The sequence below is a fragment of the Lissotriton vulgaris genome, chromosome 1_1 (genome assembly GCF_964263255.1).
Source record: "Lissotriton vulgaris chromosome 1_1, aLisVul1.2, whole genome shotgun sequence".
In the NCBI taxonomy this organism is placed as follows: domain Eukaryota; kingdom Metazoa; phylum Chordata; class Amphibia; order Caudata; family Salamandridae; genus Lissotriton; species Lissotriton vulgaris.
Window position 1 is genome coordinate 504,858,821 of NC_141685.1, and position 576,716 is coordinate 505,435,536.

The window sequence follows — 576,716 nt, forward strand, 5'->3', positions numbered from 1 at the left end:
GTTCTAAGGCATAGCAGCTGGGGAGACCCTCTGGGGCCACTACCTCCTGGAGCCAGGTCTCAAAGAAAGCCACAGAAAATCCCCTATGCACGCTTAGGTATTCCCACAATGCAAATTTTATTATGCCGAGCCTCACCCTCCTGGTCATCCAAGTGGGCAGCCAGGCGCGGAGTCTGCGCCTCAAGAGCTGAGATGCGATGATCTGCTGACTAAACTACTGGCGTCAGGTTCTGCATCGTAGCCTGCAGGGTAGCAACCCTCTCTAAAATATTCTGAGAATCCTCACGGATAAGTCCCAGCTCAATAGAAAGGGAGTCAATTTTACCCTCCAACCATTCCCCAGAATCATCAATGGCGGCCAGAAGTTTATCAAACTTGTGGTCCATATATGCTGTGATTCTCTACCTCCACTGCCCTGCTTGATCCCCTGTAGGGGGACCAGCAGCCATGTCATCCTTAGAGCATTGGTTGCACCCCATAACGGCACCAAGATACGATGAAGGCCCTCAGGGAGTGCAGGAAGCAGAGCTGAAGGAAAGGACACCAACTCCCCCCGTATCACAGAAGTGAGACAAATCACCTGAGGGCCAGGGCTCCGAAATGGAGGGGAGGGGACCCCAAACTAGGAAGGATATAAGGCCAGCAGCAGTGAAGTGAGGCAGGCACCCCGCAGATGAACATGCCAGTCCCTCACCTCCAGGCAGACAAACCATGATAGGGAAGAAAAATCGGCAGATACCCAAAGGGCATCCCACTAAAGTCACTAAGGCGTGTGCTGCCCCACCATGAAATAACAGCAAAGGACTGATTGCCCCAAACTCAGATGACCTCTAAAGTCCGATGGGGAGGGGGTCAACAACAAACCCTGAAGGTCAAGCGCACCTTGAGATATCAGAGCGTGGGGTCGACCAGTCCACAGACCTCCATAGCAGAGATGAGAAAGAGGGTGCTAGTTCCGTGAAGCACACCTCCTCATCCTATAGAACACCCAAAACAGCTGTGATGAGCCCGGTGAGGTCGCTAGTCAATGTAAGCCCTGTAGCCAAACCCAAATGGCTCATGTTTGCTAGGCGGAGGGAAGGGGCGAGCGTGAGTCTGCAGACCCCCACAAAGTTTTCACTGAGGGGGTGGCGCCCCCCCCCCCACCCCACAAAGTCTCAGTGACTGCTTTTTGTGCCAAACTACCCAGGGTTAAGCACAGGCCAATTTAGTGACTTTTGTAGTTCACCTTGCAAGCGATTGTGGCTTTTGCTTCACCAGGACTCGCACTCCAGTCAACCAACAACCCAATTTCTCACATTACCTTTAGCTAGAAGGGCAAAGTTCAAGGCACTCTGCATTTTCCACAGAACATCCAGGGAAATGGACCACTATACCTACACATTAAATTCAAGCAATACACACAAACCAGTTGTTAGATCTGGCACTCTTGATGTGGTTTCCTCCACCTTTTTGCCTTCAGACCCCCCGCAAAGTCTCAGTGACTGCTTTTTGTGCCGAGCTACCCACGGTTAAGTACAGGCCAATTTAGTGACTTTTGTAGTTCACCTTGCAAGCGATTGTGTCTTTTGCTTGACCAGGACTCTCTCTCCAGTCAACCAACAACCCAATTTCTCACATTACCTTTAGCTAGAAGGGCAAAGCTCAAGGCAATCTGCATTTCCACAGACCATTCCAGGGAAAAGGACCACTATACCTACACATTAAATTCAAGCAATGCACCCAAACCAGCTGTTAGACCTGGCACCCTTGACGTGGTTTCCCCCTACCTTTTTGCCTTCCGTCCTCCTGTTTTTGCTGAGTTTGTTTTTGTTGGGCTTAGGACTCAGCTCAATCTACCACTGCTAGCTGGTGCTAAAATGCTTGTGCTTTCGGTTTACGACATGGTAGCATTGGCTTATACCCAACTGGCATATTTAATTTGCTACAAAATGGTACTCCATGTGCCCAGGGCCTGTAAATTAAACGCTACTAGTGAGCCTGCAGCGCTGATTGTGTGACCCACTTAAGTAGCCCTTTAAACATCTCTCCATTCTGCCATTAAAGCTTGTGTGTGTTTGTGTGCAGATTTAAATTGTCATTTGACTTAGCAAGATAAACAATATGCCAGGCCCAAACCTTCCTTTTAATACATGCAAGTCACGCTTAGGGTAGGCCCTGGACAGCTTAGAGGGCAGAGTGCAATGTATTTAAAAAGAAGGATATGTCATGTTAAGTTTTACATTTCCTAGTAGTAAAAAACACATATTTGTTTTTCACTACTGTAAGGCCTACCTCTCCCATAGTTTAACATCAGATTTACTGTATTGCATTTTAAAAGTGTACTCTCCAAATGGGACAAGGTATCAAGTTCATGTTTGTCTCTGGAAAAATTTAAAATACTTACTTATGGTGAAGTCCGATTTTAAATTGCAATTCTAAAAATGCCACCTTTAGAAAGTTTGCATTTCTTTCCTAAGCCATTTGGTGCCTGCAGCCTGCCTCTGGGTCCCATGACTGAGTGAGATGACTGGGTGAGGGTGACAGTTGAGCTTTATGTATTCCTCCTAGGGAACCACATATAATGTAGAGCTTAGGCGTGACTGGATGGGCCCTCACTGGCAGGATGGGAGAGAGGAAATGGACACTGCCGCACTTACTTTAGAGGGCCCAGGACCTCTATTTGTTGAGGGTTACCTATTTAGCAGCATACCACTGCAGAGCTATTGCAATTGACTCCCACTAGCCCCAGAGAGTGTTATCACTCTCTGGATGTATCCCAAAAGATATCAGGCTGTGGGAAATGTGGGTTTATGCTTATGGCTCCTAGGAGGTTTCTGCCACCCCTCCCCACCCCCCTATTATGGCAAACTGTTATTCACTTAACTGCCACTCCTTAGTCATGCATCAACTAGTGCTATCGAACTTCTTAACTGACCACCAGCCTGATGTCATTTTCCCATCTGAGACGTGCCTAAGGGATAGCTTGGCACCTGATGTACTTGCCGCCAGTTCCCAAGGCTATGCACTAGTTAGGCTAGACAGACAGGTACAAAAGGGAGGTGGAATAGCGATTATCTTTAAACAGGCTATCCCTTGTACATTTGCAGAGATAAGTCTTGTAGGCTGTGAGGCAGTCTTTTTTATGCTTGCCCTTTCTAATAACTTTACTCTAGCTGGACTCTTGCTCTATCACCCCCCGGACGAAAGGTACCTGGTGATGGCTACATTGGTCACAGATTTGGAAGCTCCTTTTTTTTCCTAGGTGGTACATGCCAAATGAATAGATAGGGACATACACTGGATCCTATTTTCTCTAACTCATCCAGGCTGGTAGTGGGCCATACCCTTCCAGGTGTTAACTTCTCCAATGCAAACATCTAATGTAAGCGAGCAGGTGAAGTCTGGAAATGGGCCATGGTTACTACTGTGACTTTTACAGAGATGTTGGCCAAGAATCATCCTATTTTGAGTGAATGTGCAGACACTGCTAATGGGCAACTGGAGGGATGGATAAGAGGGACATTTAATCAAATTGCACCTGTAATTAACCATACTGTCAGGCGCACTAACCCCTCAGTGGAATAGTTCAATGAGGAGTTAGTTCTGCAAAAAAAGGACCCTCAAAAGTCCTGAATCTGTTTGGTGCAGGAACTTTAATACTAAGGATGAAGGAAATTACCATTGCGCCCTGAAGGTATATCACAAACACAAACACTTACCATGAACTATTCTTTATTGTAAAATCATTATCCTTTTTGGACAGAGTGTCAGCATCCATTACTCCCTCAGGAATCAGCTGTAAGTCATTCACACAATTCTTCACTGACAAAGTCTCTGTTATTTATGCCACCTTTCCAGAGGCAGTCAGAATGTACCGTGTCTTGAAAAAGGTCTGCAGCATCCACTGATGGGGCAGGATAGTCCAGCTTCAAACCTCTCACTATGGTGTAACTTCTTCCTCGGTTGACCAATGTTAAATCGGGATTGCCATCTGATCTTACTTCGCCTGCTGTTTTGGAACAAGGGATGAAGGAAATATTGTCTGTGCTTTGTGACCTTCTTAATAATTCCATGGTGCTAGGTCAGGTTCCCATGAGTTGGAAACACTCTATAATAGGTCCACTCCTTAAAAACATTTGCTGGACCCTAAGAAGCTGGAAAACATTAGGCCCATCTCTCTGCTGCCCTTTTTGAGGTCGAGACCTTTGCTATCTCTTCTGTTGGCTTTTGGCATGTCCATCAATTGCCATTGGTGGTTGCCTGTGGCATTCTGAAAGGATGGCATTTTATTTTGTTTGTCTCTCCATACTGCGTCTGTTCCCGGCCCCATGGTGATTTCACAAATTGTTTCTTTTGGTCATCGGAGCAGGCGTCCATCTCATCCCGTCATGCTCCTTCTGTGTGATGGCCCCTCCTCCCACCTGGGAATGCAGCCTATCCTTTTGGTTGGCCTTCCCATCGCAATGCAATGTTTCCGCATGACAAGGCGTTCTTGAAGGCCTTTTGTTCACCTGTGTCTCTTGGGTTCAACTATTTACAAATACGGCATTGTTTCGTTTCGTTTTTATGGGATATTGTTTATTTTGAATTAGTATTACATTTGTTACATCAAGGAGGGGAGATCCGACACGGAGACTCGGACCCGGGTCTCCAGTTCCAAAGTCGGCAACTCTGTATATTGTGCCACATTCAGCTACAACTATAAAGTTTGCTATAGGGGTGGTCTGAAGGGACTGAAATGTGGCATGTTGATCCAATAAAAACACAGAGCCACCTAGATTGAACGATCGCTGGACAAACAGCAAGTGTTTCAAAAAAGGATGCCCATTTCCTTTACAACACTAGATAAATCCTGTAAAACTTGAGCCTCCATGATCTAATCTCGGGGCCTGGGAATGGGAGACAAGATTAAGAAGGGTGTGCATAATGACTGTCTTCAATTATGTCTATTCATTAAACATGCGCCTGTTGTGTGCGGATGATGATGCTTTATTTCCACTGTATGCACAGTGACGGAGGACATTAGATTCTCAGGTGTCAGAAGGGAACAGTGAAATCATTATTCTGTACAGCTCACAGCTGGTAAAAGATGGCACACACCCTGATGAGCCACACTGGTATCAGTGGGCTTGCCACTTTAGATGCTAACAGCGCTCTTTTAAAAATACGTACGGGAATTGATCAAACACAGCCTTGCTCATAAAATATTTTATTGACAGTTATGTAGTATGCTGGGCCACAGTACAGTTATCCCTTAGGAACTGCCTGATTGTACCAAGATATAGGGTTCGATATTTAAAAATGGGACAGCCATAAAAATAATAAAGTCCACTGGATAAGTCACACAGTAGGCCCCTAAGTCCCAAAGGCTGTGGAAGTCAGATTTGAATTTTCCGACTAAACGTGAAGGGGAATTGTGTTCAAATGTCACACTCAATCAGCTGAGTGTCTGTTAAACTCAACAGAAACGTTACAGGTTGTGCAGTGGTAGCAAGTGTGATGTGTATTAATTATTAAATGCATAGAGTACTACAGTTGTATCTAGTGCAAACTCTAGTACATGAGAATAAGCCCCTCCCTCTTACTACTCACATCTACAAGATAACATTTTCTAAGTAGCTAGCAGGGCATGTCAGTAGAGCTGCAGAGAGAGATGCCCACATCTTCCGGTTTACAGTGCCAGAGGCAGGACCATGCGACATCCATGAGCTGCTCCTGCCAATCCGAAAGTGTTGTCCCCTTCCATGCCAGTATCATGTGCTGTCGCTGGTTACTTGCCAGTGAGTGGCTCTTTTTTATCTGAAAGAAGCAGCAGAGCCTGTGCTAGGTGTACAGCTCTCCTGATTTCCCCCCCTCCTGGCGCACCTGAAGCCCGGAGTGGCACCACCCAGGCCCATCCTGATACTGGTGCTTCACTAGGAGACTTGGCCTCCACCAGTCCCACCCCCATGATGCAGAAATAGTTCATTAAATGGCAGCCCACACGCTGCTTCCTCTCCTGCATGCACAACACCTGTGCCCTCCACTAATGCTCCGACAGCCCACCATCATGACCTAGAAGAAGAAATCCAAGTCTGCGGTCAACAGGGGCAACGGAAAGCCCAAGAATGTAGCACTCATCGCCGATATCACAGGGCAGGTAAGACGGTAGATGCAGAATTATGGCATGTGGGCATCTAATATGGCCTGACTTCGAGTTTTCTCTTAACTTATCTATGGTAGGATAGTGCATCCCTCCCAGTCACGACAGCTTTCTGGGAGCTGCAGTCTTAGTTAACATCAACGGAATTGAACTGAAGTATTGCATGATTAAAGACCGTAAACATGACTTTCTGGATGCTTGAAAGCACATATCCTGCCCTCCTAGCCCATGGAGCTGGGGTTTAAGACAATTGTGATTCGGCGATGTAAAGTTGACGTCCTGTCTATAAAGTCCTAATAAATGGAAATAGGGAACGAGCGGGACATCAGATGACCAGCTGTTTAGGGAGGTTAGTTAACTATATATGGCTTTGTTCTTTAATTCCTGGTCTGTAACAAATCTTTTCACATAACTTCTGGACTTTAAGCATCAGAACGATAGAAAGGAATGCCTGTGAAAGCCACTAACTTGACGTTGGGAACTCTCTGGTTTTCACGTGACAGCTGTGAGTGGCTCATCCATTGCCAGTGTTTGATCTAGGCAGTGGGTGGTGGACATGATTTGTGCAGACTTACATATATGATTAGTCCTTAGTTTTGTAGAATTATTTTTTTATGTTGCCATCCTTAGTTGTTTTGGAATCTAGACCCTATCGTTTGGAGTTCATGTTGCTGCTTAATAGATGGTCTGATTAAATTATTGGTTTACTCATAATTGACTTTTAAAAATTATGAGTGTGCTAAAATTACATTTGGAAGTGTTTGTGTGAAACCAACACCCTTACCTTGGGGGTAAAAAGATGGGCCTTTCATGGAGGTGGAAGCTGACCTGTGATTCACTGGCTTCGGATAAACAGAGGCGTGCTGAGTCGGGAGCATTGAAATTGCTGATTTGGAGTTAGGTAGGGCAGTGATGTAATCTGGAAAGAAAACTCAGAGAAGCCGCTGATAAATCTAGCATTCTTACTGTGCATGCCCACTAATCAATTCCACACCACATAATTCAGCACAAAACCACATTATTTCATTCAACATCACAACTCCACTACATATATTCAATTGCAACACAAAACTCAACATCATAACACAAAATTCTACAGCACACCACATTTACTCCATTATATAACCCTCCACAACACAAAATACCATTCCACATAATTACACTACATTACACACAATCCCACTCCACATAATTCCATAACACCCAAAAACATAATTACTATCCATATAATACAACTGCACACCATTCCACATAATTCAACACCGCAAATCGACTCCACACAACACAATGCCACAACTAACAATTCCAATTCAACCCGCATAACTCCACTACACACCGCATACATCCACTCCAATTCATAACACATAGGTAAAATAAATTTACAACACCAATACCTCAAACTTTTTTTAGAGGCCCAAACACACAGATCTGGAGCATAGTTCCTACCTATTTGTTCTTTTTCATCACCAAAAGCGCAAAGCTATCCATGCACTTCCACGATACACATTTCATCCCACCACACAAGTCCAATCCACACCACATAATTCCACACCAAGCCACATAATACAACAACACAATTACACAACACACCACATACATAAACACCACACAACTCCAAATCGAGCCACTAAATATAACAGCATACCACATATTTATCTCCAATACATACCCATCCACAACACAAAATACAATACCATCACACCCCATAACACACAATCCCACTCCACATAATTCCAGTACACTTAATACCACATAATTACTATCCAAATAATTCCACAGCAAACCATGCCACATAATTCCACTACACAAATCCACCACCCAATTCCACACCACACAATTACACAGCTAACTAATACAATCCAACCAACATAATTCCACTACACACCACATTCATACACTCCATAACACACAGACAAAAGACATTGCCATTTACAGTGCCAATAACTCCAACTCAAACAAATGCAAAACTTATTGCATTTCCAATGCTTGTTTCTAAATTGGCTGAGAAATACACTAATAAACAGCTGTCAAGCTTTATCAAGGCCAGGGAAATGCTCCACAAGACCCATGTTCCCATGAGGCACAGGGTCAGACTGATTTGCATATGGCCATGTCTGTAATGGGGTGGCAGAGTGGGCTAAAGAACGGTGATAATTAAACCCAGATCTGTTGACTGGGTGTGAGTGTTTGATTGGTTCAGCTGCTCCGTCCATCACCACCCCCTTTTGTACCGCTTTGTTCGCCATAAGCTGGCAGGGTATGCTCAGACGCGAGTCCCTTGCTCACTTTGCCACTGGATTCAAGCAAGCCTTGCTGAAGACTGCTGGAATGCCAGAAACAGGTTCTGGAAGCTTGTTTCCGGTCCAGGGAAGGCATTGCTTGGCAGTTCGGGCTGGACTGTTCCCATGAGGCACAGGGTCAGACTGATTTGCATATGGCCATGTCTGAACTGGGGTGGCAGAGTGGGCTAAAGAACGGTGATGGATTAAACCCAGATCTGTTGACTGGGTGTGAGTGTTTGATTGGTTCAGATGCTCCGTCCATCACACCCCCTTTTGTACCGCTTTGTTCGCCATAAGTTGGCAGGGTATGCTCAGACGTGAGTCCCTTGCTCACTTTGCCACTGGATTCAAGCAAGCCTGGCTGAAGACGGCTGGAATGCCAGAAACGGTCCTAGGAAGCTAGTTTCCGGTCCAGGGAAGGCATTGCTTGGCAGTTTGGCTGGACTGTTCCCATGAGGCACAGGGTCAGGCTGATTGGCATTGGCCATGTCTGAACTGGGGTGGCAGAGTGGGCTAAAGAACGGTGATGGATTAAACCCAGATCTGTTGACTGGGTGTGAGTGTTTGATTGGTTCAGATGCTCCGTCCATCACCACCCCCTTTTGTAAAGCTTTGTTCGCCATAAGTTGGCAGGGTATGCTCAAACGTGAGTCCCTTGCTCACTCTGCCACTGGATTCAAGCAAGCCTGGCTGAAGACGGCTGGAATGCTAGAAACCGGTCCTAGGAAGCTTGTTTCCGGTCCAGCTGTGGAAAATTAATACGGTTTGGTGAACATTATCTGCGCCATCTTGCCTTTTTCCCCGATGCCACACTTTGTCGCACACACCCGCCATTTTAGCTGCCTTGATCAGAACCACCCTCTGCACACCCCTGACCCCCAGCACGACTCTTCACCCTCACAAGCACCCCCACGCACTGATCACTCCCGCTCTCACATGCCTTGCGCGTAAGCGGCAGCCATTTTGAGCACCATGGCCCCTCTGCCCCTCGCTGATAGCCAGCGCGTCTCTCACTCTCTCTTAGCCCCGCAGGCAACCCCCGCATGCTGACAACCCCCTCGCTCTCATATGCCTCGGGTCATAAACCCCTCTTCAGCGCAGCTCTGCCTCGGAATCCCATCCTGTTCCCAGCGCGACACCTCCCTTCATCCCTTTCATGGTCCCGGGTCCTTTGATACAAACCCCCTTTTCCTGTGTGCCCGTTTGTCTTCCTTGTTCCCAGGCCGCCACCTGGCCCTGCAGATACTGTTTATTACCCCGTACAGTAGGGAGCTTCCCCTCCCCATTAAAGGACCCTCGACTTGATCAAAGCCCCCACCCTATGAGATCCGATCAAACCCCACACATTCCGTGAATCGGCAGAATGCCCAGCTGTGCGATAATCATCACCTGTTGTGACCGGGGCGGGGACTTCAACTGTAAATGTGTGGGAACGGGCTTGAAGCGGGGATTCCTAGGATACCTTTCCGTACATCAAAGTACTGACAAGTATATGTTTCATGAATAAAGCAATAAACCTGTGTATAAGAGGCCAGGCCTCAGAGATGCGGTTAGAGCACCTCGTGACGATACTTGCTGTCCGAATTGATGTGTTCTCCTCCGGAGAGAATAAACCCTCGTTTCCTGCCTTTCAGTCTCCAGCGCCTGCTTCTTCATTGATTAATATTTTGTGGGTAATAGAGGCGACACCGCCGGGCAACACAAAAGGGTCTTTGGTCACTGGTTGTCTAGCCACCCTTTTACAAATTGGCGTCCCAAGGGTGGGGCCCATCAGCGACTCGTGGATCCAGTGGGAGAGGTCCTGACGACAGAGTGAACGACTACAACGATCGGGAGGTACCCTGTCCGATAGACCCTCGTTTGACAGCCGATCATCCGAACTTCACTGGTTCCGAACAGACCTCTCTCGAGTGATCTACGGTCCTGACTGGGAACCATCAGGAGTGCCGCGAGGGAAACGAAGAAAAGAGGACGATCGGGCGCTGGATTCGGAAGACAAGAAACTGTCCATACGGTCCGGGTAAGGTCGTGTAGACACGACGAATTGCGAAATAATTGTTTGATTGAAAAAAAAATACTAGTATTACCCTTTGTTGATTCATTTGGAGTTTCGCTGTCGGCAAACGGAGAAACAACCGGCTCTCTCTTTGCAAGCAGTGAAGGATAGGTAACGCACCTGTCGTACCTATCTTTCTCCCCCACTGATTAATTGCCCCCCCCCCCATTGATTAACTGTTACGGATTATTTTCTGGAGATTCTCTGTCTGCAAACAGGAAAGAATAGGTTCCCTCTTTGCAGATAGTGAAAGGGTAGGTGACGCAGACCTTTTTGCGGGCCTACTTATTCTCCCCATTGACCATTTTTGATTGATATTGGTTCATGAGGTATTCACTGCCTGCAGAATAGAAATATTCTGTCTAGTCTTTGCACACAGTGATAAGATAGGTAGTGCTGACTATTGTCCCCATTGTGACCCGTCATGCCTGTCTTCTCCCCACTGATTGGTAGCTGGTTCAGCCCGGACCGTTTATTAGAGGTGGACCATCTAGCTCCGCTGGAAGGCACCCCTAATAAAGAAATGTTCACAAAGTATGGATTAATTACCATAGCCTATAGTAAGCTATGGCACAAGTATACCAAAGCAAATCAAGAGAAACAGTGGCCACTGATAGGATCCTTCGATCTTGACAAAATAGAAACGTTAGAAATAGCCCTCCGTAGTAGTAAGACAACGCCTATTATGCTCGACAGTCTCGGTATGTGGCGCAAAGAAGCAATGCAAGGAAAGGAAAGAGACGAAGTCAGAGTAGGTAAAGAAACGCGACAGACAACCTTCCAAGCGTCTGGTAGGCAAAAGGAAGGGGCAGCGACGACACAGTTCCAAGGATTAGACACAAAAAGGGAACAGTGTAAAGGGACGTATCGACAGGACAACCCCGAGACACAACGACCCGAAAGTAATCCCCCGACACTACGCACAGGACGAACAGACATAGGGCAGAACCAATGTGCAATTTGTAAATGTTTCGGGCACTGGAAAGCCCAATGTCCGAAACTACGGAACATAGGTAAGAGCGGAGGGCCGACAGAAATAACAGGCCGGCAGAAAGGGAAAAGGCGTGAGACAAAGACGAATCAGACTAGCACGGACAGGACGGATAGAACCACCACGTTTGATTACGCCCGATGGCACAGATTTCGCCAGGCCAATTTTAGCGACATGTTTGAGTTCTCATAGATCGGACAACACTAAGACGGGAAATCCAGTCAAACTCTGAGTTACCCAGTAACGAACCCCGTACTACCGCTACTGTTCCCGAACACGAAAAGCTACCCTTTTGGATAACATACAGGAACAACGCACAGAGTAGTTTCGGACAGATTAGTATACATTCCATTAATGAACTCAAACTTCGAGTGCAATGGGACTGATTACTGTCTGTTTGCCCCCACTCTGTGAACAAAGCAATTACAGGCCTGCATAGACAACCCCCCATGCAGGAAATCTGTGCTTGTGGATACCCCACCCCCATTACCCAGGCATAAATACCTACCCCCACTGTAATGAGGTTCTCGTAGTAAAAGGATTCAAGGAAGCCAAGTCTCTGTTATATAATTTAAGATTTAATTACAGTAAAGATAACACACAACCAACGATAAATAGAAAACTAGTAAAACATTCTGTAAAGTAAAACCGTACTAATAGGAGCAATACAAAACATATTACGCCAACTCCGGAAGTTCCCAAAATGTAGCAGGTCACCGGTCCCGCCCATCTGGAAGGTGAAACACACAGCACGTGTGGGGCGGGGCCTGCCGACAGCCATAGACCGAAGAGGTCGCCGGTGAGATGTCCAGGAGGCTCCATGGGCCCGGCATGAAATGGTCTTCCCATCCTCTCCTTCCTGGGGCGGCGTCCCCCGGGCCACGAGTAGGGAGGGGGCGGATGCAGATGACCCCCTCCCTCGTATCTCCTGGTCCGGCCATCGCAAATACCTCCGCTGAACTGGTGCAGGGTGGGCTGGGAGGGAGAGGCGGCGCGAACGAGCCCCTCCCACCTCCACAGGTAGGAGGTTTCCCAGCCCCGGCCCGGCGCCGAAATCCTCCAGCCGGGCGACAGATATACCTGCGCAGCACAGAACATACAATGTCCGACGGACCTATTTCCGCAGCACAGAACATACAATGTCCGACGGGCATACTTGCGCAGCACCGGACATACAATGGTCCTCCAGAGTACTCGCAGAGTCAGGGGTGTAGGGTGGTCAACATGTACACCCCTGATTCGAAGGAACGGCGTGGGGTGCACTGGGAGAGGGAGGCGGCGCGAACGAGCCTCCCTCACCTCCCCAGGTAGAGGCGCCACAGCTGCACCCTAACGCCCCGAGCCAAATGTCCTGCTCCAACGGCACGGTGTTCCATTTTTTCGCCCCAAGAATTCTCTTCCACTCTTGAAGACACGACGAAGGGCGGCTGCTGCAGGGTCTCAAAATGGCGTCTGGGCCCCCTGGAAGGCGGGTCTAGGCCGCTGGAGTAACTTTGTCCGGTATTGTAACTCGGGCACTTGCCCGCCTGGGCACGAGCCCCCACCTCCGACAACATCCCCACAGCTTTGAAGATTCTACCAAAGTCCCAGGAGCCCTCGGCATCCACAGGCTTCCGGTGGGGAACAACTGCCTCGATCACTAGCGAAACGACCACGACATAGCCACAAGATGGTGGTGCTCTCGTGTCAGCACCAGCTTCAGTCTGAACCATCCAGAAACATTGTGGGCTAACAAATTCGAGTAAGTTCCGGCTGAACCTCAACGTGACCTGGTAGGGAAGATTCTACCTCCCTCCCCTTTTGATTGACGGTCCACATTACCAGCCCCTCTGTTAGCACAGGTTTTTGAACTGCCGAAAGGGACTCTGGTACCACCGCCGGTCGTTGGAAACATTTTGCCCCTGATGCTACTCCCAGACTAACCCGGCCTCGCCCAAAATGGCGCCGGTGTCAATAGGGACTTACGAACACCTCGTGGTGTTTTTTAGCTAATAAGACTTGATGTTCTGAGATATGTATGTGATCCTTTGTACACTTGACGAAAAAGGGAGGAGGGTTCACTTGGCGAACATTTAAAAGGATCCCGTTAAAATGTTGATTTCAATGTATAATTTATTGTGATATTTATTGTAACCGATACATAACGTCGCTCATGACGCACACCCACGGTATACATCTAGGAAATGTGATTGCAATTAGTCTGACTGTGTTTCCAATTATGAAGTAAATGCCCCTGATCCCTCAATTATTAAATAGACGTTTTTTAGTTTCTTGCAAATAACTAAGTAGACCCTTTTTTTTTAAATGTTTTTTAAATACTGCAAAATAGCCCCCCTACTGAATGTGCTTCAGCCATCGCCATGTCCGGAAAAATACGATTGCACTCTCATATTTACTTACTGAACGATTATGCAAATAAAGGTTTTTCCAAACTATGAACAGGTATCGCATACTTTTGTAAATGTGGGAATTAGCGGGAGGGTTTTTCTGTGTGCAACCGTTTTGCTCTCTTTTTAAGGTTATTAGAAAATGGATGTTCGGCCCCGGATTGATGATCGAATCTAAGGTATGATACGCTGCCTCCAAATATGCGACTAAGTTCAGGAACTAACGCATGAAGAAGGACCTCGACTTCTGAGAATGGGTAAAGTGAAGCGGTGTGAATGATAGAATGTTATAAAGGTATGGTACTCGAAGGTACTAAGGAACAGGGTTGGCCGAAGAACTGATATGCCTTAGAACATCACAGCGTTGGGAATGATTTAAGGATCCCGATAGCTAGATACATCTACAAGCCGGATACCTTGCGCTAGGCGCCCCTGATTTCTTTTTAGCGTTTCCCTACACACGATCTATAATGCCACACTCGCCCCCCTCTCCATGAACAACCTATCGCTCGCCATCCTTACCACAATGCCCGCCCCCCTTGACTTCAGAAACCAAGACCCCAGGGATTATATCCCGAGGGGTTAAGACGAGTATGTGGTAAGTAAAGAACTTTCGTGCCCGTACCTTTGATATGCTCGAATGTTGTTCCCCCTCCCTTTCTTCCTTTTTCTCCCTCTACAGGTTACATTGGAATCACGACTAGGGTATAGTAAAGATCTGGAGCCACGCCATGTCCGATACATGAAGCGGACCTACGCTGCAAGATGGAACCTAAAGACACCCAACTCAATGCATGTCCTTATGTACCCGGCCTAATGCTCTTCTGTCCCAAACTGCATGCTTTCTACATTCTAACACAGACCCAAAATGTCTCATGTTGGGTAAAGCACTGAATAGCCTAAATAGTACACGGCCACTCTCCATATCACACGTGTACTGTTTAGCCTATTGTTGCTCTCTCTCTCTCTCTCTCTCTCTCTCTCTCTTCCACGTTCTCACTCTTCCTAGCGACTGGCACCTAATTGGCGAACCACCACCCCTGGTGCACAACCTGATTGGCTCCAAATACCACAAGTATTTGCACAAATTTGTCTTAAATAAAATTACATCGATACCACGTTACTACCTCTCCTTTTTTGCTAAATACTGATGAAACCTAGATTGGCCGATAAGAAAGGGACAGGTAAGACGACTAAGGTTCCCTAATCTGACCCGTAACGAGGGAACTACTTGTCAGTGGCTTCTATGATAAAAATGCCTCAGGTAACACGACCTTCCCCGTCCCGAAATTATATCAATGCCCAAACAGTAAAAGTGATCGAGACATCCCCGTTTTCCCAGAATGCCCCCAGTTTTGTATCAGCTGCCCCGGACGAGAGTTTTGAAAAACGTCCCTTGCCCCAGTTCGCTATGTTCCTAGTTGTTTTCCATAAGACCCCGCTCACCCCAAGGATGAGTTGAATAGTTATCGCAAGCCCCCGAGTTTTTAAATGAAGTAGCCAGGTTGTAAGAAACTATGTAGAATTTAGAATGACGTTTGCGAAGTTAGAATTAAGTCAAAAATGAAAGAACTTGTTGCAAGTAAACCCTGTTGAAAGTAAAATGTTTAGCCGAAAGATAGGATGCATTGATATAATGGAAAATCGTTTAGCCTATGTTCATTCCTCAGAAAGATACCTATCAGACCATGGTGAATAGCACGTTGCACTTTTTCCGTAAAATACAAAGCCCTGAAGAACGGCATAGCTTCGTAAGACTCGTACTAGGAAAGTGGGTCTCTGCCAGAAGAACTGATGTGACTATAATAAAATGCAATGAATAGGTATCAGACCTCGTACCACGACAATGAATGTAATACCAACAAAAAGCCAAAGAAATAGTCACGAAGGAAAGCTGTAGGGAACCCAGCAAACCTATCATCAATTATTTATACGTTGGCTGCAAACCTCAATGTAACGGATGCTTACCCAGTTGCTTGGTGTTGGGAGAGAAATAGATTTATGTGATTACCTTCCTCTGCAAAATCTCTAAAGACTGTCTTTTCAAACTCATTTTAAGGGAACTACTGTCGGAGGAGAAAGAGACCGGATGTGGGAGCACGCGGCCTGACTGCAGATCCTGGAACATCAGCGACGGTGGCCAAGGCGAGACCGCAACAGTAAGGAGTCACAGGACGAGGCACTGTTTCCGACAAAACTAAAGGAAAGGGCTGACCTGAGGCCCCTGCTTTATGATCGACATGTGCCGAAAAGTCCCCGCTCTCTGAACCCGGTTATGGACCCGCCTGTCTTAAATTTTCCGTCCCCCTGGTCTGTTCCCGATCTGGCCCTGCTCCATCCCCTCTTCCTCCGACCTACCATAAAGACTATTCACACACCCCCCTACTTCCACTTGAACTTTCAAAATCCTACTGTGCCATCCAGAGAAGGGTATTTCCTGCGTCAAAAGGGAGGGAGCTCCGACTAAGTAGACCACGAACTATGTTAAATCTCAGAACGGTGACCTAAACACCACCAAGGGTCGCCCCAAAGAGAAGCTAAACGAAGTCTGTGGTTCTGCCCGCTACCGAGCACCTTGAAGATGATGGAAGCAACAGGAAATACCCACTACAGAGACCCAAGGATAGACAGACTCCACAACTCAAAGACAATTGCACTCTTCATCACAATCCTTTTCTGTCTCCTCCTAATGACCATGCTCTGGATTATGGAAGAAAATGCACCTGCTCCAAAACCGTAACGCATTTCTCCCACGAGGTCTGGCGAAATAAAACAAAGACACACTCCTGCCCGCAGACCTCCAACGGCTCAACCCACATGGACATTCCTACTAAAGAACGAATTGTAATGCAGGTGCTCAACAGTGCCAACAGAAGACGACAAAGAATGCTGAGAACTCACTAATAATGGTCCACGACCATAAGACACTGGAAACCCTGATTATTGTTTTTACTATGTCTCATTTTTCTCCCAGCCACCATTGAATTGACTATGCTCCAACTGAGTACGAAAAGAACTTACTTACGTGATAACCTATCAGTTCCTATTCCGAATGACTATAAGCATCTATGATCTGTACCCAACGCTCTCACTACATAATTTTTGTCTGATATCGCATTACTATGACTTTCCTGCAACGAGCTTAACGATGAGCCCGCCCACTGAGATGAAAAGATTTTAAAGATGTGATGTTTATGTACAGTTCCTTCACCTAGGTTTTCACTTCCTTACTTATGACCACTGCAGTAGACATAGATAGGAAATAGGCCAGCAAGAGGACTGTGGAAAATTAATACGGTTTGGTGAACATTATCTGCGCCATCTTGCCTTTTTCCCCGATGCCACACTTTTTGTCGCACACACCCGCCATTTTAGCTTTCTTGATCAGAACCACCCTCTGCACACCCCTGACCCCCAGCACGACTCTTCACCCTCACAAGCACCCCCACGCATTGATCACTCCCGCTCTCACATGCCTTGCGCGTAAGCGGCAGCCATTTTGAGCACCATGGCCCCTCTGCCCCTCGCTGATAGCCAGCGCGTCTCTCACTCTCTCTTAGCCCCGCAGGCATCCCCCGCATGCTGACAACCCCCTCGCTCTCATATGCCTCGGGTCATAAACCCCTCTTCAGCGCAGCTCTGCCTCGGAATCCCATCCTGTTCCCAGCGCGACACCTCCCTTCAGACCTTTCATGTTCCCGGGTCCTTTGATACAAACCCCCTTTTCCTGTGTGCCCGTTTGTCTTCCTTGTTCCCAGGCCGCCACCTGGCCCTGCAGATACTGTTTATTACCCCGTACAGTAGGGAGCTTCCCCTCCCCATTAAAGGACCCTCGACTTGATCAAAGCCCCCACCCTAGGAGATCCGATCAAACCCCACACATTCCGTGAATCGGCGGAATGCCCAGCTGTGCGATAATCATCACCTGTTGTGACCGGGGCGGGGACTTCAACTGTAAATGTGTGGGAACGGGCTTGAAGCGGGGATTCCTAGGATACCTTTCCGTACATCAAAGTACTGACAAGTATATGTTTCATGTAATAAAGAAATAAACCTGTGTATAAGAGGCCAGGCCTCAGAGATGCGGTTAGAGCACCTCGTGACGATACTTGCTGTCCGAATTGATGTGTTCTCCTCCGGAGAGAATAAACCCACGTTTCCTGCCTTTCAGTCTCCAGCGCCTGCTTCTTCATTGATTAATATTTTGTGGGTAATAGAGGCGACACCGCCGGGCAACACAAAAGGGTCTTTGGTCACTGGTTGTCTAGCCACCCTTTTACACAGCGAAGGCATGGCTTGGCAGTTCGGGCTGGACTGTTCCCATGAGGCACAAGGTCAGACTGATTTGCATATGGCCATGTCTGAACTGGGGTGGCAGAGTGGGCTAAAGAACGGTGATGGATTAAACCCAGATCTGTTGACTGGGTGTGAGTGTTTGATTGGTTCAGATGCTCCGTCCATCACACCCCCTTTTGTACCGCTTTGTTCGCCATAAGTTGGCAGGGTATGCTCAGACGTGAGTCCCTTGCTCACTTTGCCACTGGATTCAAGCAAGCCTGACTGAAGACGGCTGGAATGCCAGAAACCGGTCCTAGGAAGCTTGTTTCCGGTCCAGGGAAGGCATGGCTTGGCAGTTTGGGCTGGACTGTTCCCATGAAACACAGGGTCAGACTGATTTGCATATGGTCATGTCTGAACTGGGGTGGAAGAGTGGGCTAAAGACCAGTGATGGATTAAACCCAGATCTGTTGACTGGGTGTGAGTGTTTGATTGGTTCAGATGCTCCGTCCATCACTACCCCCTTTTGTACCAGTCGGGGTTCAGACCACAGTTTAGTGCAGAATCTGTGTTGCTGTGGGCTTCCCAATTCCTCTGGCAGGCTGTAGCAGGCTGTGGATGGGCAAAATATTGCAGCAGTGATAATGCTGGATCTCATTGCAGCTTTCGATACCTTGTCCTAGAGCCTTTAGCTTGAACGACTGTGGAACAATCGTATCAGAGCAAAGGCCTTGTGGCGGTTGGCCTCTTTCCTGCAGAATTGATCTTTCAGGTGTCTCAAAAACCTTTCTATTCTGAGATCTTTCCATTGCGACAGGCGTTACCACAGGGCTCAGCGTGGAGTCCCACTCTATATGTGCCCCCTTGCTGATATTGTCGAATGCTAAGATTTTAACATCGTTCATATGCCAACGATACCCAGTTTATTATTATCCTGTCCCAGGACGAAAGAGGCACTGCAGCTCTCTTAAGGTCATGTCTGTCAGAACTGGCTGAGTAGATCAACCACAGTTGCCTTACCTGAATGCTTGAAAAACCAAGGCTCTTATTCTAGAGAAGCAACCAATTATTCTGGTCTTCTGCCTGGTGGCCTGGTGCATTTTATTCACACAGTATTGTTAGTTTTCAAGTTAGTGAGGCCCTTACCTGCTGAAGTCCAAAGTGTGGTGTGAGCCTGTCTGTCTCCTGGGAGATTCTGAACAGGAGAAGCAGATGCCCAGCCCCCACCCCCAGGCCAGCAGACTATTGGCTATTCAGCTACCAGGCAAGTCTCCCTCTCACACCTGCACAGGCCCCTTAAGGCCTTTCTGGGTGCACCCCAAATCATTCTCCTCCATCTTCGGAGTTGCAGCCTACCTGTGCCCCAGATTGCAGTGAGCAGGGTCCAGGATTTGGTAAGGAGACAGACTAGTGCTGTCTCTTCCCTAGATAAAAAGTTGTTTAAAAAACGATTTTCACTTTCTGTGTTTACTATCTATGCCTGTGGTTGTTACAGTTAAAAATTGTAGTATTACCATGCCTGTAATTGCATATTTTATCACCTGTGTTGTGTTTTAAATTTGTGGTTTTCCATGCCCATGATTGCCTCTATTTAATGTGTTGAATTGTGGGATTTGCAGTCCAACCTCTGTAGTTTGTCGCTCACATTCCTTGGTGACAATTCGGTTTTCCCTCCAAATTTCTCCTTTGCTCTGTGCTAAGACCTGTATGTTAAAACAGTGCACTCCCAGCCTCCATCTTGTGTTTACAAGCCCGTGCAACCAGCCCTCCTGCCTTTCCCCCCTCCCCCCCCCCCCCCAGCAAGAGGGATTTTTCTACATCTGAGGGGTTTTACTAGGGCCTGTGCAATTCGTTTTTTTGCCAGCAGGGGGAGTAACATTTTATTCAAACAGCATTGTTAGATATCAAGTTAGTGAGGCCCTTACCTGCTGAAGTTCAAAGTGTGGATTGAGCCTGTCTGTCTCCTAAGAGATTCTGAACAGGAGAAGCAGCTTCCAACTCCCTGACCTGCAAACCTTGTCTAAGGTCGCTGGGACCTTATATGGTCTGCTAGTGGTTGGTACATGTCTACACTGATTGGTGGTTGTATCTGGTGTTTCTATTGGATTAGGGTTAATGTTCTCATTGGTTGGGTATTTGAGGGTTCTGATTAGTTTCTGGGTCTGTGATTTAATCATTGTAGGGTTGGGGCTAGGGTTAAGATGTCTATTGGAAGTAGGGACTAGGGCTTCCTATGTAATTGGGTGTTGGGAGTAGGGTGGGACTAGGGCTAGGGTTAGACCTTTAATTGGAAGTAACGATTAGGTCTTCTGGTGTGATTGGTTGCTGGACTAGGTGTGGGACTTAGAGTAGGGTTAGGCTTTCTATTAGAAGTAGGGACTAGGGCTACCTGTGCCATTGGTTGCATGGAATTGTTTTGGGACTACTGGTAGGGCTAGGGCCTTTATTGGACGTAGAGATCAGGGTTTTTTAACTGATTGGGTGCTTGGACTAGGTCTAAGATTGGCTGTAAGGTTCTGGTCTCCTATTGGTTCCTAGATTTTAGGGCTATTGTTGTGGTTGGATAGTGTTAGGGCTAGGATTCCCATTGGCTGAAGGGGTCGCCTGATTACTAGGGCTATAAAAAAGGCCAGGCTTAGGGTGTCTCAGCCCGGGCGTCGAGGCTAAGGGCAGAGAGGACTAGGGCAGTTGCCTGTTTGAGCCTGTTCGAGGCTGGTCAGGACTAGGGCCAGAAATGCTGCCCTTTTTCTCATTTAGCAATACCCAGCCCACACCATCCACAAACAGAGCAAAACACTCACACCAAATGTACACCACGCACAACACTATGCACAGATTAATGTACCAGCCTGCACCACAAACCCAACCAAACCACATCTACACACCCTACTATCCCACCTACCACACATCTCCACCATCACCTACAAACAGTAAACAACTCTATCCTATACCACTAACCAATACACTAATCACTAACACAATACCAATCAACACCGTACATAACTACATCCCATTCAGACACACTCTCCCTGCTGTAATTACACCTAACAAACCTTCCATCAGTTGTCCAACAAACACCCTCCTTTCCCTTCTACCATAATAAGACTATCGCACAACACACACACTGCACACCACCACACTTTGTAACTCTTGCAACACGTATACTTTAAATGTAATTATGGATCTACATATTTATCACTTTCTTCTAATTTAGCATTTCCAATGCACTACCCTATTTCTCAGCCTATACTTCGCACAACATATCTTCTAGCCCAACCTTCTAACTCATCTCAAACTTCTTCTTCTACTACTCCTTCCAATGCACTACTTTATCTCTCATCCTATTCATCTGTCAATATATCCTCTACATCCACTCTCTCATTTATCCCAAACCCCATACCACTATTAAGATTGCCAAAATAACCCTTTCAAGACTCTCTCCTACTCTACCCCTCCGTGTATCATCTGACACCCCTTTTACTATACCGATCCCCTAAAACAGACCTTTCTAAACTCTTTCCTCTGAGTCCACCCCTCCAAAACTCCTTTTTACTCATCCAAAAGCCTCCTGCTATTGCTAAGACCTAAAAAAAAATTAAAAATAAAAATCTTTCTCTTTTATCCATCCACTATCCTTTTCAATCGAAATTAACAGACTAACATGTTCACTTCTCAAATTCCATATTAAACTATACTAATATAGTACCCAAATAACTGAATTACATATCCACTACTCAAATTACTTCATATTTTTTTACTATACTCATTTTCAACAGTAATCCTTCATGGGTTCCGGAGTGGCGTGCTACTCACCAGAAAAGCGATTCAACACCCATCATGGGTAACAAGTGCTATATGAGTGCAAATCTTTCTTCCCCTTTTATCCCTCCGCTATCCTTCTCACTCCAAGTAACTGACTAATATCCACCACTGAAATTACTTCATATTTCACTATATTAATTCACCACTAATCCTTTGTAGGCTTCCTGAATAGCGTGCGTCAATTAGCGCTATATAAATACAAACCGTTGTCCTCCTCTATTCTTCTGCTATCATTCCAAATCCAAATAACTGACTAACCTATCCACCACTTAAAATGTATTTGCATGTTTCACTAAACTAATTCAACACTAATCCTCTATGGGTCCCGGAGTAGAGTGCTTTGATGCCTCGTCAGGGGTAGTAAGCGCTATATAAATGCATTTTAACTTTCTCCGCAAGCACGGCACTTTTGTGGAACACCTTGCCGCCCGAATTACAACAGGCCTCCTCTGAACCCAGTTTTAGGAGATTGCTGAAACCTGGCTTTTCAGGCAATAGATCTTTTTTCCTACTCTGCCCTTTACAGCCCACCGAGCGTCGGGACACTTCCTATGGAGGTAGCCGCTCGCGCTTTACAAAACTCAGTATTATTATTATTATTTACATTACAATACAATACAAAGCTCCATCAGCTTGATTTATCACACTGCAGCATCGACCTCTTGCAGGGACTGCCAATGCGAAGCTCAAGCAATGCCTGTGGCCAGCTCCTCACACTTTGCCGACAGCCTCCTGCAACACTCTGCCTACGCCTTGTGGCAATGTTCAATGCAAACAGGACTCTTGGCACGAACTTGAGAAGGTAAACTTCAGCGGGACTAACCTGGTGAGTGTATCCAACCTGAGCTCCATCGTCTGGCACGTGTATGTGGCCCAAATGGGCACTTTGTGCTTTTTGGGCCATTCTTTTAAATTCTTTTAAAACTTCATATCTCAGGTTCTACGGATTTAATTTTTGATGTTTTGATCTGGTTTTATTTAATAAATTCTGCTCTGTCTACATCAGGATCTTGTTGTGTGGTGTTTTTACTTGTCTTAGTGTTGCACAAACACTTTACACATTACCTGTAAGTTAAGCCTCACTGCTGTGCCAAGTTACCTGGGGGTGGAGCACAGGTTAATTTGGGGTTTGCTTGGGTCTTGCCCTCACACATATTGTGGTTGCTGTGTGACCAGGGGTCACACCCCAGTCAACCAGTAACCCAATTTCTCACACTAGTGCACTGCGTTCCACGCTTTCATCACAAATATTCATGCCATTTTGCAATAATAAATCCAGTACAAGCTACTAAGCTCTGGAACTCATTGCCAGCCAAACTTTAAAGCATGCAGGAATTTGTACACTGCAGACGACAGTTAGAAGTATGGCTATTTCCAAGATAACTAGATCATCCCACAACCTTAGAACCAAAACTGGAAAGATAATCAGACTTTCAACTTCAGTCTACAGTTTTCAACCCCCAGATATAGAACAACTTAAACAAAACACCACTCAGCAAAGAAAGGCTGACCTATGGTTGACTGGGGTATTGTATAGTAATGTCAATTTACATACACTGCTTATGGTCCACACTTATACCAATACACTTAGCCACCAACAATAGGTTAATCATCTAGCACTCATATGTATGCTATGGATATTGTCAATCTCTCAGTTGTGTAGCACATCATAAACCAGCCATCACCAAATGATCAGCGATGGAATAACTGAAGTGATCTGTCACATACTACTGGCCAACCGGAAAACTCTAATCTAGTGCACCACTGCCGGTCAGGGAACAGCCAGAAAAATGCGGGCAGAGCCTAGCGAGTCTGACTACATAAACTTAACCATGCTTGCCTTAACCACGCATATGCATGGTTGGATTTGGGGGGTAATTACAGGGTGGGGGGGGGGGTTGAGGGTTGTTTTCAGGGCTTGGGAGAGAGGCAGGTTTGTTTTCAGGGCTAGGAGATATGAGGGGAGAGGGGAAGTGTTGAGAACGTATATTATGACATGCACACAGTTGTTTTCCATCTGCACAATCCGCTCCACAGAAGGCAGGAAGGATGCAGATTTTAGACCAAGGTAACATTTGGCAATTCTTGTGAATTGTTGCTGCTTAATAGCTGCACGAGTCACTCATTTAAAACAAAAACAAAAACAAATAGACAAATTCACAAAATATGAGAAATCAGCATTTATTAGTCCCAGGAGAAATTTTCGTTATTGCAGGTATAATCTCCAGGATTTTGCATTACCTGAAATTCCTGGAATTACACTATAACGCAACGTTGCGGAGTTTCAAGTCACTAGAAAACTCAATATCCAACACTGCAGGGGTTCAATTCATGCTTCAATTTGTAGAATCAAGCAGAAAAACCCCAGCAAAACAGATATTAATTTAAAGCCTAATAAGAAAGAAAATAAACAGTTGTTGTCCTTAAGCAGAAAATGAGTAAGACAGACTAGTATCGACAGGAGATATTACGAAGAGGGTTAGGGCAATGCAGGCTTTCCACTCTCAAATTGATAGAATTTCTTCTGCATGTCCTTGACCGTTTTGAAAATTAAGGTCTTCAGTTTGGCTTTGGCCACATAACCGCACTCACAGCACTGATAAAAATGACTATATGGACATCAAACAATGCCTGTGTGCATATTGTTAGAAAATCCTGATAATAGACTATTCAAGTAAGAAGCCTAAACTGATACTGACAGGGTGATCTGACCTTGGTGGATGTGTCTGGGACAGAAGAGATTAAGACCAAACCAAGTACCTCATTTATTGCAATAATATTTCAAACCTGAAGTACAATTTACAGACCAGAAGAAATTGTTTCATACCATGAAAGACATGATAAAACTGTTTGCAGAGCAATGCAACAAATGTACATAACATTTCTTTACAAGTGAAATTAACATGAAAAATGCGAAAGATTCAAGCATATGTTAACCAACCGCTATTTCGATAAATGTGTTTTGGATGAAATTTGCCATTACAGACTTCTTATACAAAATAGTACAGTTTCAACCTGCATTACTTTTTCACATGATCAAAACCATCTTTCCTAGGGCCCCCTTGCTATTTATGATATCTTCATGAGCTTGGGATACTTTCTCCAGTGGATACTCTAGGCCAGTTACCGGCTTCAGCCAACCTGATTCCATTCCAGCAAAAAGAGCTGCAGCTGACTCATCTCTCTCTGCCTGGATAAGAAAGACATAGTATTATTACAACATTTAGTACAATATATTTAATACAGGTTCAGAAAATAGAATTCTGTCACTCATAAATGTACTATAATAAAAAATAGGGTCAACATAATCCATCACTTTAAACTTCTTATGATCGCAAGTATTACTTTTTAAAAGGTGTCATTCATAAAGTATTGCCTTTAACAATGGCTTTACTCAAATAGAGAAGTGTATACATTTTGGAACCATGGGGGGAGGGAAAACCTCGAAGCTTAAGACACTCAACTATACCTTTCACAACACTGATGTTTAGCTATCAGCAAAAAGAGGTTTGTCAAAGGCTTTCAAAGTATCCCTTCTCTCTCTTTGGCATACTGACCAAGTAAGAGCCTCGACCTCAAAAACATTGCTGGGGGATTTAAGGCCAAAAAAATAACCATACAAAACAGAAAAAATAAAGTTAACATCCAAACCAAGGTACATATGAAAAGTTTTTATATGTATATATTTATAATATGTAGTAGGTGTGAGCCTGCAAGCTCGATATAAAAGCCCACCTCTAGTTTTATTATTACAGTTTTGTTGTGAAGCCTCTAGTCACCTGTAACAGCCGGCTCAGGTAAGCGTGGTGGGGCGGGATAGGGCGTAGCAGTGGGGTGGGGGGGTGCGAAGGACGGAGGAATAAGTATTATTTATTTACTTAATTATACCTATTCCGACATCTGTCGACTCCCCGCACACCCCACCCCTCCCCTGCCTCACCCTGCTTACCCAAGCTGGCCGCTGCAGTCTAGAATAAAGTGCCAGTGCTTTTAAAAGGTCCCACATACCATGTGAAAGAGACCTATAGTTTTCTGTTAACTTATCCATGCAGCCACACATGGAGAGTATGGGGTCAAAAAAACGCCCATGATGGCTTTGGTTCTTGTCAGTATTAGAGGGTTATACTGATGTTGGGCCCCTATGGAGCGTGATGCTCATCTGACAATTGATTGCTCCCTGCTGTGGCCATTGTGTCTTCCAGAAGGGAACGAGTGTGCTGTACAAATTTACGGAACTTGGCCATGTCTGCCACAGTGTCCCAAGATGGACCGCTGGCGGACGGCTTTGTTTGCTGAACCAAACCCCTGTTGGCGAGAAATTGGCTTGAGAAGGATCCGACGGACTGGTCGCAATGCCCAACAGCATAAAAGTATGTGTGCTAATGAGTCCCTTTTGTATGTGCACAGTCTGCACTCTATGATGCATCCAAGGGACTTCCAGGTTGAGTACAGTGCTCTTAAGGGGAGCTGGGACAGCCTTGCTGCTAAGATTTGATTTAAAGCCATTTCCCCAAGGCCGGGTTGAGGGGATGCTCTGTTGTTAGGATTCTTTGCGGTGATTTCGTGGTTTCGTGAAGGCCCTTGACTGGAGAGTTTCCAAGTCTAAACCACGAGACTGAAGACGCAGTTGTTTCTTATTGTTGTTTTAATGGATGTATTATCAATTATATTTTGGTCAAGGTTCTCCATAGCCAGTTGCAAGGATTCCTTTGCTACAGTAAGGTTTGTGGACCAGGTGTTGTTCTGTCTAGTGAAAATGTTTTTTATGACAGCCTTCATCTGGGGATTAGATTACCAAAAGAAAAAAAGTACTTTGCAAAAAGCAGCCAGTCCTGCTACTTTTTTTTAATCAAATCAGGGTATTCCTTGTACAAGGGGGAAGGTGGAATAATTTCTTGTAGGCTAAACACTGTATTTTTTCCTAGTCTGCTGCTAGCATGCCAGGGAATGCCTGCCCCGCATATTTGACCGACGGAAGCAGTTTGTCCTGTATCACCCTTCGTATAACTGTTGTCATTGAACTATCAAGGGTGGCATTTAGCCTACTAAGGGTACCATCTTCCCTTTCAACCTCATTTTTTGCAGCTGGAGCGAGGGTCGTCCTGATTCGGACAATCAAGCACCCAGGTAGTTGTAGCCTTGTATACACATTCCAGGCTCAATGACCCAAACCACCATTTAGTGAGCCTTTTTTTGGGTAGCTACCACAAATCTATGTCTTGGATTTACATGCATTGGCGACCAGCTCCTTCAGGGAGTTGTATTTTGTCAAAGCATTGAGAGCTTTTTGTAGGCCTACTTTGATGTGGTCCAGGCGGAATAGGTCATCTTCGTATTGCATCAAATGGATTTTCTTTATTCCAATTCTTGGTGTGCCAAGAGAGGCTCCACATAACGCCGGGCCCAAGTCTGTGGTGTATAGGTTAAATAGTAGTGGAGCCAGCACACATCCCTGCTTTAGCCCTCAGTCTGTGGCAATTTTTGCAGTGGCGGAATCCCCAGTGAGTTTGATCCTTACCCAGGTCCTGCAGTAGAGTGACCTAATAACTCAGTAGTTTTGGGCAGATGTTCCACTCCTCCAGATGATGTTTCGGAGTACCCCATCAAAGGCAGCTGAGTAGCCAATAAAACAGGTGAAAACTGGGGGTGGGAGGATTGCGAGATATTGTTTTCTGGGCTAAGTACAAGAGGAATGTGATGTTATCAACTCTGTAGACCCTTGATCGAAACCCCGTCTGATAGAATGGTAGAAGCCCTTCAGTGTGTACCCAATCTGCAAATTCCAGCAGGAGAGTGCTGGCATAAGACTTGACGTCAGTGGGAAACAGGGCTACCATGCAGTAATTTTTGGAGTCAGTATTTGTGCCTTTCTTAAATATGGGCTGCAGAAGGGAGTCCCTCCATGAATTTGGCACTTCCTTCAGGAACCTACATTCTGCGTACAGTGGTGCAAGGGTTGAGGCCCAAAACTGTGTGTCCTCTTTGAATATGAAACCTGGCAGCCCATTTGGACCTGGGCCACTGTCTTTTCTGATCCTTTTTAGGATGATGCGTACTGCTATTTTGCTTGGGCCTGTGTGCCCTTCTGGGGACATAGCACCTCAGTTCCCGTTTCTTTGGATATTCCCTTCGGATCAAATTAGGCCAGTGTTGTCCTGGTCTCTAGTATAGAGTGATTTCACGCGTGCAATCCGTATCTAATCTGGGACCGAGTTTCCTCTATTGGAAGCCCCTTAGGTTCGGTTGTTCAGATATTCTTAAAATCGTTGGGTATTATTGGGGGCCAGCAGCTCAAAGTTATTTTTATCCATTTATCTTCCTGTGCTTTTTTGTATTTCCAAATGAGTGGTTTATGTTGCTTAGCTGCTTTTTTGAAGATGCACTTTTTATTTTCCTGGGCGCGCTTTGTTTTGTTCTTAACAACAGAATACTTTGTTTGATCTCAGGTACTATACCAAATACATGAATTACATTATTTGTTTTTATTCTTGTCCACTTCACTCGGTGCAGCATGCCCAATTCCAATTTGAGATTGCCCTAGGCCTCTATGATGTCAGGTTTGTTCGTCACTAATGGCCAGCCTTCCCAGGTTGATTTACAGCTTTGAAATTCATAGATGGACATTTGTGACCACCTCATTCTCCGCAAGAGTCTGTACTGTTCCTCGCCTTTGGCACATCGGGGGGGGGGGGGGGGGGGGGACGGGTTGTTGGAGGGGGGAGGGTATGGTGGATTTTAGCTGTTACATCCAAGCGTACCAGCCAGGCTGCTTAATCGCTTGCGTCCTGTTGGATGACGTCGTAGCTGAGCTTGGCTTTACTTATGCACTGGCTCTGAAAGATTCAATCTATACTTGTCTGATTTTTCAAGGTGGGTAGATAAGCCGACCCAGGCTTAACCTGTATTGATGCAAATTGTGCGGACTCTAAATTATGGGGCATGGAGAAAGAGGTTAAGTCTGCCCGTATCACTGGCAACCCTGCAATGTGTGTTCAATTCTCCCAGATGGTGCATATAAAAACCTCCAAGTATAATGATTTACAAGGACACATGCTGTGCTATTATGGTCTCAATTTGTTTGATTAATTGGTCCAGCTTATCAAGGGCCTTGGGGATTATAGTATATGTTAACTATTAGTATAGGTAGATGGACTGCCGGACTTTTTAGGCCTTTAAAGTGCTAGGAACATCTCGGAGGTGTGTTTAGTTCAACGAGGCTCAACTTTGTTGCGTGTTAAATATATATGGAAATGCCTCCGGAAGGCATCCCAAAAAGATGGATTTTCCTGGCAGGTTTATGAAATTCTGTATACCCTGGTAGTGGGGTTGGTGTTAACGTCCATGTTTCTTGTATGCAGATATGATATGCCACCTCGAGAAATGTAGTTGTAGCCAAACTTTGAAGAGTCTTGGTGATGCCTAAGACGTTTCATGTCATAATGTTAAAGGGTTGAATTAGGTCTTCCATGCCGTTGGGGCAGGGATGCCTGGGCTAGGAGCATGACTGCATCTTTTTGGCCAGGCTGGTGGAGACCCAACCCCAGTAGGTTGATTTGGGTTACTGGAGTGGGAAAGAGGATTCTCTATGGTAGTAACTACTTGCATACCCCTGCTCTGTTCATTCAGCCTGCACCTGATGTTCATGCTCCCAGAGTCTACTAGGGTCCCAACTTGCCTGGTCCCCTTCAAGATGCACATCATGGAGGTGTTTGTAGGTCGAGTCTAGGCATCGCATGTGCATTTGCTCGACATGGTGTTTCTCTCTCTGGGCTTTCACCATGCCCATCACACGCCCATTCCTTTCATAGGGTAATTGGCCTGGCTTTCTTGTCTGGTATGTAAATCCTTAACTTTGTCCCACCTTCTGCCTGCTAAGTTACCACCCTGCAGGCTGGCCCTGTTACGTGGATCATTTCAGGAGCGACCATACATGGTGTCAGTGCGCTCTCTTTCTTTTGCTTTGGCTAATTTTCTTCGCTGCCTGCTGCTTGTGTTTGGAGCTCTGCTCCAGCCGTTGTTCGTGTTGACTTTGATCCTGCTCCCTCATATTGTCTGAAAGAGCTGCGGCAATATACAGAGGATGGGATTCTTTCTTTGTGTCAGGGGGAAACACGCATAGCAACCAGAAAGTGCCTGACTCGTGCCCCATCCCATCTTACCTTTCATTGCTCAAAACAAGAAGGGAAGCATGCCCGCCTTCAAGTTCGGAGTCAATACCAATCAAGTTCCTAGCCCATCCCTTTATCTTCTATGAGAACTTAGATCCTAGACCACCTGCATTATGGCACGATCCATAGCGCACTCACGAGATTGACTATCTCCAACAAGGTGGAACTAAATGAAGTTGGATGAGTAAACTATTTATTTTTTAAGTGTGTGTTGGTATGTGCTTATTTTACAAGGATGCGTTCTACATTTCCGTGTCACTACCAAATGTTACTTTTTTTAAACTGTTTATTTTATGATATTTTGGGCTCATTTACTAAGCACGTGTAGCTGTTGCTGAAGCGCTCTGTCTGCGGAGGCACCAGTGTTTAAAGGGCCACGCTTCCATGTCTACCGTATTTACCCTTTCGCTCAGGCTTCTTGGTGCCTGAGAATTTTGAGAACGGTGCCTGGCTCAGAGTTGGTTCCCTTTGCTTCAGCTTTCGAAAAGAGATTATTTTAGCTTTCAGTACATTAGGTAGTTTCTGTTGATTAGCTTCTTGTGCAAACCAGCTCAACACTATGCGGTTTTGTACCATATTAGCAGCCCTCGAACAGCCTCAGAAGATAAGACCGGCCCTACTGCTGACGTAAGCTTACTTGTAACAATAAGGAATCAAATATTGTCACCCCCATATCCAGACTCTTCCTGAGAGAAACAAGTCCAGGCTTATGTGTCTGACACTGCACTTCTATCCCCTTTACCTCCTTCATCTTCAACGTGAAAGGAAAGCTGTTTTTTACCAAATCATCCTGGTGTAATTTTACGTTCCGCTGCAGGAAAGTTCACTGCTGTAGTCCTTTCCTCGAAATTCATCTTTCAGCAATATAACTCTAAACTACTTCGGCTACGGCACCAGTAAACAATCTTTCTCTCGAAGATGCGCTCCTAATGCATTGATTCATATGGCCTGTTCTAAAGTATTTTGAATTTCGTTTTAGATTATTATAAAACTAAAGCAAAACTAGAGCTCTCAGATGTTAGGTGTGCTTTTTGGCTGGATAACGTCACTTTTTGATAAAGGAATCAATCAATGAATAAGGTGACAATTAGCAGAAGCACCATCAGGATTCAAGCAAGCCGGGCCGACGACGGCTGAAATGCCAGAAACCGGTCCCCGGAAACTTGTCTCCTTTCTAGTGAAGAATTGGCATGGTAGTTTGGTCTGCCCTGTTCCCATGATGCACTGGGCCAGGGACAGACTAATTTGCATGTAGCCAGGTTCTGAGCTGGGATGGTGCAGTGAGCGAAAAAACGGTGATGGATCAAACCCTGATCTTTGGACTGGGTAAAAGTGGTCTGCTTAATTCAGACACTCTGTTCATCACCACCCCCTTTTCTGAATCGTTTTTGGCCACTATAGGTGTGGCAGGGTATACTCAGACATGAGTCCCTTGCTCACTGCACCATCAGGATTCAAGCAAGCCGGGCCGACAACGGCTGAAATGCCAGAAACCGGTCCCCGGAAGCTTGTCTCCTTTCTAGTGAAGAATTGGCTTGGTAGTTTGGTCTGCCCTGTTCCCATGATGCACTGGGCCAGGGACAGACTAATTTGCATGTAGCCAGGTTCTGAGCTGGGATGGTGCAGTGAGCTAAAAAACGGTGATGGATCAAACCCTGATCTTTGGACTGGGTAAGAGTGGTCTTCTTAATTCAGACACTGTTCATCACCACCCCCTTTTCTGAATCGTAATTAGCAGAAGCAACACTTTTCTTGACGTTGAAGACTATTTCCCAGCTGCTTGTGTAGAAAAACATAGAACTTTATTTGAAACAATTGCCCTTGGGACTATTTTAACCCGGTTATGCCCCTAATTACTGGCATTATTAGAGTATAAAGTGCTATATTATAAGAAGCACTTGCAATACATTAGTTCTCCCATTTACGTGAGTTTGAGCTATTCGGATTGTAAATAAGAAAGCCTTTTATTTATGTGTTTTGAAAACCTGCAAGCAATGCGTAAACTTGCGCTCTGTACTTATAATCCTTGCTTACGAGAAGCAATGGCTAAAGGTACAAAGTGCGTGTTTACGCATCGGTTGCAGGTTTTCAAAACACATCAATAAAAGGAATTGTCATTTACAATGCCAATAGCTCAAACTCTTGCAAACGTGAGACCTATGGCATTGCAAATGCTTGTTAGGAGATGCTTGTAAAATAAATGGATACTTTTCCTTCTCTATCATCAGTATATCAATACCCTAATCAGCAAATTTCCCTTTTTCAATATATATCTTTGCTTATATTCTGGCATCTCGTCATGTTACGATGGTCAGTTCTCTCCCTGTGTCTGAATCAATTGTGGAGAAGTGTGGCTCAGGGGTTTGAGGCGGCAGATCCGGAAGCTGAGATCGGCCCTGGACCAGGGTTCAATTCCCCGCCTCGGCGGGTCTTGGACTAAAAATTCCACGGACTCGATAATTCTCGCTCCGGTGCCTTCTCGACTCACGGGTTCACACTCTGCGACTCTGGGCAATAGCTTGCTTAATCTCCACAACGGCCCCTCGCGGCGGGATGCCTGGCTTTCACCTTGTGGATACCCTGCCGGGGTTATCTCACAGGGGAATACCAGGACGGGTTCCCTAAGCAAGCGACGGGAAACCCACTGCGGGTAGCTGTGCGCTATATAAGCTCAAATACATTTACATTACATTTACAGGGGGTTCAAACTGTACCCTGGTAATATCCCTGATAGTAACATGAGACAGTGATTGAATGTGTTTCAGGAGTTTCAGAATGTTGCTCTATTTAAAATGTCCATTTTACCTTTAGATGCGTACAACAGAGTCATACTTATTTTTAGGTTTCGCCTGAGCCAGAGCGCTTGCGCTACTCTGCAAGACTTTTAGTAAGGGCTTTAAACTCGGCAGACACGCTCATGTGTGAGCTTTTTTTTTTCATTACCCACTATTGGCCTTTGCATGCGTCTTTCTAAGAAAGATAGCACGCAATTAGCTAAAAGCGGGTGCATGTCCCGCCTTCTCTCTCCCCTGGCCAAGGGAGCTGTGGAGCGAGCAGCAGCGCCATCTGTTTACAATTATCGCGCCGCGTCTCGCGGTCGTGATAATTGGAAACAGATGGCTGTCGCGCTGGCCCTGGTGCACATTTGCTCCAAGTGCGGCATTTTCACTTTCGTCGCCGACCTTGTTTTAATTATGTTTCTGACTCTCCTCGGGGTTGGAACCACAGTGCACCGCCGCTGGTGCCATTCGTCAGTTTAGTAGGACCTCACGACCTACAAGTTAGACCTTGCACTGTGCCAAGGACGCCCAAGCGGGACATCATGTGCTGTCTACAGTTTTGTAAAGTGCTACGGTAGGCCTTGAATCATGATCAAATTTAGACTTTTTTTATCATAAACGATCGGGCTGTAATTCATGTACTGTTTTCATTTCCTGTGTTTCTCTACTCTCTCCTACCCCACCACCTTAGCGCTTTCCCCATAACTTTTAACCTTGCTGAATGACTGAAAGTTCTGAGAAAATAGCGCTGTGGTGCATTATAATGCTGTGTAAAATCGCTATTACAATACCTCTCCCATGAAGGTGCTCACGTCGTTTATATACAACTTCATTTTATACTACGAGAGTGCTCACAGTCACAACATATATATGCAACTTCATTTCACAGCATATTTTCATAAGTAATAAGTTTTAGCATGTGAATGTAAAGTTGTTTTATTAAAGGATTGTGCATGCAGTAGCTAACTCCGCGGCGGAGTCAGAGTTTTGCATGAGTTCGGTGTTTTCAATGTAATGCGTAGTTTGTAAATCTCCGCTAGCGGAGCGGAGTTCATTGCCCACGGTTATTTGTCAATGCCCGGCAGCCTGAGCCTTTTAGTGCTCCTGTGTTATGGATTGCTGGGGGAAGGCTGGCAAAGTGGTTATCCAACTCACAGCTGAAATTATAAGCTTTTGTCACACATTAGGAACTTGCTACTGCACTGACATCTACTGGCCACATTGAACTTGATTGCCCACTGTTACTGGCCACCTTAGCCTCTGCCTCCAAATATTAGACATTTTTCGATTGTCAGTGTTCTTTTCGTGTTTAGTCTCACGTTTGTAATCCATTCCTGCATTCCTCACATACTTTACCTACTGACTGATCTGTTTGCACTATTATCTTGACTACACATTTTGGTCTGCCATGGTAGGAATGATGAAAGCAGTGGCAATGTGAGCCACCTTTATGGAACTACCAGGGCCCGTGGAGAGACATAGAGCCAATGGATTTAAAGCTTTGAGATGCACTTTGTAGCAGTTGGCACAATGGAGTACAAAGTACAGTGTAAAAAGCTATAGATTACAATTGCCTGGAGTGCTGAAAGTAGACAACTATTTGAAAATGTGACACACATGGAGAAACATGAAAGAGAAGAAGCCGGAGATCAAAACATAGAAAAAAAATAGAACATTTTTACACTACGCCAGTATTATTATGGAACGTCATAATTTTTATTATAGATATCAGGCACTAGAGGAATCCACTGAGGCGTACTTTGCAACATTACACATGTTGGTGTCCACATGTGCATTTAACAAAAGAGACAAAATGATACGCGACCAAGAGGTCATGCATACCGTGTGCATAATGAGGAGAGTAGCAGGAATGAATGCTGCCATGCATGCTCATGTAGCAACATACAGACTGCGCCCAGCACTTGGGAAAAACTGTCAACAGATTGTACCCAGCACTTGGCAAAGACTGTCAAAATAGTCACTTCTTCTGCATTTTTTTTACAAAGTTTGTTGGGTACTAGTCAAATTCAAATGTGAACACGTTGCGGAGCGGAGTTTTTTTCCTTGCTTGCAATCGGCAACGTCAAGTGTGCGAGAGAGGAAAATCAACCTCCTGGTGAGATTTCTCAACGTGGGGAGTCAGGTTTCTCATTGAGAGTGGTCGCGAATGCTCGCGACCGCTCGCGTTGAGAAACTGCCCGTTCACGTTGAGAAAGCTGCTGCTCAAGTAAAAATCTACTCAAGCGGGAGAAAAGTAAAGCAGGGACCGCTTGCGCTGTGCATGGTGCCATTAGCAGTGCGGACAAGCATCCAGCACTGAGCAGTCACCGAAAACGGCATTTTCCTATTGTGCTCCGCCGCTTGCGGAGCTACGCGTAGTGCAAAGGAGTTTTTTTGCACTTCGCTGAGTTACTCGTAGTGCAACTCTGCAAACTCCGCCCAGGATTAGAAATGACCTCTGAGCATACTGTACCACTCCTCATAGTGTGACAGGCAAACCCCCAAACTAAAATTATTGAGAGACTTGGTAGGCTCGCATCAACCAAGCTACAGCTCCATTGATTCAAAAGAGGGGCAAAGTGGGTTCTTATAATATAGCTTAAGAGAAGGAAGCAATGTGTGGTATTGTTGGAAAAAGAATTCCTCTATAATGAAGCAGTATTATGATCTAAGAGAGGCAGTGATCCAAGGGAGAATATGTGTTGCGGGTATGGTCAGAAGCAGATACCCACATAAAGTCAGTGGAGCAAATTTGGTTGTCCCATTGGAGTAAATAAAACCTCAAGTTCAGCCTTGATGCTACAGAATGAGAATTGGTGGAGTGTTTCCCATACTATGTGGGTACCACACCAAAACGTTCTGCCTAGACTTCCTTTTAATACCAGAGAAGATGGACCTGTGGAGTGTGGCCCTAGCAATACCTCCTCACAATGAAACTCATGTGTGACTGTAACCCACCACCCAGTGTGACTATGCTCAAGATACAAACATCAGAATAAGCCAAGTGTCCAATCTTCATACAAACATCAGAGTAAGCCAAGTGTCCAATCTTCGTATAATGTTGGCATGCCTGTTAGATTCAACCACCAATGGATCGCAAACTGCCCCCTCAAAAAGGCCACTGGCAAACAACACGTCAAAAAAGAGCCGGTTTACCCCCGCACATCAAGAGTACAGAAGCACCTGTAGACAGCTCAAGAAGACATGAAGGAACAACAAAACACCAGGAGCTAACAGCACCTTCAAAGCAGCGACCCCCACACACCACCACCTCATCTAACCACAAGGAACAAGGCCCTCCAAGACAGAATCACCAACAACACACACAATAGCAAAGAACTCTTCAGCATCATCAAGGAGTTCACCAAATCCAACAGCGAGGGCACAGACGTCCCACCCACCCAAGACCTCTGCAACAGACTCAGCACCTTCTTATACCACAAGATCAAGACTATCTAAAACAACTTGGACACCTAGGACCACCCAAACGAGCCAGCAACCAGCGCAACCGACGCCAATCCGCCCTCGACTGACTCTGCACAGATGGTCCCCACTCACCACTGACAACACCATGAAGACCATGAAAAGCATCCACTCCAGAGCACCTTCCGAACCCTGCCTGCACTGCATCTTCCAGAGCCGCGTGCACCATCTCCTTCACACCCGATCTATGGTGAACCATCAACTGCTCCCTTCAGACCGCCACCTCAACCCAGTCCTGAAGAAACCGCCTGCAGACCTGATGGACCTCAAGAATGGTTTGCCAATCTCCCTCATCTCCTTTCCAGCTAAAGTCATTGAAAAAGCCTTCAACGCCCAGCTAACTGACTTTACCAAAACCAACCACATTCTAGACAGCTCCCAATCCGGATTCCAAAGCAATCATAGCACTACGACCGCCCTTCTCGCCACCACCAATGACATCTGCTCCCTCCTTGACCAGGGCAAAACTACAGCCCTCGTCCTACTGGACCTTCGGTGGCCTTCGACACCATCTTCCACCAAACACTAGCCACAAGACTCCACGATGCTGGTACCCGAGACAAGGCTTTCAACAGGGTCCGTTCCTTCCCTACTGATTTGATTTGATTTGATTTTATGTTTTCTTAAGCGCGCAGCTACCCTGGGGCATCCCGGCGCTGAAAAAGACTACGGAACTGAGGGAAGGACGGGTCAGGAGGTGAACTCAAGGGAACAGTAGAGTAGAGTGGGTAAGACTCCCACTGTACCTCTCAAAACCAACAATGATCAGTTGCGAAGTACCCCAGGGCTCCTCCCTCAGGCCCACCCTCTTCAACATCTACATACCCTCATCAGCAGTAGACTCGACTACGGCAACACACTCTACACCAGTGTCACCCAGAAACTCCTCCTAAGACACCAGAATGTCAAGACTATGCAGCAAGACTAATCCAAAACTTCCCCTGTCACAGCCGCATCACTCAACACTTCCGCAACCCCCACTGACTCCCAGTCAACAGAAGAATAACCTTCAAACTCCTCACCCACGCATAAAAGGCCTTTCACAACACCGGACCCACATACTTGAATCACCGCCTCACATTCTATGTACCCAGACACCTCCGCTCCGCTTTCCCTGGCTATCGTCCCACGAATCTGCAAGACCAGAACCGGAGGAATGTCTTTCTCCTACCTCGCCTCCAAGACATGGAACACCCTGCCCATCCACCTCGGGAAATTACCCTTGCTGACACAATTCAGGAAGGACCTCAAGACCTGGCTCTTCCGATGAACTCAGCACTTTACAAACCCTGATTGATTGATGGATTGAGCCAAAGATTATGTAATTAATTTATTGCCTCAAAGAGAGGGAGAAGATGTAATTCATCTTACATAGCTGAGAACTAATACCTCAAGTTTATTATTCATTATTCTCTCCCTGTATTACCATTGTTTGCCTCACCAATTCCCCTCACTCCATCCTTGTGTGTCTGTGCATGCAAACTGTTGCATGCTGTATTTTAGAATGTTGGGAGATTGGGAGTGGTTGGGAGTAGGGCAGTTGAGGCATTCCGTGAAAGATAATGTGACATGGTCATAAATGTTGTGCTCCTAGCAGAGGCTCCCCTGATCATTACAGTCACTTTGAGTAACTTTTAGATTTGGTCCAAAGCAGAGAAACTGCACATAGGGGTAGACAGCATAACACGTCTCCAGTAGCTGCCCCATCCACAATGGATGTCACAACACCAGCCTTCATAAGGTGCAGTCTCTTGCACTGGAATCAGTTCCTGTTTTTGCCAGCACTACCGTGGATCCAAAGCTCTTCTTTGAGTCAACACAAAATTTGTCAGCAATTTCTACAATGACAAGGGTAGATGTAACCATGTAGGATCCCAGGGTTCAAACCCTGTTGACGGTATCCTAATTAGATGTCTGCCTAATCCCCACAACATCTGATTCAGGTTTGTGGGCATCAATTATGTCCACAAAGCCTGTGACTTCTGTGTTGCCATGCACAAAAATGCCATAAGGGAGCATGAGCGCTAAATGTTCTTAGTTCAGTCCCATAAGGACACTTCAAAACAATCTCTTTCCTCTGACAAAGGGACAAAGGTGTCATCTTATTCAAAGACACGTTCAATATCCTTGGAAGATATACTTAAGGTGAGAAATTTGCAGTAAGAAGAAGCGAAGAGAAGCAGCCTCTCTCTGTTACAGGACTTCTCTGTCAGCACTCCAGATTAATGCTTGCACTTCCTCCTTACAAGATAATGAGGCTAAGTCTGTTCAAATCTACTTTAGCACGCCCATCTCCCTAGCCTTCTCTGGCACCCCCACTACCCTCCCCCCCGTTTCTCAGAGGCCCGAAAATAGTTCGCAACCACCATGCTCCTGTTGCGCCCTCTAAGTTTCTAGAGAATAGGGTGACAAGACATCTCAGATTTGCCAGGAACGTCCCAGTTTGTAGTCCTTCTAAGCGGTTTTTAGTTTTCAAAATCTAGTCACCCTCCTAGAGAACTGCCTGCAGGATTCTGCAAAAGTCTCCCCTCAGGCGTGAAAGCAACCCCTCTATCAATGGGATTTTGGGAGGGAGGAGGGCGGATGGGACACACGCACACATACACACAACCATGCACACACACATCCATTCACAACACTCATTACCAAATATTCAAACATACATGCACGCACCAAACATTAATTTGAAAAAATAAATTTTAAAAAAAGTCACACTTACTTGCAGCTCTGCCTCGGAGGTCCCAAGAGACTTGGGACTGCTGCCTTCCCTCACTAGCTGCCCTGGTCAGCCAGTGAGGGAAGGCAGCAGTCCCTACGTCGTCACAGATTGGGATAGGGTCAGTGAGACTGCTGACCCCACCACACTCTGTGAGGAAGTGTCACTGATTGACACTGGACCCTGGGCCCTTGAGGGCTTAAAACTGAAGCACCCAGGTGAGAGGCAATGAGTGACGCTGCCCGTGGTCGCCGAGGGGAAGGGCTTTAAGGGCCTTTGCTGAGATGAGGTCAAGCCCACAGGAGCTGCAACTTCCTCAACCCAGCAAAGTTCAGCTCTGGCAGCCAAGAGCCTGTGCATTTCGTGCATGCCTAGATCCTGGCTGCCTGATCTGCAAATGAACAGTGTGTCAGGCTGACCTTTGCCAGCCTGACAACCCTGCTCATGAGGGCAAAAGGTGAGGGGCGTGGCCCCTCAACCCCAATGGACCGGCTCCTCCTGCCCTATATCCTATAATATAGACGGTTGGCTAAATAGCCACAGGTTGCTGAAAGTGATCACCGTGACATGAGGCCCACGCCGGTTGACAGTTAAGAGTCACGCTTGTCCAGCTGGTCTTAAAAAAAACGGGTATTTAAGAAGACATTTTACCTTCACCTGACTTTAGGTTATGTATGTTGATTTGTATAGTCCACCAATCACCCGTTAAGCATGGGCGTTTGGCATTCAGAGAATCGCCTTGTGATAGAAAAGATTGGAGGCCGTACTCAAGCCTGACAAAAAGACACACAAAAAACGCCCTGAAGGGTTCACTAAAAACTTTATATAGCCACAGAGACTCAATTCAAAAATTGCACTTAACCACTGTCACTCCAATACAAATACAATTAGGAGAACACATTAAAGGATCTTTTAGAAATGGGAACATCAGAATGAGTATAATTAATTACTATGACTAACAGAGACAAGCGACTTACATGAAAAAATAATGTATAATCGAAATAAACAATTTAATTTTCAAGGTTATTTCTCATTTACGCTCCTTTAAAACACTGGATGGCGCTGTCGCCTTATCTATGGTGCACACGGAATTATCACGGTGACACGCTAGAGGGGGCGTCACTTGCAAAGGCAGCAAGTAGGCAACAATGTACAGCACGTGGCAGGAGGAAAAGAGCAAAAAAACGGAATTCGCCGTGTCAACTCTTGTGTACGAGACATTTATTAATTATATAAGGGCCGTTTGAGACAGAGAGTGCTCCAAACCCACCTGGGAAAATATGTATTTTTGAGAGGGATACTTTCACGTTCACGTGACACGTGTCAAACGCAGCAGTACAGCCAGCGCAGCCAGACACGGTTTACGAGATGACGCCGAAAGTGAAAACTGGACACTGCTTTTTGCTAAACTGAAAATCTTAACTCCCGTGACAAGAAGGAACACACCCTCAAAGGACTTAGAGACACTCACAGATGTCTCGCTTTTATAAAGCGCACGTTTAAACCCGTGGTAACCAGGCATTTGAGGATCAGATTCCACAGACAGCGATGTTGTGTTCTCATTAACACACTTGTGCACAAGCACGGGAATGGCTTAACACCCCTCTCAAGGTGGTGATATTTATCTACTGTGCGACGTCAGCAGTTCCCAGTCTCGCGTTGTTATGTTTGACTTGTACAGCCAATCATTTGCCTTTAAACATTTCTTTCTTTTCTAACTAAAGATAGCTGTAATAACCAGAAGAGTTTCGATGTGCAATAGATTAACTCGCACCTGTCGTCTATAACACTCAGAAAACGTAAGGTTTGCCTACAGCCACATTGCCAATATTACTGGTGTATTGGTTCAGCAAAATACATCGACCTCTGAGCCATTCACAAACAAAACAAACGCCAGGCTCCAATAGCCAATTATTCAAGATGACCCCACAGCTCTCTCTATTCTGCCACGGGAGTTTACTTGTCCCTAATTCAGAAACTTTTCCCTGGTCTCAAATCGACAGGCAGTCTTAGAAATGGTACTGGTGCATGAGCCAGACATGCCCAACTTACAAAAACACACAGGCACCAAATGTACCTGTGGGCATTTTCTTTGTGTGGACCGGATTAACACAGCCATTTTCGGGGCAAAATACTCACATGGATTCACAGATTATGAAGTGATGAAATCCTCCCCCCACCTCTGCACACACTCAACGTGCACTTGCACATGTGGCATTCCCACCACTGAACTGGAAGCTACACAAATGCAAATATAGTATTATGGGATGGTTGGTGTGTATGCTTGCGTTATCCTGTCTACATAAGTAGGCGTGTACACTCTCACACATACATTGTGGGCATTCACATACTACAGATAATTTACCCATGTTCGCAAATTCACCAGGGAACCGGAAAGGGGCTCTAACGGCCACAGATGCATTAACTACTGTGGAGTGCACAGACAAGAAACCCACAGTTGTAAATGACCATTCAAAGAGTGGGAGTTCAAAAGTACGCTTGGGAAAACCACAAACCTGAATATTTCTGGGTATTTCTAAACTCCTTTCCACGGTGAGAATATTCAGAGATTTAGTCCAGTCAAGAGCACATTACATGAAGGGAAGGGAAACGTATCACTCCCAGAATTGTGGGGGGGGGGGGGGGAGTAGGGGGAAGAGCTTTCCCCCACGTCGTAAATAATTTCCCCAACAGAGGAAAAAAATGTGCATTTGTACAAGAGGCTCCTTTCCCCTGTACAAAGTTCTCCATGACGGAGAACTACTGACATGAGGTATATGACGAAATTGTCACATGCCATTCCCAGTGAAACCTGTGCTTGGAGCAGTTTTCCCAGGCATACTGCCTGGAATACTTGTCAAAAGCACGCTCAGCTGGAAATGTAAATCTCTGACCAAATTTTTATATTTTTTAGGTAAGCCTGAGCCAGGGCGCAAGCCCTGCTCTGGCAATCTGCTGTAGTACAGTACGGAGAGAAGCCTGAGGTTCCGTGACGATTTGAACCCGTGTTTTCAATATTGTCGGAAATACATAATTTCGGTATCAGTGAACCGCAAATGATCCATTTAGCATACCCTGGTGTTTTCGCTATGCTACGAGCAAGAGTACTCCTGTTACAAACACATTTCCGATCTACCCATGGCATCCATCTTAGATCGTGGCAGCCATTTTTTGTTTCTTGCCCTCACATACGCAAGGACTTCTGATTTCTCCATTTCGATTAAGGACACGTAGGTTTAGCCGGAGATTCACCTCTCTAGTGACACGTGCACCTTAGAACAGAACACGCTGTGGCTGCATGACTCGACAAAGGCTGCCTCCTCTGCCTGAGGCCAGTCCTGCTATACTGGTTCTCGTGTCCGTTGGCCTGATCATGATTAGGCGGCCGAAGCTGGTAGCCTTGCCCATTTACGACCCACAAACATCTCTTATCCTGCTTTTCTATCTTCCGCACCTGGCTCCGCTCCTTTCTTTCTGAATCTTTATTAGGGGGAGGTAACGAAATTTACGATGAGGCGGTCCGGCTCTTGAATGTAATGTTGACAAGGGATTGTGATGGACTAGTGGGAACCCCTCTTCGTAATGTTTGACATCAGATATTATCGACGATTCCTGTGCAACGCCAAATATTTATTGTTTAGGACACAAAGGTTTGGGAATGTACTAGCATTGTGAAGAATTCGCCTGAAGGTTAATATTTTGTATATAAGGAGCAACCCTCTTTGAACAAATCGAACAGGCTCCTAGAATCTGCCAGTGTGTAGTTTCTGTGACTTCTGTGTCCCTGCAGTAATAAACCTTTGGTCTTTGACGCCACCATCGAGAAGCCCGTGTTTCTGTTTATTCGTGCACCGAGATAGGTAGAACTCCGGGGTCTTTGGGTGTTGTCCCCTGACACCTCTGGACGGAACCAAAAAGTCCAGAACTCCAAGCCCCGCCCACTCCCCTGCTAATATTTTTCATTGGCTTGTGTCTTTGTCTTTCGTAAATTCTGGCTTCTGATTACTAAATAGAGTTGTTAGTCTCCTTCGTACGGCCATGTCTTCATTTGTAACCTCAAACACACGAAAACTGGTTCTCTAAGGCAATTTATGTTAAAATGAAGTGTATCAGCCGCTTTGTTTTTCTACTCTGCAAAGTGTAAATATATCACTAAAGTTTTTTTTATATAGAAGTGTATCTACAACAAACCCCCTTATTCTTGTGTGGTAGTATGCAACACTCTTTTGCCTATCATTTAAAAATACCCTTTTTCCATTGACAGACCTCCAGAAGGCAAAAAGTGACTGAAGTGTAGTTTTTACAATTCTCCATATATTCGGTACACCAAAAGACTTTTAACTAAGCCATAAGCACCAGATACTAGTGAAAAAAGTTTGAAAGGACAAAATGACCCCTCACAGGCGAACCACCAATGGGGTAACTGGTAGGTACTCACCAGATAAGCCCACTATTCTCATCATCGGTGGTCATTTTGTCCCAAAGGAAAAGTGTCCAAACAAAGAGAAAAATATTAGAAAACTGTGTAGGTGCAGTAGAGTGACCGATAAATACACTCTACGTTTGTGACAAAAAGTGATTAAATTGGCAGACACAATTTAATTGCAATTACTTTATTATTCACTAAGTGTAATCTGTCAAATTAAAAGTAGGCTGGTTGCTAGCCATGCACACCAATACCACATGCCAACTGTTAGAACTGGGGGTCTCTAGTTGGCAGAGGTAGGTACCACTGTCCAAATAGTGACCCTTGTTTCTAGTCAGGGTAAGGAGGAAACCCTCTGGGATAACCCTTGCTCACCCTCTAGGTAGCTTGGCACGAGCAGTCAAGGCTAATCAGAAGCAATGTGTAAAGTATTTGTACCAACACTCACAGTAATACAGTGAAAACACCACAAACTGACTCCACAACAGTTTAGAAAAGTAAAGATATTTAATCTAAACTACACAAGACCAAAACGTCAAACCTCCAACATACACAGTTCAAGAATATGGTTGCGAAAGAGTTCTTTAGGTTGTGATAAAATAATCCACAGTTGCGTGAAAAGTTCACAGTTGCGACACGTTGAGCCGACAGTACCTTTAGTTGGGACAAAGTTCCAAAAGCAGAAACTGGTGCGGTGGAAAACAAGCAATGTGTTGCTCCCGAGTCCTTGGGGAGGCGATGCGACAACCCCGCTGCAGCAGCGGGCGTGTTGCCACGAATCCGGTCTGTATTGGGAGGAAGGCAACTTGTTTGGATTCCGGTGCGTAGGTTCCGTACGAAGTTTGTTCTCGCAAAGGCACAATCCGACGATCTCGTAGGGGCTGTGGCGATCTCCGGGGCGACGATGCGTGATCCAGAGGCGATCTCTCTCTCACAGCTCCTCGATGCGATGATCTGCGACGATGTTCGCAGCGACGTGATGCAGTCCGCAAGCAAGCGGTGCGGCGATCTCACCCAGCGACGACAGGCTCTTCAACGACACTCGCAGCGATGGTTCTTCCCGCAATCGAAGGATGCATCATCTTAGGCAGCAGCAACAGGCGCTGCGACAATCTCGACCTCTGTAGCGGCGGGAATTTCCTTGCAATGTCGGGGATGCGCTCCGCAGCGATAACTTGTCAGTTGCAAAAGTATCCCAATCTTAGTTTCCAGCTTCCCAGCACAGGTACAACTTCCAGAGGCACCACAACTGGCCCAGGCACTCTAGGAAGGACAGAACTCTCCCAGCAGAGTTCAGGGAAGTTGGGGGTGAAGTCCTTTTGTTCCTGGGACTTCAAAAACAGGGAGCCAGCTCTTCTCAGGCCCTTGGAGATTCCTTCAAGACAGGGGACACAGCACAACAGCAAAGTCCTTCCCCTCTCCTCGGCAGCAAAGCAACAGCAGGTCAGTCCAGCAGAACAACAGCAGGACAGTCTTCTTTCTTCTGATTCAGCTTTCTCCTTGGCAGAGGTTCCTTCTTGATTCCAGGATGATCTAATTTTCTGTTGTCAGGAGTCCTGTACTTATACCCCTAAAAGTCTTTGTTCTCTTTGTGCAAGTGGGCCCTGAGCCCGGTCTGAACCAGTTCTGGGTGTTCCTTGAGCACTTTGTTTTTCTGGCTTCTCCTTTCCTTTCAGATTGAAGGACAGGGTCGTCAGCCGTCCAGCAGGAGGTGGAGCCAGCATTGTGGAAGGCAGGCACAGCCCTATTCAGGCCCAGGTGCTATCTCCTCCTACCACTCAAGTTGCAAATACAGTCATTCAGCCTAGGGCTGACTCAGTCAGCCTCCCGGAGAATCCCCAGCCCCTGTCACTCTCAAACCAGACAGTCAATACACAAACAGGCCAAGGCACACAGAAAGGTCAGACAAGAGAACAGCAACGTTCTAAAAGTGCTATTCTCAAACACAGGATTTAAAAACAACCTTTTCTAAAAGATGTGTTATTAAATTCCGAGTTCAGGGATACCAGACTTTTATGTCCTATCTTGTTCCTATGGAACGATCTGCTGGTAGCCACTGTAGCCAGCATCCCCCATGATAGCCTATGGAGCAAGAGAGCCTTGCAGCAGTGAAATACGAAAATAGCTGTAATTCACTACCAGAGCATGTCACTTGCACAAGTATATGCTCTACCTTTCACATACACTGGACCCTACCCAAGGGGGTACCTTGGGCCTTCCATAGGGGTGACCAATGTGCACAAAAAGGGATGGGTTAGGCCTGGTCAGTGGGGACACTGACCAGGAGGACATTGCAGTTCACCACTGCACACAGGCACTGCGGTGGCAGGCTTGAGACACCATTTTAGGGCTACTCATGTGGGTGGCACAATCAGTGCTGCAGGCCCACTAGTAGCATTTGTCATCACCAGCCCTGGCATACCCAGTGCACTTTACTAGGGACTTCATGGTGATACAAATATGACAATCATGTATATCTAATCATAATAACAATTTACCCAGGGAGCACTTACACTCTGACACTGATAAGCAGTGGCAGAGTGTCCAAAGCATCTAAACCAGCAAAAACGAAATCCAGCACAGCATCAGAAATACAGGAGGTAGAGAGAAAAAGATAGGGGTAACCACGCCAAAGGTTGCAGGTCTAACACTTGTCCCCTCCAGCTGAAAGTGGGGAGAACTACCCACCCTCTTGGGAGTTCTCTTCACTAAGGTGGAAAAATATGGACAGACCATCAGCGTTGGCGTGTTCTGTACCAGGGCGGTGTTCCACTGTAAATTCCATTCCCTACCTCAACAGTTTTGGGTTCTCACCCCTCATTTGCATTAACCATCTGAGGGGCCTGTGGTCTGTCTGAACACGGAAGTGAGTCCCAGACAGGTAGGGCATCAGCTTCTTCAGAGCCCAGACCACAGCAAAAGCTTCCCTTTCAATCGCATTCCACCTCTGTTCCCTGGGGAGTAGCCTCCTACTAATGAAAGCCACAGGCTGATCCCAGCCATCCTCAGTGATCTGTGAGAGTACTGCTCCCACACCATGCTCTGAAGCGTCTGTCTGCACTATGAACTCACTGGAGAAGTCAGGTGCCTTGAGCACCGGTGCTGTGCACACAGCAGTCTTCAGGGCATCAAAAACAGTCTGGCATGCTTCGGTCCAATTCACTTTCTTGGGCTGTCTTTTTGAAGTCAGCTCTGTCAAGGGGGCGACGATGGTGCCATATTCCTTGACAAACCATCTGTAATACGCAGTGAGTCCTAAAAACACTCTCACCTCTGTCTGGGTCTTGGGGGGCTCCCAAGCCAGAATGGTATCAATCTTTGCCAGTAGGGGCGCCACCTGGCCGCTCCCCACCTGTTGTCCCAAATACACCACAAATCCCTGCCCTATCTGGCACTTGCTGGCCTTGATAGTGAGGCCTGCCCTTAGCAGAGCCTTCAACACTTCACAGAGGTGTTGCAAGTGTTCCTCCCACGTGGAGCTGAACACAGCAATGTCATCCAGGTATGCAGTGCTGAATTCCTCCAGCCCGGTCAGTACCTGGTTAACCAGTCTCTGGAAGGTGGCAGGGGCCTTCTTTAACCCAAAGGGCATGACTTGGAACTGGAAGTGCCCCTCTGGCGTTGAGAATGCAGACCTCTCTTTGACCCCATCAGTTAAGGCAATCTGCCAGTACCCAGAAGTCAAATAAAATGTACTGAGGTACTGGGCAGCTCCCAACCGATCCACGAGCTCATCAGCTCTGGGGATGTGGTGTGTCGTCAGTCTTCGTGGCCGCATTGAGCCCACGGTAGTCCACACAAAACCTGAGTACTGGAGTGGCACCGGGGCGCAGCAGCTTTTGGTACCAAGATCAATGGGCTATCCCAGGGGCTGCTGGAGGGCTCAATCACCCCTAGCGCCAACATCTTGGAAACCTCTTCCTTGATGCTGGCCCTCACCTTGTCAGCTACCCTGTAAAATGTCTGTTTCACAGGCAGACTATCTCCAGTGTCCACATCATGGACGCACCAATTGGTGATTCCTGGGGTTAGGGAGAACAGAGAGGAAAACTGACCCAAAACTTGGTGACAGTCCCTTTGCTGTTCTGGGGTCAGGGTGGGCGAGAGGACCACATCTTCCACTGACCCGTCTTGCTCCTTAGCTGCCAGGTGGTCAGGGAGAGGATCACTATCCTCCTCCCCTCCTGCATCTGTAGCCATGAGCATTCTCACTTCAGACCTCTCAAAGTGTGGTTTGAGGCGGTTCACATGCAAGACTCTCAGGGGCTGCCTGGGAGTCTTCCAGTTAACCAAGTAGGTTACTTCGCTCTTGCGCTCCACCACCTCATATGGCCCAGTCCACTTGTCTTGGAGTGCACAAGGCTCCACTGGCTCCATCACCCACACTTTCTGCCCAGGTTGAAATTCGACCAGAGTGGTATTCTGGTTGTACCATCTTTTCATTTTTTTCTGGCTAGCTTCCAGGTTCTCCTGAGCTAGCTTCCTGAAGCGTTGTGTCTGGTTGCGGACGGCCAGTACATAGCTGAACACATCCTGGGGGGTTTTCCCACGGGATTTCTCCCACCCCTCCTTCACCAGTGTGAGAGGTCCTCTAACAGGTTGGCAATACAGGAGTTCAAAGAGACTGAACCCTAAGGACTTCTGAGGCACTTCCCTGTAGGCAAACAACAGGCATGGTAGAAAGACGTCCCACTTCTGTCTCATGGGCTCTGCTAGGCCCATAATCATACCTTTTACGGTGCAGTTGAACCTTTCAACCAACCCATTTCCTTGAGCGTGGTAAGGAGTGGTGAACTTATAAGTTACCCCACACTCCTCCCACAGAGAATTCATGTACCTAGAGATGAAGTTGGTACCCCGGTCGGAGACCACCTCTCTGGGGAACCCCACATGGGGAAAGATCCCCATCAATGCACAGCCCACCAGGGGTGCTGTGATTGTCCTGAGAGGGACTGATTCCGGGTACCAGGTGGCATGGTCCACCAGGACCAGGAAGAACCTGTTGCCTAAGCTGTCTTGGGGCCCAGGGGCCCCACAATGTTGATGCCCACCCGCTCGAAAGGGGTGCTCATCACAGGAAAGGGTTGGAGGGGTGCCTTGCACTTCACTCCCGTCTTGCCACTGGCCTGACATGTTTGGCAAGACCTGCAAAAGGAACGGACGTGTTTCTTCATCTGAGGCCAGCAGAAGTGGGCGACAAGCCCTTTGGTAGGTCTTGTCGTGCCCCAGATGTCCTGCGAGAGGCACGTAATGAGCCAGACCCATTAGGAAGTTCCTGAAGCGCGCGGGTACCACCAGCACACGGGCTGCACCCTCAGCAAACTTAGGCTTGTTATATAACAAGTCATCTTCCCAGTAGATGTAGTGATCTTTGGACCCTAGGCCTGCTGCCTGGTCCACGACCTGTTGCCACATCCCAGCGATAGAAAGGCACTCTTTCTGCTCCTTGGAGAATTACTCCCTGGAGGGCCCAACTTCTTGCTGCCAATGGGTCAGCTCAGGTAGGTCGCCCAGTTCGGCCACCTGTTCCCATGTAGGTTCCAGGGCATCCCCCTCAGGTTCTGCTTCCTCCTGGACCGTGGGAACTGCTGGGCTGGTTTCCTGCACCCTCTGCCTCTTCCTCGGCTGGCAGGTCTCTGGGCCACTGTTTCAGGCTCCAGTTCTGCTGAATCACCCCTACTGCTGCCATAGCACGCGTGGTCACACAGATCCACGCAGGCAACCCCAACCTCTCCAAATGAGTTCTGGGTTCTACATCCTTCCATGGAGAACTCTCCAGGTCGTTACCTAGCAGACAGTCTACAGGCAAGGCATCACTGACAACAACTTCCAAAAGACCAGAGACTTCCCCCCCCCCCCCACACACACAAAGGGAACATGTGCCAACCTGCAGAGGCGCACTGAGCTGTCAGCGGCCACTACAGGGCGGAGTACATCAGGGATGATCTGCTCTTCAGACACCCACTGACACCTCACGGATGTCACGCTGGCTCCTGTGTCTCTCAGAGCCTCTATCTCCTTCCCATTGACGGTCACCTTCTGTCCATATTGCTTAGTGTTCAAGGGCAGTAAGGTCTCCTGGACCATCTCTTGGTCTCCTAGAGAGACAAGGGACATAACTGCTAAACCCTCCTCCCCACTGGAAATCAAATCCCCGCCCAAAGCTTCACTCGCTAAACCTGGGGCTGGAGCACCAATGGGTGCTGGATTCTTTTTGGGACATTTAGGAGCCATGTGGCCCACCTCGTTGCAGTGATAGCAGGTAGGTGGAGCGCTGTTGTCTCTGTTATCTCTATTGTCCCTATGGTCCCTATTGTCCCGCCTGCCCTTCGGGGGCCATGGCTGTCTAGGTCTGGGGGGTTGGGATTCCTTTCCCTGGGAACTATTTTGAGGCCCTTTCGAGAACTCCTTTTGGTTACCCTTGTCCCCCCCACTCTTCTGCTGGGGACCCTGCCCACCTTTGGCTGTGGTACCCACAATTCCTCTGTGGACCCTAGTACTGGTTCAGCGGTACGCCTCCTTAGCAAGCTCAATGGGGTATGTCAGCTTGCTGTCTAAAAGATGCTGGCGCAGCTCTGGAACACAAAGTCTACTCAAGTGCTCCCAACTGATTAAATGCAACAACCCCTTACATCAGTTACTTTACTGCCCTTCATCCAACCTTCCAGTGCACGCGAGTACCCATTCACACACTCCATGCAAGTCTCAGACTCTCTCTTCTTAGAGTTTCCAAACTGCAGTCTATACTGCTCTGGAGTAAGGCCATACCCGAGTCATAAGGCCGCCTTCATATTGGGGTAGGTCATGCCACCTGCCATCTCTAAGGGCTCTAGAGCACTCCTCCCAGAAGACTCAAAATGTTTCCACAGGCCCGCCCCCCAATGCTGTTCAGGCACACCATTCATTCTCAATGCAATCTCATAAGAAGTAAACCAGGCATAAATATCCTCACTCCTATGGTAATTCTGCACCCGGTCCTTGGGAATGTATACTTTACCCACCCGCACTGGCTGTGCGATGCCACCATTTGAACTGGCATCCACCTCCTTGGCTTTAAGATCCAGTTCTCCCATGCTCAACTCATGAGCCAGAAGCAATTTCTTTTCCTCCAAGGCGCGGGCACTTTTGCTCTCCTCCGCCGCCTTTTCTCTCTCTGTATCCATTTCCAATTGCCTCATTTTTATCTTCATGACTTCCAAGAATATATTCTCTCACGGTTTGGTTCTCCTCTAACTTTTCTTGAGTGAAACCTCTACTGAAATGGTTGCTGCCAGGCCTTGAGCCTGGTCTGCTTACAGGCAGATCTGTGATTTGAAAACCATTCCCTGTATCCACATAATTTCCCTCTTGTGCCACTCAATAGGCCTTCAAGATTCTCTGCAGCTCCTCTTTCCTGAGGGTACTCTTTGTGGGGCACTCAAACTCTTGGCAGAATCTCCTAAGATCCTTTGCTCTGTAGGAATATAAGTCCTCAATGACAAACTCCAATTCTACTTCTGCCCCCTCACGGAGTGCCTTTCCTTTCGCAGACGTGATGCTTTGAAGAGTTACTAGAACCAAAAATCAAAAAACAGTAGTATCAGTGGCGTAGTGGTCTGCACTCACTAGTGATGTACACCAATCACTGTGGGTCTAGTACAAATACAAGTTCAAATCCCCACCGCTGACCAACAATGTTAGAACTGGGGGTCTCTAGTTAACAGAGGTAGGTACCACTGTCCAAATAGGGACCCTTGTTTCTAGTCAGGGTAAGGAGGAAACCATCTGGGATAACCCCTGCTCACCCTCTAGGTAGCTTGGCACGAGCTGTCAAGGCTATTCAGAAGCAATGTGTAAAGTATTTGTACCAACACTCACAGTAACACAGTGAAAACACCACAAACTGACTCCACAACAGTTTAGAAAAGTAAAGGTATTTAATCTAAACTACACAAGACCAAAACGACAAAAATCCAGCATACACAGTTCAAGAATATGGTTGTGAAAGAGTTCTTTAGGTTGCGATAAAATAATCCACAGTGGAGTGAAACGTTCACAGTTGCGACACGTTGAGTTGACAGTACCTTTAGTTGCGACAAAGTTCCAAAAGCAGAAGCTGGTGCGGTGGAAAACAAGCGATGCGTTGCTCCTGAGACATTGGGTAGGCAATGTGACAACCCCGCTGCAGCAGCGGGCGTGTTGCGTCGAATCCGGTCTGTATGGGGAGGAAGGCCACTTGTATGGATTCCGGTGCGTAGGTTCCGTAGGCAGTTTGTTCTCGCAAAGGCACGATGCAACGATCTCGTAGGGGCTGCGACGATCTCCGGGGCGACGATGCGCGATCCAGCGGCGATCTCTCTCTCGCAGCTCCTCGATGCGATGATCTGCGATGATGTTCGCAGCGAGGTGATGCGGTCCACAAGCAAACGGTGCTGTGATCTCACCCAGTGACGACAGGCTCTGCGACGACACTCGCAGCGATGGTGATCTTGAGGCAATCGAAGGATGCGTTGTCTTAGGCAGCAGCAACAGGCGCTGCGACGATCTCGACCTCCGTAGCAGCGGGAATTTCCTCGCACTGTTGGGGATGCGCTCCGCAGCGAGCGATGCTATAACTTTTCAGTTGCAAAAGTCTCTCAATCTTAGTTTCCAGCTTCCCAGAACAGGTACAACTTCCAGAGGCACCACAACTGGCCCAGGCACTCTAGAAAGGACAGAACTCTTCCAGCAGAGTTCAGGGAAGCTTGGGGTGAAGTTTTTTTGTTCCTGGGACTTCAGAAACAGGGAGCCAGCTCTAGATTCCTTCAAGACAGGGTACACAGCACAACAGCAAAGTCCTTCTCCTCTCCTTGGCAGCACAGCAACAGCAGGTCAGTCCAGCAGAACAACAGCAGGACAGTCTTTCTTCTTCAGATTCAGCTTTCTCCTTGGCAGAGGTTCCTTCTTGATTCCAGGATGATCTAATGTTCTGTTGTCGGGGTCCTGTACTTACTTATACCCCTAAAAGTCTTTGTTCTCTTTGTGCAAGTGGGCCCTGAGTCCGGTCTGAAACAGTTCTGGGTGTTCCCGGAGCACTTTGTTTTTCTGGCTTCTCCTTACCTTTCAGAGTGAAGGGCAGGGTCGTCATCCGCCCAGCAGGAGGTGGAGCCAGCATTGTGGAAGGCAGGCACAGCCCTATTCAGGCCCAGGTGCTATCTCCTCCCACCATTCAAGTTGCAAATGCAGTCATTCAGCCTAGGGCTGACTCAGCCAGCCTCCTGGGGAATCCCCAGCCCCTGTCGCTCTCAAACCAGACAGTCAATACACAAACAGGCCAAGGCACACAGAAAGGTCAGACAAGAGAACAGCAACTTTCTAAAAGTGCTATTCTCAAACACAGGATTTAAAAACAACCTTTCCTAAAAGATGTGTTATTAAATTCTGAGTTCAGGAATACCAGACTTTTATGTCCTATCTTGTTCCTATGGGAAGATCTACTGGTAGCCACTGTAGCCAGCATCCCCCATGATAGCCTATGGAGCAAGATAGCCTTGCAGCAGTGAAAAACAAAAACGGCTTTAATTCACTACCAGAGCATATCACTTGCACAAGTATATGCTCTACCTTTCACATACACTGCACCCTGCCCAAGGGGGTACCTTGGGCCTTCCATAGGGGTGACCAATGTGCACAAAAAGGGAAGGGTTAGGCCTGGTCAGTGGGGACACTGACCAGGAGGACATGGCAGTTCACAGACTGCACACAGGCACTGCGGTGGCAGGCCTGATACACTATTTTACGACTACTCATGTGGGTGGCACAATCGGGGCTGCAGGCCCACTAGTGCAAAAACAACAGTTGATGGACAGAATGCAGAACAATGTTATGCATTCACCCCAGTACAGAGATCTGGGCCTAAATCCATCATTTTTTTGCACTCCACACCACCCCAGTTCAGGCCCACTAGTAGCCAGTTCAGGCCCACTAGTAGCATTTGTCATCACCAGCCCTGGCACACCCAGTGCACTTTACTAGGGACTTCATGGTGATACAAATATGCCAATTATGTATATCCAATCATAATAACAATTTACCCAGCACTTACACTCCGACACTGATCAGCAGTGTCAGAGTGTCCAAAGCATCTAAACCAGCAAAAACGAAATCCAGCACAGCATCAAAAATACAGGAGGTAGAGGCAAAAAGATAGGAGTAACCACGCCAAAGATGCCAGGTCCAACACCAACATGTTTTTTTTGCCTCAAAATTTATGGAAAATTCTTCAGGGCCAGACACCTCGTCACAGCACCAGTGTTGGACACACCTATCTAGTAGACTGTCAATTATAATGGAGCAAAACACTGCTTTAGAACATGCTTACTCCCAACGGGATCTATATTCTAAAATCAAGATCATAATAGTTACCCTTAATCAGCTTATGTCTTTCATACCAGCATGGGAGATGACACTGTAGTATTACGAACTCCTCGTATGAGTCCTCCTTTTTGATTGGCCCTTCAATCATAGCATCAATCTTAACTCATGCCCCAAACATGGAATAAGAGTATTTAAAAAAAACCACTTATACTGAGCTGTTACAAGCTTTCATATACTACATATCGTTGCACCAAACAGCCTCAGTATATCAATTCTGATCATGCCCATAATTCGAGATTCAAAATCTTGCATTCTTTTACTGTGTTTTAATTTTCACACAAGAATGGAAATCCACCTTTTCCACTACATTACGTATCATTAACCGTTCTCCACACCGCCAAAACATAAAACACTTGTGTACACTGCTTACGCCTCTACCTTCACAGATAAATCTCAATGTCTTAATCTAGATGCCTTTGCGTGTAGCGCGAGACTACAGTCCATATCTCTAGCTCAAACTCAATTGCAACGTACTCAAGAGCATAGGCTCCCCTACTCCTCACCGGATGGGGCCTCACGGAGCGTGTCCTCTCATCCTGCGTCTTCCTGCCGCTTCGGAGAGTGTTTAAATACACTTTGTGTAGCAGTCACGTGTGCACATGGCTAGCGTATTGTATGGCCGACATATTAGAATGGAAAAACATTTACTTTTACGTTCTCGTCCTTTTTCCAACAGTTAAAAATTAATACTTAAAAACTACGGTACATACAAATTGACCACAGCCATGACATTAGATCTCAAGGAAAATCCTACTTATTACAATGAAGTTATACATAGGTTGAGAAATAATTACCTTTCAGATTATATATTCAATTACAGTCCAACTTCATTAAGCAGCAGGGGTGTTATTAGCAGGAGTATTGTTACCAACAGACTCTGCTTACACATTACTTGGCATTCAATTTTATATATGGCCAAAATGCCTCGACAAAAAACGTAAAAAGATAACCATTGCCTCACTCGTACTTATTGCAATAATGTTATGGATAGGTTAAAGAATATTCACCTATCAAATTATATATTCAATTACAGTCCAACTTTATTAGACAGCAAAATTTTATTAACAGGAGTATGGTTGCCAAACGACTCTGCTTACAAATTACTTGGCATACATTTTTACATGGAAAAAATGCCTTGGCAGACAACGTAAAAGTAGATGACCATTGCCTCACTCACTATGGCTGTTTGTGCACCATAGCTTTATCGAGATATATCTTTCAAGTACAATTTTCACTGTGTAAGTCATTTGTATCTGTTCCCCATGTGGAACTCCAAAATAGGAACACACACATTTTTACAGGAGCACTTGGCAGAGAAACCCTCACTGACACCAAAGGCAAAAACAGGGGCAATCATGTGTGGTTGTTACTAATGCGAATTCCTGGGCACAAGACATCTTAGCCAACCCTATTCCTTTCAATAACTTCGTTGAGTCCCTGTTGGTCACTCTTCTTTTTTTTAATCCTTTTTTGTCCTCATACATGCCAATAAACATGAGCGCTCAAGTTGGAATTCCTCTACAACCCTCCTGCAGGCCATTATTGAGTGTTGGTCCATTCATTCCTAGGGACCTGAAGGCCCATAGGAATGAATGTCAATTACTGAATCTGTAAATACCGATTCGGTAAAAGGGGGAAAACATTGAAGGGTGACAGGGTGCACCCCTCAATTGTGTTTGGGTGCACATTTTGCAGACATACATGCCTGTATGTATGTCTGCAACATGGCACTGAAGCAATTTGCATAAAATTGCTTTTTGGGGTGTTTTCGTTATTTAGCACCAACTTGTAGTTGGTGGTAAATAACGAATCCTAACAAGGGATAAGCACTCATTTAAGTGCTCCCTACATTAGAAATTCGGTAATTTACCGAATCGGTATTTAAGAAATTGGTAATTTACTGATTCCTTAAATTACTGATTCGGTTAATTACTGAATCGTTAATTTCGGCCCCTACATCAGAAAAGCCTATTACCGGTCGTTAACGGCCGAAATTCGTTAATTTCGGCCGTTACCGACTGGTAATTGCCTTCCTACATCTGGCCCTTTCTGTCTAATAAAGTTGGACTGTAATTGAATATATAATTTGATAGGTGAATTTTCTTTAACCTATCCATAACATCATTGCAATAAGTACGAGTGAGGCAATGGTAATCTATTTTTACGTTTTTTGTCGAGGCATTTTGGCCATATATACAATTGTTGCTAAGTAATGTGTAAGCAGAGTCTTTTGGTAACAATACTGCTGCTAATAACACCCCTGCTGCTTTATAAAGTTGGACTGTATTTGAATATATAATCTGATAGATAATTATTTCTCAACCGATCTAGAACATCATTGTAATAAGTAGGATTTATCTTGAGATTTAATGTCGTGGCTGCGGTCAATTTGTATGTACCGTAGTTTTTATTTATTAATTTTTAACTGTTGGAAAAAGGACGAGAATGTAAAAGTAAATGTTTTCCCATTCTAAGATGGCAGCCACACAATACGCTAGCCATGTGCACAACTGAACGCTACTCGAAGTGTGTTTAAACACTCGAAGAAGCGGCAGGAAGACGCAGGATGAGACGCGCGCCCCGTGAGACCCCAGCCGGTGAGGAGTAGGGGGGCCGGGAATGGGTGAGAGCCTATGCTCTCGAGTACGTTGCTGTTGCTCTTGAGCTAGAGACATGGACCGTAGTCTCGCGTTACACGCAATAAGCATCTAGATTAAGACCTTGAGATTTATCTGTGAAGGTAGAGGCGTAAGCAGTGTACACAAGTGTTTTATGTTTTGGCGGTGTGGAGAACGCTTAATAATACGTAATGTAGTGGAAAATGTGGATTTCCATTCTTGTGTGAAAATTAGAACACAGTAAAGGAATGCAAGATTTTGAATCTCGAATTATGGGCATGATCAGAATTGATATACAGAGGCTGTTTGGTACAACAATATGTTGTATATGAAAGCTTGTAACAGCTCAGTATACGTTTAAAAAAAATACTCTTATTCCATATTTGGGGCATGAGTTTAGATTGATGCTACGATTGCAGGGTCAATCAAAAAGGAGGACTCATACGAGGAGTTGGCAATACTACAGTGTCACCTCACAAGCTGGCATGAAAGACATAAGCTGATTGAGGGTAACTAATATGATCCTGATTTTAGAATATAGATCCCGTTGGGAGTAAGCAGGTTCTAACACAGTGTTTTGCTCTTTTTCAATTGACAGTCTACTAGAGTGGTGTGTCCAACACTTTTTGCTGTGACCAGGTGTCTGGCCCTGAAATTTCGAGGCAAAGAAACATGTTGGCATGTGGTATCGGTGTGCCTTGCTACCAACCAGCCTACTTTTAATTTGACAGAGTACACTTAGTGAATAATAAAGTAATTGCGATAAAAGTGTGTACCAATTTTAATCACTTTTCGTCACAAACGTGGAGTATATTTATCTGTCACTCTACTGCACCTACACAGTTTACAATTTTTTTTCTTCTTTGTTTGGACACTTTTCCTTTGGAACAAAATGACCACCGATGATGAGAATAGTGGGATTATCTGGTGAGTACCTACCAGTTACCCCGTTGGTGGTTCGCCCGTGAGGGGTCATTTTGTCCTATTGCACTCTTTCACTAGTACCTGGTGTTTATGGCTTAGTTAAAAGTCTTTTGGTGTACTGAATATATTGAGAATTGTAAAAACACTTCAGTCACCTTTTGCCTTCTGGAGGACTGTCAGGGGAAAAAGGGTCTTTTTAAATGATAGGCAAAAGGGTGTTGCAAACTACCACACAAGAAATAAAGAATAAGGGGGTTTGTTGTACATACACTTATATATAATAAAACCTTTAGTGATATATACACTTTGCAGAGCAGAAAACCAAAGCGACTGATACAATTCATTTTAACATAATTTGTCTTAGAGAGCGGGTTTTTGTGTGTTTTATGATTTGTGAGTGGAGGGCAACCCGTGGTCTTTCACCCTCTGTGCTCCTTTTTGTATATATTCATTTGTAACCTTCCATGGCTATTCGCCCCTTTACTTGGTTGTTACATGGTACGTGTACTATTTTCTTTACTGAGTTTCCCCTACAATAGGCATGATGATGTGCTTTGCTTACATTCAGCGGGCCATGCCCACCACTTTCGAAGCAGCAGGACAAATGCGTCCGTTTGTTTGCAATGCCGTATAGCATTGCAAATATTTTTTTAATTTCAAGCTTGATCTCTATCAAAGGTGGCCATGTGTCTTTTCTTTTGTAGCGCACGGCCGCCTAACTTTACACTTGTAGCTGTATGGCATCTAAAGCGAGCTTTGCACAAGCCACAACCCAATACATTTGAAAACTACGGCACAGCAAGGATACCAGCGTCACAGGCAGGAAGCTTGCACCACCTGTGGGGCATGGATAGAAGTGGAGCTGCAACTGACAAAACACCGAACACAAACCCATAGTTCTGTCCTCTTAAAAAAAGCTGCTTATACCAGTTGCAACCGAAGTCTCTCAGTATGCAATAGGTATCCGTTTATATTTTGTTGTATTACTATTATACTACCCCAGCAAAACAACAACATTCCTAAAATACCCGCCAACGTCGTTTTGCCTACATCTATTCATTGCTTTATTCTTTTTGGTGTCCCTTGTATTCTTCCAAAATGACCTCCACATTGTTTAACATGATGCGTGAGACACATCCAGTTACTTGCCTCGTAGTAACTACATCACAGAGGATTCTCCTTCACTCAATTTGTGCGCGCAGCTCTTTGCTCCTGAACGGACTCAACTGCCATATTTATTTAACTACCATTAAATGTACGTTCATTCAATATTGTTTATTTAGTAGAAGCCTGCATCCGAACACGTTTTTTAATTATCCGACTGATTTTCCGTTTGGGACGTTCCTCATTTTCATTTCAAGAGGATTTTATTGAGAGAAATAATGATCCAAATAATATCCAACAAAATACAAAGAGGCGATACATTCCAATATGAGAAAAAACATGAAACCATGGGTAATATCTGATCAAGAACGAAGCTCAATGTAAGTAAAATTGGATAACAGGCACCTAAAATGAAGGTAATGAATTGAGCCAATAGAGGGATACAATTTTCAGAACGTAGAACGTATCAGTCCCTAAGATGAGAATAGGGGCAGGGGAAGGTAATAGGAACCACAGGAAGAAGGAAGAAGAGCAAGGAAAAAAGCAGCAGAAAGAAGGAACGGGATGAGAGGACAGGAAAGAGGAAGAAAGAAAAAAGGACTCCCACAGGAACAACCCAATGTAACGCCACTACCAGACGAAAATTAGGTAGACATAACAGCAGGAAATGGAGGGACTACCCCATTCGCAGAAAGTTCCATATATTCATCCAGAGTTGCCCAAACCCCACTAGAGATGGAAGGTGACAGGTGTGCTAGATCTACTGAGGTGTGAGCACTGCGTAAGAAGGAAACCCATGCCCACCAAGTATGATAGGAGACAGACGAGAAAGACTTCCAATCCATAAGGATAACTTTGATCGCTACAGATAAAAGAAGGTCTAACAGTTGTAATTGTAATGGATCAAGGGGAAGAGGCGTAGGAGCCGCCCAGGGGCCTAAAATAACTAAAGGAAAAGAGAGCTGGAGCTCAACGTCAAAGATAAGAGACAAATGTTGCTGGATAAGGTCCCAGAAAGATTTAAGTAAGGAACAGTTATAGAACATATGTGGAAAATCACCTGCCTCAACGCCACAACTCCAACAGAGGTCATCCTCTTTAAGGTTGAGAGAGTGAAGACGTACCGGAGTCCAGTGGAGTAGATTGATCGAGAAAAACTTGGATTGTATTAAGGAAGGAGCTATTTTGTTACGTAACGCTAGTTTGCCAATGGATTGCCAAGCTTCGGAGGAGATACGATCCGTAATATTGTGATCAAAATGACGCGACCATTTTTGCTGCGCAACCGTCTGATCAGGAAGCGAAGTAGAGGATAAAAACCTATATATGTGGGAAGCAACATGACCCGCTTTGAGCCAGATAGAAAACAGTGAGATGGTGGACGAGGAGGGGTGAAGACGAGTTTTCGAGATCGCAACCTTGATTTTAAGAAAAGTATAGAAGTCTAGATTTGTTAGAGAGTATTTGAGCGCTAAGGTAGAGAAAGGTAAGGGCTCACCAGACTCATTATACAGATGTTGTACAAGAGAGACACCTTTCATCGCCCAATACGACATGAGAGTGGGAGTGATATTGATTTTAATTTTGGAATTACGCCAAATGGAAGACCATCTAGTTTTGTGCAGAGGAAATGCCATCTTCCTGTCCACTTTCTTAATTGCGACAATTGTATCAATAATGATAGATCGGGAGAACAGAATATGTAGAGTGGAAGTAGTACAAAAAGAGGCAAGTGGTAAGGGAGCAGCTAAATCCTGTTCTATGCGTAGCCATAGAGGAATATGACGGGTTGGGGGAGAAAACCATAGGGCACCTTGAGAGGCCAAAAAAGCAGTCTGGTATTTTTCCCAATCCGGGAAGTTGCAACCTCCCATATCACAGGGTCTACGTAAATATTTGTATGCTAACCGAGCCCGTTTTCCGCTCCATAAAAATTTGGAGGTGATACCATCGATTTCCCGAAAAAAAGAGTCAGATAATTTAATCGGAATCATGGAAGAGACAAAATTGATAATCGGCGTGATCATCATTTTAAGGGTTTGTAGGCGCCCCCACCATGAAATATGTTTTGGAGACCATGTGTCCAGAAGACGACGAACTTTAGCCAGCGTTTGAGACTCATTATACGTAACCGTGGTATGTAGTGTCGAACAGAAATAAATGCCTAGATATTTGAGATGGGTAGCTTGCCATTTAAAGCCAGCCAAACCCATATGCGCAGGAAAGCAATAGGCATTTAAAGGGAACATTTCTGTCTTGTCTTTATTTAGGGTATATCCCGAAACTTTAGAAAACAATGAAATGGTGTCAGAAATAGCAGGAATGGCTAACGCGATATCGTCCGAGAAAATGAGAACATCGTCAGCGTAGGCTGCAGTTTTAAGACAATGAGGGCCAAAAGAGAACCCTTTGATATCAGGGTGTAAATCAATCAGCCGAAGGAGAGGATCGATAGATAACAAAAACAAGAGAGGGGATAAGGGACATCCTTGTCTCGTGCCCTGGCAAAGATTAAAAAAAGAGGATGTAGAACCATTAACTCTAATATTAGCTTTAGGTTGGGAATACAAAGACATTACCATGTTAATAAATGATTCCCCAAGGTTATGTGCATGTAAGACAGCTCGAAGAAAAGGCCAAGAAACCTTATCGAAGGCCTTCTCCGCATCGAGGGCCAAGGCCGCGGCAGGTAATTGGGATCGCTTGGCCGCCCCAATAATATGGCAGAAAGTGCGAATATTGTCTCTTGCTAGCCTACCTTTAACAAAACCAGTTTGGGAGGGATGGACTAAGTTGGGAATAAAGGATTCTAGACGTTTAGCCAAGATTTTAGCAAAAATCTTCGCTTCCATATTGAGAAGCGAAATAGGGCGGAAATTCTTAGGGTCCGAATGGTCCTTCCCCTCTTTTGGGATCACCACTATGGTGGCTTCGGCAGCCGTACCAGAGACAGAACCATTACGAACAAAAGCGTCAAAGACAGCCTGCAACTTAGGAACAAGCAACGGGAGAAAGGTTTTATAAAATAAGATCGGATAACCATCAGGGCCCGGAGCTTTCCCCGACCGGGTGGCCTTGATGGCAGAAACTATTTCCTCAGGTGAAATAGGTTCATTTAGAGTGGAGCGATCGTCCTCAGAAACTGATTGAATCGGAATTGATTTTAAAAAATCTTGGCATTTATCAAAAGAGGCTTGGTTAGAGGGGGTATACAATTTGTTATAAAAATCACGAAAAACTTCAAGAATTTCCTCAGTTTGGAATTTTTTAGAGCCATTATGATCTTTAATAGAGGAGATCTGAGAGGATTTAGAGGAAGAGTCTTGGAATTTTAAAGTAGCAGCCAAAAGTTTGCCAGCCCGATTCTTTAAGAGTAATTTTTTGGACTTTTGTGCTTGGAAACCAATATGAGCTCTTTTAGTGACAATTGTATTATATTTGTATTTTAGAAGCTTAATTTGTTGTAGGAAAGTCGGATCTTTAGTATGTCTAAAGGACGCCTCCAGAGTCTTGATTTCAGATGATAAATCAGTAAGTTCTTTTTTAATCGCTAAATTGCGTTTGGACATGCATGCAATAACTTGGCCTCGGAAAGTACATTTAAAAGAGTCCCAAAGAATTATTGGAGAAGATACAGAAGCCTCATTTTCACGGAAAAAAGTGTTTATATCCTTGGAAAATTCTTCCACTTGGGTAGAGTCATATAACACCTCCGTATTAAGTCTCCAGGAACGACCACGTGGTTTCGGAGCAAAGGACGACAGCGTAAAAGTGACCGCAGCATGGTCGGAGATGACAATGGGATGTATAAGTGGGGAAGTAGAAGCTGCGACAAGAGAAGAGTGGACTAGAAGATAATCAATGCGCGAGAATGAGGAATGAGGGGAGGAAAAGAAAGAAAAGTCACTGCCAGTGGGATTATGGAGACGCCAAATATCATGCAATTGAGCAATGGAACACATGTTAAGCATCTGTTTGTGTGCTTTAGGCGGACGAAACTGAAATGCGGAATTTCTGTCCAATAAAGGATCCATAGGTAAGTTAAAATCCCCACCAACAATAAGATTACCCGCATGTGGGGTATCATGCAATTTTTTAGAAATGGATTTCCAAAAAGCAGGGCTATCAATATTCGGAGCATAGATATTCATAACAAACAGATCATGTTGTCCATCTGATAGTTTAGATAAGAGCCATCGACCATCAGAGTCGTGCTCAGAAGAGAGAATCGATAAACCCGAATTTCTCGAAACCAACGTAACCACACCATTGCGTTTACCAGATGCATCCGAACAAGACACATCCGACACCCATTCTTTCTTCAAGAATACCGCTTCTCTACTAGTGATCTTAGATTCTTGAAATAATACTAAGTCCGCTGAGAGAGATTTACAATAGTCTAAGATTTTAGACCGTTTGACCGGATGGTTTAAACCCTTAACATTAAGGGATAATACATTTAAACCTGGCATATAACTGATGGGGATACACACGAAGGCAACAATGATAACAGAGAAAGGACGAAGTACAAAAATATAGTAGACCAACCACAAAACAAAATAGATGTTACGGGAGCAACCATGTGGGAGAACCATGAAAAAAGAAAAGCCAGAAGGAGAGAAGAAAGATTAGAAAAGAGAGAGAAACGAGGCAGAGGGGGAGGTCTAAAATAGACCCATATCATGCAAGGGAGAACGTGGAAAAGGCGAGTCGAAGACCCGTACTAGGAGCAAAAATTGGTAAAGAAGAATAGCCCATTATGAAAAAAAGAACAACTGTCAGTGAGCTAAAAAGCAATAGATAAACCATACACATAGAAACACATTTCATAATGAGATACTATAATGCTAATAGAAGAAAAATACCACTCAGAATATATTAACAGTACCCCAGCAAGCGCAAGAGCATGACTTAAATAACAATACTATAAAACGTAGGAAAAGCTTAATTATGTACGAAACATCTTAAAAAAACAAAAGCATATATCATTTTGTGACTAGAGGAACAAATATGTGTTGAAATCGCATATGAATCATATAAAACACCTAATTATAACTATACTATAAAATGGAGGTACATAAGAGAAAGAAAAAAAAAAAAAAAAGGTGTATGAGAACAGCATGTAGAAAAGAGGAAGAAACCGAGAGGAAAGATGAAAAAAGAGCAGAAAGACAAAGGAGAAGTCTACACACGATACTACAATGCTACATAGTGTAATGCAAATATAATACAAGATGCTATTGAGAGAAGTAATAATACTTGAATTATAGACACTAAATCTGCAACTAATAACTATAAAACGAGCAGGTAAACTAGTAAGTAGAAACAGCAACAATATAGGTGAAATACACCGTAATAAAAATAGATAGGAGCAAGAAAGAGGGAGTTGAAAAAGAGATACAAATACGCACGAAACCAGAGAAGACGGGTAAAAGAAAGAAGAAGAGAAAATTGAAAGGATCTACAAGAAGTTCCTCGAAGGATAATGAAGAGAAAAAAGAAAGAGAGGTCAGAAACTAGTAAGAAGGAGATCCATCAGAGTAGTATAGAAAGAAGAACAGAGATAGGACATACAATAGCGGAGGTGTAGATCAACATGAAAACATGACTGGAGAAAAAAGAGAAGGTAACCATCCAGAAAAAGACATAACCAGAAGTAAAGAGAACAACAAATCAGGTCCCTGAGGCCCCAGGAGTCTGCGTCGTTGCTCTTTGAATCTCCATCTCTATCTCCTCCTGGTTGTCCAAGAACGTTGTCAAGTCTGCCGGTTCATCGAAGATTCTGGAACGCCCTTTATATGTAATGCGAAACTTGGATGGACCAGAAAAGGAAAAGGGAATGCCCAAGTCAGTGAGACGTTTCCGAAGATTCAAGAAACCTTTCCGTCTTATGACCGTGTCTCTGGCAAAGTCTTGGGAAATGGATATGCGATGACCCTCCCAGTTGAGTTGTTTAATCTTGCGCATATGGGACAAAATCAGCTCAGTGTGTTGATGTCGTAAGGGCTTAAAAATGATTGCTCTTGGCTGGGTGGCTGCCTTAGAACGGAACGTTGGAACACGGTGTGCTCTTTCAATCTCAAAGTCTCTGTGGAAAGATAATTGAAGTGTATCAGGAATCCAATGAGATAAGAACTCAATCATGGAGGAGGATGATTTCTCTGAGTCCTCCGGAAGGCCAAAAATACGCAGATTAGATCTCCTATTACGGTCCTCCTGCTCCGTGAGGTCTCTGCGCATCGCCGCCATAGACCGCTCCATTTGAGAGAGGGACCTGGATTGCTTTTGCATACCATCCTCTGCGGAACTTATCCGAGTTTCTGTCGCTGATACACGTAGAGAAAGGGTTTTAAAATCATTTCTGATAGCAGACACTTCCACTTGTAGTAAGTCAGTGTTAGTTTTGGTTGACTGCGCAATATCATGAACCTCATTAAGGCGCGCCAATATGGTGTCCAATGTGGAAGTATTATCCGCCTGAGGTGATTCAGGAGTCGGAGAGACTGACTTAAGTCGCTTCAAAGATGTGCCCGGGTCCTTAGAGTCTTTGGTGTTCAAGGAGCGACTCATAATGACAGTGTTGTAGTAGAAGACTAACAAAAATACCCCTGAAATAGAGTATAGCACCAGAGTTGCGCAAAATAGTCAGAAAACAGTGAAAAAAGAGGCAATTCACGCTCAAAACACGCTACGCTAATCTAGCGGTTGAAATATGAGCATAAATAGGAATACACCTCAATATATCGACATGAGCATCTCAATGAGTCAGTTAAGAGAGAAACAAAAACTGTGAGCAGCTTCGAACTCAGCCAAGCAGCAAGAAGTAACATTAGAAAAAAAGCATAAATGTTACCATTGTATCCGTTGTGTGAAGAAACCCTTAGACAGACACGAAAGACTGTTAAATTGTATCCGCGGCGGCGCCTCAGATGACAGATGACAGGAGCGTCATACGCGGCAAAATGGCGGCCGCTCCTCAGGAATGCGAGCGCCTGCGAGGCATGAAGCAGAACGCATACTTCCGATGATTTAAATCGCGGAAAAACAGCGTCGTGGAGCTCAGCACATGTTCCGCCGTAGGTGTGTGGTTTTTCCGGTCAAGAGGGCACGAAGAGACAAAGAGAAACGCTCGACGGGATCAACTCACCCCGGAGCTCAAGCGCAACACGCCATACCACAGCGGCGCGCAAGCCACGCCCCCCCTGGACGTTCCTCATTTTAAATCCAAACACTATTTTAATTTTCTGACCAATTTTCTGTTTGTCATTTCTAATTTTTTTCTTTATACTTCTGAAAAGTATTCTCTTCAAAACGGCACCTTGCATCTAACACGCTCTTCATAAGTTAAGCTTTGTATCACATGTAAAGCTCCAGCTGAACACAGAGCAGCACACTAGCAACTCTCTCCAGTGCTATAAACACGTACCATGTCCATATTTAACATAACATCATAATACCCTTTGGCAAGTACAATGTGGTACAGTTAAGGAAAAGCACAAGGGACAATAGACCATGAAACCACAAGCCTTGCCTGTGCATCCCCCATTTCCTCTCCCAGCAGCTGCTTAAACTGAGCAGCATTTAAGGACAAGCCGCTAGGTGCACTCCTCCCCATTCTAAACTCTTTAGGTAGCTTGCCCACGGACTAGCATTCACGCATCATTACTAAAATCAGCATGTGGAGCTTTTAATTTTTCAGCATGTTAATTGTTGCATTTTCAAAATCCTGAAAAAAAACAGTACAAGAGCAAGTGAATTAGGTTCAGGTTTTTGACAGTTGAAACTTCTATCATTCAATTCCCATTCCCAATGTAAATACTTGTGTCTTAGTTCTAAACTGTGAAACCTATGGACCTTTTTTTCCTTCGCTGATTCTCTCCCAATATACTCTCAAATAAAAAAAAAAGGATTCCTAGGCATTTCCAGACAGATTTTAGTCTCCTTCATGCATAGGTTAATTGTTTTCTTTGAGCCTGCGCTATAATTGCCTTTTTTTGTTGCAACGTTGGTTTTATTACCTATTGTACACTGCTTATGCGAAGCTGTTTATACATAATGACTTAAATTCCTGAAGAATTATGCAGTTTATTTTATACATGATTTCATGGTCACCATCTCTTATTAGATTCCTGTAAACTATTTTCAGTACTGGCTGTCAATCTTTGCAGACTGAAAATTGATGAGACAATATACGGATGTATGCTATCAAAATGTTCCTTAGATGTCCATCTCCATTGTGAGGCCTTAATTTGCTTGCTTTGTTTTTCTTGCACAATTCCTTCCCACCACTATTCTACCAGCTATTGCACGATTGAAAAACTTGTAGTAAATGGGCTATGACGTAAAGATAGTGGTCTAGACCTGCGTGCCGGTGAAAGATCTTGCACTGGGTCTCTGTCCAGGTTTTAAAATAACAGTATTCTTTTTTTTATGTTTTCTGACCCTGTTCTAGTTGTAACAAGCATTTGCAATGCAATAGGTCTTGCATTAGGAAAGTTTGAGCTATTGGTATTGTAAATGACAAATTTTTTATTTATGTGTTAGTTTTGAAAATAGCGAAATTAATAGCTTTGTCATTTACAATGCCAATAGTTATACCTTTCGCAAATGTGACACCTATAGCATTTGTAATGCAATATGTGTTGTATTTACGTGACTTAGATGTATTGATATCACAAATAATAGTGGCGTGTAATTGTTTTAATAATTAATACTTAAATAAAAGGTAGTGTAATTTATAATGGCAATAGCTTAAACTTTTTTGAAGATTATGTTCGGTGTATTTTATTGTGACGAATAATCCAAAAACAGAAGTGAAATATTAACATCGTTTTGTGACATTTGTAATAAAGCTGAGAACATATTTGAACCAGTTGTTGAATGGTTGCACAGATTGATGCTGTGATAGCGCATAGTGATGCTGTGGAGGCCCTGAGTGATGCTGTGGTGTTCCTGGAGTGGCACTGTGGTGTTCCTGGAGTGGCGCTGTGGTGTTCCTGGAGTGGCGCTGTGGTGATGCTGGGGTGGTGCGTGGTGAAGCTGAGTGATAATGTGGTGGCGCCCAGTGATGCTGGGGTGGCACTGAGTGATGCTGGGGTGGCAGAGGGGGAAGAGTTGAAATGGAAAGGAAGGTGAGAACAGGAGAGGGGTAACGTATGCGAGGGACAGTAAAATATGAGAGGGAAACAAGGAGGTGAAGAGAGAAGAAACTGAGTGGAGGTACCCCAGAGAGAGAAGGGGAGGATGGGGCAGAGAAAGGGGGAGTAAAACGACCTATGGATGCCGCTCCCTTGAGAAGGCCTGGAAAAAAGACCCAACCACCAGCACCAAGGAAGCCTTCAAAAACGCCACTCGCACACACCACCAACTGATCCGAAAAACCAAGAAAACCGCCTTCAAGGACCGACTAGATAGCAACGCCCACAACAGCAAGGAACTTTTCAACATCGTCAAGCAATTCACCAATCCCTCGGCCAACTCCAACGACATCACCCCCTCTCAAGCCCTCTGCGACTCCCTAGCCTCATTCTTCCACAACAAAATTGCAGACATCCACAACAGCTTCGACAACCAACCCGGAGACCAACCCACCCAACCATCTGCTGGACCTTCACCACCCTCGAACATCCTTAATGACTGGAACCCAATCTCCACTGAGGACACTATCCGCCTGATGAACTCCATCCACTCAGGATCCCCCACAGACCCATGCCCTCACCACATCTTCAACAAAGCAGACTCCATCATAGCACCGCACCTCCGAGACGTCATCAACTGCTCCCTCAACTCCGCCACCTTCCCGGAGAGCTGGAAACACGCTGAACTCAGCGCCCTTCTGAAAAAACCCACAGCGGACCCCACCGAACTCAAAAACTACCGTCCCATTTCGCTCCTTCCATTCCCGGCCAAAGTCATCGAGAAAGCTGTCAACAACCAGCTCGCCGCCTTCCTCGAAGCCAACAACTCCCTCGACTCCTCACAGTCCGGTTTCCGAGCCAAACACAGCACTGAAACCGCCCTCATCGCAGCAACAGACGACATTCGAACTCTACTGGACAATGGAGACACAGTCGCCCTCATCCTCCTCGACCTCTCCGCAGCCTTCAACACAGTCTGCCATAGCACCCTTCTACAGCGCCTCAGAAACATTGGAATCCAAGGAAAAGCACTAGAATGGATCACCTCGTTCCTCACCGGAAGAACCCAGAGAGTCCGCCTTCCACCATTCAAGTCAGAGGCCACTGAAGTCATCTGCGGCGTGCCACAAGGATCTTCACTCAGCCCCACCCTTTTCAACGTATACATGAGCCCCCTCGCGTCCATCGCACGCCAACACAACCTCAACATCATCTCCTACGCGGATGACACTCAACTGATCCTATCACTCACCAATGACCCTAGCACCGCCAAAACTAACCTACACGAAGGAATGAAAGAAGTAGCCGAATGGATGAAACATAGCCGTCTGAAACTGAACTCAGATAAAACAGAAGTCCTTATCTTAGGTACCTCCCCCTCTGCATGGGACGATTCTTGGTGGCCAGAAGCCCTTGGAAAAGCACCCATCCCGACAGACCATGCACGGAACCTGGGCGTCATCCTGGATTCCTCACTCTCGATGAACAGACAAGTCAACGCCGTCTCTTCATCCTGCTTCAACATTCTTCGCATGCTCAAAAAAACATTTTGTTGGATCCCCACCGAAACTAGGAAAACGGTCACCCACGCCCTGGTCACGAGCCGACTGGACTATGGAAACACCCTCTACGCCGGTACTACCGCTAAATTCCAGAAAAAACTCCAACGAAACCAAAACACCTCAGCCAGGCTCATATTAGACATCCCGCGTAAAGAACATATCTCTGGTCACCTGAAAAACCTCCACTGGCTTCCCGTCAATAAGAGGATCACTTTCCGGCTCCTAACCCACGCACACAAAGCACTCTACGAAATCGGACCAGAATGTCTCAACACACGACTGTCCTTCTACTCCCCCTCCCGCCAGCTACGATCATCCAACCAAGCCCTTGCCACTGTACCTCGCATCAACAAAACCACCATGGGAGGTAGATCCTTCTCCTACCTGGCAGCTAAAACCTGGAACTCCCTTCCCACTTACCTTCGCCTTACTCAGAATCACCTAGCATTCAGAAAGCAACTTAAAACGTGGATATTTGACAAGTAATTCCCCACCCCTCCTCAAGCGCCTTGAGACCCTCTGGGCATGTAGTGCGCTATATAAATTCTGACTTGACTTGACTTGACTTGACTTGACTTGAATAAGAAGAGGATGGGAATGGGGAGAGAAGGATGGAATACCTGGAGAGGGAACAGGTGGAGAGTGGATCATCTAAGAAGGAGAGAGTGCAGGAAGAGAAGAGAACTGAAACATCAGAAAAGAGGATGTGAGATGTAGGGGAGACAATGATGTAATTATAGAAGGGTAGAATGAAAGCAAGGGCTACTAAGGGAGAGAACTAAATGCAAGGGTGGTAAGAGCGTAAAGATCGCCCATGCCATGTGTGACACTTTCAGACAGTCCTATCTTTTCAGGCGGCAGTGCATTGCTTTTTGGGACTTGTAGTTTCGCTTTTCCCACCACATTATGGACCCACGAATGCAGTAAACGGGAAGCCGGAGTGGGTGGAGGCGTCACATGGTGGAGGGGTGGGAGTGAAGGGGGGGCACTTGCTAGCTCTTCTTGAAATGGGTGGAGGGATGAGCCAGAGAGCTAAGAGAATGAGAGGAACGTGAGGAAGTGAGCGAGGAAGGTCTGGGGATGGGGGAGCACAGACTGTGGGGGCGGGACAGGAGGATGCATCAAGAAACAGGACGCTGTAAGTGAGGAAGATAGAATGGGAGAAAAGAGCGCGTGGGAGTCAAAGAGAGAAATGGGGGGGAGCAGCATTGCAATAGCGCTCATCGGGGAAATGAACACACCGAGGGCGGGCTGAGGCGGTCCCCATGGGGGCGTGGAGAGGTGGGGTAACATCCAGGGGAGGGAGAAAAGGACAGAGGGCACAGGATGCATGAAGGAATCGGTGGGGCAGAAACCGCGGACCCCAGGTGGAGGGAAGCCACAAGGGACAGGCAGAAACAGGGGAGTGCAGAAGAAGCGGGGGCCAGGGAAGGGAAGGGTCCGCTGGACACGGGAGCGGGGCACGAGGAGGGAGGCGGGAGGAGAGGAGGCAAGAAGAGGGCCGGGTACCAGCAGAATAGATGTGATGGTAGTGGGGGTGCAAGAGAGGTGGGCGCATTCTAAAAATTATCTATCAACAGCTATTTTCATGTTTGCATTCAGGATGTTGCAGTTGGCCGTACAGCCCAGGTGCAAAGGAGCTCATATTTGCTGCACTGAGACTGATGGCCATTCATGCTGGTGTCATGTGGAGGTCGCGCCAGCTAGTCTGCTCTATAGCATTCAACAGATCATAGCTCTGTTGAGGGTCCGTGTTGCTGCACAGCGGTGGTGGCAGTAAAGGGACACTTCCTATCACTTTACCACCAATGATAAAGCACAAAAGTAAAGCCGCACAAAGCTGTTGGTCGGGCAGGCAGAAATACTAACACGAAAAAACACAGCAGTTATGAGAGCTGATCTGAAGGGCGAAGAACTGGAAATAAAAACCGGGAACTAAAATGTAAGCCAGCCAAATTAGTCTTCGGCCTCAGACCCATTACGCCACCCTTCCAATCAAAATTTCCGAATCCTGGCCCTTTACGTCCCTTGATAGAGGCGCCATTCTCAAAACGTATCTCTATATGAAGTATATAGAGGAGAGGTGGAAAACCGATATTAACAATTTTCTAACTTATTCAGCACAGACATTTTTGGGAGTTTATGAATACGATGTGGGTACAGCGAACCAGGTGTCTTCAAAGAAAATTAAACAAAATTAATTTTAATGTGTAGGTGAGACAGCTGAAGGGACCGTACTGTGGTAGTCTTAAAATAGTAATTTAATTTGCTCAAAAGACAATATAAATAAAATATAATTCACTAAGAGTAGCCTAGCATGGAGAAAAGTAGTATGGAAACCAATTATTCGTTAATTTGGACTTTGGTGATGAGTGGGTCCATCTTTAACAATGTACGTAGTGAGATGAATAATTCGAACAAGTGATAATCTGCACATGCTTAACTCGTGTGTGCACCAGCATCTATCAAAACACTTCAAATAAGTCTTACACAAAAACAGGCTAATGGTTGTCACGTCTTTTTTTCTTCAAAAAAGCACTACCTCCCTGCTTAAACAAGGCACGGCCTGCAGCCATGAATAAGTGACGGCGGGGGGCGTGGCAGCTGAAGCCTTTGATGTGGCAAATGCTGCTGGCAGGGGGAAGCCTGTGGGGAAATGCAAGCTCGTGCACGAAGGAGCATGTGGTCACGTGATTTCATGTGAACTGTTGAGAATCCTCATCATAAAAAGTCAGCTTTGTGGATGGACAGCTATAGGTCTCTCTGCGAGTCCTAAAAATGGGGGAAAAAAGAAAAGCCTATATGAAGATTCATGAAAGCCATTTCACCTTAGTGAATCCCGATTGTCTCTTTCGGATTTGTTTTACTTTGCATCTCTTCACAGGTTTATACGTATTGATTTATGACAGTATTTGCATCAAAGTGCATTACAGAAATGTTATTGGGATTGCATAGATGGCAAGTATGTTATATGTTTATCACAAAACTAAAGATATCCATTCTTAAACACTCTCTTTCTCAAGTTTACTGAAGGTGTAGAGCCAAGCTGTCCCCAAGCAGACTATTGCCCTGCGTTTCTTTGCTGCTGCACTGGGTAATTTGAAATATGGTTGACAGAATAGGTAGGGCAGTAACTATCTGCCTCTTGAGAATGCAGAGTTTTTCATCTGGAACTGACCCGGTTTCTTGTTGGGTTTGATGCTTTTCCTGCCATTAGACCAAAGCAAAAGAGGTAAATCGGGATGTGAGATACATCTAGTTCCTTCCACATACCAACATTGGAAATACATTGGGAATTGCAATACTGTTTCATTTAAAACTTTCCTGATTGAAGAAAACTTATTAGAGTTGTCCAGATTATGAACGGTTCATGCCATAGTTCCAACTATGACTCTATTGACTACTACCGCTATTACAATTCATCAATGTTTCGCAGATACAGATGTTAAATGTGATCCACCAGTATGCAACACACCATCTTCTAATTTGAACTGCATGTTTGGTCATACTACCTCCTGGTAGGAATATTGAAACTGAGTATTCTGGCCTCCTGTGCTCACCTGGTGAGACGTTTTGACCACCAACCGCATAATCAGCATCAGTACATACATGAAGTTTGTTTTTCCTATGAGTAGTGGGGCAGAACTGAGTGCCAGGCAAAATCAGTCACCACTGAGGGGAATCCACAGTGCGTGCCCACTTACTGGTGGCTCTCCAATACCAAGTTCACCGCACTGCTTGCAGGTTATGTAACCACATAAATTAAAGGCATTATCATTTACAATGGAAATAGCTCAAACTCTTGCTAATGTGAGACCCTTTGCAGTTCAAATGCTTGTTTCATTATTGGGGACCCATTTGTTTTCTTCTTGTCTCCAATACTGTCAAAAATGACATCCATAATTACTATACATGAATAAACTACATGAATAAACTACTATCAGTAACTGTTCTGCTCATGGTACACTCAGGATGTTGACAGTGTGTAACAGTAATGACTACATACATGTCTGACTGAGCTGTTCAATTAGTCGGTAAAAAATATGCTGTTAGACACAAATCTTCAAAAACAGCATACATGCCCAGTATATGAACACATGCTCTTTGTAAACCAATAAACCCAGTTAAACATTCTTTTATAAAGTCGTTCACTACTATTAAAACCTTCCTATTACACAGGTCACATCCAAATACCTCATATTCTTTAAAGATTCTGCAGCTTGTTTTCGATCTTATATCCCATACAAAATGAGTTGGCTTTAAAAATCTTTTTGTACCAGCAGTAACCACATTCAATCTAATAAAATATGTAGCGAATTACATCTTAGATTCAACCCACATGTTCAGTTACTATGGTTATAAAATGTCATTCTTTACTGTTGAGCACAAAACAAATTCATTACAATTCTATACTTCAGCGACTCAATGCTACGTTGGGTAAGATATCAATACATAGAGACAATTCTCAACTTTTAAATCTCTAATGCTCAACATGTCTGACTACTTCAAAACATTTAGGCACAAAGGTATCACTATCTGCCACGTACTCTAGAGACTGCGCCTGGGAATCTGGGGCTAAAGGTGTGCAGAGCAGGCTCTGAAAAGGCATTCAGGCTGCAATTAGGAGACACCAGGGAGATGCCAGGTGCCCTGCACACAGTCCAGCGGGCACTCAGGATGTGCCAGGATCTTTGGCCCCGAAACTCTGGGACTGCAGTGGTCAGGGTAAGAGTGAAGCTGTGATCAACAGAGCTGCTTTCACGGTTACTGGTTACTACAACAGAAGCCCTTACTTGCATGAAGCAAGTTCTTATTTCAATACACAGGAGTAAACCCCTGGACCTTTTCCAACAATGCAGAACTGAACTCCAACAAATTAAAATAAACTGTTTTGGTTTGTAATCTGGAATCAGAGACAAGCTCACGCTATGTCTACCCCCAGCTACTTTGTGCTTGTTGAGCACTATAAAAAGCGTAACCATATAATTTTTGGGGCAGATTGTCAGATTAATTTCACTAATTGGGAGACCTGGCAAAGGCTGCAGGCAAAATACTTATTTTTTGCAAGATTCACAAACATCTCCATAACCATTTTGAACTAATCTGAAACTGCACAGGCTGCAAAATGAAATATCTGTTAATATCATTCTGAAACTAGCCAAATGAGACACTTTAGGAATCACGTTATGCCTATAATATAATTCAACATAAATTAGGCCCAATGTATTCACACATGTTGAAGATGTTCCCTTGAAGGGTCTGGGCCTAAAACCTTCACCCTATCATTTGACCTTTTTCAGGAAACTCTTGATCTCAGCACAATTTTTGCCTTCAATTTATTAATGCACATTGAAGTTCACTATTTATTGCATAGAAATCTAGCACTTGGAGAAAAATTGTCTGAAGTTAAACATTAATGAAAAAATACAATGTGTAGGTGCTGAAGAATAGGGCTGTATGATAAACAGTGAAGGAAGTAAAGGGCGAGAGGTGAGGGCTGCACTATGAGACTAGGATAATGAGGGAAGGGACAGAGGCATGGCATATTGTTGCAGCAAATATATACACCGGAAAAAAACTTGAAAGTGATTATTAAACATTAACCCCGTCCCATAAAAAAAATAACTGATTGAATTAAATCTTTTAGTCACTGTTTATTTAGCAACAAGATGCCACTCTTGGTGATGGTTCACACAAATAAAATGCTGCATAACATCAGATAGAATCACAAAATCTGATGAGATACGTTCAGAAACCTATTACAATATATATCCATTTACAATATTTGCACTGAGCACCACTGACTCACCTTGGTAGGCAACCTAACTGTGGGTGGTCAGGATAAAGAGTGGTGTAAAATCCTCCCGTATTCCCAAGTAGAGGGCTGAGAATGGAAATGAAGTCTTCTCACCTGATAAGCACTCTACATGCTTTATTTGGCCAATGGTTGTAATCTAATACTATTAAATCAGAAACAAACATTCACCTTTTTTGGCATAATCAAGCCTACTTTTTCTTACCTTGGTTTGACTGAACAGAGAAACACCAATAATGCTGGTTTCTTTCGCCATGGTGTCCCTGGGGTTTATTTCGATTGAGCCCCTACAGCCTACGATCTGTTACAGAACACAAAATTGAAACATAAATTTCAATCGAGAGCAAGAAATAAAAAATACACCATTTCAAATCCCATGCACCTACAGTATTTGCAAAGAGCAGCTTGAGTTACAAAGTTCCATCTCAGAAGGCTTAGCAAAGCTCCGGGCTTGGCTGCATGTGTTGGGAAATTTAGTCTAGCCTCTGCGGCTCTGTGACAAAAACACATTTCTTTTGGTCAATTAAATTTCCTCCAAGTATTCTTGATAAAAGAGAACTCCTCCCTCATATCATATTTGCAGTTACACAAGCCCAACACAACTTGCTTAAGGGAGTCACATAATGTATGTCCTACTCAGACTAAAAAGAGCTCGAATCCTACAGTTGAGGTACTTATTCAAAAAGGACACCACAGCTCATATTGATTTGTCTAGACTGTACCATTTTATTCCCATGAAAGAACTCCAGGCCCGGACTGGCCGTTGCGGGCACCGGGCAATACTCCAGTGCGTCGCACGGGTGGGGCCTGGTTTCGGGCCCCTGGGCGCCGTTTTTGTTACAGGGCAAAAACGGCCCGTAACAAAATCGGCTGAAAACCGTCCCTTGCAACGAGCGCGGGGGGGGGGGGGGGGGGGGGGGGGGGGTTTACGTCCGAGCACTTTGCCAGGGCCGGTGTTGGTTCTCTGTCCGGCCCTGAAGAACTCTGTTGAAAAATGTGAGAATGAGGTCAATCATGAAGTGTCCAGACTTTTTTTTGTATTACTGCCCAGTTGCACCAGCCAAATGATGAAGCATGAGGTTCAAAAGAGGTATCACAAAGATGACAGAATTTCTTCACTTCACTCTAGCACAAATTGAAAAGCCCACACAAAACATTTTTTTCAATCTCAGAAGCAATAAATGTGATGTTCGTTTCCAAAGACCAACATTTCAAATATCACTCTGCGATTGTTGTAGCGACACAGTTGTAGTGCGGGTTAGCATGTAATATCTGTTGCATGTCTAAGCCACGCCCTCCATTTCATGCCTAAACCCCGCCCTCCCCTGCATGAATTAGCACGGACTGTTCTTAAACACGAGAAATCAAATTAGTATCACCAATGTAATTGCACAACCCAATTGTCAACTTCAATCACAGCTGCACAACAAAATACTTACAATTACTCTTCCACCATGTGACAGAAGTTTTAGATCATTGCTGAGATTAACGTTGGATAGCATCTCTATTATCACATTAATCCCCTGCTCACCCGTTGACTCCTGAAAGAAAAATGTACAGCATTGTATTATTATGAACTAAATGACTTTTGAAATCCAAACAACCGTGATCTAGCAAACTCTGAAGGCACATCAACTTCATTCACTCTTTCGCTGATATAAGGTCTTAGTTATGGGTTCTATTTTTTTCTCATGGTACCCTTAAAGTAAATAGGAAATAACTTGCTTTTGGCTGCCGAATGGAGAGTTTAAACAAGCAGTGGCAAAGCCAATATGATAGGTAACACACATAGACGAGAGCGCTATTGACCTTGCCAATGCTTTTTTCATTTGCATCAACATGCCAAAAATGGCCACCAGTGCATTACAATGTATGTATCATAATACATGCTCAAACATGAGAGTACATGGCTGGACATTTAGATTGGGTTTTCTGTTTAAAAAAAACCAGCCATTTCAAGATGACTACAGAGACGCACGCATGTATCGTGACTAAACTCATTGGCGGCCACTGTATTATTTGTATAATATTTTGTACCACTCGTGTGGCCCTGAAGAAAAGAATGACACTGCCAGGTAAAAGGCTACCCAGCTTTATATAAATGGTTGGGAAAGTCTATTTTTTGCAATTTATCCCACTTGGGAAGTGTTGGGTGCCCTGTGTGAGGGCTGCAAGGGTGCTTCTGTCTGGCGTTCTGAGTTGTTATTATGCCTCTACATTTTGTTGAGACTATGCAAAGCTAAACTTCATAGATCATGAATATTTGTGTCGCTATCCAAATGCGTCCACCTTTCTGCCTTAGCTTACCAATTATGCTGCACTACAAGTGTCTGTGGCAAATCCTCCAGTTACACTGAAAAAACTACAAAGGTCCCTCATGTTTGTGGTGAATCGAGAATACAAAGAGGAAGGCGGCCCCCAGTGCTGTCAGGTAATCACTGAGCCAGGGGAACACTTGAACGTGCAATACACACACGATTAACACCGTGTGTTATGCGAAAGCATATTGGAAGGGATTTTCTGTGTGCATTTGGCAGGCTGCTGCCTCTCTCCAGCTCATTGAGGATTTATGGAAACAGATGCTGAGCTAAAAAAATAATTTGTGACAAAGTAAAACAAACAAACAATCACCTGTTAGGATCTCGGTCTGCAAACAGTGGAAATACAGCTTTTGAGCACTCTGGTAAAAGGATTATAAGCATACGCACCAATACTATTACCTATATTTGTTTAGCTTGAATATTTTCAACTAAAGATACAATCCTTAAAGTTTACTTTAGAGTTTATGGTAATAAGGCTATCCTTTGTCGCCCCCAAAGAGAACATCAATCATGCTTGTTGTGCTTGGAGGACACACAGGAACAGCGTCCACCAAAAACAATCCTCGAGTCATTATGAAAGCAGACACTGAACTAAAAAAAAAATTATTTGGGAGAGAAAGCAAAATAAACAAGCAATCATTTGTTACGATCTCAGTCGGAAGTCAATGGAACTGCAGCTTACACATTTTATTTAATTGATTTGCTCATGCAGTTTTATATAGCACACATATTATCAAAGGGGTTCGAACACGTTACCAAAGAAATAGATTGCATAAGGCATATAAATGACATTACCCATGGGTGTTGAGACATTCACAATAGACCAAGAGCATTAAAGTAAGATATAAATCGCAGCAGTCAAATATTGAAAACTAGACATGGGCAGGTGGCAGGCATAGGAAGGAGTCCAATGAAGTTGAGATAAAGAGGTAAGAATCAAGGTAACGACCAGTGTGGAAACTAAGCCAACTTCCTGGAGAATGGAGAAAAGACATTAGCTATAATGTCTTCCAAAAGGAAGGGCTTTCAGTTAGGATTTAAAGGTATCCAGCGAGATAGGGGTGCATAACTTCGGAGGTAAGGAGTTCCAGACGTTGGTGGCACTTCTGAAAAAGGACTTACACATAGATTCATCAAGCTAAATTGCAATCGCAATAGCTGCGAATTAGCTATTGCGATCGCAATTAACAGAAAAGCTAATCATCATGTCAAAAACACAGAATTTGCGAAATTGCAAAATAAATCGCAGAATCTAGGAGGAACTCCTATAGCGAATCGGAAATAGCGAGAATCCATGGATTCTGCGATTTATTTAGCGATTTCGCTAAATAATCGCAAACGCCATTCATGAAAACTCGCAATTACCGAAAAAGCAGAAAATCGCTTTTTGCGAGGCGCAATTTAAGGAGAACCAAAAGCAGGTGGTAACCATTATGGAATTTTTTTTTTAGAAAAATCACCAACGAGCCACAGGTGCAGTGCTGAACAAAAACACTTAAGGAAACACAGTAGTAGCATGAGGACTCACACAATGCCAGGACTCTACATGGTGGTCAGGCGGCGTAGGCTCCAGGCTGCAGCATGGAACAGACGCAGGATCCAGGAGCGAATATTTCGCCAGCGGGTCACCCTGCTGGGCCAAACTGCGGAGCAAATTTACTCTAAGTACCGCCTGAATGGGCCAATGATCCAAAAGCTGATCCGGTCCCTAGACCCCCTGATGCTGCACCCAACAAGGAGGACCAATGCCGTGGCCACCCATGTCCAGGTCTTGTGCAGCCTGCACCTACTGGCCTCCGGAAGCTTCCAGGGGATAGTCGCTGTTACAGGGGGGATATTCCAGAGCACCATGTCCTGCTGCCTAAGGAGTTTCCTGGAGGCTATGCTGACCCGGCTACGCCACTACATCTCATTCCCCACCACCCAACAGGACTTGAATGAGACCAAGCTACATTTCTACAACGTTGCGCATTTCCCACATGTAATTGGATGCATTGACTGTACCCACATCCACATCTGCCCACCAGCACAAACGGAATACATGTACCGCAATCGCAAGACCTACCACTCCCTCAATATCCAGATGGTGTGCAACGCTAAGACTTACATCACGGACATAGTGGCACTCCTTCATATTACGGCACAGCGGCATTCACACACGACTGGCCAGGGGAGACTTTGGCGAAGGACACCTACTAGGTAAGTACACATGCCCCCATATAGTACACTGTGATCATGTAGCTGCGCAGAACAGGCACTCACCCTCTGCTCCTTTCATTTAGGTGACAGCGCCTACGGTCTCCGTGAGTACCTCCTCACCCCATACCTCAAACCTGCAACACCACAGCAACGGCGATACAATGCTGCACACATACGCACAAGAAATTGAATTGAGAGGACATTTGGCCTTTTGAAGAGCAGATTCTGCATACTTCACAAGACTGGTGGGCCATCAAATACGAGCCTGAGCTCTGCTGCGGCATCGTGGCCGTGTCTGCAACACTCCACAACATTGCTACCAAGTGCAGGATACCTGTCGAGATCTCTGGCAGTGAGTCGGAAGGGGACAACCGCCCACCTGCACATGTGCGTCATGCACGCGGGGCGAATCCTGCAGAAGGACACAGGCGCCGCAACCACATCACTAATAACTGTTTCTTTATTTATTTTTTATTTTTATTGAGCATGACCAGTAAAGATTAAGAATTTATTACAAAAGAGTGACAGCGTAATATAACAATAATAAATCAGATAATTCAATACAGAAAATATACCAAAAGCAAGTAAAAAAGCATTATTAACCAATACATGTAGACACCAAGAAACAAAGATTCAAAAGAAAAAAGCTACATAAATTAATAAAGTCAGATCAATTCAAATCAAATCAGGAGGGGAGTCTTGTATTGGAGTACCAATCAGAAACTGGGGCCCAAATCTGGGCACCAAGAGCTCTGGATGTTCTACCTTTTGTACTATATATAGCTACCTCCTGCTTGTATGTGGCAAGGAATCGACTAAGCCACATCTGAAAAGTGGGTACAACAGGATCTTTCCATCGGGCAGCCAGTATAATACGAAGGACGGCGGTGCCTAAAAAGACAATCCTACGTTCCTCCGTACTATAACCTAAGGATTCATCATGACCCAGAAGATATAAAGTAGCAGAGGATCTGAGACTCCGACCAAAAACTTGAGCCCAAAATCCTCCAATCATAGTTTGTAAAATATCGAGCTTGGGACAATCAACAAACATGTGGATTAGATTTGCTTGAGCCTGTCCACATCTTGGGCAACAATCATCTGTCCGCAAACCCCACGTGAAAAGCTTAAACGGAGTATAATAAAGATTGTAGATAGTTTTATAATATTGAGCTTTAAGATTGGGGGCTAAAAATAATGTTGCTGAGAGTGTTAGGGAATAATCAATATCCACATCTGGATTTCCGAGTTTTAATGCCCAAGCTCGCTCGACACGATCTAAATCGTCAGCAGAAAATTCAGAAAGTGTGTCATATAGAGTTCCTATCCTGGTAGATCGTCTCCCAATAATAGAAAAAAATGAAAACGATCTAAATAAATGTTGAGTTTAGAATTACGACTACTAGTAAACACTTGAAAGTATTTTAAATAGTCGGTAGATGGAATAGCGAATCTCTGCTGAAGCCCTTCAAAGGATGGGGAGACATCTTGTCCAAAAAAGTCACCTAGTGTATGAATGCCAAGATTCTCCCATTTCCTAGAAATGTTATCCTTTAAACAAGCCGGTAGGATCGTACTATGCCATAGAGAGGTGTATTTAGTGATTTTAGGAACCCCTAGATGTTTAGAGGCAAGTTTCCATATTTTCCATGAATTGCTAATCACCTTGAATTTGATCTTTTTGTAATATGATGCCTCAACTTGTCTCAAGAATAACCCTTGGCACCTATCACCTAATCCAAGTTCAAAAATAGAAGGGATATATGAATCTATATTAGATGGAATGCAAGGTTTAATATCAAAAAGCGGGCCCATTTGCTGAAGTAATGTTGACCAAAGATAGAATGTCAAGTTCGGAATACCAAGGCCACCTCTATGTTGAGGAAGAGTCAGTAATGGTAAAGCTCTCCTAATTTTCCCATAATTCCATAAGAATTTGGATACAGTGGAGTCTAATATTTTAATAGTGCTACCATCAGCCATCAGTGGAACGGCCCGAAACAGATAAAGTATTCTCGGGAATATGTTCATTTTAATATAATTAGCCCTCCCTATTATAGAGGTGTAGGTTGTCTACCCTCCTGAGGTCGGTTTTTACTAATTTGATCAAAGGATCAAAGTTAAGCCGATTGATATCCTTCACCTCAGGAGATATATTTACACCTAGATAAATTGCATTTTTAACCTTATAAGGGCTGTCGTATGAGATATTGTTTGTACAGAGAACCATGGTTTTATCCCTGTTTAGGAAATAGCCGGAGTAGGATCCAAACAGCTGAGTAATTTGCTCTATTTCTACAACTGCGTCAGCCGGATTGGTTGTAAGCACGGCGATGTCGTCAGCATATGCCAGAATTTTAGTTGAGTAGAGGCCCACCTTAACTGGCTGGATTAGAGGGGAAATAAGTAGCTTTAAAATTAAAGGAATAATGACTAGAGCAAATAATATCGGGGAGCATGGGCAACCCTGCCTAGTGCCTCTTTGTATCTCTACAAACTCCGACTCAAAGCCACCAATGGAAAGTTTGACCCTTGGATTGATGTACAAAAGCTTTTATGGCTTTAATAAAGCCTGGTCCAAAATTATTGTATTCCATAATGTCCCATAAGAACTGCCAAGATACTCGGTCAAACGCCTTTTCGGCATCAAGTAGGATCATCGATATTTCCCCCCCCGTGGCGCCCATGATGTCAAATAGGGAAATGGCTCTGCGGGTATGATCAGTCGTACCCCGCCCGGGAATAAAGCCATGCTGCCACGGGGATACAAGATGTTCGATGACCCCACTCAGCTGATTTGCAAGAATCTTAGCATATAGCTTTGAGTCGGAGTTTATGAGGGAAATAGGCCTGTATGAAGATGGAAACTGAGGGGGTTTCCCCTTTTTAGGGAATATCGCTATGTTGGTATTTTTCCAAGAGTCTGGTGATGTTGAGTGATATTGTACCCCCAAAAACAGATCTAATAAATAGGGTAATATCTGCTTGCCTAGCGCCTTATATAAGTCTAAGTGAATTTTGTCAGGACCAGCAGCCTTCCCATTAGCGAGGTCCGAAAGTGCTATCTCTAGCTCCGTAATTGTAATTTTTCTTTCAAGATCTTCCTTAACTGCTTGATCGATTTTCCTAGTTAATTCTGGTTCATGCAGCCAGTCATTGAGAAAGGTTTTCGTATCTCTGGTAGGCTGACGATCATCTTCTCTTTGATAAAGCTTTTGATAGTATTTTTGAAACACACCTACGATGTCCTGGGTGGAAAAGTATTGTTGTCCCTCATATTCAATATACTTTATTTTATTGTATGTTTGCTTTTGTCGGGTTCTAAGGGCTAATTGTCTCCCTACATTTTCTCCTGATTCATAGATTTTATTTTTATTAGCTTGATATGTTTCAGCCGCTTTTTGAGTTAACAAGCTATTAATTTCTGTTTTTAGAATCAATAACTTTTGCAGTGTATCAGAAGTTGAAATTCCTTGCTGAATCTGACTAGCATGTAACGTTTCAAGATTAGAGAGTTCCAAATTAAGCTGGGTATTGATACTATCCTGAGTCTTTTCACGTTTAGCTACGAACGAAATAGTCTCCCCCTCATCGCTGCCTTAAAACAATCCCATACAATGAACCTGGGAGCACTAAATTGATTGCAATCAAAAAAGGCTTGGGCCCATGATGTTATATGATCTATATATTCTGGGCTAACAAGGAGCTTGCGATCAAATGACCATTGGATATTAGATCTTTTAAAACTATCCATATCAAAGACAAGAGTGAGAGCGTTATGGTCCGAAATGGTTTTGGGGGATTTAACTTTATCTATTAGGGCCAATTTCTGCAACGATGTCATGATGTAATTCTAATCGGGCATACTTGTTATGGGGACACATTCCCCTCTCAACACTGCACTCATGCATGACAAGTTCAAGTTTGGCATTTATATAGCGCACTACTCACCCAGAGGGTCTCAAGGCGCTTGAGGGAGGTGGGGGGTTATGTATCAAATATCCAGGTTTTGAGTTGTTTTCTGAAGGAGAGGTGGTTTTGAGTAAGGAAGAGATGTGTGGGGAGGGAGTTCCAGGTTTTGGCCGCAAGGTAGGAGAAAGATCTTCCCCCTATGGTGGACCTGTGGATGCGTGGTATAGCGGCGAGGGCTTGGTTGGAAGAACGGAGTTTGCGGGTGGGGGTGTAGAAGGAAAGGCGTGTATTGAGGGATTCGGGTCCTAGATCGTATAGTGCTTTGTGTGTGTGGGTGAGGAGACGGAACGTTATTCTTTTGTTGACTGGGAGCCAGTGGAGGTCTTTCAGATGACTGGAGATGTGAGCTCTGCGGGGGACGTCTAGAATGAGTCTGGCAGATGCATTTTAGATACGTTGGAGTTTTTTCTGTAGTTTGGCTGTGGTTCCGGCATAAAGGGTGTTTCCTTAGTCTAGTCTGCTAGTGACCAGTGCGTGGGTTACTGTTTTTCTTGTTTCGATGGGGATCCATCGGAAGATTTTTCTGAGCATACGTAGGATGTTGAAGCATGAGGAGGAGACTGCGTTGACTTGTCTGGTCATCGATAGGGAGGAGTCTAGGATGAAGCCCAGATTACGTGCGTGGTCCGTAGGTTTGGGGGCGTTTCCCAGAGCCGGTGGCCACCATGAGTCATCCCAAGCGGAGGGGGATGATCCTAATATGAGGACTTCCGTTTTGTCCGAGTTCAGTTTAAGGCGACTGGTCTCCATCCATTCGGCCACTTCTTTCATCCCTTCGTGTAGATTGATTTTGGCGGTGTTTGAATCTTTGGTGAGGGAGAGGATCAGCTGGGTGTCGTCTGCGTAGGAGATGATGTTGAGGTTATGTTTGCGAACGATGGATGCGAGGGGGCTCATGTATACGTTGAAGAGTGTGGGACTGAGTGAAGATCCTTGTGGTACGCCGCAGATGACTTTGGTGGCTTCTGATCTAAAAGGGGGGAGGCGGACTCTCTGGGTTCTTCCTGCGAGGAATGAGATGATCCAGTCCAGTGCTTTTCCTTGAATTCCGATGTTTCTGAGGCGGTGTATGAGGGTGTTATGACAGACTGTGTCGAAGGCTGCGGAGAGGTCAAGTAGGATGAGGGTAGCTGTTTCACCATTGTCCAATAGTTTACGGATGTCGTCTGTTGCTGCGATGAGGGCGGTCTCGGTGCTGTGTTTGGCTCGGAATCCGGATTGTGATATGTCGAGGGATTTGTTGGATTCGAGGAAGGCGGCGAGTTGACTGTTGACAGCTTTCTCAATGACTTTGGCAGGGAATGGGAGGAGCTAGATAGGGCGGTAGTTTTTAAGTTCATTGGGGTCTGCTGTGGGTTTCTTCAGGAGGGCGCTGAGTTCGGCGTGTTTCCAGCTTTCCGGGAAAGTGGCGGAGTTGAAGGAACTATTGAGGATGTCGCGAAGGTGGGGAGCGATGATGGAGTCTGCTTTGTTGAAGATGTGGTGGGGACAAGGGTCGGTTGGCGATCCTGAGTGGATGGAGTTCATCAGGCGGATGGTGTCTTCAGTGGTGACTGGTTTCCAAGTACAAAGGTTGTTAGGGGGGAGATTAGGTTCTGAGGTGAGTGGGGTGGACTGGTCACCCGGTTGTTTTGTGAAGCTGTTGTGTATGTCGGCGATTTTGTTGTGGAAGAATGAAACTAGTGAGTCGCAGAGGTGCTGGGAGGGAGTGATGTCATTGGTGCCGGCTGATGGGTTGGTGAATTCTTTTACTATGTTGAACAGTTACTTACTGCTGTGGGCATTGTTGTCGAGTCGATCTTTGAATGCTGATTTCTTAGGGGAGGGTATTAGTTGATGGTGTTTACGGGTGGCGTTCTTGAAAGTGGCTAGGTTTTCGGTGGATGGGTTTCTTTTCCAGGCTTTCTCGAGGATGCAGCATGTCTTCTTGGATTTCTTAAGCTCATCATTGAACCAGGGGGCTTTCTTGAGTTTGAACTTGGTAGGGTTGTTTTTCAGAGGTGCTAACTCGTCAGCGCTGCGGGTGATCCATTGTGCAAGGTTGGTAGCTGCTTGGTTTGGGTCTGATGAATAGGTAGGAGGGTTTTGGTGGAGCGATGTGAAAAGTTGCTCAGTGGTGATTTTGTTCCAGTTCCTGCGGGGAATTTGTTGAAGCTGGTTTTGGGGCGTAGTCTTTTTGTAGTTGAAGTGCACGCAGCTGTGGTCTGTCCAATGGAGAGCTGTGGTGTGGTTGAAGGAGACTTATTTGCTGGATGTAAAGATTGGATCGAGTGTGTGTACGGCACAGTGGGTGGGGGTGTTAACAAGTTGTTTGAGTCCAAGATTAGCGAGGTTGTCTAATAGGGTGATGGTGTTTCTGTCGTTGTTCTTATCTAGGTGGAAGTTGAGGTCGCCTAGTAGGATGTAGTCCTCGGAGGGGAGGGCGTGTGGGCTGATGAAGTCAGTGATGTCTTCGCTGAATTGTGTGCGGGGTCCGGGTGGTCTGTAGATGAGGGTACCTCTGAGTGTGGTCTTGGGGTTGATGTGGATCTGGAAGTGGAGGTATTCGGCGGTTGTGAGGATGTCATCGGAACTGGTCGAGATGCGAAGGGTGTTTTTATGAACAATGGCAATGCCTCCTCCTATTTGGTTGGTTCGGTCCTTACAGATAATCTTGTAGCCGTCAGGGATGGCTATGGCGATGTCGGGTGTTGAAGAGGCGTTCATCCAGGTTTCTGTGAGGAAAGCGACATCCGGTGATGTAGAGTCGAGAAGATCCCAAAGTTGGACGGCGTGACTGTGGACTGAGCGGGTGTTGAGTAGGATGCATTTCAGATGGTTGGTGTCGGCATTCTTTTTGATGTTGGTGGGTCTGGTGAGGGTCCTAATGCAGGCAAACTTGCAGGAATTGCAGGGCAGGTGAAAGGTCCATGGGTGAGGCCGGGTGCAGCTTGGTGACAGATTGGTGGTCGGCCGGGGTTAAGGGCTGAGAGGGTAGCGGCGTCGTACGTGATGCAGGAGGAGGGGGGGTTGCGGGAACCAGGGGGTCTGGCGCTAGGCGCGGTCCAGGCACGGACGGGCGTAGACGGGCTTACCTTTGGCGCACATTCGGCACGGCCGCAGCGCGTGGACGCTGCACGTAGGTCCATCTGTCTTAAATGAGTAGTGGAGGGGGGCGGAGCGTGGGAGGGTCAGCAGGGAGGCGGGAGCGAGGTGGAGTGACGGCGTGGGAATGCACAACAAAACAAAATGGCAGCAACAATAACAACAAATGCTGCGAGGCAGGGCGAGATTGGGCAAAAAGGAGCGCTATGGGGGAGAATTAGTGCAGCAAATGCTAGCGGTTCAAAGCGCAATGGTAGCGTTAAAAGCGCTATGAAATTTGGCAGCAGTTTAAATAAAATGCACACAGCAATGAAATTGTACAGACAGGCAGGCGAGGCAAAAATCACTCAACAATCAGCAACCAGCAACCAGCAAAGCAATACAAAGCCCAGCAGTGCGCAAAAGAACTCGAAATGCAAAACGTAAAATGCACTCAGCAGTCAATAATCAGTGAAGTAACACAAAGCCCAGCAGTGCGCAAGCGAACTCGGAATGCAAAACGAAAAATGCTCTCAGCAATCGCTAATCAGTAAAGCAATATCGAGCCTAGCAGTGCGCAAATGAATAGACAGAGGCTAGCGCTTGGAAAGATATTTGGCAGAATCAGAAGCGCTACGCCACAATACCAAATGAGGAGGAGGTGAGGGGAGCGACCGCTTCTGCCGAGGACAGGACGGTCACAGCTCTCCGTGTGGACTCGGACGGCGTGCGAGTTCAGTGGGTGGGAGGGTCAGCTGGGAGGCGGGAGCGAGGTGGAGTGACGGTGTGGGAAGGCACAACAAAACAAAATGGCAGCAACAATAACAACAAATGCTGCGAGGCAATGTAATGATGACATGAGTCGTATTTACGTTAAACCATAAATTCTTATTGTTCATTCACAATAATGTGGTTTTTTTGTCCATGTGTGCACATGGGAACAGTATTGCGTCATACGTCCCCATGCAGGGGTAGAGGGCTTGCTTGCAGATACTGCATGGCCCTGCATGCAGAGTGTAAAGTTTCAGTGGCGCCTCCGTCCAGACGCACCCAGTCGCCTATCGCTGTCCTCAATTGCAGTGTTGGCCCTTGATGCTGCAGTGGGCCTGCTGCTGCGGCGGCGTTCAGGCACCGGCGCCAAGGAAATGCTTCTGTGGCTTGACATGCCCACGCTGGCATCATCACCACCCCCTGGTTCACCATGGCCAGTTGGCTGCATTCTGAGCACTGCTGTCACCTGATCCAGTGAGCTTGCAACGTCCTGGCAACACTGGACCATTTGCACCTGCATTGTGAATGACCGGCGGGCAAGTTGAGATGTTGCATTGCTAATAATATGATTCGACCGGGTGTAGGTGGTCAGGCGGGTCAGCAACTGCCGGTGGCGCCGGCGGGTGATGTCCTGCTGGGACACCAGGATCTGGTTATTCTCCCGCACAGCTGCGGTCAGCTGTCCAACATGCTGCGCGGTATTGGTGAGCTGCAGATGTATGGCAGCCAGATGATGCGCATGCGTAGGATGTACCGCAAGCATGCGGCGTTCAATGGCCATACCAGGATCCCGTGCATGGATAGCCCTGCCCACGCGTGTGGCGGTGTCAAGCAGCTGGCGCCTCGTCTGCCTCCTGGCTGCTGGGGGTGTGGCCTGTACCACTGCCTTGGGTGTCAGTTGGGGTGGTTGCTGGGCACCTGTGGCTGCTGGAGTGGCCCTGCCCACATGGGGGGGGGGGTGGTACTGCTGTAGGAGGCTGAGATGGTCCTGGTTCAGGTTGGCCCTCATTCTCGGTGTCCTCCGGGTACTCATCTATATGTAGGGCCTCGCTGTCGGTGCTGGGCTCCTCTGCTGCACCTGTGATGTAAATGGGTGCATGATTAATGATATGTAGCTTGCACAAGAGATGTTGCTACATGCATGCAGGCCTGCTTTTCCCTGACTGGCTTTAGGAATTACTTTGAATTGACAGGTCTGCCTGTGTTGGGCTATCAGGGATTGTTTGTTACACTACAACTCCCACAATGCAATAGGGCATTTCAGGTGTGCATGGCCTGCATTACTGGGGTTGACAAATTGCTAGCTCAGGGGTCATGGACATTGTTAGGGGACGGGCTCGCAGTCGCATGGCACTTACCTTGGGATTGTTGGGTGGGTCGGGACGAGTCCAGCTGGATGACCCCCACGCAGGCTTCAGGAGTCAGGGTGTCCTCCACGAGGTCCTCAAGTGGGGTGTTGGGTGTGGCAGTGGGGTCTTCTCCACCGGTGGAAAGTCGCTCACCCAGACTCTCCGCAATTCGCTCTTTGGCACGACCCCTGAGGTCGTACCACCTCTTTTTCAAATCGTCAATTGACCGCTGGGTCACCCCGAAAGCATTTACCTTGGCGCGGATGCGCAGCCGATTCTGCGCTTGTCAGCCTCTGGCACGCTCCTGGAGTCCTTGCCAAACAGGCGTGCATGGTCCTTACAGACCCCCCTCAATTAGGAACTCAAGTTCTTGTTCGGAGAACTTAATCTTCCTCTTCCTCCCTGGGGCACTGCTCCCTGCTGCTTTCTGTGACATTTTGGAGGTTGTGGATGTCCTGCTGTGGTGCTGCAAGTTCACTGTTGTGGAGCTCTTCCCAGTCCTGCTTCCGCTTCCAGGCTCAGTGGTCTGAATGAGGGAGGGAACAGCCTACTTCCTGGTTGTGATGTCATCATTGGGTTCGAAATGCGACTTCCCGTTTTTGTGATCTCGCAGTTAGCGAGATCGCAAATTGCGATTTCGGTAATTGCGAAATCGCAATTTCAATCAGGAAATCGGACGATTCTGCGATTTTTATGCGATTGGAGCCAAATTGCAATCGGAAATTGCGACCGATTGTGATTCGCATTTTAAGCGCACATTTCTTCTTGAATGCCATTCTGCGAATTCTAAATTGCGATTCAGTAAATATCGCTATTTGGAATTCGCGGAATGTTGCATTGATGAACCTACCTGATAGTCATTAGTCGTTCCTTTTGAAAAGTCGGGGGTCCTAGCAGTAGAGCTCAGCATTCTGGGATGGTCTAGCACCAGCAGGTAACTTAAGGTTGTTGGTTAGGTAATGTGGGGAGGATGTGTGCAGAATCTTGTGAATGATACATGATGTTTTGTGCATAGCCCTCATTTCAATGCAACGTCAGGAAAGAGTTAGCAGAATCGGTGAAATATAGTACCCAGAGACTAAACATGCTGGCATATGGAGGACTACTTTAAGTGCAGTGAGATAAATCTTGGAAAGAACAGACAGGATAGAAATACAGTAGTTGATTCTAGATAGCACCTGTGATTGAACAAGATATGTTAGATCTTGCTCTAGAATAAAACAGCAAAATCTCCAGAAAAGATGCAATTTAAAGCTTACATTTCCGGCCATGGTATTGATTTAGGATTATAAAATGAGTCTTTGGTCTAGGATGATTCCCAAGGATTTGGCACTGTTGAAAATAGTAGGTTTGCTGCTGGGGATGCAGAATTAGTCAATTTAGGGTTGTACTTCATATTGATGATTGCGATGAGGATAAACTAAATTAAATTTTGGATGGGTTCAGTTTTAACGGATTTTAGTCATCCAATCTCAGTTGTGCAGAAGAATATATAAAAAGAGAGTGGAACCCTTGGTAACCCAAAGGACTGGGGTTCAAACAAGAACTTTTTATAAAAACGTCCTCTGGGAATGTTTAGTATCCACACCTTACCTCCCACTCGTGATCAAAGTCACATGCATTTAGATCCAGTCATACCGACCACATCCACACCTTGAGTCTGCTAAGTTTTGGCACAAAGAACCTATAGTTATTGAATGGATGGTTTACATTTTTTACAACAATATATTTTTCAAGACATTACATAATAAAAACAATTCTGTCAGCTCATGCTAGAGCACCATTGTTAGACCTGTCTGCCCTTGTGAGTTCCCTCACAATTATTATTTATTTTGTCCCCTTTGGCCTTCCAGAGCATCCAGTTATGTTTTTTTGTTTTATTGTCCATCAGAACTTTTCCAGTATTGTCGCAGGGGCTAGGTGTTCCTTGAATCGGTTATTCTTGAAAGGCCTAGTCTCCCTCAGAACAATTACCACTGTTAGAGTCCTAAAATGGTGGCCACCAACTGACAAAACTGTCACCCCCGGGAGGTTGGCCCATTGACTTGCATTAGGAAGGTTCTAGAACCCTCCAGCACCTTCCAGTAGCCAGGACCCAGCCTATATAAGGCCGAGACCAGGGTGGCCATTTTAGGTGTGAAGTTACTGGAAGGAGAGCAAGGTGGACCAGGGCAGGAGGGAGGCAGACTTGTGAGGAGGACAGCGCTTTCACCAGTAAAGATCGTCCTGTGGGTCGGCTGAATACTAGTATTGACGCTGCCCCTCTGAGACTGACCAAACCTTGACCTAGAAGTGGATTTCTACTCCTAGAGCAAGACCCCATACTTTTTACGGAAGTCTGGTGTCTGGGGAAGTAAATCAAGGTCTGCCTGCCATCTCGCAATTACAAGTTCCCCTCATAACCCTGTGGTGGAGATTGCGCAAGGAATAACAGGGTCGCAACGTGTGTGGAGATTCCGCACTTACTGTGAAGAGAAGACGGCGCTTCGCTAGCATACCGGTGGCGTGGGGATTCCCATCTCCTCGGGTCCGTGGTAGACGGCGGTGGATGTGAGGGCGTGGCTGGACGGAGGCGCCTGGGGCGGAAGAAGGAGGTCCGAAGTGACGTCGAGGAGGAAGTCGGGCGGAGACAGAGCCCTGGCCCAAGGTGCCTGCCGTGACGTGAGAAGCGGCTGAGCCCAGAGCGACGGAGGCCGGGAGGAGGCGGAGCCAGCCTTCGAGAGTTCGCCATGAGAAGCACCCGCCATTGTCGCACAGCCGGGAGCGCTCACATGACTCAGAGTGAAGTAAACCCTCTCCGGTGACAGAGCGAGGGAGCGACGCTCGTCAGAGACTTCCGCTGTGAGGGTCCGACACAGCTAAAGGAAGCTCGGGGAGTTGACCGGGAGAGGGAGGCGGAGCACTATTAAGGTGATTACGTCCACCGAGCAGTAGTGACACTACAGGAACAGCCTGACAGTGGAACTCTACCCTTCTAGGACTGGTCCCGATCTAAAAAGAGAGGTAATGAATTTCTGAGGAGTCTGAAAAGGGGAGACGTGGCCCAGAGTTCATTGATCGTGTGGTAGGATATCTCTAGAGGGATATTTCAGAAGTCTTAGGGTAGTAGCTGAATAAACCATCAGTGTGAAGGGGGTTATTGAGGAACCAGGTCACCACTGATAGGAGCCGGGCAGTTGTAATGTGTTGAGAATGTTCCAATAATATATCTGTCTTCTCTCAAAGTTATAGTTGGTGGTGACATTGTTCAGGATAACTGTGGGGCGGTCTGCTGTTCAACTGAAGACTCAGGCTAATGCTGAGACTGCGTACCAAGGGTAATGTACAATACAGATTAAACGTTGAGGTGCATTTACGTAGTTTGTAGCCTGTGTCATCTGCTCATTTACTGCTAGGAAAAGTCACTGCTGTTGCTACAGATGATCTATATATGTTATGTAAAAGAAAAGTATTGAACAACTCTGTAATAAGAATGTAAATGAATGCTGCTTAGTGACACTGCAAAATTCTGCTTGTAATCAAATGTAAGCATTTATCTGATTTACAGAAAAAGAAAAAGATACAAAGAGAAACTTTTATTAAAGGTACTGGTATTTTTCTACATTGGTGTGGTGTCTTTTATTTTTAGTGGTAAGGCATTGAGTTACTGTGAGTGAATTGTAAGCATTTCATGCAAGCCTTCGAGTTCAACCAATCCCGTTCTGTGCCAGGCTACCCTATGTAGTCTAGGTTTCCTAGGTCTAACATAATTGGTGTTTCAGCGGTGGGATCACGGATTTGTGCTTACACTCGCTTAGTAGTAACGCAGTGCTTACCACGGGCCTACACCTGGAGTTTTCTCCAAGTGGTCTCCCAAATTTAAATTTTGATTTTCCAAATTTACTCCTGGTGGTGGGTGGAGGTTGTCCTCAAATTACACTTCGTAAGTTCTCTCCTGAGTGCCCATTTGAAACCATATTTGAAAAATGGAATTGAACCTTGAAGAGATAGAGACCTACACTGTGGCCCAACTTAGAGAGTGGTGTCAACGACAGTGGGTTTTCTTCAAGAAAGGTGCCAAGAAAAGCGAGTTGCAAACAAGCTTGAGGGCATGGGTGGAAGCTCATACAGAGGAGGAACGGGAAACAGAAGAGAGTGAAAGAGACACTGTCCTTGGGGCAGGGCTGTTGTACCAAACTGAAGGGGGGAACCTGCTGACAGGTCCCAGGACACTTTCAAGGGAGGGCAGCAGTGTCTCAGTGAGGAGCTTTACTGAAGCCGAGCTGGAAGACAGGAGAGAAGAGAGGAGACTGAAATTGGAGTTGGCTAGATTAGAAATGGAGAGGGAGGACAGGAGGTTGGCCCACAAACTAACAATAAAGGAGCTAGACCTTAAAGCCTTAACATTAGGGTCCCCCAATCCTAACAATGGTGGCAGCGAAAACAAAGAGATCACCAGAGAACCCAGACCCTACTTACCCAAGGATGTCATTGCTAGCTACACCCCAGGTGATGATATTGCTAAGTGGCTAGCCGCCTATGAGGTCTCCTTAAGGGCCCATGGGATCTTGGAAACCCACTGGGGGGGGGGGGGCTGTATTAGTACATGCCACCTGCTGGCAGGGATACCTTGTTGGCCCTGGAGCGGGATGAGCAAACCCACTACCCTACAATGAAAGTGGCGCTGATAAGAAAGTTTGGACTAACTCCCGAGAAGTATAGGCAGAAATTTAGGAGTAGCCACAAACTAGGCACACAGAATTGGGTGGATTTCCTTGATTACGCAAAAAAGGACTTGGAGGGTTGGGTGAAAGGCAGCGAGGTAGGGGACTATGAAGGTTTATATGACCTCATACTCAAGGAACACCTACTCGAGAAATGTTTTCCCGAGCTGCGTCAACACCTGGTGGACAGCAAGCTGACCAGCCCCAGGAAGCTTGCTGAGGAGGCGGACATCTGGGCTAGTACCCGGGTGTCCTCGAAGGGGACAGGAGGGGATTCCCAGAAGTCTGGACAGGGCGCACCCCAGAAGAAAGAGGGAGGAGATAAGAGGGAGTTCTCAAAAGGTCCACAAAATACTTCAAGGAAGGGGCAGAGGATTCATCCCTAAGGCTAACCCACCCCGAAACCCTAATCCTGGCCAAAGCCAGCAGCCAAGGGTTGTCCATTGCTTCGAGTGTGGTGGTGTGGGACATTATAAAGGAGACGTGAGATGCCCAAAAAGACCACCCCCTCCCACTGGAGGAAAAGCCCCGGGAATAACTAGTGTAGTGCTCGGGGAGGAGATGCCTTTGGGTAAGGGAGGGGAGCAGGCGGGTGTCACTTTAGTGTCCCTGGGAGATAAGGAGATGGTTCCAAAGACCCAATTGCCCTCAAATACTACAAAGTATGAGCAATGGGTCACCATCAATGGCCATAGAGGGGAGGCTCTGAGAGACACAGGAGCCAGTATGACTATGGTGAGAAGTCATCTGGTGTCTCCAGAGCAGGTCATCCCAAATGTACTCCATCCAGCTGTGATGGCTGATAGCAGATTGGGCCACTATCCCGTGGCCGAGGTTCCCTTTGAGTGGGGAGGGGTTGCAGGTTCACTTCGAGTTGCCGTAAGCCCTGCCGTGCCTGTTGATTGCCTGTTAGGAAATGACATGGAGCACAATGCTTGGAGGGAGGTGGAATACCAGACTCATTCCGAGATGCTGGGTACACCTGACTGGGCCTGTGTCAGCACAAGGTCCGCGACTACCTGGAGGGGGAGTTCGCTTACGCTGGAGCCTGGAACAATGGCCCAGCCCGCTGCCAGAGAAGAGAAGGACCGTAGGCAGGAGGAACCTGCCTCAACATCTCTACCTCGTGAGATAGATAGGCCACCTGCGGAGGTGGATCTGGAGTCCACGGAGAAGAATGTTACTTCCTTGGAGAACCTACCCATCCCTGCTGAGTGGCATGTGGAGGGAGGTCCTTCCAGGGAGGAATTCTGCAAAGCACAGAGGGAGTGTCCTACTCTTGTGGGGCTGCGGCAACAGGCCAAAGCCCAGGCAGCAGGGAACATTGTAGGGAACTACCAGATTTACTGGGAGGGTGGACTCCTCTACAGTGAGCCTAAGGCACCCGGACATGGTTCATCCAGGGCCTTGGTGGTCCCTCAATGTTTTAGAGCCTTTCTTCTAGAACTGGCTTACGAGATACCCTTGGCAGGTCACTTGGGTCAGGACAAGACCTTTGCCCGGCTTGTCCCCCACTTTTACTGGCCTCGGATGAGAGTGGCGTCTGATACCTACTGTTGGACGTGTGTGACTTGCCAAGCCAGTGGGAAAACAGGGGTGAAGCTGAAAGCTGCCCTGGAACCACTTCCTGTTGTTAGCACCCCCTTTGAAAGGGTGGGCATCGACATTGTAGGGCCATTGGATCCACTAACTTCAGCTGGTCACAGGTTCATCCTGGTTCTGGTGGATCATGCCACACGGTACCCAGAGGCAATTCCTCTGAGGACCATCACTGCACCTGCAGTGGCAAGGGCCCTGATGGGGATCTTCACCAGAGTGGGTTTCCCCAAGGAGGTTGTGTCCGACAGGGGGACCAACTTCCTATCAGCTTACATGCGGGCTATGTGGAAGGAGTGTGGTGTCACCTACCGGTTTACCACTCCTTACCACCCACAGACCAATGGTCTTGTGGAAAGGTTTAATAAAACCTTGAAAGGCATGATAAGAAGTCTGCCTGAGAGCCTGCGGAGGAAATGGGACGTCCTCCTACCCTGTCTCTTGTTTTCCTACAGGGAAGTGCCACAGAAGGGAGTGGGCTTCAGCCCCTTCGAACTTCTGTATGGGCACCCTGTACGGGGTCCTCTCAGCCTGATGAAGGACGGATGGGAAAAGACTCCCAGGAAGCTTCCCCAGGACGTGGTGAGCTACATGCTGGCCTTCCGGAGCCAAATGGCCAAGTTGTGGAAGCAAGCTTCTGACAACTTGGAAGTCAGCCAGGCAGTAATGAAGGAGTGGTATGACCACAATGCTCACCCAGTGGAACTGGAGCCTGGACAAAAAGTGTGGGTGATGGAACCTGGAGAGCTAAATGCCCTCCAGGATCGCTGGACAGGCCCCTTTGAGGTATTGGAGAAAAAGGGTAAGGCCACTTACTTGGTGGACCTTAAGACCCCGAGACAGCCCCACCGGGTGCTTCATGCCAATCGCCTCAAGCCACACCATGAGAGGCCCGAGGTCGTCTTAATGATGGTGACCGATGGAGCAGAGGAAGAGGAAAGCGAGCCTCTACCTGATCTTTTCTCGTCTCAAGAAAAGGATGGGTCGGTGGAGGGAGTAATTCTCTCACCATCCCTGACTCCTGAACAGCAGATAGATTGCCGCCAGATCCTGAAGCAATTTTCCTCACTGTTCTCCCTTGTCCCGGGAAGAACCCACCTGTGTACCCATGATGTGGACACAGGAGACAGCCCACCTGTGAAGTCTAAGATCTACCGGCTGTCAGACAAAGTGAAGGCCAGCATCCATGGCGAAGTCGCTAAGATGCTGGAGCTAGGAGTGATCGAACCTTCTAGTAGCCCTTGGTCCAGTCCGGTGGTTTTGGTACCAAAAGCTGCTCCGCCGGGCGCCACACCCGAATTGAGATTCTGTGTGGATTACCGAGGACTGAATTCAGTAACAAAGACTGATGCTCATCCGATCCCAAGGGCGGATGAACTCATTGACCGGCTGGGAGCTGCCCAATACTTGAGTACCTTTGACCTTACTTCAGGGTACTGGCAGATTTCCCTTACTGATGGAGCAAAGGAAAGGTCAGCCTTCTCCACGCCTGAGGGTCACTACCAGTTCTGTGTGATGCCCTTTGGGCTCAAGAACGCTCCTGCCACTTTTTAGCGGCTGGTGAAAAAGGTCCTCTCTGGAATGGAGGCTTTTGTCTGCTGCTTATCTGGATGACATTGCTGTATTCAGTAGCAGTTGGGAGGACTATTTGCAACATTTGCAAGCTGTTCTCCAGGCCCTGAAGCAGGCTGGCTTGACAATCAAGGCCAGCAAGTGTCAGATTGGGCAGGGGTCGGTGGTGTACCTAGGCCACTTGGTGGGCAGGGGAACGGTGCAGCCCCTCAAGGCGAAGATCGAGGCTATCATGGCCTGGGAGCCCCCCAAGACTCAAACTGAGGTCCGAGCCTTCCTGGGCCTCACTGGATACTACCGTCGCTTCGTGAAGGGGTATGGCCCCCCTCACTGAACTTACTTCTAAGAAACAACCCCGACGGGTAGTCTGGACGGAGGCTTGTCAGCGAGCCTTTGTGACTTTGAAACAAGCATTGTGCACTGCTCCAATACTTAGGGCTCCTGATTTTTCCAGAGAGTTCATTGCCCAAACAGATGCATCAGAACATGGCATTGGGGCAGTGTTATCGCAACTAAATGATGAAGGCTTGGATCAACCCGTGGTCTTCCTATCCAGGAGACTACTCCCCAGGGAACAGAGGTGGAGTACTATAGAGCGGGAAGCCTTTGCGGTGGTTTGGGCTCTGAAGAAGTTGCGTCCATACCTATTTGGCTCGCACTTCCTGGTTCAGACCGACCACCGGCCCCTTCGTTGGCTGATGCAAATGAAGGGGGAGAATCCCAAGTTGTTGAGATGGTCCATCTCCCTACAGGGAATGGACTTCCGGGTGGAACATCGGCCTGGAGTGAACCACGCCAATGCAGACGGTCTCTCTAGGTATTTCCGCCTTAGTGATGAGAACTCCCAAGGGGTTGGGTAGCTCTCCCCACTTTCAGCTGGGGGGGGGGGGGGGGACGCGTGTTAGACCTGTCTGCCCCTGTGAGTTCCCTCACAATTATTATTTATTTTGTCCCCTTTGGCCTTCCAGAGCATCCAGTTATGTTTTTTTGTTTTAATGTCCATCAGAACTTTTCCAGTATTGTCGCAGGGTCTAGGTGTTCCTTGAATCGGTTATTCTTGAAAGGCCTAGTCTCCCTCAGAACAATTACCACTATTAGAGTCCTAAAATGGTGGCCACCAACTGACAAAACTGTCACCTCCGGGAGGTTGGCCCATTGACTTGCATTAGGAAGGTTCTAGAACCCTCCAGCACCTTTCAGTAGCCAGGACCCAGCCTATATAAGGCCGAGACCAGGGTGGCCATTTTAGGTGTGAAGTGACCGGAAGGAGAGCAAGGTGGGCCAGGGCAGGAGGGAGGCAGACTTGTGAGGAGGACAGCGCTTTCACCAGTAAAGATCGTCCTGTGGGTCGGCTGAATACTTGTATTGACGCTGCCCCTCTGAGACTGACCAAACCTTGACCTAGAAGTGGATTTCTACTCCTAAAGCAAGACCCCGCACTTTTTACGGAAGTCTGGTGTCTGGGGAAGTAAATCAAGGTCTGCCTGCCATCTCGCAATTACAAGTTCCCCTCATAACCCTGTGGTGGAGATTGCCCAAGGAATAACAGGGTCGCAACTTGTGTGGAGATTCCGCACTTACTGTGAAGAGAAGACGCCGCTTCGCTAGCATACCGGTGGCGTGGGGATTCCCATCTCCTCGGGTCCGTGGTCGACGGCGGTGGATGTGGAGGCGTGGCTGGACGGAGGCGCCTGGGGCGGAAGAAGGAGGTCCGAAGTGCCGTCGAGGAGGAAGTCGGGCGGAGACAGAGCCCTGGCCCAAGGTGTCTGCCGTGACGTGGGAAGCGGCTGAGCCCAGAGCGACGGAGGCCGGGCAGAGGCGGAGCCAGCCTTCGAGAGTTCGCCGTGAGAAGCACCCGCCATTGTCGCACAGCCGGGATAACACCACTGGAAAAGATCGGAAGCGCTCACATGACTCAGAGACTTCCGCTGTGAGGGTCCGACACCGCTAAAGTAAGCTGGGGGAGTTGACCGGGAGAGGGAGGCGGAGCACTATTAAGGTGATTACGTACACCGAGCAGTAGTGACACAACAGGAACAGCCTGACAGTGGAACTCTACCCTTCTAGGACTGGTCCCGATCTAAAAAGAGAGCTAATGAATTTCTGAGGAGTGTGAAAAGGGGAGACGGGGCCCAGAGTTCATTGATCGTGTGGTAGGATATCTCTAGAGGGATATCCCAGAAGTCTTAGGGTAGTAGCTGAATAAACCATCAGCGTGAAGGGGGTTATTGAGGAACCAGGTCACCACTGATAGGAGCCGGGCAGTTGTAATGTGTTGAGAATGTTCCAATAATATATCTGTCTTCTCTCAAAGTTATAGTTGGTGGTGACATTGTTCAGAATAACTGTGGGGGCGGTCTGCTGTTTAACTGAAGCCTCAGGCTAATGCTGAGACTGCGTACCAAGGGTAATGTACAATACAGATTAAACGTTGAGGTGCATTTACGTAGTTTGTAGCCTGTGTCATCTGCTCATTTACTGCTAGGAAAAGTCACTGCTGTTGCTACAGATGATCTATATATGATATGTAAAAGAAAAGTATTGAACAACTCTGTAATAAGAATGTAAATGAATGCTGCTTAGTGACACTGCAAAATTCTGCTTGTAATCAAATGTAAGCATTTATCTGATTTAAAGAAAAAGAAAAAGATACAAAGAGAAACTTTTATAAAAGGTACTGGTATTTTTCTACATTGGTGTGGTGTCTTTCTTTTATTTTTAGTGGTAAGGCATTGAGTGACTTTTTTTTTTTTTATCGATTTTTAGAGCGCGCAAATACCAGAGGGTGTCTCGGCGCTATTGTTGCAGAACTCTCTGTCGGAGAAGGGGGGAGTTAGGCTGGAAACAACCAAGTTTTCAGTTTTTTTCTGAAGTTAAGCAGAGTTGGTGCACATTTGATGTGGAGAGGGAGTGTGTTCCACAATTTGGCTGTGGCAACAGTGAAACGTTTGTCTCCCCAGTTGGCCCTTCTTGTGCGGGGGACTCTTAGCAGGTGAGCCGAGGATGAAGGTAATGTCCTTTGCTGTTCGAGCGGGCGGAAGGCTTGTTTTAGGAATAGGGGGCCATGGTTGTGGATAGCTTTGTAAGCTATGCATAAAGCTTTAAATTTGATGCGGCTCCTCACCGGCAGCCAGTGTAGCTGTTGGATGTAGGGGGAGACAGATGCAAATTTGGGAATGGATAGCAGGGTCCTGGCTGCTGCATTCTGTACTGTCTGTAATTTGTTGAGGACCTTTTGTTGTGCGTTTAGAAGCAAGGCATTACAATAGTCGGTTTTGGAAAAAACTAATGTGCTGACTAAAGTTTTGCCTGCAGAAGATGGTAAGTAAGGGATGAGTTTTTTGATCCTTTTTAAGATGTGGAAGGAGGATGAAACCACCGAATTGGCATGCTGCTGGAAGGACAATTTGTTATCAAAGATAACCCCCAGATTTCGTACCTTAGCTACTGGTTCTGGAGGTTGTCCCATCTGTTGGGGCCACCATTGTGGAGACCAGATTGGTTGCAGTCTCCCGAATGTCATCACTTCTGTTTTATCAGAATTTAGCTTGAGGCAGTTTGATGACATCCAGGAGCTTATTGCCTTCATTCCAGTTTGGAAATTCGCAGCTACCGCTTTGCCATCGTCGTATACGGACAACACCAGTTGTGTGTCGTCTGCGTATGTAGCGAGGGAGATTCCGTGGGATTTGATGACCCTCGCTAAGTCGGACACGTATATATTAAACAGTGTCGGGCTTAGCGAGGATCCCTGTGGTACACCGCAAGGCAAGTAGAAGGTCTGGGAAGTGTATTGGCCTAACTTCACCATTTGTGGGTGGTTGGACAGAAATGAGGCGAGAAGCTCCTTGGCTTTATCTTTTATTCCTATAGCCGCGACACGGTCGATCAGGGTGGCATGATCGACCGTGTCGAAGGCTGCGGACAGATCTAAAAGTATCAGGATTGCGGCTCCTCCATTGTGGACCGTATCTCGTCCGCAGCTTTTAGGAGCGCAGTCTCCGTGCCATGTCCCTGACGGAACCCGAACTGGGTATCATCCAATAAGTAGTTATTGTGGATATATGTTGACAACTGCTGATTCATGATTTTTTCAAAAATCTTGGCCGGGAATGGGAGGCATGCAATAGGCCTGTAGCTGGCCGGAAGAGAAGGGTCTAGACTGGGCTTTTTGAGTAAAGGTTTAATAATGGCTTCCTTCCATACCGAAGGGTAGGTGCCGGATGTGAACATTGCGTTGCAGATGGTGGTTAATGACGGAGCAATGGCTTCTGAGATGAGATTGAGAACGCCTGGAGGGCACGGATCAAAAGGTGAGCCGGATCTGGTTCGGGCGATCAGGGATTGGATGATTTATTTTGTGGTATTTTCGAAGGCTGCAAATTTTGGAGTATTATTGGCGATGGATTGCTCAATAGAGGATAAGGAAGGGTCAGGCGAGAAAGTAGAGAAGATGGCTCTGACCTTATCTTCAAAAAATTTGGCCAGTGCATCTGAGAGGGCCTGGGATCCTTCTGAACGGGGTGGCAGAGGATTAGACAGATATGTTACCACCTGGAACAGTTTCCCTGATGAGTTTTTGGCCTGATTAATTTGATTGGAGTAATAGGTGGTTTTTTCGGATGTTATGAGTTTTTTGTAATTAGAGAGGGCGTATTTGTAGTTGATCTTGTCAGAGTTATTAAAGTGTCGGTGCCACTGCCTTTCTAAGTTTCTGCAATATTGACGCTGTAATCTGAGCGATTCAGAGAACCAGGGGGCTGATGGAAGTTTTCTGTTTCCGTGCGATGTTTTTGTGGGTGCTAGCTTGTTACAAACTTCGTTCAAATTCTCCAGGTAAGTAGCCGAAGCTGCTATGGGGTCCTGTTTGTTTAGCAAAGGGCTGTCATGTATCATCTGAGTGAGCTGGTTGAGAATAATGTTCTTCCAGTCTCTGAAATTCGTAGACCCAGAGTTTGTCTGGGGGGGGGGGGGACCGGAATTAATGGGAACTGAGAAGCATATTGCAGAATGGTCTGTCCAAATTAAAGGGATAACCTTAGTGATAGAGATCTCCCTGTTGTTGGTGAAGAGGCCGTCTAAAGTATGTCCTGCTGAATGGGTGGGTAGTTTAACAATTTGTAGAAGGCCAACTGCCTCTAGGTCACCGAGTATAGTTCCTGTGTCGGGGTCTTCAAGAGATTCTAGATGAAAATTGAAGTCACCCAAGATGGTAAAGTGTGGGGATCCAATTGACATCTCAATTATTTTGTCTAAGAGTGAGAGAAATTTCGATCTGGATCCTGGGGGGCGGTAAATTAACATACCTTTAAAAGTAGTTTTACTGGAGAGGCATATGGCAAAAAGGAGAGCCTCGCACTCAGAGAAGGTTGTCTCTGATGTTGTTAGTTTAAGGTGGTCTTTGTGTATAATCGCTATTCCTCCGCCTTTTCTTAATGGTCTGTCTAACTTGCTTACACAGTAGTTATTAGGCATAGCGTCTCTGAAGTCAGGGCCAGAGGATTCGTCTCCCCATGTCTCGGTAATAAATAATATGTCTAATTCATGTGAGTCTATGAAATCAGCGATTTCAAATTTGTGCTTAGGTAAGTGTCATGGCTGGATTTTCTGATTAGATGGGATCAGCCCCTAGGGGCCCCTATAACCCAGCCAAAACGTAACCACCTCCCTCCTCAGGACCATCTATCCAGGCACCTGGGTACCTACCTGAGGATGGGGAACTCGCAATATACAAGCTCATATTATTAGAAACACCACTAAATCTATAGGGCTACTAAGAATACTCACTGATTACTAAGGATATCCATACCCTACACCACACTCATACATCAGTTAGTCTCGCGGCCACTCAGACCCAGACTAATCTACCCCAGGGCAGATATGACACACAATCCGGTGCGTCTACACATGGGCCTGCAGAACCCAATGCTCTCTTTTCCAAACGGTTCGCAATCCGGCAAACCTCCACGCCAGTATCCCCCCTGACGCTCTCACTTACGCAAGCCACAATCCTGTGGGTATACACGCTGGTCATCCTCCCCAACGTTCTCACTAACGCCGCATATCAACGACGACCACATTCCTATGAACACCTTCAGATATATATATTGGGAAGTCTCTTCACTAAGGGTCTGCTACTACAATATTAGGAGTTAGCCAATTAATATAATGTACCTCTTATTCTTGGCATCATAGGTCCACTCACTCCCTATTTATGTGATCCCCACTTACCTGATTGGGATTACTCATCCATTCATATAACTAATAAACACCTAGGAGATACATTTACCTAGATTGAACAAGGATACAAGGCACTTTGCAGTTTGCTACAAACAGGGGGTTTTATTAGAACAATATAAACACTTACACAGATCTGTAACTGACAAAGACTATAGATAGAACACACCGCTGAAAGAGAAAAGATTAGCAATACAATAGCTTAGGGAATAAGGACAAGATTAAGATGCAAGTGTAAAGTAAACTAATGTGATGGAAACAATATCACCTGATTAGTGTGAAGTCTTGTTCTAGCTGTCATCTGGGTTCCTCTCTCGTCTGCGCCTTGGCTCATCTCAGACTCTCTCTCTCTCCTGCACTCTTGGGTACACCTCTGCGCTGATCGCTTTGCACTGGACTCCTCTCCCCCCACGAACTGTCTCCACCTTCCAGCTTCAATCTAATGGTTCCTGCCGCTCTAATGCTTTTCATTCCACTAGCTTGTTCACTCTGTCTCTGCGCCAATGTCCATATAACTCCAGCTGCTCCCACAGATTAGTCCACGATCTCTCCTCCGTCTCTTCTAAAAGGCATTACTTCAGACTCCAGCTATTCACACCTCCTCCTGATAAGTAACTGCTTCTGACTGCTTCCTTCAGTTCCAGCTCACTGACTGTCTGTTTGTCTTCTCTCTGTTCCAAGCATGTCCTGTCTCTTCTCCTCTTGCAATTCCACTCCTCCAACTCTACCAACACTCTCTGCTCCTTCAATTCAAGTCAGCTCTCTCTAGCTTGAACCCTCTCTGCTCTGCCAACTCCACTCGACTGCTTGGTTCCGCCACCTCCACACGACTGACTGGCTCCGCCTCTGCACTTCACTGATATAGAATGCTGTTTCCTCATGGAAAGTTCCAGCCAGCAGCTTCCTCCCACCAATCCCATGCACCAGGCTCCTTGCGCTAGACGCTCCCACAGTGACCAGTCTGCTTGTTTCGTCTAGAGACCTGAGCCCGGGAACAATTCCTGATTAGATTCAGCTCTGGCCGGTTCTCTCCGGTTCGCTTAGGGCGAACAACAGCTATAACTATAAACTTTACCTTTACCCTGAAAAGCCTCTCAGCTTCATCAAGATGGAGTCCCTCTAGCTCTAGGCCTGTAGGCCTGAAAGGGATGAAATGCCCCTTAGCTCTGCCAGAATACCTACATAAACCATACCAATGTGTCAAGTATGTCAAAGCCAATAGGCAATAGACAGGTTAAAGTCAAGAATAAAGGATCTATCATCATATTAAGCAGCTATCCTCTTCTAGGTCTGGAAGGAAGGGCTTAAAAGGGCCAACACAAGCTAAGAATAGATGTGAGCAAGACTAAGATCTATATCACTGCTAAATAGAGCCAAAAACTCTGCCATTACAGTAAGGAACGTACATTTATGAGAGCTGCAGACACTGAAGGGGGGGGTTGTAGGATGTGCAGGCAGAGTCTCAGTACAAGTGGGACATTTGAGCGGCCCTATGCAAGGGTTGTTGTAGTTGAGGTGGGGTAAGGAATGGGCTCTCTCAGCATTAGGTTTAAAACTAAGGAGTTCAGCGAAGGAGTAGGATAGAGGTGAAGAGTTGGTGATGGGCCGGGGGCAAGGTGGTGCAGGGGGGGTGGCCCTAGGCCCGGCCTCGGCGCAGACGAGCTTGCCCTATGCGCGCCTTCGACGCGCAATCGTCGCGCCCGCTTCGCTCGTCCACTGCGCTTCCGGTTCCTGTACATGTAAATAGTAGTGGAATGGGTGGCTGTGGGCGTGCTCAGCTCAGATGGGCGTGTCCTGTGGCCGAAGGGCGGTGTTGCTGTGGCAACCCTCTCCGCAACAGCAATGAATCTGCTGGGCGGTCGGGTGCGAGCAGCGAAGCGAGTGCCTCAGAATCAGGTGACAAAGTAATTACAATTTTAAAAACAGAGTGCAAGTGAGCTAAAATCTCCCGAATTGTAAGAATTGTAAGCATTACATGCAAGCCTTAGAGTTCTAGCAACTCCCGTTCTGTGCCAGGCTACCCTATGTAGTCTAGGTTTCCTAGGTCTGAGTTTCTTGAGTCTGCTAAGTTTTGGCACAAAGAACCTATAGTTATTGAATAGATGGTTTACATTTTTTACAACAATATATTTTTCAAGACATTACATAATAAAAACAATTCTGTCAGCTCATGCTAGAGCACCATTTCATATAAAACCAAGCACTCTGCCTCCAGGATTGTTAAGGCCTGCCATAGGAGTGACTTATAGGTATATATGTGTCTAGACATAAGGTTAGATATAGGAATACTATATCTAAGCAAGGGGTGATTACGCGACCTTGCACCAGCTGAGTGATCAGCCAGTTGTGTCAATGTGAGTGGCCAGCCAGGGGTGGCATAATACATGCTGCAGCCCCTGGTAGGCCTTGGATGCACCTATGCCCTGGGTACCTATAGTACACTGTACGTACAGGGGCTCATAAGTTGACCCAATGTCCAATTGTGCATTGGTGCTGAAGACACAGTAGCAGCATTTGATTTACAGGCCCTGCCACTCAGTGCTCTTTACTAGGGAATAACCAGTAAATCAAATATGCCAATCATGGAAGCACCAATCCCAAATACAATTTACAATTACAATGGACAGCAGTGAGAAAGTGGGGAGACACTAAACCAGCAAAAACAGGGTCAAAACCAGGAGGGCAAAAAGCAAAAAGACAAGGGAAACATGCCAAAAGATGCCAGACCTAACACATGTCCCCTCCAGCTGAAAGTATGGAGAACTACCCTACTTCCTTGGAGTTCTCTTCACTAAAATGGAAGAACCTGAACAGACTATCAGTGTTAGCATGTTCTTTGCCAGGGCGGTGTTCCACCGTAAAGTCCATTCCCTGTAGGGAGATGGATCACCTCAACAGCTTTGGGTGCTCACCCCTTCTTTGCATCAACCATCTAAGGGGCCTTTGGGCTGTCTGAACTCTGAAGTGAGTCCCAAACAGGTAGGGTCATAGCTGTTTCAGTACCCAGACCACAGCAAAAGCTTCTCGCTCTGTGGCACTCCGCCTCTGTTCCCTGGGGAGTAGTCTCCTGCTAAGTAAGATTGTAGGCTGGTCTAGGTCCTCATCGTTCAGTTGTGTGAGAGCACAGCTCCCACACTGTGCTGTGAAGCATCAGTATGCACTACAAATTCCTTGGAGAAGTTGGGTGCCTTGAGCATGGGTGCCATGCATATGGCTGCCTTCAGGGCATCAAAAGCTTTCTGGCAGGCTTCTGTCCAGATCACCTTTCTGAGCAACTTCCTGGAAGTTAGCTCTGTTAAGGGGGAAAATCTAAGGAACCCCCATCCCATCTAAAATGGTTTAACCCCTTCCATGCTGGTGACGAACCCCAGCCGTCACGCTCTGCGGCGCTCGTGTGCTGATGACGGCTGGGGTTCGTCACGGCCCCACCCTGTTCTTTTGTTTACCGCACAGCAGCGGAAACGGCCCAGCATGGAAGGGGTTAACAAAATGAGTAGGTCCCGGAACTACAAAAAAGCTTACGCCTGTAGAATGGGAGCAGTCAGAAGTTTTAAAAGAAAATGGAAGTACTTCAAGAATCTGGAGACGAGAAAAGAGGGGTTAAATTAAAAATTAGATCGAATACTAAAACTAGATCAAAATGATTTTAAAAGCAGTCATGAAATATTGTTGGACTAAATTAAATAAGCAAACTGCTTTGCTCAAGCATTTTATTCCAGGTTGGATTGCACTATTTTTGCACTTGCACTTTACACTTAAGTTTGCGGATATTGCACATTGATTCTATCATGTTGGATTGTACTGTATTGCACTTGCACTTTATGATCAAAGTTTGCGATCGCTGCACATTGATTGTATTTGAAAAATTAATCAATATGCTGTGAAATAAGGAGTACAACAAGGCCTGCTTTTTTGTTTTATGTATTTTAAAACTTCAACCCCCTTTTTTAATATGCTCCTTAATCATGTTTTTTTTTGTTTTTTTAGCGTCTCAATTTGAAGAAGCATTTTTTCTAAACCTGTTTTCAATTCCATTGTTTAAACTCTTCATTCATGAATTGTATTTTAACCTCTTTCTGCTCAATAAAAACTTTATTTAAAAAAAAAATGGGGGGGGGGGGCAACAATGGTGCCTTAGCCCTTAATAACTCTCAGATAGAAGCTGGTGAGACCTAAAAAAGCTCCCACCTTTGTTTGTGTCTTGGGGTCTTCCAAGCCAGAATAGTGTCAATCTTAGGCTGTAGGGGCACCACCTGGCCGCTTCCTACCTGGTGCCCTAAGCACACCACAGATCCCTACCCGATCTGGCACTTACTGGCCTTCAGCATGAGGCCTGCCCTCTGCAGAGCCTCCAACACTTCCCAGAGGTGTTGCAAGTGTTCTTCCCAGCTGGAACTGAACACTGCATTGTCATCCAGCGAGCCAACACCTGATTGACCAACCTCTGTTAGATGGCAGGGGCATTCTTCAACCCAAAGGGCATCACCCGAAACTGGAAATGCTCCTCTGGGGTTGAAAATGCGGACCTTTCCCTGGTACCCTCGGTTAAGGCAATCTCCTAGTACCCAGACATAAAATTGTCCTGAGGAACGTGGAAGCGCCTAAAGGATCAATGAGCTCATCAGCTCTAGGGATTGGGTGCACGCCAGTCCTGGTGATGGCATTGAGCCCAAGGTAGTTCACAAAGAACCGCAGTTCAGGAGTGGCACCGGGTGAATCTGCCTTTGGGGCCAAGACCACTGTGCTCGCCCAAGTACTGTTTGGGCGCTCTATCACCCACTAATGCCAATATCTTTGATATCGCCTCTTTGATGCTGGCTCTGACCCGGTCAGTCAACTTATAAATCTTGTGATTCACAGGAGAGCTGCCACATCATGGGCACATCAGTGAGTAACATCTGGGGTCAGGGAGAACAGCATGGCAAACTGCCCCAGAAAATGGTGATAGTCACTCTGCTGCTCTAGGGTGAGTGCAGCGGAGAGGATCACACCTTCAACTTACCCAAAATTTCTCTTTGGCAAAAGAGGTTCACTCTCCTCTTCCACCCCATCATCGGTCACCAAGAGCATGCTTACTTCAGACCTTTCAGAGTTATGCTTTAGGCGGTTCAGATGGAGGAGTCGCAAAGGATTTCTGGGGGTCTGCAAATTCACCGGGTAGCGGAAATTACCTTTGAGCTCCATCACCTCAAAAGGCCCAGTCCACTTGTCGTGCAAGGCACAAGGTTCGACTGGAGCCATGACCCACACTTTCTGGCCAGGCTGAAACTCTACCAGACTGGCATTCTGGTTGAACCAGTGTTTTATCTCCTCCTGGCTTGCTTCCAGGTTTGCGTGAGCGAGTTTCCTGAAGCGCGAAGCTTGGTTCCTGAAGGTAAGCATGTAGCTAAATACATCCTGGGGATTTTTCCAGGGAGCTGTATCTCAGCCTGCTGTGACCAAACTGAGAGGTCCTCTCACAGGGTACCCATACAGAAGACGAACCCTACTTCTGTGGTACTTCCCTGTATGCAAAGAGAAGGCATGATAAGAAGACATCCCACTTATGACTCTTGGGTTCGGTGAGACCCTTGATCATACCCTTTAAGGTTTGGTTGAATATCTCTCCACCAAACCATTACCTTGTGGGTGGTAAGGAGTGGTGATCTTGTAGGTTACACTGCACTCCCCCCACATGGATGTCATATGCTTGGAAATTAAATTAGTCTCACAGTCAGATACCACCTCTCTGGAGAGACCCACAGGGAAAAAGATCCCCATTAAATCCCGGCCCACCACTGGTGCTGTCGCTGTCCTGAGCGGGATAGCCTCCAAGTACCAGTTGGTATCGTCCACCAAGACCAGGATGTACCTGTTGCCCATGGTTGTCTTGGGATCCAGTGACCCCACAATGTCCATTCCCACCCTTTCAAAAAAGGTTGTAGAGGAGCCTTACACTTCCTCCCACTCTTACCACTTGCCAGGCAAGTATGGCAATATCTGCAATGTGCGTCTGATGGCCTTTGCGTTTGGGGCCAAAAGAAGTGGGTGACAACCCTGTCAAAGGTCTTGTCCTACCCCAAATGTCCAACGAAAGGTACGTCATGAGCCAGGTCCAGTAGGAAGGTCCTGAAAAGCTGGGATACCACCAGCATATGGGCTGACCTAGTCTCTGCGACCTTAGGCTTGCTGTATAACAGACCATTCTCCCAGCAGATCCAGACTGATCACCATTTGTATGGTTTGCAGCCTACCACCGCACCCTTCAGGGAAGGGCATTCCTTCTGCTTCCTTCAGAGTTCTTCCCTGATGGGACCACCTTCTTGCTGCCAATGGGTCAGCTCAGATAAGTCCCCCAGTTCAGCTATCAGCTCCCCTGTAGGTACCGGGGCATCCCACTCAAGATCAGCCTCCTCCCGGGCCGTGGAAACCTCAGGGGTGGGCATCCCCCCGCCCTTTCTCTTGGCGGGAACCTGGGCCACTGTTTCAGGCTCCAGGTCCTTCTGATCACCCTTCCTGGCTGCCCTAGACAAAGTGGTCACACATGGCCACTCTGGCACCCAGGCATCTCCAAGCTAGACCTGAGCTCAACATCCTTCCACAAGGACTGCTCCTAGCAGACAATCTACAGGCATGGCAGGGCTCACAACCACCCCTAAGACCACACCTCCCCCCATTCGAAGGGAACCTGCAGTACCATACACAGGTGCTCAGAGTTGCCCACAGCAACTACTTGGTGGAATGCCCCGGGGACTACTTGTTCCTCCGAGACCAAGTGACACCGGACTGAGGTCACACTGGCTCCAGTATCTCCGAGAGCCTCTACCCTTCTCCCATTGATGGTCACCCAGGCGCTGTATTTCTTAGTGTTATTAGGCACCTGGTTCCCTTGGACAATCTCACAGTCCCCTAGTAAGATGAAGGTCATTTCAGAGGGATCCCTACCCTCCTGCGGGTACCCCTCCTCCCCAAGCGCCACACTAGCCAACACCTTGGACTGCCCACCAGTGGATGGCTGTGCCCTCTTGGGACACTTTGGGTCCCCCTTGAAGTGACCCACCTGCTCACAGGCATAGCACTTGTGGGGGCCGGTCTCTGCAAGCTTACCTGAAGAGACCTCTTGTTTCTTATCTCCTGGGGGATGGGAACCTTTACCCTTGGGGCCCTTTAGAAAACTCATGTGCTAAACCCTTTGTCTCCCCACTCTCCTGCTGGGGAACCGGACCACCTTTGACAGAGTCTCCCCATACACCTTCTTGTGGACCCTCGTACTCACCCAGCGGTCCACCTTGATAGCAAGCTTCTTGGGGTCAGTCAGAGCTGACTATCAGTCAAGTGCTAGTGCAGCTCTTCAGTGCATAGACAAGTGCTCCCATACAATCAAATTATAGAACCCCTGAAAATCTGTCACATTACTACCCTTCACCCAACCATCCAGTGACCTGAAAAAAAGAATCCACCCATCCCAACCAAGAGTTTGCATCAGTTTTCCTACTGGACCTAAACTGATCCCTGAACTGGTCAGGAGTGAGACCATACCAGGTGAAAAGGGCTTCTTGCATGTCAGCATAGATGAGGTTCTGCCCCTTACCCAAAGCTACTAAAGTGTCCCTCCCCCTTCTGGGAAAAGAGGCCACAATCCTGCTCCCCAATTCTTTTCAGGGACTCCATTCATGTGTATTGATGCCTCATAACCCTGACACTACTTTTGTATGTCATCCCCCATCTTGAAATAAATGCCTACATTCTTGGGGGAGAGAGCAATTCTATCTGTCCGCACTGAGGAATTGCTGCCACCATCTGTGCTGTACCTGCTTCTTAGGTCCAGCTCCTTAATGTGACGCTCATGATCCAAGATCATCTTCCTTTCCTACATGGCTATTCTTTTATCTTCCCTCTCATTTTCCAGCAGCAGTTTTTACAGTACAAAATACTTGTCTCCCGCCTGTCCTCCAGTTCCTTTGCGGACAAGCCACTGTTGCCTGGTCTGGAGGGTTCCTCCCTCCCAACAGCACATTCATCCCAGGAATAGGCTCCTTCGCCTCCATAACAGGATTTTTAGACTAATCGCTGGCATGTCTGGCTGCTACCCGGGCCCTCAGCACCTTTTGTAGCTCCTCTTTCTTGGTGAGACCCCTGATTTGGACTTTGAGGTTCTTGCAAATAGCCTTCAAATCCTTCACATTGTAGCATTCCGAACCTCTCCTCCTCAAAGGCCAATTCCAAAGATGCAATAGAGGATGCTCTTGACTCAGGCACGATGCAATGGAAAGTTCAAGTTCCAAAACAATAGGATCACAAAAAATAGACCAAAAAAACCAGTAAGTGGTACGTAGTGGTCTGCGATATGGTAGTAGTGTACACGAATCACGGTAGGTCAAGTGCAAATGTAAGTCCTATCCTCACCGCTGACAACCAATGCTAGAAATTGGGGCCTTGGGTTAGCAATGGTTTGCACCTTTTTGCAAATAGGGACCCTTCGTTCTAGTCAGGATAAGGGGGATACACTACTGAAATAATCCTTGCTCACGCCCTTGGTAGCTTGGCATGAGCAGTCAGGCTGATCTCAGAGGCGATGTGTAAAGCATTTGCAGATAACATACAGTAGTACAGTGAAAACTATACAAAAGGACACCACACAAATTTTAGAAAAAAAAGAATATTTATCTGTGCAAACAAGACCAAAAAGATAAAATACAATAATCAAAAATATCCACTATACAAAGGTGACTTAGAAATACAGTTCCTTAAAGGCCGGTAGCTCCATCCGGGGCTACCACGGTGCTGAAAACAACTGAATCCAAAAGGTCCGGCCGACTGCGTCAGTGCAGACCGGCATTAGTATCAGCAGACTCCGGCCAACCGCGTTGGTGTGGGCCGGGCGTGGCAACCATCGTGGTTGCAATGTGAAGTGTAGCGGTGCAGCGTGCAGTGCCTTCAGGTTAAGATGCAGGCAACTGCTCGGGGATAGTCGTTCGGCTCGTTGGTGACCAGGGCTGCGATGCTGAGGAGGTGCTCATTGCAGTATTGACAGGTCGTGGTGCAAGCGGCAGCGCCGGTTGATGGGAGATGGCGTCTGTCAGCCCACACTGTGGTATGGGACGGGGCGGTGAGTCATGTGACTTACGAGCAGTGCTCCCAAACCACGGTACAGTCACAGGTGTCAAGGTCAGTGGGCAGTGACATCGTCGGTGAGACCAGGGTGGTGGAGTGAAGTGAGGCATTGCGGAGTCCGGTGCCCACAGGTCGTGGTGCAAGCAGCAGCTCGGTTGCAGTCATCGGTAAGACCATTGTTGCAGTGCGAAGTGCAGCAGGGCCTTCTGCTGTGTCTTCAAGACCAGGAGCCAGCAGAGGTGTCTGTGATGGTGTCGGCTGCTTTCCCCCTCTGTGGCAACAGAAACCCACGGTTCCAGAGGCAGTACCCAAAGGTAAGTGAAGTCTTTGCTGTCCCTGAGACTTCATGAGAAGGAGGCAAGCTCTATTTCAAGCCCAAGGAGATACTCCATGACAAGTGAAGACATTTTCAGTCCAGTCCTTTTACTGCCCAAGGCAGAGGCAGTGACTGCAGGCCATCCCAGCAGAGCACAGTAAAGGGGCAGAACTCTTCCTAACTGTTCTTCCAGCTCTTCTTCTTGGCAGGTTCCTTGATCCAAGCAAGTTCTAAAGTTCTGGGCACCAATACTTCTACTTAGTTTCTCTTTGGCAGAGAGTGTCTGTGTTCAGTTCAAACCAGTTTGGTCCTTTCTGGCCCAGCTTCCTGGCAGGAGATGGAGACTGCATTGTACAAGGCAGACCAGGCCAATTCAGGTGCAAGGAAATCTTCTCCCACTACTCTAAATGCAGCCCAGGTCTATTCAGCCTAGCCCCGATACATCCAGGAAAGGCAGGACACACCTCAAACCACCCCGTGGCTCTCTGAAGAGAATGCACATCCCCAGCCCCTGTCGCTCCAATGTCAGACAGTCAATCCGCAGGCCAGTAGAGGCACACAGGATGGCTAAAGCAAGAAAATACCTACTTTCTAAAAGTGGTATTTTCAAACAAAGAACTGAAAAGTCTGGTTTACTAAACAATGCTTTTCTACGTTCTGAGTTCAGGCATACTAAACTCCATTTCTCTATCTTGACCCAATGGGAAGATATACTTGTAAAATGCTTACAAAGTATTCCCCATTCCACCTTATGGGATAGATAGCCTTTCAACAGTGAAAACGAATTGCATTGTATTTCACTATCAGGACATGTTACACACACATGTGCTACCTTTCACATGCACTGCCCCTGCCCATAGCTCCTACCTTAGGGGTGACTTACATGCAATGAAAGGGAAGGTTAGGGCTTGGCAAGTTGGTGCACTTGCCAGGTCGACATGGCAGTAAAAATTGTGCGCACTGAAAGGTTTGAGAACCCTTTCAAAGGCTCTTCGTATGGGTGGTACAATCAGTGCTGCAGGCCTACTAACAGCATTTTATTTACAGGATCTGACACTCTCTGTGCACTTTACTAGGGACTTACCAGTAAATCAAATATGTCAATCATGGAAACACCACTCCATAATACAATATAGAATAGGAGCACTTGCACTTTAACACTGGACAGCAGTGAGAAAGTGCACAGAGATACTAAACCAGCAAAAACGGAGTAAAATACAAGAGGCCAGAAAGCAAAAATCCAGGGGAAACAGGCCAAAAGATGACAGGTGGGTAAGGGTCTAAAAAAAGATAAAAGTATAAAATATAACTTAAGGGTTTCCTGATGCAGGGTGTGCATCTTTTCCAAATTTTGGTTAAGGGATATCCTTATGTATTGCAGTAGTAAGCGGGGACATTGTATCCATTATAATCCTCTCTCTTCCCTTCAAGAGAAGTGATTAGAGAAGAACTTACTTAGACCCTTGTGTTTGGGAATTCGATTGTCGCCATTTCTTCTCCTGCAATCTCAGGGATCTTATTCCCATGTACACAGTCTTGTTGAACCAGGGAGAACGTTGTCCTGAGCAAACAACTTGCATACCAATAAAAGTTTTGGCCTATATTCACACAGCTTGAATCCTTTCTGCTAGAGTTCAAATCTTTAAATATTTTACATATTTATAAGCCTGAGTTTTCCTTTTTTTGTAACATGGTGCATATTTACAGTTTACGGTAAAAATAAATAACTACCTTTTTATTGTCAATCTGAATTTTTCTAGTACTAGGAACACTAATTTAGTAACATACCTCATGTTTCTTTGTTTTTCCAAAGTTTTCAGTATGCATCAGTATTTGTGGTCTGAGGTGGTTTTGCCTCTCATATCTCCACAGGGCGCAATTGTAGAATAGGGGTGGAGAGCTGCTGGGCAATCTATCTACTAAATGACCAACTAGTTCATGATCTGTAAGCAATAGGTACAGGGTTGCCAGAGTTCTAAATAAATAATAGGAATGCTCAGCAGAGTTGTGTGTGTAGTGCGCCCAACGCACAGTGGAAGGACATAACCAGTCCCATAGGAACGCATTGCGGTCTTCAGTTTATATAGACAACCAAGTCATCCAATCTTGAGTAAGTATTGATCCGAAGCCCAATCTACATATAGGATATATATTGGAAACAACAGGTCTGCCTTAACTGAGACCTAAAACCAAAAAGCCTCACAAAAAAGACACACATGCATAGTAGTGCCAAAATGGTTAAATGATGTTTGTGATATAAACCTTTCTGCTGACAGAGTGAATAACATTTCATACTAGAAGGCGCTGCTATTAAGAGGGGCGTAAAAGCCGTCACATGTAGATGTTGGTGTATTAAATGGTATTCCAGAAAAAGGTCCGTGTCGAAATATAAGCACTAAAATTGAGCTATATGCACTACAGAAATAATTCCCTACCCACTCCCACATGCTAAAGTTAAATCAAATTGAAATTGGAAATTAAGCAACTGCATGCACAAAACTGACGGCAACAGAAACAAGAAAACTCACAATTTTAGAGTACAACACATTTGCAACGTGATCTAGAGCATGTTACAATAGAAGATTTTATAATAAATAACACTGCATTAATTAATAGCTATTACAAAGAGCAAAACAATAGGAAAAACCACAGGCATGGATGTGCATCATGCAGCTATCCTGAGGAGTGCCAACAATATTTATAAAATGCAGAATTAACTCATAACTATCAAAATATTATTATTACGACGTAATTTACAAGGCATATGTGCTGCACACATTGGCTGTTACCATTCTGTAGAACTGTATAATTTTTCAGTTCACCAGCAGATCAGGCTAGCTCTCAGTTTGAAATGTTGATACCAAGAAGCTACATTTGGAAACACCTTGTGGTGCAGGTGATCAATTCATAACTTCAGATGTGTAGGATTCTTAGTGATTTTAAAATACTACGTGAAACTTCAACTCAGTCTTATTTTATAAATCCATTTCCTTGCCTGGAGTTTTGCTTTGCAACTAAATATTTATTGGGAGCTATTTACTGGTAGGCAAATTACACAGATCAAGATATGAATCATTAATTCAGATACAAGCATTTTATGGGGGTAAAAGATTTCTAATTTCGTTTTTAATAAAGCATTACATTGGAGTTCCACACCTATGCCAAAGACCCTCCAATTCGTGTTTGATCTGACGCAGGATCCCCAGCAAAATTGCAAGGAAATTGGTGACGTTTTGTCCAAATTAAGGAGTGGATGATCTCAAGTCAGATAAGCCTTGATTAGGCACAAAATTAATTTCTACTGGTCGACAAGGATCACTGGTCGGAAAATCATAGTGTCCTCAATAGTTATTTCAGTGCAGTTAACACAGAACGTTCTGTGAGAGATAAAGACTGAATTTCTGTTTGTCACTAGATGAACAAATTAACAGCATAATGGCAACATACAATTACCATCAGAAGCTCCTTTTTTAGGCCAGGTATATGCACTCACTAGACAACAAGGCTAGAATTGCCGGGGCCCCTGTAAGCACCAGAATGGATTACAGCAAAGCCTTGCTTGGCGGCGGGGGCTCTAAATCTAATCAACAAAAATACAGGTCTTGCAGAATTCTGCATTTGGGAGTATTATCAGCCCAGAATGTGTCACACCTCCTGGCTCTTTGGAGGCTTAACTGGCTCCCAGTGGCTTCATGAATTAGATTTAAGAGCCTGATGTTCATTTATAAATTTGTTTTACAACAAGCCCCTGACAACTGAATGCGGCAGTTTCTACCATATGGTCCAGTTAAATCAATCTAATTGGCAAATACAAACCTGTGGATTCCTCTCATAAGCAGAAGACAAAAGTGAGTGGTTAGGCTTTTCCTAACATTTATTTTCCTAAAATGCCTTTCCTTGAGACTTATGGCACATGAATCAATGCAGGCCTTTTCTGAGTTCTCTGGTGACAACGCTGTTCCATTATGTGTATTAGCCTCAGTGCTTATTTGCTTAGCTGGTATTTAGAGTTTTAGAAATTAGTGATCTGATTTGGACATTCAGTAGATTGGATCAGCTTTAGGAGTATGTCCATATCAATTTAGAGAGCAGACTACTTTTGTAAAAAACTGTTTAGTCTTTCTTTAGGAAACCTAGGGCAACATGCATCAAGAAATTTTGTATTGACAAACTGTGCAAATCAAGTTTGCCCATTTGCGAATGCAAAAAAGTCTCTCGAGATGAATGAAAGGCTTTGTAGTCACAATTTTAGGTAATCGCAAAAATTGTGATTACCTAAACTTTCAACTAAAAATAGGGAATCTATAGTAATAAAGCGTAACACTCAAGTAGATCAGTAAGAGAAGTATTTTATTCGTCAGAGATCAGGTAAATCCCAACAGCCCCAGCCAGGCACAGACAAAGATCTCCAACCGAATAAGGGACCTTGGCCACCCCAGAACATCAGTTGACTTCATGAGAATGTTATAAGGTCACAAAGGTCTTGGCCTAGACAGGGTTACCTAAACCCAATATGTGACATCTCCTTTCTTAACGGCAAATAATAACATTTCCCATTAAAAACAAAGCAATGTTGACTGTAAATAACAGGTTACAGAAAGGAAAAACATTTGAAGCTCAGTATATACGTTTCAAAATGCAAAACAAAGATTACATCCTTAATAATAAATTTGCTAATAAACGATAACCACTATATACCTTCTCCCCTTCTCATTTTCATTAAGCACTTGAGCGTTTCAATTACATACATACTCTGCTAAATAATCAGGCAATTTCCTTGTTCTCACACACCGTTCAGCATGTGTTTCACCATCGCCGTCCTGAACCTCTTTGCCATATTCTTTGTTGTTGCATTTCTCATACCAAACCACATTATCCAACCCTACATTGGGTAACCTTGAAACCTCCTTCCTTGCTCCTCTTTAGTTTCCTTGTGATACAAGGCCACCCTTATTCAAATTCCATGTCTGACCATTGTCAAGTCTAACCAGTTACCACCAACTTGACTCACTTGGTAATGACCTCTGAATTTGAATAAACTCCTATTACCTCCCCCAGGTTTTACTTTGACCTAGTCTCTTGTGTGAATTACCATTTTCTGTACTCTTTCCGTATTCACTCCTCCTTTTTGTTTTCCGATTTTCTCTAGCATCCAATATGTTGCCATCTTGGTACCCGCTCATCTACCCCATATCATTTCAAAGGGACTTTTGCCAGTTCCGCAATGTATGGTAGTGCGATACTACCATCCCATTTCCTTCACTGCCTTCTGTACTGTTGTTTTTGAATTTGTAACCCCGAGTGGGACTGGTATGCTCAGACGTGAGTCCTGTGTTCTCCACGCCACTGGAGTCAAGCTATCCTGGCTGAAGACGGCTGATATCCAGAAGCGGTCCTAGGCTGCTTGATTCCGGTCCAGGGAAGACATGGCTTGGCAGTTCGGGCTGGACTGTTCACATGAGGCACAGGGTCAAGGCTGATTTGCATATGGCCATGTCTGAACTGGGGTGGTGTTGTGAGCAAAAAAACGATGGATTTAGGCCCAGATCTCTGTACTGGGGTGAATGTATGACATTGCTCTGCATTCTGTCCATCAACTGTTGTTTTTGCTTCTGTACTTGGACACCATTAGTGCAAGCAAGTTGCATGATACCTTTGACCATCTTATGTATTCTTTTGCGCTATCCATTGCCTTGTGGATTGTATCAGGAGGTACAGGCATGCCTTATACCCAATCTTGCAAAGACGTTCTCCATCTCTACTGAAGTTAACTGTGTGCCATTGTCAGTAAGGATCACAGCAGGAATTCCATCCCATTGAAACACCTCACTCAACATATTGATGGTCGCCTCAGTGGTAATAGATCTCATGAGCACTACTTCCACCCATCTAGACTTTGCATGACAAACACTGCAGCATATCTCTCATGTTCCTGTAAACAGTTAAAAGGTCCAATAAAGCCCAAGCATACTTTCTCCCAAATATTCTCCGCCTTCCCCAAATGTTGATTCTCATGGATTTACCAACCCCTAGCCACAATCTCTTTTCTGACTCCTTGCAGCTATGACATTTTTCCACCCCCTCTTTTATCTGTTTATCCATGAGCGGCCACAAAAATCTTGCTTCAACCCTCCTGACGGTAAGTGTTTGACCTAGATGTCCCTCAGGTGCCAGCTTTATTACTATGTCCTGGACTGACAAGGGTGGTATAAAATGTTCTCTCCTAAAATTACCCACTCACTCTGAACAGACAACTCATCTTTCACTTGAAAAAATAGCCTTAAACCCACTGGAATGGCACTTTCCCTTCTATCATCATCTAAAATAAGGCACATTACCCTTAAGTGTGTCGCCATTCTCCATACCTGTAACCCATTCTTCCTTGGAAACGGCATCTTCTAACCCTTCAGTGACCTCATCAAAATTGGCAACCACCTCCTCGTATTCAAATTCAAACTCAAACTCATCAACACTGTCATCAGGTAGTCTTGAGAGGCAATCCGCCACAGCATTTTTCCAGCCTGGTACATATTGAACATTACAATTGTACTCTTGCAATCTCACTGCTAAATGAGCTAATCTTCCAGAACAGTTTTTTGTACCATCAGGTCCCAATACTTCAATAAGGTTTTGAGGTCAGTTCTCAAAGTGAATGCTCTTCCTCATAGAAACATTCAGAAGTATTGGGTAGCCCAAGCAGCTGCCAATGCTTTACCCTCTATGACCAAGTACCTTCTTTCGGTGTTAGACAATGAAGGTGAGGCAAACACTACACTTTTTCCATCTGACCATGTTTCAGAGCCAAAACAGCACCATTACCAACTGCACTGGTGTTGGTAGTCACCACCATTTTGTATTCCATTTGGAAAGGTGCAAGTACCCCCACTTGTGTTATATCCTCCTTAATCTTTGTGAACACTTCCTGTTGTGCTATATTCCATTCAAACTTCTTCCCCTTTCATAACAACTCTCTCAAAGGTTCTGTTTTTGATGCAAAATCCCCCACAAATTTCCAGTAGTACTCGACCAGCCCCGTAAAGGATCTCAATTGGTCCTAATCACATGGTGCCTGCACATTGACAATTGCACTTACTAGGTTCTGTTTGGGGTTAATTCCATCCCTAGCAATGTGATACCCAAGATAATCAACCTCTTGCACCCCAAATACACATTTTCCCTTCCTCAAAGTCATTCCAGCATCCCAAATTCTTTTCAACACTTCGCTCAGGATTCTGCTGAATTAGACTTCATTGCAACCAAAAACTAAAATGTCATCCGGTGAGAACACTCTAATGTCACTTAAAAGTGTAGTGATTGGACACTGAAAAGCACTGGCAGTAGAGCACAATACATAGGGTAACCTATTAAACTGGAAAGTTCCCTCTGACGTTATGAATGAAGTAAGGTGTTTACTATTAGGATGCAATCTGACACGGTGATATGCACTCTGTATATCGAGTTTGGAGAAAAACTTTCACCCTGATAGCATCATAACAATCTGATTTTTGTTAGGCAACGGAAAACTGTCTATAATCACACTCTCATTTAAGCTGCAAATGTCAACACAGAAACTAAGAGACTCATCAGTTTTCTTCGTGATCACCACCGGTGCTAGCCATTCCGTGGCCTGCACTGGCTCTATAACCTCCTCGTCCAAAATGTATTGTATTATCTCTTTGGCTTTGGCACGTGCCACCATTGGTACCCTCTTTGCCACATGTTTAACTGGGATAGCATTGCAATGGAGTTTGATTTCATGCAGGAAATCCTTTGCCTCCCCAACTTCTTCTGAAATACCCTTGCATTGTCATTTAGGTAGCTCATTAACTCACCTCCTTCGACCACCATAACTTGATTTTCTGTTCTAGGATCTACCTTTATATGTAACTTGTACTGATGCTCCCAACGCAAAATACAAAACCAACAGTTGATCTCATTAGGGGTGACAAATGCAAAAACAACAGTTGATGGACAGAATGCAGAACAATGTCATACATTCACCCCAGTACAGATATCTGGGCCTACATCCATCGTTTTTTTGAACACCATGCCATTCCAGTTTGAACCCAGCCATATGCAAATCAGTCTTGACCCTGTGCCTCATGGGAACAGTCCAGCCCGAACTGCCAAACCAGGTTCTCCCTGGACTGGAAACAAGCATCCGAGGACCTAGGAATTGTTTAACACTCCATCCATTGTCCCCTTTGGTTTTGCTTTGTTCGCCCTAAGTTGGCAGGGTATGCCCAGACGTGGGTCCGTTGCTCACTTTGCCACTGGATTCAAGCTAGCCTGTCTGATGACGGCTGATCAGCCAGAAACCGGTCCCAGGATGCTTGTTTCCGGTCCAGGGAAGACATGGCTTGGCAGTTCATGCTGGACTGTTCCCATGAGGCCCAGGGTCAGACTGATTTGCATATAGCCATGTCTGGGCTGGGGTGGCGGAGTGAGCTAAAGAATGATGATGGATTAAACCCAGATCAGTTGACTGGGGGTGACTGCTTGCAATGTTCAACACTACGTTCATCATCTCCTTTGGTTTTGCTTTGTTCGCCCTAAGTTGGCAGGGTATGCCCAGACGTGGGTCCCTTGCTCACTTTGCCACTGGATTCAAGCTAGTCTGGCTGATGACCGCTGATAGCCAGAAACCAGTCCCAGGATGCTTGTTTCAGGTCCAGAGAAGACATGGCTTGGCAGTTCGGGCTTGACTGTTCCCATGAGGCACTGGGTGAGCCGGATTTGCATATGGCCATGTCTGAACTGGGGTGGCGGAGTAAGCTAAAGAATGATGATGGATTAAACCCAGATCAGTTGACTGGGGGTGAGTGCTTGCAATGTTCAACACTCTGTCCATCATCCCCTTTGGTTTTGCTTTGTACGCAAAATAGGTGGTCCATCAGGAGCAACATACACCTTACCTTTCATGCACCTTCCTGCAAACCTAATGACCGCCATGATGTACTGCAACCCTCCAATACTCAACCCTTGATAACCCTTCAACACAACAACAGAAGGTACCAGATAACCCCATGCCACGTTACACCATATAACCACTTGGGTATTTTACTTTAGAGAGAACCAGAGTCGACAATCAAAGACACTATCGTTCCATCAATGTTAAAGTCAGCTGGCGGTCATTTTCTATTTTTTCTCCATTTCCTCCTCATCCTATTCTTTGACGATCAATACCCTATGTTCATTCTTTTCCTCCTCTACACAAGCTTTTCTTTTCACTAGCTCTGCACAAGTGTGCATAATGCCCTTTCCTCCCACATTTGTGACAATTCTTAGTCTGTGTAAAACAATTTCCTGAGTATGCCAAAGGGAATTTGCTGCCACACCTGTGACAAATACATGCCCCAGCACTACCAGAAATGTTGACCGTCACTTAAGTGTTTTTATCTTTACCATATCTTGCTCATCCCAACTGTGTTTTAGCTTTTACAATAGTTACCAATTCAGTCTCGCATGAGTGACACTTCTGTTTCTTTTTCTTGAGAAATTATCCTCATTTAATTCATACACTTCTGCGATTGCTCAACCACATTAGCAATATCAAAGCCTTCCTTAAGAGTAAGATTCATCACAGCCCACAGCCGTTCTTGTTTTTTTACTGTTGCTTTGAACTATTTGTTGGTCTCTCACCATCTCATAAGTCATTGACCGACACTGACATTTAATATACAATTCCTATAATCTGGACACAAACTAATTGACCGTTTCTGCAACCCTTTTTTGTGGAGTATAAAACTTGTGTCGGCGCATAAACACATTTTCCTGCTAGTCAAACCTCATTCTTAACCGGACAATTGCATCTTTGTATAGAACATCCATATTTTCTATAGATTGTGGTAGATATTTAAAAACATACTGCCAATCTTTGCCCAAAGCTCCTAGCAATAAAGCTTTCTTATGTATTGCAGGAAATCTGGTACCATCCAATGCCACCAAATAGTTCTCAAAGCAGTCTATCCAATCTTCACATTCAATGGGTGGATCACCGGCAGACATTATGAACGGTGGTGGAGCAGTTATCGCATTATCCAGATTCATATTTTTCCTTTTTATCCCCTGGAATTTGGAGTTTGATCCTTTATTTTTAAATTAAACATTTACACCCAACACTATAGCGTGCAAATCGCTGAAAATCCACCCAAATGCAGATCTGCAGTCCACATTAGATTGCAAATCTCTGAACACTTAACAGCTGATCTGCACTTTATATGGAATGTGCTAATTGTACAGAAGCGTGCAAATCGCTGGAGAAATCTTTTGTACCAACAGTAAGGCAAATGCTTCAAAGAAACCCCGCACCTGTCGTATCATCATAAGATGTCGCCCAAGTGACTCTGAAGAAATATGGGGTGTACCTTGAACATGCACAACATGGAAGGCAAAAGCGATGCAACGGCCTTTTACAACGTAATAGGTCAGTCGGCCTGCCTCATAAGCCTAAATATGCCAAGAATCTTCGTACGTGTCTGAGGAAATTGCTAACCAGCGAAAGCAGGTATTTTAAATCTTCTTTGACTGGCGCAATGTTGAAACAATTCCACAGTGAAGCTCCGCCGCGCACATAAGTCACATACCTCAAGTGTGTGTTATGGCCCTTCACACCAAGTAGTGGATACACCCGCTTTCTCAGTGCCTCCTCATCTTCCGGAAATGCCTGAGCAGTCAATATTGACACAGTGCTTCTTCTAACACGCCCTTCATGCCTTCAACAATGCCTCTCCACGCACACTCTAAGTGGAATAAGTGTGTAAGTTCCTCCATGAATTTCCTGATCACTGGGAACACCCTGCCTGGCCTGCATCATTGCCAAAAATGTAGTAATAAAGCGTAACACTCACGTAGATCAGTAAGATTAGTATTTTATTTGTCAGATATCAGGTAAATCCCAACAGCACAAGCCAGACGTAGCCAACGATCCCCCACAGAATAACGGACCTTGGCCACACCAGAACCTGAGGTGACATCATGAGAATGTTATGAGATCACAAAGGTCTTGGACAGGGCCGGACTGGGAACTGAAAGCAGCCCTGGCAAATTTTGCCAGACCAGCCCCCATCCGGCACGCAGCAAGCCAGCCCCCGTCCGGCGCGTAGTGAGCGAGCCCGAAGGCCACTAGGGAGGTTTGGGGGGGTTCTCCCCCCAAGAATTTTTTGAAAAACGACAGACCAAAATGGTGAATTTTTACAGCAAATTTTCATTACATATTCAAATTGTATCAACCTTCAAAGCACAGTAAACAGTAGATGATGACCTTAAAGAACATCAGGTTACCCATAGGCATTCTTTCAGAGAGCACCAAAAATAGACACAAGTACTGAATCAGAGAGAAGTAAAAGTGAGACCAGCCCCCACATGGTGTGTAGCAAGCAAGCGCCGTGAGCAACCACTAGGGGGAGTTTGGGGGGGTTGAACTTCTCCCCCCAAGAAAATTTGGGAGACAGAAAGGCCAAAACAAAGCATTTTTCAACACATTTTTCATTACATATTAGATTGTATTAACTTTTAACTTGCAGTAGCACCTAGGGCACAGAGGCCAGTAACTATTGAAACATCACACCCATGCAGTGTAACTCTTAATAATGATTACAATTATTCCTCTGAATTTAAGCAGTTTGTGCAATATCAGTTGTTCAGGGTACACATGTTCTGAATAGTGATGAGGCTCCCTGCCCCCTCTACCCCAACCCCCAGGCGGATCCGCCAAGAGGTCTGAACACTCATGAAAAACAAATGAAGACATCTGCATAATACATTCATTGACAAAACATATTGTATAGAAACGCTGGGAGCATTAACAAGCACTGACTCCGGGAATAGGTCTGGCTATGTTTTTATGTGGGGAGGGGAGAGAGGGGAGAAGTTAGGGGGAGAGAAAGGGAGAAGTAGAGGGAGAAAAAGAGGAAGAGAGTGAGAGAGAGGAAGGAGGGGAATGAGAAAGATAGGGAGAAGGATGGAAAGAGAGAGAGGGGCGAGAGAAAGAAAGTGGGAGGGAGGGAAAGGGAGAGAGAGAGAGGAGAGAGAATAGAAATAGAGAGGGGAGAGAGAGGGGGTGAGTAATACAGGGATAGAAACTGAGAGAGGAAGGGATAGAGAGAGGGAGAGGGAGAGGGATCACACGGTCCCTTTTCTGTCCCCATTTGTCTTTTCTTCTACCTTTCATCTCTACACCCCTGACTGGCTCCGCTTCAGCCACCTATGGGGCAACATGCATTCCAGACAGAGCACGACTGTGGTACCTGTACGTCTCAATATTGACAGCAGGCAACACATAAACCAAAAGGTCCATAGTCATACAGACGTTTTAAGGTTATGGACATGAGATAAATGCACATCCACCGAGTCTGAAAGTGAAATGGAACACAATACACAGTCTGTGCTCATCCCAACACCAGCCAAGGAGCCAGCTCTCCTGGACCAAAATTGGACACCTCTGAGTCAGCATTTCAAAACTTGTTGTAAGCTGCAGCAGATCCAAAGGAAGAGATAGCTTTTTTGACATTACGTTTGTCAGCCTCACTTTCCTTTGCTCCTCAAAGTACAAACAAATGCGTGATCACACAATTACCTCCAAGATTTAAACACAACTGGATTTTTTGTCAAACATATGCAGATTTCACTGTTAGGAGTTATCACTAAGGCACATGATATGGCAATTTCAATGGACACCATGGGGTCAGGTTTGCAGGATACACCGCTGTGTACAGTTGTACTACAATGAGGGCCTTTCTGGCTCTGCCAGTGATTTACAACAATAAAGTCTGTCTGCATCTCACTGAATAGTTTCTCAAACTAAGAGCAAAAATAGCTTGGCGCAGCCTACAGATTCCATGCCCAATTCCTCAAAGTTGCTGATCACTAATATTAATCCAACCCATGCCTAGGCCGTGATTAAAGTAGGAGAACGAACAAAGCAGCCAGCCAGCCTGCTGCATTAGCTTAGTTCAGATCTCCTACTTACATCGCGGCCTGCCGCCCTGGCCGCCCGCACCCTGCGCACAGTGCACCAAATCAAAAATTGTAATCATGATGATGATTGATTCATCATCATAATTACACATTTCTGATGTATTGCCTGCACCTACGACGGTCCTGTCATCAGCATGTACACGCAGAGCTGTGCATATACGGAGGGGGCGCCGAGCCCCTCAGCCCGAGTTGTGCGCTCAGCTCAGCCTCCCACAGAGTGCTGGCCTGCAAGACAAGGAGTGCAGTGTGCTACTAAACAGATCATACTGGATGGTGGATCGCCACTAATAAGTGAGATGGCTCCTTATTTGGCAGACAACTAGCCTGGGAGTAGTGCCCTGGGTGGTCAAATTACAAGGGGGAATAGTTGACAGGCACTCCAGAAAAGTAGAGAGTTTCCCTTTGTTCTTGAAGCCAAGGAAAGTGCGATCATACTAGTAATAGGCTGGTATAAATTGAGACCGAAGAAGCTGTGGGATTGTGCATTATCAAATGTTTTTGACAAGGGTATTTGGGAAAGTGGTTGCGAAATTCGGAAAGGCCACAGTGAACAGAGCCTGTATTCCAAATATCTACCGATTTGAACATTCAGGAGGAGAATCAGCAGACAAGCAGAATGGTGATGCAGGCAAATGGTATGCTCGCGGTAGACCCAATGCAATGTGACTAACAATCTGAAAATGTTTGAACGAAGGGCTCTAGCCTACATTCTAGTGCAGGAAAGCGTAAGGTGCATACAAACATAAAGTTCATGAGGTCTTTCTTAGGGGATTGCTCACAATGGGACTACTTTGTATGCACTATTGTTGACATGCTGTTATCCTACTCAATCCAACTAACAGACTCTCATGTCCACCATTCGCCTTCACAAATTATATTTCCCACTGCTAATCCAGCAAATCCTTTTTGGGTTCAGGAGTAGCGTGCTACTCGCTGAAAAGCACTTCAATGCCTTGCCAGAGGCAGTAAGCGCTATATAAATACAATTACAATATCTCTAGACGTATATACGCGTACTATCACAATGCAAATCTGGCAGTCGAAGCTGCATCATTATTTTACCATAACATGGCCGCCATCAACTGGCATGGATGCGAGCCGACGTAGAAGGCGGGTTCAGCTGGGGGGCGGGCGCCCCCTGCCCACAGCCTGGCACTCGGCTCGACGTTATTGGTTTGTTCGACAACAAAGCGCGCACCACCGGCCTAAAAGGTATTAATCTTTGATGCAACTGACTGACCATGCATTAATAATGGAGGGAGCCGCTTTCTCTATGAGCTGTGAGTGAGCGGTGCCCATCAGATGCCCGCACGCTCTCTCTGCTCGCGCAGATTCAGAACACTAAAGCCGGGCATTTATAATTCACATTATGAAAAGATTAAGAGCCCGTTGAAAATTGGCGGCTCGGGGCTGGATGCCACATCCAGGCGCACTCTGACCACTTGAGGGGGAAATGGTGTGGAATTTGGAAAGTGTAGCCGGCGATTGCTTAAGTGTCCAGGCGTCGACCCGAAGCACGAGCCAGGGGCATCTTTTCCTGGCTACTGACCACGCCCCCGTTCTGCAACACCCCCACCCAGGGCGTCCTTGCCTCGCTGCAGCCACCTTGCAAGCGTGCCGTCTGTTCACCAGTCAATCTACAGGAAGTGACCTGGAAATAACCGTGTGAGTAGGGTGACCAACTGGCATGGGTACAAATTCAGGACTCTGAGTGTAAAAATTCAGGACAAGAGGTCAAAATTCAAGACAGAAATTCAGGACGGGAGTTCGAAATTCAGGACAAAAGGTAAGTTTTAAAGACACATCAGAGGAGGTTGCGCAATAGTATACAAGTAAGTAAATAGACAACCACTTAAGTACAAGTGAAAATAAGTTTATATTAGGTTGAGAAAATCGTGCACTTCATGGTTTTTGAGTATGCATGCAGCTTTGAGCAAATGTGCAAGTCTTTTTGTGCTAACAAAACAGACCCCAACCTTCTTTTCCAGCCTCCCAGGAAAACGCCTGATATCCAGTCATGCCAGTTCGGCCTTGCAACCACCCTCCAATGGTGCCCCTCATCTTCACAAAGACCCTCTCTCATGTGTTTTTAATTTCTTTTATAGTGCTACTCATTCCAAGTAAGTAAGACAGGGTGTTGGAGAGCGTTACATCACGCACATCTTATATACATGTGAAAGTCAATATATAGGAAATGTTACTTAAGATAATGGGGGTTACAAGGTGTAATCACCATTCATTCTGTCCTTCTATCTGTGTACCATCCATAACAATATTCAACCATTTGCAAACCTATCCATCATCTATCCTTCCATCCATCCATCTATCATTCCACTCATCTATCCCTCCATCCACCCTTTCACTCATCCATCCCTCCATTCATTCTTTCACCCTACCCATTCATCCACTCATCCATCTACTCTTCCACTCATCCATCCATTCACTCATCCATCCAGCCATTTAACCTTTCACCGATCCAGCCAGCCTTTCACTTACTCATTCATCCACCCAGACACTCATCCTTCCACCCTTTCAGTCATCCATCCTCCCTTTCACTCTCTATCCCCCTTACACTTAGTAATCCATCCTTCCATCCACCCATATACTCATCCACTCATGAATCCATCCATTGACCCTATCACTCATCCATCCTTTCACTTATCCGTCTATCCTTTCTCTCATCCATCCACCCTTTCACTCTGTCACTCAACCCTCCATCCTTTCTCTCATCCATCTACCCTTTTACTCCTTCATTCATCTATTCACTCTTTTGTCCATTTAACCCCCTTTCACTCACTCATCCAGCCTTACATCCACCCTTTCACTTATCCATCCATAAATTCATCCTTTCACTTATCAATTCATCAATCCTCCCATAAGTTCACCCATCCACGCATCCCCCCATTCACTCACGTATCATCCACCTTTTCACTCATCCATCCATACATCCATCCACTCACCCATCCATTTACAACTGACAGCAGCAAAGCTCCGAAGGTCGGCTGGGCCTTATTTTACAGCTAAAGATGGTACAACGACAATCAAAATGAACAGACAAACAAAGAAAACAATGTTTAAAGTGGCCCATGTCCAACTTGCATTCAGCCCCTGCAAAGCCGAGACATGGGGTTAACATCGCCCCCCCCCCCCCTGCCTCCCAGGCAGAAGGACACCCCCCATGACTCCTACAGGCCACCGAAGTCAGTATCTGCATTTTTTACCTACCTTCGCTTCAGAGGAGTTTGAACATCAACCTATTTTCCAGCAATTCTGTATTAATGTTTTAATCAAGAAATCATCACTGATTAAAAAGGACCTGCTTTCGGAGTTGAAAGGAAGACGTGTGTGCATTTCCACAAGGTCGTGTCCTGTCTCGAATGCATTTCTCACACAGGCCTGATTTCTCAGCGGGCAGTGCTTTCGGTTTTTTTATGCTTAATGCCCAGTCAGCTTGTGTGTGATTTTGTCTGCGAGTGCGTGCGTTGGTGCGAAATTATGGAATGATCAGCTAATTGCATTGAAAAAAGCAAGCTGAAGCAGCAGGACGTGAGTGACCAGGTGTACCTCTACCACCTGATAAGTTATAACCTCAGTCACGGGCCGAGACTCATTTATAACTTATCAGGTACATTACATAGTCAGTGTCACGTCCCGGCCTAGTCACGTCGCGCTGCTTGCTTCTTTCGGTGGGGGGGGGGGCACAGAAAAACGGACTCACCTCAATCAGGCCTGTTGTCTGACTACTGTTGGTGGTGGGGTGGCACTCTGACTGTTGCAGACACACTACACAGGGGGTCGGTCCGGCGGCGCTTGCCACTGCCTGGCTATAAAATTATGGCCGCTTCAAGTGCGTACCTGACCTCTGCTTCTCAGTTAGATGCCCAATGCGCATGCGGGGACAGGAGGAGACAGGGCATAATTCTGCGCGCTGCGCACAGGCACCTCCTCCTCCGTTTGTTTATGTTAGGTTGCATATTTAGCCAGCACCACTTGCTGCAGTGCTGTTGTGTCAATCAAGCTTGCTGGCGGCGGCGCTAGACTTATTCGGGGGCCGGGGCAGGGAACTGTAAATGATGTGCAAAGAGTGAACTCTTAGACATGATGTGACGCACGCTGTTGAGGCTGGGGCCGGGGGCCGATTTTCAGTCCGACCGTCACAGGCTGTGACGGGCGGACTGAAAATCGGCCCCCAGCCACAAAACCGGCCCCCTTTTCTAAAACCGGCCCCCACCCCCTCCAGCCTACCGGGGGATTGCCCGGTGCCCAGACTCACCAGTCCGGGCCTGGTCTTGGACTACCCAGGGTTAGCTAAACCCAATAGGACAAAATCACAATTTGCAATTCCCTTGGCACATCTACCAAGCATTTTCTAAATGCAAACCGTGCATTTTGGAAATTATATTACCACCGACTCCAAGTCGATTGTAACCATGTGAAAATGTTGCAAAATTCACAAAAATGCATTTTTCAAACTGCCATGTAGCACACACATGCCGGGTGCTTCAGGGAGCCCTTAGGCCCCCGGGCACCCTTGGTATTGCATTACCTAAGTTGTGATTATCATTTAGGCCCATAGGTACGAATGGAGTCATATTACCTAATAGCAATTACCTAATTGTTATTGCGAATCTTTAGGAGTTGCTATTAGGTAATCACTATTTTCTTACATACCATTTTGCATTCCTTAAATAGCGATTCCCTAACATTTAAGGAATGCCAAATAGAATATTGATACATGTGCCCCTTTATATCTCATGACAACGTTTTGGAAAACTGGGACCTGGCTACAAGATTTGGCAGCATACACAATCAATAATACATTCATTAGGGCTTTCCCTAGACTCTGTTGTGTATCTTGTCTCATCCAGATTAAAGGCTAAAGTTTACCTCCTTACACTAATTTATGCAAGTATTCATAGACATGGATTTCTGAGCACGTTTTTTTAACAACTTAATGTTGCTTATTCTTTTCTTACTTTCACAACGCTATAACTATAGATATTCTATACAAACCTGTCTAGAAATATACCTACAAGAAATTAAATGGGCAAAAAAACATACAGGGGGAGATGGGATAGAAACAGAGTAATTCTATACAACAGATGAAATGAAACAGCTGTGTAAAGTTTCTTGTGATCTATGAATTATACAATTTTATGGACAAGTACCACATAACTTAATAATATATACATTAAAGGCACCTTGCTTGATCACTTTATCCAACCAATATTCTTTTCATATTTGCTTATCTATTCTAACAGGAACCAGGTGACTTTTCTTCACTGGCTATATCAAAGAGTACCTTGGATCAGTAAACAGTCCTCTAAGAGCAAACATGTACAGAGATACAATTCTGAGGAGACAATTCTCTTTCACACCTCCCATGGTTACAGCATGGATTATAGCTATCACTCAGCACCAGTAACCCAGTTACTTTGTAGATCTACCCCTTATATGTCTCACCGCCAAAGGCCTTACTTACCAGATGACAACATTTCCAGAACAGACACCAACTTCATTTAACAACACTTCCTATATACCCGATTGCCAGATGCTGCCACTTTATACAAGTACACAGATCTCCCCAAGGCTCGCATTTGGGGGGTTGGGGGCATGTGTGGCCCTACATCCATCTTTGAGGACACTTGGTGGTGGAGAAAGGCCCAGGCTTGATGGTTTACAAACCATCTGTGAGGTGTTTTGTAGTATACAATTGTCTTGTTTAAGGAATATATGTTGCACAATGATATAATCTGGGTTTCGAGTCACATCAGTCAAATCAAAGCTAGCTAGGACCCAGTGCTGTTGTGAGACAGGAGACGAGCAGGATATCGTTACTTCCCTGTAACAATATTTCCTTATATACATGGGAGGGTCTGATTAATGTTTGTTGCTGTAGGTTGTGAGACAGTAGGGCATCATCTGTTCCACATGATAAAATACTTTACTGTATGGTTTGGTGGGAGTATTACTTAGCACATAGATGCATCAATGACTGACTCACTGTTTGTATGTGTTTTGAAGGATGGGTGTGTATATGTGTGCGTTAGTGAGTGAATGACTGTCTCATTAGTGTCTTTATCAGTAACGACATATGTTTTAATGTAGTATATGTGAGAATTGATGTATATAAGTGAGTATATGTGAGAGTGAGAGATTGTAAGAGTTCCTGTTTAAATAAGTATGTGTTTCTATAAGTGATTGTTTAAGAGAGTAAGTATGTGTAAGTTTCCTTAGAAGTAAGGTGGTAGTGTTGTATAGCTGTATATGCAAATAAATGGATGTTCAATAGTTTACTTGCATGTGTGAGTATGTGTGTGAGTAACTTTTGGATGACTGTCGGTGTGTAACAGGATGTATAGGTGTATCACTACATATGATGAGTGAGTATATGTATGAGTGAATATATAGAATTGTTGGTGAATGAGTGGATGTGTATTTAGATGGTGGAATTACTGAATTGGTTGTAACTGGTATGGGTATCTCCATTTTTTTGAAAATGTTAGTTTCTATTTTTGAATATGTGTTTCAAGGGTTACATTACACTGAAAGGAGGTCTGTCACTCTGTCACAAGGATGGTGTCAGCAGTGATGTCATGAGTGATGTCACTGACCACGTCATGAGTGATGTAATATGTGACTTCATCAGCAGTGCATTGCAGGCGCGCAAGTTATAGTGAGTCCAACTAACTAGAACGTGGGAATTTCAATGGTTTTATGTCAGTAAAATTTCCAGCTAACTATAACTGGTGTCAAACCTATGGTTTTTCAGTGAATTTAATAGGTTTTTTAAATGCTAATTCCCAAATATAACTGGTGTGAAACCTATGGTTTTTTTTCCAGTGAATTTCATAGGTTTTTTAAATGCTAATTCCTAACTATATATAGGGCCTCAAATCTATGTTTTGTTCAGTGAATTTCAAAGGTTTTTTAATAGCAAATTTCTATTGTATTCAAATATAATATTTTTATAATGAATCCTATATTGTATATTTATGTAATACTATTTTTTATATGTATATATTTTTTTTGCCCCGGAGCGCTCCCGGTGCGCGTACCAGTGTGCGCAGCGGAAAGCGCAGTCTTGCGGCGCGCCCCGGTGAGCGTCCCGTTTGCGCTATTGCCGCGAACGAAAACAACATCGTGACGTATCGCGTAGCTGCATCTGCGTGATACGCACGGCGTAAGCGCACCCGGAAGCACCCGAGCGCATACGATCGCGCTACGTAAGCGACCCGGGGCACGTCGGGTCATGTGACCTGAAAATAACACTTTTCATTGGTTCAGGACAGTTTTGTTTTTCAAATGATGAAAGCCCCCACCTTTTTTCCTCATTCTGACTTTGTACTTTGACTGAGAAAGACCTGTTTGCAGACCTATTTGTACTGAGAAATGGCTACAGTAGCAGCAGCAGCAGGAGCATCTCAACCACCACCACCACCACCACCACCACAAGGACCACCACAACACCACAGAGGTGGAGAAGAAGAAGAAGAGGAGGAGGAGAAGAGGCGATTCCTGCCTGAAGATACTACCCTCTATAAGCCAAAGGAGCACATTGTCTGGGAGTTTTTTTAAATCCCAAGGGGCCTCAAGAAAGTTAATGCGCCAAAGGTTACTTGTCTGATCTGTGGCACTGTACTTTGCAGGGGGAACCCTGCCAAAAAGTATTCTTTTGGCAACAACACAATGATTCGCCACATGCAACGCCGGCACCCAAACAACTATGCTCCGGCAGGGGTCAGAGAACTGACCAGAAACCCTCCCCAATCTTCTCCCAGCACCTCCCAAAGTACACAACCCACTCCATCGGGTCCAGAGTCAAGGGAGATGGTCCCAAACATCCAACCCCAGTTTGGAGATTTTAAAATAGTTTGTAAATTTTGCGGGACTACAATTTGCTATGGAGAGCAAAGTATTAAACTCATCAACCGTGCTGGAGACAACCACAACTGTAAAAAAAAAAACCCTTAATTTTTTCCTGTTTTTTTTTGCTCCAGTTGAGCCGTTTACAATTCCCTGTTTTTTGTTTGTCCCCATAAAAATTACAAAAAAATATAAAATTGTTCATAAAAGCACAAAAAAGTTAAAAATGTTCCAAAAAACAAAAAAATATAAAACCACAAAAAGAATTAAAAAAAAACAGTTATTTTTAGAACTACCTCCAATTTATAAAAAAATGATAAATTTTTAAAAAACGTTGTCATTCTTTTTTCCCCATGGAACGCTCCCCGGTACGCTCCGCGGTGCGCGTTCCGGGCGCTCCCCCCGCGCAAATCGGAAAAAAAAAATTTTTTTTTTGCCCCGCGGGGCCCTTTTATGGCCCCCACATTAAACCTAGGGGGTCGGGGGGGGGGTCTACCCTGCTCCCTTTTGGTCATTTCCCCCTTTGTTTTTGCCACCTCTTGTGTCTCGATCCTACCGAGACACAAGATGGCGGCCTCTCCGGACTGTTTGGAATGTTGACAGACACCCGAGAGCCAATCAGGTTTCCGCTCGCGAACTCGCGTAGCGCGCCCTGGTGCGCGTACCGGGGCGCGCTTATAGATACATATATTTTTTGAACATAAATTACTCAAAATCCACTGGAGCACATATCTTGAGACATAGCAAAGGCACATCGGGCTACCAGTCCCTACAATTTTGCCAAGTTTGGTGGAAATCCATTCAGCCGTTCGGGCTAAAAGTGAGTCCAACCGCCCTATGGAAATTAACATGGGGAAAACACGTTTTGGGACCCCCCATTTATCTCGGCCCCGCTTGACAAATCCCCCCAAACTTTCAGGGAAGGAGCGGAGCGCAGCGAGGCAAATTTAAGGAAAATTACAGGCAGATCCCTAAATCGGCGCCAAAGTTATTCCCAATAGAATGTTGCGGATTTCCTATGGAAAACAATCCTAACTATAACTACCTACTGGCGACCGCCAGTAGGTAATATATATATATATATATATATATATCCAAGTCAAGATGCCTCAGCTACTCGCCCCCAAAAAATGCATATTCAAGCGAGTAGCTGAGGCAGAGGGAGCGATGAGATATAAAAGTCCTTGCGTGAAAAAGAAGCAACATGGCAAACAAACAAACTGTACAGGATGTAAGGGGATTGTCAACTGAGGGTCTGTAAAATAAAGAAGATGCCAGATCAGTATTATACACTGATGACCATCCTCTGCATTATTGTGTAGAATCTGGGGACAGCAGACGCACTGAGAGACATTGAGTGTGGCTGAGTGAAGTATCTGAGAAGGGATGAGTGCTCCAGTCAAAAGACTGAAAAAGGACAAACTCAGCAATGAGTCTACTATGGTTGGCATGCATTGCATCTATTTTCAGGCCCCCAGATCTGGGGCTACGCCGCATACATCCTTGGCTTTTTTCAGGGTTCTAAAGTGAAGGAGCATACAACGAAGACACAGAGATCAAGGGTCCATGTATATCCCAGATAGTTACTCTTCTAAAATGCAGCCAGATTTCACTCCACAGGTAACATAGGAAAAATGTGAGGGTGGACAAACTAAAGGGCTCTGCCCCCCTCACCCATACAGTTTTCTGATTTGATCAAATGGCACTAAGGAGGTGCAACAAGACTAGGCAACATGAACTTAAAACGTAATTTCTTTCACAAACTTTGGGTTATAACCCATTATAAAGGGCCCTTGTAGATTCGTTTGCCTTAAAATAATTTTTAAAAGTGATTACGTAAATGTAGTACGAGGGAAAGGAGTAAACTGATAATCTAAAAAGTTAAAACTCCTACAGGGTGGTTTGGGCACATTTGAATGAGCTCATATAATAGTATAAATAAGTATGGTAATCTAAACAATGGGCTGTATTGAAGAACCTCATTTATAGCGGTGCAAATAGTTAAAAGACTAAACAACATGTGTAGAAGTTTTCAGTGCTTGTAAAATGAAAATAATGTAAGTGGATGAAATACTTTATAAAATGCGAAACAACATATGTATGTTTGCATGTTTTGATACAACAAGTGCATCAGAAAACAAGAATATAGTGGTATTGCATTTAACAATTTCAGAAGCTGGTGGAAGAGAAATGCACATTGAACACAATTTCTTTTAAAATATATATGAAATACCTTAATTTTTTTGATGTATCCCTCTTCTTTGTGATTAAAAACTTCATGAGCTCCATTTTCCAAAACTAAATCCAGTCCGTCTTGAGAACCAGCTGTGCCGAGGACCTTCAAACCATAAGCTCTGGCAATCTGGCATGCAGCTATACCAACCTAAATATCAATGTGAACAAGGTTTTTAAAACACTGATTGAAAAATATTCCCTTTCCCTTAAACAACGTAAAGTTTACTTTATTAGCATTCATCATCTATTGTAAACAGCAAATAAATGAGTTCTGTGATTTTCAAAAATAGTTATGTTATCAACTTACACATAAAAAAAAGAATCGAAATTACCGGACCAGGTGAGACAAGTGATTAGCCTAACACATGGCTATTCTCCTGCCCAATGTAATCAGCAGTTAGCCCTAAGAATCTGTTTCTTTTCTTGATGTGCAATCAGCTAGAGGTTCTTTCTGAGGATCATTTGTCTTTTAACCTAGGATTATCCTTCAGTTTTGTGCAGTGAATATCAGCGCCAAGACTCCTCTGGCATTCGTGCTCTCTATAAATCACTCAATATAAATATATATCAATATCAATATTCACCTAATGATTAAAAAAGGTGGGTAGGGCAAAAACTTCTGGGAAATGCCACCAATATTAAGTCTTGGCATTGAAGGGGCAAGACAAATTGCTGATAGCAATTCAATAAAAATATTTTATTCCAGTCAAGTATATGTCCCTGGACTCAGATGTGAAGGCTGAATACAAGGAGGCAGGTGCCCAACACCCATTGGACTCACCGGGCTTCAGCCCCCTCGTCGTGTTGTCAGCCCGGGCTGAAACAGCTTCGCGAGCTGGCGACCGTTTAATTGCAGCCGCACCCGAGTACTTCACTGGACTTTAAAAGACCATTGACCTGTTAATGAGGCTTTTGATGTGTTTTCACCCCTTCTTAGAGCCACTCTACCTATGGCTGAAAGAATTAGCTCCCCGGGCACCCCGAAATCTTTTTCGGCCCCCCCCCCCCCCCGAAATGTGGCTCTAGTTGCCCGCCTGCAAGGAGGTCATGATTGACATCCATGACCGTAAACAGATCTAGTTGGGCTAGGCAATACTATGTCATTAAAAGATATAACCTATAGGCTTGTTCACAACATATGGTTTTATCAGTCAATCAATACAGTAATTTCCCCACCTCCATACACGGAGGGTATTATGGTTTAACTGCTTTTCATTACTGTATTCCACACAGATGTCCAGAAAGGGTGTATGACTCGCCATTACCATCAAATATAAAGTATGTCATGCCCCTCCCTCCCTCCCGTCCCCTCCTCCTCCTCCATACATAGCCAGCAGCAAGAAATGGAGCGGAGGTTCACTTTATGAAGTTTGCTTGGTGGCCACTGCCAGTCATGGAGGATTTTAAAAAAGTATGAACTTTGGCCTAGCTTCTCCGCTACTTTTGTCATGTATATTGCAGTAGCTCTGCACGGTCTTCTGCTGTAGAATCCTTTTACAGGTGGTGCAAGACACCACTTGGTCTTAGGAATGATGCCAGTTGAGTATAGTTCACATACCAAGCTTTCATAGAGTCCATTAATTATATTTCTAAAGCTGCTCCATTTGGTCCAGTAGCTGTGCACTATACAGTCTGAACGATTTTGGGACAACTGTCCCAGTTTTGTGTGAGACAGTCTTTCAGTTGTTAATATCTCCAGTCTGTGGGTAGCTGAGGGAATGCTTGAGATTAGCCATCGCTTAACAATTTCACTATTACTGCAATGCTCTTGGAGGCCCAATTACTACATTGAAAAGGCTGATTATAGATAACCAGTTATGCAGCTTTCCAGATAGGAGTCCGAGATCTATAGACACATATCAATGGATGATAGCGTGTTTGGGTCCCTAGTAGCCTTTTGCCTCCTGTAGAGTATTTGTGGTTCTCAGGAATGGTTTTGTATGTGCTCCTCTATTGGGATACAGTCAGGCACCTCTAGCTCCGAGGTGAAATAATATACCATTCAGGGTAAAGGATGAGCTGTGTATTGAAGTTCTAAGTTCGTTAAAAGCAGGCCCCCTGACGTTATGGGTGCTCAAAGGCTTATTGTCCCAATTCTAGGATGCATGTTACCCCAAACATACGACATGACTGTATAATCGAGACTTAGACGTTATTTTAGGGGTATATTCAGATGAATTATGCCAACAACATATATATCTTTTTTAATTGGTCTTTATTGAAAGTCTTCATGTTAAATACAAAAAAAACAAAGGAAACACTTGAATATCTTTGTAGGTGAGACAACATAACTTTCTCATATCCAGAATGACTGTCCACGAAGATAGGCGCATGAGGGCTTTAGGCACTATCATGTCCACCGGGTAGGTAGGAGGGGTTCACATGCTGCGCAGTCAGTGTCACTGTGGGGTTACCCCACCCATGAGGGGAGGAGTTGAAGTGGATTGTACACTGGCGTATGATGTTGGGTCCCGTTGAGAAGTCACTCCCACTGTGTCAAGCACCCGGTGTGCCTACACTCCCGTCTATGGCGGTCGGAGCCCAGCACCAGCTACAACAGTATGGTATTCCACCCAGTGATCTGCGGGACCTCCCTGGCCATGAATCACAGCTGCCTGGTGACATCATTGCCCATTCCCAGAATATGTGTTTCCAGGACTGGGTGGATGGGGCATTCACAGCCTTCCAGTTATTAAAGATTTCTCAGCACACTAGTGCAAGAGCCACATCAATGATCTTGGACCCCTCCCGGTCTGTCTGGGGCGCGGCATAAGGCCCAAAAAGCGTGACTTCGGGGTGTTGAGGTGGTGGCTGCCTATAATGCGCTGTTGAATGGGCAGATCTCCGCCCAGAAAGATCACAGTGCAGGTCACTGCCGAGTCACTTGGAAGAAGTCAGCATACTTAGAGACACATCTAGGGCAGCTGTCTGAAACTGTAAGGAATAGCCTGTGCAGTGTATATAGTTAAATTTGAGTAGTTTAAGTCATGCATTTCTGGAAACTATGTGAATGTCGTTCTAGTTATGGTACCAATCCTGCTCAGTCAGTTCAAATTGGAGGTCCTGCTTCCAGCAGAGCCAGAGGGCCAGCAGTGGCAGCTTTGTGCCTGCACGCAGTACCTTATACTAACATAGTAATCCTATGTGTGTTGGTGTTCCAGGTCAGGAGTGTATGAAGAGCAAAGGTCAGCCGGAGGCTTTGTGTCTGGGGCACTCCAAGCGTCAGCCAATTCTTTCTTGATGGCAGCGCAAGTTAGGAACTGCCCAGGCAGCACAGCATCCAGTCCACAGAGCTTTTTGGACTGGAGTGGTTTCCCAGCTTCATGCAGGGGTCCGAGAGTGTCCACCCCCAGTCAGTGCCATCTCCCCAAGTGGTTTGGCCTCCCAGTTCAGCACATCTCCGTAGGTACTACATAGAAAATTTGGTGAATGTGTTATTTTACATCATTTGGGACAAAGGTATCTGGACCAACAGTGTTGAGCTACGCGTAACTGCAGAGGAAACAGAACCACTTGCGAAACATGTCCCAGAGCGCCTTTCAGGACCTCCATGAGAGAGACTCTAGGCCAAAGGCAATGAGTCCCCAGCGATGCCTCTGGAGCCAGCCAGGTCATCAGGCACTGCAGATGAGCTGCTAGGTAGTATGCTTAGAATCGTTGCGCTCCCAGTCTGCTCGCCTCTGGGTGGGGAAATAATTTGTTTAAGACTACCCTGCGTTGGCCTTCCACCCATATTAGGCTGGATAGCCAGGAGTTAAGTTCCTGAATAACCGATCCATGAAGGAGCAATAGAAGAATGGCAAACGGACACAGTGGGTGTGAATGAGCTACCACCTTGGACCAGGCTACCCTTCCCATTGGGGACAGCGGCAAGCACTGCCAGAACACTGAGGAGTGCCTTAGGGGTGTCAGCTGCCTACCGAGTATGCCCTCAAGGACAGTAACTAATATTCTATAGACCTGGACACCCAGGTATTTGAATGCATTTTGTGTAATCCGAACCGCCATTGGTGCACCCTTTGACATGAAGAGGATAAAGGCTTCCGTGAGCGGGGAAACCCCTAGATTAGGCCACTCTGACCCGAAGGCAAGAAAATTTCCCCAAAGGAGCATACCAGCTCCATTGCCTGGCCCAGTGTATTGTTTTTCTTGTTGTTGACAGGATTCAAAAAGTGAATGCAAACATTAAAACATGAAGAACTCAAGAAAGTGTAATAAAAACACGAAACCACTCCAATAGTTTAGGTGGTTCCTTTGATAAAGGACTTCAATTTGAAAGCACACCCTGACCCCCCGTTGTTGATAAATCACTGTGTCTGCATCAGTTTATGGCTAGCATCCACCTTTGACATTGCGTAGAGCTCCAGGGAGCTCCCGTTCGGTCTACATCAGGTGGTCTTGCAAAGATGCTTGTACCACCATGGTAGTCTTTATGCAAATCCCAAGGATGTAAACTTTGAATGCATCTCATTCCAGTAGAGGGTTAGAGGCTGTCCCTGTTTTGACATCAAAGTAGTTGCGAGTGCAACTGTAAGCACGGTCTTCGAGTGCCATGCATCCCAGCCACCATGTGGGGACCTTCGCTCAAGATGTCCCCCACTGCAAGGGACAATGGCCTGAATGAGTTTGGCTAAAAGCTCTGCATTTATTTTAATTTTATTTTATACGACTTGTTAAGCGCACAATTACCCGAGGGTGTCTTGGCGCTGGACAGAAGATCGAAAAAAGAACTAGAGTTGTATGTGACTTGGCTTAAACTTATTGATTAAATAACCAGGTTTTTAGCTGTTTCCTAAAATGGGTTAATGTTGGAATGCTCTTAAGTTGATTGGGAAGGGCATTCCATAGTTTGGCCGTGGCAATTGCAAAGGATCTGTCTCCCCATGTAGCTTTTCTTGTTTTGACTATCTCCAAGAGATTTGCTTTTGAGGATCTGAGAGAGCGACATGGTCTATAAGGACAGAGGGCATGTTTTAAGAAAGTTGGCCTTTTTCATGGATGGATTTGAAGGCTATGCACAGAGCCTTAAATTTAATTCTTTGCCTCACAGGTAGCCAGTGAAGTTTTCGGATAACATTTGAAATGGGTTTAAACTTAGGTGTTCCAGTGGCAAGCCTAGCGGCTGCGTTCTGTACCAACTGGAGTTTGCTTAGCACCTGGTCCGGTGCATTAAGCAGGAGAGCATTGCAGTAATCAACTCGAGATATGAGTAGTGTAGTAGTATTTGTAGTATTTAAAGGGAGATAAGGTTGTAATTTTTTGATCATTTTTAATGTAAAAAATGAAGCCAAGACTATGGAAGTTGCTTGATGTGTATAAGAAAGTTTGTTATCAAAGATCACTCCTAGGTTTCTGACCTTGGTGACAGGAACGTGCGATGGTCCAAGTTCTTGAGGCCACCAGGTGGGGGACAACTAGGAGTGAGCTTACCAAATACCATGACTTCAGTTTTGTCTGAATTGAGCTTTAAACAATTTTTGCTCATCCAATTACTAATGGCAAGCATACCCCATTGGAAGTTATTGGCTACTTTCAGTCCATTATTGTTAATGGCCAGGACAAGCTGCGTATCGTCAGCATAAGATGTCACTGCTAGGCGATGAGCTTTAATGATCCTCGCTAAGTCTGCCACATAAATGTTGAAAAGTGTTGGACTCAGCGAGGATCCCTGGGGGACACCACAGGGAAGAGAGAAGGAGCAGGACGAGAATCCGCCCATGGTCACCAATTGTTCCCGGTTAGATCGAAAAGAGGAAAGAAGGGAAATGGCAGTACCAGATACTCCGGATTTTTTGACACGGTCGATCAGGATGGAATGATCGACCGTGTCAACGGCTGCGGAAAGATCGAGCATTATAAGTACCGCTGCATCTCCTTTATCTAAGATCATTCTGATCTCATCAGATGCTTTTATAAGCGCCGTCTCAGTGCCATGACCCTTTCTGAAACCAAACTGCGAATCATCAAGACAGTTGTTATTGTCGATGAATTCTGAGATCTGAGGATTCATAATTTTTTCTATGATTTTGGAAGGAAAGGGGAGACATGCTATTGGCCTGTAGTTTGTTACCTTAGAGGGATCTAGAGTAGATTTTTTAAGTAAAGGTTTTATTACTGTTCTTTTCCATATAGAAGGATAAACACCTGAGGTAAACATGGCGTTGTAAATGTCAGAGAGTGTTTGGGATGGAATAACAGGAGCCAGTTTCAGTATTGATGGGGGGCAGGGATCATTGGGAGAGCCAGAGTTGATAGTCATCATAAGTTTGTGCACCAGTTCTGGTGAGACTTGATCAAACGAGAAAGTGGGTAAAGTAGTAGGAGTAGGGTCCGAGGTGATAAAGGAGATAGTAGTGTCATGGTTAAGATCATTGAATTTTGAATAGATATCAAAGACTTTGTCTTGAAAATATGTTGACAAGGCATCACACATGGATTGAGAGGCCTCTATAGAAGTAGGTTTATCCTGACCTGTGAGATGAGATACAACCCGGTAAAGTTGTTTAACTGAGTCTTGTGCTGACTATTTGGTTGTTAAAAAATAAACTTTTCTGAGTAATGATCATATGTTTGTAATTAGTTAATTTCTCTTTATAACAGAGAGACTCAGTAAACCATGGGGCAGAGTTGGATTTTCTATTGGTAGATCTTTTTTTAATGGGAACCGTGGTGTCTACTAGGCTTTGAAGACAATTAGTATAAATGATGGCTGCGGTTTCTGGATTGGAGGTGTTAATATCCTGCATCGCGTGTAATTTATTCTTGAAGTCGTCAATATTGATGCTTTTCCAAGATTTGAAAGTGTTGGAATTATAGGATTTGGAGGAGGGAGACATGGTAGGGGAAATGTTAAAGCATACAGCTGAGTGATCGTTCCAAGTGAGGGGCAATATTTTCTCTATAGAGAGAGATGTGAGATTGGAAAAAATTCCATCTAATGCATGTCCTGCTTTATGCGTAGGAGAATGGATTAATTGGTTTAATCCAACAGCATCCATTTCAGTACAGAGGGTGATGGTATCAGGATCATCACAGAGATCGAGATGGAAATTAAAATCACCTATAATGGTGAAATTGTTTTCACCTGCTACAGGTTCAAGGAAGTGACTTAAAGAGGAAAGAAATGCTGAGCGAGAACCAGGTGGACGGTAGAGCAGGACACCTCGAAAGGAGCTAGAATGTGGGGGGAAAAATGTGAAGTTTATAGCCTCACATGTGTTAATACTTATTGGCTCTGTTCGTATAACAAAGGTGTTGCGATATATTATTGCTGTCCCGCCACCTTTTCTTAAGGGTCTATTGTGTCTGATATTTGCATAACCCTCCGGCGTAGCAGTGGTAAAATCGGGGTCAGAGGCCTGGTCACCCCAGGTTTCGGTTAGAAATACAATATCTAGGTCCCTGTTATCAATAAAGTCAGCTATTTCATACCTGTGATTGGGGAGTGCATTAGGCACTGCTCCAGACAGGTGAGGAGACGTAAACAGCATATCTATTCTCGTGTGCTGTGTGTGGCTGTGCGGTAGAAATGTGAGTATTCCCTATCTAATGGGTGTGTCCTATGCCATATGTCATATAAGTTTCCGTGGCCCAATTTGTCATGCTATCGGCTTCTCTGTGACTGCCAAGCAGGCAGAGCGAGTGGGATCTGTCCAGCGTACGGTCAAGCACACAGTTGAAGTTACCAGTCACGACCAGGGGTTCAGTCAAGGAGCAGTCCATGATGTATTCCAGGCTCTAGAAATGCGCAATTTAGTGTTAGGGAAGCAGACTCTCAGTATGTGGATGGGGGGCCCGTCCAACTGTCTGCACAGGCACACATACCAACCCTCAGGGTCTACCTGGTGAGTTCCCGGGTGAAAGTGTCTGTTCTGATCCAAACCAGGACTCCATTCACATAGGTAGAGAATGTTGTGTAGTAGAGCTGACCCTCCCACCGGGCCCACAGGCACTGTCCCTCTGCCACGGTGAGATTTGTTTCTTGTAGGATTGCGATGTGGGAATGCGTCTGGTGAGGTATGAGTAAATTAGATGACTTTTACCTGCGGGGACCCATCCCCTGGATATTTCCTGATTTTAACATTGTATGCAGTGGAGTGGGGCTTGATGTGGTTGGAGAAGAGCAAACATCCATCCACGCACACCGTGCCTTGAAGGTCGATATTCACAAAGGTGAAATGCCATGTCTGGATAACCCATGTTAGCTTGCTGTGAGTGCCCTCCACCTCAACATAATAGTACCATCTGTGCTGTTTGTAGGAGCAAAACTAGGGAGAAAAACGTAACATGTCCAACAACAAATCCCCACCAAGGGCTGGGACAAAATCCATAACCCATAAAATCAAGAAACAACTAAGAAGTAGAAAGGGCAGAGAAGAACAACAGCAGTCAGAAACAAGACCGCAGAGGGCGAGGTGAAGACTCAAGGGAATGACAAAGATTGAAGGATATCAATAAGGACGGCTAGGCAGTGGAAATGCAAGGCCAAGAAAGGAGGAAGCAGGACATGGGGAGGGGAGGCAGAGGTGCAGAGTACCAGAGATTTGTAAAAACTGGAGTGATGAAGGACATTGGGGAGGTGTGAGCAGTGGCACCACCCTGTGTAGTCCATATCACCTTGCTGCCAGCCTGTTGAGGACACACAAATAGCAACAGAAGCCATCAGTCAGGCCCCCAGGGACTCTTCCTGCGGAGGGGGGTGCTTTGGTGATCCTGATGCAGAAACTAGTTGGGCTAAACTAAGTCCTCTACCAATTGCGTCATGATTTTGGGGTGTGACATTGCCTTGTTTCCGGACCTGGTCAGTGTGGTATTGTGGTATCAACCTGAGTGATACAATGGTGCAACAGTGTCTGTGTTGTTGGTGTGATTGTTTTTGTGCAGGAAGGGAAAGTGTCCTGCACAAAAACAAGTTGCTTTTCACTTTCTAGCTGGGCTGAAGAATCCAGCATACATGGAAAGAGGTAAAATATAGGAGAAATAATGTTATTTCTCCTTGTTACGCCACTCCTAGAGAGGCACACCTTTTTAATGTATTCCCAGATTTACGCCATGTTGTATATCTGTTAATGTGTAAAAAACGTATGTGCATTGCGTGGGAACATCCACTGCAACGCCAATCGCACGCCTCTGCAAAGCAGTGTGAGGCAAAGAAGTGATTTTCACTGCGTTGCCTCAGGAACGGAATGTTGGGAGGTTGAAGCAGGTGATGCAGGGGAGCTAATGCTGATGGATGCGACATTTGAATCTGGAATAAACTTCTTCTACCGAATAGGAGTCTCCTGGTTCTTGAGTGATACCCATCTTACACTGGCGACGAGCGAGGGATCAAATTGCAGCATTTCAGATAAGGATCAGGGTTTCAACATCGTTCACGATCAATCTCTGGATTTACATGTTACTTGGCTGAGAGATGTCTGCACTGGAAAACATCTCATGTGAGTTTTGAGACTTCCTTCTTTAATTTACAAACAATTATTTTGCGGTGGACGCATTGCGGAAACTTAAAGTCACGTTACCCTTCTGCTTTGGGTCTATTGGCTATATTTTATAAGGCGGTTACTAGGGCAAACTTGCTCAGACATTGACCCCTGCTATTCTGTTATGTTTACGGGATTGGGAGCACTAAACGCGCAAATTCACCCCAACACTTCACATAATAATGGGATTGGGAGTGAACGGCTCGAGCTCATTTCGATATGGTCTACTTGAACAAAAACACACAGAGGAGCGTGTCATTCATCAAACTCACCTCACTAGACAAGTCACTGGAACCCTGCAGCACACAACTCGCAAAGCAGAACTCTGCAATGAACAATCTGTGAAGCTTTTCGTCTGTGCATGCCATGTTCTCCGTTCTTCATAAATCTACACCACGCGTCTCACGTAATTTACGTGATGTGGACGCCCTTTTGGATCAGGAAGTTACTACGCTAAGGACATTCGCATACTCAATACATCTGTATTTTCAATTATTTCCATTGCAGTGATGCAAACACTCACTTGATGATTTCCTGACTTCCTGGTTACCACTCATCCTACATCCAGTCAAACGTCAGTGATGTGCACACTTATCTCCGATGCGCATTCTTGTTTACCGATTTCCTGTTTTCTGCTGATCCTGTAGCTAGTCTAAGCTCAGTGATGCGCACAGTCTCGTCTGATGCGCACACTCAACCCATTTACAGCGGTTGCTAACCATTGAGGTACTTTTTGATCTACAGTGTGGTTTTTTTTATGTCACTATCTACTCACATTTTTACAATGGTGAGATACACCAGTTATTGAATGTTTATTTACATAATGCTTTTGCACATGAGGTGATAATACTTACTTTTTCAACTTGTTATTAATATCTCCAACAACTCAGAGTGGAGCTTTATTGCAGTTGTGGTTACCACGAGTCTTTGTTGAGTTGAACAGTATATGTTATTATCATGTTATTACTCTATTTTTACTCACTATGTAAAATGTAACAGCACCTCCGTTTTTCCTAATGTCACCATGAGATCCTCTCATTACGTGGCAAAAATGGAGAAAAGTCTTTGAAAGATATGCAAAGGTTCGTGGTGCCTCTCTGAGTGCAGAGAGGAAATCCGCTCTTCTCCTACATTGTCTTGGTTCGGAGGGTCAAGAAGTGTTTGACCATCTACCAGAAATTGTGGGTGAAGATCTGAATGAAAATGAAATTTGTATCTTGAAACTTGATAAACATTATCTACCTAAAGTAGGCACCATTTTAGAGCGCTGTCATTTGGGGCGTAGAACTCAAAGTGATGGGAAATCAGTAGAAAAATATGTCACTGCTTTGAGAAAATTAGCATTTTCTTGCAAGTTTGGTGCTTTAATTGAAGAAAGGATAAGGGACCAATTCAGGCCAATGTAATATGGAAAAAGGCAGGGATGATTTGTGGCAAAGAGATGATCCCTCCTTAGATGAGGTGCTAATAACGCAAAACTGATACAGCACTCTTTGAAATGTGTAGAGGTTATCACTAGAGAAGAATCTAGTGGTGATGTAGTCCACTTAGTGAAAAGTTCCTCCAAAGAGAAAAACCAAAAGAAAGAAACAAATCATAAGGTTGAAAGGAACAATACTTATCAACCTAAATACTACAGATGTGTCAAATTTGTTCATCTTGCCAATGACAAGAAGTGTCCTGCACTCAAATCTACCTGCTCAAATTGTAAAAAAAAACGGGGCATTTTGCTGCAGTTTATAAAGCTAAAACGTTCAGGGGAAATGCTAATGGAGTCAGCATTGAATATAACTGACAGTGATGAGTGTACCGATTTGGATTGTGGTCAAATTGTTTCACAAGTGACGCCTAATGAAAAGAAAGGTCCATTGGATGAGGTAATGGTGGAAGGGAGTAAAACAAAGTTGTTGTTTGATTCGGGGGCAAAAATTACCATTGTCGAAATAAAAATGTTAAAACCTGACATTAGGCCGTGTGCTTATGGTGGAGAACCTATAACACTATTCGGCTATTTTGGGTGTTTATTTTAATATGAAGGAAGATATACCTCTGCCAAGATCTATATATCAAAAAAGGGTGATAGCATTGGGAGCTGGTTTCACCAGAGAGATCTTGGTGTGATCCTTGATCCCAATAGTGAACCCCCCCCCCATTATTTTGAAAGAGGAGTTTCAAATAAAAGAGGTGAATATACAAGAAGGATTGGATGACACATTCTCAAATGTTAAAAAATGAGTTTCCAGGGTGTTTAGGAATGAACTTGGGTGTCTTTGTCGCTACATTCACAGTATAGGACTGGTCAATGGGACCAAACAGGTCGCTGGAAAGGTTTGTGGTGTGCCATTTGCTGTAAGGGAGGAGATGAGGTTGGAATTGGAAAAACTTAAAGCTAATGGAATCATTGAGGAAACAGAGGGAACACAGTGGTTGGCTCCAGTAGTGCTGCTAGGAATGGTCTGCGCCTATGTGTGGACTTCAGAGAGTTAAATAAGTTAAGTAGTAGTTGATAAATATTATCTGCCTAAAATCTCTGATATGCTCATGCTGTTGAAGGGTGCCAAGGTCTTCTCTACCATAGCTCTTAAATCAGCCTACCATTAAATTAGTCTTGATGAAAAATCTAGGGACCTTACCTCTTTCATTACACCTTTCTGCACCTACAGATTTGTTAGATTACCACTTGGGCTGGTGTTGGCAAGCCTCTGTGTTTCAAAGAGCCCTTGATAAGGTTTTGAAGGGACAGAAGGGTGTAAAGATTTACCAACACGATGTATTGATTTTTGACAAAGACAGTGAAGAACACGATGTGAGAGTAAGACTGGTATTGCAAAGTTTCAATCAATTTAAGCTTACTGTTAGGCTAGACAATTACAAGTTTAAGAAGACTTCAATAGATTACTTAGGCCACACAATAACTGGTGAATGGGTAACACCCAACAGTGATTTAGTTAATGCCATACAGAAATTTGCATCCCCTACCAATAAGGAGGAACTCATGAAATTTCTTGGAATGGCAGAATACTACAGCAAATATTTTTTTTTATTTTGTTTTTTAGAGATTTATTTTATTTTCACCTGGTATAAAGTTACAAAAACATTCAAATATTATTTCAAATTAAGCAAGTTCATCATGTACATACATAATCATGTTTCATGTTATAAAATAACAATACTAAACAAACGTTAGAGAAAAATTTCAGAAGAAAAAAAAAATCAGATATAAATGTCAATTCAATTCGATTCTAATTTCCCCCAGATTCTCTCATATTTCTGCAGCGATTTGACACCTCTAAGTTCTGCTAACGTGCATTCCATAGTCTTAACTTCATTAACCAAATACCACCATTCCAAGGCGTTGGGTGGGTTAGGATTGATCCAGGCCCTAGCTAAAGTTAGTTTAGCACAGGAAAATAAAATGGATAACAATACGGAGTGTGGTTGATTTGTAGTATGTAGACCTAGTATTACCATAGGGGCTGTTATTGGTGTACTGGAAACATTTTTTATAGCTAAAATTTTCCCCACTTCTTCCCAGAACTTCCCAGGTTTTGGGCATGTAAACAGCATATGTACAAGATCTGCTGCGTATTCATCACATTTTGGGCATCTGGTTTTCTCTCCCAAGGTGTTATTTGGAGTCCATTTAGAAATCTTTTCTGGGGTATAGTATAACATATATATAGTTCTGTATTGCTGTAGTCGTAGGCTAGAAGATCTAACATGATAATGAATATTAGTGTACGATTTGCTTATTTGTTTTCCTGTTATGTTAGTTCCCAGTTTTAAGTTCCATTTATTAGCTAATACTTCATTATCGTCCGTTCTTAAGTCTATAAAGAACTTATATGCCAAACTGATTATTGATTTCTCCTTTTTAGAGTTTAAGATATCCCAAATACCCCCGCTCGACAAGATTTTAATTCTATTCTTCCGCACTAGAAAGTCGTATATTTGCCTATATTTAAACTCATGTGTGTCAAACAGTCCGTATATTTGTTTTAAGGTGCGAAAATCCATTATGCCTTGAGAAGTATATAAGTCCCCTAGTACCGCAATTCCTTTCGATTGCCACCTTCGAGATTCCCCATCACTGAATATGCTAGGTAGTCCAGGATTATCCCATAGGATTAATTGGGTGTGAAATATGGTGCTTTTACAGTGGGTAAGTATATCTTTCCATATTTTTACTATATCCCGTGCGGTCTTAAATTTAACCCTTTTGTAGAAGTTGGGGTTTGTAATGCGAAGTAAAAATTGTTTGGAATCTCCTTTAGTAATAGATGGTGGTATAAAAGCAAATCCTCTGTATCTAATAAGGATCTAATACGCCTTATAAATGAGGCCCAGAAGTAGAGTTTCAGATCGGGAAAATTAAGGCCGCCGGATCTGATTTGATTTTTTAACATCTTTAGCGATCTCCTAGCCTTCTTATATCCCCAGATAAAGTTACAGAAGACGCTATCTAGTTGTTTAAAAAAAAGCCTATTTTGTGCCAAAGGGATTGATCTAAATAAATATAAGTATCTGGGTATAATTTTCATTTTTATTAGATTTATTCTACCGATTAAATTTAATGGAAGTCGGTGCCATTTTTTTAAATTCGAAGTGGTAGTTTTCATTAGTTTATTATAATTAATCTTATTTAACTCTTTAATATTTGAGGTGATTTGTACTCCAAGATAGGTCGCGGTCTTGCAAACTTCAGGCATTGGTTGGGGGGGAACAAAATTAGCTATTATTGGAGTTTTATGAGTGTTTAGTTTGTAGCCAGATACATTGCCAAATTTGGATGCTTCCAGATTGATTGCTCTCAGAGAGTCAGTGACTTCAGTCGAATAAATAGCGATGTCATCCGCATATGCAGTTATTTTTAAGCTCTGCCTGCTGGTTTTAAAGGATATTATTTCTGGTTGATTATCCAATGCCTTTAAAAACGGTTCTAGTGATAAGGCAAATAATAAAGGTGATAAGGGGCACCCTTGACGTGTGCCTCTCCTGATTGAAAAATAATTTGACGTAAGACCACCATAACTAGTGTATGCAGATGGATTGTCATAAAGTGCCCGAATCCCATTTAAAAAGTTTCCGCCGAAACCCATATGTCCCATTATGTGCCATAGATAGTCCCACCCCACCCGATCAAATGCTTTTTCAGCATCAAGCATTATCATTGCTAAGGGAGTGGACTCTACCTCTGCTATGTCGAAAGCTGTTATTGCCGTGTTTACATGGGCTGATGTGTCGCTACCCGTTACAAACCCGTGTTGTTGCGTGCTTACTATTTTAGGCATTAGTGGTGCAAGTCTTCTTGCTAAGCATTTTGCGAATATCTTAGCGTCAGCATTAATTAAGGAGATAGGTCTGTATGAGCCCATCTCCTCTTTAGGTTTACCCTTTTTGTGAAAAAAAAACAATTTTTGCTTTATTCCAAGAGTGTGGAGCGGACCCTGTTCTGCTTATATGAGTGACTACTTCTAGAAGAAGGGGTGTTAGCTCTTCCAGGCATGATTTATATAGTTCCAAAGGAATAGTATCCTCCCCAGCGGCTTTACCTAATGGTAGTGATTTTATGGCTTCTTTTAGTTCTTCTCTAGTTATTTCTAAAGCCAGATTTTCTGCTTCATATGTTGTTATTTTATTCGTTTGATTTTCTTTTAGATAATTATCAATTGTATTGCCATTTGGCGTATTCTCCGGTGTATACAAAATTTCATAATATTTGGCGAATTGTTGTATTATATTATCTGTCTGATTATATCTCTTATTATCGACCCCTATAATTTGTGAAATCGTAGACTCTGCTCTATCCTCTGCTACTTTAAATGCTAAAATTTTCCCAATTCTGTCACCCCCCTCATATTGTGTAAATTTGTATTTGTGAATCTGTGCACTCCTTTTTTTTAAATAAAGTTTCTTTGGTCTTACATTTTAGCTGACTAAGGTTTGTATTAATAGCCAGAGTTGACAGATTTCCTCTTAAAGCCTCTACTAGTTTTGTCTCTTCTGCGGCAATATCCGAAATCAGGGTTAAATTACATTTGCGTCTTTCTTGGTTTTGTTTTAGGACAAAATTCTGTGTAAACCCTCTGATACTGGCTTTACATGTGTCCCATACTGTTAGGCATGAGGCAGTGTTTCTATTAAAGATCAGAAATTCTATAATATGTTGTTTCAGTTGTGTGATGAAAATCATATTTGATATTAAATTCCTTGGAAACGTAAAAGCTCTAGGAGGATTGCGTTTTTGAGAGGTAGTTAGTTCAACCATAATAGGGTTGTGATCAGATGTAATACGTGGGTATATAACCATTGTTGTTGTGGATCTCATCAACGAGTCTGATATTAAAGCCATGTCTAAACGTGAACATAGTTTGTGAGGCGCAGAGTAGTATGTATAGCCTGGGGTGTTTGGATATAATGAACTCCAAACATCTCTAACATTATGTAGCTTACATAAATTTAAGATAGATGTTCTGGTTTTAGGCATTCGAATACAATTACCTGGGCGTGTTGTATCCGTCTGACAATTCATGATGCAATTAAAATCACCCATAATTATAACTTCTCCTTCCCAGTCTAATAGGGCTATATTTAATTGTTCAAATACTCTAGGATCTTCTCTGTTTGGTCCATATACAACACATGCTACAAGCTTCACATTGTTATGACAGAGTTGAGTGATTGCCCACCTCCCCCATTTATCAGATTGCGTCTTAGTTATTTCTACCTTGAATCTTTTGTCTTTTAATATAGCCACCCCTCTAATATGAGAGGCAGCTGCTGAGTTGATAATCATCTCGAAGCCCAGTTGATTCAGCAGCTTCTTATCACTATCTATGATATGAGTTTCTGATAGAAATACTAGATGGGGATTATATAAACTTAGTTCTTCAGCGACTAAATGTCTCTTACGCCTATTGTTTAACCCTGAGACGTTCCATGCCAAACATCTAATACTTTGTATCTTTAAAGTAGTAAGTATAATCAATGATACCTATTATCAGCATAATTTTGTGTTCTCCCAAATATTAAAAAAAGTACTTTGCAAACATAAATCTCTCCTCGAGTCTTTCTACCAGGTTGAAAATATTTTTTTCCCCCTTTTCCCCCAACCCTTCCTCCGCCCGTCCACCCCGCACACTCCCTCCCCAAACTGCAAAGACCTTCCCTCCCCTCCCCCCCCCTTACCTACTGCTGCCATTGATGAGGCAGCACTTGCGGCTAGAAACCCAGGGCCTTCCCCCCCCTCCACCTTTGTGTGCAGTCTTTGTGCCTGCTAATAGTATTGATTCATCTTATATTGATAGGGTAACAGAAATGTATTTATTTATTTCCCTCCTGTTACCGTCAGCTAGATATGGCTGTTTAGTCTGTATTTCCATCATACAGAGATAAATATAAGCCCCCACTCTTGCATTTCAACTCTATGGCTATTTACTCTTATTGACGCTGGTTAAGAATGCCTGTGCTTCCTGTACTTCATTAAAGAAGTTTGTATGTCCTTTCATAATCACTTTAAGTCGAGCAGGTTCCTGCAGATATGCTAAGCCACCCAATTTATTAATTGGGTCAATTAATTTGCGCATTTCCCATCTCTTATCCATCGTAGCTTTGCTTAAATCCGAACGAGCAAAAATAGTAAAGTTATCGATAGTTATAGGAGTGTTGGGTTTAGCTTTTTGCCACACCGCTTGCCGTAGCAAAAAATTGCCAAATGAATCAGAAATGGGCGTGGGAATTTGCTATTCAGGCTTTTTTGGCCAAGTGGAAGTCGATGTGCTCTTTGAACTTGGGAGTCCCAGTCCCAGTCGGTGAGATCCGGGAATGCGCGGGGCATCAGTCTCACCAAAAAGGCCCTAGGGTCAGACCCCTCTGCCCCTTCCGGGATTCCATACAGTTTAAGATTTGATCTTGGTGTATTGGGGGATACCAACCTAATATGGGCGCACTACCTAAATTTCAGGGTACAAGGCGTAGTTATTAGCAATTATCCAGAGGTGCTTCTAGAGGAAAAGATGCGTATCCTACATCTACAGCTTCATATGAAGCAACAATGCATACTGTAGTCTCTGAGCACACCCACATATTACACAGCTCGCCTTTGAACTGCTGCAAACCTATGGTAAGTATTCAAATAAATTGTACACAGGATCGTCGTCGTCTTATGGTACAAAACACGGTTATCACTAGTCAGTGTCTCCAAATATCTTGACTCCCTGTGTTACATTCATTCTCTGCATATCCTAATGTCGTCCGATCTGTCCAAATCTCGGCGTCTAATATATTAATAGGATACTTGAAGTTTCAGAGATTGTTTAACAGGAACACTCACCAGATGATATTTACTGGTGGAAATTGTAGATGAATGGATCGAAAGATAATGGGTATATTGCTGGACGAATTTTGAGGAGAATTGGAAGATTGATTAATTTGTTGAAGTTGTGAGGATTACATTAGAAGGAGAGAATACTGACAGATAAAGAGCCCTGAAGAAGTCGAAGTATTATTTAATGCACGACGAAACACGTGTTGGCTGGTTTGATCAACTTGTGGAATAAAATACATGGACTCCATATTTTGAAAGTGGATTTTTTGCGCATTGACTTTGGAGAATATATACATCACTCCGGCTCCTGGAGATTGGAGTTGCTTGCCATATTTTTGTTTGAATTATATATGTGAATTGTGGGTGTGCTCAGAGACTACAGTAAGATTTGATCTTATTAAGCGGTTTTCCAGGTCCTCTACTTTCCCCTGGAGCTGAGTTAGTACTGTGTCATGGCGCTCCACATTGGCATCAACCCGTTGTGTTCTTTCTTCCACCAAAACTGTACTGTGTTGGAGCTCTGTTATCTCCTGTGTAACCCCCTTTAATATGGAGACTATATCAGTTATTGAGATTTGCAGTCTTATATTGTCGTTTTTTAACTGCTGATAATGTGCCTCCGATTCTACCCTTTGGTTTACAAGGAGCTTTAAGATAGCATCTAGCTGGGGGTGGTCAGCATTGCCCAGCTTGGGCTCTTCCGTTAGTTTTGCCTTCCTGCTATCAGCGTATGACTTATAAAATTCAGAGTCCAAGCCCAAGTCTGCTGAGGTTACTGGATCCAATGAGGAAGCAGCTAATAGGAATTCATTTCCCCCTGTGATTTGTTCACTAGCCTGTTCGTTAGTGATAAGATTAGGAGTTTGCGTCATTGAATAAGACCCAGTTTCCTGAAGTTGCTGTATCTCATTGTCATTGTCTGTAGGACTACCCCCAGAGAGCCTTAGAGTCATATTTTTAACTAATCCCTTAGCCTCCATCCACTTTCTTAGCGGGCTTTTGTCATTAGCAGTTTTTCTTGTGATCAAGGGGATTGCTCCTGCTGCCAGGTTGGACAGAGTTCTACCTCTTTTTTTATGAATCGTCTTGGCTTTACCTCTGCGTTTCCGTGGAGGTAGCTTATTCAAAGTCTTATTCGCAGATTTGTCCAGTTCCTCCTCTGTGTCATAATCACACTCCTCAGAAGAAAGGTGTTCCTCATTAAGTTCCAGAGTTTGTTCTATCCCGTGATTACTCATGGGTCCCATGGCAAGATTGTTAATTTCTTCCATTGCATTTTTACCATTGCCTATGGTAGTTTCCACCCTTGGAGAGATTGCTGTAGTTTTGGAAACACAGTCTGAAGTATCATCCAATAATAATGGTTTAACGGTGTTTAATGGTTGGAATCTCTCATTTACCATCCCATTTGCCACCTCTACCCCTATTGTTGTCTCAGGACTTTCCAATTCTATTATGTCCTGAGTCTTATTGCCTTCAGTCAGGGTAGGAGTATTAGATAGCTGAGCAGAATCATCACCATTATTATTAACTGTCATTCCATCTTCCCCTGTATTTGTCCCGACTTTAGCACTTTCATTAGTGTCTGTATTTTTTTTTACATCGTTTTTTTCAGGACTGTTCCACAATTTAGTAAAGGAGGACGCAGGATCGTCTTACCTGCCATCTTCTTATCGCTCCCCTTGATAATAGCAGTTTTATTGGGGTTGTCTTTCCCTCCGTTGCCATTTCTACTTCTGTTTCCGAGTTCACTGCCACGCTCGCTGCCGGTTTCTCGGCTCCTCCCGGCGTCTTGGTTACGGAGATCCCTGTAGTCTGTTGAACTGGGTCAGGGGCTGCCGTTGAATCTGCCGCCATAGGCATAGATACGGGTATAGCGGTCGCTGCTGCCGCCGCCGCCGCAGCGGTCGTTGAATTTTTGGTATTTCGCGTAGTTCGCGGAGGGTGTTTGGGTGACATGCCTTGTGTAGTTGCAGTTACAGTTGCAGTTGGAAGCCTTGGTTTGGCCAGACCAAACACGACGATCCCAGAGCGAGTGATCCGCCTCTCAAGCCAGACCTTCACCGCTCGCCAAATCCTCGTATGCCACAGCATCCGTCAGACTCCGACTGTAAAAAAGACAGTTGTAACAGTTGCAACAAAGTTTCCAGCGTTCTTCCTGGTCGGTCCAAGCACTGCCGCAGCTCGCCACACAGCACAGGGGCGATCGGTGCGTTGCACTGACACGGTCGGGCCAGTAGCGCCCAGCCCAGCTGATACCGCTGAGAGATCGCTCTCTCCTTACGCTGCAATGGGCGCCAGAAACCAGAGGCGGTAAGCCCAGAAAGCTCTTCACAAAGGACTCTGATCTGAATCCAATGCCTCGCGTCAGGCGGACAGCCACCACGGGTGAGTTGAAATAGAACTTTGTATGTATTTCACCGCTCCGTCTCGCTGAGAACTTATGTTCCGTATGTTTCTCCGCTCCGTCGCCGCCCAGTCTCGTTGAATCAGGCTGTCAGGGTCGGGAGGTTTTAGCGATCTATTAGCGCTGCCGACATTGCTGAGAGGAGGGAGAAAGCTCCTGGTCCGCCGCAAGCAGAGTCCTCACTCCGCCATCTTGGACTCCGCCCCCAAATTTGTTAATGTGTTTGCGGAGAGATGTGTTAATATGAGGGCTTTTTTATGCAAAGGTGTTAAATTTGCACGGACTGAAACATGTGAAACAGAATTTAAAGAAATTAAGGAAATGTTGGGCAAGACTCCCAAATTAAGAAGTTTTGACCCTTCTGGTTATTCAGTCTTGATCACTGATGCAAGCATGAAAGGGTTAGGAGAGGTATTACAACAAGAGTTTAAGGGTTCAGAAAATGTCATTCTGTTTATCTTGCGCAGTCTCCGTGGGGCAGAGCTACGCTACTCCGTCATTGAGCGGGAGGCTCTGGTAGTTCACTGGGCTGTCAAAAAAACCTATTCTGGGGGATGAAGTTTGAGTTTTGCACAGACCACAAACCTATATGTGAAATATTTTTTTTAAAAAGGGCATTGATACAGTGTCTGGAAGAATATCCAAATGGGTGGTTGTGTTGCAGGAGTACAACTTTCAGATAAAATACTTACCTGGTGTAAAGAATAAGGTGGCTGATACACTTTCAAGATTAGTGGAAAGTACTGAAGGAGAAGAGTGTCTTGACAATAGTCAGGAGGATGAATGGGTGTGAAAGATTGAATGTGATGGTCTCAAGTAGGAGAGGTGGATTGATGCATGTGCAGTGGACAAGGAAGTACAAGAAGTTGTCCGTTTACTGAGGGAAGGTTGGCATTCCAAAGTTAAGGGTGATGTGGAAAGTATTGGAATGTTAGAAATTAGCTATCCGAGAGTAATGGACCTTTGTTTAGCGGTACCAGACTACTTCCTCCCGTTTCTCTTCGCCAGGAGCTTTTGGTTTTTGCTCATGCGGGTCACCAGGGCATGTCTAAGACCAAAGAGAGACTCAGGTTGACCTACTGGTGGCCTGGTATGGATGTGCAAGTAGAATGGTTGGTGAGGTTATGCATTCCATGTGTTATGAGTGAGAAAAGTGCGAAATTCAAAGTACAGCCCATGGTGGTCAGGGAATGACCAAAAAAACATGGGAAAAAGTAGCCCTAGATATATTGTGGCCCATACAAGGAAATGGGTGTGTAGTCCATGTCTCGTCCTCATGGGCATGTATTCAAGGTGGCCAGAATTGAAAATATCTAAAGGCATTGAGACTAGACATGTTGTATCCTTTCTTAAGGAGGTGTTTCAGAGAGAGGGCATACAGGGTGTCTTGTTGACAATGGGGTACAACTAGTTTCAAAAGAGATGGAAGAATTTTGGGAGAAATGCTCCATCAAACATAAGAGGTGTTCATTATATCATCCAGAGATGAAGCATGGTAGAACGCTTCAACCGTGTGTTAAAAGAAACCATCACCATGGCCAAACAAAATAGCTTGGATTGGAAGTAAGAAATAATTAAGAAAGTGGAGGTTAAGGATTTCACCCCATACCATCACAGGTAGGACACCATTTGAGCTGTTTAGAGGAAAGTATGGGTGAATGATGTAGAATCACGGGAAGGTATGCTCTTGTTTGATGGACATTGGAAAGCCAGAGAAACTGAGAAAATTAGAGCCCACAAAACTAACTATGATTGTAGGAAATCAGTCAAGGTGACTTCAGTAAAAGCTGGTGATTGGGACATGATTAGGGCTCCCTATGGGAGAAAGGCTGCTTCAAGTATGTTTCGCAAGCCACAGAAGGTGATCTTAACGGGTGGTTGTTCTCAAAAAAGATTTTGTACAAGAAAAAGAGTGTGATTCTTCTCCTACAGACTCGCTCATAAGGAGGCCCAAAAGGAATGTAAAACAACCGCCACATTTTAAGGACTTCATCTTGGAGGAGTTGACCCACTCCTGTCATTTCTTCTGCTCTGTTGCAGGGATTCTGCTCAGACACTGAACTGTGCACAGAGACCCAGGACCTAAATGAATTGTGGTGGACCAAAAAACTCACCACAGTACCTAGAAACCCTAACCGACTAGCATCAGTGTCACATTAGCGCTTCGTCCTATTACAAAAGAACCAATGATTAGACAACCCAGAACATGCAACATACTCAGGAATGGTGGGAAGCAAGAACACTCTTTCATTATACTCTCATATCAGTTCACAACAGGAGTAAAAAAGAGACACGGGAAAGGTTAAAATATTTATTTTAACGACGTGCTCTAAGATGCAGTATCTTTTTTTTGTTTGTTTTTTGGGGGGTTTTTTTGGTCCTCATCTCACCTTTCAAGCCTCTGCGGGTCTTATGAAACCGCCTTCGTGATCTGTGGCCCCTACAGCTTACCCAGCTCACAAAGGGATGCCAGATGTTCATAAGCTTATCTTCTACACCCTCATAGTCTAAACGAGCCATGGAGAATGAAGCTTTAAGCCAGTCTTCTCTTTGTGGGGGTAGAGGGTCTTTCCACATCTTGCAAACTTCCCTTCTGGCCAGCAAAATCAAATAAATTAATAGACCTCTGTCCTTCTGAGAGAGGGTCTGACTAAGGCAACCGTCATCTCCAAAAAACACTAATGATATATTAATCTCTATGATGGTATTAAAGATATCACAAATGGTGTCGCCCACCTCAGTCCAAAATCTTACAAGTGCTGGACACTCAAAGAAGATGTGTAAGTCATTAGCAAGAGGTGTCAAGCATCTGGGGCCTTTAGGAGCTGGTTCTTGGGCAAACTTGGCGATTTTCGCGGGAGTATAATAGAGTCTATTGATGACAAAAAAATGATTTTTTTTAGACAAGCGGGCTTGACAAATTTATACAAGGTCTTTAGAGAGGGCTCATACAAGGATCTATTGATGGCCCAAGAGGAGTTTCCATCCACACTGCAGCTAAGGGGGGTGTCTCGTGGTCCTCAGTTTCCAACAGGTTGTTATACCATATAGAGATTTCCTTATTCATTGAAAGGATAGATTGCCACAAACCTTCAATCTCTCTATTCCCTCTGACCTCCCCCTTTTCTGCCTCGTACCATGATGTTAACTGTAAATATTTGAATCTAGAGAGCCCTGGCCCGATCTTTGCCCTCAGATACTCCCATGGATGTATCCCCCGGAGTCCACCAGTTCGGTCCAGACGGTGATGCCTGCCCTTCTAATAGGCAACACCAAACTGTCCAATAGGCAGTCCGGTGTTCCCGGTGCATCCCAGACGGGGGCACTGTCAGAATAGTATCCAATGCCCCAGCTACGTCTGAGCCTATACCACAACTCCAAGGCCACCCTCAAAACCTTCAAGCGTACCCGCTTGAAGAAACTTGGTGATCCAAACTTATATAGAAAAGCTTAGTTTCTCCTCCTCTCTCCACTCGCGTCATTTCGTCCAACGACCTCCCCCATGCTGACTCCCCTGGTTTCACAAGTAGCATCTGTATGCTTTTAAACTGGAATGCTGCTGCGTATAACCTTACATCAGGAAGGGCAAGCCCGCCTTTCTTTAGTCCGTGTCTACGTTTTTTCCACGCCAGACGAACACCTTTGATACCCCAGACAAAACTCCCAATCTTGCTCTGTACCTTCAATAAGCTTTTATTCGAGAATGTTAATGGTATGGAAGAGAAAAGGTAAGACAGCTTAGGTAGAATGACCATCTTTACCAAGTTGGTTTTTCCATAGATAGTTAAGGGAACTGCTAAAGAGGCCGTCAATTTCCTTTATAACCCTGTTTAGATTAAGATCAGGTTTCTTCTCCAATTCCTTTACTACATAGATCCCCAGATATCTCAGCTCAACACTAACTCTCCCTGGCCACTCCAGATTCCAACACATCACCTCTGTCTTGGTTTTATTGACAAGAAACCCAGATAGGGACCCAAACTCGCACATACGCTTCTCCGCCCTCGGGATCGCGGTCTCTGGGTCACTTGTGTACAGTATTAGGTCTTCGGCATAGAGAGCTATTTTGGAGCTGTATTGTTCTGATCTAAAAGGATAGATTGAATCATCCAGTCTCAACATCTGTGCCAATGGTTCCATATATATATTAAATAAAAGAGGCGAGATTGGACACCCCTGCCTGGTTCCTCTCTGGATGTTAAAGCTCTGCGTAAGGAGCCCATTTAGCAGAATTCGAGCGGAGGCACCCTGGTAACAGTTCTGCAAGGTTCGTAAAAAGATTGGGCCAAACCCCATAGCCCTCAGGACCTCCCAGAGGTACACCCAGCAGACTCTGTCAAAAGCCTTGGCCGCGTCTAAAGCGACAACGGCCAAGGGTTCTGTCCTCTGAATGGCCAGATCTATATTGCCAATCAAGAGCTGCAACTTTTCCTGAATGTACCTCCCTGCGACGAACACTTTCTGATCCGGATGTATTAACCTCGGGATCAGTTTTGTCAATCTCCCTGCCAAAATGCCCATAAAGATCTTGTAATCGGCATTCAGCAGGGAGATTGGAGGATAGGAGTCTGCCTTTTTCGGGTCTTTGCCAGTTTTTAAAATCAGAACTATTATTGCCTCCTTCCAGGTATTGGGAACCACCCCAGTTAGGCTGTAAATTGAGTTAAAGGTGACCCCTAGTGCGTCTAACAACTCCTCTTTGAGGAGTTTATAGATTTTGCTTGGGAGTGAATCCGAGCCTGCAGCTTTTTTGTTCTTTGATTTCTTAATCTGATCTGCTATCTCCTCTAATGTAAAGGGAGCCTCTAACTTGTTCTTACTTTCTCCTGAAAGCACGGGGAGATGTTTATTCCTAAAAAATGACTGAATAGAGCTCGGTAGAGGAGCCAAGTCCTCTCTATACAGTTCTGAGAAAATGGAGAGGATCTCGATCTTATTAGAGATTTCCCAGCTAGCATTAATAGTAAGTTCTTTTATATCATTCCTAGCGCGATCGGTTCTTGCTTTCCACGCCAAAAGGGCACCAGGCTTCTCCCCATATTCATAGTTCTGCATCATTCTGGCGTTCCATTGGGCCCTACACTTGGCTTCTAATTTACCTCTGTACTCTGATCTTACCTCTTCCAGATTCTTCAAGATCTGAGTGAGTTGCTCCGAGTCCCTATTGCTAATGCCGTCTTTCTTTCTCCAGGCTACCTATCCTCCCTTCAACCCCCTTTAGTGCCTCAGCTTCGATCTTATTCTTATAGCAGATAATTCCATGGAGTTTCCCCCTTAGCCAGGCCTTATATGTGTCCCATACTACGCCCGGTGTTATGGAACCTGAATTCAAAGAAAAAAATTCCAGAGAGGGAGCCTGTACTGCTTCACCCACCTCGGGATCTAAAAGCTTCGCCCTATTAAGGGTTCATCTTAATGATTTGCAAAGGTGTATGATCAGAGAGGTGACTCGGAAGAACTCATACCTCCCCTAGGTTGGCCATTGACCTTCTATCCAAAAAAACGTAGTTGATCCTAGAGGAGTGGCCGTGCTTTTTGCTGTAAAAAGTAAAGCCCTGCTGATCTCCTTTTTGTGCCCTCATAGATCGATCAGATCCATATCATGGATCATATTAAGTAATGCCCGACGTACCTTGACTGCCCCTTTATTATGACTCAGATTAGATATATCTTTCAGAGGGTCTACCAGGACATTGAAATCCCCCCCAATCACATAGGGTGGACGTTCCAACATCAGTACTGATTGTAATTTATGAATATAAGTTGGATCGTCCATATTGGGGCCGTTGAAAGAGGCACAAATCATATTAAAATTTTCAAATGCCAATTGGACTGTCAACCACCTACCAGAGGAGTCTGATTGCGTTTTTTTTTTATATTACAGGGCGTACCTTGTTTAATTAATATAGCCACCCCTCTATTTTGAGATGTCTGATGCGAAGCGCTAAAGCTCTTGACCAAAGGGACCTTGGCGAAGATTAAGGTGCTTTCCTCGTGACTCAGGTAGGTCTCTTGCAACATGCATATTTGTGCAGTTGAAAGATCTAGGTATTTAAGGATTAGCCTCCGTCTCCGGGGGCACCTTAACCCGTTAACATTCCAAAATGCAAAGATGGTCCTTCTATCCCTCAGGGCCATACCAGCCATCGCCCCCATATTCTACCTGGGAGATTCAGCGCCCTTCATGGCAAAAAAAGACTATACATAAGGTTGAGATGAGGTCAAATTTTGTTTTCTTTTTTTCCCACTGCTCCCCACCCACGTGCCCCCCTGCCTCCCCCAACCCACCTCCCTGTGACCCCCCAACCCTCGAGGAACCCTCCCTTCTAATAGGCAAAAGCCTATTTAGCCATCTTTCCCCCATGGAGTATCAATAACATTCCCGTTTTTTATTTTTACTGAATTCCTGCTAATTACATGTCATAAGTGTAAAAAAGACCCTCTAGGTCTGCTTCCCCCCTTGCCCCCCTGGTCGGTCTCTGATCTTTGCAATAAGAGCATCGCCTCTTCCCCAGTTTTGATCTGGTGCATGTGATTATTCCACATCACCCTTAACAATGCTGGGAATTTCAGCTGCGCCTTGGCCCCTATGCTGTTTAACTCCAACCTTTTCCCCGACTCCCACTGCCTAGCTGCAGTTATGTGTTATATGTCTGATCTTATTTGAAAGGTACAGGGATTAGAGCTGTTGAAGTATATGGAGCATTCTTTCAGAGCGGAAGACAAAATCTGCTCTTTTACGGAATAGGTTAAAAAGTTCACCAGGATCTTCCTGGGTTTCTGTTTTGCAAGATTTCTTCTGAAAGGATCGCGATGTACCCTCTGTATATCATGCAGCAAATCGACCTCTGGTGTGTCCTTTAACAATGTTCCCTTCAATAAGGATATTACAAACCCCTTAATGTCTCCTCCCTCCAGGGCTTCAGGCACATTCAGGAGTCTCAAGTTGTTCCGGCGTGAGTAATTCTCCAAACGCTCAATATCCTCTTTCAGTTCTTTGTTCTGAACAGACAGCTTAGTAACCTCTGCTTCGGTGGTACGCATAGATTCCTTGATCTTAGGGATTTCTGACTCAATTGCCTCAGTTCTGAGGGTGACCTCATCCAGCCTCTTGGCCAACTCATCACAAGATGCCTTAATTGCTGCTTGATTAGCCTCAGAAATTGAGAATCTGTTGGTCATTTCTACTTGCTTGATTTCCGATACTGTAAACCTACTGGTAATCTCATCCTTCATAGCTAGTAATATGTCGGCCAATGTGCGTGAGGTTGCATCTGATTTATCTGTAGTGATCTCTGTGCCGGCGCTGTCAGATGAGGCGGGATGGTATACTTGTACTAATTGCGCTGTGTTCAATGTATCGGAGCATTTGGCCTTTACTGTGGGATCCAATTGGGTGTCTCCTGATCCGTCACCCCCTAACGCTGAATACCTATTTACCAGGCCAATATCTGAATGCACTACAACCACTGCCTCTACTGGGGCTGTTGGCTTATCTGCACTCCCCTCTTTAACTGAACTCATGGGAGTCACTATTGCGTCTCCTTGTAATGTGTAATGGTACCCCCATAGCATTTACTTCCAAAGTAACCGAGGCGGGCTGGGTAGACTGAATGGGCTGAGTGGGCTGGGTGAGCTGGGCAGGCTGAGCTGGCAAGGGAGAGCAGCTGGTAGCGGAGGTGGTAGTAGTAGTAGTAGTAGTAGACATTACCTTATAGTAAGTTTTAAGTGAGGGAGTAACTTTTATGCTGGCATCAGCTGCTTTAACGCTTTTACTTTTGCCCTTACTTTTAATGTTTTTCACACTCAAATATTCTTCTGAGGTATTCAGCTTAGCTTTACCCCTTCTTACACTTTCCCTCCCTTCAGAAACTGGGGGTGAAATACATAGGGGATATACGAGCTTTCCCTTAGTTTGATTAAAGACTGTCCTGGCTCTTCGTGCGTACCTGTTTGTTTTAGCAGGGTACTGACTCTCCTCTCTGTCACTGGCACCCCTTAAGCTGAACTCACTGCCAGCAGCCTTGCCACATACTCCCCCTACATCCATACAACTAATTGGAGTACTGATTGAATTATTCCCGCTTGATTGTGGGGGGTTTAGTCCTCTAATTAGGTTATGTTATGTTAATTTCGATTTATATAGCGCCAAATCACCGACAGGTCTCTTAGCGCTTGCTTTGGGAACCCGTCCTGGCTTTCCCTGTGAGATAACCCCTACTGGGCATCCCCAAGGTGAAGACCAGGCATCCCATTGCGGTGGGGCCGTAGTGGAGATTAAGCAAGCTATTGCCCAGAGTTGCAGAGTGTGAACCCATGATTCAAGCAGGCACTGAGGCGAGAATTATCAAGTACGTGGACATTTTGAGCTCAAGACCCTGCCATGTCGGGAATTGAACCCTGGTCCCGGGTCTGACCTCTGCATCAGGGTCTGCCTCCTCTAACCAGTGAGCCACACTTCTCCATATGTTGTCGTATGTGCTGTTGTATATCTTATCATACAGAGTCCCTGTCGAATAGTTACCCGCACCAACAGCCTTATCGCCCCCTCAAGGCGGGGAACAGAAACATTGATGGACTCCCTACCTTGAAGTTTACTCCGCTACACTGCCGAATTAAAACTTTACTTGGATTTTCATGCGCCGCTCCTCTTGCCCCCTCCGCTCCACAATAGCTGCCGCTGGCTCTGCCTCCAACGACCCGGAACGCGAGCAAGGCAAAGTCGCGCCTCTTCCGTGTCCGAGCCGCCTTCTCCCACTGCCAGTGCCAGCCCTCAGATACGCCGTCGTCCTGCACTCGCCGGTTCCTCTTCCGATCTCCACAGTCTTCATTCACCCCGCAGCTTGCTCCAGTAGTCCGCAAGTTCAGCCCGCCCTCTGGGGGCATAATCCGCAATTGGCAATAAGCGCTGCAACTACAGTATGTCGAAACCGCACCAAGGGGGGAGGGGGGGGGGGTTACAAATGTAAAAATGGCCAATAAACATACGGGGTCTAAATAATATACATTTAAAATGCAGGAATTAGGAGAAAAGCCGGCAGAGGCCGTTTAGCTAGCAGCCGCTATGTTCCTCCGGTGGATCCTCTAAGGGGACGCATAAGTCTGCAAATGGTTGCGGACCACCATCCGGCTATGCTGGGGTACTTCAACATCACCCATAACGACACAGTCGAGAAAAAGACAAACAAAGTAATGTAGCACAACTGGGTAGTAACTCCATAGAAACCGTTTTGAATTACCAAGCTTGAATAGACCTATTTAACTATAGGTAGGTTTATCCGTCACCACTGTCAACCGGAAACAATAGTGAGGGGGTCATGGACTGATATAAGAACTACTCGAGAGTCTCCAAATAAGACCATTAAGTTGGAGGCGCCATGTTGCAGGGATTCTGCTCAGGCACAGGACTGTGCACAGAGACCCAGGACCTCAGTGAATTGTGGTGGACCAAAAAACTCACGTCAGTACCTAGAAACCCTAACCGACTACCATCAGTGTCACATTAGCTCTTCGTCCTATAGCAAAGGAACCAATGATTAGACAACCCAGAACATGCAACTTAGGTTATACTGGGGAATGGTGGGAAGCAAGAACACTCTTTCAGTATACTCTCATACCAGTCCACAACAGGAGTAAAAAAGAGACATGGGAAAGGTTCAAATATGTATTTTAACAACCTGCTCTAAGATGCAGTATCTTTGCTAACATAAGCAGACATATGATTAGAAATAATATGATCAGCATTGTTACAACTCCATAAAACACAAAAGGAGAAATCATATTACAATGATGGTGAAAACAGGTCTTATGGCGCCTAGTAGATCACCCTCCTTAGCTAGGAACTATGTGTTTATCAAATATAGAAGGTCTCTTAGGCTTGTGAGGGGGACCCCATACCTCTAAGATCAGCAGGAATGAATCACATCAGGATATGCAAAAGCTCTCTGTCTCTCTGGAAAACTGAATTCTTCCAAGTGTCTGAAATCATGCCAACAGTGCTATATTAAAGGCACCAGAATCTCAGTAGACTGCAGCTGCATGTATGTTATGTCTAAAACGTGAGCCGATCAGCCCGAACAACAGCTACCTTGTTATGATAATCTTTGAGGCTTTAGCACTCGCTGTGCAGACTAGGGTTGAGAAGTAAGTCTAGGGATGGCGAAAGCAAGCCCTTCTCATGTGAAAGAATTCACGGATCCTAACTTACAACAGATATTTTTCAGTGTTGTGTGCAAAAAGCAGCAAAAGGTAAAATGGCGTTCAAACTTCTAATAAACCTATGCTAACATAGCAATTTGCGCAACAAGGCCCAGCCCTCACTACACCCTCCCTTGATCGGAGAACGCACAAGAAGTGGGGGCAATTTTTAGAAAGCAGAGTTCAAGTTCGAATGAGGCAGAACCAATTTCAAAATTTCGCCAAACTGAATAATTGGGAGTAAATTCCGAATTAGTAACCACGAAAAATCCAAAACCTAACATGGGTTGTATAGCAGACCCCCCAGGATATTGAGGCATAGATTTGCAAATTTAGCGGCACAAAAATGGAAATTTAGCGTCATTATTGCGGCACTTTATTTTACTCGTAACAATTCCTTTTCAGCCTTAAATCAATGTAAACTGATTTGGCAGAGCATTCCACTGTGAAATAGATGTGTTTAAAGTGTCTAATCTGCACCTCATGAAAGGGGGCCCTTTTTCTATGTATGCACCTCTGCCAGGGCACCGCTGCCTCCTAAACCCATCCAGAAATTCCACCTTCTTCCGGGAGTGAGTTGGGGGGGTGGGTGGGGGAGAGGGGCGTTTTTTGTGGTATGTTTTATCCTGATGCGCGGCAGAAAGAAAAGAAGGTCAATCGCGGGCCTCATGATACCTAATATGCTGCAGTTCTGGGTGCCACCTGATGACATCACACGCGACCCTCCTTTGAGGAGTAACAAACGAGGGACTCCTCCAACCTGGCGCTTGCACAGGAAGCAATTAATGAGGCCCGCTGCTATTTCAGTGGGCACCTGGCCAAGAGGGAGCTATGTAGTACTAAAATACCATTTGTTCATAGCTCTCAAATAACCACCGTTTAATGTGTAACCTCCGTTTGTCTATGAATTCAAAGTGAGCACCTGCTTTCCATTTGTTCACCCAGGCAACTGCTAACCTATTTGCACCTCGCCTAGGAATGATTTCTGGCCGACAATTTTACATCAGTCTTGTACCACATATTTAGCTGACATTCTTACATTGTACTTGCAGAAAAAAAGCATATCTATAACACTGTTATTTTTCTTTGAATTTTTTTTAGGAGTTAACGTTCACACTTTGGTGGATTGCTACAACATTTTAGCAGTCCTTTTGGGTTTCACATTCAACATCACTGAAGTGTGATCTTAAATTTCTCTTCTGTCCTCAATTCAGGAGATAATATATTTTACTCCTTTTCATATTTTTCTTTACTTTTTACGCCAATTTCTCACATAGGTGGGATTAGTTACCATATATCTTAACAGCTTTGACATATTGACATTATGGAAACAGTTACTCTTGGAGTTAGACTCCAACATATGTCAACATGGACTATGTTCATACGTAACTGGTATAATTTATGCGGTCATGTGCATAATTTTCAACAAACTGACTTTACTCATAATGTCATAATTTGTTGGTCTCTGTACTAAATTTAAAGCATCCCCTTGGCCCCGTGAAGTCACATGTTTGTCTTTCTTGAATTGCCACGAGTTGCTTTCTATAAGGGTGAAGCAAATATTTTAAAATTAATCTGTAGTTTTATTGAGTTAGGTTTGTGTTCTTTACCAGCCTGGAGAAGTTGCTGGGTTATATATCCAAAAGAAGAAACGTTTTGGCTGGAAGGGTTTTTTATTTTTATGAAGAGGATTAAACTTTCTATCAATCAAAGGAGAATGGACACTGGTATCTACAAAACCATTAGTTTTTTTGTCGAAAATCCTCATAGACTTCCTGGTATTGTCGATGCGGTATATCTTTTATCCGCCCCTTCAGGAGTCATGGCATAGTCATTGGGTGATCGATTGACGTGCTGGATGCCTGCCTCACCCGAGGCTACCTCTGGTATTTGTAGAAGTGTCCAGAGATCAAAACAGTGAACTAAAAAATAGTGTCTAATCAAAAAAAGTGAAATTTTAATGTGAAAAGCTAGGCACTATTGTTTAAAAGCAAGGCTGTGATATATAGGTAGTCGAGTTATTGAACTACCATATCTTTTTTTATAAAAAGTGTGTCGACATGTTTCAGCTCGCTGGGCCCACAAGGGTCTGAGGAGCTTTCGTCAGGACAGGTGACAAGTAGACAAAACAAACATAAAGATAATGAAAAGTTCTCACTCACACCATTTGTGTGTGGTTCAAAATGTCATTCGGAATTCCCATGCTGTGGAAAGAACCAACATAAATTGTTACATAGGTTGGTGTCATTACCGGATGAGACGGCAAACATGAATCTATGAGCATTATTGTGTGCTACAAAAATTCGAGGGGACCCTCTCTTGTGGGCTCACAACAAAGGGAGAGGGAGGTAGGAGAAACATTTGATGTCTGAGAAAGGAAGATTTCAAAAAAGGAGATTTCAAAAAAGTGAATACGTCCAGATAACCTCTTGGTATTTAAGACCCAAATATTCACTTAGCGCAATGGTCTACTATTGTTTACGAGAGAAGAAGGCAAAACACAGTTATACCCCATGCACAAAGGTCTATTACAGCGCGTTTGTTTAAAGTTTTCTGGGTTGAAGCGGGGAATAGTAAGTGATACGTTACGTATTTGTAGAGTTTTCGGAAGCGCGTGCAACGTAGAGTGCTAATTGCTTAAAAAGGTACCGATTATCGTAACCCATGCAAAATCAAAAATTACCTTTTGGGTGTTAAGTTCGTACTTCAATAGGGGACCCCAGAGTCGCTTCTGGTATTATACTATTAGAAAAAGAGGGGACCGCTGGTTAAAACCGTTACTCTGCTTACCCGTTAAGCTGGAACCTAGGGAACCACCATTCTTACCCATGCGGTCCAATTCTCAACCCTTGTGCTGACTCTGCCCCCGGCTATGGGCGTTACTCTGTTTCCCCATTCTAAGTAAGGGGCAGAAACACAGAAAACGGACAACTAGTTGGAAATAGTTACTTTAAAGATGGAGGATACGCGAGTGTCGTAACTCGATCATTGTAAACAATAACACAAAGTGTAACGAAATCTGTGTTGTGCCTTTGGTTTCTCGCACAGATAACAAGTTCACTACGACTAATCCCTTCTTATCTCGTTTTGGCAGAGAAGGAGTGGAAAGGTGAATACATAGTTCATAGCGAGCAAAACCTCTTTCAAAAAGGTCTCTTTGGATCATAGTGTGAATTTATTTTGAGGCAGGGAAATTCTGGACCGGACAATAGATATTAACTACTAGGGAAGCATATTGCAAAAAATGATATGTGTATCATAGTATGAGTTAAATACTGATACCAGGCAAGGATCAAGTAGAAAAAGTTCATGTTCACAAAATGAATTTACTGTTTTTCATTATAGTGTGGATATCTTTTTTCAGGATATTGCGACATAGCTGGTTATCGCTCAGGAGTCAGTTGATAACAACACTTCTGGTCAGATCAGATCAATAGAGTTGGTGCCATGGGACGTGATCATTCATTCCCACTATGTCTGTCTTAAGCCGGTCCACCCATCTTTGTTCTTTCTCGAACAGAATTTGTTCTGCATTTTGATTTCTGGGTTCCAACATTTCCAGGACTGTCCATCTTAGATCATCACACGTATGACCTGCTTCTACGAAGTGTGTACAAAGTTTTGTAGTATTTCTTTTCAATCTCACATTACTCCGATGTTCTCCTATGCGGAGTTTGATTTTGCGGCAGGTCATGCCAATGTACTGTTTTCGGCATGGGCACGTGATTAGATAAATTACGTGCGTTGAATTACAATTAGTATGGCTCCTTTGGGTCCATACCATGTTGTCATTTAATTGTAAGGTCTTGGTACAAGTGGTAAATTTGCAGACCCCACATGTGCCACAAGGGTAGTGTCCAGTGACTGGCCTCATGTGTGTATCTCTGATGGTAGATTTCAGTAATTGTCTCCTAGGTCTGGTGTGAACGAGGACGTCCTTCAGGTTCTTCGTCCTTCTATTTGCAAATCTGGGTTTTGGCCACTTTAGATGTCCTGAAGTTAGTATCTGCCAGTTCTTTCTTATGATTCTCTGAACGTCATAGGTTGCCGGGCAAAAAGTGGTAACGCAAGTGACAAGGTCCTTTATTGGTTCCCTGTTTGTATTCTGTAGAAGGCATTCTCGTGGCTGATTCTTTGCACGTTTTTTGCATTTCGATATTATTGCTGAAGTGTAATCTCTTTTTTGTAATTTGTTACTTAATTCTTGAGCTTGTTGTTTGTAGTCTTCCTTTTTACTACAGTTGCGTTTATGCCTCAAAAATTGACTGTAGGGAAGATTGTCTCGCAATGGGCGAGGATGATAACTGTAATAGGACAATAAGCAGTTCTTAGCAGTGGGTTTAGTGAAAGTTTTTGTTTCCAGTTTCCCATTTTCAGAAAAGATGGTCAGATCTAGGAAGTCAATTTTCTGGTTGTGTGCAGTGAAAGTGAATCTTAGCCATCTGTCTCTCCCGTTGAGCCATTCCATAAAGGAGATGAGATCAAGTTGTGTGTCCCAGACAAGTAAAACATCATCGATGTAACGTTTCCAGTATTTTATACTGGAAACGTATGGGTTGGTATTATGGAGAATACTTTCTTCCTCCAGGCGGCTCACATACAGGCCCGCTACCGAAGGCGCAAATGCGCTGCCCATGGAGGTACCATGGCATTGCAGGAAGAGTTGGCCATTATACTCAAAATAGTTTTCTTGTAACGCCAATCTGCAGCATTCAAGTATGAAGTGGCGTGGGGTTTTGTACGTCCAATCTTGCATAAAGAGTAGATCCTCCAACATCTGTATGGTGTCTTCTTGTGGTAGACTGGTGTAGAGGGACTCTACATCTAGTCCAACCAATAACATCGTATCTTGGTTAAATTCTACATCCGTAATTTGGTTCAGGAGGTCTCTCGTGTCCTTTAGATAGGTAGGGGTTTTTTGAACCAATGGCTTTAGGTATTCGTCGGCAAACTTCGAGAGGGGTTCCAATAGAGATCCAATACCCGATACTATCGGGCATCCTGGTGGAGGTAACTTGTTTTTATGCATTTTCGGCAATGAATAGAAGAATGGTACCTTTGGCTCCTTAGGTGTTAAAAATTCAGCCTCTTTCTTGGATATCCATCTGTTGGTCTCTGCCTCATGTACCATAATTGCAATTGTGTTAGTAAGTCTCTCTGTCGGGTCAGTGTCCAATTTTTTGTAGAAAGTTTCATTCGACAGTAAAGATAAACACTGTTCATTATATCCTTCTTTTGTCAGGATTACCACACCGCCCCCCTTATCAGCGGGTTTTATTATAATGTCTTTGTTGTCTCTTAGGGTGTCGGTACAAAGCCAAGTCCTTTGTACCGACACCCTCTACAGACCGATTCAAACTCAAATGTGAGGTGTCTGAATTTTGTAGAACCCTTAAATTAAAAGCTTTTTTCAATGACTCTCCCAATCAAGTAAAGGAAGGCGATACTGAATTAAGGAGAAAATCCAAGTTCTGCCCGCCAATCACTGCAGTGCCCGTAGAATTACAAGCTTTCGAACAAGCAGTCATGAAAGGGATCGACGAGATAAACAATAAGAAAAAGACCTATCAAAATCTGAATAACAAAGAAAAACAAGCTTTACTCGAACTAAGAGACAACAAAGACATTATAATAAAACCCGCTGATAAGGGGGGCGGTGTGGTAATCCTGACAAAAGAAGGATATAATGAACAGTGTTTATCTTTACTGTCGAATGAAACTTTCTACAAAAAATTGGACACTGACCCGACAGAGAGACTTACTAACACAATTGCAATTATGGTACATGAGGCAGAGACCAACAGATGGATATCCAAGAAAGATGCTGAATTTTTAACACCTAAAGAGCCAAAGGTACCGTTCTTCTATTCATTGCCGAAAACGCATAAAAACAAGTTACCTCCACCAGGACGCCCGATAGTATCGGGTATTGGATCTCTATTGGAACCCCTCTCGAAGTTTGCCGACGAATACCTAAAGCCATTGGTTCAAAAAAACCCTACCTATCTAAAGGACACGACAGACCTCCTGAACCAAATTACGGATGTAGAATTTAACCAAGATACGATGTTATTGGTTGGACTAGATGTAGAGTCCCTCTACACCAGTCTACCACAAGAAGACACCATACAGATGTTGGAGGATCTACTCTTTATGCAAGATTGGACGTACAAAACCCCACGCCACTTCATACTTGAATGCTGCAGATTGACGTTACAAGAAAACTATTTTGAGTATAATGGCCAACTCTTCCTGCAATGCCATGGTACCTCCATGGGCAGCGCATTTGCGCCTTCGGTAGCAGGCCTGTATGTGAGCCGCCTGGAGGAAGAAAGTATTCTCCATAATACCAACCCATACGTTTTCAGTATAAAATACTGGAAACGTTACATCGATGATGTTTTACTTGTCTGGGACACACAACTTGATCTCATCTCCTTTATGGAATGGCTCAACGGGAGAGACAGATGGCTAAGATTCACTTTCACTGCACACAACCAGAAAATTGACTTCCTAGATATGACCATCTTTTCTGAAAATGGGAAACTGGAAACAAAAACTTTCACTAAACCTACTGCTAAGAACTGCTTATTGTCCTATTACAGTTATCATCCTCGCCCATTGCGAGACAATCTTCCATACAGTCAATTTTTGAGGCATAAACGCAACTGTAGTAAAAAGAAAGACTACAAACAACAAGCTCAAGAATTAAGTAACAAATTACAAAAAAGAGATTACACTTCAGCAATATTATCGAAATGCAAAAAACGTGCAAAGAATCAGCCACGAGAATGCCTTCTACAGAATACAAACAGGGAACCAATAAAGGACCTTGTCACTTGCGTTACCACTTTTTGCCCGGCAACCTATGACGTTCAGAGAATCATAAGAAAGAACTGGCAGATACTAACTTCAGGACATCTAAAGTGGCCAAAACCCAGATTTGCAAATAGAAGGACGAAGAACCTGAAGGACGTCCTCGTTCACACCAGACCTAGGAGACAATTACTGAAATCTACCATCAGAGATACACACATGAGGCCAGTCACTGGACACTACCCTTGTGGCACATGTGGGGTCTGCAAATTTACCACTTGTACCAAGACCTTACAATTAAATGACAACATGGTATGGACCCAAAGGAGCCATACTAATTGTAATTCAACGCACGTAATTTATCTAATCACGTGCCCATGCCGAAAACAGTACATTGGCATGACCTGCCGCAAAATCAAACTCCGCATAGGAGAACATCGGAGTAATGTGAGATTGAAAAGAAATACTACAAAACTTTGTACACACTTCGTAGAAGCAGGTCATACGTGTGATGATCTAAGATGGACAGTCCTGGAAATGTTGGAACCCAGAAATCAAAATGCAGAACAAATTCTGTTCGAGAAAGAACAAAGATGGGTGGACCGGCTTAAGACAGACATAGTGGGAATGAATGATCACGTCCCATGGCACCAACTCTATTGATCTGATCTGACCAGAAGTGTTGTTATCAACTGACTCCTGAGCGATAACCAGCTATGTCGCAATATCCTGAAAAAAGATATCCACACTATAATGAAAAACAGTAAATTCATTTTGTGAACATGAACTTTTTCTGCTTGATCCTTGCCTGGTACCAGTATTTAACTCATACTATGATACACATATCATCTTTGCAATATGCTTCCCTAGTAGTTAATATCTATTGTCCGGTCCAGAATTTCCCTGCCTTAGCGGGATAAGACCCCTCAAAATAAATTCACACTATGCTCCAAAGAGACCTTTTTGAAAGAGGTTTTGCTCGCTATGAACTATGTATTCACCTTTCCACTCCTTCTCTGCCAAAACGAGATAAGAAGGGATTAGTCGTAGTGAACTTGTTATCTGTGCGAGAAACCAAAGGCACAACACAGATTTCGTTACACTTTGTGTTATTGTTTACAATGATCAAGTTACGACACTCGCGTATCCTCCATCTTTAAAGTAACTATTTCCAACTAGTTGTCCGTTTTCTGTGTTTCCGCCCCTTACTTAGAATGGGGAAACAGAGTAACGCCCATAGCCGGGGGCAGAGTCAGTACAAGGGTTGAGAATTGGACCGCATGGGTAAGAATGGTGGTTCCCTAGGTTCCAGCTTAACGGGTAAGCAGAGTAACGGTTTTAACCAGCGGTCCCCTCTTTTTCTAATAGTATAATACCAGAAGCGACTCTGGGGTCCCCTATTGAAGTACGAACTTAACACCCAAAAGGTAATTTTTGATTTTGCATGGGTTACGATAATCGGTACCTTTTTAAGCAATTAGCACTCTACGTTGCACGCGCTTCCGAAAACTCTACAAATACGTAACGTATCACTTACTATTCCCCGCTTCAACCCAGAAAACTTTAAACAAACGCGCTGTAATAGACCTTTGTGCATGGGGTATAACTGTGTTTTGCCTTCTTCTCTCGTAAACAATAGTAGACCATTGCGCTAAGTGAATATTTGGGTCTTAAATACCAAGAGGTTATCTGGACGTATTCACTTTTTTGAAATCTCCTTTTTGAAATCTTCCTTTCTCAGACATCAAATGTTTCTCCTACCTCCCTTTCCCTTTGTTGTGAGCCCACAAGAGAGGGTCCCCTCGAATTTTTGTAGCACACAATAATGCTCATAGATTCATGTTTGCCGTCTCATCCGGTAATGACACCAACCTATGTAACAATTTATGTTGGTTCTTTCCACAGCCTGGGAATTCCGAATGACATTTTGAACCACACACAAATGGTGTGAGTGAAAACTTTTCATTATCTTTATGTTTGTTTTGTCTACTTGTCACCTGTCCTGACGAAAGCTCCTCAGACCCTTGTGGGCCCAGCGAGCTGAAACATGTCGACACACTTTTTATAAAAAAAGATATGGTAGTTCAATAACTCGACTACCTATATATCACAACCTTGCTTTTAAACAATAGTGCCTAGCTTTTCACATTAAAATTTCACTTTTTTTGATTAGACACTATTTTTTAGTTCACTGTTTTGATCGCTGGACACTTCTACAAATACCAGAGGTAGCCTCGGGTGAGGCAGGCATCCAGCACGTCAATCGATCACCCAATGAATATGCCATGACTCCTGAAGGGGCGGATAAAAGATATACTGCATCGACAATACCAGGAAGTCTATGAGGGTTTTCGACAAAAGAACTAATGGTTTTGTAGATACCAGTGTTCATTCTCCTTTGATTGATAGAAATTTGTTTAGGGGATACGAATGGACCCTTAATCCTTTTCCCTCCCCCATTGTTTTTGATATGAGATGATTAAACTTTGACAAACTACAGAATCTATTTTGTGTTTGGAATCAACATTGAAGTACATTTATCCCCTACATATATGGTATGCAAACCTCCTTGTAGAACAAAGTCGAAACGATGGACCTTGAGAGCTATCCAGAATTGTTTACACCCTGCATTCCTCTACTCCCTCCCCTGCACCTCGCCTGCCACGGGCAAGTAGGAACTGCAAAAGGGAAGAGGGGGCTAGAGCGAAGAAACAGCAAGAGAAGTGGGAAGGCGACCATTAAGGGGAGGGCGAGGGGTAAAAGAGGCATGCACCGCTGAGAAAGCAGCCTCTTAAGGTGTACAATCGTGTCAAAGGGCAGGGCCCACTGACAGGACTGTACTTTTCATTTCTGTAATCCCTAATGCCGGACGCAGTGAGAAGCAGGCAGGTATTTACAGCTGTACGGTGCCACGTAGTGACCTGTGCGTGCACAGCCAATAATATGTAATCATTGTTTTTTATGCCTGCCGGAGACCTTTTTCGAGGCTAAAAAGATAAAAATTGCGGTAATGTGCTCCTCTGCCGATTTTTCAATTATTTTGCAAATCGCGAAATCGCGAAAAGCTGGAGGGTCTATATAGTGTCAAACACATGTAAGGGCTAGAAGAGAAAAAAACATGAAGAAAAAAATTCTTAAGTCCAGTACGTGCCTATGAAGCAGAAAAAAATCGTCACTTCAATCCAACAGTGTATAGGCACAGTAAGTTGCAACTGCCTCCAATAGGAAGTTGTTGTTATCGTCAGTAAACATTTCAGCCATCCAATTCAGTAATGGAAAAGAACACACGTGTTCCTCAACAGCTGGAGCCTCTAGGACCATCAGAGGACAACTTGGATGTTCTTCGAGATAACTGCTTGCCAGAAAGTCATGGGCTGCAGTCCATATATTCCAATGCTTAGGACTCCATGAACCACTGCACAGGCCATAATCTCTACACCAGAATAGTCTAGTTCATTAGCAACTAAGGGACTCATTAGTAGATCATAATCTGTGTTAGGAGACACCATGTTGCAGAGACACAGATCCAGAGCCCATTCAAAACCGCAATCCCGGCAGAGGAAAACTGGCTGCACACATGTAAAATACGAAAACTGGAAAGATAAACCATATGCCACACTCAAAGTAGCCAGAGGCAGTGCTCCATAGTATTCAAGCATCCGGTCACGAAGTTGGAGCACCCGGGGTAGGTCGTCGTGGGGCACAGAATGTGCAACCATTTTGGAGTAAGCAAATTAGCAGCAGTACACCGGCAGCCAAGGCGAGAATTAACGGTAAACTGCCAAAGAGGCTGGAAAAAATAGATTGAAAAATGCCGGTATCACACCAAATATGGTTTGGAATGAAGTCACAAGGCCAGAACTTGCTACTTTAAAAAAGTGCGCTAAGTCGGAGGTTGGCGAGGCATTGAATATAGTGTGAATCAACGCTCCAAAATGCAGGGGGAGATCAGTATTTTGTAAGGCATGTACTTCAGTACGAGTATTAGCCACATGAAGGACGAATGTTTCACGCGTAGATGTACTGCCCCAGACCCCTCTGGCCAAAGGTGCAATAAATTAGCAAACTTTTTAACAACAAGGTACAAGCTATCCTTGAATCTCTACCACAGAGGGATGAAGCTCTGGAAATGCAGATCAATCCAGATACACGTACCACCAAACCCATTCTTGAGAACTTTCCCCCTCTGCCTCTGGAAACTCTGTTCACCTTGCTGTCCTCCTTTAAGAGCGGATCACCAAGGGACCCAGCTCCACTCAATATCCTGAAAAAAGCAGTAGCCACCCTAGCCCCTAACATACTGAACCTGATTAACGTGTTATTAGACACAGGAATGGTCCCCCCAGCTAGAAAAAGGCTATGGTCAAGGCTTTACTTAAGAAACCAAACCTAGATCCAGCAGAACAGGGAAACTACCGCCCAATATCTCTTTTTCCAGGAGTAAGTAAAGTGACAGAAGTTTGTTAACCAAATCCTTTCAGGTTTTCTTGAAACACACAATCTGCTTCACTCCACCCAATCAGGGTTCCGTCCTCGTCAGAGTTCTGAAATGGCCCTCCTGGCAGTAGTAGAGGAAAGAAGAAAAATCCTTGACTCAGGAGGTTCCACTGCCATCATTCTCCTCGACCTAAGCGAAGCGTTCGACACGGTGAACCACCTGACCCTAATCAACCGTCTGAGGAATATAGGAGTCACAGGCACCATGCTTCAATGGCTGCACTCCTTGTTAGAAGGAAGAACCTTTGGGGTTTTTGAGGAGAATGTTATATCCGAATGGGCCACCTTAACAAGTGGAGTCCTGCAGGGCTCCTCTCTTAGCCTGACCCTTTTTAACGTGTATATGGCCCCCTTGGCAGCCATCGTAGCCCCCTCAGGAATCCGCATAGTGACCTATGCAGACGACACGCAACTGGTGGTTGCACTCAATCAGGTAGACCATAACACCAACAGTCTCCATACCTGCCTACAAGACATTTCAAAATGGATGGATATATCCCAGCTCAAGCTCAACGGGGGAAAAACTGTCTTGGGTAACCGCTGTAGCTTCCACCCCAACCTAATGTGGCCATCAAGCATAGGTTCTCCCCCTACCCCCAAGACTGAAATCAAGAGTTTGGGCATTTGGCTGGACCAGGACTTGAATTTTATGACACAGGCCAGGAAGACAGCAGCAACCTGTTTCGGCTTGCTTAAAATGGCCCTGAAAATCCTCCCTCTTCTACCCCCACCAGCAAAAAAGGTACTGATACAATCCCTCATACTCTCTTGGCTGGACTACAGGTATACATTATATCTGGGCTCCCCTCCTCAGTAATTTCCAAACTCCAGCTAGTACAGAACAGCGCAGCCAGATTACTAGCGGGCTCATCCAACAGACAAACAGCTAAACCGTCAATACGCTCCCTCCACTGGCTCCCCATGAATGAACATATCAAATTTAAAACGTTGTGCATCACTCCTAAAACACTGTCAGGGACAGGCCCGCCATTAACTCCGCCCTAATCCTTCCATATAAAGCTAACAGAAAACTTAGGTCGAATGACCTGCGTCTGGACGAGGTGCCCAGAGTAAGAAGAGCCAGAAGTGGAGGATGACTGTTTCCTACAATGCCTCCAAGCTCCGGAATTCCTTGCCACTCTATCTACGCTTGATCTCTAATCATCAAACTTTCAGCAAACAACTCAAGACTCAGCTGTTTCCCTAGTCCGTCCTCATCCATGTTGGTCCACAGTGCTGGGACACTTCTGGGTAGCCATGCGCTCTACAAATGCCTTTTCATTCATTCATTCTTTCATTCATTCATTAAGGGTGACTTCTTTTTGAGATAAAAGAGCCCTTATTCGACTCATCTTGTTGAACTCTGCTTTCAAGGTCGGAATGTAAGGCCAGATTGATATATCGAGCTTCCCATGCGGAGAAAGAAACAACACATTCTTACAACAGACTACATGTTGGGAGACAGTCACTATGTACAGTATCCCTGCCAGCATACTACAGCAATCTTCATTATTTAATAACGAATATCTACAGTTTGCTAATAACGTGGAAGTAAGTGTAATAGCCAGGGCGGGTGTACTTTTTAAAATACAGGCCAAATTTGGGGTTTCTGAATTACACAAGCTGTGCAATTGTATATTCCTACAGACCAATAAGTGATCGGGTGTTGAAGTGCAATCTTTACCTTTCAAGTAAACCTCTTTACCCTCCCTCAGACATCTATAGGTGAACGGAAGAGACCAAACTTCATGGAGATATGCGCTACCTAATGGTTCATATCTTCCTATGGCAAAGTGCTTCATGCATGCTTAGAACTTAAACAGCCGAAAAGGTAGCGTTATCAACCCATGAATAAGCCAAACCGCTGAATTTCTTTCGGCCACAGAAAATGGTAAAGGTTCTAACTTATCAATATGCAATAATGAAAATGTAGCATTTCATTGACATAAATTGTTGTTTAACAGTCAAATTAAAGGGCAGAAATAGCGAAGAAGTGTTCATGTAGTCCCAAGGCACTTTCCCAGCCTTCAATGTTTGTAAAGTCCATGCAAACTGCATAATAGAACGCAATTGATTGTGACCATGGTACAAAACTGAAACCTCATCTTGCACAATATCAACGACAGAAGAAACAATATTATCTAATGTGTAAATTCGGGAAGAAAGTGTGTTAATGTTATTATCTACAACTGCAAGCACTTTTTCTAAATTAACTTGATCAATAGCCCTTAACCTAGAAGCAGCTTCAATTTGGGATAGTTTCCAAACTTCGTTGTAAACAGCATTAATCCATCTTTTGGGTCTGACTGCTGCTGGCCCTTTCACAACATCATTCAAATCAACACAGTCAGTCAATTTAGACAAATAAAGCTTAACTGATGCTAAGGCGTACTGTTTGAGCCAGTTCTGACATAGCTTGCCCACAGAATAGGTAGTGACAGAAAGGTCACTCTCAAAACGTGGATCCACCCGAACCAAACCCAGAAACGATGTTGGCATGAATATGCACTTTTTTGCCATACCAACCAACCTTGGGCGTTCAAACTGGCAATGTTAAAGGACGAATTTAATAACCGAGTCCCTAAATCACTAAGGGACCTACTGGTGTAATTATTCCATTTGGGGTATTCTCCCAAAATCAGGAATAGAAGGAGCATTTAATTTTTTAGACGTAGCCAATCCAAAGCAGGTGGTTTGTGAAATAGTCTAATTCAGAAACAACATATGGTTCGGGATGAGACATGCACGATGCAAAGCCTCAGTCCCTTGCACTTGCCAACTTTTAGAACCCCAAACAGATTTAAGATCAATCGTATCTTACCACAGCTCATATCCTCCTATTGCCAATTGGACGATAAAGGACTTCAAATACAATAATTTAGTGTGTGTAAGTCTAACTTTGGAAGAGGACTTCTCAGTCATCTTAAAATAAAATGCATCAGGGTTGGACTGATTAAAATCAGTAAAGTAAGAAAACTTTTTCAAAAGAGTTTTTGAGCTGCGTTCCACAGGAGCGGGACAATCTTCCCATTATGTGTAATTGACCGTATTCCTAAATGTGTTTGCCTTGTGCAGAAAATAATTGCCATAAGGGTTGGTAACAAAACAAGTCAGCATAATTGGCAGAATCTAATTAGAAATCTTCAGCATCAAAGGCAGCATAATATTTCAAATTAGAAAACAGAGCCTCTACGGCTTGGACATCCCAATCATCAGAGTGTATATTTTCTTTAACTACATCCACCATTGAAACACAAAGTACATTAGGGACATTAATAACCTCTGTGGGACCGTGTATCTGAAATTTAACAGCATCCTACACAATCCCATATAAGACAGGCCAAGCAGTGATATTCTCAAAAGTCTGGTCCCTCTTCATGATCTGTGATAAGGATTGGGGTACCAAAGTTCCATCAATCCTTCTAATTGTAGATCTTTCTTTAACATAGTGTCCATTCACAAGCCAGAAAAAATACACCACAAATCCAATGGACATGAATAGAAAAATTGAAAAAAGCATCAGCCAAATGCAAGTCCAAGGGGATTAAAAAAATATTTTTCAAACAATACAGCTAAAATCGAAACTTTTGAGGAGGACTTTGACGTGGTAGAGTCAGTGTCAAATGAAAAACGTGACTGATTAGCCACACAGGTCGGCAAATCGGGCATCAATAAGTCTGTGGGGTAAATGTACTCAGTATCATCAAGAGGATCACTAGCTGGTGGATTCAATAAAGGATTTGTAACTGTATTCATCTCAATTGCAACATCAGGCATGGTGGTAGGTGCCAGAGCCAAAACAGAGTTTCTCAGCATCGCTGGACAAGAGACCGCAGGTGTCATACTAAGAAGAATTGGCCACGCTGTGTAGTTTGACATTGTCAATAGAGATGTACCCGTTTTCCTTTTTACCAGGAAGTGGAGGTAAAATGACTGTTCTTGTACCCTGCACGCCAAGCACAGGAACTGGAGCACGATACGAGGGGCCAAATTCCTTCTTGTTCTCGACCTTCTCTCTGACCAGTTCACCAACTCGGGATAGCCAGCCAACTACCGGAATCTGCAACGCAGCATCAACTGTGTAGGGCAAAGGTTCCTTTGCAAGACTTTTCCAGAATCTACAAAAGACCTGTGAAACAGCACAATGTTCATCTACCTCAAAGGGAGTGGCAGATGCCGCTTGGTCTACACCCTCAAGGCCCGGAACAAACATTTTGATGCCAAAAAGCATTTCAAGAGAGGTCCGCCCACCCAGAGACCTTCTAGGGAGAATATGTATTGAGATGGGCTAGCCAGTTCCGGCCTGTGCCTAAAACCCTAGCTGTCAAGGATTGCTTTAAGTCACGGTTCATCCACTCCACAGCACTATTGCCCTCAGGCCGGTATGGAGACAAAAAATTGACTTGGACCTCCAACGAATGCATGGCATCCCTGTAAGCCTTAGAGGTGAACACTGGACCCTGGTCTGAGTGGAAGGTATCACATGCAAAAATTCCCACAAAGACACGCAAATCCCTTACGACAGTTTGAGAATCAGCACTCCTTTGGGGCAACACCCACACAAAGCGCGTGCAAGAATAAACTGCAACTAAGATGTACTTATACGCAGTATCAAAGGAGAAAGGACCGCAGTGATCTCAATAAACAGAGCCAAGTTGTTTATTAGAGATATATAACCGCGTCTGGGGTGGGTGCGCAGCAGTAGAAGGTGTACGCTGCTGGCAAATGTCACAATGAAGGACATAATCACACGTTTGGTTGTACAATCCGCACCACCAGTAATGCTGTTGTAAAAGTGATACAGTCACAGAGAAGTCGGCACGAGCAGAGGCCATACCCTTGTGAGCGGTTGTAATAAGTGTGGACCTGCGGTCCGCGTTGGGAATCAATCTGTCACCAACGTCGTTAATTCTCACATAAGGAACTTTATCAGGACCTAAATGAAAAGAGTATCTGGAAGGGAAACCTCTGGGTTAATTACTTCCGTTCTCTGTTGTGGCCATAGCTCCCAAGATGTCATCATCAATCTTACTTCTGGAACGTGTAACTGCTGCAACTACATATGTCGCTACTGTGGCCTTTGCTGCTTCATCAGCAAGACTATTGCCAACAGCCTGAACTCCGACGCACTGATGACCAAGAGTATGAATCACAAACATGAGCGGGAGCCTTTCTTTAAGCTCAGCCACTCAAACCCAGATCATTTTATGTTTTATTGTGCTACCCTTGGAATCACAATAGTCCTTTTGAGTCCAAAAGAACAAATTGTAATTGTAAGACTGCACACAGTAGTAAGAGTCACTTACGATAAGAGTAGACACACTAGGATCAGCGTACTCCAATGCAAGCATCAAAGCACGGAGCTCTGCCAATTGGGCTGTACAGTCCTTTAATGTCTGTGCATGCACAACAACGGACTTGAATTCTCCAGCTCTCCATAGTACCAACCACTATTGCGCAGGCAAAAGAATAAGCATGCTTTGAACCAGTACCCTGTTGCGCTGAACCGTCAGTGTAAATGATACAATGGAACTCCTCTAGCGGGCGCATGGTCAGAGGAGCCAGGTGAATGAATTCATACTGCAAATACTCCTGAGTCTGCAAAGAGGAATCAAAAATGAACGTGACATACGGGGATGTCAAGGACGAAGCCTATTGTATCCACCGAAGTGTACAAGTGTGACTTGTAAGCGATAGGGACTGTGTCACCCTCATTAAAAGTCAGGTACGTCAAACCCACCGCTCCTGGTATGATTCTTATCACCAGGTTGGTGTAGTTATCATGAGTCAATAAGAATTTAGATTATAGAAGATCAGCCTGCACAGATTGCAAAATGGCTGAATGAGCCAGGAGTCAGCAAGATTTGGAAAAAGTAGGAGGAAAGGAAACATGGCGGCGGCAGGCTAGAGCGGTACGCTCACTCTTCACAGTTCTCTGACGCACCACAGGACACCCGGCGCTGAATGCCGAGAATACAGCGCGAACACCCACTGGTGAAGACGGAGACGCGAAGGACGACCTAAAATAAGATAAGAGGCTGTTGGTTTTTTCAAACCGGGCTCCACGGTATTTCCTCACCTTTCTCGCGGCTGTGTTTGGCCGCAGAGGCGCGATCCCTCCCCCCGCCTCCTTGTTACAGTGGAGACGAGCAGCCGTGGAGCTTTGGCGCGGCTGCATGGCGGCGGCTCGGGGGCTCCTCAGCTTGAGAGCCAGCAGCAGCAGAAGTCAGGGGCTGCCCCCCAGTTTCTTTGGCGCTAAATCTGACGGAGTTACAGGCAAACAGCCTACAACCCTGGAAGTACTAGAAACTCCTGTAGAATTTATAGAACCGGCAGAGCCGATTGGTAGGTAGCAGGGTTGGGGGGGGGGGGGCAGGGGTGCAAGTACAAGTAAAGCTAGTTCCAAAAAGCAGGCTTCTAAAAACACCCATAAAAAACAGAGAGGAGGTCAGAAATCGGTCAGAAAACTACAGGCCCCAGAAAGCACTGCAGGGGTGGAGGAAGGATCAAGTAATGGAATAGCAGTAGATAGGGGTGAGGCGGAGGAGGTTGCAGATAAGGAAAGCAGAGGTGCTGGTGCTAAAGAGAAAGGTAAAGGTAAAGGTAAAGGTAAAGGAAAAGGAAGAAGATACAGTGGCAGCTCCCAGAGAGGGGTTAATAACATATACTCGAAGAAGAACAGTGTTGTACGAATTACCCCCTCACTGCGCTCCTTTTTTAAAGTGGTACCCCCAGGTACTAGATATTTCTCCAGATACAGAGGTACATACACTAAAAGGCACACTGGCATCAATACGCGCGCCCACATCCACACTTGCTCCTTTACCCACACCTATACCCTTAGAGCTTACTGCAACTATAGATTCAGGGATGGCTGATCCCGCACCCATCCTAAAAGTGGCAGTTGGTGCTGGTGCAAGAATAGTAACAGTACTGAAGGAGGCCCCAATGACATCAACTGTCGATAAAGGCAGGGACGAACTAGGTGGAAAGGGGGTCGTAAATACTCTTGAGGCCCTCGTTGAGTCAATTTCGTCAATGAGGGAGGAGATAAGATGTGACTTCCTGGTCTCTAAAGCAAATCAAACGGAGATAAAGGCTTCCTGTGAGATCCTAGAAAAGAAAGTGGGCGGTCTTTGTGAAAGAACGGAGGTGTTGGCGGGTGCGGTGGGGCTCCTGAAGTCTAATTTACAGAACGCTGAGTCCAAAATACAAAATCTACAGAGAGAGGGGGATGCCATGCGGGAAAGAGTTGAATCATTGGAGAACTACTCTCGGCGCAATATTCTTAGGCTTTCGAAGATACCGGAAGGAAAGGAAGGGGAAAATGTTAAAGCCTTTGTGTCTAAATTATTGAAGGATTCCCTCAATTTGGAAAAGACAGTTGAGGACCTCGAAAAAGATATACAGCGAGTACATCGGGATCCTTTCCGGCTAAACCCCGGTAGAACTAAATCAAGAAAGATCCTGATCAATTTCCTCACATATACCCTTAAGGAGAAGATCTTAAACCTTGCACTGAAAGCGAAAACGTTAAAGGGCCCAGACTTCACTTTTGAGGTACGGTCCGATCTCTCTAAATCCACACTAGATAGGCAGTGGGAGCTCGGTCAGAGAATGGAAAAGTTCAGGTCCCTTGGCGCAACAATGCAGATGCAGTTTCCCGCCTTTCCACGCATAATGTACAACAACAAGATGCACAATATTCGGTCTCCCTCTGATGCTGACCAGTTGTTGGAACTTATTAGAAGCCATTCTCAGGGTGGGAAATAATACAACAACATGAAGCTTTTTCCTATTTTGGACTAACACCAGGCTGTGCGTAATCTGTACGCTATCTTCCCTGAATTCCCCTACAGGGTTAGTTAAAAAAAATAAAAAATAAATAAAGGTTAAAGGTTGTTTAAGAAAACAAAAAAGCAGTCAAGCATCATTAAAAGGTGTCAATAAAAATAAAAATATTAAAAACAAAAAAAAACAGGGGCTTCCACTTTAACATTAGATATGCTTTTCTTGTTGCGTCTTCTTAGGTAGGCAATTTTTAATGGCCCTGGGGGTTTCAAACGGTGCAGGAGGAGGAGGGCTGTGAGAGGGCGTAAATCTGGCTATTCATCAAGTCAGAGTAAGTGGGGGGGGTGTCCCTAGGAGGGGGGGAAATGGCAAAAAATCCTCATAGACCTTGCCTTTTTAACATTTTTGTGTACCCCGGTTGGGGATACTTTCAGCTTCAGTTTCAGGTAGCCAGCTGGATGAGTTTAGAAACTGAAGAATATGGTTGGAGGCTCACAAAGGTAGGGGGGGCGGCACGATTATCATGACCTCTGTGCAATATATGACCTGGAATGTCAATGGTCTGCGTGTGAGAAATAGAAGAGCTCGGATCTTACAATAAACTTGAGCGATTCCCCCGCGCAGATCATTGTCTTACAGGAGACACATCTGCTTATAGCAGAGGTTAATGCATTGCTTAAAAACCAGAGATGGATCGACACATTTGTATCCACGGATCATAATGCAAACATCACAGGGGTCCTCTTTATCTTTAAAACATCAGCAAAAGTTCAGATTTTGGACTATAAGGAGGATCATTCCGGGAGATGGCTTCTACTGAGAATTTCAGTGGATGGCTGGATATGTATATTAGTGGGCAATTATGGCCCCAATTCAGATGATCCGTCCTATCTGAACACTATTAGAGATCATTTAGTAACCTTTCAAGACCCGATAATTTGGGTAGGTTATTTTAATATTGTGCTTAACCCTAAACTGGACATATACACCAATTCCAGAGCTGGCACGTCTTCCAAATCAAGGCAAAACCTTACTGCAATCATGACACAGTTGGGTCTGGCAGATTTGTGGAGGGAAAGGGTGGGCAATAAATTAGGGGTTTCCTTTTGGAATCTTAAATACAATCACAAATCAAGGATTGATTATGCCCTATTTAGCTATTGCCTTAAAGATCCCTTGAATACAATAGAATACCTCCCTTCTCATCTGTCCGACCATTCGGCTCTTGTGTTCACCTTAAGATCTGACAGGCAGATAAAATATCCATCTTGGTCCTTTGATCGGACTATTTTATTGGAAGATGATGAAGTTAGTTTTTCTGGTAGCAGAGACTACATGATTCCTGGAGATCAATCTCGAATCCGCCAGTCTCACTACTGTGTGGGAGACATTGAAAGCTTTCTTGAGAGGTTACATCACCAACAAAGCCTCTCATAGGCGGAAGATATATAGGGAGAAGATAGTCCGCCTTGAAAAAGAAATGAATCTCATCGAGCAGAAGCTTGGTTCCTCTTCAGGTTCACCAGATGACCATAAGAAGATGGACGATTTGAAATCGCAGCTGGAGAGTATTTTGCAAAAAGAGTGGCTAAAAGATGGGAGTCAAGCAAAATCTTCCATTTTGAATTTGGGGAGGCAGCAGGTAGATCTTAGCGTGGAAAGTTAAGGCCGACCAAGCTCTTAAATATATAAGAGAAATAAAAGTAGAAGGGGAGGCTGCGGCCAGGATCTCCAATTCAGAGATAGGGAGTGCCTTTTTGGATTTTTTTGAAGGGATTTACAGGGAGGATATTCCCAATGACCAAATGGCAAGAGATAGATGGTTGGATGGAATCTCGCTGCCGACACTCTCAACAGGGCAGAGCAACTGTTTGGAGATGGAAATAACGGAGGTAGAAGTGAGCAAAGCCATAGGGCAACTCAAACGAGGGAAGGCGGCAGGCCCCGATGGCGTACCTGGAGAATTATATCGAGCATTAGGAGATGTCATAGTTCCAGTATTGACGGCCCTGTTTAATGGGATCCTTAGGAAGGGGGAAATTTCCCCAAAATCATGGCGAGAAGCAACTATTGCTCTGATCCCCAAGCCAGGGAAGGTCCTGACTGAGTGTGGGTCCTATCGTCCAATCTCGCTTTTGAATAGTGACTATAAAGTCTTTACTACCATCATGTCAGCGAGATTGGGAAGTGTAATTGGTGCAATTATACACCAAGACCAGAAAGGTTTTTTCAAAGGGCGTCAGCTATCAGATTTAACATACGTCTTGGAGGGGGCAATAGACATCGCTTCAGCTTTCTCCCTTCCATTGGCCACCCTTACGTTAGATGCGACAAAGGCCTTTGATAGGGTCAATTGGCCCTATCTGGTCGCAGTGCTAAAGAAGTTCAATTGTGGTGAGGCTTTTTGTCGAGCTATTACCTTATTGTATGGAGCTCCATCGGCTAGGTTGTTAATCAATGGTGTCCTGTCAGAATCTTTTAAAATCACGAGGGGCGCGCGGCAGGGCTGCCCGCTCTCTCCCCTCCTCTTCAATTTGTATATAGAACCATTAGCAAAGATCTTGCGTGCTGAGGAAAATATTCCTGTTTTCAAATTTGAGGAGTGGAAGAGGCGTGTTGCACTTTACGCTGACGACATCCTCATTTTTACTTCCGACCCGGAAAAATCATTTCCTGTTGTTATCAAGAGGGCGGAGGAGTTTGGGCGTATTTCGGGGTACGAAATTAATGCCAGCAAAACAGAGATCATGATTTGGAATACTCCCACTTTACAGCTGGGTGTGACTATTTCCACCTCTATGCGATACCTCGGATTACGGATTACCCAAGACATAGGAAAAGTCGTACAAAATAACCTAGATCGAGTATACAATGAATGTAAGAAGCTATTAAAATCCTGGGCTCATTTACCACTCACCATTTTTGGAAGGGTGAGCCGGATAAAGAGGTCCATTCTTCCCCAATTTACGTTTATCTTTAACACCATTCCCTTGGCATTTGACGCAAAAATTTTGGATAAGTGTCAGCGAGAGATCAACTCCTTCATTTGGAATTGTAAATCAACCAGACTGGCATGGAAGAAGTTGAGGAGGAGGAGGGAAAAGGGAGGGCTCGCTCTTCCTGATTTACAGTATTACCCATGGGCTTTTCAGTTGTCCCATGCAAGAATGCTTTTAAAAACACCATCTAGTTTACTGACTGGGACTATGTTTAAGGCCATGCTAGTGGGAGTGGACTTGCCATATGACGGTTTCCTTTTTAAATTTGTGGACCAGAAGTTCTTCAAAAAAATTAAGTTAAAAATTCTCCAATCCTTGGCGAAAGCCTGGGCTCCGATTAGAAAGAGATTAGGGCTGCCCCATTTTTAAAATTTTGCTCCAGTATGGAACTCTCTTGGTCTGGATGGGGGGTTTGCCCTACCCGACGAGCTGTGGGGGGAAGAGCTAGGCCTTCAGTGCAAGGAGTTATAGTTAAAATCCTCTACTCTCCTTTATAAGATCGTCAAACCGGCATGGCTGAGACGTAATCATCTGTTCACGATCCATCGGTCTTACCTCTCGCCCCTGAGACTCTCCAAATTTCTCCCAGACAAGAAATGTAATAAATGTAACCTTATCGAAGCATCAGATATACATGTTTAAGGACTGCCCCAACATCGGCCGGTTTTGGGACGAAGTGAAGTCAACCCTGGACTCCATCCTAAACATATCATTGTCCATCACGTTGTCACTAATAATCTTCGGTTTGGATACTGATGTGACTGGCAAAGCAAGGTCTTTCTTTTTTTACGCAATTCTCTTGGCCAGGAGGCAAATCTGCAAATTCTGAGTAGAAAGAAACGCCCCATCACATGCAGGATGGCTGATGTCCCTATATGAGACCTCTAAGGTGGACTTGGCCAGGTCCGGTAGAAAACGTAACTTGGCATATTGGGATCTTTTGGCCCAGTGGAGATAGAGTTTTTTTTTTTTTTTTTTCCCCCGGGTCCTATGATTATGCCTACAATACTCCATGGACATGGTTCCCCCTGTATGTTATTGGTTATTGGTCCCACAGGTTGAAATATACCTTGATGGAGTCACTGCAAGCCCATACCCCTTCTTTTATCCCTCTAGTTGTTATCAGGACTCTTCTGCCACCAAAAAGGTAAAATCGTGTCTTGACGTTAGAGACAATTAAAATCTTAAGTCTCTCCGGGGCAGACACGCAAGGTGGTTGGCGTTTCTTGAATAGAGGGTAAGGCAAATGAGGACTAAAAATAAATAAAAAAGATTTGGAAAAAGTAGGTTGTACCAAAGGGTAAAGAGACTTGATACGCTGGGCATATTCTGGAATGTTAGTACACCCGAAATTCAAAAAACCCAGTAAAGACTTTAGTTTCTTCAGTGTTGTAGGAGCATGCAGCTGTGCCCATTTCTCCAGGAAGTGATGTGCTAAACCTCAACCTTCATTGTTGAGCTCATAGCCCAGGAACAACACTGTGTACTCTGCAATGTAAGATTTTGCAAAGTTGAATTTGTAATCGAAGTTCGCAAAACAACAAATTATGAGGTCAACGCGACACAGATGCGGCCATAATTAGTCGTTTGTGAGATAAATGTCATCCAGATACGATCATGCATCTGGGTCGAGTATCTCTAAAAGAGAGACTTTGTGGGCGGCAAAGACCCCTGGACTACTCTTATAGCCCATAGCCATTCTTTTGAACTGTCTTTCTTTGCCACCGCAGGTAAAAGCTGTCCATGGACTACTAATAGAGGACCGATTATGGCAGAAAAAGCCATTCAATATGTCAAGCGTGGGCTTAAACCTTTTGTGTACGAGACTACTCACAAGGGCAGAACATGGGGGTTTTGTTCCATGCAGCTCCGACAATGAGAGTTTAAGTGCCAGTAATCCAATACTAAATGGTACAAGCTATCAGGCTTGGTCACAGTAAAAAGAGGGTTATTCATCGAACACACACATGTTTCAATCACACCTTGATATTCCAATTGTTCAAGGCTTTCTGCCACAGGAGCTTTTGCTTCACGCCGCATAGGGTATTGGGGTTGAGGCTGTGGCATAGACCGCAATGGTATCATGTCAGGGGGGAAATTTGTCCCAGCTACGGTGAGTACGGTACAAAGCCGGTGCATGCACCTTAGCCCACTCTTCTGCAAATTATGACGTGTATAGTCGTCCTGCTTGCCTTTACCGTCAGTCTTGCGAGGTTGCTCTTGTTTTGCACTCCGTCCTCTGCCGCCGTCTCCTACACCGGTGGGTGAGACCGATGTTTCCTGCAAAGAGCTAGGAGAACGTTGATCAGGAACCTGAAAACGATCAGGTGACTTAATAGTAGCACGGTCGCACAATTCATATTTGCGCTCAGCAGATGCAGGTATTGGGGAAGCGGGACGGGACCCCTGTTTCAGTTGCTGTTTCCCCTGTTTTTTATTATTATTCCAATTCTGTTTTGGAACAAAAGGCTCGTCATCCTGATCAGATTTTGCCACCTGAGTTTGCTTCTATGCTGTTGTAGCATTTGTATTTGTATTTGTATCTGGGTTTTATATCGCGCCAAATCACCGACAGGTCTCAAGGCGCTTCTGACAGAATACAGCAACAAGAAGTAGAGTGAACAAGAGTACAGATTATCGGCCTATCTTACAGAGATGCAAAAGCGTCCCTGAATAGCAGTGTCTTCAGGGATTTCCTAAAACGGAGGAGATTAGGTTCTTTACGAAGGACCTCCGGTAGCTTATTCCAAATGGTAGGGGCTTGGACTGAAAAGGATCTACCACCTTTGGTCGCCATTTTAAAGCGCGGACATGACAGCAGTAGGCAGTTGGAGGATCGTAGAGCTCGCTTGGGATTATACACTTCAAGCCTCTCTTTTTTATAGGCAGGCGCCTACCCATAAATTGCCTTATGGGCAATGCACAGGCTTTTAAATTCCACCCTTTGCTTTATAGGGAGCTAGTGTAACCTATAGAGTAGAGGGGAAGCATGGGTCTGTCTAGGTGATCTAAAGATTAACCGTGCTGCGTCGTTCAGGGTAACCTGTAAACGATTGATTACATTTTTTGGTAGACCTAGATATAGTGCATTCCCATAGTCAATCCTGGAGACTATTGTAGCTGAAACAATGGTTCGAAGCATGTTTGTAGAAAGCAAAGGGGCTAGCTTTCGCAACTGCCTAATCAAGTTGGTACATGATCCAACCACAGCGGATACTTGGCTGGTCATTGAGAGCTCCTGGTCGATCTTAATACCAAGGCTCTTTACGCTGGGGCATGGCTTTGGGGTAGGTCCAAGTTCTTGGGGCCAGAACAGATCATTCCAGGGTGAGGTGATAGTTGAAACTACTAAGACCTCCGTTTTATCTGGATTGATTTTTAGCAGGTTCGACGTCATCCAGCTCACTGTAAACCGCAATATCTTTTGGGCCATGGACTGAGCCGATGTTGCATTACGGCCGATGGTCTTATAAGCCGCCGTAATAATTTTCGGTAACTGACGGGGTTTTTCAGCATCGGGGAAATCGCGCAAAGCATTAGACACCTGGAAGCTCACCGCATCCCCCTTGACATTTGCAAGGACGAGATCGGAAACTAGCGTCAAACACTCCTACGAGTCTCCTTCCCAACTCAACAGCCGCCTCCGGTCCATGTTCATCTTGAACACGCTTAATGACCGACAGCCATGGACGGAGTGCCGAAGCACTTGACATAGACTGCCGCAAAAATCATACCCCATGTAGCACAATCAGTCACTTCCGGCACTAAGTCTTTATGTAAACCTCCACTTCCGCTTGGTTCAGAATCGGGGGCACCGACGGACAGAGCGGGACCTCATACTCCCGAGCGGTTGCCGGGTGAGGTGAGGTCTTCACCCACACAAAGCTGGGAAGACATGCTTCTCTCCCTCCAGTGGACATTTAAGCGTTAAAGTTCCTGGTAGATATGTAACTTTTTCTTAGTACATTTTTTGTTATTTCTCACCCAACACATCACTTGTAGTTGCAGTAGCTATTCCATGTCTAAGGTCCTGAAGAAAGCCGGAGTAATTCCCCAAGAGGCTGAAACATGTTGACCGTCCTGCCCAACGCCAGAGGGTAGTCTAACTACTTGGCGTGTTTTTAACTCTTGACAAATAGACTTCTGTCTGAACTTTTTTTTGAGTCGGAGTAGTCAATTTTATTTATCACTATCAATTGAGCACTGCACTTTATCAACCCCACTCTATGATGAATATCATGGCTAGAGTACTGACAACCATTCCCGCACCGGCACTATATGGTCGGACGTGGTATTGAATGACCAGCAACTCCCACATGACGTAAACTCCACCATAAGGGTGGGCTGATGGGATTGGTTCTAGCTTTTGTGATTCAATAGCATTCGCTCACACATGCATTCAACTGTTTTACAGTCACTAGTATAGTTACACACCATTTCTAGACCTGGTCTGCTCTGTTGTGTGTTTTGCATCTTGACAGTAGGGGAGCGAGCAGACAGGTCGTAAAATATTCCCCTTGACCCTCCACACATATGTCTTTTTTATTAGTCATTATGTTATTGACCAGGAAGTAGTAGATCCTTGTTTTTGTTCTGTGGACACAAGAAAGGAAAGTGCATTTCTTGTCCTTTGGATGGAACAGGCACCAGGGGTCCAAAAGAGTTTGGTATGCCATCAAATATTTCAGTAGACTTTTACCACTTGAGTTTCTACGGTCTGGGTGTACTGACTTGCCTAAAGCAGGGTCAATTGCCAGATTCCAATGCTTTCCTATTATGAATCAAGCATGTTTAAATTCAGAAGGGAGTCTTTTTAGTGTTGAGAAGTCCTGCTTCTGGGTATTGGGGGCAAAACCTTCTGTTGGGGTCAGGCCATTTTTTTCAAGACCTTGACAGGTAAATGTCTATTGGTAAGAATTGCCAACCCACTTATCCTATATGGGAAAGTGTTTATCTGTTGGTCGTTTGGGAGGGCACTCCCAGACCCACCCATTTTCTCTTTAGTTTCTACGATTCTTTCTCGGATAGGTGAGCATCCATCATTAGTATGATGTCTTCTCTCTTGTTGACTATGTCAGTTAACAGCTTTTTACATTTAATGTAGTTTGATACACCATTTATCTGCAGGGTCAAAGAGAAAGAGCCCTGGTTCCAGTCATAGTGAATGAGAGGTCTTCTGTGAAGAGATAAGTGTAGGAAGTTGAGTTGCTGGTTGAGGGCAGATGAAACACTACTCAAGCAGCAACCAAAGTTTTTGTCAGGATGAAACACAAGCATACCCCAAATTAACCTATGCTTAACCCTCTGGTAGCTTGGCACAAAAGCAGTCAGGCTTAACAAAGGCAATGTGTAAAGTGATTATGCAGCACTTCAAACAGAAATAAAGTGACAACACAACATAAGAAAAATCACACCAATTTAGAAAACTACAGTAAAACCTAATAAACTATTTGAGATTAAAACAACACAAATCCAATCAATAGAACCAGAGATATGCAATTTTAAAGAGTTAGGTGAAAATAGTGCTTAAAGCAGAAAGTATCAAATTGTGGTTACCTGGTCACGCTGGACTGAGACAAAGCCACACGTTCAGGCCGACTTCGATGGATCGCCGAACAAGGTGTCTTAAATCCTGGTTGCAGACCATTGAAAGATCCTGCATCAAGGATGCGTTGCGCAGTGGTGGTATCAAGGAAGCTACAGGGCTGCAATGCGAGGTCCTGCGCATTGTTGAGGATGCTGTCGAGGGAGGGCTTGTGATGCAAAACCCGGTGTCGAAGATGCGTCATGTAGCACCAGTACCAAAAAGTTGGAGGCTGCCAGGCAAAGTCCTGCGTCATCATCGGGTATGCATTCGACAAGAGGCTTGCGACCCAGAATCCTGCATTGAGGATGCATCACACATTGGCAGTTCCAAGGAGCTGTGTGCTGAGATGTGAGGTCCTATGCCTGCAATGCATCACACTGCGGCGGTTCCAAAGTGGAGCTGTGAGATGTGTCACGCTGCATCAGCTCTGCCCACAGTACCACAGATGGGTTGACAGAGCACCTTCAAGTCCACTTCCAAGAGTCCAGGTCTGGGTGGCACCACTTGGAGAAAAAGACTCACAGCAATCAGAGTCCAAGTGCTGGGTTCAAGGTGGCTGGAGCCTTTTCTGTTTTGGAGGCTCTGATCAGGAGGCCAGCCAATTAGCCCTTGGAGTCACACTGGTGTCCTGGGTTCAAGATGCAGTCCTTTTCACTCAGGCAGCAGGGTAACAGGGCAACAGAGCAGCAGTCCTTCTTGCAGAGCAGATCAATAGTCCTTTTGAGTCCTCCACAGGTCCAGAGGTGTACTGAAGTGTGGGCTCTCAGAGTCCAATATTTATACCTGGTGCCAGCTTTGAAGTAGGAGAAGGTTCTGGTTTTTCCACTCCAGAGGTGTTTGGAATTTCCTGCCTCCCTGCCCTGTACACAGCTTGTCTGGAGCACAAAGGACTAGTGTCAAAGCCTTTGTGAGAGTGCTCAGGCAGAAGCTTTGCGATGTGCATGTATAGCTGGTGATAGCTTGCCTCCTATCAAGTCGGAGAGGGCCCATCCTGCCAAAATATATTCCCCTTTTGCCTCACTGTCTGGGATCACCACACAAAGGACAACAACCAGCCACATCAAGTCATATTTATTCAGCCTTTGTAAACCAACAGTCAATAGAGGAGGACCACTTTTAGGACACCAGTCCTCATCCCGTAGCTTTGTCCAATTGAGTTAGTTTTTCTGAATGAACAAATGAGATGGCATAAAACACTATGTTAAAGATGAAATCAGGCTACCATTAGATCCATGCCATTCAGGATCCTATTTTAAGCTGGCACCCAATAGTACTTTTAAACAAATCATGGAACAAACAGAGTATCCCTAAGCCTGGAAGTACGCCCTGGTCCTGTAGTTGGTGAAGAAAGCTGGGGCAGATCATATCTAGAACTTGTCCAGTTATTCTCTAAATTCTCTCATGTCATATGATGTGAAGGTATTGGAAAGATTACTAACAATCAACTTCCCCACTATTTGGAGAGTAAAAGCCTGCAGGACTCTTCCCAAACTGGTTTCAGGACCAAAAGCAGTACTGAATCCACTGTGTTGGCAGTGCTGGATAGCATCAGGTTCCTGGTCGATGAGCATAAATCTGCCGCCCTAGATTTCATTAGATCAAAGGTCAGTGCTTATGTTCCTGGCAGATGCCTCCGCCCCTCCAACCAGCTCCTCCTTAGTGTTCCCAGTTACCGGAGGAAAAAACTTGGTGGTGCCAGGTTCTCTGCCCTTGCTCCCTCTTTTTGGAACGCCCTTCCTTTTGCCATTAGGTCCTTCTCTATTTACATGGACTTCCGCTAAGCTCTTAAAACTCATCTTTTCTCTTTAGCCTATCCATCGTAGTATCCCCTCTGCTTCCCCTCAGGTCTGTCTTTCCCAGTGCCAAGAAACCGCTTGCTAGTAGAGCGCTCTATAAATCCCTTCAACTTCAACTTCCTCACACCTCCTGGACCAGTCTGCTGCTTTCTACACCATGTCCCACCACCTATTCTTACATAGGCTGCATGGAATCAGCAGGCCTTCCACTACTTTACAAAGGTTTTGAGCAATAGACCTAAAACGGTACAGCTGCCCCCTTTCAAATCCAGCCCAAGGTTGACATATTATGGTGTTCCCATGGGTCTTCTCTGAGTCCCACTTTGCTTAATGTTTATGCGTCACTTATGGCAGGTATTGTTAAAGCTTGGGGGTTTGAGAGCACTATTATGCAAATAATACCCAGCTCATTATTTCTGTCAATAGTAGTAATGCGGAGACGTCAGGAAATATAGTGGGCTGCCTTACAGATGTGGCAAGGTGGATTCAGTCACATTGTCTGGAACTCAACGCAGAAAAGACTGAAATTCAGCTTTTTGGTGGGGCACTTAGTGTTTGGACTGACTCTTGGTGGCCCTCTTTGTTAGGTTCTGACCACAGGCCTAAACGTGTAGCTAAGAATCTGGGTTTCCTGATCGACTAATCTCTCTTCATGCAGGACCAAGTGAATGCAGTAATTGGGAGCTGCTTTGGGCTCCTACAGAATTTTCACAGACTATTTCAGTGGATCGCAGTGGCGTGGCATAAGACAACTGAAAGGTTTTGATTGTGAGCAGATTAGACTACAGAAATGCTCTGAATGTTGGAATGGCTGATCGTTTGTTTTCTCGCCTCCAATTGATTCAAAACGCGGCAGGAAGAACGATTTGCAATATTCCCATCGAAAACTCAGTGACAGCTTGTTAAAATTCTCTTCACTGGCTTGCCGTTCATAAGAGAGACATCTTTAAGTTACTTTGCAATGCACACAGAGTGCTTTACGACACCGGTCCAGCAACCTTGCATTGTAGAGTTGCATTTTACAAGCCAGCGAGTGCTCTTCGTTCCAATAAACAGACTTTCATACAATGTAGACAAATAAAGAGATCTAGAATGGGTGGCCACTCCTTCAGTTACTTGGTAGCTTCACACACGAATGCCCCCCCTCTCAAGTTACGATTGAAGTCTGATGTTTTATCTTTCCGGAGGATGTTGAAGGCTTCTTTTTTTTTTGCTCGAATGGCTTTTTTGATGTATGGAGTCTATTTGTTTTGAGGGCCTGGGCCAGGATATTCCTTAGGATATGCAAAAGGGGATGATGAAGCTAAAGAATGGTGATGGATTAAACCCAGATCAGTTGACTGGGGGTGAGGGTTTGATTTGCTCAAGCGCTCCATCCCTCATCCCCTTTTGTATCGCTTTGTTCGCCCTAAGTTGGCAGGGTATGCTCAGACGTGAGTCCCTTGCTCACATTGCCACTGGATTAAAGCTAGCCTTGCTGATGATGGCTGAAATGCTAGAAACCAGTCCCAGGGTGCTTGTTTCCGGTCCAGGGAAGACATGACTTTGGCAGTTTGGGCTAGACTGTTCCCATGAGGCACAGGGTCAGACTGATATGCATATGGCCATGTCTGAACTGGGGTGGTGGAGTGAGCTAAGGAATGGTGATGGATTAAACCCAGATCAGTTGACTGGGGGTGAGTGTTTGATTTGCTCAAGTGCTACGTCCATCATCCCCTTTTGTGTAACTTTCTAAAAGTGGCATATTCAAAATCATAACTTAAAATCCAACTTTATTATTAAAAAGGGTTGTAAATTACAATTAGTTAGACACCGAACTCGATATTACCATCTGCTCCCAATTTGAAGTTAGCACTTATTAAATGTAATAAGGTACCCCAATGTTATCCTATGGGAGAGGTAGGTCTTGTAGTAGTGAAAAATGAAAAGTATATGCTGTAGTGACAGGGTCCTAAGCTCTTTACAAGACAAGAAGATATCACAATCTTCCTGTTCCATAAAAGGAGGGGGTGGGAGCTACGCAGTTATCAGATGTGCAAAGAGATGGAGCAGACGTTACCTTCTTTGTGCTCTATATTGTGTGGCAATTCCAATCCTTGTCGTCAATTGTAGAACAATCAAAACTTGTCAAAACTGAAGGCTGTACAAATCTGTGCTTTTTTCTGTTCATCACCACCGCCTTTTCTGAATCATTTTTGGCCACTATAGGTGTGGCAGGGTATACTCAGACATGAGTCCCTTTCTCACTGCACCATCAGGATTCAAGCAAGCCGGACCGAAAACGGCTGAAATGCCAGAAACCGGTCCCCAGTAGCTTGTCTCCTTTCTGGTGAAGAATTGGCTTGGTACTTTAGTCTGTCCTGTTCCCATGATGCACTGGGCCAAGGACAGACTGATTTGCATATAGCCAGGTTCTGAGCTGGGATGGTGCAGTGAGATAAATAACGGTGATGGATCAAGCCCTGATCTTTGGACTGGGTAAGAGTGGTCTGCTTAATTCAGACACTCTGTTCATCACCACCCTTTTTTCTGAATCGTTTTTCTATAAAGGCATCAAGACTTTAAACAGGCATGCTGAGTTGAACACACCATTGCTGCCACTTTTTGGTACAGGAGGGCTAAAAGTAGTAGGTTCCTTTTGTATGAATCTGCGAGGGATGGGGAGGCAGACAAAAATGCATTACAAATTAAAAGTGTGAGGGAAGTTGTCATCACGCCTTTGGGGTATCAGGATTCATACCAGTCTCTGGAAGGCGATGTATCAGGAGCATGATTTTTAGCATGGTCTCTGTGGCGGCCATGCAGTGTATGAGAAACTACTGTGAAGAAAACCATGTCCTCAAGGAAATTGCTGGTGTGTAGCAGTCTGTTGTCTTCCAGAGATGATCTCACATCCATTGTGCTTTAGGTGCGGTCCTTCAAAATCTGTTGTAATTCATCTTGGTCATTCAGTTCTCTGATTTTGCCACCAATCTTTATTAACAAGGTTGCTGGATCTTGGAGACATTGGGCGCATATCTTCATCTACGAGCAGGATGCAGAGAGCCATCAATTTCTTTCAGATGACATTTGATTCAAATGAGAAGTCAGTGGCATCCAAACTTTTGTGATCTCTATAGATATTGGTTTTGTGCTTCCTAAACACTTGCTGTATTTGCAGAGTATGCAGAAGGTAGGCTATGAAAGGTTAGGTGTAGATACAGTTGAGCTGATGTCTCTGTCACAGTCTTATGCCTTTTGGAATTCCCAGGATTAACCGAAGACTATGGAAAGTAGCTTCTTTATGAAGGAGGTCAGGATTTAGGTCATCTCTACTCCTTCTTCGGCTTCCGGAATACCAAATATTTATTAATTGTCTCTCCTAGACCAGTTCTCAAATTCTATCACTTTTTTCTTTTTGAGATTACAAAGTTTTTCAACCCAATCTGGACTTTTAAGTAACTTAGTCTCGATCTTAACATGACATTCAGTCTTGTTGAGTTGTGCTATTGATGTCTCCAGTTCATTAGGAATGGTTTTGAGTGCTTTGTTCATGTCTGCAGTGGCAAGCTCCACTGTTGTAATTGAGTTTTTATACTTTTAAGTTAATCAGAGAACACAACGTGACCATTGGAATGCCTGTGGAATTCAAGTATTGCTCTCTTTTCTTGCCTCTACTTTTCAGGGGCTCCAAGAAAGTTAGTTATCTAGCAGCTTTTGTGATTGGACAATCATGGTAGTCGAAGGAGTGTAAATTGCTGAACCATGGGTATTCACGTATATTTACAGTTCCTGAAGAGTGATATTTGCAGGCGACATCAGGAAACAGCAGTTTGTAGCACTGGATATAGGAGGAAATAATCAGTGTGATCTTCTGAGCAAACAACCGCAATTAGCAAAGACCTCCACCAGATGGCACCCTTTCTCTGCTATTAAGCAAATTCACTCTCATTAGGGACCCTTGTCGTCATCAGGCATACCCCAGCCCATTCCTATATAGTGGATTTTAAACCATAAAAAAGTGGGGGCCTCTAGGTGCCCTACACTGACCGACCTGCAGAACATTGCAGGGGCTAGACCAGACTGCCCTTCATGTAGGAAGCCTCATTGCTCCAATGCTACAAGCGCCATCTCCTGGGGTCATCATCACTATCAATAGTCTCACCTCTCCTTGCCCCCCTAACATCACCCAGGGTTGAAATTGCACACATCAGGATTCCAGCAGCAATGGTCCTCTCATGTAAAACAACAGTTGAGCAGCGGCTTCAGTAGCCTCAAGTAGAGAAGCAGTGAGTGTGGGTATGAGTGCCTCCTTCTCTGCCATGGGTATGATGTAATGCAGGGCCTGCTGATTAAGAGCATATGAGGTCACACTAGCAGTAGTAGTCACCATTTTACTACCCAATTCTATATCAGGACCAGAGTCTTCATATTATTCATTATCCTCTTTACTTAATGTTTAACAATGGTCAACTAAACACATAAACCATAGGGATGCTATCAAAAACGACAAATCCTTGAGTTCCAGCACAAACACCTACGCCATAACAGAATGTCCAGTAACCAATAAGCAGACACATCAAGGTATATACTGGTTGACCCATCTTAACTCCTCCTCTTCTTTGCTGCTCATGGCCATGTTCAGTATTTCTTCTGCTTCCTTCATTTCTAAAGATCAAAATTTTCGTTGCATGAAACTACTCTTTATTCGTTTTACAGTATATGCATCGAGCCTGGCAGCGTCGCGAGCTCGATTTCCTTACATCACGGACTGTTGTTGGTGGTAATCTGGCTTTGTCCCCACTGGGGAGCACCACACCGTCTGAGCTGCCACTGCCATTTTAGAACTTGTCTCTGGTGGCGGATGCAAGCGGTGCACAGTGAGAGCTTCTCCCTCCTCATATGTGAGGCACAGGCGTCCTCCGTCTTCTCTGAATTTTATCTTGCACCCCTTACTGCGAGATTCCCCCAACTCTGAGGGGATGTGCACAGCATTTTGGAGAGGTGGTGTCCCAAGTCACACAAAACTATGTCCACGGGACCATTACAAAATTGTTAGGTCCTATGGCTGAGAAACTTCAGATGCTTTTTGAAGGCATGCCATGTTCGATGCTTCAAGATGCCTCGGTTCCTCCAAGGCAGCAGCCACTTCCCTCAAAGTCACATCCAAGACAGGTGCCTTGGAACAACTTAAAGTGGCCTACTTGACTTCTTTGGCCTCCTTCTTAGAGGAGGATTTGGAAGAAGACATCCCAGATAATATAGTGTCTATCCAAGATGTTGGACCCCCAGAAGGTGATACTGATGTCTGTGATTAGGATGCTAGAACTTGGTTGCTTGTCCTCTAAAAAGAGGCACTTGGATCCTTCTGCAGAACAAGGCCCTTTAGGTTCCTCTCAAAGCCGGTTATTGAGGGATACTTTTAACCTGGAGGTCATAATACACCTGCACTCCACAGACTGGACGCCTTCCCTCAAGAACGCCGCCTACTTACAAAGTAGATTTCGCAAGTCATTCTCGAAGGAGGATAGGAGTCTGCTTCACTAAGAATGATCCAGACCTTCCTTAGAGGGTAAAGTAGCTTTGACCCTCAACATTGATCCTAAGTTGTCCTCTTTTATGAGTACATTTGTTAGAGACCCTAAAAAAGGATCTATTGATCCTGGAAAGCTTGCCAGGATAAACTATTCAATATTTCTGGTCAATGGCAAAAAAACTGAATATGGCTTTCCTAGCGAAAGACCAAGACACCCCTATTGATCCTAATGTGCTGGCTTATTGGGCAATGGTAACTGTGACCTGTCATCTGAGCCTCGCAATTTTTCCCTACTTTGCATTGCCCCCAAGCTTTGCGAGCTGACTGCTTACGAGGCTGGGCCCTCAGCTGATGGGCTTCTCTTCGGTGATCCATTTGTTAAAGAAGTGGTGAAATTTGTAAACACATTTACTTCTCTTGACAAAGCTCAGAGGGCATTAAAAAAGGTTTTCCAGCCCGACCTTTTTTCCCTAGCTGGTCGAGGTCTGGTCGGGCCTCTCCACGAGCCATTTGCAGTACACAAGCCGATCTTTTCAAGGCCAGAGAAGGTGCTCGGGTTTGGAACAAGTGAGAGAGAACAACCCCTTTCTATCCGACCTGAGGTTTCAGAGGAAGATTCCACCGAGCGAATACCTATGGATAAAATTCCAAGTTAAATTTGGGGGGGCAGAGTGTGCTTTGTTTCCAAAACTGGATATCCATTACTCATGTTCAGTCCAAGGTTTTCAAGTGGAGTTCTACGAGACTCCAGTTCAGATGAGTACTACTCGCCAACTCCACTTTCCAATTCACAAGAATACTTTAGTAAATAAAGAGTTGTCTGCTCTCTGACAAAAGCAAGCCATAGCGCCATGTAAACTTCATTCTACGGGTTTTCTCAGCAACATTTTCCTTGTGCTCAAAAAAGTCGGAGGCTTCCGCCTAGTCATCAACCTCAGAGTTCTACTACTGTCCTTCACATTCATTGCAAAATGGAAGGGATTCATCTGTTAGGGGACCTGCGGAGAGAAGGCGACTACATGGTCTGCTTCAACCCGAAGGATGCCTATTTGACAGTCCCCCACTTGCCCCATCACCATCGTTTCTTACAGTTCCAATTGCGGGAAACTGCCTACGAATTTTTGGCACTGTCCTTTTGGCTCTCAGGCTTGAGTTACTCAAGTCGGTGGTTTAGTTTTTGAGGGAGAGAGGGATCCGATTGCTGACTCCCTCTTGATGTTACATGATCCCAGTTTACTCACAAACCAATTGAATCTCACACCAACGCTGTTAGAGTCTCTAGATTTTGGCCATCAATCTCAGCAAGTTCGACCTTCCTGCACAGAGTGATAAAGAAGAAACATTGTAAATCTCTCTCTACTTCGTTGGTTGCAATCATCCATCCAGGGTATCTTCATGGGACCCCTCTATTATGAGGCCTTCAGTGTTTGAAGGTTGCTCACCTGCACAAGCGTTTGCCCTATTCATACCAGGTTGCTCTCACTGCAGAGGTACGTCACATGCTACTGTGGTGGCTGGAACACATGGAAGCTTGGAATGGAACAGCCATTTTTGGTCTCATTCCAGACATGATGGTAGAGTCCAATGCCAGCCGTTGGGGTTGGGGTGCTCGCTGCACCAACATCTCAACAGGGGGATGTTGGTCCAAATCAGAGTTATCCTTACACATGCATAAGCTTTAAACTTGCATAGTCTGAAACCTCAAGTCCTGACATAGAATCAAATATTTTCTAGCATTCGTGAACAAGGATTTTTAATTCTTCAATTCTTTTAAGAACACAGCAGCAAAGATTATCCTTCCTGTTGATTGTATACTTGTTTAATTATTTTTCGGTGAACTGTAGTGATGGTGCTTGTTCATTTGTTTTCAGCGACGACGAGAAAGTTGGCCTACCCAGTTATTGTGTAACTTTAAACTCTCTCAATTTTAGTTGCAGATCAAAAGCAAGAAAGAGGTCGAGAATGTTATTACCCAAGAACGTTTCAGCTTGCAGCAGAAGGGGCAGAGTTAAGATGGTTCCGCAGGTTTATACATTGAAAGGTCTGCTAATTGGTTACTGGACATTGTGTTATGACATGGGTAGTTGTGCTGGAGTTCTAGGATTTGTAGTTTTTCATGTTATCCCTATGGCTTATGTGTGTTTACATGGCTGCTGTAAAAAATAAATCAAAGAGTAGAATGCATAATATTCACCTCCGTGTCATTAATAGAATTGAAAATTCTTGTTCATGAATGCTAGAACATGCCTGATTCTTGCAGCTGGGGGCCTCGTCCCCATCGTGCTCCTATACAGTTTTGTTCACAGCTGGGAAAAAAAAAAACTATCCAGCTTTCAATGCCAGTTTACAGTGGCCAATGGGCAGGGCTCATTTATAGTTTGATATCTTCCTCATGGCCAGGACTTGCCTCCACCAATACATTTCTAAGACTAAAATGTTTTGCTTAACTGAGATTACTTGGCGACACCTTCTTTTCTTGATAAAACAAAAAAGAAAAATTCTGCTCAATAGCAGCCCGATAAAGAGGCAAATACCAGCAAACGTGTCACCTATATTTGCCATGTTAAGAATAATAAATGTAACCGACAAACGGAGGAGGCTTTGTAAGACTTCGGTGTCAATGTGAGCCAAAGTGGTAAAAAAGAGAACCTATAGCCACTATTTTCCAATATTCATCTCCTCCAAGTAAGAGAAATAGTAATTCTTGGCATCCTATCCAATTTTTTGTTCCATAGAGCTGTTCATGTCACCCTCACAAAAGCTTCTTCTGAAACTTTAAATTGAGGCTCACTTAATGGATTCATGGTTACTGTTATACTTGTCAACAATCCAGCTTGAACTGTATAAGCATAATGCATGTGAGTTACATATACACCCTAAACAAGAACTCATCAATTCCAGATTCTCATGCAAAACCTTATGTGCTGTTGTTGAACTACCTTTGAACTATGAAACTATGCAGTTACTTTGTTAGGTACCTACAAAAAGAATTTAGAGACTTGTTTTCTTGGGCAACAATTTTGTTAGCCTTTGGACAAGCAAAGTGACAAAAAAGTGTGCATGTCGATAGAAGCAAACTGAATACTAATGTTTAGGGTATATCTTTGAAGCTAGTCATGGGGGTGGGATATGAGAATCCCTGTGGCTCTAATTTATAAAGAGAAGTTGCTAATATTTTGGCATGGTAAGCTTCCATAGAGTCCCCGGAATATACCATGCCAGCCTTGAATTATTTAAGTCAGGTTAGTTCAAGGATACTCACACTTTGATTTAATTGGGGATTTTGGGATATAGGCTGAAACAAACTAATGCACATCTTATTAAAAAGGCAAGATCCAGAATTAATTTTTTATTGGTTCAGCTGGGAGGAGGAATTACTTTTTTGCAGCAATTCTTGGGGTATTTAGAATTATTTGCTGGTCTTTTAATATCCCCGTTCATTAGTAAAGAAGTTAACTAATGACGGTGAAAGTGCATACCTTTAAGGGGCTACATTTGTAATTGGGAAAGGACTATTAGGTGTTCCCAAAAGTAAAGCAAACCAGTGTGGTCCAAGTATTGATTTTTCTAATGATGACATCATTACTGCAGAGAAGAGAGTTTTCCTCGGCGTATGCATTTCTAAACCATCAAAATATGTATGTTAACCAATAAACTCTACAAAAGTGTGACACCTTTTAAGAAGAATCAACTTGATTAGTATAAGCAAGAAATTAAAACCTTGTCCAGGCCAGACACTCTGTTGGAACTTTGAAGTTGCAATCATAGTATTTTATTTGATTCATTTTTGACTGAGAACCAACAATACACTTTATAGTCCACGAACATCCAATTGTTTATATGTGACAGTTCTAAACGTTGGTAGTTAACCACATTCCCAATGGTTTTCCTGAAAACATGGTTTGATCTGATCTCTTGTCATTGGGTACGGGACACTTATGTCTCGAACATAGCCTGGAAGGTGGAGCTTAAACCTTTCTGGTATGGAAGCTGCTTCAAAAACAGCATTGGCTTAGTACTTTGAAAGCTGACAGGGTGTTTCTAAGCATGAAATATTCATATATGAAATATGCATACTAACGCTCCACTGTGTATTTTGGACGAAGGATAGAATTAACAGAGCTTTAGCCATTAAATCATTTTTATAATTGTACTGAATCAATCTTAGCTAAAGTGGCCATTTCTTATCTTTCAAATTGGCAAGTTTCAACTTTCAAATCAAATTCCTTTATTTTGGCATAAATGCCATAAAAGAGTCAACACAATTCGTTACAATAAAATAAATATTTTGTCTAGAAAATTTAAATACATCAATAAAAATACATTTCTTAATACAAATACATCGAAGCACAACCGTTTGTAAAGTACCAAAGATCTTCCTGTAGTTACTAGGGCATATTCTGATTCTTTTCTTAAGTATATGCTTCATTTCCTTAGTGTAAGAATCGACTAACACTAAATATTATTGTTTGGGATGTGTTTGTTTTAAGTAATCTCAGGGCCTGAATACATGATCTCAGTCCTAACAGTAAGCATAATGGTTTAATCCATCTTCTTCTGGCCAATGTATAGGTGGGGCAGAAAAAGAAGATGTGAAACTCATTTTCAATCTGGCTACAATCACACATAGAGCAAATTTCATCTGCCACTAAGGCTGGAACATTAGGCCTCCTTGACCAACGTGCCAAAGTTGTTTTAATCAGAAGATTCCCATATCTTAATTTTAAAAATAGGGTTTTGGCAAGTGGGGGCTCTATCTCATCAAGAAACGTCTTAAATAGTGGCTCGTCCTTGAAACTGAGAAAGTTTGTTACTAAAGTTCCAGCATCCGAAGCATTTGCTGCCATATTGACCATAAAACACCAGAAGGACCTTTTTAGAATTAGTTTGGAGTTAGACGGTAGATGTTCTGGGTTCTCCCAAAAATGCTTGAAACCTATTTTAGTAAGCCAAATTTTAACATGTTTTAGCCATGGGATGGTTTTTGAATTATCCAACCCCATGATTTCTTTTAGGCCATCTCTATAGTCATGAAATTCAGGCACCCGCCACAGTCTAACCCATAACATCAGTGGGCGAATTATAGTGTAATGGTCGGTTCTTTTGACATTTAAATCAAATTGAAGGGGCACTAAAGGAGTGCCTCTTGGGACCCTTACCAGGCTTCTCATAAAATTATTGTCTAAAACGCAAAAGGTATCCTTTGACCCTGGTCCCCAAATTTCTGCACCATATAAAGCTGCTGGTTGAACCTTAATTTTAAAGAGCTCAACTACCGGGGACACAGCTTTACTAGTACTCAAACTTTGTTTCCTGAGAATTGGCTTTACATTCTGAGTGAATGCCAGCTTACTTTTTTCCATGTGGGCTTTCCAGGAAAAGTTGGAGTCTAAAGTAACCCCTAAGTATAAGAAATGTGAGACCGATTCTAATTTAACACCATTCAGTGTTAGACAGCCTTTATTTATTTTTGGTGGATTTAGGGCCATACATTTAGTCTTTTTCCCATTTATTTCCAGTCCTTTCTTGCTACAGTATTCGCTAAAAGAATTAAGTAGAGCTTGAAGGCCTTTCTTAGTTTGTGAAATCAAAATAGTGTCATCTGCAAATAATAATGATGTTACCCTTTCTCCATTCAGTTTTGGTGAATCATTTATACATCCCTCTAGATGTGCAGGGATGTCATTCACGAAAAGGGAAAAAAGTGTAGGGGCCAATACGCAGCCTTGGCGAACGCCACGCTCGATGGGAATTTTTTGGGTTAATTCCCCACTTGTGCCTCATCGGACTTTTGCAAAGTTCCCTTCGTGCAGCTCTTTTATCTGAACCAATAGACTACTTGGCAGCCCTACTACACTCAATGTTTTCCATAGAAGATTGCGTGGCACTAAATCAAACGCTGCTCTCAAATCGACGAAAGCAACGTATAAATGTCCCTTTTGATATGTACATATTTCTAATAAAGGCAACAGAATCTAAATATCTGGTCTATTGTGCTTACTTTACATCGGAAACCAGCCTGGAATTGTTAAAATTGCATTCTCCTCCATCCAATCACTGACACGAGTCAAGATATGTTGTGAGTAGATTTTCTGGAGAATGTCCATCAGGCTGATTGGCCGGTAATTAGAAGGGTCCATCAGATCCCCTTTTTTGAAGATTAAAACGATTTCAGCTCCCCTCCAACTTTCGGGGAAATCTAAGCTAAGGGATAACCTGTTACACAGGTAGTTTATATATGGTGCCCATACTTTTAAATCGTGTTTGTATAAGTCCCCAGGAATCTTATTTAAGCCTGTTGCTTTACCAGACTTTACTAGGTTAATTGCCAACTCAGTTTCGCCTAGTGTAAAGTCCAGGCAATCAGTGGGGTGTTCGCCTGGACTTTACACTAGGCGAAACGGAGTTGGCAAGTTTCAACTTGAAACACTTGCTCATTTCAATTGAGTCCACTTCCTAAGAACATAATTCTGGTAACATGGACAGAGAAACAGATTCTGAAGACAAGGGAGGACTCTAGTCGAGAACTATTATCCTATTGGTAAAGGGCTCCCATCAACATTAAAGGCATATACACTGCTTTTAGCGGCTGCTGCCTCGCCTTAAATGAGGCACTGGGAAAAGAATCATCACGTAAAGGGATAGAACAACGCAAGGTTCTTGACACCATCATTGTATTACAGCTATAAAAGAAGTACAATAAGGAAATGCTACTTTGGAGTTTTCATGTTGTAACAATCAGTTTTGTTAACATGTGACCTCAGAAAACAGAGAGAGGGCAGTAATGTGATATTTTCATCTAAGATTTTGAGTCTTTGAACAAAAAGATATTCTTCTAAACTATTGTAATACATGCAGACGTTAAAACTTCATGAAACACTCAAAAGGTGACAGTAGGAATCTAGCAATAAGTATTAAATCTGGCAAGTCTAACACAGTATAACCCGTTCTCTTGCCCACCATGCCACCTCAGTTTGGACCCAGCCATATGCAAAACAGTCTTGACCCTGCTCCAATAGCGATCGTATCCTGAATGACTGTCACTGGTTAGAAATATCGCAAGCATTCCTCCTACCACTTTTTGTGAGTTTGATGTAGCACCCTTTGTGGGAAGGGTATGCCCAGATGTGGGTTGCGTGCTCACTGTGCCACTGGAACAAATAAACTCCTGACTGAAGAGCTCCTATCAGGGCAGCCTGTGTTCCGGTCCAGGAAGACCTGGCATGGCAGTTCAGCCTGGCCTGTTCCAATTGAAGTGGGGTCAAGACTGGGCAAAAGAACAGTGGACTGGAATGCTACCCCATGCATCCCTCCCATCACGTGTTGTAGGAGTGATTAAAACTTCTCCAAAGTGGTGCCTGGGAGCATCAAGTAGTTCGACCAAGCTGACAGTCCAGTGATGGAGTAGGCCAGGTTTACAAAACAAATTGTCTTGCATGTTTGATACTGTTAAAAAGGGAACTGGTTATGTGCATTGGGGTAGAATATGAAATGGAGAGAAACCACTGAGCAAATACACACAGCTTAGTGGTGAAAACAACTTTCTACTTTTAGTCACTTCCAGCTTCTCTATTATTTTCAGATTACTATAATTGTTTTTCCAAGTAGTATGAATAGTTTGAAAATACTTACTCCTCCACTGGCACCATGCACTAGTACGCTGTCTCCGGGTCTAGCACCTGCCCTGAAATGTGAGAAGAAGGTGTGCAAATTAAAATACAAGCTTAGTTCTTACATTATGCATTTCAAAGTTTAGAATGACACAGCAGAGTAACTGAATGCAAACAGCTAACATGCAGGATACCTCTTCCATACAAAAAACCTTAACAAGCACCTCTTCCGGTCTTTGATTAGGGAATATTATCTTCATACACTGTTGACTGAGTTCATAAAGCTGAGAGCAACCTTTTCTCTACTCTGCCCGGTAAAAAAAAACTATGGGTGAGATTGTGGATTAGCCATGTTTAATCTCCTACAGAAATGATGATTTTTTTTTCATGTTTTTAAAAAAAGGACCGTTAAACTCCTGAGGGTGACAGGTGCTTTGCAGTCAAGATTGGAAGCGAGGATAGAAGAGGTCTGTGCAATATCTGAGCTGTGGCTAGGCATGGCTTCCTCTATAAATTGAAGCACAGGCTGGGGGTATACATATTGACGGTCATTCATGAGAAAGATGATCGATCATATATGATAATTAAACAGTCTGCAGTAGTTAGCAGGTGAATAATCAAGCGTGCAGAGTACGAAATAGGTGGTCTTAGCCTATGTAATCAACAGCAATCAAAGAGTAGGATGATAGTGTCCTTAAAATATACCAATAACTAATACCAACTTCGGTGTCCTTTGAGGTGCTTTTGAAACTCAGGAATATTTTTTAATAAATAAAAAACAAAAGATTAACATTTTTCGACAACCCAGTAGAGAAGGGCTGACTTAGATAAGTCACGCTAGGAGATGATTGGTGGTTATATTAAATTAGATGATTCTTTACTTTAAATTTAAAGAGTTCAAAAGCCGGAGAAAAGGCTATGGGGCAAGAATGCTGCAGTTTGTGAAAACTCCTCATTCCACATTAACATAATTCCCAAGAATAGTTTTAAAACACTTCGTATCGGATTTTTATCTCAGGAAAAACTATAGGGACCATTTGAGTGAGCATCTAACAGGCTAAATCTTGGCTGTCGAGACCCACAAAGAGATATATTGCAGCTGAGTAGAGGATTTTCATCCCCTGTTTACTACATCGTCCTGATCACTTGTAATTGTTGGGCCAAGTGTGTAGGGGCACCTGCTGACTTGAGAAGCAGCAGGCCACTCTCTGGTCTAAAGAGCAGGACATCCTGATAAGAGAGGCTGGGTTCACTGCCTCTTTTTACATGCCCGCCATGTAAAAGCCCGCCAAGCTGCTCTTGTGGACAGGTACCCAGCGGAAGAATACTAAGTAATCACAAATCCTGGAGTTTTGGGAGGCTAAGTCTATGCAACAACCAGGCCAAAGGCTGTATAAATAATCAGTAAAATTGGAGAGGCAGTAGTGAAAAAAACAGCATAATCCCGTGGGGCTATCACAAAAGGACACTTACATAAAAAAGGCACATAAATTCTATTGCTAGAGTAAGAATTCAAGAAAACGAAACTTGCTCGGAGCAATCTCTCATTAACAGTACTAATCGGTAAAAATAGTATATGGACAACATTTACATATGGAGAAAGGAGCTTTATGCATGCTTAATTAATGAAGAATAAAATGCAACGCAACTGAAACCCGCATTTAACTGGAAAACGCTTTTGCGAATGTGCAAACCAGAATGACGTAGATAACAATGTGACTAACACGTTGTGAGAGGGAAAACTCTCACGCATTCGCATAAGTTACTAACATTAGGTCTTGAGGCATGGCATGTCTGGCATAAGCTAGCCTAAATTTAAAGAGAGCTGTTGCTGCTAATGCTTTTGCTTAAAGAAAGAGAAAATAGCATTTGATAGAGTAGAAGTGGATGGTGAACAGTGATAATCACATATTTGAGAAATTCAAATCCGTTTATGATTCCTTTACTAATAGTGTACGTTTGGGCCAAATGTGGCATACAAAAGAAAAAGATGGCAGTGAAAATGGAGGTGAGCTAGACATGCGCAGTGTAATAGTGATGTGAACTTCTGACCGTGTCACGGACAGGCTGGCAAGGACACCCACCGTGTGAAAACTCTTTGACTGTGGAACTGTATTTTGTTTTGTAACATTAAATACATGAGAAGTGAAAGAAGACAGAATATTAAATGAGCTAAAGGGGATGGGTTTGCTAGACAAAACATTTTTTACAGAAATTAATATGTCAGAATGAGGTGATGACAACTCCCCTGTCCCTGCCCAAACCCAGTGCGTAATCCATCGATATTAGAAACTTTTGAGGGTGGGACATGTAGTATTGAAGATTATAACTAGAGTGACTTCAATTATTAGTGGTAGTCATTGAGCGTTGAGAGAGAGAGAGCGAGAGAGAGAGCGAGAGCGAGAGAGCGAGAGAGGTGGGAGCTGCTGCTGAGAAGAAAAAGAGAACAGACTGGGAAGATTCATACCTGAATGACAACCTGATTAGATTGAAGACTCCAGAAGAAAATCGAGGAGGGAGAGAATGTAAGAGAGAAACGCCCCGGTGCATCGGGTCTGTAGAGAAGTTTTAGTAAGTATTGCCCTGTCCTGATCCTGCCTTATATAGTCTTTGTCTCCTGAATCCTAATCAGGGGACCTCCACCAGTCCTTTGGCCAAAAGGCCGATTTTCCCGTTATCACCCTTAGGTAATTATTATTCTGCCTTTAAATTTGCATATCTTTTGCAAATGAATGATGTATTATGCCTTTTGTCTCTTCATCTATCCACTCCTAATGCATTGAATTGTTGAATGATTCTGTGAATTGAATGTATTGCTAAATGAATTTTCTATCCCTTGAAAGTTAATGGAGTTTGCACTGTGAATCTGTACTAAGCGAGTTTTCATTTATGACTGAAATTTAGATAAAAAGCAATTAATCTTACCTAGAGCCTGTGGTAATTTCACTAAATTTTGTGAATTAGTTAGTTAATTGAGAATATTACCGTCAACTACTCAACTGATGGTCCATCGACCAAAGGAAGAGTATTGATCTGTGAAGATTAGTTAGATATTAAATGAAATTTCTCACTAATGAATTTGAGTCTACAGTGAGTTAACTAATCAAGATCAAAGTGAATTACAAAACTTGACCCCCAGCAGAACACCCAGGAAACTTGAATGTGTATTTTATTTATTTATTTTATTTAAATTCTTCTAAAGCGCAAGAATCAATCCCGTAAGGGTATCTCCGCGCTGTGCCAGCAGTAGGAAACTCAGTCGGTGAATAAGGAACATTAATTAGATGGGCAGAAATGCCTCTTGATAAAGGATAGTTTTTAGTGTTTTCCTAAAGGATAGATGATTGATGGTTGTTCTAACTTCAAGGGGCAGTCTGTTCCATAGGGCAGGTCCGACTGAGGAGAAGGCCCGGTCTCCTTGTCTGGACTTCTTTGTGGACGGGGGTTTTAGCAAGGCTTGACTGCTTGAGCGAAGGGACCTACTGGGCTGATATGGCACCAAAGATTGAGACAGGTATTTAGGACCTGTGCCATAGATGCATCTATGGACCGTGCAGCAGATCTTAAAATCGACGCGCTGTCTTATTGGGAGCCAGTGCAGCTCCCTGAGCAGGGGTTTGGAGGGGGTCCTAGCTGGTGCCCCCATAACCAGTCTTGCTGCCGTGTTCTGGACCACCTGCAAACGACATACTGCGTCAGCATTTGCTAACGTCAGCAGGCCGTTGCAGTAGTCCAGACGACTGGTCACTAATGCCTGCACAAGTGTCTTCCTGTAAGAAGCAGGAAGATACGGAAAGACACGTCTAAGCAGGCCAATAGTGTAGAAGCATAATCCTGCGATGTAATTGGTGTGCTCCTTCAAGGTCAGCTTTTGGTCCAGTTTCACCCCAAGATTCTTCACATGATGTTTAGGTGACGGTACTGGGCCAAGATCTATTGGCCACCAGTCAGGGGACCAAAGAATGCTTGCTTTCCCAAAAAGCATGACCTCAGTTTTTGTGACATTACATTGGAGGCAGTTCTTCGCCATCCAATGTGACACCGCCCTCATACCCTCAGCAAAATTCTCTTTGACTTTAGAGTCAAGAGAGCTGAAAGGGTAGAGGAGTTGGGTGTCGTCAGCATAGGAGATCGGTGTGAACCCATACTTCCGCACAATCTCAGCAAGGGGGGCCACATATACATTGAACAATGTAGGGCTAAGGCAGGAGCCTTGTGGCACCCCCTTCGTGAGCCCCCTGGAGATAGAACAGAAGGGGCCCAGGCTGACAGATTGTGATCTCCCGGAAAGGAAACTCTCCAACCATGATAGTGCTAGGCCTCCGATTCCTACTCCTTGCAACCGGCCGAGAAGGATGTTATGATCCACGGTATCGAAGGCTGCAGACAGGTCCAACAGCACTAGAATCATGGAGCCTCCTCTATCCTGTGACATTTTGATCTGATCCGTCACGGAGAGAAGGGCTGATTCAGTGCTGTGGTTGGGCCTGAACCCAGATTGTGATTGGTCCAGGCCCCCTGTCGCCTCGATAAAATCGGAAAGGATGGTGTTTACGTGCTTCTCAGCCAGTTTGCTAATGTAAGGGAGGAGAGAAATCGGGCGAAGGTTGGAGAGTTCAGACCAGGGCAAGGTGGAATTTTTTCGTATAGGGTTCACTACCGCTTTCTTCCAGGCTGATGGGAGCATACCCTCAGCGTATGAGAGATTAAGCAGTCTCTGGATGGAGGGTCCTACTATATCGATTAGCGGGGAGAAGTATTTAGCAGGTAGCAGGTCATTAGGGGAACCAGTCTTTATTTGATTAATCAGTATGATCAGGTCCTCAGCAGTTATTTCTGGGATAGCCTGGAGAGTTCTTTCAGAGGTCAGCATAGAAGATATTTCAGGAGCTTCATTTCCCCGAGAGTCTGAGACAGCAGTGATTTTTTTATATATCCCTTCTATTTTGTCTTCAAAATATTGGGATATATCATCACACAGAACCTGAGTAAAGGTGTTAGGGCTCTCGCATACCTCAGGGTATATTGGCCCATTTGAAATTTTGGCGACTATAATGTGTTTATCCTGGCCTTTCCGCTCGATCACTATCACTTCCTTCTACACGAAGAGAGGCTGCAAAATAGAGTATATAGCTTATAGTGGTTTGGGGATCACCGTGATACCTTCAGATTGGACCACAGTGCTGCGACGCAGGGACAAAGCCAAGTTGACAGGCCAACGCACAACAAGGCAACATGAATAGGTCAGTTGTCAAAGTGGGTGCTGATTGAATACAGTCGCTCAGAAAGTGACAACCACTGGCTTCAAGGTTGTTGATGGTGATTCCCTAGCACTTGAGTAAAAGTTAAAGCTTGACTTTAACCTAATAGTCAATTCAAAGTTTACTGTCTCCCATAACTAAACACATTACAGAACTGAGTTTGAGAGCTTGAAATAATACAGTTGATAAACCTGATGGTGAGATTTACACATGGGAGCAAAATTGAGGTAGCCCTGTCAAAGATCAACATATTTTGGGAAAACAAGTTTAAACAGATGGGACATAAAAGAGGAGCCAGATTAACGCAACAACTTAAACTGGAAAAATATGCATTCCTATGTCATAGGACAAAGGAGGGAGCTGGTGACCCTCCTCCAGCAGAGAACAGAATGCAGACTTGCCCTCAATTTCTTGAACCTCCAATGAGAGAATAGCTGTCCAGAGAAAAAGGTGTCAGAAATAATGCTAGGGACCAAAACAAAAGTCAAGATTTTAATTTTGTTGGGGGCAAAGGATACTCACGGACAAAGGTGGACCAATGAGGATGGACAGAACATGCCCCTTTAAGGATAGGAGGAGTCTGGCCATGAAGACACAAACAAAACCATGGTCTACTGAGCATAAAGTCCCAAGCTTTCATGCAGAATCAGAAATTACACTGTTCATTGGTTTAGCAAGGGGCATGGTCCAATGCTCCAAGCTGATGAACAATAGTGTGTGACAAGGACAATAATGATGGCATGCATTTTACTGAGGAATCTATGTTGACTAGACAGCAGAAATTCTTCTGGACTGACTCAGCTAAAGATTTCAGGTTTTATTTTGCAGGGTTAATTTGCATTATTCATGAACACAAAAAGGCAGCAGTGGTGTGAGCGACACACATCCCTACCTTTAAAGCCTAGTAATCACAATATTTTTGGTGCTCACACCCTATTGTCAAATCTGTTGCCAAGACGTTGACCCTAACAAAACTAAATAAAAAATAAATAGTGGCACACTCAAAGTACAAATGAGCAAATCAATTGATCAAACTGGCAGCCTATTAGATGTGAACATAGCAAGTACACCAAACAGTTACAATCCTTATACATAGCTTCAACAACGGGTCCAGACTTGTTGAGCGTGGTAGAGGTTTTTGGATTTCTTCATGATACAGTCAAACAGTCAATACAGTGGTAACAATAATAAAAAATGGGACATAGTACAGTTAGAAAAAGATCATGTCGTAGTCAGGAGAAAGTCTGCAGAGGAGATTGCAATTTAAGGGAAAGGAATATATAGCACTGAAAAATGACTGGTCTCAGGCCATGCACCAGATCACAGAGATGATTATAGATGAATATATTATATAGGCAACAAGGCACGAGAATACGGCTGTATAGCTAAGTAAATGAGAGGTTGGTACCAGACATATACTTGTCCTGCAAGCATAAGATAAAGGAAGAAGGAGTGGTGGGGACAATCACATGTTAATTCTAAGCCTTACAAAATCCAATAGAAACATATAGTTGGGGCTCACAAGGTTATACATAAAAATAGAATAGCAATCATAGTGCAAACAAAAACGCACATGATGGCAGAGGAAAAGAATACACGTCATCGTCTGTTTAACGAAACACCGTCAAAGGTCTCCTTTGGCAAACCAAGAGGAGGCATATGTCGCACAATTGATCCGATTATAAAACAGACAAAGACTTAAATTATTGTCCTCTGCCAATGTGTATTTTATGATAACACTATGATTTATATTATCATATGTTGGTTACATGTAACCTTGTGAGTACCAACTGCATGTTTTTATTGGATTTTGTATTATTAATGTTCTACAAACAATATTTTCAATAACAAAAAGTTTTCACACCAATTTATTGTGGTTACCTTTTTATTTTAACAATTTACACAATTTCTGTTTTCTGTTCTTTTATTTGCACTGAATAAAACAATTCTATGACTCAGTCACCGCATGATGGTTATATATATTCTTTTCTTAAACACAAGTTCTTTCCCTGAACCACTGTAGCTACCATAATGTTTGTCCAACATGAGGCATCAACATGGTGCAGAAGGCCAGGAGGCCACGCAGACACAAGATCAGCAGAACTGGGATTAGAGATCGATTCAGAAAGCTCAGAATCATCTCCCAAATATCCACCATCCTCTAAGAAGGAATAAAAGCCTTCATGTGGGTTGATTCCAGTACAGCCCATATGAAGATAGGACTCTGTGATGGGTGTGGGAATTTTGGTTATTAATGGTGAGGCACAAGTAATAAAAGAAAGTCCTTGTCTGCTAAAGCTGACCCCTCACCATCACGGGGGATTCTGCTTTCAACAGTCAGTAGTCCAAGTAAGGAAACACCTAGACTCCTGATCGTTCCAGTGTGGGTGGCACAAGGCTAGAGGAGAGGTCATCAGACCAAACGGTAGAACTGTGAACTGACAGTGCTGGGATCCAGTTGTGAATAGCAGGTCATGTTTCTGGGTAGGAAGAATTGGAAGATGTACACAGGTGTCCTGAAGAACATTGGACGCCATTCAGTCTCCTGCATTCATGGCCAGTAGTCTGGGCTAAGGGATAGCACCTTGAGCTTGTCATGCCATACAAAGGCAAAAAGGTGCATAACAGGACAGCTTGTGGCTCAGAGAAAATTCTGGTGGAAGAAGGTTGGTCCAGTGCAAATTAGCTGGATGATCCATGACAAACCGTGATTGCCTACCAATTGGTGGGATAAAAGAGACCCCATCAACACCAGCAAATGATGGTTTAAACGGTGGAAGTCAATGGGGGCTTAACACAACAGATTTGGAACTGCATCTGCATCTGCTGCTGTTGCTTTTGTCTCCTAGATCCACCATGGCCACAAAAGGAGGGGTCCAGTTGTTGGTTTTTTCCAGACAAGCTGGAAGGCTATACTGCCTTAAAGTAACCACAAAACCCATTATTGTTGGTAGAATTGGTGCAGTAGGCTAAGCCCATTGTGTTAGCTGTTTTTGTAGCATTTCAGGCAAAAGTCACATATCTCTTCAAACAGCGGCTTAACATCCAAGGCATTGTCCATGAGTGTGGTTTGAATATAACCAGAGAAGCCAGTAGAACCCATCCAAGAGTCCCAGTTTAACGAGACAGCCATGCCCATGGACAGAACAATGGTGCCCGCAGAATCCATGCCTGTCTTCAAGATCTGCTTGAATACATCCAAACAGTCATCAACCTATTCAAAAACAGCTTTTCCATGTGGTCCTGTACACGGACTACCCAAACTGCCAGAGGGATAGACGATTTAGAGCAGTCCTTTTGCCTTCTCCTTGAGTGGCTCATACAGGACATCTGATGACCGCTTAATAAGAATTGTGCTCATGATATGGGTATCATTACTACCTGCTGAAAAATGCCATAACCTTACACACATTGATAAAGAAGAAAAGGTGCCAGGGCTCGATTTTTAGACCACCAAACTTATTTATTCAGCTGGTGTAAACCTTCATTTTTAACCTTACGCACAGCCTATGACTGCACTGCAGCTAGAAAATTAAATGTGAAAGGGAGCACCATCAACCTGGTTCCTGGACTTTAGAAAGCGGCTAAATCCCCGGTCTGAAAAGGTGCAAAAAATGTAGGACCCAAAGCTTCCCACTTGGTTCCTGTTCCAAGTGTCTTCACTGACTTAGAGATGTTCTGTGAACTAGGGCTGGTACTGCTAACAGCCAGTCTCATATAGGTGAGGTGACATCAACTCAAGTCAGTGCATCATACTGGAGAGCTGTGGTCTAACTATGTACCCATGATAAACCACCACAGAGGAAGATCAGAGAACCTGTGCAAACTCAGCCCTGGCTGCACCCTTTGACTGCCCTGGGAGGACCACTTTATGACATATGTATGTCCTGAGCTGAAATGGGCATACTATATGTACATTTAGAGTGGGAGAGGCTAGCATAGTTATGCTATGATTCCATGGAAAGAGGGATGACTGCATGCCAGCCTGGCTTAGTATGTTTACAGATCAGTTCTGGATCCCAGTGCTTCAGGCCACAGAAGATGGAACTGGATAAGAAACTCAGGAAGGAATGTAGGGTCTACTGAAAACTAGTATCTGAATACATGCTACTGAGAATCAGGAAACATACCTGTAATACCAGACAGCTATTGGTGTGGTCTCTCCAAAAACATTTTGCCCCTCTCCCCTCCCATTTGCTGAATTATTTTTTTTTGCCATAGGACTCTGTGCACTTTACCACAGCTAATCATTGGTAAAGTGCTTGTGCTTACTCCTAAAAGCATTGTAAAAATGAATTATTTGCCATTGGCACAATTAATTTACTTATACATCCCAAGTAAAGTGGTACTACTTCCACACATGACCTGCAAATTGAATGGTACCAGTGGGCCTGCAGCACTTATTGTGCCATCCACTGAAGTAGTCCTTTAAACAGGTCTCGGTTCTGCCATTGCAACCTGTGTGCAGTTTTAAACTGCCAATTCTATCTAGTAAAAGAAACCTTTCACCAGGCCTAATCAGCCCATTTTAATACATATGTGTTAGGCCATAAACAGGCCATAGAGCAGGGCACATTGTATTTAACTGGTAGCACATGTGTTTAAGGTTTTACATGTGCTGATAGTGAATACCTCCTAAATTCATTCTTCACTTCTGTGAGGCCTTCCTCTCCCTCTCCCATAGGCCTTCCTCTCCCATAGGATAACATTGGGTTACATTATTATTGCTTATTTATGATGGCGTACAGGTAGAAATATCAGGTTTGGTCTCAAAAGAAATGTAATTTTAAATTTATTTTAAAGGTGAACTTGGATTTCAAGTGACAATTCTGAAAATTCTACTTTTAAAAAGTTATTTCCTTGTCCTAAACATTTCAAAGGGCTGCCTACAGCACTCTCACAAAGAACTTGACACCAGCCCTTGTCACCCCAGACTTCTTGGAACCTGGGTAGGAAAGGAAGGACATTTATAGAGCCAGATAGGGGAGAACCTAGTAGTTTCTCCTACTTTAAAGGATGGCACCAGGTATAAATATGGACCCTCGGTTTAACTTATCAGTTTATTCCTGGATGTGTGGAGGACCCCCAGAAGGACTTGCCTTGTACTTCAGAGTAGTGCACTGCTGCTTGAAACCTGTTTTTTACCTCAAAGGACTGCCATTCTGCTACCAAATAACTGCCCTGCTGCTTGAAGCTTGCCTTGTGCTCTCAGAGGACTGCCTTGCTGCTTGATCCCAGGACCACCAGAGTGACTCCAAGGGCTAGTTGGCTCGGCTCCTGTTCTGAACTACAAGAGAACAAACTCCAACAAACTTGAAGCCACACCTGGACCCTTTCTGAAGTGAATCCTGCCCTCCAAGTGATACCCCACCAGGCTTGTACCATTGGAAGAGGTGTAAAAGGTGCTCAAACTGCCAAAAACTGAAACCTTGGACTTGGAAAATTCCCCACCAAAAAGTGGGCTGAGAACTGACAGAAGACTGGTACCTACCTGCTCACTGATTCACCCATGGAGCATCGCGGGTGGCTTCACTTCGCGGTAGCTCTTGCTATTTTCTTCTCTGCAGCAGCAAATCCTGTTCTGCTGTTCTTCTTGGAAGGGGAAACCAACCTTATGAAGTCCTTGGTGGCTACAGCCTCCAGTTTTATACCGCTGGAAAGTTTCAATTCCCAAAAAAGCAACAAAGTCCGAACATAGAAATCTTCACTGCAACTTCATCCTGTTGATCCCTTAATGACTACCTGCTTTGCCCCATTGAACTTTACCTTATCAGCAATCTTTTCTTCAAATGTATTCTATATCTGAGGATAACCTGAGACCGAACCCAATCCACCTCTTGTGTCCAAACTGCACTCCATCGGGGTCGGCTATAACTTTTGACTTTGTCCCAGTCACGCACAACTCGATGCCTGTGGGTGGCGCTTTGATCTTTTAGATGCCATTATACTCTAAACTTTACAAATTCATAACTCCAGTCCTACTGATTGGATTCAATTAATTTTGGTGTCAAATTATTTATCAAAATTGCATCTATGTTTCTAAATTGGCGTTGGCTTTTTCTTGTGTTATTTTGTCACTTTATTACTGTTTGAGTGCTGCATATATACTTAACAATTTGCCTCAAAGGTAAGCCTGACTGCTTTTGTGTCCACACAATTCACACAAAGGTTGGAGTGCTCCCCAACTTAGCAGATCCTGTTGCGCTGGGAACAAATGTATGCAGGGTTGACATATTACAAGGCCCAAATAGTTGGGTCTTGTAATGAGAAGGAGCCAGTTGGGCGCCTGTTGAGAAAGGTCCCTTTTCCACAATGGAAATACAGGAATAGGAACAGGATAAATGCATAACAAGGAAAGAGGAAGAGATGGAACTAGACGACTACCAGTAGGTGACCACAGGGGAAGAAAGGTAAGTGCTAATTGTGATACAAGAGAGGATATGTCCCTGCACAAGTGAAGGACCAGAGCCTTTGTAACATGTCCAGCAACACACAGCAATGGAACTACACTTCAATTGCCATGTTTTAGGATCCTAAAAGGACAGCGCTACTGGTTTGTATAAAGACTAGTAAAGACCACATTGAAACTATCAATATTATTAGTTCACTGTTCCTTCAGGAGTGAAGTATTCCTGATAAAAATAATCTGACTGAATGAGTCATGGTAACAAAATTAAAAATAAAATTAAAATAAATACTACAATTCTTTTGGACAGGAGTACATGCAACCTGAAAAAGTTACTGAGCCCAAGTGCCAGATTCTTCACTTAAAGAAGAAGAACAAATAATTGGACACACTTTCAAAGCCCTTTTGCTTGATCTGCCTACACTGCATTGTTCTATTTCTGTGTATAAGAATGGATATAGATTGATGACTAAAGCTAATCGACAGAGCACAACAAGCTTGTACATTATGGCTTTGGGTAGATGAGAGGATGACTTTAGCTTAGCCTGGGCAGAATGGAGAACCAATGTATTTAAGAAGTAAAGGCAAGAGTGAACATTATGTTGCCCTCTTATTGGTGGAAAATGAAGGTTACAAGAACTACAGTCAGTAAAGCTTTGGCATAGCTAATAGCTGCACCCAAAACACTCCTGTATTTTACATTTTTGATGAAATTTAAGGACAACGGTGCTGTAATATTAACTCACACCGTTGCTGTAAAATTAACCATGTGGCAATAACTAATTTACTTAATTGGATATCGGGGCTATGAAAGAAGAGTGGAATGTGAGACGTGTTTGAGGCAGCTGCAGGACTGCGTGTGGTATCAGATGCCAGAAGGGCGGGGGAGGGATGGCGCAGGCCTCCTTTCCGAGGGACTTGTTGTCCCACGGCTTTGTGCACATCCTGTGAGCACCGTAGAACCTCTTGTGTCTTACGTGTTGCCCGTGTGAGTTGGTTTCGATCAAATATTCATTTTACACCTGCGAAAAATGCAGGTATTTGAAGGGCCCTGATGGGGGCAGCGGGCGGGCAGTAGCTGGCTGGATGTGGGAGTGGTGTGTGAGGTGGGGGCAACAAGGACAGCAGAGGAGGGGCGACGGCCTGCCAGAACATGCACTCTCATGGAGTGCAACAACAGTGTCACAACATGGGAATGCATTTTCACAAAGCTTTTTCATTTGTACTAAAAAAGCAAATAGCAATCCCTCCTGTTAGTTTATTCTTAAAATGCTCCAGTCGGGTGACCGCTTTGAGTTTTGATAGGGCGTTGAATGATGCTTTAACTAGATTATATGTAAAGTGTGCGTTTTGGACACAAAGTGTCTTTAATGCATTGTTAAGCTGTCTCTGCATACATAAGAGGAGGACGGGTAGTTTATAAATAACCTTATTAAAGCTGCATTCCTGACAACACGTTCACCTGATGGAATTCAATTTTTAACATAAACTAACAGGAACAATTGCGGTTTTGCTTTTTAAGTACAAATGAAAATGCTTTGAAACAACGCATTTCATGGAATGGAATGCATTTTTAGGAAGCTTTTTCATTGGTACTTAAAAAGCAAAACAGCAATTCATTGTTGTTACAACATAAATGCAGAATGCCTGCAAACGAACTTCTGAGCTGAGGTAGGAAACAAAAAGCGAAAGGTAACTCGATACGGAGAGGTCCTGAAAGCACTCTAGCGTGAAGGTGGCTGCAGGACAGGACTGGACAGGACAGGGAAAGTCTCAGGACACATATTAGCGCTTACCGTCTTTAGCTACCGAGTCAGCTATGGGAGACACAGCTTCGTACAGAGGAAGCGCCCAGGAAAGTTGAGGCAGTGAAAGCGGAAAGTGTGGCCATACATTAGATCTATTTGTAAAGGTTTGAGTAGTGCAGAATACACCACTGTTGTCGTCAGAGCTCTTTAATACCCCGTGTAAACAGTGCTGGTTACAGGCTGCAGAAAGAGTAAAGAAGTGTACAAGTCTGTATTCTCAATGCGCCCATATTCGCACATCAGGTGACGGTCATTCCCCACTCTCGGCAGCTCAATGGGCAAAGCTGTGACAAGAATCTCTTTCCAAATGGCGATGCTGAGCTAGATGAATGAAGAGAACAAGCAAAGCAGTAAGGAGTTCGGATGGCAAATGGGGAGCATCTGGCGGCCGCTGTGATGGTCTGAGTGGCCCGACATCAAAGCGGCCGCCAATGCTCCAGCGCACATGAGACCTAACAAGCTCTCTGCATTGCTGTGGTTGGGCGGGGGAGGCATACTTTTCAAGTCGGATGGGGGGGGGGGGGGGGGGGGGGGGGGGAAGCAAATGGGCACACGAGCACATGCACTGTCGATAATCTGCATTGAAAAGCTCCTTGGTAAGCTTTCCTGGAGCCGCTCTCTATATCTCTCGCATAGCGATTGCTTACGCAATATGCTAGGCCTAACCTAAAAACACAACTGTAGTGATAGATTATGAGATCATAGGGCCAAAATTAACAAGCAGGATGTTGCTAATGTGGGTTAACTACTCCAGAAGTGGAATCAAACTGATGATCATGATTTAATATATAATTTCCCTTCCAACATGAACTAGTGTGAGAAATTGATTTGCGGGTTGAGCGGGTGTGAGCCCTTCTTAAGCAATATCCAAGATCCTGGTTGAGGTGAACCACAAAAAGTAACTAAATGAAACTGTTCCTAACCCTTCTGGTAGGCACAAAAGAAGAAAGGTTTAACTGAGAATCAATGTGTAAAGTATTTATGCAGCACACAAACAGTAATAGAGTGACAATACAACACAAGAAAAATCCCACACCAATTTAAACAAATAGACTATATGATAATAAATAATTTGACATGAAATTGACAAAAATCTAATCAATTGTACCAGAGTTATGTATTTTTAAAGTATAAGGTGAAAAACGGCACCTAAAAGATAAAAGCGCTGTGGACATCTAATTGCAGGAGACCAGGGAAGAGTCGAAAGTTATGATCCACTGCCATGGAGCGTGGTTCAGCTTCACGCAGTGGATTGGGCTCAATCTCCACTTACTGTCTCAGAAAACATTCAGTGGGGCAAGCCAGCCAGAGGTGTCCGAGGAGGAGTTATCATTGTCAGGAAACCCCTGAACAGAATCATGGTGAACATTTCTACTTTTGAACTTAGTCTCTATTATGGAAGTTGGAAATCTCTAGCGGAATGAAGCTGCAGGCTGTAGCCGATGAAGGATCCACAAGGTTGGATACCCCTTCTGCAAGGAACTGCTGATCAGGATTAGCTGAAGTGGAGACAAACGTAGCAGGAGCTACCGCTTAGTGAAGCCAACCGGGGAGTTAGTAGGTCCTGGTCTCCTCTCGGTTTTCAAAGCACTTTTTGCTGAATATTTTCTAAGTACCATGTTTTGGATTTGGGATATCTGGGCACCTTCAGCAGCATTTCCAAGGATCCATCACTGGAGGGGCTCCCCACGGAGTGTCAGAACCTACTCAGGGGGAGTCCAGAAGTGGGATCAAGATGATTGGAGCCTTTTCTGTCTCTGAGGCTCTGATCAGTAGGCTAGTCAAATAGCCCTAGGAGTAAAACTGATAGTCCTGGGTTCAAGCAGAAAAGCAGGTCTCAAGCTGCAGGGCAGTACATGGAGGGCACAGGGAAGGTTTCAGGCACCAGGGCAGTCCTTGTGGTGCAGCTAGACAGTCCTTTGTAGTACACAGCAAGCCACAGTCAGAAGGCCAGTCCTCAGAGTCATCAGCAGCTTCACAAGTTAGCTGAAGAGTGGGTTTGAGGGTACTAAGTTTATACCTTGTGCCAGCTTCATTGCTGAAGACGCTTCCAGAGTCCCCTCCTCCCTCACAACAGAAGTGTGTTGAATGTCCTGCGTTCCAGCCCTGGTTCCAGTAGAGTCACAAAAGGCTAATGTGAAGTTTGTTGTGTGCATGCTGAGGCAGCTGCTTTGACCTGCAGTAGGGCAGTGCACAGTTCAGTGCCCTCACCACCACACACACTGCCAAGATAGCCCATCTTGCCAACAAGCAGTGTGGCTGTCCGTGTGGCATATACAAAGGCCAACTACACAGTCATATGACACAGGAAACAGGCTGTAGGCACCAAATGGTTAGGAGAAGAAAATGCAAATTTCTAAAAGTGGCATTTTCAGTTTATGACTTAAAATCTGACTTTATCATTAAAGAATATTTTAAATTACAATTCCTTAGGCAGTGAAGTTGATATTCCTACCTGCTCCCAAACAAAAGTTATCACTTAATAAACTTAATAAGATAACTCAATGTTACCCTATAGGAGAGAGAGACCTCGTCCTGGTGAAAAACAAATTTGCAAGTTTTTCACTACCACGGCATGTAAAGCTTAAAAGTACATTTCCAACTTTTTTAATACACTACATCTTGCTCCATGGGCTGTTTACGGCTAACCTTAGGGGTGACTTACATGTATTAACAAGCATTTAGAAAGAAATAGGCCTCGCATTTGCGAGAGTTAGACCTCTTGGCGTTGTAAATGACAACGTCTTTTACCCATATGTTTGGAGTGGACGTATAAACAAAAATGTTCAAATCAATCGGTTTCACATTTGTGAAAGTTAGAGCTCTTGGCATTGAAAATGACAAGGTTTTTTACTTTTTTTTGCATGAAGTGGAATTATGGTATTTGTAGATCGCTATTCCCATTCGTATGACCTCGCTGCGCTGAAGAACCAATGAACAGGAAATAGGTTATGAGGGAGGGCAGACAAGAGTAATATGCTGGCTGAAAATGTTTTTTACAACATCCTGGAAATAGTAAACACACACCGGGAATGCAAGATTAAGTAAAGCATGTGAAGTGAAGTGTAAGCTACTTGGTTACCTTAATGATTTCCACGTATTATCCAGAGATTGAGTGTTTTTTCCTGAAAGGTTAACAACATGACTAAAAGGCTGGAAGGGACCTGTTTCAATGTCCATTGCTTATATCCTTACAAAACAGGCTGCAGACCTTTTACCCCTCCTGCCTAAACCTGAGGCGGAAGCCGGGTGCGGGCGAGTGGATACTAATTTGCTGACTCTCAGCTGTTTTTTTAAATTTGTGTGTGATAGATCTCCGAGCTGCTGACTACTAGCGGTTTTTAAACTTTGTTTCATGTTTTCGTGTATTGTGTTTTATTCACTCTTTGCGCTCTGTCCTGTTACCTGAGGCGGAAAGCCGGATAACATTTAGGCTTTCTGTCTGCCTCTACTTTGACTGGATTTACTACTCACCCCTCTGCCTCCGATCTAGTGCGCTGCGCTGCACAGTCACCAGTGCCCTCATCCCATTCAGCCGATCTGGTGCTGAAGGGAATTCTGGCACCTGTAGGCCTCGCATTCTTCTAGCGGCCATTTTGGGGGAAGGCTGGCCCACTGGCCGACTGACTAGTGGTGTGGCCCTCGCCGGCGAAGCTTTAAATTTTGACGCCCTCGTCTCCGTGCAGCGGACGCGAGCAGCGGGCGCGCCGCCTACGCGCCTAAGGAGCACCAAAGGAAAGCCCGTCTGCGCCCGTCAGCGTCCCGGAGGCGGACGGGTGCGGGTGGGGCTGGGACAGGGTGAACTTGTTGGTAGGTAAGGATGCTAAAATACTCCCCGGATGAGCTTTTAGCTCTCAGGGAGAAGGTGACCAACTGTTGCATTGTATTTCCCAAACGCCCCAAAGGTAAGAGACGTTGCCCCAGCTGCAGATGGCTATCAGGCAATGGCTCGATTTCCGCTCCCAAATCCCTGCCCAACAAGACCAACAGTCTACTCCTAAATACTAGGTCCCTGGGGAAGCATGCGCTGGATCTTTACAATCTGCTGTCTGACACCAAGCCCACCTGTCTCTTTCTGACCGAGACATGGTTGGGGGACTGTTCGGGCCCGGACATAGCCACGGCGCTTCCCCCAACTATGTTATTTTCAGGAAGGACAGAGCTAACAGCAGAGGTGGTGGGGTTGCGATGGTGGTGGATAAGCGTTACGCATGTTCCACTATACACACTGATGACATTCAGGGCTGCGAGACCCTAGGATTTTCTTTGTCCCTATCCCCATATCAATCTTGTTCGGGACTTTTGGTCTACAGGCCTCCCGGTCCCATTGGCTCATTCCACGAGGAGCTCCACTCTACGCTATGCGTAAGAGTACATCATTGTCTGCTTTTAGGCGACTTTAATATCCATATGGATATCGAGGACGCGGCAGACACTATTAAGATCAGTGACATCACTACTTAACTGGGACTTATTCCGTATCTTTCTGCCCCTACTCATATTAAGGGTCACACACTGGACCAAGTATTCTCAACGGTCCCGATTGACACTTCCATTCCCGTGCCAGTCTTGTGGACAGATCACTATCTAGTGAACTTTTAGATAATTCATGCTGATAAAGTCCCTTTGAGTGGGCATGTCCGCCAAGGGCAGAATGCTAGAGCTTTCCATCGTGTCTCTTCGGACATGCTGGCTCAGGCTTTACTTACCCACCCCTGCCAGTGGACAGGTGATCTAGAGACTGACCTGGATCACCTGCAGGCTTGGCTTGTTCAGCAATTAGACAAACTTGCTCCTTCCCGAGCTGACCGAAAAAACTCTCCCAGGGACTCTGCTCCTTGGTTTTCTTCTGCTTTGGCGGAGAAGCGGCGGCAATGTAAAAAGGCAGAAAGAGCTTGGCGCCGCCACTATGATTCTGCATCTAAGGAGGCATATAGAGAATCCATCAAGGAATACCATCATGATATTACCTCTGAAAAAAAAAATCTTACTTTACAAGAAGAATTGAGGCAGCCACAAACTCTTGTAAAGAAATATTCTTGATAGTGAAAGAATTCACCTCTCCTTCCTGGTGTATCCCCAAAAGCTCGTATTCCGAGCTTTGGGTGACTGAGTTAGCTGACTTCTTTGCCAGCAAGATTAAATCCATCCAGGCCTCTTTCTCATCTGTGGGTGTGGTCACAGCCCAGGACGTGCCTCTACCCACAGTGTTTTCAGCGGTTGAGGGTCCTTCCCTCTCGAATTTCCCTCCCCTTTCTTTTCAGGCTCCCTGGATCGCCTAACGAAATTAAAATCAGGCTCCCCACTTGACTCTTGCCCTGCCAAATTTTTTGCAAAAGTTGCACATGTGATCAACCCTCTAGTCAATCTCTTTCCCTCAGCACAGGGGTGGTGCCACACACCTGGAAACAGGCCCTTATTCTGACACTCGTGAAAAAACTCAATCTAGATCCCACGGCCCATGTTAATTAATGGCCCATTTCTCTTTTGCCAGCATTTGCGTAGATTGCGGAGAAACACGCCCATTTGACCCTTGCCAACTTTCTGGAGACTCCTGACATCTTGCACCACTCGCAGTCGGGCTTCCGGTCTAATATGAGCACAGAGACGGCTTTGCTAGAAGTCACGGAGGCCATCAAGGAAATCTTGGACTACGTGGTCAAGGCGTTGCTGGTGATGCTAGATCTCTCGGCGGCCTTTGACACCGTCCCCCATGGCCGTCTCCTTTTAAGACTCTGGGAGATTGGTCTGAGGGGGACGGTGTGCAGGTGGTTTGAGTCTTTTTTAGCTGACCGCCAACAAACGATCTGGGCCCCTCCGTTCTCTGCTACGGTGCCGCCATTGGAGGTAGGAGTTCCCCAGGGCTCAATTTTGAGCCCCACTCTCTTTAACATCTATATGGCCCCTCTGACGGCACTGGCGGAGGCCTACGGAGCCCAGATCGTGTCGTACGCTGATGACACCCAGCTCCTCTTTGCATGTGACAGGAACTCAAACTTTGACGGCGAGAGCATCCGAGGCGGTCTTGAGGCTGTATGTAACAGCCGCAAGTGCAACCCTGACAAATCTGAGGTGCTTTTCTTCGGTTGCCCCTCGGACCTGAGGTGGAAGTCCTGGTGGCCGACGGCCATGTTTGCCCCCGCCGCCGCCTCGTCGGTCGCCAAGAATCTCGGAGTGCAGGTCGATAATGGCCTCACCCTGAAACCTCAAGTACTGGGCCTAGTGGGCAAATGTTTTGGTCTCCTAAAAATGATCAGGAAATTCCTGCCCATACTGTCACTGGACCACAGAAGAATCACAGTACAGGCATTGATAGGCTCCCGCCTGGATTACGCCAATGTGCTCTACCTTGGCCTCCCGGAATACCTCCTATCACGTCTGCAAACTGCTCAAAACTCTGCAGCGCGAGCCATCTTTGGCCTCCATCGGAGATCCAGTGCCAATGACCTTCTTTAAACCCTTCACTGGCTTCCAATCAGAAAGCGCAGTGCCTTTAAAGCACTTACTTTGGCCTTTAAGGCACTTCACGGCACTGGTGCCAAGTACATCAGCAAACGGATGGAGTTCTATCAGCCATCCAGGTCACTCAGGTCATCCACCTTGGCCTTGGCCTCTGTTCCAGCGTTTAGGCGGGCCCCGCTGTGGCTGCCGCTCCTTCAAACGTTTGGCACCACAGTTGTGGAACGCACTGCCTTGGTCTCTTAGGACGAATGGCAATCTCCTAGCATTTAGGAAGGATCTTAAATCGTGGCTCTTTATTCAGTAGGTTTTCAGACTGTTCGCCTTTGCTCTGCACCGCAGTGGGTTTCAAGCGCCGGGACACTCCTCGGAGTAGCTGAGCGCTATATAAAACTCCTTATAACATAACATAAAAAAAACATAAGGAGTATAGTTTAAAAAGACCACATCCACAAACACAGAGCCACAGTACACATTTATAAACTAAAATAAGGAAAACCGCTGATGAGGATCGTATTAAATATTTTCCACTTTACGCATCAATCAGGTATTGCAGTACCTTTAAGAATGCTCCACTTCCCCAACCAGAGAAAACAATGTTGTTTAAAGTAAGAGGAGAAAACAAAAGTAGTGCTTTAATGGCAAACTCAGTAAAGTGTTGCTAATGTGTGTGGGTGCAAATAAAACCAGTCTGGCCATTTTGCGACCACTCTGTATTGATTTAATTTGGGTGGGGGGGTGGTTGTTTCATACTTTGAACCTTTTTCTTATCTCCGTTCTGAGGCTGCTTTTTTGGAATGGAAAAATGTCAGACAAAGGTGGCATTTGCAGCTAAAACATTTCTTTCTTTTATGGATCAATTTCAAAGGGAAACCAATACAGGACAGGAGAGGAAATAGAGGGTAAGAGCCGTTTGTTGAAGTCATGATTATGAGCAAGTGAATAGGAGTGAGACAGGAGTGGGGGAGCATCTGGCCACTTTGCACCCACTCTGTCTTGCTTTATTTAGTCTTTATTTATTATTTTTTGTATCATGAACGACTCTGTTCTCTGCATCCCGAGGCTGCACTTTGTAATAGAAAAATGTCTGAAAAAAACGACATTTGCAACCTAAATGGGTTTTTTGTATCCGTTTCACAGGGTACCAAAACTAGGAAAGGAGTGGAAAGAGAGGGTAAAAGCCGTTTGTTGAAGTCATGGTTTTCAGCGCGTGAACCGAGGAGCAAACCTAATGCAGTCAGATGTCCTCGTTGGAAAATGTTAACGCGTGAGCTACCACTTTGGAACTGGACAACTAGTGCTCACATAACGTGCTCCAATACCTTCTAGTCTGGTGCGCGCTACAACGGTCACAAAAATAACAGGAAAGCGGTGCCTCCATTAGTGTACATAGACACAGAATCGCTCACAACTGTGCAGGCCTAATTGCAAAGTGAAATTAAGTACTGCTTCATATTAGTGCACAGAGCAGTTGCGCTCATTATAATACAAAGGTCCTCGTTGAAAAATGTTACTCCGGCGAGCTGCCACTTTGGAACTGGAAAACTGATGCTACGGAAAGAGCTCCAATACCTTCTGGTCAGGTTCTTGTTGCTACAACTGCAAAACATGAGGAAACCAGGGGAGCCCGAGAATGGGGAGGACAGCGAGCAGGCCAGAAAACAGCAGAGGAAGTGTGGCTGCATTGAATCCGGCCCATGCTATATGAAGAGCTGTTCCTAGTTCCAAAGTAAAAAGGAAAATAGAAACAAAAGTTTGCACATATGAAGAGCAGCTGTTAAAAAGAAAATATAAGTCCCTAAGAAAGAAAGTAAAAAAAAGTGGAAGCAGACAAGTACTGCGGCAGTACTCGAGAGACCAAAAAGTACATACAACAGTTCATCCTGCAGTGCAAGGTCTGCTGGTTCGACCAAAAAGGCGACATTACACCCTGGCAATTGGTTTATTTTGCCAGGACGAATTGGCAGTTTAAAACTGCACACAAGGTGTAATAGCAGGCCTGACAAATGTTTTAAAGAACTACTTAAGTGGGTGGTACAATAAATGCTGCAGGCCCACTAGTAGCATTTGATTTACCAGCCCTGGGTATATGGTACACCACTTTACTAGAGACTTTTAAGTAAATTCAATATGCCATTTAAGTGCACACCAATTTTACCATGTTTTAGGTAGTGAACACAAGCACTTTAGCATTCGCTAGCAGTGGTAAAGTGCACACCATTTTGCACTTATTATTGTTAAGCACCATAGAAAAAAAAACTATTAGCGAGTGGTACACATCGGGTCGGCGGTGTAGGGCGCGCATCAGGCGTATGGGGACCCGCGCTGCCTGAGGACTGCTTCCTGCGCCCACTCCCAGCCCTGCCCGATCGGAGCTCTTCTTCCCCCGCACATCGCCGCCGCCCACGGGTGCCCGCAGTCCCCGTCTCATGCTGCTCCAGCGCCTGCCGTTGCACAGTCCCCCCGCCGCCATGCACACGCTGCAGAAGGACACCACCATGACCAAGATCTTTGTTGGCGGCCTCCCCTACCACACGACCGACGCCTCGCTCAGGAAGTACTTCGAGGTGTTCGGGGACATCGAGGAGGCCGTGGTCATCACCGACCGCCAGACCGGCAAGTCCCGGGGCTACGGCTTTGTGACCATGGTGGACAGGGCCGCGGCGGACCGGGCGTGCAAAGACCCGAACCCAATCATTGACGGGAGGAAAGCCAATGTCAACCTGGCCTACTTGGGAGCGAAACCAAGGAATATTCAGAGTGGGTTTACCATAGGAGTTCAACAAATACATCCCGCCTTTCTACAAAGACCATATGGGCTGACACCTCAATACATCTACCCACAAGCCATTGTGCAGCCCAGCATGGTCATCCCCAGCCCAGTCCAGTCATTGACTTCACCGTACATCGATTACACCACTGCTGCGGCCCAAGCCTATGCACAGTACACCACCGCGGCCTACGAGCAGTACCCCTATGCTGCCTCTCCTGTGGCGGGATTCATGGGTTACGGCTACCCCAGTGCGGCCCAGCAGCCCATCTCCGCCACCACCCCTGCAGCAGCCACCACCGCGGCCTTCCTCCATTATCCCCCTCAGCAGCTGCAGCCTGACCGGATGCAGTGACATGGGGCGGACCAGGGGAGGTCCCCTACATCACCCTAGCAGGCACAAAAAAAGCAAAGAAAAAAAACTTCGAAAAAATATAAACTTTAGGTGCATATTTATACCTAAGCTATTTATAGTGTTAAGGGTGTTTAAACCCTTAAATCTGACTACACTTTAAATGCGAACACTTCCTGTGCAACTTTTCAACTGGGAGACATTTCTTGAAGGCGGCCTGGACTGAACTACAAGTTCTGCGCACAAGTCAACCTGCTTTCCCAATTCTTTTTTTTATTCTTTATCTCCTATTAATCTACAAACCTGCGTATTTTAACAAAAAAAAAAAAAAAAAAAAAAAAGAAGAAGATGAACAAAAAACAAAAAAAAAAAGAAAAAAAAACTATTAGCACAGTGGCATAGACAGTGTCCTTTGTTGGAACCAGTGGCTCTAGTGGCTAACCATGTTTTCCAGACATCATGCAAATCTCGTTAAAAATTGTTGTAACTAACAATTTTCTCCAGTCTGATAATCCACAAAAAAAAGGAAGCATATGACAAGAGTTCAGAGACCCAAAATAACAAGAGTCCTGACCCATCTCACCTCACTACGACACAGCAAACAAATCTGCAGCACCTTATAAATACTACTCAACATGCGAGTCTATCAGTGACCCTACCAAATGCCATAAACACGAACAGCAATGCAAATACAAGTAGAACGTATCATCCTTGTTCAAATCATCAATGATTACTGAATCCAATGGAGTTCAAGCACCATGAACATTTTGAAGCCAGACAGATTGAGATGATTCTGTATTAATGTTGAACAGTCAGTTGTGTTTCTGCCTTACTCCTATTCCAATCCAAGCCTTGATAAAACGATCAAGAATTAGGCATATCACTTTCAATCTGTCGAAAAGGTTCAGGCACATCTTATAATGATAAACAGAGAGCACAGAGCTATCTTTGTGTAACCCTACGGATAGCCAGATCGCTATCCAACTCAAAAATACATTAATATTAATCAGATCTAAAGATCACTTTCGTAGTAGCGGTGTACACATATTGTTAATGATTTCGGGTGAAAACTGAATAATCTGAACTCTCGGGATGTGTCATCAATTGCGTAAAGTCAGGGAAAAGCACCAAGTATCTGTTCAGTGAAATGAGGCCTGTGAGGGACTCTTGAGCTACAAAGGTCCGCATGGGAGTATGATATTACGTTATTGCTATGTCGAAAGTTGAGCGACCACGGGGTCCTAGAGAAAGAACTTTCTCTTTGTGGCTTAGCAGCAAACATTGACAACAAGTAGGAGAAATACATCATTTTAAGGTTATTGCACCAGTGAGGTTCCTTCACAGGATTTGAAGGTTACTATAATCTTTAAAATGTTAATGTAACTCCTTACAAATAAATACAGATCAAACATCTGGCAACATCTGGCAGCGGAGAAGGGATCTAATCAAATAATCCCCTTTACTTGCTAGTAACCAGTGGATTTTATTGGCATTCAGGAAAATTTTACAGTGACATGTACTTATGCAGGGCGGCTATTAAGTATATCATTATCATAATATCCTTATTTCTTTGAGTCTAGGCATGCTAAACTGCCGAAACTATCTTCAAGCCCAATTTCATTGCTATCACAGTGATCCTGGACATTACAAGTACATAGAGAAATGTTTCTGCTGTTACAAAGCTTGCTGAATCCATGGGCCTTTCTGGTAATTTGATTGATCTAACACCACAGCTTTTTCTGGTGCCCCAACAAACCAGGCAACTGCTAGCTTACAGGCTCGTATTGACTTGAAGAGACTTACAGAGCGTTTTGGTCTCATACTCATTAGTACCAGGGTCAGCTTACAGAATGAGACCTCATGGCATTACAACCATCCCAAAGTCAATGGTTTTCATGCTGCCTTAAGGTGGCACATTCCTCTCTGGCATTTGGGATAAGTTGATGACTTTGTCTTTTGGTGGCGTACTACTATGGAGGCATAGCTCTGTGGCAGCACAGCTGGATGCTGGTGCAGCCCTCTCATGGGGGCTTCCTCTGGCACATTGTTTGTCATTCCGTACATGTGAATCCTTGGGAGCATTTTCTTGATCTTAGTAAAGTACTAGGGCTGAAAAAAGCCCAGCAAACTACAGAAGCATGACTCGACTGCACACGTGAGGTGATGCCTTCACAATGAAGCAGCAGACAAGACACTTCAGGTGGGTAGGATGATAGTCACTCTATTGTACATCCATACATAAGAGACCTCAGTCACAAGACTGTCAGAACCAACGGCCAAAGATTAAACAACAACATTCTTTCCCCTGGGAAGACATTCTAAATGACATCATAGCCTGGCAACTGAAACCAAGGCAAGGTGCTAACTATACAGCAGAACACCACAACACACTTTTCTCAAATTTCAGTGAGAAATGATTCATGCGTGAGCGGCCGGGTCAATTCAGAATGAAGGTGTGGTCCGGCAGAAGCTTCCCTCCCCATTAAGGCACCTACCCTTAACTGTCCAGCACCTTGGGTCGCAATCACAGCCAAAGTTCCTTTCAGGAGTACTACCGTAACATGGACTACTGGAACCTCCTAGAGAAGCTCGTGTCCATATGGCTAGAGGATGTTCGAGCGTGTTGGGAGCAAGGCTAGAAAATAACCTCTTGCTTAGATTTAATAATAACAACTACTGGTCTGGGGACGCATACAAAAAGCAGTAAATACTGTAATTAGGAAGCCCTTTCAGGAGGTGACTGTACAACCCTAGCAATGAACATGGCATACTTAACATATTCAAAAGCCCATGAATAAGAGCGTTGAATAGATGAAATCATACTTGCACTGAAAACAGAGAAACATAAACGTATAGATAATTGTGTATGATGATATTGTCACTCTTTATTTTAATGCATCCCACATCCATCGCGCAAGATAAGAGCTCCATCCAGGGTTGCCAGCTTTTAGTGTAATTAATCGTCATCTTTTATTAAGAGTTACAGTATATATGACACCATATTCCATTCTAGTTTTCCATTTGGCTTTCAATCTTCATAGAATCTATAACTCTTACTTGTACAAGAGTGCCCGGTATGCAGTAAAATATGGCACTGAAATCGCTGCTCCTTGCTTAAAGCTTAGTTTTTCAGGGAGGTGGAAGACTTCATCTGCAGATGCAATGGTGTATTCTGCATAGCCACCCGTTATCGTTTTACAAGTAAAGACTCTGTCCCCCGTCTGCAAAATCAAAGTCAAAATAGATTTTATGCTGCACACAATGGGAAATAAAACTTAGTTCACATCCTGAATGCGGTTACTTCAACTTTATGTTACAGCTTTTAGATTATGGAGAATTTGTTCTAGTGAATTGACCCTTCTTTGTGGTCTCCAGTGACTTTCTGATTTTAGAGCAATTAATTATCTGGCACACTTTGCCTCTGGGCTCTCAGATGCTGCTAAACAGTCTGCCTCCTTAACACGGTAACCTATTTGCCTAATTTCTAGGTATGGCATGGGTCCATGATGTAAAACATTAACAATGACACAAATATTAGCTGCCACATGAGCCACTTTAAAAATAAGACTTTAGGTCTTCACCTGCAGGCAAACAATGATGTGAGCATTCTGCAGAACACACGTCAAAGGAAAACATTTTGATATATATGAAACACTTCCTTTTGACAATAACTAAATCACCTAAATGTGATACCTTTAAGCCCACAAGGTCTAGGTGGTAAATGGCCAAAAGTAGCACAGACCTAATGTGAGTTACTGCACTGAATAGGTACAAAGATCACCTTGTCAGTCTTCCTACAGTAAAAGCCTCTAGTCTAGTCAAGTCAAGTCTAATATAGTCTCATTTTCTACTGGCCCGGTTAAGAAAAAGCTTCAGACTACTTCTGTGCACTGTTACAAGGTGTATCAATTATCCATTTCATTGGTGAGCATAGCTCTTTGTCTATTTTACTGAAAAGATTATTTATATAACACACATGCATACCTCTAGCTGATAAACCTAGTTAGTAATCAATTCAGTTTTGTTGGGCTCTATCTTCCCTCCACTGGTAGTACTAAGACTTTTGATAAGGTGAGAAAAATTGTTCCTTGGAGAATACTTCTTGTATCTCTTTCTGGCCCTTTTGCACGCGAGCCTGTAATACGCTCAGATGAACAGACAAAAATGCCCCTGCGTTTTCATGAAGCACACCTCCATGCAAAAGTGAGAATGCTGGGCTTCTATTGGCTGGGTACTAACTTTGAAGCCATTCATAGGATACTTTAGAAGGGAATGCTCAAAGTCTGTAGAACCTTTTGTATTAAAGGGGTGGTGTAGGAGCAGGCACACACAATTTCTGCTGAAAAGTGTGATGTATGTTTCAGGAGGAGAGTGGTGTATACATTTGCAGATACATTGTATTGACATATTATTATGTGGGATTTGCAGTGGATAGTAAGTTTCTTAATGACATTATAAGCATTGGACATTGTGTTAAAAAAATAATATCAATATCAATTTAATGGTGATAAAAAGTAAATATCCTGATCTGTCCAACTTGGCCGTATACACCATCCTAGGTCCCCTTACACCTCTGCCTACCTTCTAACTTCCTTTAGTGTGGTGTTAGTGGCGTCAATGAACGGACTTTGAGTTTCTATATAAATGGCCAACGAGAAACAAGATTACCTGTCTGAGGACACTACAGCATACCTTATGTGCATTACTAATAAGAGGATGAGAAGCCAAAATACAGTTTATTCTTCAGGTACATTCAGCCCACAATGTCCGAAAATACACTGTTGCTTGGACTCTAAGGTAGTGTGTCTTGGTCTACAGGTTTAATTACGAGAGTTCACCCGAGCTCTGTATAGAGCTTTGATACGCAGAAAGTAAGTAGATCAAAGCATACACCTTGCTGTTTTCAAACCCAGCCCAAATGGAAGTTAATTGGGCCCCAGGCCCGACGCTATCTAGAGCTTTGGTGAGGGTGAAATTAGTAATGTGGGAATTTGAGTCATATGTGGATTCTCTCCTTGTCTGAAGGTTTGTGCCCCCTCCCAACTGCAGAAGCAGCACACTTGATCACTAAATACATCAACAGTACCATACATACACCATACCTTGAATTTAGTCACACCTTTTCCTGTAGCTTCAATGACTCCAGCGACATCAGAGCCAGGTGTGTAAGGTAAAGTTGGCTTTCTGGCATAGACACCTGCACGTATATATGTGTCAACCGGGTTCACGCCACACGCATGAACTTTAATCAGAACCTAAGAGAGATTGGATTTTGTCAGATCTGGCACACTGGTATATTGTATTATTTGTTGACATGTTTTAAAATCTTCTATCTTACGACCACCTTAGCCGAAAACAAACTACTTTGATGCCTTGATTCACTCCCCAACCATCTAAACAGTAGACGTGCTGGAGGGTGGGGGTGATCTGTGCTGGGTAGGACCGAGTTTTAAGCATGTGAGAAACATGTCAAACGTGTATATGGCCAGAAAACTGGATCCCCTTTTGAATCAGTTTCCCCTTTCTCGATTATTGCTAAACTATGAGTTTACCCAATTAAAAAACATATTGACAAACTAGCCTTGCAAATGACCCATCCTCGCTGCTACTCCGTTTTCCGTGTAACTCCATTAAAGAAGTGAAGCCCCTGGCGACCTCAGAGGCTAGAACCTCAGATGTTCACCTAATGGTATGTCTACTGAAATTAACGCCTCAGGGGAGCAACAAATAAAATATAAAGCAATATCACTAACACAGCGGGTGGCGTTACGGTTTTAAGAGTGATATTTTTTTATAAAATAACTACCAAGAACATAAAGAAGCATGTGTGCATTTTGAACTACACGACATGGAGTTTAAATACATATACAAGTCAGCACAGTGTCTGCAGGTAATTTATTCCATCCCAGATGGAGTGGTGGGCAAATCTCGTCATATTAGGCTGCAGTGGCTGTAATGAACCCTGACAGCTGCAGGACTGGGGCCGCCTGCCTCCTAAGGATTCAGGGGTCTGCTTTCGATTCACAATCGACTCATCTGTTATAAATCAACATTCAGAGCAATTATATGTATTTGTAAGTAAGCATTTCCACCTGATAGTCTTCTGGATTAGGTACTGCAACATTTGACTGGAGTTTAAGCACATCAGGGCCACCGAATTCAAGAACTCTGACAGCACGCATCAGCATTCTGGAAGTTGCCATGGAGCTCTTAACAGGGGAAAAACAAAAACATTTTAAAACTTCATCATAACTGGATTCCCAAAATGTCAGACAAAACAGCTCAAATTAACTTAAGTTTCAGAAATGGAAATAAACGTAGGACAAAGGAGTGTGATCTAGAAAGTTAGAACTTTTGGATCAAACGAAAACAATGTGAAGCTAGAGTGTAAAGACTAGAAACAAATTTGGCACAAACAAAAAGCAATCAAGACAGTGTGAGATGGCATAGACATAAAGGGTGCCTCAACGAGAAGAGTTGGTTTTATTATCTTTATAATGTACAACCAATTACCAGGTCTTAACTTACCTTTGAGGGGTCAAACATCACAGATTATTCCCCCCAGAGAACAAAGGTTACAGGGCCATTCTAGTTAGGTTCAGAATTTACAGACATAAAACCAAAAAATTCAGCAGTTATACTTACGTCCAGTAACTACAACTCATGACCCAAGGTTAGTATTACTAGTGCCTGCAATGACCAGTTTTCGCATCAATAATTTCACTGCAAATGTTGCAGTGATATTATCAAAGACGTCTTAAAATATGATACGAGTGATGTAATATGTGGGGTAATTTGCAGTGCATGGTGAGGGCGCAAGTTTTTTTTAAATTTAAATTTGGTTTTATTGTTGCATCAAAGTATATCAGTACAGTGTAAATAATCCGCTGACGTGGCCTCAACATTCAGCCACGAACAGCTAGGCGTGCAACGTTTTCTTGTTTTATATAACTGGTACAAATATACACTTCCTCAGTTAATCAGTACAGATCGTGCAAATATGTCTGCAGGCTGGGAAACAATGGACCTGCGTCGCCAAGAGGACGATGAATAATGACAGGCATGCAAGTTCCCGCCACAATAGCGTAGGATCAGGGTCTGTACTGTCCATATGTCGGTGCTACCAGTGAACAGGGGGGGAAAAAACTGTGGGAAGGAAGCATGTGGGCGCTAGCAGGGTCTAAGCAGGGGGATACTGGCGATGGGTGTCGGGGCTTAGAGACATGGAAGATGCCCAGTGCGCTGGACTCCCAGGTGGCCAGTGTAGTGAGACCTGTGAGTTCCGACAGTGTGTCGTGTACCGCCCGCCAAAAGGGATGAAGGTTGGGACAACTCCAAAACATGTGACGGAAATCTGCGGCAGGGGAGCAGCATCTGGGGCATAGGAATGGTGTGGAGGGATAGAACTTCTGCAATCGCGCTGGAGTGAGGTATGCCCTGTGTAGTATATAGTATTGGATATTTTTGAAGCGGGCGTTCCTAGAGACGCGTTTTGGGGCCTCAAGTGCTTTAGTCCACTCTGAGTCGTGTAGAGCGCGACCTATGTCCTCCTCCCATGTAGCACGTAAGGTCGTCAGGGGAGCGTGTGAGAGTTCCCGGATGGATTTATATAGCCAGGTGACTAGGTGGCGTCCCACCCCCATATGCAGGATAGCATGTATTACTGGATGCGTGTCTGGCTCGGCAGTTTGGAGATTAAAATGGGGCCGGTATCCATCGAGCAGCTGCCTATATCTGAGGAATTGGCCCGGGGGGAGCCCGTATTCAGCGACCAGGCGGTCGAGTGGTTTCAACTGACCCTCCTCGAAGAGCGATTCCAGATCCGTGATGCCACATTGGGACCATTCGGTGAACAGTGGAGCCGTGAAGTAGGAGTCCTGCCTGGGGCTGCCTATCAATGGTAGCAGCGGGGAGTACGGGGGTCTACTGGGGGACAACCGGTGGATCCGCATCATGCACCGGTGCGCTATCGCCACTTGAAGGGGGTATGTGCGCCGTGGCTTGGTGCCCGGGAGGAGAAGACGGGTGAGCTCCGGGGCCGCGATCCTGCCGGTCGAGGTAACAGTCTCCTGAGGGTAACGGTCCGCCGTCCAGTAGGATAGCCATTGGAGCTGTGCCGCGAGGAAATATGACTCGAAGGATGGAGCCCTGAGCCCCCCCTGCGTCGTGGGGAGCTGGAGGGTCTTCAGGGCGACCCTGTGTCGGCCTGCGCCCCAAATAAGGGTCCCTAAGAGGGAGTCAACGTTGCGGAAGAAGGACCTGGGTGGTATCACCGGTAGATTTGTGAAGTGGTAAAGGAGTCGGGGGAGCATCACCATTTTAGCTAGGGCTATCCGCCCTATTGGGGCCAGCGGGAGTTTATTCCAGAAGGCGACAGTCGGGCGCAGACTAGCGAGTACCCTGCAGTGATTACCCTAAAAAATGTCTGCTGGAGAATGGTACAAGCGGACACCGAGGTACCGGGGAGCCTCCGCGGACCATGAGAGTTTATGCGGTCCGAGCTAGACTTCCCGGGGGGGGGCAGGCCCGGGAGTAAGGGGTAGACTGTGGACTTGTCCCAGTTCACCTGTAGTCCCGAGGCATCTGCAAACTGCGCCAGCGTTGCCCCAATGGGGGCTAGGTTTGTTTCAATGTCTCGGACATATATGAGAAGATCGTCTGCGTACATGGATACGCAATGGGTGCCGTCTGCAAGCGGTATGCCCCAGTCCACACCCTCCAGGCACAGCCGAACCGCCAGCGGCTCGACCGCCAGCGCGAATAAGAGAGGCGACAGGGGGCACCCTTGTCTTGTGCCTCGCCGAACTCCAAACGCCGGTGAGATACGTCTCCCGATACGAACTCGGGTGGTTAGATCGGTGTACAGGAGGCGTGTGTACGCCATGAGCGTCGGGCTGATATTGAGGCGCCGCAGGACTGAGAACAGGTAGGGCCAGGTGAGGATGTCAAACGCCTTCTCCAGGTCCATAATGAGGCAGGCGGCACGGGGAAATCTGTCACGCACTTGATCTTGAATATGGAAGACTCGGCGGAGGTTCTGGGAGGTGTTCCTCCCTGGAACAAAGCCGCATTGGTCGGGGTGGACTAGTGGGCGTATGACCTGTGCATATCGATCAGCCAGAATCTTCCCTAGGATCTTACAGTCAGCCGACAGGAGCGTGATGGGCCGATATGACCCCATGTGGAGTGGATCTCTGTGGGGTTTGGGAAAGGTGACAATCACGGATTCCCGCAGTGACTGGGGTAACCTCCCTAGATGAAGAGACGCCCCGAACATCCGTGACAGACGGGGGACCACTAGGGGAGAGAATGTCGAGTAGTATTCTAGTGGGAAGCCGTCCAGTCCTGGTGCTTTATTCCGAGACATGGCACGTATCGCCTGGGTGATGTCAGAGGGAATTATCTTGGCGTCAAGTGTGTGCTTGTCATCATTCGATATTGTGGGCAACGTCAGCGGGTCTAAAAAGTGATCCACAGAAAACGGGGAGTATTGGGCCGGGGTCCCGTATACTTGTGCATAGTGGCGCTGGAATGCCAGGAGGATCTCGGCCTGTGAGCGCACCAGTACACCCTCCGGGTTGATAATATCCGTGATAGGCTTGATTTCGGTGTCCTGCCTCGCCATCCAGGCCAGTAGCGCCCCAGTTTTGTCCCGGTCCTTGTGTACCCTAGAGGCGTAAGCCCTAAAATTGTATTTTCGGAGGTCAGCGCAGGCAGCCTGATACTCCGTCTTAGCCTCGGCCGTGAGCACGGCGTGTTCCTCCGAGTCGTCAGGCCGTTTAGTGAGTGCGGCCAGAGCTTGCTCTGAGGTTAAGAGCGTCCGCTCCAAGGTGCGGCGGACCCCTACTACCTGTTTGATGCATTCTCCCCTTGCCACCACTTTAAACGCGTCCCACTCTACCAGTACCGATGATGCCGTGTTCGCGTTGTGTGTGAAGTAATCTTGTATGCTGGTTTTGTGTGCGTCTCTGAAAACTGGATCTGATAGGCAGTCCCTAGGGAGGCGCCAGGTGGGGACCGGTGGGTGCGGGGGGCGCCAGGCCAGACGAATGATATGTGCGTCATGGTCTGAGAGGATCCGACCTAGGTAGTCTGTAGATGTTATCCTAGGGAGGATTGGTGCAGAGCAGAGGAAACAGTCTAGGCGGACCCGGAGGTTGTGCGGAATCGAGTGGAAGGAGTAAATGCGAGCCAGTGGGTGTAGGTGTCGCCAAGCGTCAGTGAGCGCCCAATGCGTGGTCCATGCCCTGAAGAGTTCTGCCGGTCGGGGGGCCGGGGAGTGTGTGGGGGGAGGATGCGAGCGGTCCAGGGTGGGGTCCAGTGTGCAGTTAAAGTCGCCTCCCAGCACCCACGGAACCGTAGTGAACTGGGCCAAAACGCCCGTGAGGTGATCCCAGAATTTATCCTGATCCGTGTTAGGGGCGTAAATGCTGCCAAGGAGTACTCCCTGTCCATCAAGTATTCCCTCCAGAAGCGCATACCTGCCCTCTCTATCCACCACCCGCCGGAGCACCCGGAAGGGAGTACCTGGTCTTACCCAGATTAACGCGCCACGCGCAAACGCTGAATATTGTGTGGCACAGAAGATCCCTCGCCATTTGGCCTGCAAACGAGTGAGTTCAGTAGCATTAATGTGTGTCTCCTGCAGAAATGCTATACTGGCTGACATACGCTTAATGTAGGAGTATACAGAGTAGCGCTTACTGGGCGTGTGTAGCCCCCGTACGTTTAGTGTAAGGATATTAATGTCTGAGCGTGGGACTGCCATTCCTAGGGTGACGTGGTTGGGAGAGGGGCCCCCCTACAGCTCCCGTGAGCCGCCCGTGTGTGTGTGTCACATGTGCTCCTGCGCGCCAAGCTTCCATAATCGTGGGGGGGGGGGGAACTAGGGGGATGAACAACAACTAGAACCTTGGGTGGGTAACAGTCCCAATACTGAGGATACGTCACCGGGGGTGTCATATCCAAACTAGTGTCCCACTAGGGGAGAAATACAACAGATATCTGCGGGGGTGGCAGCGTGTGTCGCTGCTGGGCCTGTACGCGGGTCAGGCTCTAGCAGGAGAAATGTCTATCGCTCGCTAGCGCATACATTCATCTGGCAAAGCAGTCTAGGCTCCTAGACGTCGCGCAATACAGTAGGCAACCATGAGAAGGATATAGCAGTTGACAGTTCAACCTTCACGAAGAGGTGGTAGGCTGGCTGGCCAGGGCAGCGTCCAGTGTGAGTGCCACAACGAGGGGGGAGGAAATTGGGCCAAATCCCGACATTGTCCCATCACTGTCTCGATCTTTCTCAGGGGTGAACAGGTGCGGCTGGCCCTCCAGGTCCGAAGCCGGGGGTGACGTGTGCAGCTCGGTCACCGCCCGTAAGGCATCTCGTCGCTCCTGCATGATTTGCGTGAGGTCGGGTGAGCCCGTGGGGGGAGGATGCCTGGCTCTTGGGGCGGCCTGATCGGGCGCGGCTCGCGCCCCGTCTTCTGGATCGTCTGGAGTTGTTGTTGCGTGTCCTCTGGGGTCCGGGTTTAGGGATCAGCGGGCAATGAAATTCAGTCCAATCCTGCGCGTCCGCCGCCGTATTGAAGAAGAGGGCTTTCCCTTTGTGGATCACTTTAAGGCGGGCCGGGAACAGCAGGGAATATTGAAGATCGTTTGCGCGGAGGCGCCTCTTGACTTCCAGAAATGTGGATCGTTGCTGTTGGACCTCTCGGGCGTAGTCCGGGAACACCATGACGTGTTGGTCTTCCACCTGCAGGGGACCCGCCGTCCGGGCCGCACGGAGCACCGCGTCCCGGTCTCGGAAGTGCAGGAATTTAGCTAGCATGGGTCGTGGAAGAAGGCCGGGCTTGGGTGCCCGGGCCGGGACCCTGTGGGCCCTCTCGATGGAGAAGTATGGTGACCGTTCGCAGTCCGGGGTGAACGATTTAGTCCAGGATTCCATGTAGGTCAGAGGGTCCGAGTTTTCAATCCCCTCCGGTAGGCCCAGGATGCGGATGTTACATCGTCTCGAGCGCCCCTCCAAATCCACTGTGCGCTCCTCTAGGGCCGCCACGCGGCGCAAGACCTCCTGCATGTCCGCCTCCTGCGACTTCACCGCGGGTTGTAACTCGGTCACGATCCGCTCTCCCTCCTTCACCCTGTCTGCCAGCTTACGGTGTTCATCACGGATTAAGCTAATGTCCGTTGTCAGGGTGCCCAATCTCTCTTCCATCGAAAGGCGAGAAATTTCGATTGCCGCCAACACCTGATCCAACTTCGCCGATAGCGTAGGGTCGGTTTGCGACGCATTGGCTTGCGTCCACGTCCTTGTGTGTGGCATCTTCTCGATGGCCGTTTCAGGGACAGCCGTCACCTGAGAGGCCTTCGGTTTCCCCATGGGTGCTGCCGATAGGGCCCCCGGATCGTCGTGTGCCTCGGGTGCGGCAGGCCGTCGTCTCACAGCGTCACCGGGTAGGTGGCAGCTCAGTGCCGATCGGCTCCCTTAGTCCCCCCCCGGCTCCAAGGCGGGGTCCGTTTCACTCCGGGGAACCCCCACCAGGGGTGTCAGAGGTGGTGTGCGGCCGCCGGGGCTGGCAGGGCCGATTGCAGGGGGGTCCTGTGGGCGTCCTCTCCCCCCCATGGTGAGGGCGCAAGTTATTGTTACCTTAGGGCACGTGTTCTAGTTACTAGAGATAACTATGACTGCTGAATTTCTATGGTTCTGTGTGTTTGAACTCTGAACCTCACTATAATGTCCCTGTAAACTTTGTAATGGTTTTTACATTGTATTTCCTAACTATAACATCCCAGTAATCTTTTGGTTTTTTTCAGTGAAATTCTGTTTTTATAATGTTATTTCCTAACTACAACGTTCCTGTAACATGGGTGTGTTTGTGGGGGTCGGAGTGGTTGTGTGGGTGTTTGGGTATGTGGTGAGTGAGAGTGCGTGTGACTGGGTGTGTGCGTTTGGGGAGGGGTTGTGTGGGTGTGTGAGTAGGTGTGTGACTGGGTGTGCGAGTAGTTTCGTTGGTCTGTGAGTGGGCGTGCAAGTAGCTGTATGGGTGTTTGTTATTGCGTGGGTCTGCAAGTGGTTTTGTGGGTCTGTGAGTGGATGTGTGAGTGGCTGTATGGGTGTGTGAGTGAGGTGGGGTTCTGTGAGTGGTTATGTTTTTTTTAATAGCGGTCTGGATCCACAGATCCATCCAAATTATTGAGAAAGTGTGAGGGTCCAGGAAGATCCATGAATCCGCACGTAAAAAAATTAAATGGACAATTTCTTGCCCAGGAGGGGTCCCTCACAGACCGCACCCCCTAATCAGTCCCTATGGATCTGGAAACCTCTACCTTGACATCCTATTACAATTGTCCCTGGTGGCTTTTCTATAACATTACATGATCACCAGGACAGACTGGAAATCAAAATCATCCCAGGCAAAAATGTTCAGTCCACTCACACACAGCAGGAGACCACGTTTAGGAGCTTTCATGGTTGGGTCCACCTCCAAAACATCACCCTGAACTATAGTCTCCCGGGAAAATACCAGAAGTGAAGAATGATCATTCTGGCCCTGAACAGGTAAATGGTATTGAAAGAGATGAAGTGGCCTTCATACGCACCAGTCACAATCTTAAAACCTGGGATGCCAGGTCAGCCTTCATTCTTCAAACAGATAGTAAAGTGCCACTATGTTTAGTTAGGATAGAGCCCAAATTAACAGACTATTTACACATGATGGAGCATGTACCCATATCCAAGAATTCGTCTGAGGATTGGTTTACAAAATGGTCATTGAAAGAGGAGTCTGGGTGAAAAATTAAGTTATCAAAGCAGGTATGGAAGATGTGCTGCCTCTGTCAGGGACAGTAGCGGAAGAGAAAGTGGAAAATGAGTAAAGATCAATGAATTAATAAAGCAGTTTGTAATACAGTTTGGAGTGAAGTAGAGCACAGAGGATAAATATATTTCAAAGAAAGCAAAACATTATTACTAAATGGGAGGGGAGTGTATGAGGTGAATTGCTCTTATGTTCAGAGAAAATTGTATCATTTGACTCTACAAAAAAAGGCATTGCTGAAGCCTTATATTCTTATTCTTGGTATTCCATAAAAGAGAAGCAAAAGGAAAATCGGAGTGAAATACTGGTGGTGAGTATGTTATTGTATGCTGGAAACGTGCTTCTTTTAGTGATAGTGAATAAAGACTTAAAACGCGTAAAGTAATAGAAAGTGGGTGGTAAATTCAGGCAGCTCATGGAAAGGACAATTTTATTGGCCCTGTGTACTATATACACACCACACAACTTAAAGTATGCCATTTTCATGGTAGATATTTGCAGTAAGTACACAGCAGTGAAATATCTAGTAGGATCTAATACCAAAATTGATGGGTTGATTATTAAAAGGAGCCAGAGTTTACAGTGCATGAAATTGGTGTGCAATGTCTAAACAAAAAGGATTTTAAAAAAATGTAAAGTTCATGCGCATAAAAGGACAATTAGTCATGTATCATTGAAAAAGCAATGGATTAGCAGAACCAGAATCATTAGGAATGAATGCATCCAGAGAAAAACTATAGTGAAAAGGTATATGGTGGAAGCACTTAACACTCAAAATCCCATATCTGGGTTATCTTGTTTATGACAAATTAAGAGCTGTGTCAAGACAAAATATCTGTGTATGTATCCTACATGATTGCAGAAATGTAGGAATGGGCGGTAAGAAGAAGAGCATGAAAAGGAAGGCTGTGAAGAATCCATAGTGCAGGAAAAGTTGAAACATTGCTGTTGAGACAAAAGCCACTATTCAGCTCGAAAAAAAGCATGAAGTCCATTTGAGATGAGAGTTTTCTTTCCTGCTAAACATTAGAGGTCTCCTCTGAGGACTGTGACACTCAACAGGGGCACATGCCTTTAAAATTCTATCCTGTGTGAGACTGCCTACAGGCTCTTCCCAGATAATGGTCTAACTTATCTAAGTAACCAGGGCCTGTTGAATTCATTCAACAGAAAGGGAATTGAATGGTGGAGTGTAGCTGGATCAGCGTTCTAGCTGGTTCACCTCAGTGTAAGAGATGAAGGGGTGGTTGAGGGTTCGTGAATGGGAGATACCATTGGCCAATTACTTTGTTTAGTAAAGTTTTCTGTCATGATGAATGGCAACAATTTATTGAGCCTCTTCCTGTTGTGTTACTGGTCTCTAAGGCAATGGCACTAGATGCAGAGCTGTGTCCGAGAGTGAATTCAAAAGCCACATTGACCAGTCCAAACTGATCTGACAAGTGATCCTTGCCTTTATAGCTTGTGAAAATGTTTTGTACACAGACACGGCCATCAAACCACATACAACGTTTGAATTGCTCCTTTTCATCTAGAATGCGTTTACACTTGGGAATGCTTTGTGATGCATTTCTGTTGAACCTTGAGATGAAATGGACTACTCAACCACCTGCATGTAGGTTCAAAATGCTCCTGTCAGATGGAGCTAACCAGACACAAGGTAGACCTGCACTGACTACATCATCTATGTAAAGGATTAATCAACACACCAAAGTCGCCCAATAGAAAGGATATCTACACTGTCAAGCTGGCCATGAATAAGGGTGATCCAAGTACACCATCATCTGTGTTGTATATCTGCAATGTCCCCTGTATTTCATGAGCAGGCACCAATGCAGATCAACCTAGTTCCTGGGTGCCTCTAGTGCAAGAGTGAGAAGCAGCCTAATTTGACACTAATTGCATGTCTGATTGGTTTGGCTGAAGATGGTCATATTTATTCTAAAACACTATGATCAATTTTTATTGCCCATACAGTTTTAGAGAAACCAATTTTGAAGTTGCAGTCAGAATCCTAACCCAAATTCCAATTTCCAGTAGGAACCAGTAAAGCTGTTGGTATCGGTGGATGCAACCGGTTCTGCGTGTACCACCGGAATATCTCAATGCAAACCGTATGTTTCAAAATACAGGCCCTTGATTTTAGGTTACACTGGGAATACACTTAGTGAGGGCTGGTCTACCATTTCATTTGTCACCACTGAATTACCTGGATGGAGTGTCATAACTGGACACCACTGACTACACAACATTAACATTATTGCAGATCGTGGAACTACTCATGTGATGGATGGCATCCTAGAAGCTGGGCATTGACCCACCATAACCCTTGAATTCTCAAGGTCCCGAGTCCAGCATCTGTTTCTGTCTGGATACGGACAATATTAAGGGCTACTGGCTGTTTTACACTATTGAGTATATAATCTGAAATAATCTGAGCTTATGGAACATTGCATTTTATGGAATACTACCTTAGTGTTCCATAGAATGCCGCATGACCTAGAGTGGAATGTTAACATTCAATGGTAGACATTTGAGACGTTTTACAGAGGATGAGAGGATGTGATGGATGCAGCTCTGTTTATTGGAATAAAATATAATAAAGACGCCACCCCAAATTTAAGGAAGGTTACTACAAGTTTATGATAGGGATGAGCGGAGTGAGGCTGTAGAGGAACCCACTACGAGTCAAGAAGTACAGAGCTACAGAGTTCTTAATCCTCATATCAGATAAGTAAAATTACAATCTATTATCACCTGGACCTGGATACACTTGAAGTGTTGTTACTAGGTACAAAGCTAGTTCTGTGAATTGTGAGGTGCTCAATTTAACAGGCGTTTCATCGCTTGTTTTCTTGGCCTCATGTGTTCCAGGATTATAATTTACATGCAGCGTGTATTCCACAAACATAAGTGCACAGCATCTGACGCATAGACGCTCTGGTGTGGGTTTCGTTGGAGGCCATTTTAGATTCTGAAGTCTTGCTCAGAATAACACTCCGCTGCGACGGCGTACATTTTTAAGCACGTACGGAGCCGTTTTTAAATAGGTTTTTTTTTCTTCACAAGATAGCGCTTGTGCCGCACTTGCCCTGTTTAACTTTTCCAGGTGTCACGAGGCGAGGGAGATCCGGGAAGATGGTGATCAAACTGTGGACTGGTGGGACGTGACATCCACCAATTCCCCTATTCTTTTCCAGCAGCAAGATGATTGGAATTGGCCCGGTAAAGGCACACAGGAAGAAGACGACGAACACTGGTACGGCTCCTTTAACTGGGAGGCAGATCCTGTGGAGCACACCACCAGAGATGACGTCACAGAGTTGCTTCCAACAAGAGAGTGGAGAATCCGGAAGAAGGCGTGTGGTATCACTGAAGCAGGGGAGGAAGGCCAGTTAGAGAAGGACATACGAGGAGAGGAGTGGAGGCGATAGACTGAAGGAGATGAAGCGAAGCAGCATCGAGGAGCAAGAGAGCCAGGAGACCAACAGCACCACGAGTCCCCCACCCGCGCTCCAGTAGGACAAGGCTCTGGCAGGTACGAGTGGTTTACGGGTTGGGTGGGGAGGAGGCAGAGACCCGACACTTAGGGCATAAGCACCCTGCTGGTCCCACCCCAGGTTACCCATTCACGAGCACCTCACTCACTAAGTTAGACGCGCTGCACTGGATGTGTGGTCCTTCACCCCCTTTCATGATTCTATATTCTAATTCTATTACAGGACCGGAGGCTTCAGATTATGCTTCTCTTTCTTTACTGTAAATTTCACAGCAGCCAATAAACATACAGTTTCATGAAAATAAACTACAAAGACCATGATGCTCAGCCTAAGCCACGCCTCCTTAGCCATCATAAGAGCCCTGGTAACAGTCCCAGCCTCCTCGTTCTTTGCTGCTCACATAGCAAGAGATAAGTGCTATGCTCCTTTACTCTATGTATAATTGATTGACTGATTTATGCGCTTGATATAGTGTTTGCGATTGTTTGCTCTTGATTTACCTGATTAAGGTGAAGTGTGCTGTACCTTTTGGTCGCGTTGTTTTTATTGTATTGACATTGTATTTTTCTTGTTTGCGGGTGCTCCCGCGCTCTGGAGACTCGGTTGGGTGCCGCTGCAGCGGCAGTGTGAGGAGTGCTTCGGCGCTCAGATTAGGAGCTCTGCTCCTTGGCTTGTGTTCCCTCGCGCCTCAGTGCGCTAAGTACCCGCCCGCGCTGCGGTGCTTATCGCTCCCCAGACGGCGCTTCTGCCGGGCTGCGGACGGCGCAGGGCTTCCCTAAATCGCCCGGACGCTTTGGGCTACACACGTTTTCAGCCGTTTTTCCACCGTTTTACACCGCGTTTTTTGTATTAGCTGGTGGAAAGAGACGCCTAACAGGCTGTAATCAATAGTTTGCCTCCTGGGAGTGAGCACACTCTCCTTATAACTACTCTTCTTGGCTCCTACGCCCTTTGGGCTGTAACAATCCGACTACAGCACTGCTGAGGGGGTCTGGTACTGACTTCTTGATAATTGACTGTGTGCAGTGGGGCTGACCCCCCCCCCCCTGTACTTCTCTTCCTGGTTTAATATATATTACCCCACTGTGTGTGTTGATTATGGAGGAGTGGGTGTACTTTGACGAGGAGGCGGGGGAAGAAACTTATGAGGAGCAGCCTGCTGCTGCTGTGGAGGACAAGATTGTTGAGGCCTTAGACGCTTCGGTGCAAGCCTCAGTCAACAAGGCAGTAGAGAGCACAGTGCGTACAACTGTGCAACAAGCATTGGCGGCTGCACTGAAGTCAATTACTAAGCAGCTGGAAAATTTTGCAAAACGCCATGGGTTTACAAAAGATAAGACCATTAAAAAGGCTCCACCAGCTACTGAGGCAGGCGTCAAGGACCAATGGCCACATTCCGGTGCGTTAAGTTCCCTTCCATCAGCATCTGGGAAAGATCATGCATACACTGGTAGTGGCAAAGCTAAGAGTAAGCAGAAGTATGTAGACACAGACACTACTACTACCACAGGCACTGATACTACGGATACGGACGAAGAACCTCCCCAAAGAAGAGGGCAAAGAAATCCAACTCTTCAGCTTCAGATCTCCTCCTAATACTCCCTTTACATTTAACCCCAACGAGATTGTTAATCCTAGATCCTCAGATTGGGTTCCGGCTCCCGCCGTGGCGGAATACCTTCACGAAAATATTAGAAAGGGGTTTGATAAAGAAGTTCATAATCGCCTCTGGTCTAAATGCCCTCGTCCCGACCTTGCCCATAGGGTGGCGGAGACTCCAGAGATTGACGTAAGTCTACTTACCTTTCTGAAAAAGTTCGCAAAGGACCCTAAGAAAGGGATCGACCGAGCCTGGCGCGGTTGCCAGGATAAAATGCTTGATGTGGGAAGACCTTTGGCGAAGATCCTGGAGATGGCCTTGCAGGCCAAGGAATCCAACGTGCCCGTAGATCCCAACATCTTAGCAGGCTGGACCCAGCGTGAGATTTGTTTGTTAGGGAACACTAATTGTGCCTTATCCACGGAGCGACGTGAATCACTCCTAATGCGAATGGACTCTAATCTGACTGAGCTTGCGACAGCAGAACCTGGACCCTTGGCTGAGGGCAATCTATTTGACGATCGTTTTATGAAAGAGGTCTCCCAAGTATGTGGGCACCTTCACTACGTTGGATAAAGCCCAATCCGGGATTAAGCGTGTGCTTCAACAATACCTTTTTAACAGGGCCGGACGAGGTAGGGGATGCTCGCCAGGCCGTTTCGCCAATCAAGGTCCCCCCAGAGGTGATTTCGGACGTGGTCGAGGAGACTGTGACTCGACCAGGGGTGGCACATTTTACCCCACACGACGTCGGTTCTCCAAAGGCAGATACCCGGGAGGAGGCAACAGGGCAGGTTTCCACGCCCAGAATTCCACAGGTGAGCGCACTAGACTGTTTCCACATTCCATTGGTGGGTCACACAACACACTTCATTCACAATTGGAGTCTCCTGACCCAGGACGCGTGGGTCTTGCAAACCGTGCAGGGGTTTCAGCTAGAGTTTTACGAAACACCAAGACAGGTTACCATTTTTCCCAACAAGAGAGAGTTTGTATAGACAACGAGATAGAAGAATTGCTGCACAAACCCGCCATCGCGGTGTGCAATTACAGTCCACACGGGTTTTGCAGCAATATCTTTCTGGTCCAGAAAAGGGGTGGAGGTCACAGACTAGTTTTGAATTTGAGGGAATTCAATTACTTCCTGGTCTACAATCATTTCAAGATGGAGGGAATCCATCTGTTGACAGATCTGCTGCGTCAAGGCGATTGGATGGTCCGCTTGGACCTCAAGGACGCCTACCTATCTATTCCCATTTATCCTCCTCATCGCCGATTCCTTCAGTTTCAGTGGAACAGACGATGGCTCGAATTCTCGGCCCTTCCTTTCGGGCTTTCCTCGGCGCCCTGGTGCTTCACCAAGGTGATGAAGCCGATGGTGGCGCATCATCGAGAACATGGAGTTCGGTTAATAATATATCTGGACGACATCCTGATCATGGCCCAGAGTCCAGATCTGGTGACGCAAAACTTGCAAGCCCTGATCCCGTCTCAGTCGATGGATTTTCTAGGGTTTGTGATCGAGTCTCAGAGGGCGCAGTTAAGTCTCCCGAAGTCCAAATTGAAGGACCTGAAGAAGGAGAGTGTAGCTCTTCTCAGCAAGCAAATGATCTCGCTCAGGATGGTCGCCAGAGTAGTGGGCTTATTGGCGTCGTCAGTTCAAGCGATATTTCCAGGCCCCCTTCACTACAGGGCGTTACAGAGATTCAAAATTCAACACCTTCAAAGAGGTCTGGCTTATTCGGACCTGGTCCCTCTGTCGCAGGAGGTGAGAGACGAGATGCGTTGGTGGTTGAGCACGTGGAAGCGTGGAACGGCAGAGCCATCTTCGGCTCGCTGCCCGAAGTAGTCATCGAGTTCGACGCCAGCCGTTGGGGCTGGGGAGCGCGCTTTGGCGAGGTTTCCACAGGAGGAAGGTGGTCTCCGCAAGAGCTGGAGTTACACATAAATTGTCTAGAGCTCCTCGCAGGCTCCTTCGCAATCAAAACCCTCTCCCCGCAGAAGACCTCGTGTTGCATCCTCCTTCGGATGGACGTCATCTTTGCGGTGCGTTACATAAACAAGCTAGGAGGGACGAGATCGTCCATGCTGGTGGAGATAGCCAAGGATTTTTGGCATTATTGTCTCAGTCAGCAGATCACAGTTATAGCAGAGTATATTCCGGCACAGTCCAACGTGTTAGCGGACTGGAACTCGAGACATCTTCGGGATTACAGCGATTGGCAGCTGATTCCCAGCATGTTCAAATGGCTTCAGGACCTATGGGGTCCCTGCCAGATCGACTTATTCACATCCAGACTGAACCGCCAGTTGCCCAGGTTTTTCAGCTGGAGGCCAGACCCAGCGGCGGAAGCAACTGATGCCTTTCTGCAGGATTGGTTGGGGGTAGTGAACTATGCTTCCCCCTCCCTTTCTTCTCATCCCACAAGTGACCTCTCACATTCCCAAACAGAAGGCAGAGGTGGTCCTAGTGACGCCTCTGTGGAGATCGCAGCCTTGGTTCCCAATGCTGTTGGGGATGTGCTGCGACCTCTCCAGGATGCTCCCCTGGTCGGCGTCTCTCCTCCTAGGACCCCTAGGGGAACAGCATCCATTGATTCGGTCTCAGCGAATCTCGCTGATGGCATGGAGGCTTTCAGGCAACAATGGAATTTGCCTGGAGTTTCAGGAACGGCTAGCGACTTTATCAAACAGGCCTGGGCCCCTTCCACGAGAAAAAGGTATTCTTCAGCCTGGAAGGGCTGGTTATGTTGGTGCGTGGAACGGGATTTGGATCCCTTGGGGACAGGACTTTCCCATGTCGTGAATTTTTTGTCTGACAAGGCGGCCAGCGGTTTGTCCTATAGATCAGTGAATAATTTCCGGTCGGCCATTTCCGCGGGGCACACCCTCATTGACGGGAAACCAGTGGGTACGCACCCTTTGGTATGCAAACTCCTCAAGGGCATACGTGTCGCAAACCCTCCCAAACCCAAGTAATCTGGGCTATGGGATGTTTCTTTAGTGATCAAACTTCTTGATAGTTGGCCTTCTAATGACTCACTTTCCAGGAAGCAGTTGTCGGCAAAATTGGCTATGATATTATGCTTGTCAGCTTGCAGGAGATTGTCGGATGTACGTGCATTGGATGTTACAGGTAGAGTATTTACTCCGGAGGGAGTTTCTTTTACCATTACAGGTCGTACAAAAACACTTTCTAGACAAGTTGATTATAATGCTTTTCCTAGTAATGCCAAGTTATGTGTCGTCCAATGCTTGAAAGCCTACGAGGAGTGTACCCGTTCTTTGAGAACGACTGGGGTCACGCAGCTTTTGATTGCTGTACAAAAGCCATTTAAACCTGTGTCCTCCTCCACTATTGCGAGGTGGCTGAGATTTATCATGAAAGAGTCTGGAGTTGATGTTCAACTGTTTGGGGCGCACTCTGTGCGGGGTGCTATGGCTTTAAAGTCATATTTGTTAGGAGCTAATATTCAGGATATTATGCATTGTGCTGATTGGTCGTCTGAATCGACATTCAAACAGTTTTATTATAAGCCGGTGGGAGATATTGCATCTGTTGTCTTTGATAAAGCGTTAAACTAGCATAATCTGAAGCCTCCGGTCCTGTAATAGAATCAAAAATTAGCTAGCATTCGCGCCAAGAATTTTCAATTCTATTAAGGACACGGAGGCGAGGATTATCCCACCCGGCTATGTTCAATGTATGATCACGCTTACCCACCCGTTATTATATGTTTGATGCTGGTTTTATACAGGAGTTACAGGTTGTTTATATTTCTTTCTAGGTAATGACAAGAAAAATGACTGAAGATTCTTTCGTTGAAGACTGAAGTTGGAAAGCTTTTCCCGGTTATTCCATGTTGGAGACTATACTGAAGTTGGAACGTTGTTCCCTGTTATTCCATGTTGGAGACTAATATAGACTTTTCATTATTGGACTTATTCTGCATGTTTGTGCAAAGAAAGAGGAGACTGGGACTGTTACCAGGGCTCTTATGAAAGCTAAGGAGGCGTGGCTTAGGCTGAGCATCATGGTCTTTGTAGTTTATTTTCATGAAACTGTATGTTTATTGGCTGCTGTGAAATTTACAGTAAAGAAAGAGAAGCATAATCCTTGCCTTCGTGTCCTTAATAGAATTGAAAATTCTTGATGCGAATGCTAGCTAATTTTTGATTCCCGACACTTACAACACACTTTCTTTTTGTCTCACGGACACTGCTTCACCGGAACCACTGACCCCCGTAGGAGCGGATGCTGAGGTGGAGATTGCCAGAAGACGCGGACGGCGGGGATAAGAAGTCATTATCCCCACCATTGTTAAAAGGACTGGCCACCAGGCGAAGGCATGTGTTATACCAAATAAAACCTTCCTTATCAAGACCTAGTCTCCTGCCCTATCATTCCAACCCGCAAGAACTGGTGGAGAATGTGGGCATAGCCACGTCTGTCTGTAACCCCGAGATGGATCCATTGATACAACACCTGGTGAAGGGCCAGGACAAGCTAGAATGTGCCGTGGAGCAGCAAACTACATCTGCCCAGGCAGATAGGGATGTCTTTAAGGATACCATAGACGCACAGATGGAGGGAATGCAAAAGATGCTCACCGAACACCCAAAAAGATACCCCATGGACCCTCAGGAATCTCGTTGCAAAGATTTGTGTTGGGTGAAGACCCCAATGTCTTTTTGCTCAATTTCGAAAGGGCAGCCCAGGCCTGTGGCTGGCCCATAGAAAAATGGCTTTCCTTCTTAGCGCCGCTCTTGACAGGCGAAGCCCAAGCCACCTACCAGGTGGCGAACACCACTGGTGGTACACCATATGCCACCATCAAAGAGATTATACTGGATCATCTGGGCCTTGACGCCAAAGCCTATAGGGTGCGCTTCCGTAGGGAAAAAGGCACCCCAGAAGAAAACCCCAAGACATTGTTTTTTCGCTTGAAGATGGCGGCTGATAAATGGTTAACTCCTACCGAGAGCACGGAAGATGAGATAATGGATAAAATATACCTGGAGCAGTACTTAGACGCTCTCCCTTTCAACACACAGAAATGGATTCGCCAACATACTAACTTAACCACGGGGCAAGCCATCAAAATGGCTACCACCTACTCCCGTGCCCAGCCTAGACCCTCAGGGTGGGAAATGGAGAAAATGTCCCGGCACGAACCTGTGAAGTTCAAGAAGAGAACCCAAGGCATCCCAGAAACTGTTAAACCAAGATCTGGTAAACCAGAGATACCAGCTTTCAAGGGGCCCCAATGTTTTGAGTGCAGGACTGGGGTCACATCGCCCGCTTGTGTCCCAGACAGAAACCTATGGAAGAACCTATAGAAGTGGGATACATACCCAAGTACATCCTCTCCACCGCTGAGATGGGGAGCGCCTTCCATGTGAGATTTAAGGTGAATGGGAAGACAGTAAATGCCCTATTAGATTCCGGTTGCAGACAGTCCGTAATACAGGGTGTTCTTCTACACCCCTCCCAGATTGTACCCGACACCATAGTCCATATTAGGTGTATGCATGGGGACGTCAAGACCTACCCAGTAGCTTCCGTGTATCTTGCCCTCTCAGACGACAGGTCCTATCACATCAGGGTAGTTGTTTTAGAGAGCTTACCTGAGGAGCTAATAATAGGGAAGGACAACCCCAAATGTCTGGAATTGTTCTTTCAAACTATACAAACCCAGAAAATAGAGGTGGGGTCAGGGGGGGTCGTGGACAACTCCATGCCAGCCCTGGTAACACCTGATCCCTGGTTGCTGAATAGAAGTTTCAAGTTTGCACAGGCAAAAGATGAGACTCTTCTCAACGCTTGGGAGCAGGCACGCAGGACCCTGGCCAACCCCAGCCCTACCTTTCCCTGGTCCTTATTAGCGAGGGTCTACTGTATCGTCAGGGTTCCTCCAATGACCCCCAACAACTACTGGTACCCCTTTACTTTAGAGACCAAATACTTTTTTGTTTTGGCCTGGGGCGTATAAAGACATAAAAACACACTGCCAAACATGTGAGATATACCAGAAAAAGAACACACACACCGCCCCTCAGCCATACCTTTTCAACCCCTCCCGATAATCGGTATACCTTTTGAGAGAGTGGGGATGGATTTGATAAGGCATTGCCAAAAACCCAAAAAGGAAACCAGTATGCTCTAGTAATAGTCGACTATGCCACCCGATACCCGGAAGCATTTCCCCAAAGAACACCCACCACTCATGGTATCACGGAAAAACTCTTAGAACTATTCTCTAGAGTGGGTTTTCCCAAGGAGATCCTGACCAATCAGTTACCCCATTTCTGTCTCTGGTCATGAGGGAGGTATGCCGAACGTTGAATCTGCGTCACGTCAGAACTTCGTTATATCCTAGAAGACCACACTGAAAAAGAGGATCACAGTAAACGGCAAGAAATGGGATCAACTGTTGCCCCTTGCGTTATATGTCATATGAGGCCAAGTGCAAAGGGCTGCTCGTCCTTTAAAATATTATATGGGCGACAACCCAGAACATTACTAGAAATGACAAAAGAGGCCTGGGAAAAGGAGGAAGTGGAAGAAGCATGAGGAATGTTGGAATATACACAAGCACTGAAATCCAAGATCGAAAACTAAGGGATCTGACGTATTCAAACCTAGAGCAAAGGCAGGAGAAACAGAAAGTATTTTACGCCAAGGGTAAGAAGTGGAGGAGATGGGAGTTCCACGATTGGGTGCTGGGATTGCTTCCCTCTTCCACAAAGAAATTCCAGTCGGAATGGATGGGCCCATACAAGATTGTCGGGACCATCGGGAAGACTACCTACCTGGTGCAGATAACACCTCGGAGAAGCCAGACGCATCATATTAATCCTTATAAAAAATGGCTGGGTCCCCCACCTAGAACAGCACACCTCACTGTACCAACCGATTCTCCCACCACCAGTACACTGGACCAATTGGGGGTCAACTAAGGTCCGAGTACATAAGAAAGCGCTTCCCTCAGAGCGACCCTCACCCCTTTTTTCTTCCTGTTTTCAGACAGCCCCGAAAGAACGACCTTAGCAGAACATTGCATTGAGACGACGCCCGGAAAAACCATAAAACAGCATCCATACAGAATACCAGCTGCTAAAAGAGCAGCCGTCCAAAAAGAAGTCTGCGACATGCTACGGATGAGGGTCATATGACCCTCAAAAAGTGAATGGTACTCACCAATTGTTATGGTCCCCAAACCTGACGGTACCACAAGATTCTGTATGGATTTTAGGGCCCTCAATGCGATTTCCTTTTTTGACGCCTACCCCATTCCCCGCATTGATGAATTGATCGAGAAGTTGGGGGGAAGCCAGATACATCACCACATTAGACCTCACCAAAGGCTACTGGCAAGTGCCCCTAAGGGAAGAAGACAGCCTTCGCAACACCTAATGGCCTGTATGAAATTACGGTGCTTCCCTTTTGGGCTGCATGGAGCACCAGCAATGTTCCAACGCCTTATGAACACAGTGCTCTGATACTGCCAGTCCTTTTCCTCAGCCTATATCGATGATATAGTGGTCTTTAGCCCCGACTGGGAAACCCACTCCATACCATTCTACAAGCCTTACACAACGCAGGTCTACACATCAACTCCGGGAAATCTCGGGTTGGCTATCAGAAAGTGAAATATTTAGGCTATGCGTTAGGGCATGGGATGATAGCGCCACAGGGGGGAAAAGTCAGGGCTATTGTCGAACCCCCTTTTCCCAGTACCAAGAGAGACATGATGGCTGTCTTAGGGTTAATAAGTTACTACAGGCACTTCATACCCCAGTTTTCCGAAGTAGCTGCCCCCCTATCTGATAACCTCCGGAAGGAAGTAAAACCTCAGTGCCTCTTACAGCCCACCAAACAGATGATGAATGAGTTCCTTTCCCTGTAGAAAAACATCACCACTAGTCCTGTGTTGCCCTCCCCTGATTTCACATGTCCCTTTGTTCTCCACACTGATGCCTCTGATTATGGACTGGGGCTGTCCTGTCACAGCTATCGCCTCAGGGGGTAGAACATCCCATCCTGTACAGTAGCCTGAAGCTGTTTCCTAGAGAACTAAAATACCCTACTGTCGAGAAGGAGTGTCTAGCAATAAAATGGGCGGTCGATAAACTTAGATATTACCTAGAGGGCCGCCCCTTCCCCTTATACACAGACCACGCTCCCCTCCATTGGGTGAGCCGGAATATCACTCATAACCCCAGGGTTCTCCGCTGGTTTGTCGCTGCAACCCTTCTCCTTCTCAGTTAAACATCACAAATGGTAGTGCCAACTTCCTCTCCAGGGTATTCTCTCTCCCCGATCGGGAGAATCCGGTTGGAGGGAGACGTGTCACGGGGTGAGGGAGACCAGGGAAGATGGTGATCAAACTGTGAACTGGTGGGACGTGTCATCCACCAATTCCCCTCTTCTTTTCCAGCAGCAGGGTGATTGGAATCGGCCTGGTAAAGGCACACAGGAAGAAGACGATGAACAGTGGTACGACTCCTTTAACTAGGAGGCAGAGCCAGAGGAGCACACCCCCAGAGATGACGTCACAGAGTTTCTTCCAACAAGAGAGTGGAGAATCCAGAAGAAGGCGTGTGGTATCACTGAAGCAGGAGAGGAAAGAGAGTTGGAGAAGGATGTACGAAGAGAGGAGTGGAGCCGATCAAGTGAAGGAGGTGAAGTGGAGCGGCAACAATGAGCAAGAGAACCAGGAGGCCAACGGCACCACAAGTCGCCCAGCCACTCTCCAGGAGGAGCGTGGCACTCGCAGGTACGCGAGCTGTTTACGGGTTGGGTGGGGAGGAGGCCGAGACCCTACTCTTAGGGCATAAGCACACTGCTGGTCCCACCCCAGGTTACCCTTTCCCCGAGCACCTCTCACTTAGTTTGACAAACTGCACTGGAGGTGTGGTCCTTCAACCCCCCAACCAGATTCTATATTCTAATTCCCCACACTAACAATGCACTTCCTTTTTATTTCACAGACACTGCTTCACTGAATCACCGACCCCACGAGTCCCCGGAGGAGCGGATGCGAAGTTGGAGATCGCCAGAAGACGCGGAGGGCAGGGATAAGAAGTCATTATCCCCACCATTGTTAAAAGGACTGGCCACCAGGCGAAAGCGTGTGTTACACCAAATAAAACGTACCTTATCAAGACCTAGTATCCTGCCCTATCATTCCAACCAGCAACAACACAGTACAACATCTAAGAACACGCTCACTAGTAGGGTCACAAGGTAAAGTATATGAAAGTTAACCAACAGTGATACGCACACTTATTTTAGAAGCGTGTCAACAATCAGTGAATCTTTTTCCTTTCCCTTGTACAGAAATTCTGACTCACCTTGTATATACTGCACTATTGTTTTTATCACTAAGCACATATGTCACATGATCACTTTGTATACTTCACCCATTGTGAACATCCTTTTACCTACTGTAGAAGTGAACATAGATGAATGATTTAATTCTGATAAAAATGTACAGTGAATACGTACATATTGCATTATTGTGATTATTTTGAACCGTACGTCTGTGTTGAGGCGTGTGTGGTATACTATCTCTTGGGGCATGCAGCACTTGCTGATAAGTAACCTATGAGAACCCGACAGAACCAGTTTTTGTCTATAACAATCAGTGACATGCACTCATTTCAAGTGTGTCAACAGTTGTGATACGAACACTTGATAAAGCGCTATACTCACAGGTATCTAAACCAAGTGATACACTAACTCAGTACTTATTTGAGAGCGTGTCAGTCAGTGACACGCGCACTCAGTTACAAGCGTGTTCACAGATAGCACACTTATTTATGTGTGTCAGCAATCAGTGACACATACACTCATTTCAAGGTTGTTAATAGTCAGTGAAATGCACACTTTAAAAAAAAGCTGCACTCACAGGCATCTACAAGTGACATGCTCACTCAGGTACAAGCCTGTCCACAGATAGCACACTTATTTATGATGGTCAGCAATCACTGATACGCACACTCATTTCATGCGAGTCAACAGTCCACGATCCACATTTTTTTAAATGAAACTAGACTTACAGGTGTGTCCATAATAAGTGGTGCGCACACTCAGGGTAAGTGTGTCCACAGTCAGTGATATGCACACTTGATTAAAAGCGACACTAGCAAGTGTCTACAGCAAGTGATACGCTTACTCATTTACAAGCACCTCAGTACTCGAATCATACTCATAGCTTCCTGCTTTTGTTGTTCCCTCAATTGCGTCTAAGACATCAGTCAGTGATTGGTACACATTTAGAGAAGTTCTAATGTGAAAGAACATGCAATCAGTGAATTCAATTCACCACCTCCTTTCTTGGAATTACCTGATGATCCCTCTGTTAAGCGGAGTAACTGGTTGGATGCATTCCATACTTATTTGGGTGCCATTGCTGCTTCAAGATGTCACCCAGAAAGAAGATAACTTCTCTTACATTCTATTGCCTTTAAAGGCCGTTCTATATTTAAACACTTACTTGATGAGGCAAGAGCAGAAGGTGAGGTGATCGATGAATATATGGAGGCCATAAATAAATTGGAGACTAGGTTTGATGTACAACAGAGCATTGTAGTATTGCACCACACATTTCTTTATGAGAAAACAACTTTCTGGTGAAAGTGTCGATACCTATGTCTCAGCACTTAGGTGATTAGTGGATGAATGCAACTTTTCCAATTTTACAGAACAGTTGGTCTGCGATCATTTTATTAGTCATTGTACTAATGAAACAATCCCCAAAAATTTGTTGTCTTTAGGCAATCAGACGTTGGATGAGACATTACGCATTGCTAAAAGTATAGAAACATCTCAGATCTCTGTAAAGGAATTGGAGGGAAAAATTGACACTGTGAATGTTGTAAAACTCAGAGACAGCAGTGTTGCAAAGATATTAGAGCTAAAGAAAGTAGAGAACTGGGGAGATTGAGTAAAAGTAATGGTTTCAATTATTTTTCTTTTTTACCTTCAGGTGTGGAATCCCAGCTCATTTCAAAGGAGGGAGAGTCGGCCCTGCAAAAGTGTTCACATGCAAAAATTTAAACATACTGGGATAATTTGCCAAGGTGTGTCAGGGGACAAAGAGAAATCCAGGCGAAGAAATAAGTGTGGTCATGGAAGGTTTAGGGGAAGGGTCCAACTGCAGTTTCGACCAAATTCAGAACAGTATTGGTATGATGTATTGGTATGTGTTAAACTAAACAAATTACTGGTTGATTCAGGAGCCAGGATCACAATGATTACTGAGGAACTATTCCAGGAGAAATGGCCTGGCAAAGTTTTAAAGCCCCGGGATGGTTACCCTGTCTCATACAAGGGTAGAAGAATTGAGTTCTCTGGATTTTCAGGAAACCTTGGCTTTCACGAGGAGCAAAGTTTTTGGGAAAATATATGTGGTAATCAAAGATTTGCGCATTGTGGGTTGGTTCCTCCGAAAACTTCTCAAAATAGTTTTGAGGCCCGAGCACAAGACCAAGTCTCGGTCATTTGTCTATAGATCACATCAAAGAAGGAAGATCCGAAGATACCCTTTGAAATTTTCAGAGAAACTAGGCGCCATCAAAGGTTTTTGCCATAACATAAAGGCCAAAGAAGAGTCCATTCCCATTAAGCACGAATTTCGCAGTGTCTCAATTTACGTCAGAGATGATCTAGAGAAAGAGTTGAGAAGAATGTGTGACAAAGATATAATAGAACCCATTGAATCATCTCTTTGGTTGGCTCTGTTGGTGGTTGCACACAAACGGAATGGAGAATTGAGGGTTTGCATTGATTTGTTCAGTCTCAACTAAGCAATATGGGTGGATTCTCATCCACTTCCAAACCTTTTGGCACTTATTGTCGGAGCGAAGTAGTTCAGCAAGTTGGACTTAGACTCAGTATACCATCAGGTGGTATTAGAACCCTAATCTAGACACTATATGATTTTGTTTCACAATTTTGGCACGTTCCAGTACAGCAGGATGCCGTTTGGGTTGGCTTCAGCCATGGCAGTATTGTAGAGAATAATGTACCAACTTTTGAAGGGATTTCAGAATGTCATATTGATCTTTGCACTATCCATAAGAACATGACAGTATTCTTGACCAAGTGCTGTTCATTCTACAGGGAAAAGGGGTGGTGCTTAAAATGGAAAAGTGTGAATTGCTCAAAGACACAGTGGAGTATTTAGGCTATGTTGTATCAGCAGATTGCTTCGAACCAAGGCCAGGATTAGTTGATGCCATTATCAATGCAGTGACACCCATAGATAAAACAACTTTAAAGTAATTTATGGGTTTATATGAATGTTATGCCATATTTATTCCTGATTATGCCTCTCACGTTAAAGCTTTGACTGATTTTTTAAAGAAAGGATTTATTTGATTGGGATATCAACTGCCAAGAGGAATTTGAATGGATTAAAAGACAGTTAGCAAATTCCAAAGTTTTTAAACTGTTGATGCCAGCAACCTTGGTCTGGAGGCTGTACTTACTCAGAGCGAGGAAAGTGTTGAAAATACTAATGGATATGCATCCAGGACACCCAGGAGCCCGAGACACAGTTCTCCACCATTGAGAAATAACTTTTGGTTTGTTGGTGGGGTATTCTAAAATGTGAGCCCTATGAATGGGGAACTAAGTTTACTGTAAAAGGTTGACTTTGTAGCATGTGCCCTGGGACAGGAATGTCACCAGAGTCTCCTCGCACCATTGTGGTAAGACAAGCAATACTGTTCAGCAGCCGAGTAAGTAGATGCCGTTTGCTATGCTTTCTGCGAGATCTACTATTTAATGATTAGCGGCAGAGTATCTAGACACTGCGGTATATGCCTTTCGGCTTTGCCGCAACGCGAGTTACATGTGCAACTATTTTCTGTTAGTTACCGTTTACCTAGATTGACTGTAGTGGGCACCCAGCATCAATGAGTGCATTAACATTCCTTGGTTTTGCAATGCATCTCCATTATGAGTAGCACCACTTTTAAGCTTTCCGGCCTAGTTATAGTACGAGGTCATTATTGTAATCTCCACCACTGAACGTTTGATACATCACCTCGATTCATAACATGAGCGCAATATCCTTAGCTTGCCACAAACTACTGCAACCTCACAATACGTTTGCTATGGTTTACTTGGGTCAGGATTATTATATGCAATTAAGCCTACAGTTTTATATTTTTTTTAAACATTTTTAAAAAATATTTGTAAAATCTTTTATTTAAATATTGCATGAAGACAATATCACCATGCACAGAGAGCAAGGCTGCAAAGTCAAAAGAATTTTGTAGGGTTGTTTCCCATTCTGACTACGACCAGAACACATGTTATTGTTATTTATATACTCAACCCATGTTTCCCTATGCTTCATACCACGTGGTCCCCTGACTGCCAGAATCATAACACATCAGCGATAACTTTTACATTTCGTCTTCTTTGAATGTGGAATCTTTACACATCGGTTTTTAAATCTCTACCTGACACTGAGTTGAATTGAATTGATCTCTGCTTCTTTTTCTATACTGGTCGCTATCATTACAATTTGAGAATTGTTTCTAATGCCACAACCTTTACCTAACAGGTTGGAGCCGCGTTTGCACCTTAGGCAATTTGCCAAGGACAGATGGGTCACTTTACCAGACTACTGCAGGTGAGTAAACAATACCCTCTGAGCACTCTAATATCAATTTACACTATGTTTAAGCACAAATTCTCTGGCAAGTGTCACTTAAATTTGTCCTCAGAAAAAAAAAGTCCAAATATTCTCCAATCAAGGTTTCACAATTCTTCCATATTTATTAAATCTTCTGATATTCAATGTTGATGGTACATCAGCCAACACGTGTTTCGTTGTGCATCAATACCACACATTGACTTCCTCAGGGCTAAATATCCAAAGATTTCTCAAAGTCAATAACATCCACGATGTTGGCGCCTGGTGTGTGTAGTTCAGTGCATGATGTAAAGTAAAGAAATAGCACATTACTAACGTTGCAAGCCAAAGAAACTAACTGCATGAATGCTGCTTGCCATTGAATTTGAAAGTAGTGATTGTGAGGGAAGGGCTAACAGCGGTTACGGGAGCCTTATGAGCTTGTATATACAAGGTGAGGTAGGCATGAAGGTGCTCAATGCACGAATATACAGTGAGTGTAATAGATGTGCTGCCTACCTCACAAGCATTACAGCAGATCATGAATGCCCAGTGGGTTAACTAAAACAAAAGAAATAGCCACCTAATTATGAGCCGTCTACCCATACTAACAAAAGTATTGCCGGTGAGCCACTCTGATGCCACACTAAACAAGTGCATTGAGGCTCTGTGTGGACCACATAAAGCACAAGATGCACGATGCCTGAAAGGAATACGAAGATACGTATGTCCTATCACAATATTCACAAATGTGCTAGTAGTGAGTAGGCTAGCAGTCCACAAATGTCAAAAAAATAACGGTATAAATACTCAGTGGCGACTCAAAGCTCTGGCCTAATTCAAATGACGCAAACCATAATGCAAATCCATGTGGATACAATGCAGTGAGGAAACTAAGTACAAACATAGGTTTCGACAGTTACAGTAGAAAATATATATATACAATATGTACAATACTGATGCAAATAGAAACCAGCAGGAGAAAGCAACAATGAATGGTAGTGTCATGTGTACGTGTAATCTCAGTTGTGTGGTGCGCGATGTTCGTGTCAGCCACCTGCGCTGGGTTATAGGAAGTGATGTAAATCCTCCGTGGTGTTGGGACCTGCAGGTGCCTTGGTGTTGAATTGTAAAATAGATCTACTCTCCAACTGTCTCAAGAGCCTTTCCCTATTGCCACCCCGCTTAAGTGGCTGAACACAATCAATGACAGAATATTGCAGGTGCTCTAGGTTATTGTTGGGCACCTCCTTAAAGTGCCTCTCTACAGGGTAAGCTGGGTCATTATTCACTATAGCCCTTAGGTGTTTCGAGTATGCGGAGGTGGACCTGGAGCTTAGTGCTCCCAATGTAGCATAGACCACATGTTTAATAGTAAGTGGAGTGTGCCTGAAGGTCGACTCAACCCTGGTCAAATTCTTGCCAAACTTACACTTGACAAAACCCTTTAATTCAGCTGCCAGTTTTGCGTGGTGATGCCCTCCGGACTGTTTCTGACCAGAGCATCTCTCATGGAGAACCCTCTCCTGTATGTGATGTCTGGTTTTGTGCTAACAAACTTGTGGGGTCAGATTTTATAATTCCCCAATGTTTATTGATCTGATGGTTCTCTCCTCTGTGTTGTGTGATGGTCAATCTGTGGGTAACCATGCCACTGGGCTCTAAGAGAATAGTGGTAGAACTGGGAACCTCAACTGCTGTTGGACCCACTAACAGCTTGTCTCTAGGTATGTATTAGCTCTGTCTATGGCTTTGCGTATGACTGCTGTGGAATAACCCTGTGCCTTAAATCTTTTGGTTGCTTCTGCCTGGCAAACTAGGAGATCATCCCATTTGCTCTACACTACTCAACAAAGCACAAGAAAGAGTCTTGAGTGTAGAGCGAAATTCACTATTGAATTCCAAAGATGATACTAACTCGAACACAACCAGGATTCTGAAGGCAATATTTACCTTCAACAGCAATTCAAATGAAATCTCTAATGAAATCTCTAAAATACTAGCTGACAAATGGGATGAACTGACTAGTGACCCTATCATCGGTCCCAGTATACCACGCAGACCTATAGAAAAGGCAGAAGCATAAGAGATATCATTGTTTGCAATAATATCACATCCAAAAAAACAATAAATGACCATCAACTTAAAGGCTTCTACCCCTGTGGGCATTGTAAAGCCTGTCACATCAACAGTATGGTAAAAAGTGTTTCCATCCCTGGTTTTGATACCCCCAAAAATATTGAGCAATTTCTGACCTGTAGTTTCACCTTCTGTGTATACGTACTGGTGTGCCCATGTAAAATGAAATATGTGGGTAGTACCACACTTATGACCAAAAAAAGAGTTCTTGAACATATGCGGGCGAAACCAACAACGACCCCCATTACCCCATAGCGAGACATTTTGAACTTTGTCATGGCTCCAACAGCAATTTGTTAAGTTTCTTTGCTTTGGAACAAGTCCATTTGGGTCCAAGGGGTGGGAATAGAACTCTTGCCCTTCGTAAACGTGAATCGAAGTGAATAATTAATCTTGAGACCAAACATCCAAAAGGGCACAATCTGGATGAAGAACTTGACTACCATCTTAAAGATTAATGTTTGGTCATGGTCACCTACATCTCATTGATCTGTTAATTGCCAGTGTACTGTATTTAATCTGCAACGTGTTTGTGTTTCTCTGAATTCCAATGTATATTATTTTTTCACTTATAGGAAGAAAGGACAGGTTACTTGAATAGTGGATTGTTGTATCCATCCCTGACAATATATCCCTTTCTTTCAGTGGGCCCTGTTTAACAGATAAGAACTTGCACTTTTTGTGGTTATCTAATTTCTGCACGTATTATAATTTTTCTTCACTTCTCTTTGATGCGTTTTTAGGTATTGTCTATGTAACGTGGCAGCTTTATGTTGAATATATACTATATAATTTGTGGGACACATCTAATTTACTGGTCTAGACCACAAGGATATTTTTAGTTGAACTACGTCACTATGCCGAATATAGTTAACAAATATTTACGATCATTTTGGCAGCTATGTGAATAGACGTGATATCAGCAGCCTTATTGATGTAATTAGTGTATACATGTATATTGTGTATCCTTGTACATATACATATAAATAAGCAGCTAATATGCTTCATAATAATACTTAGGCACTATGTCGAAGGAATTCCTTATTTGTAAATATGTGTATATATGTATGTATATATGTGAAATGGTTTTTATACACAAAGACTATGTACATATTATACTTTATAGTTGGTGTTACCACGTATATGTATATACCATTCCAAGATGGCTGCCACATTAGGACTTCTGTTGCAAACGGTGGATCGCGTATGCAGGGGCCCCATTATAGACTATGTTGCCATAGTCTATACGGGACAGTACCATGGCCAACATGATTATTTTTAAAGCAGAGGGAGAAAAAAAGCAGGAAACTTTCCTAATTATTCTGAGGGAAAAGAAGCAGGAGGAAACCACGGAACTAACTTGTGAGTGGACAGTGAGTTGAGGGTTAAGAAGGATCCCCAGGGTTTTTACTTTGGGCACAGGAAGTGGAGGGACACCAAGGGAAGGGGGCCAGAAGGAGGGGGACCATGGACTGCAACCACCTCTGGTCAGGACCAGCTTGGTCTTGTCCGGGTTAAGTTTGAGGTGGCTGAAGTTCATCCAATCTTGAATGAACGTCATTACTGTCTGGACGTTCAGGGCAGTTGAGGGTGAGTGAGACAGGTTGAAGATTAGCTGGAGGTCATCCGCGTAATTAAACATGGTGTTTTCCAGCTGCTGTAACATAAAAATGAGGGGAAAAATGTAAAGGTTGAACAAAAGGGGGGAAAGTGATGAGCCCTGGGGGACCCCGCACTCTACCTTACGAGAGGCCGCAGCGAAGCCAGTCAAACGGACCGCTTGAGTTCTCCCAGCGAGAAAGGACTCCAGCCATGAGAAGGCTAAGCCTTCTATGCCCGCCGCCCTGACACGGTTAAGGAGGATGGAGTGGTCCACCGTGTCAAAATCGGCGGATAGGTCTAGGAGAATCAAGGCTTGCGGAAGGTTGATGTCAATACCTTCACGCAGTTTGTCCATTACTGAGATGACCACTTTCTCTGTAGAGTGCAGGGTGCGGAAGCCGGCTTGACAGGGGGAGAGGCAGTGATTTACCTCAATGTGGGTGCTCAAGGTGGAGGTGATCTGGTTTTCAAGGACTTTTGCAAGGTAAGGAAGGAGTGAAATGGGGCGGTAATTGAAGGGGGAGGAAGAATCGGCGTCCAGTTTTTTTTAAATTGGGATGACAACCGCCGATTTGTGTGGACTGGGGACAAAACCGTGTGCAAGTGAATCATTGAGGAGGGTCAGAGGGGGAGTGGGACAGGCTGAGTAAACTTCCCTGAGGATACAAGCAGGGGCAAAGTCCAGGGGAGAGCCTGATTTGACCCGATGAAGCAGGGGAAGGAGGGCGTCATAGGTTAGTAATGGAAAGTTGGTCAGTTTAACGGTAGTGGGGGGTGGGGAAGGGTTAACAAAAGTGGAGGAGGGCGGAGGAATGTTGTGTTTGATTTTGACGACTTGGTCTATAAAAAACCCGTTAAGCGAGTCACAGAGGGACTGGGAAGGGGGGATGGTAACCGTGGCTCTACTGGATGAGGCTAGTTCGTGGACAGTGGAAAAAATTTCCTTCGATTGGGACTCCGCTATCATTATCCTGTTGGTGTAGTATTCGGTTTTTGCTTCCAGAATGCCCTTTTTGTAGGTTTGCAAAACAGACAGATAGATTGTATTTTGAGCGGGGTCGTAAGTTCTTCTCCAAACTTGCTTTCCCGCGGTTTGTTTAATTAAGGCCTGGCAGTCTTGGAAGATAGGGGGAGGTTGAAAACATTAGCATAGTTATGTTCGTCGGTAAAATGCTTGTTACAATATGTGGTAGGCAGAAGCGAAGAGAATGCTTTTCCTGGGTAGCATTATCTGGATAACTAGTAAAGATTTTAACCACTCTGATTAAAGAAGAAAAGTTTAAGCCACTCTTGGGGTAGTTTTATAGATTTCTTTGTGGTGGCAACACTCACTTGAAGTTTGCATAATGTAAAGCAATTGGCAGGTAATTGCAACACATTTGGTGGGCCTCCTAGGAGTATTTTAGTTTTTGATTCTGTAGTGTGAAGTGGTCTTTATTCATTTACTCTTGACTAAATTTCTAGGCTTCTTAGCTGGTGGCACTCTTTCCAAGCATCAATATAACCCATCAACATGTTTGGAACAACAACATTTTCAGGTTTGCATGGTACTTCGCGACAATGTAAAGTACTCAGGAGCACACTAACTTGCCACTTCATCAATTTAGCAGTTTTCAGCAGTAACAAAATCCCATTCGCTCTTCTCTGCTTCACATTTTCCAATAGCTACTTCTCTAGACAATTGCAGGCATTAAGCAAGTCTACAATATAATTTCTATTTCGAATGGGGGAATCAGAGGAAGTCATGAAACCCCTCTAATACCACAACTGACTGAAAGGCTGGACCACGTCAAAACCGTACAATCATTATAAATGGTGACACTCAGCCACCTATGCGGAAATTGCATAGCACAAATAGGATGCTTCCATGAGATCTACCGAGGTGTGCACAGCATTAGCTGCTTTGAGAAGAGCTGTCCACAAACAAGGAAATCGAGCTCTTCTAAGAGGAAATGTCAAAATGTCACATCTAGACTTGGGTGTGCTTCGATGCCTGACTACAGTGAAGCGGGTTTTGTTTTGTGAATGTGCTGTGTTGGTGAAAAGAGTGTCGTTTTAAGAAACTGTCCTAAGAGTTCCAGATATCCACAAGACTATTTTAATAGTGGGCCCTTGGCAGTATTTAAAAACAGGGCGGCGGATAGGAGTGGAGGTGATTAAGGACTCTCATATCCTGTGCGGTCAACATGTTTCAGCCAGGCCTCATGGTAAACTGGCTTTCATCAGGACCATATGTGAGTGAAAGTTAAAGTGGTGGTCTAAAAGAATGCAAAGACCAGCTATGTGGCGCACTCGCTAAGATGCGGTATGTGTAAGAGGATGGTTTTCTCTAGCGGCTTGGTTCCTTTGGAGGAAAAAAAACAACAAAACATACAAACAAACACAAAATAGAGTAAGCATCAAAATGGCACATAAGGTATATGTAACTCAACACCGTCGTGTCTGTGTTCTAAGTCAGTAAAGAGCGGTAGTGAAAACGGAACGCGATGGTGGGTGAAACTTAAAAATGCTTTAGAGTATGCGCTACTGTGCAGAGAAATCAATAGCATAAATGTGATATCCTGTCTAGAAACAGTATTGCTGAAAACAAAGAAAAGACAGTCTCTTACTCCAGTAATTACAGAGAAAAGCCCCATGAGCACCAGCAGGGGGCCCGACCTTTAGTCACACACTGTGTGTTCCTGTTGTGGTTTGAATAGTGGGTTGCAGACTTTGACAAAGTAAGTGGGGTGTGCCGGGGGAGTTTCTTCCCTAACAGTTTCCAACAGCGGAGACCTTCTCACGCAGTCAGACTACCGCATCATTGATGTTTGACATGTCTCTTTCTTTCTCCATCGTGTGTGTTCCGCGAAAGAAAGTTTTATACCCAGGTTTACTGTCGTATACAGTAGAATGTGATTTGTTCAGAGTCAAGGTCTTTTGGTTGAAATTTTGCACCACACAAAATATTGCATTGATTATTTAGAGACATAGCAGAAGAAGATTAAGGAGAAATTGGAATGGAATGGAATGGAATGGAATGAGGATTTGTAGAGCGCGTTGGCTACACAGGGGCGTCCCTGCGCTGTAGAGAGCTTGAACTGGTTCAGAGAGGTGGCAAGGGAGAGGCGGAGTGAGGTTTTAAGCCGAAGTTTTGCTGAATAGCCAGGTTTTGAGAGTTTTCCGGAAAGTGAGGAGGTTAGGTTCGGATCTGATGTGGAGAGGGAGGGAGTTCCAGATCCTGGCTAGATTGTAGGAGAGCGCTCGACCACCACATCTGGGCTTCCTGATGCGTGGTACTGAGGCGAGGTGGGAGGTCGCAGATCTGAGAGAACGGGTGGGCTGATCGGCTTTCACCAGGGGGCAATTGATGAGGGGGCCTGTTCCCCAGTAAGAGCGATGTGCAATGCACATGCTCTTAAATTAGATTCTGGATCTCACCGGGAGCCAGTGAAGGTCTCTCAGTCTGGCTCTTACTGAGGTTCGGCGAGGAATGTTCAGGAGGATTCTTGCCGCACAGTTTTGAATAACCTGGAGTCGGTTGAGTGTGGATTGGGGTGCTCCGAGGTATAGGGCATTTCCACAATCGAGGCGGGAGAGGATCAGTCCTTGAACCATAATTCGTCTCGAATGGAATGGAAGGAGAGGGAGAATTTTGCAAAGCAGTCTCATCAATCAAAAGCAAGTGGCAGCTAGCTTGGTAGCCTGATGGTTGAAAGAGAGGGTGTTGTCCAGCCAGATGCCCAGGCTCTTGATTTACTCCTTGGGTTGCGGGGGATTACCTAAACAGAGAGGCCAGATGGAATCAATGGTTTTTGCGATGTTATTTCCAAGGAGCATTATCTCTGTTTGTCATATTTGTGACAGGTTGGGCCACTGGAAACAAGAATTTAGTTTGAACCCAATCGAATGTTCAAATGCCAAACATGAGTGTGATGCAAAGGTGATATAATGCCAATATTCTCCAAGCCCCAATGGTGCAACAAAACATGGCTAACTAAAGGTAGAATCTTAACTCAAAGCAGAGGTTCAACAGAACCCTTTCATGAGTGCTGATAATCTCCCAACAGTTCCTAGTTTTCAACATTCCCATTGGGCTGGATTCTCCTCAATAACAATGATGGTGTGCGTAAGGGGAGGAGAATTGTGAAAGACTTGGATAAAAAAAATAACTTTCAAACCTACATTACAATTTTAACTTCGGAACTGCACAGTATCAAAAGGATCTCCGTGACAAAAGCAGTAACTCACTGAGCTATGCATATAAAATATTGTTCTGTGATCTGCATAGTAAACACTCTTTGCAACAGGCATAATAACCCTCGGTGCTACCTCAGACGAGTTAAAACTGCCACTAGATAAAACTCTGATCTCTTTCCAGCAGGTACATTAATAACTAGTGTTATCGTGGCACTCTTATTGTTGTTTCCTGAAAACCTTTGAATAGAGAAGGTAATCTGCAGTGTTATTAATGCTATTAAAACTGCTGCACTGCTACAAAACTGGCCCCCAGTAACACTCTCCCCATACCCCCCCCCACCCTCCCGGGCAAACACCTGATTCTCTGTGCAGCCAGTCTAGGCTCGACTCAATGAAATAAAGTATTTGCCTAGGATCACACAATTTGGACCAGTTTATGGGTCAAGGGCATTACAGTTAGGTTGAGTAGATTATTCATGTTACCAGACCTGCAGGTCTATCAACATTTGTATGATTTTTCGAGGCCTCCTGTGATACTTTTCCACATTACATGGAATGCAAAATAGTTCAATGTCATTGATTTGTGATAAGCATTCCTTTCCATTCTAGTACATGAGGATAGTTTCTTTTTGCCTTCAGATGGTTAGAAAAGACCCTTATGTGGCGCCGAGCTCCACAGGGTATACATACAGTCCCTTAATCTTTAATTTGATACTGAAGAAGAATCTAGAGACCCTATAGCTACCATGCTCCTCAGTTCTCGTCCACTATATTGATGACCCATTGGTTGTATCAATAACGCTAGATGCATGCAAGCAAAACACAATTGCTTTACTGAACCATTTGGCAGAAAGAGATACAAGGTGACCCCTACAAAATTACTTATCAAAACAACAAGTGGTCCTGAGCATACAGGAATAAGGGAAAACAAAGATATTATATATAGACCACAATGGGCTTCTATATAGTTCAAAATTCCTTGTCCAGCCGGGCAAGTAATGTTTATTGGTTTAATAGATTATTTGATCTCAAAATACATCACATAACCCGAAGCAGTGGGGTTATAGTAGGGCACAATCCTGTGCAGTATGTAGGGAAGAAGTGAAAGTAAGTGAAAGAAAATATCAGGCAAACAGAGTGAGCTTGCAGGTCACTGATATGGATTTACATTGACAGTGTATCCTGGAATTACTCATACAAACAGTAATGCAGTAGAATCACATGTATGAATTACTCTAAAAGGAGTCGACGTTTCGATCCCAAGCTCGGTTATAAAGGGATCATCTTCAGGACATGAGAATAATTTTGCCTGAATAAAGCTTTTTTTTAAAACACCTGTTTTGGAAGAAAGCAAGGGGGAAGAAAACGGAGACATACATACAATCAGTTTTTGTATAAAGTAGGTAATACCTCTCTAATAAAAGAGAGAGGGACCCCAAAGCCAAAGGGATAGGGTTCCACAATTGACACAAGTCAAAAAATAATTCCCTTTGGGCGAATTAACATTAATACATAGGTACTAACAAACAAACAGTGATCTGACAAATACCAACCATATAACAAGGAAGCAATGAAAATAGGTAAACACTTCAAAACATGTGAAAACACTCTAAAGAAATAAAGTATTTAAAACAATTTATTAGCATACATTACATAAATGAAAAACTGAAAATCGGGAAACACATACAGGATGAAACAATCAATAAAATCAACATTCCAATAAAAAAGGAGCTTCAGGGAAAAAGGACTAAACTCAAACACTAAACAGTTATTTTGAATTTCCCTCAGTTTATCATCCCGGATTAACTCCTTGCATCGACGCGTTTCGGCGGTATGTTCAGTTAGAACCCGCCTTCATCAGGACAATGTGTATAAATGTTTCCCAATACTTCTCGAGCAAGCAAAGGGTATAGCAGTGTACCTGAAGCTCCTTTTTTATTGGAATGTTGATTTTATTGATTATTGTTTCATCCTGTATGTGTTTCCCGATTTTCAGTTTTTAATTTATGTAATGTATGCTAATAAATTGTTTTAAATACTTTATTTCAGAGTGTTACGTGGTAACTCTATGATCAATGGCGACTTTCACTCTTCAATGGGAGCGTTTACGACTTTCCGGGGGTTCAGGGTTCCAATAGAATAGGGTATTCTATTGGAACCCTGAACCCCCGGAAAGTCGTAAACGCTCCCATTGAAGAGTGAAAGTCGCCATTGATCATAGAGTTACCGCGTGCATTGGACGCAGCGTTTTTTAATTCTTTCTCCCAGCCATTACGCTGGATGTGCCATTAATACTGAATCGATGATAAAGGTTTTCGCCATTTGTTTCAATCGGAATTCTGTGTATTTAAAGAAGATATTTCGCTGGACGAATATCTCTACCACACGATAAGGAGGCAGCATACCCCCTTTGGGCGAATTAACATTAATACATAGGTACTAACAAACAAACAGTGATCTGACAAATACCAACCATATAACAAGGAAGCAATGAAAATAGGTAAAAACTTCAAAACATGTGAAAACACTCTAAAGAAATAAAGTATTTAAAACAATTTATTAGCATACATTACATAAATTAAAAACTGAAAATCGGGAAACACATACAGGATGAAACAATAATCAATAAAATCAACATTCTAATAAAAAAGGAGCTTCAGGGGGTTCAGGGTTCCAATAGAATAGGGTATTCTATTGGAACCCTGAACCCCCGGAAAGTCGTAAAACGCTCCCATTGAAGAGTGAAAGTCGCCATTGATCATAGTTACCGCGTGCATTGGACGCAGCGTTTTTTAATTCTTTCTCCCAGCCATTACGCTGGATGTGCCATTAATACTGAATCGATGATAAAGGTTTTCGCCATTTGTTTCAATCAGAATTCTGTGTATTTAAAGAAGATATTTCGCTGGACGAATATCTCTACCACACGATAAGGAGGCAGCATACCCCTTATGATACACTGCTATACCCTTTGCTTGCTCGAGAAGTATTGGGAAACATTTATACACATTGTCCTGATGAAGGCGGGTTTTAAAAGAACATACCGCCGAAACGCGTCGATGCAAGGAGTTAATCCGGGATGATAAACTGAGGGAAATTCAAAATAACTGTTTAGTGTTTGAGTTTAGTCCTTTTTCCCTGAAGCTCCTTTTTTATTGGAATGTTGATTTTATTGATTATTGTTTCATCCTGTATGTGTTTCCCGATTTTCAGTTTTTAATTTATGTAATGTATGCTAATAAATTGTTTTAAATACTTTATTTCTTTAGAGTGTTTTCACATGTTTTGAAGTTTTTACCTATTTTCATTGCTTCCTTGTTATATGGTTGGTATTTGTCAGATCACTGTTTGTTTGTTAGTACCTATGTATTAATGTTAATTCGCCCAAAGGGAATTATTTTTTGACTTGTGTAAAGTAGGCAATAGTCAGCACTAGCTTAGCAGTTACGGTATTCGGAATCGCAGTGTCAGGTATGGCCATAAGGCGTGAACATTCTGTGCAAAACCTCTCAGATTCATGCTGCTGTAGAGAAAACTTTTTGTGAACAATCAATGTTTTAACAGCTTTTGGTGGTGGTAATCTCTAGGGTAAGAAAGGTGCGTGAAAGTGATCTAAGATCTCATATCATCCGTAGAGGTAGTGAGGCATGATGCCGTGATAGAGATGTGATGTGGTGTGAAGGTAGAAAAGACAGTAGCAGAATTCCATCGCATCGAACATAACAAGAAATCCAATAAAATAAAAAAAGATATCAAAAACTATAATGTTGAGAACACCTACCCCTACCTTCACAAAGATTTTTACACCAATAGGCCCCAATTCAACCCTAACAGCAGACCCTGGGGCAGATCTAATAGACGTCAGAGCATAGTTGGTTTCTCCGACACTTCAGAGGAATCTTCCGACAGCTCTGATCCAGGTGAAGGAGCCAGCAACCAAAGACGAGGGGGAGGAGCCCAACCCAATTTTTTATCCAGGGGCCAACCAGGCACTCCCCAAAGGGGACGCGTAAAGAAACCACAACGATGGTTCAACGCCCCGGGAGAGCGCAAGACCAGGAACACTTTTTATCAGTGGTAAGCTACACTGATACAATTAATTCCTCACTGGCCTCCACCACCCCTAACATGCCACCTGAACTAATACCAATTTTCAATTTATCCCAACATTTACAACAGGACCCTGAAATAGCTTTATTAAAGAAAGGCCTTTCTTTTGTACCCACCATCCGTCCTAACTTTATGGAGTTACAAACCGAACTACTCAGATTTTTCAGATTAATCCGTCTGAAAGCTTTCTTTCAACTGCATCCTCCTTCCATAACTAATGCTAACACCCCATTCCGACCACCCTCCACATTACTTCCATCTGCTAGCATGATCCCTTCGGAGGTCAGAACCTTTGAAAAACTGGTACATAAAGACCTCTGTGCCATCGAAAAGAAAAAACTTTGTTCCTTACAATATCCCACGGGTAGAAAAAGACGCCATTGACTCGCTAAAGAATAACCCCCTTCTTGTCATAAAAAGTGCCGACAAGGGTGGAGGAATTGTCCACCAGGATATGGATTCTTATAAACAAGAGATCCTACGTCAGCTAGGGAACACAAATCATTACCAGAGACTACCAGGGAATCCCACCAAAAATATACAAGAGACTATATTAAAACTAACAACAGATGCAGTCTCTCAAGGCTTTTTGAGCAAAAAAAGAACATCTATTCCTTAATGTAAAATGCCCACGCCAGCCAGTTATCTATACCCTTCCAAAGGTTCATAAGAACATCAACACTCCCCCAGGCAGACCCATAGTTTCTGCATGTGGTTCCATTCTGGAGCCCCTGGGAGCGTATGTTGATTTTTTCATTAAAGAATTCGTACCATCCACAACCTGTTATGTGAGGGACAGTATGGAGATGGTCAATCTAGTGGAACACTACCCCTTTGACCCAACAATCCACACCCTATGCACTATGGACGTAGAGTCGCTCTATACGAACATCCCCCAGACAGCGGCTCTACTGGTCATTCAGAGAATTCTAGACTCATGACCTCGTCCCCAAAGAGTCCCCACCATCTTCATTCTACAGCTCCTTGAACTATGTCTCACCAGGAATTATTTCGTGTTTGACAACACCTATTACCAACAAATAAAGGGCACATCCATGGGGGCTATTTTTGCCCCCAACCTGGCAATCCTGTTCATGGATGCCCTTGAAACTGGCAACATCTTAACAGAAAGCAATCCTTTCCATGCAGGAATTTCCTTATGGCGTCGTTATATAGACGACATTTTCCTTATTTGGAATCTGGATATCCCCGCACTGCATTCTTTCAATCATTGGTTGAATAACTGTGCCGACCTGAACTTCACTCTGTCCTTTGACAAAAACCAAATAGCTTTCCTAGATCTGACCATTTTCCATCATGACAATAAATTACTAACACGTCTTTACAGGAAGCCCACGGAACGCAACACCCTTTTGAGCTACGATAGTAATCATCCCAGGGCACTAAAAGACTCCTTACCATATTCCCAGTTCCTGAGAATCAGGAGGAATTGCTCAGTCAAAGCAGATTACTTCAGGGAAGCAGATGTGCTCTCAAACAAATTGAAAGCACGGGGCTACCCGAGAAGATTAATCAAAACGGCCTCCAAAAGGGCCTGGTATTGCCCCCGTGAAGCCCTTCTGACACCTAAGTTAAGGGATAAAACTGAGAGGATAGCGTGCGTAACCACCTTCTCCCCCGTTTCCAACAAAATCCGGAAGTCCATTCTCAAACATTGGCCCACACTAAATGCAGGCCCAATACATCTAGAAAGGCCACTATTAGCTTTTAAGAAAAGCAAGAACCTAAGGGACCATCTAGTAAGAGCCGCATTACCTGCCCCATCTCCCTTGACAACAATTGAATCCAACTGGGGCCTTCCACCTATCCTGGGGCACGTTAAGTGTGGATGCTGCACAGTGTGTGAATTCACGATTGAGGCACGGAATTTCAGCCACAACGGCGTGACAGTGACAATGAGAAGCTTCACTAACTGTAATAGCCATAATGTCATTTATGCTATCCTTTGTCCCTGTTCAAAAATGTACGTTGGTCAGACCACCCAGAAAGTAAAGACCCGCATCTGTCAGCACCGAAGCCGCATCAGATGTGGAACTCCCAACGCACCTCTCGTTGAACATTTTGCGGAACTGAAACACACTGTGGATGATATCAAATGGACGGTTCTAAAGACAGTGAAACTTCCACAAAGAGGAGGTAACTTGGCCCAACTACTCAATCGAGAGGAACTTAAGACAATCATTCAATTCAACACTATCCACACAGGGCTGAACAGAAGTGAGGACTGGACAACCCTGCTGTAAGCACCTACACTGAAAAACTTCTCTACGACAGGCTGTCCAAAGATGTTTTAAATCATAAACTTTGGTCCAAATAATCTGCGGAATTTTGAAAGTTCTTTTAATCTTCTGCAAAAAACATCTTAAGAACTTTTTTGTATTTCTGCGATGAAAGGTTACGAATTTTACAGTATTTTTGAATTAATGTCACCTAAATCTATGCACAAGATCACTAGTTGGTCACAATTCGAGCACCTCTGATGGCACTTATTTTGGTGTATTACAGTTATGACCCGGCTCTGAAACCCACCCTCCCCCTTGGTGCACATGAGGCTCTTCCCCATAACCAAGATTCTTAATAATTCCCATCAATCAGAACGTTTTTTTATAATCATGATTCCCTACAACCAGAATGTCGTTTTTTCCCCAACTTAAAATGGCTGCCCCCAAAAAAGTGAAGCCAACATGTACTGCGTTAGTCACTTGTCACGTGACCCGTGTTTAACCAATAACAAACCCCTTGGTTAACAACACGGAAGTGATCCAGCCAGAGACAGCTCGTTTGACCGGAGATTGCAGAGCATCGTCCAACCTCCCGGTAAGCTCGCCGAACCGCTGCCCTCTGATCTAGCACTATTCCAACTTGACAACTAACCCCCCCATTTCTTGTCAATTATGCCCCGTAGCGGACCAGTCATCACTCTGGCTGCCCTGCCAGCACGGCGCCATTTATCACGCCGGACGACGGATTCCCGTCCGATATGAAACTATTCTGGTAAAGTAACGCTCACCGCCAGCTGTCTCGTTATTTTCTAATCCCAGACTAAACTCATGCCTCTTACCCTCACAGAGATTGCTCACATCCCAGCTCGCTATTTATGCGGTGCGTCTACCACGGCTGCAAACGGAAACCATAACCTCACGGTAACGTGGTTTTTGCCTTAATGTACCCCCGTTCATCACCCCCCTAAACCCCTTTTTTATAACCCTGTTTTCTATATTACCCTAACAGCGGCCCCAGCAGCATCCTGGAACCTAGGAGCCCATAACCGTACAATACCAGCCATCCCTTCCACTGTTGCTTTTCTTTTGAGGACGCATACCTACCACACATTGGCATGGTAATGCTGCATTATGAGCTCACAGAATTATCAATCACCCCTTATGGCCCATGTCTTAAAATGTCTATCTTTTTCGACAGCAACGCAATTAACGCGTGCAGCAAACCGTGGCCTCAGCTTAGTGTACGTAAAGCTACGACTCCGATGTACCAGACACCAATTCTAAAGGAATTCATATGGTAATGTGAAACTTCCGACTGATGCATTACACTAAAAGCCTCTCCATACCTATGATTGTCCCAGTCAGTTCTACATTATTTCTATACCAACAGTGGCGCCGTGACTGAACAAGAAACCCTGGCACTTGCACAGAACTCACAAGCATCTTTGCCCCAAAGGAGAAGAAACCTCAGAGATGGTAAATTGATATACCCCCACCTTTCTTTAACCCTTCCTCTGTCCAAGATGATTACTAAAATAATTCCTTATTCCCAACAGGGCAATACGTGTTGGTCCTATTAATCTGGCCACTCCACCTGAAGAAATCCCTACTCCATGACACCAACTTGGTGGGTCCCCTGTCACTGACCATTAATTATCAATTGTGATAGATGCACCCAAAGTACGGCAACGGCCTCACTATGCCCCCTCTAAAAAACCTTCACCTTCACTCCGCATCACATCCCTATCACAGCATCATGCCTCACTACCTCTACGGATGATATGAGCTCTTAGATCACTTTCACGCACCTTTCTTACCCTAGAGATTACCACCACCAAAAGCTGTTAAAACATTGATTGTTCACAAAAAGTTCTCTCTACAGCAGCATGAATCTGAGAGGTTTTGCACAGAATGTCCACGCCTTATGGCCACACCTGACACTGCGATTCTGAATACCGTAACTGCTAAGCTAGTGCTGACTATTACCTACTTTATACAAAAACTGATTGTATGTATGTCTCCGTTTTCTTCCCCCTTGCTTTCTTCCAAAACAGGTGTTTTAAAAAAAAGCTTTATTCAGGCAAAATTATTCTCATGTCCTGAAGATGATCCCTTTATAACCGAGCTTGGGATCGAAACGTCGACTCCTTTTAGAGTAATTCATACATGTGATTCTACTGCATTACTGTTTGTATGAGTAACTCCAGGATACACTGTCAATGTAAATCCATATCAGTGACCTGCAAGCTCACTGTTTGCCTGATATTTCTTTCCCTTACTTTCACTTCTTCCCTACGTACGGCACAGGATTGTGCCCTACTATAACCCCACTGCTTCGGGTTATGTGATGTATTTTGAGATCAAATAATCTATTAAACCAATAAACATTCCTTGCCCGGCTGGACAAGGAATTTTGAACTATATAGAAGCCCATTGTAGTCTATATATAATATCTTTGTTTTCCCTTATTCCTGTATGCTCAGGACCACTTGTTTTGATAAATACTGGATACCCATGGTCCCGAGCCATTTACTGTGTTCCCCTTGTCCCTCTTCAATGCCCTACAAAATTACAGTACTGTCAGAGGAAGTATCTGAATCTGGGACATCACATCAAGAAATTAGTTAGGAAAGTGTCTCAGGAATGTATCTTTACAATCCTGAGAGTGACGCTCCCCACCACAACAGCACAGAGAAGTCAGGATGTAGTCAGTGGATTTCTAACTTTTCCCTAGTGGTAAAGCCTCTGCAGAGACTTAAACGCAATGATGTGTCTGATCCATTTCTCTTGGACAATTAATGCAGGAATGACTTCCTAGAGCTAAGAGAGAATCACACCAGCCCTAGGAATATCGGATTATGAGAAGGATTTTGTGTTGTACTGTCAGAAGTCTGACTCGTGTGCGTTGCCTGTGTTGCCACAGACCCATGGTGATGCCAAACAACGAATGACTTATTTCTCTGCCACACTTGATCCAGCAGCAGCAGTGCTGTCTCGAAGCCTAAAAGTAGTGGCTGCAATGGGTGCCAGTATTCAGCAGTGTGAGGGCATTATTATGGGCTGTTGGCTTATTGTAATGGTTCCACAACGAGTCAAAATCTTGTCGACTCATTTTCGAACACTGCACATGACACACAAGACTTACTGCATAGGTTTTTAGCTGCACAGAATGTTTGTTTAAAATGCTTTAATGTTATGAATGAATGAATGAAAAAGATATTTAATAAAGCGCACTGCGGCCAAGCGGCTTCCTGGCGCTGGGGACCTGGTCAGGGCTCACAGAGGGAATCTGGGGAATCTAAGAAGGAAAAGCCTGGGTAAAAAGAAAGGTTTTAAGGGCCTTTCGGAAGTGGGTGTAGATGGGGATGGAGCGAATGTGAAGTGGAAGGCTGTTCCAGAACTGGGGGGCCAAAACAGAGAGGCGAGTGCCACCAGTGCTGGATTTGCGGAAGCGGGGGATGTGCAGAAGAGAGAGAAGAAGAGCGAAGGATACGACTGGGGGCGTGGGAGGAGATTAGGGAGGAGATGTAGACAGGGGCAAAGCGGGAATGAGCTCGAAAGGCAAAGCAGGCTAACTTGAAGAGAGATCTGAAGCGGATAGGGAGCCAGTGCAGAGATTTAAGAACAGGAGTAATGTGATAGGATTTGGGAAGGGAGAGAATGAGGCGAGTAGCTAGATTTTGAATGGCCTGTAGACGTCGGGACTCGTAGGCTGGGATGCCCACGTACAGGCCATTCCCATAGTCAAGTCGAGAGATGACTAAGGCCAGGACTATGGTTTTGAGTGCATCAGTGGTGAAAAAACGCAAGATTTTCCGGATGAGACGGAGGGATAAGAAGCAGGAAGACACAACAGAGCTAATCTGACTGTGCATTGTTAAGTCAGAACTAACTTTGATGCCGAGGGTGCGAACAGAGGAGGAAGGTGTGGGAGGGGGACCAAAAGAAAGGGGCCAGTGTGCTGGGGACCAAGGGTTAGATGGACCACCCGTGAGGACAAGTTCCGTCTTATCGGGGTTGAGCTTAAGGTGGTTAGCGCTCATCCACTCGGAAAGGAAAATTAAAGTGGAACTGAACTTGGGGAGAGAATCAGGAGAGGAAGAAAGATCAAAGACGAGCTGGAGGTCATCTGCGTAGTAATACACCGAGACCCCCAGATCAAGAAGAGAAGTGACAAGGGGACGGATGTAAAGATTAAAGAGAAGAGGAGAGAGAGAGACGAACCCTGGGGAACACCACAGGTGACCGGACGGGGGGGGGGGCAGAGAAGCCGGAGAGATGAACCGCCTGGTACCTATCGCGAAGAAAGGACGCTAGCCAGGAGAAGGCCGCGCCCCGAATGCCCGCTGCGCTGACACGGTCGAGGAGAATGGAATGGTCAACCGTGTCAAACGCAGCGGACAGATCGAGAAGGACCAGGGCTTGGGGGAGGTTGGAATCTGCCTTCCCCTTGAGTTCATCCAGAACCGCGAGAACCACTGCCTCCGTTGAATGGCCTGGGCGAAAGCCCGCTTGGTGGGAGGCTAGAAGGCCGTTGTCCTCGATATACGAGGAGAGGCAAGAAGTGACATGGGTCTCGAGGATCTTAGCTAAATAGGGGAGCAGGGAGATGGGACGGAAATGAGCAGGGAGGGAAGGATCCAGACCAGGTTTTTTGAGAATAGGGAGAACAACGGCGGATTTAAATGATGAGGGAACGGAACCAGAGGCCAAAGAGGAATTAAGCAAAGTAAGCGGGGGAGCAGAAGAGTTAGTGAAAAGAGTTTTGAGAATGCGCGCCGGTGCACAGTCCATAGGGGAGCCAGATTTAACCTTGAGCAGGTAGTTGTGAAATAGGTCAGGAGAAATGGGGGGAAAAGTGACGAAGGAGGAAAGAGAGGGAGTAACAGGGCAGGTGGGAATGGGTTGGGGCACCGTCGGAATGTTAGCTTTAATCTTCACAATCTTGTCTATAAAAAAAGTCATTAAGTGACAAGCAGAGGGACAGAGGGGACCAGACAGGGGGAAGAGCGATCGGAAGTGGCAAGATTGTGAACTAGGGAAAAGATTTCACGAGATTTGTTTGCAGAGAGAGCTACTCTCTCAGTGAAATAGGAGGTTGTGGCCGCAAGGATAGCTTTTTTGTAAGCGGTGAGGAGTAGTTTGTATTTAGCGCGCAGAGAGGGAGAGTACTGCCGTCTCCAGAGACGTTCCGACCGCCTGAGGTCGAGTTTTAAAGCTTTGAGCTCTGGAGAAAACCATCTGTGCGCATCGTAAGGGCTTAGCGGGGCCACTCGATCACACGAAGAGGAGAGCCATGTACTGATAGCATTGACCTGAGACTCAAGAGGGAGGTTGGTAAGATCAGGAGCGGAAGAAGCCAGAGAAAGTGAAAGAGAGTCCAGGTCGGTCTGATTCCAATTGCGGACCGGGAGATTTTTGGAAAAAGAGGGCTTGTCGACCACACCCAAGTGAAGAGAAAAGGAATTGATATGGTGATCCGACCAAACACAAGGGGACATAGAGGGAAGTGAGGCGAGGGGGCAAGAAGACCAGATTTGATCAAGGATATGACCTTGAGCGTGGGTAGGGGCTGTGACATAGGGAGTGAGATTCAAGCAGTGAAGAGTGGCAAAGAAATCTTTGGAAGGGAGATCTTCCTTGGGATCTCCCGGCCAGAAATTGAAATCTTAGAGAAGTAGAGCGGAGGAATTGTTAACCACCAAGGTGGCCAAGAGGTCCTGGATGGAGGCTACGAAAGAAGGCATCGATTGGGGGGGACGGTAGACAAGAACAACAGTAAGAGGAGAGGGAAGATTAAGGGAACGGGCCACGAGGTAGTCCACGTTGGGTATGGGGGAGTGAGGGAGAAGTTGAAATCTGAGTGCCGACCGGATGATCATCGCCACCCCTCCACCGGCCCTACCATCCGAGCGATCAGCTCGGAGGGCGTAGTAGGTGTCGGGGAGGATGGCTAAAAGATCAGGGAGAGAGTCAGCAGAAAACCAAGTTTCGGTCAGAAATAAAAAGTCAGGGGAATCAGTGGTCAAGAGATTAAAAAGTGCTGTCTGATGTTGAACTGCAGACCGGGTGTTAAGTAAGCAGGCAGAGGCCACAGTAAGAACAGGGGGGGGGGGGGGGACGAGAAACCGGAGATGATTTAATAGGAGAAAGAAGAATTGAGAGAGATCGGCATCTGGTGATGCGAGGGAGAGGAAAGAATACCAAGTGTGTGTAGCTGATGTAGGGGAGGAGGGGAGGGGGAGGAAAAAGCAGAGAGTGCTATGAGTTGGGAGGAGGTATAGACCAAGGGAGCCCTGACACTATTTTGTTACTTCCCAAAAAGAAATTCAGGTGATGATGGGGTAGATTGTGAATGTTCAGATGTCACTGAATTGTGTACCAAGTCTAGACCTAATCAGTATCAAGCGGGAGAGAGGAAAAGGGGCAAGTTCACTTTCCCTTGTTAATATGCAGGAATCAATGGGAACTAGCTAGTAGGTAGAAGCTCCTAGTGTTTGTTAAGGAGTAAGAAAAACATTCGTTTTTTATGAAAACCCTCACCCACCAACCTAGTTGGTGGCATGCTTCATCATCGGGTCCCACCCAAGGCAACGAGTGCACCTTGGGTGTGCTACGAAGCCTGACTACAGCGGAGCGGGTTTTGTTTCGTGACTGTGCTGTGATGGTGAAAAGAGTATAGGTTTAGAAAACTGTCCTAAGGGTCTCAGATATCCACAAGACTATTTTAATAGTGGGCCCTTGGCAGTATTTAAAAACAAGATGGCAGATATGAGTGGATGTGATTAAGGACTCCCATATCCTGTGCGGTCAACATGTTTCAGCCAGGCCTCATGTTAAACTGGCTTTCATTAGGATCCTATGTGAGTGAAAGTTAAAGTGGTGGTCTAAAAGAATGTAAAGACCAGCTATGTGGTGCACTCGCTAAAGTACGGTATGTGTAAGAGGATGGTTTCCTCTAGCGGCCTGGTTCCTGTTAAGGAAAAAAACAGCAAGACATACAAACACAAAATAGATTGAGCTTCAAAATGGCACATAAGGTTAATGTGACCTAACTCAGGCATAAAACTTCGCTCCGCTCACTGTTTTTTTTCACAACAGATTTTATTGTTGACAGACACTGCAGGCCTAGGTTGCAACAGGGTCGCAATTGTATACATATCATAGCGATGATAAAGATGTCAATTTTAACAGTATATAGTTGTTGCCGGGTGAAATATGCAGAAAACTGAAATAAAAGCAAATAAACATTATTAACTAGAAAAAACAATGTCACAGAGTCCATATGCATATTGTCGTACAAAGTCTCCATTCGCAACATACGAGTACAGATACAATTATTCTTAACATATATACCCAACATTTGATCTTTATGGCAAATATTCATTACGTATCGCAGGGGGTATAGGCTCAAGATACAGACATCGGTAATCAGCCCACCACTTCCAGATCTTCGGTTGTTTCGGAGGACATCCACATGCCGAGAAGATCAGTATTTCTAACCCCATGGAAAAGTAGAGGCCCTGTTTCCAGGCCACTGCTTACAGAGTTTGTGGAATTCTGCAACTCTGCGGAGAATGAGGAGCTACCAATAAACTTTTGCTACCTGCCCACAAGATCCTGTGAGATTTTGTGGCCGCAAACATGGCTTTAGGCCATGCCAGCACATTCTGGCAGATGTTTTGTGATGTACGCGGCTGCAACTTGGGAAAGATTCTCTCCTTAAGGAGCATCTAAATCTTTCCAAAATATTAATTTGGAGTAAAAAATATCCTCAAATGGAAGTCTTTTTTCAAAAAACTTTTTTTACCAACAGGAATAAAGTGTCCCAGAGTCTCCACCTTCCTGTTCCTGTCGAGCAGGCTCCTCCCAGTGCTTTGTACCTCTCCGGGTCACTTCTCATTTGGATTTGGAGCTGGAAGGATCACGCTTGGTGTCTGCTGCATATACCATTGGGTTTAAGGACTTTGTATTTGAGATTTCACAAGTAAGTTGAAAAACTGTTGTATAAGGGCTTATTTTATTCAATAGAGGGCATGCACCAGGATTTATTTATATGTTTATTCAATTTTTTAAATGTATTGTGGTGGGTGTAGTCTGCAGTTTCAGTAAGGGCCTAGAATTTTTTCCATGCACTTTTTTCTTATTTTGTAAAGGAAAAATATAGTCCAGTTTAGTACATTTTCTCCATGTTTTCTACTAAGTTTGCAATATTTGTTTAATTCACTATGTGGCCTAGTCTGCCATTGGGCCTTTTTTCTGAGTTATTTTTGTTATATATAGTGTGAACTTGACCCAAAGTTATCAGAGCGCTTTACATGAGCACCCAACAGAGGTCTATCTTGATCAAAACCCATCGGTGTATTGGTATGGGGAGACTCGCCTATGGCCAGTGCTCAGCAGGCTGGCAATAAACTATCTGGCTTGCCTGGTGACCAGTGTATCAGCTAAGCGTATGTCCAGTGCAGCTGGTGCAGTTGTTACAGTGAGAAGGACCAGTCTTTCGCCCCAAAATGGGGAGAGATTAATCATGATCAAAATTATTCAGCACTTTATACCACCAAATTCTGGGCAAACCACATGAGTTTGAGGATTAACTTTACTTTCCTGACTACTCGGCCTCGCCAACCAACCATACAACTTCCCATTTCTATCACTGAACTGCTTTGACGACAAATATGTACACATGCATGTTAGATACGGGCTCCCCGGCTGGCCAAGGCTCGCGCCAAAGTCAGTCAGATATCACCATGTCTTAGGTCAGGGCAAGGGAGTTACACACCAAGATAATCCCTGCTCACCCTCTAGGTAACGTGACGCGAGCAGCAAGGCTAATCTCGGAGGCGATGTGTAAAGCGTTTGCGCGCGCACCCAGCAACAACACCCAAGGCCCACCACAAAGGAAACTCCACACAAGGTTATATAAAAAAATAGCCTTTGTATTATAGCAAAAACACATTAGATAACACACACACTTTACAATGTGCCAACAGGCACGGGCAGAATTTACAGGGGATTATGTACAGGACAGGGCCACCTGGACCACTGTCAGGGGTAGGCACTTTTTAGAAATAATACTTGCAGGTATAACACTTAGCACATAAACATATAATGACTGTAGCACAAAAAAAAGTAGATGTAGCACACAACCAGTAATTACTGGTAAAGGGTAAATACCTCCTACGCAACCCTAAACACTGTAGGAAAATCACGCAGGGAACTAGGACCTTAATATCAGGACCTAATGGGACATAAACAATCACCTAAGCACGTCACTTTTAGCAAAGAGGATAAAACATAAACAATCACCTACGCAGGTCACTCTTAGCAAAGGTAATAAAACAAGCAATCCTCTAAGCAGGTCACTTTTAGCAAAGGGGATAAAAACATAAAACACATTGCACATGAGGCATTAAAACACATTCAGAGGTGCATGTAGAACATTTGCGCAGGAATCACATAAGCAAGTAAATCACAATGGCCTCACAAGGGCTGAAAATGCCCTGAGTCCAAATGTCAGGGAGGCTGCGCAGGCAGCCAAGAACACAAGCCTAAACGTAGCAACTGTCCACTAAGTGCTGGACAGTTGTAAATAATGATGGGCAAACGTTGGAGCCTCGTGGGCTCAAGAACAAGGGTGAGGGCAACACAGCGTGGGAGCCACGGGGCTCTAACCAACTAACTTTGCCCCCCAAGAGCCTCGCTGGGCTCGAAAACAAATATGGCGTCGTTGCAGTCCCTCCTGGACTCGAGAACAATGCAGTGCCCCTCGGAGCCTCGCAGGCTCGTAAATACAAAGGGGCGGTGAGCCTATCTGGGCTCTAGAAACAAGGAATGGCCTCAGAGCCTCTCGGGGCTCTACACAAATGTGGCACTGAAGGTCGGAGTCCTTCCTCGGGGGACTCGGTATCTCGCAATGCCCACGAGCCTCGTGGGCTCTTCAGAAATGCCCCTGAGCTCTAGCACCAAATGCCCCACTGGTCGGGGTCCCGCTCGGGGGACTCTGGGACCAACCCTTGCCCTCCTAGGAACCCGCACTCACCAGGCCCGTGCGGTGGAGGCGCCTCGTCGGGACTGCTTCTTGGCGGCTCTTTCCACACTCCTCCCTCTCTCTCCGGGGCTTCCCTCGCTCTTGGGAGCCCCGGGGGGGGGGGGGGGGTGTAGCCCAAGCGCCGGCTATCTCCTTCCACCGGAGCGCGGGGTGGGCTCCCGTCCGCTTCCGGTTACAGGCGGCAACACTTCGGGGTCGCGCTGCAGCCAATAGCAGTGCGGCCCCTCGAGAAATGGAGGCGGGACTTCCGAGTCGCCGTAAGCAGCGCGGCGGCCCGGCAGGGTCTCCGGGGCTGCGGCGGTGATTTTAACACGGGGTGGGCTCCCATGTTAATTAAATATAAAGCGAGGTAGGCACTCGCAAGGCTCCGCAATCAGGGGTAGATGCCGGGTGGGCACCGGCTTGGCACACAGAGCGCTTCCCAGCACTAGGACGAAAATAACGCGCTCAAGCGCTAATCAGTGAAAATAAAGCGCTCCCAGTGCTAAAGGAAAGGTAAAGCGCTCCTCCGCGCCAGCAGGGCATCTCAGCGCTCCCCAGCTCTGAAAAGCAAGAGAGAGCGCCCTCAAGCCCAAAGACCAGCAAAGTCCTTAGGCAGGCAGGGGGTAAGGCTCGGCCCAGAGTCAGCTCACTGGGTCTCCAGGCAGGGAGACAATCCAAGTGGTGGTCCTCCTGGCAACAGCAGCAGCCCCCTCAGCTAGGATCCAAAAGCAGAACAAATTGTATGGGGACACATCCCTTCTTATACTGTAAATTCCTTTGTCTGTAGGTGCAGGGTGGGGGAGAAACCACTCCAGCTGGTTTTGCAGCACCCTTGATGGCTCAACCACCCATTTCATTCACTAGCAGGGCTAGGGTCATCAGTCGCACCACAGGGGGCGGAGCCAGCATTGTTTGGAGAAAACCCAGCCCCATCAGGAACCAGGTGCAGCCCTCCCCAGCCATCAACATGCTAATCTCACACTCACCACCGGGCAGACCCATCCAGACTTCCTGGAGCCAGGCTCACCAGCCAGCTCCAGCCAATCACACGCCAGGCATATTTTATACTAATATGCCAACTCCTAGAAGTGGCACTTCCGCACAAGACACACTCATGCCACATACATCATTGCGAAGCATTCATTCTCACGAGTTCGCACATACCAAATTCGAGCCTGCACTCCCCACGAATCAGGAACTACCAGGGACACACACATTCCCCATGCATTCCTATGGGAGAGCAGGCCAGCCTAACTACATGCATGCACTTTTCTCTGGGACACAGGGAAAAAGTGCGCAGGGACCCAAAAATCATCAACACAGATCACAGATTAAAAGCAAAAAGATTAGGGGTGAACCTGCCAGAAGGGCCAAGTCCAACAATGCATATACCCATATATAGCAAGGGGAACATTATTTTCTTTGTTTTCTTGTGTCGGACTGACTAACGCTGCCCCACCATTGTTGTAGATGATTCTAGGACTCTAGTAAATATTCCCGATTTCATGCCCTTATATGGTCATATCAAATAATACCCTTATATAGGCATAGAGAATACTACCTATATTAAGACATAGCCAATGCAGTCCAAATACGGCAAGGCTACTCCCATAGACTCCTAGATGACGCAACGCGTTCTTAAACAAACCAAGCCTCCGGCAGCCCGGGAATTCCCCCTGTGTCATGAATCACGTTCCTCACAAGCCTTACACTCATCTACACACGCATTCACATGCAGGCGTAGTTTTTCCCACTCAGGAAACCCACCCCTGTCCCGTGCAGCCAGCACACCAGTAGTATGTTAGTGTGTGTTAATATAATGCTTCTGTGTATGCTGATACTATACTGCCTTTGAGAATTGTGCTTCTGATGTTATACTTATTTTCACGATGATATTTGCATTGACCAAGTGTTGTTTTTAGAGCTGTTGCCAAGTTTATTAGAATGATTGCCGAGTAGAGCTAAGCCCAGAATAGATCGGTTATTGTAGAACAGGACGGGAGAGAGAACAGCTCTCAGCAAGGTTGAAGGTGCTGGGTCAGCGCGCTCGCTGAAAAAAGACACGCAGGTGTTTGGCGCATGATGCGTCGACGTTCCCTGGGTGTGGCTGGGTGTGGCTCTTCTATAAATAGCCACACCCAACGTAGAACGACGCTTTGCCTTCTTCATCGCCCTTCGAAGGTTCCCCGGAGTCTCCTGAGATCTGAAGACAACGCCCAGCGCTCGGAGTCTTGAAGGTCATCATTCTTCCACGCACGACCTGAAACGAAGGAGAAAGACCTTGAAAGCTAAGTTACTGGTTTCCTTCTTATTTACATTATCTGGCGCCCATCGCAAGCAAGCTACAGCCAATTGTTGAAGTAAAGACTTACCTGGACAGATTTCAAGAAATTAAGACTGTAGAGAATCTTTGAGAAAAGGAGCATATTTACAAGAACTTTTTGAAAAGAATTGAAAGACTTTGAGAAGTATCAAAGTAAAACAAATGTTATTGTTGTTTGCAATATTTTGTCTTTGTTTAAATATTGTTCATATTAGGGAAGTGAAGGAGAAGAACAGCATGGTGAGAATTCTGAGTAAGTGAAAGGTGATTTTAGTAAAAGGCACTGTGTAATGCAAATAATATAGAAAGACAGTAACTCATAATCCCTATCTACATATTGCCTTTCAGAGGACTATCACTGATTAAAACAACCTTCTGCACCGTCATAAAACCTCGCCCAGACTTCTTCCTTCACGACGACAACACGGACGCGACGCTACGTTATTACCAGTCGCAGGTAGGCTTATGCTTGAGAACAGGGGCAAATCTTTAGAGACATGTTAGGAGAATATCATTAGAAATACAAGAAACAGTCTTTACAAAGATTTTCCTTATTGCTTCGCAGGTCGACAATCAAGGAAGCAGGTAGCGTCCACGATCCGGCCTACCTCCCTGTTTTCTATTTAATTGCCTCAGTGTAATTTAACAATCACTAGGTGTTGCCTAGAATTTGGGGAAGTTGGCCCATAACGTCTCTGCAAAAACCCACATCAAGCAACCTACAGGTAAGGGTGCTTGTAACCTTGTCACCCTGCTTCTGTATTGATTTGCCCTAGAACTCCTGGAGTCCTGAAAGAACTGCGAGTTCTTAGTGACATCTTATGTCCAACCTTACGTCAAACTCAGCACCTTCCAGGTATAAATATACCAGCATCTGCCTTAAGCAACACACAGTGGTATGGAGCAGATCGGCTATCTACTTGCCCGACGCCCTGCTGGATGCGAGAGCCGAAGGAAGCCGACCCTCCCATTGTTGCACTGAGAAAGACGCGGTATTTTCTCCTGCCGAGAAATCCAGCTCCAGTGTTTTCCGGTCACCCTTGCGGGTTGCTGGGAGATCTAGTCCTGAGAGAGAGTGATACAAGACCTCCTTCATTCTATAACCAAGGTACGGAGCGGATTAGACTCACAGAGAATTGCGATTCTCCTATTAACATACCTAGAGAATCTAGATTTCATTAAAGACACGGAGGCTCACATTATGCAATGACTTTTAATTGCAGATCCAAGCCAGTCGCATCACAATACAAAGGTTCTAATAAGAACACTGAGACATAAGACATAGCAACCATCAGCCTCTTTTAAATCAGGTGAAAGAAGATCTAGTAGATTCCAGAAGATTCGAAGCAAAAGACAAATAAAATTGAATGCAACCAGTCAGCTTCCCGGTGATGAAACATCCAAAGTAGCTTAAGTAGAAGGGTTACCTGAAAGAAACAAGCCAATGAATATTGTATCCTAAGGAAAAAGGTAGTCATAAAACATATCCAGAAAAAAACGAATTGAACAACTTAAAATAACATTTCAATAAATATATAAAATACATTATATCATGTTAAGTGACACCCAGAACCAAACGGGGAACGGGATGGGCGGGATAATGTGAGCCTCCGTGTCTTTAATGAAATCTAGATTCTCTAGGCATGTTAATAGGAGAATCGCAATTTCATTACAAGAACGGAGGCTACATTATGCATGTTGGTAGCCCTGTAAAACTACATTAGACATGTGTTCAATTGGTTTACAATAATGTCTTGCAAAGGTACTAGCGTTAGACCAGTCAGCAGCTTTAAGGATATCATCCAACTTACCTCATGACCAAAGAGACTTACTTGCCATGGCACCTCTAAGAGAATGAGCTTGAAATTTGGATATATCAATACCAGCTAGAGACATAGCAGATTTAACCCATCTGGCAATCGAGGTGGAGGAAATAGCCATATGAGGTTTAAGAAAGGAAATGAGAAGCTGATTCTCATTAGGCGCTCGAAGGTTAGACATGGTCACATCATAAGCTTTCATACATTCAACTACACAAAGTTTCGGACAAGGGTCGAAACGAGGATAGAAGATGGAGTCAGATATGGTCTTGGTTCTTCTATAGACCTCAAATTTTACTTCAAACAAATTATAGGACCTATTAGAGATCTCCAGAGCTTTAACATCAGAAACTCTACGACAGGAGATAAGGCAAAGAAGAGTTGCGAGTTTCATAGATAGAAATTTTCTGTTCAAAAACAAATTATCGGGCCATGAAGTGAAGAGATCTAGAATCGGATTCACATCCCAGAGTGTATCATATTTCGGCTTCGGGGGTCTTTTAATAGGAAAACTCTACATAACAATTACGTTTTACAGATCGTTTTGCCGTTAACGAGAATATGATCTGCAGAGATTGCGGATCTATAACAATTGATCGATCTATAATTCAATCCTCTGTCAAAGAGTTCTTTAAGGCTGATTATAATTAAGTATTCTCCAAGAAAGGCTAATGTATACAATGTACAGTATATCAAGTGCCAAAAGCCAGCAGATTAGAGAATAAGAGTTGCTAGGAGCCCTTTTGCGTGTTGTCAAACCAAAATGTTGAATTGCTTAGGTATTGTTAATAATCCGATGGGTACAGCGCTGAAATGATGATCCTCGGTAAAAAAAACTCTCAAACAGCTGATTCTCAACTGCCGGTGAATGAGGAAAGTCCCTAGGCGAGACACTCACGAAGCGTGAGTCTTGCTAGGGTACTTTCCTCTAAAGCGCATAATAGGTCTCCTCTCATTTCCTTATGTGACCTGAGATTGCGGGGTGCAGCCAAGGCAAGGAAATGCGCTTAGACTGTCGGTAAGGGCATCCGATAAGCGGCGCTTCCCTCGGGAGTATGTTTTTTCACATAAGCGTCAAGCTAAGAGTGCAATGTCTTCGCCATGCGATTATTAATACGAGCGCGAGGTACACAATATTCAATGGTCAGAACTGGTCATAAGGGATATGGGAGACGGCGAGATGACAGAAACGAGGATGATGATAGAGAGGAAAGATATAACAGTAATAAATAAGCACAGTAATAAATAAGCACATAAAAACAACCTGAAGGCAGGGGTTATGAAAAAAGGAGGGGAGAGGATGATCTCCATAAATTGCAGATCATGGGAAGGGGGGAGGGAGGGGGTCGGGATAAGGGCACCCTTCACTCAAACCCCCCAATATAAATCTATTGGTCAAAATGCCATAATAATGAAAGTTAGATAAGATTGAAAGCTACTTATTTGGCTGGAGCCGCATTTAAAAGAGGCTGATGGTTGCTATGTCTTACGTCTTACTTTATCTCAGTGCTCTTATTGGAACCTTTGTATTGTGATGCGACTGGCTTGGATCTGCAATTAAAAGTCATTGCATAATGTAGCCTCCGTTCTTGTAATGAAATTCATGATTCAGATTCTTGGCAAAAACTATAACTCATCTACTCCTTCCCTGTACTAGGCTTAGGTTAGGTACACTGGGGTAGGTGTATCTTAGAAACACCAGTTGAGTACGTTTAGACATTATTTTATCGTTGTATGTATTTTTATCCATTTTAAGTATCTTATGGCTTAGAAACCATATAAAAGCTTTTACACTATTATTTCATAATACTCATTTTACTGTACGCACTTTACTTTATTACAAGTATTGCAATTGTGGCAATTCACTTCTCTTGCATGAGAAAGTAGACTGCTCAATAAATACCCTTTTTAATGAAAATGCCCGTCTCTCTATTTCTCTGCACTCCTGGTGAAACTAAGCATGTACGATTGACTGAGTGAAATCGCTATCTATTGTTTCCGCGACTCTGGAGATATACTCCTTATTCTGGGGGAGCAAAGTTGTCATGTTTATGCGGTTGTCAGAAACTAATCCCTTCTTGTCTATTCAGGAGAGTTAATACCTTCCTGTTCACTCAAGAAAGTTTCTAGTGACCTCTGAGCTAGCTGGCACACATAATTAAGTCTAACATATTCAATAGAGACCTAGTCGACCTCAGTCCTACGACTACACTGTTGTTTATGTTATTCCAATGCGCAGAGCCTATTAGGAATATAGGAACACCACTACATGGCGCCCAACGTTTGGTAAGGCGATAATTTAATGCTAGATACTAGAGTAACTCAGTCGTGCTTTTCACACAGCCCCTTTTTTCCTGCAAATACTCCGATAGACGTCTGGAGTGGGTAAAAAGGTTAATTTCAAAGATTCCTATGTAAAAGTTTTTGGTTTAATCAACGTTGAAGGATACAGTGTTCCAAAATATTGTGCACCTAATCTTTGTTTCCTTGAAACTTGCTCTGAAAACTTTCATTAAACAAATGTCAACTAACGGCGACAACAACGAAACCGGTGGAGCTGCAGTAGATTCAAATCTACCGGGTTTTGATGTTACAGGGTTTAATGAATGTGACCTGGATGCGAAAAACATCCCGATAAATGTAAGGAAGAGTGTAAATATAAAACATATAGAAAATGGTGTATCATCGAGAGGTGGTACAGTAATATTTCTGGTAGAGGCACATGAATGTCGGTAGACAGAGATATTCTATTCTTGGATAAATTTTCCAGCAGCAAATGCTGTAGCACACGAGTTCCACGATTACAAAGCAGGGGAACCTCCAGCAGAATACGTTCCTTTTGAGGACGTTGGAATTCCACTAACTTACCAAGAGCATGAGCTCTGGTTCAATGTTGCCCTAAAACATCAAAATCACATTACCAGGCTCAGTCCACTAGGTAGACCAGGAGCCACATGGCCGGTTCTAGCGAGCTATACACCACATCCGGACATTGAAGAAATGTCAGACAGAGAACGGTTAGTTCAACTAAAACAACTAATTAAAATACATAGACAATTGGTACAATATGTCATGCGGACTTTAACAGTCCGACCAGCAATAAAAATTCCAAAGCACACCCCTCACCAGAGGAACACAAATAAAATCACACCATAGACTATACAATCAGTCATTGGTAAATTACCCTCAAAACGGGAACAAATTCCGTTCTGGTTATCTCAAAAAATTACTCAAATAGAGGCAGTATTTCCCGATACCACCCCTCATGAAAAACACAGAATTCTTACTATCTGCCTACCAATGGTTATTGCACCACATGTGGAGGATTGTGACACTTGGGGTACAGTCTTTGCTTCAATCTACACAAAAACCATTGGTGTTCAGTCTATGGCGGTTATACCAGACGTACTAAGACAGATTCAAAATCAATACGGTCCAGTACCTACTTTAAATCTAGGTATGAAATTACTGAAAGACTTTAAACAAGTCTCGGCTATACTACTAGCCAACATAAAAGGAGAAGCAGCATCTGTGGCAATCCGCCAAAAATTAAAAGAAACCGATATAACAGAACAACCTTTTGAACTTGCCAAAATAATTGAAAAATCCTATGAAGAATTAGGTAGAGACAGTTTGGATGGTAAACCACTAAAACCACAACTAACAGAAAATCCTGAAAAGACTTTCATTAAAAATAACTTAATAACTCCTAAAAAGAAGTGGGAGGGTAATAAGCAAACCACTTCCAGAGAAAAACAGTTTCAGAACAGAGGAAGGTCTCCCCAACGGAGAGATAGATCTCCAGACCGGGGGGACAAGTCTCCACAATGGGAGCCCTCTGAAAAAAAGATATAACCTTAGGAATAGGGAAAATTTGAGAAAACCGGACAGATAAAGATATTGATACATGTCTCTCTTGATCTTTTCAGACTTCCTCACAAAAATCGGAAAGAAGAGGACGGTCAGAACATAAAGAAGAGCGCGTCAAGTCCAAAGACAAAGAACCTGCTCATCAAAGTAAAAAATTACAGTTTGCCAAAAAGAAGGTAGCCAGTATTAAAGTAAAACATGCTGAGGATTTTGAGGACACAACTTAAGAACGGAGAATGGGCCAAGACAATGCTGGACAGCGCAGCAGAAGTGACCATAGCTCACAAGATCCTGATGAATCTTCTGGAGACAGTGGGCACGAATTAATACATTCAAGTGGAAACTGCAGACACCAGAGTCAGTGTGCCCCATAAATTATATGAAATAACACTACGTATAGAGGGGAACAAAACTAGGAAAATAAGAGGTCTCTTCTGGGAGAACCTATCTAAAGGTTATGATATCCTTCTAGCAGAAAAGGACTGGCCACCAGAGTTTGTCAGGGAGTGCCCACATGGCGAAGAAATGATTATGGCTGCCTTCTCAAATCACATTCCAATTCATAAAAAATACACATATGCTAGAAAATGGGCAGTAGCCCAAGTCCCTGCATTATATACAAATCATGTAGGATGGGATGAGGATTCTCCTCACCATAAAATCCAGTTAAAAAAAATCAACCTACTGTACAAAGGCAGTATCCTGTTAAGCAAGAAGCTAAAAAACAAGTCAGGGAGATCTTAGATCAACTTGAGTACCAGGGGGTGATTGAAACATGCACCTCACAAATGAACAATCCTTTGTTTCCTGTATCCAAACCAGACAATTCATATCGTCTAGTACTGGACTACAGACACTTAAACTCCTTTTGCAAAACATTTGCAGTAAAAAATTCACACAGTGCAGGACTGATGAATAAGATCGTGCGCAAAAAATATAAAACAACATTAGATATTTCAAATTGTTTCTTCTGTCAAAACATAGCACCAGAAAGCAGGTATTTGACCGCTTTCTCCAGTATGGGGGCTCAAAAACAATTTTGTCGTCTCCCACAGGGATTCAAGAATAGCCCAGGATTATTTTCAGCCAGAGTAACAGAGTTACTACAAATGTATGATGATGAGGCATTACCCTATGTCGACGATATCTATTTAACAGACGATGACCTGGATACACACTTGAAAAGAGTGAACACCATAATACTTGGGTTCGCATCTGAAGGGTACAAATTTAACTTTAAAAAGTTACGAATTGCCCACCTCACTGTCCTATTTTTAGGATATGAGTTATCAAGTGAAGGCAAAAGCCTAGCAGACAACTTCTTAGAGAAGTGAGCAGTACTCCAAGCTCCAAAAACGCTGAAAAATTTACAATCAATTCTAGGTTTCCTGAATTTCAGAAGAACTTACATTCTAAATTATGCAGAGAGGGTTAAACCGCTTTACGAACTAATAAAACCCGATTTCAAAGCAATTAATTGGACTCAGAAACACACAGAAATATTACGATCATTACAAACAGACATGTTAACTAAAACAAAACTGCAAACACACGCGAACGAATGCAACCTTGTAATCAGAGTCATCCCAGGAAGATGCGGATTTACATACCTGACCTCTATTGAGGGGGAACGGTACCAATAGCTTACAAATCACACTTGTACACACAAGCTGAAATAAAATCCAGTTCCACTGAAAAAATTCTAACTGCGGTACAAACTGCTGTAGCAAAAGAAAGAGCCCTGGCACAAGGTAAACGCATAATAATCGTTACACCGATACCTGCACTAGAAGCAGTAACAAGAGCAAGCATTCCGAATGCTAAAGCATTACATCTGAGATGGATACAATGGGTTAATTCTCTTTCTGCATCAGACGTAGTTTACAAATTTGATCCTAACTTGAAAACACAAGAATTCCTCCAATACGAATATGAATGTCCTCCTCGAGCAGAAATTCTACCTCTGGAACAATACACCTGTGTAATCTACACAGACAGATTTGCACAACACTACGTTGTGGATAAAAAAAGTTTACAATGCTGCGTGCGCGATTGTAAAAGGTCAATGGTGCATAGGTAAATTTAGACCGTTAATCACTAAAACTCGCTCAGAAACTGTACAGCCCAGCGAGCTGAACTACATGCTTTTAAGATGGCGCTTGAAAATGCAGATCGCGAATTCCCAACACTAATAGTGTGCGATTCACATTACTGCGTCGAATCTTACAATAATTACATGCAGACCTGGATTGAAAATGGTTACAAAGATGAAAGGTTGCAGAATAAAGCATAAAAAGCTTTGGGAACAAGTAGCTCTTTTTCAGAAAGAACTACGAAAGACTCACGTGATACATACGCAGAGTCTTCAACGTGATGGCGTTCACGTTACAGGGAATTCATTGGCTAATAAAGCCACAGAGGAAACTGGTCAACCGGCTTCCGTAGCTACAAAAAAGCGTTCTAAAAAACAAATAGATGGTGAAACGCTACTAGCAGTAAAAGCCTCTATAGAAGGCAATTATGCAGCGTTACCTCTAAATCATCCACTCGAAAATACATACATAATTGAGGCGAACTCCGTTCCTTTTGCTCAAATCCCTGCAGTGGGGGATAGAGTAATTCCAAACACGAACCGGAGAGTCTTCTTGATACAAGAAGCACACATGAGAATGGGTCTGAGGCACCAAGAGATCCTGAAATCTCCAATAGAATTGCAATCGAGATACTGGTGGCCGGGAATGAGCGTGCAAGTTTATAACTTTGCAATGGATTGTCAGGCTCCCAATAGAGATTGCAGTTATGAACCGGACCAGATATCTGACTCTAGCACAGTAAGACCAGCCCAGACACCACTATTAGACAGCATTAGACTATCTACACGCAGGCGTCCGATCGGACAAATGCGATCCCATAAATATTAAGACGAGATTCATTTGGATGTGGCCCCAGCACTCGGCTGACGCCAGAACTGTTATAAACGATTTGCGAGTCTTTATCCGCACATACGCAATTGGCATGCTACATTCTGACCAGGGTCCTGCGTTTAGCTCTCGAGCGTACAAGGAGGCCATGACCAGTTTGGGCATTGCATTGCGGTACATAGTCCATTCCATCCTGAGGGAAATGCGGTAGTGGAAAGAAAAAAACATGACATAAAGCAATCTCTAACAGCGAGGGTATTCGGTTCGGGTGATGGGTGGGTCAAACATCTAATAAGTGTCCAACGTAGTCTTAATAATCTGCCAAGAAATTCTTTGGGTGGAATCACTCCGTATAAACTTTTGTTTGGTACAAGAATGATAATCGAAGATCTCGATTGTCAAACTTCAGTGGTGGAATAAAAAACGTTCGATATCAAAGATTGTTTGGCTGTTTTACAGGACTTGAATGAAACGAGAAGAAGTCTAAGTAACACAAAGCTAAAGCCAACAGCCACTGAAGAGAAACCACCTGTCTCAGCAAGACCTGTCTGGATTCCAAAGATTGGGGATCTGGTCAGAGAAAAGATTGCGGTAAAGAAGGAATTTGGGCTTTCTTACAGAAAAGATGCACCTGTCTTAGCTATCAGCGGAACAAGATTAGTAGTACTACCGCCCCTTGCTGGTAAAAAGGAGAACCGAGTTGTATCAATCGACCTGGTAAAACCACAACCACGTGGCCAATAATAAGTAGTAGGCCCAGTGGACTCCCAAGAAGAAGCAGAAGACCAAACCTTGCTACAATCCAAGAGGTTCAAACTGAGAGACTAATCACATTTGATAAACCTGCAGTGAATAAAAAAGGGACTATGCAATAAAGCCATGGAACTTGTGCCTCTTGAAACCCAAATTGCAGCAGTTCGTCAAGAAACACCGGTCTACAATGATGTAGCCTCGGACTATACCAATATGAAAAAGGAAGAAGCAACTACAAAGATTAATAACAATCCTGATGCCATTCAAACAATTGACAGAACTGCATCTGGCTACTTCATCAATTTCGATGACTTTTCTGATGATCCAAGTGAACACGAAGACAAGCCAGCAAACAAAACTTTCAAAGACAAAATTACAGAACTCTTTCATCAACTTGGGGAAACATATCTGATTTCACCGTGGATTGAATTGTGGATTGAATTGCGGATTGTGTTAGGTGTATTTTTCCTCCTGCTCTGGCTCATTTTGTTTCTAAGCTTGGGAAGAATGATTGATGGAAAATATAGTACAATGGACACAGCAAGTCAGAACATCAACCTGGTTCTAAAACCTCACAGATCATCTCACATTGAAAAAAAGAACTATCATCAGTAAACATCACAGCCATTCCTATACCTGGTGGTGTAGCGTGGGACACTACTGATAAGATATCTATGGTCCGGTTGAACTCTTGTTATCTACATCAATTCAAGATTTCTTTAAGTGACTTTGTATCACCTAGTACTTTCTCTGATGATTGGGACTTTGAAAATATTAACAATATGATGTCAGATTTAGAAATGTCAGCTAAATATACAGAACATGATTATTTACAAGGTTCATAAAATTATGAAGAAATGTATTGCTATAATCATTATGGGCATCACTATTTGCACAAATCAGCAAATCCTAGAAATGTTTTTATGTATAATCAATGGGAACATTGTCCAACTCCGCCAAAAGGCAGCTCAAAAACATTTTATGAAAAATTTCCCATACTTTTCAGGATTTAGTATCACTGATCCAGAAACGTTTTATTTTAAAATTATGAATAAGACAGGAATGAAAAACATGTTGACAAATACTAAACTGATTTATTCTGAAAAAATGTCTACGTTTGGTACAAAAGAAATGCAGGTACAAGGTTTAGAATCATTATTCAGAGCCTGCATGATCCCAGAACAAGTAATGTTCCTGAATGACACCATTCAACAAACGACCGGTCTTGGCCTAGCCAGGATAAAAGACTTAAACAAACCGTCTATACCAAAACCCATACCTGTAATAGCACTACAGAAGTGGAGATAGACGTATCCCATATTTTAAAACAAAACAGAACACTTCCTAATTGGAACAAATTGTTGATCTGGCCCACAGACACTAATAACTGTCCAGATAGATTCCTGAACAAAGTACAGGGGTTCAAACAGAATAGGCCAGACCCAAGATATTCCCAGAGACAACATCTAGGGATAATTACAACATATAGTGTAGGAAAACTATGCCCCGATTGGCTACAGAAATCCACACTACCTGAAATTAAGCAACACTTGACTTTACTTAAAGAAGGTGCTGACTTGCGAGATTTCATACTAGGACCTCGCAAACAGCGTCAAAGTCTTTTCAAATACGCTGGTATGTACGCAGCTTACAATGAAGCTTGGAAAGTAATGCAAATTGAAACTGCAGAAAAAAATACGAGAAATTGATGGTATTAATTTGGAAACATCACTGTCTGTAGTGGACAATGGGTTAACGACTCTGTCCTCCAGAATGTGGACAGCATTGTATCATCTGCTATTGATATAATAGAACAGGATATGCTAATGTTACAACATGGCCAGTCCCAATTACGTTCTATTGTACAGTTAGGCTGGACGTTACAAAATCTGCATTCAGGCTACGTTGCATGGCGTCTGATAAACAAAACGTCATTATTTTCTATCTATAACCTTAATGATAAACAAATATCTTTGGCACAAATAGGGGCAGACTATACGGTGCTGAGCATTGAAAAACTAGAAAGATTACAATTGACAGTCTCCGAAAGACCGGTCATTGAATGGATAACACATGGCACCATAACAATTCCGATAACGACTTTTCAGTTTCAATATTGCCAAAATTATATACCAGCAGGCCTGTATGAAAGGTTCGGTAAAGGGTACATCAAGTCAACCTGGAATTTACCTTACACACATAGATGTTGGAGTGGGGGCAAGAAAGAGGTATTCCTTAGTGGTAACAACTGTAAAAATTCACTAAGCGGTACACTTCTGTGTCAAGGAATTAACTTACACAGAGCCTGCGAAGGTTCATCAAATAACCTTTCATGCCACCTGCACAGCATCCCTGCTACACAAATAGAGCCTTTTTTCAGACAGCTGTCCAACGGCAGCTACGTTCTAATAAGTGACCACAGCTATTGTGGCATGGTGCCAGGAACGGCCTATCTCGTGAGTGTTACTTCCAGGGTCACTTGCTGTATGCAAGTATTGTATCCAAACAAGCTAGACATGGAGGCAGCAATATGGCCTTCTTTGAATATCTCTTCTATTCGAATTGATACTTTAAGCAGAATAAATCTATTCTTTTACAAACAACTGTGCCTTTAACCTAGTCTAGAGAAACGTATGAACTGCAAGTTGCAAGGACAGCAGCAGAGATATATACATTATTATCGACAAATTGCCCCGTACATTTCGTAGAAATGTTAAGCCAAATCTTAAACATGTCTGATACCAGTGGCATCGCACATGTATTTAAGACAATTTTTTCGGGACTATTAGCACCCTTTGAACCAGTCCTGAGCATCTTCCCGAATTTCGTGCACTCTGTGTTTGGCGGCCTGCCTCTCATCTTGGGACTCGTAGCAGGAATCTTATTTTTGTTCCTTCTACTCCGATATGGCAAGACAAGTCACAGACAAAACTCAGGCTACAATGGAAGACACGATCCTAGCAATACAATACCAAGAGCGGATTACTAAAGTCCTCGGCTTGGCTAAGAGATCTGAATACTACTTGGTTTCTTTCATTCAGACCAATCTGGAAAGATTGCATCTTACCTGTTCTACGATGCCTGCTATTCGGAGAAGAATGCGTGTTAGAAGTCTGTCTCACACTTCCATCAGCACTACCTATGGATGTCAATACTTTGCTTGGTTCGGTAACGGCTCATGCAACGTGTTGTCCCCAGCGGCTACCCATTCTGATGACGGCATTAGTTGAGACCTCACCATTACGATTAGGTGGCGGTGAGGTACGATATGAAAGCGGCACACATGTACAACCTTCTGTGAACATTGCTGATCCAGATAACGCTGACGGTAATGCATCTCACATATGCACTATTTCCACTTTTTCGGATTTGGTCCAACTTTCACCTACTGTTGTAAACAAATTTTTTACCAGCCTATCTGAATTAATGTTCTCTCCTAACAACGAGAATAACTTTTGAAAATACGAGCACACAGCGTTCCCTGAACTCTGAATTCGGCCTTCGGTTTTGGTAAACAGAACCTAAAAGCTTTGGAACTAATTTTTCCCCAGAGAGCGAAATTGATTTTTTCCAGTTCCCAAAAATCTGCTTTAAGTAGAACTATTCTTAGAGAACAAGATTTCTATTTTAGAAACTCTAGAGACAATATTTGTACTTAGTCTCTAGCACATGTACAGTCTTGTATAACTATGTGATGAAATGGTCTCGACCTTCTCTTCTGTATTAAGAGCCATTTCATAAATGTAAATTTCGTGATTCATTCAGTCAACATTCTAAAATGTACAATATATGCATTATTTGAATGATGCCACTGCTTGAAAACGTACAGTATAATACTCATTTTTCATGTATATACCATTTCAAATGCATTTTATGTATTTTGGGATGGGATGGTAAACGCATGCTTAGATATGCTTATACATTGCTTAGTATTTAGTAATGATGGACATTATACGTGGAGTGGGTGTTGTAGATGATTCTATCACTCGTAAATATTCCCGATTTCATGCCCTTATGTGGTTATATCAAATCATATCTTTATATAGGCATAAGAATCCTACCCATATTAAGACATAGCCAATGCTGTCCAAATACGGCAAGGCTACTCCCATAGACTCCTAGAAAGCACAACGCGTTCTTAAACAAACCAAGCCTCCAGCAGCCCGGGAATTCCCCCTGCTTCTGTATTGATTTGTCCTAGAACTCCTGGAGTCCTGAAAGAACTGAGAGTTCTTAGTGACATCTTATGTCCAACCTTACGTCAAACTCGGCACCTTCCAGGTATAAATATACCAGCATCTGCCTTAAGCAACACACGGTGGTATGGAGCAGATCGGCTATCTACATGCTCGACGCCCTGCTGATTCAAGTGCCATAGTAAGCCGACCCTCCCATTGACTCACTGAGAGAGACGCTGTCTTTTCTCCTGCAGAGAAATCCAGCTCCAGTGTTTTCCGGTCACCCTTGCCGGTTGCTGGGAGATCGAGTCCTGAGAGAGAGATACAAGACCTCGTTCATTCTATAACCAAGTTACGGAGCCGATTAGACCCACAGAGAATTCTTGATTCAGATTCTTCGCAAAAACTATAACTCATCTACTCCTTCCCTGTAGTAGGCTTAGGTTAGGTACACTGGGGTAGGTGTATCTTTGAAACACCAGTTGAGTACGTTTAGTCATTATTTTATCGTTGCATGTATTTTATCGATTTTAAGTATCTTATGGCTTAGAAACCATATAAATGCTTTTACAGTATTATTTCATAATACTCATTTTACTGTACGCACTTTACGACAAGTATTGCAATAGTGGCAATTCACTTCTCTTGCATGAGAAAGTAGACTGCTCAATAAATACCCTTTTTAATGAAAACGCCCGTCTCTCTATTTCTTTGCACTCCTGGTGAAACTAAGCATGCACGATTGACTGAGTGAAATAGCTATCTATTGTTTCTGCGACTCTGGAGATATACTCCTTATTCTGGGGGAGCAAAGTTTTCATGTTTATGCGGTTGTCAGAAACTAATCCCTTCTTGTCTATTCAGGAAAGTTAATACCTTCCTGTTCACGCGAGAAAGTTTCTAGTGACCTCCGAGCTAGCTGGCACACATAATTAAGTCTAGCATATTCAATAGAGACCTAGTAGACCTCAGTCCTACGTCTACACAGTTGTTTATGTTATTCCAATGCGCAGAGCCTATTGGGAATATAGGAACTACACTAAACCATTTTAGATACATTTTATTGCCCGATTGGAGTTGGACCAGTGTGAAGTGAAGAAGCCTCCTACCCCCGCATTCCCCTCAAGGACACTGGAGAGGCATGTTTAGGTCTGCCTCCAAACCATGCCTTTCTATCCTTTCAGTATTCCCCTAGCTGGACTGCCCCACATTATTTAATTTACAAGACTGACCTTTGTGCGTTTCGTTAAGCAATGTTTTCGCAATGTACCAGCATCACTGTTCTTGAATTAGAACAGGTAAATGACCTGCAAGCACCAAAGAGGGATATATATTAAGAGTGATTATGGTTTAGGAGTATATCAAGATGATTCATGTGGTAGCAGGGAGCGGGTTTAGTGCTTAACTATAACTATTATGCTGGATTGTGTTCGTGATGATTGATTTACAATGTTGGTGGCAAAACAACAGGCGATAATTTTTTTTCTGAAAGTGATTTTTTTTCCTTCCCCTTTACACTTAGCAAAATTTGTTTGCCGGGTCCATCACACAACTTTGTGTTTTGCTTCACACTCCTCAACGACTCTACCAAAACTAGTCCCTTTAGCTAAGAAATACAAATCTAGTGTACACAAAAATTACTCAATGTTTCTCTAGTTGCTCTCCAACAGCATTGCACTACAGGTTGATCTTTCGCATTTGAGTTGGGACTCAGTCAGTATGGAGTTGGACATGTTAGTTGCTCAAAGTTAGGAGGATGATGGAAGGACTCAGGGCAGGACTACTTCAACAACTGCCACCAGACGAAGGAAGTTATAGACTTCTTGGAAACCAACATTTTGTGAAGACTGGAAGAGGCCTACTCCACTCTGGAGTGGTGGTGAGGGAGGTGTGTCGATTTTTCTTGATTTAGGAAATGCAGAGTGTGTGTGCTGGCTGGTTCAAATGTGAAACTATGTTGTGGTTGGCCTCGATGATGACGACGATGATGGCGACAGTGGAGACTCGAGTTTGATCAGCCAGATAGTACATGCGGCCACTTGTCTGCGATTGTTGGTTGTTGTTATTGCTCTCACCTAATTTATCACCCATCAGTCATGAAATGAATGATTGCAAAAAGGACAATTCTTCTCTCTTGCGCTGCCTTGGAGTCTTCTTAGTGCACTCCTTAGAAAGTTTAACTTCTGACCTTCTCCTTGATTCTACAATATCATTTTTGTTTTACAATCCGCAGGCCTTCTCTTCTCCTGCACAAAAAGGCAAAAGCACCATAATCACTGCTGCTTACTTTATTGAGCCACATCAGCCAGGCCGGCATCAAAGATTGATGGACAATCCAAGAAGAATGAATATGCACGTCCCAATTTGGCAATGCAGTATCATTTTTCTTGTAATAATATTTTTTTAAACTATGTGTGTGGTTCGCCTAACTCCTACATAATTTGTATTTTCTATTTTATTTTCCAGACCTAGGTGACAGAACATTTACGATATCTAATAAATATAACTTGGGTCTCTCCGAGGTGGCGGATGACTGTTTTGGTTGCACTACATTTAAGTTAACCATGTCATAATTGGTCCTTCATTTCCTTTTCCTCCCACAACAGATGATGGTTGGATGCTCATTAACCAGATGAATACTGTCTTTGTGTAGTGTTGGTCTTTGCCACACCTTTTGCCAAATCCCTTTTCCCATTCATTTATCAAACCCATAACCCTCTTCCCCGGGCAATGTGATTTATTGAGATGTGACTTTATAATTTACACTATTAATTGTTCACACTTGGTGGGGCGATGTGGCCAGGGCCGGACTGGGAACCAAAACCAGCCCTGGCAAAGTGCTCGGAAGCTAAGTTGGAAAAACGGCCCTGTAACAAAATCGGCCCCCAGGGGCCCAAGACCGGCCCCCACCCGTGCGGCGCACCGGGGGATTGCCTGGTGCCCACTACTGCCAGTCCGGGCCTAGATGTGGCGATAGCAACACCAACTCAGTGCAGGATCTTCAGTTCTACTTTTATTACCGAAACAATAGTCTACACTGGCCCCATTCCCACCCACGCGTAAGTGATCGATATTTGAGATACATAAGAACACCATTCCCCAGCATAGTCATTCAGGCAAAGTGTTGCGTAAACGCTTAAACTTGTCCCTTTCCCAATTAGATTATTTACTACTTTCGTTTTAATAAAAATACTAGCTCACCATTGCTTTGAATAATTTAGTACTCCAAATTATACTTTCACTATTGGGTATTCTTTGTTGCATATTAGTCTAGTCTCAATTGTTTGTAAAGCTAGGATACTATAATATACACAACCCACTAGCTAGGTTTTTATTTAACTTTAGTTGCAGATGATGAATAATTTTTCCGGTTAATAGTACAGTTGGAGTTCACCTAGGTGGGAGTGGAACCTCGCTTCTGCTTCACTATTAGTGCACTTGCCACAATAATCACCATGGCACCTCAGGAACCCACGCAGCCCTTGCTTCATCTATTCAGGTAAGAGTACTATGGAGCGTTGTTAGGCAATATAGGCAATGGAAAGTGGAAAGTTGGAAACACCTCCCCACATTGGTCAATATTGTAGACTACAGAGACTGGAAGAGTAGTAGTAGGACAAGGGTAGCACACAGCAAATTTTTATAAGCTATCCGCTGATTTTAAAAACAGACTGCTGCTGACCTTAAAGGCAGCAGTGCAAAGTAAAACACCCGAAAAAGATCTGAAGCATAAATAATGATATTTATATTTAATACCCTAACAATATTATATAAACCCACCCCTTCAACTCTAAACTGGCCTACCCTTTCCCTGAACAATTCTCCCAGTTTCCAAACAATGTCCAAAAAAAGTAAAACTAAAGTCCAACTGTCATAGTGCCAACTCCCATACCACCCACAACAAGACCCACCCACGAAAACAAATATTAAAAAAGGGGCAGAAGAGGACACTACCGGTGGCCTAGGCGCCTTTTAAGTTGCACCTCCATCCTAATTTTCCTAGCGTATATCCGGTCCAGGCTGAGCATAATGCGGCGGAATTTGCTTTCAGAAATTGATGGGGCGTGGGGGCAGCAGTCATGGAACCCAAATAGGCATCCGCCAGTGGACTGCGGCACGGTTGTTGAGAGGCTGGAGACTGGATGGGGCCCTGAGCAGCGGTCTCCTCTTTTTCCTCCTCCACCTGGGCCACGAGTCGTTGGTGTGCATCTCGTATCGGCTCCAGCTTCTGCTGCTGCAGCCGGGCTGCTACATCCTGCCGAGCTGGGTGACCAATGACAGCAGGAGTAGCTAGAAAGAAAAAGAGAAATTATAACCAATGCTCAGTGCAAAACACTTGTTTCAAATTATGTAGTGTGTCACATAGTAGCAGTACATTGCTGGTCCCCGAGGGCCATTTGATTAGATGTGATTAGAGTCACAGCCAATACCCACACATACCGGACATAAAACTAAAGGCAAAAAGCAAATGCACGAACTGCCTGAAAGGAATTAAGGCAGAATATAAACACAGCACCCCAGTTTTTTTGTAAATATTTTTTTTTCAAGGATTTCCTAGTAAAAAAAAAAAAAACTAACCAGACACTTTAGGGCTGATTATGATGTTGGTCGGAAAGCCGCTGATTGCTATTCGGAAGCTTTTTAAACGTGGTAGGAGGCTTTTTGACCAGCACGTTTGGTTTGTGGTCTGTCCCTTCGATTAAGATGTCGGTGATCAGAACCTAAACCGGCCAGTCATTCCAACTCGGTTCCAACTGGCTCTCGGAGTCTTCCTGCCAGTTGGTACCGCACCATAATCCCCTATGGATAGCATTTCTGCCATTGGGATTACGATGTCAGTTTTCCACAGCCTTTCTGTGCCGAAGGCTGTCGGAAAATAACTTTGTGGGCCCGTAGCAGGGCCTCCTTGCCTCCGCAGCCAACTGTGTGGAAGGCACCATGGGGTGCCTGCCACAGGGTGCAGGGTTTTACCCGCTCCCCCTACCCCCATTTCCCTAGGAGAGCCTGTATTATGGCGGGTGTACAGCTGTAGCAAGCTCCCATAGAGAAAAGTGAGTATGTTACTGATGCTTAGAAGTTGGTCGGTCCCGAGACCAAGATGGTGTCGCTCCGAGGCAATTCTGACTAACATCGTAATAAGATCCTTTGTGTGGAAAAATAAAAATCTATTACCTCTCGTTAATAATGAGTAAGGCATTATGCACTATGGAGTAAAAGTACTCTCTCTGGTTGTGCTAAATTAATGGAGGCATGCTAGCTCAGCTGGCGCCCTAGTTATAATCATTACTAGTCATTCTTTGCTACTCTCTGCAGTCTGCAGTTGGGGTAGCTGTAATAGACAATAATCTTATTACAATGGCCCTGCTCTTCTCCAAAATGCCTTTCACATCAATCTTAATCTGACTACAAAGCAGATGAAAATTGTTACACATCACGTATCAATCGTGCAGACATCCTGTCTACGGTAAGTAGATGGTGGGAAAAACGATGCACGGCAGTACAGAAAAAAAAAGGATTAAAGAATGGAATATAGATTGTATTTGACACGGCCACAGACTATCCCATTTGCGCAAGTCAAGGCATTACTTGGTCCAACTTTACTCTTTGGCCTCACCCCCCACCACACTTTATAATGTATTTTTCCCAACAAATACATTTGCTTAGCAGTAAGAAAAGGAAACATAAATTACGTTATTGCAGGGTAAATTAGAGGGATTAGGCCGGGGAAGTAGCCGTTTTACTGATCATGTGCCTAAGCTTTGGCTTCTGAGTCACTGTAGTTGACAATGTTGAAAGGGAAGAATCTGAACATGTGTAATTCCTCTATACAAACCAAGATGAAATAGATCACTTGGCTAGAAAAATGTGGCACATGCACAGAATGGACTTTCCTAATTTTTTGGGTAGGCTGGAGAGACAGAACTTGGGAAAGAATAAAAGAGTGAAGTACTGTTAAGAAGTGAATGAGAGGTCACTGGAAGGGAAAGCACCTTCTTAGTTCTTCTCGCATCACCAAGCATTGAAACCTTTGTAAATGCCACATTTATTCTAGCAGAAGCACAAATTGAGCCTTGCAGCAGCTAGGTCATCATGGGTAGAACTGTCAAAAGCCATGGGTAGGGAGGGAGGTGATTGGTGGGATAAAACTATTGCTTAAAAAAAAATTACTGTGAGTCAATGGAGTGGAAAGATACCACGCCAACCCTTTGAATCAAAGGTTTGCTAAAACCATTCTAAGTAAGTGAAGTAGGTGAGCATGCCCCTATCCAGAAGGGCTACCTCGTTTCTTCATCCAAGCAATTATCCATTCATCTTTTAGTTGGTCTCGTATTTCTGACCCTTGGTTAGGATACACACCATTTATTCTTTACATACATTCCCTTATTCAGACTTTCACCACTGAAAACCATCCACCCACCCACATAAATCCATCCATCCATCCATCCATCCATCCATCCATCCAAGCATTGCTCTCAATCCACCTTTCCCCAACTTCCATTTGTCCACCCACACATCCTCTCACACCATCCTCCTTTAAACCACCTGAGCATTCTTTTCACCCATTCAGGCAGGCATCCTTTCACAGTGCATATCCTTTCATCCATCCTTTCTCATTCCCATGCATCGTTTCACCTACCTTATGCATCATTTCGCCAACCTTATGCATCCTTTCACCCATTCATTCACCCAAGCATCCTTTCACTAATATTACATTCCACCCATCCTTTCTCCTTCTATCCTTTTTAGAGCTCACCTATGCAACACGCATGCGTTTAGCATCGTGCGCGCAAACCCTTTAGCAGCAGCAGCGGCGGTGACATCAGCCCTGAGAATGGCGCTCAAGGGGACTCTGACCCCGCCGCTGCTTGCTATTGCATGGGAAACCTTGGTGTGTGCTTGTAACCGCTCGATACAGTTATTGTTTAACCCGAGGGAGGGTTGAGGGTCCAGGGGCGGCGCAGCCCCATGTTGCAAGGGCCTGGCTCTATCAGTGGTCTGGATACAGTGCATGGGCATCCTGTGCCCCTGCTCTCATGCCCAAGACCAGAATGACTCTTCAGCCTCCACCGTTGCAGCTGGTGGCGTGGACGGGCGGAGCCGCTGCTGTCTCTGTGCCTCAGCCATGTATTGGCATGCAGTTTTATTGATTGTTCCGGGAACACGCAGAGCCTCAGGGTCCGAGCGTCAGGCGCCCTCCGCCTCTCGGGGCTGGTTCGCTTCTGACAGCTCAATCTCAGCAGGCAGCACCGGTGCAGAGCAATTGCAATTTGGGGTGTTAGATTTTAGATAGTCGCCCTGGCTGCTCAGTGCAACAGGGCTCTGAAAGGTCCTTGTGCGTGCAACAGTCTTCTGCTTGTGACACTCTTGTTTAGGATTGGGAGCAGCAACTGTCTCTAAATTGTAAAAGTAAAAAGTGTGCAACACTGGCTATCCAGAAGGAAAAGAGGCTTAAGTGCTTCTCTTGTTAGAAGTAATGACAATGATGATAGGCGGCGGCAGGTTTTTCCACGAGGAGTTTCATGGCTGAGCTCACCATGCAGCGCTGTGCATAGAGCCATGCCACCGCAAGCGAAAGGAAAAAGGGACTCTTCATTCCGAACGTTCCTTTTTAGGTCTCGTTCGAGACCTATTGCTGCCACTTTGCTGGTCAACGGACACAGATAGGGTCACGAGCGGCGATTCTGGTCCGTGAATGCGCAGATTCTGGTCCGACCTATTGCATTTTTAATGCTTGTTTCTTGGTTTCTCGTGCAGACATCTTTGTTCTTACTGGGGAAAAAAGACCAGCAGGCTCATTTATCAAAGTCTTGCCGATGAAGTTAAGTTAAAGGATCTAAATATTCTCCTTGACGGCAGTAAAGCTTGTCCAAAGGGACAAGTGTGTTGTGCCTCACTTATTAAATGGGAATGCGCCCTCATTGTCGCCAGGCGCGGAAAAAAAAGTGTGAAAGGTTTGTGAAGACACATTTAGTCAGTGTCTTTTCTGAACCTCCCTCTCGCTCCCAGCCAGCTGTTCCCTCAATCCACTTCACTTTATTTGTTCGTTTTTAAAAATCAAAGTTGATCAATCCAAATATTCCTATATTACATAAAAATAGCACTTCAATAGTTGTCAAATAATGATGTAAATCAGTTAGTCAGAATAAACTTTATTCGATTTCAATAAAAACATTAACGTACATATATAAAATTGAACAATACATCATAATAAATCATACAAATTGTTCTGAAACTTATAAAAAAACTCAGACAGTAATAAAATAGGCTCTAAATTTCTAAATGTTAAGCCGCCTTTACAGTACATAAAATCACTATCGTAAAAACATTTAAAAAATCATCAGAAATAGAAATCCACAAATGCAAATGTCAAGGATAAAGTTGGTTCACAGATGGTTTTATATAATGCTAGTAATACATCCCCTGTACTCTTCAAAATGTGGATTACTTGCCAAATAAAGGTTCATACTGAAAGACAAACCCCTAGTAAGCCTAATTGCTGTAGGTATCTCGTCGTTGGCTTAAAGTGCCTAAAATTACTCTTCAGAATAATTAATTTAACAGTGGTGTTTCTAACCACATCATAAAATTTACAGAAATATAAAAAGTGGAATGTGTTTTTTGGGGAAAATCCATCACAAGGACAACAAGTTGAATTTGCAGCATCTTACAATCAGACCAGTGGTTGTGGCTCTCTTCTGTCAATGAAGGTGCTGTTGCAGCTCTTCAAGGATAATCCGTCCAAACTTTCACAAGGAATCTACTTGTTGTGGTTCAGAAGGGGAAGGTTTTCTCTGACATTGTGGTGAGAAGAGGATTACTGTACTTCAAAATGCGAGCTAGGGCAAGTCTCTGCACTTTAAAAAGTGTATTGAAACACAGGCCTGTCACCATCTACAGTGTAGAAGGGACCTATGCACCTGAATGCACAACTTTTCAGACGTTCGACCCCTAGGCCCTCGAGAAAACCCTCATTGATCCCACCTTCCCCTGTTGCAAAGCCAGTGCTTAATTTGAGCTGGTGATGCTTTGCATGAGCACCAGTTGAGGACACATTCATGGTAGGCACTGGGAGATTAAGTGATTTGCCCAGAATCACAGCTGACACCCAGACTCAAACTTGGTTCTCCAGCTCTAAAATCGGTAGCTCTGGCCAATACACCACATCCTCTCCTAGCTTTCATGGTTAGTAGTTGGTTCGGTTTTTGGAGGAACTAACAGGAGAAATGGGCTGGTGCAAGCTGCCTCGTGACTAGAGCCCTGCGCTTATTTTTTTTTTTTTAACAAATGAACTACTGCTATGGCCAAGCTGCACATACACATGGACAAGCCACGGATAATTACAATTTAGCAGTGCAGAGTTGGCAGGCGTCCTGTTGCCTTCGTACAGTGAATAATAGGCTCTCCTCCTGTCCCAAGTGGATCCCCAGTGTGCTGGGTGTGTGATATCAACTCTGCTCTTGGATTACCGGATAGGACTGACATTGATACTACAGTACTGTGTGCGGAGCGCTAGGAAAGGATACTGTAAGACATCTTCTTGGCTTGGCAGGAAGAGACTGATAGGTCCACAGGAACACATGGGGACTCCTGCTAAGCACGTGCCTTGAGAAGTCTCAGTTGGCCCGCAACAGAATCACTTCAAAAGATTGGGGCAATCATTGAGGAGACGTTTGGGGTGAGTAACACTTAGGATGACCAGTGTTAGCTAAAAAAAATTGTTGCGGGGAAATAAATAGTTTGGTGCTCCCTTTTCAGAATACCTTTGAATTTTAGTACCCATTTTCTGCTCATTCAAGCCAGCAAGGTTACAAAATATATTTAATGCTGTCAATATCAATTTTGGATGGGGTAACAAAATCCTTAGGATGATACTCGGTAGAGAGAGAGAGAGAGACAGAATCTGAGGTAGAAGTTACAACCAGGGTGAAAGGTCCAGGAGTCCCAGGTCTAAATCTTTTTTCATAAAAGGTTCAATCAGTGAGGGAACACTGCTCAAAGCCCTGGACCATAGGAGCTTCAGAAAAGGGAATCGAAATTGGGTTTGAGGATATGTTCCTTTGTATTTTGAAAAACTGGTGTTTAATAAAGCACGGATAAATCCATCCTTTTGTATGTAGTATAATAACAAACTCAGTTGTACATATTTTGTTCATTCATCTCCATTAAGAATTCCCTTCTCGATATAAATTTTCATAACTTTATTGAACACAGAATAGAGTCCAGCCGACACATGTTTAACCCTATATGGCGAGTAGCGCCAGAGCTTTCTCAAGGCTAAGAGGTTATATCACAACATTTCCAGGTATATCACCATTCGAAGTCACAGTGTAATACAGAAGTATAAAGATCAGTAAGGCAAGTTATGGTCACATTAAATACAAGTACATACATCAATGCATCATACTGTATTTCTCACATTGCTTGCAATACTTGTTTTTACAAACATTGGCCATCACTATTTTGTATTCTTAGTCTGGGTAAAGGAATGTGAAGTCAGTTAAGAATATTTCGTTAGTTAAGGATGTTTACACCAGTTTATATTGTGTATCATGTTAATGTGTTTTCTATTGACACAAATGCGCCACAACTCTGATATATTTTTAGAACTCTGGTTTCTAAGAATTGGATGTACCTTATCTGAGTCGGTTTAGCAGTCAGGAAAATAGTGGCTATACAGCTCACGTAATAGCGAGGTGGTTCGCGAAAAGTCAAAAACTACCGCTATTCCAGTGTGGTCTAATCTTGCCCACCAGCGTTCTTTTAACAAAATGGCATATCTATAGTAATACGTGTATCCCGGTAGCGCAATACACGGTTGTTTATCATTCATTACCAAGATACCGTATTTTCCGGCGTATAAGACAACTTTTTAACCCCTTAAAATGTTCTGGAAAGTCAGGGGTCGTCTTATACGCCGGATACTAAATTTGAAGGAATGTTTTCATGCGTTTTTACATAGCGCGGACTACACCCCAAGGTGTCAGACTGCTTCTGCATTATATAAAAATGGGCTGATGTGAGCAACAATAACAATGGACAAATTACAAAAGCAAACATTAAGTTACATGGATCAAAAGTGACAATAGCGAGCAACCAAAATACATGAGGTAGCAATCGGTACATTCCTGGAGAAAAAGTGATAAGTGTGCAGGTTACAAAAGCATACAAAGCATACAAAGTACGAGCCAAAATAAAATACATTCTCAAAATGGCTATGCAGGGCTGCGTTGGACTGCACTGGAAGTGGGGGTAGTCTTATACGGCGAGTATAGCATGAAACCTACATTTTATTAAGCAAAGTAGGGGGTCGTCTTATACGCCGGGTCGTCTTATACGCCGGAAAATACGGTAAGTCAAACGAAGAAAGGAAGTAGCTAATGCTAATTATCACGGTACCAAAGCATGCCACGAGTTAGAGTTACAATCATTAGTAAACCTACAGCATTTAGCGCGCTAGACTTACTATCTTAGAAGTGAAGGTCTTTAAGCAGCAAAAATTCTCCAGGTAATCTGCTATTTAGGCAAAGGTCCCGCGTATTGACTTCAGGAACGCCGCCATATTTAAATTGTCTTACGTGAAGGTTTGACCCGGAAGTGATAATTAATAGTTCCCGTGAACTTTATTTGATAATGGTTTTCATATGGGAACTTCTATTTACCTTTTATGAGTTGAGCACGAACAGAAATAATTTGTTAGGTCTTAATGACACATCCCCCTAACTTATTATAGTACGACGAATTTGACAGCATACGTTCGTTCGGTCTGTGACGTATGTTATAGATATAGAGGAGGGACTGATATGTCTGAAATAACGTGGCGGCCATATTGAAGTTGCCATTTTTACGAAAGAGGATATACATGATATATGCATTAAAAGAAATTTTTGTTTTTATCTATTTCAGAGGGCATTAGCAAACTGCTATTTACTATTGCCATTAAGGTAGTGGTTAGGAACCAATGTCAACGTAGGGTTGCTACGGCGGCTTTTAAAGGTTATATTCACAATCATCGTTAGTCAGAGAGTCGCTAATCACTAAATAGTCACTGACTTAATTTCTTTATATGTGTAGGGCCTTTATTATATGGTAAAGAGAAAATATATGAAACGAGTTTATTTTGATTTGTTTATCTAATTGTATGATTGGCTCTAACTATGTGAGTTTGAGGTGTAAGTATAAGTTCTTAATACCAACAAAGTTTGTTTTGGCCTTATTCAGTAATTGTGTAAACCAGATGTCGGCTTTTGTTGTTATAGATGACATTAAGAGTTAGTACATAGATAGTTATATCACAAATGGAGTCTCTTTCCAAAATCTTAAGTTATTACAACCAATGGTGCCACTCATTACTTATTAAGGCCCTTGTCTACAGTCTCCATACCAATAATCAAGGCACTCTCCTCTTTTCGTAGACATTGTTCCAAGTTCCGACCTCGTTTGTGCTGCTTAAGTTTTTTTAAGCCATCAAATGAGACCAGTAGTGGATGGCAGTGGTTTTGCAGAAAGTGTTCTACCAAATGTTGTCTTATATCAGTTTTGTGTATGTTTCGATAATGTTCTTGGATGCGGATTTTTAATGGCAGAGTGGTACTCCCAATGTAACTTTGTCCACACGGGCATGTGATAAGGTAAATCACGTTGGTGCTTTCACAGTTGATAAAATCATTGATTTTGAAACTGTGGCCATTGACTGCAACTTCTTTCATTTTTGATTTGCCCATTTACAGATAGAACAATTTTAGCAAATAAAAAAGCCACTTGGTTGCTGCAAGAAAGTAGTTTGTTTGTGCGTGATATCCAGGAAGGATGGGCACACGATGTCTCTCAAATTTTTACTTCTAGACAAACTAAATTGTGGATTTCCTTTTAGAGTATTGGATATGGTGGGATTGTCCTTTAAAAAGGTACCAATGTTTGTTCAAGGCTTTACGGATATGATGATGTCCAGAATTATATTGGGTATTGAAGCGGATCACTGCTTGATGTTCTCGGACTTGGTTATTGTGCAGTAATGAATGTCTTTCAGTGTCAACAAGCTGTTTTTGGGCTTTGTTCAGGGTTAGTTCTTTGTACCCCCGTTGTTTGAGTCTTTGAGTGATTGAATCAGAGTTAGCTTGAAACTCCTCAGTTGAGCTACAGTTCATTCTAGCACGTCGATATTCACCAGCTGGAATATTTGTAATAGTATGGCATGGGGTGACTGCTGGTGGCATGAAGAATAGAGTTAGCCGATGTAGGTTTTCTGTGTATTTTCATGTGAAGTTGATTGTTCTCAATGCAGATGGGTAAATCCAAGTATTCAATTTCTGTTTTTGAGATGGTGTATGTGATGTCAATTCCCCATTGATTGGGTGTCAGAGATTTGATGAAGGATTTGAGATGTCTCTTTGTCCTTGCCATACTAGCAGATTATCGTCAATGTACCTGTCCCACATAATTATATGGTTTGTAACATCCTCGGGTCTAGCTCCCCATAGCCATTGTCGTTGTCGTTCGACCTCTCTCATTAGGAGGCATGCATAAGGAGGAGCAAATTTTGCCCCCATTGCTGTACCTTTAAGTTGCAGATAGTAGTTACCGTTAAAGAGGAAATAGTTATTAAGGAGGCAAAATTCGAGCATGTCTAGAATCATTATGTTTCGTGCAGTGAGGTTGACGGATCTGGTCTGTAAGGCTTTTCTTATAGCAGCTATACAATCAGAGTGTTTGATCGAGGTGTTCGAATGGTGATATAGCTGGAAATGTTGTGATATAACCTCTTAGCCTTGAGAAAGCCCTGGCGCTACTCGCCGTATAGGGTGAAACATGTGTCGGCTGGACTCTATTCTGTGTTCAATAAAGTTATGAAAATTTATATCGAGAAGGGAATTCTTAAAAGAGATGAATGAACAAAATATGTAACAACTGAGTTTGTTATTATACTACATACAAAAGGATGGATTTAACCGTGCTATATTAAACACCAGTTTTTCAAAATACAAAGGAACATACGTTCAAACCCAATTTCAAGAATCTGAGGTAGAGGTTGGTCTACAAAGGAGGATGAAGTTGCTCATCCACTACACACCAGTACCTCAACCGGACAAGGATTCAAGTGTTGAGAGTTGGCAGTCTTGGGGATCTGCTCAGACACGAGGGGAGGGGAGGGGAGGGAGCCATATGCAAGGAGTACCAGTAATTGGAGCTGAATGAGCTATAAGATGAGAAAAAGAGTTTGAGTGGGATGTAAGGCAGAACAGAGGTTTAAAAACATGGTGAACTATTTAAGATATTTATACAAGAACGTTATGCCAGGTGGCAGAATGTGTCCACCTCCACAATGTCTTCAGTATATTTCATATTTGTCCACAACCCACATTCTACACCAGCAAGCAAAGGGGCATTTCACAGTGCCTATTAATTATTGTTGCAGCTGCATGATTTTTTTTAAAGATGAATGTATTTTTTCTTATTGGAATTCTCTTTGAAAAGGGTCGTGTTACCTGAATAACTTGATAACCATGATCTTTTTCATCAAAAATCTGATCTAGACTTACTTCGGTTGCAATCCAAACTACCACATATAACACTTTTAGGTACAATTTTTTTTACAGAAAAACACATCAGCTACAATACTCTACAACATAGTACAAACTTCTAAATAAACCAAAAGCGAGACATATTGGCTATGCCAATGGGTATTTCCCTTTCCCATCAACCCATTGTTGTTAAACGTTCTTTATCATCAACATTTGTTTGCTGAGGTCCAGATAGAAGAGGCCATTAACTATTCAACTTCTGCTGAATCTGCTAAAGCGGGATGTTGAGGAGTCAACATCCTTGCAGTGAGGATATATTACTAATTCTATGTCAGGAGCGGAGGCTTCTGATTAGGCTGGTCTTTATCCGTTTATTGTACTCCAGCAGCCTTTAAAAGTGTAAACATTATAAACAAACTCCATTTCCCATGAACACCTGGGAAAATGGAAACAAAAAACGTCCCATCAGTAACTGTCCAATCCCATGCCAGGACTCCTCATATCTTCCGGTGTTGGCACTCTATCCTCCTCTTTCTTCGCTGCTCCAGCAGCAGACAGATGAGTGCCTTTATTTTCTATGCATTTTCTAACTGAATTTTGACGATGTAATGTTATTGGGGTAAATGCGCAGTATACCGCGTTACAGTTTTATTGAGGTGACTGCATGTGTTTGCCGCGGGGACGATAGCCGTCCCTTACGCAGTAGTGTTTCCTTTGGGCTCTGTGCGCGGGCGGCCTCCCGCCGCTAGGGGACCGCGCGTACAGTGCTGCCGCTCTGAGGAGCTTGACCACCCCCGTGTGGTGCGAGTCGTTGAGGACGCTTCGTTGTACGTCGGAGAAGCGGCTTGGCGGTTTCGCGTACCACGGGGGAAGACCGCCGGGTATAATTGGCAGCGCTACGGATAAAAATACATTAATCAGAACCCCTGCCTGGAGCCTGAACACCCGCGAGCCAAGTATCGCTGAGTACCACAGAACCCAAAAGGAAGCGTTCCTTGGACGCGGGGGAGGACTCTGATGCATTTTCGCATTTAAAAAAGGCCTTTTTAGAAGCTAAAACCACTGATACCCCTTCGACCTCAAAGGAGGTTCAGACTGCGGATTTGAGGTGAGATCAAGACGATGTTGCCACAACCGACCCAGACGAGTCTCCCCAAACCTCAGATGGAGATGGGGATCCAGACCATTCGTGGCCCCCCCTCCCAACCCGCCCAATTGTCTAGTTCCGACCCCAGTTCAGACATGCTCAACCCGGACGAGCTGCTCCACCCACGCTCTTCGCACTGGGTCCTTGCTCCCAAAGTAGCAGCTTACATGGCGGCACGGCTGCGTAAGCCCCTAGACCAGGAGGTGCGTAGCTGTCTTCGAGCCGAGTGCCCGCGCCCCTCCTTGGAGGGTAAAGTTACGGTTACCCCGGAGATTGACCCTAAGACGTCCACCTTCCTCACCAAATTTGTGAAAGACCCCAAAACGGGCGGGTCATCTTCGGCTCGAAACCGGACCTGGTCATAGAATCAGACGCCAGCGGCCTGGGATGGGGGCACGCTGCGGCGATGTCTCTACAGGCGGAGTCTGGTCATCAGCAGAAAAAGGCCTTCATATCAACTGCCTGGAGTTGATGGCAGGTTCTTTTGCAGTGCGATGTTGGACGAAGGACAAGATTCAGTGCTGTGTCCTCTTGAAGATGGACAATGTGGCGGCAGTGCGCAACATCAATCATCTGGGGGGTACCAGGTCCAGGGCTCTGTCCGACCTGGCCCGGACCCTATGGGAGTACTGCCTATCCAACAAGATTTCCCTATTGGCGGAACACCTTCCCGGTTCCGACAACCGAGTGGCGGATTGGTGGTCTCGACACTGGAGGGACAGCAGCCTATGGCAACTTCGCCCAGACGTGTTCGAGGCGATAAGGGACATGTGGGGTCCGTTTTCAGTGGACCTTTTTGCCTCACGACTGGACAACCAGCTTGAACGCTACTTCAGTTGGCGTCCGGACCCGGAAGCAGCGGCGACGGATGCATTTCTGCAGGACTGGGGCAAGGAGAGGGGTTATGCGTTTCCCCCCTTTGCAATGATCATGAGAGTGTCAACCCAGATGAGGAGACAGCGGGCGGATCTGGTGGTTATCACCCCGATCTGGAAATCGCAAGCCTGGTTTCCAGCTCTGATGGAACTTTCCTGGGATTTTCCAATCCTTCTACCCCGCGTTACAGATCTCCTCAAGAATCCCCAAGGGGATCCTCACCACCTCCTCTCCACAGGCAGCATGTGTCGGATGGCCTGGCGGGTTACAGGCAACGCTGGCAAGTCCCGGGACTTTCGGAGGACGCTGCCGCATTGTTGGCCAAATCCTGGGCAGATCGCACCAACAAGAGATACCGATCCGCATGGTCTACGTGGAGTGGTTGGTGTCTGCGATTACAGATTGATCCAGTGGGGGCGGACATTGTCCACGTCCTTAACTTCTTAGCCTCCCTAATGAAGGAAGGCCTGGCTTACAGGGCAATCAATACTTTTAGATCGGCCATTTCAGCAGGTCATGTCCCGCTGGACAATCACCCGATTGGGGAACATCCTCTGGTATGCAAATTGCTGCGGGGGATTAGATTATCCGTTCCTCCGGAACCTCGCTACACAGTCTTGTGGGATGTCAATAAAGTTCTTAACCTGTTTCGGAGTTGGCCGTCCAATAAGTACCTGTCGAGAAAGCAGATTTCGGCTAAATTGGCAATGTTGCTAGGTCTGATCTCATGTCGCAGGGTCTCGGATGTGAGAGCCTGGGACCTTACAGGTCGCATTTTGTCCCCGGATGGGGTGACCTTCCATGTTTCCAGGCGTACTAAGAGTGATTCTCGATCAATCTCGTATCCTGCATTTCCAGATGTCCCTAAGTTATGTGTGGTTAGAACGCTAAAGGCCTATGAAGTGGCAACGATTGATATACGCCCACAGGGTGTCAAACAGCTCTTCATTGCTCTTACTAAACCACACGGGGCAGTTTCATCACCTACCATCGCGCGATGGGTGCGCTGGGTTATGCAGGAAGCCGGCATAGATACTTCCCGGTTTGGAGCCCATTCAGTGAGGGGGGCAATGGCATCTAAGGCCTTTCCCTGGGGGCTCGTCTGGAAGACATTCTAAAAGCAGCAGACTGGTCTTCCGACTCCACCTTCAAAAGATTCTACTTTAAGCCAGTTGTGTCTCTGGCCTCAGTGGTGGTGGACAAGCTTTGAACTAGCCTAATCAGAAGCCTCTGCTCCTGAAATAGAATGAAAAATTTCCTAGCTCACGTACAGGAAAGTTTCAATTCTATTAAGGAGACGGAGGCGAGGATTAGCCCACCCGTTTCTTCATTCGAACCCTCCCAGAATTCGGCGTTGGGATAGTAAGTAAATCTTTTACGATGACATGTTCACGTATCTGTTGTTGCAAGCTATGACCTTTGTGGTAATTACCTTGTCTGGTGCTGTTGATTGCCTTGGACAAAGTTTTCTTTTCGGTGGCTTAATGGGTTTCCTTGTACCGTAGGTTCCGATGCTGGCAAGCAGGAATAACGGGCAAAGGACTGTGGCAGTGTCGCAGGAAGAAAGAGGAGGATAGAGTGCCAACACAGGAAGATATGAGGAGTCCTGGCACGGGATTGGACAGTTACTGATGGGACGTTTTTTGTTTCCATTTTCTCAGGTGTTCATGGGAAATAGTTTGTTTATAATGTTTACACTTTTAAAGGCTGCTGGAGTACAATAAACGGAGAAAGAGTCAGCCTAATCCTCGCCTCCGCCTCCTTAATAGAATTGAAACTTTCCTGTACGTTAGCTAGGAAATTTTTCATTGTCATTCAGCAAGCAATGTGACTTCGTCTGCCACAGCTGCATCCACTCCACTGGCAGTGGCGCCCTTGCTGCCGGCTCCAGCACTGGTGTTCTGTGCGGCTAGGAAAAAACTAGCTTTGCTATACTTTGCTGTGGTTGCTCTGAGAGGACGCTGGGCTACGAGGCTTTGTGTTTTACTACGCCACTTCTCGCGGAACCCGCTGCGCGGGTCCCGCTTCGCTGCGAGCTCCACTACCTGGATTCCTGTGTGATTGCTCCTGGGGTTTGCCGAGGGTAAGGCAGGGCTGCGAGCGGAGTGCTAGCGCCGGCCAGGGACTACCTGTCCCAGAAGCGCCGCCGGACGGATCAACTGCACCTGGGCTGCTCTCCCCGCCTACCCCTCCCCATCTGGTTTATAATCTGTGCGCTTAATGCATCGTTGGGACGCTTTGCTGTGGTTGCTCTGAGAGGACGCTGGGCTACGAGGCTTTGTGTTTTACTACGCCACTTCTCGCGAAACCCGCTGCGCGGGTCCCGCTTCGCTGCCAGCTCCACTACCTGGATTCCTGTGTGATTGCTCCTGGGGTTTGCCGAGGGTAAGGCAGGGCTGCGAGCGGAGTGCTAGCGCCGGCCAGGGACTACCTGTCCCAGAAGCGCCACCGGCCGGATTAACTGCACCTGGGCTGCTCTCCCCGCCTGCCCCTCCCCTTTTACCCATAGTCCTACAAATTGCTTTGAGTAGCCCCGCTACACGGGAGCAACCGGGAGAAGCCCGGGACAAGGGCGGGACAGTCTGCGACAGTCCGCGACTAGCAGAGACTGGACTGGGCCAGGAACGCTGTCAAAAATACTTGTGAGTTAATCCGTTATCAACGGAAGTTTGTGATATCTCTGTAATCACTGTAGGTTATAAGGGGAGGTTTCATACTCTTTTGACAGCAGCGGCTCCTGGAACATAGGCTTGTTGTACATCTTGGGTCACTGTGTGTATCTATAGTTGTTACCAGTATGTCTAAACAAAAACAAGGTACAGTACCTGCAAACACAATAGATAATTATTTATTTCAAGTGGTCACCAAGATTAATAACGATAGAAGGTCCTCCCTGGGATTGAGCCCAACTTCTAGCACCAATCCAATTGAACTACCCCGAGCTAACCTAATTGAACCAGAAAACACTAGTGAAACAGTGGTGCTCTCCCAAAACAGTACTGAGAGCCCCGCTGATAATGTGTCCCCACCTACCACATCTAGTAATACTGATGAGGTTGTTCAAGCTGGCGTTGACCCGGACCTAGAAATTGTGGAGGACAACACCTTAATTCCTGTACCTGTCCCTGCGCCCAGGGTGACCAAAGGGCCCACCAAGGGCCAACCCAGGCGCGGTGGACTTCGTTCTAGTAAGAATAGACCCGCAACTCCACCTCGGAAAAATAGTGCAGAGGACACAGGGGGTGAGGACGAAGGCACTATGCTATGGGATGAAGCCAATATTAAGAAATTATTGGGAATGTTTGATCAAAAAATGAGGGGAATAATAAAGCCACTCTTATCCAAGATTGACCATCTTACAGATAAGGTTAACAAGCTTGAGGGCCTCTTGTTGAATACAAATGAATGCTTGGGGGAACTGCCAAACAAGGTAATAGATAAAATAGAGCAAATAAATCATAGGGAAGATGGAACTAGAGGAAATGGGGATACTCTGGTCCTGACTCAACCACTCATCCCTACCCCATGCTTAGCAACAAACAGCAACCTCCCCGCAGATCCATTGATTAGTACCGAGACAAATGAAGATCCTCTTGTGGAATCTGGACCAATGGAACTAGTTGTTGAAGCTTCCCCACTGATCCTGGTCCTAGCTAATGTACCAACTCTGAAGCACGACCAGATAGAGTCATCCCCAATCACTCTTAAGTAAAGCCCTATACTGGCTGACTAACAACATGCATATCTCCAACTGGGGCAAACAAAAACTGTCAGAGGAACTACTAACTGCCAGAAGGGTAAAATGGATGGGTAATAGCCCAAAGAGATTTCCAGGTGACTGTGTTGTACTTAATTTTAGAGGACCGGAAGTGTTGCCTGAAATCTTACCCAATCTTCTGCCCCCACAACGTAGAACATAGTAGGAGAGGTTTTATTGCAAGACCCAGTGTGCTGAGGACCAAATGGACCACAGTGACACATAGAAGGGGTGGGGGTGGGAGCGGGGGTGGGGTTGGAGGTGCCCGAAGATGTGACTGGGGTATAAACCTCGAAAACAGATTCACCGCCCTATCAAACTTAAACGAGTGCGATTGACTCACACATCAACATAATATGTTAGGACACTCCAACCCTGTGAGTTATATTAATAAGGAGGGTCCTTTAGCACTGGTACAGTCAGACAATAGTAAGCTAACATCTGATAGTAGGAAAAGTGTGGGGAGATTATTTAATCTGGAAGGGCATAGTAATTCAGACCGGGGTAACGGCAGTGACCCAACACTTGAATCGCATCTGGATGAAGCACGGGTTGGCCCCTTAAAATCGCCAACCACAAATATCTCATCACTGAACACAACCGTAAGCGATTGCCTAAGATCTGTCCAAACAGGGTCCACAGGAGATAATCCATCACTGTCCTTCATTTCCTGGAATCTTGCGGGGATAGCGAGCAAAGTAACATCACCTGATTGGTGTGCCTTCATTGACCTGCATGATATTATATTATTCCAAGAAACATGGTCACCAAGCCCTGTGCACCGGGTGGGGTACCTCAATTTTTTCATTCCTGCAGTGGCAAATGGTAAAGGTAGACCTTCAGGAGGCATGCTGATTTGGATTTGCCAATCATTGAATTGCATGATTAAACAAAAAATGCTTCATACCGGGGATATTCTGTCAGTCATCATTAGATGGAACAATGGTGAAGCCCTAGCCCTTTTTAATATATACGCTAGGGGGGTTAAATGGGAAAGTCCTCAGAAGTAATAAAGGTCCTTGAACAGGAGCTAGAATCCTTGCCCATAGAACAGTTTATTATTATTGGGGGGGGGGATTTAAACACTACTTTCGAAACCCTGGGACAGGAGGATAAATTTCTCGCAAAGGAAGAGGACAGTAAATGGGGTATCCCCCAGCTTGAGACTGTTGCAGTTAAAAGATGGAGTACGGTGGCTATTCAAGTGAAGAGCCTCTGTTTAGCTAGAGGGCTCAGAGCCGCAAATGGTCGCACATTCTCTGATCGTGCTGGAAACAACACGTTTGATAATGGGCGGGCACGCAGTAGAATTGATTATTTCCTGATAGATATCAGGGCTTGGAGTAAACTGGTAGATATGTCCGTAGTGAAAAGAATGGAAAGCGATCATAATCCGCTGTGCATGGTCTTTAAGCCCTACACAGAGGAAAGGGGGGGGAGCCCAGATGATGAGAGTGTGACCCTGGCTCTAGTAAGTTCAAATAATCAGCGCCATCTAAAATGGGGGAAGCTAGTAGAGGATGAGGGGAAGTTAGACAAACTCAAGAAAGTAGTAGGTGAGGAAGTAAACCGCCTAAATTCACTCTCACGTAACACCAACTTTCGAGATATTGTGATGGAGGCCCACAACAAACTCTCTTAGACTACAAACATTCTTTTTAAAACCAGCAAGTAGTAACAAGGGTAAAAAACATCAAAGCTGTCAGGGGTGGTATGACAAATGCTGTAGACAGGCACGTCACAAACTTAGTAGAGCACTCAAACTGGGGAATGCTGCTGCTGTAAGAGAAGCTAGGGACATCTACAGATGTACACAAAAGCAAGCAAAGAAGCGGTGGGACGAGGAATTATGGTGCGAGCTTAAACTTGCATGTGCGGCCAAAGATTCGAAGGTATTTTGGTCCAAGGTAAAGTGGGGTAGGGGAGGGTCGGCTGCCCCTCCTCAAAACCATGTTGCCGTCGATGATTGGTTAGAATTTTTTAAACCACAATATGCTCGTAACCAGTCGCTAGCTTGTGAAGCCCTGCCACCAACTGTTTATTTCAAGCACAATGTATTTAATGAAGATGATGTAAGTCTTGCCCTGGACTGTGTAACGGGGGGGGAAGAGCGCCTGGCATGGATGGTATACCGGCAGATGTTTACTTAAATGACAGAAATGCATGGTGTAAATACTTTTCTTGGCTTGCCAATGCACTGGCAATGGGTGGTGAAGTTCCCCTGTCCTGGAAAGGAGCGGAAATTATACCTGTGTTTAAAAAAGGGGATAAATCCCTTCCCTGTAACTATAGACCTATCAGTCTTATAGATTCTGCCCAGAAACTGATGGGTCGTATGGTTCAGAACAAGCTTCAAGTATGGATTGATGAAAATAATATCCTGTCTCCATACCAAGCAGGGTTCCACCCTTTGACAAGTTCTATAGACCAGGTTTTTTATTTTATTGCTTTGTACTGGAGGAATGTCACTCTAAAAAATGGTCCTCTGGGGGGCGTGGCCGAGACAGCAATGTGAGAAGACGTGTCTCGCCTGAGCTCCGTCGCCCCGCTGCTTGCTTCGGCCTGTTTCAGCGTAATTTCGGGGGACAGTCCGCCTCTGGGGGTCCCCCCCTGAACCACCGATCCCGCTGGTGCCTTCTCTGGGTGGCGAACGGCGGCTGTGGGGCTCCCAGCGGCAACAGCTCCGGCACCCGGGACCCTGGTAGTCGGCTGGCCGCCATCTTCCCTTGGACTCCCGGAGGCATATCCCGGCTGACTCCCGGGGTGAGGCCCGACACAGCGCCCCGGGCGAGGCACCGGATCTCCCCTGAGCCCAGCTGCTGACTCCCAGCCCCAGCAGAATCGCCCTATCGCCGGCGGAGCCGCGCCGGAGCTGACGGAGCTGGGCTGCCCCGAGCGGAGCGCGCTGGCCCTGGCCTGGGGCACTGAACCTACGCGAGCTCCCGGCTCCCACGAGGGACGCAGGCCCGGCCGCGAGGGCCCGCCGATACCCCTTGCAAGCGAGCCTCTGCAAAGCCACTCGTCGCTGGACACACACGGTGAGCCACAGAGCGCGCTGACCTCTCTCCCCCCCCCCTGGCTGCGCCGCTCCACCGACTGCCCTGAGCTTTCTGGCGGCGACTTGGGGTCCAGCCTGATCGCTGCGTGCGGGCGCAGCCCTGGTGGACCACGCTGACTCACCTTCTGCCTGCCTGGGCGCCGGGCCTTGTGGAGCTGCGACGCCTGGGGGGTCATCCTGGACACACTCTGGGCACCGCACAGGGGCAGCATATCGCCGGCGGATTCGCGCCGGAGCTGCTGAAACTGCGGCGGCCTTGGCGCTGAATCTACGCAAGCTCCCGGCCCTGCAAAACCAGTAGGCCCTGCCACGAGGACAACCCGGTGGCCTTTGCCCACGAGCTCCTGCACCGTCATCCAGCGCTGGAACCACCCGGTGAGCTACAGCGCGCTGCCATCCTCCCTTCCCCGGCTGCCTACCCGGGGGTCCAGCGGTTGCGGGGCCTGCCAGTTGATCTTCCCGCCTACTTCTCCTCCCGGCGGAGGGCCGCCCCACACATAGAGGAACCCTGCTGGGAGGCCCTCGACTGCCCTGCGCTTGCCGCCGGCGACCTGGGGAGAAGTCCGGTCGCTGCTTGCAGGCGGGCCCTGCTTCCTGGTGGGCTCCGCATTGTGTAGCTGTGCCCTCTGGCCGCCCCCTTGCTGAGGCACGGTCCCGCCAAGCCTGGTGGGCCGCGGACCGGGCGCACCTGCCGCACCTGCACGGGGACCCCGAGGACCTCGGCCTCCTGCTTCCCCCGCCGCATTTGGGGAGCTGTGACACCCGGGGGGCCCCCTGGACACCTCCTGGCTGCAACTCAGGGGCTGACCGGACGCTGCGCTGAGACCTGACCCTGACCCGGGTGGGGCATAGGGGCTGCGCCTTGCCAGGGGTATCCGGCAGCCTCCACCTGTGGGCCTCAGACCTGATCCACCGTGGGCCAACTGCGCCCTCCCACGCCACACGCCACCCCTGCCTTGTCTCTGCCTGAACCCACCGGTTGCGCTGCCTGCTCCCCCTCCGGCGGCCCTGAAACGTTCAGGTCCCCCCATCTCGAGTGAGCCCCGAGCCCTGCCAGCAGACGGACCACGCCACGGACTTGCCCTGCGACGCCTCGAGTGGACCATGACTCGCGGCAAGGGGAACAAACCGGACCCTCCGTCCGCGACGACCAGGGGGGCGTCAGTAGCTTCTATGTGGGGCAAAGCGGGCTCCTCCTCGCCTTCCGGGGGCCCCCCAGCAGCCTCGGGGGGTAAGCCCCTGCCACCAGCCGACTCACCACCGGTAACGCAGGCCTTCATGACCTCCTTCATGGCAGATCTGAAGACGGAAATCGGATCCCTCAGAACGGAGGTCCACACCTGCGTTAAGGAACTGCGCAGGGAAGTCACTGACCTCGGCGACTCTGGAGGAACAACACATCCAGCTCCAGATCAAGCAGGAGGATTTGGAAAACAGGGGGCGACGCAACAACCTCCGCATACGGGGTGTGCCACTTGGTGAAGAAGGGACTAACACCATGGCCTACGTGGCCCTACTCTTGCAGGCGGTTTGGGGCGAGGAAGACGCCCCCCCACCACGCCTCGACCGTGCTCACCGGGTCTTTGGAGCGGGAGGGAAAGCGGGCCTTCTGCCCGACATCGTCACTAGACTCCACTATTTTACCGAGAAGGAGGCCATCCTGAAGGCAGCCAGGGACAATCCGGACTTACAGTATGAGGGCCACAGGATCCAGATCTTCCAAGACTTGGCCCCCACGACGCTCCATAGAAGGAAGGTCTTCCGCCCAATCACCGAGAAACTACGGACCCTCAATGTCTCCTACCAGTGGGGCCATCCTTTTGCTCTCATCTTCAAGTGGGAGGGCAAGCGTAGGGCTCTCCGATCCTATCGTGAGGCCGCCCACCTGCTAGGCATGCCGGAGTCCCCGGACCACAGCCCGGCTCGCCCCTCCCGCCCGGAGAGGGCCCCCCCACGCCCGGATTGGTCCACGGTGCGCCCCCGCAGGAGGTCCCCCCCGGTGGACGCACTCTCTACTTCCCAGACCAAACAGGACATCATAGCACACATTCGCTCCCTCGAGGGCGATCGCGAGGAGCGGGCCTCCCAGCCCTTGGCTTCCGGCTCGGAGGGTGGGGATCGCCCCTCAACGCCGGACGAACTCTGATCGCTGCTGGTATACCTTGAGCTACCCCGAACACGCGCTCAATTCCTGGGCGCCTGGACTCGTCCTCACCTGCCACGGCGACCTGACCCCATTGTTCCGCGCATGGCTGGCACCCTTGGCCTCTCCCCGATCAAGCGCCATGTTGCTGCATCCTAGCACCCGGAGGGCGCCTGCTCGGGTTGACTGTCCCCCATGGACTCAGTGCACCCCCCGAACTACTTTGAGGCAGCGGGGTGGACGGGCTCTGAGACGACCTGTCTACATACTACACTTCCAGATCTCCGCTTCCCCCCCCCCTTTGTCCCGTAGGAAGTGACATTCCTGAGTTCGTCCAAACCCTTGGGTAGAGGATGTCTGGTACCTGGGACACTGTACTTTGGGCCCGTTGGCCTGTTATGGTTCTGTTTTTACTCTGTGTCCTTTTCTCTTTCTTCCTCCTTTCTCTTCCTACTTCTCCCTTGCGCGTCCCTCTCTTCCTGTTCCTTCCCCGTGCCTGCGAAGGGGTGGTATGGTGGGTCCTGCGGGGGATGCTGTGCGGGCGCTGTGCTGACGCTTCTGCTGCCCCGCCTGCGAGAGTGCTCACTGGGCCAGACCTTGCGCGACCTCCACCTGACTTAGCGCTATGACAGCGAACCTCCCCACTCCCCTGAAGGTCCTCTCCCTCAACGTCAAGGGGCTCAACTCTCCCAATAAGCGTAGGCAGTTATGGCGATACCTCCTGCACCACTCCCCTGACATAGTACTCCTCCAGGAGACGCACCTCCTCAGAGGGGACTCCGCGCGCATGGCACACCCTAGGTACCCCACACAGTTCTGGGCATCCTCTGGCGCCAAGACAGCGGGGGTGGCAATCCTCTGTAGGGCTGGCATTAGGCGGGGACCCGGGAAGCCCTTCAAAAGCGCTGACGGTCGCTTCCTCCGAACCACAGTACTGGTAGGCTGTGCACGGCTCACTCTGGGATGTGTGTATGCTCCCAACCAGTCGCAGGACAAATATCTCCAGGCATTACTGCGGGAACATTTCCCAACGGGCGACGCCGCTACAATCCTGGGCGGCGACTTCAACCTTGTCTGGGACCCCGAGCTGGACCGCGCGGGCGGCCCCCTTAACGGCGCAGGGGCGATGTCCGCTACCCTTAAGACGCGGCTCACGGACCTGGGTCTTGTGGACGTGTGGCGCTATCACAATCCAGGGACCCGAGATTACTCCTTCTACTCACATTCCCATCGGACATACTCCCGTATCGACTATCTGTTCACCTCCCTTGAATTAGCCCGAGACTCCCTGGCAGCCGCTATTTCTGACATCTCTCTGTCAGACCACGCCCACGTGGAGCTGTTGCTGCAGGACCCCCGGACCCGTGCCCCTCGCGAACGCCGGTGGATGCTTCCGCCATCTGTTCTTCGCGACCCGGACGACGTAGATAGCATCCGTGACGCCATAGACTCGTACTTTACCATTAATGACACCCCTGACGTGCCCTTCCGCACGGTGTGGGATGCCTTCAAAGCCACCATTCGGGGACATATCACCTCCTTGGCGGCGGCGCGGAAGAAGGAGGCGTACAAGTTGGAAACCGACCTGGCCAGTGAGATCAAGCTGGCTGAGGCCCGAGACCGGAACGCTCCCAATCGGGCGACGAAAAGAACCCTTGCTAATCTTAGGGGGCAACTCCGCGCACTACGCACTAACAAGGCGGAACTCTCCCTGCTGGCGCTCAAGCAACGGTACTATGAGGGGGGGGACAAGGTAGGTCGCCTGCTGGCAGGCAGGCTGCGGGCGCGCGCCGCTAGGGCCCACATTGCTAATGTCAAACGATCGGATGGCACCCGAGTCACCTCTGAAAGGGCCAAACAGGCTGCGTTTGTCGATTACTACTCCTCTCTCTATGCTGCGGAACCCACCTCTGCGGAGGCACGGGAGGCCGTGCTTGCGAACCTTGGGGACTCCCCGCTGTCCCCGGCATGCGCAGCCTCGTTGGAGGAGCCCTTGCGGGAGGAGGAAGTAACAGAGGCGGTGGGGGACCTCCCCGTGGGGAAAACCCCGGGACCGGACGGCCTGCCACTGGCCTTCTATCGCCTGTTCCTGACACAGCTCCGTCCGCATCTGTTGCGCCTCTACGGCTCCTTTTCTGACGCCACTGGCCCATCCCCTGACATGGGCATGGCAGAAATAGCCTTGATCCCCAAACCTGGGAAGGACCCTGATCTGTGTGCCTCCTACCGCCCCATCGCCCTCCTTAACACCGACCTCAAAATTTATACCAAGATCCTGGCCAAACGGCTGGATCCGCATATGCCGGGTTTGGTGAACCCGGACCAAGTGGGCTTCATTCGGGACCGCCAGGGAGCTGACAATGTTCGCAGGTTGGCGCACCTAGTGGGAAAGGTACACCATTGGAAGATCCCGGCCTGCCTCCTCTCGCTAGACGCGGAAAAGGCCTTTGACCGGGTCGACTGGACCTTTCTGAAGGCGGTCCTTGAGAAGCTGGGTCTAGGCCCCACCATGATCTCCAGGTGCATGGCTCCCTATATCGGGCCACAGGCTAGGATCCGGGTCAACGGCCACCTGACACCGCCGCTCTCGATCCACAGGGGCACGAGGCAGGGTTGCCCGCTCTCGCCGCTCCTGTTCGCCCTAGCGGTCGAGCCGCTGGCGGAGTTAATTAGGCGTGCTCCTGACATTCATGGCATCCCCCACGGGGGACGTGCTAACAAGGTGGCGCTCTTTGCGGACGACCTGATCCTTACTCTCACGAACCCTCGAGTCTCCCTCCCTGCGGTGCATGACGCCCTCACGCTGTTCGAGCGGGCATCCGGCCTTAAAATTAACCACACCAAATCTTGGGCGCTTAATCTCACTATCCCTGAGGAGGAAGTCTCCTCCCTGAAGGGGACTACGCCTTACCGCTGGGCGGACGACCACATTAAATACTTGGGTCTAGTCCTCACCCCCCAACTCGACTCGTGGTCAGCGAGGAATTGGGCTCTCTGCCGTAAGGAAGTACTGGCGGATCTGCGGAGATGGAAGCCCTTGATGGTCTCCTGGCTGGGGCGGCTCAACGCAGTCAAGATGTCAATCCTCCCCCGCATCCTGTATGTCTTCCAGTGTCTCCCCACCCCGATACCGGTCCATTGCATCAAACACCTCCAACGCGACCTCACATCTTTCATATGGGGGGGCAAACGGCCCAGATTCTCACAAAAAGTCCTCATGGAGCCACGTGACCGGGGCGGACTCGCCTGCCCGAATCTTCTTCACTACTACTGGGCGGCGCACCTCCGGTTCGTGATCGAGTGGGGTGCACGCGAAAGCGACAAACACTGGTTCCACATGGACCGTGTGGTTACGGGACGCACCATCTGGGACCTGCCCTGGCTGCCGCGGGCGGCGCGTTCCAGAAGTGCGTACATGGCGGTCCCCACGAGGACGGTTCTTGAGGTATGGGACAAAGTGGCAGTGTCCAAAGGTCTGACCACGTTCCCCTCCCCACATACCCCCATTGCAGGTAACCCGCACTTTCCGCCTGCTGCTCAGACCCGGGCGTACGAGAACTGGACCCAGGGTGACTGTAGAGTTGCAGGGGACTTTTTTCTTGGTGGGTCGCCTAAATCGTGGCTGGACTGCAAGGAAGAATTCAACCTCCCTCGCACCGCCAGCTTGCAGTACGCGCAGCTGCGCCACTGGACCACGGGAGACGATATGTACCAGGCTGCTTCCAGGGAGCACACTCCATTTGAGAAGCTGGCTCGCACTCTTGGGGGACTGAAGCGGCTCATCTCCCAAATCTACAATATCTTGCAGCACCCCACCGCTCCACCTACACATCCTTACCAGAGACAGTGGCAGGCCGCCACTGGTTCTGACATCACTCCGTCCCAATGGTCTAGACTCTGGAACGACATACCCAAATCCTACCGCAGCATCCCGCAGAGGGAGAACGCATACAAGATGTTAACACAATGGTACTACACCCCCCTGCGACTCAGCAAAATGTTCCCTGCCTCCTCGCCGTTATGCTGGAGGTGTGGCGCTGCGACTGGCGACTTCATACACATCTGGTGGTCGTGCACTGCCCTGGCTGTCTTTTGGAAAGAGGTCCTCAGTCACATTAAGGAGGTGTTGGGCTTCCCTCTCCCGGAGGAGGTTTGCACACTACTGCTAGGCGTACGACCCCCTGTACTTAAAGCACTCACGCGCAGCGACTGGATCCTCACCCTCCACATGCTAGGCGCTGCCAAACAACTTATTGCCCTGTACTGGAAGAGGGTCAAGCCACCACCAATAGCCTCCTGGTTTGTGCGTCTCTGGCAGGTCCTGACCATGGAACTCCTTACGGCTCGGATACAGTCAAGGGGGGTGCGCTTTAAGGCGGTGTGGGAACCTCTTGTGCGTCACCTGTGCTCCATTAGCTATGCCCGCCACATGCCTCCCAGACTCCGCGCCCTGCAACTGTTTGAGGACGCCCTTGCCCCCGCCGACCCAAGCAGGCTTGGCCCATAGTCGTCTCCCCCCCCAGTGCTGGTTAGCGTCTTAGGCCCATGGTAGACGAACGCAGGCACGCCTCTCTGGCCCCTCTTCGCCCCACTCCTGCTCTCCCGTTTCCGACTTTCACTTTCCTCCTGCCTTGCCACTTTGGCTTCCGCCCCCCTTCGGGGCAGTTTGGTCCCTGTTGGGCCGTTGAAAATGTGACACCATTGCTCTCCTCTCCACAAGCGCCTCCACCGCCCTGTGGCACACTGCTGGCACACGGCTACTCCTTGCTTTCTGCTCCCTTAAGCCACGCGGCCGGCCCTCCCAGGGGTTGTAGGCAGGGCGCTGTGTTAAAAACTTCATCTCCCCTGGTTACCTGCTCCTAATGCCGATTTTCCCTCTAAACGCGGCCGGCCCTGATGAGGGGTTGTAGGCTTATCGCAGTGTTCACAATAAAAACAGATTTGAAAAAAAAAAAAAAAAAAAAAAAAAAAAAAATGGTCCTCTGTATGCTGTCTTTGTGGACCTAAAGTCAGCTTTTGACTTGGTCCCCAGGGACAAGCTTTGGAAAGTCTTAGCCGACGCAGGGATTAGCCAGGAACTTCTCACACTCATTGTACGATTGCATGAAAACAACTATGCCAAAATTAGATGGGGGTCACAGGGAGAAGTAACTGAGCCCTTCCCGGTAGAGCGCGGGGTGAGGCAAGGTTGCGTCCTAGCGCCTACACTGTTCTCGATATACATAAATGGCATAGTAGACTTTCTGAGAATGTCCCCCTCTGATGCCCCAACAATAGCTGGCTCGCGTGTTCCCGTCCTTATGTTTGCGGATGACACGCTTATATTATCACGCACACCAAGCGGTCTCCAAAAGGCGGTAAATGCATTCGGGGAGTTCTGTGACTTGAGAGGTTTAGAATTAAATACTAGCAAGACAAAGTTTATGTGCATGAACTGCCGGACATTATTTAAAGGTACAATCACCTATAAAGGCACTCCCCTTGAGCAAGTAGATGCTTTTACCTACCTTGGAATAACTCTTCAGGGGAACATGAAATGGAAGACACACACAGATACTGCAGTACTAAAGTTCAGTCAAATAGTAGGAGCAATACTATCAAAACACAGAGCTTCTCCAACTAAACCGGTAAATTGTGTACTTGAGATCTACCAAATGAAAGCAATAAGTGCCAGTTTATATGGTTCAGAGTTATGGGGATTTAGTAACCTAGCAAACCTGACCACAGCAGAAAATAAGTTCCTTAAGGGTCTGGTAGGGGTGCCGCAAAGTACGCCTACAGTTCCCTTAAAACTGGATCTTGGTAGGAAAAATATTGCGGACCTAGCGAGGTTGCGTCCACTGTTATATTGGAGGCGGCTAATGGTGACCCCGGAGTTAGCCCACTATGCCACAGCGTTGACAGATGTGGATTCATTTGACCAGTTTCATAAAATAGCCTGGTTGAAAGAACTACGAGGGTTATTGACAGAGCTAAGACTAGACCACCTGTGGGGTAACCCAGATGTGTCTTGTTTTCCCTCAAAGACCGAGCTAAAACTGATGTATTGGGAGATGGTGAATTTTAGAACTTTTGCCAAAAGTACTAGCTGTTCGATGTCGAGACGTTTTGTGGACTTAAAAATGTGTCCTCTGTGTGAAGCATATTGGGACCTGATTGAGAAGCCCCACGACAGAAAACTGTACTTTCAGTTTAGAGTTGGATCTCTCCCAGTTAACGTGTTTAAAAAGAAATGGTCTACATCTTGGGATGAGCATTGTTACCACTGCAAAGATAAAGCTGAGCATGTCTCCCATATATTGTTTTGTTGCCCTTTATATGCAAACCCACAGCATAAATGGATAAGACCTGTCTGCCTCAACATGGGGACACGTAACCAAGCGGCGGCACTTAGAATTCTGGAGACTGATTGTTCTCCATTATTCGTAATTGCTGTTGCAAAGTTCTTGTCCTGAGTTCGGGCGATCCGAACACGCACTTTACTAGGAAAAGCGCTGTGATGTATTGATGACTATATTTTTTTATAAAGTTTTTATATGTGAGTAAAGATCAATGTCGATCTTAATAATGTATAAAAGCTTGCTGTATTCGACTTATAAATGTTTAATTCTTGTTTTAATTTTGTGTATGTAGATCAGTATTTATTGTATTGTATAGTGGTAGGGTGGAAATGCTTTTATGACTGATGTCGAATAAAGCTTTGAAATTTGAATTTGACATTACATATTTCATTTTAGATGCCAGATACGCTTCCCCCATAATTTTTTATGTCAATATACAACCACAATACATCACTAGGGTTTGGTTATCACTATGGCCATATTGTTGGTTGGCAATGTTTGAAAAGCAAGGTGGCCAAGCCAACCAAAAACATTTTGTAATGGAGGGGCAGAAGCTACTATGATGAATCTCAGTCAATGAAGCACAATGAAGGGGTGGAATAATTGATCAACGAAGGACATATGGTCTTGGTTGGGAAATGAAATGGGGCGGTCCTCATACTTAGAGCCATGCTGCACTGTCATCAAATGCTGGTACACTCTAAAAAGAAAAATACATACACAGCATTGGGGGGGGGGGGGTCAACCATGACAATGGTCACTCTTGTTTTACTACATCCTATCTTGGGCATGCAATTGTCAAAGTAGAGTAGTAGTACCTGACCTGAAATGGGTTCCCCGAGTCTTACTGTACTACCAGTCCACAAGATATGTAAGGCGAGAGGGAAATCTTACTGACAAACAGAAGAAAGGAAGTTACAGAACAAACAGGCTAGTACAGACAGTTAGCTTTCAAGTACAGAAGCTTGAACTATAGAAAATAAGTAAATAGGATAATGCAGGGATAAGAAGAATTTAGGCAACAAACACATAAAATGAAGGAGTTGGGAACCAATTAAGAGACAGGCACGGCAAAAAGGGAAATAATAATATTAACAACAGGAGGACTTACTCAGGCCAGCAGATACATCTGCTAAGGCACTTGTGGAGACAGTGGCACCTCGAGCTCCTTTGCCCACCTCGCTGAATACTCCAGGCCCATCCCTCTTCTTGCTCCTGGATGCTGATGTAAGAAACACATAAAATAAGATTAGTGGTACAATTAATAATAATCTACCCAAAAATATTTTGACACGGAAAGGCAAACACACTAACACTGAACTTTTCTAAATCAGATTGTGTATAGTACTACTAGCATCGTGAACCTATTCCTAATTTCCAAAACCAAGCCCTTTTCCAAATTTCTTAAACACAATTTGGAACTATTAATAAATTGCATCGAATGATGTATGCTTCTCAATCTCTGAGACTCAAGTTACCCTTTTTGACAGGCCAACTCGGTCTGCAATTTGCTTTAAATTATTAGATGCATGCATACTACATATCACCTGGAAGCTGCTTGGGGACCGTACGAACTACAAAAAATATATAAAAGGCACAGAGAAGTAAGAGAAAGCACTAACTCATTAATACTAATAACTACCACTATCTTAGAGACAGGACAAAGGAGTCTCTGCATGACTTCTTAAATAAACAGCCCAAGAGAGCGCCAACGAGTATGATTAGTTAGCACCGCCAAGCATCTGTCTACTTTATGATCACATAATGTGTAACATAAACTTAGCTTACCTGAGTGTGAGCAGCATGCTTGCTATTTGGGAAAAAAATATTGGTATAGGTAGATCACAACAAATAAATAATTATTACTCACCGAGCACTGCAGCCTCCACACCCAGCAGGTCCTAGTCCCTATCCAGGATGTCAGCCCACAAGAGCGTAAGCTGTTGTTGGGTGCGCTGGACCCCAGTGCAGAAATGCACAGCCAGGCGACACCCTCTCCCACAGCTGCCTACGCTCTTGTGCCCATTGCCAGGCTTGTCACTGGGGTGGAGAGGCGATGGCGCTGCATACAAAAACCATTTCTAAGAAGATCGAACTGTGCAGCACCCTTTCTTGCCGCAGTCGACCACAAGGTAGGTGGCTGCAGCTGGAGCTGCTGGTTCGGCAGGCCTGGGGCTGCCACTTCCCAGCTCTGCCATGGCACTGGGTGGGAGGGGGAGTGAAGAAAGTAGAAACTGGAAAGGAAAAGAAGGTATTAAGAAAAAAATGATGAAAGGAAAATGAAAAATAAAAAAAAAGAGTACAACAGTCACACAAAAAAAAACAATTTGAAAAAACATAAAAATACAAAAAGCACAAAGACCTGGGCTAAAGTGATAAATAAAATTGAGGGGCAGATAAGTTTCAGAATGGTAGGATTATATATTGATTCAAAAAGTAGGCCCCAGCACCATAAACAGAGCAAAAACTAAATTGTTGAGCCAGTGTGAACAGCATGGTGCTGTTCGCACACCATTTCCGGTGTGAGAACGCACTTCACGTTGCATTTATATCCTGCAAACGGGCGTGGCGAGCAGCTCCGCCTGCTCGCGGGACTTCGCATAGAGACTACGCCAACTCCACCTAGACCTATATTAAAGCTATTTTCTGGGCCAAACCCAGCACGAACTGCAACAGGAAACCACTGGTATTTTCCCTTTCTGGATTTTTTACACGGCTGTGCTGCCTGGAACCTTGCAACAACCCCTCATAATAAGCACGCAAAGACTCTTTAGACTCCTGTGTAGTTCTGGTTATCTTTAGCCCATTTTTTCTTCAAGTGCGTAATTGCCTGATTGTACTTGTCAATAACAATGGGGAAAGGCACATTCATCCAAGCATTACTCAGCAGCTCAGCATTTGGCTACTTGATGGTCACCTGGCAACACTCTGCACACAAATCCTAGGAGACTGCAATATCAAAGAAAGTATTCAAGTCCTCTCAAAGTACTTTCAAAATCTTCACAACTCTAGCCACTTGAGTATACCATTGGTCAGGATTCTTCATCAACTCTGGAAACTGATTTGTGATTGTAAAAAGATCACCAGGACTCTAAGGCATGTGCACATATTCTCATCCATGAACTTCTCTCAACAGATACTCTGGCCTCCATATCACTCATCCTCCCTCCCCCTTTGGCTACACATGTGGTCTTTCTTTTCCACTTTCTCAATTTTTGCTATAGATTCTTGTATTTTTGGGTATACCGACGCAGTCTGATGCATTCCACTAAATCCGAAACTGTAATTTTAAACCTGGTGTTCTCATATTCTTTAGTAGATCCTCAAACATGAACATTCTGAAACTTCTCTCTCACATTCTGACTAACTCAAATCAACCACAACCTCAGTAGCCAAACCCTCTAATTTTCCAAAAGCTTTTTACGCACACCTTGCAACTTCCAAATCAAGAACATAAGATCTGCCTCACTGTACACATCCAGGAAAACCAGCTCAAGATTTCCCTTAACACATTTCTCGAACCTACAATTCATTTTAAAACATCCAATTACCTAGTTGAGGTCTCTGTGTTTTGATGTTGTGATTGTATCTACTTCGGCACCAAGAGGCACATTGGAGGGGAGGGCGGTGGATGGAGGTCGGGGTTGTGTGTCTAAATCGAGTGGAGTACCAGTATCAGATGCACTAGGGCAGTGGTGACAACAGACACACCTGGGGCAGCAATGACCACAGTAGTAATAGTAACTCTCAATGATGGATCTTGAGCAGTAAGTTGTAAACGTCCTTCTGAGGGACCCTGATCAACAGTTACACTTGCACTTGCACTTACTTGTTCCTCCACCCACAGCTCCCGTTCATGATTTTTTTACTTCGCTATCATAGGATACATCCCTGTACCCTCAATCACATTCTCTCACCGTCCCTGCTTCTCTGCATTCCACCTTGTTTCCATCTAAATATGGACCTTATTTCTCAGATGGACTTTATATTTCTCCTTCTCTTTGGCATGTGCAGCACATTCCCTTGCATTTAATGCTTCATACTGAGCAGGTCTTGATGGGGGCTTCATTTCATACAACAGTCGCTTCAAGATCTCAATTATTCTCAAATTGATGTGCCAAGTATGTGAAATTGCAAGCATTCTTTATTCACTGCGATTTTATACCATTGTTGATTTCAGATACAACTGTACACACCAACCTTGGTAGCTATATAGTGGGCAGGTTTGCCATCCGGAGGAGCCTCCTCACCATTATGGACAGGTATTCTCACATAATTTCTCAACACAGCTCTTATTTTCTTAAATAACTTCATCCTTGCTCCTTACACAAAGCAGTACATGATTTATAAACTCCAAATTGAAACAACCGACAGTTCCCAGCAAATCACATTGCAATACTGGACCACATAAGCATCCAGTCCTAGTGTGACATCACTGAACTGACCACTCGTAGAGCGACACTCTATGTAATGACCAATCCCAATGTGGCACACACACACACTAAACAACCAATCCCAGCGTGATACCTAATGAAGGTACTCATGGCACAACATAACAGCTCTCACTTTGCTCCAATCAGCTTTGGATAAGCCAAAAATATCAAATCACAACTATAACTCCCACCTGTTTACCTAAAGAAATATAGAACCATCCTCCGCACTAGGACCATAGGCAATAGCATCCTATCAAACACACAAAGGAAGTTTTCAACCAGCCAGAGCTCACTCAGACTAATGTATTCTGATCAACCAGATACTTTCTCAATTACTATAATCTCACAATAGAAATTTAATATGTCCTATCTTGAAGTGGCCAATGGTGCCTCATGATCTGGCACCCCAACCATAACAGACAAGTCAAATACCTCATATTATATCTCTGTAACTATCCCAGGATCTTGGATTGTGACAAATCTGAAAAACAAACTTCAGCTCCGCAGCAAACACATTGCTAGTCATAGTCGCAAAAACAAAAAGGCAAAAAGCATTTCAATTTCATTTCAGAGCCCTCAAGGACCGATATTCGACCAACCACTCTCAAAACATGATAAATAAAAAAACAGCAAACACTGCATCTTGACATCTCATACGCCAAACTGCATAACCCTACTGATACTCACTCCTCTAGGATAGTGCCGGCTGGTCGCTTTAGAAAGTTATGGGGCGTAAAGGTTGCTATAAAACCGCATCAGCAGTAGAGTTAAGCAAGCCACTGAAGTTTGAAGCCAGATGCCTGGCTCGAGCTCAGCTTGAACCCCAAATGAGCTAAATCTTCAGGTGGCTTCTGCCTGGCATCCTGCCCCTATAACTTCATACGCCAATAATTGAACACACTGTAGTGACATCTGAGGTGGGATAGAAAGAAATATCCATCTAGTAGCTGAATTGTACAATGTGAAATAGAAAACCCCACCATTTTTCATTTCCTTCAGTATTCCATACTAAAACACATTGACACACGAGTTCTAATTGTGTACTGTACAAACACCTCTTGTGTTTGATTTAATGGACTGCAGTGTTGCTTGATGTATATTTACCTAGGCCACATAGAGGGAACAAATAACTAACATGCGTCTTGTTTTACTTATGGCATCTGCATGCGGTTGCAGTAGGAGGGGAGAGCATGACTGATTGTAAGTTAATTTTTTTAAACTACCTGGTCTAAAATAAAAAAAAGATAATTTCATAGACGGTTTCTGTAAATTAAAGGAACATGCTACTGAACTTTGAGGAGCCTGTTTGTTGCATGGTTTATAAGTCAACCGTTTCATACTTTGGATAATGTTGGGGCTGTTAGAACCATGCAAGACAGTTGCTACAGCTATTCTTGTTAATTTGCTCACCGCTAGCAAACACACAGACAATCCTAGCCCTCTTCTCTTGGCATCTGCCCCACTCCCTCCCTATCTGCCAGAAATCTGGGAGTGATATTTGACACCTCACTCTCTATGTCCCTGCAAGTCAACAGGACCGTTGCTACCTGCTGTGGTGTGATCCGGGTACTCAACAAAATCCGTGGGTACCTTTCCCCCCAGGCGCGTAAACAGGTTGCAGTCGCCCTGGTGGGCTCGAGACTGGATTACTGCAACTCCCTCTATATGGAAGTCAACAAAGGGTTGATCCACCGTTTGCAGACTCTTCAGAACTCTGCAGCACGCTTTGTTTTGAATCTCCCCAAAGCCTCCTCTGCCACCTTAGCCAGGAAGGAGCTTCATTGGCTTCCGGTACAGCACAGAATCGCCTTCAAAATCCTCTGTCTCACCCACAGAGCATTGATGGATGGTCCTGCTAGTGCCATTGGCTCTCTTCTCTCGCGCTATGTCCCCACAAGAAACCTGCGCTCTGCGGGACTCTGTCAACTAGCTGTCCCTCGCATCAAATTTGTCAGATGGGGAGCCAGAGCCTTTTCCGTCGTCGCTCCGCAATTGTGGAACTCCCTCCCCATGGAGATAAAAACTCTCCCTTCCATCGACTCTTTCAAAAAGGCTCTAAAAACGTATTTCTTTAAGAAGGCCTACTCATGATTAAATAGGACTAGGTAGGGTCTTAAGTTGCTGTATTTAATCTAGGCGCCTTGACGCCCACTGGGCTAAGTACGCGCGATACAAGAAACTCCTCATTCATTCATTCATCCTCTGAGCACACTCTCAGTCTCATGATACAGATACACACACATGGAAACTCACATTCAGTTTTACATAAATACACACACACAGAAAGACACAAACACAAGACAAATGTACAGAGGCACACAAACATATCAGCGCTGGTCTACCCTGTTACTTTGGTGAAATTAGGATCTCTGATCCGAAAAGACTGCAATATGGAGCGCAAAGTCAAGGGGTGCACTGCTCAGTGACCATGGCAGCTCAATCACCCTGGCACTGCATCCAAGCTGTAGTAATTTAAAAGCAAAGATCCTGGTTCAGGATCTGGATTGTTGACTGGTGCACACAAATGGCAAATGTAATTTTCACTGAAGTAGAAAAGACACTGAGAATGAGCACTCACCACCGGATGAGTGACTCCAGCCAGGAACCGCTACATCAATCTGTACTGCCTCAAGTGTGATGATCAAAATGAACACTCTTGGACCAAATCAAAGGTTATGTTCTTCACTCTCATTCAAAACTATTCAAACTTTCACCAAACGGTCATACAAATACCGCAAAAAAAGACATCAACTTGAACCTAGAAAACAATTGCATAGACACATATCTATAACCACAATCAATTTTTAAAAAAAATATGTTTGTTATTATTATTGACAATTCATCATAGTATAACATTTTCCTTGATCAAAAATAAAAACACTTGTATCACATTTTACGCAGCAGATACATATACAGAATCAAAAAATACGAGAGATAACTGGCATGTGAAACATTAAGAAAAATCATCAAATGGTTATTCCAACCAGAATCATTCAGATTACTAACAGGCCCACTATTCAATAGTTAGGTAGGACCATACAAATTCTTTGGACATAACCTCAACGTCCACGCGAAAACCTGATTATACAACCACCTTCATCAGGACACGATTAATAAGTAGTCTCCCTTAGCACCTTCCGTGGTGTGGCTCTAATTGCTAAACGAAAATGGTACAACAGAATTAAAACTGGAAATTTATCATCCCTTTATGGTATTTGTTGATTCTAAGACTGCGTTTTCATCAAGTCTTAATCACTCGAGTATAATGGTGGGACATCAGTGGCAAAATAACCATATTCCCCCGAAACCGTAGGCGAAATCCTTAAATACTTAAATAGGACCTCTAAACGAAAATAAAGGGACCTCACCACCGAAATAATCTTTTTGGTAATCTTCGGTATTAAGAATGAGCACCAGGAAGCATTATTATTTTAAGTGGTCACTGTTGTAAGTCTAGTCTTCATACTCAATCTCCGTTCTCTTCTTCATTCCTGCTACGGTGATTGGCCAATGCTATGACGCGCATTGGAATGTTGGTTACATATTTATATGACGTGCTCCCCTGACCCTGTCTACTTCCTACAGCTGTTCCGCTCCCGCAAGCTCGTTATCTCTTAATAAATGTGCTCAAGTTCTTAAAATTCAATTCGTTTTTATAAGAGAAATGTTTGTTTTTCATATTAACCTGTGAATTTTAATTATTCTAAAATTGATTTGTTTATCAAAAAAGAGGCTTCGGTATCCAATCTGGATAATACGACCAGTGAAGTGAACTTCAATGCCCCAGCATTTTTCTTAAATGAACCTGGAAAACCAGTCATGAAATGGCGCAGTTGGTACAGGTCGTTTGAAAACTGCTTGATTGCCATCAATGGTAAGAAGTTTGATGCTGAAAGAAAGACAGCTATTCTTGTTGGACTGTTGGAGGTGGCAGGGCAAGAATTTTTTTATAGTTTGCCTGAGTACGAACCTCCACCAGGGCAATTTATTCCGTTGGATGAATTCCAGGAAGCTGTTAAGCGGTTAGAGAGACAATTTGATGAGGAGGAAAATATAATGGTGGGCAGACACCGTTTCACTATGAGAAAACAAACTGAAAGTGAAAATGTAGAAGAATACATAGCAACTTTGAGAGTGTTGGCTACCAAGTGTGACTATCAAGATAGGGTTGATGAGTATATAAGGGACCAGTTAGTCTTCCACTGTTATGAGAGAAAAATTCAAGAACGGCTTCTAGCATGCAAGAGACCATCACTATCAGAAGCTATAGACATTGCAAAGGGCATTGAAAGGTCATTGGAAGGTTCAAGGGAGATAACTGGATCAACAAATAAGAACTCTAATGTGTATTTGATAAATGATAAAAAGAAGAGAGATAATGTTTCTTTCAACAAATTTAAAACACATGCAAACGTTAATACATCTCAATTTGTATGTTATAGATGTGGCTCACACAATCACAAGGCTGACTCCTTGAATTGCCCGGCATTGGGAAAGAAGTGCACAAGATGTTTAAAGGTAGGGCACTTTGCGGGGGTATGTGGCACTTTTGGCCAGAAACGGTTTTCTCCAACAAAGGTAAACTGCGTAGAAGAGTTTGATGAGAATATGTGTTCCAATATTGTTCTAACAATTGAAGGGGAATACAAAAATGTTAAGGGACCATTAGGGGTGGCCACTGTGGGAGAAGTTTAACTAAATATTATGGCTGATTCTGGTTTGCCTATTACAATAGTTTCCGACAAGAAATGTTTCCAGTATTGGCCACAAATGGATTTAATTGAATCCGATGTCAACCCCAAGGCCTTCGGGGAATCAGAAATCAATATATTTGGGTATTTTGAAGATATCCTCACTATCAAAAGGCAGAAGTGTGAGTACAAAAATCTATGTTGCAGAGCGCGGCAGAGACATTGTGGGGTGGAGAGACTTAGCAAAATTAAAAATAATTTTGAAACCAGGGGCTGAAGATCCCATAGTACTTGACGAAGGGTTTATACCTAGTATAAATTTGTCTACAGTAATGTGCAAAGAAGAAAGCATAGCAACCATTCTCAAAAAATATGACTCACTTTTTAAAGTAGATTGTGTGAGAGGCTTTGTACATAAGATAATTTAAAAAAAAGATGCGGTACCTGTAAGACATAAGGTCAGGTCTCTTCCTCTAACTGTCAAAGATGAATTAAAAGGTGATCTAGATCGACTGATCAACAAAGAAATTATTGAACCAGCAGATTCTGCTGAATGGATTTCGGGGATCGTTTTGGTAAAAAAAAGGGAATGGCGAGTTCCGCCTGTGTGCAGACCTCAGGTCACTCAATAAGAATATTCTAGTTGATTGTTTTCCCCTTCCAAAAATTCAAGAAATTTTAGCGGCAACTGCAGGTTCTAAATACTTTTCCCTTATCGACCTCAGGTCAGCCTACCATCAAGTTAAGCTTGATGAGGAATCCAAAGAGTTGACCACATTTATCACACCCCTGTGAGCTTACAGATATGTACGATTGCCTTTCGGGTTGGCGTCCTCAGCAAGTGTCTTCCAAAAACTGATGGAGAACATGTTTGGGCAGATGAAAGGCTTGCAGAAATATCAGAATGACATTCTCATCCACGCTGAAGCCGTAAGTGATCATTCTCGAGGAGGTACTTGGTAAGTTGAAGGATAAGGGCATGACGGTTTCAAAGAACAAATGTGAATTCCTTAAGACTGAGGTAGAATATCTAGGCCATGTCATTAGCCAAGATGGTTTTAACCCCAAAGTGAATTTGGTCAGAGCAATTTCAGAAGCCCCCAGGCCAGAAGACAGATTCGCTGAGATCCTTTTTGGGGTTCAGCGAATACTATTCGAGATTTATAGAAAACTACGCTGAAGTGGTTGAACCTCTTAGAGCCCTGTTGCGCAAAGGTGAACATTTTAAATGGGGAACACTACATGAGGAATCTTTTGTAGAAATAAAAAAGTCTATTGTAAATGCCCCCACTCTAAAACGTTTTGATACGAAAGGTGCAAACATTATTACGGTAGATGCTAGCTCGGTAGGTATTGGTGCAGTCTTTACTCAGAAGGTCAATAAACGAATTCATTCCGTAGCGTTCATTTCAAGTAGGTTAACAGAAGCAGAAAAGAATTACAGTACCATCGAGCAAGAAGCGCTCGCATGTGTTTGGGCTGTGGACAAACTTAAAATGTATCTATGGGGAAAGGATTTCGAACTAGTTACCGACCACAAGCCACTCACGTACATGTTTGATGTTTACGGCAGAGGTAACGGTAAGGCTTAGCTAGGCTGGTAAGATTGTTAGCAAAACTGCAAGAGTATAACTTCACTATCAAACACATTTCAGGCAGGGACAATATTCGAGCTGACCGTCTGTCTAGACTACCTACGGAAAATATTGAAGTGCAGAATGAAGATGACACGGAGTGTGTAGTCTCATTCATAGCCAACATAAATGGAAATGCATTATCAGAAAAAGAATGGTTGGAAGCCATGAATGCGGATTCTGTTTAGATGAAAGTCAGAGATTTCATGTCCCACAGGTGGCCCCCAGTTAGGAATTTATCTTCTGAATTCAAGTTTTTTTTCCAAGTATCAGAAGAATTAAGCTGTGTTGATGGGTTTTTAATGAGGGGTGATTTACTAGTACCCCCATTTAAAATTAGGAACAAATTGATATCTACTGCCCACAGCACTCATTTGGGTGCCACTATGACCAAAAAGAGGCTTAAAGAACTATATTGGTGGCCTCATATGGACAATGATGTTAACTTATTCATTGAGAAATGTGTTGTATGTATTAGGTCTGACAAGCACTGGACACCAAGGGTTCAAGAGATGCAGTTGGTGTCCTTTCCAAATTCTGCATGGTACAAGATTGCCATTGACATGGCAGGACCATTCCAAGTGTTGGACCGGGAGTCCAGATTTCTTATTGTTGCGAGTGACTACTACAGCAAATGGATTTACCATAAATTTGTACCAACTATTGACTCTGACTCAGACTCAGTTATTGACTTTCTGGACACATGTTTCTCCATTGAAGGAAACCCACGCATACTAGTGTCTGATAACGGGAAGCAACTTACTTCCAACAAAATGACTGAATTCCTTAATTCAAATGGCATCAGACAGGAGAAAACCCCCTTGTACTCTTCAAAATCTAATGAACAAATTGAAAGAGTAAACCGATTCATCAAGGACGTCATTCAATTAGCCAAAGCTTCGAATACTCCTGTAAAGAAATTTATCCAAGAAAGACTATTTGCTTACAATTCTACTCCTAACAATGTAACAAGTTTTTCCCTATTTTTCCTTATGAGGGGAAGGAGGTGTGATAATGACATTGTGCCCAAAATTGAAGTTTTTGAATCACTTTTACCCTATCCTGTGGTCATAAGAGATGAACATATGCAGGTTAAGCAGAAGATTGTTGGCAACCAGGTCAAAGCCAAACGCTATCATGACATGGTCCACAAAGCAGTTCATAAAGAGTTTAACAAGGGTGATTGGGCACTTGTCAAAAGACATGAGGGACAACTAAAAGGGGAATCTAAGTACTATAAACCCGAGGAGGTGGTTGAAGTCACAGAAAGTGCCATTTATCTTAGATTTCTAGGTTGGTGCAACAAAAGTGACGCCATATTGCTGAGCAGAAAACAGACTGAACTATGGTTTGAGGGTCACAAGGATGTAGAACAAGGTGACAGGGAATTTTCATGGTTGAATACTTACCCAGGTGAAAGTGATGAACCAGTTTATGTTCCACAGAGAGAAGCAAATGAGGAACCAGACAACTATGACATAGAGGAAATGTTTAGAAATGATGTAAGCAATGCCAGTAATGTTATGGTAGAAGGTCATGACAAGAGAAATGTGACTTAAGAACAATACATTGCTGAATGTGTTCCTGAATCCAAACCCAGTAACCCCAGTGTATCTGATAAAGAAGATGCTAAATGTCATGGTGGCTGGGAGGGAACCTGTACCAGGTTTGGGAGAATATCTAAGTTGCCAGCAGGCTTAAAGGACTATGAGTTGTTGTAAATATTCTCTTTGTGTTGATAAAAGGGAGATGTTGTAAGTGTAGTCTTCATACTCAATCTCCGTTCTCTTCCTCATTCCTGCTACGGTGATTGGCCAATGCTATGACGCGCATTGGAATGTTGGTTACATATTTATATGACGTGCTCCCCTGACCCCTGACTGTCTACTTCCTACAGCTGTTCCTCCCCTCCCGCAAGCTTGTTATCTCTTAATAAATACTTAAGTGAATATAATCCATTTTGTCCTCCTTTTAATGGAAGCTCTTTCCACAACAGTCACCCTTAAGTTTTGCCTTTTCTTTCAATTTGTAAACAGAAGCTTGGTCGTCAAGTAGTCCTCATGTAGTGATTCCCGAATGTGCGATCACATGCCTCAAGTGTGAACCTTATCATGCCAGAAGGCTACACAGGCAGCAGTTCCTCCCTACTCCATTTACTTTCAAACAAAAAGGATGGACAAGTGGGGATGGGTTGAGCACACTTCCTAAGCCCAGTCTGCAAGAGCCAACCTCTCATACCTTGAGACTGCCAACTCGCCCTGCCCCACCCATAGCTCTTCAAAGTAGAGTGAGCTCTTGAGACCGAAAAATATTCATAAGGGAACCTCAGTGCAACCAGTTTCAGCATAATTATGGGAAACGTGAAAACAAACAACCATTGGCAAATTCATACCCGACTGAATGCTCCTGAACACTGCCCCCCCCCCCTTCTAACCCCCACCCCGCCCCCTAAGCTAGGTCCCTGTGCCTACATGCTCAGCTTCAAATGTTTAAAGGCTTCAAAAAAAGAGTTATTTTGTTGAATCTGTTTTGCCTCAATGTGCGCCAGTGTCAGGACACGTATTTTGGGATAGATGTGTATTATAAAAACATTATCAAGCAAAACATCAATTCAACTGGGTTACCTTCTGTAACTGAAGAGTGCCGCTTTCAATCGCTGGCTGAAAAACGTCATCAAACCCAAACTACTGCCTTTAGCTGGTAATCACTAAAGCTCCCATTTCCCCTATACCCCACTTACCTCAGTACGCTTCTATACTCTTAAAGCACCGTATCCCTCCTGCTACACCACAGATGCTTGGTAGATAGATACACGCGATGCAAGCCCATAGACACAGACATTCCGCTGTCTCACTGCTGGTAGGTTTAACCTTTAAACCCCTCACGTTTTATTTTTATTTTATTTACTCACTAGTTGCTGACAGTGCAGACAGATCTCATTGGTTCAGTGAACACTGTATCAGCCAATGCAAATAACTTGTGCTGATCTCTAACTTGGTTTAATGTGTAAGAGAGTGCAAAGCCCCTGTGCTTCTATTCTCCTGCAAACTAAAACCACTGAGTAAACAGTACCTATCACCTACATCGATCCCACCATGTTTCGGGTCTTGCACTTTTATTTAGAAAACAATGTGGTTTTCTAGGGGCTACAGTTCTGAGCTGCCTCCACCTACCCAATCGGATTTGCACATCTAATGACAGCGAAGCACAGAAATTGAAAGTAGTTTCCCTACAACATATAGCAAATTAGCAAACCAGTTGGTAAATACAGCATGTATTTTACAAGCGTCTGCATGAAACCGAAAAAAGACCCACCCATTGGTTGTTTTTGCGTGAAACCGAGCCAGAAGTATCGGAAAGCTTTACATGGGCACCAGTTACATTATATAAGGTCACGTTCACTTGATAATATAGATCTGCGCGTTAAGCACGTGCAGCTAGTCTTGCCGAAGGCCAAGGGTCAAGGGACGGAATCTCGGTAGGGTTTGTACTTCATAATTCCAAGGCCAATACCATTAGTACCATCACGTTGCGCAACAACAGCAGCTGTATTAAGAGCCAAGCGTCATTTTACTTTACGCTCTACATCATTTAATCAGTACCACTTTTGATTATTGTGTCGGATGCTTTAATTACGTGGCTTATACCTGAACGAATTGTAGGCCGAATACAAAAGGTTGGTAAGTGACAGAGGTACTAGGGCCCTTACGTTTTCACCCACGGCTACATTTCGTATTACAAATACAGGTAGACCATAAGCTGATGTTGCACATTTCCATCATCTGGCAAAAGCAATTGTTTAGCTATGTAGAACTACAATGCAGATCAAAACCGACAGGTTTATATTTAGCCAACTAGACTAACATTCACGCCACAGCTGTGCTGTGAAGCGTTGACAGCTGAACAGGACAGGTACACGTGCAGATAGGGTCAGAGAGAAGCAGGGGGTGGCGCACTCAGTGTGAAAGGTAAAGCCCCGTTTGCTCCCAGCAGCGGGTTACGCCACAGACGCTGCAACTTCGTTACACCAGAGACGTGTGGGCTGGGCCACCATTTGTGATGAGACAACTTACCAGCAGTCCTACAATTCGGGAGACTTACTGCTCTCTTCCTCCAGCAAGACTCTTCAGAGCACCTCAGTCAGTAAAGGAATTAACAAACTCTTTGCACTTTGATCAAAGGCGTGCAGCCAATGAAAAACTGGCAAACTGCACCAGCCAATCCCCTGTTAATATTTCTTACAGCCAATTGCAGTAAAGAGCACATTCCCAGACGCTTAGAGAATGTTTCTGCATGCCTGATTGACGGAGCGTTTGGGTGGAAGACCTGTTTGCAGTGTCTCCAATTGTGTTTTTGTGAATTATTGAACAAAATACATTAGAGAGCTACAGATTTCGTTTTGACGTAAAACAGCAGTTGCGGAAATTGTATCTTGGTTGCAGTCATCTGTACTTGTCCACACGTGCGTCGGCAATGCACTGAGAAAGAGCATGGCACTTTCGGAAGAGTTTAGGAAATGGAAACAACAATGCTTGAATAAAACCGACTTCAGTAAGAAGGGTAGCGTGGATGCAGACATCGCGGACCTAGTGCAATACTTGAATGCCCACGATCACTTCTTTACCACCAGCTCTTGCTCAGGGCGGATACTACTTATTGATACGCAGGTAAGCAGGGGCAAGCCCTAACATGGAGTTGAGCCTTTTACCTTTTGCAGTCTGGAGGTTAGCCGATTAGTTTAGCTAGTCGGGAGTAAAACCTGCATCCCATTCATGTCGCCCCAGGCACCATTGCCCCTTTTCCCCTCTTCTAGAGAGATTAGTGGTATATCTTGCAATTGGTTTTGATGCCATCGCGAGCTGGTGGGAAGACGTTTAGCCAGGGCCGGTCCTAGGAATTGTGGGGCCCCAGGCGAAATGGAATATGCGAGGCCCCTCTGATTTGCATGTGACATCACAAGAAGTGACATCATAGAAAACCGACATCCAGTAGCGGAGGAGGGTCACCCCACTGCTTTTAAACAGTGTCACTTAGGGGAAAATAAAATTATAATAGCTAAGTTATAATTAAATTTTTTCATTATTGCTGCAGCTTTGCGGGAGGGACGGGCATGGCTGCTCTGCTGACAGAGCAGGGGACTGGAAGAGTGGTTTGCATTCCCTAACGTACATATGAACGTTTGGTTGGCCATTGGGACTGGTCTAACATTAATGCGCACTTTGCATGTTCTCCTTGCAGGCTGCATTACAGCCTGCATGGAGAACATGCCTAGCCTCCCATTCTCTGGCTGAGCGCCGATCCAAGGTGCTCAGACCAATCACAACGCTGCATTGTAGCTTTGTGATTGGCCATCAGGAGGCTGGAAGCGGGATGCATCCTGCTTCCTGCCCTGGAAGCGGGGAAGAAGACCGAGAGGAGGCTGAGGTGATGGCGAGCGGCAGACAGGTAAGTGTGTATTAAAAAAAAATGTCATTCCCTTTCCCCCGCTCCGTAAAGTGTGTCTGTGCTCTGTACATGCAACAAACAAGGCTAAATAAGTGCAAGGCCTGAATCCTTGTTTGTGGTCGCTAATAATTGAGTAATTGTTTTAGATAGTAAATCTGTTGACCAACAAAGCCTGAAGAGGAGGCAAGCAAAGGCCTCTGTTTCTTCACAGATGATAGCAGAATAGTTTGGTGAGTTGCACTCTGGCTGTATAACTGCAGATCAGTAGTTTAAATCTAAGTGATGCACAATCATCCTTCCAGGGTCCATAATCTGAGCGTCATTAAATAGTATAATAGCAACTCCTTAGAAAAAGTGGAATTAAACACTTTGATATGGTAGTGGTAATTCAAATGGCAGCTAAAAAAATACCTTTGGCACACCACCTGTAGTGTACAAGTAAGTGTATTTTTTAAATGTTACATGGCACGCTCACACGCGCTCTATGCCTTCAGAAGTACTATGATGTTGTGTTCTGTGGCGCGCACTTTTGAAGAGAATGTTTCCCTTCAAAAGTGCATCACTCGTGTTAACAAACCACTGTTGAACATAAACTGTACTGTAGTCATTATACTGTTGGACTTTGCCCTGATTAGTCGTGCTCCTGTACTTTGCTGCTTTTACTTTAATAAACTATTTCTTAATAGTTTAAAGTCTCTTTTGCCACTTACTTCGTATTTTACATATTGGCGACAAGGATTTGGCAGCATTTTACTATTTTTGCACTTTTTACTTTTTAATACCTTTATTGAGCAATGCGCTTCGCTGGAACCTCGACGCACCTCACTTCATCTTGAAGCTGGAAACCTTGCTGGAAGCTGGAATCCTCTCTTCGCTGAGCCTTTGCCGCTGAATCCTTATTTCTGGCATTTCTCTTCTGCTTTGTTTTAAACGGAGCTGCTGATTCGTCGAGTCAGTCATGACGCGCGTGACATCAATCTTGTGACTCATCATAACGTCAACACGCTCTTTCACGCTCCGGTGGCCATTTTAACACAAGCTGTTTCCATGGTGATGCTTGAGTGAGTGTTTCTGACTGTATTTCCTTTGTTTATTCACGGTGAGCGCATCCACACTTCAAAAGGTATTTCTTTCAACTTGGCTTTATTATAAGACAATTGACTTATTTATTTAATACAAATAAACGCTTTCTGGCAGAATTTTATTTCTTTTTTAAAAACTTTTCAAAGCTTCCCAAGCCTTTTATTTATTGATTTAGTATGGCCACTAATCAACAGATCGTTTATTTGAATAATTTCCTACCTAATCCTGGTAAACCTAAAGAGGCATGAAAATAATGGTTCAAAAGTTTTGAAAATTATTTAGTGGCAATTGGAGCAGATGAGTATTCTGCAAAAAGGAAGCTGGCTATTTTATATAGTAATTTGGGAACTGCTGGAAAGGAGATTTTCAACAATCTTTCAATTTCTGAACCTCCACCGGGTAATGGAGATGGATGGAATGTTTTTACAGACGCTATTTTAGGATTAAATAAAAAATTCATAGAACAGTCCAGCGTCATGATGGAGCGTTTCAATTTCACGAAAAGGAAACAACAACAAGATGAGTCTGTTGAGGATTTCATCTCTGTTTTACGAAATTTGGCTGCAGAGTGTAATTTTGGGGCATATCTAGACACTGTTCTCAGAGATCAATTTGTCTACAACTGTTTTCACAAAAAAATACAGCAAAGAATTCTGAGTTGTCGTGACCCCACTTTAAATGAAGTTTTAGAAATGGCAAAGAGCGTTGAAAGGTCAATTGTCTCATCAAGATGCATCACTGATGGAAGCATACTTCAACATGAAAAAGATGTTCAGATTAACGCTGTTCTTCAAAAGAATTCTTCATTTAAGCCTTTTCAAAAAAAGATTAACTCATACTGTTTTAGATGTGGCTCAAAAAGTCATCTTAGTAACAATCCTACCTGTCCTGCATTGGGGAAAAAGCGTACTTTTTGTAGAAAAACTGGCCACTTTAATATTGTTTGTAGGAACAGGAAAACAGTTAGAATTAATAATCTGTCTTCTCTTGAAGATCCTCATGTAAATGTTTCTAATGTTGACATGTCTTCCTTCCAATCTTCCTTTGATGATGTTCACATTAATTCTGTTCAAGATGTGAATTGTTGCCAACTTCCTTCTGAAAGGAAAATTTTATCTATTGATTTAGTTGAAGTAGATCATCACACTGCACGTGTTAAAGACCCTACTTGCTATGTAATTGTTGATAATGTAAAATTGGATATGATGGCAGATTCGGGAGCACCGGTTACCATCATCTCTGATATTTTATTTGATGAATATTGGAGTAAGAATGTAACTTTATTGCCTCTAGATATTATTCCTAAAGCTTACAATGGGAATAATGTTGATATGTTAGGGTATTTTGTTACCAAGATTGAATGTTTGGGTAGGTCCACTACAACGAAAGTTTATGTTGCAATTAATGGCAAACTCATTGTTGGGTGGCAAGACCTAGCAGGAATGGGATTGAAATTGGTCCCTGGTTCTGATTCACCTGTTCAGGTCAATGAGACATCAATTTTTAATGTAGCTAATGAGGAAAACCTGGAGGTTCATAGTTTAATATCTGAATTTCCAGAAGTATTCAAAGATTCTGTTGGCTACATTAAAGATTTTGAGCATTTAATCAGATTTAAACCTAATGCCATTCCTGTTTGTCATAAACTAAGGAATATTCCTTTGAATGTGAGGGATGAACTTAAAAAAGTTTTGGATAAATTGGTTTCAGAAGGCATTATTGTCCCTACTAACTCTTCTTTATGGGTTAGCCCTATTGTCGTCATTAAGAAAAAAGATTCCTCTATTCGTTTATGTGCAGACCTGCGTTCTCTTAACCAAAACATTATTGTGGATTGCCATCCATTGCCCAAAATTCAGGAGTTGTTGGCGGGTATTACAGAATCTAAAATTTTTACACTTTTGGACCTCAAGAGTGCGTATCATCAGATCCCTCTCTCCAGGTCCTCTTCTAAATTAACCACGTTTATAACTCCTTTTGGAGCATTCAAATACCTTTGACTTCCTTTTGGTCTGGCGTCTGCCGCCAGTGTTTTCCAAAAATGTATGGACACAATTTTACATGATATCCCAAATGTACAAGCTTATCAGGATGATGTTTTGATACATTCAAAAGGTAAATCAGAACATATCAAAGTCTTAAGGAAAGTTGTATCTCGCTTTCAGGAAGTTGGGATAACTGGGTGTTAAAAAATTTATATTTATGGTTAAAGAACTAGACTACCTTGGTCACAGTATTTCTGCTCATGGTATCAAACCGAAAGTTTGTTTGACTAAAGCAATTTCTAGTGTTGCCATTCCAAAAGACAAGGACGCCCTGAGGTCATTCCTTGGTCTCGCTGAGTACTATTCACGCTTTATCCAAAATTATTCTCAGTTTGTTCAACCTCTTCGCTCCTTGCTTAAAAAATATGTGAAATTCACCTGGCCTGAGGAAGCTAACAATGCTTTTAACGTTGTGAAAAAGGTTATTGTAGAGGCACCTGCTTTATCCTCTTTTAATCCTAGTTTACAATGCACCATTGCTGTTGACGCTAGTCAAAGAGGTTTAGGTGCGGTGCTTACTCAAAGAAGCACCTATAAGGAGAATACTGTAGGTTTTGCCTCAAGAGCTCTAAATGTGGCTGAGTCACATTATAGTACCATTGAACGAGAAGCCCTTGCCTGTTCCTGGGCAATTGAGAAGTTTAAAACGTTTATCTGGGGATCACATTTCACGCTTCTCAGTGATCACAAGCCTTTGCTTGTGATCACTGAGAAGCGTGCACCTGCACTGACAGGTGTCGCAGGAATTGTTCCCTTCCTGCTCGTTTTAAAGATTATTTTCTTTCTTAGTTTTGTCTTTTTATTTATCATTTTTATTTATGTAAATAGGGAGAAGATGTAGTGTACAAGTAAGTGTATTTTTTAAATGTTACATGGCACGCTCACACGTGCTCTATGCCTTCAGAAGTACTATGATGTTGTGTTCTGTGGCGCGCACTTTTGAAGAGAATGTTTCTCTTCAAAAGTGCATCGCTTGTGTTAACAAACCACTGTTGAACATAAACTGTACTGTAGTCATTATACTGTTGGACTTTGCCCTGATTAGTCGTGCTCCTGTACTTTGCTGCCTTTTACTTTAATAAACTATTTCTTAATAGTTTAAAGTCTCTTTTGCCACTTACTTCGTATTTTACACCACCACATAGGTATTGTGCTTTACACCACTGTGTTCATACCCAATGTGTTGTGTGAATCTTTTCTTGGTAAATATTCTAGGCAAAGGCTCAGAATAACATCACCATTAACAAGCATTGGCAAAGCCAATAGGTCTCGCCTATAAGAGCAATTGGCTTTGGCAATGTGTATTTGGCATGTTGTACACTAGCGTGGCTGCTGTTCAGCATGGTTAAAAGTTAGTGGCACAGAGTGCCCTTGAGTGGAATGGTGTGAGTAGAGTGTCATAGTCTGGATTTGTTGGAGTGAGTGTTGCAGTGTGGAGTAGGGGGAGTACAGTGTCATACAGTTGAGTAGAGGGGAGTAGAGGTCAGTGGCAAAGTGCAGTGTCGTATAGTGTAGTACGATAGAGTGGAGTGCCGTAGAGTGGAGTGGGTTGGAATCGGGTAGAGTGAGGAAGATAGATGTGGATTGGACTGTAGAGTGAGTGTGATTGAGTGGAGTGAGGTTGATTGGAGTGGATGGACTTGATTGGATTGTACAGGGGTAGATTGAAATGGGGTGAGTTGGATTGGATTGAGGTGGATTGGAGTAGGGTGTATTAGATTAGTTTGTGGTAGGGTGGATTGACATCGCAATTGCCCTAGGGAAATTCATAAAGGTAGTACAGAGTTTTATAATAAGTCAGAAATAGATTTTAGACTTTTAACTTGCATCTTGTCTAGAGATAGACGGTTTTATAATTTTAATAGGACAAGAATTAAATGGAGGAATCAATTGGATGAGCACCTAACGTTAAATGTCATATGTCTAGGGGAAGATCATTTTATAATTATTTTATAATCAAAGGAATAAGATTTTAATTTACAAATCTGCATGAGTGATTGTTGGAAAATATTTTAACTCAATTAATTTTTTATGTATTTTTGTTTAAAGACTACGGTCTAAATAACCATACTTTTTGACTTGACTTGACTGATTGGATTAGAGTAGGGTGGTTTGGAGTGGGGTGAATTTGAGTGGACTGTAGGGAGTGGATTGGACTGTACTGGAGGAGTTGATTGGATTAGAGTAGGGTGGTTTGGAGTTGGGTGAATTTGAGTGGACTGTAGGGAGTGGATTGGACTGTACTGGAGGAGGTGGATTGGACTGGTGTAGTGGGGTGGATTGTACTGGATTGGGGGGAATTGGAATGTGGGGGGCTGGAGGTATTGGATTTTTTGGGGTGGATTGAACTGGGGCGGTGTGGATTAGATTGGGGTAGAGAGAGGTGGATTGGAGCAGATTGGGGTGGATTGGACTGCAGTGGGGTGGACTGATTGGGGTGGATTGGAGTGGGGTGGATTAAAATTGGGTGGGGTGGAATGGAGTGGAGTGAACAGGAGTGCTGTGAACCAGGGTGGGGTGGACTGGATTGGAGAGGGGTGGATTTAAATGGGGTGAGGTGGTTGGAGTGGAGTCTTGTGCACAGGAGTGGGGTAGACTGGAGTGGAGTGGGGTGGAATGTAGTGAGGTGGGGCGGATTGGAGTGTGGCGGATTGGAGTGTGGCGGATTGGAGTGGGGCAGATTGTTGTGGATTGGAGTGGGGTAGATTGGAGAGGGGCAGATTGATGTGGATTGGAGTGGGCTAAATTGGAGAGGGGCAGATTGTTTTGTATTGGAGTGGGGCAGATTGTTGCGGATTGGAGCGGGCTAAATTGGAGAGGGGCAGATTGTTGTGGATTGGAGTGGGGCAGATTGTTTTGGATTGGAGTGGGGTAAATTGGAGTGGGGCAGATTGTTCTGGATTGGAGTGGGGTAAATTGAAGTGGGGCAGATTGTTTTGGATTGGAGTGGGACAGATTGTTTTGGATTGGAGTGGGGCAGATTCTTTTGGATTGGAGTGGGGCAGATTGTTTTGGATTGGAGTGGGGTAAATTGAAGTGGGGCAGATTGTTTTGGATTGGAGTGGGACAGATTGTTTTGGATTGGAGTGGGGTAAATTGGAGTGGGGCAGATTGTTTTGGATTGGGGCAGATTGTTTTGGATTGGAGTCGGGCAGATTGTTTTGGATGGAATGGGACAGATTGTTTTGGATTGCAGTGAGGCAGATTGTTGCGGATTGGAGCGGGGTAAATTGGAGAGGGGCAGATTGTTTTGGGTTGTAGCGGGATACATTGGAGTGGGGCAGATTGTTTAGGATTTGAGTTGGGTAAATTGGAGTGGAGCAGATTGTTTTGGATTGGAGTGTGGTAAATTGGAGTGGGGCAGATTGTGTTGGATTGGAGTGGGGCAGATTGTTTTGGATTGGAGTGGGGTACATTGGAGTGGGGCAGATTGTTTTGGATTGGAGTGGGGTACATTGGAGTGGGGCAGAGTGTTTTGGATTGGAGTGGGGTAAATTGGAGTGGGGCAGAATGTTTTGGATTGGAGTGGGGCAGAGTGTTTTGGATTGGAGTGGGGCAGAGTGTTTTGGATTGGAGTGGGGCAGATTGTTTTGGATTGGAGTGGGGCAGATTGTTTTGAATTGGAGTTGGGCAGATTGTTTTGGATTGGAGTGTGGCGGATTGTTTTGGATTGAGTGTGGCGGATTGTTTTGGATTGAGTGTGGCGGATTGTTTTGGATTGAGTGTGGCAGATTGTTTTGGATTGGAGTGGGGCAGATTGTTTTGGATTGCAGTTGGGTAAATTGAATTGGGGCAGATTGTTCTGGATTGGAGTGGGGCAAATTAGGGTGGGAGGATTGGAATGTGGTGGAGTGGGATGGATTGGTTTGGTGTGATTGTATTAAGTGGAGTGGATTGGTGTGGGTTGAGGTGAGGTGAGGTGAAGTGGGGTGAGGTGGATTGAAGCGGATTGGGGTGTACTGCACAATTACGTGTCAAAGCATAATTTCAGAAAATACCCATAAGAAAGAAACAACGCTGTGCTTTTCAATAAAAGAATCCTCATCTTTTGAGAACAGTGTCCACAAGCAAAAACAAAAGAAAGCATGAGTGCAAATTAAGAAAAGAAGACTTGGCAAAATAAAAGCAACTTGACTATAGAAAATAAAATGTTGCAATTATTTGTCCTGCTGGGCATGTTCATTCCAGTCGCATGCCTTCTACTTGCACGGCACTAAAAGTTAAACAGAACAGAATAGTACCTCGATGACGTCCAGAGCAATGGACGGGCACTGATTAAGTTGACTCAATCAGTGCTTGGTCACTCATAATATCAAGGACGTTGCTTGCTATTTCTACATTTGAAAAGGCAGGTAGCGAGGTATCGTGGCTGCTGGCTGACAGCGTGTCGCACTCTTCCACAACAAGAAACCTTGTCTAGCTACAGTAGATCCTTCCTGTCTGTCCCTACACTGCACCCTCACTGCCCTGTTAAACGAGACCCAGGAGCAGCACTCGCCAGGGGCTGTCAAAACTGTATCTATGAAATCTCCCACAAGTAAATATATGGACAAGAAATTACTAATTCATAACCCGTGGGACATAAGTGGGCCGGGGGACTCAAAGTGTGTCATAGAGCAGTTAATCTGCTACAATCATGAGAAGAGGGGCCACAGAGCTCCCTGCTGGGGAATTGGGTGGTTATCAGGTTTTTTGCACTTAGCTGCATTTACCTCTCTAGCCCTCTAAGTTTGGCACTGGTGGCCTGTTCATGGAAGCTAACATGCTAGTCCCTCTGTGGAATAAAATGTAGTGATCTCACAGTATAGTGCTGCGAGGCCAAGACAGGGCCCTTCTGCCCTGGGCCTCCCAGCACTACATAATGGATACAAGGCCCTGCAAAGGGGGCCCCACACCAGGACCTTGCAGCCTAATTGAATGCTGTGAGGCCTACCTGCCCTGGGCTTCGCAAGTCCCAGTGAAAGGGGCCCCACAGATGACAGATTACTTTGTAGCCTGATCCAGTGCTTTGAGGCCCATGGTATGGAAAAAACCTCCCTGTGCCTTCAAAGCAGTAGCAAGACACTTTGCTAAACACTGCACTAGTGTGCCCTGCCAGTCTGATCTGGATGCTCCCTCTTCCCCTCAGCTACCTCTCCTTACTTGTTAATGTCCGGCTAGTCCGTGAAACAAAAGAGCCTTCTGTTGCCGGGTAAATGGAATACACAAAGGGCAGACAGGTTTTTAACAGAGGTGCTGCCCCGCCCTTGAGCCTGTGAGGCGGCATAATTGCTGGCCTTGCTGCTGTCACCTCCTATACCTAGTCTTTCCCCACCCCCCACCACTGCACCTCTATGAATGACCCCACGCCGTGAGCAGGGAAGTCGAGACACCTCACTTGAAAACACATTAACTGTGTGATTGCTTTGGGGAGGGGGCCCTGAAGGAGCAGGAGGGCTGACTGGGAAAGTGTGACCTTTCACAGTCACACAGAAAGGGCCCCCCATGTTTCTGAGCTGAGCGCGAGGCCCTGGGCAGATGCCCACACTGCCCATGCCTAGCGCCGGCCCTGCTTATAGCCTCATGGTTTTGAAAAGTTATGTTTTGGTACCACTTCTGTTTGAAAATGAGATGTAAGACAAAATGCTTTGATATTAAGGTATGCGTGATACTTATCGGTATCAATAAAGAAATATGTTGAAAAAAATGGTGCCTGTGATGAAAACATCAACTGGCATGGCTAGGGTAACAAAATATTTTCATGACAAGAAGGAGTCATTCTGTTATATATAAACATGTAAGGTTTTTGGTTTCTGCTGTGGACAAACTCATTTCTCCCTTAGAACCCATCAGCTGTGTGTGTTTACATCGCTGAGCATACATGTCCCCTTTTTAAATAGCTGAGTACAGTAATCAGCAGCTGAAACATATCTAGTTCATCTATTTTACACAGTCTTTGGTAAAGCGTTTGTACACATGCACTTGCTTTTTGTCCATTTTGAATTATTTTATGTAGAAACTTGTACTTGTTTGAAGGTGCAAATTAAGCTGCAAGTAGAGGGGTAAGTAGCAGGTTTGGCAAATGTGAATTCAAGGAAAAACACTGCAGAATTGGAGTGACCATGATCAAACGTATATCTTTAAAAATTCCAGCATACCACGTCCTTTTGATTAAAAAGCAGGGACTGACTGAAGAGTAATTCCTGACATGGAGCCACTTTGGCAGCTTTTAATTTGTCTTACGTAAGGACATGCATAGCCAAGTTGGAAAAGAAGGTCTCACCCTTGAGCTGCATGGACCAGAAGCAGTGGGTCAGGAGGGCCCTTTACCTCCCTCTACTTTTGAGAGACATGTAGGAGGCTGCATGTCTTCTCTGCTGCTACCCACCAGTCCAGAGGCACCAGATGTGTAAAGCAAAGCTTACACCACGTGGGCACGAATAGGGTTAGGTGACGGTTTACTTGCGATGCCTCGGTGGTGTTAGCAGATATGTGTTGGTATAGCTCACTGTGTCAAAAGGAGAGGCTCGCGTTGGCGGCAGCGTCCAGTAGGAACTGCCATAGCCATGTCTGATGCGTGTAGTGATCTTGTGCGTGCGGTGCCCTTCAATAGTGGTGGTGTAAGCGCGATGGCCGGGATCATGAAACACAACCCGGACCTATCTGCCCGTCTTCGGGCGGTACGCGCTGCGGCCATTCCCCTCAGGTCATGTGCATAGGGCGCCGTAGTATGTTGGTACAAAAAAGGGGGGGGGGGGGCTCGATATGTCGGCTGGAATACGGTGTCTGAAGTCACATTCGCAACATGTACAATGTCTTTGACAATGAAAATAAAAAGCCTGGTCAGAAAACAGGACCAGCATATGAGTAAATACGTGAACCATAACAATGAGGTGTGTGAAGAGGAGGAAAATGAATGGGTAGACGCACCTACGTGCGTGAGAAGGAGGAAGGAGGTGTTGCAGCTTTAGTGAAGGTCCGGTAGCTGGGAATTGGGATAGAGCATGGTAGTAGCCTGAACGCGCAGGGGGCTATAGCAGGGGTGCTTAGATAATGTCTTCAGAGTGTGGCCAGTTCAGTGGCCACGTTCAGGACCCATGGCTAGAACATGACGTGTGGAAGAGGAGAAAGGGCAAAGGGCACTCCACTGTAGACAGCGGGCCAAGTGTCGTAGTCAACCCGGAGTGAGGGAGGTTCGCAGGCGCGACGTGGTGTATGTGCTCATGGTGTGGCGGAGATGCAGGGGCGCAGGTCCCGGCCTGAGTGGCTCCACCAAGGGGGGGGGGGGGGAAGGGAGGAGGCAGTGGGCGCAGGCGCACTCCGCAGGGTCTTGTGCGTATGTGCAGGGTTTGGACGCAGACCCCTTCAATTGATTCCCTGTTCCAGACATTTCTGCTGAAAGGACTGTAGGATGTCATCCCAGAGCTGTGCTATGGGGAATTTTCTAAGTCCCGCAGTTTCCTCCCGTAGTAAGACCGCACTTTCCGCCCGTGCCCAGTTGGTGAGGGACATGTACCAATGCCGAATATGCGGGGGTGTATTGGCCTTCCACAGCTTAGTAAGCAGGCGTCTGGCCGTGATTAGCCCTAGGTCCCAGAACCGGACCGGTACTTTGTTCAGTTTCGTGCGTTTATAAAGTCTTAGGATGCAAGCCTCCCATGTTTTCGGCACGTTTTCGCCAGTGCAGTGCGTGAGCAGTGCCGTTACCTGATTCCAATATTGCTGGACATTGGGACACAGCCAAAGCATATGTAAGAGGTCCGCACCTACCAGGGAGCAGCGTTGGCAGGCAGTGTCGGTGACTGAAAAATATCTATTTATCTTATCGGGCGTGAGGTAGGCTCGGTGTAATATATAGAATTGTATGACCTTGTAGCGGGGGTTGCGTGGGACGTTAATCGGCCCAACTAGCACCATCGCCCATTCCTTGTCAGTCCAGTCTCTCCCCCTGTCCGCCGCCCATTTCTCCCTCAACTGCGAGGTGGAAGGTTACATATTAATCAGGAGGGCCTGCGCTAGCCAAAGCACTATGTGGGAACCATTGCCCATGACATGTAGGTACTGCATAAAGTGGTGCATTGGTAACTCCTCAGACATGTCGCCCCAGGCGACAGTCAGCGTGCGTATGAGGTACGCATGCAACAGGAATTGTCCAGCTGGGAGGGTCGTGCTCTCCGCGAGGTCCTCTAAAGAAAGGAGGGCACGCCTGCATGGGACCAGCTCTCCATCATAACGTCCGTCATCACTCCAGTTGCTCTGGGAGTACCCAGCAGGGGGAGTATCGGGGCATACGGTGCGGTCGCTCGGGTGAGCCGCAGGCATCGCAGAAAACACCTGCGTGCCACTGCCAGGTACAGCTGAGGAGGACGGGGAGCTTGGGTCAATGGATGGAACAGAGTGCACACTTGCATCTGTGACCAGGTGGTGACGTCCGTAGTGGTGTCACCCAGGTTTTTTCCACACAGCCATCCCGACACCCACTGCATCTGCACCGCTAGATAGTAGAGCTCCATGTTAGGGACCGCTAGGCCCCCCGATTTCAGTGGGCATATACAACTTCGTCAACGCCACACGGGGTCGGCCTGCGTTCCAGATTAGGCCCCGGAGCAGGACTTTGAGGTCCCGAAATACCTTGTTAGGGACATAGGACGGAATGTTGGCAAAGTAATACAGCAGTCTCGGTAGGACTATCATTTTGGCCAGCGCTACACGGCTGGGCACGTTCAGGGGTAGAGTCCTCCAAAATCCGATTTGTGCTCGAATGGAGGCAAGCCCTCGCATCAATTTCCCCTCCAGGATATCCGCAGGACTGCGGTAAATGTGGATTCCTAAGTATCGGAACATCGTGGGGTACCACTGCAGCCTCTCACTGCCGAGATAAACGTCGCTGTTTGGCGTGTCTGGGTTAAAGGAATAGGCCCCCGACTTAGACCAGTTGACTCTCAAGCCCGACATCTCCTCGAAGGTGCGGAAAATGCCAGTGAGAGATCTCGGGACATTTGTCAAATCCCTGACATAGAGGAGGAGATCATCCGCGTAAAGCGAGATCACGTGGAGTCCATCCGCCATCGGGATTCCCCCGGAGGATCGTAGCCAAGGGTTCCATGGCCAAGGAAAACAGCATGGGTGACAGGGGACAGCCCTGCCTGTTGCCCCTCCGTACACGGATAGCCTCAGAAAGCAATGCGCCAGTGCGGACCCGAACTGTGGGCCTGTGGTACAATAAGTCCACCATGTTCTCATAGCCACCTCTCAGGTATGGCCATTCCACCGATTCAAATGCTTTCTCGAGGTCCAACACTAGGCACCCCGCTTGTGGCCAGTGGTGTGTGGCGTACTCCTGTATACGGAACAGGCGGCGGATGTTATAGGAGGTGTGGCGTGTTGGAACAAAGCCGTTTTGGTTGTGATGCACCAGGGTGGGGACCAGGGGGGCTAGCCTCCGGGCCAGGGTGGAAGCAAGGATTTTATAATCCGTGTTTAGGAGGGCCAGGGGGCGGTAAGATCCCATTTGTGTGCCATCCCTGCCCAGTTTGAGTATGGAAATGAGGTTAGCCTCATTGAGCGTGGGAGGGAGGGAGGAGTCCTCTGCGTCTGCAGCATACATCTTTAAGAGCTCGGGGATGAGTATGTCCGAGCCAGCCTTGTAAAATTCGGCTGGTAAGCCGCCCGGACCAAGGGACTTGCCGTTGGACAGGTTGAAGATGGCTTCACGGAGTTCCTCAGGAGCGAGTGACGCCCCGAGGTGGTCCTGCTGTGCAGTTGTCAAATGAGGCATCGGCAAGGGTGAGAGATATTCTGCTATGTCAGGATGCGGGTCGCAGAGCCGGGAGCGATATAAGTCTTCGTAGTGGGTTGTGAATGCCTTGTGTATGTGGTGTTGTGTGTAGAGTAGCCCCCTCCCATTTACACATATCGCCGAGATCGGGGCCGCGCGGTCTTTCCGTGCAATCAGCCAGGCCAACAGTCTGCCAGGTCTATCACCCAGGTGGTGCGTGCAGGCGGAATGCGCTGCAAAATTGAAACTGCGCAGACGTTCCAAGAGGCGCACATGCTCTGTTTTTGCTTCCGCCAGGGGGTCGCCTGTGCCACCCACCGCGTCCTGTTCGTGGTCAAGCAGTTCGGTCTTTAGTCGCGTCAGGTCACCCTCCAGCTGTCTTCGCATGTGACCATGTGTGCCTAAGCAGTGCCCTCGAATCACTACCTTGAAGGCGTCCCACTCGATCTGGGGGAGGGCGCCGTGTCAGAGTTGTCCTCAAAATATTGGGTAGTTTGCGTGAGTAGGGAGTCGCTGAAAGCCGCATCCAGCAAGAGAGCCGGTTGGAGTCGCCAGGTAGGGATGGGCGGGTGTGGGCGTTCCCATGCAATGACCAGAATGTGCGAGTTATGGTCCGAGGGAGTGCGGCCCATTTATTGTGCGTCTACAACCAATGGGAGGAGGTCAGCAGACACCATAAATCTGTCTAGGCGTATATGCAGGTCATGCGCACCTGAATAGTAGGAACAGGTCCGTGTCGCAGGATTGTGTGCCCGCCATGCGTCGTGCAGGTCCCACTGTGTGGCCCAGCTGATCAGTGCTCTCATGACGCCATGTGTCGGTGTACCAGTCGGGGGTAGGGAGGAGCAGTCCAGGGTCGCATCTAAGATGCAATTATAGTCACCCCCAAGGATCCACGGGACCCCATGCCAGGCCGCCAGCGCCGCCGAGAGGCGAGTAAAGAAACTGTCCTGGTCGGTGTTTGGTGAGTATAGAGAGGTCATTACTATTGGTTGTCAATCTAGTCTACCCCGGGCTATCACATACCTGCCATCAGGGTCTATATGTGTGTCCGTGACCGCCCAAGGGGTCCCAGGACGGACCCACAGGAGCGCACCACAGGCAAAGGAGGAGTACTCAGTGGCGTAGAGTTGCCCACGCCATCTGCGGTGCAGAGCACACACCTCCGCCTTGTTCAAGTGCGTTTCCTGTAACAGTGCTATATGAAACTTATGGCGCTTCAGAAAGGAGTAGATCTGGTACTGTCTCGCCGGTGTGGGCATGCCCCTGACATTCCAGGTACATATCCGAATTTCAGCCATTGTCATCACTTGGGAAAGTCCCACTCATGGCATCCAGCCCGACCCTTCAAGTGGGGCCCCCCACAGACCTCCCAGTGCCTTCCTCACCTCTAGACCAAACACAGCTGCAATCACATTAAAGAACGACCCAAACAGGTCCCAAAGGGTGAGGTGAAAGGGAAAACATGGAGCCTAGAAGAGGCAATACAATAAAAAATGCCAAAAGTTCGGCTGCGGAACATGCCGCCGTCCAAACACTCAAGTGAGCTGAATTAAACTGTTAACTATACAGTTCTAGGGGTTGGTGAGCAATTGGCACAATAGCGATACGCAGTATTTTTCTCAGAGGGGTTGATGTCCCACCCCGGGCCGGAATAAGGTAGGCCATATCTAACAGGTTTCACCGGGTATCAGCAGACTCAGCGCAGAGGGGGGGCGTCCGCCCGCCGCAGCAGTTGGAGGGAAAGTTTGTGAGAGGGCGAACACCTCCAGCAGGGTCGGATTGAGGATCGTCAGGCCATCAGCACCCACAGTAAGGGGGAAGGTGCCATGCCGACATAGTACAAGTGCGTGCAATGTCTGTAAAATGTTACTCACTGCGTCTCGCCGATTCCATCTCACGTGAAGCAATGGGGGCCCCCCTCGTCCGTTGTCGCCGAGTATCATTCACCCCTTGACAAGCCGGGAATGCGTAGGTACAATAGTCACCGCTGTATGAGCGGTTGGAAAACCCCAAGGGGCCCTCCTCAGCCGAGTAAATCCACCGTCTGCGGTGTGACTTCAGGTGGGTCTGTGGACTGTTGAGAGCCCGGCAGTCTGTAGATTGCTTCGTCGTCACTGGGGAAAGTGTGCAGACTGGTATGCGGGGCAGAGGATGGCGCCGGAGAGCTGCTGATTTCCGTTACCCTGCGCAGTGCGTCTTATTGTTCCTGCAAGACTAGATCCGCTGGTGGGAAGTGGGTCGTCGTCTCCTGCGAGCGGTGAGGCGTGGGCGATTTGTGCCTACGGCGCCGTTTCAACCCTCGGGAGCGAGCCATCGTAACAGTTCCCTGTGCTCTTCGAGGTGCCTCCTCCATCTATCCAAGCTTCAACCTCCTCGGGGCTGGTGAAGAAGTGTGTTTTGTCCTGCGCCACCACTCGTAGACGAGCCGGGAAGAGGAGTGAGTATTTGAGACCTGCCTGCCGTAGCCTCCGCTTCACCGCCAGGAAGGAGTGCCTCTGTCGTTGCACCTTAACGGTGTAGTCGGGGAAAATCATCACTGTGGCGTTGTCTATTTGCACGTCCCCGAGTTTCCTGGACTCTCGCAGAATGGTGTCGCGGTCCCTGTAGTTGAGAACTCGATGGATCAGTGGCCTGGGGTTAGATCCCAGGGGGAGGGGTCTCGCGGGTACTGGGTGGGCTCGCTCCACCACAAAATACGGTGACAGAGCGCCCTCCGGCAGGAGGTTCCACAGCCAGTCTTACACACGGTTCGTGGGGTCCGTCCCTTCCCATTTTTCTGGTATGCCAACCAGTCTGATGTTGTTCCTTCGTACCCGCCCTTCTGCGTCCTCAGCACGCTACTCCAGAAATTCAACCCTGTTGAGGAGGTCACGCACAATTTTGTCCGTTTTGACTCACCCGGGGCCCCAGATCAGTCATCGTAGCTTCCAATGTTGCAGTACGGTCCTGTAGTTTCTTGTGGTCAGCCTTGAGATGGGTCAGGTCGATTGCCACACTGTCAATTTTAGTTTCTAGGGAGGTGCGAGTTTGCTGGAGAGACTCTTCCAGACGTTTCATAATGGCCAGCACACTATCCAATTTGGACGTCACATCAGCATCCATTTCAGGTGGCGATTTAACTTGTTTCCCTTTCGTTGTTGTGCCGCCGGTCCCAGTGCGCGTCTTCCACCCCCCAGACATGGGCAAGGCGGTGCGTGCGGGTGATCACTGTTCACAGAGAAGGGCAGGTCCCAAGGGGAGGCCGTTGCGGTAGCACAGGAGCAGGCAGGTCACCAGGTCCTCAACTCTCAAGCGACAGATGGGCCTGTCTCAGTCTCAAAAGGAGCATCGGTAGGGTGTCCACTCATTCCTGCCCTGATGAGATCCTAGTCAGTGGCAGTGCCCGCTTGGTCAAAGTCAATAGGATAGGGCAGGCAGGTAGAGTGCCCAATGGATGTGGCGGTGTCACTGGCCGGCAGCACGGTGCGGGTGTGGGATGCCCGTCGCTATACTCTCTGCAGTCTCATGGGAGCATGCCCCTCGAGGACGATGCGCCGCTCCCAACAGTTATATGGGCAATTGCGTCCCTCCACCCCACTACGTGACTCGCTGCTGTGGTCAATGGGTGTGGAATGTGGCGGAGCGGCAACAACCCGGGTTGGTTCAGCGAGTTTGTTGCGGTTAGGAAGCCCTCATGGGTGTTTATTACAGAGACATGGGCCTCTGCCTCCTCGGGCCCTGAACTGGCCAACGCTGTCCCAGAAGACTATGCGTTGGCCAGATCGGATAGAGTAGGTCGGAGAGGGGGAGGCTTGGGGATCCTATATAAGAAGTCTGTCACCTGCCGTATTGAAACCCTTTCCTTACCCGCGGACCCTTGTCAGGTCATTTTCTACTCCCTACACTCCCTTCCATCGGTCTCCTTTTCAGGCCTCCTGATCTATAGGCCCCCGGGCCCTAGATCTGGTTTTTGCCTCAAGCTACTCAATATCTTAGAGCCTTATTTTGGGAGGTCAAATTTGACAATCATGGGTGATCTGAACTTCCATCTAGATGATATAAGCTCTAGCGATACTGGTTGCTTAGTGGACTCTCTAGAAGCTTATGGCTTTCAACAATTGGTGGACAGCCCTACCCATCAGGCGGGCCACATACTGAATGGGGTTTTTTCTAACGATCCCAGGCTCAAAACGGGTCCTCCCATCCCCCTGGTGTGGTCAGATCACTTGGCTGTTCCTTAGGAACTAAAATCTCCCTCTTCCTCTAGGATATTATGTCCTCCTAGGAGAAAGGAACCCAAGCGGAATTATAGGAACATTACTAATGACACCTTGGCCCCTCTTATGACATACAACGGGATGACCCCTGGGATAGAGGCCCATGAGGCCGCGGTAGGCCTTTCTGATGCTGTTGCTAGAGCGGTGGATCTTATAGCCCCTGCCTTGTATGGTTACTCTGCCAGAAGACGACCCTCGGCTCCATGGTTCTCAGAGACACTCAGGCTTCTAAGGCAGGACTGTAGGAGGCAGGAGAGACTCTGGCGAGCCAGTTGGGATTACAGAGAAAGGGATAAGCACAAGACTCTGTTAAAGAGATTATAAAAGGAAAATAATTGAGGAAAAAGAGGCCTATTTTTCCAATCTAACGGCCTCCCTCACTTCCTCAAGGGAACTGTTCAAGATCGTTGATTCCCTTTGCTCCTTACAGACTCCTAACCCGGTTAAAGGGTCTCCAGAACTGTGCAATAAGATCTCACTATTTTTCCATACAAAAATAGTGGATATTTATGCTTCCCTGGAATCTCAAAGGGACCTATTGTGTCCTTCTCCTCCTGTAACTCCATTGCCCCCGGACTGCCGGCCCAATGACTCAGGAAGCATTCTGGCCAATGTCCCCCCCCCCCCTCCCCTCACGCTCCAGCAGCTAGATCTACTCCTGAATAGGACTAAATCAGGCTCGCCTCTGGACCCCTGCCCCCTTAGGATTCTTAAGTATTGTAGGAAAGTTTTATTGCCCTTCTATCTTGTAGTGATGAACCTTGCCATTACAGAAGGCATTTTTCCAGGGCCCTGGAAAAAAGCTGTGGTCAAGCCCATGCTGAAAAAGCCATCACTAGATCCAGGAATAATGAAAAATTTCCGCCCAATATCACTGTTGCCGGCCCCAGCAAAGATGTTAGAGTCCCACCTTAACTTACATCTGACTGCCTTTCTTGACTCCTCCGGCTTTCTGGACTCATCTCAGCATGGGTTCCGGAAGCACCACAGTATGGAGTCGGCTCTTACTCTGGTTGTAAACCATATCCGTACAAAGGTTGATGCTGGGCAGACTACTTTTCTGGTGCTGCTAGATCTGACAGCAGCTTTCGATACCCTATCTCCCGCCATCTTAACATCGCGTCTTAGGGAGATGGGGGTAGAGGGCGCGGCACTCAGCTTACTATCCTCTTTCCTTAATCAGAGAGAGCAGAGGGTCAAGCTAGGAGATTTTGTATCCCCTCCCAAACCTGTGCATTGTGGGGTACCGCAGGGGTCGGCTCTAAGCCCCACTCTTTTTAACATTTATGTGGCCCCACTCGCCAGGCTGGTAAGATCTTTTGGGATGGAGGTGGTGTCATACGCCGATGACACCCAAATCCTGGTCTCCCTCTCCCACTCGGCGAGTACCTCCGTTCTCAGTTTTAGGAACTGCATGGAGGCAGTTTCACAGTGGATGATCTGTATTTCAATAAAACTGAACGGAGAGAAAACCGAAGTATTGATCTTTGAAGGTGACCAGGATGCCTGGTCAACTGACTGGTGGCCCCCTTCCCTTGGAGAGTGTCCGCGTCCTACTAAATCCGCTCGGAATTTGGGCGTGTTGATCGACACCTCTCTTGCTATGGACCAGCAGGTAAATAAAACAGTCTCTACCTGCTGTGGGGTCATCAAGACCCTGAGGAAAATCACTCACTACCTCTCTCTGAAAGCCCGGAAACAGACTGTAGTGGCCCTTGTCACGTCCCGCCTAGATTACTGTAATGATTCAGAAAAGGGTGTGGTGATGAACAGAGTGTCTGAATTAAGCAGACCACTCTTACCCAGTCCAAAGATCAGGGCTTGATCCATCACCGTTATTTAACTCACTGCACCATCCCAGCTCAGAACCTGGCTATATGCAAATTAGTCTGTCCCTGGCCCAGTGCATCATGGGAACAGGGCAGACCAAACTACCAAGCCAATTCTTCACCAGAAAGGAGACAAGCTTCCGGGGACCGGTTTCTGGCATTTCAGCCGTCGTCGGCCCGGCTTGCTTGAATCCTGATGGTGCAGTGAGCACGGGACTCATGTCTGAGTATACCCTGCCACACCTATAGTGGCCCAAAACGATTCAGAAAAGGGGGTGGTGATGAACAGAGTATCTGAATTAAGCAGACCACTCTTACCCAGTCCAAAGATCAGGGCTTGATCCATCACCGTTATTTAGCTCACTGCACCATCCCAGCTCAGAACCTGGCTATATGCAAATTAGTCTGTCCCTGGCCCAGTGCATCATGGGAACAGGGCAGACCAAACTACCAAGCCAATTCTTCACCAGAAAGGAGACAAGCTTCCGGGGACCGGTTTCTGGCATTTCAGCCGTCGTCGGCCCGGCTTGCTTGAATCCTGATGGTGCAGTGAGCAAGGGACTCATGTCTGAGTATACCCTGCCACACCTATAGTGGCCCAAAACGATTCAGAAAAGGGGGTGGTGATGAACAGAGTATCTGAATTAAGCAGACCACTCTTACCCAGTCCAAAGATCAGGGCTTGATCCATCACCGTTATTTAGCTCACTGCACCATCCCAGCTCAGAACCTGGCTATATGCAAATTAGTCTGTCCCTGGCCCAGTGCATCATGGGAACAGGGCAGACCAAACTCTCTACTTCGGTCAAAACCCTTGGTATTAAACTCAACTCTCACCTTACCCTTCACTCCCAGGTTAGTTCTGTGGTTTCTTCCTCTTTTCTTTCTCTTCGTACCATCCGCAAGGTCTCTCGATTTTTCACCTTTGAGGCCTTGAAACTGATCGTCCTTGCGATGGTCATCTCCCGCCTGGATTATGGCAACGCGCTATATGCAGGTATACCTGCATATAGTCTCAGGCGGTTGCAGATGATCTAAAACCAGGCGGCTCGGCTGGTCTTTAACCTTCCTAAATCCTCACATGTCACCCCCCTTCTGAAACTTTTACATTGGCTTCCGGTTCGGGAACGTATCCAATTCAAGCTTGCATCTATCACTTACCAGGCTCGATTGGGCACGGCCCCTGCATTCATTTCTTCGGAGGTTATCCCCTACTTGCCAACTAGGGAGCTCCGATCTTCTTCCCAATCCCTCCTGACAGTTCCCCGGTTTCGCCGGAAAAAGTGGGGGGGCTCAAAATTTGCGACCCTTGCCCCAACCCTCTGGAACTCATTACCCCTTGATCTCAGATCCCTAACCCCATATTCCCAGTTCCGAAAGAAACTTAAAGCTTACTTCTTCAGCAAAACTTTCATTTAGTCCTTTGTTACCCGACCTCCTTTCCTTGTCTATTGTGGAGATCTGCCAGTTACAGCGCCATGAAACCGCTGGTGTAAGAGCGCTATATAAGAATTTTTAAACTCAAACTCAAACTCAAACTCAAACTACCAAGCCAATTCTTCACCAGAAAGGAGACAAGCTTCCGGGGACCGGTTTCTGGCATTTCAGCCGTCGTCGGCCCGGCTTGCTTGAATCCTGATGGTGCAGTGAGCAAGGGACTCATGTCTGAGTATACCCTGCCACACCTATAGTGGCCAAAAACGATTCAGAAAAGGGGGTGGTGATAAACAGAGTGTCTGAATTAGATTACTGTAATGCACTCTACTCGGGTATCAACCTAGGCCTCATACAACGCCTGCAGACTGTACAGAATAATGCGGCAGCTAGGTTTGTTCTTGACGTCTTTGACCGCTCATCTGCCACCTCAGCCAGGAAGAGTCTGCACTGGCTCCCAATTCAGGCTAGGAACTCCTTTAAGATCCTATGCTTTGTCTATGGGGCGCTATCTGGTGACGGCTCGGAAGACATACGGTCTCTCCTAGTCCCCTACGCTCCTCGAGTAAAAATCTTCTAACTATACCCCGAGCGCGGAAAGTCAGGTGGGGCGGAAGGGCCTTTCGTGTTTTGGCCCCGAGGCTGTGGAACACTCTTCCTCTGGAATTAAAATCACAACCCTCTATCGGTTCTTTCAGGAAGGCATTAAAAACATGGCGTAAGTTGGTTTCCGGTACGCATGTTTTGCTTTATTTCTGTTAGACGTATGCCCGGGTGCGTGTTTGTTGCCTGTGGTGGGGAGAGATCCCAGTGAAGTCTGTTTGTTGTCGCCACAGCCTCCGCACCCCTGCAGAGCAGCGCTATGCTGCCAAAATCCGCCGGGTGCCTCCGCTCCACCGCCCCAGTAGCGCTACAACGTCCCACCATGTAGATGGCAGGTGAGGGCGTTTCAGAGCGGGACGGGGGTCGTCACAGTAGTCCAGCATCCAGGGCTATGGGGGTCGGTCTGCCCACGGTCGCACCTGCCGGGTGATGTCGCAGGGCACTGCACAGGCCGCAACACAGGGCCCAGCGGCTCCACCAGGGCCTCGGCTTCCTGTTGCGGGACTCACCGGGCCTGGCTCATCTATGACCGCAGTGGTCGACGGGGTCGTTCCTCCCCGCATTAGTGTCGCAAATGCCCCCAAGTGTTGCGGCGGGCGTGTGATCCCGCCGGTGCCTGGTGTTAGTTCAGCTATGAGGGCAACGTCCCCCCCGCGGGCCCCTCACAGCATGGCAGTCACCTCCTCACAGTAGCGGCCGGGGCCTCCTCCTCTCCTCCGGTAACTCTCCCGGCTCTCTGAGGATCCCGTGCCGATGGACTCCCGGCACCACAGGGCATTAGCAGTAGAGTGCCCCGTGATCGCAAGGCCACCGGTCCGGGCCCCACCTCCAAGCACCAGGCGACTCCTCAGCGTCTCTTGTAGGCTGCACTGGCGGGCCCAGCAGTCAGGTGCAAACCACGGCCTTGCGTGTCTGCTCACGCCGGGCGGGTAGCCGCCTGTACGGTTACAGTCAACCAGGCGGTGCCGGAGCGGACTCAGGGCATCAGCGCGTCCCAAAATTGCTGGATGATGAAAGCACGGTCAGTGGCCGCTCTGCCTTAAGTTTCGGCCGATTCAGAGGTAGTATGACGGATAATTGTCCCAGGGAAGGGGAGGTCAGGACGGAGCTCTACTCAGTTGCTGCCCCCGCCATTGCGTGCCAAGCCACGCCCCCCCAACCCCGTCTCTCATGGTAGAAACTTGAGACTTGTGGTTGACAATTCCCTGTCTCTTAATCTGCAGGTCTGTAGGACCTGCTTAGGGCTTATTAGGCTCATAAGGAAAATTTCACAGTTCCTTTCATTTGCTGCACGCAAAAAAGTGGTTGTTGCACGAATATTGTCCAGATTGGACTATTGCAACACCCTTTATCTAGGCATCAACAAAGGACAGCTGTGTCTCCTCCATCTGGTGCAGAATGCCGCTGCAAGGTTGGTGTTGGACCTACCAAAACATCATTCAGTCTCGTCTTCCCTTCTTTCATTACACTGGCTCCCGGTGGATCGCAGAATTCTGTTTAATACCCTCTGCCTCACCCATAATGCATATAATGGCCTGGGCCCTGCTGGCATCAAGGCCTTATTCCAACACTATGCTCCCTCGAGGAATCTCAGGTCAGCAAGCAAAAATCTCCTCACGATTCCTAGGTTCAAAAGGATGAGATGGGGCGGGAGAGCTTTTTCAATTGCTGCTGCTAAACTGTGGAACTCTCTCCCTGATTATCTTCTGGGGCAACAATCTCACCCAATCTTTCGAAAAATGCTAAAGACCTGGTTGTTCCCCGAGAAGCTGGATTGAGTGTGATCTTGTCTAACTGCACATGTTTCTGCAATTATCGCCTTAATGCCCATGGACTAAGTCTGGGCTATAAAAGTCGCTTATTCATTCATTCATTCATGTAGAATTAGTACCTGAAACAAAATCAGCAGTGAATAGGGAGCAGAGGGACACTAATCAAAGCAAATTAGTCCGTACTTTGTCCCTGTGCCACAGAACGAAAAGGAAGTGACGCATGGCAAGCGCTGCCTAATGAGAATGCGATACAAAAGGGGATGATGGACGGAGAGTTTGAGCAAATCAAACACTCAACCCAGTCAACGGATCTGGGTTTAATCCTTTACCATTCTTTAGCTCACTCTGCCACCCCAGTTCAGACATGGCCATATGCAAATCAGTCTGAACCTGTGCCTCATGGGAACAGTCCAGACTGAACTGCCAAGCCATGTCTTCCCTGGACTAGAAACAAGCATCCTGGGACCGGTTTCGGATTCATAATCCTCATCAGCCAGGCTATCTTGAATCCAGTAGCAAAGTGAGCAAGGGACTCACGTCTGAGCATACCCTACCAACTTCGGGCGAACAAAGCAATACAAAGGGGATGATGGACGGAGCGTTTGAGCAAATCAAACACCTACCCCCAGTCAACTGATCTGGTTTTAATCTGTCACAATTCTTTAGTTCAATCTGACAAACTGGTTTAGACATGGCCATATGCAAATCAGTCTGACACTGTGCCTCATGGGAACAGTCCATCCCGAACTGCCAAGCCATGTCTTCCCTGGACCGGAAACAAGCATCCTGGGACCGGTTTCGGATTCATAATCCTCATCAGCCAGGCTAGCTTGAATCCAGTGGCAAAGTGAGCTAGGGACTCACGTCTTAGCATACCCTGCCAATTTGGGGCAAACAAAGCGATACAAAAGGGGATGATGGACGGAGCGTTTGAGCAAATCAAACACTCACCCCCAGTCAACTGATCTGGGTTGAATCCGTCACCATTCTTTAGCTCACTCTGCCACCCCAGTTCAGACATGGCCATATGCAAATCAGTCTGACCCTGTGCCTCATGGGAACAGTCCAGCCCGAACTGCCAAGCCATGTCTTCCCTGGACCAGAAACAAGCATCCTGGGACCGGTTTCGGATTCATAATCCTCATCAGCCAGGCTATCTTGAATCCAGTGGCAAAGTGAGCAAGGCACTCACGTCTGAGCATACCCTGCCAACTTAGTGCGAACAAAGCGATACAAAAGGGGATGATGGACGGAGCGTTTGAGCAAATCAAACACACCCCCAGTCAACTGATCTGGGTTTAATCTGTCACCATTCTTTAGCTCACTCTGCCACCCCAGTTCAGACATGGCCATATGCAAATCAGTCTGACCATGTACCTCATGGGAACAGTCCAGCCCGAACTGCCAAGCCATGTCTTCCCTGTACCGGAAACAAGCATCCTGGGACCGGTTTCGGATTCATAATCCTCATCAGCCAGGCTATCTTGAATCAAGTGGCAAAGTGAGCAAGGGACTCACTTCTGAGCATACCCTGCCAACTTAGGGCGAACAAAGCGATACAAAAGGGGATGATGGACAGAGCGTTTGAGCAAATCAAACACTCGCCCCCAGTGAACTGATCTGGGTTTAATCCGAATGAGAATGCAGCAAAAATAACAATAATGATGCCAAAAAATGGTAAGGTATGGATAGATTCCAAGCCCATTATCGGATACAAGAGCCTCACAAGCGAGGGTGCATGCACTATTGCATTCTTTCGCAGGCTCTACCACAACACTATGTTAAAAGAAAGACTCTGACATGTTTTTTGCATTGAAACTTTATTATATATTTTTTATAATATTCACTATTAAACATTGTGTGATTTACTGAAATATGCAGTAGATTGAAAATATTGGTGATTTTTGGATAAAGATGATAGTAGGCTCAATTTTTATGTTTTTATGTTGTGACTCTTTGGCAAAGTCAGTAAATCTACCTCATTGCTGCCAGGACCTTCGAGACCAAATGCAAGCTGTGCATGGCAGAAGGCTGTGTGTGGCATGGGGTTGGATGCATGGCCAACCCCCCGCCGCCATGCAATGCCTTCAGCGTGGGGTTGGCTGTCCATGGTGTGTTGGATGCAAGGCCTGTTGGGGCTCTGTGGCCAACCCCACATCCGGACACCGCCTTTGGCTGGGTGCAGCATAGGTTGGCTTTATGTATGGGTATCTAACTCTTGCCCTTGACATGCACAGCTAATTTTCACCTCAATTAAACCTTGTATGAGCCAGGTGTTGTTAACGTTTATAAAACATACATTTACAAAAATTAAGGACTCAAAAAGTAATTATTCACAAAATGAAATAATGGCATTTGAAATCATGGTACATCCCCATCTCAGTCCAGAATTACGGAAAATGAAATAATGGTATTTGAAGTTAGGGAATGGGAACTAGAGTCACACAATCTTTTAATGGCCCTGTGCCAAATTATTGAGTAGTCCATTCCATGGTCCATCCAATATCTGAAAACTGCAGAACTCAATCAAGTCAATCAATTTGTTAAAACGTATTGTCGGCAGTTACTTGACAGCATTTGCTTTGTTTTTATCTCTAGTGCTCAGAAATTTTAGAAGTACAAAAGCAGAACTGTTCCTGGCTTTTCGTTACACATGAAAAATGTAAAAAGGATGAAGTGGTAAGAAATTGAATTTAGATTTTTGGAGTGATAATTCACTTGATGGAAATGTCTCAACCAAAATGCATTCTGAATGAATTTCAAAGTTGCAGCGTAAAGTTATTTGCTTTGCTGTAACTGCAAGTGATAACTTCCTTTTGTAGGGGCTTCAAATGTTGCACAGTGGTTGCCGGTGCCGCTGAGCTGGTGGGCGTTTCATAATTTAGAATGCCCCACCCAATGCCACAATCCAAACAAAGGGGTAATCTGGAATATAATTTTTGGAACAATAAAAGACTAAATTCAGAAATGTCCATATGATGAAATCAGTTCATTTATATGAGTTGGTTAACATGGCTAAATTAAGTAAGTGTGTGTATGTAATGTATATATGTATATGTGTGTGTATATATATATATATATATATATATATATATATATATATATATATATATATATACATATATATATATATATATATATATATATATATATATATATATATGCGACAATCCCTGCTTACTCTCGCCTGGAGCCCAATCCTGGATACCGCAGCGCAGAAGAAGAGAGGAGACCCAAGTGCAGGTGAGCAGTGTATTTTATTTCGTCGGGGAGACGGCACACCTCAGCATGACGTTTCGGCCTTCACAGAGGCCTTGATCACATGACGCATGCTAGGGAGGAGGCAACTTTTAAAGTGCTAATGCTGGTTTTGGTGTAAACTCATTGGTGGGACATGGTCACATGTAAAATGATTTGTATCATAGACATAGACAACATTTCTATGCAAAGCTCATCACGGGATAATCCCTGATTGCAGCCTATATCGCAATGTGCAAACAACAGTAAATAAAGTGCAAATGCCATATTATCGTTGTTAATAATACACTTAAAAAAATCACTGGATAATCCAAATTTAAGATTTCAAAAATGCAGTGCAAAATAGGCAAAGTGCAACACATCAATAAAATGCAAATAGTGTCTTGTAAACAAGTGTAATCGCTATAAATAACAGAAATATACTTGATTTACAATATCATGTTAAAATCAGGTGTAGAAAAATAGACTATAAATTATTCATATATTAATATTAATATAAAAACATGAATGTACAAGCATATTCCAAATAAATATATATAGCCCAGACACACACTATTTACACAGGATGAGACCTCAGGTATACTTGAAACATAGCTGCATAAATGCATTTTAAACCTTTACACCGAGATCGCAGCATCCTGATTGTGTTACGCACTATTCAATCATGTGTCTATGCACTACTAGAGGGTTGGGGGGAGAGGAGATGTTAACCAACCACTAGGTTTGGAGAACATCGCAGCCCCACCTCCCATGCCTCCATACTAGGACAAGTGACCATAAATTGAACACCACCATACCAGTAATAAACATAAGAGTGAAAAGTGAAGAAAAAAGTTTTTTGTGCATTTTTTAAGGTTTTTATAAAGTTTTTTTATGTATGAATCTTCTTGTTTATATGCAATTATGCTTTATCATTAGCGATGTTGTGCTTAGCATTTGATACATCCTCATGCAGCCTAAGCCTAGGCTGCACTGCACACTGAAACCATCCGCAGAACTAGACATGTACTGGTTAATGGATAAAAATGATCAACTAACCACTTCCAGTTGGATAACTTGACAGAAAATCTAGGTGGTTAAAGCAATACTGGATAAGACAGAACCTCAGGTTACACTTCAGTTGGTAATTCAGAGACAAGTGTAAAAATCTTCTGTGGAATTTAATCCCCCCGGGGCTCGACTGTCCATTTCCAGTATATACCTGGTCTCCAATTTTCTAAGGGCACCATCCCTGTCACCTCCTCTTCTTAAAGGGCCCACGCAGTCTACAGCATAGTATCGTAGAAGGGTGCTATCATTATTGTGGTGCTCTTTGAAATGGCGGGCCACCGGATATGCCGGGTCGTTGGTGTTAATGGCCCTTATGTGCTGGAGTATCCTCTTGTGCACCTGCAGCTTGGTACTCCCCACATACCGCAGGGCACACGGACACTCCAGCACATAAACCACATATTCACTCTTGCAAGTCAGTTGTTTTTTGATCTTGCGCGCACTGGGGGTGAATGGTACTGCATATTCAGTTTTGTTTAACCCATGCTGGCATGCCTTACAGGAAGAGCACTTCCTGAAGCCTTTGCTCTTATCCAGCCAATTCTTTCGTGACAAAACTTCTGGGCTGGATTTAACTAAGGCATTCTGCATAGAGTATGCTCTCCCATAGGTGATTGAAGGCGTGGTTGGAATTTTGTCACCTATAACGGGATCACATTTAATCAAGCCCCAGTGTTTAGAGATGATTTTGCCAAGCGCCCCATGCTGCCTATTGTAAGCCCAGATCAATCTCACTTTTTGATCCTGGGAAGTAGTAGGCGCAACCGTTACCTTGCGTTGCAAGGCTTCACTGCATGACAGGGCATTTGCCTTAGTTATGGCCTTATCTACCACTGCAGCCTTGTACCCTCTTGCCAAAAATCTAGACCTACTGGCTTGCTGAGCTAGATGGCATTGAGCTTCAGTACTGCTCAGTCGTCTAATACGCAGCATCTCGCCATACGGGATACTGCGTATGAGATGAGCAGGGTGATGACTACTGGCATGGAGTATTGTATTTCCAGCCGTTGGCTTTCGGTACAACCTGGTTTCAAGTTTGTCTCCTCCTGGTGAGACTGTCATGTCTAAAAAATGTACCTGGTCTCTACTAATTGTCGAGGTAAACTTCAAGTTGTAGTCATTACAGTTTAACATATCAACAAATTGCTCAGCTTCAAGACGAGTGCCCTTCCAGACTAGGAACACATCGTCTATATAACGATACCAACGTGTAATAGACCGCCTAGCAATGTCGGAGTGTTCGCCAAAGAGGACCTGTCTCTCCCAGTAGCCCATATGGAGACAGGCATAACTGGGAGAGAAGCAGGCCCCCATGGCTACACCTCTGACTTGCTGGTAGTATCTGTTGTTAAACATAAAGAAATTATGGTGTAAACAGAATGAAATCATAGAAAGTAACATACGGTTATGGTCAGCCATGATGATTGGCCTCAAACCTAAATAGAATTCTATGGCTCGTAGTCCGTCTTGATGATTGATGCTCGTATATAAAGACGTGACGTCTAATGTAATGAGCCACGAATCTGAATCCCATTTGATGTCCTCAATTTTCCTCACAAAGTCATTGGAGTCCTGAACAAAGGATGGTAAGCTCTGTACGAACTCCTGCAGGAATGAGTCCACATAGACAGTTGTCTTTTCAAGTAAACCCCGCATGCTGCTATTATTGGCCTGCCAGGGGGTTTCTCTAGATTCTTGTGGACCTTCGGGATTAGGTATAGCACTGGCATGACCGGATTGTTGTTTTTAAGGTACTTGAGCTCATCCATACTCAACAATCCAAAAGATCTCCACCCCATTAACAATGAGTAAAAATCTTCTTGAGCTTTCTTGATTAGGGAGATGTCGCTGTGTCTGTAGCAGTCTGAATCATTCAACTGAGAGAGGGCTTCCTCCAAATACAGTTTTCGCGGCCATAAAACTATATTCCCTCCCTTATCAGACTGCCTGACAATGACATTCTCATTTGATTGAATCTTATGGATGAGTCGCAAGTACTGATCATTCTGTGTGTATTTCTTATGTTTAGAATTGAGCACTTTTGAATGCAACAACTTGATGTCTTTTACAACAGCATCATGAAAGATGTCAAGGTTATCGTATAGCATCACAGGAGTATAGGTGGAGCGTGGTTTGAATGATGTTAACCCCCCTACCCTATTTGGCTCACATCCTGATGCTTCTTGGGATGTTGATTGCTCCATTCTTAGGGATTCCAAAGCCTCCAGACCAGGAGCATCACGAACTTGCAGCCCTTCATTGGTTGATTCAGTCCTCATCGGGGTGCTGCGTGTTTTGCCACCCATAAAATATTTCTGCAACTTTATCTTGCGGACGAATTTGTATAGATCAATTCTAGTGTCCACATAATTAAAGTCGCATATATATATATATAATTTTCACCTAACTATAATGTCACTTTACCCTTTTTTGTTCTCAGTGAATTTCTCGGGTTCTTTTTTTTTTTAGATCAATATATTTTATTACGTTTTGCAAACCGATATACAGTGGTGAAAGAAGAAAATGTACAGAGAGAGAGGCGGGTTACATTGAGGGGGAGAGAGAAAGGCTGTGCATAAGTTGATTCATTATAGAATTATGCAGATGATAAAGATCACTTCTTTGTATGTGAATAAATACAGATACAATTAGGCATAAATTTAACTGCGAATGGTTAATATCTGAACAGCAAGGGTGCATTCATAATCGTAAAAAGACATTACATTTTCAACAGAGTCGTACATCAGTAGGGCATATCCATATGAAACATTTTATGGTACGACTGATCAAAAGATGCAACCTGATTAATACACCTTGAGGTTCATGAAACGCAGAGGATCTTATCCTTATTTAGATATTTATGCTGGTTGAAGCCGATTACACACAGTATGATTATACAGTGTTATAATTCAAGAAGGATCCCAGTAAATATATAGGATGCGCACAGATGTGAATAACAAGTGTCTGTCTCACAGGAATGAGGGAAAATGGCGGAAAGGATGACCTTGGGGATTAGTGAAAAGCTGGCGGAAGCGTGTTTTGTCAGTCGTGAAGGGAGACTGCCTAAGGAGAGGTGCCTTTCTTTGTAGAAAATTCATGGAGGCTTGTGGATTAAGGTTCGTGAATCTAGCGAGTTCCATATTGAACAACGGGAGGCGCACCTCGGGGATAGCTGTAGTGCAATGTTATCGGCTCCTCTAAGAAAAGTTAACCACTCTTGCCACATAGAGAAGGAGATCAATTTCAAGTTTTTCCAGTTGTTTAGTATTAGCTTGCACGCCAAAGTCAGCATAAGATCTAGTAAAAAATGTCAGTTGTCCTTCTTGAGTTGGGGCCCAGAATAATGTAGGAGAACTCTTTTGTGGAAAGAATGTTTAGGGATTGATGCATTCCAAAAATTTTATTCCAGAAGTCTTGTAGGAGGGGGCAATCGTATAGCATGTGTGCTAGGGATCCCTCTTGCTTATAACAGCACCAGCAGTTGGGATCTTGTTTGAGTGAAACCTTAAAGAGCCTGGAAGGAGTCCAGTATGCCCTACTTATCAACATATATTTAGTTTGTGATAAAATAGGTGAAATTCTGTGAGAGAAGGGAGATTTATTGATGGCGATCCAGTCAAAGGCTATGTTTTTTGTATTCAATTCAGCTTCCCATTTTCGCTGATTACTTGTTGGAGTTTTATTTTGGTTCGGAAGAAGAATTTTGTGTATGCTAGAGACCATGGGCCGGATGTAGGTCGGTCGGTAACGGCCGAAAATCGGTATTTTCGGCCGTTACCGACCGAGATTCACAAAATGGTATGTAGGGCCACATATTTTACAGATTCGGTAAATTTACTGATCGGCAAATTTACCGAATCTGTAAAATACCGAATTGGTATTTTTACCGATTCGGTAACAATGAGATGTAGGTGGGACTCTTCTGAGTCCCACAAGCCTTACAGAATCGGTATTTTACCATGAAATCCAACTTCATGGTAAAATACCGATTCCGGTGTGCATGCACATGTGTGCATGCACACCTGTGCCATATGACAGGCAGACCTGCCCTTAGGGCAGGTATGCCTGCCACATGGCCCCCGAATCTTTTTTGGGGGTGCTAGAGGGTGTCAAAGTGACACCCCCTGCACCCTTGTCAAAATCGGTATTTACCGATTCGGTAAATACCGACCGGTAATGCCCCATTCATTCCTATGGGCTTCAAAGCCCATAGGAATGAATGGGGCATTACCGGTCGGTGTTTACCGAATCGGTAAATACAGATATTTACCGATTCGGTAAAAGGAACATCTGGATGTTCCTACATATCCACCCCTTAGATTTACCGATTTTTAATTACCGAATCGGTAGAATTCGGTAATTAAAAATCGGTAAATCTATTTTACCTACATCCTTAAGTGACCTACTTTGAGCAGGTGACCCAGAAGGGCAGTGAGAGGAGTGGTACCCGAAAGATTCGTATTAGCAAGCCTTACTTTAAGCTGTAAGAAATTATACAAATCTAAATTTTCGAGATTGAACGGATTTTGCAAAGATGAGAATGGTAGAGAAGTACCTTCGAAGATGGCTTGCACTAGGTTAATGCCTTTATGCGACCAGTCAGTACAGAAAATTGGGGAACCGTTGATTTTGAGTGTGGGATTGTACTATAAAGTGGAAAGGTAGCAATGTTGTACCTTAACCTCCAGCCGTGAATCAAGGCTCAGGAGGGCTCTTTTGGTGTTCTGTATAATATTTCTAGAATGTGGTTGGTAGGTTGTGACCATCGTAGCTAATGCAACAAGAGGGGTATTCTGTATAAGGGACTTTTCTATTGTTACACAAGGAGGTTCATAAGATGGGTTATCAACGAACCAATTGGCACCCTGCTTGCATAAAAAGGTTGTTTGGTAGTTTCTGAAGATGGGTAGGCAAAGGCCCCCTTTGTCCTTGGATAGCTTGAGTTTTTTCATAGAGATTTTGGGCTTTTTGCCCTGTCATAGGAATTTACCAAAAGTTGTATCCGTCTTGTTTAAAAATTCTTCGGTTAGGGTCATGGGCAGCATGCTGATAAGACAATTGATAAGAGGGGTGATCATCATCTTTAGTGTCTCAGCTCTGCCCCACCTTAATAAAAACTTAGGAGAACAGTTATCTAAAAGGGAGTCTATGTTTTTGGACAGTATTTTTTCTTTAGTATGTAAAGTGGTGATTAGTTTGTGTGTGAACTCTAGTCCTAAATATTTGATAGAGGCCTGATGAACCTAGATACTTTTGTCACCACAACGGCTGATGAGTTTTACCTCAGTGTATCCTCCCGGAGTATCCTGATACTTCTGGAAATTTATATATGGTATTCATTAGGACTGGGAAGGCAGAGGAGGCATCTTCAGTGACAATTAACGTATTGTCCACGTATGCAGCAAGCTTGACAGCTGTGTTACAAAAGGAGACACCAACAATATCTTTATTGTCTCTGATATATTGGAGAAAGGGCTCTAGTGCTAGAAGAAAAAGGTGAGGGGGAGAGGACAGACCTGCCATGTCCCTTGTTTCAGGCTAAAGACAGAGGAAATTATGCCTCCAGCTCTGACTTTGGCGGATGGTTTATAGTAGAGGGCCATTATCATTTTTTTTTTTTTTAAAGATTTTTATTGTTATTGCAAGAAGAGCATCATCGTTAAAGTTACATAATAAAACATAGAAAAACAAAAATATAGATTTTGTACATAAAACAGAGGTCGACAATACATAGTTTCAGAATATATTTTGACAAATTCAAGTTTAGGCTGGTCTTATCACATATCTACATCCCATATTTCATAAGTTAAATGAACGTTCCCCAGATTCTTTCCCTCCCTTTCAGAGCCCTGGGACCTCTTAGTTTTGCTAATGCTAGTTCCATTGTGTAGATTTCATTAATCAAGTTCCACCACTCCATTATGTTTGGAGATTCCTTAGAGATCCAGGATCTAGCTATAACTAGCCTTGCACAAGCATATACTATAGAAATCAGGTCTTTATAATGACAATGAACGTCTTGGATGTCTAATAGGATCAAATGCGCAGAAAGCGTCGGATTTATAATTTGTTTATAGCTTAAAGCATCCGTCATTCCCTTCCAAAAAAGGGTTAGCTCAGGACATGAAAAAAGCATATGCTCAATACCTGCTGCTTCAAGATTACATTTCGGACATTTGGTTCGATCATTTGATTGGTTTCCTGATAGCCAACTAGCAATTCTTTGTGGTGTATAATAAAGTTGACTAATAGTTCTATATAGCTGAAGTCTTAAGTTGGATGATTGGACTACCCGATTAATTTGGCAAAGTGAAGATGAAATTTGATTAGGGCTAATGTTTATTCCTAATCTGTTCGACCATTTAACGGCTATTTTCCCACAGTCGCCTATCTTAAACAAAATTAGATAGCTGTAACTCTTACTTATGAGCGACTTTGTTCTGTCCGAGTACAAACATTTTAAAGTATCTGAATGAACCACTTCTTCAATTTTCATTTTTCGAACAAGAAAATCTCGGATCTGAATATATTTAAAATACATACCATCGTTTAATTTAAATAAGAGTTTTAGTGTAGCAAAGCTTAAGAAGCCACTTGAACCATAGAAATCCCCCAATGTATTAATACCGTGCCCTGCACATAAGGTCCCTACTCCATCCGAGAAGATACCGGGTAATCCTGGGTTCCCACAAGGTTGAAGTTCAGCATTATAAAAAGAAATCTAATCTAGAGTCATAAACTGATCCCAAATTTTCTTGATATGTCTGACAGTCTTGAATTTCACTCTTTTGAAGTAATTTGGATTGGGAACTCGAAATAAAAATTGATTACAATCGGGTCCCAACATAAATTGATGAAAAAATAACGAACTTTCGTTTTTCAGGAGACTACGTATACGGCGAAAGAAGGTAGCATAAAAGTATAACCTAAAATCAGGAAAAGTTAAACCTCCCTTTTCAATTGGCAACTTCAAAAGCTTAATTGATCTACGCGCTTTTGTATAACCCCCCACAAAACTGCTACAGATACCATCCAATTTAAAAAAAAAAAAGATTATTAAGTTGAAGTGGAATGGATCTAATTAATATAGAAATTTGGGCAAAATTTTCATTTTTATTAGATTCATGCACCCCACTAGGCTAAGTGGTATCTTATGCCAGTTTTTTAAAATAAGGGTAACTTCCTTCAGCATCGAATCGTAGTTCAATGTTATTACCTTATCCAGATCAGCCGATATCCTTATTCCTAGATAAATTGCTTTTTGACAGAACCCCAAAATCGGTTCTGTCGGTTTGTAATTGGCAATAACCTGAGTTTTAGTCACATTCAATTTGTAACCTGACACTTCTCCAAAGGTTGCCGCTTCTTTAATTATCTCTGGAATGGCTATTACAAGATCGGTAGTAAAAATCACTATATCGTCTGCAAAAGCGGTTATTTTTAGACTCTTCCCACCATGTTGCGCAGGGATAATATTGTCTTGAGCCACCAATGAATTTAAAAATGGCTCCAGAGAGAGGGCGAAAAGCAAGGGTGACAAAGGGCAACCCTGCCTAGTTCCCCTCTCTATCAAGAAGTTCGCCGAATCTGTTCCTGCATAGCTGATCTTAGCCGTTGGATGGTCGTGTAACGAGCGGACCCATCCGAGATATTGTCCATGGATACCATACGTCCTTAATGCTGCCCACAAGTACTCCCACCCCACTCGGTCAAATGCTTTTTCCGCATCCAACATAACCATTCCGAGTGGGGTGAGTTTAGTCGAAGCGACATCGAACGCTGTGATGGCCATATTAATATGGGCAGTGGTGTCTCTCCCCATCACAAACCCATGTTGTTGGATGTTAACTAATTCAGGCATAATAGGAGCCAGACGATTCGCTAAAATTTTTGCGAAAGCTTTAGCGTCCGCGTTGATCAAAGAGATCGGCCGGTATGAGCCACATTCTTCTGGCAGTTTATTTTTTTAAAGAAAAAAAACTATTTTAGCAGTTTTCCATGATGTGGGGGCGGTAAACATCGTTTACCACAAAGTTTTTACAACGCTGTACCTTTAGCACGCATCCCTTACAACGGAAGTCGTTACCACGACTTGCGCTGGAGGGCGCTAAAGGATTAAAAATAGTACATTTACTATCCCAACACCTTCCCTAGGGTCCACGGGGACTGGTGTTAGAATAGTAAATTATACTATTCGAAATCCGCACCCCCAACGCAAGTCGTGGTAACGACTTGCGTTGTAAGGGATGCGTGGTAAAGGGATGCGTTGTGACGGTACGCGTTGTACCGTCATACATCCTGTGGGGGCCTTTCCTGATTCACCAATAGAATCTATTACTAACTCTAGGACCGGGAGTAGTTCCTGAGAGCATATTTTATAGAGCTCTATGGGTAAACAATCCTCTCCTTCTGCCTTTCCGGAGGGTAGGGCTAAGATCGCCGTTTTTATTTCAGTTTTTGTAATTTTAGAGCTAAGATTCTTAACAGCTTCATTATCTTGTTGAGTAGGCATATGTTTGTTGAGTTATTGAGAGATATTATCTATAGTAGGAGGTATTTCTGGGGTATATAAATTCCGATAATATTTTGCAAATTGATCTAGAATCTGATCTGGTTGATTATAGCTACAAGAGTCAGAACCTTTAATTATTTTAATCATTGTTCTAGCTTTCTTGTCTGCTACTTTGTATGCTAGGACTTTACCAATTCTATCCCCTCATTCATATTGTGCCAGCTGGTATTTATGAATTTTTGAACTATATCTCTCCCTTAGCGTCTTTTTTACTGATGATTGTAATTTCGATAATTCAATTCTTAGCTCCTCCACATTAGCCTTCCCTTGAATAAGAGGCTCGACTAGTTGTTGTTCCATGTATGTTAGAGGTAGTTAATTTTACATCTCTCTGATTTTTAGCATTCTTTTTTAAGATATATTGTTGGACGAAGCCCCTTATGCTACATTTACAAGCATCCCACACTATATAAAATGTGTTTGCTTTAAAATAGCCACCCCCGGATAGATGCCCCTAAAGTTGAACAGACTGAGAGCTCGTAACCCATTTGAGCCAGAAGCTTTCTATCTTGGTACTCAATATGAGTTTCTGAGATTAACGCTAATTGAGGTTTATACATGTTTAATTCTTCCTGTACATGACACCTCTTCTGTTTACTATTGATACCAGCGACATTCCAGACTATACATCTAATCAAAAACATATCTTATCATCATATATTTAGCTTTCCTCTGTATGAAAAAAATATTTTAAAAAAATTGACTTGCTGTTGTCAGAGTTAACTATCGTTCCTTCTTGCAATAACATTTTCCCCCTTTTTAACCCACCCCTGACCACAGCCCCTCCCACCCTAAAGTCCCTGAAGGGAGAGCACCCCTCTATACCCTGCTGCCGCTGGAATAGCAGCATAGCAAAGTAGCAGGCAGAGAGGCTGCCACCAACCACCTCCATAACGAAACATAACCAACGTTTTTCTTTATGAGGAAAAGATGATTAAGCAAATAACCATAACAAAAACCCGTTCACACAGCTTAAGATTCTTTTGCTATTCACACTTTACTAATTATTATATACTAAAGCCAACATATGAGCGAAGAAGTCACAATTTATAACCAAAATTACTGCCTCATTTTCTCTTTTTCAGGTGCTAAGTTTAACTAAAGCCGGCTCCGTCTCATTTACATCCGTAAAGAAATATACTTGACCATTTTTAATAACCTTAAGACGGGCTGGTTCTTGGAAGTATACCGTACATCCAATAGCTTTGAAAGAGTCAATCGTCTTGCGAAGCTCCCAGCGTCTGTCCGTAGTGCATTTGCTCAGATCTGCACATACAAAAAATGTAAGATTGTCAACAGTTACAGGTTTGTTAGGCTTAGCTTTTAGAGACACTGCTTGTCTCAGCAAAAAGTTTCCAAAATTGATCAGAAGAGGTCTTGGATATCTATTATCTTTATTCTTTTGGAAGAGAGGCAGTCAATGGACTTGTTGTAGTTGGGAGTCCCACTCCCAATCCGACAGATCTACAAATGCTTTCTGGAATAGTTTCACTACATAGGACCTAGGTTCTGCCCCCTTGGGGATCCCAAAAAGTCTGAGATTATGTCTTTGCGCCCTATTCTCCATATCCTCCACTTTTGCTTCTAATTTGGAGATTCGTGCAGTATGAGAGTTAGTTAGCGATTCGGATCTATTGACACCTTCTTCAACCTGCACTACTCTCTGTTTTAACTCTTCTATCTCCTGTGTTACCCCTCCTAATTTGCTGGACACTTCCACCATAAATGTCTGCAGTTTAGTGTTGTCCTCTCGCAACTACAGAAAATGTTGTTGCCCTTCTTGTCTTTGGGCCATTAAAGTCTGCATGATCAAATCAAAAGAAGAGGCCATTGGGTGGTCTTCCCCATCTGTTTCTACCAACACCGGTTGCTCTTTAAACGAACAAGATGGTGCGTTGAGATCAGAGACTAAAGTCGAAGAGTTGGCAAGAGGAAAATTGCTATCAGTATTGGCAGTAGCAACAGTAACTGTTGCCGGGATATCCAACAGTCTAATGTCTATGGATGTGTCCATCGCCACTGAACTAAAGCTTGAGGTACCTGGTTGCAAACTGGTGGAAATGTTAGTAGCGAGTGCAGTAGTTATAGAAGTACAACTAATGGGGTCCAAGATGTTGGTATTCGTAGTGGTAGCTATATCTGTAGCTATAGGCCCAGCAGCCACCACCAATTTTGTTACATCCCGGCAGATTGTGGCAGGCTCTAAGGTAGGTGAACTAGAATTCCCAGATATCAAAGATGCAGTCACTTTACCTCTGGAGTTAGTCTTCCTCAGTGCTTGTTCCTGATAGTCTCTTAGCCATGTTCTTGACACCACCCTTTGCTTGCATCCATTTTCTTAAAGGACTCTCGTACCTATACACTTTTCTCCCCACATTAATTGTAGAAGGGTCTTTAATCACGGAATTGCTAACAACTTTCTTCAGTTTAGCTTTGGCTTTCATTTTCCCCTTTTTTAAACCTGGTGGTTTGATATTATTTGTCTTATTAAGTATAGTTTCCGTTTCCTCTCCCATCTAGTATCTCTTCATATTCAGCATTTAAACATTCTTCTGCATCCTCTAAATCTTCTGTGTGGGCACAAACTGCATCTAAAGCTTCAGGCGTTGTGCAAGCATGTTTCTCTGACCCAGACCCTGATTGAACTGAATTTGATATTGTCAGAATTTATTTTGATGTATCTAGAAAAGCAACATCATTACCAATAGTGGGAGTAGGATCGTGAATATCTAGTGTTGGAGCCATAGTAAAGTCTTCATCACTTCTAGCTTCACCTTCATTGTTTATAGTACTTTCCCCATCTTCTCTATAGATGCCTTTTCCATTTGAAATCTCCATAATGGCAGCTGCTTCAGTTTCATCAAAATTCTCAGTCACATTAGATACCTCTGTCCCTTCTTCGAGGGGCACCTGAGAGATATGTATGCTTTGATCAATGTCTTTGCTATAGAAATTCTCTGTCAATAATATGACTTCTTTAGGTTGTATAATTGCTTGCTCCTTTATCTGTGCCTCAGTTAGCCCTGATTGGAGTTCGCCAGCACTATCTTCCTCCTCAGTGCAAGACCCAGATGATATTCTATTATTGCCATGAATATCCCTGCTTTTTAACTCCGTTGAAAATGCAGCGGGACGTATCAGCTGTTTAGATACTGTCTGAACATTTGCCCCCTTTACCGCGGGTGCCCCAGCCACTTTAACCCCATTGTCTATGCCAAAGGTATCCCCAATCGTTACCTTTGAGATTATAGTTGTGGCTGTCGTGGGGGAATCTATTTTTGCCGTCTTGCCGGCCCGAGTCGACCGGGTGTTCAATTTCGGGGCCATCGTCTCGTTGTCCTGTCTGTACTCCGATTTCCCGTTCAGCAGTCGCTCCTCCGTTGGACAAACACAGAATTGTGCCGAGAGTAAGGCGAGGCCCGCCCAGCTGGTCCCACGAGCACCAAGCAGGCGAATCCGCAAGAATCTCCACACCGGCAGCGTTTGCCACCCCCAGCGGCAGTAAATCTGGAACGTCGGCGTTTTCAGGACGCGTAGTCGTCTTCGAAAACTGGCTGCTCCTCCACAAGACGGCACTCCCAAGCGAGGTACGCAATTTTCTACCTACTTGACTTCGTGTTGTGTCGTGTCGTTTAATTGCCTTTCGCATCAGGGTTTCATCGGGTTTCCCTTGTAAAAAAACACATTTCCTTTCACAACGCCGGAGGAGTCAGGAGCCTCTCTGCACTGCTACCTTCGCACGGCGGCATCAACCCGCCATCTTGGCTCCTCACCCAAGGGCCATTATAATTTTGATCAGATTATCACGTAGATTAAATTTCTGCAGAAAAGCCTCAAGATATCTCCAATCAACCTTTTCAAAGGCTTTTTCTGCATCCAATGTGATGGCTGCAGTGGGAGAATCTAGGAGGCTAGCCTTTTCTATGGTATGACATAGCAGACGTGTGTTGTCACTGGAGAGCCAGTGTTTTTTTTATAAAATCCCACCTGTGATGGGTGTATTAGTTTAGAAATGTGTTGTTAAACCCTATTGGAGAAGATTGCGGCATAAATCTTGCAATTCAGATTTATCAACTAAATCGGCCTGTAGCTTTTAGGCAAGAGGGGATCTTTACCTTCTTTGGGCAGGATAGTTATGATTGCTTCCGCTGGAGTGCCAGTAACCTGACCAGTTTCTGAGAAGTGATTAAAGAGTTTCAGTAGTGGTGGCAATAGGGACGTGGAGAAGGTTTTAAAGAATTTAGCATTAAACCCGTCGGAACCTAGGGTTTTACCAGATTTCAATTTATTGATCGCCATCATGATTTTATTCTCTGTGATCGGACCATTAATTGAGGTTTTTTCTAGTTCCGTAAGGCGAGACTTTGAGTGATTTACACTAGCATTTTCCTCGTATAAGTCTTTGTAAAAATCTTTGAAGATATCGGCTATCTTATTAGCATTAGTGCTAATGTTCCCTTCCTTGTCCTTCATAGAATTGATGGTGTATTTCTGTAGTTTAAATTTTAGGTTGGTTCTTTTTAATGGGTACAGCAGTAATTTATCTTAGTTAATGGGATAACCCGAGTAATCCCCGCAGATACACAAGATCTGCAATATTCTGTCCACATTATGTCTCATTCTTCTTACATACAGTAGGATATCATCCACACACCAAGAGATGCGTTCTTCCCATTTCGCTCCCACTGGGAGTACCCATATTAGGGGGTCTTGCCTCACCCAAGCCACCAGCGGCTTCAGGGCAAGGGCGATTAAGATCAGGGACAAGGGGCATGCCGGTCGCGTTCTTTCTGAAGAGAGAACACCCCAGACACTACGGCATTGACCCTCACTCTGGTCACCGTCGCTGGTAAAGAAGCTTCACCCATCCGATGAAACTTGGCCCAATGTCCAAATGGCTCAACATCGCAAAGAGGTTGTCCCACTCAACGCTATCGAAGGCCGTCCTAGTGTCCAGGGACAACGGAGCAGCTGGGCCAGCCAAATTTGATTCCTTGATGTGAAGGACCCCAAACAACCTCCGCAAATGTAACCTGGTTCCCCATTGTGGCATAAAACCTGACTGATCTAGATGGATAAGGGAGGTAATTTCCCTGCCAAACCAAAACAGTTCAAAGCAGGAGGGTCTCAGGGAAATTTTTAAGACCAGACAGGATTTGCTCCCAATAATCAACAAACAGTACAAAATCCTTGGGTCTATGAAAAAAACTGTGTAAGTGTGTGGCAAACCACTACTAGATTAACAGAGCTATCAACACAGAACAGAAGTAGTGGTTTGCCACACACTTACACTGTTTTTTTTTAATAGACTCAAGGATTTCCTACTGTTTGTTAGGTAATTTCCCTGCCCAGACGCATGACCAGGGCCTTAGCTATGACCTTGACTTTGTAGTTGTGCAGGGAGATAGGTCTGTATGGGGAAACATCGCAACCATTGCATCGCACTACACTTACAACGCAGTCATTACATCGCAACATCCTTTACAACGCATGTCACTACAACGCAGGCATTACAACGCATACCATTACAACGCATAGTACCCCTACACTATCCAAAACTTACCCTACTGTTGCACCCCCGGAGTGAGAATAATAATTTTTACCCATACACTATCCAACACTCACCCTACTGTTGCACCCCCTGGAGTTAGAATAGTAATTTTTACCCCTATACTATCCAATACTTACCTTAAATGCAATGCGTTGTAATGGTATGCATTGTAAAGGGATAATGCAATGTAATGGAATGCGTTGTAAAGATAGATTCTAAAAATGCTATGTAGTGTCATGCGATGTAATGGAGTGCGTTGTAAAGGATGTTGCGATGTAAAAACTGTGTTGTAAAGGCATGCGTTGTAATTGTATGCATTCATACATTTGTCTGTATGACTCATGTTGTATGTTATTTACATGCCCTTCTTCTTTTACTCTTCTCTCTTGTTCAGCCTATGATGCCTTTAGAATGTAGTGACTGCATGGAATGTGGTGTGCAGTAACTTAGGCAGTTGATAACAGCAGGCTGAGCAGGAGGGTTCTCCTGCTCCTGGTGGGGCATGCTTTACAACTTATTCCATCTTGCTTATATCTAAGATACTTGTAACTTACCAACAAATAAAGTTACTACTTGGAACCAACTACTTGACTTCATGAAGATTCATACTTTATTACAACTCACAATCTGATGGGGGTTTACCCTCTTTGGGAATTAAAACTATCACTGCTGTCCTCTGCTGGAAGGGCACCTTTCACCTTGGCCCCTCCAAGCATACCTAAGAGATAGTCCGCCGTTTTACTCAGCATACACTTAAATAACTCATCGGGTAAACCATTGGGTCCCATCGTTTTACCAGACTGCAGACTGTGCGCGGTACTGGTAATTTCCTCAACCATCAGTTCCCCCTCTAGCATATCCCTATCCTCAGTGCACAGTCGTGGTAGACTATATCATGTAAGAAGTCTCCGCACTCCAGTTCATTCTTTCCGGAGGAGGATGAGTACAGTTTTTCGCAATACGTGGCAAACACTTCTGCTACTTCTTTCCCAGTTTCATATCAGTGGCCTAAGCTGTCCACTATCTCAGGAACCCCACTACTACTCGCTCTTTTCTTATCCAGCCACGCTAGCAGTTTGTTGGCCTTGTCCCCAATGACGTATAGTCTGTGTTTGGTGGGAAACGTCTGTGCCCTGGTACTTTCCTGCAATATCTCATGTAATTCCGGTTGCCTCAGACCTAGTTGGTGTCTCACGACCTTTGCCCGGTTCCCCTCTCCGCCGCCCGGGTCTGCAGATCAACTATACACTTCTCTAGGGTGTGGCATTTGAGCTGTTTTTCTTTTTTATTGACTCCCACCTGTGCCTGAGCTTGACCCTTAATTACTGCCGTAAACGTCTCCCAGAGCATTAGTTTTGAATCTATGGATCCCAAGTTTTAGGTGCAGAATTGCTCAGCTCCCTTTCCCATGGCCGATTCAAATTTGTTATCTCTAAGATACCCTGGGCCTATCTTCTGGTGTAGGGTGTAGTCCCTTGTTGGGCCGTCCAGTGTGATCTTCACCTGGGAGTGATCAGACACCCCACGTGCTATGTGTGTGGCATTTGTAAAGTCCCCTAAACACTGTGTAGCTAGATAGTCTGGATAAGCCCCCATAGGCCGCCGACATGTGGTGTACTGATTGGTGTTGGGGTGTTGATGCCACCTTATGTCGCCCAGACCCATGGTCCGGAGGGAATCTCCAAGTGGGTCAGCCCTCCTCCCCAGCACTGCCCCTCCCGAAACATCCATCTCCTCCGATATGAGATCATCCATATCTCCCCCAGTATCATTCGGCCATCTGGGAATTCAATGATCATCAGGCCTAATGTATCCAAAAGGAGGGCTTGTAGCCCAGGTGGAGCATACACTGAACATAAATTAAGAGTCCCCCCCCCCCATTTGCCAGTCACTGCCACATACCTCCCAGATGGAACAGTCCATGACTTCCCCGGGATAAAGGGGAGTGCCCTTGTACAGAGCACAACCACCCCTCTAGATCCAGTCGTGTAACCCACGTGCTCTATCAAGGTATAAAAAAACAGTCTTGAGCTTTACAGTAAAAAACCTGGATATTTGTTTCTTGTAGCAGGATAATATCTGTAGCATGTCTCTATATACGTTGTGTGAGTACTGTATGCTTTATCTTATCATTGAGGCCATTAACATTGCAGGACCATACTTTCACTGGGTCATTATGGCTTCAGGTCTGGCCATGGGGAAGATTTCCTTCTACTCTCGAACCCTTCTGATCACTGTGTTCTCTTCCACAATTAGTACACTCCTTTTGATAACTGTTCCCCTTCCTCCCACCCTGAGCACTACGCATTATAATAATCATGCCTGCCGAATAAAACAACTTGACTCAACTTCCTCTCTCCTCCCCCCACCCTGATACTTAGGTTGTGCTGTCCCCAACTTCCCAACCTGCCTGTCACCCAAATAATAACATACAACAACTACAGTAGGGGGTGCCTTGCCCATGGCACTGTGATCAAAGAAATAGTAGAGAGAAGGTCACTTGCATCAAACCCCTTTTGAAACAATCAAAGTTTGATGTCTCCGTTTGAACAGATGATCTATTGAACTGGGCCCGGCAATGTATTTCGAGTCTCTGCTTACAGTTCAGTGCCCAACTCCGTGTCGATCCATATCACCCGGGCTGCAACTCTACCTCCTCACCAGCTCCAGGTCTCGTTTTCTCTTACCATCAGGAACTTTCAGTTAATTATTGCGTTCCGCCGACGTTTGCTCCTTGCTCGGCCCCTAGGGTCTCCTCAACCACCTTTTGTGCAGACTGCTCCCCAGGCTTCTTATGTTGTTCCGGTTCTCTGTGCCCACATCCTGGACGTTTGCCTCTGTTCCGCTTGGTTGAACACCAACCTTCCAACCACCCTCAAGCCTCCTGCGGGGACGCAAAGTGCCATATCTTGCCCTCTGCAATAATTTGTAGCTTTGCTAGGAAAAGCTTCATATACTTGATTTCTCGCTCCCCAAGTTCCCTCTTCACTGCTTCAAAGCTCCTCCCCTGGCGCTGCACCAGTAGCGTAAAATTGGGGGGAAAAACGTATCGGGGTGTTCTCAAAATGTGTATCCTGTTTTGCTTTGGCTGCCTGAAGGATTGCATCCCGGTAGTTGAGGACTCTCACAATGATTGTCCTTGGGGGTGCATGGTCTGGAGAGGAAGGGGGGCCAGTGGACGATGCACCCTCTTGATTGAAAAAAAATGTGGACAGTCTCTTCATACTCAATTTATCCAGTATGAAGGCTGCCAGGAAGAGGTCAACACCGGGCCCCTATGCCTCCACTGACCTACCCACACCCCCGACTCCAGAAGCCTGGGCATTCTTGTCAATCCCTCCGGACGTGTTACGGTGCCATCCCGCCTCAGGTCATTCTCACGACCTACCTAGTGGAGGGTTTTCAACCGCCCATGCAGCAAGGTCAAGAGCCGCTCATTGCACTGGTCCCTCGCTCTTGAGCAAGCCGCAATCCCGCCGCTACCATTTACAATCCCATGTGTGGGTAGTGATTTTGGGGATCAGCCATTCCCACACGCTGAGGCCCGCTCCTCCACTGTGAGTCCCCCAGGCCTGTCAATCATCCGGATCGTTGCCTCGTAGACCGGTCCTCAGTCCTCACCTGCTGGCAGACAACCCCTACCAATGTCTTCTCCTGGTCTCGTTGCGACCGGGTCCGGGCTCCGATGCCACCGCTGCTCACTCCACTATGGGAGCCTCCGCAGCCCGCACTGTGTTCTGTAGCATGTCGCCGTAATCGTCGGCCTATTTCTCCTTCGTCAGAGCTGATGCCTTATCAATCACCCAAGGGGAGAGCCAGGCACAACACCTCTCCACGATCCAACCTGCCCCAGTCGACTCAGGAACGCTAATACAGTACATGGGCCTTGCCAAGGTGCAGCCCAGCTCCAACGACCGTAAACCAGGGATCTACCTGACTGCTCAGCATGTCGTTCATTTCTTGGGGGCTTATGTGGGGTCCATAGCCAAAACATACCAGACCCTTTTCAGTCCTTGTACATGCTCCTGTTTGGGAAGTGCAAACGGGCGTCGATATGGTGACAGATTATGGGGTTTAATTCCTAACAGAGAGGAGCTCTGTTAATGTACGGCCAAAGTCCTTCGCGGCCAAGCCACACTCCCCCTTCTACTGCTATATTGAACTAACAAGTCCTACCTCTTTCACTGCACATTTGTTATGTTTGTTGGGTCCCCCCCAGCAGCTGGATGTTCATTCATATCCCTGTTGGGTTTCAGATTGCCAGCATACTCTTTATTGTTATGCCCCTTATGGTAACCCCTGTATCAGGTAGTTCTATTCATGTCCATAGCTGCTCTTGTCTTGGTAAACCTTCTACAGGCCATATTTCTCACAGGGAGTTCCCACTGCTTTATCTATTGATGTTGCTTTCTTTTCAGCACCTTAACAGGCCTGTCCGCTTCATCCTTGGTAGTCTAAACTGCACCCTTAATGACCGTTCTCTCCTATTCAGGCCACTTACACCAATTCATATCTATTTATTGGGATATATGCCTTCCCCCAAAGATCAAGTAAAAAGCCTTGGAGTCTGGCTGGACCATAACCTGAGCTTTAAGGCGCAGGCGGCCAGAGTAACAGGCTCCTGCTATGGCATTCTTAAAATGATCAGAAGGATCTTGCCCCTCCTACCTTATAATGCTCGAAAATTATTGGTGGAATCACTGATTTTATCTAGGCTTGAATATGCCAATGTGCTCTATTTGGGTGCCCCCTGTTCGACGATAAAAAAACTTCAAATGGTCCAAAACTGTGTGGTGCGACTTCTTATGCAGGCTCATAATAGAGAATCTGCTAAACCGCACATTAAGACACTGCACTGGCTGCCAGTTGATAAACAATTCAAATTAAGGCATTGTATATTGCCCATAAATCAATGTCGGCCAGTACTCCTCTGATTCTCCAGTCTATCATTTCCCCGTATGTCCCTTGAAGACCTCTTCGTTCTGAGTTGAAACATCTTGCCATTGTTCCTAAATTCAATCGAGCCCGGAGCCGATGCTGATAAAGGTTGGAATCAGCAGCCTGATGTTATTCGTCTTGAGATCAATCACCTTCTAGTCTGCAAGCATCTTAAAACCCTCTTGTTTTCTTGATCTCTACTTTACCTGCGGTTTTAGGTGTGTCTTTTAGCGCTGGGAGGCCTTTGGTAGCCATGGACTTTATAAGTGTTTTATTCAATTTAATTCAATTATTCAGGAACAAATTATTTTGGGATTGCATAGAGAGTGTTATACGCTTAATAGCAATTGCAGGTCTTCCCTACTGCCATGTCTTTTGTATTCCGCTTGCTTCTACCTGGCCTGCTACAATGCCTTCATCCCCCATGGTTGCCAATGACACCTACTTGACTCCTGTGGCTCTTTCAGCGCCTGTAGCTCCATCTGCTCACTGCGCACTTTCAGCGGTGGGAGGAGGGCCTCTGTCAGTGACATTTTGTTTTGCCATCAGGTGATAGTATAGTTACGGCGCCATGTATATTTTATCTGGTGGCTGTTCTCTTCAGTTGTCACTTCTGCAGCTGCTCCAGTTCTTCCTCGTTCCATGTCTGTTCTATTTACTTATTTTTAACACTAGGGCATTTTGGTGGGAGCCCCGGATCATTGCGCCCATTCACAGTGACTGCACAGTCTACTCTTATATTAAACAACTCTAACTTGGCCAAACAATTTTTTCCTACCATCCCTTTTTAGGTCTCGCCTGTCGATGCGCATGCGCATCGAGCTTGCGAGACTATGGGGGCTTAAACAGTCTTTAACCAACTTGCAAGGAATCGTGGCGATTCCTTGCAGTGCCCGTGACATTCAAGCTCAATGCGCATGCGCATTGAGCTTAAAAGCGCGTGCACATGCCCCCAGCCGCCTGCCTTGCATGTATTTTCCCTCAGGCGCACTCCTCCCACACCCCCGCTCCGCCCTCTCCCCTGCCTGCCGTGTCGCATTTCTTCAGTTCCCTCAGCCGCACTCCATGCCCCTGCTTCTTTCACACCCTCTCCCCGCTCCGCCCCCTCCCCTGCCCGCCGTGTCGCATTTCTCCTCCCCCCTCCCCTTCTCTGCCTTCCCTCCGTCTTGTTTTTTTTTTTTTTACCCGCTCCGCCCCCTCCCCTGCCCGCCGTGTCGCATTTCTCCCCCCCCTTCTCAGAATGTGAACACGCTGTTTTATGTTTTGAAAACCGTGCAAAAAAACCTCACAAAGACATGGTTCCGTACACCACCGAATAGAGTGTGTTCCCAAGAAGTGTGTGTAATAGGAAGCGTTAAAAATGGATCTTCTGTTCGTCGTTACTTCCGTTCTATTGCTTTGCAGTAACGCGAAGCATCTTCCGTGATACACGCTTCTCGTACAGCCAGTGCTGCTTTGGCTCAACCCACCAGCAATGCTCTTTGGAGTAGTTTCCGCCCCCTCCCAATGCTCTTTGCATGGGAGAGGTGACGTAATTCCCAATGTGTCATCAGTGGAAGAAAATACCAAAGGTTTCGTGCTGTCGTACACATTAAGCCAATGCTATAACTTAACGTACACATTCAAACCTACGTAAGTACATTTTACCAGAGCCCAAGGGAGATTCTCGTGATAAATGCCGATTGATTACTGTTAGCTTACATTCGAAGTAGGTCTGCTCTTCAAAGTGAATCTGTCCAGAGGCTATGTACAGTGCGAGCTGTGGGCTAAGTATTCTTAGCTGGACACCAAAGGAAACATACTTTGGATTGCATCTGGTCGCCAGAACACTAAAATCAGATTTCCTTCTAAATGTACCAACCCAAAACGCGCTCTGTAAAATATTTAAGTAATCGTTGGGTGGTTTATACCTATATAGATATTAAAAGATCAAAACGATGCTGCGGTACAGGCGTCATAGTTATTGGTTTTTAGGATGGGGAGTAGGCTATATAATTCCAGGATTTGTTTTTCTACGGAAGAAAGACGTAAACTACTGAAAAGGGTTTGTGAAATAGCTCGGCGGATTGTTCAAAAACAACCATGTTTGCGGCCCGTTTTATTTTGTGATTCATCATGCCTATGCTGCAAGAACAGAGCGTTACCCGACTATGGGTCCTTGGAGCAATCGTGTTACAGTAACATTTCCGATTCCGTGTCCTTGAATCTGTTTGCATTTTTATGCTGCAGACAAAAGACTGATTCCTCGTTCCCTCCCTTTCCTCCCATTCATTTGCAACCGGGATAGGAACCTCTGCAAATCCTAGCTAACGAAGCGGTACAACAGCTAGCTCCAATTTATTTTTAGGGCATCTCTGAATTCCTTCTTGTACTGGATTGAACCCTGATCTTTTGCTTTGGTAGGAGATTTAGTTTGTTCTTTAAAGTTTCCTGAATTCTGAGTTGCATATCTCACTTCCCTACTCGTTTTTTTTCATACAAGAAGGTAGAGGGGACGATTGTGAGCGGCCACTAAGCCGAAAGATTGCTATGCACACCTGCTAATGATCCAGTCTTTTTTTTTATCGAGAAAAAAATGCACTCGCCGTCTGTTCCCTCAGCCGCACTCCAGGCCCCTGCTGCTTTCACACCCTCTCCCCGCTCCGCCCCCTCCCCTGCCCGCCGTGTCGCATTTCTCCTCCCCCTCCCCTTCTCTGCCTTCCCTCCGTCTTGTTTTTGTTTTTTTTTACCCGCTCCGCCCCCTGCCCTGCCCGCCGTGTCGCATTTCTCCTCCCCCCCCCCCCCCCCCCCCCCTTCTCAGACTGTGATCTTGGCCCGATGCCGGCTACGGCTCATTTTTTTTTTGACTGAGTTGCTGGCTTCACCTCTTTACATCTGACAAACTAGCAAAGGCCATTGAACCACTGCGCCTCACTCCCTTCTCACTTTACTTCCATTTAGCAACCTCCAATCTCTACTATCGATTGATGACTACCAAAAGTTTCTGTGGAGATATGCTGGTTAAATCTGATTTTGTAAGAGGACTTGTATACCCTGTGTGCTGCCTAGGAACAAACCATATTTGAAACCTTTTCAGCTCAAATTATCTGTTATTTCTCGGAGGAAGTAGCCCCGTCTTCTATTTTCTCTTACTGTGCAGTAAAAGTCCTTGATCTGTATGACTCGTACCGCCGGCCATTTCCTCAGCTGATGTAGAAGGCACGTGTTAATTTCCTACTATCTCACTTCTGACACTTCTATTTATTAGGCAATCTTAAGGTCTGGAAATTTGCTTTTTCGACATCCTATGTCTGTCTGAGTTTGAATGGGGGAGGTTTTTTCTCTCCACCAGCTCCTGTGAAACCTCTTTCCTAATCTCTAGTTTTCCATTTGCATCGTGGACCGGTCTGTTGAAACTGGCGTGTGCCGAAGCTGTTTCTTCCAATGTTACATTTAAGTTGTTAATCACACCGATATCAATTTCTGTCTCGTGATGATGCAATGATTTTATAATGTCAGTAACGCACCATGGGTCTAGAAAAGAGGTAGTACCCTGCTACTGTAGTGTCTGCTGACTCTGCATAATATTGAGTCCTCTTCAGAATGCTGTGCCCGCCTAACAAGCACTTGCAAACTCAATAGGTTTTGGTTTGATCTGCAGCACTAACACACGAGAGTGAAATATAGTTGGGGAAACCTGCCGGTGCAGATAGAGGGACCGCAGTTGTAAATGGGCTTTGATTAAATAAATGCATCCGTTTATTGTGATTTTTCAAATATTACATCCATTCTCTACTGGTGTGCAACCTTTATCTGTAGTACCCTTGCAAGGTGCAAGCCAGCTGTTGACTGTAAGGCAGAAAAACCCCAGGGCTATCAGAAAATGGAGGCTCTGTGGCTGCCTTGAGAGAATGTACGTTCATCGACCATTGTGGGTTATTTTAGCCGTTTATTGGGATGTCCTTTTATGGGGACATTACTAATAGGTTTGTAGTTTTATTTTGCGGAAAGTAAGCATCAGTGTGTGTGAGATCTGTCAGATAGCAAAATGCTGTCATCCACTGTTAATACAACCGTTTTTTTTAAAATGTTTCGTTATCTAAGACCGATGTTACTAAAATAATATGTATAACATATATTGCATAATACACCTTTTATCTCTATGCACTACTGCGCAGTAGTGCATGGGGCAGTGGGTCAGCTCACTCCAGATATTGGCTAACTGTGAGTGACTGCACTCTGCTTTTTCACAAAGAACACACCCGCACATAAAGTAGCACTCGTCAGTTCCAGAGATTACTGTGGCAAAGTCTGCTTTTTTGCCCCCCCCCCCCCCCCCCCTACACAAAAAAAAAATACTTTTTAGGTCTCGCCTCTCAATGCGCATTAAGTGGAGCGAGACTATAGGGGCTTAAACAGAGGTTTAACTAAACTGGCGATTTGATGCTGTGCCCGTGCGCTTTTAGGTCAATGCGCAAGCGCATTGACCTAAAATGCACGTGCACAGCATCAAATCGCCAGCCATCTGTTCCCCAGCAGCTCTTCCCTCTCCGCCCCACAAGCTTCCCCCAGCGTGCACTCTGCCTCAGCCGCACTCCTCCCACACCTTTGAAGTGAAGCTTAGCTTCACTTCAAAGGCCCCTGCTGCTTCACACTATTCACGGCCGCCAGGCCGTGTCTCTCCCTCATCGCCGCTCTCCCTGCTCCTCCCCCTGCTGTGGCCGTGCCTCATTTCTCCTCCCCCCCCCTCCCCACAGCAATGCCCTCCGTCTTGTTGTGATAAACTACCCAAACTCTAAAACCCATTCAAGTGAATTGCATTTAACTGGGCGAATACACCTTGGTCGTAGCAGCGGGAAATAGATCGTTTTCACTAAAATAAGTGCCGCCAGAGATCTTAGCTGCCCTCGCTCTTCTATTTCCCACAGTGTGCCTCTCCTCTCTTTCTACTTCTCATCCCTGATATATCCCCCACCCTCACCCCCTCACTCACCCTCACTCACCCTCAGTGCTACAACACATAGGTGTCACATTTGCGAAAGATAAAACTATTGGCATTGTAAAGAACAAAGCTATTAATTTTGCTATTTTAAAAAAAAACACATAAATAAAAAATGTGTCCTTTACAATACCAATAGCTCAAACTTTCCTAATGCAAGACCTATTGCATTGCTGTGCTTCTCTCCCCTGCTGCGCTTCTCTCCCCTGCTGCACTCTCCTGCTCTCTAGAGATGTGGCCTAACGACCAGAGCTGCCATTTAAGTCACGTAAATACAAAACATGTTGCATTCCAAATGCTATAGGTGTCACATTCGCTAAAGTTATAACTATTGGCATTGTAAATGACAAAGCTATCAATTTAGCTATTTTAAAAAACAAAATATAAATAAAATATTTGTCATTTACAAGACCAATAACTCCAACTTTTCTAATGCGAGACCTATTGCATTTCCAATGCTTGTTTGTAACAGTACGTTATTCATAGGGATTCCTCAGTTTCCCACAAGACCTAAGCATTCTGGTAATTATACAAATCAGGTAAGCCAAAACTCCATTCAGCTTACCACTAGAGTACCAGTAACCAACAAAGTTAAGATCCCTTCGTATCACACTCAGAAATGAAGTAAATATGTGTTAAATGTCTTTGCATTTCTTTGGAAGATTGTTCTTCTGATTTGAGAACAGTGTTTGTTAATATATAATAAAATAAGTTCAATCAAAAAAGCTCACTTTGAATCCAATGAAGTTTTCACAAAACTCTTGGAAGATTTTGTAGCTATTTTGCACAAGGTTTATTTGTGTGCTTTTTCTCCATGTGCTCTTGTCTCACTCCTCATCCCATGTCCATTCGCTCTTGCTTTTCTCATCTCTGCCTCGCCTTAACCTCATTTTCTCCTCCTCCTTTCTCTTTTGCATTTCTCATTTCTTTATTATTCACTTCCTATTTCTCTTATCATGCCTCTTGTCTCATTATTGTGGCACTGTTTTCTTCCGCTTTTTATTTCCCATTTTTCCTCACTCTGCTCCTGCAATATATCTGCATCTATAGGTCTGGCCTATCAGCCTCATTTAGCTGCTCACCAGGCTATTGCTTTTCAGAAAAAAGTCCATACTTACATTATATAGTTAGAGGGGCTTTTGATCAGAGGACTTCATCTATTGATCTGTTAAATTGTCCTTCAAATATTGCTTCCTCCCAACACAGTATACAGCAATGGGTAAGCCATTTTGCCCATTGACTCCCTTCTATCTGAGTGACTGCACAAAATGTGCACATTGTTCACATCCTGATAAAAGTGGTTCCTTTCTCTTCACTGACAAAGCTGTTTGAAAGTGTTTTTTTATTTTATGTATCTTGTATATTAACTTTAAATACTAACTATTTTACCTGCACTTTGGGTGCCAAGTTAAGGAGCGATTTTTTTTCTGTCTCCTTTTTAAAGCTGTGAAATTTTTAAGCAACATTGTAGCTGCCTATGATTTGAGTGCTTGCTAACGTAGTGATTTATTCTCGTCTCCTTGAAAAATCATAATAATGATAAAGCTGTGCACAGCTTTCTAAAGCCGGACGTCTTAGCTTTGGCAGTGGTTGTTGATCTATTTCTCCTTAACGTTTTCCTTTTCCTACTTCATCATCCTCTTTCTGTCCTGATCCCCTCCTGCCCTAATTTCCTCCCTGGGCCCTGTTCCCACTTTGCACTAACGGGATTCGAAATCAAATTAACTTAGGTGAATACTAACCCTTCCTTGTATTGCCTGAGCACCTCAACATGCCCGAGCTGATACTCCCTCAACCCAGACATAAAGACTATCCTATTTATTCAAATATTCTAGCATTGGTAGTTGGATAATGTCTCTCTCAGAGAGTTAAAGGTTCTGAATTTTTTTCATAAATGTGGACGAGTTACATTTTTGCCAGCTCTGAGCTTACCACTGTGAAATTGATGTGGGCTCGTTCCGCAACATGCTTAGTGTGTATTTATGTTACGAAATAAATCTGTTTATTTCACGTGAAGCATTTGACCATCCTATCCCCAAGACTAATCAAGCATAGGATTGTAATCTTTCCAACTATGCGTTTTTTTGGTCACACCTGGATTCATAAGTAGTTTAAATTTACGTTTACACAAATATGCATACATTCTTGAAAACACACATTTATATACGTATTTATTATAGCACGTTGCCTGCATTCCACAATGATAACTAGATTTAGGTTTGCTGTCCTGCCAAAGAAACCCTTTTGGTCAGACGCTTTGATTGCTATAAATGCATGTTTTCTACCAGCAGAACCATTTCCTGGTATCTGTTTAGTCTGGCGCGCAAATGTTTTTGGCAAAGTGTCTTATAAAAATGTGATTCTGTTATGAAGGTCTGCATAGAAATCTCTTGTCAAAATCAGTATCACCATTCATTGTACCCGATTTCTCAAATAGAATATTTATTCCACATACACTCAGGTGTACCCATGCCAAACATATACTGGCTCGATTTTTAAATTGTTGCTGATAATTTGAAGCTGGTGCAAACGAAACCATACAATGATGGTACTGTGTGTCTGTAGGTCTTGCTTTTCTTGATGTTTTTCTGCTGTTGTTTTTTCTCGCTGTTTAAATTGAATTAGGTTGGCAGTTCTGGTTAACTTTTATGATGATTGTTACCCTTGATTTTCTTTTAGTGTTTGCATAGTCTAATGTGCATGTGTATATCTGTGCTTACCTGCCATGACATACAATTTCAGGTTCTGCTAGCCAGTTGTGAGGGAGAGACCTGATTTCATTAAAGACAAGGGAGGTGAGTATTATGCAGCCTCTTTTCTCACTGTTTATTCCCACATCGCTTAAACACAGTTGCAATTCCCACCATACTGTTCATCAAGACAACAAGTATAAACACAAAATAAATACAGCATTACATTATTAATAGGGCAGTCTCTCAAGTCACTTCCTCTTTAGATGATGTAGTCCATGTTGAAACCTAACTAATAAAAATAACAACAAAAACCCAACAGCAACCACATTTGATCCTCTTGCTTCTTGCGTTCCTCCAAATGGACTACAGTCTTCCCCATCAGGGAACAAGTATCTTTGACCCAAAGAGATCCTGCCATCTCTACTCGTTGTTTTGATTGATTGTGGCTTATACTAAATTGAATAAAAACACTCACTCCAACAATCCCATGGCGTGCAAATTAACTACCAGTGGTGGGACAATACTCACCACCCTTGTCTTTATTAAAATCAGTACTCTACGTTATAACTGGCTACGATAATCCACAATTTTATTACAAGATGGGAGGCTCATGTTGGGCCAGATGTTCGACCATTCACTTTTGCGAGTCGCAAATTGCGTCGAATTTTGACTTACAAAAGTGAATGTACACAATGTCTCAGACACTGTTTGCCATTCCCAAAGGGGTCGCATATTGCATGCCTCATTAATATTCATTAGGCACTTGCAATTTGGGAACCTATTGGGAATGGCCAGCACTCCCAGGAATGGTGGCCTGCTGGGATCAGCAGACCACCATGTCTGTGACTACTTTTTAAATAAAGCATTTTTTTTAAATGCAGCCTGTTTTCCTCTGCCTTTAAAAAACAAAAATGAAACTTTTCAGTTTAATTTTTTAAGGGCAGGTAGTGGTCCCTGGGATCACTGCCTGCTCTTAAAAAATATTTTTTCACACACTCACAAAGGTTACTAGAGGTTTACTACCTACTTGAAGTAGGTGGTAAACTGCAAGTGTTTTGTGGCCGCAAAACAATCATTCATTGCAGTGAGACTCTCTGTTAGAAAGGGACGCCTTTGGCATGCCCCTTCCTAATAGCGAGTCGAAACCATATTTTGCGAGTCGGTAATAAGTTACTGAATCGCAAAATATGGTTTGTGCATGGGCCAGAACCAATTTTGCGGTCACAAGCGGACCAAATTCATTGCTACCGTAAGAAGACAGTTGTACATCTGCCCCATTATGCATTTTTAAAACATATTCACAACTCTTTCTGAAACATGTTTTTTTGGTTTACTGTAAATTGTTTTAAATGTTGACACCATAGAGCTGTGTGCTGCCTTTATGATCAGGGCCGGACTGGGAACCAGAACCGGCCCTGGCAAAGTGCTCGGCCGGCCCCCCTCCCCCCCCCTTCGGGAGGAGAGGGGAGGGGGGAGAGGTGCGACCGCGCTCTGTGACAGGGCCGGTTTTCGGCCGTTTTTGTTACCGGGCCGTTTTTGCAGCATAACGACCCTGTAACAAAAACGGCCCCAGGGGCCCAAAACCGGCCCCCAACCATGCGGCCCACCAGGGGATTGCCCGGTGCCCTCAACGGCCAGTCCGGGCCTGTTTATGATGTCCTCCAACTTCGCACCAGCCCGCAAAGCTTTAGATGCCATAGCACCACTACTTGTGTGCCCCACTCCTGCCATAGCCATCACATCCATAACCCACCTTCTCAAAATAGTTGAAGATACGGACATCGTTGGCTTCCACAAGGCTATTAATTACTATCCAATGCTCTAGCATCTGAAACCCTCTTAAAGGGCACCAGACATAATGGCAATACACCTTTGACTGACAGTAGTTTCAAAGACAACTTGTCATTATCATTCCCATGATTGAAACAGCTGCAAATCTAGATTACCATCCCATATAGTGGTATACCTAGGTTTAGGAGGGACAGTGTGGCTCCTCCGTAATGACAGAGGAGCGTCGCCCCACTGCAGATGGAAAATAAAATGATATTCCTTTTTTATTATTTTATTTTTCACTGACAGCCGATGCTGCTGAGTCTAGAATGGGGCTATCCTCCATGGACAGACAGCAGCACTGTAAGAGTGCATGTCAGTTTGGCTGGCTGGCCTAGGATGGGCAAACCCACATGCGCTCTTAGATTTCTCCAGTCCTGCTGTATTATACCTACGGGTGGAGAAAAGGCACAGGCTCTCACTCCTTTAGTTAGCTCTTAACCAGACCGCTCAGACCAATCCTGGGGCTGCTCTCATGTTGGTTAATGGCTTGAGAGCAGCACCCAGATTGGGTGGGGAGTCTGGGAGCCTGTGCTGGCCCATGGACTTCGGGAAAAAGAGGAGCACCGAGGCTGCTGGGAGCGGCAGTTTAGTGTTCTTTTAATTATTATTTCACCTCCCTGACATTTTATTTGGGCAGCAGCCGCTCCTGAGGAGGGACCATGTACTTTATACCCTCTACTGATCTACACATAAAATGGGTGTTCCCCCGCTGTCTTCCCATCAACCTTTTCATTACCAGCCAATACACCTGCTTTATTCCCATTTATTGTCCTCTATAACTTTGTGCTGTTCCTAGGGGTGCCAAGAAGATCAATACCGGCTGAACTTAGATCTAAGCCTAGCTCCGCACACCAGCCATTCCATGTCTCCCATGCTAATTTATACATTTTGACTGTGCCCCTAGCCCAGACAGCTAGTTGGAAACTGACTCCGAAAGTCCTAGCATTTTGTGCATACCAACACCAATTTGGCTGTAACTGGACCGAAAGGGCTTTTCAACAGTTGAGGGAAAACTTGAAGATGAATTGGGCAGTGTTTGAACAGTACCAACAAAATCGGGCACCAAGGCTGACTATTCCACAAAAGAGGTACTACCCCTACTGATCCGAATTGCTGGTGAATCTGGGCCAAATATCTGCAGATCATGGCAAATGGAGGAAAGACATAATGATTCCCTCCCGGACCAATCCTGGAGAAAGGCATCCATCACCAAGATTTCTGGATCTGGTCTCCACTTAAAAAACGGCCTAGCTGAGTTATTAGTCTGAAAGTGAGCAAATCTGTCTAATGGCCCCATGCTTCATTCAGAGCTTTGAACACCTGCCCATCTAATTCTCACTTTCTGCTGTCATCCAGATTTCCTGAACACCAGTCACCACCCTGTTATCCCACACAGGGTGATACTCTGCTAAAAGGATACATCCTTGTTGGAGGGCAAAACTCCTACAAGGCTTTGGCCAACTCCGCTAAAGGTTTTGACCTTGTTCCTACCATTGTTTATATCTTACTGCAGTGAATTTGTCCATACGAAGGATCACCACATACCTTGCCTGGTGTTTTATAAAACTCTGGATTTCAAATGTGCCTGCAAGCTCCAACAATTTATGTGCATTGATCACTCCTCTGACCTTCCTCCTCCAGTCAAGAAGATGACTCAGCCTCCCCACCCCCCCCCCCCATACGCACAGACTTGCATCTGACAACTCTAAAGCAAGATCCAGGAAAATGGAGAATATGGCTCATCCATTCCCAGCTTCTAAATGGTCTAACCACCATACCACCTGTGCTGTTCCTTCCTGGTCTAATGCAACCATCTCTGAATGACTGAACCATTGTAATGCTCTGTAGTAATAGTGACTTGAAAAGACCACCTGAATACATGCAGACAGGAGACCCACCAGCCTCGACAGTTCCTTGAGTGAGATCTGAATCTGAGATAACACCCCTCTCAGCTCGCTTTCTGGTGATGTATAGCTTTAAATCCTAAAGGAGAAAGGTGCCTTTCTCTAAGTCCACTAGGAAACCCTAGAAATGGATGTATGACGTTACCACGCATACTTTTACAACGCATACCATTACAACGCAATTTTTACAACGCAGGATCCTTTACAACGAATGCCTTTACAACGCATGACATTACATCGCAGATGCTATTACAACGCATGCCATTACAACGTAAGTATAGGTAAGTATATACTTTTAAATAAAAATGTAATTTGTAATTATTAATTTTATTTATTAATTTAAAAATTATTTAAAATGTATTTGTAAATATATATATATATATTTCTTTTAAATAGTGTAGGTGTTTTAAAATAATATTCTAACTCCAGGGGGGAGTAATAGTAGGGTAAGTTCTGGCTAATGTAGGGGTCAAAATTACTATTCTAACTCCAGGGGGGGTGTAATAGTTGGGTAAGTGCTGGATAGTGTAGGGGTAAAAATTACTATTCTAACTCCAGGGGGGTGTAATAGTTGGGTAAGTGCTGGATAGTGTAGGGGTAAAAATTACTATTCTAACTCCAGGGGGGTGTAATAGTAGGGTAAGTGCTGGATAGTGTAGGGGTAAAAATTACTATTCTAACTCCAGGAGGGTGTAATAGTAGGGTAAGCCATTCCCAAAGGGGTCGCATATTGCATGCCTCATTAATATTCATTAGGCACTTGCAATTTGGGAACCTATTGGGAATGGCCAGCACTCCCAGGAATGGTGGCCTGCTGGGATCAGCAGACCACCATGTCTGTGACTACTTTTTAAATAAAGCATTTTTTTTAAATGCAGCCTGTTTTCCTCTGCCTTTAAAAAACAAAAATGAAACTTTTCAGTTTAATTTTTTAAGGGCAGGTAGTGGTCCCTGGGATCACTGCCTGCTCTTAAAAAATATTTTTGCACACACTGGTTAAAATTACTTATATTATTTTTTTTAAGAACTTTTTTTAATAAATATTAAAATTACTTAAATTAATTTATTCAATTTATTTAAAGTACTTTTTTTATAAATAATTATATTTATTTTTTAATATTTATTTAATAATATTTAATTCATTAATTTTTTTTTTTTAATTAAGTAAATGTTTTAATAAAATGATATACTTACCTATACTTACGTTGTAATGGCATGCGTTGTAATAGCATCTGCGATGTAATGTCATGCGTTGTAAAGGCATTCGTTGTAAAGGATCCTGCGTTATAGAGGTTGTGTTGTAAAAGTAGTCTGTTGTAATAGTTGTGTTGTAACGGTTGTTTCCCCCTAGAAATACATCCTGCTCAGGTGTATTGCTTCTGATTTCTCCAAATTAATTGTAAATGCCAGAGCTTGAATCAAGTCCACCACTTACTGTTTCTGGCTCACTACTACATCCTTCTGTTAGCCCAAAAATTTACCATCCAGATAGATTACCATTCTCACCCCTTGAGAACTGAGGGTTGTTGCAACTGGCTTTAGAAGCTTGGTGAAACACGACGGGGCAGTAGACAGACCAGATGGAAGGGATTTGAACCTTAAAACATGACTTTGCCATTAAAGTTGAAGACATTTCCTGTGTTCCAGTTATATTGGTACTGTGAGATAGGCATCCTTAGGTCTAGTCTTCTGGAAGTATGATGCCCCGAAGACTGATGATTGTTTCCACTTTGAAATGCCTGTACTTTTTTTGGTTCTGAACTAGAAAAATATTGCTGAAATTCCCTGGGATGTCTGTAACACTTTTCTGTTGCCTTTTTTGCCAACAAATCCTGGACCTCTACAGAAATCACCACTCTGTACCTTTGCACTGTCCGCAAAACCCATAGATTTTTTGATATCAACTCCCAATTGTGTGTAAACCAGGCTACTCCATCCACTACTTTTTGCAGAGAGATGGGATAGAACTTTTAACCTCGTGTTCCTCCTATTTAGGGTCTATTCTCAAGAGCAATCATTTGCTCTTCTCGTAAGACAATCCCAGGTGTGCATTGCCCAGAAAGCTAACTGCCCCCTGGGCCTACTTGGATCCCACCTCTGCATCAAAATGCTAATTATAATCCATAGCCTGTTCATCCAAGCATATTATAATTAAAGGACCTGAAATGCTCAAAAGCTTGCCCTGAGAGAATTAACAGCTCCTATCAACTCCTCTTCTGGGATCCCTGCCTCCTGTTTCTATTGCCGTTTCTTTGCTTTCAACCTTTTTGCTGTTTAAGCATTAACATTCTGATCAGAATAATATTAATCATAGTATAAATAATAGTATTATCCAAATATATATTGGAAATGTCACTGAATTGTCCATTATGACCACCATTCATACTCTAATCCCAATCATACCAAGCTGTATTTAAATCCATATCAGTATCTGGAATTTAACCAAAGCCAAAATTCTTGTGAACCTGGTCATGATTCTGCCCAAATACGTGCTTATTTTTAATGTATTTTTTTTACCCCACTCCTAGGGTGCCAATGAGCTTGTTGTCACTGTAGCCACGGAGTTTCTTATACCAGTGGCTACAGTTTTAAAAGAGGAATACATTGGTTTTCCTATAGAAGTGGATACTGAAGTGTCAAAATGTATTATCTTTTTATTTTCTTCCTCATTTTCAGTGAGTAGGAGGGGCGTGACAGAGACCCTTGCAGGCCCTCATTGCGGAAGGAGGGGGGGCAGTCTTTCACACATAGAGATAGGCCCCTCAACTTGTCAGCGTGCGGTTTGGGTAGTGCGAGGGCCCCTTCACCATTCCTTACAGGGGTTTCCTTACACCACTGGATATTAGCAATATTTTCAGTATTGTTTTTGTTACACAGCAAAACGCAAGTTAGAGTATGGTATAGAAACATCTTTTAAAACAGTACACTTTTAGTCACAACTTTCTTTTACATAAAATGCATACATAAACATTTGAAAAATAAAAATATAGAAAATAAAATAAAATTCAGATTTCCCGGAAATCTTACAATTTCAAAGGAGTCCTAACCCAAAACTTCACTCCTAGGCCACACACTTTGTTTTTAAACAGGCCTATTTCAACAGAAATACAATGTAACGGAGGTGAAATGGTAGGGGAACAGTGTCTCTGCAAATGCGTTCAGATACAGAGGAAGACTCCCAAGCCAGACTAACACTGACAATATTCCCTGATATAAAGTAACACTCTTTAAGTCAAATTGAAACTGACAATGCCCTTCAAGCTTGTCTCCTGCCATACAAAGTAACACTCATTCCATGTCCGATTGAAACTGGTAATGCATTTGAAACTGGTCTCCTACTGATGCTAGTAAAACTGAATCTGGCTATGGTCTCAAAGCAAACTGAAACTGACAATGGCCTCCAAGCTGCAGAAAACATTAATAATAAACCAGCTCTTCTCTCAGAACACACGAGTCCCACAATCTACAAGCAGTAATCAACAAACAGCTACAAAGTAGAAATCCCCAAACAAGTTCTCTTCAAGCCCCAGCATTGAACACATATAACCGCTGTCCACTCAGAAAAAACTGATCTCAGCAGCAAGGAAAGAGGCAGTGACTCATGGGACTGCCCTATTTATAGTGAGATGTTGTTATCTTCTGTTTACATTTCTTGTTTTGCTGAACAGGACTGTGGAATTGTAGTTGTGTTTAAGTGCTGAGTGAAAAAATGAAACTGCATAATGTGATCCTCCCATCTTACAATATAATTACTAAATGCCTTAATAGTGAGGATCTCATTTAGTATTATGGTCTGCAGTTATTTAAGGTGTAAAGGGTGAGAGTTTTGTAAAGGGCAAGAGTGTATAAAATAGATGTTTATTCTGACCTGTGGCACAACAGATAGATGTAATGAAATGAAGCACACTTAAAATAAGTTTTGTAAAGCGCAACATCTGCCCGAGGGCGTCTTGGTGCTATCCAGTTCGGCAGAAGGGAAAGAAAGGATGACAAAGGACTAATCTAAAGATTACTAAGCCTGGGTTTAAGATTTTTCCTGGGAGAGAACCGGGAAGTACGTCTTCAAATGTTTAGGCAGAGCGTTCCAGCACATAGCTTTTACCACCCTAATAGTCTCTCCTAAACAGGGACAACCAGATTGTGCATAGATGCAGACTGCAGCACTCTGGGTGGAACGTACTGGACACATTTTTAAAAAAAAATATTTGCCATGCACGGCCTTAAAAGCAATGCATAATGCCTTATGTACAGGTAGCCAGTAGAGTTGGATTAGGGCACATTGATGCTTAGGAATTCCTGCCAGCAAGTGTGCTGCAGCAATCTGCAGAATCTGTAACTAATCAAGTAACCTCTTCTGCAAATTAAAGTACAGAGTGACACTTACATTTTATAGCATAATCTGAAGATGGGTTCTGGAAAAAATACACACACAGAGTGAAGGCCCTGAGATGAAAGTGCTGCATCAGCTGAGATGTAGAACATCCACCTAAGGTATGGAATCTGCCACTAAACCTAGAGATCTATATTATATAACCTCTTAGCTTCAGTAGTATGGGAGAGGTTAGGCCGATCTGTCAGATAACATGACAGAGCTTTTAGTCGCATATGGTTCATTAACCATGCTGATGATATTGTTGACATTTTTAATTTGCTAATTGTGGCATCTTTGTTGTATAATAGAGCATGATAGTTTAAATAAACATTGTAAACTTTCTTTGTGTCTCTTTTTTTATCTTATTGTGGACAAGTATGAATGAGAGAGCGAAACGGTGTGCCCTGTTACCATGATCCCTTAGAAAGTTGCTAGTGTTGTGTTTTGGTGTGCCATTGCTATACTTCTCAGTCCAAGTGACTGTGCTTCTTATCCTTATGGAAGGTGAGAGATGCCTTTGGTGTACCAGGGTTATGGAGACCGGTACATGGAGTGCTTTTGTCCCCGTAGCGAAACGGCTTTCAACTTATTTGGGGCAAAAAATGCCCGAGCAGGAGTAAAAATGTACAGACTTTGGTTTACCTCATAATGTGTGGTACATGGGGTTCAGGGGCACATCAAATTGGTTTAAAGTTAGCCCCAGACAAAAGCATCTGAATATATGGATTCTACAGAAGAGAGGGTTTTATTTTCTACAGCATCAATATTTGAGTTGTCTTTGTCAGCCCTCTGTCCCCTGTGCTACTGTGCCACTCGCCGACTGATTATAAACACGGTCAGCATCTTGGAATGGTACTTACATACTGTGATATAGTTTCCGCTCCAAGATGGCTGCCATACTTTTGATAAATGGGCGAGCGGCCAGAAAATCCTGTAGAGTGAGTGCTGATAAAAGCATCTGAAAAATGGTTGTTGTAGCAAAGAACGCAATCTTTTTTCTGTAGCAGCCATTTTTCAGATATTTAGGTTTGTGCTTATTAACTAGTACGCAAACTGCAAAACTAAAATGTTTCATGTTTGTAGTGGATGCATTTGTGCAGTCCACATACCGCATAAAGGTCAAACCTGTTAGTGCTTGGCGCTGGGTGTCTCTGCTTGCCCTATCACCAGGTGGATTTTCATTGTAAGTGCTTTTTAAAGCATTATGTTCTTGCTTTGGTGTGTTGTACTGGCTGTTATAAAACCTCCAAGATGAAGCCCACCTTACTACTTATATTTATTGAACAAAACATGTGCTTCTTGGCTAAGAAATATCACTTTACATACTTGTGGTCTATGTAACTGCCCGGTATTCTCCTGAATGCTGTACTCTAGGTTGAAGCAAGGCAACAACATAAAGTTAGGAAGCCCAAATTTATATTAAATATATGTATTTATTACCTTGTTACAAAGCTCGTCTCTGTAATTAATTAAAAAAATGAATCTCTGAATATGTAAATTATTTTATAATCAAAGGAACCTCTACTTTCTCTTGGTGTGGCTAAACCTTAGTGGACACGTTTTGCAACTTCCTCCTTAAGGTAAATTTGGCAGTTTGATTTCTTAATCTAAATTTTTTAACGTGCTCTTTATAAACCACCCAGGTTTTATGCTGTTAAAGAACACTGTTCATGCTGCTTAGTGTTTTGCACTTGATTAACATGAGGAGTCAAGAGGTGAATATAAGATTTCAGAAAATGAGTTTGTTGCCAAGTCCTAGACAAGACATCCTCTTTCAATCCTTACCTGTCAAGGGCAGATATCAACCTCACTGTACCTACATAGGTGGTGCACTCAGGAAGTGTGGAAACCCACTCTTGCACTAGTAGCATGCACTATGGACCTTTGTGTCTGAGGAACTGCTCCCATGGCAACAAGCTCTCAATCTGGACCTCTAATCCTGAAGGTAGTTTTCCCTCCTTCATTGAGGCCAGCTGCAAGAGTGACATTATTCTAATGATTGCTCTCTCTTTTACCAGGTTTTTAGTTTGTGAGCCACTGCGCTGTTGTCAGCCGTTTCTTTCTCAGTACGCTGCTAACTGACTAATGAATAGTGGTGATGGCAGTGTTGCCCTCGGTGCCTCACTGTTGGATAGAGCGAAACCAGGAGGATAAGGGGTTGATCGGATTAGTGGCAAGGTTATTCAGACGGGCATTCACTGAAATGGAGGAGACCAGCACGCCTGCCACCATTAAAGTCCACAAGGCATTTCGTATAAGAAGAAGAGGTTTCAGGAACTCAGGTCACCTGGTTATTACTCTAGCTTTAGAAAAGTTGAAGCTGGGTATAACATCACAGACCCAGCCAAGATGAGAAGGTGATAGGGAACAGAAGACCGAATTAGGGGAGAACGACTCTGCAGCACAAACCTCATTGGGCAGGGTATTTTATACCAGGGAGGGGGGGAAAAGGTTTGAAAGCCGGAAGCTGACTAGTCTGAACAAGTTTATTGTGCCCTCTTAGGAACAGTGGTGTTCACTAGTTGGGAGGCGGAGAATCTGCTACCCTCTTTTGAAGAAAACAAGTCTTATGAAGGAAGTTCATGGATAGCAGCATTTCTGGATGCAACAGCATAGCTTAGTCTGTCTACGTGATACTGTGCACTAAATTAGTGAATGAAACTGCTAATGTCTGTTTTGGGCACCGCTTGCATCATTTATGCATCCACCACTGGCCTTCAATAAACACATGAAACCTACTAGGTGTCTCTTAGAAATAGATTATGCTATCATCCATCAAGGATGTGAATAAAATATGTTTATCGAGATTAGGCCAACTGTAGGTTTTAAGAATTTTCAAAAGTTCCTCCATCTTTGAGACCTGATGAAAAGCATCTAGGAAAAAGTAGGCTTCCACTATTTTCTTCTCTTTTGGGATATGACAAAGTAGTATTTCTTCCTGAGTTTGCTACACATGAAATTGGCGTTTGGGTGTATTCAATGCAGAATATTTACTTGTAAAAGCTGGGACTTCTACAGGAACAATAAGTTATGTGTTTGTGATATGATGGAAGCTGAGAATAAATTCCCAAGAGGGGTTTGTGGGGGGTGGAACATCTATGCATTTTAGCATTGGGCTTGAAGACTGTTAAGAGTGGGAAGCCTACAGGGTGAAAGTGGGCAATCTCCTCAAGATTTTTGTAAGGAGGGGAAAGACAGAGAAGGTATCTTAGAAGTCAGGTTACAACATCCATGTGGAATGTTATCACTCAATACCCGACCAATTTTGTTTGGGGTCAACGACAAGAATGCATTTTTATTGTGTACACTGGAGATGGGGGCTCAATGCCCTGCAGCACCAACACTGTCAATTACAGTTTAAAGTGCCACAAGTATTGTTGTAGAAACAATGATTGACTTCTGCTAAGGCATGATATTCAGCAATATCTATAAGATGTTTTGAAGGTGCACAGTGAGATATAAGTTTAGCCTGCATTAATGTCAGTGGTTCCAATAAAAGAATGTGTGCACATTTGCAAATTGTAAGATTGTGGCTAGTTATAATGTTTAGAGGGTTCTCCTTTAATTTATGAAAAACATGTGCAAAAGAATGGAAGCAAGATTGGTGATTTACTTTTGAGAGCAAACCATATATTAAAAATATTAACTTGATAAAAATGGATGATGGTTGCAGACCCTTTTTTCTAAACTTGTGTGCAGTTTGCTTGCTTTCAAACCACAATGTACCCCAAATATTTTCATCTTGGACAAAAAAAACAAATATTACAAAGAGTGTTACTGAATTATACTGCACTTTTGAGGATAACCTTCAATGCCATTTCTCTGAAACATTATATTATCATGTTCAGTGCACACCAGTATTAAAAACAAATGTGCAGAGCAAGTGCTACTTCACTTGTTAAATTAGGAGTAAGCTCCCTAATCTTCAAGTGTCAACGAAGCTACTTGGTCGCCAAAATAATCTGAGTTTATTTATAATGACATTTCTAGAAAACATGTGAATGATTAAAAGTAAGTTTTGCCTGTTTACCTTCACTTTTGCTGAATTCTTTTTTATTTGGCCGTAGGCCTCTGTGAACTTTACCACTGCTAACCAGTGCTAAAGTGCTTGTGCTCACATCCATAAACATGGTTTGTTTGACATATACCCAATTGGCATATTTAATTTACTTCTTAGTCCATGGTAAAGTGGTATACCATGTACACAGGACCTCTAAATCAATTGCCTGCAGCATCTATAGTGCCATCCACTTAAGTAGCTCCCTAAAACATGTCCCAGGCCTGCCATTGCAGCCTGAATGCAGTAATCCCCTGCCATGTTGATTTGGGATTTAAAATCCCTTGCCAAACCTTAATCTCCCCTTTTCTTATTCATAAGTCACCCAAGGTATGTCCTAGGTAGCACACAGGGCAGGGTGCTGTGTAAATAAAAGGAAGGACATGCACTTTTAAGTATTACATGTCCTGGTAGTTAGAAAAGTCCCAAACTCGTTGTTGTGCTACTGCGAGGCCTACCTCTCTCATAGGATAACAATGGGGTGTCCCTAATACATTTAATAAGCTGTCATACCTAGTTGAGAGGAGGTGGATCTGTCATGTTTGGTACCTTTGCAATTGTAATGATAAATCCTATTTACTGGCAAAGTTGAATGTATCATTTCAATTTTGAAAATGCCACTTTTGGAAAGTTTTTTCCACTCCACAGATTAATTTACAGGATTGACTGGGACAGCATTTTTGAAGCTCTTGTTCCCCTGATTTCAGAAAGTGGCCGTCACAACCATGTAAGTCCAGGTATGAATATGGCCACTCACCCATGTGTCGTAACCATGGTCTACTCTGATTGATTTACAGTTGAGTTGTTTATTTCATTTTTTGTGATTATTTATTTTTAGATGCGCTGCAAGAGTAGCTGCATAGTGGGGTGCGTTCTCACTTTGGTTACACAATTCATGGTTCTGAGCAGTAAGAGAATGTTTGTTCTTTTTGTGTTTTATAGATTTTGATGGTCCTGAGGAGAGCGCAAACAATTACAGGGTTCAAAATGCGTCAACCTTGCTCCCCCTTAAGTCAAGCAAAAACATTCCAATTTAAGTGGTTGTCAATAATGCACATATAGTTTGGTGTTTAACAGTGTTGATTATAGTGTGGTGCATTACAATTGATTCAAAGATTTCTATTGTGGGTTTACGGGGTGCGCTTTAGCCTTCCTTCGGGGGGAGCGCTATCTTACAACTGTAAATTGAATTGGGTTTCTCACGTGGGCTTCTGGATGAATGTGTGCAGTGGGTTATGAATCAGCTGTTAATGTGAAACGGATGTGAGAAAGGATTGAATGTGTGGGGTGTCTTACATGAAGTAACAATTGATATAACAATAGGTCTTGTATGGTTGTATTTTGTCTATATGTGAGTTATGTTTTTTGTGACTGTATTTAATGTATATGAAAAATAAGGTTTGAAAATAAAAACAATTTGGAGAAATTCACCTTTTGTTGAGACCATTGATAAATTTACATTGGCCTCTAATTCAAAGTTAACACCAGATCGGCTGTTAAGCACTACCACGAACTATTTGTTTTACTGGACACTCACAAACCAGACCTCTTGTTTCTTACAGAGACCTGATTCTCTGCCTCTTATTTTAGCTGCCCTCCCCTCATCCTACTATGCTCTCCGCGTTGACCGACCCACGGGGAAAGCTGGTGGTGGCGTTGCTCTGATTGTTCGATCTGAACTTCATTTTCAGTTGCTATCGTCCCCCTCCATCACATCGGTCGACTATTTAGTCGTCCGCTCTGCCTCCTTCCAAACGCCCCTGACCTGTTTGCTTATGTATCGTCCCCCCCAACCTATGCCTCATTTTATTCCCGCTGTACAGGAACTATTGGCTACCCTAGCTGTGAACCATTCCTCCGTTCTAGTGCTAGGGGACTTTAATTTTTGGCCTTCAGATCCTGCCGAGGACCATAATATCTAGAGAATTCTCGGAATCTCTTCATAGCCTCAACTTTCTATCCCATGTCCATACCCCTACCCAGATTCACGGCCACATCTTGGACCAGGTTTGGTCACTTAATTGCCCGTCACTTCCCCTGTAGTTACCCCTTGTTCCTGGTCCGATCACTTTTTAGTTTCCTTCCTCTTACACCCCACTTTTGTTAAAAGACCCCCTCTTCCTAGGAACACCTGGGCGCGCAATTGGAACCATGTCGATATGGTTTCCCTCTGCTCTTCTCTCTCTGCCTCAACTCCCTGCATTGAAGATCTTTCCTCCTCTGCTCAAGCAGACACTATCAATAAGTAGCTTGCTAGTGTATGTGACCAAGTAGCCCCTCTGAGACGCGTTACGACCAGGCGCGCCAATGACGCGAATAGGGGGGTTCAACGCTGATCTCAAAGAGAGGAAACTTGCGGTTCGGCAGGCTGAGCGCGCCTGGAGGAGCGCCTACTGCCCTACACTCAAACTAAAATATACCTCACTGCTCAATCAATACAAGAAAGCCATTCTCTCTGCCAAGACCAATTATTTCTCTTTGAAAGTCTTTTCCGACTAAAACCAACCAAGAGAAATTTTTTCTATTGTACAGGACCTAGCTTTCTCTGATAGAGCCACTCTCAAACCTTCCCCTTCCTAGGCCCTCTGCGACTCGCTCAATAATTTTTTTATTGAGAAAATTACTACTATCAAGTCCAACATCTCACTCCCTTCCCCCTCCTTTTCCGACCCTCAGCCTCCGCCTAACCAGTTATTTCTTGATTGCATTCCCCCTTTGAACAGGGAGCTGTTCTTGTACCTACTTCTAAGGGTCAAGTCCGGGTCTCCCTTGGACATCTGCCCTGCACGATTCCTTAGACAAATCTACCTGGCCTGTCCTTTGCCCTCTCTTACCTTTCTCAACACCTCCCTTGCTCAGGGCATCGTCCCTCTATCTCACAAATTTGCTACTATAATTCCCATCTTAAAGAAACCCGGTGCAGACCCCACCTCTATGGCCAATTATTGCCCCATCTCCCTCCTTCCCTTTTTAGGTAAAATACTGAAGCAACATGTCACCAAAGTGCTCAGTGCCTTTGCTGAGGAAACTGGCAGGTTAGCCCTGTGTCAGGCAGGCTTCCGCCCTAGGCACTCTACGGAGTCGGTAGTCCTCTCTGTTATGGACAAACTCCGAGAGGGAATGGATACCAATCTGCCCCAGGCCTTGGTCCTTCTTGACTTATCCGCCGCCTTTGACACGGTTGACCATTCCATCCTGCTCACCCGTGTCAGGGCGGCTGGTGTCAGGGGATCGGCCCTGGTTTGGCTCTCTTCCTTCCTGAGGGACCGTACTCAGGCCGTTCACCTGGCCGACTTCTCTGCACCCTCCCGCAAGGTTCAATGCGGGGTACCACAAGGCTCCTCCTTGTCTCCCCTGTTGTTTAATTTGTATATTTTCCCTCTTGTTTATGCATTACAGCAAATGGAGGTCACAGTGTATAACTACGCCGATGACCTCCAGCTTATTTTTAATTTTTCCTCTTCCCCAGACTCCACTTATAATTTTCAATCCATTATGATTTTCATCAGGGACTGGATGAATCACACCACCTGAAGTTAAATCCAGACAAAACCGAACTGGTCCTTACAGGTGGGGGCTCCAGTCCCTGGAACCCTTTATTCTTCCCTGGGTTCTCCTCCTGTCCCCTCTTCTTCAGTAAAGACTTTAGGCATAAAATTGAATGATCCTCTCACCTTGCACTCCCAGATTAGCTCTGTTGTCTCTTCCTGCTTCTTGATTCTCCGCACTATCCGAAAGATTTCACGCTTTTTCTCCACTTCCGCCCTTAAACTTATTCTTTTAGCCAAAGTCATATCCCGCATCGACTACTGCAACGCCTTATACTCTGGTATCCCTGCTTATGATTTACGGAGACTTCAGCTGGTTCAAAATCAGGCCGCCCGACTTGTCTATAACCTTCCCAAATCCCATCACGTCACCCCGCTGCTCAAAGCCTTACATTGGCTTCCCATTCGGGAACGTTCCCTCTTTAAGATGGGCTGTATCACCTTTCAGGCCCGAGCTGGAACGGCCCCTGCATTTATTAATTCAGAAATCAAGGCCTATCTCCGTTGTAGAGAGCTGCGCTCCTCCTCCCAATTCCTCCTCTCGGTTCCTCGATTCAGGAGGAAGAAATTGGGAGGTATGAAATTCTCCACCCTCGCCCCCTTATTTTGGAATACCCTTACCTTTTCCCTCAGGTTCTCCTCTCATAAGTTAGATTCGAAAAGCTCTTAAACCCTTCCTTTTTTCCCAAGCCTTCCCAAACTAGCGGCCCACCTCCTGCCCCCTGGGTCTGCATCCCTAGCGCCAAGAAACCGCTTGGTAATCGTGCGCTCTACAAATATTTTAAAATTCATAAAACTCAGTACTGGCATCTGTTATGGTTTGTGTATCATTGGCCCAGCCTTTCTGAGTGGAGTCAAGGCCCTTGGTTGTTCCTTGACTTTTGGAAAGTTGACATTCTCCTTCTGTTAGCCTTATGTGCCTGCAGCCTGTCTTTGATCACATGTCTGGAGTGGGTGACAGCTGGCCTTTATGTATTACCTCTAGACAGCCACACACAATGGGAGCTTAGATGTGGCTTGATGGCCATCCTGGGAGCAAGAGAGGGAGCAGCTGGGCACAGACTCACACTTACACCTGAATAGGCTGTGTCCTGTTTAAACAGAAAGGACTGCTTAATCCCTGTAGTGAGACTGGAGGCAAGGCAGTAAGGGAGGACATTTGTGCACTTCAAAGACCTTTCTTTGAAGTCTCCCCAACTTCACAAGCACCACTGGGTATAAGAACTGGACCTCTGACCCTACCTTTTTAGTTCAGTTCTCAACCTGTGGAAACTCTGCCAGGTAGAAGGACTGCTGTGCTGCGGAAGGACTGTCACTCTGCTGGAAAGCTGCTGTGAAAGAACTGGTTTCTTGCTGTGCTAACCTGCTTCCCTCCTTGCCTAGGTGAGAAGGACTGAACCTACATCACTTGAACCCATAGTGACTCCAAGGGCTAACGGACTGGTCTCCTGATTTCAAGTCTCAGGAACATAAAAGACTTCCAACCATCCTGCTTCAGCACCTGGACCATCTGTGAGTCTGCCCTGCCAAGTGGTGCCACCCCAGTCCTGGACCCTTGGAAGTGGGCCTATGGTGCTTGTCCATCAGAACCAACACATCACAACAACTGCGAAGTACAGAACTGGTGCATCGTTACCACTGCATGGGTCAGCTTCAATGCATTGTTGATATTGTGTTGATCGTAATTAGTGCATTGCCCTGGTTGCGTGGACCAGCACCAAGGCATTGCCCCTGTTGTGTGGACCAGAACCTGCACATCGATCCTGTTGCGTGGCTCGGAGACTCAGCTCTGCCTTTGGAACCAACACTATGCAACACGCTACTGAACAATCATCCTTGTATTTCCGCCGATCACAGCCTCAACAATGATGTTCAATATCCGCATCGGAGCAACACGCTCATCTGAATCGACACCTTGTTGCTGTTGCATGCCCAGGACCAGCACAACGCCACGTGGATCAACGTCAACTCATCGCCTCTCAGCACTCTTCATATTTGTCATCAACAGGATCCTCAACATCAACACAACCCGGAGTAAGGTACTTTTACTCAGCTGGCCCAATTTGGTCCCTGTAGCCGCCCGCGCTCCATCGCGGTTAGCCTGAACTTTTGACTTTGTCCAGGTCCAGCGTGACCAGATATCCCTTTATTGTTGGTTAGGGCTTTTTGATGCAATTTTCACTTAATTGTTTAAACATTCATAACTCTGGTTCTACTTATTGGATTTTGGTCATTTTAGTGTCAAATAATGTATTAAAATATAATGTCTGTTTCTAACCAGGTTTGGAATTTTTATTGTGTTGTGTTTTCGCTTTATTACTGTTTGTGTTGCATAAATACTTTACACACTGCCTCTAAGTTAAGCCTGACTTCTTGTGTTCTAAGCTAACCAACGTTAAACCCAGGTTAATATAGTGGTTGAGGTTCACTTGGCAAGGGATTATGGCTGTTGCTTGACCAGGGCTCACACCCCAGTCAACCAACAAAATAACAAAATCAAAGATTTTATTATTAAAGCTCTAATCAAGGGAATATGCTGCTACAATTTGTCACATGGGAGAGGTGTTTTATTTTACAGGATAAAATTTCTGAAGCATCTAGTCTGTTGAGCAAGTAGATATTTTATAATATGCAACACCGCCTGCACATCTAACAAAAATGTTTTTTCCCCTCTTGTGTCTAAAGGTATGTGGGACTTGCAGGTTTAATATATTCAGGACATCTCTTCTCCATGTGCAAATGTATGATCAACAGAGTACCACAAAAGTTTTAGAGCAGCATGAAGCCACAGAATTGCTGAGAGAACCTGCCATGTTTCAACACATGCCCACTCGAACAAGTTGGAAAGGCACAAAGCTGCTGATATGCAAAGTTGCCTTCATTTTTCTTTTTTTAATTATGTGGAATTTTGGGAAATTTTGCAAAATAATGCGCACATTTTGCTAAATACACTTCTAGGTATCAAGAGTGAAAATTGAATGTGAGGGTATCCATCACATTCAAAAGGCACTCAAGGTACCAGCAAGCAGACTTGAGGAGAAAATGTCTCCTGTGACACATTTTCTATCAAAACCAGTGTTTCGCAAGACCTTTTGTACTTGATCCAGTCCCCGCAGCAAAAGTAGAGTCCAACACTATACGCTTGCATAATTTTGTATAATTTGCTTTCTGCGAAATTGCATGAATTATGCATGTTTTGCACATATAATGAACATTATTATTATTATTATTATGTTTCTTATATAGCGCCTGAATCGACCCCCGAAGGGGTATCTCTGTGCTTGCCTTGGGAATCCGTCCTGGCTTTTCCCTGTGAGATAGCCCCTACAGGGCATCCCCAAGGTGAAAGCCAGGCATCCCGCCGCGGGGGGCCGTTGTGGAGATTAAGCAAGCTTAATGCCCAGAGTTGCAGAGTGTGAACTCATGATTAGGTCAGGCACCGAAGCGAGAATTATCGAGTCCATGGACATTTGAGCTCAAGACCCTGCCGCGTCGGGAATTGAACCCTGGTCCCGGGTCTGACCTCTGCTTCAGGGTCTGCCTGCTCTAACCAGTGAGCCACACTTCTCCACATTTGCCTGGGACTGTGCAGAGCCTGACAGCCTACATGCAAGGGGAAAGCATGGGACAGCAGCTAATTAAAGATCTCTTAGACCTTAATTGCAATTAATTGTTGTCTGAAAAATATAAAAACTTCCGCAAAAACTGCCTTCTTCATTGCGGTCCTGGAATCATTTGATACTCAGTTAACTTTTTTGTATATATTACTCACATGGTTTGATTCTCAGCTTTTTTCCATACTATATATATAAGTAAGCTGTAAAAGAGCAGTGCTGTTTTCACCATGCTGCATTTTACCGCTTATTTTCCTCTAGTATAATATTGTGGTTCTTCTATTTTACATATAAATACTCTTGTATTTTTAGGTAGCAGCTCTTCAGAACTCCTGTGGTGATGCTGTATTGAAATTTGAAGCTTTTGTGCTCCATGTACAATGTCAGCTTTTAGAAGATGCACAGATACTGGTAAGGACATCAATTATGCAAATCGGTGTTAAATTATTATTATATACACAGTACATTTTTAAACTCTGTTTTATTGAAATTTGAAACGGATGGAAGGTATTTGATTATACATTGCATGTAATAGAGACCGACCAGCTGCATATTTTTACCATGCCCTCTTACAATACACATATAACCAGTACACATTTCTGCTAGTACAACTTCAGCAGAAAAAAATGCCTCGATCAAAGAGCCTTTAATGCTTTAGAGTAATAGGTCCATAAATTGACATAAGCTTTTATGGAATGATGGAAAAAGTGTTTTTTAAATTGTTCTTATGCAATCAATTGCAATGAGTTTAAGTAATTGTGTATTCAAAATCTATCTATCTATCTATCTATCTATCTATCTATCTATCTATCCTCAGTGTTTGGTTGCAGTGTCTTAGGGAGGCATATGTTCAGAATTCTAATTATTTACTTGCCTAATTATGCAGTGATACGTTCCATTACCATTGTATCAAATACTTTAAAGAACAAATTACTAATGAAGTCTACTGCTATAACCATTTTGACATACAGAAGCATTTTGAATATTAAGGTGGAGTCCTTTCTACCCATTGACCTCCGTGCTGAGCCTCAAACCTAGGACTTCCAGAGCCGTCGGTATAGAATATCACCTTATGTATTTGTTGTTGTACAAGCTTTATTCGAGATTGTTTCTCATAAAAGCACAGCGTAAAATTGACATTACAGAATAAAAACATAACATTTACAAGTATAAATTCATATAGGCATTCTGTGCAGCTCATACAATGTTATCATAAAAAAATTTACATTTGACAAAATAGTTTTAAATTTTTAGACAATAAAAGGAAAACCTGGTTAACTGATCCCCCCCAGAAATCGTCGCCTGATTGCCCAGGCCCACCCCAAGTATTTAGCAACCCCAATAACTATCGATTCCTGAGTTGTTGTACACAAAATTCTTAAAGCCACTGCACTGTCACGTGTCCCCAGGTTTTTGCATACAGGTGTAAGCCATACTCTCCTGGGTGATGAGTAGGCTTTACATACAAATAGAAAATGGCCTACACTCTCCACAGCTGTTTCACATACTGGGCAAAACCTATTGGTCGACCTCTGCCAACCTGCCGTTAGGTTTTTTAAGGGAATAGAACCGGATCTTAGCTGGAAGACTAGCTTCCTATCCATTGGTACCATAATAGTATCCCAATAATTTTCTAGGATAGGACAAATTTTTGTCTCCAGGAAGCGACCCGCCATAGAGTCAGACCTAACGTCTTTCAACAGATTACCGCCCACCCAATCCCAATATTGTGATTTGAGGTCCTCTTTGCTTGGGAAGACTTCTTCCACTGGGTTATTCCATAGATTGGAAAACCCCAGGTTAATTATCATGGCCCTTAAATTTTTAAGCCATTTTATCTTGTGGAAGATGTCTTCCTTAATTATCCAAAGGAAACCCTCTGCATATTGTCTGATCTCTGGAGTTGTCCAAAGACGTCTCCAGTAGAGAACAGGGCGCAATCGCGCTCTGTCGCTAATTGGGCGTCTACCCAACTCCAGGAACAGCGGTATTAGGGGGGTGCTCTGTGGAAGGCCTGTAATCCCTCTGAGGAACTTGTTCTCAGATGTCTGTAGGGCCGCAAGATTGTCCCAAGCCCATAACTCCGCACCATATAAGGTGGCACCTAAGACCTTTGCATCATACACTATAAGTGCGGGTTTAATCGGTTTTGTCTTGGATTTGCGGTGTTCTCCCCTCAAAGCACCTGAAAGCTGTTGATGTTTTATGGCCACTTTTTCCAAATGATGCGACCAACCAGCGCCCTCTGCTATCTGTGCCCCTAAGTATGTGAACTCCTTAACAGTATCTAACTTGCTATTATTTAGGGTTACCTTGGGATAGATTCTACGGCGTGGGGTAAAGGCCATTAGTTTCGTTTTCCCCACGTTTACTTCTAGACCATGCTCTGTGCAAAAAATATCAAAAATATTTAATGCACGTTGCAGCCCTGCAGGGGTTTTTGACAAGATCAGGGTATCGTCAGCGAACATCAGGATCGGGACCCTGTCGTCCGCTAACGAAGGAGCTTCTACGCTTGCTTCCAACATACGCTTGACAATCCCATTAATAAATAATGAGAAGAGTAAGGGAGCCATGGAACAGCCTTGTCGGACACCCCTTTCCACGGGGAAGTCCGAAGTTGACTCGCCATTCCCACCCCACTGGACTCTTGCGAAATTGGATTCATGTAGACGCATAATTAGTGTGAGCAGATTAACAGGAATTCCCAGCTTTTGCAAGACCAACCATAGCTTAAACCTGGGGACTAGATCAAAAGCCGCCCGCAGGTCGACAAACGCGACATACAGGCAGCCTCTTCCTAGTAAAACCGTCTTCCACGGCAGTATGGTGAAGCGGAAAACCTGGTCGATGGTGCTGGTTGCTCGCCTAAATCCAGCTTGGTATGGAGAAAGGGCGTTGTTGTCGTCGACCCAGTCCATAAGCTGGTTTGCAACCATTCTCCCCACTACTTTTTGCATAGTTGCTATTAGGCTTATGGGCCTATACTTGGCAGGGAGTGAACGATCTCCCTTCTTGTGAATGGGAATAATGATTGCACCTTTCCAAAGGTCGGGGACCACCCCCCCCTTGGCTAGGGCGTTTGCTACTAAAAAGATATACCTCACCCATCTCGTCATATCGTGCTTGAAGATATCCGGGGGTATCCCATCTAACCCTGGTGCTCTCCCACATTTCACGGAGCTAATCGCGATTTCTACTTCTTTGGGGGAGAACAAATTGTCAATAGCATAGACTGGCGTTATGCCCTCACCTACCCCACCTTATGTATTTGATTAAGAGCAGAATTTACATCAAGAAATCTAATTTTGGTCATAAACCCACCAGGCATGTAGTTTTAAATCCCTTCCACAGCAGTTTTTTTGGGATCTAGCTGTTAATCGAGTAATATTTATATAAAAGCAAAAACCAACCTCATTGTGCTGGTCAGTGAGAGGACAGAGATCTCATATATTGTTTTGGTTTGTCTGTGTGCTTGCTCCTATAGAGTATTTGATTGTACCTCCCTCTCTTTCTTTCTTCTAGATTAGCACTTGCATGTCTTCCTCCCCTCAACCATACACCTATTTCCCTCAGAACATTGCCTAGAGCCCTCTTCCTCCTATTTGGATTATTTTAAATTATGTACTTTATTCAGTAGACCATTTGACACTTTTGGTAAGTACCTTGTCATTGGGTCCCTGGGCTCTCGCCCACATTTATGTGGCATACTTCTTTATTGAGTCCATTTTACCTTAGGACTCTTGCTCCTAGGCAACCTCCGGTATACATTTTGGAGCTACAGTGAAGTGTGGGAATGTTCCACACTGTCTGACCTGTTAAAATGATGTAATGAAAGAAGGCATATTCATTTTATTCTTTGTTGTCTTCTATCACAAGGTTAAAACAGAAGATTTAAGGTGGGCCATTAAGCCCTTATATGGTCTATGTAAAGAAGTTAACATGTTTCTGCCTTCTGCCTTCTAACCACTATGGGTCTGGGCCATTCATCAGCAAAAGGAATTTTAATACTGTGTTTTATAGAGCGCGAACAGCTACCTCGCGAGGAGGTGTCCCGGCGCTAAAAGTACCACAGAGGTCATGGGGCAGAAGTGGGAGACCTAGCGAGGCTGGGAAAAGAGCCAAGTCTTTAGCAACTTCTTAAAGCACGATTCAGATGGAGCCTGCTGGATTGCTTGAGGTAGGGAGTTCCACAGGGCAGAAACGTTTGCTGAAAAGGTACGACCACCAAGGCGTGCCTTTTTAGCTCGTGGGACAACCAGTAGAATACGGTCGTTTGACCGTAATGCACGGCTTTGGGAATACCTTGGAAGGCGTTTTTTAAGGTAGAGTGGGCAGGAGCCATGCAAAGATCTAAACGCAAGCGTCAGGGCTTTGAATTTTATCCGGTTGGCCACAGGGAGCCAATGCAGGGTTCGAAGATGCGGAGAGACTGACTGTTTGAAAGGAATTCGCAGTAGCAGCCTCGCAGCCGCATTTTGAACTACCTGCAGTTTATGGGTTAGGAATTTTGGGAGGCCCAGGTATAGACCATTGGCGTAGTCCAGCCGTGAGGTGACAGTTGCATGGACTACCGTTTTCCTGCAGCTCTCGGGTAGAAGTTTAAGAAATTTTCGGAGGTTTCTTAATTTACTTAGGCAGCAGCCGGCCACTTGTTGGACATGGGAAGAGAAAGACATCTTATCATCCCATCTCACTCCAAGGTTTTTTGCCGAATGACTGGGCAGGGGTGAGGGGCCCATTTCCACCGGCCACCATAGCTCTGGGGCGGGGACAGGACCTTTACCGAAGAAGATGACTTCGGTTTTATTGGCGTTTAGTTTTAGTTTGTTGGTATTCATCCAGTGTGCGATGTCCTGGAGACAGCCTTTAAAGTTTGCGAAGGATTCCTGTGTCATTTCAGAGTAAGGAAATACCAACTGGGTGTCGTCGGCATAAGAAATTGCCTTAACACCCCAGTTGGCAATTAGCGTAAAGAGGGGGGCCAGGTAGATATTGAATAAGAGAGGGCTGAGGGCCGAGCCCTGCGGGACTCCACAGTTAAGGGTTTTAGGTGTGGAAGAGATCGTCCCGAGTGCCACCTTCTGCGTTCTCTGAGATAGATAGGAGTTAATCCACCTCAGCGCGTGATCTTGAATGCCTATCTCTGCCAGTCGGCTGAGTAATCTGGCGTGGTCCACCGTGTCAAAGGCGGCCGACAGATCCAGGAGTACCAGCATAGCTGAACTTCCTGCATCCATCAACCACCTAACTGACTCGGCTACCTCTAGGAGCGCTGTTTCTGTACTGAAACCGGGCCGAAAACCAGACTGAGTTTCATGGAGAATGTTGCTATTTTCCACAAATTTACTCAATTGGCGTTGTATCACTTTTTCCAGCATTTTTCCCGGTGCGGCTAGAAGGGATATTGGGCGGAGGTTCGTCAGATCATCTGGGTCCCCATTTGGTTTTTTCTTTAGGGGGAGGAGCGTGGCATGCTTCCAGACGTTAGGGAAAATTCCTGATGTAATGGAAGAGTTCCAGATACTTTGGAGTGTGGGCGCTACAGAGTCTGCTATGGTGCTCCATAGTTTAGCCGGACAGGGGTCATCAGGGGAACCGGATTTACAGCGGTTGAGCTCTTGCCTCACCTCGTTCAGAGGGATATGCGCGAACTGGGTGAGGGTTTCTTCTGTCTCGCCATTGTACGCTGTGTCCTGTTTCACAGTATTTATTACTGGACCAAAGGAGTCATATACTTTCTTGATTTTATGAGCGAAGTATTCTGAAATTTGCTCGCAAAGTAGTGGAGTGGGGGTAACCTCTCTTTCAATGCATTGAGGTTTGAGGAAGGACTGTACTACTTTGAAAACTTGTTTGCTGGATTGTTCTGCCTGCCTAATCGAGTCCGCATAGAAGCGCTTTATATTATTCCTAATGGCTTTACGGAATTTTTTTGATGCATCCTTATATCTAGTTTTTTCTTCTAGACCGTAGTTTTCTCTCCAGAGTCTTTCCAGTTTTTTACAGGCCGCTTTCTCCTCTCTAAGTTCCTGCGTGAACCAGGGAGCTGAGGGGGATTCTCATCCCCCTCAGCTCAGAGCCCCATCGTTGTTAAATCCGCAGTACAAAATCTTGTCACTGTCCGAAGTAAGATGTCAGTTGTTTTGGACATATTTGGTCTATCGCTATGCTGCATATGTCATGGGTGCGGAAGGAGGAAGTTCTTCAAATGTATCTTTAACTTAATGGGGATTGCTCCTTGTAATTGTACCTAACACTTCTTTGCTACCTCATCTCCATTGCCAACTTGAATCATAAAATGATTTTTAAAGAAACATGGTGTCCTGTTAATATGAAGTGATACATGATGTCATAGATAAACACTGCATTTGACATATACAAACAAGTTCAGACTCAAGAAACCTAGAGGCAGAACTCTGCAAGCCCATGGCTCTAGTCTTTCGAACCTTAAATTCAAACCTTAGGCCTAAATCAAACTTTATGTGGTTCAGGAGAAGCCTGAAAACGTTGTGTTCTGGGTTGCTTACAACTAAATAGCCCTCCCGTCTGCTATTGAACTTTAACCTCCACCGTCTCAAAACGGATTTGCATATTTTCAGCGCTTTGAAGTAGCCAAAAGATCTATACAGCTCTCGAAAGTTTCTAATAAATAAATTCAGGCCATAGGGATTGCCAAGGGAGTTGAAAGGCAGTGTTACAGTTTTACTTCCTCTAGTCACTTCTGTGTAATATTTTGTATCACAACTTTACCAACACAGATTCAGTATCTATTGGGCTATACGTTTTCAGATTATCAACTTTGATTATCTCCCTCGCTGCCCTGCCCTGCTGATATTCCCACCACATTATATATTCTGTTGTTTGTGGAAACGGAGTCTGTAAATATGCAAATTTATCAATTTTCAATATACAACGAATGTAATTTTCTTTTTTAAAGCACTCGGTGGCTATAAATGCTGGGTTCAGGAACTCCGGGATTACTGTCGGCAGAAAAGGGAAAATTGTGATGGTGAGTGGAATTTACGTTTATTTTGATCTTTCAGTGGATTTTGTTGAAATTATTAATGCATTTCACAAAGGTCAAACTATTAATTTAGTCCATAATCACCATAAAATTGCATTTCCTGTGTTATGTTTATCATTTCCAGTCGGGAGTTGAGAAGGTATGATCACTTATAAGTAGTAAAATACTCTTTATTCGGTTAAAAATAAACCATAAATGTGGCACATATATACAATTTATACTGATTATAAAACAATAATGACATTCATCTCCCTCACTAGGGATGCCGTGGCTAACAATGCTCCATCTCTACTCATATAGTCATAGTAAGCATTCGCTCATTAAATGCAACATAAGGGCGGTAAGATCAAAATGGTCTGTGCTTTACAGTACCGTATAAAATAGCAGCATATTTTTAGCATCTTTGGCACAATTCTAATACAATACTTTTCAACTCGGGTAAGTGCCTGTACATTGTAATGACCTTCTAGTCATGCTTAAAAATTACAGCATAATTACATGGTAACAGCCCCAAGGTCCAGTCATAACAATAAAGTGGTCCTACTGTAAAACAGCTCATTGTTGCCTAGTTTAATATATATGTTATATGAAAGACCTTTAATCGGTTACAGAACCTTAAAAATGTTATACATGCAATAAAATAACTATTAAAATTTCCCTGAGACAGCTTAGATAGGATGCAAAAAATAACAATTTATTTCCCCACAATCTAACAAAAGCTGTGGTGTACCCGTAAACTGTGTGACACACCAGTTCGGTTTGCAACAATTGGAGGTAAAACAGAGCAGGTCTGCACTGCCTAATATTTAGAATTCTGAGCAGAGGGTGAAGAATGGGTTCGGTGTACAGGCTGCAAAAGAATAAAAAAATTAATTGCGACTGTGCCGAGTTCGATTCACACAGACAGATTGCGAGATCATTATCACACTGAGCTGTTGATGGGTAAGAGACCAGCAGATGGGACATATTAAGGCGGAATAGCTCCAGAAAAAAATGCTGCATACTAGGAATAGTGGGCAGGTAGGGTTCTATACATTTGGTCATCATCAACATGCTCTTCCCCATCCACTTGCCACTCTCCCCCTCCTCTCTTTCGCCCATCATGTGACCCAGGAGTTCCTTTTTAACAACTAATTTTAGATGCCTCAATATATTTTGTGGGTCGTCAAAGAGCTTTTTCACAACCTATCAAGTGGAACTGGGCCTTGACATACTGCAGCTACTGAATATCACAAGCCTTCTCAAGTTACAGACAATCATTTATGACCGCTTTTGTGAGTGCTTCTTCAGGTCGACACAAGGTGGAGACCCATAAAGCTATCTTAACCATATCGCTCAAGTGAGTCAACCCTAATTCCTCATGGCATATAGACGCAGGGTTGCACTCAGGTATCAAAGTAATTTGCTTAGGAAACCGTTTTCCTCAGTCTGTAGTTGTGCCAGGTCTTGGAATCCCCAAATACCTGCCCCATATGTGGCTGCTGAAATGCATCTAGCCTTGTATATATATTACGTAATACCCCCAAAGGGAGAGATCCTAAATTTTTTTGGCAGACTTAAAGATGGAAGTCTCGTTTTGTTCAAACTGTGTGGGTCTAACCTTGCAAAAATGTTTCCAATCACTTTTATTTTCATAAGGATAACCCAGGGCACGTGAAGGTGTTAAATGTCTGTAAATTAGTGCCTTGTATCTGGAATGTTCTCACCTTCCCCCTGGGTCGGCCACAAATCATAGTAAAAAGACTTTGATTTATTCATTTGTAGCCCCAAGGAGTTCATAAACTCCACAAACCCCTCCAGCAATCTCTGCAGGCCCACACCTGTTCTGTACATGAGCAGTCAGTCATCCGCGCACATTAGTACTGGAATACCCCTTGTCCACGCCCTCAAGGGATCAGCCACTTTCTCCACTAGATGCTTCTCCAAATCATTTGTGTCGATGCTGAATAAGAATGGAGCGAGTACGCAGCCTTGGTGTACTACGTTCTTGATGTTAAACGAGGGAGTACATTCCCCACTAGGTCCATACCTGACGCAACCTACAACGTCATCATGCAGTTGACTTAAGATATGTACTATCCTTGCCTCCACTCCCAAAGCCAGAAATTTTGACTACATTCTACCTCTGTCAACATTGTCAAATGCTTAGCTGAGGTCCATGAAGGCAAGGTAGAGATTCCCCCTCTTAACCCGTACATACTTTGTGTGCATGAGAAAAAATTTCAGACACTGGTTGATCATTCCCAGGCCCCACCTGAAACCATATTGCACAGGAGATAAAATGTCTTCCTTTGTCGCCCAGACGTTCCAATGGAATCCTGCTCATCACTTTTGCTGTGCAATCTATAAGCAAAATCAGGTGATGGCATTTGGGGTGGCCTCTGTAACCCTTTCTGAAGATTGGCACTATGATGGCATTTGACCATGACCTGGGAGGACCAAAAACCATTGCACTATTTAGGACACTGACTAGTATGGGGGCCCACAGCTCAGTGTTGTTCTTAAAAAGATCGATTTGCACCTATCCGGGCCCGGTGCTTTATTATTGGGGCATCTGCTCACTGCTAGTATGACTTTGTCTACAGTAAATATCAACATTATGTCTGTCTCTGAAGTGCGGGTAAGATCTTCAGTTTGCATGCTATGGCTTCTGGTGTTTGCATCTTGTAAATATGTCACCCATGTAGATGGCTAAATGGGAATGATCATACTGGAATTATGTCCAATATCAAAATACAAGGAGTTCACCACTTTCCAAAACATAATTGTGTCTTTTTTCTCACTGGCCCTGTCTAGCTATTGATTTGAAATATGGATCCTGTGTCACAAGATACATTCCAACCTTGCACTCCTTTATATTTTTTCATCAATGATTCAAAAAATCTTTTTTCATGATTTTGTATTCCATTTATTGGTAACGAAGATTTTTTTGTATTGTCTAATTTTTCATGAATATTTTACTTCATATTCAACAGTTTTTCTTTTGCCCAATGCATTTCAAGCATATAGCCCTTCATCAGGGGACTTCTTTTATATCTGAAAACAGTATCATATGTCATTATTGGTACCATCATTTATACAACTGAAACATAGGTATTTTTGATATTACACTCTTCCTTATTGCATACATGTGAACCTGTATATCTTGTATCGCATACATATTGTTAGTGCATGTATATTTATCATATGTTGTGTGCCTGCCTATTAGACTCAGTACGTGATATTCTACTTGAGTAAGCGGATACACCTTATATCCCAAGTGTAGCTCAATATCTATGCTTGAAATGCATTGGGCAAAAGAAAAACTGTTGAATATGAAGTAAAATATTCATGAAAAATGAGATAATACAAATTAATCTTCGTTACCAATAAATGGAATACAAAATCATGAAAAAAGATTTTTGAATCATTGATGAAAAAAATATAAAGGAGTGCAAGGTTGGAATGTATCTTGTGACACAGGATCCATTTTTCAAATCAATGTTGTATCAATCCTAACAGCACAGTAGGATTACCACCCTATGCACCACCGAAACAAAAGAAAAACGTTACATAACCAATTAACCAGGTATACACTAAGAGTGCGGAACCAAATCCAATTGGTTTGTATCCTGTCTAACTATTCCCAGGCTTCCTATCGTATTAAAGTTTTCCTTTTCTCAAACATGGCCTTGTACAGGCATCTACAGGACCTTACTTCATCTATATCCCTAGGATAAATCTTCAGGGCATTTTCTACTGTCTGTGTGCTTTGGAGCATGGTCAATTAAACTATTTGATGACTTTTGCAGGGAGGTGAGCCCCAGGTGCTGTTAAGAGTTCAAAGTTTCGCCTGTATGACCCTTTATATGCCTCCAAAATATCTGAAGGATTGGCATCATTGCCAAGGCATGTCACAATTTTGCGCTTCTACTCCCCACTAGACTTCTCAGCAGTGCCCCCAAATCTACCTCTGCCCACTTATGTCTAATTGGCTGTTTCTTTCAATACTCTATTGATGGAGTAGTATAAGTGGATGAGGATGCCACAAGGCCTAGAAATAAGGGCTAGTGGATTGTCGTCACTCGTCGCATGGGATGATTAAGTATTTAGAAGTTTTCTCTCTCAACTCCACTGAAACTGCTATAAAATCAATTAGGCTGCTGTCACGTTTCCCTGTGAATGAAACTTGTCTACTATTTTCATCCTGCGGCAAGTCGAAATTGAGCATGAGATTGTGGTTTACCGAAAGAGTGTTTAATTCGTCACCCACAAATTGTGGATAAAATGTGATAAGTCCACTGAATCAATCTCCTACAATCCACAAACGGAGTTACAGGAAAATGGACAAAATCTATGATTAAAGTCTACTCCCCACAATATATGAGAATCCCCCTGTAGTCTGCCTATGGCTCTGTTTAGAGCACAGTCCAGTGAGTCTATAATTGCAGTATTACTACAGACAAAATTATTATGATACAAATTGATCAAAATTGGAGTAGAAGTTGTATCAAGAGATAGACGCATAATCTGAAAATGGGTGGAGTCTAAAAACACTTCCCCCTATTTTACAGGACAGTTTTTTGCTGGCGTAGCAGGGGTTGATATTGCATGATACCCATTTCACCAGGCATCTTGTTGACAAATGATATGGTATTCACTGGTCATATGTATCCAATCTGAGGCTTGCATTGTCTGGGCAATCCCTGCAGTATTCCAAAATAAGACCCTAATATCCCACACAAGTATAGGGGCACTTTTACCAGAACTCTGAGTGAGATGTAATATCTGTGGATTGGCAGATATTTGGTTCACTGTGCAGCTCATGAATTTGAATGTCATTTCAGGGGGAACTTAAAATAAGAATATAAGTGTGCCTCGGACCACACCCTGCAAAGGCTTTGAGGTCTGTTTTATCCCGTCATTCATTATTGGCAAGGACCGAAAAACTATTAAAAGTACGAATTGTAAAAGGCACAACCTGGTATCTTTCCACTGTTGGTCTCATGGAAACAGTAACCAGTAACACCAAAGGATTGGGCCTATAAAGGTAACTCGGTGATACTGCTTTGGTGTGAAATTAACAATGATGCAGTCACCTCGCTCCCTTTTTGGCATGTTGCCTAAACATGATACTCTCCACACTGCGATATTATTTGATACAAATGTTTTGCTCAAATCGCCTAGCGATGAGCATAGGCAGTGTATGTTCTTGTTTTTTAACTGTCTGTCTCTTTCTGCCTGGCCGTGCAACTGTACAGGTACATTCTTTAGGATAATCACCAATGGAGAAGCCTCAAATGGTAGTTGCGAAGTAGGACTTGTACTAGAAGATGATGCACTTTGGTTACCAAAAGGAGGAAGGTCTAATGGCACTGGCATTATGTCTGTTCGATAAAACAGTGCAGTGTTAGTAAACGGGGTACAATATAGAGTCTGCTTGGGGATTATCCCAGTATCTGTCCAATACTTGAACGAGTGTTTGCTCCATTGGCTGCCCTGTGTCGATCTCTTTGCTTGGTTGTCTGCTCCGCCTTGTTGCCAGAGTGAGGCTCCCCTCCCAAGGACATGGAACTGTACTTGTCAGATAATTCCTCCAGTTGCCCGTTGATGTCTTTCCATGGTAATTTAATACCATTCAGACCTGTGACTACTGGGCTGAGCAGTTATGTAAGAACAGACTCCATACTTTTTATGGATGGAGTAGCGATATCAATCTTATCTTGTAGGGTAATGATTACTTTTGGCCGGGTTGTATGAGTTATCAATCCAGTAGCATGGGACCCTTTTTCCAGTGTCGCCGCTGTTGCAGTCGTGTTAGTATACTTTGCGGCAACAGCAGGTTCCCAATGCCAGATTTAGTGTTTCCATTACTCTTCTGCTTCTTAGTAGGCGGTAACCCTATTGAGACTTTCCCAGTCCATAGTTTACTCTCATTCTCCTGCACGATCCCCAGTACACCCTTATGTACACATGAATTGTTCATCCCCTACTGCTACTGATGTTCTGACAGCCATCCACCTCCTTCAGCAAATCCCTGTGTGGATGTCCCTGTGGATTCTCGGCACTTGCACTTTTGGGCAATATGTCCATTGTGGGGGAGTTTCTTGCGGAGGCCAAAGTTAAATCTTCCTTTGTAACTGGCAGCCTCTCTTCTGCATTCTCAATTTCATATATCAATGATGCCCATTGGGTTACTCAGAAAGCTGGTAATTGAACCAGCTGAGTGCCGTTTCTTACTAGCCATACCAGACGCAATAGGGTCATCGAATTTGTTCTTACCCACGATGGAACTTTAAGTGTCTTCACCATGAACTCTGTACTGTGGCCTTGCGTCTCATGGCCAAGAGGGGGTGCCACCCAGGCCTGGATCGGCAGTGGACATGCGCAGACGGGCCGCCCTTGGCCCGGCCCAAACGCTCCAGCACCGCGGTGCGACTTCAGGCGCTTTATAGCGCACTACAATCATTGGAGGCAGCTGGAACCTGGCCCTCCTTCTCAGGCGTAGGGAATGTGGGCTTTGCAGTCCCTCTGTTTAGCAAAGCAAAATAGCCAGCCATAAAGCGTCCCTGACTCATAAAATCAACATGGTTGTAGACCGATCTGCCTGTAGCTGTTTAGCAGGGATAATACACCAAACTGCAACAGTTTGAAACAATGTCTGTCGGCATCGAACCACAATGGCTTCATTTTATGACTCATCAGTTTAAAATCCCTGGAATCGCAATTTGATAGCACCCACCAGCTTCATAACCCACTGTCGGAACCCCATGTCCCAACACCCACTTTTATTGGAAGAAACCCTCTTATCAACAACGGTGTATACTTCACAGAGTGAATCCTTTTCTTCCTGACTCGGACTTCAGAACTGCCCTGCCCGTCCTAATCTTGTAACACTTCTGCAAAGGCAACACTTGTTGGGTTCATTGAGTCTCATTCAATCCCCTTGTAGTATATCTTCAATGCTGCTGTCTGTCTCATCACAGACTGGAAGATGTTTGACAGGATCACCTGCGCTCTCGAAATTCCCCTGGGTCTCTCTTGCTACACACATCACTGTTTGGTTCTGCTGCGTGATATTCAAAAAGATAAACTCAAGTTCTCCACCTTACATGGCAAAAAAGTTCACGATGCCCAGTAGGCTATGCTACATCAGCTGTGGTAACATTGCCAGGCTTGAGAAAAAAGAAAATGACATGACTTCAGACCTTCTTCTAATATGGATCAAGGATTTGGATTTCAGTCAGTATATGTATTCTACTACCCCCTTCCCTCATTGCCCACAAAATCATTTGTGAAGAGAAGCCAGTCCCTGTAAGTCATTACATTTTGCAAAGCCCTCTGTAACCTCCGTCATTTTCAGGTGTCTTCACTATCCTACCTACTAATTCCTTTTTCTCTTCTGTGTCCTTCATTTAAGCCCTATACCACACCCTTAAATACCTTTCTATTATCATTCTATTACAGCAGAAGACTACACTGATTTTATTCTCTTTATAATTACTCTCCTATGCACAAAATGGGCAAGAGTTATTATTGTACAATCATAGTAAAAATATTGGGGGTTTTTAATATACATCATTTCATGTAAACTGATAAATACATAATTACTCTGAAACATGTAAAAGTGCAAATAAAACACATTATACAATTCTCTATTAGTTGTTGTCTCCAAAACTTCGGCCAAGTAGCTTCCTGTTTGTTTATTTTGGTGTATTAGAACAGAAGTACAGTTATGTGAAGCTCTGTCTAGTACTACAGTCATAAGTGCAGTTGCTGTTCATTCCTATCATATAGTTTACTCCCTCTCAGTGAAACATGAGGAGTTTCTGGGCAGCGCCAAGGCTGACAGCTAAAATGAAAAGCTTACACATTCACGAAAAGATGTATTGGTACTGTTGATGGTATATTTGCTAATTTTATAAGATAAAGCATCTTCGCTGAATCGAGGATACTGTCAATTTCAAGAATATGAGGTAATGTGCCCCTAACAAATGCAAAATTATCAAATAATCAAGCAACATAATCAATTAAATTAGCCCATGGACACTAGTATACAGTAGAAACAAAGAAAGTTTATTTAAAATGTGAAATTCATTACAGAAGGCAAAAATACTCAACAGTCAATATAAATAATAAATCAATTATAGAGAAGCTTAATGCTCAAACAAATGCAGCAGGTTGTATGATATAAAGTCAAGTCTCAGAGAAAATATTCCAAGACCTAAGCAAGAGACACACCGACAAGGGTCTTTTCTCCAAGAGTCAGGGCAAACCAGACTAGCTTACGTCCAATTTGAAATCCTTTTGTATAATGAAGTACAAACTAAAAGTTGCGCGCTCGAAACAAAATGAACAAAATGTAGCAAGACTCAACCAATCACAATACAGACGAGCATCATTCCAACCCCATCCCTAAAAGAAAATCAATTAGACTATTCTTGAGCAAATGTTATCGGATATCACAGTACAAATCTAGTTGCACACAAAGCAATGGCAGTCTTTGAGTGAATAGACCCACAGAGAATAGACAAGAAAGGGCTTAAAAAGATACATTTGATTAGAAAAGCTTGCTCTGGAGTTCTTTGAGAACAGCATGTCAACACAGAGCATTTCATTAGTCCACATGTTGTTACATTCGATAGCAGGAGAAATGAAAACACAACATGCAGATGTGTTGTATTCCAGATGGAGTTCTGCCTAGTTTGAGCCTAGTGTGGCCAAGCACAGGAAAAGACGATTTTGTAAAGTGCAATGAAATGATTTGAAATGCAAAATGTTCAGGACACTAGACACATATTATTTGTTAATCCAAAACAATTAAAATATCTTTATCAATATCCACAAGACAGTTTTTTTTTTACGTTCAATTATATCTGCCAGTTAGTAGTTGTGAACGGAATCACCATCATTCATGTTACATAGTGTGGGTTCATAGACTTCTCGTCAAATTTCAACACTTCCTTTTATAAGGAGCCAGTCTCTGTTGGAGTGTTCATTTAGGCTCCAGTAGCCAACACGTTGGACTTCTTAAGTTACCTTGCATAACACCTTGGGCATATGGTACCATTCATCAATGAGTATCTCTTCACAGTAAAGTAAGAGCTATATGGTTGTTGGAGAACAAGGCATATGTAAGTAATAGCTCATTTTATATTCATGATGATAAGCCCCTGACTCACAGTTCCCTTTATAATTTCTTTGCTGTTGAAAGATTATATGCCCGCTTAGCCAACCAGTAAGGTGGAATGAATTTTGAAAACAACTTTGGAGTCTCCTGCCAATACATAATCTGATGCAAAAGTGATAATATTTGCCAAAGTATTATTGCTACCTCTGAGGCACAGACCTATTTGGGAAATCGCGTCCAGAAACTCCAAATTGTTAGCCATCATGAAGTCAACTTTGGGCATTCAACATCTAATATATATAGGATTCCCATCAGCATCGTATTTGTGTGAATTTGCATGAATCACATGATTCATAGACACCCTACAGCTATTGTTTGGAAATGAATAAGGATGTGTAGTTTCTAGCCTGCTGAAAATGGTAGTTTACAATCTGCAAAATTATTATGTGACTGAAGTCCTGCTGAGCACCAAGCATGCTACCACGACAGTCTCTCACAGAATGTCATTCCAAATCTCTGCTGTAATGTTTGATTTTTTTGTTGTCCCTGTTTGTTTACTGGGCCAATCAGATTGTTTTGTTTTCCTCTTGGAAAACTAGAATGCAGGAATCGATATCATGTCGCAATCATTAATGTATTTTCTCCCTCTTTTAAAAGGCAGTACGGAGTACCCACTGTTTAGAGGTCCCTCTAAGCAAAAAAGGGAGACTGATGGTGAATGACGAATATATTGACTACATTGTACATATTGCCAACCAAAAGATGGAAGAAAACAAACATAGAATTGACAGGTACTGTGTGATCATTACTATGTTCCGTTTGAACACAATTGACAGAACAGAGTCTTGGTGATTGTGAAAATTAGAATAAAACCCATGTACTACTGATTTGCATATAAAAACTGATTTGATAGCGTACATATGAAAGTGCTATAGCTCAAGACCAGGGATTTATTTAGTAAGTAATAACTTTATTTTGTTACATAAAATATAACCATAAAAAGACTTTTAAAAGACACAAATAATACAAAAGCGCATTAAATCAGTTAGTTAAAACCTCAGCACCACAATGATTATATTCAAGACTAGGGGCTTTCAATGGATGTCAGGCTCTTAATACATATCCTGGTTAACCTGGGAAAGTAAAAAAAATTGTATAGACAAAATCAACGTTAGGTCATTTAAAAACCAAGTCAAGTCAAGGCATTAAGTCTTTATTTCGAATAAACATCATAAAAGACAAAAACATTTGAAACCAACTAAATAAAAATACATCTGAATTGAACGTTCCCTGAACAATATATTTCATAATCATGTTTAGCAGAAGAAGAACATTTAAAGTATGCTAACAAGATAATAGCGGGACCACAGTAGAAACTTGCTAAAACTAATAAATAGTATAAAATGATAAAACATCATAAAAAACCCCGTCCACAGTTGGCATGACGCCCGAGGAATAATATAAACAAATGAATAATTCATTTACTCTACAGTAGGTGCGATGTGATACATTTGGTTAATAGTTTGCCCCCCACAAATACACAGAAGGGATCAAATATTTAATATTGCCTCCTCGCCTTGGCACGTATAACCCACATCCAACTTAAAAATTTTGCAACAGCAATCACAATTGGTTCATTCGGGGCTGTTTTTAAAATTTCTATAGGCTTCACTACTTAACTTAGTCCCTAGGAGTAGGCAGATAGGTTTTAACCATTTATACCTTGGGATTTTATAGGCTGGACATGCAAATAAAATATTCGCCAATGATTCTTTCATTGTTGGGCAGAATGGACATGTACTGGGGTTTGAGGCATTCCATTTACTCACAAATGAATTGGTGGGAAGTGATCCCACCCTAAATTGATGATACAGTTTCCTATCTGTTTTTAGGGTGATAAAATTCCAGTACTTTTCATACTCCACTTTATGTTTGTAATCTAGGAAATCTCTAGAAAACGATGATTTAGTTAAGGCAGAGAAGCGCTTAGTTTTAATCATGTTCCAATTCGCTACCTTAAACTTGTGCTTTGAGGGAAAAGAGTTTCCCATGGGATTGACCCAAAGTTTACTCAACCCCATTTCTGACAGCTTAATTTTCACTTGTCTCAACCATAGAATTTTTTTTTTCATGCTGTCTGCCTCCCTTACTTCCAGAAGTGCTTGAGCTTACTGGCAGAGCTCCGGAGTGACCGAGAGTCTTCCCCAGTAAGCTACTGGTCTAAACTGTGCTGTATCTTCAATAGGATAACAGCCGAGATCCAAGAATAGGGACAATAAAGGAGTTGAATGGGGTAGCCCAGTCAATGCCCTCACAAATTTCTTTTGGGCTGTTATGAGGGGGGCGAGATTGTCATAGCCCCACAATTTAGCCCCATACAGGACCGAAGCACTGATTTTTGTAATATAAATTTTTAGAACTGGAGCAACAGGTTTGATGTATGAAAGTCGCTGTTTCCTCAACAGGGCACCTGACAGCTGAGCATGCCTAAGGTACAATTGATTAATCTGAAACTTCCAACTAAGTTTACTGCCAATCGTTACCCCCAAATAAGTGAAGTCCTGCGTCTGTTCCAGAATACCTTCCCTCATTTCTACTCTACCGTTTATCAACTTGTGCTTATGTAGGACCATAAATTTAGTTTTCTCCACATTCACTAGGAGATCATGGTCCTTACAGAACTCCTTGAATATCCCCAAAGCGGACTGTAAACCCTTCTGGGTCTTGGAGAGTATGAGGGTGTCATCTGCAAACATAAGCAGGGGGATCTTCAAGCCAGTTAATGTGGGAGCATCTGTGGGGAAGTTCTGTAAGTACTGGACTACCCTATTAATATACAGTGAAAAAAGGGTTGGTGCTAGAACGCACCCCTGACAAACCCTGTTAGTAATGGGAAACCTATCAGTAACACTTCCTTGTCTGTCCCAACACACCTGAGCGTAGTCATGTAAGAAACTAGAAAAGCTAAGATTTCTAATGGCATGCCTAGTTCCAAAAAGGTCCTCCACATTTTGGCACGGGGAACAAGATCAAAAGCCGACTTAAGATCGACAAATGCGACATATGTTGTACCCCCACCTATAAGTACCATGCGCCAATGAATTAAAATAAATCTAAAAACCTGGTCAATGGTACTGGTACATGAGCGGAAGCCCGCCTGTAATGGTGATAACGTTTCAAGTTCCTCCATTCAGGCCTGGATTCGGCACAGTACCAGTCTGGCTGAAACTTTCTGAATACAGTCGATAAGGCTTATCGGCCTACAATTACCCGGGTTAGAACAGTCACCTTTCTTAAATATCGGGAGGATCACTGCTCCTCGCCACGTATCAGGCATAGCTGCTCCACTAGCGATAGCATTCACCAGAAGCTGAATGTAAGGTGCCCAGATATCTAAATCGTGAAGGAGCAGATCTGCCGGTATACAATCTAACCCGGGTGCCCTACCTTGTGGAACTGATTTCAGTGCTGTTTGACGTTGCAAACTGGGTCTTAAAGTGGGATACCCAGCGCTCGGGGGAAACATGGTTCTCTGGCACCCGACACGAGTCTCCCCTGGCCCATTCACAAGATGCCAAAAAGCAGCCATGCTTCTTCCTGTACAAACCCTGAGCAGCTCTACCCAATATTGTTCGTCCCAATCCCTTTTCGCTTTCAATTGGGCCGACTTGTACCCCTCCCTAGCCTTTCCTATTTCTTCCCTGTTTTTAAATCTTATATTCCTTGGTAAGAGTCTATATGCTTGTCTACATGATTCACCATACCAAGTGGCACCCTTGAAGCCAGATCGGCTCTTGGGTTGTTTACCCCTTGTGATAAAAAAACCTTTGAGGTTACTAAATAGTTCACTGTGGACCCGTACTACCTCTTTGTTCACCTCCTCTTGATTTGTGCAATTTTGAAGAAGAGCTAATGCGCTCATCACTAGCTCCCTCATCAGCTGTAGTTGCTCAACATTATTAATAACTTTACTCCATTTGAGTCTCCTTGTGTCATTTGTTAAGTGGGTTTCCACCTGATCTGTTCCCAGCACCTGCTTATCGATAATAGTAATACCTTTGGGCTGCATGGAAAGTACTAACGGGTTGTGGTCGCTTTCGGCCCGCTCCTGAACTACCATATCTATCAAGAAGGGCCAGAATTCCTTATTGAGGAAGATAAAGTCAATGCGACTACTACACAGCCCGTTATTAAAAGTTGCCGAACCCTGCCTATATGACAGCGGCCTGCCATTTACAGCCCTTACTCCCTGTTCTTAACAAAACACTTTAAGCTGCAGGGCTGCCTCTGTCCATTTTTTAATGGGGGGGGGGGAGAACCAGCTGCCGAATATTCCACTGGACGTCTTCTTCAATACTGAGATTGACATCATTGGTGTCAAGGGGCTCAAAAGAGCAAACATATCTAAAAGAGCAATGGGGGGGGATGCTTTCCCACCTATAATTCCCCTGGCATAAACATTAATTAGCAAGATGTTAGGAACTTCATCCATCTGAATTCTGATTATTAGAATATCCCTGCTATCGATAGACAATTCATCTACCTTATAGGAATCTGATTGCCTTACCCAAGTTCTTAGGCCCCCCGTAGGTCTTCCCCTCTGTCCTCCTTGCGCCAGTTTGGAAAAATGTATAAATCCCTGGCGGTATACATGGTCAAGTGCCCATGTTTCCTGGAATGTCATTATACCGGGACCTTCGATGAAGGTAGCCCAGTCCACTGAAGTTATCTTGGAGCTTAGCCCAGCCACATTCCAATAGACTAGTTTCAGGTCATGAGCAAAATGGGGCTTATTTGCCGTGCTTATCATAGTACCTGGATAATCTACCTGAATCTTACAGGAAGAACCCTCACCTGGCGAAATATTAAATTGTCGAGAACCACAATGCCCTTCATGACCCACCGAATAATTACCCGGGGATGTGACCAACCTATTAACATTTAACGGTATTATGGGTGCACCATTGGTGGGGGTAGCTAAAATGCCAATCACTTCAGCACTAGGAGCACTATGTTTACCTTCGAGTCAATCAATATCTTCTAAGGTGGAGAGTACTTCAAACCTATTGCATGTTGGGACCCCATTGTTAGACATGCCTTGCACATGAAAGGCATCCCTCTGTACACCCCTAACTGTAACATGGTCACCCCACGGTTGATAAAAGAAACCCAAGGGAAGGATACCAATTGCATCCTTGGTTGAATAGCCAGTCCCAGCCCTGTCCAATATTTCCCTAACCAATGACGGGGACCTGAAACTTAAGACCACACAATTCTAATAAGAGTTTTTGGGGATTTACCAACCCAGGGAATCCTCCACACCATTTTGAATTCACGAAATAGTGCATTCCCTACCCCTAATCTAGTATTTAACAGATGTAGGGCCTTATTCTTTAGTGATAACCAATGTTCTTGTGTACTTGGGGGTAGCAGTGGTACGTTTGCTAATACGATAGTGTAGGGGGTTGCCTCTGGTAGGAGATGCAAGGATGTACAGGCGACCGCTTCCCCCCTCTGTAGATGCAAGAATACCCGAGAACCCCCTGTACACCCTTTATGGGTTATGTTCATATTTGACAAAAGAGATACTGGGGGGTTGTCCATTGGCAACCTCTCCTCAGCATGGGGAATTGGGATAGCTGAACTGATAGATGGTCTAATATCAGCAATCCTCTCCTGACTCGCCTCAGCCGTACCGTCCAATCCTTGGCTTACTCGTGGGGTGGGGAGTACTAAGTAAATACCGCTTAATTGTGGCCAATCTTTCATCTATTCCAGTCAATCTTGCTATTATTGGATCTAACAGAGCCATCAGTTTTTTCTTTAAACAACTTATAAACTCAGTCTCTATAATAACACTGGAATTGCTGGGTCTACAAATTCCCTGAGCGTGTAGATTTGTCACATTTTCCATGCTTCCCTCCCGCCTGCAAGTCACCGACTTCTTTTTTGCTATCTTAGAAGCTTGTTGCGTTGTTTTTGGGAGGGCACGGGCTTTCCTTTTTTTCTGATTATAATCCCCACCTGCCACTGATGAACTCCTTAGCTGATGCTTTGGTGTCTTAACAATAGAATTGTGTAAAATTGGAGACGTACTAACTGTGCAGTCTAATACAGGGAGCCCACTTTGTTGACACTCCAGGGAGGTTTGACTTTGTTGAAGGGGACAGTCAAGAGCTTCAATGAGTTCATCTGTTGTGGGTATTCCAGTTGGTAAAGTACCTATAACGGCTCCCTGAGTGATGTCTCCTTTCTGTCATCTGAATCTCGTGCATAAGAACAGATTCTGCCCGTGTCAAGAACGCGTCTAGTGTACCTACTACGCCAGGACCCCCTCCTCTAAGCTTATTTCTGCTCATATCCCCAACTACAGTAGAACAATAATGCAAGCATTTGCAATGCAATAGGTCTCGCATTTACACAAGTTTAAGCTATTAGCATTGTAAATGACAATGGCTTTTATTTCGTTTTAAAAAACCCAACCATAGGGGGGCGTGGCCAGCAGCCGATGATGGCGGTGGCTTAGTGGGAGAGCTCCGCGGCTGAAGCGGCCTCCGATGAAATCCGACCAGTGATCCGCTACATTTCTGTCCCACGCGGGAAGGTACTGATGCCCAGGACCAGGCGGCAGAGGTACGGCAAAACGGGAGGAAAATCTGACACAGGGGAGACGAGTTCTCGTAGACCCCGAGTGGGCCCCTGAAGGGATCCAAAGCCGGGGACTTGCATGGGCTGGTGAGCCGACGGGAAGTGAGCCAACCTGGGCGGAGAGCCGCCGGAAGCGCCCGCTCGCGACGACGAAGAAGAGAGGACCCTCCGACGTCCCACTGCACTGCACAGGCATCAAGAGCCCCGAGCGGGACCCCGGGCCCCCCCGCGCTGAGTGGCGGGGAGCGGCCCAAACAACCAGAGGAGACGGGCGAGGGTGCTCGGAGGGGCAGATTTCGAATCAGGATCCGCCATCTTGTGGAACTGGCTGAGACCCCGTAGAAGCCGGACTGGAGCAGGTACCGACATCCAGCTGCGAAGCGCCGCCTGACACAGCGAGGCACAGCACGCAAACCTCTCCCCCCCTCCCCCCCCCCCCCCGCCGAGTGAAGGCGCATTGAGGACGAGGCGGGCGCAGGTGTGCACAAGGGCCTTTGGGGCATACCGAGCAGCCCACGTGACTCCTTATCCCTGGACACAGGCAGAGCTACCGAGGGGAGTCGAGCACCCTGCAGTGGAGGTGGGGATGTGAGGCAGAGAACTAACGCAACGGACATTGGTGGGGCGCAGCAGTCAGAGACTCATTATCACTCACCATCCATTGGCCTCACGTATAGCTAACCAGGGAAATCACGCACCAACACACAATAAGGCCGGAGGAGAGCCTGGAGGTACCAAGCCGGGGCGCCAAGAGGCACAACAGAGGGTGGACTGTGACCCGGATACATCCGGGAGGCTGGTGGCCCCAGGGGAGTGTATAGGACCGAGTATCAGCAAACAGGGATAGAAGCAATCGGCTCCACGACCAGGATGGCCGGCAAGGGGCCGAAAAACAACGCGGCGCAGTCCCGCCTTGACCGCTACGCATACGAGAAACCAGTCACCCCCCCACCGGACGCCAGATCACAGACGGGCAAGACAGTGGAGGCGACGGGAGGCAAGAAGGCTACTCTAGATGATGTCATGAGGGCCCTCACCCAGGTGCAGGCGACGGTGGGGTCCATCTCAGCCGAAATCACACTGATTCGGGCAGATTTCCACAAGATGACGGAGAAAGTGAACACGATGGAAATTGTGACGAAAGCCTTGGTGGAGGATGTATCGGAACTGCAGATTAATATGGAACGTATCTCGAAGGAAAATAAGGAATTGAGAGATAAGCTCGATGACCAGGAAGGACGCTCGAGGCGGAACAACATCCGCATAATAGGTGTGCCAGAATCGGAAGATACAAGAGCAATGGATTTGTATGTGGAGAACTTAATCAAGCAGCACCTACAACCTAAGGGAATCTCAAACTTTTTCACTGTGGAGAGAGCACACAGGGTCCCTGGTGGACGCCGACAAACGGGAGCTAACCCCAGGCCAATTATAGCACGGCTCTTTAACTTCAGGGATCGAGATGTCATTCTGCAGGCGGCAAGAACCTCACCCCCCATTAAGATTCAAAACGCCACGCTAGCCTTCTTTCCAGATTATACAGCGGAAGTCGCGAGAAGGAGGAGAACTTTTTTCGAGGTTAAAAAAGAACTACGGGCCAGGGAGATCCCTTATTCTATGCTCTTCCCAGCCAAACTTCGGATTGTGGATGACAACAAGACCTGGTTTTTCGAAACCCCGGAGGCGGCACGGGAATGGCTGGAGGGCTGGCGGACGACGGGCCAGCCTCGGCGCTCCAGCAGGCAAACCAAACCTCGCACTGGAGGATCCCAGCGGGGCCTGCAATCAACCGGAGAAGAAGAAGAGCCGCAATCGCCTCGGAGTAGTATGCAGGAGGGGGGCGACGACGGAGAGCAGTAATCCCCGGATGCTGATTATTTGAATGATGAACACTGCGGGCTGAGAATGCCGCCTTGGACACTGGGCTGAGGGCCTCCGCGACCAAGGAGGAGGCCGCCGACTTCGGAGAGTGCTTCACCCCAGCGAGCAAGTACTATGTTTTGGGTTGGGATCAGGCACTCTGCTGAGTTTGGGGGGGCGGGCAGTTCATAGTCCGTTGAGCAAGAGGGCAGGGAGGGGGGGAGTTGGGGGAAGGGTAGATGTTGGGGTTTTAGTTTGGTTTCAGGGTCAGGACAAACAACGCTGGGCACAAGCGCGTAGAGTAGAGGTACCATGGCACGGCATAAATGCTCACTACTTGTCCAAACATGGTGGGAGGAGGTGATATTGTGGGGCAGGCAATCCCGTTGAATATTATGTCCTGGAATGTGAGGGGCCTGGGAGACAAAATAAAGAGAGGGCTGGTGTTACAAGGCATAAAGAGACTGAATCCCGCTCTGATACTACTGCAGGAAACACATCTAACAGGCACAGCTACACGGGCCCTGGATAGGAAGGGATACAGCATGGTCGTACACTCTGAATTTACGAAGGGTTCCCGTGGCACAGGGATCTTAATGCACCGGACATCAAAATTCATAACCCTATCCACTAAAGTCGACACACAGGGACGCTTTGCAGCGATACATGGGCAGTGGGAGGGGAGACCGCTTAACGTGGTGTCAGTATATATCCCACCGGCACTGCATGCCACTGCTCTTCCAGAGTTGGGGAACTTCTTACTGGAACTTCCCGAAGGGGACCTCGTTATGGGGGGCGACTTCAATGCCGTGGCACATACCACGATGGACCGCTTCCCTGTACGCTCACAAACACCGGGACCCTCCCGATTGCACGACTTCATGGAAGCACAGGGGTTGGTAGATGTATGGAGGCAGTCCCACCCAGACGACCGTCAGTACACATATTATTCCGCAGTTCATGACAGCCTATCAAGAATTGACTACCTCCTCACACTGGGAGGGGGCCTCCTCACTGTAGCCGAAGTCCAAATTCGTCCACGAGGGGTCTCGGATCACTCCCCACTGACACTATCCCTTTCCAGTCATGAAAATACGCGCAGACGCATTTACCCTATCTACCCAGGCTACCTTCGTGAACCGTCAGTGGCCAAAGCATTAAAAAAGGGCACCAGGTCTTACTTTGCCGAGAATACGGGATCAGTGCGCTCCCGTACAACTTTGTGGGAAGCCTACAAGACAGTTCTGCGCGGGCAGGCCGTCTCCGCTATATCACACCATAAGCGCACAAAGCGTCAGGCACTGGTAGACTTGGAGGAACAACTGGACAGGGCCACACAAGATCATGAGAGAGACCCAACCGAGCATACACAACACGTGCTCCGGCTGTGTCAGCAGCGTCATACAGACCATGAGCGCCGCAGGGCGATAGACAATATGGCAGCGACAACACACAGGATATACGACGTGGGCGACAAGGCGGGAAAACTGCTGGCCTGGCTAGAAAAAAAAAGGGGAGGGCAGAGGGCCATTCTGCGGTTGAGAGACCCGGACGGAGTGGTACAGACCAGCCCGGCACGAATAGTAGAAGTGCTGGCGGATTATTTTCAATCCGTATACTCCCCTGACTTCGAGGTCACCCAGGAAATGGCGGAGAGGTCACTAGCAGATGTACCTACCAATACTCTGCCACAGGACAAACGGGACGAGCTTGACTCGGACCTGACAACCGAGGAGATACAGGCAGCTATTGCAGCTTTACACCCGGGGAAGGCGCTCGGCCCCAACGGGGTGCCGATTGAGTGGTACAAGACCATGGCGGAGACGCTGTCCACGCCCCTACTCCAAATGTACAAAGAGTGTTTGGGGAAAGGGCAACTACCGCCCGATCAGCGTACGGCCACAGTAATAGCTATACCAAAGCCCGGTAAACCCCCGGAAGACTGCGGGTCATACCGTCCGATTTCCCTCCTTAATGCAGAGAGTAAAATTCTGGCGAAACTGTTGGCCACTAGATTGCTACCACACCTGGCGCACCTGATACACCCAGACCAGTCGGGGTTTATGCCGCACCGGAGTACGGCGCTGAACCTTCGACGGCTTCACGGAGTGATGGCACGCGCTCCGCTACTGGAAGAACCAGCGGCAGTGCTCTCCTTAGATGCCAGGATGGCGTTCGACATGGTAGAGTGGAGCTATCTTTTTGCGGTCCTGGCACACATGGGTATCGGCACAAAATTCATAGCGTGGGTCAGGCTACTGTACACTAAACCCGTGGCACGAGTGGTGGCCAATGGCCACATCTCGAGGGAGTTTCCGCTAGCGAGAGGCACGAGGCAGGGGTGCCCACTCTCACCGTTGTTATTCGCCTTAGTATTGGAACCCTTGGCGACAGTCATCAGAACCACACGGCTGCTGAAGGGCATTCAATGGGGAGGTGACTGGGAAGACAGAGTCTCCCTATACGCCGACGACATGCTAGTCTACATCACGGACCTCGAGCATGGAGTACCGGTCCTGTTGGCTTTATGCGAGAGACATGGCACGGCATCAGGGTATAAAATTAACTGGTCAAAATCAGTACTCTACATGCTTAACGGCACCCCACCGCCCCTGACGGCAGACTGCCCGTTGCTGATAGAATCCCTCTCCTTCAAGTACTTGGGGATCCAAATCACCCGTGACCATGCGACCTTTCTAGACCGGAACCTTAAGCCACTACTGGATAGGTTCAAGGCGGACGTACGACACTGGAAGACCCTACCATTGACTTTGCTAGGCAAGGCGGCGCTGTTCAAGATGATGGCACTGCCGCGCTTCTTGTATGTCCTAGAAAACACGCCAGCAGTGGTTCCACCGTCGTTTTTCAAGCAGGTATCGGCGCAAGTGTCAGGCCTACTATGGGGAGAGAAACCGGCCAGGGTCGCACAGGTGAAAATGGTGAGGGATTGGTATAGCGGGGGGATAGCGCTCCCACACCTTGAATTGTACTACTGGGCAGCACACCTTAAGGTGATTAACCAATGGATACACGTAGCACAAGATGACCCCGCGTACATAGCTGACAGGAGGCAACTAGGCATGAACACCCTGCTGGCCCCGCTATATAACAAAAGTCTGTTAACAAAATTGAGAGGCCCGACCAAACACACAGTGGCTATATGGCACAAAGCACAAAGGCGTCTGGCATGGGAGGGAGTGATCACCAAGCTCACACCGCTATGGGACACCAAGAGCCTGGGTACCCTACGAAGTAGTAAGGGATTTAACCAATGAGACGACATTGGGATCTCTACTGTGGGGGACATGTGGACAGGGGATGGGGTAATCTCGTTTGCGGCCCTGAGGGAGCAGTACGAGATGGAGGTTACTGAAACATATAGATATATACAAATCAGACATGCACTCCTATCTGTGCTGGAGCCGGGCACTGCGGTCCCAGAATCGGCTCCGTTAGAGGACCGGCTGCTGACAGATTACATGGAAGCAAGTGCTACCTCACTTACCTACCGTAAACTATTGAATAACCTACCGGACCCACTAGTAAAACTGAAGGAACGCTGGGAGGATGAGGTTGGGGATATGGACGAGGCAGACTGGAACGCAGCATTAGCGTCACCCAAGGAGGCGGGTATATCTACACGTTTTAGACTGGTACAATTTAAAATTCTACATAGGGTCTATTACACCCGCACGACACTACATAGAATCCAGAGGGCTGATCACCCATACTGTCTGAGAAATTGTGGGGGGGAGGGTACGCTGTTCCATACATTGTGGGCCTGTCCAAATATTCAAGATTACTGGAGGAGGGTTACACGCACAATGGGCCAGACCTTGCACACCTCACTTACACCTGATCCCAGAGTCAGCCTACTGAATGTTTGGGACCCGACAGACCTGACACAGCACGGAAAGAGATGGGTAATTATTGGGATGATGTTGGCAAAACGTGACATAGCACTGAACTGGGGGGCGAGCAATACCCCGACCCTGACTCAATGGAGTAGAAACATGGACATGTTAATGATTACTGAAAGAGCAGTTTACCAACAGAGACTTAACCCACGAAAATGGAATAAAATATGGTCACCATGGAATGTCTATAGGGGTGAGATCTGTGAGCCACTACCCGAGGATGACGATTCTGATAGCGAAGGGGAGGATGAGGGGTTAGTGTGAGAGGGAGGAATGGGGGTTGGGGTAGGGACGTCGGATAAGGCGGGTAGCTTGAGCCTCGCGAAGAGTAATGAAATTGATTTCAGTTTGGAGATGTAACCGATGAAATGTCCAGGGTAACCTATACTCTCGCAAAGTAGTACGTAATTCTATTCGAACAAGAAACTGTCAAGACCCTGTTTGGTTGTTAAGTTGTAAAAAAGAAAAATGCTAATTTGAAAAGTTGCTTAAGTAGCTGCGGACGGCTGAATGTTGATGCCACGCAGTCGAAAGGAATACCAATGCATATTTACACTGTCTTTGCAACAATAAAAACAAATTTAAAAAAAAAAAAAAAAAAACCCCAACAATAAATAAAAGGCATTGTCATTTACAATGCCAATAGCTCAAACTCGCATACATGCGAGACCTATTGCATTGCAAATGCTTTTTTTTTGGTAGGCACAGGGAGATTAAAATGATTTGCCCAGAATCACAGGATGTTGAGCCGACGCAGAGACCCGGACCTCGTTCTCCAGCTTCCAAGTCGGCAGGGCAGCTCTGACTGTTAGGCCAATTCCACTCCTCTAATACACTTCCACCGCACTCATTCCTCATTGCCTCGCACGCACAGAAATATTATTTTAGCACACACAGCTGTATTCACAGTATACACACTTACATATTAGCAGACACGCACGAATAACTCAGCACACAGATGTACAAGTACACACCTCTATCAGCCAACACAAATACGTCTGTTCTCTAGTCTCCAATACACATATATGAATTGGAGAGAACATACATGACGCGAAGATCATTTTACTTTTCACGAAAAGATAACAGATTAACCAAATTAGCCCGATATCACCTGCCCCAGTGCCTGGAGACCCTTACTGGGGAGTAGTGCACTTCACAAATCCCTGATTGACTGATCCTGCACATGCATGTTAGAGCATGTATATTCTTGGAAATAAACATGGCAGTATTTCCCCTATGTGCTTTCTACTTTTACCCAATACAAGCTTACAAGTATTAACGTGCGAGCGCATAAATTAACAATTACAAGTGCACGTTCTCCACAATTACATGTTGGCCATTAACCCGTCCGTCGAACTAACTTTACTGCTGAATATTTTGTTCCAGCACACACTCCTATATTACCCTCTACACGCGTGTTCATTATCGCGACACACGTGGTACAAGGAAGTATAACTATTGCTTCCGATCGGAGCCGTGATTCGAGAAACATGCAAGAGCACCAGGAGAGTGGTGCGTGCCCCGTGCCCGCCTTCTCAAGCATTTCGCTAAGGCAAAAGCATCAGCATGAAGAGACAAGTCGGGCCGATAGTACGCTTTCCCCTCATCTGGTAACGTTCCACCATATCCTCGACGCCTCGGAAAGGGTCGGCTTTGGCTGCCGAACTGAATGACGTCATTCTCAGCAGTGCCCCGAACCCGGGGACAATGGCGCAGATGTTGTGCATGCGGCGCTGTCTTTCCAAATAAGGGCCTTGCAGGCAGGAAGGCAGGACCACTGCCTGCTACAATTGTACTTTGTCATAACACCACACAAGGGAGATACTTACTGCGCGGACTCGCAGGAGGTGTGAAATGACAGACTGCATTTCATCGCTGTAATGTTTTAGTTCAGAAAATCTCCTGGGGACACAGAACAGATAGTACCTCATTAACCATCATGAAACAAGGGATGCCCACCGCGTCGGACCAGAGCGCGACCTCACAGGAACACACACGCAGTTCTTACGCACTGCGCATGCGTGCGGCCAATTTTGCCTGGGGCATGGAGCGCGCTGCAGTGTCCGGGGCTACCGTGAGCTGAGGGAACCCTGCGTGTTGTAGCCCTTGTGATGGAGGCATGGAGCCCTCTCACAGAGAGCGTGTGCCAGGTGATGTGACGGAGCCTGTAGCGGAAAGAGCCCGGTGAGTGGGTGGGGGAAGGGATTTGTGCGCGTGTGTCTGCGTGTGTGTGTGCGCGCGTGTGTCTGTCTGTGTGTGTGTGCGTGCCTGTGTCTGTGTGTGCGTGCGTCTGTCTGTGTGTGTGTGCATGTCCCCATTGTGAGTGTCAACAGCATGCCTGAATCGGAGCGCGTGTTCACGCGCGCGACCTGATCCGATTCCGGCATGCTGCGCGTGCACATCTCTTGTCTCCCTTTTGGCTCCTTGTAAGCAGAGCCGACAGCTATAGGTCTCGCGCTGCGACAGGGCTTTCGCCCTGTATCGCAGGTGCGAGACCTAAAAAACAACAATAGTTGAAGCTTAAGCCATCAAACAAATAGTAACTGACTTACGCAAAGCAAATTGTCAATAAGGTGGCCCAGCACGGTCTCCTTCGGTCTCGGACAGGCCTGCCCTTGGCCCGGGCTTTGCCCGGCACGTCCAGCGAACGTCTCGCGCTGCGGGGGTAGTGGTGGCACTTTATCCTTTGCAGTGTATCAGTTAGTTCAACAGCTTTGAAAAGCCCCGGCTTTTCCACTCTGCATTACCTTGTGAAATATGGACATGATATATTTCTACATATCTTCCGTCTAGAGCAGTTAATAAAAAGCGGTCTTGGGTGGCAAAACAATATGAATTAAGCCGGACAAAATTTCACAGGTCCGATTCAGCTGTGGCATGTAGATTAAAAAATTCAACAAAGGTTTGGTAAATTCTGCCCAATAATAAGTCTTGGTTAATTATATTGCCCCACTTTACATTCCTAGAACAGTTAGTGAGAGTCAATGGCCATAATCAGTTTCACATTTGTGGGATATAAAGCAAATACCAACCGAGAAATCTAAAGCCTAGGATTTATCGTCACAGTCAGGGCATAATGTAACCTTTATATCACCCAGGAAGGGCCACAATCTTCGGCCCAAAAAATATAATCTATCTGGCTTTAGAATCTGCCCCTTTTAAAGGTTGGTTTGGCATGGTAATCTGATTTGGTCACCCGTTGCTTGCTCTCAGTTTGTGTTCTAAGGTTAGGCCACCTTAGTCCATTTTATCACCAAATTGGCCAATACCTCTATGATTCCCCACTCCTCATCTTCATGTATATGCACGTATAAAAACGGCTCGAAAGCGATTTATATATTTTTCTAAAGATATTTCATGTCTTCATTTATTTCCCTTTACTTTCAGTGGAAAGTATAAACACTGCAATTTCCTCTTTTCCCTCACCACTGTTGAGCATCAATTAGTAAGTGAATAAAGGACAGGAGCTGATACCTGTCTATCTGGAGAGGGAATCTGTGTTATCACCTTGGTCCCACGTACCAGCATTTTATATTGGTGTGGAATATTTTCCCACTAAGACTTCAGATCTAAACCTGGCTTTGAATAACTGCCAGTTCCTACTCCAGTCAAAGATTGGAAGTTTCATAACCTCTGATCCGACTCTTTGCTTGAATGTATTTAATTCTGTCTTAACTAACATTATTGTTTTAGTATTACCCAAGCCTCTTGAACAGTTGAGCTACGTCTTTAGCTTGAACTTGGAGAATTAGGAAGCGAGAATGGGCAGTCTACAATTGCAGTACAGGGAAAGAAGGAAGACACAGTATAAATGCAACTGAAGAGCATGTCGCCTTTGAATGTGGACTTTGAAGAAGCAAGCTTTTTTATATTGTCTGAAGGATGGTAGGTTGGGGTTAGTGCTGATATTTTTACAAATGCTATTAAGTTTTGAAGTTAGGCCGAAGAATGGCTTGTTGAGTAAATTAGTCATTCTTATGTTTAATTTCCAGATGTTGACAATTTGCTTATTGTTGTTGTCGGCTTTTTTCCTACCTCTTGTGACTTGCAGTTAACCTTTGCGGTATGTAGATAAGCATTGTCTGGTGGCTTGTTGGTGACTGAGTCTACTGTAAAGATGATTCTGGCTTAATGATCTAGACAGAGCAGTTCTCTTTGAAGTTGAGGATACGATCTGATTTTGCAGGAGCATTAATTGAGTCTCTCCTCAACAAGTAAAATAGCTTTGATAGAGGCAACAACAGTCTTGAGAGTCTAGCCAAAAGTGCATTGCTAGTTGAGATGTGTGAGCACTAGTTTGTACAACAGTCTTAAATTCCACAGTAGTCATTAAAAATGTAAGTTTTTTTAGCAGGTTTAACTGGAAGGACACGGTCCTTGTCAGTCTGGCCATATGTGCTATTGAGCAACAGTGAAAACTACTGATTTAGTGATGAGGACCAGTGGTGTGGGATCCCAAGTTGGGCCAGGATTCGCAACATTTTTGGTGACAAGGTCGAGTCAGTTGACTATATGTGGATTAATTCTGTTTCAGTCTTAATTTCAGAATAAATTCAATGTATTCATTTTTATAGGACGTGTTTTAAGCATCAGATGTTGGAGGAGTGGCAAACACTGGTTTTGTGTTCTTTACTTACAGATGAGTGGTGATGTTGCCTTAAATCATAGTACTGTACAAAATGTGGAGAATTTCATCCAAGAATTTGAATAATTGTCATGTTGTCCTGCATTTGGGGCTGAATCCAGATTGAAAACTGATTTCGTGGGTTGTCGTTGAAAGTATGACCAAAGCACATACATGCCAACATTTCAGAAGAGCAAAGTTGGAGATTTTTTTTTAAAAATCGGGAGAATGGGGCCTTGAATCGGGTTACTGTCATGTGTGGGCTTTGGAAGTGTGCTGCTGAAGGATCAGACATTTCAAACGCAAATGCACGTTCTTTTTCTTACCATTCCGAAGCATGGAGCAGAGAAAGGGTGTTGCAAGTGTTGACCACTGCCTGGCCTGGCACGTTGCTGGCAGTGCATTCGGCATCCCCCTCCCCCCGCCCCTGAAACAGGGCACACACACAGCCGCCCCGAGTACTACACAGGTTTTGAAAGGACCATGCGCTTGTTAATGAGGCTTAATTGGTTTTTCACCCCCTCCTATTCCCTGCATCGCCCCTCTGACGTTTTCTGGAAGAATTAGCATGTTACACAATACCAAGCCCTGTCAGCTGAAACCCCCGAGGAATCGGGTTTTTGCTTGCAGGAATCGGGAGGCGGGAGACTAGCCCTGAAATCGGTAGTCTCACGCCTGAATCGGGAGGGTTGGCATGTCTGAAAGCATTGGGTTTAGAAAGCTTTCTCAATCATCAAAGATCGTCATAGGTTCTAGAATTCTTCATGATCTAGCCTTGATTTCCCAGAAAATGTGTAATATCACCTAATTTAACGAGACCGGGCATAAATCTTTTATTGAGAAGTTAAAGATTCTTAGACTCACAATGCTAATTTGCTGATAAGTTATTTTATTACATTTACAGAGTTTGAATAAATAACATAAGATGATGGGAACGGGGAATTCCCTTGAATTGGAAAAAATCAAAATTCCTTGGTGTTGTGATGATTTTCAGAAATTGGCCGACAAACTGGATCATGTTCTGACAAGGCATATAAGGAACATAAGAAGAGATGATGAGTTCATCAGTAGACTGTTTGTCTATCTAATTTAATATGCTACTGCTGTTTATGCCACCGCAAACGATGCTGCACAGATCACAAACAGTTGGCATCACCCAATGACACCAATCAGATACAGAGTCAAGGATTACATGCTTCAAGAATAAAGCCTACACAATGGTCAAATAACAAGGTGGGGAAATAAAAGTTGTGGAGAGTGAGGTTAGAAATGTTTGAACAGAGGAGCATACAGTACGGATAAAAAGCAATTTATGAAGAAGTGAGATCGAGGTTGTTGTTAGACGACCAGGATCGATTCCTGGGGAACCTCACAATGTATTTGATAGCGAGCTTTGGAAGCACTTGTCTTGACATAGTGAATTAGAACAGATATGAAAATGTACCACAGATTGATATGACGTAAAGAAGGTGTGCAAAGTGAGGTGTTGTGGCAGCAACGAGTCTACATATTTTTCAGTTCACTTTCCTGTATATGATAATCCGGTGATGGGCTGAACAGTGCTGTTTTATAAATCGATGGTACACTTTATCAATTCCGATTTTTTATAATATTTTGTTCTCTTACAAAGAGACAAACCAAAAGATTTTGAAAGATGGTTAAAGGATACTTTTGACTATTTCACTTGTCATAAATAAGAAAGTAAAACAGATATGAACGATGCGATCATAAATTATAAATATATTGTAAAGACAAATACATTTTTGACTAAAATAATGTTATGTCTCCACAGGTTTTAATACGATTTAAGTTGGTGTTGTTATGGTGTAAATAGTTTAGTCTACTGGCAGATCGACATTTAATTTTGAAAAAAAATGTAATTCCACTTGGCTATAGATCACCCGTCCACTAGTAGAGACATTAGCAGGTTGGCAGTTTATATAACCTTCAGTGAGTGGCAGATTGAAACCTGCAGATTTCACATTTTTGATTCTTGAATAGATTGGACCATTGATGTGTAAGATATTTTTTTGGTACTTTCACTAATCTGAGGATAATACTCATCCAATTTGTTAGTTAGCAGAGGCACTACATAGTGCAATATTTTTAAAGTTTATCCTGTTTATAGATGCGGAGCTTCTCAAAGCTTGCATTCCATTATCTGTCCCATTGAATGCTTGTTGCGGCGCAGAAATTCTTGTGCCAGGTATCAGGCAGTTCGCCAAGGGCCTTTTCTGGCACCACCGTGGAAAATCACTTATGGAGTCCTACAGGGATAGGCACTCTCTCCGCATTTGTTTAATATTTACATTTCTCCCTTGATTAAATCTCCTATAGATAGGAATGTGACAGTTTTTAACTATGCGGATGACCTACAGTTGGTCTTTAAGATAGATGGCTCCCATAGCTCGGTGTTGGACTTTCAGGCCACCATGCTGTATATACATTAGTGGATGGACCATAGCCATCTTAAATTAAACCCAGGGAAAACGGAGATCGTTTTGACAGGGGACAGTTATACATTTTGGAGCCCTTCTTACTGGCCTCCAGCGCTGGGTCCTTGACCTTCCCCTTCCTCTTCGGCTAAAACCTTGGGAGTCTCCCTCAATAACGAGCTTACATTAAAATCACAGATTAGTAATGTGATCTCTAAATGCTTTTTCCAGTTGCGAAAGATTAGGAAGATACATCGGTTCTTCACTCACGATGCCCTTATCCAGATCATAATTGCCACTGTTATGTCGGATTTGGATTATGCCAACTCTGTATATTTAGGGATGCAGCTCTATCTCTTTAAACGGATGCAACTGGTTCAGAACCAGGCAGCACGGCTGATATCCCGCCAGCCAAGATGGCAACCAGTTACGCCTCTGCTTAGAAAATTACATTGGCTCCCTATCCTGCAGCGCTGTGCATTAAAAACGGGCTGTCTTGTGTTTAAAGTCCTGCAGCGGAAAAGCCCTGCCTTTGTCAACAGACTCATTCATAGACATATTCCTATTCGAAACCTTCGCTCTGCCCACCTCTCGTTACTCACTATCCCTACTTTCAAACGAGTTAGACAGGGAGGCCGCAGATTTGCGGTCCTTGCCCCCAAACTCTGAAATTCATTCCCCTTGGAAATCCAGTTCTGCTCTGACATCTTGCAGTTCAGAGGCCTTCTTAAGACCTGGCTGTTTGTGCAAGCATAAAATTAAACTCTTTTTTGGTTGTTACTCGGGCTATTCAGCGCCATGAAGCCACCCGGTGAAAGTGAGCTCTACAAATGCCCATTAACATTAACAGTAGAGTGAGTTTAATGACTAGCTTCAAACTATTCCTTGTTCCAGATTACATCCTCCATCCATATTTTTCTAAAACTGTGCTGGGTTTTTTTCTCCCCTCATCCATTATTCTTCGTTGTATTTATTATTTAACAATCTTGTATACCACGGAGCACCGGAAGGTACATGAGAGTGCTTTACAGAGAACAGAAGAGCTGCAAAGGTCATACAGATAACACAAATGTGATGGTCAATGCAACAATCATAGAAATTGGTAATAGTTGCAGCACAGCAAACGATTGTAGAATGGAAGCCAGTGTAGTGTAGGTTAAGGAGAGGGGAGTGAGGACTAATAAGTAGGAGAAAGGGTTACAGAGAGGGAATGAACGGGTAGTAGGAGGAGGGAGAGGTCGAAGGTGGTAAGTCAGACCAGAACAAGAGTGATAGGGTGAGATTGGGGAGGGCAGGGAAGAGTAGTGAGTGACAAATGAGACTGAGTGCGAGTGTAGAAAAGGGGAGAGGAATATAGAAGGGTGAGTCAAAGAAATGGGAGGAAGGACGAGCCAAGTGGGAGAGGAAAGTTAAGAGCAAGATCGATTGCAGAAGCAGGATATTTAAATAGCAATACTTTTTAACAAGACATATACAGGCTAAATAAAATGCTTTTCGGTTCTTGTGGGGATGCATTGTGTGTGCTGTCCCTAATTCCGCCTGGTGAGATGTCCAAAGAGGGGAAGCTGCTCTTGTGAAGGACTGATGTTGAGAGTGGGAAATTAGAAAACGTGATGGCTCGAGAAGGAGGCTGTGTTTTTTGCTTCTTGAAGGTCCAGGGCTGCCCAACTATGATGAGGCTGGAGAGGTAGGACAGAGAGTGGAAATCTACCACTTTGTAGACCAAACAGCCCGGCTTCGACTTTATCTGCACTTAAGATTCAGTTCTTGTGATAGTGAAAAGATTCTCATGATTCATTCTGTACTCTTAATTTATTCTGTTCTAATGATCTTGCTCAGGGTTAAACGCCCTTCTCCATTCAGTTTTCCTATTCTGTACACACAATACAGCATACATTTGTCACTCTCGTAGAATACAAAAGATATATATACATATACATCTGTTCTCTTTCTTGCATTGCGTGAGTGAGCAGAATGAATGGATACATTTATGTGACTACAAACTAAATTCAAAACCCTTCAATGTCATTGTGTTCACTGGTCTAGTTCATCGCCAATATATATTGAATTTGTGTCAAATATAGCACACACATGATGTGTATGGTATTATGAAACACACCTGCGCTTGGTAAAATTCACAAGCCACAAACTACCACAGACCAATATGGATGACAACTGTTTCTGTCTTTTCAGGTTTTACAGCTGTTTACAGTCTGCACTGAGTGTTACTGATTGTGTTTCCGGTACAGCAGTAGAGTTTCAGAAAACAGGACCTGTGTACACTCGCCGTCGAAAAAAGAACAAGGAGACCAGGAGCTGCAAACCCCTCTCATCAGATGATTCAGAAAGTGATGTGGAGCTACAGACTGGACTAATGTTTTTCAGTGAAACACATTGATGTAAATATATATTATTTTAATAGCAATAAAGTATACATTTTTAGATCTATGCCCATCTTAATTTATTATGCTTAGTAGACAATCCCCAAGTTAATTTGGCTTTTCTTTATAACATATTAAAATGGATTATTCTCAATGTCACATAATTCTCACTGTTTCAGTTAAAATTCGAAGTGTAACAAAAAATAAAGGTATTTAAATGATGTTAAAGGTACAGACTCTTAAACGCCTTAGCTGCGGCCGTTATTTCGGCGCAGTGCTGGGCGTTCCAAAGAATAGGCGGGGCCGCGTCGGCCGTTGAACGTTCGAAGCACCAGCCAGGTAGTGCTCCGAACATTCAGCGGCCGACGGCAGCAGCAATGGGGATAAACTGTGACATAATAAACAAAACTTTTTCATGTCAGTTACATTTGGAAAGAAGGTCAAGACAGTCTATTTCCAACTCCCAAGAAGGTATGGGCCAAGATTAGACTAACATGAACATCAGGTGAGAGTCCTCTAACCATTATCACTTTCTTTCAGGACGCTTTTCCCGGGTTTGGAGATTCCCCGAGTATCTAGTGAGTGAAGTGAGATGCAAAGGTGTCTTCATATACATACACGCTTTTGATCCATGGCTAAGACAGTTCAGGCATTAATATCGTAATTAGATAAGATGTGAAGTTGGCAGTGAAAACCGATAGTGGCCCAACGCTAGTAATTGGCTTGAGGCCTTTCCCATTTTTTCTTCAATCATCATGGAAAGTGCCCAAAAGGGAAGACAAGTAGCCCATGCTCCGCAGATGTAATCTTATTGTAAAGTAGAGTACTGGCCTAAGGGCTAGATGTAGAAAGACACCGTTTTGAGATTCCCTAATTGCGAATCCTTGCGATTCGCAATTAGGAAATCGCAAAACGGCATGTATGAAAGTGATTCCCAGCGAGTCGCAACTCGCAAATGACCTACCTCATGAATATTAACGAGGTAGTTCCCAATTTGCTACCCATAAGGAATTGCAAAAAATTACAGGGATGGTGGCCTGCTGAGGTCATCAGACCACCATGTCTGTGATTGCTTTCAAATAAAGCAATTATTTTTGAATAGCAGCCCATTTTCCTTAAAGGAAAACAGGATGCTTTACAAAAAGAAAAATGTAAAGTTTTCCTTTCATTTTTTTAAGAGCACTGCCGACTCCTAAAAACTGCTTTTACAAACATTCACAAAGGAGAAGGGGTCCTTTGGGGATCCCTTGCCATTTGCAAATGGGTTACACCTACTTGAAATGGGTGGTAAAATGTGAATGTTTTGCGACCGCATTTTGGTTGCAAAACATTTGTACATACCGATGAGATTCGGTATTAGGAAGGGACGCCCTAAACACAAAGTCTTCTTAATACCGAATCGCAAACCCAAATTGCCATTCGGTAACAGGTTATCGAATCGCAATTTGGGTTTGATAAATGTGAAAAGACTGTTATGCGTTCGCAAATGGGCCGATTCTGGGAATCTCTCTGTTTTCAATCTCAAAAAAGCTTCATACATGTGGCCCTGTGTGTGCAATTCATTCTATGCAATAAAAATGGGCATTCCATAAAAAGAAAATCTAAATCTCTTGTGAAATTTGGGATCAGAAGGAAGTAAGATTTTTGAATGATATACATAAGCTCAAAGAATGCTCCTATTTACACTGTTTGCAGAGGAGTTCCAAGACTGTATTGCATACCACCGCTGGGCTAAGAGGTCCCATTTCTTCTGAACCCAACATACGCAGCCCTGATGATAAAACATAAAGAGGAGCCTTCACGTGAAGTCGGTGATGGCACTGTTCACTAGTGAATGTTGTTCATGAGACCAAGAGTACAATGTATTGAGAGACAGCCCACAAATATGCTTATAGATCACATAGCATAAACTCCAGTCACAAGGGAATTTCCTGCCTAGTGAAAATTATGGAGGTCAGTATGTGCGCTACAAACAGGGATGGTGCCCTCCAAGGTACAACCGACCACCATGCTGATGTTTGCATAGCTGAACAAAAAATCTTTTTGTTCCTTAAAACAACTGGTGCTGCTATTAAAGAAATTGATAGGTTTTCCTGTTTGAGAATACATAAGGAGAATAAGGTAGAAGTCCACACACTGGAACACAGCATGGTTCCCCCTCAGGCCACGTATCAGGATTCGCAAAGGGGATGGTATCCCAGAGTTGCAAATCAGTTACCTTCTTCTTTTGAGGGGTCTTTAACTGACCTGTAGTTTGTGACTGCACTTGTATTTTGTAAGCCATTGATTATTACCATAATGATTTACAGTTAGGAGGGTAACGCCCCTTTCATACCTGCAATTTTGAGATTTGGAAAGGCTTTCCCCATTCACAAAGCGGATTTAATGACTAGAAAAGGCAATTTATTTAGTTGAAACCCTGTTGTTTTGCAAATTGAGGGTTTGTAATTGCAAAATGGCGTTTCATATCAGGTTACACATTTGTAAATGTAACCATGTTTGTGCAAAATGTCTAGCCAGACATCTGATCACAGTATACCACAACGGCGGTAGCAAAAGCAGACCTTGGACTGTGTATAAGCAAGCCTGCCTCAAGTATTATCTTTTATCTCTGTACTTTGACAATAGGATATGAGGTAATGTTCCTAGCTTTCTGGCACATTTGGGTAAGCTTGTTTGAATATCCTTAGAGGTCCCAGAGCACAAAAAAGTTACATGGTCTCAAACGTAGGAGTTGAATCATTTTACCGCTCTGTCATTTGGCATGACCTACTGTGGCCGCTATCATATGAGCACAATGTACCTCACTTAATCTCCTGGATCTGAAAGTAGCAAGGGGAGCTGTCCAAGGCTTACCCTGGGAGATCATGTGGGATTAAAGACTCGGGCCAGATTTATCAAAAAGTCATGCAGTGCAACTCAGCAAGACAACTTCCTGTGTTCCATGACAGGGAAGGGGCAGGAAATCACCATACCTACTAAGATATGATGCATGCCTGCACTGGCACACCCTTGTACCATGGTGCAAACGTGCCTGTGTTACACCCAGGATTGGTTTATGCCAGCACAAAAACAATCCTTTGAGGCTTTTTCCTCTTACTAAGTGTAGTGCACACTTAGAAAGAGGACAACATGAGGATAAATACATATATTTCTCCTTGTTATGCTTCCCCTGGGAAGGTGTGCGATTTGGCAGCATTCTCAAGTTTACTAGTATTAGTAAATCTGGGACTGCGTCAAAAAATAATGGATGGATGCATTCAAACACCCACTCTACATCCATGTAACACCTTCCTGCCACAGAGTACGGTATGGCAGCAACTTGAGAAATTATCATTATTAGATCTCAGCTTCAGACAGAAAAATGTGATGGCTAGCTTTGTTGTCTATCTCAGGTGTCTGCTTTTCATTCATCAGCTTTCTCCCTTATTATTGGAGCATTTCCGACTCAGTGTTCTGAGGGTACGAGTTGTATTGTTTCACTGCTGAATTTATGAGAGGATTTGTTTTTCATTAAACACTCCATGAAAGTATATGTGTTTCCTTGCTTTTTCACCTGCTTGGTAAATTGATGATAATAAAATGGCCCACCATTGTACCACTCCCCTCACAAATTAGAAAAGTGTGATATTAGATGGGGGATCTTTTTAAAAATGGCCGTGTGGTATCATGGAATGAGGCAGTGTCTGGTAGGACGATGCCTTCTGTGCTAATACAATTTCAATTCTTTCGTACTCGCCATGCTCTGAGGGCGGAGCTGGGTGATGAGCCTACTGAGCCCATGGAGATCCCACCACTATCCATACTATTGCGTTCGCAATAGTATGGTAAGTTAGTATTGCGGCTTTATGCCTCGGCTTTACAGAATAGGATGATCCTTTTCACGAAAGCTCGGCTGGTCTAGCAGGCGAACATTGGGATTCTACTCACGAGCGATATCTGTTATTTCTCCTGTGAGGTTACCCCTAAGGTCTCTCTGAATGGTCGCCACAGATTAGCACAATTTAAGTTTTTAAACAGGGTTCATTACTCCCCAGAGCGCCTAAACAGATATGGCTTGCGAGATACAGATAACTGTGAACATTGTGACATGCCGGGTGCTGGTTTTCTCCACCTCGCTTGGCAATGCCCCCCTGTAGAGGAATTTTGGAACCATATTTTCAAGTTGTTAAATGATATTGTGGGTCTTTCACTTGCACCAGATCCCCTGCTGGCATTGCTGGGGTATACAAAACCACTACCGAAAAATGTTCGCAAATTTATTGTCATTGGTCTTCTTCTAGCTAAACGTAGACTAGCAATGAGATGGATGCGTGGGCCTGCACCTACAGTGGCTGAGTGGGAGAAAGATATGGTGTATTGTAACACCCAATCGGACATTTATAATGAACTGCTCCCACCACGTAGCCGCCCGTTGCATTTTTGGAGTCTATTTACACAATACCAATTGTCAAGCCAATGTAAAAACGAAGAACAGGATTGATGTTGTGTGTATGGCCACAGCGGTTTACTGAGTATTCACATTTGGGTCGTTGTGGCTCTGTTGACACAATCTTCTGGGTGTGGGCATATGCCTTTCTACAAGGTCATTTTGTCTATGCATATGGTAAGCTGAATTGCTGTATAATAGGTCCGCAATCCTGTTGTGTTCTCTAAATCACTGTGACTCTGCAATATTGTAATGAGGTTGCTCCTACATAATGTGATCTGCTCTTTCCTTTGAATGTTTTTTATTTTGTTCTGATTTGAAATCCAATAAATATAGTAAAATTAGAGAAGTGTGAGTTGATCCTGTTGACAAGGTCAGCAGAACTAGGCCGCAGCTCCTCCCACCTCCAGTATTGAAATATTGGGGAAGGAGGAGGAATGCCTGCCTTGGTCTCAGATCACGTATGCCCTTTGAAAGATTACCATATCCATGGCATATACTAAACAACAACAGGTTGGTGGAATTGTGTGGGGCATATTCATTCAAGTGCTTTGGAATACAATACCTTTATACATACAGAACAAATGTCAGTGCTTTGCCAAGGTAAACAAAACGCAATGGTGAAGTTCACTATTAAAGTACTTGGTAATGAAGGTATAAGCAAATCAGTTAACACTTGGTAATGAAAATATATGTAAACTAATTAAACAGCATATTTTGATTACAATTTAGTATTGACAAGTTCTTTTGAGAAAAAAAATTGAAACTTGTAACTGGTATCGATATTGCTCAGTTCAGCAAGGCTACTGAAAGTTGTGTCAGAGTAGCATCACTTGACCATTCATCCTCTTTGGTAACATTGAAGTTTGATGATTGTAGTAACTTTACTGGGCGTAACATCAAACAAGTGCTGATAGGAGAAAGGCCTGCAGTAACCCTAACCACTGTCACTCAAGTAGCATTCCAACCATTCGCCTTTTGTGTGTTTGACGTCATCCCCTAAATAGCTAATGATGTGCCCAGACATGGGTTTTTTGCTTACTGTGACCATGGAACCAAGCTGCACCCAACTGACAAGCACCTAGCAGGATGAAACGAGTTGTGGGTTATTTTTGTTACGGTTGAAAAAGGAACTGGCCTAGCAGTTCAGGTTTGACTGTTCTTATTGGAGCAGGGTCAAGACTGATTTGCATATGGCTGGATCCAACTGAGTTGGCACATCGGGCAAAATATAGATGGTTTGGAATGCTACCCGAGTGATTGCTAGTGCTCAACTTATTGCAAGCATTCTCACATCACTTTTTGTGTGTTTGATGTAAAACCCTAAGTGACCAAGGGTATGCCCAGATGTGGGTCCCTTGCTCACTGTGTCAATAGACCAAGATGCACCTGGCTGATGAGCCCTGATCAGGGTAAGACCTATCTGGGGTTGCTTGTGTTTAGGTTCTGGGAAGACCCGGCCTTAGTGCAAGCAGCCTCCAATCTTTTGTGTTTAATGTAACTTTCCTGGGAACCTGGTCTGCAAAATAAATCAATATTATATTCAATAGCTCCTTAAAGGGCATATGCACTGCATTAAACTCCTGTAATTCAAAAGCGACACCTAAGCTTTTTTTCTGAACAACCTATACGTCCAGGACAAAGTCCATCACATTAGATGCAGTTCTTAAAACGAGGCTTTTAATAACTTCATTGCATGTTTTTATGTAGAGCTGCATACCATAATTCTATTGTTTCTAAATGCGGTGAATAACAGATATTACTAGTACCTAATTCATGATGGTTAATTTACCAACCACAGAAAGATGTAAGACTTACAGAATTGAAACTTATAACCTCCAGAACACAGTATTTTGCGAGGAAAGCGGTTTCAGCACACTGAGCTATCCTTATAGCAGCAGGTACGTCAGTCACAGTCTATCATTTGACTGACTGACTTTTCCCCAGACCTACTGGCCATTTTTAGAGACCTGAACCTAAAAACAAACCAGTAGACTCTCTACCTGAATCCTCTTTCTCAGTTCTCTCCTTGCTTTCAGCTTATAATCTCATACACCTTCTTTTGTCCATCCTCACCTTGTATCTGGTCCCTTAGACTCTCATTCCTATCCACATGTCATTGTTTTTCCTATCTGTTTTTCTCTTTCCTGTTCTTATTGCTCTCCACTAGTTTCCTCTGCCAGTTCCTTATGCCTCCTTTTTCATTTTTCTTTGATTTTTCTTTCCACCCCCTCTACTTCCCATTTATGTTTAAATGTAAGCATTCATTCTTATCTCCATTATTGCTCCTGCCTCTGCTCTTTAATCCTCTTTCCTTCTTATCTTTTTCTTGTGATCCTCTACCTCTGCCTAGGGGTGGGCAGAAAAATCGCTGCATTTCACTGCGGAATTCCACAGAGTTACAGAAAACAACACTGGTTCTGTGGAATTCTACCACAGGGTGGAAAATATGCAACTAATGCTGCTCGCATTGCAATTTAGCATTAGTAGTTCGAGCAGCGCTGAAAATCAGCATGAATGACACCATCCGTTGCGCAAGAGCGTGCAGCCATTCGAGTTGATTTTGCTGGTGTTCGAGTAGAAAATCTACTAGGGCGGCAGCATATCTGCTTGAATGGCAACGCTCCGACCACGACCGCTTGCAAACACTGGCAACCAAATCTCACTCGCTCAACAGCTCACATATTTTAGAGCATTGCTGTAGAAACATTCTGTAATGCGGCGGAATCTGGCCAAAACTCTGCATTTCGTGGAGTGGACAAAATGTGGCCGCAGAAGGAAAGGGATATTTCACCCACTACTACTCATCCCGCCTCCTTTTTCTCTCATACTGACATCATACATTTTCTCTTGTTTTATTTTCTCTCCTTCCTATCCTCAACTTTCACCATCTGGATCTACCTATACGCAGCACCTTTCTTTTCAGTATTGTCAATCCTTTTCTTTTCTAGTCTTTCCACCTCACCATCTTTCCTTTCCTCATCTAACTTCTCTCGTCATCCCATTTTTACTCTCGCTCTGAAAGGCCCACGAGGATGTGAAACATTCAGTTACATAGTATTTAGAGCCTTATGCAATGCTTGACTTGTGAATGATTCTCCCCTGCACAGCCTGACTTTCAGCAAGAGGCTGGAGAGGAGCACCTGCAGTGGGTGAGAGGGAGGAGATGGTATATGTGTGCATGCAAGTATGTACTGGGCCTGCTGCTGCACAGTAACCCCACTGAAGGCTCATCATTTCGTTTTGGCCAAGACACGTCAGTCGACCTCTGGCATTGCTGCACTGCAGAGCAGAACACTGTGGCAGATTGTGAGCAAGTCTGTCAATTAAAAGAACAGAATCGCTTATCTGGCCGAGATGATCAATGTGGAATAGTCCTCCCATACACAGGGTCCCTGGAAAGAAAGAAAGAACAATGTCAACGGCATCGAAGTGTGGAAAGGGAAAGAGAACAAGCCAAGAGGGGGCAGAAGAGGAAAAGGTGGTCATGGATAGGAAAAGCAAAAGAGTAGAAGCGTTGTCAAAAAGCCATTTTCTACACCCCAGCTTAATTCAACGATGGTGAAGGAAGGCAGAAGTACTGAATAGGAAGAGGAGGTCCCGAATCACAATACTTGGTGTGAGGAGAGGTGGATGCCATCGTCGGAGGCTCTGAAGTGCATCACAGTCCTGGAGGGCTATTGCACCATATGCATCAACAATGGATGTCCTATCCGGAAGACCTGGAAGAGAAAAATAATGAAAGATTTAGTGAAGAATTACGAAGACTTCAAGTCCCTAACTATCCACTCTCATCATTACCAAGGAGCTACAAAGACCTTCTTTTTCTACTTATCGCTAATAAATCATCATTACAAATCAAATACGTGGAAAGTCCCCTAGACCTTAATTCCGACTCTGTCTCCCACACAGAGCCAGAGTGAGGATGCAGTGACTGTGTCACAGCCGACTCTGAACATGACTAGAAATGGCCCTGATTCCAGTTCCCGTATTTGAGCCTTCTTGGATAAAACTTGTTTTGATGTTGCATTTTTTTAACCAAACTCGTATAGATGGACGGCTGCATCTTCCATTAAAATCACTGCAGGTGTCCGAGTCTTCCATTAGCTCTTCGTGCCATCTTACTAGCTAATAACATTATTTTACGTTGCGAGAGACAGTTCAGTAACTTGACTCATCTACATAAGTGGTCAATATTGTTTGTTCTAAATAAAAAGAAAATGTTTGAAATGAACAGGTGGGTCTGCACATGAGTGCTGACTGAGTCCACCTTCCATAGAGTGTGACTGTCACATGAATGTGTTGAGATGAAAGGTGGACCTAGAGCGTCACCAGTCTCCAAGCACCCGCCTAGTGTTAGTATATCAAATAAACGTCATATATTTAAAAACAAGAAGAACAGTGACGCCTAGTACATGGTCAATGTGTGGTCATGTGCTCAGAGTTGAAAGAACAGCCCTACTCCTGATATTTTGTGTGACCCTAAAATTAAATCTATTTCATTTTTTTGCTTATGAATGATTTATTCAAATAAAAATTGAATAAGAGAAAGATCGTCATCAACACATGTCCAATAGTAATTACAGGAAATGTATGGAATATACATAAATATTGTATCCAGTATTAAGGAACTATTGAATAAATGAACATTTCAAGTGCATCTTAGGCTACATGTAGTTGAAGAATAGAAGATCAGCATTTTATATTTGTTGGAAGGTTTAAATGTATTGAAGCTGAAGGAGAGGAATATAAGAAAAAGAAGGAAGGAAAGGAAAAAAAGAGGAGCCTTGCCAGTACTATGAATCAATGTGATATACTTTTGATAATGAATTATAGTATTAACCAAGCATAACATATAACAATACTGTTAGACCTGTCTGACTTTTTGCGTAGTCCCTCCAATTTATTATTTATTTTGTCCTCTTTTTGCCCCTCATGCCTTTATTTATTTTTGTGTCCACTAGCTTTTTCAAGGTGTTGGTCTAGGGGATAGGTGCTTTTTCACCCTCATGGTTTTTCACCTCAGGCCTAGAGGCCTTTCCTGACAGGAATATAGTTGGAGTCACAAAATGGTGGCTACCAACTGTCCCAACTGACAAACCTAGAATCTGTCCCATAGGATAGAGTAGGGCATTCCAGAACCTTCTGGTCCCTTCTGGACCTCTGAGGGTCAGCCTATAAAAGGCGGAATGCTGATCAGCCATTTTGTCTTACCAGAGAGAGTCAGCTGGAGGACAGGCTGTAGCAGAAGGTGGGGGTAGGATAGTCAAAGGGTTGACCTATTTATTCACCACCCTTCCTCCCTTGGGTTACCTGAGTTGTCCCCGCTACATGGGATTCCTGGAGACCCTGGGCGCCTGACCAACCTCTAGTCTGGAAGATAGGGGTGTGAGTAGGAGAAGGAGACTGCGGCGCTGTGGAGCGCAGTCCTCTGCCCAGTTGAAGAGACTTTGGAAGAGTGTCCCTCATCCCCTATCACCAGCCTCCGTCCAGTACTGAGAGATAATAGGTCCTTGATACGGATAGGAAATGGGAGCTTATGTGTGAGGAGATCTAGCGCTATTTCCCATCTCCTTGGGTGTTAGAGAAGGCTAATGCCCTTGTGACCCTGAGGGCCCTTACCGGACGTGCAGTCGGCAAAACCCCTGTTTCCCTCGTGAATTGGAGAAAGGAGAGGGGTGCCGGTTTTCTTGTGGCAACGCCGTTTCAGCCGTGTGCAGGACCCCAGGGGCTCCGGTCGCGTTGTTGTGGTGGCGCCACTGTTGTGAGGAAAGGTGGGGGCTAGACACTGAAGAAAGGCGCCATCGCGCATGCCCCAAGTAAATGCAGCTGTCCCTGGAAGGAGGGGCCTGGAAGTGAGCAGGCCCGTGGAAGAGCCACTGCTAGCGTCAGGCGGTCGGGGCAGACTACCGTCTTGTGCCGCTAGTCTCCCGCACATGCGCGGTTGCACCGCTGTGGGAGAGACGTCCCGGACCGGCGAAAGGAAGAACGTCGAGGAAGCGGGCGGGAAGCAGGTACTGGCGCTTCACCGCTCCTGGAACCCCTTTCCGTGCTTAAGCTCCAACACGGAGGAGCGGTATTGAGCAGGGGAGAAGGGGCGGGGGCCCGTCACGAGTGCCTGTAAAGTTTGGTGCTTTTCCCCACGCCAGGCAGAATCACTGGCCCATGAGAAGGGGGCCCAACACCAAAGAAGTAAGGAGGTTGAGAGGGGGACGTGGGAGGCCATAGAGTCTCCTTCAAAGGAACTCAGACTACCAATTGGCTACATGAGGATTGGGCTGGTCCTGGGGAAGGCGATCCAGCTGCATAAAGGAAACTATTAAGTCATAATCTTTAAAGCAGGATGTTCCTCTTTGGTGACTGAATTACTTGATACCAATTTCCCCTCCCCCCTTACTTTTGTCAACTCTGGTGAGGAGCTTATTTGGAGCCACTAAAGTGAGGAAGGCTCACCAATTCTCCTGGTGGAAAGGGGGTAAAAGAGTAAATCTTTTCTAGCGAAGTGCAGACACTGCCTCTTTTGAACTATTGTATTGTGATGAAAAGTAAAGAGCACTTCACAGAAGTCGAGTCTAAACAACTTTGAAGTCTAATGTAATGTACTGTTGATGTTGGGTAACGATATAATTTAGCAACTGGAAAAGTATTATTATTATTTTCATGTCAAACTGTAAAGTGCTAAGCTGTGATTTCTAAGGATAAAAAGAGCAAAGAATATTTTCATAAACAAGCACGTATTTTTCCAAACATTGGTGTAGCGTCATTTTTGAGTGTTATTGCGTTGGTTTACTGCTGGGTGGTCTGCAACTTTTACACATATGCCTTTAGTGACTGTGTCTTACCCTAGGCCAGGCTACCCTAGGTGACCTGACATACTTAGGTTCCAACAAGTTGGTGTCTAGCGGTGGGATCCTGACTGTGGTTGCAGCTACTCAGTAGTAATTGAACGTAATTCACTAGCCTACACCAGGAGTTTTCTCCTAGCGGCCCTCCTAATTTTACTTTTGTTTTTCCAAATTTGTTCCTGGTGGTGGGGTGGAGGTGGATTTAGGTTGCCCCTGCAACTCTAATTTCATTGTGTGTATAACTTGATATTGCCTATTTCAAAATGGAGTTTGCACTAGAAAAACTAGACACCTATTCTGTGGCTCAGCTGAAAGATTTCTGCCATTAAATGGGGGTATTTTTTAAGCATGGTGCCAGGAAGGGGGAACTCCAAACCAGTCTAAGGGCTTGGGTGGAGGCACACAAAGAAGGGAAGGAGGAGGATGAAGGGACAGACCGGGACACGGTTGTGGAGATAGAAGGCATATTCCACTCAGAGGGGGAAAACCTACTCCCAGGACCAGTGTCCTACTCCCGGAGGGGCAGTAGTGTCTCCGGGGGAAGCCTGACTGAAGCCGAGCTCACTGACAGGGGGGAAATGAGACAGTTGAAATGGGAATTGGCTAAGCTGGAGCAGGAGAAGGAGGAGCGGAGGATGGCCCATGAGTTCAAGTTGAAAGAATTAGAACTCCAGAACCTGCGACGGGGGTCCTCTCCTGTAATGAATGGTGGCAGCGAATCTAAAGAGACAGCCAGGGAGTCCAGACCCTATTTGCCAAAGGACCTTATTGCTAGCTTTAGTCAGGGAGATGACATAGCCAAGTGGTTGGCTGCCTATGAGGTCTCCTTAAGAGCCCATGGGGTGCAGGAGAAGCACTGGGGGGGTGGTTTGTATAAGTACATGCCTCCTACTGGTCGGGACACCTTGTTGGCCCTGGAACCAGAGGAGCAAACCAACTACCCCACCATGAAGCTAGCATTGGTAAGGAAGTTTGGGCTTACCCCAGAAAGGTACCATCAGAAGTTCAGGGGGAGCCACAAGTTAGGCACCCAGAACTGGGTGGACCTCCTTGATTACGCACGTAAGGCACTGGAGGGCTGGGTCAAGGGCAGTGAGGTGAAGGATTATGAGGGGTTGTATGATCAATTTTTGAAAGAGCACCTCCTCGAGAAATGTTTTCCCGAGCTGCGCCAACACCTGGTGGACAGCAAGCTGACCAATCCCCGGAAGCTTGCAGAGGAGGCGGACATCTGGGCAAGTACCCGGGTGTCCTCAAAGGGGACTGGAGGGGATTCCCAAAAGGCCGGACAGGGCGCCCCCCAGAAGAAGGAGGGGGAGATAAAAAGAGGGAGTTCTCTAAAGGTCCCCAAAACAATTTCCAAGGAAAGGGAACAGGTTTCACCCCTAAGGCGAACCCGCCCAGAAACCCTAATCCTGGCCAAAGCCAGCAGCCAAGGGTTCTCCACTGCTTTGAGTGTGGTGGTGTTGGACATTTTAAGGGAGATGTCAGATGCCCAAAGAGACCACCCCCTCCCACCGGAGGAAAACCACCGGGAGTAGCTAGTGTAGCGCTCGGGAGGAGTTGCCCTTAGATAAGGGGGGTGAGTGGGCGGGTGTCACCTTAGTGTCCCTGGGAGAACGGGAGATGGTTCCTAAGATCCAGGTGCCCCCAAATACTGCAAAGTATGGGCAATGGGTCACCATCAATGGCCAGAGAGGGGAGGTTCTGAGAGATACAGGAGCCAGTATGACTATGGTGAGAAGTCAACTGGTGTCTCCAGAGCAGGTGGTTCCCCATGTACTCCACCCCGCCGCGATGGCTGACGGCAGAATGGGCCACTATCCAGTGGCTGAGGTTCCCTTTGAGTGGGAAGGGGTTGCAGGTTCACTTCGAGTTGCCGTAAGCCCTGCCGTGCCAGTTGATTGTCTGCTGGGGAATGACATGGAGCACAACACTTGGAGAGAGGTGGAATACCGGACGCACTCTGCGATGCTGGGTACACCTGACTGGGCCTGTGTGAGCACACGGTCTGCGACTGCCCGGAGAGGGAGTTCGCCTGGGTTGGAGCCTGGAACAATGGCCCAACCCGCTGCCAAAAAGGGACAGACCCAAAGGCAGGAAGAGCCTGCTTCGGCTTCCACACCCCATGTGACAGATCGGCCACCTGCGGTGGTGGACCAGGAGTCCGTGGAGGGGGAAGTAGACTCTCTGGAGGATTTACCCATCCCTGCTGAGTGGCATGTGGAGGGAGGTCCTACCAGAGAGGAATTCTGTAAGGGGCAGAGGGAGTGCCCTACCCTTGAGGGACTGAGGCGACAGGCTGAAGCCCAGGCAGCAGGTGATGTTACGGGACACTACCATATTTACTGGGAGGATGGACTCCTCTACAGTGAACCCAAGGTACCCTTACCTGGTTCATCAAGGGCCTTGGTAGTCCCGCAACAATACCGAGCCTTTCTGCTGGAATTGGCTCATGCTATACCCTTGGCAGGACACTTAGGTCAGGACAAGACCTTTGCTCGGCTTGTCCTCCACTTTTACTGGCCTCAGATGAAAGTGGCGTCCAACACTTACTGTTGGACATGTGTATCCTGCCAGGCCAGTGGGAAAACAGGGGTGAAGCTGAAGGCTCCCCTGGAACCACTTCCAGTCGTTAGCACCCCCTTTGAAAGGGTGGGCATCGACATTGTAGGGCCTTTAGATCCACCAACAACAGCTGGTCACAGGTTCATCCTGGTTCTGGTGGATCATGCCACACGGTACCCAGAGGCAATTCCTCTGAGGACAGTCACTGCACCTGTGGTGGCTAGAGCCCTAATGGGGATCTTTACCCGAGTGGGATTCCCCAAAGAAGTTGTGTCTGACAGGGGGACCAACTTTATGTCAGCTTACATGCGGGCAATGTGGAAGGAGTGTGGAGTGACCTACCGGTTCACCACTCCTTATCACCCCCAGTCAAATGGACTGGTTGAGAGGTTCAACAAGACCTTGAAGGGCATGATCAGAAGTCTGCCCGAGAGCCTGCGGAGGAAATGGGACGTCCTCCTACCCTGTTTGCTATTCTCCTACAGGGAAGTGCCACAGAAGGGAGTGGGCTTCAGCCCCTTTGAACTTCTGTATGGGCACCCTGTACGCGGTCCTCTCAGCCTGATGAAGGATAGCTGGGAAAAGTCTCCCAGGAAACCCCCCCAGGATGTGGTGAGCTACATGCTGGCCTTCCGGAGCCAAATGGCGAAGTTGTGGAAGCAAGCTTCTGACAACTTGGAGGCCAGCCAGGCAGTCATGAAAGAGTGGTATGACCACAATGCTCACCAGGTGGAACTGAAGCCTGGACAGAAAGTGTGGGTGATGGAACCTGGAGAGCTTTGTGCCCTCCAGGATCGCTGGACAGGCCCATTTGAAGTGTTGGAAAAGAAGGGTAAGGCCACATACCTGGTGGACCTTAAGACCCCTCGACAGCCCCTACGGGTGCTGCATGCCAACCGACTCAAACCCCACCATGAGAGGCCCGAGGTCATTTTAATGATAATGACTGATGGGGAAGAGGAAGCGGAAAGCGAACCTCTCCCAGACTTGTTCTCGTCTCAAGAGAAGGATGGGTCAGTGGAGGGAGTGATTCTCTCTCCCACTCTAACTCCTGAACAGCGGGGGGACTGCCGCCAGATACTGGAGCAGTACTCTACGTTGTTCTCCTTTGTCCCGGGAAGGACTCACCTGTGTACCCATGATGTGGACACAGGGGACAGCCCACCAGTGAAGTCAAAGACCTACCGTCTGTCCGACAAGGTGAAGGCTAGCATCCATGGAGAGGTTGCCAAGATGCTAGAGCTGGGAGTTATCGAACCTTCCAACAGTCCTTGGTCCAGTCCGGTGGTGCTAGTGCCAAAAGCCGCTCCACCGGGCACCACACCAGAACTGAGGTTCTGTGTGGATTATCGGGGACTGAACTCAGTTACAAAGACTGATGCTCATCCGATCCCTAGGGCGGATGAATTAATTGACCGGCTAGGAGCTGCCCAATATCTAAGTACCTTTGACCTCACTTCAGGGTACTGACAGATCTCCTTGACAGATGGAGCAAAGGAAAGGTCAGCCTTCTCCACGCCTGAGGGACACTTCCAATTTTGCGTGATGCCCTTTGGGCTCAAAAATGCCCCCGCCACATTTCAGCGGCTGGTGAATCAGGTCCTCTCTGGAATGGAGAGCTTCTCTGCTGCTTACCTGGATGACATTGCTGTCTTCAGTAGCAGTTGGGAGGACCATTTGCAACATTTGCAAGCAGTTCTCCAGGCCCTGAAACAAGCTGGATTGACAATCAAGGCCAGCAAATGCCAGATTGGGCAGGGGTCGGTTGTGTACCTTGGACACTTGGTGGGTAGGGGGACAGTGCAGCCCCTGCAGGCAAAGATTGAGGCAATCATGGCCTGGAAACCCCCCAAGACACAGACTGGGGTCCGAGCTTTCCTGGGCCTCACAGGCTACTACCGTCGCTTTGTGAAGGGGTATGGCACTATAGTAGCGCCCCTCGCAGAGCTCACCTCTAAGAAACAACCTCGACGGGTAGTTTGGATGAACGCTTGTCAGCAAGCTTTTGAGAAACTGAAGCAGGCAATGTGTGCAGCACCGGTCCTGAGGGCCCCAGACTTCTCCAAGGAGTTCATTGTCCAGACAGATGCATCAGAACATGGCATTGGGGCAGTGTTATCGCAACTGAATGAAGAGGGCCTGGATCAGCCTGTGGTCTTCTTGTCCAGGAGACTGCTTCCCCGGGAATAGAAGTGGAGTGCAATTGAGAGGGAAGCTTTTGCGGTGGTGTGGGCTCTGAAGAAGCTGCGGCCATACCTGTTTGGCTCGCACTTCCTGGTTCAGACTGACCACCGACCCCTTCGTTGGCTAATGCAGATGAAGGGGGAGAATCCCAAGCTGTTGAGGTGGTCCATCTCCCTACAGGGAATGGACTTCCGGGTAGAACATCGACCTGGAGTTGACCACGCCAATGCAGACGGTCTCTCTAGGTATTTCCGCCTTAGTGATGAGGACTCCCAAGGGGTTGGGTAGTTCTCCCCACTTTCAGCTGGGGGGGACGCGTGTTAGACCTGTCTGACTTTTTGCATAGTCCCTCCAATTTATTATTTATTTATCCCCTTTTTGCCCCTCATGCCTTTATTTATTTTTGTGTCCACTAGCTTTTTCAAGGTGTTGGTCTAGGGGATAGGTGCTTTTTCACCCTCATGGTTTTTCACCTCAGGCCTAGAGGCCTTTCCTGACAGGAATATAGTTGGAGTCACAAAATGGTGGCTACCAACTGTCCCAACTGACAAACCTAGAATCTGTCCCATAGGATAGAGTAGAACCTCCTGGTCCCTTCTGGACCTCTGAGGGTCAGCCTATAAAAGGCGGAATGCTGGTCAGCCATTTTGTCTTACCAGAGAGAGTCAGCTGGAGGACAGGCTGTAGCAGAAGGTGGGGGTAGGATAGTCAAAGGGTTGACCTATTGATTCACCACCCTTCCTCCCTTGGGTTAGTTGACTTGTCCCCGCTACATGGGATTCCTGGAGACCCTGGGCGCCTGACCAACCTCTAGTCTGGAAGATAGGGGTGTGAGTAGGAGAAGGAGACTGCGGCGCTGTGGAGCGCAGTCCTCTGCCCAGTTGAAGAGACTTTGGAAGAGTGTACCTCATCCCCTATCACCAGCCTCCGTCCAGTACTGAGAGATAATAGGTCCTTGATAGGGATAGGAAATGGGAGCTTATGTGTGAGGAGATCTAGCGCTATTTCCCATCTCCTTGGGTGTTAGAGAAGGCTAATGCCCTTGTGACCCTGAGGGCCCTTACCGGACGTGCAGTCGGCAAAACCCCTGTTTCCCTCGTGAATTGGAGAAAGGAGAGGGGTGCCGGTTTTCTTGTGGCAACGCCTTTTCAGCCGTGTGCAGGACCCCGGGGGCTCCGGTCGCGTTGTTGTGGTGGCGCCACTGTTGTGAGGAAAGGTGGGGGCTAGACACTGAAGAAAGGCGCCATCGCGCATGCCCCAAGTAAATGCAGCTGTCCCTGGAAGGAGGGGCCTGGAAGTGAGCAGGCCCGTGGAAGAGCCACTGCTAGCGTCAGGCGGTCCCGTCTTGTGCCGCTAGTCTCCCGCACATGCGCGGTTGCACCGCTGTGGGAGAGACGTCCCGGACCGGCGGAAGGAAGAACGTCGAGGAAGCGGGCGGGAAGCAGGTACTGGCGCTTCACCGCTCCTGGAACTCCTTTCCCTGCTTAAGCTCCAACACGGAGGAGCGGTTTTGAGCAGGGGAGAAGGGGCGGGGGCCCGTCACGAGTGCCTGTAAAGTTTGGTGCTTTTCCCCACGCCAGGCAGAATCACCGGCCCATGAGAAGGGGGCCCAACACCAAAGAAGTAAGGAGGTTGAGCGGGTGACGTTGGAGGCCATAGAGTCTCCTTCAAAGGAACTCAGACTACCAATTGGCTACATGAGGATTGGGCTGGTCCTGGGGAAGGCGATCCAGCTGCATAAAGGAAACTATTAAGTCATAATCTTTAAAGCAGGATGTTCCTCTTTGGTGACTGAATTACTTGATACCAATTTTCCCCCCCTTACTTTTGTCAACTCTGGTGAGGAGCTTATTTGGAGCCACTAAAGTGAGGAAGGCTCACCAATTCTCCTGGTGGAAAGGGGGTAAAAGAGTAAATCTTTTCTAGCGAAGTGCAGACACTGCCTTTTTTTTTTTTTTTTTTTTTAATTTTTGGAAGACCTTTATTGACAAAAATCGCACATACAATCCAGCAACGAGCCCGAGGGCTAGCAAGTACAGTACATTGCAACAGAAAAGGTGCTAAGGATATGTAACAGGAATAATGAGGTCTAATTTTAAAGACTATTTCTGTAGGATAGACAAGAGCAGGATATCGAAGAACAGCTAGTTAGATCTGGCGTCGTAGGAACAGGATAGACAAATAGGAACCGTAATAAAATGCCAGATTCGCTGCCTACCACACATGCAAAACGTCTAAACCCAGAAAAGAAGAAAAAGAAAAAGAATAGAGGGCCCATAGAACCAAAAAGAAAAAACAAGACACTGCCTCTTTTGAACTATTGTATTGTGATGAAAAGTAAAGAGCACTTCACAGAAGTCGAGTCTAAACAACTTTGAAGTCTAATGCAATGTACTGTTGATGTTGGGTAACGATATAATTTAGCAACTGGAAAAGTATTATTATTATTTTCATGTCAAACTGTAAAGTGCTAAGCTGTGATTTCTAAGGATAAAAAGAGCAAAGAATATTTTCATAAACAAGCACGTATTTTCCAAACATTGGTGTAGCGTCATTTTTGAGTGTTATTGCGTTAGTTTACTGCTGGGTGGTCTGCAACTTTTACACATATGCCTTTAGTGACTGTGTCTTACCCTAGGCCAGGCTACTCTAGGTGACCTGACATACTTAGGTTCCAACAAATACTATATGAGGCAAATGTATAAATAGGGAAACATATTTCCAAAGTACAGGTAGGATCAAATACTACAACTTCCATAAACATATTTGTGTTATGTCTGTCTAGAGAAGAAGACAGTGGTAACCACCTTCTCTCTTAATCATCATTTGTGTACAGGACAGATTTGCTCTCTCCATACAGTCTGTGTGTGTGGCACAGCATACTTCAGAATTTAGCAAAGTAATATTTTCAGTATCTTTCCAATGTGATGTAACAACTTGAAATCCAATTGCAATAAGGAAACCCACGAACCTCCCAGTTACAGGATCGGTTTAGTAAACATTTAAAGATACTCCGAGAAAAATCAGCACTTTGTCAACAGTAATTATATGTGAGTAATCTTTTTCCAGACCTGTATCCAAAACATTTTTACATTCAAGCATTCAAAAACATACGTAAGACGTCACTGTCTTCTTTATTACAAGACTAAAAATTGTCATCTATAAAAAATGTCATTTTATGAACAGAAGTGGAAGTTAGGAGTCATCTAGTATAGAATACAAACTGTATTTTAGAGTACTTGCTGAGCGAGAAGTTGAGTGTATCATAGATCATGTTTTACTCTGTATGGAGCAGTGGCGGTTTCTCTATTAGGGCGCTGGGGCTCTGCCCCCGTTACATTGCTGGATGTCATTTATGAAAAATACCCATGAATTACGAGCTGCCAAAATCAATGCCTTGAACGCGAGGCACTGTATGCCCCACACTCACTCACCGATATCACCACTGCAGTGTTAAGTGTCATGACCTCTCAAGCAAACCAACTACCAAGGATAATGCCAATACTGCTCTAGACTTTAAATCTTTTAATCAAAGGATGCGCAAACCAACAATCAATCAATCAATACTTTCTTAAGCTCATCAGTAGCTTTTATTTAAATAGCACATATTCTTTTCGATTTTAGCTCCAGAAAAACACTTTAATACATGTGATGGACCAACATTTCATGTGAAAATACATAAAACTCAACTAAAGAAAAAATGAATTACACTTCCATTCAAAAACTTTCAAAGACCCTTTCACTCTACACAAACAAGATACACACTATTCATACTGGGAGCAAAAAACGGTATTATAACTTAAACAGTCTCACTTGCAACCCAAGTACCAAACAACATTGCTAATAATAGTTTTATGAATGTATCCTATGCAATATTTACAATAATTTACATTAGATACAACAGTCTCCTTAATTGGGCACAAAAAAGACCAAATTTAATCAATCAAAGCAATTGTTTGGTAACTCCATGGTCTACGTGTTTCGAACCCCCTTGTTCTTGGGGTTGTCATCAGGACCCAAACCTCACTGCAAAAAACAATAAAAGACAAAAGTATGACTGTTGCCTTGCTTGAAAACACTAGCGAGTTCTCCCACCACTATTCGCCTCTGCAGTATCTTACCTAATTTAAACACGCCCCAAGGTCGAGCAATCCAAAAGCCTGGGTAGTGAAAAGTGAATCTAGTACAAACAAAAGAAGGAAAGAGAAAAATCACATACCCATCATTCGATCTGTCTGTCATTTGTCCATGAGCTAAAGCCACAACGGGCCCTCTCCTGGTTCTTGAGACTTACTTGGGGAATTCTGAGTTGAGCTGCTCTTTGGTGGTGTAGTGTAGTTCCTATATTCCCAATAGGCTCTGCGCATTGGAATAACATAAACAGCAGTGTAGACGTAGGACTGAGGTCCTCTAGGTCTCTACTGACTATGTTAAACTTAATTAGGTTTTGCCAGCTAGCTCAGAGGTCACTAGAAACTTTCTCGGATGAATAGGGAGGGGTTAACCTCCCTGATTTAGGCAAGAAGGGATTAGCTTCTGACAACCATATGACATGACAACTTTGCTCCCCCAGAATAAGGAGTGTATCTCCAGAGTCGTGTGAAAACAGTAGACAGCTATTTCACTAAGTCAATCGTGCATGCTTAGTTCCACCAGAGTACAGAGAAATAGAAAGACGGGCGTTTTCAATAAAAGGTGTTATTTTATTGAGCAGTCTTCTTTCTCATGCAAGCGAAATGTATTGCCACAATTGCAATACTTATCATGAAGTAAAGTGCGTACAGTAAAAGGAGTATTATGAAATAACACTGTAAAAGCATTCATATGGTTTCTTAGCCATATGATACTTTAAAACGGATAAAATATTTACATACATAAAAACATTGACTAACGAACTCAACTGGTGCTTCTAAGATACGCCTACCCCGGTGTACCTGACCTAAGCCTAATACGTGGGAAGGAGTAAGTAAGTTGCAGTTTTAAGTTAAGTTGGTTTTTTTTTGCCAACAATCTGAATCAAGAATTCTCTCTAAGGTTTGAATCAGCTCCGTACCTTGGTTATAGAATGAAGGAGGTCTTGTATCTCGTTTCTCAGGACCCGATCTCCCTGTAACCCGCAAGGGTGACTGGAAAACACAGGAGCTGGATATCTCGGCGTGAGAAAGGGCAGCTTCTCCAGTGTGTCAAAGGGGAGGGGCGGCTTCCTTCGGCTCTCGCATCAGCTGGGCTTCGGATAAGTAGATAGCCGCTCTGCTCCACACCACCGTGTGTTGCTTAAGGCAAGTGTTGGTATATTTATACCTGGAAGGTGCAGTGTTTGACTTAAGGTTGGACATAAGACGTCAATAAAAGATGTCACTAAGAACTGACTGTTCCTTTAGTGCTCGCAGGAGTTCAATGACAAATCAAAACAAAGACATGGGGAATTCCCAGGTTGCTGAAGGTTTGGTGTGTCGAAAGAATTCGTGCTCTCTAGGAATCTAAGGAAGTAGCCTTGCCGTATTTGGGCTGCGTGGGCTATGATTGAATATGGGTAAGATTCTAATGCCCTCATAAGGACATAGTTTATCATAACCGCATAAGGGCATGAATCAGGAATATTTAATGAGGGTCCTAGATACATTCACAACAGTGGATGTCATCTAATAATGACAGAATACAGGTCAACTGCGTCCTATTTAGAAAACCGAAACGGGTTTTGGAGCTAACTGTCTGCCACTCGTGGTATAGGGTATATAAACCAGTCTCCTACCTTCGGCGCCCTCCGGCGTATGTCACAAACGGCTTTGTTCGGCTTCGATGTCCGCGTCTGATATTAATCAGCCGTAATTACTTTTAAATCAAAGCAATAAATATAAATAGCCCTTTAGTTTGAAGTCTTTCTTCTCCACGTAGTTTAAACTATGTATACGACTAGCAGAGCCCCATGTTGCTCACCTTTCGCCATACGGAGATCTCTCTTCCGGGTCCCGTCACACTGGATTGACGAACGTCAAACGCGTGTTGACGTTCATGCACCTAAAACATAACCGGCGTTCCGTGCGTGTCTGAGACGTGTAGTCCCTACCTCTTTTAAACGCATACTGCGTTGCCACAATTACCATATTACTGGAATCCCCCAAAGTGCTAGAATTTTACCAATGTGTCCCGAACTACTTTTGGATGATCTCATGCTTTAAAAGAAAGAAAAGGGGGAATTTTTTTGAAGGGATAGTTTCCAGTTACTAATGGCCAACCCATTCATAGGGTTTTCGATGCCGGTGGCAATGCGGACTCACAGACCACATTTCTCATGCTTAGTGGTAGTGGTGCATGGGGCTATGTACTACCGTATTCATAATGATAGGTGTTGTGGAATTTCATACATTTGCAGGCCACACATGATGGATGTACAATTACACAGAATGCACATATCTTGAAGTATTAAAAATCCATACAGGGGTAGTCCATGCACAAGGCCTCTGAGGCTGTAGTTAAGGGGCTAGGTTTTTACCAAGGCCATGGCTCATTGTTAAGGCTTTCAGCACTGCAGGCCTTCATAAACCAGAAGAAAGAGGGAACCCGTATTCATAATTTATATAATTCTGAAATTTCATTCAGGCCTGACACCGCCGTGTCAAATATTACGATCAGCAGGGCTTCTCTTTTTGACAATATTAGTTCCAAATCCCCCCCTCGGGGATCTCGTTCTACTTTAGAGATTATTGTCCATCATAGATCTCTTTCAGTGTGTGATTCTTTATTCCAGTGGTTTACAAGAGGCGCTGATTCAACATTTTTTCTAATCCGAGACTTATGTTGGCAAATCCTCTGTCGTGTCTCCTGATTAGTTTTTCCAATGTATAACAGCCAACATGGGCATGTTATTCCATAAACCACATATTTGGTCTTACAATTGGAAAGCGTCTCATGCTTCCAATGTATGCCCTTATGCGAAAAAAGGGAACCTTCCACTGTTGAGTCACAACACACACATATGCCGCATTTGTGATGTCTCAAGACCGGTAACAGGCCCATTAATTGTCTCAATGTCGGTTTGGGTTCTTTTTTGTCAGATGCTCTCACAATGTAATTCGATATGCTGCTTTCTTTTTTTAACGTGAAAAGAAGAATCACTGCAAACTCCAGGTCCAAATTTTTTTTTTTTTTTTTTAGCAGGTGCCAATTCTGGTTATTCACTTTTTTAAGATTGTTGGAATTGGGACAAATTGTGGTCACACAAACTTGATGCTGCATCAGTGATTTTGTTCGTCTCTCCAAGAGGGTCTCTCTCGGAGTCCACCAAGTTCGTTTAATAGCTGCTTTGACCAATTTCTTGGGATAGCCCCGGTCCTGCAGTTTATCTAGCAAGTTGTTGGCATGTAATATATATTCGTCCTTGTGGAAACAGTTTCGGCGGATCCTTAAAAACTGCCCATATAGCAGGTTTTCTCTCAGGCTTCTTGGGTGGTTTCTGGAGAATAGGAGTGCTTTGTTTCTATCTGTTGATTTTTTGTACAGAGTTGTAACCAAGCCCCCTGCATCCGGGTATACTTCCACATCCAGGAAGGCTATTCTGTGGGCCGAATGGGAAATACTAAATTGTATGTCTGATGTTCTGGAATGGAGCCATTTGTAAAAACACACAAGTTGCTCTTGTCCCCCGGCCTACACCATAAAAATATCGTCAATAAAGCGAAGCCAGGTAGTAATGTGCTGTAAAAATGGATTGTTATTATGCACAAAAGTATCTTCGTACATTGACATAAATAACACGGCCAGCTCTGGGGCGAAAGGGCACCCCATCGCCACACCTTTTGTCTGGAAAAAGAATTCATTCCCAAAAGCAAAATAGTTCTTCTTTAAGGTGAAGGAGGCCAGATCAACGATAAATTGTGTCGGTACTCTGGTGGGTTTTTGTCTTTTCTCCAAAAAATGAGTAAGCGCTGCCACTGCTTCATCTTGGGGAATTTGTGTGTATAATGAGGTCAGGTCAGTGGTCACCAAAAGATCTTTTTCAATTTCGAAGGATACCTTCTCTAACTTATTAATAAAGTACGTAGTATCTTGAAGATATGAGATTACTTCAGACAAAAACTCTTTCAAAAAACAGTCAGGTATTTTGAGATTGGCTCAAGTAGGGATTCGCACCTCGAGACAATTCGCCTCCCTGGTGGATGTGTCTCATTCTTATGAATCTTTGGTAGTATATAAAATACCGGGACCCTTGGATTTTTGCTCTGTAGGAAATTGTATTCCTTAGGACCCAAAAAATCTTGTTAAAAACCTTTTAGAATGGCAAACAGATGTCCTTGAATTTCTATAGTTGGATCCTTCAAGATTTTTCTATAACAGTTTGGATCATTCATTTGTTTCAAGACTTCTTTTGTGTATTCTTTTGTATCCCACACCACGATTGAGTCCCCTTTGTCCGCCTGTTTAATGGTCACCTTCGGATCATTTTTTAGGGCGACTAAAGCTTCTCTTTGATCCTTTGAGATGTTATGTTTCACATAGTTTGATCTTTTTTCCATTTCTGAGACAGCAGATAACACAGTTTTTTCAAATAAAATCACTTCCTTCTGTATTTTCCTTCTGTATTTTATTGCCAGGTGGGCAGAAGGTGGATTTTTTGCATAACCCTGTTACTTCAATTGCTGTTGATGTTTCATTTCCAGCAAAAAACATTCTTAAACGGATTTTGCGACAGAATTCAATAAATTCAGTTTTCAATTTAACAAAGTCCGTTTTCTTTGTAGGGACAAATGAAAGGCCCTTGGTAAGGATACTTTCCTTTGCGCTATTCAAAACCTTGTCTGACAAATTGAAAATGGGAGATGCTCCTAATTTTTGTAGTGATGTCTCCTTGTGGTCATCTCCCAGGGCTGGTTGTTGTACCTTACTCGTCCTCTTGGTCTGGACTGGCCTCTCCCTAAAAAAGACCCTTGTTGTTGTTCCATTCCATTTCCTATTTCTATTAGGGCGGCCTTCATCACTATCTGTCTCTCCTCCAGATGAGGACGAAGTATCTGAAAAGAAAATGAACTGTTTTTTTGATCTGCCTTGATTTTCTGATAGATATCTCAGCAAATCCGCTTTTGTATAAAAATCTGCTTGTAGATACGGGTAAACTGTGTCCAGCAAGAAGTTCCATTTGTCTTTTTCGAACTGATTGCTTTTTTGATTAATCATGTAATTTTTAAATTCCAAGATTTCCTTCTCCACTTTTTTTAATAAGGTTTTAGAGTCCGTAATGGCTTGATTGTTCTTTAATTCTATTTCAAGTGCTTCAATTTCTTCCAATTCTTTTTTTGATATCCTAAGTGCTGTTTCTACAGTGAGGACCATCAGGTCCCTACTGCATTTAGTCTTGATGAAACTGAAACCTTTTTTTAAAATTGGGTCCTAAAAATCACGGGAATATTCAAATTTGAAGACCTCCAGGTATTGTCCCTTCTCTTAGATGTTGTAATAAGAAATGGCCGTGTAGGTCTGTCCTGATCTGTTTTTTCTTTAGACGTAATAGCTTGTCAGATTCGTTTTGTACTTTCGTTGATGCACTTAACGAGGCTGAGGCAAATATCGGTGGAGCGCTCAAAAGTTTTTTGATGTGATCTTCGCTGTAGGCAAAGGTATCATTTTCAGTCATTGTCAACACAAAAAGTCAAACAGAATAACATAAAACATAAAGTGAAAAAAGATGAATAGCACAGTGCACCCATTCACTACAGTCAACAGCAGTCTGAGACTCAGACCTGTTGTCACAATAGATTTTTATTTTAATCTCTGATGTCCCCAACTGTACCTCGCTGTAAAAATCTCCAGCTCCAGTAGAACATGGCTCTATAGGTAGTAGCCATATTCACTTTTTTAATGTACGCAATCAGCATAAAAGAACAAGAATAAAGTTATCTGTTCGTGCTGTATGCGTTGGTTCGTGTATGTATGTTTTATGTTTTGTGACATCACTGTATTTGTACGTTTTTCCACTGCACTTATCACTGGTAACACAGTTGTTTTCATTTGGACACTTTTCTTTAAGCTCGATGGCACAAATGATGCTAACAGGGCCGTCCTGGTGAGTACCTACCAGGGGTCCCATTGGTGGTGCGCCCGTGAGGTGCTATCGTGCTATCGCACATTTTTTTCAATCACATATGGGTGTGGGTTTCGCCTCTGTCTGGATAGGGAGCTGGCTTTTTAAAGATGGGCTACTGACTGGCGTATTCCCTACCCTATACTGACAAGGAGTGGGAGGTTGTTTGTAAAAGATTCCGATAAGTAATACACCAGCTCTGTTGAAATTGAATGCCCTAGACCTAGGTCATTACTGTAGTGGTGGCACAATTATCCAGCAACTGACTCTGATTTAAAACAGTATCTCCAAACGTAATAGTATCTCACTGTCAAAGGGTGCAGAGACCAACCCATCAATGGCTGCCTTAACATTGGATGGTTTAAACCCAGGAGTCCCGCATACGAACATTAAGGAACACATACCCCTCCCCCGTCAAGGTCATCGAGTGATAAAGTATATCCCCGATCGGCCTTGCCTTCATCTACATTCCTTACTGTTATGGAATAAGGCACAATTTCAGGCTTAAAGGAAAGTGTGGCCGCTCGCTGGCTACTAGCCCAGGAGAGTAACACACATGGGGAGCAATATCTGGAAGGAGGCAATTACCCTTTAAAAAATATTATGTACAATATGCCTTACATTCACCTACCATCATATCAACCCCACATGTTGTGGTATTAGGGAACGTGCCAACTCTCCCTCAGGGCACGAAGGAAGATTATACCCAATTGAAGAACAAAGTATTACATTGGTTATCGTGCAACACGGCAGTTGGAATAAGGGCAGAGAAATACATTAACATGGTGCGAAGGGTCAACTGGGTTGGTAATTCCCGCAAGTCGTTTAACGGTGACTGTGTTCTTATCAATTTTAACCATCCTCACTTTGCAGAAAGGATTCTATTCTCTACTGCTAACAACTCCTCTTATGGCCCTAAGACATCAATTACGGCTCTACCTCTTGGTTTCTTTTATAAACCCAAACCCATGGGGCGTAACCACCTGCCAAACATCCTCAATGGTCCAAACAATAGTCACATGTCATTATACCAATCATCAAGGAACCCGATTTCAAACCGGGCACCAGATATAAATCATGGGAACAGCTCTGGACATGGTTGGCAGGAACTGCCCCCTCTTCCTACTCTAGAGTTAACTAATCATTTTGCACCTCTAATCACTCTAGACACGTGTGATTGACTTAGTGGACCTGATCCATCGAATCAAGCAACACCATCTAATTCGCAGGAAACTCCACGAGCAAGTATCAGGACTGCAGGCCTTTCTGACTCCTAATGGATTACATATTCTATTTTCTTTTCACGTAAGAAGATCAAGAGAAGGACTTGTAATTTATATCGCCCTGGCAGTTTAATGTGGATTGAGGGTCTTGCCAACAGAAAGCCCATGTATACAGTCCTGGTACTTCATAGGGGATCCCATAAGTTGGGGCTCATACATTTTTACAACTCAACCTTGTATCAAGGAAGTATGTAACAAATGTGACATTGAAGATCTTTATGAACCCTCCGTGAAGCGGCTGTATAAGTATGTTAACCGGCAAATCTTAAGAACCACTTTTTTGCTATCCCTGCCAGGATAGCAAAGTTCGCTCCTCTCTCAAACCCCAAATGCTAAAGATGTGACGATCTACAACTTTTTTATGAGTGTCCCAGACTCTTCCCCTTCTAGAGGGGAGTTGAGGAAGCCTCATGTGGTATATTCGGAGAGAAAATCATCCTAAATGTGACTATAGTATAGTACTATTTGGAGATGATGGCACACTGAGCAAGAAGTTGAGACATACACATAGAAGCTTATTGTTGGACCTGGTTGTACTAGTTCGAAGGGAAATATGCTTGAAGTGGAGAGACCCTTTACCCCCCAAACTCCAGGATTGGGTTAAAGCTGACGCCATAATGGCTAGATTGGACCAGGGAAGTGATAATGATAACTGTCTGAATATCTGGCAGGCCTTTATATAGTATTGGGTAGAGGCCTGGGCTTTGTGTGACACCTCCTGATCCTATGATTGCACCAAGCCAACAACAAAGTGGCAGGTCTGGTTCTGGGTACTAGACCAAAACGAATGCAGTAGCGGCGGGGCGAGCAGGCTGGAAGGGCGGCTATACAAGAATTGCAGATGCTTACTTGGTGAGATGAGGACAAAAAAAGAAAGTAACATAACTCTGTTAGACTCTTTTGTAAGGCAGAACCTTAACATGACTTTCGAAACCTTGTGATTGCCGGGGATTTCAATATCCACACCTGTGGCGACCCCAGCGCAGTTCTTGTGGCTGACTTGGGGTGCCCACGTGTGCTGGGAATCCACTTTGACCACTCCCCACAGGGGGAGATATTGAATGGTTTCCTCCAATAATTCAACTTGTTGTCCCTCATGTCTTTATCTGACCCATGTAGCAAGTCGGCCATTCCATCTTTAAAGGTAGGGGTGATGGATCATTTATAGATTTTATTTTGGTATGCTCGCCTACATTAGATCTATTCTCAGAATTTGCCATACAAGCGAGTGTCTATAGTGACCATAATCCCCTATATGTATGTTTTCAAGGGCCCTTAATGCTACACAGAGGGGGGGGGCTGGCCAGTGTGGGGCGGTGAGGCCAACAGATGGCGGGAGGCGGTTAAAATTGTCCCAGATATCTCCTGGTGTGTTTTATGAGTACATGTCGGCCTCGTGCCCAATGCGTAGGCTAGGTTCTGTTCTGTAACCTCTGCGCCCGAGGGTGTTATTGATGCCTTTAACACCATCTTAGGTAAAATAAGTGACTTATCAAGTACCCAGGCCAGGCGACCTATTACACAGTCCCCCAGATGGTTCAACTCCTTCTGTTCCAATGAGGCCAGGAAGTTGCGGGAGGCACTTAGTAAAGCCCCAGGGATCCTGTACAGGTGAGATCTTGCGGTAGGGAATACAAATTGGAACTCGCAAGACCGTGCTCTACTTCAAAACACGAAGCATTGAGGTATCTAATAGATGCAAGTACGTTTGAGGGATAGTTCAAGATTTTGGAACAGAATTAATAGTCCTTTTTTAAGCTATGAGGAGGGGAGAGTGGTAGCTGCCCATATACCAGAGGAGGAGTAAGTTCGCCATTATGAAGATATGTTTGAGTGTCACCCTGAGTTAACCTGCTCACTGCCAAGAGTGGTTACTGTATCTGACTTGGATTTTAGTTGCTCTGAGGTCAAGGTTGGCATTATGGGATTGACTAGTAACAAAGCCCTAGGACCTGATGGCATCCCAGCCAACCTTTTCAAATCAAACCCAGTCCTCTGGGCTCCGGTCCATGCCTTAGTTTTGAACGCAGCTACTTAATCCAGCTGCCCTGATTCTTGGGCAACCTCAACTAAAGTGCCAGTTTAAAAAAAAAAAGGCAACCGTGACAGCACCTACTGTTATAGACCAATTTCCCTGTTGGACTCGGTGGTCAAGGTGGTGGGTCGCGTCCTTTTGGAAAAATGTTGACAACCTGGACAGAGGAACACGCTATTTTATCAGGTATGCAGTATGGGTTTCGTCCTGGTAGGTCCACCATGGCTCAATGTCTTAATTTGTCCATCATTCTGAATAAAAACACGGTTGCCCTCCCCGGCACAATCTTTCTAGCATTCATGGATCAGTCTTTCGTGTTTGACTGCATGAACAGAGGCAAACTTTGGAAACCCATGCTCGCTATCGGGGTAGATGACAATATTGTCTCTTTCTTAGAAAGTCTCCACCAAGCAACCAGGGCGCAGTTCAGATTTTCTCAGGACCGAACAGTTTCCTGCACTGTGGCCAATAAGCGAGGTGTAAGACAGAGCTGTATCCTGGCCCCTTTTTTGTTTAATTTATATATCAACGATCTAGATAATGTACTACAAGCTACAAGGGTCGATTTTCCGCAGGTAGGCCTTCGTGGTCTCTCGGTTTCATTATATGCGGATGACGCGGTCCTTATATCCAGGACCGCTAGGGAGCTACAAATCCTGCTTGATTTATTTTCCACCTTCATTAGGGACCAGGATCTATCCATAAATGATTCAAAATCTTTCTTGATGAAATTGGGCAGCCGCACAAAAAAGACCTTTCAGTTTAGGGTAGGTACCGCAAAGGTTCCCTGCACTGAGGTTTTTTCACACCTGGGAGTTACTTTGGATGAACATCAGAACTGGGGCCCATTAAAACAGAGAAAGAGGGGAGACCTAGTGCAAGCAAATGCGGCCATTTTTATCTTTACCACCAAACTAAGCAAAAGACCCATAGCAGCACTTTTAAAGATCTATCAGGCAAAATGTGTCACAATGGCCTCTTATGGCAGTGAAATATGGGGGCATGTAGTCATGGAAGATTTGCAAGTCGGCGAGAACAAGTTCTTGAAGCATTTATTGGGTGTCCCAACTGGAACTTCAAATATGGTTGGGCACGAAGAACTGGGGGTCCCTTACCTGAGTGACACCTTGGCTCTACGACCACCAACCTTTTGGCTGAAAATATGGCGGAAAGATGAATTGTTATTGACCCAGTCAATACTGAAAGAGTGTATGTCTCTGGATCGATCGCATCGTATACCTTGGCTCAGATATATAAAGACTAGCTTTGATAGATTGGGCAGAGCAGAATTATACTTCAATCCTGAAATGGCTTTAAAAAAGTATTTGGCTTGGGTCAGGTAGTCTTTCTGCAGTTTATTGAAATTGGAAAGGGAAGAGCTTGAACTGCAGAAACTCAGTGTGTGAAAAATTATAATTTTGAAAACAACATCAACCACAGAGCCTTATCTATTGGGTTCTTTTAGCACATATGATCGTTTCCTGTTGACTAAGTTCCACCTGGGTCTTTTTCATTTCCTGTTAGCTTTTCCCAGAGGATGCACTAGAGGACAGCTCTTAGCATGCTGTGGCTGTGACGGTGCGTCTCCACAGGATTTGCTTCATTTTCAATTTTTTTGCAGGTTCTATCATGTGATCCCCGGAAAAATTTCCTTGTTTCGGTTTTAAGGAGATTGAAATTCAGGCAGACTCACCCAGCTCTCACTTACCTACAGTTGTTGTTTGAAGATTCTGTCCTATTTGTTCTTAACTTTCTTAAGTCCGCAGTAAAATGTAAGGCATCCTCTGAATAGATAGCAGCATTTTTGAGGGCCATTTATCAATTTAGCTCGTTGCACGAGAAACAATCACCACCAGGATCCTGGGTCCTATCTAATCACCGGTTTATTTGAACCCCTGATCCAAAGGGTCTAGGCATCTTGCTGGGTATTTTATCTAAGAAATGTTTTTTGTATGTAATGAATTGTGTAATGGTTTTATGAAATGTTATCATTGAAATGTTATCATTGTTTTTATACGTGTGAACTTTTATGGTTTTACATCCGTAAACCGAATAAAGTTTTCTGTCTGATACATTTAATAAATCCGGGACCAAAGCACATCCTGTCCAGCACTGAGAACATGTATGGCCACTCGACACTGGCAAACGCAAGTCGTGCATCAAGAGAGAGCAACACAGCCTCTTCTCCAAGCCTTTCCTGAACTGTGTGCCGTACCCCATAGAATAGTCGCAGGCTCAGTCTTGTACTCCTTTGAGGCATAAAGCCTGCCTGATCTGGGTGTATCACTGAGGCTATTACTGCACCTAGTCAGGAAGCCAGGACCTTAATCTCCAGGTTAAGCAGTGTAATGGGCTAGTAGGAGCTACGCTCCTCTGGGGGCTTACCCTATGTAGGTATGACAAAAATGGTAGCCATATGTTGATCCTCAGGGAGGCACCACACTTCCCTAGCTGCCAGGAACATAATTAAAATGTTTAGCTACTATGCTTGCCACCACTTAAAAATGTTCATCTGGAAAGCCCCTAGGGCCTGCTGCCTTGCCCGACTGCAGGTCTTGTATAGCCAGCACTATCTCTTCTTCTGTTAAGTCTTGGTCTAGAGCATTTTTATTGTCCCCTTATGGTCGCTTGACAATAAGGGGAGAGACATGTCCCCTAGGAGTTCCACAGAGTCCTCAGCGGTATGCATTGATATTGGTGTATATAGCTGCTCATAATATTTGCCAAAGGCTCCCTCTTTTGCCACCCCAGTCCTTTGCATGGTCCTATCTAGCTCCCACAGCTCTTGGACCAAGTTCCTGCCCTCATCCCTCTGCCTGAGCCATGGTATGATTTTATTATCTTATCCACCGCGTCATAAAGCCTCCTATGTGTCACCAATGCTTGCGCCTGGACCCTGCCTTCTGCCAGGTCCCTGAATTCACACTGTTTCAAACTAATCTGGTGGGGAATAGATGATGTCGAGGAACCATCAGCTAGTGTAGCGGCCTCGAGCCAACCAATTTCTCTATCAAGTTCATCATATTCCAGTCACAGCTCCTTTCGCCTACCCCCATCATAGCTTTAGACTGCCCTCAAATGACTAATTAATATGCCTCCCACAGTAAACAAGCAGAGGAGACCATCCCTTCATTCTCAAAGTACAGTTCTGTCTTTTGCTTAAAGGTATTATCCTTGAAAACCTGGATTTTATTCTCAGGGGAAGAGTAGTATCTCGTCGGGGCCCCGCAGCTGTACCTCCACTTAAGAGTGGTCTGAGATTCCTCACGCACTATGGGTCACAGGACAGAAGGAATCCACATGAAGCGTGCTGATCTAGTCAAGTCTCGAGCAGCTACAGTGGGAGACAAAGTAATAAGTGTATTGGTGCTGCATAGTGTTAACGTCTTGCCACAGGTCATGCAGTCCCATCGCTTGCAAAAAACCTTTTAGGGGCTCCGCACCCATGCCCTCCCTGGAGCTCAAGGTTCTACCTCTCTCTGGGTCCCTGACCGCATTCATGTCACCCCCCTCCCCCCGTGACCGGTACGCCCATAGGGACGTCCAGCAATAGAGTGCTCAATGCCAGTAGTCTATCGCCATGAAGCCTAGGGGGAACATAAAATGAACAGAAATTCACTATCATCCCCTCCCACGGTCCCGTCACTGCAACATATCTGCCCAAGTTTTCATGCCAATATCTGACCTGCTATTAATGAAGTGGTGGCTCAGGCTAGTACACCCACTCCTCTAGATCATGTTGTATAGCCGTGTGGGCAAGTAGGACATAACCATAGTGGTCTAGCAGTTTGTAGTGGTTCCTTTTCATTGTGCGTTTTATTTTGTGTCCCAGCCTGTTAAGGTTCCAGGACATAATCTTCAGTGCCGCCCTCCCATGTGGTCCCAGTGGAACAGTCTCACGTTGCTACATTTTGTTTTAATCTTTGCCTCTAACTCTTTAGTCTTTTTTGACGGCACGCTGCTCAAACTTTATGAACACACGTGAGTTTGTATTTACCACTCTATTTTTTTACACAACACCAACGGGCACAACAATGCACTGAATCACTCGGTTAAGCACACACGTCACAGTACACTGTTAAACATTGGTTATGTAATGATATGAACATATGTACAGAGTATCAAGATGCTATGTCCTTTACGTTTACAGATAAGCTCCCGGAAGAAGGGCATACTGCCCGGAATGCATTGGAGCAGATATGAAAAGAGTCATATATGTACTAATTGGAAATCTACTTGAAATAAACTGAGGAGTCTTTATTCAAAGAACCAAAGGTGTGCCTAAACAAGGGATGCTTCCAACGTTTGGAAACACAAACTAGTCCCAGTGAAGGTGCCACATGTGATTCCTCAGTCGTATATATAATGTCTGTAGATACCTATGGGGTTGTGCCCCTTGTCCTTAAGGTTGGTTAGGCAGCTGGAAAAGGGAGTGCCCCCCCTTGTGTTAAGTATTCCAGTCCCAGTGTCACAATTGTTCCCGAACAAAGGTAGGGCCTATAAGGTAAAATAAACAACTTGATTGTCACAGCCCCCAATACGTAACTCCCCCCTCCCTGCTACCCTACAAAATGGGTCGAAAATGACCCACCTCCCCAACTCGCCCAGTGCCCGTACCCCTTTTATTAACACGTTGAGCCAGTTTCGACCCCTCAGCCCTCAGAACAACTTAGATCGCCAAAGTTCGCAGCACAGTCTTTGTTCCCTGCTTGGGCAATTCTCTTAACTTACTTTAACAAGTTAACTTCTTCCCTTGACCTTTGGCCCGCTCCTGCTTCCGCTTATCCAGTGACATAAAAGGATATATTCAGTACTCTGCATCCATGTCTGGCACAAGGTTCACAGTCCTGGACCCTGGCCCAACTGTTCGCTCTCCGCTGGTGGCTTTCATCCTGCATACTGGATATGGTGGCCTCCCGTTGGTCCTCGCCTGGCAAGCTTGCTCCCGTTGTTCGACCTGGCTACCTCCATTCCTTGCACAGTTAGGTGAGTGATACCTCACCACTTGCCAGTCATATAGCCACTCCCATGTTTTCTCCGGCATATTAAAGTCCCAAGTTTTCCCATTGGCTACAACCCGCAGCCATGCTGGTAATACCATCATGTACTTGAGTTCCCTTGTCCGTAGTTCTCTCTTCACAACTTCAAAACTCCGTGGCTGGAGTTGGACCTTCAGCATGAAGTCTGGAAAAAAGCAGATCACTGTGTTTTCATACTGCAGGCCCCCATGCAGGCGTGCCGCCTGCAGAATAGTGTCCCTGCCCAGTAGTTTATGATCTGGGCGATAATCATGGGGGGAGGCGCCTTAGGTTTTGGCTTTGGGACTGGTGCCCTGTGTGCCTGCTCCACGGTAAAGAAATTCGACAGGCGCCTAGGGCGGAAGTGATTAAGAATGAGATCCTCCAAGAAGAAGTACACACTGGGTCCTTCCACTCCCTCTGGGACCCCCACAGGGACCCCCACCGCACAGATGTTATTTTGGTCTCGCTTGTCCTTCTTGATCTTCCAGTTTCACAGCCAGAGTCACTTGCTGATTAATCAAATGATCCACTCGTTCCTCCAGTCATTTGGATGATTGTTGTAGCTGCGCAATATTGACTTCTTCCGTGGAGACTTTGGCTGAGATTTTATGGAAGTCAGCCCTGAGCACGATCACATCTGCTATGACGGCATCTAGTTTATGCTCAAGTGTGCCCTTCTAATCTGCGATGGCAGCCATGAGAGCCCTGAGGGTAGGCTCAGCAGGCTCCACCTGATCCGATTGGCTCTCCATTCCCACCACCTAAGCCTTAGTCACTGCATATGTGTCCATTTTGTGTGATTGGGCCACCATCTGGCACTCGGGCTTAACCATGGGCACCTCCGTGTTTTGGAGTGGGACTATCTCTGTCACTATCAGCTTTTCACCCCTCGCGCCTCTTCAGGATGTTGTTACCTCGGGTCCCTGTCTCTTGCCCCTTGGATGGTAATGTGGCATAATTGTATTTCTCAGGGTCACCTGGACGTCTCTGGAGCTATGGCCTCATGTCTCACTCGTTTCAGGAGGTCAGAGATGCAGGGCTGTTGTGGCACTGTGCGCCCTCTCACTCCTACTTCCGCTGCCACAATACACACCAAAGAATTTCAATTGGTCTGGTCCCTACAGATGCTTGCCCCTTCTGTTGCATGCATGGTCTTGGGCCCTGCTATAGCCTCCAAAGCGCCTCTCCTCCTTCTTTCAGGGGCCCCAGCTGTGCTTGGTCACCACCGGCCTCCGCCCGGGCCGCTGCCGCCAGTTACCACAAGCTCGGCCCAGTCGCTCTCGCCGCAGCAAGTTCCCATGGGGCCACGCCTCTCACCTCCAGGGCGGGCCGTGAAATCTGGCCTCGGGCTTCCCTCTCGTCGTGTCTTCAGTCCGGGCCAGGCAGATCTCCAGGCCTCCCTCTCAGGCCACGGTCCACTACCCCCCTCAGCTGCACCCTCAACTCTCTCGGCTACAGACCTCTGTCTTTACTCTGGCTTCTCTTAGGCAATACGGGACCCACCAGGTTGGGCGCTCCTCCATCCGGGTCCCGACTGTTCTCCTCTTTGTCTCCGATCGCAGACTCAGGCCATCAGGCTTTGCACTCATGCAACTCTGTGCAGCTGTCTGCCACAACTCTCCAGCCTATGATCCCAATGCCCAGCGTAGTGTTCTGTTTGATAGGTGTGGTGGGGAGGGGGTGGCGGTTGAGCCACCAAAGTCCCCCCCCCCCCCGGTCTGCTCTCTTAACTACGGTATAGTCCCGAGCAGGGACGGATCAGTGAACGGATGTGTGCGCCAGCATTCTGATCTAGGCTCGGAGATCCTACAGTGAGCGGCCATCGCGGTCTGCATCTTAGCCATGCCCCCTTAATTTCATATTCTTATGCCTATTATAACCAACAAAATCCCTTGATCTACAAAGTTTCTCCAAAAATAATTTCAGGGACAAAATTAAGGGCAATTGACATAAAGGGAAACCTTGCCTTGTATCTCTTTATAGGTCTCGTGTTTGGCAGAGCATGCGCTGCATGCGCTATCTCAGCGAGACTTAAAGTAATCTCTATATGGCTTCACCTCCATGTAATTTCTCCTGACCCTCCTGATTGGTTTAAGTTTGGCATTGCTGTTGTTTTCTTGATTTCTGTTGGCTCCTGGCCCTATGGCCACTTCCGTGTAGTCCTGAGGCAGCGGCGTCTAACTACAGTTTCGCTCTGCTCGCACTTAATTACGTGCAGTGTGCCGTCTGGTTGGGGGCGTTGTCCCCCCTCCTCTCCCTCGTTCTGCATGGCTGCTTGTTTTTAACACCCATCTCTTCTGTTTCCATGTAGTTTAATGTGTTTTTCACAAAGTGCATGGCATGCTTTCACTTTCATAGCAGATCCTAACTGGCAGCTTTGCAAGACACGCAGGTCATGAGTAGCAAAAGGAAGCACGTGTGCCAGCTCTGCAAATCGGGGGGGCACTCGCAGGAGTTGCTGTGCCCTCATTACGGTTCGTACCTCTGGCTCCTCTCAGCTCTGTGCTTTTACTGTCAGGAGAAAGGAACGCGGCCCCCGCCTCATTCATGAGTCTGGAGGTCTCCTCTTTTTGCCCAACCCCCATCCACTCTCTTGTTTGCCCAGAGCGGAAGAAGTGCTCTGTGGCGCTGACTGACCCGACCCCCGCAGGATCTCGGCTCCTCTCTCCCTCAGCAGGTCGGAGGTGCTGGCAGTAGATGAGTGCTCGGGGTTCTGATAAGGTAGGGTCACATTCGTCACATGTTATTGTCTTTACCGGGAACTGGAGGCAAGATAAATATGCGAATATGCTTAGCGAAATGCGGTTATATATTAATCATGCCGAGATCACGTTACTCCAGTTGTGAATTTAAAAGCCTAGTGCATTCTGGCCCTTGTTTCAACACCAGCTTTACAGGGCTCTTCCTTCTCCTCCCCCTCTTAAGGTTCAGCTGCGTCCTTTCCGGGCTCTAACTCAAGCTGTGCAGAAACATTAACACTTTCAGGCGGCTATGTTTGCAAAAACAACTTGGACTGTGCTTAATTAGAAACCGCTTCCTTTATCTGCGGTAATCTCATGCAGTAAGAAGACTCTCACATTTTAATTTGCGTGGATGCTTCCTTAAAAGTAATTGTTTTCATTTAAGGTACCTTAAAGACAGTGTGAATGTTCATGCACGTCTTGTTATTTGTAGGTATATTTAGTGAAACTGCATTTGAACTTAATTAAACCACGTCTCACAGGCAACTCGCACAAAAAAAAGCAAACTCACAACCCCCAATTATCACTACGGTAAATTCCTCCTCCAACCAGTCCCCAAACAGCAACAGCCAGACATCCTTAACTTTTCTCTCATTCCGGGGTCTGTTTTTTCAACACCAGCCCTCCCAGGCTCTTCCTTCTCCTCCCCCTCTTAAGGTTCAGCTGTGTCCTTTCCGGACTCTAACTCAAGCTGTGCAGAAACATTAACACTTTCAGGCGGCTACGTTTGCAAAAACAACTCGGACTGTGCTTAATTGGAAACCGCTTCCTTTATCTGCAGTAATCTCATGCAGTAAGTACACTCTGACATTTTAATTTGTGGAGATGCTTCCTTAAATTTAGTCATTTTACTTTAGAGGTAACTCCACCTTCCGACAACAGTTTTGCTGTTGCAACAAACTAAAAGGTGATTGATGGAGGGCTTGAATTAATTTCAGCCATTTGGATCGCTCAGGGCTGCTCTCCAAACTATAATTTTTCACCCGCTATACAGGCGCGGTTCGTCCATTGGGGCGTGGGGGCGTAGCCCCCCCTGCCCGAAGCCGCCAGCATCTCCCTCAGCGTCAATCATTTCAATGAATCAACATGACGTCAGACCTCCCTGCCCCTTCAGAGTCTGAAGGGGTGGGCGGTCTGGCGTCATGTTGATTGATTGACATGATTGTACAGGCGGCAACACAAGTGCGCATACGTGGGGACGGAGGGTGAATTTTTACCCATGCCCACGCATGCGCACTTGTGTTTTTGCGACGTTGCGCATGCCCATTTGGAGCCCTAATGGGCGTGCTGCAGGCGAGAAGGTACCTGTGCCCCTGGCGCCAGGATTGGCTAGGGGCGCTGTGAGCCTGTGACGTGTGGGGAGCAGAGCCCAGAGGTGGCGCGGACTGGGACCGGCAGCAAGGTAAGAGTGTGTGTTTTTCTTTTATTTTAAAGTGTTTGGTGTGAGCGTGCGTGTATGCATGAATGTTTGGTGGAGAGTGTTGCGAATGGATGTGTTTGTGTGTATGCATGTGTGAATACATTTCTTTGAGTGTTGTGTATGGGGGGAAGGGGTGGGAGGTCGCCGCCGGCCTGAGTGGCCTGGGGCCCGCACTCGCAAATCAGTTTGCGCCCCACCACTTGAAAATTTCACCAGCCGCCCCTGCCGCTATACCACTATGGATGGTACCTGTATTTAAATCAGACTTGGTCCTGTTTCACTAGAAACATCCAGTGCGAACTTCTGAGGCCCAAAAAGGCATGGGTAGTTATTTTTTGCATCCATTAACGCTGTGTGGTATATTTTGTGTTGCTCTGTGGTTGTTTTTATTTCTCTCTAGTTTTGCTTTTGTTGCTCCTTGTGTGGGTCTGTTCTTGTTACTTAGTGAAGTCTGGTAGTTTTTATATTTCTCTAAGAGCGTCTTTACTTTTACGTTGCTCTTTATTTATTTTTGTTGCTTTCTATTGAGAGTGATTTTTGTGTTGAATGTTATGTTGGTGTAGCTGTCTTTTGGCAATAGGCCATGCATTACTAAAAATTAGAGCTATTGGTGTTGCATTATAATTTGCTAAGCCAAAAGCTCAAACTAATGCGAGACCTATTGCATTGCAAATGCTTGTTAAATAAGCAGATTGTCATCCATTTACATAAACTGAGGTCTTGGTGCTGTATAAATCAAACCAATATATTTTGATATTCTTGGACTAATTCCATGCCATTTTAATTCCTTCTACACAAAAATTCAAGCAACGCGATCAAATACGTCACTGCCTTCTACAGAAAATTCCAATTATTGGGATCACATGCGTCAACTGTTATTGCCGCAAAAGTTACGGTTCCCTTTGAAGCTCTATGTATATTGTCTATAAGGGTTCTAGAGTTACCAGTAATATATATACCTTCTACAAAGCTGCACTGATACAATTCAAACCAGGAACATGTTGATTAATTTGTATAGCTAAAATCTTCATAAACTTTTTACAGGACATATTAGTTAGAGAAATAGGTCTGTGACTCTTATAAAAAGATAAATCTTGATCTTTCCTGGAAATTAGACATAGCATTGCCTCAAGGAAAAACCTTGGGCACTGTCCGAAAGACTGACATTCATCTCAGCCCCAACATCCCAGAGAAGTGAGAAAGAATTCTGCGGAAAAGCCATTTGGATGTAGTGATTTATCTTTTGGTAGTCTGGACATCGCTACACAATTTTTATTAATATTAATATTTCCTTCCAAAAAACAAAGGTCATCTGTTTGTTCTGGAGATTTGGGTATATAATTTAAAGATGTCTTCCAATGCATTCTTTGTTTGAATAATCTGCAATGCATTACAATACATTCTGAATCTTTATAGAGTTTATTGCCATATTTTTCATTCATTACACTTATGTTTGCTTTTTGAGTAGTAAAATTACTTTTTTTAGACAATCAAGTCCATTAAAGTGCAAGCAAAATGAGTTAAAAGAACATGTACAAATCTGCCACAGGTTTCTTGGTTAAAATATGCTAAAACAGATGGGCCTCGTAGGGATCAACATTATAAAGGACAGACGTGTGTTTATATAGTCATAATTGTGCCCTTGATTGAAGTGTGCTGAAATTGGACGAACCTCAATATAATTAAGAGTGAAAAGTGCAAATGACTGTTTAAAGAATCAATAATCAGCAAAACATTAAGTGGTTCCGGAGTTTTAGTGTAATATTTGAAATACTGAGAGATAACATTTGTCAACATCTACCATAAAAAGGAGCTTGTATGAATTAGCCCTAACTTTTTAAACTACTGCAAAGGTATGTAAAGTGCTGTGCTCTGTTAAGATAAAGTACTAAATCTAGTGAAGATAGATAGTATAGATATGTGTTTCTCAGGTCAAGTGACTGTTCTACCCAAATAAAAGTGGGAGAATTTAAGAAATTACATAACATAGCTGCACTGTGCGATTCATATCTGTCTTGTCCACCCCTGATGTGTGTGAATGAGATTAATACGTGCTTTCCACTTCGAGTTTTCTACAGTCACAACAAAGCTAGAAGGGCTATTGATAAAGAACAAGCACGGAAACCTTGGAAACTTGCCTCTCTAAAACAGTCTGACTCATGAACAGTAGACAGTCTGCAATGAACAGTTACTAGTCATTGTGTTCCTAATGGTGGCAGGATAGTTAAGGTTTTCCAATTAAACTGATCATGTGATAATGATTGCAGATCTGTGGTGGGCCAGTGTCCAGCCCTGCAGGGTGTTGATGCGGCACAAAGGGAGGGGCCAATGTCCAGCCCGGCAGGGAGTTGATGCTGTGCAAACGGAGGGGGCAATATCCAGCCCTGCAGGGTGTCGATGCTGCAAAAAAAGAGCGAGGCAATGGGCAGTCTTGCAGGTGTTGATGCTGCACAAAGGGAGCGAAGTGCTATTGAGCTCTGCTGGGTGATGATGCTGCACAAAGGGAGGGAGGTACTTTCCAGCCCTGCAGGGTGTTGATACTGCACAAAGGATGGAGGTAATGTCCAGCCTTGCAGATGTTAATGCTTCACAAAGGAAGGGAGGCAATGTCCAGCCCTGCAGGGTGTTAATGCTGCACAAAGGGAAGAAGGCAATGGCCAGGCCTGCAGGTGTTGATGATACACAAAGGAAGGGAGGTACTATCCAGCCCTGCAGGGTGTTGATGCTGCACAAAGGAGAGAAACATTCAAAACAGCAGTAGATAGACAGAATGCAGCACAATGTCATACATTCCATCGTTTTTTTGCACTCCACACCACCCCAGTTCAGACATGGCCATATGCAAATCAGCCTTGACCCTGTGCCTCATGGGAACAGTCGAGCCCGAACTGCCAAGCCATGTCTTTCCTGGACCGGAATCAAGCATCCTAGGACCAGTTTCTGGCTATCAGCCGTCTTCAGCCAGGATAGCTTGACTCCAGTGGTGTGCAGAGCATGGGACTCACGTCAGAGCACACCCATCCCACTCGGGGTGAGAAAATTCAAAACAACAGTAGATGGACAGAATGCAGCATAATGTCATACATTCACCCCAGTACAGAGATCTGGGCCTAAATCCATCGGTTTTTTTTTTGCACTCCACACCACCCCAGTTCAGACATGGCCATATGCAAATCAGCCTTGTCCCTGGCCTCATGGGAACAGTCCAGCCCGAACTGCCAAGCCATGTCTTTCCTGGACCGGAATCAAGCATCATAGGACCGGTTTCTGGCTATCAGCCGTCTTAAGCCAGGATAGCTTGACTCCAGTGGTGTGGAGAGCATGGGACTCACGTCTGAGCATACCCATCCCACTCGGGGTGACAAAATTGAAAACAACAGTAGATGGACAGAATGCAGCACAATGTCATACATTCACCCCAGTACAGAGAACTGGGCCTAAATCCATCGTTTTTTTGCACTCCACACCACCCCAATTCAGACATGGCCATATGCATATCAGCCTTGACTCTGTGCCTCATGGGAACAGTCCAGCCCGAACTGCCAAGCCATGTCTTTCCTGGACCCTAATCAAGCATCCTAGGACCCGTTTCTGGCTATCAGCCATCTTCAGCCAGGATAGCTTGACTCCAGTGGTGTGGAGACCATGGGACTCACGTCTGAGCATACCCATCCCACTCGGGGTGACAAAATTGAAAACAACAGTAGATGGACAGAATGCAGCACAATGTCATACATTCACCCCAGTACAGAGATCTGGGCCTAAAACCATCGTTTTTTTGCACTCCACACCACCCCAGTTCAGACATGGCCATATGCAAATCAGCCTTGACCCTGTGCCTCATGGGAACAGTCCAGCCCGAACTGCCAAGCCATGTCTTTCCTGGACCGGAATCAAGCATCCTAGGACCTGTTTCTGGCTATCAGCCGTCTTCAGCCAGGATAGCTTGACTCCAGTGGTGTGGAGAGCATGGGACTCACGTTTGAGCATACCCATCCCACTTGGGGTAACAAAATTCAAAACAACAGTAGATGGACAGAATGCAGCACAATGTCATACATTCACCCCAGTACAGAGATCTGGGCCTAAATCCATCGAGAGGGAGGCATGCAATGTCTGGCCCTGCAGGGTGCTGGTGCTGCATGAAGGGAGGGGGCAAAGTCCAGTCCTGCAGGGTGCTGATGCTGCAGCAGGGGGCAGCTGACAGTTACTGCAGAGGCTCCTGTTCCACTGGATTGTGCCAGTGGATTCGGACAACAGTGATGAAACTTTGGAGTTGAATGGTGCTACAGCTCCTGTTTGCAGGAGCTTCCAACACTCCGTTGTCTGTATGGTTTTGCCACGATGTGCTACTTTTATGCCTTCATGAGATTACCTTACAAGCAGGTGGTAACGCTTTAGATTTTATAATTTATGCAGTGCAGACGTATGTGTAGTAATGCAAACACTGAATCATGGAAGCTTCCTCAAACAAGCATTTGCAATGCAATAGGTCTCGCAATTACACGAGTTCGGGCTATTGGCCACTGAGTATATCTACAGGATCAGAAAGTCCACCCACTCCATAAATGTGCAGGTAATCTGCAATGCTGGCAACATAATCACTGACATTGTTGCCAAATTTCCTGGGAGCACCAACGATTTATACATCTTCCAGAACAGTGGGATCTACACACCCCTGGTAGCTGGAGAATTTGGAGAAGGATACCTGCTAGGTAAATCACTGTGACACTCACTTATACTAACTGCAGATGAATGTGTATTGTATATGTGACTAATGGCACTCTCTTTCTCACCTAGGAGATAGTGCATATGCCGTGCGGTCATTTATCCTCACCCCCTACCTAAACCCATCAATCCCGAGTGAGAGACGATACAATGTGGCACACAAATCAACTCGCATCGTTGTGGAGCGCACTTTTGGACTATTGAAAAGCAGGTTCCGCTGCCTCTACAAAAGCGGAGGTTCTCGTCAGTACACACCCATCAGCTGCTGCAAAATCATTGCAACTTGTGCAATGCTGCACAACCTTGCCACAAAGAAAGGTACAGAAGTGGAATTAACTGATTATGAGGACCATGATGATGAATTTGCAAAGCCAGAGCCCGATGCAGCAGGAGTGCCACCAGCAACAGATGGGAGACAGAAACGAGCAGAGATCACATGCAACTATTTTTAAGTAAGTAAGGAGACACAGCCAGTTGTTGAATGTAATGACGTAGTTTTATTTCTGGGCACTACGCCACAACAAAATCCTCCAATTTCTCACATCCATAGTAGGAAGTAATGGGTTTCTCCATTCAATACTGTCCTGAAAGTGTGGGCTGCATCACCGTCTGCACCCACGCACAATAGTGCTGGATGGCATTGACTGTCTTTCCTCACTGGCTGTGGTACCAGTGGCGGTCCCATGCCGTCTGCTGCTCCTCCGGGTGTCTATTACAGGGAGGGGGGGGTAATGCTGCTCCGACTGGTTGTGTCTTCGCTGTCTTCAACTTCGACAACACCAGTGGTGGCAGAGTAACTCGTAAGCAGCACTTCCAGAGCAGTGGCAACCTTTTCCAGTCCCCTAGACACATCAGTGCTGCAGGGCGCCAGCTTTTCCTGCATGGCGATGGAGCGCCTGCATAGTAGAGAAGTGGCAGTTGCCAGCTGGTTCACTTCCCTTCATATGTTACCCCATTCTCTGCCTCTCCCTGCGCCTTTTAACTCTGTCCTCATCCATTTTGCTGCACAGCAGCATCACAGACTGGGACATGCCCTGCATGCCCGCTGCCATCCCCTTCATTCCCTCTGCCATTGAGTTGATGCCCTTGTCAATGTTAGTCATGTTATCATTTAAACGCCTCATTTGTTGTTAAACTGACAGTATTGCCTTTCCTTGTAGGCGCTGCACCTTGACCATGGTTGCCTCCAGCCCGCCAAAGACACCATGGCTCACATCCTGTGTAGGTGGACATGTCACACGAGCCCTGCGGCTGCGTCTGGCACCTGTGTGTGCTCCTTCAGTCGTTGCCACCAAACCAGCATTGCTGGCATCGAATGGCACAGTAGGAGTTTCCCCCCCATTGAGTCTTCAGAGGAGGACTTAATATCCAGCAGTCTAGCAACAGCACACCTTCTAGGTCTCACCACTGCAGGTTGTGTTAATGTTGGTGAGGCTGACTGTGGTGGTGAGGCTGGCTGTGGTGGTGTTGTGTGGCCTGCACTTGTAGTGGCCTTCTCTGTGGTGTACTTCTGGGGTGCCCTCTCTTCCTTGTCCTGCGCAGTCCTGCGTGAGGTCTCGCATGTGGACAGAAATTGTACAATAGCTCAGTGTACCTGCAGCCCTGCATTGCAACAATTAAAATACATTTCTGCAACACTACCTCATTGTCCTCTGCCTGCTTATCCCTGATGTGTGTCACATGCCTTGTTGTCCAGTGCCATCCCTGTCATGATAGGGGTTTCACTGACTAAATCTCCCACAATCCATTGCTGATCTGAAGTAAAACCTGTAATTGAGTGGGATTCCCATAGCACAATTGGGGATTTGGGATAGGGGAAGGGGGCACAATGCTGTGCATGCTTCTTACCTTGTTTTGAAGCAGCTCCGGCAGAGCTGTCTGCATCCCCAATTCCACAGACGCTCTCTGGCTCGATCGTGGACTCCACAAGCCTTTCGAGTTCAGTCAGGGCAGGTGCCCTGTTCCTTCCTCCTCCCGTCAGGCTGGCTTGTTTTTTGTGTTCAGCCATCTTCCTCTTGGTGATGATCCGGAGGTCATACCACTGCTTCTTCAGCACATCAATGTCCTGGGGGGTCACTCCAATGGCATTCACCTGGGACTGGATTCCAAGCCAGATTTTGCCTTTTTCCGATTCTGCTACTTGCAGGGACTTTTTTCCAAAAAGCTTGGTGTGCTGCTTAACTACCTCCTCCACAAGGACCTGCTGTTCCTCCTGGCTGAATTTGAGTTTCCTCTTCCTTTCCTCTCCTTCTGTGTCCTGGCTGGCCATTGTGCAAGATTTTCAGAGAAAGTTCAGGCAGTGGCTCTGTTGCTCTCCTCTGCAGTCCCAGCCTCACCAGAAGGTTCTGATTGTGTGCACATGCCTGGGTGTGGCCACTTCCTGGTTGGGAGGGGTGGTGGTTGCACAGGATTGGCTGATTCCTCAATTGCTGTGTATTTGAAATTCCGATTCGGTATTTACCGATTCAATATTTATCGATTCGAAACACCGATCGGTATTGCGGATTCTGTAAATTCTGTTAGATTTGGTAATATTTACGGAATTATTACGTACATTGGAAATACCGATTTCTAAATACCGATTCGGTAAAATTCGGTAATTAGGAATCTGTATTTCCAACTTACCTACATATGGCCCAATGTCTTTTATTTATGTTTTGGTTTTTAAAACCTAAATAAAAGGCATTTTCATTTACAAATTTAATAGCTTAAACTCTCACCCTAAATGATTACTACCTTTGTTGATAATCACTGGCAAGATGGCTCATTTATTTAAGTGTAGAACAGACAACTGGGCTTTTATCAATTCGAGATCAATCAATTGGGTAATTATGATCCCTGTTAGAGACAATGCTCAGTCCTTCAAAAATATCAAGCATTAAATAATAAAATTAACTATCATTTGTTAAACCTGAGAACAATTTTTGCTGGTCTTAACACAAACATCTAGACCTAGGATTTTTTTGTTTTTTCATTTATGTTGACGGTTTTGTATAGCTCGAACAAGAACCTTGAGGGTATCAGAGCGCTTTACAGGGCAAATTTAGATGAATTATATATACATATAAATACACAGAATTACGTGAATACAGTACTGGTAGCTAGTAGAGATTAGCACATATCTGCAAGAGTGTATAAGAACATGTTCACATGTATTTGGACATGAGAATCGATTTCACTTCTTTTTTAAAAAAATAAGCGGATGGCTAAAGTCTTGTTTCTGGGGGTAAGGCATTCCAAATCCTGGGAGCCATTCCTGAGAAGGTACGATTGTATGTTTTCTTCTAGGAGAAACTTGTGGTTTAAGTGGAAGATTAACAGAACTCCTGGTAGATCTGTTACCACCCAATAGCACTAGTTTCTCCACTAGGTACCTCGGGGTTTTGTGATGCAATGCCTTAAGTGTCATACAGGCGATTTTTAAAAGAATTCTGGCCTCAAAAGGGTAACCAGTTGAGGGCATGAAGGTCAGGGGAAATGTGGCAGTTTCTTTTGGTACGAGTGATGAGTTTAGAAGCTGTATTGATTGAGGCTCTTAGTGGAGCTGTCGTTGATTTGGGAAGGTCACAAAGAGCGACACTCTCATACTCAACTCCGGGAATTACTAGAGTTTGAACTGCCTCTTTAAAGTCATTTGCGGGTATGAAGGGTTTCAGTTCTCTCAGGGTATTTATCTGAAAATGTGCTCCTTTAGTTGCAGCGCTGATGTGCTTCTTCATATTTAGCTTATTATCCAGGTATTATTCCTAGAGATTTGACAGAATCGATGATGAGAGGTTGGCCATCGAGTGCAGTTAGGTGCTTCATCCACTCGCGAATGATGGTTGTTTGGTTGCGGGGAGTGATTAAGAGGAATTCTGTCTTTAGTGTGTTCAGTTTTAAATGGATCCTTGTCAGCCAGGTCTGTGTTTTTTGGAGTGTTGAGTTAAGAGACTTGATGTCTTCAAGAGAGTGGACCTTAATGTAGAGTTGTGTGTCATCGGCGTGCATGTGATATTGGATATTTGCGGAGTGGAGAAGCTCAATGAGTGGTTTCATAAACAAATTGAAGAGTGTTGGGGAGAGGGAAGATCCCTGGGGTACTCCCAAAGTGACTGGGGTGGGGTTAGATAAGGATTGGTTGATCTTGAATCTTTGTGTTCTATTTTGGAGGAAGGAGGTGAACCAGTTTAACACCATTCCAGATAGTCCTATTCTATGTTTCAAGAGGTCAAGTAGGTTGTCATGCTTGACTGTATCGAAGGCTGAGATTAAGTATAGTAAAATTAGAAAACAGGCTTTGTCTTGGTCCAGTATTTGTAATGTGTCATCTAATATGTGGGTCATGGCTGATTCGGTACTGTGCCCTGAGTGAAAGCCTGATTGAATTGGTCGAGCAGAGCAGGTTGAAGTGGTCTGTGTGGTTACATAGCTGCATGTGGACACATTTTTCGAGTAGTTTGGCCAGGGTCGAGATGTTGGATATTGGGCGATAGTTATTCACATCTGATGGGTCTGCTGTATGGGATATACCTGACCAGTTTTGAGGAAGTCTGGGATGGGTCCTTGCAGAAGAGATGCAATTATAACCCTAGTTCAATTTCAATTCAATTTCAATTTCAAAATGCTTTATTTGGTATGTATAAATACAACCATATAGCAACAATCAAAGTAAAATTACAATACATCATACATTTATATCAATTCTGGTTATCCAAATGCCATCCTTACTTAAGTGCAATATACATTTAGCAGCGCATGTCCAACAGTCTTAAAGTGCTTATTAGTGCATTCGCCTAATAGTACATGTGCAAATTGGCAATATAAAGTGCTATAAGTGCTAAAGGTACTCAATTTCTGACACATGTGCAAATTTAGCTATATTAAAAGATTTATATTGATACATATAAACAGTTAATCGTGTGCAAAACCAGCAATAATAAAGTGCATATAAGTCGCAGTCATGTATTGAAGTCATACAATGATTGATTTCCGTACTGAGATACATTTTAAAATATAAGTGGCCACATGAAAACATACATCTGGGGTCTCTAAATTAAACATCAGTTCCATTGCTTTCTTTGTACTGCGCATGTTATATTTTAAAAAGATGGGTTTCAGATAAAATTTTCTAAAAGAAGTATAAAAATTACGAAACAGCAAAAAATGACAGCCACTCTGTTTCGATGTACCATCACATGGGCATAAACAAGTCCAGGGTTTCTTAATTGTTGGGAATGCCACTAGATGGTGCACAATCCCCAACCGTAAACGGGTTAATACAAATCGGTGGGAACTAGTACTAACAACGGTAAGGTAGGTTTGAAAGCCTTCATTAATATTATATTGTAAATAAAAATTAAACGTGCTTTGTTTTACGTATTTGTTCATTCTGGTACTACCTGTATATTTCAGGAATGTGACTTTAAGCTCCTGCTTTGACAACCCTGTCCCCATTGTTGGGTCTTTAAAAATGTCACGGCCATAAAGTGTCTTATACTAGAGTTGTATGTGACATAGCCAGGGAATGTTTGAGCAGCGGTCGAGCTTTAGACAATCATTAATCGGATGTATGGCGTTACAACGCATAATTTTACATCGCATACCATTACAACGCGATTTTTACAACGCAGGATCCATTACAATGCAAGCCTTTACAACGCATGTCATTACATAGCAGATGCTATTACAACGCATGCCATTACAACGTAAGTATAGGTAAGTATATCTTTTTAAAAAAAATATAATTAAGTTAATTTAATTAATTTAATTAATTTAGTTTAAATAATTTTTAAATTGAAATTAATTCAATTTAATTATTTTAATTCTATTAATTTAATTTAATTAATTTTATTTATTAAATTTAAAAATCGTAATTAATATAATTTAATTAATTTAATTTAATTTAATTAATTTAAATAAATTAATTTATTTAAAGTCGTTTTTTTAAAAAAAACTGAACCCTAAAAATACCCCTGTACCCCAAACCCCAAACCCAGCCCTGAAACCTAAAAATACCCCTGTACCACAAAACCCAAACCCAGCCCTGAAACCTAAAAATACCCCTGTACCCCAAAACCCAAACCCAGCCCTAAAACCTAAAAATACCCCTGTACCCCAAAACCCAAACCCAGCCCTGAAACCTAAAAATACCCCTGTACCCCAAAACCCAAACCCAGCCCTAAAACCTAAAAATACCCCTGTACTCCAAAACCCAAACCCAGCCCTGAAACCTAAAAATACCCCTGTACCCCCAAACACAAACCCAGCCCTGAAACCTAAAAATACCCCTGTACCCCAAAACCCAAACCTAAAACCTAAAAATACCCCTGTACCCCAAAACCCAAACCCAGCCCTGAAACCTAAAAATACCCCTGTACCCCCAAACCCAAACCCAGCCCTGAAACCTAAAAATACCCCTGTACCCCAAAACCCAAACCCAGCCCTTAAACCTAAAAATACCCCTGTACCCCAAAACCCAAACCCAGCCCTGAAACCTAAAAATACCCCTGTACCCCAAAACCCAAACTCAGCCCTAAAACCTAAAAATACCCCTGTACCCCAAAACCCAAACCCAGCCCTGAAACCTAAAAATACCCAAACACCCCAAAACATATACCTCAGTACCCCAAAACAAATACTCCTATACTCATACTTATTTTATAAAATTACTTAAATTAATATATTTAATTTATAATATTACAAAACATAAATTAATATATTTATTTATTATTAATATTAATTAAATTAATAAAAGAATATTAAATAAAATTTAAAAAGAATTATATACTTACCTATACTTACATTGTAATGGCATGCGTTGTAATAGCATCTGCTATGTAATGTCATGCGTTGTAAAGGCATGCGATGTAATGGATCCAGCGTTGTAAAAGTTGCGTTGTAATAGAAGTGCGTTGTAAAAGTTGCGATGTAACGGTTGTTTCCCTCATTAATCACATCCTGAGTAAATTTTGTCTCTTCTTTTGACCAGATTGAACACCATAGGGACAGGAGGCGTAGGGCAATTAAGTCATTAACATGGTTTAAGCCGACTTCCCTATGTACTTGCTCATTTGAGGCCGTGGCCGGAGCACAAAGTAATCGTTTCAAGAAGGCATTCTCCTCACGCTGAATTAAGTTGGCACTCTGAGAATGATATCCCCATATCCCGGCCCCATAAAGGGCTGATGTTATGCATCTTCAATTATATATTGACAGCCTCTCGTGGATTCTACGACCCCCTAATTTCGCTGCAAATCTGAAAACACAACTTGTGTTCCTTGCCAATTTGAAGTGGACACTATCTTGTTCGTTGGCCCATCTCCTGAAAAAGTGATGCCTAGGTAACAAAAACTCCTTACGGATTCTAATTTCTCCCCTACTAAATAAAATGACCTGCTTTTTCTTGGCTTCTTACCACATATCATTGTGAATGTCTTTCCTTTGTTAATTTTCAACTTTCTACTCTCAGTGAAAGTATAAACCTTGTTAATCGGTCGTTGCAGGCCATTTTGGGTCCTGGAGAGAAGAACCGCGTTGTCCGCGTATAAAAGAATTGGAATTGGGTTACCATTAATAGTAGGTGCATCTGCATTAATTCGTCTTAAAATTTGGTCTACCTGATTTATAAAAAGGGAAAATAGAAGTGGGGCAAGCACACATCCTTGTCGAATACCTCTATTAATTCTAAAAAAGGGTGTGCACTCTCCATCTGATCCAAATCTGACTTTACTGGACAGGTTTTCATACAGTCTGGCCAGAAGATGTATGATTTCGATTAGGGCACCCATTTCCAGCAGAACTGGCCAGAGCAGCGGGTGCTCCACCAGATCAAATGCTGAACTCAAGTCAGCAAAGCACAAAAATAGGTTACCCTCTTTAGCTTTAGTGTACTTGCTGACTATGAGTTCCAGGTTCACACACTGCTCCATTGTTCCCATCCCCTTTCTGAACCCGTACTGCACTGGGGATAAGATGTTATTTTCCTCGACCCAGGCTTCCAGTCTCACTAATAGGACTCGACTGAGGATTTTAATTGACGAGTCCAGAAGTGAGATGGGACGGTAATTTCGTGCCTCTGACCTGGAGCCTTTCTTGTAAAGCGGCACAATAATAGACCTTCCCCATGTTACTGGAAGCCTATCTTCTATGGCAGCGTTAAAATATCGTGTCAATATTGGGGCCCATAAAATCATTTCATGTTTATAAAAATCCATGGGCACCCCATCAGGCCCAGGGGCTTTACCACCTTTACTATTTCTAATTGCCTCCGTAACCTCAATTAGAGTCACATGTAACTGCATTTTTTGCCATTTAGAACAAGGTGCTGTATCTACAAGTAAAATTGGCCCATCTGGATTAAAATCAGAGTTAAAAATCCCAGTTAAATGAGCGATCCATGCGCGGCAAGTAACATAGGAGGTAATTTCAGGAGTGTTATCATTCTTTAAAAAAGGGCTATTTACAGTTTCCCAGAATAATTTATGATTTTTTGTTTCTGCAGCCATATCCAAATTCTTCCACGCTTCATTTTGCAGATCTTTTTTTCTGGTTGCTAGGGCAGTCTTATAATTTAGGTGCTCCTCTCTAATTTTATCTGTGTCTCTGGGCTTGGTATCAAGTGCTTTTTTATGCTTTTTTAGTGACTGGGCACAGTGCTTGTCAAACCACGCCACTTGGGCTCTCCTCAGCTTTCGGCTTCTTACTATAAGCAAATTTTCAATTGTTTTAGTTATTTTTAAAAAGTTGGTAAGTAAGATGGTCGGGGTCACATTAGATGCTAAGCAATAGCCTACTTCACTACTGCATTTAAGAATTATATCTTCCATAAATTATGTTGGGTCAATTTTGATCCACTTAATCCTCATACCGTTGGGTCTTTCAGCCGTGATCCCTTGGATGGGTCTTCCATACACATTGGTTTTTGGCCCCCAGCCCGTTAATTCCAGCGATATGCTGTTATGATCGCTCACTGGCTGTTCTATTACCCAGACATTAGAATAGACAGATCCATTAGATACCAAAATGTGGTCGATGTTAGAATGGGCATCTCTCCCTCTAAATGTTGGGCATTCCTCATTATTTTTATTCTTTGTACATTCTAGTAATTCCAGATCTAATTTGGCTACTAGATTGTTCAGCACACTCCCATAATTAGTGTGTGGAAAGTGGTTAAAAACGGTGCTACCTCCACTAAAGTATTCCTCACGATGTCCACAGATCCCCTTCTGAGCGTGACTGCATGCTTGAATGTTAAAATCTCCTACCCAGAGTATTACTGGGCGGTTACTTGATAACACAAGTATTTCCTCTATTGCCCGCTCTATATCCAATACAATCATGCCCCGGTTGGGTCCAACAATATTGTTATAGAAATTGACTATAACTAAATCCCTACCTTTACTATGCACCAGACGTAAAATTGATGCATACTGACCCACCTCCATATAACCACCAGGGCTAAACTCTGTTAGAGTAGTGGATACCAGGGTCAATAAGCCACCTTTTGCTCTACCTGCCAAAGATGCTATTGCATTCACACTGTATGTAGTGCATCCTTCGACTTGAATTTGTGCTCTATGCCACGTCTCTTGGAGACATAGTATGTCGTGGCCTTGCACAATAAAATTATCCCAGAATGGAGTCGTTATTTTAGCAGCAATTCCCGCTATGTTCCAGGTAATAACCTTTAAGCAGTCAACAGGGTTATCTTGTAATACATCAAAATGATCAATCACTTCCGGTATCTCTGGACTCACATTCAAATTTATGTCTGCAATAGTGGTTACATTGGGCTTGATTATAATATAATTTTTACACTGATCACTATTTGTCATTTTTAACACAGTGTCACCTTCTACCCCATTCGTACCCGCAACCCCTGTTCAATTATGGCTATTCCACCAGGTACAGTGGCTTCAGAATGTAATACTGTAGTTGGTTCTCTCAGTCAGTCATTCTCATCTAATGAGCTAAACACCTGGAATCTGTTGGAGGTCGGGATTGTGATATTATCCAATAGACTATACAATGGTGCTGGTTCATAGGCTACATTGAAATGATTAGGATGAGCAACTCTAGGGCAGTCAAAAGTCCGCATTGTGACTTGTCTTCCTGACTGTTTCCTATAGAAATAGTCTAGGGGGAGCAGGGTTGTATTATATTCGTGATTAGAGGGTATAGGTGCGTTTAGAATGGAGTCTCTGGCCCAATCGGGAACCCTGAAATTTATAACTATACAATCCCAGTTTATCTCCTTTTTGCTCGGTCCCACCCATCCTACTCTCTGCATGGAAATAATCTGATTAGCCCCACGCATTGGAAATCCACAGTTTTGGGCAAGCCAGTACAGAGTTTTATTCTTCAAGGTTTGCTGATTTTCAAATTGGGTGGGCTTAAGTTTTGGGACATTAGCAAGAATAGCTACATACGGTCTACATTCTGGTGGAAGGTTAATCGTTGCAGGGATTATATTATTGATATGCCGCGTTGGTGCTGGCATATTCTTATTGTTATGCATGAAACCCCCTTTCTCCCTTTGTCCCACATCAGGTTTCTGTCCCATTGTTGTATTAGAAATATTAGTGGGTAGTTTTTTCGGTGCAGTTGCTGCTACTACCGGGACCGGGGGGCTAGGTGCTCTTGTTTCACTGCCAGAAATGTTATTACTGGGTTTACCCTTTGGTACATTAGTTGTAGATAACTTAACTTGTGTGCCAAGATGTTCTAGTAGATCTAAATTGGCTATACCCAGTTTTTCCAGATTCTCCACGTTGCCACTTAGGGCCTTCAGTCTTTCAGCCACTGGTGTAATGTGGGATTTTACCATACACTCTAGTTGTTGAACCAATCCCTCCATGTTTGTTATGGTTAGATTTTGCTGAGTAGTTACGTGATTTTCATTCGAATGCTTATTTCTGCTCTGCTGCAGTATCTCTCCCCCCTCCCTTTTTCTAATGATGGTTGAATTAATTTCTTTCTTTTACTTCTATATCTCTTCCCCAGCCTATTTACAACCAACAGTTTCCTACTATGAACAATTTTATGTTTAAGCCGGTTAGATGCATGATTTCTCACACTACTTAACAGACTGGTGTTAGATGAATCGACTATTGGGATAATATCATTAGTGCCACAGCCATCTGACTCCACTGTAACACTAGGCACATCACTCAATATTGGTGGTTGGGGAATCTCGCAAGTTTTCAGATTCGGGGTTAGTGACAGCCTACTCTCCCTGGCAGCAAACACAGTGGATGGTGACTGTTGTGGTGCTTCATCTTGATTCAACCCATTCCCTGGCAAACCTGCATAGGACTGTAATAAAATTGAATCCTGTGACAAAGCTGTTATAATTGAGGTATTTGCAAGTAAATTTGCTTCTTGTGAGGGGGGGTTATCAGGCACATGCTAGGTGGTAATGATAGGCGTCTTTCAGTATTTTCAATAGCATTGACGACAACCCCAATTGTTTGTTGTAACATTCTGTCAATTGCAGTTAAAGTAGGGAGTGGGGTTGGTGCCAGCGTTAATTTCCTAGTTGTTGATCGTGTATGCATGGATGTCTTTTTGACCGTGGTTCTACTTTTAGCCTCCATCAGTTCTATAATTGGCCGATATAAGTTCATTCTAAATCGACAAGAGTGGTTACCTTAACCGATGTTTTTGGTGAAGCCAAGGGGGGTGGCCCAGCCCGGTCTCTTTCGGCCTCTGAGGGCCTTAGAGGGCCCGCCCTTTGCCCGGGCTTCGCCCGGCGTCACGCGAGGCGGGGCTCACAGCACTTTTATGCGCCTCCTGGCGCTGTTGGAAGATGCAGGGGCCGCAAAGGTGCCCGTGAGATGTAGTCCCCGGCCCGGCCTCCGCTCGGCGGTCGCGCCGGCCAGATGGCAACACCAGCATGACAGCGGGAGGCAGACAGGGGGACCGGGACTCAGAGCACGTAAGGGATGCAACAGCCAACGCTCTCGCGCCAAACAGCAGGTCCACAGCGTTACCCCGCTCATCAGGGGCTCACAGCACTTTTATGCACCTCCTGGCGCTGTTGGAAGATGCAGGGATGCAAAGGTTGCCGGGAGATATAGTCCCCGGCCCGGCCTCCGCTCAGCGGTCGCGGCGGCCAGATGGCAACACCAGCGTGACAGCGGGAGGCAGGCAGGGGGACCGTACTCAGAGCACGTAAGGGATGCAACAGCCAACGCTCACGCACCAAACAACAGGTCAACAGCGTATAATCCTAGTTCATAGGGGCACTAGCAGTGGAATGAAGGTCTTTAAGTGGGATCCTGGGAGAGGGTCTGTGAAATGATTGGAGGGATTCAAAGTAGTGAGCGTGTTTAGCAGAGTTTCTTTGCTGTAGAAGTTGAAGGTGGTCTAGGAGGCTTTGTTCTTGAGCTCAAGCTTTGCAGAGCAGTTAAGCAGGGTCCTTGGTGTGGTCAGTGAGGAGATTGTGTGTGGGTCGGTAAGGGATAATAGATCATTACGTTTTTAGTCTTTGTTGTGAAAAAGGAGGCCAGATCCTCGCAATAGGGGAGTGAATCCGGATTGGCATGGGGAGAGTGGGAGACACCCTTAGATTGAGCTTTGATTATTTCGAACAGTTTTTTGGGGCGATTCTAAGCTTGGTCTAATTGTTTGTATATGAAATCAGCTTTTGAGCGCCTAATCCTTCTGTGATAGGTATTTCTGGTGCTTCTTAGTAATTTGAGGTGTGTAGCGGATGGGGCGGGTCTCCATTGTCTTTCAATTGCTCTCAATGATCTTCCATCTTCATTTAGTCTACCATCATACCAGGGGTTTGGCATTTTTGTGGTAACTCTTTTTAATTCTAGGGGAGCTAAAGTGTCAAGTACCCTGTTCATAGAGTGGAAGTAGTGATTGATCATATCCTGTACATCCTTTAATCCATCCGGTGGGGACGTGAGGATGTGACTAGCGGATGCAATATCGGCAGGATTGATGTTTTCTAGGTTCCTTTTCCAGATTTTCATTCTCGATGGTTGGATAGAGAGTAGTTAACTGCTTCCTTGATATGGAAAGTGATTATGTATTGAATGGACCAATCGCAAGGAGAATCGATTTCAGCTGAGTATAGTCTGGTTTGGAAATTACTAGATCAAGGATTGAGCCTTTTTCGTGAGTGTGGCTGTCACAGATTTGGGACAGGTTAAAGTTGGACTGGAATGCTTTGAGTATATTGACCTCTGGGTCGTCAGGATCGTTCCAGTGGAGGTTGAAATCCCTGAGGAAGATATGTGTATTCTGTTGTCCGACATTTGTGGCTAGAAAATCCATCATGTGTTCGATGAAGGTAAGGTTATTACCAGGAGGATGGTAGAAAGAGTGTAGTGGGCATATTGGCTTGCTATTGCTAGGGATGTATAGGCAAAGGTATTCACAGGAGGAGAACACCGGGGTGTTGGAGCAGTTCACGGAGAGGTTGTTCCTATGGATGCAGGCAATACCACCACCTAGCCTATTGGGTCTATCTAGTCTTGTGATGTGATAGTTTGGGGGAACTCATATGTCTAAGATGGGCGAGGAGGATTCGTTTAGTCAGGTTTCCGTTAAAATTATAAGGTCGAGTTCATTGGTTATAATGAGGTCAGCTATATTGGCGGCATGACATGCTGCCGATCTACAGTTTAGTAGGATACATTTTATCTGGACCTTGATCAGGGTGGTGTTCTGGTCGTGGGAGATGGTTACTTTTTTTATGTTGTTTTCAACAATACATCTGGGAGTGTGTCTTGTAATTCTGGAGGCAATGGAATGGATGGGTTGGATTAAGGACTGTTTCTTTGTATTCTCCCTGTGCCCAGGTCTTGAGAGTAGGGAAGGGGGTTCGTAGGAATGAAGTAGGGAAGTAAGATCATTCAGTGATAGGGTTTTCTTTTCCCTGATCCCTGGGATGAGGCATTGGAGTAAGGTACTGTTTTCCATCTGGGGAGCAACTGAGGCGAGGGGCTAGTGCATGGCCGCTGAATGGGTTTCGCTTGTGGTTGGGGTTGTTTACGGATCAGGACATGAAGAGTTTGGATGTTTTCTTTTATTTGTTGTAAGGATAGTAGTATCTCATCTAGTCTGGGGTCAGATGTAGGAGCTGTCATATTGATAGCCTGGCCTGTGGTTAAGTGAGGAGGGGTTATAGCTTGTGTGGTGTCCAGGGGCGTGACGTGAACTGGTTTGAAGAGTGGTGGTTTTTCAGTGTGGTAGTCCGTGGGGACGGGAGGGATGGAGAGGGGACGTGAAAGGGCATTGATGTGTGCCTTAGGAGTATTGGATTTGTTAAGTGGCATTATTGCGGAGTTGAAGTCACTGGAAAGGGGGGAGTAGAGAAGGGACGTGAGGGGGTATTGGTGTGGGCTGTAAGAGGAGGGGCTGTGAGATTTGTAGTACAGGAAGGGGGAGAGGGTGGGACTGAATACTTATTGGGAATAGATGTGTAAGGAGAGATTGGAGTAGAATCTGGAATGGAGTTAATGGGGAAGGTGGGGAAGGGTTAGCTATCTAGAGGGGTGACGAAGATGTGGTTGTGGAGATGGGGAGTGGTAGTGGGGGGCAAGGGGATGTGTGGGAAGGCTGGGGGCAAGGTGATGCGAGTGTGAGGCAAGGTGGGTGTAGTAGAAATTGTGGTGGTGCTGGGGGGGAGTAGGGATAATGGAGATGTATCTCATTTAGTGGGGTGTTGGTTAGGCCTGGGGTGGGTCTATTTGTGTTATGGGATACCGAGGGAGAATGTCTAGATGGGGAGTCAGGTAGAGAGTCAGTCAGAGGGTTAGGAGAGTGGTTTGTACCATGGAATAGCTATGTTTGACATACGAAGCCTGGATCTGTACAATCTTTGCATCTTCGGGGGCAGTCAAGTGGCTCTATTGATCCTATGGGATCTCTATAGCTTTTTAGCATGAAGTTCGAACGGCTTAATTTAAGGTTGTATCGTCTTCATTGTGGGCCACAGGGGATACGGATGTGGGGTTGTTACAGATATCACCAGTTTCAATAAAGGTCAAAGATAAGGTTGTACTTCTGCATATTCTCAAATATAAAATATCACAGGCTGGGGAACAGGCTTTGGTGCAGACTATACAGGACCTTATCAAATTGGGGGTAGTAGAGGAGATAGTAGTGAATGTGTGCGATAGCCCTATTCTCCCTATTCTCAAAAAGACACCTATGGATTTCCATGATGCACATCCTGATGTCTATCGTTTGTGATTGATCTACGAGAAATTAATAAAATTGTTATTCCTAAGTTTCCAGTAGTCCCTGATATTACTGTCCTTTTGACAATGATTCCTTCCACAGCATAATTATTTTTTGTTATTGATTTGAAAAATGCTTTCTTTAGCATCTCCGTTCACCCAGATAGCTGCTATTTGTTCGGCGTCTCTATTTAGCTGACAGAAGTTTACAATTTTGCAGGGTTCCTCAGGGGTATACTGAAAATCCTAGTATTTTTATCCAACCTTTGAAAAGTCAATTGGATTCTCTCTCTTCCCGCAGGTAATGTATTGTTACAATATGTAGATGACCTTCTGATAGCCTCCGATACCGAAGAGGGTTGTGGGGATGCCACAGTACAATTATTAATGCATTTGGCAAAAAATGGAGATAAAGTGTCCCTTTCTAAATTTCAATATTGTCAACAGCAGGTCACCTATTTAGGTCACCTCCTGTCGAAGGTGGGTCGGAGGCTAAAACCTGAGCGAGTTGATGCCATTGTGAAGAGGCCTGTCCATGTGACCCAGAGGATGTCCGTGCTTTTATAGGCATCACCTCGTATTACCGACACTGGATTCCCACATACTCTTTATTAATACACCCTTTGCTTCGCTTGAGAACTAAGGATGTGCATGAACTCTTGCCTTGGGCGCATGAATGTCAGCATTCTTTAGACCAATTAAAAGTTGTGCTCTGCACCTGTGCTTGCTACTCCTGATAATAAGAAGCCCTTCATGTTGTACGTACCCGAAGCGGTTGGATGTGCGCTTTCTGTGTTAACACAAGACTTTGGTGGTAAGCAGAGGCTATGTGCTTATTTTTCTGCCACTCTTGAACCTGTTACCAGGGCCCTCCCAGGTTGTTTAAGAGCTGCTGCAGCTGCAGCAGCCTCTATTCAACAATCGGCAGGGCTCGTTTTTAATCATGATCTCATTGTAATGGTACCCCATGCTGTAGATATTCTTTTGAATAAGACAAAGATGCAGCACCTTACCAGTGCTCGTCTGACTGGCTATGAATTGACTCTATTTGTTCCTCATATTACTATCAAAAGATGTACCACACTGAACTCAGTGTTATCAAAAGAGGGTCACTGTTCCGGCGGTGGGGTACAGTATGTCACCCACTCCCTATGAGGAAAAAATGAGGGAGTAAAGAAGAAGGGAGAGAAGAAAAGTGTAGAGACTCCTTGGTGTTCGCCCCCACTTAAGAGAGGGGAGAAGTAGTCTTGCCTCTTGTTGCCCCTACACACTCTGAAGGATGTCATGCTTCATCATCGGGCATTTGCTCCTCATGGGGGCCGGCGCTGCAATGCCCTACGGGTCCCCCAAAGGGTCACTTTGGCGTAGATCTTTTGATGCATGCGGGTGTGTGGGGTGGGTCTTCTTGGAGGGTGGTGTAATGCGTGCAACGTGAGTTAAAACTGTCTAAGAGTTACCCAAAACGTTTTAATGTGGCGGTACACTTAGCAGAGTAAAAAACCCGTAGGTTGTATGTTGTCACAATAGGCTTAATGTGCCCAGGTAACTAGAATTGTAAGAAGGTCAACATGTTTCGTGCCTGTATGGTCTCAAGGATCCATGGCGCTTCTTCAGGACCCAAAAAAAACCAAGGTGAGGTGATGTGCACGTTAAAAGGTGAAGGGGTAAATACCCTCTAATGGTGCCAGCGCAGGCCAAATAACTGTGTTCCCTACAGTGTGGCTACAGACTGAATAGTCTCTGTAGCATCATATTGTGTCCCAACACTAGATGGTCGCATTGTGCACATCCCATAGTAAAACATGAAGGAAACATGGAGAGGAACATGAAGAAAACACGAGACAAGGGGCTCAGAATGATGCCAATGATTTACAAACCGTGACGTGGTGTCTCAACCTCGACAGCCTGACTGGCCGGGCGGCCACAGCGCCAGAAGGCATGTCCGTTCTGTGTGTGGCCCCGCCAGTGTCCAAGGAGTCACCTGCGCTGAATGTTTCACCAAAGGAGGAGGGAAGGAAGAGGGGCCCAGCGATATGGGCTATTACTTGCATGTAGCATCTCGAGTTTAAGGACAAAAGAGGTAAACCTCTGAGCCATGTGGGCAGGCAGCAGGAGATTTTCTGACCTTTTGTGGCCGTGAATGACTGCCACACAGGTATAATCACAATTGTCTGAGTCAAATGAGCCAAAGTAGGAAAAAGACACAGCCCCGTGGAGGAGTTTAGCGATATTCTGTATCCCTTACCTATAATCCAAAGGAGAATTGCTCCATAGGCTAGATATGTAGGACGCCCGCACCTTACAGGGATGAAGAAACAAAAAAACATGGGACACAGACATCAAATAGTATCCATTTTTCAAACACAACAATGCGATACACAGAACTTACTCTGTGGTCGCTGTGGTCCCCATCGTAGCATTTCTACTTGCAAATATGCTCGGGTTTCGGCTCAGTCTGCCTGAAATGAGTGGCCCCGGTGGAGCCTGCTTCAAAAACTGTGGCTTATAGGTAACTAGGGAGGGTCTTTCTTCCGGTATGCCCAGTCATGCTGATAGCTACTGCGCCTGTGTGGAGGGAGCAGCTGTCATGCCCATGTGCATTAGATGGATCCAACTCCCGATGGACTGCGCACAGCATACCACGCAGAGCCTGGTCATCATGGTGATTGATGACACCTGGCGTGCGGAGCACGAGTCTATACCTGAGTGCTTTCCCACATGCGGCAGAAAGAGACAGCTGAAAAGGGGCAAACTGTGTGTGTAGTCTAATTAAAGTGCAGGATTATTCTTACACACACCTTACACCCCAGAGTGAGGTGGTTTACAGCTAATAACCCTCAGGGGTCATGATGTTGTCAAAGCATGGCGGGCCTGCCTCTAGTAAGAGAGATTTACACTGCAGTGTTAATGGCAGGGTGAGCAAGGGGACAGAGAAGAAGTGGTTAGCTCGTGTCCTAGACAATCATTATATGCCCATGTCTGTTGTAGATCAGAATGTACCATGCATCTAGGTGGGGGATGTTAATGTTGTGGTGATGTTCTCAAAAGGTGGTATAGTCCCACCCTTAGTGTGCTGAGTGAGTTAGAGATCCACCCAGGGAATCTCATCATTGAGACCCTGTTAATCTGTGTGAAGACGGTGCAAATATCGTTGTTCGCGGCATAAAGGAGAAGCACTGCTCCACATCTGATTTGACTCTAATTTCGTCCGTTGTATGTCATCACAGGTGTGGCCTTTCTCAATGTAGTGGTTTGTCATTTTGGTAGCCGTGCGGCCACATCTGATAGTGCTCTTAAGTTCGCTCATCCTTATTTTGACTGGTTGTGTCATCATTCCCACATACCTCAGTGAACATAGGCAAGTGATCAGGTAGACACAGTTCTTAAAGTTACAATTGGTTTGTCTACGCTGTTCCCATATGAAGTTGTCTACATTCAAGGAATTTGGAGTGTCGGGCGGAGGGACATGCATTGCATGTAGCACAGGGAAAGTGGCCTGACACCGGTGGAAGGTTCCATAAGGTAAGGTCCTGAGGTTTGCTTTTTGTTAGTGGTCTGGTATTGACCAGATGGTCCCGCAAGTTTCTAGTCCGTTGGAACGCGAACCGTGGTTGGTCTAAATTGAGGGAACCGGTGTTCAGGATCCTCCAGTTGTGTTTGATGATATTCTTGATCTTGTTTGACACTGGAGTAAAGGTTGTGACGCACATAATCACGTCACTTGGTTGTTTCTCTCTTGCCTCAAGTAGTGCCTGTTGGTTGTTGTTCCTGGCGCATTTCCTGGCATTGCTGATGACCCCCTGTGGGTAGTCCCGGTCATGTAGTTTCCTGGCAAGTGCCCTCGCTTGGGCGTCATATTCCTGGATGTTAATACAGTTACGTCGTATCCTCGGAAACTGGCCGTACGGGAGGTTTTCCCTAAGGGCTTTCAGGTGGTGACTCTTGAAGCTGAGGAGGCTGTTACAATCAGTCTACAATCAGTCGTATTCTTATAGGTTGCCATGTGGAGGTGTCCATTTTCCAGGGTGATAAGTAGGTCCAGGAATGGAATCGCCTTATCTCGCTGGCTGACTTGGTAAAGCAAAGATGAGGGTTAAGTATGTTAATCCACTTAATGGAACCTGGTGCTGGTCTCCAAATCGCCTCTCCAGAGGATCAGAACATCATTAATGTATCTCTTCCCGGTAATGAGGTTGTCTTTGTAAGGGTTACTTTCCGTGAATATGTTGGTGGTCTCAAAGCATGCCATGCACAGACCCGCCAGACTTGGCGCAAAGGTGCTGCCCATGCTGGTGCCCTGTACCTGCTGATAGATTGTGTTTTTGTACATGAAAAAGATTTTTTTTGTGCGATGGTGATGATATCAGTGATTAAATTAGCCGGTGTGTTGGTAGGGAGATCAGTTTTGTGCAGTAGTTGCCCCACCACCTCAATGGTGGCGTCCTGAGGAATGCTTATAAACAGTGCCTCCACGTCGAGGGTGAGGAGAAGGTTGCGTGCCTCAGTGCTGCCATTGTTGATATACTCAATCAAATTAAGAACATCACGTGTGTCCTTCAGGTATGCCGGTGTCGCTTGGACCAAAGGGCGCAAGAAGTGGTCACTACACTGGCTGAGTGGTTCAAGTAAGGAACCTATGCCGGTAACAATCGGGCAGCCATGTGGAGGGACGATGCCTTTGTGAATCTTTGGCAGGAGATAGAAATACAGCATCCTTGGATTCTCATTCACCAGGAATGCTGCCTCCAGGGGGGAAATCCATCCCTCGGTTGCTTTCTCATTCACCATGATCCATATGCAGGAGAGTAGTCGGTCCGTTGGGTCTATCTCCAGTTTTTTACAGTATTGGGTGCTGTTAAGTTTCCGAGTGCATTCCTTTTCGTAGTTCTCAATGTTGAGGATAACGGTGGCACCCCCTTTGTCCGCGGGTTTGATGATGATTGATTCATCATCTTTCAGTGACTTGACTGTGTGGCGTAGCTTCATGGGCATATTGTCATATGTGGGTTTGCCTCTCAGGCAGTTGGCCTCCTTCAGTACAGCTTTTTCGCACATAAGCACCTTGCTGGGTACCATTTCTTCTATGGGTGTGAATCTGGAGGGCGGTCTTAGGCCTGTGTCCTGACGCTCCGGTGTCGAGTTGTTATTGAAGAAAGACCTCAGTCTTATCTTTCAGACCAATTGGTGAAACTTTTCATTCATCAGAAAATTATCGTCTTTTGGGGTGGGTGCAAACCCTAAGCCCTTCTCCTCCAGGACTGTGACCTCATTGGTGCTCAGTTGTCTCTCCGATAGGCTGGCAATCAGGGTCTTGGGTGCGTCATGCTCCTCATCGTTCTCTGTTGTGCCTCGTGTCCTGCCATTGCACCTGTTTGTGCCCTCTTCTTTTTCTCTGCCTAGCCCCCTGCCTCTGTTCTGAAAAGGAGATGGTGGGCTTTGGAAAAAAGGTAGCTGGAATCCCTGTTGGGCCCCAGGACACGCCAGGTACCACATGGGTTCTTGCAAAGGGTAGGGTTGGTGGGGGTACCCATACATCGGTGGAATAGGGGGAGGTGAGAGAAGTCCTTGTTTATTTAGGTTTCTTTCCCAGCTGCTGTTGCTTGAGTTGCTGTATGATGAACGCCCTGCATTGGCTGAGGTTGATGAGTCCTCATCAGATGAGAACTCGGTGTCAGATGGTCAAAAATCCTCCTTTGTGTAGGGGTACATCTTCTCCCTCTCTAATTTCTTTATGTCCTTCTGCAACTTGGTGACCATTTGCTGCAGAGGTAATCCCGGTGGTCTGACATTTCTGCATTAATCTCGGCCAGCCGGGTTTTAAAGGCAGAGATGCTAATGCCCGTCTTGAGGACATTCTCCGCAATGTTGATTTTTACAATCAAGGCCTTCGAGAGACGTTTGGCCATGCCAATGATCAGAATGAGCCAGTCGCGGGTGCATTTCCATGTGATCTGGCTCCATTCCTGTTAGACCTGGCATCTTTGGCGTGGTTTCCCCTGTCCTTTTGCCTCTGCCTCCTGTATTTTTGACGCTGTGCTGGATTTAGTTTTTGCTGTTTTAGATGATTTGGGCACTTTGTCACTGCTGATCAGTGTCAAAGTGCAAGTGCTCCCTGTGTAAATTGTTATTGTAATTGATTATCCATGATTGGCATGTTTGTATCACCAAGAAATCCCTAGTAAAGTGCACTGAGTGTGCCAGGGCTGGTGATACAAATGCTACTAGTGGGCCTGCAGCACTGATTGTGCCACCCACATCAGTAGCCCTAGAATGGTGTCTCAGGCCTGCCACCGCAGTGCCTGTGTGCAGTCTGTGAACTGCCATGTCCTCCTGGTCGGTGTCCCCACTGACCAGGCCTAACCCTTCCCTTTCTGTGCACATTGGTCACCCCTATGGAAGGCCCAAGTTACCCCCTTGGGCAGGGTGCAGTGTATGTGAAAGGTAGGGCATGTACTAGTGCATGTGACATGCTCTGGTAGTGAATGACAAACATTTTCGTTTTTCACTATTGTAAGGCTACCTTGCCCTTAGGCTATCATGGAGAATGCTGGCTACAGTGGCTACCAGCATATCTTCCCATAGGAGCAAGGTGGGACATAAAGGTTTGGTATAGGAGCAAGGTGGGACATAAAGGTTTGGTATCCCTGAACTCATAATATTATAACACATCTTTTAGAAAAGGTGTTTTTTAAATCCTGTGTTTGAGAACAGCACTTTTAGAAAGTGGCTGGTTCTCTTGTCTGACCTTTCTGTGTGCCTTGGCCTGTTTGTGAATTGACTGTCTGGTTTGAGAGTGACAGGGGCTGGGGATCCCCCAGGAGGCTGGATGAGTCAGCCCTAGGCTGAATTACTGCATCTACATCTTGAGTGGTGGGAGGGGGTAGCACCTGGGCCTGAATAGGGCTGTGCCTGCTTTCCACAATGCTGGCTCCACCTCCTGCTGGGCGGCTGATGACCCTTCCCCTCTCTCTGAAAGGAAAGGAGAAGCCAGGAAAACAAATTGCTCAAGGAACACCCAGAACTGGTTCAGGCTGGGCGCTGAGCCCTCCTGCACAAAGGGAACAAAGACTTTTAGGGGTATAAGTACAGGACCCCTGACTACTGAAAATTAGATCATCCTGGAATCAAGAAGGAACCTCTGCCAAGGAGAAATCTGTGAGACTGAAGAAGGAAGACTGTCCTGCTGTTGCTTTGCTGGACTGACCTGCAGTTGCTTTGCTGTCAAGGAGAGGGGAAGGGCTTTGCTTTGTGCTGTGTCTCCTTGCTTGAAGGAATCTCCAAGGGCCTGAAGAAGAGCTGGCTCCCTGTTAAGAAGTCACAGGAACAAAAGGACTTCACCCCCAGCTTCCTGAACTCTGCTGAGAGAGTTCTGTCCTTCCTAGAGTGCTTGGGCAAGTTGTGGTTCCTCTGGAAGTTGTACCTGTGTTGGGAAGCTGGAAATCAATATTTTAAAGACTTTCTGCAAGTTTTAACGTATCGCTCGCTTGCGGAGCGCATCCCCGTCAGTGCGAGGAACCGCCGCTACGAAGTCCGAGATCGTTGCAGCACCTGTTGCCGTTGCCAAAGTCATTGCATCCTTCGTTTGTGGGACCCACCAGTCTAGTGCGGGAAGATTACCATTGCTGCGAGTATTGTCACAGAGCCTGTCGTCACTGGGTGAGTTTGTCGCACCGCTCATTTGTGGACCGCATCACGTCGCTGCGCTAGTCGTCGCAGAGCCATCCCATCGAGGGGCAACGAGAGGAGAATATCGCCGCTGAGCCATGCATCTTCGCCGCACCTGAGGTCATCGTCGCCCCGAAGATCGTCGCATCGTACCTTTTGTGAGCCGCTTACACCGAAACCTGGACACTGGAATCCACGCAAGGTACCGCATCCCTCCCAATACAGACCGGAGTCACTGCTACGCGCCCGCTGCATCCAACGGAGTTGTTGCATCGCCTCCCTAGGGTCTCCGGAGTGACGCATTGCTTTCTTTTCACCGCTACAGCTTTCACTTGGAACTTTTGTCGCATCTGAAGGTACTTTTGGCTAAAACGTGACGCAACTGTGGATTATTTTAACGCAACCTGAAGAACTCATTTGAAACCGTATTCTTGAACTGTGTATGTTGGATTTTTGTCGTTTTGATCTTGTGTAGTTTAGATTAAATACCTTTATTTTTCTAAACTGTTGTGGAGTCAATTTGTGGTGTTTTCACTGTGTTACTGTGAATGTTGGTACAAATACTTAGCACATTACCTTTGATAAGCCTGACTGCTCGTTCCAAGCTACCAAGGGGGTGAGCAGGGATTATCTAAAGATTGCATCCTTCTTACCCTGACTAGAAGCAAGGGTCCCTATTTGGACAGTGGTACCTACCTCTGCCAACTGGAGACCCCCAGATCTAACAATTCCCGTCTGAAGACAAAATTGTCTAGGAAGATCCTTGGTGCCGTTCGTATTATTAGGCCATTGGGTGCTGCGATAGCTCTCAGGTATTATGTCATAATAGACCCATGTAGTGCTATTTTGACCTGTAGTTTTTTTAAAGAGGCTAGTGAATTTCCAGTCGCCTTGTAGGCTTGCGCTTGCCATATTGCCCTCGCTGTCCAGTAGTGAGGGGATTTTAAGGATCTCAGCCATGATGAAGCCAAAGCCGAGTCCTAAGTTCTCGCCCATTGTAGAGGTTGTAATGTCTTGTGTAACAGAGAGGGGAGAGGAAGCAAAAGGATAGAGGTAGGGTCCCTCGGCTGGGCCGCCGTGCTTAAATTGTATCCATACAAAGAAGGGGGGACCAGAAGCCAGTTATGGTCCAGTGCCTGTGCTCCTAACATGAAATGTGTAATCAAAAGAGGGGCACTGTTCCGGCAGATGGGTACAGTATGTCATTCAAAAACACAAAAAATATCCCGAAGTCTGGTCAAAAGGATCACAAAAGTTCTTAAACCAAGACTCTAGTGAAGTGTACAACAAATATACAAGGATGGGTTCCTCTATCATTAGGGTGGAGTTGAAGCCCTGTAAAAGGAGACCCAGATGATGAAGCATGTCACCTGGAATGGTGAGTGATGGGAATCCATACAATTTTTGTATATTTGTTGTACACTTCACTAGAGTCTTGGTTTAAGAATATTTGTGATCCTTTTGACCAGACTTCGGGATATTTTTTGTGTTTTTGAATGTCTTACATGGGGCTGTATATCCCGTTAAGTCTTTAAACTTTGGCCTCTGTCCCTACCCTAAATTTATTGTGTTATGGGTACAGTATGTCACCCACTCACTACGAGGAAAAAATAAGGGAGTAAGGAAGAGGGGGAGAGAAGAAAAGTGCAGAGACTCCTAGGTGTTAGCACCCACTTATGAGAGGGGAGAACTAGTCGTGCCTCTTGTTGCCCTCACGCACCCTGAAGGATGTCATGCTTCATCATCTGGCATTTGCTCCTCATTGGACTGGAGCTGCAATGCCCTACAGGCCCCCCAAGGGTCACTTCGGTGGAGATCTTTTTAGAGAACAGGCATTTGATGGCTGCGGGTGTGTGGGGTGGGTCCTCTTGGAGGGTGGTGTGATGTGTGCAACATGAGTTAAAACTGTGAAAGGGTTACCAAAAAATGTTGAATATGGCAGTACCCTTGACAGACCTGTAGGTTGTGTGTTACCACAATATGGTTAATGTGCCCAGGTAACTAGAATGGTAAGAAGGTTAACATGTTTCGTGCCTGTATGGTCTCAAGGATCCATGGCGCTTCTTCAGGACTGAAACAAAAGAAGGTGAGGTGATGTGCACGTTAAAAGGTGAAGGGGTAAATACCCTCTAATGGTGCCAGGGCGGGCCAAGGAACTGTGTTTCCTACACTGTGGCTACAGACTAAATAGTCATGACCGCTCCTGAACAAACCCTAGGAGAAGCAACAACAAAAAACAAACATGACATGCGTCCGAACAGCCTCTGTGACACCATATTGTGTCCCAACACTGGATGGCCACATTGTGCACATCCCACAGTAAAACATGAAGGAAACATGTAGAGGGACATGAAGAAAACACAAGACAAGGGGCTCAGAATAATTCCAATGACGTACAAACCATGACGCAGTATCTCAACCCAGACAGCTTCGTGGACCGGGCACATAGTGCCAGAAACCATGGCCGTTGTGTGTGTGGTTCAAGAAAAATTAGGAGGCCCCCTATATAGGTGTGTCTGGGACAAGGGGGAATCAAACAAAAACAGGTGGAGTCCCAAAGTCCCCCCATCCCGCACTACATACGACGCAGCAACCCTCTTATCCCTTAACCCCGGCCGACCTCCAAACTGCTACCAAGCCGCACCTGGACTCACCAATGGACCTTTCACCTGCAATTCCTGCAAGTTTGCCTGCATTAGGACCCTCACCAAATCCACCAGCATCAAAGAGAATCCGAACACCAACCATCTGAAATGTATCCTTCTCAACACCCGCTCAGTCCACAGTCACGCCGTTCAACTTTGGGATCTACTCGACACTACATCACCGGACGTCGCCTTCCTCACAGAAACCTGGATGAACGCCTCTTCAACACCCGATATCGCCATAGCCATCCCAGACGACTGCAAGATTATCCGTAAGGACCGCACCAACCAAATAGGAGGAGGCATTGCCATTGTTCATAAGAACACCATCCGCATCTCGACCAGTTCCGATGACAACCTCGCATCCGCCGAACACCTCCACTTCCAGATCCACATCGACCCCAAGACCACACTCAGAGGAACCCTCATCTACAGACCACCTGGACCCCGCACACAATTCTGCGAAGACATCGCTGACTTCATCAGCCCACACGCCCTCCCCTCTGAGGACTACATTCTACTTGGCGACCTCAATTTCCACCTGGAAAAGAACAACGACAACAACAGTACCACCCTTTTGGACAACCTCGCAAATCTTGGACTCAAACAACATGTGAACACCCCCACCCACTGTGCCGGACACACGCTCGACCCAATCTTTACATCCAGCAAATACATCTCCTTCAACCACACCACAGCTCTCCATTGGACAGACCACAGCTGCGTGCACTTCAACTACAAAAAGACTACGACCCACAACCACCCACAACAAATCCCCCACAGAAACTGGAACAAAATCACCACCGACCAGCTTTTCACATCGCTCCACCAATACCCCCCTGCCTATTCTTCTGACCCAAACCAAGCAGCTACCAACCTTGCACAATGGATCACCTGCAGCGCTGACGAATTAGCACCACTGAAAAACAACCCCACCAAGTTAAACATCAAGAAAGCCCCCTGGTTCAACGATGAACTTAAAAAATCCCAAAAGACCTGCCGTACCCTAGAGAAAGCCTGGAAAAGAAACCCATCCACCGAAAACCTAGCCACTTTTCAAGAACGCCACCCGTAAACACCATCAACTTATACGCTCCACTAAAAAAACAGCACTCAACGATCGACTCGACAACAACGCCCACAGCAGTAAGGAACTGTTCAACATAGTAAAAGAATTCACCAATCCCTCAGCCGGCACCAATGACATCACTCCCTCCCAGTACCTCTGCGACTCCCTAGCCTCATTCTTCCACAACAAAATCGCCGACATACACAACAGCTTCATAAACCAGTCGGATGACCAGTCCACCCCACCCATCTTAGAACCTAATCCCCCTCCTAACAACCTTTGCACCTGGAAACCAGTCACCACTGAAGACACCATCTGCCTGATGAACTCCATCCACTCAGGATCGCCAACCAACCCATGTCCCCGTCACATCTTCAACAAAGCAGACTCCATCTTCGCTCCCCACCTTCACGACATCATCAATAGTTCCTTCAACTCTGCTACCTTCCCGGAAAGCTGGAAACACGCCGAACTCAGCGCCCTCTTGAAGAAACCCACAGCAGACCCCACTGAACTTAAAAACTACCAACCTATCTCGCTCCTCCCATTCCCTGCCAAAGTCATTGAGAAAGCTGTCAACATTCAACTCGCCACCTTCCTCGAATCCAACAAATCCCTTGACATATCACAATCTGGATTCCGAGCCAAACACAGCACCGAGACCGCCCTCATCGCAGCAACAGACGACATCCGAAAACTATTGGACAATGGAGAAACAGTTGCCCTCATCCTACTCGACCTCTCCGTAGCTTTCGACACAGTCTGTCACAGCACCCTCATACACCGTCTCAACAGCATCGGAATTCAAGGAAAAGCACTGAACTGGATCATCTCATTCCTCGCCGGAAGAACCCAAAGAGTCCGCCTCCCCCCTTTCAGATCAGAGGCCACCGAAGTCATCTGCGGCGTACCACAAGGCTCATCACTCAGTCCCACACTCTTCAACGTATATATGAGCCCCCTCGCATCCATCGTTCGCAAACACAACCTCAACATCACCTCCTACGCTGACGACACCCAGCTGATCCTCTCCCTCACCAAAGACTCAAACACCACCAAAACCAATCTTCACGAAGGGATGAAAGAAGTTGCCGAATGGATGAGGAACAGTCGCCTTAAACTGAACTCGGACAAAATGGAAGTCCCCATATTAGGATCATCCCCCTCCGCTTGGGATGACTCATGGTGGCCACGGGCTCTGGGAAACGCCCCCAAACCTACGGACCACGCACGTAATCTAGGCTTCATCCTAGACTCCTCCCTATTGATGACAAGACAAGTCAATGCCGTCTCCTCCTCATGCTTCAACATTCTACGTATGCTCAGAAAAATCTTCCGATGGATCCCCACAGAAACTAGAAAGACAGTCACCCACGCACTGGTCACTAGCAGACTAGATTACGGAAACTCCCTTTATGCCGGAACCACAACCAAATTACAGAAAAAGCTCCAACGTATCCAAAATGCTTCAGCCAGACTCATTCTTGATGTCCCCCGCAGAGCACACATCTCCAGTCACCTAAAAGACATCCACTGGCTCCCAGTCAGCAAAAGAATAACGATCCGTCTCCCCACCCACGCACACAAAGCACTATACGATCTAGGACCCGAATGCCTAAACACACGCCTTTCCTTTTACACCCCCACCCGCAAACTCCGATCGTCCAACCAAGCCCTCGCCGCCATACCACGCATACACAGGTCCACCATGGGGGGAAGATCCTTCTCCTAACTGGCGGCCATAACCTGGAACTCACTCCCCACCCATCTCCGCCTTACTCAAAACCACCTCTCCTTCAGAAAACAACTCAAAACCTGGATATTTGATAAGTAATTCCCCACCTCCCTCAAGCGCCTTGAGACCCTATGGGTGAGTAGTGCGCTATATAAATGCCAAACTTGAACTTGAACTTGAAAGTAACAAGTCTATAGATTGGACTTAAAGGTCAATATATAATTATTATTGGGGATCTCCTAATAGAGATCACTGGAATTATCTAAATTGATGTTGTTGGAGGACAAAGAAACAGAGGTAAGAGCTTCCAAAGTTACAAATTTATGTGCCAATATTTTAGACACCAGTTTTTTTAGTCATAGACTTTACCCATTAAATACACAATTCTTGCATGCACGTTGTAAATAAAGTTGTTCTCAAAAAGGTTGAAAGTAAAAACCATATACAAATTTTATTAGTGGTTTGTCATAAAAGCTTGTCGTGACTACAATTGATTAAAAACATTGAAAAAATACATTTAAATTTACTACTTCAGTCATAAAATGCAAAACATAATCTTTAAAAAAGAATCAAACATTGTCAAGGCGGCGTTTCGTTTTTTTCTTATAACAACACCTTCTTCAGGACAGATTCTAGGTTTTAAGAGAACAACATAATTACTAGCCATTCATTTTTACAGTATAAAATATCAGCACATGGTTTATTAAAACATTTCAAAGTTATAAAGAAGGTTGCTAATCTTGAGGACTTAAACTCTCGACACATTTTTGTTTAGTCTGCATTTAATAAAAAATTTTATCCTTGGATATTCTGTTACCTCTCCCTTTGTCCCAAAAAACAAGTCAATTGTGTGATCCACGGTCAAGTTATTATCTAGTTATACTACAAAGCCAAGGTCCTACATACCTTAGAGATAAAAAAGTTTTGATTTCTATTAAACCCAACAATGGAATTTTGTTGCCTTAGTGCCCTTTTCACTTATATGGGGCTGCAGGGTCTCAGTGCAACTGTTTGAGGAAAATGTCAGCTGTCTCTGGGGGTAAGAAAGAAAATACGGTATACTTTAAGTTGCCTACTTTTATACATAGCTTGGTGAAGATATCAAGATGTTTGATTACCTTCAGCAGTATTTAATTCTGCTTTACACACTGTTTGGGGGAGCCACCGTTCTTTGTGGGAGCTTTGTTTAAAACCGTATTTCTGTAATGAGACGATAATTCTCATTATTATCATCTGGCATTTGCTCCTCGTTGGACTGGAGCTGCAATGCCCTACAGGCCCCCCGAGGGTCACTTTGGTGGAGATCTTTTTAGAGAACAGCCATTTGATGTATGCAGGTGTGTGGGGTGGGTCCTCTTGGAGGGTGTTGTAATGCGTGCAACGTGAGTTAAAACTGTGAAAGGGTTACCAAAAAATGTTTAATATGGTAGTACCCTTGACAGAGTAAAAAACCTGTAGGTTGTGTGTTAACACAATATGGTTAATGTGCCCAGGTAACTAGAATGGTAAAAAGGTCAACATGTTTCGTGCCTGTATGGTCTCAAGGATCCATGGCGCTTCTTCAGGACTGAAACAAAAGAAGGTGAGGTGATGTGCACGTTAAAAAATGAAGGGGTAAATACCCTCTAATGGTGTCAGAGCGTGTCAAAGAACTGTGTTCCCTACACTGTGGCTACAGACTAAATAGTCATGACCGCTCCTGAACAAACCCTAGGAGAAGCATCAACAAAAAACAAACAGGACATGCGTCCGAACAGCCTCTGTGACACCATATTGTGTCCCAACATTGGATGGCCATATTGTGCACATCCCACAGTAAAACATGAAGGAAACATGTAGAGGGACATGAAGAAAACACAAGACAAGTGGCTCAGAATGATGCCAATAACGTGCAAACCATGACGCAGTATCTCAACCCAGACAGCTTCGTGGACCGGGCACATAGTGCCAGAAAGCATGGCCGTTGTGTGTCTGGCCCCGCCGGTGTCCAAGGAGCCACCTGCACTGAACATTATGCCAAAGGAAGAGGGATTCCATCATTATGGGCTATTACTTGCATGTAGCATCTCGAGTTTAAGGACAAAAGAGGTAAACTCCGAGCCATGTGGGCAGGCAGCGGGAGGTTTTCTGAATTTATGTGGCCGTGAATGACTGCAACACATGTATAATCACATTTGTCTGAGTCAAATGAGTCAATGTAGGAATAAGACAGAGCCCCAGTAGAGGAGTTTAGCGATATTCTGTATCCCTTACCTTTAATACAAAGGAGAGTTGCTCCATAGGCTAGATATGCAAGACGCCCTGCACCTCACCTGGCTGAAGAAACAAGAAAACATGGGACACAGACATCAAATAGTACCCATGGATCAAACACAACAATGCGATACACAGAACTTGCTGTATGGTCTCTGTGGTCCCCATCGTAGCATTTCTACTTACAAATGTGCTCGGGTGCCGGCTCAGTCCCACATGCCCCGTCCATACGTCTGCCTGAAATGAGTGGCCCTAGTGGAGACTGCTTTAAATACTGTGTCTCATTGGTAACTAGGGAAGGTCCCTCTTCCGGTATGCCCGGTTCTTGAAGTGCTCTGAAGATACCTCATCAGGTGCTCTCTACAGGCTGTTTCCTCAGATCGTAATAAAAGAGCCACATATAGTAATATTTTTCTAGAAACACATCAAAAATTCTTTAGGGATAACACTGCTTGTTATCCCACTGATTCTGTTGCAAGTGTATCGACTGCTTACCCCTTGTTATTGGTGAATTACACATATGCTCGTCCTCCCCAATTCATAGAAGTAAAAGGTGAATTTGGTCTAGGATATCCTGGACCGTGCCTATATTACAGAAAGCTGTGAGGAATAGGGTACACTGGATGCATGCCCGAAATTGTATTGTGGTGATTTGCATCTTGATAAAAAGAATATCCCCCTGAAGGTTGGCACTATCAAGATCTGACTGTTACTCAAGAGGCTGGGTTTTACCATACGTGCTGCCCTGAAATAAACAGTACTGATTCATATTTGTATCTAAATTGTTGCAGGGAAGTAGTGTATAAAAATGTACTGCGTTTATGGAAAAAGGATGATCCTAGTATGAAAGGAATGAATACTAGATGTGCCCCATTAGATTATCAAGGTTTGCTTTTTGCACACCCGGGTTTTTCTTTTTTATCAAATGGCACATATTCTAATATGTACAACTGTACAGAGGATGTGGCTTTAGGAATGGTGTTGCCTCTTGGCGTACCTTGTAGGTACAGCAGGCCAAATATAAAATGGGTAAAAAGAATATTGACCAAGGAATTCTGTGAGGGAGTTACCGATTTGGAAGTAAATAATTATAGTAACGGTATCACTTTTGGATATATTCTTTCCTCTGTTATTACGTTTGGTGGTACCGCTAAGATACGGGGTGAACAAGCTACAGAGTACTTTGGGTGTAAGTTGCAAATTTTATTTAATTCTACAGTGACAGCTATACGAAAAATTACGACCCAGTTGGAAAGTATGTGAATATTCTCTGAGCAAACGAGATATTGCAGTCGATTTTATTCTAGCCAAAAATGGTGCTGCATGCGCAATGATAGGAGAGCAGTGTGTGGTTGGTATTACGAATATGGAAAAGAATATTACACAGCATATTTTAGACTTACTTGAAAATGTAAAAGGAATGGAGAGCGGAAATTGGAGCTGGTCTCTGTTCGTGGTTGGGGATGGCTTTCAGAAAAGGTCGATATATTTCATTCATATATTTCATGCTTTTAATATGCTGTTGTGTTTTGATACAATGCCTTCCCTTATGCTGCCTATATTGTACTACTTATCTCACTCCCAAAAGGGTTTCAATTCATGATTCAAATGAAATAATAATGCTTCAAAAGGAGCTTGATACCTTTATGCAGTTGGACGAATGTTTTTTTCTCTCCACTACTTCCCTTGGAGGTTCCGTCACTGATGTTACCTGTACAGAAAATGTGTAGTGCAAAAATTTCTTTATATTGGTTATATTCATATACTTTCGTACCAGATATATTATCGCCTGCATAGCTATATTTTCCTTTTCTCTGTTAGAATTGTAAAGATGCTTACCTGATAGCAAGAATAAGGGTTATCAGAATTAGCAGAAAAATGCTAAAAGGAGGGCTTGATAGAATTGAAATGTAATATTGTCATCTTATTCGTGTATTATGTGAGCATTTATATGGCTAATATGTTATATCCGTATATTGTGTGCAGACGCAACCAGTAAATTTAGATGCTACGTTAGTTAGGATGACATCTGTGCCACCATTTTAGCTTTTGAAGACACCTTTTTCTATTATAATCGAAACTGTTACTTGCTCATGTTGCAGGGATTCTGCTCCTACACAGAACTGTGCACAGAGACCCAGTGAATTGTGGTGGGCCGAAAAACTCACCTCAGTACCTAGAAACCCTAACAGACTAGCATCAGTGTCACATTAGCTCTTCGTCCTATAGCAAAGGAAACAATGATTAGACAACCAAGAACATGCAACTTAGGTTATACTCAGGAATGGTGGGAATCAAGAGCACTCTTTTGTTTGTCATTCTCATACCAGTCCACAACAGGAGTAAAAATAGACACAGGAAAGGTTAAAATATTTATTTTAACAGCGTGCTCTAAGGTGCAGTATCTTTGCTAACATAAGCAGACATATGATTAGAAATATTATAATCAGCATTGTCAAGATTCCAAATAACACAAAAAGAGAAATCAGATTACAATGATGGTGAAAACAGCTTCTATAGCGCCTAGTATATCACCCTCCCTAGATAGTAACTATGTTTTATAAAATATAAATGGTCTCTTAGGCTTGTGCGGGGGACCCCATACCTCTAATATCAGCAGGAGTGTATCTCATCAGGATCTGCAAAAAGCTCTCTGTCGCTCTGGAAAACGGAATTCTTCCAAGTGCCCAAAATCATGCCTACAGTGCAATATTAAAGGTGCCAGAATCTCCGTTGGCTGCCGCTGCATGTATGTTATGTCTAAAACGTGAGCCGATCAGCCCGAACAACAGCTACCCTTTTATGTTAACCTTGGAGGCTTTAGCACTCACTGTGCACACTAAGGTCACAATGTAAGTCTAAGGATGTCAAAAACAAGCCAGTCTCATGTGAAGTATTTCACGCAGCCTAACTTAAAACAACAGCTACATGTAGTGTTGTGTGCAAAATTCAGTAAAAGGTAAAATGGTGTTTAAACTTCTAATAAGCCTATGCTAACACAGCAATGTGCGCAACAAGGGCCAGCCCTCACTACACTCATTTACGAGAAATGCTCTCTGGTAAGTTTTTTCTGCAACGTCGAAACTCACTCATTCTTGCATGCCTTTTCTGTTACATAGAGTCCTTCTCCCACCTGCCTAGAAGAGAGGATAGGCCAGACGACCTTGGATAGTAGATAGCTTGTACCAGGCTGTGGAATCTAAACTTATGTTCTGTGCCCCCATTGTATTACGGCAACTACCAGTACTCTTCCATAATAGGTGGATCTTTGTGGACTCCGCAACCTACATAATGTAACTTTATACTTGTTAGAGCCAGTCCCTCATCAGCCATCATAGGAGGCTGGTCAGATTGGACTCCACTACGGTGTACTTTGTGAATAAACTAGTTTGCTTGTATTCTCTACTGCGTCATCGACTCTTCATTCTTTGGAAGGCAAGAGGAGGTCAAGAGTGAACCGGGTGACCCTAGTGGGTCACTTCCTTCAGGCTGCGCCACAAGTCTTTTTGTTGCGCTAGCCTATGGCAATTTGAAAGGGCAGAAATGCACCGTATTTTCGAAATATAGTGCATTCCTGTCCTTACAGCCAGCGCCAGTGCACAATTCGATGCCTAGTGCCAACGCATCTGCGTTGTTGGCAGGATTGTTTTTTGTGCAGGAAGGGACACCCTCCTGCACAAACAAAAATCCCGAGTAGTGTTTTCCTAATTCTATGTGTGCTGTAGAATGCAGCACACATAGAAAGAGGAAAAAGGAGGAGAAATGAAAAAATGTCTCCTTGTTACGCCCGCTCTGGAGAGGTGTAAAGTTTTAGCGCTGCCCCAGGTTTATGTGATTGTGCAAATCTGGGGCAGAATCAAAATCCATGAGTGTTGCATGGAAAAAACCATTGCAACACCCATGGAACACCTCATTGATGCAGAGTAAGGCAACGCATTGCCAAACTCTGTATCTATGAGGCCATACAAAGCCACACAGGGTGGATTTGTGTTGCCTCATAGAAATGAATGAGAAGCCTGAGCCACCAGAACCTCAAAAAAAGTTATGCTCTGGTGGCACAGGCCTCTTGTAATAAGCGGCATGGGGCACAAATTGCAACATAGAGTCTGTGTAATCACATGTATTTTCTGCATTAACAAACTGCAAGCCTGGTTAATTCAGCCATGCAGTCTCAACACCTCGCTCTTGCCAAGAGGCTTTCACTATCAACAGATGCTATTGTGCAGGCTCTCAAACAAACTCTATCTGATTCCTGATTCCACAGTTTATAATATATAGCTTACATAAGATTGAAATATACCCCCATTTTACAGAAAGAAATTTCAGACCAATTGTCTACAATTCGTGCCTTTCTTTCTATCTAGGAGGGACATCTCAGTTTTGAATTTCTAATTCCTAACTTTATTAAACAGTTATGGATAGGAGACTGAAATGGTCATTTTCTCAGCGCCAAATACTGTAGATGGCTTCCTGAATAGGTTAATGGCCCATTACCAGGATCTGCCACTTAGTAGAATCCCCGCCCCACCCAATATTCATTATCTATTTACACCTAGAAGTGCTTCTTTACGCCTCCTGTAGAAATGACCACGGTCAATTATCCCTTGAAGAGTGCCATATCATTGTCATGTGTACAAGTTAAAGCTGCTTTGACACAGAAGAAAATCTGCGGATGCCCCCTCCCCTGTGGTGTGCGCCTGGTGGTACAACACATATGCCTACTGGTCCATCACCAGCTCTTCACCATCCTGCAGGGATTCAAGGCCAGTAACATACACCTTCTTCGGGCTCTTATCACCACCATCCACTTCCTCCTCCTCCATGATGTTCCCGTCGTCCTCATCATCTTTGCTATCAGTCTCACCCATAAACTCGTCTTCTTCCTCCTCATTTCCTCTGATATCCTTACACGCGCCCTGCTTCTTCTCCACCATCTTGGTAAAGGAAGGGAGAAGGCAATGCATGCTCAGATTGGCTAATACGTTACTATCTCCCATGGGCTGCTGTTGAAAACATGAGCCACCTCCAAACACACTGTTCGTTCCCTTTATTTGGTCGTCAAGCTAACATTCATCTAATGTGCTGAATGGTTTCAGTTTCTATCCTCTTTCGGCTTAGTAGGCTTATAAATAACTTCGAAGTTATTGGTGCTTGTATTGCTGAGAAGAGTCAGTTAGAGGGGTTAGAAATGAACAATGAAAAAAAAAGGAAGACACTATAGGCCAGATGTAGTTAAATATCATTTACCAATTCTAAAATACCGAATTATACCGATTCGGTATTTTTGAATCGGTAAATGATATGTAGCTAATGATTCGATAAATTTTACCGAATCAGTACAATTCAGTAAATACTGATTCGGTATTTACCGAATCAGTATTCCCCATTCATTCCTATGGGCCTAGAGGCACATAGGAATGATTAGTAATAGGGGGTAGACTTACAAGGGTGGCAGGGTGTCACATTGACACCCTGCTGCACCCCTGTATAGTACATGGGTGCACATGGCAGACATACATGCCCTAAGGGCATGTATGTCTGCCACATGGTACTGAATAAAAAGCACAAAATTGCTTTTTAAAAGGTATTAGGAATTTACCACCAACTAATAGTTGGTGGTAAATAACGAATCCTTAAATGTCAAAAGCACTCACTTTAGTGCTCTCTACATTAAGGATTCGGTAATTTACCGAATCGGTATGTTAAGAATTCGGTAATTTAGCGATTCCTTAAGTTACCGATTCGGTAAATTACCAAATCCTACAATTTGGCCACCTACATCTGAAAAGCCTAATTCCGGTCGGTAACGGCCGAAATTCTGTAATTTCGGCCATTACCGACCGGAATTAGGCTTCCTACATCTGGCCCTGAGGCTCTGAAAATAATGGAAAAAATACGAGAGGAAGTAAGATGAGCTAAATAAAAGGAACAGTGAATACAACAAAGAAACAAAGGTAGACAGAAAAAGCTGTAACATGAGTAGAAGGAAGAGAAAATGTGTATGGAAAAGAAAATCAAGCGGTTGTGATTGTCCCGGCAGCTTTGAAAGTGAAAGCGCTCACATCACGCTGAATGTAAAAAAAATCACGTTGTCGTGCCTCAAATAGGACATACTTAATAAAGAAAATAGTGCTTACAACACTAAAGTAACACATACCGTGTAAGTACCGAAGTAAAGGGGCCAATGGCCATGGGAGAATACAAATGACGACATGGCCATACTAAGGAGGGACTAACAAACCTATTAAGGAATTAGGCACTAGCATTTACTAAGGACAAAGACACAAGCCAATGAAAAATATGGGCGGGCAGTGGGCGGGGCTTCTCCTTCGTACTCTACCTACAACATTTCGGCAGAGCAGCGCTTGCGCGCTGGCTCAGGCTCGACCTAAAAACCAGCATGGATCTCAAAATGGACACCTAAGTGTTCTTTTCACATTTTCATCATAATAATTTTAACATACTAAAAACCTTGGGAACCATGAATGGAAAACGGTGTTCTGTTCATACATAATTGAGTTTGTCTCCCTTTGTTGTTTTGTATATCAAGCTTGTGACTTCCAAATACAAAGAAACAGCAAAACTAAGTACTAATTCTGAAAGAAACCTGTGCATTCCTTTATTTATTTTTTAAAATGTCTGACTGTGCATAAACATGTCATAAGTCACCTCAGCAATGCCTTAATGTAGCTTCAATCCACGTCACTTACTATCTTCTGTATCTTGCAAAGTTTAAGGCAGTTCTGGAAAAGTTAAACAAAATAGTCATAACAAGTTTGTTTATGGTCTTTACCAATATTACCTGAGAAAGATAGTCTTTCGAACATTTCCTCTTGCCTGTAAGGAGATTTCTGAACTTTGCAAGTGTTATATCCTGGTTTCTATACTTGAGGTGTGTCTGTTGGGTCTTTTCCCATTTTTCGTGCATGTCATATGACCTCCAGTCGAGGTGCGTTCATTCACAGACTTTATTGCACGTACTTATGCCTTCACTACTCAGAGCACATTTTGACTTGCTAAGGCATCTAGTGTGGGCTGTTTGTTTTATTCTAACAGTGCACAACATATTGATCTCCACTCAAGATTTCCTTTGTACATTCAAATTGTTACCCTTTTGGGTGTGTAGTTTGAGTTAGTCCCATTTCTAACGTGCATGGGTTACGCCGTACTGGGTGTTTTATGCTTCCTGTCTAGCCTTTAACTCTTTAACGCAGTGCTCTTTATTATTTATTATTCATTTTTTCATTACGTGATGGAAAAGTAAGTGTAATCATTGTATTTCTCTTTTTCTCCGTCTTCTTGTTTCCTCCTGCTCTGACTTGCTTCTCGCATACCTTTCTGGCCAACGGGTATGCAGGTGGTAGTCATTGATGGTTTCTCATATTACTCTTTGTTTGTCTTTTTTCTGTCTCTTTCTTTTCTTTGTTTATATTAAGAAGGGAGGATGGATTATGGATTATATTGTTTCATGAGCGTCATCTTTCTCGATCTTTTCTAACTTATTTATATTGTCTCCCACTCCTCTTCTTGTTTCTCCCTTTCTCTCTCTACTCTCTTCCGCTTATCTAGCTTCTGCTTTCTCCCTATATCCACTTTGGTGTTCTTTTCTGTTTTCTTTTTGGAAGAAAGGAGGATACGTTATATCCTGGTTTCTATGTGTTCATGCTCTGCCAGTGAGTTACTCCTAGAATGATGTCATATGGAATGTTGGGGGTCAGAGACTACAGTTGGAAAAGGGCTGAGCAGCATGCTGGCTGCTCCTGGTGGGGATAGTCCTGGACTGAACATCTGGACTTGTAACTACTTCAATAAATACTCCTGAAATACTACCATCTGTCTGGACCAAGTTACTACAGCAAGCACTGGTGGAAAAAAACAAAATTGCACTGGAACTCGAAAGTATGTTAAATTGATACACATGCGTACCTTACTGGCTCAACACGTATGACTTGTTCAGTGCACCTACACTTGTTTGATAAAAAAACGTAACTTGTGTTTTGTAGCCTGGCGAGTACACAAATGTATTAAAATTAGATGTTACCATACAGATGCACAGAAAAATAAACAGTTTCCAAAACTACAGCCAAATCCATCTACTTAGAAAATGTAATAAATGTATTAAGGGTTTCGCACACACGTATGGCCTTTAGGAGTGCTTCTTACGCATGAGCCCAAGCCCGCGTGTTAATTGTCTTGTGATCGATGCAGGAAAGCCAGCTACTTTCGCATGGTACTGTGATGTGAATTACTGTTGTGTTTTTTAACTGGATTACCAAAGATCGAAAGCAAAAAATGACCTTCAAAATAAGTAAGAAGAGGTGTGACCCCAACTCACCGGGAACCAGTGTAGGAAACAAGGTGAGGATTGGGAAGCAGACGGCGGGCGCCCTTCAGCGGGCCTCTCATTCGTTCGAAGCCCCTTGAGTGAGTATACGTGAGACATGGGAGTTTCAGGCGCCCCTCAACATTCTGCAGGTGGGCCCCTTAAAGCGACATGCGGCTACATACCAACAACTTTTTAAAAACAAACCAGCGCTGGTAAGTTATCTAGATGGACTGGCAATCAAGATTATACTGAGCTAAAATGGGCTGCAAGACATTGCAACAAAACCAGCCGTCAAAAAATATGTATCCAAGAATATATGTATTTTACCAGAACTGTCTACAGTGACAGCTGTTTCAAATTAGACAGTGCAAAGAGATAGTTTTGTAGGAAATACTAAATGCATGAAACATCCTGCCCTTTTTTCCATGACAAAAAAAAACAACTGGGCAGGCCTGCCTTTTAGCCAGGAGAATGCAGCCAGACGAAGTAATCTTATAATAGAGGAGCAAGCACCCAGCTTCAGAATTTGGCAAAAAAAATGTTGTCTACTAGTATATCATATTTCATTCAGTCTTACATGCCCCGCTTGCCGCCTCGTATGAGAAATGTGCGTATTCTGCAATTTTTACATAATCCAAAATAATCTTCTTTACAGACTGCTTTACTTGCTTGTAAGACTTTTATTAGTAATGTTCGTAATGCATTGCTGTGCACTCCTGTTTTTTTCCCGTTTGAATTTAATTTAGTACTTTGGATAAACATCAAGGACACTGCTTTCCTATTCTGTGAAAAGGTTTTGGTTCCTGTAATATTTACAAATGGCCACTAGATGGCAAAAAGATGCCAATAATGTTGACGTGTCGCTACCTTTTCTTCTCTTTTGTACATGCTATTTTATTAGGTGCTCATGTGTTTATTTTAAATGACTGGTTAACACTGGGTACAAAGACACCGGTTTCACTTCAGTAAAAAATAATTGTCGCGATACAAATATAACAAAATATGGCGTCGAACCTCTCAGTGTTAAGTTTCTCAACGCCTTGTTTAACACGTAAAATAAGTAACATGGTAGAATGAACCCCTAAAGCGCTACAACATTTCTTTCCAGCAGTTCAACCTATTTTGAAATAAGTGTAAAAAATACAGGCCTGTGCATTACATTTTATAAAAACGCTTCGACTAAACTGTAAACTATGTGTTATACTATTAAAATAATCGTAAAATGCTCCGCGTTATGAAAAGTAAATTCAGAAATGCAAATGTTCTTTGAGACATTTCTGTTCTTTTTAAAATGCTATTATTTTTGTCAGTGCTGTAAATACTGTAAACGTGTAACGGTACCTTAAAAACCTGGCGGGTCAGCTTAATCCCCTGAAGTAATGTGTGTACGACCCACAGGATCACAGGCTTCGACCCCGTCGGGTACATTCACCCTTTCTTCCTTCCGAGGTCGATGCAGTGAGTCACGCGAGTAATTACAAACGCCTGTGATCTGCCAACCCCGCCACGAGACCACCTCCGGGGTGCACGTGCGCTCTACAAACAGGCCCGTCATGGCCGTGAAATTAGACGGAATATTTAGCGAGTCAACTTCATGATAAGCAGGTCTTAAGAAGCCGTCAAGTGCCAATGTAAATGCAGGTTAAAGATACTTAGAAGTCAAGTGTTCATTCATAAACAAGTACCTGTAAAATAGCATAGTTTTAGCTTAACGAAATATGCTTGAATGTGCTCGCGCTGCTCTTTATTAGTGTGATTAAATGTTAAGACCTTTACATGCAGCTTTAACAATGGATTGAACATATAATTTAAAATACGTGGAACTGTACAACCGCTGTAAAGTTTCCTATTTAGCATAACACTCCTTTTTTCTATCAGCGTGTTTAATTAAATGTTCCCTTTATGCCCTTTTTACGGGGGTGGGGGAAAGCATAATCAACAATTATTCAATCCTTATTAAGACAAAGAACGACTAATGTGAAAGCATTACCTAATGCCTTGCTTTGCGCAAAAAATCAGATAGACGTGTCTTTGTGATTAAAAATTTCTAACGGTGCGCTTCAATCTGCTTTATTTCATTTCAATTATTTTCTGCATAGTATGTCTTGCAAGCACTGCAGAATACTCCGGTTATTTTTTGCGAAATAACGTAATACAGAGTTAACTTAAAGATATCTAGATGGAGAAATAGGTAAATAGATACATTGATAGACAGGAGACAAACAGATAGATAGATAGATAGATAGATAGATATCACAGTTGACTGGGAGACTATAGTTTATTGATAAAATTGAACATTACTAATACGAAATGTCGTGCACTCAAACACCTCGTTATTCAGCAGGCCAGTGCACTGCGATGGTTTGAGTGGCTACAGTAATACGCCTGTACAGTGTTTATTCATTTATATGATAACCTTTCTTCACAGCATCAGGATTCTAATCGTGTCTGTTTGCATAGGGGTTGGGAGGATACAGTGCCAAGAAGCCCTCACCCTGAAGTGCCTGCAGACCATATCCCAGTGATATCCCTGTGGCTGTCAGAGCTGCCGACTTTAGAGCTGGGGAACCAGGTTCGAGTCCCGGCTCAACATATTATGATTCTGGGCTAATCACTTAATCTCCCCGTGCCTACCAAAAATGTATGTGTCCTTGTGTAATATAACTGGTGTTCATGAAAAGCACTCCAATACCTTTAGGGTTGAGTTTGCGCTACATAATACTGCAAACAATACAAACAAATTGATGAGGCTTCACCTTCTTCCTGAAGGTTATGAGGTCAGGGGTTAATTCCAGCTAGGAAGGAAGTTAGTCCCTCGTTTCTGGTGCCTGCAGTGAAGGCCCTGTGGTTCAGATGCCTACATACCCACTGAAGGGCGCATGAGGAGAACACTGATGTGGACCACACTGGGCTAGGTGGAAGGGAGCATGGCAGTGGTTGAAGTGCGGGTAGCAGAGATGTGGAGCTCCTACTGTAGAAGAGAAACACTTTGATGAGACCTGCAGTGGTGACTGGTGACATTTGAAAGTGGTGTGGCGTAAAAGTTCGGTATGAGTCCCTGGTGGCAAGCGAGCATAGAGAGGAAGCCCGACTGTCACAAGGAAGGTTCAGGGGGAAGGGGGGGGGGGGGGGGAGGGGGCGTTCTCCCACCTGAAAATTTTGAAAAAAAGAGTGGCAGTTGGTACATTTTCAGATAGATTTGAGAAAGCAAGAAGGTTAATAAAGCAATTGTGAAACACACAAACAGACTGTATGTAGGTGTGCACGCAGGGCAGCCCTGGAAAGAGTAAATATGGTTAAAATAAAAAATAAAACATACCTCAAAAGTTGGCGCCATGCTACTTGTGAATTCAGCCGCAGATAGTTGCTCGCAGAACGCTTTCCCGAATATGGTAACAGAAGCAGCAACTGCAGCTTGGTCATATGTACACAAGTAAGTGCAACTGAAGTATGTGTACGCAACCATACATGCCAACATTTTAGAAGAGGAATGAGTAAGATTTAAAAAATGTTATCTGGAGAACGAATTTCTTCCAATTACTTCTATTGTAGCAGAGGCAATTTGAGGCGGAAGACAGCCAAAATAAAGCAATATTTGGCCTAAAAAATTGGGAGTTTCTTCTCTGAATGGGGTCTATTGGCAAGTATGACACAACTTTGTCCATGACAGAACAAACATTCATCTTTATTAGTTTAATATTAACGGTTGTAATCTCTAATTAGGACGTAGTAAAAAAATAATCTGGCTCGTGTATGAAGCAGAAGGGCAAAAAACTCTGGAATAAGAGGGCAAACACCTGTTGAAGCTTCCCACGACCAATCAGTAATAAACACGAGGTTTGGCCAGAAAGCAGCATAGTTTATCTAAGCCAATCCGTCCACATATGCAATCTCATCAGTGAAATCATGGACTGTAGGTACCTTATAAACATAACGAGTAGAACTGCCAAGTAAGACGCCTGTTAGTTTCAGAAATTACTTTGTGGCTGTTCTCCTTGCATGGAAAGATCTTCGGTCAGATTCGAATTTTTCGGAAAGTTCAAAGACACACACACAATTTCGGAGACCTTCTATGGTATGCTGACGTCAGGCAAGGTGATTTCCTTATTTGTAATATTACATAAGCATTCCATGCATCTACATTCACGTATTCTCGACAGGAAACAGTTTCCTGAATTAAAGTGTCAAAGGGGCTTTTGCTTCAATGAATAGAACATGAATGAATATATCCTTAGAGGACACCCACATAACCAACAGACCCTTATGCAGCTGGATGAACCTCAAGTAGCAACCAAACGATTGAAATATAGCTCACAGAGTCCTCAGGTTCAGGCAAAACTCTCCCTTTCGTGCCTCAGGGACAGACACCACAGAAACAAACCGCACCCCCTGGTCCTCACTACCCACATGTAAATAAACTTCCACCCCTGCGCATCTGCAGCCCTAACTTCCTCACCCGGGCTCTTGCTTCAGTGCTGACACTTCCATCACACCAAGCCAGGCTGTTTATCATGCAGTGGGTGCAACCCTTGCAGTGGGCTCAGCAGGCCAGCATCCCTGATCCCCCGTCCTATCTGTAAGGACCCAGAGTCACAGTCAGCGTTCTAGTGTTTGTATGTAACTACACTAAACACCCACCCACCACTGATGTCACTGGTCAGGTGACACAGCTCTAATAAAAGTGGCTGAGCGCACGTGCTCGTGGCCAGTTGTACCCTGTATGCAGCGTGTCCTGTGTCTCACTCATTACCAGCATGAGGGCCTACACTATCCAGTGGCGTAGCAAGATCAGGTGGTACCCGTCCCGGTGCAGAATTTTTTTTGTCACCTCCGGCTTGACAAAATGGCAAAAATATGTGTTTAAAACACATATTTTTGCCATTTGATCACCCTACTCAGTGATGACACCCGGGGCGGCCTGCACCCACTGCACCCCCTTTCCTACGCCACTGGTCCCATCAACCGTTTAATCAATACCACAGGACACAAACTTACCAGACTAGACACCAGTCCCTGATGTGGCTACAGCAGAGAAGCTTCGAAACAAATTGAATGGGAGGATATGGGAAGAGAAGCGTGACTTGATTATGTGACTGTGTGTACTTGAAGGGGGTGGATTCATTGAGTGTTTGGGAAAATATGTCTGTTAAGAGAAGTCCTCCCACTTCTTTTCTTCCAGCCAAAGCACTAGCTCCTGTTTTTTAATACTGTCTATTTTCCACGGCCCCCAGCAACAACTCACTGACTATAAAATGTACTTAATTGCTGTGGAAGCTCAAAAGTGTGCCCTAGTAGTGTGCCCATAACCAGGGCACACGTCCTAAAAAACAGAAGTGGGGGGAATGACCAAGCCAGGCAGTATTCAAGTGACATCACGACACGTGCTATATAACCACATGACGTCACAACACGTGACATTCCACGTGGCATCACAGGAAGTGACCTCACTGGAAGTGATGCCTTGATAGGTGAATGTTATAACAAATGCAATAAAATATGTTTTTTTTTTTAAAGTTGACTCCTGCAAAGCATATCATGTAACATGCAGATCATAGATTTTTATTTTATGCAGATGGGTAACTGGACTACTGCTTTGCACACAGAGATCCTTTTGTTAGTTGCTGTTCCACAGTGAGCTATCAAGGGTTTTTAACTCCTACAACTTGTAACCCTGACTGACTCATGTAACACATCTTGTACATTAATTTACACACTTACATGATTTATTTGGAATGGATAATGTGGTATGTTATGTAAAGCGCTCTAACACTCTGCATTGTAATTTGTAATTTGTAATTTGTAATTTGTAACTGGGTTTTGTATCGCGCCAACTCACCGACAGGTCTCAAAGCGCTACTGACCAAGTACAGCAACAAGAAACAAGATGAGAGAATAGAAGTGTCTGAAGCTAGTAACCGACTACTGAGATGTAAATGCGTCTTTAAAAAGTAAAGTCTTCAGGGACTTCCTAAAGCGGAGAAGGTTGGATTCTCTGCGAAGCACCTCCGGTAGCTTATTCCAGATGATAGGAGCCTGAACTGAAAAGGATCTGCCTCCTTTTGTTGCCAACTTAAAGCGTGGGCAGGATAGCAAAAAAGAGCCGGACGATCGCAGGGCGCACTTGGGATCATATATTTCAAGCCTATCTTTTATATAGGCTGGCGCCAGTCCGTGGATTGCTTTGTGGCAGATGCACAAACTCTTGAATTCGACTCTTTGTACTATTGGCAGCCAATGTAGCCTATGGAGCAAAGGGGAGGAATGAGTCCGCCTCGGCACTCCAAATATCAAGCGTGCTGCGTCGTTCTGAATGACCTGAAGACGATTGGCTGAGTTTTTTGGGAGGCCAAGGCATAATACATTGCCGTAGTCGATTCTGGACACTATTGTGGCTGAGACAATGGTTCGAAGCATATTCCTTGAGAGTAGGGGGACGAGCTTACGCAGTTGCCTGATCAGATTGGTACAAGAACCAACTACAGCGGACACTTGGTTAGTCATCGAGAGTTCCTGATCGATTTTCATACCGAGGCTCTTAACACAAGGGCACGGTTTTGGGGTAGGTCCAAGTTCTTGTGGCCAAAACAAATCATTCCAGGGGGAAGTGGAGGTTGAAACTACGAGAACTTCAGTTTTATCTGGATTGATTTTCAATAAATTGGACGACATCCAATTTACTGTAAAACGTAGTATGTCTTGGCCGTGGACTGAGCCGATGGTGTGTTGTCGATACTCAGCAACAGCTGAGTATCATCGGCGTAGTTAAAAACTTTACAGTTCATGTTTGCCAGGGACTCTATCAATGGTTGTAAATAAAGATTAAATAGGAGTGGAGAGAGCGCAGAGCCCTGCGGGACTCCACAGACTAAGGTGCCCACATCGGAGACCTGATCTGCTAACTGGATCCTCTGCGTCCTCCCTGATAAGAAGGCTGTTAACCATTTGAGGGCTTGCTCTCCTATCCCGAACCTAGCCAATCTACCCAGGAGCAGTGCATGGCTGACAGTATCAAACGCCGCTGAAAGATCTAGTAATATCAGGGCGCTTGGCTTTTTACTGTCAGCCATGCATCTGAGCTCATCTAGTACGGACAGCATTACTAGTTCTGTGCTATGGTGGGCACGAAAACCAGCTTGCCGCTCCTGGAGAAGATGGTGAGATTCCAGGAGGGATGACAGAGATTTTAGCACGTGCTGTTCTAGTACTTTGACAGAAATGGCAGTTGGGAGATTGGCCTGTAGTTCTTCAGGCTAGTTGGATCTGCCCCAGGCTTTTTTATCAGGGGTCTGACGCGTGCCTCTTTAAAGGAAGTTGGTAATGATCCAGTAGCTAGTGAGGTGTTTAAGAGGTCTAAGATCTGATCCTCTAGAATCGGAATTGCTAGTCGGAGGATGTTGGGATGAGTAGCGCTATAAAATAAATGAAATGGTGCTATTTAAATTGTTACTTGTGTAATTACTGAGATAGACCAACCCATCTGACATTCTTACAGTGCATGCACTTGTATACAACAAAGTAAAAAGCATGCATCTCTTAAGTACTTGTGAAAAGATAACAAGCTGTGTGCTTTTGCTTCCTCACCAGCGCATTTGCTTTTGTGAGGTTCCAGGACGCTTCCAGTCTGATACTCGATCAAAAGAGGCCTGATGGCCCCTTAAACTTCTGTCTTTATTGGTGCCCAGCTGGAGGTGAAAAGAAAAAAAAGCCCCCTCGCTGCCTGCACGCTGCTGCTGTGAATCGAAAGCAGACAATGTGCAGGAGCTGGTGAACATGTCCTTGTGTCTCAAAATGACACTGGAACAAGTTCAACATATTTCTGTGGGGCCTAACTTGTTAGCAGGGGGGATGCGTCCACCCTGTGAGCCCCCCTGTGAAAAGAATGGGTGGACGCCGTGTGCCCACGTGTTACGTGTACCCTCACTCGTGCCCTGCCCGTAACTCACTGCCGTGCCAACAGCAGCGCCTGTCTCTGTTCATGGCGCACGAAAAGTGGGGAGTGAGAGAGAGGCAGGCTACCCCCACCCCTGAGCTGCCTCACATATAGTGCTGAACAGAAAAGATTAAGTATTCTGAACAGCTTTTTACACTCATTTTAAAAGTGTTCTACAGTAAGAGTAAAAATCGCTGCTGAGAGATATTTCTTCCTCAAACCAATCTCCTCCCACTATCTTGTGTCACTTTTGAATGTGATGCAAGCCCTCGAGCTCAACATTCACACAAAATATGGGCATGTAACTTTCACAAAAGTTCATGTAAATTTGCTTAAATTCTCAAAATGTCTAGAAACTCCGCAAAAAAAGGTGATGTTGAGCACCCCAAGCGGTAAATCTATCAAGAAAAGCAGTTAAAGCAGCCAAAGTCCTCATAGGATATTTCCCCTCAAGCGCAAAACCTTTTTGCACTGGAAAAGTGCCCTGTTTTTTTGTGTGCAAATAATACTTTGTGCTGCATGGAGCTACTTTGCATCAAAGGGGTGATCCATGGGTGGACACAACCACCCATGTTTTTGACAAAGTCATATCTACTAAAATTGTTAAACTGGGCTTTGCATAAAAAATGATGCCTCTTTACGGCAGGTGCAAAGTTGGAGAAGTCTTTTTATTTCTCCAAAACACATTTCATATTTGTTGCACTATACAGTACACATTGCATATGTGTTGCACTCTACAGCACGCATTGCATATGCACTGCACTGTACAGCCACATTCAATGTGTGGAATGTCTCAACCTTTGTTTAGGTTTAGGATTTTTTATTGGGAAGGGATGCTTTCCAGTAGAAGACCTATGCTAGATATCGCCTACACACCTTTGCACTTTAGTGCAAAGGTGTCTATATGTGGCATTAGGCTGCCTGTTAGTGCACCAGCAGAGGGGATGACAGCCGGAGCAAGCCAGACAGATTAACTAAGTGTGGTTCTGTGCTAGTCTCTCCCACTAGCACAAAGCAGCGCAACAACTTCAGTTGCTGCCCTGTGCTTCAATTTAGTAATCGTCCTCCTAGTCCTAGTCTCACAAGCATAATTTTGCATTCATTTTCAGATCAAAAACGGTTTTTGCTATGACCTTTAAAATAGTGCTTCAATCCAAAACATTTCAATGCAGCACTGGAGTGCAGGCGAACCAGGCCTATTGGGCTCAAAGGGCTTCAGCCCCCACACCCCCTGTTCTATGTGTCAGTCTGGGCTGAGGCAGCTTCCCAGGCATACACACAGACAGCTTTTGATCTGCTGTGGGCTGGCTGGTCTGGCGTTCGTCTTATTGCAGCCGCAACAGGAGTACTTCACAGGTCTTTTAAAGACCATTTACATGTTAACGAAGCTTTGTTGCTTTTTCACCCCTTCTTAGAGCCCCTGCATCTCCACTCTGTCTATTGCTGGAAGAATTAACCCCCTCCTGAAATTTTTATTAGCCACCCCAGAAATTTGGCTCGAGTTGCGCCTCTGCTGGAGTGGCAGCTGCGCTTGCATGTCAGTGCAGAGGACCCCCATTTATCTTAAAACGCTAATGGCTATGTGCTAATAACACGCATAGAGTGGTGGAGGTGATGCTGATATGGATGTGTGTTGTTTTTTGCAATTTTTATATAGTGCCAACTCCACCTAAAGGTATTGGGGCGCTTTACATGAGCACCAGTTACATTACATAAGGACTCATGATTTTTTTTAGGCCCAGGGATATTAAGAGATTTGCCCAGAATCTAAGGTTATTGAGCCCACACCAAAATTTGAACCTGGCTCCTCAGGTCCAAAGTAGGCAGCTCTAGCCGTTACGAAACATCTTCAGCACTTTACACTAATTTATATTAAAATTACGCAGCTCCCACACCTCCAAACTCACTCAACAACTACTTTCCTCCTTCTTGCTACCATCAAAAGGATAAAATGAGGATTGTGGTGAAGAAGAGAAAATACATTTGCCAGATGCCCTTGCTCTCCTCCAATATATACATATCTAAGTGCCATGGTGTGCACATCTGTAATCGTTTTATAAATGGGCAGCTTTACAACCATCTTGTTGTTAAGTAGTAATGTAAATAATATGTGTTGTTATTACCCAAAAATATGGTAGTGATTTAATCACGCTAATTAGATAAGGGCTCAGCTGGTTACAATGTGATTTTTAAGTTGAACTCAGATTTTAACAGTAGAACATTAGCACCGTTGTGTCTGTTATATCAGCTGGCTATGTGTAAAAGCTAATTAGGAAGCTCAGTTTAGTAAGGCACTCTGTGCAAGGAGATTTGTGTATATTCTGCAGGTCTCAGTTTTCAAGACTGATACAATAGCTCAGGTGGATATTGTTTATTTTTGAGAGTACCTTCTGTAATGGGCCATCCACACCCACGCCAGTCAGTATGATGACGTCCAGCTCACGAAACCCCACTGCAAGCACATGGAATGACGATGGTGCTGCACCCACAACACCACTGACACAGCCTTCTTCAAGTTGGCCCTTAGCATCCATCATCAATGCCCGAAAGCACCCAAACGCTTCCTTACACATTCAGAACTCCATCAAAGATAGCGTCACCATGAGTAAGGATTTCACATGCCCACCCTCAGTTCCATGGTGAAAACCAAACCCCCTCACAACAGCTCTGCAACAAACTTGCAATTCACTTTTCAGAGAAAAGCACTCACCATACATGCCAAGTTTACCCCCAACCGAATCCTACATCCCTCAACTTTCCGACTCTGCCACCAGCACCACTCCAGGCCCCCACCTATTGTGCTGGGCAGAAAACAGCGCAGTAGCCCAAACCATGTGATCTATCAAATCCAGAGCTCCTTTTGACCACTTCCCTCATTGCCTAATTTTAGGAGGTTTGGAACCCTTTTTCTCACCTCAATATTTAACCTCTCGCTCTCCACTGCCACCTTCCTGGACACCTGGAAACACATTACCATACTACCCTTGGCCGACCCAATGACCATGTCCAACTACAGGCCCATTCTCTTCTATCCTATCCCATTTGCTCGCTACCTTGAAACAAACCTTCTCCTTGACCCCTCCCAATATAATGTTGTAGCCGACCACAGCACTGAGACTGCCTTGATCACTACCATGGATGACAAATGCTGCATCACCAACAAGGGAGACACAGCAGGCCACATCTTTCTTGACCTGTTGGCAGCCTTTGACACCATGTCCCAAACTGTGCTCACCCAGAGGTATAAAGCCTCTGGAATCTGGGGCACCTCCTTTCAATGGATCCTCTCCTTCATTACCAGATGCTCTTAAACTGTCAGCCTCACCCCCTTCCTGTCAGACACCACCATGCTGATCAGCGAAGTTCCACCTTCACTCACCTCAATCGTTCACTACCATGGCCTCAGCATCTTCTCTTACTCGGATGACACTCAACTCATACTCTCACTCGCAGAAGTCACACCTACCACACAAGTCAAGCTCTAAACATGCATGTCTAAAATAGAAGACTGGATGGAAAGGAGTTGCCCCAAGCTCAGTGGTGACTAGACAGAAGTGATGCTGTTCCGCAAGCACACCACTCTATGTGCCCCGGTCTGGCGGTCACATGGTAGCTGTTACATTTCCACATCCTCAAAATGCACAGAAAAATCTTCAAATGGCTCCACCGGGGCACTTCTAGGACAGTAACACGAACAGTCATCATCAACAGACTAAACTACAATAACTCACTATACATAAGCATATGCGCCAAGCTCACCAACAGACTTTAAGTGATTTAGAACACTGACGCCAAACTCATACTCAACCTCCTGCCTTGAGTTCACATCTCCACACTCCTCAGTTACTCCCCTGGCTCCTCTTTCAGAAACGTGCTACATTCAAACTCCTCACACTCACCTACAAGGCACTTCACAGCTTGAGTCTCGCCTACCTCAACAAACGCATCCATTTTTAAACACCTACAAGGCACACTCAATTAACTTAATGATTCCTCGCCCATAACCCCTGCATTCGACCCACTAAACGAGGGGGGGATGGGCACGTCTTCTCCAACTTCAGCCCTTGACCTGGAATGAGCTCCCTTTCTCCGTCTGGGCAGCCAGCTCCCTCACTGATTTTAGAAAGAAATAAAAAACCTGCTTTAGCGCTGGTGGCATCCGGCGCGACCATCTTTTTTTGCCCCCCATGACCTTCCTACCCGGATTTCCCCACTACTACCTGGCAAAAGTGCCCCTCATCTCTCCATAGTCTGTCTTTCACATACATTTCATTTGTTTTAAAGCACTGGTAAAGGCTGTTTTTACAGCAGGCATATTAACACTCCGCACTACTTTCTGTTGAGTCAAAACTGCCACTAAACAAAACTTCGAGCTCTCAAATCAAATCAAATAAAATCAGGTGTTTGTTAAGCGCTCCTACTCACCCGTAAAGGTCTCAAGGTGCTAGGGGTGTGGGGCCGGGATTTTTTCACAGGTTCCAGTCCATCAAGGAGGGGGTCTGTCAAAGAGCCTGGTTTTGAGGTTTCTTGCGAAGATGGGGAGCGATGTTATCTGTCTGAGGTGGAGCGGAAGGTCATTCCAGGCACTGGCCACGCAGAAGGAGAAGGAGCGGCCTCCTGATCTGGTCTTTCTGGTGCAGGGGACCACGGCATAGGAGAGCTGGGCTGATCATAGTGTCCTTTGGGGTGCATGGAATTTGAGTTGGCTGTTTAGGTATGCTGGTCCAGTGTCGTGGAGGGCCTTGTGAGCGTGGGTTTGCATCTTGAAGGTGACTCTAGCTTCAATGTGGAGCCAGTGGAGTGTGTGCAGGTGCTGGGAGATGTGGCAGTGGCTTGGCAGGTTGAGGACCAGTCTTGCGGCGGCATTTTAGATGTTCTGTAGCTTTCGGTGAGGTTTTTGTTTATTCCGGCATAGAGTGCATTGCCGTAGTCGCGCCTGCTGGTAACCAGGGCGTGAGTGATGGTTTTTCTGTGTTTGAGGGGGATCCATTTGAAGGTCTTATGTAGGAGGCGGAGGGTGTGGAAGCAGGAGGATGAGACAGAGTTGATCTGGTGGTCCATTTTAAGCTCTGAGTCCAGGATGATTCCCAGGCTGGGTGCATGGTCTGTGGGGGTGGGTTTCTGAGGGTGGGGGGCCACCAGGTGTCGTTCCAGACATCTGGGTTCGGGCCCATGATGAGTAAAATTTTGTTTGTGTTTAGTTGTAGGCAGCTGTTTTTTATCCATTTGGCGACGGCTTTCATGCCTTCTCGAAAGTCGTGTCTGGCGGTGTTGGGTTCGTTGGATAGGGAGAGGATGAGTTGGGTGTCGTCTGCGTATGACACAATGTTGAGTCCATACGGTCTGACGATGGGGGCGAGCGGAGCCATGTAGACGTTGAAGAGCGTAGGGCTGAGGGAGAACCCCTGGGGGACTCCACAGGTGGTAGGTGTAGGGTCCGAGAGGAAAGGGGGAGTCTTACCTGCTGCGTTCTGCCATAGAGGAAGGAGCGTATCCAGTTGAGGGCCTTGTCTTGGATCCCTGCGTCGTGGAGTCTGCGTATTAGGGTGCGGTGAGAGACTGTGTCGAACGCCGCTGAGAGGTCGAGGAGGATGAGGGCTGCTGTTTCTCCTGTGTCCAGTAAGGTACGGATGTCGTCTGTTACGGCAAGGATGGCGGTGTCCGTACTGTGGTTTTTCTGAAGCCGAATTGGGAGGAGTCGAGGATGTTGTGCTCTTCGATGAATGTGGAGAGTTGGCTGTTGATGGCTATCTCGATGACTTTCACTGGGAACAGGAGCAGGGAGATGGGTCTGTAGTTTTTGAGGTCGGTGGGGTCCGCCAAGGGTTTCTTCAGGAGGGGGTTGATCTCAGCGTGTTTCTAGTCATCAGGGAACAAGGCGGTTGCCAGGGAGCGGTTGATGATGTGGCAGATCATGGGTGCGATGGTGTCGGCAGCTCTGTTGAAAATGTGGTGAGAATTGCAAAAAACACAGTTGATGGACAGAATGTAGAACAATGTCATACATTCACCCCAGTACAAGGATCTGGGCCTAAATCCATCGTTTTTTTGCACTCCACACCACCCTGGGTTAGACACTGGCTATATGCAAATCAGCTCTGACCCTGTGCCTCATGGTAACAGTCCAGTCCGAACTACCAAGCCATGTCTTTCCCAGACCGGAATCAAGCATCCAAGGACCGGTTTCTGGCTATCAGCCTTCATCAGCCTGGATAGCTTGACTTCAGTGGTGTGGAGAGCCTGGGACTCACGTCTGAGTATACCCAGCACACTCGGGGTGAAAATTGCAAAAAACACAGTTGATGGACAGAATGTAGAACAATGTCATTCATTCACCCCAGTACAAGGATCTGGGCCTAAATCCAAATGTGGTGGGGGCAGGGGTCCGTGGGGGCCCTGGAGTGGATTGACTTTACTGTCTTCAGTGTGTTTTTGGTGGTGAGGGCTGTCCATTTGTCGATCGCTGACTTCAGGGTGTCGGGGGTGGTTGGTGAGGGTTCAGTGTGTTGGTTGTCTTTCTCTCTGTCTCTCTCTCTCTCTCTCTCTCTCTCACTCTCTCTCTCTTTCTAACAGGCACAGTAATCACAAGAGTTGTCTTGACATTTTTATTTCTGCCTGAAACCTGGACGCCCAAGTCAATCAGCAGGTGCTTTTAATCTTAAATTATGCTAAACACAGCGCCCCGCCCTCCCCCCTTTCAGGTCAGTATCCAGTGGCGGTGCGTCCATTGGGGGCGTTGGGGCGTTGCCCCACTAGCCATGGACGACCGCACTGGCAATGAAGAATGACTTTTAGAAAATAAATGTGGTACTTAAAGAAATTTAATCTGAGCCGAGCGCACTGCGCGCTACCTGTCCCGGGAAAAGCCCGACCGAATCGGGAATCTATAATGAAGTAGGCGGTGGGGGGGCGGGGCTGCGGCAGAGTGACAGGCAGGCAGCGCACACAGACAGGCAGCGGGGTGCTGACTACGCATGCTAAATCCCGGAGTAGTACAATTTTTGACTGGCTCGCGCATGCTTATAAGTGTAGACCTTCCCTCCCCCCTCCCCCCTTGCACTCAGATACATAGACAGGAACCCGGGGCCCCGGTCACATCTAGGGCAGATAGGAGCCTGCTCGAAGCCAATCCTGGCGCAGTGGCACTGTTCACACTGCGCCAGGATTGGCTGCTGCAGCAGGATGGTGCTGTGCGTGGGTGTTGGCTGCTCGCACAGTAATGGCCAATCACATATGGCTATATCCAGCCATGTAGTCGGTGATTGGCCATTTCCCTATGCTCTTGGACAGTCGGGACGTCACGGCACGCACGTAGCACACCAGTGCTGCCAGTGCCACCGTCAACAACAAGAGACTGAGTAGTAAGTGTGAAACTGAAAGTAGAACAAACTTTCTAGAAGTATAGTGAAGTCGAGGTCCGAGCTGAGGATGAGTTATAGTGTGAGAGAGTAGAGAGAGAGAGTCAGTCTTAAGGTAGAACATTGATGTTCTTAACACCCCTCATGAATCTGATCCCAACAAGGCAGACTCGACATCATTCTGAGGTGGGAAAACTGCGCAGCATGAATTGCCCGGCAGTGACTATCATCTGTTATTTATAGCACTTAGAAACAGCAGAAGCGCAATATTTAGCACTATAAAAAAAGGTTTTCTCTTAGGTTATTCAGTAAGCAATATATAACACTGCAAGAGTTCAGTTTGGCGTTACATGTTCGAAGTTTGAGTCTATTTGTAAAACTATCATAATTTTACTGATGGTGCCGTTGAGACAACGTAATATTGTATGTTAAAAGTAATGGATGATGTTATAAAGATGGTATGGCTTTGGCGGAACTTACTGTGAACATACTACTTTAATTGGTGCATTTCCTGTCATTTGTTGATTTGTGTTCTGTGTACTATTAACCTCCCATCAACGTTAATTTATAATCTCAAATGTTTTCCTACGAATTCATCTATATTACTTTTAAAAACTACACTTTCAGTGTCTTAGTTATAGCTACAATGTAAAGTCTAAAACTCGCTGGCAATCCCTAGTTATGGTAAGCTGACCACAACATAATTCATGCCCCGGCGCTGCTCATGAACTCACTGACACAGTATTGATGACATCTCAATGACATTGTGCTTGGGTTGGAAGCCACAGTCTGGGATTTAGCCATCTTTGGACTCTCAAATGGACATTACTGACGTTCGTTAATGGATTGAGATCAAAATGCTGGCTCTCGACGAGGCGCTTTGCCAAGCCTACATACCCACAGTGCTCACAGTGCACAGCTGTTAGCTAGAACCACCAGTCACAGTGCGCGTGACACTGGTGCCTACTCATCTTCTCCGACCTCGTTGTGACCAGTGTTTGAGTCGTGTTGTATGTGCAGCCTAGGACCCCCTGCTTGGACCTACTTTAGGTTTGCTGGACTGACATGCGAGTTACTGCGTAAGTGTTGACCAATCCGACACTGCTGTAATAATATACTACTGCAGCATTGGCATTGCGCGCCCCCCCTTCAAAGTGAATTATTTCCACCCACTGTGAATGTGTTGAACGTCACGTCAGCATTGCAATTTCCTATGCTCTGAGTCTGTCTGTGCTGTCTCGCACGCACTCACCCTCATCATTGATGCGAGCATCATCCTAATTGGTCGACTCGTAACTTTATTATCATCTTGCATTTGCAAATTAATGTACGTAACCGTTCTTATGTATTTTTATATATTACTTGTATTTCATATCAGGATGCCGAGCTCAGAGTCTATTATATTGTACACACACAGCTAAGACTGCCTCCGCGGGAAGCATGCCGTATTTCCTGTTTTGGGCCATCTGACCTTTGGCTGTGTGGGCTGGATAGAGCAGGGCTCCTCCGACCTGACGGCTCCTATCGTACGGCAGACCCAATATATTCTGGGCGATTTAATTTCAGGTTATTGCCTTTGAAAAGCATCCAGAGCTCGGACAGCCGCTGAAAGGCTGGTCGGGCTGGGAAAGCGCCATTTCCAACATGGCTGTGACAGTGGGACATTTTGGGGTCAGTATTTGCAGTGATTATTGTAAAGGGCACATGGGGCGAAGGATGGATTAGTGCTGCACTAAGGCCAAGAAATAACCTGTTTTGTAAACTGCCACTGCTTCCTCAACAATACCTGTTTTCGCCACTTTTTCATTTACATCCAATATTGACACTAGTCCTCCTAACTGTACAGTAAATACGAAGTTTTGTAGTGGTGAAAAGTCAACTCATGTCAGTAGACCATCATGTGTGTCGGGGAATCCTCAGGCTGTGGTTATAATCCTGAGCCAGGGTTCCCTCGGGAAGGGTTTGTAACATTCCCAAGCCAGTGCTTCCGCAGGACATTTTTTATAATACTCCCATGCCAGGCCTCCATCAGGACACCTTCAAAACATTCCCACGCCAAGGCACCCTCGAGAGGGGTTTGCAATATTTCCATGCCTGGGTCCCCGAGGATATGTTTATAATATTCCCATGCCAGAGCTCCTCAAGAAGGGTTTATAACATTCCCATGCCAGGGCTCCCTCGGTATACGTTCATAATCATCCTGTGCGCAGACAGGCTGACGTGGTGCATCTGTTGGGTTTCATGACTTCCATGTATGTGACTCGCTGCTTCCTTTGTAAAGCTCTCTAACGCTTTTGTGCAGTGCAGGTGCTTTATAAAATTGCATCAATAATAGTACAAAAAAAGCACGTCATTCGTATCGCCACGGGAGACAGCTGCTACTCATCCCTAACTTGCTCTTTGATCCCCTGCCCGGCCCTTGCCACTCCTGGGCTGTCGTTTTATTAGACACATGGTGACCTCAGGCTAGCACATGGACGCCTAGAGAACTTGTTTGCACACTCACTGTGTGATAATAGCTCCTGCTCCTCACCCTGTGAAGGGACCTTTTATCCTTGGTACACGTACACGTAAGGTCTGAAGGGGCGGAGGGAGAAGGCACCAAGGATATTGTTAATGTTTTTCCTAGAGAGAGATCAGAGTTTTGTCTAATGGAAGTTTTGACTCGTGGAAATGTAGCACAGAAGGTTAATGTGCCTGCTGCAAAGAACATGTGCCTGATAAAGTCTGTTATGAAGCTCTGTGGTTATACTGAATAAGCAGCTACCTATGTTATATGACAGCTCTTTAATAATGTAATACCTGCACTTTCACAATTGCTTTATTAACCTTCCTGCTTTCTCAAATTTGCTTGAAAATGCACAATTTTTCCAAAACTTTGAAAAAACAACCCTCCATAGGGGGTTCGGGCTCGCACGCTACGCTCGCTCGCTACAGTGCAGTTTGATTATCAGTTTCCGCCTCACCACTTTCAAATGTCACCAGCCGCCACTGTCAGTATCTCTCTCCAGGTCAGCGTCAAGTGCGACCGCACCAGACGCACTGCCCTGACATGATATGACATAACATATCTGAACCCAATTCAGTGATATTAGTGGGTTCATTCACTTGTTGCAGAGAGTCACTTGTAACATGCCGCTTACAATACCAATTCTGATCAAATTGCTCAGTAGATTATGCATCCTCCGCAAAGGCTTGCATGTAATGAGCAAGGCCTCAGTTTGAATCTTGGCAATCTAACACCAACGTGAATTCATCCAAAATCAATAAAATTAATTTTATTGAGAGGCAAGTAATTAAAAAATCATTATTATAAGCGAGTTGGTGGTGTGTACTGTATAGAGTAATCATTAGTATAAACGTTTAAGTAGTCCTAGAATACTGCGTAAGAATTATGCATTAAGGAGTCACGCTACCTTCCTTGCTTCATGCCACAAAGACAGGCCATAGCACATCTTTCACCAAAGTATGTTTCTTTGTACTTTACAGAATTTCAACACCTTGGAGTGGAAAGCAGAGTGATTTTCTCAAGGTTTGAGAAAGCACAAGCGTCCACATCTTTGTTTGGCTCCTATCAGAATTGTGAACTGAAATAGTGTTTTTTTGTGAAAGGAGGTCTGTTGTCCTTCTGAGCTCTCACGAGCCTAACCATAACACCTTATTACCACAAATCAAACTACCAAAGTGTGTCAAGTTGTTGCCAGGGAGTAAACAAATACAGAAAGGGTCCCAGTATTATTTATTTAACTGACAGAATCCTTTATTTTAGGGGTGAAGAGGAATGCTTCATGTTGCCCCTGTCTTCATTTAATATTTTCACACCTAGATGCAGCACCTCTGGGGTGGGAAAGGCTCCAGTCAAATTAAGTCCCCAGATGGCGACTGGCGTGACGTGGGCCATGACCAGCCTGAGTATAGCTGACCAGGGCCCACTGGACCAGGACCATTAAGGGGGGCTCATTGATACTCTGCATTGCGATGAACCGCCCTGCTGTGTGCTTGCAAGTACAGCTCTTTCTCGGAATTGTGTTTGTTGCAGGCAGCCCAAGCACACGAGCAACCATTTAAAAAAGTATTACAGCTGCTGCATGGAAAGAAAAACAGCCCACGAGTGTGTAAATGACTGTGGCCCAAGCCATACGACTTCCACCATCACCTCCTCCCGGCAGAAGTATAGTGCTTCTACCCTCGGCTCTATGGTGGTTCCCTTCCAGGACAATTTTGGGAAAAGAAGTTTGTTAATCGGGCCGAGGAGCTTAACATGGAGCAGACATGAAAATAGGTCAAATGAAACTAGAAACAACCAAATTCAAGCAAGAAAAAGATTCCACCCTGACAAAAAAATTAAAGAGACTTCCATGTATAAATTTACTTTTAGTAAATAATAAATATAGCTGAATTTAAACTAAACATAAAGTTAATTTTACTTTTATAATTAACCATTTATATATATATTTTTAAGGTATCTTCAGTTACTAAAATAGCAATATAGCAATGGTAGTGTGAGCAGCAGCAGGTCAGATACCTCTGTTAAAAATGTACATTATGGTTGGTTGGTTGGTTGATTGCTTTATTTCGATATGCATATATCATAAAAGCATTACAAAAGGTATAAAACAGCATATCATGAAATTTGACTGTACATATGGAATAAAAGAATAAAAACACAATTACTCAGGATAAATTAGGTAAAAAAATGAATTAAATAGATATAGACAGTCTTTTTAGTCGAATCAACCAAGCCCATTTTAAAAACTTGGATACGGCGCAGACAATTGGAGGGGCTGTGTTAGTTAATAAAATCCGGAGGGCGACCAAGTGCTGTCGAGTGCCCAGTTCTCTGCAAATAGGTTTAAGCCAGCGTGACCTAGGGCGCACGTAGTCCGGACATTCGAAAAGAAAGTGTGGCACAGTTTCAGGTTTGTCGGAGCATAGGGCACAATGACGTGATGCTGGCTGGGACTTATTCCACCTGGAGCAAAAGTCGGCAAGGGGAAGGGTTCCTAGATGGAATTTGATGTATAAAGTCCGGTCCATGGCGATGGTGATAAGATCCATATAGGGCTCAAAGGAAACAACGTCTTTTATTTTCAAGTAAGCTGCGGTGGCATTGCAGTGACGCTGATTACTGATGTGCTTCAGGGAGACCCATTCCCAATATAGTTTTTTTAGGGCCTCCTTGGGGGGGGGCTGAGTGATTGGACCAGCAGGACCCCAAGCCTATGTCCCCTAGCAAATGTTTGATGTCCCTGAGCCATTTGATCTTCTGCCAGCCGTCCGAGCTCATCACCTCGGCTAACCCGTCAGCATAGGATTTTAGTTCCGGAACCCTCCACAAGTGAGCCCAAAGCAAGAGAGGGCGAAGGCGAGCCTGGTCCCTGATTTCTTTGCAGCCTACATCCATTAAAACTGGGACTGTCGGAGTACTCATTGGAATGGCGAGGAGGTCCTTGATGAATTTATTCTCTGCCTTACTTAGAGACTCCATATTGCCTAGGCCCCACAGTTTGGCTCCGTAAAGTGACGTGGATACAGCACGGGCCTTGTAGATATCTATTAGCGGGGCTACACAATGTTTTGTTGAGTTGCTGTATTCCTTGAGAAGGGCCCCCCCCACCCTTTTGTGACCGACTGTCATTTTGTTGATGTGGGCGGTCCAACCCATAGCATCGCTCAGGCGGATTCCCAGGTAGTCGAATTCTGCCACTCTTTCGAGGGGGATGGAGTTCAAAATGGGGGGACGGCCAAGTTTGCGGGGGGGGTGGATGATTAAATACTTCGTTTTGTCCACGTTGATAACTAGTCCTCTGATAGTGCAAAAGTCCTGGAAGCGGTTCAGGAGTTTCTGGAGGCCTTGGGGAGTTTTCGAGATGAGGAGGGTGTCATCGGCGAACAGCAAGGTTGGGATTTTTACGCCTCCCAATGTGGGGGCGTCTGCTGGTTCGCCGAGCAGATGCTCTACCACCCCATTAACATAGAGGGAGAATAGGGTGGGAGCTAGAACACAGCCCTGCCGCACTCCCCTCTCGACCCTGATCTTATCGGTCTTTTCCCCATTCAGCCCCCATCTAACCTGGGCATAGTTGGCATTATGCAATTTAATAAGGAGGTCTAAGATGTATGGGGGCATCCCTAGGCCATACAACACCCTCCAGAGTTCCTCCCTAGGAACCAGGTCAAAGGCAGTCTTCAGATCTATGAAGGCCAAGTAGAGACTGCCTTTGCATAGCTCCACCACCTTCCAGTACAATAACAAAAGCCTGAACACCTGTTCAATCGTCCCGGTTCCTGAGCGGAACCCCGCTTGCATATCAGATAGTATGTGGTTGGCATCCACCCATTGTAAAATCCTCCCCAAAATTGCTTTCCCCGCCAATTTCTGGGTCGAGTCTATTAGGCTTATGGGCCTGTAATTCCCAGGTAAGTCCCGGCATCCATTTTTGAAAATTGGGACTACCTCTGCCCCTTTCCAGGAATCAGGCACAAGTCCTCCCTCGATGATGGCATTAAGGAGGGCCGAGATCAATGCCCCCCATTCTTTTGGGTAGGCTCGAAGGACGTCTCCCAGAAGCCCGTCCGGGCCAGCAGCTTTTAGTGGTACCAGAGTTTCAATCAGGTTTGTGACTTCCCGCTCAGTAAACAGGGCCAAATCTCTATCCAGGATGTATGATGGAAGGATGAAGGGGACGTTAAGTGGGCCTTCAATGGCGGAATAGAGTGACTGGAAGTGGGTAAACCATGACTGGGCAGAGATGCTGCAGGTCCTCAATGTGTCGTCGGGGCGATTTCTGCTTCCCACCAAATCCCAAAAGCCTTTAGCGTCTTTCCCTTGACTGGCAGTCAAAAGGTCCTGCCAGTATCTGTCCTCCCATTCCTTTTTAGCATTTTTTTGGCAGAGGGAGTATTGCCTTCTTGCCTCCCTAGTCCTGGTGTGTATTTTGGACTTAACCGCTTCAACAAGGGTTGTCTTCGCCTCTCTACACTTCCGGTTGAACCAGCCCTGTCTAGCCCATGGGCGGGAATTCCTCCTATTGGCACTAGCTGGGACAAAAAAGAGGTCACTAATGGCCTGTGTTAGGGTGCTGAACCTAGCAGTCACCTCCACCAGTCCGTCCTCATAGGGGACAGGGTTGTCTAGGGCTGTGGTGAGTAGCTGCCTTATGGCGGAGGTTTTCTCCGCCGAGAGCGACAACTTTGCCCACTTTAACCGTCGTCCACAATTGGAGACTGATGACATGTCCGGGGCGAGATTACGGGCGGTTCCGTTCCCAGTGCCAGTTAGCCACCTATGGGACAGGGTAAGTGAGAGGAGATTGTGGTCACTCTCGACGGAAGGTATGATCACCATGTCCTTTACCATTCTCCACAGATTTACGTCAAGAAGAAAATAATCAATTCTTGACGTGTGACCAGGCCTGTTGTAAGTGTGGGCTCCTGCTTTGTCAGAACCAGTCCTACCATTAGCGGCCCTCAGGCCGAACTCCATTGTTAGGGAGTTCATCTGAAGGACCACTTCTGACCATTTTTTGATTGGGCTAAGTTCTAAAGCTGGTATCCCCCACCTATTGTCATTTTCCTCTTGGTCTTGTACAAATTCGAGGCCAAGGGGCTCAAAGGTACAATTAAAATCACCCGCAACCAGAGTACAATGCTTGTGTGGAGACGATCGTAGTAGGGCTTCCAGGCAGGCTATAACTGGGGATTCTCTACCCCCCTTCGTACCTCGGGCATAGATGTTAAAGATATTTAAAATGACACGTCCCTTGGGATTTTTCAGTGAGATATTAAGGAGATCCGGGCATTTAGTATCCCGCTCCACCACCCTGCAATTAAGTGCAGAAGCCACCCAGATGAGGAGGCCACCCGAAGGGCGGCCCCTACCAGTTTCTGAGTGGACAGCTGGTAAGTGGTGGGTAGAGTAACCTGCCTTGTGTAGGGGCTCCTTGCTCCAGGTTTCCTGGAACAAGCATATAGAGTATTGCTCCACAAGTGAGTTCCAGTCAGGCAATGCCAGTTTTCTTTCGAGCCCCGCTGCGTTCCAGCTGAGAACCCTGATAAGTGGGTCCGCCACAGCTGTAACGCTACGGGTCTCTATAGGAGCGGATAAGTCCCCAATACCCACAGTGGGACAACCAGCTGTAGGGTCAAGTGGCACCCATTCTTCCCTTAGTTCCTCTGTCGTCTCCACCATAGCCTGTTCACTTGGAGTGGTCAGAGGGGTGTTATTTTTGTCAGAAGGAGGGGACTGGACACCGGAGCTCCCGGTCCCCAGGGCCTCCTCAGTGGTGTCACAGAGTCAGCAGCCCCAGTTCGGTGATGGTGAGACTGTATGCGACTGCGCCACAGTTGTCCCTTGGTAGGGTGGGCCATAGGCGTTATTTTGGGGAGGGAGCCCGGGATGGATGATGGGGGTAAACAGGGCCGACCGCGGGTAGAAGAATGATAGATCAACTGTATCAACTCCAGGGCCGGCCGCGGCTCGCCCTAGGCAACATATTGAGTGGGCAGCTCTTATGTCTTGGAAGTTGACCACCACACAGTCGCCCTCAAAAAGTTTTTTCCCTTGTCCGATCCAACCTACCCTGCGTACGCCGAGAATCAGGCCATCCACGCCCAGTGGAAGGGGTCTGTTAGTTTTCAACCAGTGGATGACCTTGTTCTTTAGCCCCTGGTGGGTTTCCTGCTGGGAGTCTTTTAGGGGGGGGGAACCTTAACGAGGACTACAACATAAGGGTGGCACTCGGTGGGAGATTGACTGGGGGGGTCTTGCGTATCGCCTTTTGTGGGGGGGCCGCTGGGGAGGGATTTGTAGGAGGGGAGGTTGTTGAGTTAGTCTTTGAGATTGTGGCTACTCCACTAGCTTTGGCAGGTGGGGCAGCCAGGGGTTTAGGATTTGGGCCGCCCCCTCCCTTTTGTTGCTTCTTCTGGACAGGGACTTGCGTGGGAGTTTTTGTTACTGGGGAGGGGCTAGCATGAACTTGAGCGACATGAGAGATAGCAATCGGCCTTGCGTGCTTTGCACCAGCTAAGGAAGCTGGTGTAGGAACATTCCTATTCGCATGCGACTTAGCAGGCAAAGCCGACTGGTTACCCTGAGGTTGTCCCTCAGCAACCCCCTTTCCAGCATTCCCCAGAGGCTCGCCAGCTCTAATTTTAACGTTCCTTTTACCCCCATTAGCAACCTGTACCAAAACGAAACCTCTCGTTTCCATACTCCCTCCCTACAGACAGAATCAAGGATCCCCGTTTCATCTTCAAACTCCAACGCCTGCCCTGACCACCAGGCCGAAAGTTGGTAAAATTTAAATCTTGTTAATGACCCATTGGTTAGGGAAGCTAGGGAATCCCAGTCTATAAGGCCTGAGTTATCACAAAGATTCCCCCATCTACTCAAACCTGCTGATTTTAATGGCCGAGACAGTTGATCCTGTAGACATTCCGGAGTCACAGGAGAATCCCAAATTGGGGCATAAGAGTTATAATATGGGATCCCCAAGGATCTCCGAACAAATAACCAGTTCCTAAGTGCTGTCTGTAGGATCTTAAGTCGGACCTTTTTAAAATATTTCTGGTCGCCAAATTTAAGAAGGAAGAACTCCTGGCTCTGTGGTTGGTCATGCAACAACGCCTGAAAGAGGCGGCTCTGTGAAGAAGAGACCAATTTATGGGCCAATAACCTAATTTTTTTAAATGAAAGGCATGACAATATAAAAATAGATCTGGTAGGGCCAGACCACCTATCTTCAACCCTCTCCTTAATTTCTTCCAGGCTATCCTAGGAGATTTTGAAGCCCATATAAAGGATCCGATCTTCCCTTGCAGGATCCTAATATCTTTCGGGGCAAAGGGTAATGGGATGGTATTGAAAAGGAAGGTTAATTTGGGAAGTATGGTCATTTTAACAAGATTAACTCGTCCATATAAATTCAGTGGCAGATTGCCCCATCCTGTTAGCGTTTTAGTAATCTCTTTCACTACTATCTGCCAACTGATTTTAGGTATATCATTCAATTTTTGAGTCAGGTGGATTCTCTAGTGGCCCAGAGATATGGCCAGTTTACCAGGTCAAAAGCTTTGGCCGCATCTATAGCTATTAAGGCTAGTGGCAACCCCCTCTCTTCCACGACATCGATCGCTCCTATCGCCTGGAATGTTAACTCATTCAGCTGCCTCCCTGGGATAAACCCTCTTTGTTATAATTTTAGCAACTTGAGTAGCCAGTATCCCAGAGGTAATACGCTGATGCATTTGATAATTTTTATTAAAGAAATGATCAATGTTATACAAGTACTAGAATACCCTGACTCTATCATTGCATGAGCTAATAGAATCCGATCTTTAATCGAAATATTGTAAATGGTATTGATGGCACCAAGATAACCAACAATGCTACAAGGCCATAGTAAGATAGGCTATATAATTGACATAGCTTTAGAGCTTCCTGCTGAGGGTTATACCAGTCATTTAGGGCGCCCCTCTAAAGTTAAAGGTCCAATCCACAGCCTTATTGCATTACAGTAAACTTGACAGGAATGGCTCCTCCGTTGGAGTGGAGGAGCGTCACCCCACTTAAATTACTCCCAAAGTCCCAAAGATAAAAATAAAATTTGGTAAATGATTGCTATTTTATTTCCCATCCCCCGTCCTGAACAGAGCATCAGGACGGGCGGGTCTGCTGCTGAGTGACAGTAGCAGGGAGGAGGGTGGGCTGTATATGCTCTGTTTAAAGTGCGTATGTCTTTTTGGCCAACCATCTTGTGAGGGCCTGCCAGACATGCACACTTTAAGCATCTCTAACACAGCTGTCTTAAGACGGCTGGGTTACAGCATGTGCAGGTCGCCAGAGTGCTCTGCAGCACAGAATGATGCCGCTTCCTCCAATCAGGCCGCTGCTCTCATAGTTTAAGAGCAGCATCAGGATTGGTCGAGGGAGTTTCCTGGTGGCCGAGCTGCAGATGAAGAAAGAAGAGAAAGGCGTCCGCTTCTTCTCGATAAGTGTATTTTTTTAATGTTTTTTTATTTTGTTTGTGCTCCCTCACTCGCGCCCATCGCTTCCCCCATAGATGCTAGACCCCACTCAACTTTGACTACCTTTTCCTATGCTGTCAATAATATATTCTAAAGATGTGGTATTTATTCACAGAGGCATTTTGGAGTATGTAAAAAAAGCATGCTTAGTGTACTGTTTTACATACTTTTACCTACTTTTGTAAGTTAGTCCCAAAATATCCAAGTGGGAATACAATGGGAATATTCAGGGATAGTCAAATACAATTAGTACAAATCGAAAGGACTGTGCCCTCCTTGCACTTTTACTAGTAGGGCGTTGGATGTTATAGGGTTGCTTCCCAAAGCTGTGGACAAATATGAAAAATTGTTCTCCTGTAGTACAGATTCCTATACCCTCAAATGTTTGTGTGAGTCAGCTGCAATATGCCGCTATGAAGGTTGTACTTCAGTGTTACAGACGGGTACTTTTCCGAGTTCCACCCACACTGTGGAAATGTCCAGTGGATACAAATCAATCTCAGATGTTTGTGGAGATGACAGGGAAGGGTAGGGCCGTTAACCAATAGGCTGATATCATGTTTTTTTTAATAGCAGACCACAAATTGTTAGATCAGAGATGGATATTTCAGTGCCGTGGAAGTGTCACATGCCTGATCCTGCTACCCAAAAAACAATTGGAATGCAATGTTTCTATGCCACGAAACAAGATCTAATCCCACATACATGTGTGCCAAATCCACACTGAAAAATTGCATGGTAGCATTATTTTTCTTAAAAATTGGATGATTGGTGTGTCAGTTGTACTTAAAGAACAGTCAACACATAACTGCAGTGGAAATGTGGGATCACAAACCCAACTCCAGCTCTATTCCTTTGCTGGGATTTATTTTCTGAGTGTAACTGCAAGCCAAGACTTGAACAAGGCTCTTCCCTGCCAAATCCTCTCTTCAAACACTGCACCAAGACAGCTTATTGTGCTCCAGAGGCTCGAAGAATAAGATGTACATGATATTAAATGCTGTCTTCAGACACGGGGGGCATATTCTCAAGGACTTATCGCCAAGTTAGCTGCACTTTATCGCAGCCAAAGTGGTGATAGATTTATCACCCTACTCACAAGCTGGTGCCAACAGCCGACATTGCCAGTTTTCCAGCGATAGCAGCTGCAAAAAAACTTTGCCACGGATGACACCGGCAACTAACGCTAATGAGATACAGAGTAGGCATTCCCGTGAAAAAATCCACCAAAACACCACTTCGCAACATTCTCAACGACCAGCCAGATCAGCGTTTAGATAACAAAACATGCAATAAGGCGTGTTAGCAGCAGGGAATCAACACCTGCTCTTTCCTGGTATTAAGTTGGACAATACCCTGCCCCAGAAATGGGAGCCCAGCCCACAGCCACACCAGAAGAACAACAGATGCCATGGAGCTACTGATCATGCAGCTCGGACTCCCAAGAGGGCCACAACACCCACCGCCACCCCCCCAGATCCTCCCCGGGCCCTAACCCGGGCACCCGACCCCCCCGGGCAAAGATATTTTACATCAAATTTACGAAATCAAGGACAAAACAATTGCCTGATGTTGCACAATTACAACAATTAACATTCATGTGTGGTCAGAAAAAGGAGAATCATTCATTCATCATCGAATTTCCTAACACATTTTTTTATTAAAATTAAACTGAAAACAACTTTTTGGAAGAGTCATGGCGGGTCTTCTCTGGACAATCTGTAAGTCACAGTCTGCAAGACAAAATTCAAGATAAAAAAGTGTGTCATGTGCTCATCAAAGGACCGAGAGAGAGAGAAAGAGGGAGAGCAAGAAAGGGAGAGAGAGTGAAAGGAAGAGAGGGAGAGAGAGGGAGAGAGAGAGAAAGAGAGAGAAAAGGAGAGAGAAAGAGAGGGTGAGAGAGAGACAGTGAAAGGAAGAGAGGGAGAGGGAGAAAGAGTGCTGACACGGTGCACCCAGGCCTCACTGCTCACCTGCTGCCACCGTTGTGTCTCCAACCACGTGCCAGTATACACTGCAGTCCACCAGGTGCTCCAGATTTATGAATGGCAGAGTTTATATCATTGCACATGCCATCATCACTTGCCCGCCCCTGCGCACACAGGCTGCTGCACCCCTGCCCCTCACACCGCCCAGCGGTGAATGCCCGCCCCTGCGCACCCAGGTATCACTGCTCACCTTCCGCATCCTGCGTGTCTCAAAGTGGGCTCACTACTTGCCGGTGCTCCAAGCCCGAGGCCCGCAACCCTGGCAGCCTCCACATCATGCAGCCATGCACCGCGGGCCACCAGGTCACACATGTGATTCTGGGACTTCATTTTGTAATGGCAGAGATCATATCAGTACACACGGCATTATTGCAGGCTGCACACCCGCCCAGCTCTTTAGGTGCCACTAACTCTGTGAACCGCGAGGCAACGCAACGTGGCCGTAGGCCCATGCTGCCCACTGACTCAGGCCTACACTGCGGTCCAGCAGGGCTCACACAAATCCTTACCAGCCCGGTCCGCTAGAAGCGCAAGATCGCTCAGGCTCTTGGCTCATACATGCCAACTGTTGTTTGTGTATCACTATTGGTGCACCCTAAGCCTAAAGCCTAGCCTCAATTGCAGCGCGAAAGCCACATCACATTCCAGAATGCTTAGAAGTAGCTAGTCAGACTAACATTAGGGATGAAAGCTCCTTTGTCCCAATACATAAGGTGGAAGGACATCTGCACCTCTGACCTTGGTCTTGCATGCCACAGCCACCCCCTGAGAGATATACCATAGCAGATGATGATGCTCACGGTCACACATGTGCATTGCTTTCATTTCCCAGGGTGTTCCTTTTTGTGCAATCAATGTCCTTACTATCATCCATGCTTTCATACTTGATCGATTATGGACATGACACATCTGTGAGAATTTTAATGATTTATTCACATTCGGTGGAGTGTCAGAGCTGGGCCTGTACATGGCCATGCAAACCCCACATTACATTGTAGCCCAGTGGAGGGTCTGCCTGAGTCATTTAGGGATCGACAAGTACATCAGAAGAGGAAGAGTACAGTCTGCAGTCTGATTGCTGTGTCATTGGTAAGCAAACAAAATATGGCAGTCCATGTAGAAGTCCAAGGTGAGTGTTGTAGAGAGACAGTGAGAGGTGTTGTTACAGGGCATGATGCAGAGGGCAGAACCAAGCTGAAACAAGGAATTTGGCGGAGTAGATTGCTACTGCCTCCTTCTACTTGCACAGGTGGAATCACCCGCATCTTCGTCCTCCATGTCATCTGTCTGACATGTGGGTTCTGATGTTTTTTCTGCAGCACTGTGTGCCACTGACACATCAGGGGCCGGAGATGTGTGTGTAGAAGTACCAGCAGCATTCATCAGTGACTGCCTTAGTGGCAGCAATGCGATGATGAGGATCTGCAGGGCATGGAAGATACCAACAACTTTTCGATGGTGTGCATCGGTTGCAGCCATTCTTTTTGCATGCATCTGCTCCATGTTCTCCATTATCCTCAGCATCTGTGCCAACTCTCGACTGACATCGCTGAGGCCACTCTGACTAGACAGTTGTTCTCCTCTCAGAGGCATGACTCCAGCAATGTCGGACATGGATTGTTGGACATCATGGGGCAATCTGAGGGTGTCTGTTAGGGAGTGTAAGTGGTCCCTAACGTGGCTTATCCCCACATATGTCATCTAGTTTGGCTGCCATGTGGTTGAACCCCACCCGCACTGTTCAGCCACCTCCTTCTGGCAGTGTAACACCTGGCCTTGGAATGCGATGTGTCCTTCGGTGAGGTGCTGGGAGCCATCCATGGTGTTGGGTGCTTCCTACTGTGTGGTCTGTGCAGGGGGTGGGGTCTCTTCGTTGCAGCTGGGCTGCCATGCTCCTGGAGGTGGGTTGCCATAGCTGTCCATGAGCTGTTGTAGGGCAGGCCTCAAAACACCACCCCTTCCATGGGAACCTCGCAGTCCTAACAGGACACTTGTAAAAACAAAACAATCGGAGCCCCAAGGGGGGAGGGTCACGTCTTTGAGCATGTTATTCAATAAAGCTCAACAGACATATTGTTTTGTAACTAAGACAATATGAATAAGCAATAGGAGCTTATTTAGTAGAAAGTCCAAGTATACTCACAAAATGCAAAGGAGGTATGATCCACGATCATACAATTCATGGTAATACGTTTTATACATTTAACCCAACAGAGAGAAAAAATCTCCTAACAAGTCACCCCTAGAGCAACCAATTGAAGAGGGATCTGAATGGAGAAATAAATTGCTTCCTCTTTGGTAAGTAATTTACACTACACCATATAGGCGTAAAATTAGTACAAACCGCCCAGATACATTACCTGTATCGTTTTTTTTCCTTTCAAGATTCCAATTGAGAAAAGGAATCAGAGAAATGCCGCAATAGTATCAAGCATCGGTGGCTCCTCTGTACCAATTGAAAAGGAATAAGCAAATATTTGAAGGTAATACTCACAGAGTCCTTGTAGCGCTATCAGCAATAGCAAAGTTCTAGTACAAATTTATACAACTACTAGTATTTTTGTGTCCTTTAATCTTTCCATAAGGTCCTGCTCCAATTTTATAACGGAAGCTTATCGGAACAAGGCATTATTTTCATAGAGCGTCTTGGCAACATCGAAATCTTTTGATCTAAAGGTACACAAAGTACGTACAGGTGAAGTTTAAATAAACAGACCGCATGAGCAAATTTAGAGCCTTTTAAAATGAAAGAACAAACATGGAGACAGCACTATGTAGGGGGTAGAGAATGTATAGGTAACTTGCATTAAGAGTCTTAGTTGATAAAATGTAATGGCAGAGACATAAATATAGAATGGGCA

At 44.9% G+C, this 576,716-nt stretch overlaps 3 protein-coding genes across 6 annotated transcripts; 2 read left to right on the plus strand and 1 right to left on the minus strand.

Annotated features, from left to right (window-relative positions):
* Nucleotides 1-24,105: 24,105 nt before the first annotated feature.
* On the minus strand, nucleotides 24,106-350,941 carry CRYZ (crystallin zeta). Of its 3 annotated transcripts, none has more exons than XM_086953869.1 (9): nucleotides 350,828-350,941; nucleotides 237,508-237,624; nucleotides 236,518-236,670; nucleotides 234,473-234,636; nucleotides 208,382-208,433; nucleotides 135,338-135,487; nucleotides 76,508-76,609; nucleotides 75,274-75,369; nucleotides 24,106-25,130 (listed from the first exon to the last, which is right to left on the minus strand). In XM_086953869.1, the coding sequence occupies exons 2-9, from the start codon at nucleotides 237,616-237,618 to the stop codon at nucleotides 24,969-24,971; spliced, it is 990 nt and encodes a 329-aa protein (XP_086809995.1). In that variant the 5' UTR covers nucleotides 237,619-237,624; nucleotides 350,828-350,941; the 3' UTR covers nucleotides 24,106-24,968. The 3 variants fall into 3 exon arrangements, with proteins under 3 accessions (XP_086809995.1, XP_086809996.1, XP_086809997.1); XM_086953870.1 differs by lacking the exon at nucleotides 350,828-350,941 and adding an exon at nucleotides 349,495-349,621; XM_086953871.1 differs by lacking the exon at nucleotides 350,828-350,941 and adding an exon at nucleotides 337,108-337,218.
* On the plus strand, nucleotides 230,569-231,717 carry LOC147747403 (RNA-binding protein 38). The gene has a single exon (XM_086936272.1). It carries the CDS (start codon nucleotides 230,723-230,725, stop codon nucleotides 231,416-231,418), a length of 696 nt encoding a protein of 231 aa, XP_086792398.1. The 5' UTR covers nucleotides 230,569-230,722; the 3' UTR covers nucleotides 231,419-231,717.
* On the plus strand, nucleotides 350,930-463,417 carry TYW3 (tRNA-yW synthesizing protein 3 homolog). Of its 2 annotated transcripts, XM_086953872.1 has the most exons (6): nucleotides 350,930-351,421; nucleotides 377,580-377,660; nucleotides 425,662-425,760; nucleotides 432,290-432,361; nucleotides 442,143-442,276; nucleotides 463,163-463,417. In XM_086953872.1, exons 1-6 carry the CDS (start codon nucleotides 351,245-351,247, stop codon nucleotides 463,365-463,367), a joined length of 768 nt encoding a protein of 255 aa, XP_086809998.1. In that variant the 5' UTR covers nucleotides 350,930-351,244; the 3' UTR covers nucleotides 463,368-463,417. The 2 variants fall into 2 exon arrangements, with proteins under 2 accessions (XP_086809998.1, XP_086809999.1); XM_086953873.1 differs by lacking the exon at nucleotides 377,580-377,660 and having other exon boundaries at nucleotides 351,048-351,421.
* Nucleotides 463,418-576,716: the final 113,299 nt, after the last annotated feature.

What these genes read in the sequence shown, in the direction of transcription:
- LOC147747403 (XM_086936272.1), top strand. Translation starts at nt 230,723, where the DNA reads ATGCTGCTCCAGCGCCTGCCGTTGCACAGTCCCCCCGCCGCCATGCAC.
- CRYZ (XM_086953869.1), bottom strand. Translation starts at nt 237,618, where the DNA reads ATGGCAACTTCCAGAATGCTGATGCGTGCTGTCAGAGTTCTTGAATTC. An exon ending in GATACATCAAAAAAATTAAG is followed by an intron (nt 76,610 to 135,337) that starts GTATTTCATATA and finishes TTTTTCTTTCAG; the next exon opens with GAGTCAACGGGTGAGCAGGG. An exon ending in CTCTGTTCAGTCAAACCAAG is followed by an intron (nt 25,131 to 75,273) that starts GTAAGAAAAAGT and finishes TTTCTTATCCAG; the next exon opens with GCAGAGAGAGATGAGTCAGC.
- TYW3 (XM_086953872.1), top strand. Translation starts at nt 351,245, where the DNA reads ATGGCACTTTCGGAAGAGTTTAGGAAATGGAAACAACAATGCTTGAAT. An exon ending in AATGTAAAAAGGATGAAGTG is followed by an intron (nt 377,661 to 425,661) that starts GTAAGAAATTGA and finishes TTGTATTTTTAG; the next exon opens with GTAGCAGCTCTTCAGAACTC. An exon ending in AACAAACATAGAATTGACAG is followed by an intron (nt 442,277 to 463,162) that starts GTACTGTGTGAT and finishes CTGTCTTTTCAG; the next exon opens with GTTTTACAGCTGTTTACAGT.